The 576716-nt window shown below is 40.0% G+C and overlaps 6 protein-coding genes and 3 long non-coding RNA genes across 38 annotated transcripts; 3 read left to right on the top strand and 6 right to left on the bottom strand.

The window, feature by feature from the left end:
* Window positions 1–25957: 25957 nt before the first annotated feature.
* Window positions 25958–36495, bottom strand: LOC128144307 (uncharacterized). The gene is made up of 4 exons (XR_008236030.1): window positions 36394–36495; window positions 34152–34216; window positions 31028–31151; window positions 25958–26022 (listed from the first exon to the last, which is right to left on the bottom strand). It is a non-coding gene; the product is annotated as an uncharacterized LOC128144307 (long non-coding RNA).
* A 22003-nt stretch (window positions 36496–58498) lies between these two features.
* CDCA7 (cell division cycle associated 7) lies at window positions 58499–68496 on the bottom strand. 2 transcript variants are annotated; one of them, XM_052793344.1, is made up of 10 exons: window positions 68394–68496; window positions 66458–66583; window positions 65946–66056; window positions 64203–64454; window positions 63730–63807; window positions 62778–62966; window positions 62206–62346; window positions 61616–61765; window positions 61004–61140; window positions 58499–60684 (listed from the first exon to the last, which is right to left on the bottom strand). In XM_052793344.1, the coding sequence occupies exons 1-10, from the start codon at window positions 68412–68414 to the stop codon at window positions 60654–60656; spliced, it is 1236 nt and encodes a 411-aa protein (XP_052649304.1). In that variant the 5' UTR covers window positions 68415–68496; the 3' UTR covers window positions 58499–60653. The 2 variants fall into 2 exon arrangements, with proteins under 2 accessions (XP_052649304.1, XP_052649305.1); XM_052793345.1 differs by lacking the exon at window positions 68394–68496 and adding an exon at window positions 67095–67580.
* Window positions 68497–78990: 10494 nt separating this feature from the next.
* Window positions 78991–174550, bottom strand: MAP3K20 (mitogen-activated protein kinase kinase kinase 20). 3 transcript variants are annotated; one of them, XM_052791194.1, is made up of 20 exons: window positions 174356–174550; window positions 167574–167763; window positions 142026–142113; window positions 137646–137747; window positions 136822–136887; window positions 135808–135836; window positions 135559–135696; window positions 129392–129478; window positions 125696–125770; window positions 120070–120176; window positions 114174–114309; window positions 101755–101799; window positions 100781–100811; window positions 100524–100663; window positions 99272–99334; window positions 98172–98264; window positions 87065–87181; window positions 85456–85530; window positions 84247–84397; window positions 78991–79973 (listed from the first exon to the last, which is right to left on the bottom strand). In XM_052791194.1, exons 2-20 carry the CDS (start codon window positions 167730–167732, stop codon window positions 79294–79296), a joined length of 2382 nt encoding a protein of 793 aa, XP_052647154.1. In that variant the 5' UTR covers window positions 167733–167763; window positions 174356–174550; the 3' UTR covers window positions 78991–79293. The 3 variants fall into 3 exon arrangements, with proteins under 3 accessions (XP_052647154.1, XP_052647153.1, XP_052647152.1); XM_052791193.1 differs by lacking the exons at window positions 78991–79973; window positions 84247–84397; window positions 85456–85530; ... (4 more) ...; window positions 100781–100811; window positions 101755–101799 and adding an exon at window positions 104604–109686 and having other exon boundaries at window positions 174356–174530; XM_052791192.1 differs by lacking the exons at window positions 78991–79973; window positions 84247–84397; window positions 85456–85530; ... (5 more) ...; window positions 101755–101799; window positions 174356–174550 and adding exons at window positions 104604–109686; window positions 173314–173459.
* Window positions 174551–185260: 10710 nt separating this feature from the next.
* On the bottom strand, window positions 185261–346539 carry RAPGEF4 (Rap guanine nucleotide exchange factor 4). Of its 7 annotated transcripts, XM_052792496.1 has the most exons (31): window positions 346286–346536; window positions 333135–333277; window positions 331901–331989; window positions 322239–322385; window positions 266018–266090; window positions 264895–264959; window positions 241617–241670; window positions 241212–241318; window positions 239191–239312; window positions 237540–237723; window positions 230614–230698; window positions 227484–227544; window positions 226652–226728; window positions 225394–225540; window positions 223988–224103; window positions 220635–220723; window positions 218290–218368; window positions 213665–213815; window positions 212257–212345; window positions 211755–211785; window positions 211434–211512; window positions 209471–209617; window positions 208155–208252; window positions 205004–205129; window positions 204368–204546; window positions 199833–199923; window positions 197533–197583; window positions 196806–196893; window positions 196416–196480; window positions 188076–188130; window positions 185261–186520 (listed from the first exon to the last, which is right to left on the bottom strand). In XM_052792496.1, the coding sequence occupies exons 1-31, from the start codon at window positions 346348–346350 to the stop codon at window positions 186393–186395; spliced, it is 3081 nt and encodes a 1026-aa protein (XP_052648456.1). In that variant the 5' UTR covers window positions 346351–346536; the 3' UTR covers window positions 185261–186392. The 7 variants fall into 7 exon arrangements, with proteins under 7 accessions (XP_052648456.1, XP_052648457.1, XP_052648458.1 ...); XM_052792497.1 differs by lacking the exon at window positions 197533–197583 and having other exon boundaries at window positions 346286–346539; XM_052792498.1 differs by lacking the exon at window positions 241617–241670 and having other exon boundaries at window positions 346286–346534.
* Window positions 346540–431475: 84936 nt separating this feature from the next.
* LOC128143838 (neurabin-1-like) lies at window positions 431476–476286 on the top strand. Of its 6 annotated transcripts, none has more exons than XM_052791630.1 (19): window positions 431476–431594; window positions 432316–434184; window positions 446260–446392; window positions 446889–447009; window positions 447485–447589; window positions 447767–447887; window positions 448339–448482; window positions 450319–450372; window positions 452215–452444; window positions 454087–454183; window positions 454264–454447; window positions 455246–455397; window positions 456209–456542; window positions 459956–460043; window positions 461116–461187; window positions 461776–461971; window positions 468348–468464; window positions 473352–473540; window positions 474880–476286. In XM_052791630.1, exons 2-19 carry the CDS (start codon window positions 432571–432573, stop codon window positions 475045–475047), a joined length of 4119 nt encoding a protein of 1372 aa, XP_052647590.1. In that variant the 5' UTR covers window positions 431476–431594; window positions 432316–432570; the 3' UTR covers window positions 475048–476286. The 6 variants fall into 6 exon arrangements, with proteins under 6 accessions (XP_052647590.1, XP_052647589.1, XP_052647591.1 ...); XM_052791629.1 differs by lacking the exon at window positions 431476–431594 and adding an exon at window positions 431647–431761; XM_052791631.1 differs by lacking the exon at window positions 431476–431594 and adding an exon at window positions 431647–431761 and having other exon boundaries at window positions 459959–460043.
* A 707-nt stretch (window positions 476287–476993) lies between these two features.
* On the bottom strand, window positions 476994–492027 carry PDK1 (pyruvate dehydrogenase kinase 1). Of its 2 annotated transcripts, XM_052791645.1 has the most exons (12): window positions 491767–491873; window positions 489704–489812; window positions 488282–488423; window positions 486742–486813; window positions 485907–486091; window positions 485519–485608; window positions 485143–485220; window positions 483012–483088; window positions 482209–482307; window positions 481142–481252; window positions 479857–479970; window positions 476994–479732 (listed from the first exon to the last, which is right to left on the bottom strand). In XM_052791645.1, the coding sequence occupies exons 3-12, from the start codon at window positions 488389–488391 to the stop codon at window positions 479592–479594; spliced, it is 1077 nt and encodes a 358-aa protein (XP_052647605.1). In that variant the 5' UTR covers window positions 488392–488423; window positions 489704–489812; window positions 491767–491873; the 3' UTR covers window positions 476994–479591. The 2 variants fall into 2 exon arrangements, with proteins under 2 accessions (XP_052647605.1, XP_052647604.1); XM_052791644.1 differs by lacking the exon at window positions 489704–489812 and having other exon boundaries at window positions 491767–492027.
* A 5838-nt stretch (window positions 492028–497865) lies between these two features.
* On the top strand, window positions 497866–517678 carry LOC128143841 (uncharacterized). Of its 8 annotated transcripts, none has more exons than XR_008235901.1 (6): window positions 497866–498308; window positions 499823–500006; window positions 501105–501253; window positions 507590–510288; window positions 512655–512848; window positions 517452–517678. It is a non-coding gene; the product is annotated as an uncharacterized LOC128143841 (long non-coding RNA). The 8 variants fall into 8 exon arrangements; XR_008235900.1 differs by lacking the exon at window positions 497866–498308 and having other exon boundaries at window positions 499889–500006; window positions 507590–509519; window positions 510097–510288; XR_008235896.1 differs by lacking the exon at window positions 497866–498308 and having other exon boundaries at window positions 499889–500006; window positions 507590–507674; window positions 508926–510288.
* Window positions 499059–545913, bottom strand: ITGA6 (integrin subunit alpha 6). 8 transcript variants are annotated; one of them, XM_052791638.1, is made up of 26 exons: window positions 545657–545913; window positions 525086–525213; window positions 524595–524674; window positions 521883–522138; window positions 520209–520340; window positions 517623–517833; window positions 516971–517164; window positions 516744–516832; window positions 515864–515991; window positions 514038–514133; window positions 513461–513522; window positions 511951–512108; window positions 510907–511062; window positions 510057–510172; window positions 508924–509113; window positions 508756–508839; window positions 508476–508555; window positions 508249–508326; window positions 508041–508143; window positions 506747–506920; window positions 505607–505705; window positions 505113–505223; window positions 504931–505029; window positions 504453–504578; window positions 502861–502990; window positions 499059–501156 (listed from the first exon to the last, which is right to left on the bottom strand). In XM_052791638.1, the coding sequence occupies exons 1-25, from the start codon at window positions 545815–545817 to the stop codon at window positions 502883–502885; spliced, it is 3219 nt and encodes a 1072-aa protein (XP_052647598.1). In that variant the 5' UTR covers window positions 545818–545913; the 3' UTR covers window positions 499059–501156; window positions 502861–502882. The 8 variants fall into 8 exon arrangements, with proteins under 8 accessions (XP_052647598.1, XP_052647603.1, XP_052647597.1 ...); XM_052791643.1 differs by lacking the exon at window positions 502861–502990 and adding an exon at window positions 518840–518956; XM_052791637.1 differs by lacking the exon at window positions 502861–502990.
* Window positions 503608–504837, top strand: LOC128143842 (uncharacterized). Its single transcript, XR_008235902.1, has 2 exons — window positions 503608–503731; window positions 504408–504837. It is a non-coding gene; the product is annotated as an uncharacterized LOC128143842 (long non-coding RNA).
* Window positions 545914–576716: the final 30803 nt, after the last annotated feature.

Genomic DNA, 576716 nt, shown 5'->3' on the forward strand with positions numbered 1-576716 from the left:
TAGTTTACCCTGAGTTATTAATCATTAATAGTTTTGTAATCATTTCTATCCCAGGGATAATTCATGTCACTACTCGGAAGGCCCGGTTTGATCTATTGATCAATGAAGAAAATAAGACAAATCAAGTTGTTGCTTAAAATTAAGGTAATGGTTGACCCACTGGAGTTAATACCTCATTTAGATTAAAAATTTAAAAGTTACATTTCTGCAAAGTAATGAATCTAAAATATTTTGTTACTTTGGTTTCTTACTGCTGTATTTCAGAAAAACAACAGTCCCTGGTGAATAAAACAAATAAATTACTGCACATTTCAAGTGGAGTTTATGTTAGTAAATCAGTCATTAGTCCAATTAAATAATCTTTGTCTCCAGAGATTAATTGTTTCCCATATCCTGGAACAGCTAGAATATCCCCGGGATCACAGACATTTAAAACAGTGATTGCAAAACACATTATTGAGATATACAATATTTGCATAGTTTGCATGTAGAATGAAAGCTTTGTGTTATTTTTCTTTATGAGGCTGCTGTTAGCAAATTGCTAGATTACCCAGAAGACTTGTTGAGATCAGAGAACAAGCCTGCATAAAAAGGTCATGCCTAATACTAAAGATACTCAAAACTGTGGGCTTAGAAAAACACCATTATCCATTTGAAAATAGCAATAGGAGCCATGGGAAAATAGTATCCTGCAGTCAGTCTGAACATACTGACGTCAGTGGGAGTTGTTCATGCAAAGTAAAGGCCAGAACTGAGTGTTATACGCTATATATTGACAGTCTTACTGAGGTAAAACTGCAATATTCCCCCAAATTGTCCTTTAGAATTTGTAATTACTTTTTTCTTTTTAACAAACATAACAAAATAATGAAATTTGTGAACTATATTTTGCTTCCTATGTATGTGAGGTCACTTATGTAATTTTCTCTGTACTAATACATTTTTTAGGTTTCACTAGTTAAACCTCAGGATACTGTGCTTACATGAGGGAGATATGGAAAAAGAGTGGGAGACAATTTATTGGTAAAGACAGACTTGTATTTTCAGGTCACAATAAACTTCAGTACAGGGAAGCTTTGGAAAGAACAGATTTAGTGTCAGAAGAAATATCCAAACTAACATTCAAAATATATGTGAAAAGCAGATTTGAACCATTTTCCACCATTGCTGGTACTGACCCACAACTTATCAAGCTGATATTTTGATGGCACCTACTGAAACTTCCACAAGCTTCAGATTTTATTACCTGATTAGTAAATCTTGACACATCTTTTCCTTTTTTTTTTTCTTTAGGTAGATGGATTTCTGCAAAAGCATGTTAATTTTGATAAGGAATACATTTCTGCAGTTATTGTTAAAACTGTAAAAGAAGATTATCTCCATGACCCAGAGTTCAACTCAAAATTTGTGTAAGCAAAATTTCAGCTGCAGCTGCACACAGTGCTTCAGTTGTTAACATCATTAGAGTCCAGGAGGTAGGAGTTAAATGGGTGTAAACTTCTTCAGCTCGAAATTTTAAAATTTCGTTTCTTTCAGCTCTTCTTTTCTTAACACAAAGAACTCATTTCACGCCTGTAGCCATTAAAAGGTACTAGAGAAAAAATGTTTTGAATGTCATAACTTATTTTTATACTGTGAGAATGGGTTTTGTATCATGGCCATGCTTCATTTGGAGGGTTCTGACCTTCCAAAAATAGCTCAGCAGAATAGTCTCTGCATGGGGACCCAGAAGATCTGAATTTAATCCTGGTTCTCTCACTGATCTGCAGAGTGACCTTGGGCAATCTGTGTGCCATTTTCCTGCTTGCTAAAATGAAAATAATAATACTTATGGCCTTTGCAAAGCACTTTCAGAGCAGAGCATATGAATCAATAACATCTTCTCCTTAAGTATGTGAAATAGCAGAGGAAACTCTTCCCACTTGCATTAGTGCACTTTTAGCATTTAGAAATGTGAAATTATAAAGATTATTGCATGAGAGGCAGAAGCTCAGAAGTGTTCCTCTAATCAATAAGTGGTCAGCTGGAATGCAAAGGAAAACAGCACTAAGGTAATGTACCATTTAGTGTAATAAAGAAAGAATAAAACATATGTTTTCAATGTGAGTACGGCAGCTACCAGTACAGGCACACTGTATTATATTGCTGCCTTGCTTGTTTGTGTTCAGTAGAATAGTATAAAACATATAAACGGTTTGAAATCCCTACATTAGTTTTCAAGACTTTCAGTTTTCCTGGAGACTTCTGTCAGTTTAGAGAGAAGAGGAAAGCTAGACTGAAGTGCTTTGGCCATGTGTGCATGCCTTGTTCTGCATGTGGGGACTCCCTTCCCCCGGGATACTGCTGTCGCTTCCCCCAGCTGATAATCAGCGCAGGTTGTCTTGGCACAGTGCAGTTTACAAGAATGGCAGCAGGCACGATTTTTCATTTGTGTCCATAAGCCTGCTGACCTTCTGCAGAGCCTTTTTGTGGTCCGTGCAGATGGATGAATTGTACTTGAGTAGTGTACATTGCTTGTATACTGTCTCTTAGGATTTTATAACAGCATTTTATAACAGGCACTGCACAGGTCCAGTGTCATCTACTGTGCAGCCTAGGTGAGCCCTGGCAGTAATTAAAGTATTTTAAACCATCTGCTTAATTGCATTAAAAATCCGCTGATGAGCTTGCACTATTTGAATGATCTTCAGGAAGCTATTAGGCTAAAGCAATTCCCTCTTGGCAATGTTTAACTAATTCACAATGTTTGTTCTGTGAATTACAGCTGGTCTTTATACCGTTTGTTAGTCTTACCTGTAGCAGAGCCGTACTTGCTACTACTGAGCCCGCAGGTTCCTCCTGCTCTTCTTCTTCCCTTTGCTTTCTCATCGTTGCCTGCCAAGCTTTTCACTGAAGTGGAGACTTTGGGAATGGCGCATGAGAGAAGGAGTGGAGCACTGAAATGCAGCCCTCTTCCTTCCCAGCCGCGCTTGGAGCTTTGGCCCTGGGCAAGGAGGAAAGCTTGTGCCAGTTAGTGCCTGTGCGCTCTGGCTCCATGCCCAACATAAATCACTTGTCGGCCAAAGGACCAAAGTCTCTTCTACCAGGGGAGAACAGTGAGATGTTGTCCTGTGAATCTGGCTGGAGCAGCGTACGAATTTTCACTTCCAGCTGCCTCTAATAGCTCCTCAGCTGGGAGTATCTGCTCGTCCCTGGCTGAGACCCCATAACAAAGCACAAGCATTTCCATGTGCTTTCTCAGTGGTGGCATTAGGTAACGTAGCTGTGTTGCAAGGTGGCCCTTCCCAGATAAACAGAAGTAGTTTCCAGGCCCAGGTGCCTCAGGAGCCACGCAGAGGGCAATGGGTGAATGGGGACCAGTCCGGTGGGAGTGGTCTGACATGGCCGCCTGGGGGACCTTCCCCACAGGGCTCCCGTGGAGGCACAGGGCATGGCCTGGCAGCCGCCCATCCCAGCTCCTCCAAAACGGGGAGGCTGCAACTGCCTGCGGCTGTGCTCTGCAGGCACAGAAGGCAGCGTTGCCCATGCGCGCTGCATGCCCGGCTCAATCACCCCCGTGCCTCTCTGCCACGAAAAAGGCACTGGAAACGCAGGAAAGAAAGGCTACTAAAGATAGAGATAAGTATTGTAGACTAGTGGGCTTGCTTTGATTTCCATGAAGCATGAATTAAAGTCAATCCTTTAATAGGCATTGGAGTCAACCCATCATGAAGATTGCTTGAATAGTCCATCCCTGCCACATGGGCAAGAGTCAGTGGGTAGTCTGTACTGAGATCAAGCCCTACCCTTTCTATTCAGAAGTCCCCCTTACTGTTTAATTACACTGCTGAATATCTCCCAAAACCCACCATGTAAGTATCTAATAATCTGGATTACAAATATTGGGATAGTATGAGGTAATACTATTAGATTATCTCAGCATAAACTAAAATAAGATTGTAATGTTTATCCATTTCGCTTGATATATATGCAAAAAAGAAAATTTGCTGTTGGGTGTGGTACAATGTTTATGATTAAATGCTTTATTCATACTTGTATGTCAATCTATTAGTGTGCTGTTAATTCAAATGTTACTATGATGTATTTTATCACCATTAGCACATTCATCACAGGTAGATGTGAAACTTAGACAAAGGTGTACATTCTCATTAATGATGAGCAGCCTATTCATCTTACTAGAGTGTAATTAATGTTAGTTACAATACTTAATTTTTCACTGTTTGTCATGGTGCATATTTAGCATTTCTTCTGTCCTTTATCAATCTACTCTCCTATCATATGAGCACATCAAAAAGATATATGTAAGCATCTGACCTGTTTTGATGCCTAATTTTTATAGTTTTCCAAGAACTGGAGTATTTTTATTCTTATACAGTAGCCAGCACAGTTAGTCAAAAAACAGACTGTATAGTGTTGCCACTGCTTTGGGTTCTGGGTTAGCCTTTTTTGCATTAATAAGACAACAACCAGGTAATGAAGTAAAGCAGGGCACACAATGAAGACACTGGTGATCACTTGCTGTAGCATTGTGCTGTGCTCGTGCGAGGACTTAACGGTCCCAATTGTTCTCCTGGATCTTCAATTATATTTTTTTGTACTATTAAGAACGTTAGTGCTAATAAATACGTGTGAGTAATAGAGGTCCGAAAAAAACACAAGCATGGTGTATCTGAAAAGCATACGTTATGAGGTAAATATGTGTTATAACAGCTTATTTTTATACATTGCGGAGCATTGCTTTTTCAATAATGTTGTTAGCAGTCATAGAGCCAAACTACAGTCACTTGTTCAGTGGTGCAAGAGTGGAAGAAGTTATGGCTAATGTGTCACACAGCAGGTGGGAAACAAGCTGTGCAGAGGTGGGTAAAAGGGAGTGAGCACTGAACACATCCTCGGATTTTCTCCCCAGCATGCCAATAAATCCAGCTGAGCTGGAATCCTAGGATAAGTCCATACTTTTGTATTGGTCCCAGGAACAACATGATTGCCTTAGCTGAACCCTGGGCTTCAAAACAGTTTTATTTCTTGATCATCCAAAATTCCCATTAAGCTGGACTGAAAGAGAACTGGTCCTTTCATTAATACTTGGTAAATAAAATTCCTTGGGAAAAATATTTGAGCTGGGTCAACCAAATGTGTCAGGTCTAGGGCTCTGTGGACGCAGAATGGATTTGGGATGTATTTCCTCAAAATTTTAAGGAACTTGCTCTGAGAGAAAGCACACCAATTCCTATTCATTAGCTTCTTAATTGGTGGACTTTACATTTCTAAGGTATTTTGATAGTAATCAAGGTCAAAGGAATTAGCTGTTATTTTCTGTGGGATGATCTCTTTTGTAACCACTTGTGATGGGTTAACCCTGGCTGGACGCCAGGTGCCCACCAAAGCCGTTCTATCACTCCCCCTCCTCCTCAGTTGGACAGGGGAGAGAAAATATAACAAAGAGCTTGTGGGTTGAGATAAGGACAGGAGAGATCACTCACCAATTACTGTCACGGGCAAAACAGACTCAGCTTGGGGAAAATTAACTCAATTTATTACAAATCAACCAGAGTAGGGTAATGAGAAATAAAACCAAATCTCAGAACACCTTCCCTCCACCCCTCCCTTCTTCCCGGGCACAACTTCACTCCCGGATTCTCTACCAACCCCCCAGCGGCACAGGGGGACGGGCATGGGGTTTACAGTCAGTTCATCACACGTTATTTTTCTGCCGCTTCATCCTCCTCAGGGGGAGGACTCATCACACTCTTCCCCTGCTCCAGCGTGGGGTCCCACCCACGGGAGACAGTCCTCCACGAACTTCTCCAACATGGGTCCTTCCCACGGGCTGCAGTTCTTCACGAACTGCTCCAGCATGGGTCCTTTCCATGGTGTGCAGTCCTTCAGGCACAGACTGCTCCAGCGTGGGTGCCCCACGGGGTCACAAGTCCTGCCAGAAAACCTGCTCCAGCGTGGGCTCCTCTCTCCACAGATCCGCAGGTCCTGCCAGGAGCCTGCTCCAGCGTGGGGTTCCCACGGGGTCACAGCCTCCTTCGGGAACCCACCTGCTCCGGCGTGGGGTCCTCCACGAGCTGCAGGTGGATATCTGCTCCACCGTGGACCTCCATGGACTGCAGGGGGACAGCCTGCCTCACCATGGTCTTCACCACGGGCTGCAGGGGAATCTCTGCTCCGGCGCCTGCAGCACCTCCTCCCCCTCCTTCTTCACTGACCTTGATGTCCGCAGGGTTGTTTCTCTTACATGTTCTCACTCCTCTCTCCGGCTGCCATTTTCCGTCTGTCCCAACTTTTTTTCCTTCTTAAAAATGTTATCACAGAGGCGTTACCACTATCACTGATTGGCTTGGCCTTGGCCGGCGGCGGGTCTGTCTTAGAGCTGGCTGGTATGGGCTCTCTCTCGAACACAGGGGAAGCTTCCAGCAGCTTCTTACAGAAGCCACCCCTGTAACCCCTCCCCGCTACCAAAACCTTGCCACACAAAGCCAATACACCACTGTTTGAATTCTACGCCAGTCTACTCTTCATGCCAGACATGAAGCTGTTCACTTCACATCTCCAACATAATGAAGTGGGTCTTAAACTTTCATTAAAGCCAACAAGGGCTTGCCATTGCTGCAGAACAAACTGAAGCTATTAGAAAATCCTCAAAATAGTTTATTCGTATGCCTTGGATTAATCATAATTTCCTTTTGACCCATCACAATTGAAGTATAAGGCAACCAAACACAAGGATTTAACATATTTCAGTATGAAAATTCAAGGTGGACACAATTACAAGTAGATGTAATTGTAGATTAGTAGTAAACTAAGAATAAAAATACCAAGCTAGGTTTAGGCATTTTAAACAAAATGATAGTTTAAGGTGCTCCATAGGGATTGAAGTACAATAATAACCTGTAATGTGAACAGAATTGAGTAATTTTTTTCCCATGGTACCAAAGCAATGCTCCACAACGAGTTATATCTCTATGACTGCACTGAAATCTTTTTATTATAAAGAAACTCCTTCCTTTGAATTTTCTATGGCAAAAAGACCAACAAATTTTCCATAATATAGCAAAATTCCTGAAACAACAGACTCTGGTGTTCTCTTTCCCCCCACCCATCCCTCAGCCCTGAGTTATTTGAATAGAGGGAATTGCTAAAACCAAAATATTATAAAACAGTGACCTTGAGCTTATGTCTATTTTAACTGATAGAGAATAAATACAAAGAAACTACGAAGTTGCCTTTAACCTTTATGGCATTACAAAGCTAGTTATAACAATAAGCTGTAAAACACACCAAAAAGGTGAGCATTTCACTCCATTTTGATTTGACCGTTTTGCTTTCAAAAGGAATTTATAAAAACACCCAGGAACAATGAACATTTGAACTCAAAATGATCCAGGTTTATTTTTACTCCAAAAGAAGAAGTCTCAATAGAGATATTGATTTTCCAGCATTCATCCAATATTGCACAGAAATTGGACCTGACCTTGCAATCCCTAGCGGAGACAAGGAAGCAGTCATTACAGTCATGGGTTCCCATTGATTTTAGTGGGATTACTTGCATAAGTAAGGGTTTTCTGGGTATGACCCCGGTGTCCCATTAGCAGTAAGACCAAGCATACATGGATATTGGTTCCCCTTACTTCAGAAGGGTGTGGTTTACCTTCCTGTTATATAGTCATCATGTGGTTTTATTCCTGTGTATTTATTCTATATATTTTTCATTTTCTGGCCAACAGAGCCCCATTTTATGTGAAGAGTACCAGTCCTCCTTCCATCTTGAGTAGTTTTTTTACTGTTTATCTTCAAATGTCATTCTAAGCTTAGAGTTGATGCCTGCTCTTACAGCTCTTTCTTCCTTTGGTTCTGCTTTCTATGATGGAAAAAAATACTTTGGGCTAGGCACTATCTCTCACTGTATTTTTTCACTAATTAATACATTTTGGAAGAGTATAGGGCCAAACAAGAAGGAGACCTTACTGTACTTTGCAAAGTGAACACAGAGTAGTAGATAGAAAGCTAAAGCCTATAAGCTCTTTCCCAAACAGACTGAGTCTCTCCTTAACCCTTGGGAGGTTTCTTGTGCCCCATGGCTCCTATAGGAATGCTACTCCAGAACCTCAGTGTTCAGATGGATAGAAACCTCCTAACTGTCACTCTAAATATATTCACAGCCATTTTATACAGGTTTGTTTTTGTGACAGCATTGTCCTTTACCTCAAATAGTTCTTTTCCTTCTTCAGTATTTACTCACTGATGTCACATCTCCTCTCAGCCTTCAATTTGTTTTATTAAATGTGAGGAAGGTGGAGGAAAGGTGTGCAAGAAACAGGGTGACTGCATGTTTGTACAGTGCCTTGCACAGTTGCCCAGTCATGGTTCAGGGCTCCATAGGCTGACTTTGTTTCAGCAGTGAATAATAATGACCCTCCAGAGTATGTTGCCTGCTTTATTCTGGATGGACACCATTAATTCATTCAATTTTCATTGAGTTGCAAAGCTTTACTACAAGAATACTAGTAATTGATTATTTTTGTCAGTGGTATTTTCAAAGAAATGAAGAAAGGAAATGTACAGTATATTTCAGTTTGCAATGATCATTCTGATGTTCCATTTGCAATGGAAATGAGCATATAACATATTCATGTGTACAGATAAGGAAAATGACAAACATTAACAACCCTTGTTCTATTCATTTATAATATTCAGTAAAAAAAAAAATTCCTTCCATTCCATAGTTTTTAGATTTGTTTCAGTAGCACAATGCAAAACAAAAAAATATGAATTAATGGATAAAATACACTTAATTACTTTCTCAGTAAGTTTCCTGAAAATGACTATAATCTAAACCACAAGTTCTTTGTAAATCTATCTACTAAAAATATGTAATTCCATGCCAATTTTATTTTTTATATTGCTTTATATGTGTATCAAAGATAAAATTCCTTATGAAATCAAATAAACCAGGGAGTGTGTGTGTACACACTTATATTCTTGTGGCCAGGCAGTCTTTGATGTGCAACTCTCAGCCTGTTTAAGTGGACTGCAGTGTTTGCCTTATCAGTGTCAGTCAGTTTCTGCACAATTTAATCTGCCACTAAAAAGAAGTTTTTTGCTCTTACGGATGTAAAACAGTATGCCAAGGATAAATCAGAGCAGCTTGCCTTCCTTAAAATTTTAGACACAACCTGAAACTGCAGCTCTTTTCTTCTCTCATCTCAATGGGATGTTAACCTAATAATCACAATTTTAAGATGGGGAAATTGTTTTGAGCAGAAATAAATTGTCCTGCCAGTATTGTTTCACAGGGTAACATTAAGGCACATTGGGCCTGGGGTTCACAGCTTATGATATCTGGTTTTGGAGGACTGGAGTGAAAGTACAAACATGTAGAGAAAGAAGAATAGAAATTAAATATAAGTTCTAGATTGTCCAAGTGAGTTGAAGCGGTTCAGCAATAGACATCCCAGAAACCTGCAAAGAGGCTTATTCTCCAACTACCTTCCCCGGTGCGTCGCCGTCTCCTGCCAGAGCCCCCGAGGAATTATTCTCTGTGAGTGCGAGGATTCCCTTTTTTCCTCTTTTGTTGAGGTATCTAAAGATATTGGGCTTTAACTTACAGCTTATATTTGCTGAACAAAAAAGGAAAAAATATCTGTGTTTTTCTCCGCAGCTGCCAGGAAAGAGAAGTCCATTATTTGCAGCTGATAGGGGAGCAGGAGAGGATGGGTCTTTTGTCTGCTGCAGCTTCCCCAGGGCCTGGAGCAGAGCCCGCTGCCGGCTGGGAAGGGAAGGCTGGAGCACTCACCGCTGCTTACTGTGCCGTCATTTCCCAGGGAGGCTCACAGGCTTAGCCACAGTTGTGTGTGTGACACTCGTACCTTCGCACGCTGCGAAACAGATCTCTCAACTTTGGACACTCTGAAAGGTACACACAGTAAAGAGAAAAGGAGCTGCCCCTCAGAAACGTGCAGCTGAGGTTGACCTGCCCACAGCCCTCCTGCCCGTGCTGGCAGAGCACCAGGGGACCCGCTGGCACGTGCGGGATCTCTGCAAAGTGCGGCCGCTGTACGGCAATGCCACAGGTGTAAAATCCTTATGATGAGACACTCCCTGTTGTGACCCTGAACAAGTTAATCGCATCACCCATCTTGAAGGTTCACACGACCACGATATAATTTATGTGGGCCCTCAAAGATAGATGGAGACATTACATACTGGTCGCAAGGAATCGCTGCCAGTCAGTCTTTCTGTTAGTTTCCATCCTTGTGATGTGTTTGAAAAAATACTGTATGATTCAAAATTATACCTGTAAAACCTACAAGTAGAAAATTACTGTGTGCATTTATCTTTAATAACAACCTTGTGCATATTTATAGTACTAGTTTAGTAGAATGTGTTATACTAGTTTATTTCCCAGTCTGTTTTAAATGATATTATTCATTAGTAGTCGTGAAGTGGTATGACATATTTTTTATGTTGCTTGTTTGTAACAAAGGTTCTTAATACCTTTTCATAATGAAAGGGAATAAATGCTCACATGGAATATGTGAAATTGTGCTTGCAAGCGTACGGAGCGTTGTCTTAGGGTACTAAATTAGCATTTGGTACTGCTCTGCTTTGTATATATTTCTAGCAAACGATTCAGCTACAAATCACTATAATACACCTGTGTTCTGGTTCTTCAATTCATATAGCATTTAAATCCTGCCAATACTGTGTCTTATAAATATAAATATGCAATTTAATTTAATTCAAGCATGGAACACATAATTTTTCTTCTAATTAAAATATGATATTGCAATATGGTAGCTGCCTGGGGCAAACAGGACACATCACATTGCCAAACCAGAGGGAATACAGATACAGCTCTGAAGGCTGGCGGGAGGAAGGGGGCTGATGCTCTGAGCCCTCCGCGCAGGGCATCAGTGGTGCCCTGCCTGAAGGTGGTGGTGTCTCCGGTACCTCCAGGTCCAGCCTGGATTTGCTGGCCCCGCTGCTGAGGACAGTGGGGAGCAGGGGCCTGGCGGCTGCAGGCGCACACGCCCCGTGGTGGTACACTGCCCCGTTGCCCTTCCATTCCTGTGCGAGGAAGAAGCAGCAGCACAACCACGGTTAGTTTTGCTGCTGCCTTGTCGTGTGCTGAAGTTGGCTGATGTGCAGCAGAAGTCAAATAGTTCTGGGAAGGAGGAACTGCCTGACAGCAGCAACTCGAGGGATTCCTATCACGCTCTCTCAGAATCGAACAAAACAACACAAATAGACCTTCTGCATAATGCCTCAAAAAAACTGTTAATGACCATCTTTAGTAACATAGCAACAGCCAAACCCTTGAAAAGAGGAAGTTTTCATTGAGAAAGCATTTCATTTTAAACATTGAAATTTGGTATAATGTAGAGTATGAAATAAGTTTTGAAAGGAAGCTGATGATTAAGAAGAAATGCAGTGGGCATTTAATAAATGGAGGAACCGCAAGATAATTAACTGGCATGCATAAAGATTCATGCTTTATACCAAAATTTTAATTTTGCACATAAATGTGCCTGATGTAGGCAGCATTTAATCACCTAGCTGACAGGAGTAACTACTTTCATTTAACCTTGACTGAAGATCATGAATTCTAACAGGTTTAATTGGATACATCATTTAACAGAATGAACAGAGCAAATTTTTCTCAATTCATAGGTTCTGATTGACATGCACCAGCAATAAGGCGTTGCACAATTAAAGCTGATCTGTATTCCTGGCCTGGGCAGCAATTGCCATAGTGATGTGACACTGTTTGATCACTGTGGCACTGAAACTATACTGAATTTCCCCTTGTTTTGAAAAGGGCAATGCTTTAAAAAAAAGGGAGAGAGAGAAAGAGATTTTGGCACTTTAATTTTTTTTTTACATTAATCACATTTATATGCACAAACTGTAAGGGAAGGAACTTGTCTTGTTATCAGTAACTCAGGGGAAAGAAGGAAAAATGGTATCTTCTTTTATCCATTTAGCACATTATTTACAGAAAGTCAAAAATGTGGATAGTCAAATGGATTGTAACACATTAAGGGCCTGATTGTTCTGGGCTTCCATTTGAATAGGCAGTAGTGCTGTGTGGCTCCCTCTTCACCTGCAGTTTGGCGTCACTGTCCTTGCCCAAATCTGTTCCACATCCCAGATAACTTGCCAGCTGAGTAGGGGTACTGAGAAGGGGTGCTCATATTGTAAGTAAGTGAGGTAGAAAAAGATGAGGGAAGAAGTGGTACCCAATCATGAGCTATGTACCTTTCCTGGTGCGCAATGTTTCATATGATAAAACCTTGAAAAAACATTTGTGGAGGAGCTGGCAACTTCCAGTGCCCCGTGTGGCTCATGTCCATCCACACACCACCACTTTCACTGCCTCTGGAAGCTTTCACAAGTCCTGGGTTTGACCTGCACGAACTGGGATTTTTCTTCCATTGTTTAACCACACATATATATATATCTATATATCTATATCTTTTATGTCTCTGTTGTCTATTTACATTTTTCTTCAGGTACCTCCTTTTTATTTTATTATTTTACAAGAAGATTTGCTGAACATTGAATGGTCTGAGGGCAGGGTAGCGCACAATGTGTTTCAGCCTGGTTCAGTAGAGCCAAAACTGCAGTAAAAAATCATTCCTAGTTCCTGAACGACCTGCTAAAACCAGCTTCAAGCAAGTTCTGCTCCCTGCCATGAGAGCTGCAGCATCCATGCTCAGCACAGCAGGTAGCTTTTCCGCTTTCTTCTCTCTCCTCCCCCTTAGGTTCAGTGCCTAAGTGCTGGCCCTTGATCTCACTTGCAGACCTATTGCTACCCATTTGTCAGCTGTCATTTGTGTATAGGCAATGTATATACATATCAAGCAACAAGCTTTGTGGGAGTGCACTGCAGTGGGAGACAGAAAGCTCGGGGAAAGCTGGAATCCTGGTTGGCCCAACGACCGGAACTTTAAAGTCAGCACCACTAGATGTATTTTTAAAACTTTTTTTGGTCACTTCAGAGGCCTCTAATATTCAATTATTTATAATATCTTTTTCTGTCTGAGGTATTTCCAGCATGATTCATTGTATAGAGCAAAGGTATTTGCCAGTATGATTTATCACTCACTAACACCTTTAAGTTTCAGGTAAACAATTGGGCCATATCCCCAGCCTTTGCAGCCACATGACATGCCTTGGGACCACAGCAGATGCTTGTCTTCATGCATGGCGAGTTCCCAGTCAGTGCCTGGATCTTCCCTGTCCAGGAAGGAGAGCCAGGGAGCCAGGATTCGGTCGGTGTGCCTCACGCAGCCTTGCTGACAGCACACGTTTCTAACACAGGTGCTGCATGCTCTCACCCTGCACAGAGGCACACGAAGGCGGGAGGTAACGTGCCCACACTCCGCTCGCTTCTGAATCCCTGTCGGCTGGGTGGGTGCTGCAGAACTCCTACTGGGCCCTTCTTTAAAGGGTATCTTTGGGCCCCGTTTAGAAATGTTTGTTCTGTAATTTACTCTGTTTTCCCAAACCTTCCCAATGAAATATCTATCTGTCCCATCATCCAGTGCCTTTTTATGTCCTACAATGCACACAAGTACTGCCTCATGCTGTCCTCAGGGCAGGAAGCAAGAAGGGGCTTTGAGGCGCTCATTCAGCATTACTCTAGGGAGATTCCCAGTGACATCCCTTGGTCGTCCTCAATGTGCACAGAGCTTGGCAGCAGCACAGCTGGGATAAAACACAGCCCTCTCCCAGGAGCCATGCTCAGCTCTGACTTTCCCTGGGGAGTACCACTGAGTTCAGTCGAGCTGCATGGACACCTATTTGCCAAGTCGACTTTGCTGCTGGTGGGATCACGCCTCTTCCACGTGTGTTTTGCTGGCTGCCCGGACAGCCCCGGGCTCCAGCTGCTGACTCTATCCCACATGCACCCAACGACACCTCTTCTCGAGCTCCTCACCATGTTGGGATCTAATACAGCATCTTTCTGATCTTTCATTTACCAGCTCCCTGGCCAGTTCATCTTCTGTGCTCAGAGTCATTTGGGTGCTTTGCCTGCGACTCTCCTGAGTTGCATGCCGTTCTTGCCTTGTCCTCGTGCTCAGTCATCCATGCTGAATTATCTTCCACTCCTCCCTCTGGGAATAACTAAGGCTTTGACCCAGTGGGACTGTTTGTGTGCTTAAATGCTTTGATGGACCAGACACTGAGCTGCTTGCTCCCAAATCTAAGGTGGCTGGGGATGTCAGGCTGTATTTTCAGAAACAGTTTGTGCACTGGGAAGCATAGTCTAACTGAAAGTCAGCAAAGGACACTGACTTGTGCATTGTCAAATATTTTGTCTATCATCTTTAAATGTTTCTGTTCTCTTCAGTTTCCAAACAACCATCATTGCAATTTTTTGATCTCCTGTAGAGGATATACAGCTATAATAAGAAATATATTATATTTCACTTCATTTCAGAATCCTCTGGGAGAAGGTGACATTCCTTTTTTACTGATATAAGATCAAGTTTGTAATTTCATTTTGAAGGCTGTTATGAACAAGCGGGGGAAATCAGAAGACCAGCCACATTTTTCCCCAGGTTTTCCTGAATCCACCTTTGGAGCATGACCTAGACAAAATTCTGAGCATGGTTAATGTTTACACCTGTCTTGCACTGTGTAATTTAACTTTCTGAAATATAAAATGGGACAGCAGAAATATTTTTATGTGTTCTTACAATGTCCAAAGTTGTTTCTTACTGTTTTTATTTGAAGGAACTAGACACAATCCTGGCTGCCTTAACCACTGCCTTTGAGAGAGCTACAGCTGAGAAAATCCGCTGCCAGGAAGAAGTGAATAGAACTAACAAGGCTATTGAGCTGGCCAACAGATTAGTGAAAGGTCTGAGGTGAGGTCCTACAGGGCAGGCTAATGAAGCAGCCTACAGAAAGCACTTCTTTGTTATACACTACTGATCTGGCAATAACAGAGGCACTTAGCAAAGAACCTGATGAGCTGAAAAAATTATGTCATTATCATTCATTTTTTTCATAATAGAAACATGGTTTTGACCTTTGCATTTTCTTACATTTTGCCTCATTGTGGTATATATTAACTGTAAGATTACCTGGTAACTAACCTATCCACGAACATTAAGAGAAGAGAAATAGTCGATTGTAGATATTGACTATGAAGGCAACTTATTAAAATGCAATGACTATATTTGTAACAATTAAACAACGCTAATGATACTGCCCTGGGTTGGGATACACAGAATATAATACAATTTGCACTACTTAGTTAAGCAATATGATAATTCTCTAATTATCTCTCTGAGATTTGCAATGGGCATTTCAGGAGAGAATAAATAATGGCAAAGCTATGAATTATCAAAAAACCATATTGTCTGTTGATCCAGGCTGGCTCAAGGGAATCCATACTCACTGATGGATTTTTCATTTATCATTCATCTACTGATGAGGCTGCTTTTTATACACACACATGTGCACACACACACACATACACACACTTTTTACAGATACTTTATTTTATTGTAACATTCATTTAGGAAATCTCTTGTGGTCCCTCACTGCCATTATAGGTTTTGTGCTCTTCTAACCAGTACTTTCAAGTTGAGTTTGATAACCAAACATATAGTAACCAGCAAAAATAGAAGATCCATTTGTTATTAAGCAAAATTATATGGCTGAATGTGTCTAGTGGAACTTAAAATATAAAACAGGGCTTAGAGTTACTTCCTGAATCAATAGAAAGGATTTATTGACTAGAGGGGAGGGAGGGCAGTGCAGAAGGCCCATTGTTTCTGTTTAAAGAAGCAAGATGAATGCATTTAAAATGTTAACATCATGGCTGAAAGTGTAATATATTTTAGTGATTAATAATGCCTGTAAAATTAAATCATGTACCTAATACAGAATACTAAAATAAATAACATAGCAGACCTCTTTAAAGGGTGACAATAAGTGATTGTTCTAAGGTGACTGATAATAATATTTTCTTCCACCTAACATATTATATTGTTTGGTGCTACCATGTCCCTCCTGCTGGGCCTGACAAGTGCTGGAATAGCATACATACAGAGATGAAAGGCAAAGTGTGTGTATATTGGGGAGGGAGGCATAATGAAAAATAAGCTAAAGGAAGAAACAGAGATGAAAAGAAAGAAGGAAAGTTGAGCCATGCGCTAGATGAAGACAGTAAAATGAATTTTAACGGAAAGCCCTTCAACTGGTACCTCCCAAAGCACCAGCTCCATGAAGAAGGTGGCCAGCTTGACAGATTGGTGATGGGAAATTGAATTCATACCTGTCGTTAGCTGTACCACACTCGGTCAAAGGCAGTAATAACCATATGACAGCTATTTGGTGACTTATAGGGAAAAATCCATTTTAATCCAGTATGTGGTAAACAATAGGTCACTGTTTATTATTAGCAAACAATGTAATACTGACACTGTTGTACTGTCAGTCCTGGCTGTTTCTTTGCCTTATTTTTTGCTGAGAAGACACTCTCTTAATTCCCTAGTTGTATGGTTAAGTTATTGCTGTGAGGAGAATTGCTCAAGGAATAGGAAAATAAAATTGTTCACAACACTTCTTATAATAAGCAAAGACGTAAAAATTTCTTTCTTAACCATTCTTTATAAGTATATCTTTACCATGACAACAATAACAAATAACCAAACGTGTGTGTTTTCTTCTAATTCTTAGGGAAAGAGTTGACCAAACAGCAGGACAGCTGATAGCATCTAGCCAGGATCCCAGGGAAAAGCTTGCACCAAGTGTCATGTCAAATGTCTGACTGACTTTATGGCATAAAAGATCCTGCCCAAAAGTAGAAACTGTTTTTTCCTGCCTTCTTCTCTCAGCCCTGGCATGCAAGGACTATTTTGGGTGGTTGCATGAGTAGCTGTTACTCTGTACCAAGGAATTCTTTGCTTCTGACAGGTGCCAATTATGCTGTGGACATCTGCCCTGGAGGCATTGAATCAAGCTGACAACTCATTTGATATCAATCAAACAACAACCATTTTCAATAATTTCCCATCCAGCTGGGACTGAATTTGCACAAGTGATCTATGTATTAGGGACATTACTAATCCACAGAGACATTCAGAACCGTGATTATGTTCTGTTTTCCCACAGAAACTCTTGCATCTGCACAAGAAAGCAACAACTTTTTCCACTATGCAAGAGGATGCTGACAACTCAATTTTGGTTACTTACTGCCAAACTCAACTTGCAACAGTCAACTCATGTCAGACTAGAAAGGGATTTTTTTATGTCCAGGCTTGCCACATGTAAATCCTGTCTGTTGATCCTCTAATCAATGTGAATCCGCAGGGTAATACTGAAGTACTCACCACTGTTTAGACACAGTAGTGGGCAGTTTTTTGATAAACAGTTAGTAAATGGATGTTTCTTTAATCCTGTTTTCTAGGTAGGAAAGGAGAGCTGGACTTATCAACAGAGCCATATTAGGAACAAGAGAAAATGTGATGCAGAAATGTGTTCCAGATTGCAATCTTTCATTCTTGTGATAGTTCATTTTCAAAGTGGTACTGGCGTGAGCCAAAATCTCTGCCTGCGTTGCTTGAAAAGCAGTAAGGTAAGTGAGGTCTTGCATATACCTCCTTCACAGCTCTATATTTTTTAAAATACACGGTTAATCAGAAAAAAATCTAGCAGCTATTCCATCCCCTTTTTGACCTGTTAAACCACCATGTTGCTTATATGAACTTCCTTCAAATACTTTATTTAATAGAACAGTATATTTGGAGGCAATGAATTGGTAAAATGTTCTTCTGGAAAGGACCAAAATGTGCCCCTTGCTAGTGTTTGAAGTACATTTGCTAGCTGACTGGAGCTAGAGGTGACAACTAACCCACAGACCTTGGGAATATGGTTAGCAAGACAGAACAGTAGGCAGGCTCACCTTCTTCTTGTATTCTGTTGAGTGCTATGCCCTGCTGTTTGCATAAGGGGACCGGCTTTTATTATTCTATTCTCTCCCCACTACTGTGCACCAGGGCAGCACAAAGCAAGATTTAGTGCTTGGATATAGTATTTGCTTGCTCGCAATTGTTATAGTTAAGGCTGCACTGAGACTTCCGTCTTAACCTGCTGTTCTCCCATGCTCATAATATTCTTTTTAGAAAAAAATCCCTTTCATCTGAAATTTTTCATGCTTGTTATCAGCTGAAATATGATATTTTTTTTTTTTTTGGCAAGCCTGAATAAAATTCATTCATTCATATTTGAATTATGCAAGGAAGGGGGTGTGGGGAGAAAGGTCTCTTTTTTTGCACATTCATAATTCACAAAAAAAGCTGCATGTTACAAGCTGAAACTTTCCAGGTGGCTAGTTTTGACTGAAGGATAGTCTTCATGCTAATTACAAAGAGAGAATGACTGAAAGAAAAATGAAAGAGAAAAATTAAAAATGACACATATTGTGATTAACTCATTTGTTTTGTAGGTGTGTCATACAAAAGTTCCATTGTGAGCCACTTAGAGCAAGTTTAAAGTAACAATTTCATTGAAGTTACGATGAACTACTATAATTACATAATATCAGTGTTTTGTGCTGCAATTTCACTAAGAATCTCCCTACAGAAGCTGCATAAGCTTTTACTTATGCAAATGTGGAAGCTTGCAGTGAAATCAGTGCAGAATCTTATGAATCATTAACTTTGGCCAGAAAGCTAGTCTGGGGACAGGGAGGGGGGCGGGAAACGGTGTGTAGTGGCAGTTACTGTCTCTGTGTCCTGGGTCTCTCTGAATGCCGGGCTGCTACAGAAAATAACTCAGAGTTTTTGCAGTTTGTTCCAACTTACTACACTGACTGTCAGGGACACCAAACCACTAAAGCCTTGGTATTCTCTTTTCCTTGCTATATTCCCATATACTAGTGGACATAACAGGCTGCACATAATCTGGTCAGCACTGTGTGACTCTCCACAGTACCAAAGGATTGCTTCAGCAGAGGGTACATGGGCAGCAGAAGCTAGGAATGTTAGAACAGTCTCCCTTAACCCATGGAAAAAAGGTGCTGTGATGTAACCTTCTGTGTTCTCATAAAACACCTGGAAATAAAATACAAGCATGTAAATAAAGCAATATAACTGTAATTTTAAACATCTGAAAGCATAACTGGCAAAGGTTCCCATAGTAATTGCTGACCTGGCTCCGCATGGAGCAAAGATGAGTTCAGCAATTCCCCAGCACTAAGTTCCCAGTAACCTCTGGGGGCAGAATAAAGACTGTTGGATTTAGGGCAGGAATCCTCATCTGTTTCTTCCCTGACTTTTGAGTGAAGTGAGGAGAAATGATATGTTTTTCCCACTGATGCTGCTTATTCTTACAAAAAACAAGTGAGTGAATGCTGAGACATACCAGTTTCTGTAACTAGGAATTTAAAACTTAACCTTTATTATTCCAGGTCCCCATTCCAGGAACAAAAGGTCTTGATCCAGTCACTGTGTGGAGGTATGATACAACAATTGCTAAACAGAAAAGTGGCAGCAGTACCTAGCAATACCATGGCCACATAAAAAGCCCCTGGTCTTAAATATATATAGTCATCATTGTCATATACCGATCAACCCTCAGCACCAGGGATCAAATGGATAAAAGTTGAACCTGGTTCAGATTTAAAAGTTACCTATTTGAGTCAAAAAGAGAAAGAGCTAGTTGGCAACTACAAGTACTAGTGAGAGTAAAAACAGCTGCTGAGCTATGGAGGAAACATGGCAGCTATGTTTTTCTGAACTCCTGGTGTTGCACAAGGTGTTTTCTTAATGCCCCAGGAACCATAACAACTCTGCTAAAGCACTTTCCTACTTTAAGTTTATCAAGGTATAATGAATGGCATACAGTACACTGACATTACAGTACACTGACATTGTATCCCTTGTCTTTCACCAGGTCTATACTGGTATGATTTTTACAGGTGTGTGTTATACAGCAGGTATTTTTTGCAGGAGGCCCTATTTTGGTAGACAACTTGGAAGAAATGATCAATCTCATATTTGACCCAGTACTTGCAAGTTATTTATTTTTCAAAGTATTTTTTAATAGTCTGTTATTTTCTCCACCAGCTATCTCTCTGATTATGTTCTGCAAGTATTCAAAGCATCTTCCTCTGAAAGCCGTCTTCCTACATCTGTTTGATAGTTATCTTAACTCCCAAGGATTGCAGTGCCCCAGACACATTGACTCTAGCTGGATTTTTACTTGTCCATTTGACCCTTTCTTATCTTATTTACACCCTTGCATGCACTATAGTTCAATGATTGCAATTTGAACACTCCTTTCTTTCTAGCTGAATAGTCCTCCCCAACACACCACCATTCTGATGCGTAATCATGCAGGAGATGACATAATCATTCATTTAGAATAAAAATAATTCTCCTACCGTTTGCTCCTTGCCTCCATTCTGCCCTCTTTCTCTGATTTATTACACTGTATTCCTTATGGAAATATTTTGACATCCATCCCCTCTATTCAAGTCTTGTACCCACCCTTTGAGGGAATACTTTGAACAGAGGAAGGCCGGGGTGAGTGGGTATCTCATATACTCACTCACCCTTTTATTTCAGTGTCATTTCCCCCACCTCCTCATTATATTCCTGAGCCCTTCCCCTCCTTCTAGTTTAGCTGTACCTACTGCCCCTCCTACAGCTACCAGGAGTCCTCCCTTCCCTCCCCTGCCCCTCTAGTAAATGACAGAAAATATTTCCTCACAGCCTCTGCTACTCAGGATTGTGTCTGAGTATATAGGGATGCTGAACCCTCCCTTGCCTGAGCTCTCTAAATCACTTGACCTCAGGAAGGTTGCTACAGGACAGCACTTACTACAGCCCAGGCTGGAGAGAAAGTGCTGTTAATGCACTGAATTCCTCCGGCTCCAATCTTTGCTGCTTAGTTAGACTGCAAGAAAGTATGTAGTGAGCCAGAGCACTGAAATTATTACTCTTTAAGCTTAGTCAAAATTACTGTGAAATTCCTTAATTAAAAAGTTCAAGCTGAGAAGCAAAACGCTTTCAGATTCAGCCATCACAGTGCCCCACTCAGTACTGTACCTTCCACCTCTTCTTTATTGCTGCCTTCATTTTCTCCAGTTACCTTACATGTTGCCTGTTGGTTTTGCTTGTTAGGAGTGTCCCCCCGACTGCCTCCCCCATACTGCATTGATGAACAGAAAGCTCTTTATGCTGAGTATTGATCTAGTGGTATGTACCAGCCCAGGGTGGAAAAGCATCCTGAATTTCTTGCTCCCCCGGGAGCATTTGATTCAAGGAGGATTTTCATAGTGTGTCGAGACTCAGAAAGTGGCTGTTATTCAGTAAATGTTGGTTACAGTTCTGAGTCTGAATGCATGCTGAGGTTTCGCTCTTTCTGTGGCAATAAGCTGTGTCCTGGGACAATGAATTCTGCACGTTTTCCCCCAGTGTGCAGAAGAGCAGAAGCTGTGCTCACGCTGACTGCCAGGCTGCTGTTCTTGCACTTGGGTTAGTAGGTTTCACCAGGTTTTTCACTGATTCTCCACAGAAAGCTTCCACATCTGCTCTCTACAGGAGACTTTTAGACCTAAAGAACTTGAATCAGCTTCATTGTTACTCGGGATGCATGAGGTCAGTTTGGAACCATTTGGAAAGCCCAGACTGAGGACATTTCATGAGTGTTAGCGTTACTCTCACATCTGTCACAGGCCCCCGGAACAGCACTTGCACATGCTGGAGACCTCACAGCACAGCATCCCTTTTACTGGCCTCAGTAGGCTGAGCCTGATACACAAATGCACATACATGCTCCTCACTGTGCTCAGAGGAACACACAATCTAAACTCATTCCTGCTATTATAGATCTAGAAGAACTTTGCTACAACCCAAGAAATGGCTCTGGAGTCACAAACACAGCTAGGAACAGAATTATATCAATGTTCCCAGATACCATTCTTTAGCCTACAAGTAATGCTTGTATGCAAATCTGCTTTCCATTTTGAATCTATTAAATCTGCTTATGGACAGTAGATACACACAGTTGAACTGCAGACACAGAGACGTTAACATACCCATGACAGGCATCCAAGACTCGTGCAGAACAGTTTCAGGCTTCAGAGGACACCAGAACACCAGCTTGGATTCAGCTTTTGAATTCATAAATGACCTTCATCATTACAACTGATTTCAGCAAAACCCCATGCCTGAAACCATTGAATTCTAAGGTATTTGAAGCAATGCAAAATGAATTCTTTTCCTTGGCCCTAGGCCTCTTGCATCAAAGGTTCTGCAGGCGAGGCGAAGTGAAAGGCACCCAGTTCGCTGCCTGCAGGGCATTGCCTTCAGGGACGAGCTGCCTTGCACAGACACAGTGGCAGGCTGACAAGCTGCTGTGTGTAGTTAAACAAATCAAATGGCACAGTAAAGGTAGGTACCATTTCATGCTACCATTGACAAAAAAATCTTCCAGTGGAGCATAAGCATCCAGTAGAGCTTTCACTAAGGTTCAAGGCCCTACACGTACTTGTTACTTTTTGTTGGCTTTTTGGTGTCTTCAGGGACACACAGCTTCCCTGCCTGAATGCCAGAATATGAGCGTTAATAACCGTAAATCAAACAGCAACTTCATCAAAGCACAGTGAGGCTTTTAAAAACCTCCACATGCAGATGACACAACACGTCCGTGTTAACATGATGCTCTGCAGGTATGACCTGCATTTGGGAACGTTTTGATATATGATACTATGGGTGCCATCCTGGAATTTCTGCTCAACAGCTAGCTCCACCAACTGGGATTAGCATCCCAAAAGTTTTCTTCAGTGAAGGAGGCTGACATGGCTCCTCCCAGATGTAACTGTAGGAAACTGTCAGTCATAAATCTGGATGTTCACTGTGCATTTATTAGGGTTGAATAGTGAGCTAGCTCTTCTGTTTTAAACCTTCCTACAACATGCATAATACAGTTCACAAATTTCTTTCTCCTGTTTCTAGTAATTGAAGATTTAATTACTAAAATCTATGCTTACAATGAAGTTTTAGGAAAACAGAATATTTGAAAAAGACATATGTATTTCCTTTATTAATATGGTTTGATTTATGGATCTGCAAACTTACCACTTCAGCCCGAACTCATAAAGCAGAAATATTACTTTAAAATTAAGTTGACAGTGCTTTAGGATGAATTACGGATACTTTTTTTGGCTGCTGACAGTAATTTCCTTTGGGATATTCTTCTGGCTGAGAAGCTGTAAACAACAAGTCTCAGCAGCAGCAATAGAAATGAAGACAAAAAACTAAAAGAATTAGATCAGCTACAATAATAATCATTTTGATGCTGAATTTGGCTCCTTTGGGTCTAAAACAAATATGTTTAATTTTTAGGATTGTATTTATTTCATAATTTGTATTTTTCAAATCACTTATCCATGGTGAAGGTATCCATGTGTATGTGTCTACTCTCCAAGAATCCCTGTGTTTTCATCACGAGAAAAATAAAATAAAACTTTTAAAATCACCATAAAACTCGTTATTTAAAGTAAAAGCTGCAAGAGGGGAATTTTAGTGTTCCATTTTACATACCATATAAATGTCGTTTTCTCTGGTACATTTTTCCACAACTCCTTATAGTGCTAACATGTTAAAAATTGTATCACTGTTTATATTATTAACTGGAGCCCAGGACTACCTGAAGCTGTTTGCATCTGTTGGACCATTTACCCAAGAGACCAGCTAAAACACAAGCACCACCAATGGAAGGATTAGTGAGCTAGGATGCATCACTCGGACACTCAGTTCTAGCTTGGAGTGGCCACAGTTGACTGCTGTAACATCTGGCCACTGGATGTGCACTTCTCCATGCAGAAGTCAGGGATACTGAAAAGTTAATAAAAGCATTTTCCAGCTCCGTAACTGCTTTGCAGGGCATATGATATTCCTTTCTGCTATGGTGATGTACATGATTATGCATCTTGTGCAAGCAGTTACTGAACATGCAAACCAGGAAGTGGATGTTAAAAATCATTGTATTATTAAATGAGGAATCATATCTAATTGAGATAAATACACCCTTAATAGTAAGCAAATGTTGTCAAGTGATATCAGTTGTACTTGCATATCTTTTCCATCACCAGAGTGCTTTAAAAACCTTCTCATTTACACACAGTATGTCTCTGAAATAGGAAAAAAAGGCTTTGTTCAGATGGCGAATGAAGCAGAGTTCAAAGGACTTGACCAAAGAGTATCAGCAAGGCAGTAAACTCAAAATGTATACTATCAATAAAATCATTAAGGAAATTTTTCACAAGGGTTGTGTTTTTGCAGTTAGGTAAACTGTGGACAGTCACAAAATCCCAGGCAAGGAGATTGCCCTTACTTCAGACATCTATGCATTTTAGACACATTTTTCCATATCACTCTACTTTGTGCTGTCATTTACATGGGTGAAGTAAAGACTGGTAGCAATCCCACTGCTCACTTTGAACTGAAAAACTGCACAAGATACAGAGACACAGAAAATCACCCCCTGATTTCTGAAGAGTTAAACTGCATCTGCAAACTGTGTCAGGTTCCACATGGACTAAGCGCTGGTGTCTAGTGCAATTCTGTCGCTGGTTCTTTCTTAAAATTTCTGTTTCTTCAGGAAAGACATACTTGCATTCTAGCTGTTTATGAAAGAAGGGGACAACCCTGAAATGCTTTGTCACATTAATATTGTGATTTTTACTGATGCCATGAAGGAGTTACAGAATCTTTTAGTTAATTCAAAAGAGAAGGGGGAGAAGAAGGTGAAGAAAGATTATATAAAATGGATTTATATTGCTTTTACAACTGAATTGTTTTCAGTATAATGTCACGCTCTTCGTGGGGGGGGGTCCACATGTGTCATGATTCTACAGATGTTCTTGCACACTACATGTAGCTGCACTATTTGTCATAGGCAAATTTAATAGTAAGATGCTTGCTACGTGTTCCCTCTATTCTTAGTCCACAAAAACCACAGAGGGGAAAAAAAAACCCACTGCCTGATAGCTTGCTTGCTTCCCTTCTTTATACAACCTTCTAAACCACTTAAAAACAAATTTTGGAAACATCATCTTTTGTACTAAATTCTGTGCCACCTGCAATTAAGCTCCATTGCATTTGCTAGAATGATTTGTCAACTGTGTTCCTTCTAATGTTTATAATGCTAATTAAATAATTTTAAGTACCTGAAGAGGTCATATTCCTAACAGCAGGGAGGGGGTTCTTCAAGAGCTTGATCCTCCAAAAGGGAGAATACTTTCTGCTAAGTCCTAAATAATCCTGTTCTCATTGACTGCAGAGGAAACTCAGGACCACTCCATACCGGGATATGGCAGAGCCAAGTGCTGCCAGAAATTTTGCAGAGGCAAACTTGGAAGAACTCTGCTACTCTTCTGATATTCAAATCCCAGATCTTCTTTAGAAGTATTCTCCTTACTGAACTTTTTTGGTCCAAGGCCAGTGTGTTATTCAGCTCTTCAGAGGGGACCATACCTTTGGGTTCCAGCTTCTTGCAGATGTATCCAGGAAGCAGAACAAGATTTTGCAAAATTTAAAAAAAAAAAAAAAATCTAAATTTTTCTCTTTAAAAGCCTATAATGGGCTGTCTGGTTAGTGACAAGAGAGTAACTGTTGAACTGGCAATGAAAGGAGAAATTTGGACTTCAGAAGAGGGAAATTAAAAGTTGAAGTAGGAGCACATCCAACTAAACTGAACAGGATAAAACTCGAGAAGAGGCTACAGCTGTAGAGCAAGTTAAAAGTAAGTGCTACACTACCAGTAAGTACATGAACAAAAAATAGGTGTCATAAATGAAAAGTATGAATTTAATTACTGTATCTCCTACAGTACAAGAAAGACAGACTACTGGCGCTAATCCACTGGATGCTGGAGCAGGTAGCGTGCGAGGAAAGGCTGAGTGAGAGAGCTGCGATTCTTCAGCCTTGAAAAGGCCAAGAGGGGAAGTGGATTTATTGCTGTCTAAAAACACTTTATAGGAAGCTACAGAGAAGACAGAGCCAGGATTTTCTCAGAGGTGCACAAGGGCAGGAAAGAGGCAACCAGCAGAAGTCAGAGCATGGGAAATTCTCACCAGGGATTAGGAAAAAATTCTTTACAATGAGGTTAGTGAAATATTGGCAAAGGGGCCCTGGGAGGTTGTGGCAGTCTCAAGGTGAGGTTCCTCTGGATGAGGAGGAACATCCACTCATTGAGAGTGACCACACTTAGATCACCAAGATATAAATGTCTGTACTTGTAACATTAAAATATACATACGTTTGCAAGTATGGCTGAAACTTTGAGTGCTTATAAAACATAGAAGCAAAGATGAATCAACAAGGTGTAATTTTTTTTTTGCCATGGAAAATCATATTTTTAAAATAAATGCACCATTTGTGTACTATTGTATTGGAGGTATTTTAAAACATCTTGAATTTAGCACATGGTGGAAACACTGCATATATGTAAGATATGTAGTCATGTATCAAGTTGATGGAAAAGTTCTTTTTATTACCAAGAAGCTGATCAGATGATTTTGGAAATGTCTAACAAGTGTTTCTGGTATTAAAGATGTGCATCTGTGAACACAGACTGTCAAAGAAAACGGAATATTCCAGTGAGTCTTTTCAGAAGAATGCCAGCAAATAGCATTGAAATATGCAATAGATATAGGAAGATATTAGTTTCCAGTCTTCAGATGATTGCTTAGCTCAAAAGTTAACCAGATATGACTGACATTTCTCCTTCTGTTTCTAATCAATCTCTAATCATATATATGGGATCTAGTTGTGTTTGTGTACAGACCCAATTCCAGAAATTGTTGTGAATTACCTCTTGTAAAACCTGCCTGACTGTGTGTGTGTGTGTGTGTGTGTGATGTATCTTAGATTTGAGAATGTGATCTTAATTATCCTGTGCCCTTATAGGTTACACTATGGTGTCCTACAGCTACAGGAATTTTTAACTTAGCTCTACAACCTATAGCTCTCATTTTAATAACCACAGTGTTCCTGCTGATTGTGCAAGTTATATTGGTGATGAAAATCAAACACTTTTTCTTAGGTAGTCTCCTCATGGCAATGAAGAAATACAGGTCAATCAGACCTATATACATTATCCTGATTCAAAAGAAGATAGGAAAGTATGAATGCTTCCAAGATCTGCTGCTTAGTCACGAATTCCACAGTCATAGGAGGGCTTGCAGACTGTCCAAAGGGACTTTATAGCCCAGTAAATGTGATTTTGCCATTATTAGTAAAAAGCAACAAGGTTTGTATTGACATGACAGTGTAGGATCTCAGCAATTCCCTGCGTTTGTCTGGGCCTAAATAGATTTTAACTTGTTTTAGCTGTGATAGCGATTGTCCAGCTGTGAGGTACTCTTGACTAGATTTTAGTTTAGTTTATAGTAATAAAAAATGGTTATTCATTGTGGACTGAACTGGCTGTAGCTCTAGAATAAGTCGCGGGGAAGAGTGCAAACACAGATGACACAAATCAGTCATTTAATCACAGTAAACTGATAGTGTTAAGAAAACATATAAAACTAAATCCAAGCAGACACAAGACTGAGGAGAAAGACATCCCCCTCCCATGAATATCACTCTCCTCCTGGTGATGACTCATCACAATACTCCCCCATTCCTTTTGAGAAATACCAAAGTGTCAATCTTAAGACCCAAAGGAGCACTGGAGGAGTAAGCACAACACTAGAGAATAGGGAAATTTTTGTGTGGCAATTTTAACTCTATTTTTGATGAGGCCTTCCTGTATTCATTAATTTTGACTATTAGACTGTTTAAAACATTAATTGGACTAACAATAAATTCTTAGATCCATATATATTGTGCCTTTTGCCAATACCCTTTTGCCAATAAGAAGACTTTGAGTGTAATACTACATCTTAACATCGCCAATATCTTTAAGGACCTGGAAGCTGAAATAAACACCATAAAAATCACTGAAGCTCGCAAGCAATTTTGGCCAGTTGCAGTCAACGCTGCCGTGCTCTATTTTCTCATGGACAAGCTGAATAAAATCAATCCAGTGAATTAGCTCTCACTCAAGGTTACCACTCAGGAAGAGGTCAGTGTGTTTGCATGCTGCTGTTTTAATCTAGTGCTACCACCAGCTTACAACTTTCTTTCCCTCCTGTCACAGGCTTTTACTGCTGTACTTCACAGGGCAGTGCCATGAGCAAAACCCCCTGACAATGTGAGGCTGAGTGTAAAGAACCCAACCGCCTGCGTTACACCCTCAACTATTATTTACATTGGTCTGTTTGAAAGAGAAAAGCTTACTTTCACAGCCCAGTTAGCTCTCCTGATACAGCACAAACCCTGCACGAGCTCCCATTTATGACTCTGTGTGCAGATACCTGTACGTGTGGCCATGCAGCCCACAGAACAGTCCTTTGCCTAATGATTTTCAGGCCTCACTTGTGTGCCTTCCTGCTTCACCACAGTAGGAGGGAATACAGACAGGTTCATGTACTTCTGCTCAGGTCTCCTTGCTGTAGCTTGAACTGTTTGTGCTGCTAACTGGCTCTGCCGGGCCCCTGGAAACTTCCTCCTCAGGCAACGAATGTCAGTCTGAAATGCTTCCTACTAGAACTGAGTTTGCTCTCAGCCAGTCCAGGCTGCTTTCTCGTTAAGGACAGAAAAGCACGATTTCACAAACGTTGCTGTGGCTGGGGGTCACCTCTGCAGGGACAGCCGATTTTGCCAATTTTCTCACTCTCCACTATCCATCCTCATCTCAAACACTGGGAACTGGGTCTACTTTCAAAGTAGCTGTTCATGTCCTGAGTGCTGCTGCCGCATGTATATATTCCTCCTAGAACGAGCTGAATGGAAAGAGTATTGTATAATGATCTCTGATTTAGCTTAAAGTGCCATCTTTTCCTTCACTGCATTTTGTCTGTAAGAAGTATGCTGAGTCTTGTGCAGCTGTGTTCTTGCTCTTATTCGGCACAGATCTCTTCTAAGTTTTGCACCCATACCAAGAGTTTCCTTCTTTCCTTTGAAAAGAGCGATAAATGGGTACAGAGCAGAGGAGCCCAAAGCCTGCACAGATGTGAGTCAGGACTAGGATGAAAATACTAACCTAACAAAAGAGGCTTCTTTGGCTTCCAGTGCATGTGCTGTGAGCTGGAAAGTGAAATCCCAAATGGAGAAGGGAAACGGAGGACAAAGAAATTCAGATTCAGCTGCTGACCCTACTTGTTTTCAGAGCACAGAGTATCTACTGTACTGAACCATAAATCAGCCAACCAGTGAATTCCTGCCCAGTCTCCTTGGGGTCATCTGGAAGTCACCTACAAGCATCTCGCATGAGGACACGCACAACGGCTGACTCCAGCAAGGTGTTGAGCACCTTCCGCTCTGGTCGAGGTTGGGATGCTCAGAACGCTCACCACCACACATGGCTGGGCCCTGACTTTATTTCATACATCTCTGATTGAGCTGCGTAAACAAAATACAGCCCTGACTTGGAAAAAACACACTATATTTATTATCTAAAAATTAACTGGTGTTAAACCAATTGCCATTGTCAGGCATGCCAACCTTTAGAACAGATCTAGCATTAAATCATGGATGTCTATAGGGAGTTCCCTTGGATCATTTGATCGAATTATGCTCTTAAAAGTATGCTTCAAAAATGTCATCCTGGTGTAGGAGGAAAAGAAAGAAAATAAGGCAATGAAATTAATGGAAATTTGGAGAAATGAAATGTTGTCTCATGTATTTTGACAACGTAGACATCAGTAGGTTTGCCAGACAGATCAGCTTCAGATTTCAGCTAGAGCTTAAGCAATATTTGACTAGCGCAAAATAAGCTAGTCTAAAGCACAAGCTACTTGCTAGCCATTTTCTCAGCTTTGCCCTCTTGAACCATTTTACAGGTTTATTTACATTGTAATGGCTCTGGCCATGCGTCTCCCACGCTTGAGGTCCTCCTTCCCCAGTCCTTGGGAAGAAAGCTGGCATCTGACAACATGGTCAATTTCTGGCCATAGAAGTGCTTCAAGTAAGTGACAAGGTGGGCAGGCAGCAGCAGCAAAGGGGGAAAAGATGAGAAGATGAGGAAATGACAGACTGCTAAAATAATCAGGTATAGACAATGAGAGGAAAGAGCACTGAAATGCCTGAAGGGCTAGGACAGAGAAATCCCACTGCACCTATTGTTTAATTGTTACCTTGCTTTGCAAACAGCACGTTGTAGGCACCTTTCCTTCACTGACACCTGTGGCTGCACCCCACTACTTTCAACAATAAGGCATCAGGCATAACTAAGCGTAACTGGGGGATCCACAGGGTCTTCAGCAGCTGTAGCGAGTTAGGAAGAAAAGATGTTCTCACTGGTTTTTTGGATCTCAAACTGAGTTTGCTGGACTGGAAGGTGTTTGGTGGCTTTGGTGGTGTTGGGCTTTTTACTTGTAAATGTGACAAATTTGACTGTGAAGCTTAGGAAACATTTTTACAGATTCTTCTGAAACAGGCTCATACTTCAATACTGACTGTCTAGCCTCATACAACATGCTGTGACTTGATTTTGCATGATGATGATGTATTACAGCACCAAGTAATAGAGACTGGTGTACTGAATTCAGGTTGGAGAATCTAAACATCCGTCCTCTCGTTTGATTTTCCTAAATCTCTTTCTGACCCAAGCACCTAAATATCCTTAGTCTGGTCATGTTCTACACCTTGACCATATGGTCCTCTACCAGAGAACAGAATAATTCTAGGCAATTAAGGCACTTGCCCATATCCATTTCATCTGCAGGTCTTTGGAGGTGCAAACAAAACACTGGATGGGGAAGACTTGCTAATGCTGATAGTGCTTTAGATCACTTGATAATCTTTTTCCTGCGTTAGTTATTACTGAATGGAAATCAAATGCATGCATGTTAGGACTAGGAACAGATGGCACTTCTGTTCTGTGAGGAAGAAATAGGGGCAAAGGGGCAGCAAAGTTGAACCTCCCCCCTTCCCTGTCTTACCAGGATTCATTGTGTTGCCCTCCTGTTACAGTTGGCTGTGACTCTTTCTTGTTATAAAGAGATGTCAGAAGTTAGAGAGAGGCAGATGATAACCTTAAATCCTTTACTGCATTTTACTAGGATTCTGAAAAAAAAAAAAAAAAAAAAAGCTGAAGGGGTTGGAAAATGTCAGTGAGGCATTACACAAAGAACTTGATACATTTGTTGACCTTTCTTCTTCCTCCACCCTTCTCTAAAGACACGTTTAGTAGTAGTGGGTGCTTAGTACTATGAGTGCTTTCTTAAAAATAATTTAGATGCTATTGTCTGTCTGCCACTTGGAAAACATAGCTGTTTCAATGAGCCCCTGCTGAAACAGGAAAAATAGGGTTTATTGAAATGCCTCCAAAAATGCACCAAAATTTCATTCTTTTCCTTGTCAGCTGAAACCTGTCTTGTTCTTGCCTTTAAAGTCTTTTGTTTTATTTTTTTAATTGTACTATTGTTTTCAGGGTCTTTTCATTCTTATCCCCTATTTTACGAATGGCGTGTGTGGTATTAAGAGCTGAAGACAGAGATGAGAGAAGTGTTTTGAACTGACTAATTTGCAGGCAAGAAATAAAGCTCTTGTAAGGTGGTCCCAGGGGTATTTTTGCCATGAACACTATTTGAAATGACATGTAATCTGGTACATTTCAAAGGCAAAACATTTCCTATTCCCAAGTATCTTCGTGAGCCAGGGTTGGTTTACCTGTTTCCAGAGAATAATAAACTCCACCAGGGACAAGGAAACTCCTTCCCTCCCTTCTCAAAACTCCTGTTCTTTTTCAAAGGGGCAATTGCAGTCAACAGTTTATTTCTGTCCTATCTTTTGCTGCTCCGATGGCTTATAACTCAGTGCTTGCTACTAATACATAGCTGAATGCACTTCTGGATTAAATACCAAGTAACAGAACACAGCACATCCCTGTACAATGCGACAAATGGTGGGGAGCTCCCTTTTTGTTTTTTACAACAGTGAAAAATTTAGATCTAGTTCTTACAGACTTCTAAAATTTTAAGCATTTCATCATATATCTTTGATCTGGCAATTTCTTAATAGAAATTCTCTTCTAGAGAAAACTGAGTTCAACTGACCTTGGAATATGGTATTAATACTCTTTCTCAGCACAATTCAGTGTTTATAGCCTTGTTGACATACTAAAAGGCTTACACACAAAAGTCCACATTTAATTTGTGAAGGGATACATTTCAGAAAAGCCTTACATTTAATATTTTGTCCATATTTTGGTGAAGGCTTAGCTGGTCTTGCAAGCTGACACACTTAATCATCATCTGTGAATGGATTCATGTACTATGAGGAATGTTTCTGTATGTGTATGATTTAAGCTTACAATACCCACAGTCTGTCTTGCATGGTTTTAGAAGCTTAGAAATGTTTTAAATGGGGAATTTGGCCACAGATAAAATCCAAAGCTTTTGTGAAAATAAACACTGATGAATATTACAAATCTTTGCTATTAATTTCACAGCTGTTCTGTCCTAAAGCTTTTAGTTACAGAAAAAGAAACTGATGCTTTGTGAAGTCTCTGAATGTACATTGACCACTGTTTCAACGGTTACTTGATTTTCTCTCTAACTCTGCATGGAGAGAAATCAGGGTACAGTGTGTCTATAATAATGATCCTACACACTGGTTTTTAAAAATCAAAGGCTCCAGTTACATTGATTTTCAAAATCCATATGCTTGTGCTCAATTGTACTGGCTCTCCATAGTATTTTTTCAAGTGTGGACAACAATGAATAAATTTTGTTACCTGAACAGAGATACTGAAGGCTCCTGGAAAGGACAAGCAGAAGCGATGGAGTTGGAATGTCCAGAAAAGAGAAATTTCTAAAGGAATTAAAAGCAAAAAGTTCTCTTCTGAACCCAATAATTATGTGAGACAGCAGACCGGCCGGGATGACATGTGCTGTCAGTTTGCATTACTAGCCTCAGCCCTTTGAAGGACAGATTTTGCACTGTGAGTGACCCTAATGTGTGTTGTACTTGGATCTCTACCAAATAGAAGTCATGATAAAATATTATGCCCCACAGATGGGTCTTACACCTTAACTGTTGTTTTCCCCCGAGTCTCTGTCAACCATAATTCTTAATTTATGAGAACTTTGCCCGAATGTAACTTGGAACAAAATGTGTCCAGTGTTCGCAAAAACTTTCAAAGAAGGTAGTGCTGTTTCCCAGTAATGTTTATCTCCTGGACTGGTCCCCTTATCGATTCTGAACCATTAGATTAGTCTGGACTAGACCCTATTACTAACAAACATAAGAAAACACAGCATTTACCATGAAATAAAAGACATTTCTACCAAATTAGTTCGCAATACCACCAGTCTTAGATATTCTAACTACCACAACCAGAGAAATAAATGAGGCCTTTCCATTACTGCCGAGTGCTGTCACATGTTAATGCACAGACGGCATTACATCTGGAACACATACTATCTGATGAAAGTTACAGTGCTTGACTTAGACAGCTGCCTGGGTGAATGCTGGCTGCTTTCTAAAATAAGAGGTAGCTGTCTGTTCTTCTGCATTTTACTAGCGCAAGTCATCAACCTTGCAGAAGTATGCTTGAGCAACAGATTTGACTGCACTGCCTAGATATGCTGAAAACTTGCTAATCCTCCTCTGTCCAAACTACTTCGCCAGTGTTAAGGACTTCTGTTTAGCTCCTTGTATTGCCTGTGTGTAATGTTACCTTTACTGAGGCATTAATTTCATTTCTTATTTTTTCTTCAGATACACCTCTAACATATCCACTTCTGTGTCCATTGAAATATTTATATAGGCAATAGATAGGGAATCCATTAGCAGGAATCAATTGTTCCACTTATGGGTTGCTTTTCAGACACGGCAGTATTTTGCTAATATAGAATACCTAGCCAAAAAGCAATACAATATCCTAGCTCAGCTGATTTATTGAAACTATATTTTTGAGGACTGTTTTTTCACTTTGGTGACTCATGCGATATGGTGCCATTTAAACACTGTGTGTAGAACACATGCTTGTTTGAACACTTCATTATTTGGCTCGAAGTAGTACAGTATATTGTTCTGTTTAGGGAACAAGTTTGAATTTACCATTGACTCAGTAGAACTTCACAATGTATCGTTGGGTCAAGGACAGGAAGCTGTAGCAGAAATAGCTATGGAAAGAGCATCAAAAGAAGGCCACTGGGTTACACTTCAAGTAAGTCAAAGCTCTTCATTACATCAGTGCTGCACTGCAGTGTTAAAAACTGAAGCTTTTCAAAATAAGATGTGCCTAGATGAAAGAGTACTAAATAGTAATTTAAAACTTCCTTTGTCTTTGCCACAAGGGAAGCACATAACTTCATCTGTATATGCAAGTATCACTGAATATCACACAAAATATGAATTGCAACTATCTTGTGTGTGGGGAGTCAACTAACTTATTTTCCCAAGCACATGATATCTGATTTACTAATTTATTACCCATTAAAAAAAATCCTTTAGTAAATAAATGTGTAGCAAAAAGAATTGTTACGCTATATAATCAGATGAATAGATACAAACATGGAAGATTGCTGTCATTATGCAGTATATTGTGCTAAACAGATGCACACGAATTTTTTCAAATATTGTGCAATATCAAACTGCTTCCTTATGTCTGGGTTTTTCTTGTATCAATAAAATGTTTCATATTTCAAATCAATAGCTCACTGGGAGGTCTATTTTTTCTTCCCTTCTTCCCCCCTCCTTCCCCATCTCTGAATATTTATTTTGTAGCAAAGTGGCTTGACACATTAGAGAAATTACTGAGGAAACCCAGGGACGGAAGTCAGCAAGGCAATCACTTTTGAGTGTGGGGAACCTGCCCCTTCTCCTAAGGAACATCTCATTCCAGGGGGGGATTTGGGAAACCTCCTATTAAAATAACTGATAAGCCACAACCTGAAATGTTGCCTGATCACCATGCTGCACTGGATAAATTTGACCAGGCAAGTAAAACACCACAGAAATAAAACTTTAAAAATGTGACTATTAAACTTCTCATTTTAAAGCCACTTGAAATGGTGAAGTCACTAAAAGCCTTTACAGGATATGCAATAATAGAGCAGAATGCATTTCATTTCTTACGGATTTGTTCACATATCCTAGAGTGAAATAACCGCACATCTATCACCAAAAAAAAAATCAAAGAAGAAATTACTTCTTTTCGGTTTAAAGCATCACATACAGCTCTTGGTTAAAAACATGCCTGTGTGCACAGGAAACAAAGAATTTGCAGTCGCTACAGATAACTACTGTAGTACAGAGTAAGCATTTATTTTTGGTTTAGTCTAGCTTAGTCTGATTTTTCTTGAAATGTGAGACCATGCTTTTTTGTGCCTCTGGAATATCTGTTACATATTCTGAGTATGTCACGCACTGGAATTAGGTCTTCAGCTGAGGTAAATCAGTGAGGTTCACTGTGCCAATTTATATTGCTAACGATTTGGTCCAAAATGTTTGGATCGTACGTAAGAGAAAAGAGTGCTTTGGCTGCCAGGCTATCTTATTTTCCTCTGTCCTTTTTAATCTTTGTTTTGGAAGGCTTTTCATAAAAACAGGTTTTGTTACTGACTCTCAAAAGATACATACAAACATAGGTGCACATAGGTAGTAATTGCAAGCTATGATCAAAGACATGGTCAAAGAAATCGAGTATCTCTTTGGCATACATATTTGTACTAAAGAAAGAGCATCAACCTGAATGCTAAGAAACTCACCAATTACAAAAAAAAAAAAAGCAAAACCTGTTTTCCGACTGTCATTTAAACAGTATGTTCTCAAAAGACCTTTGTAAAAATTACAGAGGCTTTTCTTCTTTTCCTCTGGTTTAGAAAAATCTCCTCCGGCAACGAAAAGGGGAAAAAATGCCAGCCAACTGCACAGAGGAAGGCATGTCACCCCAAGTGCTGACAAACGCACAAAGAAAGCCGCCGGCTGCAGGCACGGCCAAAACACGTTTCTCACTAACTTCTGCCGGCGGCTCGCTCCGCCGGGCCCGCTCCCCCCGCGGGCCCCGCCGCCCGCCTCCTCCGCCGGCCCCAACGGCCCGGGGCCGGGGCCGGGGCCGGGCAGCCTCTCCGCCCCGCGGGGCGCCTGCGCTTCCCCGCGGCCGCCCGGCGCCACTGGCGGCAGGTGCGCTCGAGGGTGTCGCGGCCTGCCGGGCCGGGCCGGGCCGGGCCGGGCCGGGTGGCTGCGGGGCGGCGCCACGGGCCGGGCCCCTCAGGCTCGGCGGCCGGGCTCTGCCCTGGAGGTCGTAACCTCTTCGCTCCCCCGCGGCAGCCCGCGCTGCGGTGCGAACCCGCGGTACCTGCCGGGCGCCAGGGGCAGCCGCCCGTCCCCGTCCCCGTCCCCGTGAGGCGGCGGCAGCGGGCCGCGCCGTGACACGCCGCGCGCGGCAGGGGCGGGGGGGGGCGCGCGGGGAGCGGGACGCGGCCGGAGCAGCGGCGGCCCGGCGGCGCGTTCCCAGAGCCAGAGCGCCCCCTGCCGGCAGCTGCCCCCGCCGCCGCCCTGGCGGCGCCGCGGGCCGTGGCGGAGGCGCGGGCGGGCGCCGCCCGTTGCGGACGGCGAGGATTGGGGGGTGGCGGGGGGGAGCGGCCGGCCCGGCAGCCCGCCCCGCCGGGCCTGCGGCTGGAGGTGACTCGGCCGCCGCTGCCGGCGGAGTGCTCGGAGCCGCGGGGCTGCCCCGGGAGAGAGGGAGGGAGGCCGCGGGGGAGAGGCGCGTACCCTCCGGTTTTGACCCCGGCCAGGGCTGCCGGCCGATCTGTTGGGGAGGTTTTTCCTCTCGCACACGTTTGCGTTAACGCCGGAGACAGGGCGTCAGCCCCGGCCCCAGCCCCGCCACACACCCAGGTGCCCACGGGGAAACTTCCTCACCCGCCCCCCCATCCCAGAGCCTCCTGCTTGGGCTCTGATGTAAGCCCTGTTCCGACCAAGACACAGGCCATCAAGCGTTGTTGGAGCAATGTCGGCACAATCAAGGCACGTACTGCGCTTTCTTCCATAGCTCCCATTCGGAGGACGGGGGTATGACACGAGCAGAAACCAGTCCTGGAGAAGGGACGGACCCGCGGGGCTGGAGGCGACGGTGCGGCCGACCGCAACCACCTGCATCCGCCCACCGAGCTGGGGTCTTGTGCCTGGGGAAGGTAAATACAGGCATTAACTGGCACACTTTCTTACCCGTTTAAATGGCCGCAAGTACACTACCCCTTCTCGAGGAATTACATCTTAAGTAGATTTAGCTGTTCGATAAATCAGCCCCCGATCCCCTGCAGCAGTGACCTCTGATCCCTTATCAAAGCACAGACTCTTGTAACACTGTGCCAGCAAGGCTGCGGCCGAGCAGCGACGCTTACGAAGCGTCCGTGGGTGACGAAGCTATTTTGGTAAGAAGGAGGCAAAAGAGCCCTCTCCCTTCCGTCTCTGCGGGGCAGGTTGCGCCTGTCACTGCCTGCAGCAGTGGCCGTGCCTGGCGGCCAGAGGGACCCTCGCTGAACTCGGCGTTTGATCGGATGGAGATGGCAGGCAGGTAGCGGGCAGCACCTACGTCTCTGCTTCCCAGCCCACGCCGAGTGCGGCCGAAAGGGGTGGCTCACAGCCCCCATCCCCACCTGCGAGCACACCTGCCGTCTCTCCTCCTCCTTCCCCCCCCGGCCCCGAGCAAGTCAGGTGTAGAAAGCTCCAGCGCCACGCGCGGGGGCTTCGTACCCACCCCGTCCCTGGGAGAGGGGCACGTCGAGGAGGAGGACGGGGGTGAGGCAGGCCCTGTACGCACATGGCAGCGAGCCGCGGGCTCCCGCCTTCCTCCTCCTCGGGCGCTGGTGCCCCCAGCCCACAGCAGCTCACCTGCCGGCAGGCCCCCCGCCATCCCGCGGCCGTGGGTCTCCGTCCCCAGCTGCCAGCAGCCTCCCGCTGCGGGGAGGAAGGAGAAGCATCTGAGGAGGGAAGGGGAACAAAAGGACGAGATCAGGAAAAGGAATAAAAGAAGGAAATGTAGTCAACAGTAAAAACAAGAGGAGGAATTTTCCCGGGGTGGGGGGGGGGGGGGAGTGCCATTTATAAGAGCTTTTTTTCCCCTACAATTTCTGCAGAAATTCTGACAATGCACGTGCTCATTTTCCCTTTCCCATCCCACACAAACCTGTTGTTATTTTACTTTCCTTATTTTACTTTCTTGCACCAGAAATGCTGAATCATAAAACAGGGGTTAGTGAAAATGGTATTTATCTTACAGGAATGAGCCCCGCATTATTTTAAAGATCCCTGCACTACCGCTGTTGTTATTATTACCATCGTCATCATCACGCATCTTGGCAGGTTGAAAGGTATCTCAGAACAGTAAGAATTCAGCAGTAATTTAACATCCCACAGCAGCACTTTAAAAGCATCCAATAACATTTTGAATTTTAATTCAGCACAAGTGTAAATAAATGGATGTACTCCCACGTCTGTTGTTTTTAAACTTGGGATGATACTAAAATATTTGCCTAACAGCTTTGAGTTGCAACAGAATTTTAGCTCGTATACACACATGCATGTGATATTGAATTAAACCATTTGTCATTCTTTTCCATAAAAGACACAATTTGGCTCTCAGCAAACCATTTGAAATAGAAATTACGATGATATACCACAGCTTCATTTTGTTTTATGGTAGTGTATTGATCATCAAATAGACAATACATATATTTTGCTAATGGTCTAAAAGAAGATATTCTGCCTTTTTATTTTACAGTCCTTATGCTATTACTTGCTTTCATTTCAATAAAGGACGGCATTTTTCAGAGATGCTACCATAAATTGCTTCATTTAATAAGTTGCTACACGGAATAATAATGTTACACCAGAGAGCAGCACTTTGTAATTTGGAAGAAATAACGTTTTTCTCTTAAAATATTTCTGTCTCTTTATTTTTAAATTAAAATTATCTCTCTGCTGTTTTCTAGCTGAAGAATAATCTGATTATTAGAAAATTCATAATTTTTTTTCTTGTAAGCATCAGAACTTGGGTGTGACATAAAGAGGCTAATTAAAATGGGGAAAAAATTAGATTAATTTCCACAAATATAAAAGTGTTATAAAAGTCTTGTTCTCAACAATGACTCCATAACAGAACAATTTCATTTATGCCTAAGCAGGTTCCTTATTCTGTCTAGCAAGGATTGCCACCAGTGTCTTGGTGACAGGGTTTTTATTATTTCTTTGACAGTTTGATAGGAAGTCAGGGCTTGCTTCTGGGTTTGCAGTCTCTTCAAACCTGGATTATGAAGGTTACCAGAAAAATATGGATGAAATGCCACCTCCGCAAGGCCCCATCCGTTATGGCCCGCACCCCAATGTGGAGATTGCTTTTGTAATAATAACTGCAGACAACGCGCTCCATATGCTATTAGAGCTGCAATTCAAATGCTCAGTCACTGGGGAAGGAGTCTCCCAAGCTGTGGAAGACAAGGTCAGTCAAAACACAGAGCAGGCTGCAAATTTGTCACAAGATGGTGTGATGTCTCTGGGTTTATGGGTTTTTTTCTCCTGTGGCCACCAATTTCAACAGAACTAGATATTTTCATACCTGTTTTTTTACAGGGATTCAAACTGAAATTTGTAATGAGGGATCTCTAGTATACGTGAGACATAAACATACGCATTATTTTGCACCACACAGAAAAAAAGATCTTGCTGGAGTGTTTACAATATATTAATAGGGTTGGGACATTTAGGATCCTTTGTCAGGTTGCAAAATGCCATTATTTGCAAACTACAAGGCAGAATTTGCTTTTCTTCCTAACAGCATGAAATGTTGCTGCACAGGTCTTCCACTCCTTCTCCATTTCACAGGATAAATCCTCCATATCCTTCATACTATGACACGAAGGCAGTAGAACTGTTTTCATTGCATAAAGTTAAGATACACAAAGTTTACAATTTCCTTTACATTATCGCAGAAGTGGGTGCACAAGACACTTGCCTCATGACAACATGGTACCTCTTGAAGGTGAAGGCAGAGCTAGATGACATACAGAAAAAAAACTCTCAGAAGAAAGTAAGATCAGATATTTCATCCAAACACCAGCAGAATGCTCCTCACATAAACTGATTTGTTTTCCAGAATATGGGAGACTGGATCTGCTGATATATGAGGTAAGGCATTCTCTTCAAGAACTTAACTTAGGTCTGAAGATATGTGTGCTTTGCTTTACTAATCTCAGGGGATGCATGGGTTCAAACATAGCATCAGTGTAGATGCCAGTAACAGGCAGTTGTGAGTGATACTTGGGGACCTTTTTTCTGATGTCATTGATTAAAAAATTGTGCTTTCGTAAACTGCCTACTCCAAACATGTAACTTGTCTCCGTATATCAAATAATTTGTTTTAATTTGTGTGGAAAAAATGATCATGAAACTGCTCAGGAGATTGAAATTCTCTCTAGATACTAGGAAGCAAAACGCAAGGCCTCTGATTACGGTCTGTCTTCTGTTTCAGTGCAGACCTGGAGGTAAGATAGGGACATTCTTCTCTTCCACCATTGCAGAAATTCGGCTTCTCTGTTATAACTGCTAACAGATCTGGTTGCTAGTTATGGTGTGTATTCACATGTGTTTTACGCAATCCATAGGAGAGAAGGAAGGCAGCTGTTTGGTACCTCAGAGGCCCTCTGATGCCAAAAATGAACTCTACTTCATACAGATCCCCACTATTACATAAGGCACATGGTTCAGATCGTGTTAAATGATCAACATATTCAAAGACATCGGTATGTGGCATTTGACCATCATTAGGAGATGGCCATTAACTGTGAGTAAAGGAGCACTAACAGTAACACCCAAGTCCTGATCTCACTGCGCATCTAGTAAGTGCAGTGAAGCTAGGTAAAAAGGACACGAGTAACTCATCACGCATCTCTGGCATTTTTTTGTAATAATATGTCTCTCAATGCCAAGAAAGTGCTGAATAGCAACATATAATGTTCTTCACCATGCAAGGCCAAATTTTCATAATATCCGGCAATCTCAAACAGCGATGTACCTGCTGTACTAACATTTAATATATGTTCAAATCACGGAATTGGGCAACCAAGTAGCTTCTTAGACATCGCTAGCAATTTACACAGACAATCGTGGTATATGGAAGCACAGCTGTAGTTAATGCATACTACTCCAAGACTAGGTACTGAAAACCTAATTCATAGGGCTAGTTTTTTAAAGGGACTTCCTTTTTCGCCACCTAGAATTACCTTCCTTTCAATCTTTAATTCAGAGTAACAAAACATGGGCACTCAAATCGCCATTAGTGCAAGCAAGCCAGCAGAATGGTAGCTTGATTGCGTGTACAATTTTCTGTGGGATATCTGAAAGCGAGTTAGTAATTTGGCCCTTTACCATTTTCTCCCTGTACATATGCGTAGGTGGGTGCTTCTGTGCATATGTATATGAATTACTGTATCATATAATTACTTAATGCAATCAGAGTGAATTTAAGAAATACAGAAAACCCAGAACCTACAGTCTTGTTTTTCTGACCACTTCCCCTTTTTAAAAAATAAATGACTCATCCCAGTTGCAAGAGCCAAGATATTCTTTACACTTGATGATTTAGCTACCTTATGTGTTTTTACTGGGGAAAAAAAAGCCCTCTATCATTTATCATGTCATCTTATCACAGTCTCTTTGTGAGACGCAAATAGCACACTAATGTTTTCTTTTGTTAGGGTGAGTTGGCAATCTCCTCAGAGATGGAGCAACTACAGACAGCTCTTTTTTTTGATAATCTTCCTGACACTTGGATGAGACTGGCTTATCCATCAACATACAGTTGCTCAGTGGTAAGTCGCATGCCAACAGTCAATCAGTATGGATGGCGCTTCTCGCCCATCATAAAAAATAGAATAGAAACTAAAGAAATTTTTTGGCAAATATCTTACCTTCTTGTGTAACTCAGAATAGCTTTTTATCATAAACTGATATTACCAGTGTTATGAAAAGCAGAAAGAGCCTTGCATTTACCTTGCCAATTACTGCAGACTTTTGAAAGATTTCTCTAAAATTTGCATTCCTGCTTCTTCCTTGCTTGCTTGCTTTTTTTCTCCAGCTGTGTGTGCTGATCAAATAGGTTTGGCAAGTGCCGAAGCACATAGTATCTCCTACTCAGAAGACTAAGCTTGGTTTCTTGTGTCTTTTGGGATCAGAATTTGTAACAATAGAAGGGTACTGCTCTGAGCTCAAGGGTGAAATGGTCACCAGAAGGAGCAGCAATTAACAAAGCAGCTTGCATTATGAACTTAGAGAAAAGTTTCTGAGCAAGTAGTGGGGCCATCATGTTTCTGTTCATCTTAATTGAACTCATTTTAAGATGTGTCCATCTACCTACTCTCCATGGCTGTCTTGTAATACCAAAAGTGAAACTGAGAACAAAAAGTGAAAAGCCATCCAATGCTGGCAAATTATTTATTTGCTGACATACATTCAACTCTCCTTGGGAGCCTCCTGAGTAAGGCAAAGACCCACTGGCTGACAGACTGGAGAGCTGACCAAAGGACAGGAAAGCTCTGCCTAGCACAAAGACAGGTAGTGCTAGAAGGCAAAGCAAGCCCACACTTCTGAGATCAGTTCAGACTTCTGAGAGATCAAGAAAGGAAGAAGAAATCTTGTTCAGCAGAGGAGACATTGAGAGAAGCACCAGAAGTACATCGTGGTGAAGATCAGTCAGAGCTTTACGGAATTAAATGCTCTTTTAGCTTCCCTTGATGGAAAACTAAAGCACCATAGAGATACTGTGATATCTGTGATAAATATATGTCCTGAAGACAGAAAGCGTTGCCTAGGGGATATAATGCAGTAATGCTAAATTACTAGCTGTTTTCCTGAAGGACAACACAGCTGCTTTCTTCAAAAAAATGTATGGGGGAGTCAAGCTAGACCTTATATTCATGTTTGGAGAAAAGAGGGTAAATGTTCCCACTGATTATATATAAGCTGTCTTGCAGAACTAGTAGGACTTGAGGTGACAGATTATCTTTTGCCATCAGGTGCAAAATGCAGTGAGTCACTGGGGAGCAAAAACAACGCCAGGAGATGCTGTGTTATGCAGCTGGGCTCCAAGACAGCCTCCCTGCTGGAACAGAGCATGTATGGGTTGGAACTGGGGAGCAGGTGAAAGGGAGGTCCGTCATGAGCACCAGAGAGGTTACGCATGGACGTGACTAGTGGAGTGGCCAGTTCTGCTTGGCCATCAGTGCCTTGGGTCTGGGGAGACGAAAAAAAAAACAACAGAGACTGAAAACAAAACTTGAATCACTGTCACATCTAAAAAGCCCTTAGTAATTGGTGTCAGTAGCAGGAGCCGTGAGCTTCCTGCAGGGAAGGACGTCGTCTCTATACCACCCTGTTATGCACACTGCAAAGCACTAGAAGGCCTCAGTCATCCTGCTAGTTTTATCCTCCCTGTTTTTTAAATCCCTTTGTCTCTCATATACCTACCTGACATGCCACCATCTGAGACATCAGATAAAAACCTTTGATTTCTAAGCAGATGCCATTTCAAAGTACGGTGAGATGGGGTGAGGAGGTGAAGGGAAAAAATCTGAATACATGCACAGTTTAAGCATCGTGGACTCAGCAAATGTGTCAGAAACAGCAAATGCGAATGATTAAATGGAGATGATGTCAGATCACCTAATAATCTCAGCTCTTCAGTTTGTCTTCAGAATCCTTTTCTACATCTCTGAAATGAACATGAATTCTGTTAATGCTTCCCTTTATAAGCTGGCCTTATATGTTGCCTAGTGTTTCACATTTCTGTGTAGGAGTCGCCTCTTGCCCCTGAGCTAGCAGTCTCCTGTCTCTGGGTTAGAGACAGTCAACTATCCCCAGGGCAGAAGATGTGTCTAGCATTTCTTAATAGCAGCTTGTTAGGAAGCAAGAAGTAACACTGAATAGCGCCAAAAAAAGACGACCTCAGCTAGAAAGGTGGGGACGTGATGCCACTGATGTTAAATGGGGTAAAAGGAAAAAAACAAGCTGATGCTTTCTTTTTCAGACCACAGAAATTCAGAGAAAAGTCCAACAGATAGGGAAAAAGAGTGTGGATGGAAGAGAAAGATTGGAAGTTTGTGTCACAGGTCATCCAGCTTTCTGGAAATCTGCAAAAGACCAACAGTGGGACATCTTAACAGAGGCAAATATGTTTGGGTTCTGGGCTGTGACTGCATTGGCAGGCAATGGCTGGAGCAGGCTGAGGTGAGAGCAGCAGTGTGGAAGGATTTGAAAGGAGGCATAACATGCAGAGGGGATGAAGTGCAGGGGCTTGTAAGGAGCGGAGGGTAGCGGGGGAGGCAGGAAGTCACAAAACGTAGGAGCTGCCAGAAGAGAGGATGTTCGTTCCCTCTTTGGAAGATATTCATAATACGCAGATACAGGCTTAGAAACTGTTCCATGAAAGCTCAGGGTTATGGCACTGACTCCCTTGCAGGCTAGAAAAATACAGGCTTGAAAGCAAAAGGCCTTCAGGGTAGGAGGGTTTGTTATTTGGGGTTTTTAACTGACAGAATCCGCTGCTGACTTGTAAGGTGGGGAGGTATTAACTCGTGAGAAGGAGGAACAAAAGGCAGGGATTGCAATCCTGCCAGAAAAAGCAAGGAGCATCACAAGTAGAGGCGGGCTGGTCCAGAGAGGGGGGTAAGGATATTCATCGAGTGCTCTGAGATGAAACATGCTGTGTGTTTGCAAAGGTGCCTGTCAGTCAAGTGGGGGAGCAACATTATGACAACCTCTCTTCCAGGAGCAGCAAAGACCAAGATTTTTTTCCCTGCAAAGCCAGCCAAGAAATTACTGAAATGGTTGTTTTAACAATCAAAGCTAACTGAGAGAGAACAAAAGAACTCCAGATGCTTGTACACACACATCCATCCATCTGCCCATGGCCTCCTATGGCCTCCGATAAGCCAACTTCCACTTAAAGAAAGCCTCTTACATTGGTGAGAAAACAGGCAGCAAATTACTTTGCTGCTGTAAAACTTGAAATGATCTAGGTTTCAGGGAGGAGTGTGAAATGGGTGTAACTTGCATGAAAATTTCTGAGTACTGTTAAGTCTAATGCATGTGGAATAGCAGAAAAGAGGTTAGATTTCTTTTGAAGGAGCCACTCTCATTTCCTGAATACCGACTTACTGTCTAACTGGCTACCTCTCGAAGCGCGGCTGCTGCCGTGGCTCCTTGAGACAGATGGGCTCAGGTTCCAGAGGGGCTGTTCTGAAAGCCCACAAGCACACCATATTGCTGCACTTGCTGCTATTTGCTTGTCAGTACCTAATTAACAAATACAAACGCAGAGCTGTGCTGAAATCAAAAAAGATACTTTGGTATGGAAAAAAACTTAACATGAGGAAGTTGCTTGTTAAACAGAGAGGAATTTGTTGTTCAGCTGCACTCAAAACACAAGAAAAAGGAAAAAAACATTAATGTGCCAGGGCAAAAGTACCACTGTCTTGGCAAGAAAAAGAAACATTTGCAAGTTTCTGGGTTGGTATTCGAACAATGAGGAAGAAAATGAACTAGAAAAACTGCTTGATGGGCTGCTGAGAAGAATCCTCCTCCCCCCTACACACACTGATTTTTGTGTTTTCTTATACCCGGATAAGAAGGACTGATGGTACAACAAATAATATCTGACACACAAGCTATACAAAAAACATGGTATCAAGAACAGAATTCAAAATGGGCTGAACTCCTTGAATTCAAAGGCAATCAGATAAGTGGCAAAAATATAATCAACTACCACTATTCCTTTCTACCAGAAGATGTTAGATACTGAAAACTAAACTCTATAAGCTTTTTCACACAATCGCTATCTGAGTATAGGCTGATATAAAGTAAAAAACCAAAATAAAACACCAAAACCAAAACCAAATCAAGCCCTGAATCCCAGGTTGAAGATCAAGGTGAGAAGAAACCTTAAGTCTGGCTGTCACACATGTTAAGTAATAGGTTTTCCAGTGTTTGCTTTTATCATTTTCCCTGTGGCTGTGATCTTTAGCAAATTACCCCTAATCCTTCATCAGAAGTCTGCCCTTCTTCAGTTTTATCCCAAGTTCCTAGTCGGCAACTTCTCAAATCACCATTAACGTTTTGGAGCTTTCTTCACATGTTGCAGATGAGGGTCAGAATTCCCCATTGCTAAGCTATTAATTTGTATTTCCTTTTAATCCTTCTCCTACACAAAATGAATATCTAAAGATTGCCTGTGTCAAAGTAAATATTTTAAAACATATATACTTAACTTGGGGCTGGTGGGAGGGGTGGGCTGCAATTATTTGCAGTCCAGGAGCATCATATTACTGGATCCTTCCCAGTGTGGCAGGTGCCAGGTCCGAGTGTGTGTGCTCAAACACAGCATCCCAGGTACACAGTGCATCTAGGTCCTTCCCAGCGCCTGCGATTCCTGACCTTGTGCGATTCCTGACCTCCTACTCCTGGTTTGCTTCTAAACACTTTTAAAGCAAAAGCACCCTGTTCAAATCCTCAGTGTTTCAGCGTTTGCTAAGCAGTACATTCTATTAACGAACACTTTCACTGCAGGTTAAAATTCTCAGACGCAGATCATACAATGTGCTGAGAAGTATTGGCTGGGGGAAAAAAAGCCTGTCATACATAGCAGGACTACCGATAATGTGCAGTATATTACAGTCCAGCAAAAATGACTAATATCAAAGCTAAACAGGAATTATTTGTATGGTTGAGACAAGTAGAATAAAATATGTATTTTAACTAAATCAGTTTTTAGGAATACCAGGCACAGGTTAATCCTTTATAAATATGTTCACAGAGTACATTAGACACCAGCCCGCCTACACAAAATGAATGCAGCACACACTCTGATGTATTACAGAGGCAGGATAAATGAGGGAACTCTTCTGTGTTTGATCTGGTTCTGCTCTGTAATTCAGAGATACTGGAGATGGGTGGTGAGTTTCTCATTGATCCCAAAAGAACCAATACTGTTGAATCCTGTGAAATGTAAGCTTTGTAGAGGATTGGAGGCTGTGCATGAAGGACATTGTAGCTTTAGGGGCATATTCTCTTCTTGGGAATGTGTGTAACTGGCATTCACAAGAGTCATACACATCCTGGGGAAACTAGACCCTGTAGCTTAACAATAGTGAAAATGCATACCTAGCTCCACAGGCAATTATATCACTCTCATTGCTACATCTGCATCCAGTTATCAAAGGATAGACTTCCGGCAGATAATAAGTGAACCTGGAAATGAATGTCTTGAGAATTTTGAAACAATGCTAAATTTGACGCACACCAGCATTTAAAAATGCAGCAAAGTGCAGTCAGAGCATCAATCCAAGTCTAAGATGTTTTAGATAGAAAATACAGGGCTAGCCTATAGATGTGGGAATAATCAATTCCAGTCCTGCCCCACCCCCCCATTCTTTCCAGCTTTTTAAACCACTTACACCAACCAGTCCTTGCTTCTCTGAACTGTATTTTGCATATGGTGGAGGTGTTAATGCACAGTTACTGCACAACAGGATTGTGAATTTTAGTTAATGAAAGCTTTTAAAGGCACAATACAATCCTCAGATGAAAGGCAACAAAGAAGTGCAAAGTATTATTATAGCCTAGCCTAAGTTTTACTGAGAGCATTCCTATACACGATGGACACAGCATAAATATGTACTATGAATGATAACCTCCCTGTAAAGGCTAATTCCCACTCCTGAGGCTGCCAGAGGCAAGAGGTGGTGGTCTTATAAGACTTAATAAAGTCTCATAATGTTTTCATCCTATTCCTACCCCCAGGACCTAGAAGAGGGCCCCTGTATACATTCTGAATCCTTAATGAATAGCATGGCCGTCCCAGCATATTGCGTGCACAATTAGATCACAAGGACTGCAGACCAAGATGGTTCAGTGAACACTTCAAGGCAGAGGCAAATATAGAAAGTACAGCAAATGCTGTAGTTCCAGTCACAGCAGTGTGGCATACATTAAGTTTACAGTGTGTGTTTGTAAGTTTACAGTGTGTGTTTGTATGCTATCTGTGGAAGAGGTAAGCAAAGGGACAGAAATCTGTTTGTCATTTTGCTTGATAATTTTTGCTAAAATCCAAGTAACTGTTTGTGCATGATAACAAAAGGAACAATTAAGACAGTCTGTATTTTGCAAAGGTGAGAAAAGGGATAGCTCTCAAAGGATGTGGATGAAAGCTCCAGTAACCCATTTGGAAAAGATCTAGCACCAGAATAAATGTACAACAGCTTACCAGGCTGAGAGGACGGGATCTGCTGGTCTGAATGATGGTTTGATCTGTTACAATGGGAGTGAAGTCTTCAGTTTGAAAAATATTATTCTGCTTCCTGGGTCTGCAAGAGCTAACATTGCTCTAAAGGCTGCATCCCTCTGATCAGCTGCCCTGTTTCACTGATCATAGTCTAAGTGATCTGTAGGCTCCTTCTTTTTCTGCCTCTGTTCAGAGAAAAGATTGCAGCTTCATTTCAGTTGTTATTTCTATGTTTTTCTTAACAGTTTACTCTCAGCAGCTTCTGATTTAACCTTACACGTGGTTGAAGTTCAGGAAAATACTAAAAAAAGAATTTTTAGATAGGTACCTAATATTTTCAAAGTAATAGCAGGCACCTCACGCATACATCTCATGTTCCACTCTTGGTAAATGTATTCTAACACTCTTAACTTACCTGCTTTAAAAGGACTGGCATGTTGAACCAGCTGGCCTTTTTCCATTGCTATAGCTTTTCATGTTATATTCTGCTGCTCCAATTTCTGTATTTTCCCTGCATTTTGCAAGACAAAATGCAGAAGTTTAAAGGCTCATAATGTTTATGTGACAAAATCTTACTGCTAAGTACAGTATTACTGACGGATTAGTTTAATGCAATAGCATAATGTAATTTAATTATAGTAATAGTGCACAGCAACAATCTTACTACTTATGCCAGATTGTGAGATACTCTCTCCTAAAAGCTTCATCATTATTATTTAGTTTTTAGGTTTGGTTCCACAGTATCCCTCCTCCACACACATTAAATTAATTTCATAGGTGTAGAAGAAGAAACATTAGGTAAATTGCTTCTATTTTGCCACTGTAAGATTCCATAAGAATTCACAATACTAACTGAAAACCTATTTTGCATCATGAGACAATAGTCGGCCAGCCTGTGCTGAAAGCTCGTAGCCTTCTGGGCTTAAGTCCTCAGCCCTGCATGCTGCAGTTTGGAAAAAAAAAAAAAGCCCAAGCAAAAAAAAGATCATTCCACCAAGTCTACCTTTTGTATTTACCTGAGAGCTTTTAAGGTAGATTGATCCAAATCCCTGTGCCAGCCACAAACTACTGCTACATTCATGTAAACTATTGTAGTTCAGGGCTCCAGCTTTTTCAGCCCACAGCTTCCACTGATTTCAGCTGTGGCTGACAGCAGTTCTGAAAATCCAACCAACAATACTCCTATTTCTAAAGTGTTTTCTATCTGAAGACCACAGAATTTTCTACCAGTGTTAATTTAGCCTTACAACAGCTCCAGAAAGACAGAAAAATGCATCTTCAGCCAGCACAGCTGTATGCAAAGTGAACATCTGTCCATTGCCAAATTCAGTTTAGCTAATAATAAAAAAAACACACTTTATTTTCTCTTCCAGACAGGACCAGACGGCAAGGGAAAGCCTGGAGAGGATTTCCATGCTTTAAAAAGGGAAACAGGGAGAGACTGAATTTCCTAAGGTCACTGAGGAAACGTGTGGCAGCGCTAGGAAAAGAACTCAGCACTTGCAGCCGAGATACCATCTTCACAGCCAAAAACTGATGGCTTTTCTCTGCAGCGTGACTGCATTAGCTCTGTTGTGGTGACATAACAGCACAGACCGAGCAGGCTCTGTGGATTTTGTGGCAATGAAGTTAGATAAGGTTAATTTCTGGTTGGCAGAGAGATGTTGTCTTTTTGTAATTGCATCATGGCAAAAGCTCTTCTTGCTTTATTTCAATAACAAGAAGCTAATGTGAATTGGCTAAATCACTGCAAACCGCTGTTTTTTAGAGCGGGTAACAAAGGTGTACCCTTTTTCTTGAAACTATGGAAACTGCAAAATAGTCCTGCTGTATGCTGACCTGTTGCTGCTGTTCATTTACTAGCTCGCCCAAGGTTTTGCAAGACCCAATTGTATATATTTTTCAGTGTATACATTTATTTAGGCACGAGGCTAAAGCCACAAAGGGTCTTGGGCTCAGTACTGCAATGCTTGACTCTTAGGGGCTCTTTCAGCTTAAGAAACCCATAGCTCCACAAAAGCCAGCATCTCTGCACACCATGTCTGCACAGAAGTAGGTTGTGTGCAAGGGACCTACATTTCTGCTTCTTTCAAGGGGTTTGGAAGATGACTCAAGGGTGGATGGACACATTTCTCTCCCCTGTGACTTCACAACGTGTATGAGTGTGTGGAAGTATCCCTGCCCGGTGGTCCCTTTTAGTGCAACATACCAGCATAAGGAGAAGATAAATCGTGCTAGACTTCCCCACTCCTTTTCAAGCCTCAACAGTATATTTAAGAGAAGTTCTGTGTTGCAAGAGATTAAAATTCACACCCGTTTTCTATTTGATTTTGGGTAGATGTTTGAAGCTAGGATCAATCTTTTGCAGCAAATATTTGCTAAAAGCTAGCCTATTCACTGTTCCACAATACCAAAGGCCACCTGTCAAATCTATGGCACCTTTGCAAGCTACGGAAAGAAACATAATTATATGCCAATTCACTTGTGCATCAATTTTAGCATGCAGCTGAACCCCTTTCTCTAGCCAGCCTCTGCTACCGCAGCAACACTGTGTACTCAGCAGAAACCTGGACTTTTGACAGAAGTGGCACCATTTCTACACCTTTATGCCTTGGTATTATTCATACTGTGTACCATTTGCTACCAAAAGCCTCTACATTCCTTAAAGCTTTGTCTCAGAAGAAGAATTCCAGGTCAAACTCTCTGCATCAAAGCAAGCTGGTGGGGGATTTCAACATTCGTCTTAGCTCCACGTCTTAGGTGACTGTTCTGAAGATTTAAGGGCACTAAGAAAACATTGCTGTGCTTTGCATGCAACAACTAGAAAGCAAGAAGTTGTTCCTAGCCTAAGATCTACTACAGTAAATTAGGCCAACTCAGTTGCTTTTGTAGACAAGATGATGTATGTACGGCAAAGAAGTCTCTTCCTCCCATTGATAACATTGTTCCCTTGCCTATACTTGTTTGTTTGGAAACGAACCTAGAGTTACTGTCTATTTAAAGTGAAACTCCTGATTATGAGTCTCTGCTTTTTTTTTTTTTTTCTTTTTTACCATTCAGGTGCAGTGAACAACTTCCGCGCTGCTGTGAGCTTGACTCCTAGCCTCAAGATCTCACCCTCCCTAGTGTTGTCTGGATATCGGGTTTTTCAATCCCCAGTCCTTCCTCACAGGTAGGAAGCACATCACAACTCATTAGTAATTTACTGCTACAGTAATTTTTATAATTACTGCCAGGAGGCCTCATTAAATTTGATCTAATGAATAAATATTGTATTTTTCAACGTGATTACCAGAACAGCTTAAGCTGAGTGCCATAAACAATTATTTTCTTCAATACGCAGTATGTCAGTGAGTATTGATTTTTATTTTGTAAAGAATTTACTGTATATCTATCCATGGCTAGTAAGTAATAAATAGCCAGCCCTCTGAAGTGTCAATTGCCATGGAGCAGATGGCAACACAGAAATTGGGGTATCTGTTGCAAAAAGTAAAATAATGCACATTAGTAAAGATAAAGGGTTTGTCTGGAGGTCAAGGAGGAGTGCTCCGATGTGACTCTCTCTCCTAGCCCTCAAGAAAGAAGCCTGCTTTAGTCTGGTGTCTCTGATTTATAAGTCAGTGATACCAAAAAATTTAGGATGTATTAGCAGGATACAACAAAGCATTTTATCTCAGAGAACTAACACATGAACAAACAACAATGCCTTATGTTTCATTTGCTTTTAGGTCAATTGATCAGATGAAAAATTCTTCTAACAGGTTTAAGAAAAATACAGAAATATGTAATATGCTGAATGTGAACCTGTAGTTCAAACCAAGGCTGCAAATTATATTTACTTTCCAGCATCATTTACACCTTTTTCAGCAATTGCAGACTTCAGCATACAATCCCCTTTGAACTGTAACAAAAGGCATGCATTGGTAATGTCTTAGGATATACATCAGAGGAGCTCAGCATCAGGAGAAAACCCTTGAAATTTCTGTCATCTAAGAATGTTTCCTGCACCTCCAGCTATATAGTACCACATAGATCGATCCAATTCCATAGCTTGAGCCCTACTTAAATAATTTTTAAGTAAATTATCTACATCAACAAAGAGCACCGCTGGCCTGTGCCATCAGGTTTTTTTGCTTAAGCAAGTATTTCATTTAGGGCAAGAGAAAAAGGTGTGTGGGTAAACCCAGGGTCACTGAGGGCAATTCATATACCTGAAAGGATTTTTTCCTATTTAATGGACATTTTTGAATGAGCTGCATTTTCTCCCTTGATTGTTCAGTTTAAGGAAACCTGGGGAGTCTTGAGATTGTCAGCTCAGTATCTCCCACTCAGTCTCCTTGCTGTGGCCAAACTGTGATCTGGCCTCCACCAAACTTCACTGGAATGAGTACAGTGCAGTTACTGATTTGTAACTGTATGTCATCAGAACAGCCCCCTTTGACTTTCACCAACATGTGACTTTCTCCCCTTACACATTACCTCCAAGTAAACTGTAGGCAGTTAACTCCACATAGGACCTTACAACTACATCCAGTTGCTGCTTCACTCCACAGCGTCTGTATTTCATGACACTTAACATTTGCTCTCATAAAGTCCCTTTAGTACCGAGGTTTCTGTTGTGACAGATGTGGAGGAACTTCAGTCTCACCAACACTGGCTGATGAGTATCTGTGCTTCCAGATAGGCTGTCGAACCAACCTAACTCCCCTCATCTCACTAGTGGTAGGGCTTGGTGGCACTTGCCAAGTGATCCTTGCACAAAAAGCAACTACAAGACAGCTTCTCTTCCTCCTTTGTATTTCTCGTGCTCCATGTCCCAGAAACATGCCAACCACAGCACTGCAGAGCTCAGTACAACTACAGGTAAAAGTAATAGTAACAGTGCCCTGCGCTACTGTGGTCTGATGCCTCCAGTACCTCTCTTCTTCTCCGATTACTTTATTTTCTGAGGGATAAAGTCAACATGGTTTAGGTGCCAGGCAAACACCAGGAAAACATTGCTCAAGAGACTGAGGCAGAAAGAGGTGTAGGTGTTTTTAACTGTGGGAAGAAGTTGAGTGTTTTGTACAAACTAAGCCATTTATCATGGGGACTTCTGAGAACCCCTTTTACAAAAATCCATGTCTTCTTGCAGGAGGAGCAAGGGTGGTCCAGCAAAGCTGGCTGTTTCACTAGGTAGCAGGGAACCCTAAGATCTAGCAAGAATCACATCTCCTTGTGGATCCCAACATGTTAAAAGTATAATGTGGTATCTATACAGGGGAAAAACAGAAGCTAGATTTCAGCAGCCAGGCTTAATTAGCAAGTTAGCTAAGCCTGATACTAGCCAAACTGTTCATCTCATTCATAACTTTTCCCCAGAACTGAAAAAAAAATCAGATGCTAGACATGAGCTTTTGGAAACTGGAAAAACAGGTAGGAAGAAAGAAAATGGTACCTAATAGATTGCAATACGCTCAACTCCTTTGTTTCAGCTATAATGCATAATATACTTAATAGCGAGTATGTCTAAGAAATGGAATAACTCTGTTTGCAAGGAGAAAGGGTGTGTATCTCCAGTCTGTGCTTAGAAGGTACACAGAAAAAAAAAAAAAAAGCATTATTCCTTGCTGTGAGTAAGTCTGCACATCTTGATGAAAGTCGATTGTAATCATGTTAAGAACATTCAATTGTTAATTTTTTCTAAAGCAGGCTGCAGCTACGTGGGGATGAATGGGGTTTTGGTCTTACAGCTGCAGAAAAAGTGACTTGTTTAAGATCATACCAGGTGGCTTTCACAGAACACTCTATCTGTATGCTGTAATGGGCACACAGATAAAAATATACCAGTATATATGGTATTTACTGGAGGTACTCTTCAGAGCTTTGTAGTGCAGATGCTGTTTTCTAGCCACAGCAACCATTTAAAAACTAGAAGTTACTTCTCCCAGAGAAAACTGGGATTATATCAAAGCAGTTCAGTTCCTCGCAACAAAACTCTGTGCTTGGTTTCCAATACCAAAATTGTAACATTGCAACTTTTTCATAAGAATTAAATGGAAACAGAAATAAAGGGGGAAGAAAAAGCTTTTAGAGTGTTAACTCTCCACGGCAGGAGGAAGCCAGCATGGGCATTGAGCTCGGCACACTCATCCCCTTCTCCCTGCTGAAAGGGACACAAAAAGAACTCTGGCTAAGCATTTATTTTTCTGCTAATGTGAAAGTTTTCTTTTAAAGAGGAAGCAGATTGAACAGAGCACGAGAAAAGAATTTGACTCTGGCTTACTTCCAAAGGCTTTTTTTTTCCTGATGATTCACTGTTATCACTTGTATTCACATTACAACCAGCCTCAAAAATACCCAAAACCGAAACCAACTCCCCCCTACACCCAACAACAAAAAACCCATAGCACAAAAGCAGTACGAAATAGGATCTTTCCTACTGCTAAATTCTGCTAATAAGCTATATAAGAAGAGAATCACGCAAGATAAGAGTGCCTATGTTCATTCACATTTGAGTAGTAACATAGCTAAGCCTCTAGATCCAGAACTTTAGAGCACATCTAAAGATGGTGAATCTCCAAAGTATTAAACAAAATGGTAGACACTGATTGAACTTCTTGTTTTACTTCAGCTATATAGTAAAATAGAAAACATCTAAATATCTCTGAAGTCTAAAATGTTTAAATGTTCAGTATAGTCTTTCCAGGATTTTTATTTTCAAACAGGAGTTTGTTTGGATATTCAGGGAGGAGATACATAACTGCTAATTCTCTGAAAACATGAACAATAAAAATTTTTGTATTTGTGGGAGCCCTCTCACCCTCAGCCCTGGTGGTGGTCAATTGTGAATGCACAGTTTATGTAGCAATTCACAAACATACCACTTTTACATGGGCATTCAAGCTAAAAGGAGGTAAAGCAAGGCCAGAAGAAGGAGTGCTGGTAGGACTGCTTTGTTACTGTGTACATGATTAAAAGAAAATGAGGATGCTTGCCATAGGCTTCTGTTACTTACACCTCTTGACATAACCTAGCACACAATTTCATTCTTCCTGCCTGCAATGATATTAACAGACAGGTAAGGATATAAAGCTAACTTGAGCCCAAACACAAATCTATAATTTCAGTAACGTTTTGTTTCCATTTTCAGGACTAGATCTAAGTTTTACGTGCAGACATACTCCAGTGGAAAGATTGTATGAGTAGGGCTCAACGCAGCAGGATCTACAGTTCAGCTGATTTTTTTTCTAGTTCAAGTGATCAGCACAAATACTACTACAGTACTACTAATAAAGAGACAGATGCAATGCCTTTTTACATCATCCTGACCATACCATGACTTCTGGTTTATTTTTATCACATAACAGAACTGTCTGCCATCCTTGTGACCAGAGCCTGATCAATTCTAGCTGGAAGAAAGCCTGTACCAAGCAGCAGCAAGCAGATCTTGTTTAATATGACTGTATCTCTATGCTCTATACATGTTTTCATACAAATTGAATACCTGCAACTTCATGTAAGTATCAGTCACAATAGGATTCCCAATTACCCCCCCCCCACACCTCCTGGTTTCAGGACTCCTACCACTAGCACTGATCATTACATTTTTGGGTTCAAACATACAATTGCCCTCCCATTTGCCACTCCTACACCAAAGGGTTTGTGGGGTTTTTTGACACCTATCTAGGAGTGCCAGGCTTATTATTTGGAAGAAGGGCAAGACCCAAGCATAACAGTGTGATGCTGTCCTCTCTTAACATCTGGAGCCAATACACTCATGTGTATCTATGACACAGCACAGCATTACCTAGGTGCTGGCATTTAGGACCTCATAGGCTGGCCAGCCTGTACTTGACAGGGAAAGCTGCATCTTTTTACTCACTTTTAGTTGTGAGGCCAAGAACACGAAAGAACAGCAGGCGGTGTTTCCAAAATCTCCACGCTATCTTACACCATCAGCCGTGCAAGTGCTGCACTACCAAAAAGCTATGAGAAAACAAACTGGTTTATGCCAGCAGAGGTCAGTGGGTGACTCTTGCCAAATGTTTGAAATGCACACTGTGTATTACAAATAAGGTTTCAAAGTCAGCCATGTTCCCTCACCCTGGAATGCTGAAAGCCATTCTTTGACCAGATGCAACCATTTTGCCCTTATTGATCTTGTTAGCCCACCCAAGCAAATGATGATGATGCTTTGTTATGTTACCATCTCCTTGCTTTTCTCTTCAAAATATGTTTTTAGGTTTCTGGCAGACAAAATAAAGGTATATTAGCGCATAAGGCTAGGAAGGGAAAGGGGCTAGTTTCCAAAGCTAATGCCTATTTTTAAAATTTCCGTTGCAGCTCCCTACACTAATGTAACTGGTTAAGCAGCTGAGTGTGTTGCTCTGGAATGTACAGTGCATGCTGCTTCGCCACCCTGTGAAGCAACACTTCAATGCTATTTTTGTAACTTGCATATAATGAAAAAAAAGTTTGCTAAATAAGTAAGGAAGACAAAAAAAACCCTTCTCTCAAGATCTGAAGAGACCTAATGCTTCACCATTTGGGTTAATTAAAAAGCAACTGATACAGGGAAGAAGCAAGTAACATATATATTACTACATACTAGTCTAAGAGAATCTTCAGATAGTAAGGAAGTTTTGGCTAATTCTATCAGTAGATACTGTATCACTGTAATGAAAAGTTTACTCATAAGTAAGCTTGGGGGGTTTTTTACATATTTGACTTTAAAAAAAAAAAAAAAAAAAAAAAAAAAAAAAAAAGCTATCACTCACCCTTCCAGCATAGTCACTTCTCTCAGACTATCACATAGCCACAAATGCCCTGCCCATCCACCTCCCATACAGGGAACAAAGGTCCAAGGAATTTAAGAGTGTAATTTGCTTATTAAGTCTTTTCAGTATTGTATTACTAGCAGTTATAAGTAATTATACCAGTCAAAAAAACTCTAGAAGTTATATCAGACCTAGGCACAAGGTCACCTGGCCCTAAAGCTGAGAGTAGTGAGGGAGTATCAACTCATACAGCCTTTTTCAATAAATTAGCAGTCATTCTACCTCACACATGAGGTTCATTCTTCTGTTCTTCCTTTAACAGTGATACTCTATTTCCATCCATCTTTGTTTTTAAAGCTGACAGAGTTAGGATCTTTTCCTCATGAAGTTTCTTAAATTGCTGCCCATTTGCTACAGATATAAACCATGAGCTCTTTAACTATTTGTCAAGTTAATATCAACAGTACTTAAGCAGCTGTGGTACAGAGGCTTGGGGGAAAAGGTGTATTGAGACACCTCAAAACCATTGCATGAACTGTAAACTAACATACGACACAATCACATACAAATTTACTCTTGCATCACCAGCAGTGTGATGAAAGGTAACACATCTAAACCAAACTTTTAGGTGAGAGGAACAACATGAGGATTTTACCAGTAGAGTACCTGGGGACAGCTCAGTCACTCTGATCACTTCTTTCCTGTTTCCTCTCACTACAGGTCAGCTTCGTGCAATCTTCTGCCACAGTCTCATGTAACTCTTCTCTCTAGACCCAGCTACACTGATGCAAAAGCAAGCAGCACAACTATCAGAAACAGTCTTCAGCACTGTCAGCCTGCAATCAAGGCCTCCCAGGTAATACTCTGCTCCAGCACAGAGCTCCCGAGAGAAGTTACTTAAATTTGTTTGGCGGAGGGGGATAATAATAAAAAAAAATAGATTAGATATCTATATAGTGGCAGGCACCTGACTTCAACTTGTGTCCAAAATTATAATATCCTCCTCATCCTCCTGAGCTCAGTATGTAGGCATCCAGTTTAAAAAACAAAAACGTAGGGAAAAAGCGCAGAAGAGTAAGCATATAGCACTGTGCTTAAAGTCTATATCTCGCCTGAACTCAGCACCTATGTATTTCTACCACCACAAGCTAGTCATCAGGTACCAAACAATTCAACCCAAGCAGCATGAATATCAGAGCAAGCCTGGTTCAGGGACACAGGGCTGGGGAAAGAAAGATGTCCTAGTCCCACTGCTCCCGCAGGAACGATGGGAGCAACCAACTTCTTTACTTTGCAACAAAAGTTTACCTGAAAGGTGGTAAAGTCTAAGTACAGCTTTAACGGACTTTAAAACAGTTCAGAGGCAAAAATTCTAATGCAGAAATTTTTTATTTTCAAAATAAAAAACTTTGTACAGAACATTGTAGATCTTAAGAAATACAGCAGTCTCTGTGATATGACACAAGGGTTTGCTTTTAGCACAGTCCTTTCACACTCTAGCAATCAGAAGGCAATCCCAGCCATTAAGAGGGGGAAAAAAAAAAAAAAAAAAATCACTCATCTGTCAGAACATCTATTTCTAGAGTTTCTTCTTCATGAAATGTACCTAGAGGGTAGAGCACTCTCCACCTCAGATTGCACAGCTATTCACACTATAAAAACAGACAAAGAGAGGACAGGAGATTTTCAATAGGACAGATGATTTATGAAACAGAACTGCAACTCTGAGACATAAATAGCTTTTGTTTCTAAATTCCTCTCTCCTCCCCTCCCACACACACTGATGTAATTCCCAGAAAGGTACAAACTGCAGATCATTATGTATACACACAGTGCAAATACTGTGCAAGCAGAGAAGCCTAAACCCATGTTTTGTTCTAGTGCTCAATAAAAGCAAGTTGATTCTTCTACTATTCAACTGTACATTATTTATAACATTGCATTCTAAACGTTATACAAAGCTAATACAGTAGTTTCCATAACCAAACTAAGCGCATTTATACACTTTTGTGGTTCTCCAAATGCAATTTTCATGGCACCTTCTTTTCTAGAGCACTGAGTACACAAGACCCCATCCACACAGCACATTAGAATTCCTCACTTCCATTTTTGCTGTACTCATGGCTTCATTAACAACATCACGTAAAATATCCTCTATACTATAATCATGCAGAGCCAGATACAGAAATATGGCTGGACTGTTAAGAGAGACCACAGCACTAACCACATTTGTAAGTGCTCACAAACTGTATGCAACCCATTACATCTCCCCTTATTTATTTTTAAAAGCCTTTTTGATGAGGCAATCATTCTTCCTCATCTGTTACTACAATTAGGGTGTCTCCTGAGAACATTTATCTATTTAGGTCTATGCTGCTCCATGCAACTGGAAGAGTAACTTACTTTAAGCTGGACTGTAGCTTAGAAAGTCCTTGCTTTTTAATTTTTTTCAGAGGTAAAATAAATCAGGCTTCTGATTCCAGTCATTGTTTATCATTGGCCCTTTTCATGATAACCAAATTCAACAAATTACCATCTTTCATCCACTTGTAGTTGGCCAACAGCCACATGAACCACTACCCCTCTACTTAACCAAACCCTGGTGTGGAGGCATCCCTCTTCCCCAGGACCACTGCTGCTGATTCTGCAAAGATGCAGTTCTGCAGTTGCAGCAAGAGCAGGGAGAAGAGAACCCAGTAATTTAACGAAGGGTACATTTTGTTTTAGACAGAGCAGTCACTCCACAATGTATACCAGTACATTCACATCACTCAACAACAGGCAATAGTCTAGTGCTGTGGAAGTTTTCAGCAGCGGCCTCTCATCTGAGCAAAAATACAAAGTGCCACCCCCAACTGCTGCTGCTGCATTTTTTAAGTCACTTGGAGAATCTCCCTTAAAATGGCCAACGTGCACTTTGAGTACTCTATAAAACCAAATATTAGTGCTTGGAGACTGTTCACCTGCAACTTTTAGGGCTTCCTTTTTGAACTTAAGAATGCATTGTTGTTTTAGAGAATTCCTAGCTTCTGTTTGATCATTTATGTTCAGTAAGTCTGTATTGCAGCAGAAGTTGGCCTGGAGTTAAGCACATACCTTTCCCCACTTGATTCTGTGGGGAACAGGGCCCTGAATTTTCAGAACATCTGTATCTTTCTGTGATCAACTTAAAAGCATAAATTAACCTGCATCACAGATCACTGCATGAATAAAACCCTAATGGCTTAAAGCCCCATCTCCTTTCAGGAAAAAAAAAAAAGTTATTGGCATGAAAGCAAGGACTGATGCTATCCAATTTGCAAAGTTGTTTAAAAAGAAAACAATGGCCTGTGGGCAGAGACCTTCATTAAACAGTTTTCCCAAGTCTGATTTGCACTGAGATAAGTGAAAGTTCTTTAGCCTTTTTTACCCAAAAGGGGAGGGAAGGCAGGCACTGGCTTTGTAATCTCATTTGATTAAACAATTCACTGTAGGCAATAACATGACATTGGTGAAAAAGTACGTAATTTAAAGGCAGTCACAGCTTCAGTCTTCCATTCCAAGTTCTTGTTTCAGACTGAAAGACAAGTAGAAACATGAGTTAGCTCATAGCAAAACACTGTGTGGAAACTCTTTATAGACAAATTAATGGAAGCCCTGACAATAAACACAGCTGAAGCTGAGAGCCAAAAGACAGAGTGGATACACCACTTGTTTTGGGTAAGAACCAACATGTCAGAAAAATCATATGGCAAAATCTCAGATTCTAAAGGCAACATGGACTGATCTTGAGATCTACCTGACAAACTGGGATGTGGAGAGCTCTCCTCACCCAGTTTTGAGCTGCTTATCCCACTCAGAGCAGAGCCATGCCACTGACACAATGGCATACTTACCTTTTCAAGTAGGCATGGACATTGTCAAAGCCATGGTACTTGGCCAGATAGACCAGGACACCTGTAGCACATCGGCCATCTCGCTGTCTGCAGAAGCTACAGTTGCAGATTCCACGACATGGCGGGCACCTCCAGGTCTAGACAAGACAGACAACAAGCCTTTTTAAATGAACAGGAATGCCAGACACAATTCACACTCGCAACTTCAAAGAGGACCCTGCTCTGCACCAGGTTTGCAAGTGAACATCAGCGCTGCAGAAGTTGTCTAAAGCAGTGCAAGAGTACAAATTCTTCAGTCTAAGGGATCAAATTCTCCTTTGCCTGCCTTGCACATAACCACAGGAACACTATTCTGATGCTCAAACACAAGAATATTTTGGCAGCTGCTCTGCTCTCGTAGTTTACTCCTGCAAATAAAGCTACAGAAGTAGTAACTACAATGAGTTCTATACAACACAAGGTTCCGTGATTCAGTTTGAATCAAACCAGGACTGCATTATGTACTACAGCACTGTAAGCAGTTCCATTGCTGAAACTCTTTCACTATGAATAACCAATGCACCTCTCTGCTCAAGTTAAGCACAATAAAGCCAATATTCAAAACTGTCTTACCGGATCCAGCAATGCCATTCTGACATCTTCACCATACCTATTGCGGAGGCATGGCCCGCAGAATTGGCCCCGTACGCCTACGCAATCAGGGTTACGACAATTTGTCTTGGTGTCTATGGTTTTTTGGCGACACTGATGACAGGTGGATCCCTAGAACACAGGGAAATTAGTTCAGGAAACAAGACGTTAAAGACGGCTCTTTAGTTAGGAGAATAGAGCATTTAACAAGCAATCGCTTTGGCAGCTAGCAGTGCTTAACCTGAAACAGAAAGCCACCTTGCAAGTTTGAACCAAGATTGTTTTAACATTGCATCTTCAGTGTCTGTTAATCATTCTCCTCAGCTAGTACCACCTAGATACTACAGTTACAGGGTGAAAGCAAGCCAACTGTCTTGGCAAAGGCCATTCTATAAATTCAGGGAAAGGTACGAGATGATGTTTCAAGATCTCAGGCATACTTCTCCCAAAAAAATCACATCCCTCCTCTCAGTGAGAGGGAGTCTGCTCTATTTGATGCTAAACCACAAGCAGGGAATAACAAGAAAATGACTTCACAAAGTATGCATTTCATAAAGCTGGAATATACTTACCATGGCCCTGTTATATACTTTCTCTCTTGCAGAGCCACAAATATTATTTAGCTCTTCCTCTGTTATCTCTTCAACTGGGCGCACAATGTGTGGAAAAGCCATGGCACCACGGTGACCCCTCCTGGGAGTTCGGGCTTCATGCTGAATAGTGAAGACACAATACTTTTAGTATTAGTTTCAGCAAAAACTCTACAGAAACAAGGTGGGGATCTTCAAAGCAATGCCAAAGTCTCAAATACCCATCATATATTTAAAAAAGCAATAATAGATCTTTGCAAAGACATATGATACAGATGCGGCTTTAGCACCTTCACTTGATCTTTCACTTTCAGGGTGCAGAAATGCTATTGGATCTTGCTTAATTCCTGCTGGAGTGCAACAGGAAGTGATTTTTCAAGGACAAGGTGGAGGGAAATGGAGAACACATACAACATGCTATTTTCTGTACTTCTTCCCAGGCCATGGCATACTCATAATCTTGATCAACTCTGTATGAATTGCTATTTTCTTGAAGGGATACAAAACCACCTTCATGATCAACTTTCAACAGGAGAACTAGAACCTCAACATACCTCCAGGTCTTCATCAGACATTTTTCTTCTTCTCACCAAGATGTACCGGTCATCATCTTCCTCTTCTGGTAACGGAGTAGGAGGACCTTCAATCAGGGACCTGGATCTTGTGTGAGGTCGAGAACTTCGGTCTGGGTTCCTCCTCAAAGCACTTCTGGGCAATGAACGCCTTGGAAGTCGCTTTGGTCCCTGGAGAAATTTAAAAGCCCCTAATGGAACGGGTGAAAACCCAGACAGCTCCTGTCCCTACAATGAATTCCTCCCCCAAAAGACATGCCTTCCTTCTGTCTTTCCCATAGATGAAGTCTCCGCCCCGTCCCAAATCAGAAAACACAAGGTAAAAACATTCTTGGCAAATTCATCCTGGGCATTCTGCTAGCTGCAGAGAAATAGTCAAAAGCAAGTTCGTGTCCATGCGGGTATAAGATACAATAATTCCCCCACACAGCAGCAGAACCCGTGTCTACGAGGAGTTGTGAGCGTTGTTCCCACCTCCACACAGCTTACAGGTAAATTAGCAGTGAAATTTGTTACACTGCCGATTCACAACACAACCTTCTTTAAGGACCTAGTTAGGCCAAATGTCAGGTTTTCTTCAAGGCTCGGAACTCAGAGAATATTCATGCTTGAGCTTCAAAGTCTGAACTGCCCCCCTTATCTCCAGCCTTTGCATAAATACATATTTACACAGCACCTTCTCTAGTTTTATTGGCCTGTGGAGACACCTAACCTTTATGAATTTATCTGTTCTGCTTTATACAGTGGTAAATCAAAAGAGAATTGCACAATGAGGATGCCTGTTTTAGGAAGCAATAAAATTCTCAACTGAACTTAGATTTACATCATTTGTTAAGTTTTTTAATTGAGAGTCCTGTTTTGTAATGTCAGAATTTGACCCTCAGAAATCTGAAGGCTTACTTATAAACTACTTATAAACTAAATTTATACTTACATGACTGACAGTTGGCAATGATTTTCTCCCACCAAAGATACCAGAAACATTCTGCAACTCAGCCATTAGTTTTGCAAGCTAACAAGGGAAAGAAAAAGGAAGCAGAGCCTTAAAAGGGTGTTTATATGCTATTACAGACTATTAGATTAGGGCAATTGGCTAGAAGTACAATTACTTACAGAAAATGCAGTTACTCTTCAACTTTTTACTTTTATGTCTTATTTATGTTATAGTGACTGCAAGTAATTTGAAAAAGCTCAAACGTATTATGTTGATGCCCTGTTCTTTAGGCTTGCAGCCAGTAGATTTTTACTGAAGTACTTAGCCTATGGATTTTCACATGCCAGTGGACATAAACTATCAGATTTAAATACTAGGAATGTAAAGTCCTCTTAATGCATTCACATAATGAGCCAAAGGGGAGGAAAGGCAGGGGAGAAGGGGTGGTCCCCAGGGAGACATTGAATACTTGCCATTGCTTTGTTTTCCTTTATGTTTAAAGCTCTTCTTTCTAAAAACATGGCACCCTTTTCTTCAGAGTCAGAGTCTGAATCTGGAGCAGGCATCAGCTTTTCAGGAAGAAGTTCCATCGCACCCTTCCTCCTCTCCGATCTTCGAGGTGGAAACTTCATGGCTACTTTTAGAGGAATAGGGCATTTCTGCCTTCTCTGAGCTACTTCACTTTCAGCACTTGTATCATTCTCCTCTGAATCTGATTCCAATTTCTGTTAACAAACCAGAATGGAAGCATATAAAACCAAGTGAGTTGCTCTGCAATTAAATACAGTTCAACAATAGTTTGTTTGGGGGTGGTTAAAGTGGCTATCTGGCTGAAATCTAGATGTTTAAATCTCCAGTCCTATTGCTCTAGCATATTTTAAGGGGGAGGCAGGGAAGGGGGCAGGAGGAGAAGGGGACACAGGGATAAAAAATTCTCAGGGAGAACCACACTGTACACCGCAACACATCAGAAAAAGCTTGGTTTCAGTTACAGCAGTCTTAACTGTCACTTGCAGGTCTAACAGCAAAGATAGTTTGTGTGCAAGTGCGAGAAAGAGAATTGCCTTTAAAGGGCTCTATTTTGCAACATATTGTATTTGGCTGTAAAAAAAGCCACTACACAGTTCTCAGCACAGGGTCAAACCCAAGTTTGTAAGCTGTCAAGAATAGCCATCTCGCAGTATCAACGCTATCAAGTAAAAACTTACTTCTAGAGCCAGTCAATGAAATAATTATGAATAAAATCCCAGTATATTCTTATCTTTGAATTCTGATGCTTTGCTTAAAACTTTTGCAAGAACCAAGGGTTCAGCGAGGACAGAAATTAATTTCTTTAGTCAAAAGCCCATTTTCGCAATAGGCTTTGACTTTTACGTTTAGACTCAGTAAGACAGTCTTATTTTGGTTATAGGTAACAACAGGCTTCCTGCTTCATATGCATAGACCATCAGTCTCAAATGGCAATCCTTATTTGTACAGGGTTTTTATTAAACCAGGTATATGGTTCTGATTCCTTTTTCTTACATATCTATTCCAGCTTTGTCTCCTACTTATTCTCTTTACTGTTGTCTATTATTTAACTCAGACACGTCCTCTTCCAGTAAGACATTCTTTTCTAGTCATTCTTCAGCATGTTCTGAAGTTACGACAAACCTATTTTATGCCAAACATGGTACTACTACTGTCTTCACTACTAAACACCAACTATTGGTCTTTTTAAGCAATAAAACTGCTCTTGCACTGATGTCAAGGAAAAGCAGGAAGACAGATTTCACCACCTATCACTATTTCTCTACTGCTAAAGCAGCACAGCATTTCCTGTTACGCTGTCAGAGTGCAGGTCTGACTGCATGTCAATATACACAGAAATTTTTCTCAGGTTTGCCAGAATCCATGGGATAGCATAATATTTCATATTGAGGAAACCAGAAACGTTAAGAGTCTAAAAGAGTAACATCCAGCAAGGACAGTTTTAAGAGATATTATATTTCAAAATCCATATGGCAGATTTTATTCTGAACTTGCAAAGCTTGGGGGCTTTTTACTGATGCAAAAAGAAAATGAAACCATGACTACTTAGATCGTACATTAAATTAAATAAAATGATACTTCTTTCTGACAACATTCAACTATCAAGCTGAAGCTGTCATTATTTTTCAATTAAGAATGTGTAAGAATTTGAATTTAAAATTGCCACCTAAAATCAACTGTCTTACCAATGCATCTTGAATCTCGTTTTCTGAAAAACCAGGGAAGGATTCATCATCAGAGGCTTCATGAAAAATTTTTGCCAGTTCTTCTCTAATATCAGACCTAAACTTGCGTTTCTATGAAGAATAAAATATCCTTTAACTGAAGTTGTACAGAAAACGATTCACGTTTACAAGTGCACTATAAGCAAATATCTTTTTTAATAAAGAAAAAAAATAGTTAAGGCATTTAACAAAGGGTTTCAGAACCGCAGTTGCAAATTATCAGGCATGTTAGGTTAGGTGACATTTCAAAGGCTAGAATAAATAGCTAATTTGTTTCCAACAATTACCACCTAGAAGCACAAGTGAAGACTGAAATGAAATTACAGCATATAGCATAGATTTATAACTACTATACAAAAACATAAGCAGAACAAGTGGTTTTAATCCTGCACAAAACATTTACTAGCTTTACATTTTTGCAAGCTTTACTAGCACTGCACACTCAGTTTTATTTGTTCTTATACTGCACTTACCGTGTTTGCAAAATTATCAGAACCAAAACTGTCACAACTGTCATCGGAGGATGAGGATGTTTCCATGGGAATCAGTTTCGTATTTCGGAATACCATGAAGTTTTTCCTTCCTGAACAAGCTCGGCGCTGCAGAAGGACAATGTCAACACAATTAATAAAACAGACCTACTGTAGCACACTAGCTTTTAAGAACATCCTTAAATTGAAGTTTAGGAGGTCTGAACATTTTAGGATGTTTAACAGTCTTGTATTCAAGTCAGCAGAATTATCAGCAGCTTCAAAAGAATTGCCAAAGTTAGAAATGGGAATAGTTTCTGCTCTGATACATTTCTGATCATTGCTATAGAGGAGTTTTTTTCAGTATTTAGACATACTTCTTTTATGCAAACAGCCACGTGGAAATATACACAAAAATCATATTCTTCTGCACTCATTATAGACAATGCTGGAAAAAAATACAAGTACACAAATAGTACCTAGAAATCTCCTCTGATTTGTTAATTACTTTTAGTTTGAGGCACACACTAAATACACTGCAGCTGTTAAGAAAGGGACTAAGGATCATATCCACAGAAAAGGGGAGCATGGAAACAACTGTTCTAGACACAACAGCTTGATGTTTTGTTAATTTTATTACCAGGCTGAAACATCTTTTTTTGATGAGCCTCAGGTCTTCATTTCCCAGGGACTGTTTCTACTGGCAATGTCTCATTTTACCCCCCCAGGGTGGCAGCGACCCTAAGGCCAAGCCTGCTGCAACCACACTTAGACGCCACCCAAGTCCAAGCGCTTTAACAGATACCAGTTCACAGGCCCAACCGACCGGGCCAAATATTTTCTAAATACAGCTTAAACAGTAACTAGCCAGGGCAATTTAAACACCTCCGTCTTCTCCCCAGCACCGTTCAGCAGGCTGCTTTTCGCAGGACCCCGGAGGCTTGCCCACGCTTCACAGTTTTGCCGGTGCTGACGAGGAACAGAAAAGCCTCCCGGCCCGGCCTGGCACGGACGCGACCCCAGACACAAAAGGGGCCGTTTCTGGCGTCGCCTGCCGCGGCTAAGGGAGCGCCCAGCCGGAGAAACCCCGCCGCGGCAGGCCGGGCTGCACCGGCGGACCTCCAGCACGGGGCCGGCCAGCACTGCGAAGCCCAGGCCAGGAGACCCGGGACCGCCATCGGCACGCAAACACGCCTTCCCCCCTCGGGCGCGGCCCCTCACGCCGGCCAGGGCCGCTCTCCCCGCCTCCCGCTACGACGGGGCCGCCCCACATCGCGGGGCCGCCCGCCTCCGCGCCCCACAGCGACCCCCACCGCCCCGCTCCCCCGAGACCGCGGGCTCCACGCCCGCACAGCGGGGCCGCCCTCCCCCCTGCCGTGAGGTACCTTCCCCCACCCCCCCCCCCCCGCCCCACGGCAGCCCCCCGCGCGCCGCCGCCCAACGGCCGCCCTCGCGCCCCCCGTCGTAGCGGCGCCCGGGGCAGCCGCCAGGCGAGAGGGAGAAAGCGAGGGCGCTGGGGGGCTGGCGCCGGGCCGCCTGCCCCCCGCCGAGCGCGGCTCCGAAGCCGGGCCCCCCCCCACCCCGTCCCGTCCCGTCCTGGTCAGGCGGGCGAGGGCACCGCCGCGCGCGGGGCACGGGGAGTCCCAGCACCGCGGCGGGGCAGGAGACCCGGGACTGCCGGTCCGCGTGGCGGGGCTGCTCCCACGCCGCTCCGCCGGGATGCCCGGCGAGCCCCAGCCCAAACACTCGCCCCGCCCGACCCCACCAGCCTCCCCGCAGCCCGGCGCGCGCCGGCCGTGAGACGCCGCAGGGCCCCGCGAAAGCGCCACTGCCAACCGTCCCCCCCCCCCCGCCCGCCCGCCGCCAGCAGCAAGCAGCGGCGATCCGCAGCCGTGCCGCGAACCCGGCGGGCAGCCCCCCCGCCGCGAGCAGCGCTCACCTGGGGGCGCGACGGACCCATGCTGGCGGCGGCGGGGCGAGCACCGGGGAACTGAAGGTTCGCGCCAAAGCGGCTGGAACCGCGGGGGGCGGGGCCCGGCGGCGCCTTTCCCGCGTTGGCGCCCGCGTCCTGGCAGATGCAGCTGACACCCCCTGGGAATCGGGCACCCGGCGTGCTCGCCCCGCGCCCGCCCGCCCACCCCTGCTAAGGAGCTTGTATCCTCTCCCGGGCCGCCCACGGAGGGGTTAGTGCGGGGACCCCATTTTTTTTTCTCTTCGCGGTGCGGGGTTTGTGGAGCTGCAAGGGCCTGGCCCTGTGGCGCGAAAAGCTCCCGGTCGGAACGCTGCGGGACTCGCGTGCCAGAGGGGAGGGGCGCGCGCGGGGGCCAGGCCCGCCCCGCGCCGGGTCGCCCCGGCGGGATGAGAGGCCAGGGCCCCCCGGCCGGGGGAGCCCACGTAGTCTCTAACTCTCTCTCTCTCATTTTAAAAATGTTTAATTTTATGTGCCAAACCTGGATTTGCGCCTAGCGCTCTGAAATAGAACCCCCAAACCTGCCAGTTTTCAGGGGCAGAGGGGGTTTCTCCACGAAGTAAAGGCAGGGGCCGGTGTCCTGGCTGCCCCCAGGCCTGGGGCAGCCTCCGCGTACCCCCTGGGCACCCAGCACCCCTTGGGGCCCTGCAGAGCATGAGGCTGCAGTGGCCCTGCGTTCAGCAGTGCCTGCCAAGTGGGATAGTAAAAGTGCACTGTATTAAAAAAAACCCACCCAGCAACACGCATGGTTTCCTGCGTTGCCACAGTAAATGAAGTCTTATTTGCTGCTGCACCACGAGCACAGTTCAGCGTTAGGAGTGAGGTTGTGGGTGACGGCCGTTGCCTCTGCTCCCTCAGGACTACAGCCGTGCAGCAGGATTTTACGAAGAAGTTGGCCGCGTTGCTCTTTGCAAACAAGACATTACTTGAAGACAGGCCAGAAGAAAATAGATCATTGGTCATTGTAAACCATTTTATGTAACATTTGTAATATTGCATTAAATCAAATACAGCCGTTAAACACAGCAAATAACTGCCGCGCAACCAGTATTTGGCAGCAATAGTAACGGGAGAAGCCCTGAGGAAGCTGTATGGGATTTGTGACCCCAGTGTTTGCTATAATCCTCCGTTTATCCTGTGGTTTGAGCAGGGCTCAGTATCAGTGCAACTGTAGCTACTCAGCATTTCCAGGTGCCTTCCCAACAGCAGGCGAGTCCCCATTGCAATCGGTGCAAGGGAAGGAGGCCCCGTGCACGTGCAACCCACACGCAAACCTGCGCCTCTGTAAAGCAAACCACGAATCATCTCTAAGCCAAAGCCTGTAAATAGGCTACAGCACAATAGAGTACAAGAGCCCTCGCGGAGGTTTTCTATTTTCTGTCGGCATTATTCTTCCTGCGCACGCTGCAATCTGTTGTGTAAAAGAATCTCCATTTTAAATAAGCCCATAATTACATACTTACCTGCACCGCTGGCTTCTCAGTGCTCACACAAAAGCAGATGAACTAAACCTGGTTCTCTGGAGACCAGACCACACTCGATTCCTCTAAATCCACATTAGTGGAGGATTGCCACCCAGATGGTTTCCAACCAAGACAGCTCAGCTGGGAAGGGGGGATGTTTCTTGAACTTTGATGTAGTTAAGAGATCCAGTTTCTCAACAGTAACAGCCCTTAACATCTTGAATCATTATTATCAGGATTTTACTAGAAAAGTAGCCAACCTTCACAGCTTTTAAGAGCATCATATGAAATGTTATGGAGTACTGATGGGGCTAGCTGAATCCATACTTCCATTTAACACTTAATGGAAACATCGTTCTTCAAACAACACATGTAGTCAAATGGCTTTAAAATTAATAGGCCAGAGCAAGGACTTAATGGGGGAACCGGGCAGGACATTTTGTGAACTGTATTTTCAGCTTTTTTTTTGTTAACATGTGAAAAAGAATTAATTTATTGAAAATTGTGTATGTCAGCTCACATATTTTACAGAGGATTAGGTAGAAGGGGGCAGGAAAGGGAGAAGAAAAATGGGAAGTACGTGAAGGGCAGGGGATTCCCTTCCTACGGTACAGTGCAGGGTACCAGCAAATGAAGCTCTGTAACTCAGGAGACGGCTGTTGTGACCTGTGCCGCTGTCATTCCTCTGTTTTCATTTTCATGCCCTTCACACCCCTGTTCTACCCTGCAGGGCCCAGATGCCCTTGGTGGATGGGCAGAACAAACTGAACCAACTGGCTTTTACTGTAATGGCAGAAGTTTCTTAATGTTTGTTGAGACTTAGGCAGCACCACTGTCCTACATCCAGCTATTTACAATAGCTGAGGACATGCAAAGCTGAACCTGGGTTAACACTGCATTTTCAGCCACTCATATTAGGCTAATGTGAGTGGAAGAAAACATCCCTGCCCATTTGGTCCCCCCGTGCAGGTCCTGCATGGCCTGTCCAGGGCTACCAGCCCCTCTGTCTCCCCTGCTGCCCAGCTGTGGGGCAAGCTCACCCCTCAGGGCTCACGTCAGCAAAGATTATCTTGAGTATTTTATCAGGTGTTTCCAAGAAAATAGTATCTTAAATTCTCGTCTGTCCCTGAAATTAGTTGTCAGTACATAGTAGTGGCTTTTGGAAGACCTGCTAAGGGAATTGGCTGAAATTACAGAGGGACGTGCAGTAGATTGAGCGTGCAATGCTTTCTGCATCCATCTAGGGGAATGAAAGTTGTTTACTTGTTAGGAGCTTCAAGCAGTAGCAAGAACATGGACCTCCAACAACAATAGCTGCATTGTCAGAAACAGTAAATGTGACCTTTGCTCTGCTGGGACAAAGGATAAGCGCCGTCCTCCATGTCACCCCACAGATTTCGGCTGTTGGCATTGCACCACAGCTTTTCTTTCTGGAGGCAGGACCCCTGCTGCCCCATCCCTGGCTCTCCTATGCTCTTCCTATCTTAACTATGGAAAACACACTTTATGCTCTAGTTTCCCACCCCCCCTTTTTTTTTTTAAATTGGAGCAATACATTTCTGCCTGCCTAAAATAGCATGTGGATACATTAATTAGTGTTTGTGTGATGCTAGTAATTATTGTGATGGGACTTGCACAGTGACACAGATTTATAGATGCATGTATTTCAGAGGAAAGGGAGAGTTTGGATTCTCACGACTGCAGAGTACCTGTAGCACAATGCAATAACACGTATCTTAGCTCCATAGAAAAGAATAAGATTGCAGCCACTAATGACAGTAATTAAAAATTTCTGTAAGAGCTGTCCAATCACCTCTTCATCTGAGCAAATTATAGTGTGTTATTGAAACGGTTAGCGCAACAAAATGAAGCTAAAAACATTTTACAGTAAAATAATCAGACATTGATTTATGATGTAAATTGTAAATCGGTAACCTATAACACACACTAATTGTTTTTCTCTCTCTTGAAAGGTGTGTTTCTGTAAAAGATCTGATGCAAGCATATGTATTTGTTCACATGTCACCCTCCGGTGGCTAACACTACTCTACAAGACATAATAAGGTGTATAATCAGGTAACCTGCTATTGATTGCAACCCAGAAAGGACACTTGTTCTTATACAGAAGCAGGAGGATAGCCACTTTTGGAGGTTTAATTATAGTCAGACCTCTACATGTTTGCTGCACATGAATTTTTATGACGTACTTTTTAACGGTAAATACTTAGACATTGTGCTCTGATAGGTAGAACCAGAATTTGTAAAATAAATGTAAATTTAAATATTTAGCATGTATAATCAGTTTATAGCCAAGACCAACTGTACCAGCTCCACAAAATACCTCCACAATGCAATTAGTATCTTTTTCCTTTTTTCTCTCTCCAAGGAAAAACAGATTTTCTCCTTTTAATTTAACAGGTTTGTATCTCCTTGTGCTTTGCTGTAAGTTCCTTATTAGTAAAGGCTGGGTTGAGATGCATCCTGCATGTTGAATTGAAGGTGGTCATGTCTGATCCTATTCGATACAATGTTTCTTTGACACAAACTGTCGAGACCATAAAAATGGGAAGAATAAGAGAAGGAAAACCAAAGGCATAAATAGAGCCCAAGGAGAGAAAAAGTGCAGTTGATAAATGCCTCTAGGAACCTATATTCATCAGCGCACTAAAAGAATGGCTGACACGTGGTCAGTTTTGATAGAAATCTTAATGATTATTCCAAGTATACATCGTAGCAGATCATTCGGAGCCAGAGCATTGTGATGCACATTATGGGAGTGTAATTATAATGCTCATTTGAGTATCCTGTAGCCATTCCACAAAATGCATAGCAAAAAATGTTGATCAAAAGTAGCTGTTGTTGATATGCAGTAGCCACTTTTAAAAGCTCAAGATCCCAGCCCTTTCACTCTTGGGCTTTGATTTATATTTCCCTTTGAAAACACAAAATGGATTAAGTCACATGTCTCATAAAGAAATTGCTTACAAAATGTTCCGCAAATGCATAGCTGTGGGAAACAGGAGGCTATCAGAAAATAATAAAAAATGCTTACTGCAGTCTGGTTTTTTGCTCTTTTATATAAGCTGTGCCGCTGCCTCTTTGTGAATGTTGATTTGCATTGCCTCCACCAGCCTTCAGCGAGATGCAGTTGCTGGGCAAGGATGGGAGTGGAGGGACAGGCGGTGGCTTAACCCCAGGGACATCTCTCCTGGCAGCTCCCTCAGGAGGGAGGAAGGGGGGGGACACCAGGTAGAAAGCCTCCTTCAAGGCTCACTACTGCCTGCTGGGGGGTCCCCAGGGCACACCTCAAGGTTTCAGGGCCTTCTTGTGGTTTTTTCACAGCATGAGGGAAATGCCCTCTCTCTGCTGCAGGGAACCCTCACCTTTCTTGCTAAGGCAGGAAAATAAATGTGTATGTTGAGTCCCAGGTATATTAAGCCACTTCATTCTACATAGCACAGTGTTCGTGTCTGTAGTCCATCGCCACCTGCAAAACCGCCTCATGAAGTTTCTGGGAGGATGCACTGACCCTTGGGGCAGGTGGGCAGCTGGGGCATGAGCGGTGGGATGCGGCTGAGGGGAGCGTAGGTGGTGCTGCGGTGGGAGCTGCAGAGAGGGGCCGCACGTTTTACCCCCAGCTCTTGGCCACCCTGGGCTGCCGCTGCCTTCCAGCGCCATTCCTCTGTCCTCCGAGATGTTAATCTCAAATGCCCTGTATTTACATGTACTCAAACGTGATCTTGGCAGACCCTTATTAGTGTTATTGCCGTAATAGACTTCTCCTCCATAACCTCTAACTTTTTGCAACAAACTGGCTTGAACTGCTAAGCTTTGGCACTTCATTAGATAAGAAAATTATGTAAAACCCTTCTATGGTGGATGCATATACAGAAAATAATTCTGTCAGATGTAATTTTCAGAGGTAGCACAGCTATTTGGTTCCATTTTAGTGATGTGAGATGTCAGAAGGTCTTCGGTTTGGGGTTTTTCTACAATTACAAAAGCAACTGCCCGTCTTTCCCAGCCTAAAGTAATAATAATAATAATAATTAGGTCAAAGTGCATTCTCTAGCACAATCAAAAAAATCAAGTGCTTATTCGTTGATGCATGGTCCAGTATTCTTGGCAGTAGATTTATAGGAAGTCTTAAAATACTTGGATTTTGATCCTAAGCAGCATCAGCTGAGCTGGAGAGGAGGACAGTGGTAAGGGGTGCCCTGGCCAGGGGCTGTCACTCTGAGTGAGGAGGGAAAGGGGATGCAGAGGGTTTGGGCAACTTCTGCTCCTTAAATCAGCTCAGCAAGCTGCCAGATTGTGGTCAGCGTATGGGGTTTTGGTGTGTGCCCAGGGAGGGTGGCATTGCTGTCAGACATGGCCAATTGCGAGAAAATAATCAGTGGGAGCAGGTTAGAAAGAGCAAAACTGCAGTAGCAAGTATTTTCTTTAAAAAGTAAACAATGTCCAAAACCACCCATCCTTGTTTCACACTGATGCCAGCGAGAAAGCAGGTTCTCACGGGGTGTTAGTTGAGCTGTGGCAGCACTGCGGGGGGAGGCGCGAATGGGCGCTCTCTCCTCCCAGCTGAACAGGAACTGGGCTTGCTTTCTCTAGCATTTCACAGAAATAATCAACCAGCAGCAATGACATCCATGATCCCCAGCCCTGAAAACCACCGTTCCTGGGGGCATGGCAGTGTTTTGTCCGCTGGCATGGCATCATTGAGGTCCGAGTGTAGATGGGGAGACAGAGGGGCCACTGGCACCCCCCTGCTGCAGGCAGGTCTCAGCAGCATCAGTACAGGATGATCAGGTCCCATCCCACCCAGTCAGTATGACTAGATTCCCCACAGCACAGAAGTACAGCGCAGTGGCAGCAGTCGCACAGGCTGAAACCCTGACAGCCTCGTTCCCCAGCGAAAAGGGATCTGACAGCCACCCCATCTCCCCTCTCTGACCATTACTTCTTTTTATTTTCCTGATGAGCCCAGTGCAGGCATAACATTTCGGTACGTGCTTTGAAATCAATATGAGGCCAAAGCAACAACTAGAAATGCTGCAAGAGAGAGAGATTACAGCACTGTCCAAATCAAACACTGACCTGGGTGAAATTCCTGCCCGGGCCATAAAAAACAACCACTGCAACTCCGCTGCCCTGGGATGAATTGACGGTCTACTCATGTCACAAGGGGTTAGGGTGAGGAACAGCCTGGGGTTGTTTATGATTTCAGGGCCCCTTGGACTGTTCAGTGGGCTGTCACCTCTGCGACAATCATCCTTCTGTGAATTTGCAAAGGCTCTGCGGGAAAAGGCAAGGCTTGTGTGAGGGGTTGAGCTGGGAGACGGGTTACTCTGCTGTTTCATCCTTTCCCCACCCAGGCAGATGAGCAGCTACAAAAGCCCTCTGAGCAGCTCTCCCCCTTTCAGAAATGCCTTCAGCTCTGTCGAGCAAGTTGCATGTGGGCAGCCCCCTCAAGCCCTGGCTGCATGTGAACAAAAGCAGTCTGTGTTTGCAGGACTGGGCAATGTTTTTGCTCCAGGGAGTCTCACATTCACATGCTGCCTGCTATGCTTAGGAGCAGAGTTTCACAGGTGCTGGTACAGCCAGCTGGTTTGCAGCACAGCAGCATACGTGCCTCTGACCTGCAGGACACAAGGAACGTACCCCGAGAGTGCAGTCACTTGGCCCCTTCCCCATGCAGCACCACACCATGCTGCTGGGCTAGCTGTCGGTCCCTCTGCAGAGCGGGTCCCCAGGACACTCGCCTCTTACGAGCAGTCCTGCTGACAGTAGCTGCAGGTACCCAAGCACTGCTGGGGAAATCTGTGTACTGGGAAGCCAATATCCACCAGGGTCAGACCCAGTTCTGGGACACCTTGCCGAGCTAAAGAAGAATGATTGCTAACCTCAGTGTGAAGCGCCTGCTCTCCATCCTCCTGTTTTTCTTTTCTTTTTTTTTTCTTTTTTTTTTTAAAGACATCCTTAGGTATATGGGAAAGACAAAAAAAGAAGCTTAAAAAAATTGAACCACACATTTTGTTGGCAGAAAACCAAAAAAAGCCTCAGCGTCATTTTTGTTCATGCCATGAGGATATCAGCTGTGGGCCGAAAGCCTGTAAGGTTTCAGAAAACCAAGGGCCATAATGCTGAGGTTAACCTGCTCTTCCTGTCTGAGCTGAGCATCACTTCTTCCCTCCCAACCCACCGGCAGGGTTAAGAACTAATGGCTGGAGAGAGACACTGCTGTTCACCTTGAAACCTTTTTGCCGATATCTGGCATCCAGAGGGAGCAGCGCAACTCAAGATCCAGAATAAAATGTTGCTGTGTAAGCTCTGACAGTCACAGTCTCACACTTTAATTAAAAAAAAAAAAGAAAATCTGATTTTGTAAACGTTCTCCCCATTGGACGCAAATACCCACTCACTTTGGACGCCCAGTTCTGAATTTGCCTTCATGAGTTCTCCACTATTTTTCATCATCCATTCCAGCAGGCATCCCAGAGCTAGCTTCTTATAATTCAGAGCATTTTGAACTATGGAAAAGGAAAATGCAGGTACCTTTTGGGGATTAAGAAAACAGGAACATCAGCACATGGAGATACAAAGACCAAGAGAAAGGAGAGCCACGAAAATGACGGGCGGCTCTACAGCAGTGATATTTTGTGCCACTTGCAAAGTCAGACATGGGGGGAGGGTGTAGCACTGCCGAGGATATGTGTATGAATGGAGGGCAGTGTGTCCAGCTCCTAGTGTGCAAATCTAGACCTACTGGTACTTAAATATGATTGGCTTTAACAGACTTGTACAAAAACCCTAAGGTAACGCAGCATGGCTCCTTTCCAAAGAGCAGACATTTGCTGAAGTGTAGTTGCCCAAGACAGTCTGATTTTCCACATCGCTGTGCACGATCTTCTAGCTGCGTGTTGGTAAAACATGGAAATAAATTGCTTGGCTTCATAAAGTACTGGGGGGTGAAAATGTAAGCACATTTTGACTTATAATGAATTATTACCAAGATAGGGAGCAGCCACATTAAGAGTGATGAAAATGAGACGGAAAACTAGAACTTGCTGAGACTTTTGTTTTGGGTTTTTTTTTGACGAGTTCACTCACTGTTGCTTTAACCAGCAATGCTGTTGCAGCAAAAGGATTTCTAATCAGTCACTATTGCATGATTGTTTAATTTTAATAGGTGTGATCAATACCATCCGCTCCTTCTTTAAATGCTAATGAACGCTTTAATACAACAGATGTGGACACAGTGCATTGCAGATTAAAATTAGGCACAGCATTAAATTGCTTACAAACAGCAGAGGAATCCTGCTGGACATCTTGACAATCAACCACAGGCAGCTGATAAATCTTGAATTGCCACCACCAGCCCACAGTGTCTGCTGGGTAGGGCCTTGTTTTCAGACGTGTACAACTACACCACCATCTTCATCACCTTGGAAGAGAAATGTAACTTTCCAAACTCTTGCAGTTTCTTTCTAGGATTTGTGCAGGCCCAACCGTGAAACAAGATCTCACTTCCTGAGATTCATATCCAAATTTTAATAACACAAGCACATTTCCAGCAAGTGCTGTCAGGTGTGGTTACTATCAGCTGGTATGCTCCAGCCCATTTTGGTCATGGCAAGAAATGTTAGGGAAGGATCCCCAACCTAGACAAAATCCCAGTGTCCCGCTAAGTTGTGACAGAGAAACATCCAGTGGTGGATTGTCCGCATCCCCAAATTATTTGTCAGGTTCAGTAAACCAGGGCCAGAAGCTGGGTTACTACCTAGCTTTCAACCAGTTTGAAGCCACAAGAAAGCGGCAAGCTCTGTTATCACAGAGCATCATGTGCAGCCCCATTCACTTCCAGGTAAAGCTTCTTACTATTTTTTCTGATCTTAAGTGTTGTCAGAGGAAATGGTGCTTAAATGACAGAGATCCAATTCCCAACACTTGGTATCAGTTGTGTCCTGCTCCATTGGTTTTGGTGGACCCTGTCCTGAATTCATGAAATGTGTGTTCCAGTTCACTCTGGTAGGTATTGGGAAACCCACCATGGGGCTCAGCACTCATTGGGGCTGGTGGGAATCAGAGGGAGGAGAGCTGCGTGTACCCCCAGGAGTGGCCTTTGTGTGGAGCAGGAAATTTACATGTCCTTTTGAGCATCCAGTGACAGGACTATGGTGATGGGGGTCATCGAGGGGGTGACAAGCCAGCAGCTCCTCCACCATCGCTCACAACTGCGTGCCAGCAAGCACTGCTTGGCATGGATGGTATGTAGCACCTTGTTCAAAGGCATCTCTAATTTACAGTTTCTTGGCTTTCAGAGGGTATCATGCGTTGCTTTGGGTTCAGCTCCCTTTATCTGTTTCTTCTTTTTTTTTCCCCTCTTGCATCTTGGGAAACCCTAACTTTTTTTTTTTCCTTTTTAATTGTGTGAAATCAGCTTGGAGTGAAAAGGCCAAGAAGAAACTTTCTGACGACAAGCGAGTCTACAGCTATGTCTTTGTTCTCGGTGGAGCTAAAGACCACATTAATCAGAAACTTTGCTGACCTTGTCTTTACTACCTGAAGACTGAAAGACAAAAGCGACACAGTCTGGCCACATTTAAAAATTCAATTAAAAAATGCCTGCTGCCCAGGGAAAAACATTATCATAGACCTCAGTGGGGTTAGATGTAACTACGATAAAGGAAACGCCTTTTTCTCCCTCTATTTTTATTTTTTTCCCCAAAAGAATAAAGCTTATATTTTGTTTCTCCTTCTGATTACAACAACCGTGTATGTGACAGAGTGTGCTCAGTGCTGTCGGGTAGCTGGTGTTGGGGCTGTTAGTAAAGAGCGAGGTGAGAAATTCCTGAGAGGGGATGGCAAGCTGGAAGTGGAGAAGTGAAGCTACTGGAATGGACCTGAAGAAAAATCTCCCTGCATTCCTGTTTTTTCAGACTATGCTGGTTTGATAAAAATAGTACCTCTTTCCTATAGCCCTGGCAGAAGCAGATTGAACAGGGGGTGAGGAGACCCCCTCAGAGCCGGACTTGGCATCTGGAGACATAAGCGAGGCAAGATGTAGCAGCACAACTCCTTCCCTAAGGATGAAAAGGAGAGCCTTTCGTTATGGCACCCAGCTGTGCCTTACTGATTTTATTATTGAAATATTAAGCAAATCAGTGGCTATCCAGTCAGCTGAGAACACGAGCAGCCAAACGGAGGGGAGAAAATCAAATGAAATCCCTCGGCACTGACCATGACAGGAGGAGAGGTGGGCAGCTCTCCCCTTCCATGGGCAGGCCCGGGGCTGCGCAGGCCAGCGAGGGAGGTGGTGTCCCAGCTTCCGTGTGGTGAAGTAAATAGGAGCAGGCATATCTTCTCTAGGTTGAACCTTCAGTTAAATAAAGGGGCAAATTCCTCCCTCAGAACGTCCTCCGGCCCCGCCAGCTCCCCTTGGGCCTCTCCTTCCCCGGCTTGCTGGCGGTCTGCCTGTGGGGCTTCTTTGCATGCTGCACCTTTATCCACCCCCCCTCGCTGACTCTGCTCTCTCCTTCGCCCCTCCTGGGCTCGCTCTCACCCTGCGGGGGCATGCCCGGGATGGCCTTGAGCTGGGGGGGGCTGCGGGGGTACCTGCGGTGCTGGGAGGCCGGGGGGGCCACTGGTGAGGAAGTCCTGCAGGATCTTCCCGAGTGCCGGGGGGGCACTGGGGAGCTGGTCCCGCTGCACCGCCCATCCGAGGAGCTGCGGGAGTTCCCGCTGTGCGAGGCGTTTCTGCCTTTGCCGGCAGACCTGTCCCTCTCCGAAGGGGTGTCGGAGGCCGTGCTGGAGGTGCTGCTGCCTTTCGAGTTCAGGTGCAGATTTGAGAGGTTTCTCACCAAACTGTGCGAGAGGGGAGAGGAGTTTCTGGAGTGGCTGATGGACGTGAACTGGTAACTGACGGGGCCGCGTGTCCTCCTCACGGCAGCGGCGTAGGAGTCCTGGCTTCGAAGGTAGGGCAGGTAGTGGGTGACAGTGGTCGGGCTGTGGGGGTGGCCGTGCTGGAGAGAAATGGCTTTTGCTATTTGGTGCATCCGCAGCGTCTGCATCCACTGGCTGTCGATGCCTGGCAGGGAAATGGAAACAGAGTCAGCTTTCTGTGAATTGATGGAAAACCACCCTCTGGTTTACCGAAGTTGCGAGGTTAGGCACCAGGGTTTCTCTTGGAAGAATCTCAACATATCTCAAACCACCCTTTCCCTCCCAGCCTTGCAGCAAATAGCCCTAGGTTTGAGTATGTTCAACCTTATGGTTGAACATAATGTTGGACTTTTAAAATAGCAAGTGATGCAAATATTTCTGATGCCAGTGCAGATTATGGAGCTTAGACTAGAAGACACTTACTGAACCATCCATTTGGCTGTTCAGGTGGGTTCCCACTCCCAAGGGCCTCCCAGTGGTCTTAACCCAACCTGGTTTTAAACATTTCCTGTGATGCTCCTGGCAGCCTCGGCAGATTTCTCCACAGCTTTCATTGCAAAAGTGCCTGGAGACCTCCAGAGCAGGCATAGAGTGGGCACCCAAGGTGCTGGCACCGCTGCAGCATCACCCTCCACCTGCGTCTCTCCCAGCCGGCACTGTCACGCTGTTCGCAGACGAACACAGAGACAGAGGTGGTGCAGACACCAGTGCAAATCCCTACTGCGGCAGCCAGACTCACCTCCTCTCCCTCCATTTTCTCTTCAAACTGCTACACTCCACAACAACCAGGGCCACTTCAGTTGTTACTATTACTACAAATTCAGAAGTCAATCCATTTTGCATGCTCCAGATACTGAGTCTAAGCCCCAGCTACTCCGCTCTGTCTGGTTTCATGCAGAAAATCAATTCTGTATGTGGAAAAGCTGGTGAGGCAGAAGGCTTCAGCCAGGATAGCTCAGACAGTGCTTAACTGTGAGTGATTCGGGGTATTACAGTTCCCTCTCACCTACTGTCACAGCCCTGCGGTTGTAACAAAAGTTGTAGCTCCCAGAGATCAGACTGAAGCACTTTTGAAAGTCAGTCCTGTGGTTTGCACGAAAGCCTATAGCAAATACGATAGTTGTAAATTTTCCATTTGAACTGCGAGGGCTGCCTGGTTTGCTACTTTATGTGTAGAGCAGAGACCAGGAATTCTCCCCTTATCCAAGGCCACGGCTCTGGCCAAAAACCCATGGGGAGCAGCTTAAATAATTTTGCTCTAGAGAGATTTGAATGACTTGTCCTTAAAGATTGCTAGTATCATTCCAAGAGGAAAGCATAACCCTGCCAGCTTGAAGCAGCATAAATGCGACCAAAATGTTATTCTCTTCAGCAGAGGACCCCAGCTCCTCTCTTGCCTTTTGCTGGTTTTCCAGGGAAAGACTCCCTATGCTGTGGGCCCTCTGCCTCTTGCTGCAATGCTGCATTGGCTGTGGGGAGTTTTATGGGAGCTGGGTAGCAGCTCTGTCCTCGTTAGGATTGCTGCTGTTAAGACGTAATGGATGGTCTCTTCCATTCCTCCTTTCCCCAGACTTTGCTTGAATCCCAAGAGATTTAAATCATTTCAACTTAATGTCAAATATGTCAAAAGGAAACTGTCTTTCCTGTCAAAGTGCGAGCGTGACACCGCCACAGCAGATAGCTCTGGCTGCACTGAGAGATGAACCTCCTTTCACGGAAAGACAGATGGGAATTGCCTTCTCTGCTTCTTAATCTCCTTGAAAGTCACAGTTTCAAAAGAAACATGCATGCTGAAATGTACTTGCTAGACACCTCCTCCTCTGCCATTCCCTTGTGCCCTCCTACCAAGGCTGTGGATGTAAAACACAGACCTCGTAAACTTGGAAGCAGCAGGCTCAGGACTTAAGTTTGGGTCTTCATTTGTTATCAACTCTCAGGTGGCCACCACATGCCCTGTGGGACCAGTGCCGATGCTGTCCTGAATGAGGGGGTCCCTTCAGCAGCTTCAAGCTGTTCAGTCCCTGCTCCTTACAGCCAGCCACAGTCGCTAGCCCAGGGACCAGCTGCCCAGCAGGGACCTCCCAGTGTGTCCTGTGGGGCTGCCTCTCACCTCTCGTGGGCTGGGGGGCTTCTCCCTCATATGCTCTCTGAGCCACCAACTCTATTCACTGAATTAAATGCTCTATGTGGCAGCCCATAGAGGTAGTACCTTCACTGCTGGTTATTTTAGCCTCTTAGGCAGGTATTACCCTTACCTTTGTGCTTGGATTTGGTGGTGTTTTAAACCTGGGGTGGGTGGTCTGGTCAAGAAGACAGGCCAGAAAGTTTACTAGAACTGAGGGACAGCTTTCGTGCTGTCTGGTAACCCACCTCCTCTGAACTGTTCCTATTCACTTGGGTGCTGACAATACATCTGTGCCTTCATGTAACTCCTCCATGTGCCAAAGGGACAGACAAGCTCTCCCACCACTCACCGCAAAAAAATGAAAGCAGCTCGGTTTACTGTGGCAGAGCCAGCCTGTGAAGATACACCACTACACTCTGGTATGGCTGTATGGCTCATCACCCCGAAACCAGGGTAATCTCCATCAGCAGAGCTTATCTGCAGTAAAGATGTATCTTTTAGGACATGCTCTATGTCCCATCTGCATCACAAAACACAGTTGTGTTGCAAAAGGATCATAACTGCTTAGGAATAAGAGCACCCATTTTTGATGTGTCTGTAGTCTGAACCCAGCACCTCTCAATTCACGAGGCCATTCTACATTTGGCAGCAGTGTACAAAATCAGAGTTCACTCTCTGCTGACTGGTACCTTGTTCCAGCTCCTGTGCTGCTTCTCAGCTGTCCCAACCCAAACATTTCTGCAGCCCTACTGTGAAATCAATGAGAAAAACAGCTGTGGCTAACAAACACCTTTGCAAAAAGAACAGCAGATCTTAAAGGCAGAACTGTGCTAGAGTCAACTGAGTTGAGTTTGACTATGTTAGTGGCATACTTTAGTTAGGAAATGAAGACTGCAGTGTAGACCCCACTGTACTATAAATGTATCTCACTGAACAAGTCAAGCCCCAGAAGCCAGAACAAACACTATTCCAGAAGTCAGATAACGATGAGCCAGGGCTCGCTCAAATGGGCAGGCTGAGCTGTGGAAGAAGAGTGCAGTGGGAAGATTTCCACTCTTCCTCACAGCAGAGCAGGACATCAGGAGGACCTATGGGGTCTGCCAGGTTGGCAGCATGTACCTGTCAAAACAGTGCATTTCCCACAGGGGACTTTTTGCCACCCCACGTGCAGCTTCTGAGGCTACAGCCTTGGTATGTGTGCCTCCCCTGCAAGAGCACTGGCCAGAGCAAGAGCAATCTGCACCCACACATCTCTTCCAGGAGGTGCCCTGTATCCAAGCACAACATCTGTGCAAAGCTGTCTGTGTGCTGTGTGGCCAAGAGCAGGAGGGAAGAGCTGGCCGAAGCACTCCTGCTGAGTTTGGGTTGCAGGGAGAGAAAGCCAGGATAAAAGCTGCTAAAAGCACTGGCTCCCAAGATCCTCAAAACAGCTGTGGAAAACTCCATTATTGCCAACAGATAGAGGGTAGAGATCTGTGAGATTGTCTCCTTTCTAAGCAGATGCCTTGCTGACATCCTGGTTGAGAAACATATCTTCATCCCAGGCCCTGCACACTTTGTGTGGGTGCTATAATTCAGTCCAAATCCTCTTGCTATGCCAATACACTTGGCTCCACAAAGCTGAGCACTCTCTTGTCTTGGTGAAGAGGGGTGGATCTGGAGAAGGGCAGATTTGCCAGCTGATCCCCTGATCCAGCGTCCACAAGCAGACTTTGAAGAGCACACCTGCCACTGTGGAAAGGCTACTGTGGATGTGTACACATACGCCAACAGAGAGGGGAAGAAGCCTGGACCATAGGCGGAAACACCTCTCCCAATGACTTACACTGGAGAGGATCAAAAGGTTGACCCAAAGCTGACCCAAGGAAGGGGTGGAAAAAGTGTCAGGATTTAAGGCTGCTTAGTACTGGAAGATGTGAAGCATTTGGGGTTTTGGAGCAGATGGATCTGAGCTCTATGTCTGCTGTTGATGTGCAGCTGCAAGCGACCACAGTAGACGAAAGATTTGTAGCTAATCGCCATTGACTGCTTCCAGCATGCTTCCAATAGGAGCATACAGGTCATCCCCCTTAAACTACATCATGATATAGAACGTTACTACCCAAAGTTTAGCCTTTAAGCTGTCAGACATGCCAGGGTGCTCCTGCATGCATCTACGAAGACATCACAGGGACCACAATGCCAGCTGACGCTGCAAGGTGTGCTCTGTTGTTGGAACAGAATAATGGCATTGACTTTTTGCTGTTCTCCCCATATATACCTTGCCCATGTCAGCAATAAAGTACTGACTTACTTGAGTCAGATCTGCTCCGTGAATTCCCCTCCGAGTTGGGGAGCGAGGTCTGTATCATGAGCTGTACTGTCTCGACCTCGTCCTGTGCTTTCACCTTGCTCCAGCAGATAGCTTGGATGTGCCTGGTGCTTTTGGGAGCTCTAACGTCACTCTGCTCAGGAAGGACAAACCACGCATGAGGACGTAACGCATATGAGGACAAAACAACACACAACCCACTAAGCTCTCCTACGAGGGAACTTCCACTAGTGCCTGGGCGGCAGCAGCGTTTTCAATATAGAGTCTGTTTTGAAAAACCACTTAGCCAGTTCTCAAGTATTTTTAGACTCTAGATAATTTTGGCTGGTATTTTGTGATTATGCTAAAAATGTGGTAGTGAATAACTGTTTCAATTCATGTACCATGTGGAGGAAAGATCCAAAGGCCTTCCTCTACAACACAAAAATATATTTTACTAGTTCTATTAATGTGAGCATCAAATGGGCAGTGCTTTCTGCTAAAGGAGGTAGGACTAAGCAGGTATTTTTGCAGGGGGACCCTCCACAAAACTTTCCTGGAGTATCAAGCTCTTCAATTTGCTGTTAAGGGCCTATGACTCCTGTGAGAAACTTCATGCTGAAAGAAAACTACTGTTCTCCACTTCTGAGACAGGCAAGCAAGGTCCAGGATTTCCCTGTCTCTCCATCACTGCTTGAATCTTTGCTCAGGACAGTGCTGCAATCTCAATTATTAGCCTCCTTGTGACGCACAGCATTGGTCTTTATAAAAACACTTTTGTAAGTAACTGCAAACTCTTTTTACAAAGGCTAATTTCTATCACATTAAATTGTCTTCCAGGTTTTATTTTGTCTTATTTTACTCTTGACTTCTCATTTTATTTCTTCTCCTGTTGCTACTCTGCTCTCCTAATTAGCACTTCATTGAAAAGGAAACAGTCTCTTCAAGTAATGCAAACAACACTGACCATTACACTTCAAGCAAAAGGAGTTTTTGTCCTTGAGAAAAAGAGCCATCCCAGGCAGCAGTCTGAGGATATTGTCTCTGTAAACCTCATTCAGGTTTTGCTCTGAACTTTAGATTTTACAATTAATTACAGGCTGCTGAGACTTGATTATAGGATATAACAAAGCCAGAGGATGCTGCTTCCACACCTCCCATGTAGGTTTTATCTTGGATAAACAATTTTTTAATTTGTTTCTTAGAGCTTACCTCATACGTAACAACACATTCTACAGACTGGTGTTCTTCTATCCCCACAATCCATTTCTCCATTACAAATGGTGGCTGAAAAAAACATGGTGGGAGTTTTATAAGGTGCTCTTCATCTCCCGACTTGTTTCTGAAACACCCCAAAGATATTTTCAACATTTGCCTTTTTTCATCTGCTCCCATACTGTTAACATCAATACTTTTCTTAAACTCTTATGAGACAAAGCAATATATTTTGGAATTATTTACTTCCTTGTTTTCAAAAGGAAACTGAGAAGAGATTTCTATAAATAACAAAATAACAGACAGTAGGTAAGACAACATGGAATGTTTTCATGGGGGCATAAACCTTTTTCATTTTTGTGCATGTACAGTTTTTTTTTCTGCTAGACTTACAGAGGCCAGCAAGAAGAAATATCTAGAGAGTTTCGGAGATATTCCCTGACAGATATAAAAATGTTGAAGTATGTGAAAAGTTAATGTTATTGTATCTAGTTATTACTTTATTTAACTGTAAGCCTTTTTTTTTTTTAAGGAAAAAATTAAAATATCCAAGATGAAAATTAAATAGAAAACTATTTTGCAACAAAATAATAATAATAATAGTAATTTTAAAAAATCATAAGTGTTGTTCCAGAAATCACTAACTATAAAAACAGTATTAGCATGAATTAAATATGAGAATCCTTTTTGGCAATTAATCGTATTTTCACATTTTCCTTAAAATTCTGACTGTTGAGAATCTGATTTTCAGTTTTTCCTTTAGAAAAAATAACCAAAGGTTCCCCCAAAATTTTGCCCCAAAAATTCACAGTTAAAAGCATTCAGGAGTTTGGGAGGTTTTATCAGTGCACATTAGAGCAGCATTCTAATTGGTAATCAAGCCGTATATTTTTTCATTTAGGAATTTATTTTGTTAGCTATTATCAAGTGGAGCATATTAATAAAAACAAACAATTAAAATAACAGCAAACAGAATGCCCTCTGCATTAACAAAGCTTCTGTTTCTTACGGTAAAAGTAGTCTGAATGCTGGCTGGTAAATATTTACATGCAGGTTCTGAAATAAGGTGAAATGCCCAGTGACACTGAATTGCAGATGTTCAGTGCTGTACTGTCAGTTGATGGGTTTCAGTCTTTGCAACCCACCGTTGCATGAAACAGGGAGTTTTAGAATCATGTAAAAGTTCTAAAACCATGTCAAAAAAAAAAAAAAGAAAGAGAGAAAAAAAAAAAACCAACCCAGACAAATCACATGAAGTTTCAAACTGGAACATTTAAATCACTTTCTTCTCTTGAAAAGGAAAGTAATTTTTGAACATTCTTTTCTTTAAAAGCGGTAATAAATTCAGAGGATATAAGATGGAATTAAAACAAGAAAATATAAATTAGTTCCTTCTCTTATTTTTCTATTGTTAACATTATTGTCAGCTTAAAAGAGAACCAAAATACCTAACTCCTATTATGATACAAATCTGTTTAAAATGTGCATTTTATTTAAAAGCTGTCAAGAGATTGAGCTTCTGCAAGCACAAAAGTCGACTGCTGTGGTATTTTAACGTCTTTGTTTGAGATCTGTGAATTCGTGAAAGCTTTAAGGCTGTAAATACCTTTGTCATCTTTAAAATCTCTACATCAGGTAGGTTAGTGTTGAATGTCACATCTTTTATGTAGGTTATTGCAATTTCATCCCCGTCCATCTCCATGTACATTTTCCATTTACAATCCTATGAATAATAAAAAAAGAATACTGGATTGTTAGAATACAAATAAAAAAACCCAAAATGAAACAAAACTGAAAGCCAAAACAACCCAAAACCTAATCCTCAATATATGGGGAAAAAAATAACCCAACAAGAAAGGTAAGGAACATACATATATTTTAGGATATGCACATTTTCCAGTAAAAGTGTTGATAACAGAAAACCCTCGGGTTCTCTCATTCACTCTCCTCTTAGGTCACCCTGAGAGACAGTCACCATGCTGACAGGTGTAGATGCCTTCAGAGGTGTGGATCCCCACCTGGACGGACAGCCCGTTCGAGTGGGCAGTGCGGGAGCTCTGCACACCCGCATGGTGGTGGAGGCACAGGGCAGCAGTGGGAGCTGTCACTCGGGGTCACAGCCAGCCCCAAGGACATCTTCCCGGTGAACCCAGGAACAAATAACCAGAGGGTCTGTGAAACACCGTTAAGACAGTTGCTCAAATAATGGGCAAGAGGATGAGCTGGTTATTACAGCTCACATTTCAGATACTGAGTGCCCAGCGAGGCACTGAGCTCAGCTTAGAAATTAATCATAGTCAGTCTAATAAACCAAAGCAATGAAAGGTATCCTTAAATAATCCCATGAGCCGAACACGGGGCCAACATCCAACACTTTGCACAGGAGTGAGTCTGCAGAAGCTGACGGCTCTGGCAGCATCGTGCAGAACATCCCACGCAGGCTGAACGCTGGGACCGGGGTTTGTGCCTGTGGCCAGGGAGGCTCCCACTGGGGACCGGAGACTGCCTGTCCATGGTGCAAACCAGCCAACATCTGCTGGTGTGCCCAGTAGGTGCTTTGGGGATTAGGTACTATCCGGTGCACTGAGCTCCTCCAAGAATCAGTCCCCTGAGGGATAACAGGGCTGCAGTGAAGCAGAGTGTCTCCATCTCTGTGCAGGCAGGAGATCTGCCCTTCACAGAGACAGGAGCTCCTCCAGACATGCCCGTGGTTCAGGAGGGTCTGTGTCTGCCGCACGCCGCCAGCCGGGCAAGTGCGGTCTCAGTGTTTGCAGGAGGCAGTCTTCTCCTCAGTTCTGCTCAGAAAATGCAAAAACTTTCAATGGGGACACAGATGGCCGCTTAGGGCCAAGGGCTTGCGTAAGCAGTTATTTGCACACACAAACCTACAGCAGCCTAAAAAGTATCCGTTCGCACATGCGATTATCTGCTAGTGTTTGCACGTGCATCTCTCATAAATGTAACGTAGGAGCTCAGCCCTCAGAAGTCTCAAAGCTTTCAATCAGGCATTGAATTGGCAGTTCCAAGATAAAAGAAAACTGGAGTATAATAATTTCTGAACCGCAACAACAAATTATGCTTATGAAAGCATTTGGCCCTGTGTGTCCATCTGTCCCCATTGAAAGCTTCCGTGTTTTACAAGCAGAGTGGACGCGTGAGTTGGTTTTTGCATCAGCCCTGTGCAAGTTTGAGCGATGGGAACTGCGGTCCAGTGGTCAGAGCACCGGACTGAGACTCGGAGGTGCCAAGTGGTTTCCAGTTCTGCCATCGGCTTCCTGTGCAACCTGATAAGGCGCCAAAGTCGCCCTGTGCCTCTGTTTCCTGATCATGGACCGTATCTCTTCGCACGTCCTTTTTCTGTCCTGCTTTTTTGGGTTGTGAGCTAACTCAGGGTTACGCCTGTCACTTCCCACGTAGGTACAGCACGATGCCCTGGCCCTGACATCGGCTGAGGACTGTACGTGCTATGTAACTGAACAGCAACAGCGAAGCGAGTTGTCTCTGACTCCTCCTCACCTCTCAAACTGTGCTCCTCTCCCTGCCCACACTGTCCTTGTTGCCAGACTTTTTTGCAGGACTTCCTAAATTCATGCTACCTGGATTCCCTACTGCAGATTGAACCCAAGGTTAGAGACAAGATGCTTGATGACATTTACAAGTTTTACAAAAACACCTGAGCCAAGGAAAGAACAAAACATTGATGTAAAATACTATCCTCCAGTTATAATTCAGTGCCTCTCCTGCCGTGAGACCAGTGTCAAGCACCCGAGAGCCAGAGCCACACCTTGTGCCCAGGCTCCTGTGTCTTCACGACTCAGGATTTTGTGCTGTTCACTCACGTCTCCCTACAGACCAGATATGACAAACATGAGATCGTTTTAATAAACAGCATAAATCAAATGACCATCTCTAAAGAACAGGCTGACAAGCTGTGTAAATCCAGGGTCTGGCAGGCGGTGGGCACCTGCCAGTGCCCGGCCCCTCACCGGATCCACCGTGCACGCAGAAGCCCTCTCCGTGCGGTAACAAATCAGGCTGCCCCACGCAGCTGTGGATGCATGAGCCCTGCACAAACACCGCCTTCCCCGGCTCCGAACTGCAGCTTCAGAGAAAGAAAAACACTCTCCCGTCCTTCAAATCCAGCCCCCAAACCTTCGGTCCTCCTTGGACCTGGAGTCCTCTCCAGCCACACCGCGCAGACACCAAAAGGGCAAATTACCACACTAAGCATACCCTCTCTGGTCACTCAAAAATCCGCGTCTCGTTTTATTTGGAAAGGTTTTCATTGTAAAATCATCAGTGGAAAGGGGAGAGAGAGAAAGAGAGAGAGAGACAGGGGAATAAAGAGAGGAGAGAAAGGGAAAAAGAGGCTGGGAGAAAAAGAGAAAAGATAGAAAAGACAGAGAGAAGGAAGGAAGGAAAAGGAAGGAGAAAAGACAGCAGCTAGGTGACTTTTGAGTCAAGGCACTTGGGAAATATCTAAGATAAGTAGGTGGCTACTTGTCTTACAAACTTGGTAACCATTTTGTTCAACCACACAGTAAATAATGTGAGATTTGTGTGCTGCAGAAAGGGACATATTTCCCTGTTTTCCAATCAAGTTCTAGTTTCTTATTTAGTGATGAATAGGAGAGAGATGGTCAGCCCCTTAAGCAAAAATTTGGCTAGAATAATTAAGTATACGTATTTCAATTCTTTGATGAATTGGAGCCATAAGATTTCTTGGATCAAGACGACTTTTAGTGCCAGACGTATGTGGGAAAATAATTTGGAAATGGCTTGCTCAGAATGTCTGGTTGATAAATATACTTACACAAGTCCTTCAAAGAGATTTCCCTGGACATCTTGTAATTCAAGCATTAAAATACCTCCCAATATTTACCTGCTCGATTTTGATTTACATAAAGAATTTCAGCTTTTTGTTTTAAAAAAAACCCTAGTTTCAGAACTGGGAGGCACAACCAGCAAAACTTTGTGTGAAAAACATTTCCAAATAACACTTGGACAAAGCTAATAAATCAGCAGCCTCTGCAAATGATTGTAGAAAAGCAAAGCAAATCACGCATGTATTTTGAGCCACTTCTCCTCAGCTTCGAAATAGAAAATGAGAATACTTTAAAATTAAGTCTCCAGCTTACTGTGGTGACAACACTCCTTTAACCCCGTATGTGCTAACGTCTGCAACAAAAACCAAAAGGGAAATGAAAAAGATCAGGCACAGGCTTTAAACAACAAACACATCTCTTGCAACAACAGCTTAAAACTCTTGCTGGGGAGACACCTAATTTTTCAAGGAGGCCCAAATCCAGGATTCATTTTAAAATCAGTGGTTGCAATAAACTTTTTTTTTTTTAAGATTGAAGAAAAAATGGAAACAGCATTGTAGCAGGCAACTGGATATTAGAAGAAAAGTAAGATGTAACGCAAGATGAAACAAGTATGAAAAAAATGTTGGTCATGCTGGTACTAAAAGTAGTAGCATGTTGATGATTTAGGTCCCCAGAAGCTCCTTTACATTCTTAGCTATTATCTATCTCAGCTGCTGAAACCTGCTGTTTTAAAGGCATTAGAGTTGAACATCTAGTGACAGCACTTGGGTTATTTATCATTATGTATCACCCTGCTACACTATATTTTATTATTCCGGATTTAAAGGAAGATAACACAATTATGGTTAATTTGCTTCTCTTCTTTATATATATAGTGTCATGACCCACCACGGCTTTGTCCCATGAGATATTTTTAACCAAAAAGAAATCCACAAGAAACTCTCCCTAAAAATTCCATTAATAACCTCTTGTAGCGTGTATAGGTTGCAGGGTCTGGAACTAAGAATGTTTTAATCTCTTCAGCAAAACAATGTCTCATAATGATGTACAGGACTATTGCTGCACTGATGAAGAATCATACATAATTCAGCACCTTTCACTTGGCACCACTGTGATATCCTCATTAGCAGTGGCTCACAGTGGCTGTCAGATGGTGTCCATGCGAATGCAGGCATTATATTGTCTTTGAGATGTGCAGCTGCTTCCATGACACTGCCAGTATATAAAAACATGACGCCAGTTTGTTTTATTTAGTGCTAAACCTTCCAGTTTGTAAAAACAAGGCTGACACAGAGCCTGACATGAGGCAGTGAAAATAATTAGCTCTCATTTTCTCAGCCTCCTATTTCCTTCTCCCCGCTGTGTTCTCTTTCCACTAAACCACCACATGTCAGTCGAAATGGGAGGCAATTAGTGGGCTCATTTCAGTCCCCACAACTGTGCTGAAAAGAAAGTATTTATGATGGCACAATGAACAGCTGAAAGATTAAATAACATTTGCCTTTTGAAAAGAAAATGACTTCTAGCTAAATGGGCAATTTTTGATTATTCTCAAACAAGCTTAGAGTAGTTGGTTTTTAAAATACAAGAAAGGAAAATGAGTCATTTTTAGGTGAAAGAATCAAATAAAACTTGACACAGTAATGCAAATAACTGATGTTTTATTGCAAAATATGTAAATGTGTTATACCCTTAACAATGGCTGGTGTCTCAGGTCAGGGCAGGCTGTTGCCAGCCAGGCTCCAGCGAGAGAAGGTGGCTCCACCGCCGGTTTTGTTTCAGCTGTGCAGGCAGAAAAAAACAGGGGCGGAGGGGAGGCCTTCTGAGAGAGATGGTCTTAAAACGTACAGAAACAAAGCAAGAGAAAGAAATATTTATGTTATCAGTTGCCTGGGTGCCTCCTCTGAAAGCCAGAGCCCTTACTCCTCCGTGAGGCAACAGGCAGCGGCTGGCTGGAGCTTCGCCTGGAGAAGCACAAGGCCTTTTTAACACCTACGCAGACCACCCGGCGGTACCAAAAATATCTGTCCCCTGGCAGCGCCTTTCTTTAACATCCAGTGCTGTGAAGCTCTGTGCCGCCGCGGAGGGGAACAAAATGGTAAATACCGGGCACCACTATGTGCTGGGGGCCGGTGCCCCAAGAAGAGCAGGTTGCAGCAGCTGAGATGGAGAGCTCTGCGATAACAGCGGTCCCGAGCCTTGCCACAGCATTTACCCAAATCTGCCCTTGCCATGTGATCAGAAGCAAACAGGGATTGCTGTGGTTGCAGGCATCATCATCATCCACATGAGCAGCCTGCTTGCGACAGCGGGACTGTAAAGGTGGAAGCATGAAAAACAGGAGTCCCTTCCTTGAGGGCTGCGCAGGTGCCCTCCTGTGCTGCCTGAGCCAGCCCTGTCCTCCAGTGGCATTTCCTGCGTTCCTCGTGGGAACGAGGCGCTGGAGCCGTGCAGACACCATGTCCCCACTGACGGTGGGGCGGCGCAGGGAGACTACAGCTCGCACACGGGGAGCTTGCAGCCCTGCGGGACGTTGGCCGTGGGGACGAGGGTGCGCAGGAGCTCGGGAAAGGCACGGCGGGCCACTGGACATGTCCTGCGCATGTCGGGGACAGAGGCTCCTCTTCCAGGCTTTTGTCTGGAGAGGACGTGCCAAGCCTACAGACCGCTGGGAACCTGTCTGTGCTTCTGCAGATGTATCCGTGAGTGAGGCTGTACACATGAGAAACGACGTGTGGAAGGCAGCAAGTTAATTCAGAGTGGCCAAAGTATAAAAATGAAGCTTGAGATTAAAAAAGTCTAGAAAGTCCAGTGAGCAAATTACCTAGCTGAAAAGTCTATATGCCTCTTTGGGTTTATGGAATCATTTCTGATGGGAATCCCTGGCTCAGCACTGCCTACACAAGGATTTTAAAAGGTGTTGGCTTGAGTTTGACCTCAGTTACACTTGGACGCTACAGCTGGAACAATCCCAGTGGAGGTGATGGAGTTATACCAACTCCACCTCGTGTGAAAACAATATGTGGTCCAGAAAACCTTTTTGAAAGAAAATACAAGGAGCTCAGATCACCTGCACTAAACTTCTTAACACCCTACCACTGATCCACCTCTTTGGCAGACTGCATTAACCAGTTCTTAATCGTGCTGGTTATATTTAAATGTGGCTGTGGTTTTATTTTACAGCTTAGGTGATTTTTTGTTTTTCTTTCACAAAGTATTTACCTCTTTACTGACTACTTATTAGAATAGGAGCAAATCTATGAAAATGGCACACAAACACAGCTACTCTGATTCTTGCACTAACTATTAGCCCTTAGTAGTGAAAGCATTGTGCTTTGAGATGTAATTAAAGCGAGAGGCTTTAGAAGATGAGGTTTTGAGATAAGGTTAAATAACTCCACATTAGAAAGTCAAGGTACTTGAAAGTATCTTGCAAAGGAAGGATCAAATAAAGCCAATTCCTCTGCTGGCTTCACTTACCAAAGCGGGTTAAAATACCTACACAGTGTGGGGAATATGTGTGACTGAAAAACTACAAAACTGGAATTTTACATTTTAGACCTTGGCCCTTGCTTTTTTTTTCCCCACATTTGTATGTGAGGAGTACCTTATATGGCAAATTAAACTGGTGATGATATATGACGTCTGTCTGAACTAGAAATTATTTTTAAGAAAGTAAAGAAAGATTTTATGAGTGTTGATGTAGTGGGAGGGTGGAGAGGAAGAAGCAGCAGAAACAGTCTCAACCTCAACTGCATTCCAGTTACAACAACTATTTCAGTACTGTTTTGTCTGATACTGCCTGCATTTTGCCAGCCCGGGTTTCTCCACATGAAGAGTTGGTCACAATGTCTCTCTAAAGTAGCCTTAATATTATATTCACTTTTGCACTACACATTTAAATAGTAGCATTAAAATATATCCCAGTTTGGATATTCAAGGCTAGAAAATAGTTCACACAGTTAGCAGAAGGTTTTGAAGAGGCTCTGCTCCTTACCTTGTCAAATGGAGGGAGAGGTTAACTGGGGAAAAATAAGGCAAAATGGTGAGCCAACTTCAAGGCTTTGTGTTTGGATATAGGTCAGATTGTGCCAGACGGTAAAAAATGAAAACATTCAAAGGCATGGTGAAATCTGCCCTTTTGAGGACCAAAACTAAAGAATGCATCAACAGGAGACAAAAAGGCTGTGAACCATCCTTCTTAAGGGGTTAGGTGATTCATCAGTGCGGAGCCGACACAGCTTAGACACCTTTCCCTGATTGGGAAATTTTAATGAGCCACCTAGGATGAGAAAGCCATTGAAAATTCCCTCTGCAGTTCTGTGAATCAGCTCAAGCCACAATTGCCAGGGTTTGTTTTTTTACCCTCTTTGGTATCTTGGAGTTAATTGGCGTGTCCCCCCCCCTTTTTTTTAATTTGTGGAAAAAATTCATATAGAATGTCTAAATCTATCACCTTTCAGCTCAGTGGGAATTGTGTACAGAAAGGTCATTAAAAGGAAGTGAATGGAAGTAACCACATAACTCAAACTACAAGAGTTGGAAAAGAAACCTCTAAAAACCAGGTTAGCTTTGCAGCGCTCACTCCTGATGCATTCAGAGAGCACAAAGGTCAACTGAGCTTTCATCACCTCCAAAGATGCAGCTAAAAAGGGAAGGAAACTTTAATGAAATGACTGCATCTGTCAGCTGGTGGAAACCAACATAATCCCACTAGAAGATGCAGTTTAAATTAGATAACAAATCTGAGGCTGGTAAAGTTGCATACTGGGAAGTCAATGTTTCCTTCAGTGTACAGACAAGGCTGAACATTCGAATGCCATCCTGAAATATATTCATCAGGATCCTTGCTAAAAGGCACTGCCATTCCCAAGGCCCTTAAGTTTCTGCCTGCTTACGGAGAAGCTGCACTGGCTGTGCCAACGGGGCTCGGTGCAGTGCCAGGGAGAGGACACCTGTGCCCCGAGGAACCATCTTCACACCTGAGAGGGTGCTGTGCCCTGACCAGTCAAATGCATCTGAATAAACCTGCACCCCTCAAATGGTTTCTGGGTCCTGGACTAGCTCATCCAGCACTTTTACGCCCTGTGGCATTGCGGTATGTCACGCTGCACACTGAGGCTGTGCCCAGACCAGAGCTTTAGTTCGGATCAGGAGCGTGCTTTTGTCCCACGTGTCCGTCCTGTCCCACGCTTTGGCAGAGCCACCTCCAAGTGCATTGACTGGCTTGCTTCCACGTGCAACTACACCAGAAGATGCACTACAATAACTAATGGGAACTCCGCCCAGGAGACCAGCACTGAGCCAGCCTGGGTTAAAACCTCCCAGCATGACCTGTTCCCTTGTACAGAGCCCTTCCTGCTACGCTGCACCAGCTCCCAGCTGAGCCTAATAACCTCCCTTGATGTACACAGGTCTAGCAGTCTACCCATCACCCAGGGAACACACGTTCTCAACTCGTAACCCAGATTTGAGCTTATTGCCTCTTTCTCCTCATGGCTAAAACAGGAGAAATGCTCCTTAGCTAGGCAGCCGGTTATAGGGACTGATTAGGGTAAAGTTCCTTTGCAAAATTTATTTTTAAACTGATGTAGGCCAGCTTTTTAGCTATAAAGATGGTGGAAGGTACAATCCCAAGTGCTTCTGCTGACCCAGTTTTACAGGAACAGGCACCACTCTTTTACAAAAATGGGACAGTAAAAGAAGTTTAAACCCTTCAATCCTGGTTTGCCCAGTTATCTCCATTTTGGAACAATTCTGGATGGCAGCAGTAGTTGGCTTAAAGCAGCCTCTAGGGGAGCTAGAAGACTGTATCCAGGGTTTTTCAAAGCAGCAAGCTAGCCAAATTTTCTATATTGTATGTACCACACCAGTCTTTGTCAGTGTTATGTTTAATGCAAATTACCTTGCTCACATTGACCCTAGCATCCTGCCTGAAAGCTCGGTTGATCTACTCCTTCCAGTCCACTCTCTAAAACCGGCTTAGCTGCCACATCTTTAAAGGCAGGTATGAGTTAATAAGCAGATCTCGGACAGAAGTTTCCAGCCCAGAGAAACTCAGGTGACAAATTGCGCATTCCCCAGAATGTCATCAGGGACACGGGCGCTGTGGTGGGGCGGATGCCAGGGAAGGCATGCCCGGCATGCGCCCACGGCTGTAGAGGGAACGGCTTCCTTAGGAAGGGGCCCAACAGCACACAGAGCAGAGAGGACCAATTAGGAGGTCATGGGGAAGGCAGGACCAAAAAAAGGGTTCTCAGTTGGCACATCAGAAACCTGCAAAGGTTATGTTGGCACTACGCAGGCCCATTGAACTAGCCCTGTCCTCTTGTAACCATTCAGCTTCTGTCCCATAGACTTGGGCACACTGTCTCATTTGCAAATTTTGCCATCAAGGCTAAAATACCTACTTGTCCTCAAACTTAGTAGGCGTTACTGCAACCTGAATTTCTCTCCAGCACTCAGAGGTCTATTCACTCCTTCTCTTGCACTTTCCTGGGGGAGGTTGCCCACCTCCTTACACTACAGCTCACAACCCATATTGAAAATGGAAGGGAGATATGAGCTATTTCATGGACTTTCAGTTCCTTGTAAAGTTGCACATAGGAGAGAAAGATGCACACCTACAAAAAAAGCAGCTGTACAGCATCATAAGCTACACGCATTCAAGAACACTGAGACAGTCTAAGTAATTCACATAGTGATAAAGAAGATTTTCATAGAAAAAAAAAGTGCTTAGGATAAAAGAAACAAACAAAAAAAGGAAATCTCCAGACAAAAAGCAGAAAGCTTTTTCAAATTGATGAAATGATTTCAGTACGAGTCCAAGTTCCTACTAAGTACAAACCTAAATGCTTTCTCTGCAAGCACCACCAAGTACAGAAATCAAGAGACTTCTGCAAACAATATGCCGCGAAAGCAAAGCAGCCAGATAACACAAGATGAAAGTCAGCCACCCACAAGTTTAGGGTGGACACACAATGCAAATTTGTCAAATACAAAAGGAAACAAATCCTGCTGTCACAACCCCTGACTCCAACTCAGAAATGCTTTGCACACCATTTCCACATAGATGATTAATTCTAAAACCCTTGAACTCAGAGTCCATGTCAGGCTGGATAAAGAAAACAAAAAGCATGGGACAAACCTCACTCTCAAGAAAAGACAACATGGTGGAAATGCTTTGCTGGAACATCTGGAGTCATCAATGCTCCTGTTACACAGGGTGTAACGAGAGATCCTTGAACCAGCTCGGCTTGGAGCTGAGGTTTGATTAGGACGTGGCATGCTGGTAATTGCCTTTTACCAGCCGCTGCACAGTAGTTTTGCCATCTGCAACGTGCTGCACCTACCCCTCCCTCCTTCCCCGCTACCGTGAGTGAACATAGTCACCACCAGGGTCAGTCCTGTCCTCCTCAGCCAGCAGCCATGCATATCATGTATTTTCCAAACTCCTCTTGGTTGCATAGAAAGACACCAACTTTCTGCTGAGACAAAAGTAATAGCCTGTCCACTAACATCAGGAGTACGGCACTGCTCAACTGTGAGTGGTTTTTTTGCATAAATGGATTGTTATTTCACACCCATTGGGATGAAAGGAACAAAGCAAAAGCCCAAATTACAAAAATTATGGTTAAAAAATTGTTCATGAGGAAACAAAAGCTTTCAGTCAAAGCTTTCTGTGCCACTCTCTTCTTCCTCGCCTGCTCTGGGGTGCAGCTCCCCATCACCGATGCAGCCCCATTTGCCACCTTGACATTTGGTCAGCACTTTCCAAAACAATGAGGATTCTCACAGAAAATTATCTTTTTGTGTCCAGAAGATACTGGACCCTCTGGGTAGTGACTGTTAACCAAACCAACCGATCCAGCGCTCCCAGCTTACCTTTGGACCATTTCCCGGCTTCAAGTGATAACCAAAAACAAGTTCAAGATTCACTACTTTCTCTATGTTTTCCTCAGCTCCACCTGCAGAATCCTGCCAAAAAAAGGCAAGGCGAGAATTCACATCTACCACAACCCCCTGGGAGACAGGAGCAAGGCCTTTGGTGGCAGAAAGGATTTGCCTTTCAGATGCTACAAGTCTGGCAGGCAGCAGGAAGGAGCCACCACTCTGCCTCCATCACGCCACTCCAAGAGCGGCCAGGGCTTCTGCACGGGTTTTCGGCGTGCCACAGATGGCACCTGGGAGATGCTGCGCAATTTCTGCTCCTGGCCGAGCTGCTCTGGTGCGGCACAGTGCCGCTGCAAGCACCCTGGCAGCCACTGCTGTTGGAATTGCAGGTGGCACGGCAGCAAAGCCCCAACTTTCATTTTCGCCTTCGGGGAACAGGGTTTCGCTGTATGTAAATTCACTTCAAGTGGATTTCACTCTATAGCTGTGCAATAAATTATGACTAAAAAAGCTACTTCAGGCTTTGGAGTCTAGAACTGCTTGATTAGCTCACCGAATTAAATCAGGCAAATATCTGCTCTGGCAACCCCGAGGTTCCCAAACACTCTCTCCCTTTTACATGGCTCTTGTTAATGATATCAGAAAACCAACAGGTTAACACAAGGGTGACCAGACATTATAAATCATCCTTCTCTCCTGTAACATTAACGAGCTGAGGAATGATGGGCTCACTCTGGGCCAGGGCTCTGCTGTTCTTCGGTGGTGAGCAGTCGGTGGCACCAGTTGGGAGGAATGGCTCTTAAGAGTAATTTCTGATTAATGACAGCAAAGGAATTGAAACCAGTAGTCTTTTAATTTAATGCTACCGATTCCACGATAAAATCTTAGAGCCTCCTTGAAAACAACTTTTATTATCTTATTACTTCTTCTGATGTGACCCATTGCTGCTGTTGACCCTCTGCATTTGTCACAAGCCTCTGCAGGAACTGCTGCTTTGCCCTCCCACGAACAGTAGGGAAGTTGAGACGCGAGAACAGTAAAATATTCATACCAACATGAGAAGCTCTTCTTTTATAAACAATGAGACTTGCCTTAATTAACGGTGGAAAATGAAACAGATTTAGGTAGTCATGGGTTAACTTCTCAATAGCAGTCTAGAAAAAAAAAAATCAACAAAATCAGATGAGAGTTATTCAGTATTTCATACTGCAAATACCAGCATGAAAAACAGCGCAACTCTGTATGCACTGTGTTTTCCATTGTGGATACATTAGGGCATGTGAGAAGAGTTTAAAATACAGCCCTGTTGTGGAAACTGTCGAGGTAGATCGGCCCCATTTCGCATTCAGAATCAGATCTGCTTAATCAGAGAAAGAAATGTTTGGGGGGTTGTTTTGGTTGTTTTTATTTATGCTCAATCAACCCAAGAAGCTGAAATCTTTCATTTTGGGCATTATTGACTTTATTAAGTTTCAGTAATTTTCCCTGTAGGAAACGTAAATGAAATATATCAGTAATGGTGTGTGGCATGGAAAAAAATGGCTGATGAGCAAAAGGGGAATAAATCTGTGTGACTTATGAAGCTAAAGTTGCAGGACTAGCAATTAGGATACACGTAGCTCTTTACTAGTAGATTATGGTATAAAATCATTGAGACCTAACAGAATTATACATGCTGCTTTTAGAGAAATCCTTTTCCAAAACTGACTGCCAGGAAACTGAACTCTCTCCTGTGGCTACAATATTAATACTATTTACTGCTGTCATGGTCCAGACCATGATTTTCTTAACTTATTACAAACATTAGATATATAAAACACCATGAAACAAAGCTTTAAGGGCAAAGAAACCTGGCCATCAACCAGCCTTGAAGTTGTCTAATGGAGTTTTGTTAGTCAAAGTATGTTTTAAGCTATAGATGAGATGTGAAAGTTGAGAATTTTGGAGATTTCAGTTCAAATAACTGTTTTCATATCTGCTCCCTCCTCAGCTAAAAAGAAATCTTCAGGGAGAACTCTCTCTGAAGATACCTAAAGCTTTTGGCTGGGAGAATGGCCCTCCTAGGCGAATCTTTAGCAGTACTGACAGTCCAGCCTAAAAGAAAATGAAGAACTGCAGAGGAGTATAAAGACCACAGCACATTTTCATGCCTCATAAAATGCTCAGGTTGCTTTGGGTTCTAGATCCATATGAACTTGCAACTCTAGGGTTTTTTTATACCAAGTATGTTCTCTATTTAGCTTTATAACTTCTTTTGTTGGTAATACTACTGAAAACCCATAGACTCCTTCTTAATATTCACACTATAACCTATTGCAACATTCAACACGTGCTGTTAAATACCTTTAAATGGATGATGTGTCCTCTGGAAACAATTCCCATGTCCTTTAAATCCTCTTCTTCTAGAAGAAGCAATCGTTTCCCAGTGATATGATGGTCCTTAAACAAGCTAGCATATACACTCATTTCACCAGAAGCATCGCCTTAAGATAAAAGAGGTTATTCAGAAATCTATAGGGTGCTTTACTGGAGGGAGAAGATGAGCAAATGTATATATATTAATAAATGTGAATATGAAGGTACATATGAATAGCTTTTACCTTTTCTAGTAAGTTGTTGCATCCAGAAAAACTGCAAAAAAGAGGAATCAGTCTTGAAGTTCACATTATCAAAATTTTCTATTACAGTTATTTGGAGTTTGCAAGTAATCATTCCATTTTAAAACAAAATTTTAAAATATTTCTAACTTTGGATTAAAGGACTCAAGATTCACCAATAGTAAGTGATTACTTTTATTTAGCTTTTTAAAACTGCCTTCTATTTTGCAGCCACCTCCCTCAGTTTGTCATTATGAAGAACAACAGAAATGACTGAAGCAGAAGCTTAGCTACCTGTCACATGCTAAAAGGGCTGAAGTTAAGGAGCCAGGGCTATTATGGCTTTTGCACTCGCTTTCCAGACAGTCCTTCAGTAAACATTAGCTGAACAACCCCAGGATGGACAACACACAAGGAGGGTGCTAGATGGGACATTAAAATCACTATGATACATCACTATGCTAGAGATAAATCATTGATGTTTCCTGTTTAGCCTCTTAACTGAATAAAAAGGTAAAAAAGACTCAATGCCATTATTTTATATTGAAGAGAGATTCCACACCCCTTAAAAATCCCTTAACTTTCTTTCAGTTTATTGCCATCCTGGTGGCACACAGTGGGATAAAACCTTCAAACCCATTCTGTCCTGTCCAGGACAGGTCCTGCTCAGACAGGTCTTGGGGCACTTCCACATTCCTTAAATGATCACTCAGGAATGCCCTCCTGGCTGCTGGCAGCTCCCAGCACAAATTATTTTCTGGACATTGGAGAACACGGCTGTTTTATGAAGGTTGCTTGAGTCCTTAATTTACTTGTGGCCATTTTAAAGCCTTTCTGGGACACAAGTTTCACCAAACAAATAGCAGTAAAATTTCACCTAGATGTTCTGATCTGGCTCTCCCTCCTTCCGTACCCACTGTAATTTATTAGAGAGCTCCAGCAGTGCAACGCTGGCCACATTAACACAAAATACTCACCACATCTTCTTCGGTCCATGCACAAATATCAAAGGAGGGCAGCAACTGTGTGAGAGATACGAATTGAAAAGAAAACTGTCTGACCATTTTTCTCCCCTCCACCCAAATTTTAGTCTGGTGGCTGATTTTATTTGGTTCCTTTTCCCCTGCAAAGGGCAGGACTTTAGGCTGCAACTCTCACAGAATCATAGAATCACTTAGGTTGGAAAAGACCTTTAAGATCATCAAGTCCAACCATCAACCATGTCCACTAAACCATGTCCTGAAGTGCCTTGTCTACCCACTTTTTGAACACCTCCAGGGATGGTGACTCAACCACTTCCCTGGGCAGCCTGTTCCAGTACCTGACAACCCTTTCAGTAAAGAAATTTTTCCTAATATCCAGCCCAAACCTCCCCTGCTGCAACTTGAGGCCATTTCCTCTCGTCCTATCTCCAGCCACCTGACAGAAGAGACCAGCACCCACCTCACTACAACCCCCTTTCAGGTAGCTGCAGAGAGAGATAAGGTCTCCCCTCAGCCTCTTTTTCTCCAGGCTAAACAACCCCAGTTCCCTCAGCCGCTCCTCATAGGACTTGTGCTCAAGGCCCCTCACCAACTTGGTTGCCCTTCTCTGGACACACTCCAGCACCTCAATGTCTCTCCTGTAGCGAGGGGCCCAAAACTGAACACAGTACTCGAGGTGCGGCCTCACCAGTGCCGAGTACAGGGGAACAATCACTTCCCTGCTCCTGCTGGCCACACTATTTCTGATACAGGCCAGGATGCCGTTGGCCTTCTTGGCCACCTGGGCACACTGCTGGCTCATATTCAGCCGGCTGTCGACCAGCACCCCCAGGTCTTTCTCTGCCAGGCAGCTTTCCAGCCACTCTTCCCCAAGCCTGTAGCGCTGCATGGGGTTGCCGTGACCAAAGTGCAGGACCCGGCACTTGGCCTTGTTGAACCTCTCATACTGACATAACTAAACCCTTGGATTCACACTGACCACAAGCTGACTCCAACAGCATGGTGGCAGTGCTAAATCAATCCCATTGCTTTATGTAGATAAAATTATCAGCAGATCTCTGATAGAAACAATTTAGGAAGCAAAAGTAAACTGTCTGATGGTGAGGGACTCTCTAGCTGCCTCTCCTCTTGGCTCTAACACTATGGGAAGGCTTTTGCTTTTGCTATGACTGTGGCACCACCTCATTTCTACAATGAAAATAACGCTGTGATTACCACTCTCCTGAATGATGGGTACTTTCTGCAAAAGGAAGGAAAACTGTCACTAGACAGCAGTGAAAGCAGAATTTGGAGTTGGGTCACTGTGGCTAGTCTTCCTGTACAGACAAGTCTCTTTTGGTTTCTGCCAATGCTTCATAACTGCTCCCCTGAGGCTGAGGGAGTGCAGCACTTCCCAGCCTCCTCCAGTGCTGCAGCTCACATGGGGCACGCTTTGTTGTATGCAAGATGGTGTTAGCTCTTGAAGTACAAGGAAAACACAGAGGATGCCCAGGAGAATGGCTGCGTTAAGTGAAATTCTGGGATGATGTGAAAACTGAAACAGGAGATGTCACTGTAATACTGATTGTTGTTTTACTCATTCAAGTATATGGTATTCCAAGCTTCACCTTCTTGGCATTTTTACCCAGCTAAAGGGTTAACATTAATTGGTATGTATATATTTGGACTGTCAGTGGCTCCCAAAGGCTCAATACCATGATGTATTTGCAAACTTACTCGATGTACATAACATTGACTTATGAGACACTCAGCTCGGTCACCCGCCAGCCCCCAAGGCTTTGGTACCTCTTCCAGAGAGCCCTGCCACCCACAAGCTCTCCAGCCCCCACCCACAGGCCAAGCATGCCCCCCCCTGCAGGCACTCACCCCTGCCTGCCTCCAGCTGAACACTGAGCGCCAGGGCAGAGATGCCCACTAAGTGCTTCCCTGGCCCTCCATGCACAAGACCAGGGTCAAGTGTAATCCACCCAGGACTTTCAGCCATCGCTGCGAAACGCCCTTTGCAGCATCCACGTGAACCTCCCATTGAAGGACTTGTGACTGCCCAACACCCCTTGACTTCTGCCTCCATATATATGACTTTTTGCTGCCCACCCCACTCTGAGGACTCTTCAGATCCTCTTCCTCCTCCTCCACCAATACCTCAGTCAAGCCTTGCTGGGCACAAACCATCCACGAGACCAGCTGAAGCCACCTCTGTGAGGAGGACCTAGCAGACCCTCAAACTCATCCTTTTGCCCACTGCTTCCCCAAAGGGGACAGAACCAAAGGCATCAGGGTGAAGTGGCAGAAGGGAAGATGTGTCTGCCAGAGAAAGAGAGACCTTCCTGACTACTTCTCTCTACTACACCACACTTCCAGCCAATCTTCTTGACCTACCTGCTGTTAGTCAGGCATTCCCTATGCTAACAGCTACCCGCAGCCTGGGCAGGACACTGTGGGACAAAAGTAGTGCTGGGGGCAACACCTGAGCACAAGGGAGGGTAAGTGGCAATTGTAAACATCCTTAGGAAGGCAGTGGGTCCTGCCTTTTGTAGGTTCTTATAGTCAAACCAGCTGGTGCTGCGGGAGGAGCCTGGTACAATAATTTGTACAACTGAGTAATTTACTGCAGGAGTTCAGTATTGCATTTTTAGTTGCACAATGGATTTTTTCAGCTTTTTCCGTGTTTAAATATAACCAGTGGTAGAGTATGTTCTGTATTATTTCAAAATTTTTTTTAAAAAAGATGGGAGAATAAAGGAGAAATGTCACACAGTAATAAAAAAAGTGACTTAAACCAGCAGACAATATGGAACCTCTTGAAACACCAGCATTTTAGACAGGGACACGGATGCATAAAATTTACTGTCAAAATGTTTATTGCAAAATAGAAGTTTGGAACAAAGAGAAGCAAAGGAAAAAGTTCACATCAAAAGAAAGTTTGACACCAATCGAGGAAATTGCATACATTGCATGATTTCTTTTTGTTTGTTTGCTTTGGTTTTACACTGGAAAATCAAATCCACAGTGTGAATAAAACAAGACATCATATGTCAAGTGCAATAAAAAGAATAACTGATGCTGCAAGGTTTTACCACACAGAAGTGTAACATCGCATGTTCCACACAAATGATATATTCAGTTTACAGCACAAGAGTTTTGGCACAGGCGTTGTGCTCAACTTTGTTTTTTCAGAAGGGAAAATGAAATTTTCTAACACTGTGAAAATATTTTCTATTCAAATTTCATTGGTTCACACTTGAAGTGTAAGTAGCATTGACTCCTAGAGTATTCAGTAAAAAACTTCTTCAGTAGTGCAAAAGCAAGAAATGCAGTGGACTATATCTGACTTTAAAAGGCATATGAATATTTAGCACAATATAAAATGTTTAAAGAAGGTTGTTGGTTCTACAGTTTTAAAATTAAATCTTCGCACATCAGATATCTCTGTGCAGATTTTACAGTGTACACTGAGTTGAAGTCTGGGAGAAAAGGGAAAGGTCTCTCCTCCAGATTCCTACTAGTGCATTTTAAGGGCTGTGAAAATTACTAAATGAACTTATTTTTCTACCTGAACGTTCTACCTAGGACTGTAGTTAAAACCTCTGTCAAGTTAGAGGTCTTATTAAAAACCTGTAAAAGCTGCCTGATTACAGAAAAAGGAACTACAGTACTAAAGACACAGAGTAACGCTGCTAAATACTTAACAGCTATATGCACACTATGGATTTACTGCTACTGCTGATAGCAATATAAATCATAATCGCATCAAATATTTAACTCGGAACAACCACTTTAAAACCCAGAAGGAAAGGGAATCAACACCTAACAAAACTGCTGGAACGAAAAACAAACGTCAAGTCAAGAACATGACTGTGTGACAAGGAGCTGCGCCAGACCTCACCTCCTGGAAGCCCTTCCCATCTAGAGGGGACCATCTCCACGTCAGGCAGCACGCAGCCAGCTGGGGATGCAGCACACCTACACACCACACACCATACCTTAGGACACTTGCTACTCCAAGGAATTAGTGGTACTGTGATTGTCACAAAAATTACTAGATCAGAAGTTTTCCTCCATTAATTCCCCCTTCCATTTTTTCCCACTGCTGAAGGAAAAGAAAGGGAGTTGGACATCCTGTCTTGGTCCGAGCTCACCCTATACCTTTAAGCAAGCCCAAAGCCTGTCCTCACCGTTCTTCTCTCGGGCCATGTATACCCACCTAAGTCAATGCTGGCAATACAACAGCCTGGTAAAAACGACAAGTTCAGGCCTGGTTCTTACCTTTCCCCTCCATCAAATACAGCAATATTATTTTACTGCAGATACCTCCAGGGCTTTACGGAAGGTAGAGAAAACTGGGATCCCAAAAGGCTTGGTGGGGCCTAGTGAGCTGAGAGGTATACGAGGCACGGGAAGGCTTTTGGTGGCCTTGCTCACAGCCCAGAGCAGCCAGAGAAACACTTTCTGGGTTTGGTTAGTGCTTTCATAAGCTGACACACTATGTGGCCATGAGCTGTTGTGGAGATCTATGTATCCTGGTGATGACACAGGCAGAAGACAGGCTGGTTGGAACTGCAGAGCAAAACCAGGTGTGGAAGATGAAATACTCTGACCTCCTCCAACCAACATACCTGCCCACCAGAGCCACTTCCAAAACCTTTATTTAGTGAGAGGCATATCAGAGGCAGACACAACACAGCTCGATTCTCACATATGATTTTTGCCTTGTAAACTGGAGACATCTGGTATGAAAGTCATCACGGGAAAGTAAAAATGCAATCAGTACCATTATTTTTTTTTTTAATAAGCATAGCCAATATCCTAAGTATAAGACTATCTTAAGGGAAATGCATCAGAAGAGTTTGTCATATGTTATCACCTTCTCTACAATTCAGAGACCACCTTTGCTACTTCGAACACATGGGTAAGTTCTAAAAGAGTTTAAATTTTCCCTTAATATAGCTTAATTTGCTTTGACAAATAATGTATGGGGAAAGAAAGGGGAAAAAAAAAAATCCATGTTTGTTTTCATCAAAAAATACTGGAACTAAGTAGATAGTGGAAATTCCTATGAGCATGCTACCAAATTCTGATGATATTTTGCCAAAATAAGTTACACACTTGGGTAAGCAGAAAACCTTGAAGATGGATGTAAATCTTGTGATTTTGCAACTATGAAACCCTGTGTCATACTGCTTAAGGACTATTTTTACTTCTGTATAGATAAAGGAGTGGATTTACAAATTCAGTTAAAACCCATGCAAATATAAATGTGCATGAAGTGCCCTGAGATTGTCAGATGCTAAAAAAGTGCAAAACATCAACGCTAGGGACAGATTTTTTGTTTTGTTTTTCTGAATACTAAATGTACTGAACCAAATTTCATTTTCAGTTAAAGCTGTACAACCCTACATTGCTTATGTGGTACAGTAATTTATGCACAATGACACACATCTTAAGATCTAAAGTGCACAGATTAGATTACACAAATCCATCAAATTTTCCTGGGTGCAAAGTGGCAGTTACAAAAATAGTATCATTGCTGTGGGTGTTAGCAGAGATAGACTTACAAAAATAGTACAAATCTGCACTGGAAACAGCCTATTTGCTCTCATTTCCAGTTAATTATTTGCCCTTCAATGTCCCTTTTTCTCCCTAAAATCAGGTTGCTCCGATGGACCTAAGAAGCCGTCCCTACCTGTGCCAAAGGAGCAAGCTTCTCCTTGGGATACTCTGTAAGCTTATTACATCATTTAAATTACAATTCTGTCACGAGAAAAGCTTTCTGATACAAGAGGGTTAACTTTGAGCCAATAGATTTGCAACCGTTAGGAACAAGGTGGAATGTGGAATTACATCCTACAGAAATTAAGGGTCTAATCCTGTGCAAAATGAGTGGAGTAGGCTAGCTTGAAGCGCAGCACTCGCTGCCTTGCAGGTTACCAGACCAGTGCTATGCTTAAGGATAAAACAATTCTCTCTCACAACCCAAAGAGGTGCCCACTCGTCACTCCAGAAAAACTCCTTCAAAGAACTTTCTCTTTTGTTGAGTGAACATGTAATGATTTCAGGCCTGCTGTTATCTAATGTATCCATTTTTCTCTAAGCTATCTACAAAAACACTCACCATAATATGTAGGTTAGAGCTGTGTAACAGGCAAGCCTATAATTAAAGAAGCCACTCAAAAACAGAAGTTTTCATAAAAGAAACCCCTCCAGTAATTGAGAATGGAATTTTGATGGCTTATTCCCACTACAGCTGAACTAGACAGTAACATTTTTCTTTTGAAATGCTGCCCTTCTTCCTTGGGCAAATATTTTACAACATCTTTCTTTCTAACCTGCATTTGTGTTCGCACTGGTTTCCCTCCCTCCTTCTGCATCACCACTAAAGGGGTCATCAGGAGAAACGTACTCGCTGCTCTCAACATAAGTGCCTGGCAGGCAATTATTGCAGCAGATTGTTACACACTGAGTTTTATGGTACGTGGTAACAGCAGTGGCAATACTTTAAAGGTGATTTAGCTGCAAAAAACAGGTATGCAGAGACTAGTAAATATTCCTGTTACCACCATCACAGAGAATTTCACATAAGCCACAGCAGTAGGGCCCAAGCTGAAATGTCATTGTGGCTTCTCTTTGTCCTTTCATAAGGGTAGCACACAAGGCTTAGGAGATGCAACAGAATCAATTTACTAACACCAATTTTTACTCTCAGGTACAAGAGTAAGCCCATCAAAGTTAATGAGGCTTCCTGGATTTACATCAACATAACTGAAAATTAGCTTCTAGATCACAATATCTGATAATAGATGCAGAGGTCTGATTGCAGTTTGCTTTGCTAGAGTGAATTATATACACATGCGCACACATGTGAGGGGAAAAGAACATTTATACAAATCATCTACTAATAGGGATTACCTGGATTCTGCTGCTATTCAGTTTTTAAACTGTGTATTTAACTAACCCGTCTTCCCCTCAACCAAGCTTCTCTCTTCCTAGAAACGTATTTGTGACTTCCCACAATGCCACCTTGAAAAAGGCTTTAAATTTGAAACACAGCAAACCCCTTCACCGCAACAGTAACAAAGAATGGATTGTAGAGAATAGCAAATCTGGAAGTACAAGTATATTCATATGATTGACAATTAAAGGGGTAAGGGAAATGACAAAAAACACAAAAGAAAAATTTGAAGTACATTAATGGCATTAAAGGCATTGAAGTTTTCCCCCAATGTTTTCAGATCTTAAGTTTATCAAGCCATAGTTTCTGTAATCAGGCATCAAGAATTATAGATATAATCACGGTTCTTAAAATAATAATAATAATCTCAATTAGTTAGAAAAGTTTAGTTCCAAATTTCATCAAAGCAGAAATAAGTCAGCACAATCTAAACAAAAACATGTCTTTCTACACACAAACATGCTCAGCCTGAAAAATGTCTTGCTTTTTTTTTTTTTTTCTTTTACAGGATTTAAACAGACCAAACTGACAGGATTCTTGTTCTAAAACTTTATTGTTTTGCTTTGCTAAAACCAATTTCAGGGTTAATTCTATAACTGATTTCATTCGCTGCTATCGCTGCTATCATCAAAATAATCATCATCATCATCATCATCGTCATCTGACCAGTCGAATTCACTGAAACCCAAAGCCACGTTGATTTTCTTTCCTTTTCTCATAGAGGTGGTTTTAGAAGAATTCTTTTTGGCTTGCATGTTTATCTGCATTCCAGAATGCAGGACAGATCCTGCTTGGTTCAGAGAGAAGATATCCCCAAAGCCCGTCATCATCAAGGCCTTCAGACTTTGGTTCATGCCAGCTACCTCCCCGTTACTTGTTGCTGTGATCTGACATGACACCTCTGCACTGTTTGACTCCTCTGTTTTAGATTCAAAGTAAGACTCCTCAGACATTCTTCCAGCAAGAGGTAAGAAAAACTATTTAAAGGAGGAAAGGACAGAGCAAAAGTGAAAGTTAGAACCAATTTAAAAATCAAGGAAAAAGACACCACCAGATTAGTTGGCAATCAATAGAAAGCACAACGATTAGTGAATCTAAACACGGAGATCAAGTAAGAATTCATTAAACCAGACAGCTTCATTCTGCGGTCATTGTTCTTAAACAGAAGTGCAAAATCACTGAGTTGCATGGCAAGAACCACAGGTAGCAGAGCTTTCATGACAAAAGGTTCAAACTCTTCAATCCTTCATTTTGGACAGCATAAACCAGAACGTGACATTTCCCAGCCAGGGGACTGGCTCCCAAGGCAACACAGGTACAACAGAAGTCTGAGTGAGTTGCTTAATTGAACCTTTCAGGATTGAAGAATAAATCACGTTAAGATCAGAGAACCCAAACAAGCTCCCAAAGTTTGGTGCAGAAGTAGCGGCCCTCTAAATACCAGAAATAACAGCAGCAGTATTATTTGTGCAAAGACTGGTTTTGAGCGTATACTCAAAAGGAGAGGAAGGGGTCACCCTGCAACGGCCACAATCAGAAACAAGCCTCTCACCAATGCAAAGGACACGGGGATCGGCCTCCAGCCTGTACCAGCACCTTGCTTCTGGCAGCTGTCCCAGGGAGAGGCAGGCAGGGGAAGAGGGGCTGTTTGGTCAGCTGGTCAGCTTCTTCAGCTTGGCTGCCTTTTTTTTTTTTTTTTTTTTTTTAGTGATTATCAATAGATATCTGCCATTTGGTTGTACATCATATTAAATCTCCACTGATTTGATCTTCACCTACAAATAATGGCATCTTCCTGACCCAGTCTGTTTGTAATAACAAATGAAACGTGCCCTCTCAAGCTAAATAATGATTAATGCCTCTTCAGAGTGGCCGGACTAGGAACCTCTGTGACACGCTTGCCTGTTCTCCACAGGGAGTAAAAACTCAGGAGTTTCATATCAAATTAAACTACCTACTAAAGCAACAGCAAAGGAGCTGTGTGTGAACACCTGAACTGGCCTTTCTTTCCAAAGCTGTTTGCAAAACTACCTGCCCAAAATTCACAGTTTTCCACATCTTTTTTAACCTAATCAGCAAACTGACTGAAGAGTCAATGGCAGTTGGTCGCAACAGGTTACAGGGGTGATTATGGTGATGCCCTGGTCTGTAACACAGGAGGCTTCACGGCCAGGCTGCTCAAAGAGTGCCCACTTCTTGGCAAAACCATTTATATTGACAAGTTGTCTATCATTAAAAAGGACAATATCTGTCTTTTGTTCCTCTCGAGTTTTCCCTACTCACATACGCTTTCTATTTGTGTTGTGGTTAACAAAAGTTAGTGATCATGGCTTAAGAAATGAGAATAAAATTAAGAAGTTGGGAGATGGGGTGCCCTAAATACTCTTCATGCGTCTAATGGCTAAGTGACAAAAGAACCTGCAGCTAGGCTGTACAGGAAAAAACCAATTACACCATCAACAGAGCGCTACTTGATCAAGGACACCAAAAGCTCCTACTGATAAAGAGAAGGAATGTTTTAAAAACAACATCTAGCCACAGAAACGAGACACCCAGCACACATTATTCAGTGCCAGGTAGTTCTTCCATGAGCTATTGGAGTTTTAGTCACTTTAGATCCATGGAAAAGCATCCCCTGACATATGGGAAGAATTCCCTATAAAAATCAACAAAGCTGCAAAACAGCTTTCCTCTAAAACACGTTTCAGTGTTTGTGCAGTGCCTGGCAGTGGGTAAGCTGCGAATGGGCCATAACTGTGGCTCATTTTGCAAGTTATGATCACCTTATTTCCTCCATATTTTGCCATCTTGTTACCTGGGGAACTTAGGAGCTCTTTGCGACAGGCCCTGCCTTTGGTGTCGCACTGCATATGGTAACTATCATGAAGACACTTTTATAGATGGCTGGGATCCCCAGTCTCTGTACAAGCCACTGTTGTTCTTAAATGACCACCTGCAGGTGCACGGCACCACAGGTGAATATCTGGATTTCATGTCTTGCTCACTGTCTTCCTCTAAATATGAGCTTCAGCTTAGCTACATACACTCCCTTCTTAAAGTCAGGTCCTCTTTCAGAAGAAGTCTCCCATTTCACTACAGCTATGGATATATTTTACTCCTCCAAAAGGCTCCAGATTCCCTTGTGCAAGAGGCTCTGGGAGATCTGCACAATGGGAATTGGCAGAGATTACTCAAAGGTGTCTGTTGTATAAGACACAGCAGAAACAGGGTCAAAACAAGAGCAGGGAGAAACACTACTTTCGCAGAAGTGTTTTTAAAAGATTGGCCTCATCCTTCTCTCATAGAATCATTTATGTTGGAAAAGACCTTCAAGATCATCGAGTCCAACCATCATCCATGCCCACTAAACCACGTTCTGGAGTACCCCGTCTACTCGCTTTTTGAATACCTCCAGGGATGGTGACTCAACCACTTCCCTGGGCAGCCTGGGAATCACATGCTAATGTGTATAAAGCTATACTTTATTCTTTTGACTAGGAACAGCCTGCCACTCATAGCTACCTACCATGCAGGATGAAGTGTCTACCAACCCTAAAACACTGGAGAATCAACTGGCAGAGACAGCTTCCCTGTACTCCTCTCACTTGCTTTGAGTTTCTCCTCCTGCACACCACTTCAATAGTATGTGCTGGCCTCTGGTCTTTGCTGCAGAGCAAAACAAAGAAGTGACTGCAGAGCGTAAAGCAGGGATGACAGTACCAGCTAAGACACAACAAGGCCTAGTGTTGGTTAAGAACCAGGTATAAGCCTAGTGGGCACCCTAAGCTGTGTTATTAGCTCTGGTTGCTGTATCTTTACTATTGTTTTTACAGCCAAGGTAGCTTAAAATTGAGCAGTGCACCTCCTTGTTGCAATCCTCCAGGTTGATACTGCTGAGCAGACATACCCTGAACCAAGAGAGGGAGGGAGACACTTGGCTCCAAGGATTACAGCTTGCAAACAGAATGCCCAGGGATATTTTGCAAATTATTTACAGCTATGAATCTAAAATATAGCTGTATTTGTAACCAGTGCCTTGCAGAACTTCATTTGCTATGAAAAAACCAATCCTGCTTGAACAAGCCGATTTTTTCCAGTATGTCAATTTTTTTTTCCAACAAAAGGGCTTTTTTTAAAGCCATTCCATGTAACAGCTCACTAAAGATCTACAGAAAAAACAAACCTATATTTCTCTATTAGAAGAAATTGCATTTAAATGCAATAGGAGAGTTGGGTTAATGTTATGCAGAAAGATAGTTCATGCTTAGCACAATAGGCCTTAGCACAATGCTTTATTCTTTCAGCAATGCCAGCTCTAAGTGAAAGTAGAAGTCATAAGCAAGTACAGCATAAAAAACCCTAGGGCCTTGCTCGTGAAAAGATTTGCTCATTAAGGCTGTGTCTCATGCTGTGCTCAGGATAGATGATGGCCCACAGCTCAGTTACTGGAATTTTGCAAGCATTAAAGCAGGCATAGATATCTACTGAGAACATACAGTATCTGTACATAGGAAAACATTCATTCTTCATTATTTCATTACTGCATGTTCACAGCTGGAACATGAATGCAACTTCATTCAATCAACAGCAATAAGCTATGCCTTAAAAACAAGTTGTATATAAATGGGTCTGGCTGGAATCAAGGTTATAAGTAGGATAAAATTGTGCATAAGAAAAATCATATACTACTGCAATCTCAATTTGGTATTTGTTTTGGCTAGTGCTTTAAAAACAAGTAGGTAATGCAGTATTTTTCCTAACAACAATTCTGTTGTAGTATGTCTAGCCATGCACTAACCCTGTGGTCCTCCCTCTGCCAATCAGTAGTCAAGAGCATCATATTTCGTTAAGAAATTCAAGATAATCCAAGAAAGTTTTTTTGTTCAATTTATTAATAGAAATACGGCAGTCCTAACGGCTAATAACTGGCCAGTACAAGTATGTTAACTGTAATTATCAACAAAGCCCTAAATTAACCTTCAGATTTTGACTCCCTTTTTCACAGAATGGAAATTTGCTTCTTCTCAAAGAAAAACAACAGAATTAAAAAAAAAAAAAATCTACATAGGTTTCTCAAGACTTCTTCTGCAAGAAACACATGATTCTTACATAAAAGACCAAATCCTGCATCCATTAAAGTCAGTAACTTTCTAGTTGAAAAATGAATTTATTGAATGCAATCAACTTTTAAGGCTAAGAACTGTAATTAAATCAATGGGAAACTACTTAAGTGCCCATGGCACAATATGAACTATCAGCAATATCTAATATCTAATGTATTAGATGAAATTAAAAAAAAATAGTAGAGTTATTTGCAGTGATGTAATAAAATAGTTTTTAATTGGCCCAAAGGAACAACTAAAGAAAAAGCGCTCTATTTCCTTGGTGTGTCTTTAGATCTACATAGACAAAGATCCAAATACTTTCTGAAGTAAGATGAAAGGTTGAATTATTGTCTACTTACAGGAGTATTGGACTGTTCGGTTAACTTCTGCTCCCACATCCTCAAACGTCGCTCCCGTTCCTTTAGCTCCTGCTCTTTAAAGCTCAGATCACGCTCCAGTTTCTTTAGTCTCTCTAAGGTTGCCTCAATTTCACATCTGCACGGAGACAATTTGTTACGTCTTGTCTTTTCCTGACAGATATAAATTGTTCATAATTCCCACCTGAATGTTAATTAAATGTGAAAAGCTGAAAAGTACAATACTAACTCAAGCAGTTCATTTAATTACCAAATGCAAAGTCTTTCAGAGCTTTAAGAAAAACCAGCAATGTTTATACTTGAGAATAACCATACTACCTTCAGTTGAAGAAAAATAATATTTAGAAGGAGTAAAATGCCATATAATAACAACATTTTAAGAACTAAAATGCCTTCTTTTCCTTCAATATCATGAAGCATGATCTTATCCATAAAGAAACTGCATTAAGAACTGGTAACGGGACAATCATCAGCAACACAATATGGGCAGTTCAAGAAGCCCATTTGCGTGGGTTTATAGCTTGGCTACAAGTATTATTGGGACTTACACTCAAAATACACAGAAGGAGCACTGGGGTGTTTTTCCCACTTACCTTCCTGTTTCTCTAGGTGAAGATATAAGAGCACGAATATAAACCATGATACAACCCAGCCTCGCAAATGGTTACAAATACAAGCTTCTCAAGTTAGGAACAGCTAATAAAAGGATTTGGTTTACTTTTCTCTGCTTCTCTCCATACATGAAAAGGTGTGAACGGTAAGAAAGGCAGGAAGTGAAGGCAGTACTCTAAGAAGCTTCAGATACTGTCTTTATTGGGTTGCATTGCGTGTACCTCATCTCCTAACAAAGTGGTTTCCTTTGACATGCTTTCTGATGGACAGTATCTTTTAAACACATGAACTGAACTGCTCTTGGAAAAGAGTTTAACGAGTTTTGCGCTACAAATGCATGGGTGTATACTAGGAGGTACAGAAAAATAATTCTGTCACTAAATTCAGCCACATTTTTGGCTTCTGGAATAGCCAAAGAAAAACCTCCAATTTGTATGAGGTTGTATTTGCACTCAACAAACCGTTTCCATGACTGTTTGGGAGAACGTGCACTGCCTGCCACCTGTGTCCTGACTATTACTTTGACTGTTTCCTATTCATATTGTAGGAATAGTCAATCACAGTGTTTCATTTTCCTCCTAGAGAAAGCGAACTCCTAAGGAGACAGAAATCCTGAAGAGAGCTCTGAAGATAGCTACTGGGACTCTGCAATGCCAAATCTTCTGCTCAAACTTTCACAACATTTTTCCTTTGTAAACACACTGCAAACAAAATCTGCTCCTTCTGATGTTTTCAAAAAGAAAATAAAAGGACTAACAGAGTTAGTTGTCATTTCTATTGGGGGGGTTGGGGGAGAAAAAAAGAGAGTTATTTCTTCCCGTAAATCTCCTGTCCTAGCATGGAATGATTAAGCTCTTCTCCGGTATCAACCTAAAGGAGTTCAGGCTCTCATTGGGGGAAAATGCATACCCAAATAGCCTATTTAAGTAAATGAAATAATTTAAATATTCCAAATCTTATAGGTTTCTTATTTTAATAAGACATCTCTGTCAGAGAGTAATGCTAAAAAAGTACAGTGAAAGGATTCAGAGCTGGAATAACTAGCAAACTCTACTGCAAACTACCACCACGCTTAATTCTACTGCAAAAATCAGCCACCTGGGGCAAGGGCATTTATCACACTTAAATCCTGCTGAGTGAGCTGTTCCATGTGGTGGTCAGAACAAATGCCCCTCACAATTACTATGCTTCAGATTTCAAGCAAAATTCTCTCTCGTATTTAGGCATGCAAAGGTCAAGGCTGATCTCAGTGCTGGGTGGAAAGTGTCACACACCCTAATGAAGAGACAATAAAAGAACAAAACTAAAAAGCACTGGACAGAAGGTCAGAAAGCAACTCCTCTCCAAACATTCATTTCCCTATCATAAACCTTTTCTGTCAGATGCAACATATACTATGCAATCTACTGTGAGAACTACAGAGCAATTTGAGGATAGTTGCAAGCACCACTTTTCTTAGTTTGTCTCTCAACATCACTGCTACTTACATGCAACTCTATAATTTTTAAAATATGTAAATTAAGTTCTCTTTTAAATAACATTCTGCACTAGTAAAGTCCTGGTAACAATAGCTTTCTATATGTCAAAAGTCTATTTTGTGCTGTAATTACCTCTCTTCATTAGATAGAAACTTCTCTTATAATAAAAGGTCAGTCTGTGAAAACAGTTGCATTCTGAAAAATAATTCCACTGTATAATAAAACTGTGTAATTAAAGAGAAAGCTACCGTACATTGCCCACTTAATGAGTCTTACTTCATAAATGAAGCAGCTTGAAACATTATACATGGTAGGGCATGTGGATTTGTTTGCTTCTGTAGTTCTGCAGTCTGAGCTTACCGGCTTTTCTAGAATAATCTCACTCTGTGACATTGAAGAATGTATACTGTATTATTAGAAACTATAATGACAAACAGTCACAGATTAAAAACAATGACTGGCATTTGTTTATATGTCTTGAATTGCTACTGATACACTAATGTAAGTATCACTAATAGTCTATTTTAATCATTAGAACAGCCACTCATGGGGAGAGGATGGAAGGAGAAATGCAGTTAGTATATATGACTAAATGCAGACAAATGTGATCTCTCACTGAATTGGAACATCATTACTTCAATAGCAATTTTTTCCTACTGTAATAAAAGTGACTTGAGAAAGAGCTCTAAAAAGATCACACAATATAAACTTAGACATAAGGCAGACCTGTGCAACTTAGTCGTAATACAGTGCCCTTTTTCAATTAAGTAACAAAAATACAAAGGGTAGAACAGTTAGGAAATAAGATACTGAATTATTTTAAGGAAATGATAGAACAGGCAGATTAAAATGTATTATTAATATAAACATCAAGCCCAGTAAATGTTGCAAGTAAGACCACATTAAAGATAGGTCAAAGTGTCATTTATTTTATCACCTCTGTCAGTCATCTATAGACTCAGCCCACTCTCAGTTTTCACACCAGCCAGCCAGAGTTGTTGAAGACTCTGGTTACTCGCTGTTACGGATGCATTTTTTGCACACCCCTATACAGAAAGAACCTCACCTTGCCTTTTTTTAAGAGTGGGAAAAAATGTAATCCAGCTTGTCTGAGCTTTGATTTGTTTTGAAAAGTGCAGTACCCTTGTGAAAGTACAGTATCTGGATCACTAATTTGGAGGTTCCTCAAAGGAACAAGCGTAACCTTTGCTTTTCCCAAGCCCACTCTTCTCCAGGGCTCTGATAACCAGGCTTCATTAAAATTCCCTATTTCTTGGTAACACATCTCATTCTTTCCCTATTGCTGCTTCAACTATTTCTTTGCAAATCACTATGGTATAAAAAAAATAAAGCAATGAGTAAAAGCAAAGATTTTTCAATGCAGAAGTTAAAATACATTAAACTTCTGTGCAACTGTTCTCAGAAATGGTCTTAGTCTGTTTTAGTTTATCCCTTGGGATCATTTTATGCATACAAGTCTTTAATCTACTTTAACTTGCATATTTTTTGCATACTTTCTGTTAATTTGGCTTAACCTTCATGAGTGTCTCCATACAAACATGGCTTTCGCATCAGGGAAGGCAGCCGTTATCAGAATTCAGGCAAGAGAGTGCCCCTCTTACCCAGCTTCTGAGCAAGTCCCCACATGACTTGCGCTCTTTCTGCACTTTGTGTTTTCATTTTGGCTTAATTCAGAAATCATCTTTGCTTTCAGGCAAATCATGCCCCATCATGAATTTGTATTTTCTCTCTTGTATTTCCTTGTCTCCAAGTTATTTATTCTTAAAAAAAAAAAAAAAGCGCCAATTTTACCTTTAAAACAAGTCTCCATGGCAAGAAGTTTTTCCAAAAGAAAAAAAAAAAGGCGCCAAAGAACTTTTTGTTTCTCCATGGCCTTTCATTAACACCTTGTTAGCCACTCCTCATCTGAGCAATTTAGGTGCATCAGAATAAAATTTGCAAGAAATACTTGGGCTACCTGAGTCACACTCCAAGAAATGAATCAATTCAGTAAAAGAATAGACGTTTAATGTTACCAAATGTCAACTACCACAGCTTTTATTCTGCTGTATTAGCAAGTAGTAAGTAGTTGTTTTTCCTAAAGGAATTTAAGTACTCGCTTATCTTTTAAATAAATATTTTTCCTATATAGGGGCGTATATCCCCGGGGGCTATTTTTCTTCCAGCCCTCCTTGTATTCTGTCTGCTACCAAAACCACAGGATGATGTCCAGAGTCTGCATAAGTAATGGTGGCCAAGAAATACGTTTTTAAGTACCCGACATTTGTCCCGAGCCTTAGAATGTGGATCCGGGGGGCGAGAGGGCATACTGATCCATTGTAAAAGCAACGCCACGGGGACAAAATCGTTGACGAATGTATGAGAGCCGGGTGCTGGCGAGAGGGAACACCGAACCGAGCGTAGCGGGCCGCTCCCGGCGGGGAACCTCGCGGCGCCGTCCGCAGGGGAGCGAGGCGGCGGGGCGGAGCGCGGGCCGGCCGGTCCCCAGGCCCCCGCGGCCCCCGGCCCCCGCGGCCCCGGCCCGGCGGCGGGGAGGCGCAGGTCGTCGCTGTCGCCAGGAGATGGCGCGCCGCCGCCGCCGCCGCCGGTCGCCGAGGCCGCGGGGCTGCCGCCGGCCCGCTGCTGAGTCAGGGCAGGAGCGGTCCCGGCCCCGGAACAGGCTATTTATAGTCCCGCCGTGTGACCGGGGACGCGTCCCACCGCCGGCTCACTTTTTCCACTCGCCCGATTAAAACTGTACGTCGTGCTTTTCCTTGGAGGTCTGCGGAGGAAACTGGGATGCTGGTTTTGGTACAAGCCGCCTTTCCGTGTGCTCTTCCCCATCCTCCACGCACCCCTGCTCCAGGTTTCTTCGATTCCTGCGCTGACTGCAGGCAGGGAATCTTGCAGTATTTCTGCTCCCAGCTTACCTGGAGCAGGGCCAGCTCTTCTTAATATGGACTGAAGCACGATCATCTGGTAAGAATCTTCTGCCTATGCAGATCTGTTTTCAATTTTCTTTTCCAAACAGAAGGATGTACTGTGAAGCAGCAAGCTTTCCAACTGACAAATGAGCTTTGGGGACAGGTTTTTGAATTTTTGGCACGTATAGAAAATAGGCTGAAACTTTTACAGTAAAAAAACTGTGTCATGTAATAAAATTTTGTCAAATCTCATCTCCATTTATGATCACTTAGGAATAAAAATTACAATCAGCGATAGGTAAAATCATATGCTTAAGCAATGATGGTGCACTATGCCAAAACAGGGCTGGCCTAGGCGTAGGCTGAATGCATGGACACAAAGTCCGTACAAAGGAGAGAATGCACAAAAAATGGCAAAACACATACAAGTGAAGACAAATGGAGGCTTGATCTGAATATTTTTTATGCCCTTTATCTTTTTTAAAATATAAACATACACCTATACACTTTCTATGAAAATTGCATCAAACATACATATATCTGAGTTGTTTTGCCCTCACACTATTGACTGAAAACGCATAATTGGTTTTAAGAAATGAATCATGAAACCGTAAATATCAAGACACCTAAACCGGTGTAGTAATAAATATAGGGTACAGCTAAGTATAGTGGCTCCTAATACAAGTTTCACAACATTCTGGGCATTCCTGACAAACAAGGTAAGTTATGTTCTGAAAACACCTCAAGCATAGATATTTTCTACCAATACATCATCAAAGTCTGATGTCTTTCTGAAAAGAATATGGACTCACACCATTTCAAAGGAAAACCACATCAATTCATCTTGGGAGGAAGGAAACTTACCTCCACTCCGCCTTGTTATGCAGGAATGAGTTACACTGGTCTGGAAGGTTGCTGTCATTTGACATAGATTCCAAGATTGAAATGATCTGCTTGAAAGATGGCCTTTTCTGAAGACAAAAAAAAGCCCAAAACAAAACACAGCATTTACATTCATATACAACTACTACTGTGTAAAATTATTTGCAGGAATTTTTCAACTGAAAGACTGCAAGCAACAGAAATTGGGATGCTGCTTTCTGAACACAGCATCCTACAAGATGACTGTAAATTTGTAAATGGGGGTTTTTTTTGTTTGTCCCATTGAAGAAAAGGTCAGTTTCAAAAGAGTCACGTAAACTTGTAGGACTCAAGCCTTAGCTTAGTCTCCCCTATCTACCAGTAAAACCTTTTGGTACTCAAGAACAGCATTAAACAACACTAGTAGCATCAATAACCATCAAGATTCTTAATTCTAAAGAATAAAGTTTTCCTCAAGCTAAGAAGGAAAATACTGCCAAAAAGAGAAGGCTGGACCCATTACCAGCTGGTAATTAAGACAGATGGCTTTTCACAGGTAGGAACCCAAACTCTTTAATGTGTGAACAAGCTATTTAGCTGCCCATCAAAAAAGGGTTTCTGGCTGCAGTTTCCATCTTGCAGAGAAGGACAGACTTTCCAGAAAAACCTCTCACTTAGCTACCTCAGGAGCAGCTGGGGAAGAAGTGAAGATTGAGGCTAGATGAGGATGTCTCCCCTGGCAGCTGAGCTCATGTCAGCGGTGTCTGTGCTCTTCTGTCCTGGGCTCATTTACTGAACTTTCTGTTCCATGGCTCTCCATCCAGCACCCCCTGTGCTCACTAGTCACAGAGAGCAGTTAAAACTTCTCTGTATTTTCTACTTTCCCCTTCGCCCCAAAAGGAAGCTGTGAAGTAGGATAATAACCGAAAACTGAAAAAAGCCACAGTTAAATCTGTTTCTTGAAAGAGCGCTGACTCTGTTAGTCTGTTTGACAGACCCCAGACAAGGTTGAGACAAAAGGTTGAAACAAAATGTAGATACATAATAAGAGGATGATGCACATTCTCTCTCTATCACGCCTGTAATTATACCATTTCTGCTAAAATTACAGATGCCGCAATTAAAACGTGCATTTTAATTTGGGAGCACAAAAACAATTAGGAACAATGCTGAGGTGTCTCTCCCAGGAAGATCCAAGTGATTTCCACATTATAAAAGAAAGACAATTTCTTTATTTTAAATGTCAAACAGCATGAAAAAGTGTCAAATGCATAACAAAAAAAAAAAAAGACAAGCTCTCTTATACTGTAATGCTGCACTATTTGGCTGTAACTGGAGGCTTTGTCTATCATTTTTTGGTCCATCTCCATGATTTCAGGCAACAGGCAGTTGGATGAGCTATGCAGATTTTCTTTGCAACAGACAGCGCTTGCCCCAGCCACCATGTGCTTATGCGATTTGGCCCCCAGCCCAGCGTCCATGGAGCGACAACCTGGGCGCACCAAGCAGCGTGGCAGCAGGTCTATTCAGCAGCACATTGCTTGCACTTGTTGATCTAGTGACAGTGTGGAAACCAGCAGGGTCCCCCTGCATTTATGGGGGAGTTGGGGGAGGCAGCAGTCACCCCCCTACATGCATGGTGCTGCTGGACCTGCCATGGCTGAGCAGATCCTCTGAACACGGCCTGGAAGAGCACGAACCTCCCTGGTAAGGGAGTGTGCCGCACCGGGGGTACAGGGCACAAAATTCATCCCTGGCACCAACCAGGACAGACAACTCTGGTGCAGTTTTGGGGCAGGAGAACCTTCCAACAGCCCTCAGACCCTTCTTGTTGCTACAGCTGCATCTCTTGTAACCACTCCAGTGGGTGTGAACTGTTCAAGGGATTCAAGAGCCTCCCAAATGGTGAGGAAACTGCCAGACAGGAGATTGTGGGTCTCCACCAATACACCAGGGTGGTGGTGCTGCTACGTACTGTCCAAAGGACTGGCAGGTGCATAATGTGCCTTTACTAAACTAATTCTATTTTCAGGAAGAGACGAAGGGCAAACATCCCTATGCCGCATTAATTACAATATTTTATGGCTTATTTAGGATTCCTTTACAAAGCACTTCCGTGAGTTTCACTTGCTCCTTTCTTGGGGGTATACTGGGAAGTATAGGGCAGGGCTGACACTAAGTGAGCACAGTCAACCCTATAGTTGGGTCTGCCTGAAGTAACTGAAGTGCAGATAATGACAGAGAACAGGGCTTTTACAAAAGGTGGGTGAAAGCACCGACTGATTTGGGAGGAGCAGCAACACACACTCTTTGGGTCCTACACTACAGGCCAAGGAACTGTTGAGTTGCGCAACTAGACCTGGAATAAATGCACAGTCACACAGTACTGACAAAGCTTGTACATCTCTGGCTGTGCAATTTCTGTGAAAAGCCAGCAGCTACCCTGCCAGCTTTGTAGCTGCCAGATTTACAGGTACCAGCTTTTCCTGGAGGCGAAGCTGACAGGAAGACACAAGCCTACAACTGCCATGTGGGTTTTGTTGGTTTCTTTCCCCTAGGCAAGAATAATTTCATTTTTAATAAATGCACTCTAAGTGCAGGCTGATACCTTGGCTAAAACTGGCAAGAAGCGATTGTCAAAATTGGGAGCCCAAGCTGAGAAGCTTTTTTTAAAAAAAAGTCTTATTTTCAGTGGATGACTGATCAGCACTTTCTAGAAAATCAGGCATCTCAAGTCATGCCTTATAAGAGATTCTTAAAATATCAAGGCATGAGTCGCCTTTGCAAATTGTTTCCCTTTATATCTGTGATGTCTCACACAAAAATCTTTAAAATATATACCCCTCTAGAAATAATTCTGGCTAATGTTTTTACTGTTTCCTTCCACTCAGTATTTCTTACTAAATAGGTCTGCATAAAACCAGGATATTTAATCCACATGGCTTTCCTTTCTTGCTGCTTCTCCGTTCCCAGGTTTCTGATTTCCATTAAAATACTTAGTAATTTCTAAACACCTTTGATGTTAAAGTGGGGATAAACTGAAGGAACAGATGAAATGAGAAAGAACCACTCACCTGTGTTTCAAAAGCAAGTATCCCCAGTAAACAAAGGCACCAGTGATGAGCAACCTTGTTTGTACAATTATCTAGTACCCAAGCAAAAGCAGCTTGTTTGGTAGGGATTTTAACATGTGGAAGTAGTTATTTAAGATACTTAGTTACCACGGAGATTGTCCTTTAATAATTACTGACTTAAAATAATTAGTAATTAACATTTCAGTAAAATTCTTTGAACCCACTAGGGATTGTTTCAACTAGCACAGTTTAAACTTTATAAAGACTACCATTACAAATATCATGTGGAAGCAATGCACTACGAACATTTTTCTCCACATATGAAGAAATTCTTAAGATTTTAAAGCAAAGTTAATAACTCTGTCCATTCCCATAAGGAAGGTATGGTGTGAGCAGTGTTTGACACTCTGGCTGCTCTGCAGCAGCTCTTCAAGTGTATTCCTTAGCCTCCATGCCCTCTTTTCTCAGGGGTAAGCCACCTAAAGATACCTTGTGCTTTCTGCAGGCTAAAGTATACACGTTAGCAATTGCTTTTGAGCAGCTGACATCCTCAAGCTCACCCCCACTTGACCTTCAGTAACTTGTGCATGCATCGACTACCTGATTTTCTAAAGCTAATCCTGGGGAAAAGGGAATGTTACACAGAGCAGTATTTTAGAGGAGTGTGCTCCATCTTTTGGCTCATGCAGGCCACACAACCTTTTATCGAGGCATTTTGAGAGCTCTAAGTAGCCATCCTTTCCCAACACATGACTGAATAAGTCAGTCACATGCCCAAACTGTGACCAGAAATTACTCCATTTCAGTCATGTGAACAAAGCATTTATAACTGCTTAACAGAAGAGAAGCTGCATGAAAAAAGTAGCAGAGTGTCAGAAAAACTCATCTAACATGAGATTCACTCTTTTGCGCACTTCAGAGACACCTCTGGGAATAACGCTCCCAGGAACCAGCCCACACCCAGGTGAATTACTCGGGCACACAGAACTCAGCCTGATGGTTGGGCATCCTTCTTCTACAACATGCAGATCCCTCCCTCTCCTTGAAAAAAAGCAACAGCCTTCTGGACACATATATGTGGCTAAAGCAAGCCAGAGAGTGAGCTATCTAGTATGTCCTGCAATTACACAAAAGAAGCTCCAATAATTCTTCTTCTGTGGCATTTGGTAGCGATGCTGATGCTTGGGCATAGTTATTAAAGATATGTAGATACCACTGGAAAGTGCTCTTCAGTAACTACAGACCTAGAACTTAAACAGTCTACTTGTAGATTCAAAGACTCAAAGCATTTTTCTCCTGCCCCTTCTGTGGAGAGGATAAAGAGGGAGATATTAGGGGAATGGCATTTAAATGGTTGTTCATGTGGAAAACACACACTGATGATTGATCTCAGGCTTCCAGATCCATTCTGTAGGAAAGCAACTTCTTGTTTAAAAAAAAAAAGAAACCAAGAAGGGAAATCTTCTTTCTCATATTGCTCTTCTATGGCTACTCTCTGGTGATAACAAGTTCTAGCTTTAGAGCACCTAAGTGCTATAATTCACTTGGGATTAATCTTAGTATCTCTGAAGTATTAGCTAACTTTCTTCTGATTTTAAAGGAGCAAAGTTCTTGCTGGTGCCTTGACTTGAGAAAAAGAGCATAATTTCCTTTCCTTATCTGTCCTTCCCTCTCTCAAATACCTTCATAGACAAAGGAAATGGATGCTAATACTTGGTAATAAAGCTAGTATGTCCAAAGGCTCTTTCCAGCCAGTTTTACCTAGTATGTCCAAAGGCTCTTTCCAGCCAGTTTTATGTACAACAGGGTGGTAGCAGAGTCAATTTAAAGAAGGTAACTCCCATAACCTACAAAAGCTTTTGCTGAGTAAACACTCTCTTTAATTTCCCTTTTAGTTTATTCTCATAGGGGCAGATTAATAGTGACAATGGTTTGACTCTTTAACTTGTACTTTTACTCTGTTTTCATGGTTAAACAGTATATTACAGTACTTCTATTATTATATTATTACAGTATAATCATTATAAAGCTCATCATTCAAAGTCCTAAGGGGTAAGATTTGGAGAGGTTTAACATTAATTTAGAATGCTGCTGCTGTTCCTACCCACATTTTAGGGATTAACTTATTCTTTACATGTTTTCAACACAAGGAAGGCATCAAAGTTAGACCTTGAAATAGACATTTCATACGTGATGCTCACATATATCCAAGAAAAATTAACTATTAACTCCTGAAAGAAAATAGAAAAGAACAATTTTTCACTTGCTCAAAAATGGCTACATTTTTGCCATCTCACCCTATTTAGAGGCATTGTCTTGAGTAGTCAGGTAAGTTAGTAGCATAATAACCCTTGATTAAAAGGGAAAGACAGTCATTTAGATATAAATATGTAAACACATTTAAAAAGTCAGCCTCAGCTATCTTTGTGAAGAAACATGTCTACTAGCATGCAGCAATGGTGTTAGCTGGGACTTGTCCCCCAAAGAAACGCTAACACATTTAGCAAAACAAGGCAGGGAGTGGTGGTTTAGTAATCAAACACAAATTAAATTACCTTTGAATCAGCATCCCAACATTGGTGCATCAGTTCCGCAAAACTTCTGGGACAACTGCTTGGAATGGTTAATCTCTAAAGGAGAGAGAATGTACCAGTTATTGGAAGTGTTCCCCTTTAAGCTACTACTAATAGATTTCCTATAAAAGCAATGCAATTAAAAGTAGTAAAACACACTCTTCTTTTAACCGCAATATAAAAACTGAAGATTGACATATTAAAAAGAAAAATCAAAATTACTAACACTAGCAAGACGTACAAATTAATTAATAGGCCTATAAAGAAGGAATGGAACAAATGCACAAATGGAGTTGCTTAAGAAGGCTCAGAGACAAGGAAGTGAAAAGAAGGCAAATAACTTTTAATACCAAAATATAATAGTTTGTGGAGGTTACTGCATGGTATTCTAAGATGCTTGTAAAGATAGGTGTAACGAACGGCCTGCCTTAATTCCTTTCTCCCACACAGATGATCCAGCTGTACAATACTATAATCACTTTTGATATAACAAATGGCTGAAATATAGATTACATTAAGTGAGTTAAAAAGAGTTAAGTGAAGCTCTACATGACACGAGACACTTCATGAGCCTGTGGTCAGAAGGATTAATGAGGACATGCAGATCTCGGAGAGCACTCACAGGGCACAGTGAACTCATATAAATACTTCCTGATGACTGAAGACAAGGAGTTGCTGGTTATAGCCAGGACCACTGACTACAGAGAATTAGTTTGAAGCTTACTTCGTTTCCTTTGCTGAGAGTTTTAAACCATTAAAAGATTCCCTCAGTCAGTCTTACAGGTCTTTTAGTTTAAAGACTCTGCCTCCACAACGGAAAGCCTAAAAGCAAATCAATTCTCATATATACACATCCAGATATCGAAGCCTCTCCAGTTGAGATTAAATGTGCATTCCAACAACATTACACATATAAGAAGACCCCTCTGCTCTCGCTAAGGCTGTTTAACTGACTTCAGTTAACTGACTTCAGATGTTTCATACTAAATTAAAAAAATATGTAGATAAAAAATACCAGTTCCTCAGCTCACTGAGGAACTTGGTCCAAATATTAGAGGGGTCAAGCTGGAAAAGGGGTTCCCTGTCCTGTAACAGGTAAGAACCAGGTATTACAGTCCTGTTCAGACCAACCTGCCAGGAAGACCCTTTGATCTGTCCTACTCTTGTTCAGAAGCAAAGCAGAGCAAGTTGTGTCAAACCGTACCATTACATTACTGCAATGTGACCTGCACAGCCTTGCAAGTTGCAGCAGCCAAAGTAAGAGTTAACAAATTCTGCTGCACAAGCATTTGAACACCATGAAAACTGGAAACATGAGATACAGAGCCAGGGCACTGCAGGAGTATGATTAATAAATTAATGTAATAACTTAAGGTGCAAAGCTTTCTGTGCAATACAGAGAAATTTGTATAATGCATAAACAAATTGTACTGGTGCTCGATCTCTGGTTGAGTCATTAGCCTAAAAATACACTGGCTAGTCTTGCTACAGTATTTGTCTGTAACCCTCGCTGTTCCAGGAGGTGGAAACTTAGCTGCAATCACCATTTATATGTGTGTCGCTTGTGCAGAATGTTATCTGTCATGTATTACAGAGGTAGCAGGTTCCAAAAGTGTCGTTATTATAATAAAGATGACGTTTCTCTGTGGCAGTTTATTACAAGATCACACCTAGCATAATCTGAACTCTCATGTTTTTCTTTTCTGGATTAAAAAAAAAAATATATAATTATATAGAAACTCTACCAGAATAAAAATAACACTGTGAAATTATGCAGAGAGTCAAAGAAGACCCATACAGAATTATTAAAATCCACTTCATTTGTTGGGGTTAGGCTTTGCAAAGGGGGATTTTTCACCCTACGCAATTACACTTTGGCCTCAGTCCCACACTGATTTTAACAAGAGACTTGCAGTGCAAAAAATGAAGGACTGACTCAACAGTGATTCAGTTCTGTTGCGAACTGGAATCATGCAACCCCATTGATGTCAACAGATTGAACTGAGAGCAGAATCTGACCCTCGCACTTGCTTTGGGACACAGAAATTATGAAGAAAAGTTAGCACAGCTGACTTTTACAAGGTTTATGCTGGGCATGTTCCCTAAGTCATGGCCAGAAAAAATAAAAACTATGTAAGCAAGTGTTAATGCCCTCTAAGCTCCCTGGCACCCTTCCAAAGAAGACGGCAGCAACAAGCTAGTGGTACCTGGCAGACAAACAGCTGGCTCTGAAAATGTCACCCCTTAGGTTTCTTCAGCCATGAGTAAAATAGTCGTCATGCCCACATTTTGTTCATATTGTATTTTACACAGTTCTTTGCTCTGGAAAACTGTAGAGAAATGTGTGTTGTACCCTCTGACATCTTTCAGCACATGACTACATCTCTTTACAATCTTCCCAATGCCACTCTGCACCCTTACATAAAACCGCACATGGGAGGCATAGGAAAGAAATACTGTTGATGGAAGGCTTTATGGTTCCTCCTTCAAACTGATGTATTTGGCTTTTCCTAAAGCAGGAGAAAGAGTCTCATCGTGCCTCCTGCTCTGATAAACATTGTAGAAGACTACGGTCTTAATCTTCACACTGTTAGTGTAGCATTTCCAACTAATCAGTATATCACAGTATCACTCACTGGAATTAATCCAGTCCTCAAATGGAAAAAAGAGAGAGCAAAAAAAACACCAACAAAAAATATTAAACTAAGAGGAGGAAACCTAACTCCTCTGTTTAACTCTGAAGCATTTTGAGAAACAGTTTATGTAGAATAATAGGAATCCGTATTGTACAGCCACTGCCTTGCCATTGTAATGTTTCCCAAGCTTCCACTGTGTCTAGATAGAGGAGGTTTCATCTTTGTGGAGGATTTCCATGCTTGTCTGTGTGTGGTACAGTCACAACTTTAAATGTTTTTTAAATGTAGTTACTGTCTTTGATATCAAGGGACTATGTGTTCAGATATACGCTCACATGTCCAACTAACTGAAAGCCTCAATTTGTGAGAAGAAGAAAAGCGAGGCTGGGGACAACTGTACAAACGGTGTTTACACCACTGAAGTGCTTTTGAAATGGAAAGACTCTGCATGAGGAGGCTTACAGCTATGCCACAGCCTTGCCGATACCAGTGAGGAGCTCATCTTCAATGTAGTGTTGAACGTAGGTGGCAAAACTGTAATTTCTGTCTTTTTTTAAAACTATTTTTTCTTCTTTTATTTTTGAAATTTTCATCTAAGCGGCAGTTTCTTGTACTATAGTGACTCCTGCTGGGAGAGTTAAGTTGAAGTAGCTGAAGGTCTCTTACAGATATATCAACTCCCGGCCAGTAAAAAGATGTCCTAAACGCAGGAGATGGAGTTAAACTGTTCCCCTACCTTGGACGCAATGGCTTCTTTCATCACTAAGAACAAACCCCTAGGTTTTACAATTGAGACTGAGAAACTAGTACAGTACTTGTACAATTTTTGATCTACAGCATCACGACGTGAAGCTGCAACAATTAGATGTAAAGGGTCCATTCATGAGGAATAACATCACTTTGACCCTTTGTGTTAGCTCCTACTGCTAATCTTTCCATACGCGTGAACTTACTTTCAATTTGAAGAAGATGAAAAAGTCTTTTGCAAAACCCCAATACTGTTTTCTGATCTATGTACCTGAATGTAGAAACGTAGTCTTACCTCGTTTTTTTCCACTACAAGCCAAGCTACTTGTAATCCTTCCAAGCCTTTAAAGGGGACCTCCCTTGTTAGCATCTCCCAGAGAACCTGGAACAGAAAAAAAGAAAAGAATTTTTATTTCTGTACTTTGTATTTTAAATACATTATTAAACCTTGATACAGCACTATTCTGTATCCAATTATCAGGCAACCAGTTTCCATTTGCAGGAACTTGGACCAGTGTTTGTGTGCAAGATCCTCTCACTAAATTAATTTGAATGTTTCTGCTTTTTCCTCTACAGAAAAGCCCAGATGAAAAACTGGGTTGTGTGGGGTCTAATGCCTGCAATTTTGTGAGAGCAATGGAAAATGCTTTTTACTTTCTTCGACCACTATAAAGTTCACATTTGGCAGTTGAGACTTGGGAAGACAATGAACTCCTCTACTTCTCAGCCCCAACTAGACACATCTTTGCTTTGTAGTCATTTTGCATTTAAAAATATTTCTATATGATTGCAACTAGTGCTTCTCAGGAGTCAGAATACGATCCAAATGGTATTTTGCTCCAATGATATGCCTATGAAAATACTGAATATAATTTTGCAAGTAAAACTATAATTGTTTATCTCCAAGTATGTGACTATGTTAAACTAAACAATATATAGCATATAAAAAATTACTCTGTTCTCGTTGGTATCTTATAGATGCACTGTCCTTAAATATGGAAAGATCTCCTAATTTCACATGCTTTTAGCATTTTGGTAACACAGTACCTGAGAATCTATGCTACTCTGTAGAAAAGAGTTTGGCATCACCAAAAAGGCTTCAAGTCAGTGAATCCAACTTGCTTTTCTGCCATTGGAGTTTGACCAAATTAACAGGCACTTCGTACCTTCACTTGTATACGTCTCTTTTTTTTATTCCTTAAATGCAAACCTTCATATACATACCTTGTTACAAATATCTACATACAACCTTTTTCTTCTGCTCATGTAGCAAGCATACCAACAAAAAAAGACATCATTTATGTAGGATCTGACCAAATGCATTAAGATCCTTATGTGAGTCTCTGTGTCCTCACTATTTGGGTTAGTACCCAAGCTTATTCCAGCTACATCATTTTAAATGGATTCTGGCCAGCTATGAAGGTAATTAGAAGGAAAATGCAAGAATATTGGCAGATGCTGCTCAAGCAGAAAAAAATGCATTGAAGCAGAGTTGGGCCTTTAATCAAGCGAACAGGGTGCTCCATCAATAGACCTATTTGAATAATTCTGCTTGAGTCAGAAGACTGATCAGTAAAGGTAAGAGTATCTTGGAAAAATAAGTAAAAGGACAGCCTTCCTGAGAATAAGAAATATATGGGGAAAGCTATCACAGAGGTATTCAACTCTCCTGTTTGCCTCAATTCATTCCTTTTAGAAGAAAAAAAAAAAAGGCACCTCAATTTGTAATACCAATTACCACCTCTCTACTGGTAGAGAAGGAAATTTAACTGTGAGAGAAGGAAATAATTTAGCAGTCCTGTGTACTTCAGACAAAAAAGCCGTGTACAAAACAGCCAGTTTAAAACAAAAGCCCCTGGACCAAATCAAACATGCAGTTGAGCAGCCTTGCAGAACCACCTCATCTGTACGGCTGTACCATGAAACCGCAGAGAAGAAACTTGAGTTTGCACATCAGATAGAGCAGTATCTAAATACATCATCCAAGTAAAGAACATAATGAAACACATGTTAAATGTCTCCAAGAGCACTGAGCAGAAAAACTCTACTGCTCTGCTACCTTTCTTTCAGAAGACCATAAATTATTAGGGTTGTCTTGTTTCATTCATGCACTTAAGTTTGTGCAGAACATTTTGCACTGAATTCCTTTATCATGACACCTTTAGTGTTTATTTCCACTGCCTGTATGGATCACTGCCTTCCTAAACCAACAGTGCTAGCTTAAAACACTTCAAGACTGCACATAGGTCAAGAGAAGTACAGCAATCTGACACAACATGAAGATTTTTTTTTAATGTCTTATTTTTTACTAATAGTAGAAGAAAGTAAAAGATACAAGAGTGGGATGTCAGAAATCCTTGTATTTATTTACACAGGTTTAGAAAATGTTTTAACAACAATGCAAATTTCATGTTCAGGCCAATAGTGTAGATAAAGCCTTTCCTTCCAATGGTGACGTGTCTCCATCTGCAGTTTTATAGGAGCTTCAACCGCATCTCATGAATTAGCAGCCCTGAATCATCAGTTAAGGTGAATGATTGCATTATCAGTCTTTTAAAAAGCAGCAAATGGGTATCTTCTGCATTCCCATTTGTCTCTTCCTGTCCCCAGGGTCATTCAGCAGCAGAAAAAACACCTCAACCTGACTTACCCTGGCCTCTTTATTGCGAGATACACTCTGTTCATTTTCAGAACTGGCTCCCCAGCTCACCTCATATGGAAATTAATGTATCTTCCATTTCTGGTGTAATTTAATTGAGACTGGCATGGTTCACTTCCCCTCCCATCTCTGATGGTGAGGATCACCTGCTTTCCTGATCACAGCACATCTCTGTGATGACGGACAGTAGGTGCTTACAGAGAAACAGCCAAGCTAGACACAATGATGGAAAACAAAAGCAAGCTCATTTAATGTAGTGGTTTGTAAGCTGTGGCCTCTGAAGATATTGGGCTCTTCTTTGCATACAGAGAAACAGAAAGGAGAGACAAATTTATGACTGTTCATCCTATGCATGAAGCTGAGAATAAGAATTATATGGTCTTCAGTAAAAGCTCACACACTTACTTCTGTCAGCTCAGCTGTGCATTTCAATTCTTATCCTCTCAAATATGTGGCAACAACCAAAAGGAAAAAAACCAACAAACCCCTCACATCCCCACCACAGTGCAAAGCCAATAAAGATTCAAAATGCCATATAGGATAGGGAACATCCAAATGAGTAATTTGAGAAAAAGCAAACACTCTGAACATCTTCACTGAAAAAAATAAATGTTTTCTCTTGGTAGGAAAGTGTTCACCGTTGAGGGTCAGGAGCCACAATTAGCAGAAGGTACAGCATGAGCAGAAAGTGTACTCTTAGAGGTACTGCCCTTAGGCATGAAAATTAGGTCAGTCTTCTCTGCATTCATCCAAGTGGAAGTCAAAGATCTCAATTCTTTTCAAAAAGAGTAAGGGATAACCCCTGGAGCTGGCCAACATTCCCTCTATAAATAACCTATGTTCTCATAACTAAAGCAATCTATGAACTATTGCTAGGAGCGTAACAGCTGCTACATTTAATGGCAGTCTGTATGCTACCAATAGCCAATTAATGGTTTTACATTTTTGTTCTTTTAAGTGTTAAAATAATTCAGCTACATTGCATAAGCTTTCTATGATTAAACACATTTATACGGATACACAAACACACACTGCAGTGCACTACAAATAATTTTGCCAGGATAACATATTCTAAGCATATTTCTTCATGATTTCAAAACAGCTTTTAGAGTGAACATTGTCATTCCACATACACTTTCCTATCTGGAAGAGATGCAAGGAATCGTTTTTGAGCAACACACACAATGACATGCAGTCAATTTCTGCGTTGATCACTTTTAACACTTGGTATCTGTTGTTTAGAATATGGATTTGGAAATGGATTGGAAAAGAGAATCACAGCATGGCTGAAGGAAAGTGCAAGATCTGTCTTTGTGTTGTAATAAATCTCCTGGAACATTTAGCTTTAGCATTTCATGGCAGTATTATAAACTATTTACTATATATCTCAAAGAGAATATACGGAACTGTTTAACCATCCGTGAAGAGCAGGACAAACTAATCTGAACGTTAGCTATAAACATGTATGCAAGTGTTCACAAAGAGGAAAATTCACTTCAGCTGAGGAGCAACTCAGACCTATAAGGTTGCAGAAAGACTTTGACACTTCATGGAAAAAACTCTTGCACACCTTAAGCAGAATGTTTAAAATCACAGACTGGTTTGTGAAAAGAAAAACCAGTCAGGAAAAAAAATAGCAGAAAATAAATTAAAGAAAACCATGGGGAAGGCAACAAATATTGCAAACAGAATATCTATTCCTAGCATCTTACTAGTTTACATTTGAAAAGATTCTGTTCTTTGTTAACAGGACTTTAACTGAAGAAAAGCAGATTTGTCTCTCTAGCACAAAAACTGCTGGCAAGTGTTACACTTTGAAAAGGGATTCTTTACATTTTGTTTTTATAGGTTATAATAATTTGAAGAGACAAAAATGCCCTTTCTAAGATTTTTTTTGTTTTCAGTCTCCTTGCTAATTCTGTGATAGCCTAACACTTACTATAGGGAGATTCCAACTTTCGATGTTATATTCGGACAATTTCTTGCTAGTATAACCCCATTATGTCAGTAATTTCATCAACAGAGAACTTGGGCCACTGCCATTCTTAATTTCTATCCCTGTAACTCCTCTGAAAACGATGGTGTTCCAAGACTGGAGTTATAAAAAGACAAATTCATTCCTAAGTGCTTATGAATTTCATAAGCTTCTACCCACAGTAGACCCCATTAGCTCAAAAACAATATATTAAACAATGTGGGTCAAATATTAGTAGGCATACTAAAGTAGCACTATACACCCATAACCACATTAAAATACTCTAGTAACACTGAACTGTTTTCATACAGAGGGTAGTTGAGTTTCACCTCCAAGCACAGAACTGTCAAAGGAGCTTTACTTTTTGGACAAGGAAAAATAACCTATGTGCGACATACTGTTCCCAAGGCTCTGGTAATGCTGGACATGATAAGATGTTAAACAATTTCTTACCTTCTCCCACTTCTTGAATGTTACTTAAAGCCAATTCACACCAAGGTGACTATGTGAGCAGTTTGAGCTACAAGACCACGTTTGGAATTTCTCCTCTAACATTTTTGCTTTGTTTTGAAACTGGAATGCTTCCCTTCAATGGATAATTTGCGATTGCTTCCAGTAACAGTTTACATTAACATTTACATTTGTTAGCTTATGTTCTCTTACTGTTTGTGACCTAGTTCAATTAAGTAAGCAAGGATTTTGAATCTGCCAATATAGGCTTTTTCTCCCTCCTTGCAAACCTTCAACTTTTCATTTGTAAGCAACACCACATCATCTCTCACATATTTTTATCACTATGAACAACTGTTTGGCAAAAAGTTTAAGTCATCTTCCATCAGGACATCAGCTTAGCTATGTATAGCCACAGGTGCTAGCTTAAAACCATAGTGCCTCCCTCACATCTATCTCATCCCATCCTTCAAAGAGGAAGAGGCAATACTTGACAGATACTGAAAGAATTCCTCATTCTGCCACCCACTGTTGAATCCAAACTCAAAAATGGTTAATACAAAGATATGCATGGAAACTACAACCCCACTTCCTTTCCTTTTTCCCCCAAACTATTCATTATTGTTCTCTCTCAGGGAAAGGCTATAGGGCTAGGCACACAATTGGTCTGACTACTGGGGCTACTTCTAGCCTATTTTTGTATTGCAGAGCAAAATCAAATTAGAGTTTAACTGGGGACAGAATGAAATAATTCACATTACTGTTCCTGAAAACCTGACATTCTGATGAACTATAACTGATTGCTCCTCCTTCAGAAAAATGGCAAAGCAATGCTGGCCTTTTCTGTATTTTTCAGATGGGGCCTCTACCGCCCCAAGGGGTACAGTCTCTATTCTCACAGCTAATGATAGCAGGGTCTTTTAAACTATTAAGCATGGAGAAGTGGCTTGCTTTTTAATATAAAATTAGTGATACTCCATTTTATGAAACGTGGAATCCTAATCATTTCATCCTGTTATACCCCTATTGCAAGACAACCTTTTTTCTCTTCTGTTCCACTAAAAAACACAAGCAGAGAGTCATGATGCAGATTGTTCAGCGTCTCCTGCAAGCCTTCAGACATATGCTGAATACTTGTGGTTAAACATGCACTTCCCACACTGGCGTGCTGCTCATCTAATGAGATAAGGATCTTCTAAACATGCTAGACACCGTTCTTCCTATCATTTTCAAGCATGCAATTATAAATTATGGGTCAGTCTTGAAAGAAAGCGTGATATTTTTTGTTGTCCTTATTTAGAATTGTTGTGCTTGCATCACATGAATTTTGTCACACTAGTGATCTGCTACTACACATAAGGAAATGAGAGGCACTCACCACTCCGTACGAGTATGTGTCACATGTTTCAGACACCGGGAGACTCTGTATAACTTCTGGGGCCATCCATGGAAAAGTGCCCACTAATGACATGTGTGTTGTATGCGAGTGGAACCTTGAGGCACCAAAATCACAGATCTGGCAAAAATTAAAAATAAACAGATATTAGATTATCAATCTTATTCATTAGGCATCAAAACATCGAGTCAAGCAGTAGCATCTCTCTACAAGTAATTAAAGTGTTCATACCTTTAACACGCCATCAGCAGCTATAACAACTGAAAAATGAAAAAACAATGTTACAAGAATGCTATTAAAAATAAACACAATACATTTTCACAGCAAAAGACTTTGCTTTTTATCAAGAAAAATGATCCTACGGTGAGCCAGCACCTGAACAGGCACACATACACGATTGTCCTGGTTTCTTTGAGAAGCTTTAGAGAACATCTGCTGAATACCTGCAAGCCTCTGAACAAACACAAAACCTTTCAGGCCTTACTGAGTTCAAAGATAGCAATACAACTATAGCTAAAATACAGATAAACTCCATTCTCCCCAATGTAGTTAGGCTTAACAAGAAGCCCGCTGAAAGATTCATTAATAAAAGGAGAAAACTTACAACTGAGGTGAGATCTAAACTTTTCTTGACTATTATCTCCCTATGTGCATTATAAAAATCTGTGTCCCTCCTATCCCACTAGTAGTAGTGAAAGTTTCAGTTAAAAGCCAATGTTCAGCAAATTTCATAAATGGTTGTCAGCTGCCAAGTGCAGATTAACCAGTGCAGCTCCACACTGAGTGCATATTACTCAAAAGCATGAATATTTGTCAGACCTCAAAACTGGCCACAGTAAAGACAAGATTTTCAGAGAAGAAATATAAGAACAGACTTATCTAGTCTATTGTGTCTGGTGTCTGCCAGCCTTTCCTGGTACTCAGCCTTTGCAAATAGAAAAAGGAAGTGAGGAGTGTCCAGACAATGTCTGACAGCTGATAAGGTGGGTGCAATCATGGTCAGCAAGACACAACTTGAAAGAGCCCTCCACAATGCTCTAAATGATGCCAGGGACTGTAACAAAGGTCAGACAGGCGCTCAGGATGGGGAGGAGGAACAGACTCTTCTGTGCCTCAACAAGTGCAGCCTGATGACAGCCAAGGCATTAGTTAGTTCTGCTTGTTCGCAAAGCTCAGGTATAGATTTAAACGCTACATTAACAGGTAACAGTAAATGCAGAGCATTTCAGTGTTTTGATACTTTACCATTCCTGGACTTCAGATCCCTGTGGATTACTTTGACGGGAGCTTCCATGTGTAAATAGTGCATTCCTACACAAAACAAGGGAACAATCTAGTTAGGCAGGCTGAGCGTGGCCATCACCTATCAGCAGTCATGTTTTCTGGTTCCCATTAATTGTACTCATTACGAGTTGGCATACCAGTATGCCATATGCTGCAGGAGAAGCAAAGCTTCCCATAAGCTACTTTGAGTAAAAAACACTAAGCAAGGCTCATACATCTTTCAGAGCATCTATATGGGTATGTTAATGCTTTTTAACGTCACATTTAGTTATTTTCTCTAATGTGGTGCCTACACAGGGAAGCCAAGATATGAATTTATTGTTCGTTCATTAGTTTACAGTAATTCTTGGTCACAGAGAACACAAAGGATGAAACAGCTTGTTCTGCATTATTATATGAAGAATCTCAGTATGTTTGCTGAGAATAAGCCCTTAGCTTCCTTAAACGTCCCAATTCAAATCAAATGTAAGGATAATTATGCACTTTACCTCATAATTACTCCACATCAGCAAAATTATTCTCTTGGGACTCAGGGGCAAACCAGAAGTAAAACTGGCTCATAGAAGCCATTTTCACTCCAGAAATTATTTCGGATTCATAATAACCGAGGAACACATTAAAAAGCACAGTGAATGGGGTTTGCTTTTTTTATGTTTGTTTGGGTTTTTTTTTACAATTTGAATAGGGAAGTATAGGAAGGCATTCCTGACTTCATAAGGAAAGCATCTCCAGCTGTACACTTTGCTGGCTGTGTAGGATAGTAATGCACCACTCATTTTGCTTACCTTTAGCTATGTCAGTTGCCCAGGTCATGATATGATCCATATCCATCTCTTCACTTTTGTTACTATTAATGTAATCAAACAGTGAGCCAGCAGAAGCATACTCTGTTAACAAACAACAACAAACTCACTCACATGACTTTTTAAAACATTGCACCTAAACTGAAAGACCTAATGGAAACTGCCAGTTCCAGAAAACAGTCAACCTCTGGATTAATGACAAAGAATTTGAGTCCAGCAGCTAATATTGTTTGTAGTGTAGTAGAAGAGTGGTAGTTTGTTCTGATTGTCCCAACACAGACATAATCTACTGCTAGGGGGAAGAAAAAAAAAAAAAGTAAAATCATATATAACAACAGGCATTAAAATGAAAAGGCATTAGAAAGGTCTGGTGTCAAGAAAGCTAAGGCAAAGCAGTTCAAATTCCAGAGTAAAAGGTTCTGGATACTCCTTGTTCAGGATCAACAGACCTTTTTCTTAACTTCTCTCAGCTACACCTACAGGAACCCACAGCAGGATTATATAGGTACAAACAGGGGCTTTTTTGGCCCGTTGGTGTTTGCAAACATGGCAGATGGAATCCAATCCAACTGTCAGAGCTCGCGGGGCTGAGAGCTGGAGTAACAAGCTAGTTACACCTACACACATTTAGGTGTGAAACTGGAGACAATTGAAACCTCCATAGCGCCACTTTTATATAACTTCAAATTCTTACATATTTAAACAGTGCATTTGCTGCTCCTGATCAGAAAAGCAGTTAACGGATGAGTTATTGTTTCCAAAGACAGAGGATATTCCCCAGTGGTAAGCAGTACTGCGTACAAATGATGCCCCATAACAAAGGATTTTTTCTTATTTTTTTTTTTTTTAAAGTAAAAGCAGATGTTAAATATATAACATTCTGTTAGGAAGAAAGAGTTTGTTAGTAGAAAGGGAAATTAAAATTTTCTTTTCCTATTTCCCCATGGAGGAACAGAGTAGCAGATCAAATAATTTGTTCATGAAAAAAATGTAAGGATGAAACTGGTGGTCTAACCCTGAGGTAAGCAGGCCAGATTTCCACCTGCTGCAGGTCATGTTCAGCAGTCTAAAGGCTGTAGCTCCTCTGCTTAGTATTTATTAAGTAAGCTTTATGTTTATTTAGTATTCATTCATGTTTCAGTGAAAACACAACAGGACGTTTGTGAATTGAAGCAGCTAATATATTTTCTTCTATCTGGTTGCCAAGACAGAGTGGGCACATGCCACCCAGTGTAGCCCAAGTAACACAAAGACCAGGGGGATGCAAGAAGCAACTTCAAGCCTTTCGTCCCTCTCTCCCAAGGCTATTCAGTGTGCTTCTTGGGCAGAATTTAAAACCTACTTACACAACTCCCAAAATCTTCATACCTAAGGTGGCAAACCAGCTGGTATACAATTGAAATGCTTAATTTCAGCAATTTCAAAGCAGCCCCAAGATCATTCCCTCTAAGACTACATCAAATATATCTGAATTGTTGTTAATAATAATATTAATCAATGAATGATACATGATAGGCTAAATGCATAAAAAATAAACATTGCTCCTCATCAAGGAAATCAAAACCACTGGGAGACTGCTGCATGGGAAAGGAAACTCTGGGATGAGACTGAATCTGCGGCCTAGAACATGGTAGGCCATATGAGAAGATACCAGCATTAAATGAAAGAGGGAGAAAATAGGAAGTCCCTTGAAAGTAAACACTCAAGTGGCAAGTTAGTTTTGGGTCATTACTGCAGGACCTCCTGCTGAAAGGAGTCTCTGCAGGAGACACAAGTGTTGCTTCTGATGTCACCGAAAGAGGAGTAAGCTGCTGACCTGCACATTTCCTCAATTAAAACATAAGCTTTTTTTACCCATGATGTCATCATCTGTCTTATAAATGGATTCTTCAGGAATAGGCTGGCTGCATGCTTTGCATGCCTTTACAATGCATAATTTGATCCACCAGGGTCAGGGACAACTCAGCTCCCTGAGCCCTTTGCCACTCCATGTGAATGGAGGCACACAAGCTTCAATCAACAAAGCTCGATCCTTTAGTATTTCTTCTACATATTTATTGTGCCACAGGTTTTTACTAGAAGCTTATGGATTTGGAAATCATATCACGAGGATAATTTTCTGTCAATAATGGAAAAGAGGTATTTGCTTTAGAAAGAAAAGCTCTGAATGCCTGACTGGACCCAGTCTGTGATGGGCTGTGGGATACACCGTACGTTTCTGTGCGGATGGGGGGCACAAGCTCTGAGAACCTTTTGGGAGGAGGCATCTGTGGTCAAAAACCAGATCTGAAAGCTAGGCATTGAGACTGCTGTTGACAGAGACAGCCAGTGACATCTAGAATGATGTGATCCATGTTAGCAGCTCACCGGGTGGGATGATCGGTTATAACACTAACATACATCCCAGCAGGAAAACGTGTTTTGACTGCAGATGTAGCCTTTCTCAGAGAACTCTTTGACAATCCCACATAAGACGTTACGTGCAGCTAGTGCTTGGTACATGCCAATGCTTGGCTGAATGCCCTCATCTCCATCACTCTGAAGAAACATTAGCTTCTCAGGATTTATTCTTGTTTGGGATCTTCCCTTATAAGAAGTGGATCTGACTAAACACGGGATTAAGTCTGCAACACTGAAGGCCATCCAGAAGATCACGGAGTGAAAAGCCCTCTAAAAAATATTTCAAGCACAGTTAACATTTCTCAGTAGCCATTCTCTCATTTGAAAATGGTGTGGGGAAATGGAGCCTTGTTTCCCTTCCAACCCATGGGACTCCAGTCTCCCTGGAAGTTGCAGGGAGAACCAATGCAGTTTGTTAAAAAAAGCTTTTTTTCTTTAGCCAGGATGGAATCAGAGCTCCCTGAGTAACAAAGTGATTGGACTACATAGTGTAGTCTCTTTTTCAGAGATGGTTAGAGTCCCCATTCCCAATGACATAATGAACTACTTTAGCGGCTGTCTGTCCTGTGACTGGCAAGCAGGTCAAATGTCCTCCGAACACTGACCTTTTGTGAGATCAAACTGAGGACTTTCTGATCCAGACATCATCCTGAGTTGTTGATTACACATCTTTGTTACTCAGCTTGCTGATTTACACTTATTACTTATGTTATAAATTACAGTAAAATTACATTACTGGATTTATTAACTTGCTATTATTTTCATTGCTTCAAGAAGGTATTCAAGTTCCTGTCTATATGCTATCACCAGTGCATCCTCTGAGTGGCGTAGACTGGTCAACACCCATGCACCTCTGGAGTACTCACGGCAACACCATGACCTCCAGTAGGCAGATACTCCTGTAAGCAAAGCTCCCCTATCTCAGATGCACTCCCACCGGATTACACTGCCATCTACTGTGATAATCAGACGTCTAAGAGACAGGTAGAAATAACCTGAATTTTCACAGGTTCTGTCCACCATCTGAGAACCAATAAAAACCTGAAGGGCAGTGTTTCAAACTGCTATTAGACTGTGCCACCATGCAAAGACTACTCTTCACACCAAGCTCTTTGAAGTGTTACAGACATGCCAAAACATGCCTCCTAATCCACGCTTTCATGGTTTTTACCTCTCCAAACATTTGTTTCAGCAAAATGGAGATTTCTTTGCTTTGGGTTTATGTTCTACTACTATCTTACCTAGTTTCTCCCATACAGAAAAGGGAGAAATTACATTACCTGTAATGTAATTTTTTATCTTGACCAGCTCCCAAGATAAGGGAAGGAAGCTTAAAGTGGTGACAGGAAGAAAAAAAAACCAAAAAAACAACAAACCAACAAAATCACAAAACCCAACCTCCACATAATTCTAGGAGTGCCAGAATGAATGAAACCTAGGTTTCACACCTAGGTGAATAAACGGAGTTGTCTTATGGGGTCTAATAAACCCTTGACTCTATTTCAAATTCTTTCCATGGCTGGGAAGTTCCCAGTGCAGATTCTCCTGTTTTCAATACAGGCAGAATTCATGGTGCAGCTCTGCTCTGAGCACACCCTCAGCCTTCCCTTTTCACAGAACTTGCCAGAACTTTGTATCATGAAAACCTCTACTTCTGTCACACACCAGTTAAAATGGAAAAGCAATTCACAGAACAGAGTGAAAGTTTCTATTTAAAGGAGTGCTGAGTTTGTGCATTAAGAACGTCACAGGCTCCGACTGCCTCTGTGCTGCTACCAGCCATGCTCCCAGTGTAGTTCCTACCTCCAGCACTCCCATTTACATTGAGGCAGGTGGTGCTGAGCACTCTAACATTCAAAGAAAGCCAGAACAATTAGCAAAACACTGAAATTGGGTAAAGCTAATACCTTGTAACACTGGAGTTTTACAGAATCAAGACAAAGGTCAGACAAAAATCCTTACCTGTAACTATGCCATAATTTGGAGGTTCAATGACAGCTCCGTAGAACTGAATGATGTTTTTGTGACTGAGCACACTGAGTATTTCTGCCTGTTGAAAACAAGCAAACAAAACTGTTAGACAATTAGGAATGGGGCATTTGCTATAGTAGTTTATTTTATACCCAAGCAGGTATACACATATGTGTAACATACATAAATACACAGATATCTAGGAAAGACTGTCCACAAATGCCTGGCATTTGAAAACCTCATGAGGGCGTTTGGCAGGTGAATGCTTAGTATGTTTGGTGAAAAAAAAAAAAATTTTTTTTTTTCAGACTATTCTTTCATGGCCAAGGCACAGATGTAGAAGCTAAGTCTTTGGAAAAACTGAAGGCCTTGGAAAACTTTGTTCAAAGAAAGATCTGGGATTTTTGGCAGAGTTGCAGCAGTCCTATCCAGAATTTGTGTTTATGTACAAAGTACTATGGGTTCAGTGAGTCCAGCACTTTAGGCTGTTAGAGCATACCATGCACACACAGGTCCTTCCAATGTTTACTGGAAACGTGGAGTTTCCAGGCATGCGCTGTGGAGTCTGATTGAATACACAGAGCAAGTATGCTTGAGATTGCCAAATAGCCAGCAGTACAGTTGAAACTGCTCCTCAGAGCAGGCTGCAGATGTTTGGAAACTCTGGGTAAATATACAAAACCTTCAAATTCCACTTGAACAATGCTTCTAGGTTTGAAAGAGACTGAGGAAACGAGAACGTATCCACACAAATTAAGGCATACAGTCCCTATGATTTTTGCAAGAAAAGAAGGTCAGATGTCTCATTCAAGGTCTCTCAACAGTTTCGCCTCTGTAGTATATTAAAATAAATATTCAAGAGATTTTGTACATGTTTTTACAGAAATATATGTATTATGCAAATACAGAGATATGCTATGATATATTTTTCTCTACAGCAATGCATTACTTTAAGACTTTGAGATTATGTTAACTCTAAACCAGCCAACAGCATCTAGTAAGAACAAAAACACAATTAATTCCTCTGAACTTAACGAAAGTATCTGATCAGACAGATCCCTTCTTGGATCCCTTGACTAGCTGTAGGAGTGTTGCTGTTTACTTGCAGGTGAGTCTTCCCACAGTTGCTTAGATAGTTGCCACTTATATTATTTTGTAGCCTTGTAGATTCACCGAAAACAGGAATACTATAGCAGCTTTGATGCAGAAAACCATGGTACATCAGGTAGTGCTACTGTAATAAATGCAGACATAGCAAAACAGTCATTTTTTTGGCCTGTGTTTTATTGCTGGTACGATGATACACGTGTGTAACTGCATTATTACAAAGGTGTTGGCTCAATTTTTTGCTGCTGTTGTTTAAAGCCTTTTCTGAGTAACTTCAACACAGTTTTAAGACCTTTATCTTTAGCTAATGCACTGACATTTACACATATTCAATTAAATCTTTAACTATAGCTTTGAACTTAACTTGGGTTCCACTAGTTCTTCGTGCTGCTTAGCCTGCTCAGCAAGGGAAACAGTGTTACCGTGAAGTTAGTCATCTTTTTTCACAATACAGAAAAGTAATTTTTTAAATGTATGCCGTTTTCAGCAAATCATACTGCAGACTGACTCACCTACAAGTCCACAAAATAATTTAATTGGCAGCTATCTAAGCAAATGTTGGAAGACTCACCTGCAGCAGCACTCCTACAGCCAGTCAAGGGATCTGAGAAGGAATCCATAGAGCAACAAGGGATCTGTTGGCAGAAGGAGCTCTGCCCTCCAGCTGCAGCCCCACCAGCCTCCCAAGGCAGGGGACTCCAGCAGCAGCAGCAGCACTGCCCGTTTCATGAGCTGTACCTCCTACCTCCTTCAGTAGCCTGGAGGATGCAGATGACAGCCTAGTCATTCAAAACTCCACCTCCACGGCCTAGCAAATGCAAGACCCCTACACTTCAAAAACTTCTGTATTATATCTTCTTTAGGAAATATTAAATTGAGGAATGTCCTCTAATTCCTACCAGCATTACTACCGGATAACCAGGAGACCTAATACTCCTTGACTGCCTACCTGAATATTGTTAGAAATGAGACAGGAATACCAGGCCACAAACAACATTAGACAATACTATCTAGACCATCTTTTCTTGAACACCTTGGTCAAGAGGAGTGGAATAAAACTATCTTCTGGTACAGTACTTAAAAATCCATGTCTTCAAAGCACTGTGCACACCACCTGCTGATGTTTACAATACATGTACCTCAACAGGCCATTAGAATTAAATTGACTGGTCTCACATATAACTTTCCCATGGCATAATGCATTTAGACCCTGGCTACAGAAGTAGTACTAGATGAATCTTTTTAAAGAATGATTAAAAAAAATGCCACATGATGAACATATCCAAGTGCCATAGCTCCCAATTCCACTGCAGCAATGTGCAGAACCCAGTGACTGTCCTCCATCTCACACAAGATGTTGCTGGATCCCGTAAAAGCCCACCAGAGTCACCGGACAACAGGAAGGTGGCTGCAGCCACCAGCAAAACCCAGGCCTACCAATCACCCAGTGCTACCGTGAAATGGACAAGGAGCAAGATAGGAGCACCGGGCCAAGAAGACGAGTCCTTCGCTGCCGCGGGTATACAGACACACAGTGCTTTTATTATTTGGAGATTCAAAAATAATTATTTTCTAAGATTATCTTATTTACAGTATATTACACACCAAGATCGCATTCCAGGAGTATGAAGAAATGCTGTGTCAACCATGGCTAATACCCTCATCTTCACATTGATGTTCATACTCTTAACTGGGATTTAACAAACACGAAAGCAAGCTTCCATCTAAGAATAAGGAAAGGCATCTACTAATTGCCCACAGATATCCCATATTAAGAACCTGGGGGCGGGGGGAGGGATTGCCAACTTTTTCTAAGGACCATTAGTTCTGAAAAAAAATCCTTTCTAAACACTTTTAATCACTCTGCTGTTGTTAGCACTAGCGATTCTAGACTATTCCTTTCATGTTTTGCTCTTTTCAGCTGCTATAGATCAGCTGTGAACTCTATTAGCCAATTTAGAGACACTTATTCCTTACAGTGAGAACCAGATACAAGTCAATCCACATCTTTGAAGCTTTTGTACTTTTTTTTTTTACAAGAAGGTGCCATATTTCAATGAAAGACTGACTTTCAGACAGGAAATTACAAAGTGGTGGTTAAAGACTGGTATTTCAAAGGTCTCTTAGGCACTTACAAGAATATTTAGAATCACCTTTAAGCATCAAACTCATACTTAAATCCAAAATGCCTAAAAGCTTGGAAGAAAATCCTGCCATGCATCTGTCTGCCTAAAGGCCACTGAAGAAGCCAGCCCTCACTGGCTTGGGCATGACACACTCACTTCCGTCGGTAAAGTTGCTATCTATCTTACGCAACCTAAATGAGCATCAATTTCCTTCCTAAAGCCACGGTGATGACAAGTAACAAGTCTTCAGTTATTTCATTATATTACTGTTTTGTGTGAAAGACAGATTTTTTTAATTTTTTTTTAAATGTTGGATCAAAGCAGAACTAGAAGGAGCTCAGCTGAAGGAAAGGCACAACCCAAACATAAATACAAACTCCTTGGACATAACATAGAGACACAATCAGACACACAAGGTGACTGCAGTGGAGTTGAGCATTACATTTAGTCCCATGATAAGCTTAGTCACAGCCTGGTACTGATCATCAAACCATGCTAAAAACCATTCACCCCATACTTACACCACAGGTACAGGTAAAATTATGTCCCTCTCTCGAGTCCTGCTGAAAGGAATTACAGACTAGATGCCATTTCTTGAAGGCAAAGGGATTCAGAAGTCTAAACAAACCTAATCCACTGTTTACATAATTCAACCACTGTCATGAAATCCAAGGTCAGAGCAAATTACACTAAAAACATTTTAATTTAATTCTCATTTACTGGCTCCTGTGGCGTTACTGTAAATCAAACCCAATTCATAAGACAACTACAGTGTAAGACTTACGAACTCAGGTAATCCCTCAGTGTACAAACTAATTGCGTCCTATCAACCATGGTCTACATCACAGTGCTTAACGGCTAATTTATTTTTATGCCTGTTTAATCTCTAGTTATTGACAAATGTGAAAATGTCAATTACATCATCTATGACTGACATCACCCTACAGCTGCCTCTAGACCTGCTAGTACTGCTCTTAACCTTCTAGTACAAACAACTATGCATGAATACTCATATCCCCAGTATTTTCAGCAGGTAAAACCAGGGTCCTCCTCTACGCCTTGTCTGTTCAGCAATTGCTGAACAGAAACCACCGACATAGATTTTGAGCGTGGCCAGCAGCAGACGAGGGGACGAAGCAAGCTACCTGGACAGCGTGGTCTCGTTACGAGCAGCACAAGCCTCAGCTCACTGGGATGACACAAGTCTTACCTCGCTTTTGCTCTGTCTACTGCCAATGCAAAAAGAGCAGCAAACGCAGCGTAGCCCTGACGAGATCTTCAAGGTCAGCGCTGACTGCAGATGTAGGCAACGGCCACCTGATGCTGAGCTGGCATTACTCAGGAACGCAGACAGGCCCTACCATCAGATCTTTAATTGTAGCTGCAACAGCAGTAAGGATGTAGACGGAGGCACTTTGCATACAGCTGTGTTGTTGCCTGCCAGCTACTCATACCAGCCGCAGCTGCTCTTGTTAGAGCTCGCTATCCCAAGGCAGCTAAAGTTAGCAAAGACCAAACAACTCAGCATATTTTAGTTACTCTGGTCCTCCCTGGAAATACGTTAGAAAGTTGTTACGCTCACACTTGTAGTCAAGAGAAGTGATCAAGGGTTTGGGCTAGCAGCCTATTCCAGCAACACAGCTGGATCTGCAAAAGAACATCTGTCCACAGAGTTTTTTCAGTATCAAAAGACTTTTTTGCTTGGGTCTGGGCAAACTAGGCCCACAGCAACTTAATCACCGTTTCTTCCAGGTCCCTTTGGAGCCACTGGACGGAGAGGACAAAGTACAGCCGGCCATCCTTCCACCCTGGTCTGAGCACGCTGGTTTAGGATTAACACAGGAAATAGCTGCAGCCCCTTGTGAGACCATCGGGTCAGCCAGCAGCCAAGCGACTCTCCTGTTAATAAACCAGTTAATTGCACAGCAAGAGGCACCTTCTCTCCATGCAAAATTACAGGGTTAGACATGGTTAGCTACTTAAGGAATTTGATTAATACAACTTCCTTAACTGCCTTCTAATATTTATTATTACATTATGCAACAGTTTGATTATTTACTTTTCCAAAGAAATGCTTGCCATGTTTATTAGGGAGATATTTAGACACACTTAAGGCAGCTTTGAAAAGATATTTTTTCCTAAGTCTCATAGCATTTGAAAGGCTTTGACCTTTGTCATGTTCTTGGGAGAGTTGCAACTTCGCTACTCTCAGGGGGTTTTATAGTCTAATAAAAGGGCAGCTGGAAGAGGCCAGCTGATGTTTTATTAAAATCGTTCTATTTACTGACAACCACATACAAAAAAGATAATAGAATGCTAACACAAATCAACCCCAAACCTTTATTTCCAGATTCCTGCTCAAAAATACATTCAGTCTGTGTCCATTTCCATGTCTCAGGAATGATCTCCTGTGAATTCACTGATGTCTAATAAAGGATGATGTCTCTAATACATTAGTTTCTCTAGGTAAATGAGCCCAAATCATTTTACAGATGCAATACTAAGACAATGAGCATCTAAAGCTACAGTTCCGCTACAAAACACTAGTAAAATATGCATCTTAAAATCCTACAGGCTTATGGTTTTTTTAATGTAATGCTGACAAATCATTAAGCCAAAAAAATTGCATATTTTTCACAAGATATTTTTGTTTTACATGCTTGAACATAAATATTATACAGCCTCATGATGATTCTTTTTAAAGCACATTAAGGTTTTGATAGAAGCCAGAAATTACCCACAGCAGATAATTTTTACTACTTCATTGTTTCTGTCTTTTCAAAAGTTAAAACTGAATACAATTCTTAATAAGCAGGATATAGAAACAGTTCATGTAATTTAGCTCTTTCTGGATTATTATCATGCCATAATCTTAGACACCTAATGTTCTATCATTGCTAATAAATGTTCCTCTCAATATGCAACAAATAAAGGGATATGAAAAGAATTTTAGAAATATAAAACTACTAAGAATTTTACAGCAGGGATGTTATGCAATTATTACAGTTTTTAACATTAGAAAGAAAAATCAAGCAGATACAAAATAAAAATTTAGGACTCTGCCTACTGTTTTGTCTGTTCTCATAAATTTTTGTAAGGAAAAAAAAAAGAAGGTTTTGTGCTTTGTGGTCCCCAAGAAGAAAGCTATTAATAAGCAAAGCACAGTGATTATCCACTGACAATGTTTGTTAAACCAATTAAACTGTCTTTGATATTAACAAAGCAAGAGGAAAACCACACGAACATGGCAAAGTCAAAGAATCCTCAGTGAGATTTTCTAACTGCAAGTAAGCAGAGTTACCACATGCTTTGATGAGTGCTGTGGACACCCTCCCAGCACAAATGTGTTACCATCCCTTTCAAAAGGCAGTCATAGTTTTTAAGACTATGGCTGCGTATCACTAAAGCTGTGTGAGTTTGGGGTTCTTTTTCAGTACTCATTTAGAGGATCACTTTCTATAGCCCATTAACAAGCTAAAACTCTGTCAGCATTTGTTATGTCTTAGAACACAGCCATATATTCAGTGTTTCAGGGATACTATTTCACAAACCACACAGAGAAGAAGGGTTAAAATTACATTCTCAGATTGATGCCACCAGCACTTCTGCAAACAACAGAATTAAATTCTCATAAGTACATCTACAATGACATACAAAACACGTATTTAAAAGCATTTTGATTGAGCAAATGTTTCAAAGCATCAAATTTGCATCCAAAATTATGTCCTACACTGTTACAAATCCCAGCGATTAAAAGTGGAAATATAAAGGAAACTAATAAATTCCCATTGCTATATAATCATCTTATCATTATTTTAAACCCATTGTTTTGTATCACCACACAATTCTCATTTTTTGAAATCCTGTGGGAGAAACACACTTTAGATACCTTGTATTGAGTTTTAGGTTTAAATCTTGAAGGAAAAAAAAAAGCGCACATTACCAAGATACTGCAACTGTCACAACGTACCGCGCTGAAGGAACACGGACATAAATTTATTATGTGCTGTTACAGGTTCACCCCATCTTATGTAATTTACTTTAAAATACTTCATTTGTACCATGCAATAGCAAATGTGTATGGGCATTTTTGGAGGTAAGGAACACCAGAGGACATGTTAGTAGTAAAATATATTGGGTATTGGCCCTTTTAAAAGAAAACTGAGTTTTACAATCTCCTATAACCTTTTATAGCAACCTTTGCAGGTAACTTGGCAGTTTTAAGGATAATGTGAAGGCTATGGGATTAGGAGCACTATCTAGTGAATTCAGAACATCCCTGTCAAAACACTGCAAAGGCTTGCTGAGCTCATGGAAAGCAGGTTGGTCTCTCCAAAAATCACAGGGAGATCTGTCCTTGTGATGTGGCAGCACACCTCCTGCCTTATGCAGAAAGAGGCAGTTAGATCAAGCTACCTGGCTTGATCCTGCCACTGACGTACATCAGGCCAGTACAATAACCACATGGAGCCCACCCAGCAGTAACCAAGCAATTGCAGGATCATGGTGTTGGTGTTCCTCATGATGGGAGTTAAAAACTTGCTATCAATGACAGAAGAGGCTGTTAACAGAAGCTGCAGCATTTAGGATAAAACTAAGCAAGGGCACTTTCTGCAGAAAATCCTTACAGAAGGTTTAATAAGCTTGAAAGTGACATTTTGAGTTACAACCACACTGCCAGTTACTTAAAAAAACCCAAACCAAAACAAAACAAAAAAACCCAAACCACAAACCACAAAGATCATGGACAAATAACTCATTTTCATGCAGATTTCAACTAGAAATCCACAACGTCCAAACATATCTCACAGGAGTGTTACATTTTGCAGCATACAGCTTGAGATTGTATCAGCATTTAATATTAAGGTACCTGATAAAGGGAGATCTGCCAAGAACAACAGTAGTAGTTTGGATTTCACTGGTGTTATTCGCAGTTAGTAAACCCCTTCAAAACGTGCATAAACTATGTATTTGTAACGGTGTAAGAGTGTAGAAATGAGCAATGTCTTGCAATATTATAAATACTTCGTTCAGGCAGATTTAGAGTAAGAAACTGCCTCCAGCTGCAAAGCAATACCAGCAACAGAATAGAAACAATAGATGAGTGGACTAAAGAGCAGGTTTGAAATACCTGAGCTCCCAGAGAGCAGTTTATTTTCAGCAATCATCATTTCTCTTCTCAATATTGGGAAATTTTCCCATTTACTCGCAATCATTTCGAACGCAAATCTGCTTTGACTATAGAGTACACCAACAAAACCCACAACATCTCTAAAATGCAAGGGAATAACAAAATGTGAAACTTTCTGACTCCCTGCTCACTCCACAGGTGAGCAGGTATCATGGCTAATATGCAACACCTGAATCTTCCCAGACCCAACAAATGGAAAAATATCCAAGGAGATTACTTCTGAGATCGAAGTCACTGTAAGTCTCGTGAGCGCCTTGTTGGAAGGACATTTGGTACCACAGTGATGGGCAAAACCAATCCCCTCTCAAGGAGTCTCTTGCAGTACTTACGAGCAACAGAAGAGAAAATGATATCAAAGAAATGGCATCTGGAGAAAGGCCATGTTCACACATATCCAGCTAGAGCAGTGATTTTTCTGAGGTCTGCAGAGTATTAGTAAGGAATCTGGATAAGATAACTTAGAAGAGTAAGTCTAATCATAGTGGTTTTTACTGAACAATTAGCACAGACTCCAGAGACAGCAGCAGCTATACTCATGGATCCTGATCTACTCATCTAAAGCAGCTATGATCTTTCCACTAAAGTATTTTCTCGAACTTGATAATGAAAACTGCGATTTAACCAAGGAAAAAAAATCATCATGTTCTTGATGAGCACTCACTTTAAGCCTGTCTTAGAGTAGATAAACCCAACCTACTGTAGCTAATGATAGGAACAGCACTTGATGGGGATCCCTCTTAGGAATCCCAGTGATTGTTATAATTCCAGAAAATGTTCCTCAACCAGACAGGCTGAGCCCACCCTCATGAAAACAGCACATCACAAAATGTGTTACCTCCCTGTTATACATTAACAGCAACTGCTGGGGAACCATGTGGGGTTTTGCTTTCCGCACGGGCTGTCAGAGATCTGTCGAAGGCTCTCCCCAGTTATCAGTCAAAAATTACCTGCCCCTGCAGAAAAACAAAGAATCACTCCCTACCCAGAGACCACCCACTTTAAAAAGACAAAAAACTTTCAGCACAGAAATTCTGTCTGTGACCATCTGGCATAAAAGAAAGGAAAGAAAGTAGTTGCCAACTACAGACCACCTTCTGCTGAAGTGTCTGAGAGTCCTCCTCGGATCAGAAGCATTTTTCATGCCACATTTACCTATGCCATAGCACAAGCTCACAAAATCTGGTGTGTTCAAGAAAATGAGCTGTCACTATAATCTGAATCTCTGACTGCTGTGCATTATCCGAATGACACACATCATGGTTTTATGTGCAACTGTCCAAATCCGCTTGCAGTTTTGGTTTTACCATGTATTAGTGATGTATCATCTTCTTTCCTGAATCCAGAGCAGCAAGCTGTCTCTGTGATTTACCACGTCGTCTTTCTCTTTACCATGACTTAAACAGTAAGCATCCTTTCTCTGGTTACAGCCAGACCTTCCTTTCACCTTGCTGAGGTTGGCAAGAACATAAGCAAGAGCACAGGACTCCACCAAAATCTGACTTGTACCTTCTCCAACTAAGTATGACTGCCCTTCAGCCAGGACCATGCCATCAAACAATAGCCAGAACAACAGACTTCACAGCAGCTCACTGGCTATGTCCACACTACCACCTAGACCACTACAGACCAGAGTCCCCACTCCCAACAAAACCAAAGTTTCAGGACATAAATTCCTTACCCACTTTTCAGAAAAGTTACTCTTCTTTATCTAAGATTGAAAATTGTATTTTAGTTAGAAACTTGGCTCAAATGCTACGCCTACTGGGTAGCAATGGTCAAAAAATGAAACTAGACAAAACTTCTGAAATTTCAAGTTTTTACCTTTATGCAAAGTAGATCCACTGTTTATTATTTCTTGGGATTCTTCAAGCTACCTTCATGGTAGCTCAATCTTTTTCCATTAAGACTACAAAAATTCAAAAAAACCCCCAATGTCCAAGGCAAAAAATTTAGAGGAAAAGTAGCAATATTTTAAAATTGGTTTTAGTGTCATAAAAACCACATTTATTAGTATTACTGTACTGTGTAATTCTGACATGTAACTTCAGCTTTTCCCCTACTTCTCTTTGATTAATTTCTTGTACACAGAACTCCTTATCTTACCTAGACTTCTTTATAGCTATCTGCTTACATAGATATGTCAATAACAACTATTTCATTTCTAATCTTTGTTATAAAAAAACCTTATTTTCAGAAAACTTTTTTAAAATTATGTTGACATCATATCTATTAAGAATACAAGCTGTCAGCCTCAAAATAAATTGTTTAAAAAGGCAGTAACTTGAATACCAGTATCTCTGAACTCTGTAGAAAGTGGAAATCTAGAAGAACCTATCTAGAAGAGTGATAGAGACTAATTACAGAGTGACCTGGTATCCTGTGAAGGCAGTGGCTTTGAGTTTCACGAACAGCAGACTTAAAAGGAGCAGGAACTAGCAGTTTTTGTACCACCACAGGATACCAAATTAAGCCAAAAGTCTTTCTCATTGCTCTTTTCCAACCAAACAGCAATATCCGGAGCCAGTTCTTTCCCCAAAATTACAACAGAATGACCAGAGGTGCTGTAACCTCTACCCATGTCTGTGCCGCAACCTTGGCTCTGGAGTTCAAACCCATCAGAAAGAGTAAAACTGAATAATGAGCCAAACTGAGAACACAAAGCCTGAGACCCGCTCTAACTCCTTCACGATGGTTTGGTAGAACAGAGCACGTGCAAGCCAGGAGCATTTCCTCTAAGGAGAGCTGGAAATGTGAAAAAAATCACAGCATCACGCATGCCATTAATTCTCATCCTCCAACACGTACAAAATGTTTCTGAGAACTGCTCTAACTCACACACATAAATAGACCAAAATTTCTAAAAGAATGCAGATGTAGGAAAAAGTGGTAAATAGAAGACAGTTGAATGCGAAAAATAACAGTACTGCAGTAATACTCCACAATGTAACCACAGTACATTTTAGGGTAAACACGTAAAGGGAAAGAACATCTTGCAACCACATTCAGCTTTAGCATTTCCCCATTTGTGAATTTCTACTTCCACACCAGTAATCTGCACCTTCAGACTTCATTTGAATCTTCCCTTTCATCATTTTATTAGAAAACTTCCAGACACATCAGAAATAAATGAGGAATACCACACACATACCCCAGTGGGAGATTAAGAACATTTAAAAGGCCAGTTAGAAAATAGAGATGATCTATTTTGTGATTACAAAACAATTGACTTGCACTACTTCCTCCATCGCCCTGCATTGTGCTTCCCAAGGACCTGCAATAAATGAAACAGCACAGAGGAAGCAGGAACGCTGCATTACATGAGCCCACAGGAACTTCAGGACTGGGGTCACATCATGCAGTGTACCAATGAAACCTCTTTCCTACAGGCTGTACCTGAAGAGCCGAAGAGGAGACAACATGCTGCAGCAAATGACAATTCCAGTCTGAATCCGAGCGCAGCAAAAAGACTTGTCATTTCTCTTCCTATTCTAGCAACGCCTGAGTCCTTGCACAATTACTGATTTATGCTCTGAGTATGACAAGGACTACATTGGCAAAGTTCACGACAATGAACTGAGCTCACAAGCTGGATCCAGGGCCCAGGAGCTCCGTGCTGTTTCGGTGGCACAGAGCACATTCAAACCTGCAACATCTCCTTTGGTGTGGAAGAATAACAGCTTCATGTATACCACAGCTTCCCATTTTCCAATGCTAGAGGTATGCAAAAACTCGTCTGAGGACTATTCTAATTTACATATAGGGAGAAATCAACTCCCATCAAGGATCAGACATGAGCAAATGTAATTTTTTATGTGACCTTCAAGTCAGGCAAGGTTGGGATGACTTTAAGCATTCTCCTTCATCCAAGCAAAATCATCCTCTAGCAATACTGATCCCAAATCTTTGCTGCCTGAGATACATCTCTCCAGAGGGCACATCCAGAACTCTTTTCCACCCTGTCAGAGTGCTGTATGGCTACATGACATTTCCTCTCCCTTTCCATGTGTGCCGCTATTGTGCTGTGCATTTTACTTGCAACACCACTGGCCTGCTGAGGGTGTTCACTTCTAGGAGACAATTCCCTGATTCCAGGGAAAGTCCTTCCTTCTGCCTGGCAAAAAAGAGAAGAAATGGAGCTTAGGAAGGCTAACTTACAGGAAAGATGCAGTATTGGCAGGAAAAAAGCACCCAGAGAAACATTTCTTCTTCTCTTTAAGTAGAGTTAGTGATACCTTATTATTAGTATACAGTGTTACCCTAAAGAGGGTTTGGCTGATCCAGTGTATCTGGAAGGCAGTCATAACCCTTCCACCTTTTTCCCTTTTTGAGTTTGAATTGTTGCCGTTTGGAGGGCTTTTGAGATTTCTCCTCAAGGGCAATTTTATCAATTATCTCTGTCTTTATAAAATCTGGATATAAGTACTATAGTTGGCTCTGAGTGGAGAATATAAGACCATTTGGAGATTACTGTTGTGTAGAGCAAGTGTGATGGTCTTGCACATTACTGCAAACCTTGCAAATATTAATAAACATTTCAACCATTAATTATTCCATATTGTATTCTCAGGGATGGCACCTTGTTGTTAGTTTCAGAGATGGTTTGGAAAGGAAGAATCATTTTTAGTTTTAGCTGGGTAAAGATTAGATACCCATCTTCACCACTTTCAGGACACACAATTTTGTGATGAATGCTCATAACTCTTGCTAAAAATCTAACTACATTTTTAGCTAGTAAACTGTTTGAGAAATAAAGACATTTCCTACAGAGCATTTCAATTGGGTCAATGATGCATCTAACTTTAGGTGCCTGCATTCAAAAATTATTTTGATACTGCTTCAAGGTCTCCATTGCTTGCTCCCATTACTCCCAAACCACCAAAAAAGCAAAACTCTTTTTTTGAAAAGGAAATCTTGAGGAACAGAGATCTTAAGCCTTTAGAAGTGTCCTGCATCTTTTCATACATACTCACTGTTTAATTTAGACTAGCATACCTTTATTATTGTGTGTGAACAAAAAGAAAGCACAAGGTGTAATAGCCTTCTGAAAATATTGCTTTTTTGTTAAAAGTCTCAGCTGAATTCAGAATTTTGATGGGTTGAAGTAAACAGTGGTGCTAGAATACTACTGAAGTTGTAGAAGTCAGATCCCAATTCTTCCAAATAGATATTTTAAGATATACAGCTTCTTTAAAATGAGAGGAAGTAAAACTCCTCATTCTTTTAAAAGCTGTGTACAGGGATGGATTTTCACAATGATGAACAGCCTAATCGGGGTGAAGAATCCTCAACTGAAAGCTCACAAAGGGACCCCTCTATCCCTTCTCCATTTTTTCATTTCCACTTTTCTCTTGAAAGGAGTGTCTCACCAGAGAACCGGAAGAGTGAAAGATTTTAAAGTATAGGACTGAAATCCATCAAACCCAGGATTGCGGTCCAAACCCAACCAGCTGTCAAACCCAGAGATACGAATGTATGCTCACTTCTGCCTAATAAAATTTGAATCAAACACTTTGCATCTGATTCTCCATGTGAGCTTTTATGCAAACTTCTAAAGTGCAAGGAATCCTGGGGTGGAAGAGCTATTCTGAGAGCTTTCACATAGTTCATGTAATTAGGGAAACCACTTCCTTTGATTGTAAGTGTTCAAAACAGCTGAATTTCTTCTTTCAAAGGAACTCTGTGATTTGGGTCATCTCTTTTACTTGCTCTTTCATGTTTCTCAAGATGAGAGGTGAGACTGTAGAGCACATTATTTAGAAAAAAAAAAGATTCCACTTTTTGTTTTAGGGATTGAACTTGGACTATTCAAAAGGTTGTCATTTGGAAATCTATCTTTCTTTCCCTCCCTCTGTTTCCTTCCTTTTCTGATAAGCTCTTCAGTGGCTCCAGTGAACATAGTCCAAAATGCCAATTTAAACCTAAGGGAAAACTGAAATACAGTACATGAAGGAAAAGCGACTCTCATGTTCCTTTGTACGGTTGTGGCTGAATATGTAATTATAAAGGAGCTCTAGCTGCAGGATTTCAGTCCCCATGTCACGTTTACTTTTTTAATGGTTCTAAACACTGACCAAGCAAACAGGCAGAAATAGAGATTTTAAAAGACAAACAAAGCAGCTGCCCTGGTCTTTGAAATGGGTCTGCGGGTTGGTTTTGTTTTGCTTTGGTTTTTTTTCCCAAAAAGGGAACACAGGTCACAGTTTCAAGGCAACGACCATGTCACTAGAGCTAACAGTCGATGCCAGTGTCATTACAGACTCAAGTGTCACTTGCCCTGAATTTCTTGAGCCAGGCACCCCCTTATTGCTGTTACTCCACCTTTGTCTCCGTAACAGCTGTAACAGGGAGGGAATCTCTCCCTTCTCACAGTATAGCACAGAAACACAGTAATGAAAAGGTAGGAGGTTTCATACTGCAGATTTCAAATTTATTAACAACAGTATGCTTGTTTACCCCAGGAGGACCAAACTTTATTCCCAGTCAGTGAAAAGTCCCAGGACTCCTTCCAGAATTGTAGTGTTAACAGGGAAGCAGTTTGCAATGGGAACAGAGTAAACCACTTGGGACACAGCGCCAGAAACCACATTACTGCCAACTTCTGCACAGGACAGATGGGACACTGGCTTGGAAAGATGACTTTACAATAAAGACTTTGGTACAAATACATGAACAACCAAAAAAGAAAAATTTAAGAGCAGAACTCCAAAATGTGTGGTCCTAACAAGTGGGGTTCTGGATCTTGTATTTGCCTTTAGGGCCCTCGCAAACTCTTAGAGGGGGTACTACCAAGGCGACATCCAAAAGGAAGAGCAATTCAATGGCTCCAAATTTTATCCATCTGTTGCTACCTGCTCACATCACACGCAGCACCTCAGCATACACAGACACGTCGCAAAGAGGTCAAAGGAAAAAGCCTTTTCCTGGGTTTAGGAGATTAAAAGTACAGAGTTCACCAAAAAGGAAAACCACCAATCACTACTTATAAGCCATCATCTTTGAAAGGATTGCCTCAAATGCAGATGACATTACAAAAATTAAGGTTATTATATGACTAGACAAAAAGTGATTTCTGTGCTTTTCCCCCTCTAACTGCACACAGGCATTCACTACATCTCCTCTGCTCTGCGATTCTTCCAAGGAAGAGGAAAAGATATCTTCCTGGAAAATGTCACTCGCTCACTCAAGGGTGCAGCAACTAGATTATTTTAACAAGTTTCCAGAACAACCACCTATTCACCCCTCCTATTCTGCCTCTGCCAGATAAAAATTTGCAGAGATCCTCAGCTTTCACTGAAAAGCTGACATCCCCCCAGCCTGCATGCTTGCCTTTTGGTTTTTCCACCTTTCAAAGATGAACTCTGTACAAAGCAACTGCATGTTGTCTTCCTGTGTCTACCAGTAGCTTCCTCGCTTCTCCTACAGCAGCTCAGGGGTTTTACAAACCGTGCTTATTTTTGATGCAGCTGCTGGAAACTCATGTGCCTGATACACAAAACCCACAGCTATTTGGTCAGGTGTGTATCGTGTATCATGTACCATGACATGATTTTTTCTCTCCCCTGCTTAGAACATTAAGCCATAAGGAACCTCAATTTAGAAGTTTTGGAGTAAAATAAATGAGCAACCAGAGACAGAAGAAGAGAAGTGGAAGACATGTGGCAGAGTCCCCTTTCAGTGATGTCCACGGGCCAGGCACTACTTCACCGAGGAGGTGCAGCCGTATGGGGGCCCCTCCTGTGTGCAGGAGGCTGCCCCACTCTCCAGGCATCAGGCAGCTGAGCTGCAGAGGGGACCAAGGAGGCATAGAAATGCTCACTGTTACTTGAGTCACCCAGTTTCCCAGTGGAGCTGGCTTTCTTAAATAGAAATTATGCATAATGTAGATTCACAAAACATTAATCTAATAAATGAACATGTATTTGCAAATACGATTCTTCCCCAGTAGCTGAACTGTAACAGATGAAATACATTTAAAAAGACAAACAGGGCAGTTTGGAGGCAGCTGGATCAGAAGAGCAGCTCTGTATTTGCCCTTATTGGCCTCATCTCCCCAGTGTGTTAGTGCAAGTAATTGAGTATGAGAGAAAGAGTTAAGGCTGAAGCTGTTCTCTGGGCTCCTCTGCAGCCTCTAGCTAACATAAACAGGTCTGAATGCTTCCTTGTGACTGTTTATATTGTCCTCTTAAAAAGGAAACTTTCTCTAGCAGCACCTTAATAAGTGGCAATAGGTAAATGTGAAATAACTTTTATAATCTGAGTTGCATTACAATTAAAAAGATTTATTTTGATACTTCCCTTAAAGTTAGGATATATATTTATGTATATTTTTTCTTCAACTTTGTTTTCAATGAAATCTAGTGCCCCAGACCCTTATACAACTCACACACAGCCAGTCAAAAATTAAGGACAAAAAAAAAAAAAAACCCCAAAAAACAAAAAACCAAGGCAAGTAAAGGAGAGCATGTCTAGTCCTACTGAGTGTTTTACTGCCCTCTTAAGACAACAAAACATGTTGTTCAAAATTCCACTGCTACCATGTGCATGGTGGGTAGTTCTAGGTCCCCAACCAAAGATTGTGGCCCCTGCACTCAGCTTTGAATACACCTGTGAAAAAACAGCCTCCAGGAGACCAATGGTCCCAGACTCCAATCACATCAACTCCAGCACAGATCCCTGACTTCATTTGAACCATCACACGGGCATGCAACGAGCCAGAAACTGCATTAGATTCAAACAATACTTCCACACACCTCAACAGCAACTTTGGTATCACCAGAAACAATAATTTGTCATTCTGTATGCTGCAGTGAGTGTAAATTATTTAATTAAAGTCCCCAGGGACTGCAACACCAATGGATTTCAATGCAGGTCACAGAGCTTTAAATAGTCAGCTGTCCCTCAAAGCACTCGAGACTCAAACATGCAATCACTTACCATACTCTAAAGTTACTGCTACATCTCACCTGCCATGCAATTTTGTACTGTAACCTTGTTTTAAGAAAACTATGTAGTTAGATAAAAGAAGAGATAAGACTAACTTGAACCAACCCTCAATTGCTTGAGCCTGCAACAGCCTAGCACACCACCTTGAGAGAAAAGGATCTCTTCCGCATCCATGAGATTTCTACAGCAAAGCTTCAGGACAGCTTAAACATCCAAAAATACCATTTTGCAGTTGATCACTTCAACAGAAGCTCAGGGTCAGAGAATGTCGTGGGAGGGGAAACAAAAGAGCTGCCATTGGATGTCAAGGGTTGCTTGCATGGAGAAATAAGCAAAACCACCTCTCCTCCAAATTATAAATAATAACTGAGCCCATACAAAAAGAAAACAGAAAAGGGATAAACATGTCTAGAGGAAAAAAAAAAACCAAAACCAAAAAGCTAGGAAAAACAGCCTTAATTGCAGCTAAGTATCTACTGGCAATTTGAGCAACCCCCTGTCAAACAAAAATTTGCAGCAGGTTGACAGAATAATTTTTAAGACAATATAGGATAGAATTAAACTAATTATGAAACTAAAGAATATTTAATAATATCCTAACAGGCTGCATATCATGGATAGCAAAAAGGATAACAAAGAGTGCATTCTAAATAATCAGACAGATTTTCTCCCTATTCTAAACAACGTTCATTCATAATTTGTAGGAAACTGGCATAAAAACTTGTTCACCTGCAGATGTTGCACCTTCTGAAAAAACAAAATTAAAGATAATTGAGGTAAAAGGGTCCAAACCTCACAGAGATATTCCTAACCCAGGGATCAGGCGCACAGTAAGTTCCTGTGTCTCAATCAAGCTACGGCAACTGCACACATATTCTTGACCAGCAGCACATGCAAGGTAATTTTGCTTCACACTGACAAAGTTTAGGGCGATTCAAAAGTCAAGTGAAAGGAAGCATCAGTCAAATCTGGTGCATCTTAGCTTATTAATTTACCCGTTTATCAAGTTTGCTTATGTAGTAACTGTTCAAAGCTGCCCACCAGTCAACAGAAGGACACGTGTACTTAACCCTTTACAATTTCAGTACAAAATCTGGTGGTTTAGCTGATTAAAAAAAAGGATAGGTTAACTTCTTAAATACAGCTACAGCAAGATTCCCAGCACTGTGAAATTGCTTTTCATTTATTGCAAGCTAAGATGACAACACTGACAGTCACTATGTCTCAATTGACCCAAAATAACTTTTGAAGCCACAGATTGCCAGTCTGGGCCCTGACATGCCAGTTCCACTGAAGCTGATGTCTAAATCAAATTAAGCCAAAATTGGCTTGATTTAAAAGAACATGTATACACAAGCCTGTGTAAGTAAGAATCTCAAATTAAGCTGGTCAAAAAACCTCAGTAAGCCACACAACTCATACTACAAATACTCATTATTTACATGAAGCAACTCTGAAAGACATTACTCATCTAATGGAAAACTTGGTATAAAAATGTTTAAATACATAAGTAAAAAAATCCATTACAATAAAATGTAGCAAAATACAGACAGATACATTTCTGTGCCTGGACTGCTACATTTCTGAGATTGTTTTGGGGAGCAGAGTCACAGGGTAATGAAGTTTCTTCTTAAAACAGACAAAATTAAACTAAAGCCTACTCTTCCCAAGAATTATTGTATTCTGTAATGCTACATCATCTTTCATTATACAGCTATCTCCCAAATACCAGTGGGGTTTTGATGTCATTTTCGTTGCAACACATATGCCACTCGACACTCACGATACAGTCTTATCCAAAGCACCCACTAAGAAAATCTAACGCGGTGAGACCATAACACCTGAAAACGTGGCATTCATTTACAAAATAAAGTCCTCCAGAAAATAGCCCTTGAATGAAAGCCAAGAGTAAGGCAAACTCAAAAGCAGAGATTTATTGCAGAAGTCTGTCCTATCCAAAATTATTTATTCTGTAAGATACAGAATATGCAACAGCTGGGGCATCTGAACCCATTTTGACAACTTCCACCATCTAGAAAGGGTACCGAGTATCCTCTTGATAACTTTTGGGAATACCCTAGTCAGCACCAAGAGGAGTGCTCTAAGCCATTTCCTGTACCAGAACGTAAAAAACAAAATAGAAAACCCTGCAAAATAACCACTCTGTAAAAAGAAACAAAGACATTTTAAGACACCCCTCTGGTATAATAAATACAGTTTTATTTCCTTTTAGCTGTTAACAAGTGTCATGGTTTAACCCCAGCCAGCAACTAAGCACCACGCAGCTGCTCACTCACTCCCCCCCCACCCAGTGGGATGGGGGAGAAAATCAGGAAAAGAAGTAAAACTCATGGGTTGAGATAAGAACGGTTTAATAGAACAGAAAAGAAGAAACTAATAATGATAATGATAACACTAATAAAATGACAACAGCAATAATAAAAGGATTGGAATGTACAAATGATGCGCAGTGCAATTGCTCACCACCCGCCGATGGACACCCAGTTAGTCCCTGAGCAGCCATCCCCCGCCCCCACTCTCCCCAGTTCCTATACTAGATGTGACGTCCCATGGTATGGAATACCCTGTTGGCCAGTTTGGCTCAGCTGCCCTGGCTGTGTCCCCTCCCAACTTCTTGTGCCCCTCCAGCCTTCTTGCTGGCTGGGCATGAGAAGCTGAAAAATCCTTGACTTAGTATAAACACTACTTAGCAACAACTGAAAACATCAGTGTGTTATCAACATTCTTCTCATACTAAATCCAAAACACAACACTATGCCAGCTCCTAGGAAGAAAATTAACTCTATCCCAGCTGAAACCAGGACAAGATACAGCAGTATTTCTTTAAATGAATATGGGGGTGGAAGGGTTCCCATGAGATCACTTACTCTAGGGATATACAACCTTTTTTTTTTGTGAACTCTGTAATTTTCCAATATAGGTGCAGATGTCTCTGGAAAGTTCATTTATTTGACTCCTACACCTTACGTACCTTTATATAGCACAGACTCTAAGCCCTCTCTCACCGTTCATTAGCAACAGCACCTGCACCAAAGGACCATGGGTTGGAAACACCGGGTTTGTCATCCCCCCGCTCTGAGTTGGAACCAGGTAAATCCAGACATATCTTGGCAGATGTTACCTTGAATCACTCTCAATACTTGCTGACTCAGACATGAGAGGGGTAAGGGAGTAGGAACTCCTAGAAAGAGCTAATAAAATAATAAAAAAGCATCAAAATTGCCCTTCATTACAGCCAGGTCCCAGTGTGGAGGGTCATTCAAGGCTGGCACCCAAGCACCTATACCAGCTGTAAACTGCAAGCAACAAGAACACCTACTATTTTTAGTCCTGTGAGGGCTAAGTATCAATTTCAGTTTGGTTTATTTTGCTCTGTTTTACTCTGTTGTTTTTCTCTTGTTGCTCTTGAAAAGTAATTCCCAGTCCTTACTCTCATGACCCACTTTAAAATTACCACATGCTCTCTTTTAGGACTACAAACATGAGTGAGGTTAAGTCCAGTGACATGCATGTGGTTATACTTAACTCATCCCCTTCAGAAGGTACAGGCCCAATCCATGTTTTCTGGACAGTGCCTTCCAGAAGTGGATCATAAAATCAAAAAAGTGAGCAAACTGCATGATACTCCATATGAAAAGTTTTACGGAGCACTAAAAGATCTCCTAAAGCTTATTGCACATGTATTACATACAAGAAAATCTGCCAATATAAAATTAATTTCCACAGTAGTCAGAATTCCAGCAATACAGCATCAAAACTAGTAAAAACATGTTTTTATTTTCAAGTCTTATAAAATCCAAATGCACTGCATAGACATGACTGAACAAAACATGCACAGTTAATCCTACTCAATTTCACATCTTTTATCCACAAGTTAGTTCTGTCAGTTCACCAGAAGTTTTTCCCAGTAACATTACAGTTACTTTTTACTGGGTTTTATTTCACCACTCTCCTGCAGTTTTCACAGACCACTGCCAGCATTTTGAAGGAATCCAGGAACAGCTGTACTGCATGAAAGCAAACGATCTTGTACCTAAGTAGTGTGGTTGTAACAGCTGAAGCAAGCAAATCAGATGCAACACTGCTGTCCATCAATAGCACAGAGACAGTTCATGGATCATGGAGTACTTCCAAAGAGCAGTGACATTAAAATTAAATTCAGATTTCAGGTAAAATTCCAGTAGTAATAAATCTCCCAGTGAAGAACCACACTCCAGATCAGATGCCAGCTGCCAAAAAACAGCCACCAAAAGCACAGCCTTCAAAACCAGTGACTAATAACAGATGAACTTCAGAGACGTACAGACAATCGGAGGCAAGTGCTATTCAGTGAAAAGCTAAGGTGGCAAGGCATAAAACAACATTTGTAACATTTCACTCCAGCAGTTATCTGCTCAAGATAATGGAGTCAAAAGAACTGCTAGCAATTTGCAGAATAAGGCCTTTGGGCCCAATGTCTCCCATCCATTTCAGTGGGAGCCAAATTATGGGCTTATCCAATAATCCATATAAATCGTTCACAAAAATATCAAATAACTTCCCGAGTAGTAGGTGTGCGATTTTCTTCAATGAGTGCACATAATTACCACTTAGGGCAAAAGGAACAAGTGCACATCCTACTACAGAAGGCATTTCTACTCCCCCCACATGCATCATAAACATCACACCGATAGTTTGATTTTCCGTAAAACAATACACAAGGAACTCCTGTTTCTTGCTTAAAAGCCAAAACTGCTAAAGTGCTTGGACTAGATAGTATAAAAGGCAATTTAATTTTGGTTTTGATGTTATTTAATCGCTCAAGACACACTCCTATGGTTTACTTAATCAGCAGAAGTCTTGTCCAGAGTTTCAGATCTGGTACTCTAATCAAGGCCTTGCAGCATATTTATTTATTTTTCTCAGCATACCTATTTAGCTGTATTTTATTCACAAAAACACATGTCTTCCTGTACAGTCACATTTTACTGCCTGTCTATAAAAAGTTAATGCCTTGCGGAGGTCTTCCCATTTCTCAAATTTTAAAGTTTTGAAGAAATCTGTCTGAACAACACCCTTCCAAGTATTTGTAAGTTTTTCTGAACACATACTTTAGTATGATATGCTGCTATATACTGGAACAAAAATTGCTTTGTTTCACATGTTATAACTTGTTAGCCACTTAGCTAATATAAAGCCTTCAAGATCTTTGCTGGTTTTGATTGGCTTGTTTAATAAAATGAAACAGATATAACATATTTGCAGAATGATACCACAGCTCTGTTGACTTGGCTTGTGCTAGCACAAAATTCCTCTGAACAAGCTTTTCCCAAATCTTCTCTGTTTTCCCTTTAATCAGTTGTTATGGATTATTGGCAGCAGTTAACAGAAATACAAGACAATCAGTCATGGAGTTAAAAGGACACTTCCTTTAAAATAAACCAGAAAGAGTAATAATTAGTTTTCTGGACTAAATGCAAAGCACCCAAATATCTACTAAATGCAGATAGTTATGGTAAGTTTTTCTATTGCTATCAGAAAAGCCATTGACTCACCATGACTTTCAGCACAGTTCAGTCACAGGCATTCATTATTGTCATCACTACAGATAAACATACTACATATGTAAACAGACTGACAGCCACTAGGGTAAGAAGAGACCTTTAGGCCACCAAGGTTGGTCTCCGGTACATCACAGGCCACTATACTGCTCTTGTCTTAAGCTCAACAACTCGACAAAAACAACTGTCCAAAAAGACATCTCAGTATGAAAACATGAGGAGATGGAAAGGATTCTCCATCTTTGCTCCTTCCGTTTGTAGTCTGCTCCAAGTGTTACTCATCCTCACTCCTTATAATTTGTGCTTTATTTCCCATTCTAATTTGTCTGGCTTCAGATCCCAACCATTAGTTCTTGTAATAACTTTCTGCACTAGATTAAACGAGCCCAGCATTTTCTCCACATGAAAATGCAATTTTCGTAAACAAGCTCTTATTTTTTAATTCTCTAAGGTTTTTGACAGACAAGTTATGGCAAAACTTGCTAGACTTATTTAAGGCATCACCACTTGCCTCTCTGCTGCCTCCCGGGAAAACTTTCAAGAGAAGGTGCCCACACCAAGCTGCTCCCCAACTATAACACATCATGTTAGTTTAAGCTGCAAATGATGACCAGTCTGAAGGAAAATAAACAATTTTGTGCTGGAAGGCACTCACTCCCCTTCTGTCAACTCATCCTGATGGATGATGTCCATCACCCCCTTCTGACACATACACCCCCACAGCCTCCCTACTTTCTACTATTTGAGTGCGTTTTGCAGTGCCCCTTGCGCTGCCTCTCCAGTTTGCCTACATTCTTTTAAACACAACAGAACCAGGTCTGCACCTACCGCCTAACACCCATTTCCCCCGTACCACATACCAAGATAAAGCACCCCTGGTTCTTACAAATTACTTGATCCTCATTTGGATATGCAAGGGCATTAACCTAATTTGCCTAACAGCACCATGATATGAGCTCTTAATGAGTTGCAGGTCTTCATTAATCCCTAAATAAACCCTTAAATTATACTAAATTCTTTCCAGCATGCGGTTTCCTTTTCCTACCGTACACACTGTGTTCCTTGTTACTATAAGCTGAACATTGTATTTGGCCGTTTTAAAAAAAATATTTTTGTTGCATGGTCCATCTGTGTCAAGCAATCCATACGATTGTCCTACTTTCTCTATCATTTCCCATTCCACTAAGGTTTATGCCATCACAAGATATAGTAACATTGTTTTTAAATTTCCTTTCAAAAATGCGTGAAGTACCTAGCAATAGGTCTAGCACAGGCTCCTGTGTAATCCCACCAGAAACCCACCTATTCAATAAAGATACTTCACTGACCACTACTGAGATCTGCCAGCCAGTTGATTTTTAAGGAGCGCATTACTGATACTGCATAGCACCAATTTCACTTGTCTTTGTATATCTTTTGATATTAACAAATAGTAGAAATAAAGAGAACAGTACAAACTGACATTCGACAGAAGGTGTACATCTCCCACCATCCTGGAAAAGTCATGAGATCGTTCCACGTTATTTTAGACAGCAAATTGCTTAATCATCATCAAACATGCTTATCACATCACTAAGCATGACTTAATCACACTAACTCGGTTGCTGTAGCAGTGGATGAACTTTGGTGTACTAAGCGTATTATCCCTAGTGCTGCTCTGCTGTTCTCCAGCTTATGTCTTCCTAAAATACTTTGAGGATATTGTATACCAGTTAGATGTAGTCATGCTGGAACAGCGGTCCAGTAACTGTACTGTCCATCACACTGGTGTGTCCTCACTGCTGCATCAGTGGTGGTGACCAGCAGGCAGACTGGAGTGCTGTGACAACCACAGACACTGTGTCTCTGCTGGGACTGTACAAAGCTGAGGGTCAAGAGGATTTTTAGGTAAACCTAAAAATCTTTTTTAAAAAAAATCTCAAACCAACCTTAAATGGTAAAGGTGCAGTTAATTCTGCCTTTTCCCACAGGATTGGCAAGGACCTGTCTGCCATTCCAGGTGTGCAGGACGTAGCAAGGGAAGGTGACTGGTAGAATGGTTAGGCTTAAACCTTGCTGCAAGATGAGTCATAGCCACATTTCAGCTTGGTCTAACTCAGAGCTAGTGGAGCCCCACATCAAAACCTGCAGCAGGCAGGGAAGAGACAATGCCGAGCAACACACGCTAAGCCTATAGCAAACATATAGACATGAACCACAGCACTTAAGAGACCAGATGTAGAGGAGAAAACAGAAGCAGACAAAGACAGTGAACACTACCTCTTCCTATCTAGCAACATGCCCAGCGGTATCAAAGGGAAATTACTAGGTCCACAGATGCATCTAGCTCTCCTCCTCGTCAGGGCCAGGACAGAGAGGAGCTGCTAAACAAGAAAAGTCGGGGAGGACAGTAAACAGTAAAACAATAATGCTTTAAATCAGAGACACCCTTGGCTGGGGCCCCCTCGGTATGTCTTTATTATAGCATCATCTAGTTACAGGGTTTTGTAATTAAACCAACAAAAAGCCCAAGGTAGTTTGCTTCAATTAGCTAGAGGATGGAAGACACTAGAGAAGAGTTTCTGTCCTTGTTTCCACAGCAGACAGAAGTGAATGAAAAGTAAACTCTTACCTCTTTTTCTATTTTGAGCAGCTTCTTTACAGCCACCTCCTTGTCCTGAGAAATCCATCGGGCTCGGTAGACACTCCCGAAACTCCCTCCACCGCAGTTCTCAAAAAACTGCAAGTCATCAAATCTAATTTGCACAAATGAAGCACGGGTAGACGACATCTCATAATGACAAAATATACCACAGCAAAACCTGTGAAGAGAAAAGCTTTCATTAACACATATGCTCTGCAGATTTATGGACTTTCTTACCCTTGCTCAGACACTCCAAAACCAGAACCGGTTGCCATAAACACGCTACAGTAAAATCCGTGGGGCACAGGAGGAAAAGAGCCTGGGAACTGACACTCCAACAGGCTGTGCAAATGTCTGCATAATTTGCACGAGCTATTATGAGCAGCTGGGAGACAGAAATGACTAAAAACGTTCCTCAGAGCGATACTGACGTTTCCCAAACACCATGGAAGTGGCTCTGTGAAAGGCAGGCATGTCGCTGTCTACCCCAATGCAACCGAAGCGTGCCAACGGACGGGAAGCGCGCTCTCCGCTCCGAGCTTGCCTAGGAGCTCAGGCATGCCAGGCACGCCGGCTCTCCCGCCGCGACGGCCGCGCACGAGGCACGCGCCACCCCAGCTGGGCCGGCAGCCTTCCGGCAGGCAGGGCAGGCAGCGGCACCTTGGCACGCACCACGCGCGCTGCTGGCACTCGGGGCAAGGTAGGGGTGCTTTGCGCAAGGATGTGGAAAAACCTGGCCACGGTAAACGACTCTTCCCAAGTGACTCAGTTCTGTTCGCGTGTTATAACAAAGCGCAAGTACGCGGTAATTCATCTGGGTTACAATATGTGAAATTCTGCAGCCTGTGCCAAGACCGGTGTCGGCAGTTTCATGAGATGATCCCATGTCTGCTGCCAGAGGAACAGAATGTCCTTCTCGGAGATTTCACAGCGATAAAGCTTATGCCCATAGCGAATTTCAAGAAATGTTATCACCTAAATGACTGAACAATGACCAATTTTAGGTTTCTTTTTTTAATGGTGTAAGATCAGGAAGTCTCAGGTCCTTAGTGGGACTGCAGGACACGGCATCCTCCAGGACCATGTGCAAGCCTGCTGCAGGATCATTTCAGATGCACCAGTTTAGACAAAGTAGTTTTAATTACCACCAAAAGTTACTATACTTCCAATTAATGAAAGTAAAGTTATCAGCATAAAATGAAAGAGATGGGTTTGAATAAAACAAGCCAAAAAAAGACACAGAGACCTTGGATTGCGGGTGAAAATTACACCTCCAATTATACTAGTCTAACTATAGTACCAAAACATACTGTATCTTCTGGGAGCCTGCAATCCATAGGGCTTTTCGAGATGGAATCCACGCATTATGTGTTGTCCAGTGCTGGGAAATGCACCTGTAACACACCTAGCACTGCCAACTGCCAAAACCTCTTCATCCCAGTCCCTTCCATAACAAACACAAAGACAGAATTTCCACCCCCCCCCGGCTCTCCTGATTGTGCAGCTAAACTGATTAAAATTTTGAGATATCATTTGACCAGAAATTTCTGGCACTATTTGGTTGCAGCTGTTCTGCAAATGAGAGATGAAGACACCAACGCTTTTCTACATACTGCATAAGATAACATAGACCCTTTTCTGAAACTGCCTGCTTTGTTTTACGTCTCTTCACCACCCATAAGGGTAAAGGCAAGCGCTGACCAGACCATGACAACTTTACTATGTTTACAGAAGGATCGTGTTTAGGAGGGAGCAGGCTTCAAGCACACCTTTCGCTGACAGCCAACCTGCAAAGCTCTCGGTGAGGAACACGAATGCTCTCTCCCCAGAGTCAGAGCAGGGGTTACCCATGGGACGTGAAATAAAGTCCATTCTTCCATTACCCTGCCAGCTCCTTCCCCGATACAAGTGCCTGAACTCTTCTGCTGACCTTTTGTTCTTGTTTTATACTTGTTGCTGTTGTCGTTAGATTTCCTGTCATCCCAGAGTCATCTTTTGCACCACCCTTCACACATGTTTTTTACAGAAAGCTCAAGGGAAAGGAAATTGGTCACTCCTGCAAATCAGGAAGGTAGCAAAGCCAGTTTTAACTTTATGCTCTCTGCCAGCGCTGCTTAATTAGCAGGTCTTCAGAAACAAAAGCTCATTTGCCTCGTTTACTCCAGCAGTTGCTCCAAGTTAACGCTGTGTACACGGTGTCTCAAGCATATGTGACACTTTATAGACAAATAAAACAGGTCGGCTTCCCAACCCAGAGACCTCACAATTTAAGGCCACAGTCCTGCACACGTTTATGCACGTGGATAATTATGCTCCAGTGAATAATCTCCTTACTGACAACAGAATTATTCAGAAGAGTAATGTTACTCATAGGCAAAAGCATATGCACCGACTGGACCATAAATTTAACAGGAAAGTGTAAACAGCTGATAACAGATGGTTGCGTTTGGGATGGCAGAAGGAATAGAAAACCAAGCAAAAAGCAAAATACATCACAGGAAACAAATATTTCTGGCCTCCACTATCTGAATTCGATAGTTCTGAAGAGCTGTCAAATTATTTGAAATTATTGTTCACCCAGAAGAACCAAATCATCCGTATAAACAAGTAAACGATTTGACTTCTGAAAGTTACTCTAACATAGAACAAGATCTTGTTCCAAGATCTCACAGAAAACAGACCTCAGGATGGTACAACATGCACACCAGATGCTTGATAAATACAAGTGCTTACTTTTCTGATGAGTTCTCCTTGCTGCTTAAAAGTTTACCTAAACATTTATGCAATCGCAACGCAGTGCCCTGCACACAAGCATTTGCAGAAGCTACCATTCATTCTTTCAACACCTTCCCAATTTCAGATTTATCTACAGCAGTCAATCAGCTGCAGACACTATAGGTACCAGCATACAATAAAGTAATACAATTTAAAGAATGATTCATTGGTTTGTATCAGGTTCTTCTGGATGCTTTTTTCCAGAGAAAGTAGACGAGATTTACATGGGACGCTCTTTATTTAGAGATCTGTAATTAATGACATCCTAAGTTAGGTATACAGTTTTCTCCTTCTAGATGAAAGAACAGACCTGTTTAAATATTACTGCATGTTTTCGGATGCATGGTAGTTAATACTCAATTAAACAGATCAATCTCTTTGTTATGTTTGAGAAAACAACTGTTTAGAGTAACTGCATGTGACAAATCCACACACAGTTATTAACTTGTCATCCTGTTTTAAAAGATACTTAACAATCTCAGTTTATACCACTGGTTAAGGAAAAAAAAAAAAAAAAAATCAGGTATTTCATTCCACTCCATAGTCTTACACTTGCATCTGACACGAGTGCATCATTCCAACAACGGCGCTTCCTCACACCTTACACTTCCGCAGTCAGGAGAGCAGTCCTCTGCAACAGGGTCTCCAGGCTTGGGGCCGGTGGCATTACAGCCATTCCCCTGCATGCCTGCACACAGCATAACTAAGGTTTAGCATCAGCACCACCCTTCCCCACTAACCCACTTTCAAGCGTTTAACCACTACTGTTGTGTAGCAGTGGGGAACACTACGTCGCCTCACTTTGTTGCTTGCTGTTGATGGAATGAAAACATGACAGTTCAGAAACAGCGAATGACAGGTATTTCAAGAAGTAATTCAATTGCTGGTTATTTCAATTATTCCTATGGGATCTTTTGGGGGGAAAAAAGAACTTTCTCATTTTTCTGTTTTATTTATAATGGTTAACATGAGCTTGTAATCTTGCAACATCATCTCTATCTTCTGTGTCCTATTTTTCCTCATTGTAACTTATTCGAGCGTGCTGTTAGAAGCCGTTCATTTCACACCAAAAAGAAACAGATCTGAGCTGCGTTTGGCAGTATTTAACATGTCAGTATTTAACATGTCAGGACTCCATTACACAGAGTCACTTTACAGCAAGCTATTAAGCCACAACAAGCTCAGTTTGGTACAGTAGTAAGTGCAAGGTGTAGGAAACCATCTGCTATCACTGGCTTGTTGCAATTACAGCACTTTAGGGGAGTAACCTGTGTGGGGGTCCCTTCCCAGGACCCCACTGGGGTCCCACACTTGCTGCTCCCCCCAGACCCCCCCCGCCAAGGTGAGGGAACCCCCACGCACCCAGGCAGACGGGTTGCAAACCAACCCCGCTGCAGGCTGCCCTGCCCTGCGTCCTAGCACAGCAACACTGGAAGAACCCGACACATCCACTTTTACCTCCCAGCTTCCCAAAACCGGCCTGTGCCATAGGGGAAGTGCTGCCATGCCCAACTCTCTGCTTTATTCCATGTACAAGCCAGAAGACCCTACTATTTGTCATTCAGCTACTGCTCCCGGAGTATAGAGAGCTTCCACTGAGGGACTTAGAACTCTGAGACAGGAGGCAGGAAAGAATTTAGCACAAATTGCACAGGAACTGCAACTCATATTTTGCTTAGTGCGTGCCTGCAGAACTGAAAATTGCATCCCACATCTTGCACGTGCACCTGACGCTGCTTAAATATTCAATTACTCCAGGAAAACACTTTGTAATTTATTAAAGGGAACAACCACACAACTCGCTGCCCTCACTTCACTGTGTGGTTCCACGAAGCAGGATTCAGTGCTTCTTTCAGGAAGGCATGCTGCCAACATATTGCCAATAAAGTAGTAGCACACTACACTTGTGCTATCTTAAAATACACAGCAGAATGTGCCAAGTTTCCTTATTTGGCAAAACAGCCCATTTGCTTTCAGGATCTTTGACCATCCATTTTTAGACCCAAATCATCCTTTGTATCTAACATGGCCTACAGTCCCTGAGCATATCAACCTGGGGTTTTGCAGCAGAATATTTATTTAGCCTAAAAAAAAAAAAAAAAAAGCCCAACAAAAAAAAACCTCAAACACCAAAACATGGTTAACCACTGCCTTGTCTAAACAGAAAAGGAATTACAGTGGTATCGAGCTACAAGAGATACAGCAGAAAGAAGTTTTTATAAATAAAAGATCCTTTAATCGTATCATGAACTTCTGATGGATAAGATGCAAACAAACTCCAAGCACAACTCCAAATTAAATATATCCTAATCTTCTAATCTCCCAATAAGTTAAAATAAAGTCAACAACCCCTACCAATTCCTAAACTTTCTTAATCAGACTGAGCAGCAGCCCTGCAGACGGTGAGACTTGAGGCATGGCTCTGCCTACCTTAGTTACTGAAGCAACAACATTCGAGCCTGTTCTTTGTCAGAACCCAAGAATTCTGCATAACTTCCATTAATAACATTTCTAATTTTATTTGAATTTATACAACCATCAGTGCTACGGCAAAAGAGCTCAACTCAGCCTAATTTGAGTACTTCAGGAAAAGAACTATTTTCCACCCAAGCTGTGTCAATGGCAGAGACTGACAGGTTTAAAGCCTTCACTTTAAATAGAAAACATTTTATCTCGGAGAAACCCTAAACTGCTCACTTCGCTTACATTATACCTTGTCAGTGATGTCTGCCAGGACTACACAAGCAACAACACACAAGAACGACAAGGCAGCTAAACCTGCACCCTGGCCCAGAGAGTCACTCGGTCCTTGCACAGGCACTACTGCAGGATCCGGGCCGTGGTTTTGTCAGGGTTTCTGCCTTCTCCTCAGGGTTACCATTATTCACACAATGCCACCGGTATGCAAAGCACATTATTGATAGAGAAAACAAGCAGGCTTCTGAGGACTTACAATTTCAGGGCAAAGTCCTGAAAACATCTAACTGCGTGCCTCCAGCAGAAAGCTATGATGTTTTCAGGCAGTGACCCAGTTAATGCATTGCTTTCAAATTACTTCTGCTTCTGGAGTTTAGAAAAAGCAATGATCCATGGCTTTCCCGATGGCTCTGTCGCTAAAACTCACAGCAAAGCACGCAGGATAGAGGGGTAATGGATGGCTCACACACACACGTGCTAAAAAAAAAAAAAAAAAAAAAAAAAGGCATACCGGTAGAAAGGAACTAACTTCAGCAAACATAGGGAAAAAAAAAAAAAAAAAAAAAGAATGCCAGTTTACTTTAAAAATGAGGCGGGGAAAAGAAAAAGACACAGGGGAGGAAAGTCACACCTCAAAGCCCAACCTGAGGGATTTTATGCCCAAAACAAGAGAAAAACGCAGCAGGTGCACGCAAAGTGAACATGTTCGAAACACCCTCTGAGGAGCGCAGCGGTGGGCGAGGGTAGCAGCCCCCAGCCAGGCGCCGGCTGTCCACGTCCCGCGGCCAACCCCCCCACGAAGACAACAGCTAGCAGCCCCCTTCCCGCGTGGGCCCACCCCGCGCGGCCGCCGCCCCCCACCCCCCCGGGTGCCCCTCGGCGGACACCACCGTGCCCTGCCCGGCGAGGCACGGCCCCTCTCCCGGCCCCCAGCGGCCTCCGCGGGACCCCCCCGCCCCACGCCGCGGCCGCGCGTGGGCGCCGCTGCCTCCCGGGGAAGTTGGCCGGCGCCGCGGGACCGGCCGGCGGCTGCTGCCCCGGGGCGACGCAAGGTCAGGCCGTGCGCCGGGAGGGCCCGGCGCCTCCCCCCCGAGGACTTTCAAAGTTCCTTCAGCGGGTGGGAAACGTCAAAGCCGGCGGGGACACCCGCGGCCCGGCCCGGCCCCGCCGGCCGCCCGCCCTCCGCCCAGCGAAACACGCGCCGACCGCTCCGCTGACCCCAGCGCTGCACACACACCGCCGCCCCCCCCCCCCCGCCGCGCGCCCGGCCGTGGCGGGGGGCGCCTCGCCCTCCTCACCTTCCCCGAGGGACTCCGGGCTGGCGGGACCCGAGCGGCGCCGATCCCCGGAACCGCCGAGGGAGGCTGGAACCAGCGCAACCGCGTCTCCCACTCCGTCCCCCGCGCTTCCGGTTGGTGCCGGGGAGCCGGAGCCGCCGCCGCCGCCCCCGCGCCGCCTCGCAGCGGCGCCACCCCGCGCTCTGCGCCGAGCCCGCCGGGGGAGGCGAGGCCGCAGCCGCCGCCGCCGCCTCAGGGGAGCGGGCAGCGCGGCCGCCCCGCCTATAGGGGGCGCGGTGACCGGGGCCGGGCGGGCGGCGCGTGGGGCGGCGAGGCGCCGGGTCTGCCGGGCGCCGGGTCTGCCGGGCGCCGGTACCGGCGCGGCTGCAGCCCCACGGCAGCGCCTCCGGCCCGGCCGAGGGTGCGTGGGGCGGCGGGCGAGGAAGGCCGCGTGCCCACAGGCCTCGTCTCCGACGCCCTGATGGGTAACGGGGCGCCCGGCCCCTCACCGCCTGCGCACCCCTCGGCCCCAGCGTCGGCCGGCACGGTGGGGCTGGTGTGAGGCGAGCTGGATGGAGCGTTGGCTCCGTGGGCGGCTTGGGCTGACAGGAGAGGATGGCCTTCGACGGAGGCAGGGCGGCTGCTTGTCGGTTAGCCACGCCACATCTAGGAAGAGCCTTCTGGACCGAGCGGGGCCTGTCAGCCCAGGTGTTTTCGGTTCACAAGCGCGGCCCTGCGGTTGCAGGTGGAGGGAGTCCTGGCACCGGGCTGCGCTGCCATGGCCACAGCTTTGGAAGCACGAGTTCCTTCCTTCCAGGGTTGCTGCTTCAGTGACAGGCAATATAGCTAAATTTATCTAAAATTATTACCAAAGTGACCAGGTGACCGTAATTTTTGAAAACTGCTTCGTCGTTCTTGTGCCACCAGAGCTGGGATGGTGTTACCACAAGCAGCAGCATCTTTTGAGTGCTGGGTATTGCCTGGGGTTGCCAAGCTGCTGTGGCTGTGGGTTGGTGAGAGGGTCTGGAGGTCCCTAGGAGCAGGAAGGGCACAGGTTGCGCTGCTATAGCCAGTCCTCCTTTTAGGAACATGGAAGAAGAGGAGCACTTGACTGGCAAGTGCAGCCCCCTCATCCCCTGTCAGTATACTCCGGCTGCCCTCAGGATGGTCACCCCAGGCCAGGAAGAAAAGGGAGAGACAACCCAACTCCACCCTCTGAAGCCACACGGACCCTTTCTTATCCAAACGTTTTAATGGTGTTGAGGTACTCTGCTGTTGCAGAATACTTTCTGCAAATTGAAAATAAGCTGTCATGCTTAAAGGAAGTGACTCAGAAGACTGGAGGGCAAACAATTTTTCTACTGAGGCAAACACATCGCATGGCTGCTGTGACAGTGCATTTTTTGTATCAGTATTGTGGAAGATTGAATGCCCATCACCACTTTACACCATGCTCCCCAGGTCATCTACCAGTGTCTGTATGCTGGGGTTTTGCATTCACTGGAGAATCTCGACTCCTCGTTATCTCTCGTATTTGGCTATTGTATGTATGTGTACGTCTGCCATATAAAAATCAGCTGTGTAGCACAATGAATCACAAAGAGGTGTGCAGCATCACACTGAATCATATACATTAATAGTACATCACAAAGATGTATGGTATCAAGGTGAATCATGGAAGAACACATTACTGATGAATCAGATACAATCGTTTCACAAACAACAGAGGCTTTTCCACAAGGTGTGTTATTTTGGCCCAAGGTAGAGTAAAAACCAGTTAAAATGGCGGAGCACAAGTACAGATTTCTGGGCATAAAATAAAACATACTAGTTTGCTGAGCCATAATAACTAACCAGAGTAAAGTTCAGCAAGATCTTAAGCACTCAGTGCAATAAGTACATGAAGATGCTAAGAAAGTTGAAAAGCAGGCGCTGCTGACCCCTTTCTGCCCACCTGGCAGGTTCAACATTACCCAGACAAGCAGTGAAGGAGGTCGGCGTGCTCTGGCTTCCCCTGGATGCAGCACTTTCTGTCTGATCTGAGAGTGTGCTTTGTTATGAACTGGTCTGCTGGTGAGCCTGGAGAAGTCTCCAGACAAAGTCAATCAAAGGTGATACATTTTAAAGGAAAGCACAAATATCAAATGCAAATCACATGAAACTCATGCTCTGGAGGAGGAGAGGTGCCACATACTTAGTCTCTTAAATGCTGTGACTAACAGTGTTTATCCTTCCTGTCTGAGGCAATTGCCAATTAGTCAAATGATTTAAAAATCTATTTAAATGTTAAATCACTTGATTCATAGGCATTTGCTTCAGAGAGCAGAACACTTGCATTCAGAGGTCTCTTGCCTAGGGCCCTTTGTCCAGGCATTTTGTCCATGGCTGTGTATCTGCAGAGCTGGGATTTACCATGTCTGACTTTAGGCCCTGGTTGCAGAAAGAAATGAACTATTCCAGCAGCGCATGAGAAATGAGGGGGTGGTTCATATTTCCTACTCCAAGAGTAGGAGTGCAGAGTCTACATCAGGCACTGTGTTAACATGCCACTGTTTAAAACACGTAATTGCACTTGCCGTATTAGAGGACAAGAGAGTGAAAGCGAAGGAGCTTGCGTGAGGACTGTCCGACCCCAGTGGTACACTATCATGAAGCCAGAATTATTACAACAAGGTTTTAAATGTGCGTTTTGGGGCTTGTATTCTTTCTGCCCTCTGGCTAGTGAGTCTTTGGATCTTTTCAAGTTTTTTTTCCATTATCATGAAAACTAAAAAATTAGCTAGAAAAGACCAGAAACCGGAGTAGTCGGAGTTTCTTGGGTGGTCATAATACCACATAAAACAATGAGCCAACACATAGCAGTATGGTTTCCCCCTCTTTTTTGAGGCAGCAAATTCAAACTGAGAAACTCTGAGTTAACTTTGGAGAACTCAATCCTCAACTCAGGCTTCTTCAATTTCTGTGGAACAGGCAGAAAAAGAAAGTATTTAAAAGCTAACAAAAGTTACTGTAAAGCCACAACAATTGGCAAGGGATAAAGGCAGCTCTAGCAACTTTTAACTCAATTTTAGAGTTGAAAGGATTCATATGAATTGTCTCTTTACATCTCATTGCCACGCTGGGTGTGCAATGACGTCTCACCGCCTTTCAACATGGAAAATATAGTTTCATGCATACGTCCAGGCAGTTTAAATCATCCTGCCTGCCAAAAGCAGCAGTCACACCCCTCCCCTGCCTGGCGAGCCCCATTCCTGCTGCTGCACTGCCCACCTTGCTTTCTGCCAGCACCATTCTTGCACAGCTGCACGGTGAACTGAGCTGTGGAGGCGAAGCTACTGCAGGGAAAAGCAATCAGCTTTCACCCAGATCTGAATGCAGGTCATCGGGCAATTGCACAAAGACTTGTGCCAGTGCAACGGCAGGAGAGGAGCAAGGGCTGATACAGGCAGCTGAGAGGTGAGGGAGCCTGGAGGTGCTTTTTTAGCAGTAGTGATGGTTTATGCCAGCTTAAACTGTACATGAAACTCTAGACACAGATAATTTGGAGGTGGACACCTGCTCCATATTTTAAAATTCTTCTTCAAGGCTGGCTCAGAGTTCAGCTCAGGCTTAGTACTGAGGTTTCTCTGAAGCACTTCAGCTTCTCTGGCTGCTATGGCTTGCCTCTGTTTCTAACTTAAAAAATTGGTCAGAATCCATGCCTGGGATACACTAGGACAGAAGCTTATACACACATTGCCATAGAAGATGTAGCACTAGCGTACACTAGTGTTAATCTAGCTCGTTTGAGCAATACTAGCAGTAACAATATGGTAGCATTAATTTTATACCATTTGTACCATCAGGTTTGTGACCTGGAAGAGGTGCATGAGTGGCTCGCCTGAAAACCCTCTCTGCATCATTATTTTTGCTTGCGCTGTCCAGAGTGAAATTCATGCAGGTATGTCCAGAGGTGCTGCAATCACACACCTCTGCGGTTACACCCCAAAACATAACTAGCAGGGTTGGTTTCATGTCTAAAAGAGAACTTGTGTGGTACTGCTAGCCAAAATAAGCTGCATTTAGTCTTTACGAGAGATGGCAAGTGGAAAATTTTCTTTGGATTTGGCTCAGAGACAATCCTGCCTTTCCTGCTGTAAACCACCTAGTGAGTGTGCACCCACAAACACCGACCTGATGCTACATGCAGCCCCCACGCCCACACAGCTGGGGCTGTGATTTCTGCTTGCTTCAGCAGCCCCGCCTTTGGTGTGCTGTGGTTAACGGCTAATTCTCAACTTTCCTGGGGAATGAAGAAAGATGGAGCCTGTACTAACCATGGTCCATCTCTTAGACCCACACAACTGGTCTTTTTTTCTGCTGTTGTTTTCTCATCTGTTTTTTGTATTGGAGAGAAAAATAAGGAATTTGTCAAAGTGCCTATATTGTATATCTAACATAAAACTATACATATATATTATAAAATATTAATTATTAATCAATCATAAAATTATTAAGCACAGAATTATTAAATACAGACTAAAATGATGAAATACAGGCATTTGTGCGGCAGAGAAGGCTTGTGTGCAGTGGGTGTATCACATGTGGATCAAATACCTGCTTTGTGCATAATGGTTTTCAGAACTGGCAGGCTACAGCTTGTATACTATTTGTCTTTTGATCAGGCATGTGTGCAGTATAAAAGCACATATAACAAATTCTACAAAAATATCAATATAATTTAACAATGAGATAGCAATGAAATGGCAAAATATTAACAAGAAATACATTTCTTGATTGTTTTACAAGAATGGTTTTCTTATCTTCTACTGGCACCACAATTTTTAGCTGATCATTATACTCAGCTGTAATCCACTCGCTAGTACTCTGCTCAGTTACCATTTCATTACATAGTTTTAATTATATATATATATAGCTCATACTCCATCTTATATTAAATTTTGTGGTCCAATAGACTTAATTTGTTGTTCTAATTTTGGCACATTTTTTCTCTAAGATGTAATATGGCTTAACACTGTTTTCTTTGTTTTAAAGCTGTACTGAATTTATTGTTGCTGTGCCTGTTTGTGTTTTCTAATACGCCCTACTGTGAGCTCCACTGAAGCAACAGTCCTTTCATTTCCCTTGTAATTTTTTTCCAATAGGTTGCTTGGTCATGGGGAGTCTGGGGAGGGGCAGGCACAATTCCACCTCTGAGGACCATCAAGGGAAGATGACAACACAGAACATTCAGCGGCTGGTTTAAAGCATCATATGTGATTTTTCTTTATTAAAACTAATTAGTAGCTAACTATTTAGTACATTTACCTGCTTGGAAAGTAAAGGCAGCCACTGGAATCATGAAAACTTTGGCCACCGTTGACAGGGAGTCGGTTTGAACTAAAAAGGAAATATTAGCTCCTTTTAATGATGTACTGTAGTATTAGTAGCTTACATTTTTTGCTACTTGTTTAATTCAGAGTACATTAATTAGAAACAAATCTGTCTATTGAAGATCACATCTTTTTCTCTTTGGATTTAGACATGAAATAAGACTAGAAAATGTCCATGATACTAGACTGCCTCAGAAAAGCCCTTATTCTAGATAAATCTGTTTAGCTATATCATCTCAGTCCCTTTGCCTGTGTTTCCAAAAAAAAGGTGATCAACCCCCCCCCAAACACTAGCACACTATTAACAATGGCTAGTTGTGACAGGAAGGAAAAAAAAAAATCTGTGCAAACCTCTAACTAGTTTCTGGCAACAGTGCTGACTGATCAGGAGCATCACAAAGGAGTTACATGCCAGACAACTGGAACAGGAGAAACATTAGGGCAGGAATTACAAATGGAAGGAAATGTTAGATTTCAAACAGACACTAGGCAGCAACCTGCCAGTACTGCAGCCCTCAAGGGTCAGTCCTACAGAGAATGAGGACATCTAAAGAAAACCCAAGGCAACACTGGCTCTCTGTTATCTGAGAACACCACAATGCTGCCGACAGTACTCCTGTGCAGAAATAATGTACACCTGTGAAAAACCACAAAGAGTCGGCAAATACAGCTAGCGGATTCACTTGCTGGCTCGGACAGCATCTGAAGAAAGAACTATTTAAAAACACGAGAGGTGGTGTTATAATGAGGAAACCATGGAGAGCAGAAAGCTTATGATTATTGACAGAAGTTGATTAAGAAATGGATTATTGTCTGTAAGGATGTTGGAGTATCTACCATCACCTCTATCCTATATATCTTTATGTAAATTCCCTTTAATTGAGGTATTCATTTACAATCATTATTTTCATTGGTAATGTGCTTTATTTGCATTTGAAAGCAAAAAGAGGAAAAAAATCAAACACGACTGGCTGACCCCTGCCATCTGACAAAGGCTTTGCTTTTTGTCACTCTGACCCAAATGGATTAGGGCCAGGAAATAAAGGTCAGTCTCTTACCAGGACCCCTGTGTGTCACATTTTTATTACATGGATTTTCCAAGAAAAATATTCCAATCTGCGTCAGTAATTATGCATTCTTTCTGCATTTTCATGTAGTTTTCTGAGTTTATTTTGAATTCAGAAATTACCTTTGAGTGCCAAACCTATTAAAAACGAACTCTTTCTGAAATATCCTTCAGCAGTTAGATGTAAATGGTAGATTTTGTAGCTGTACATGCTCTTTTTGCCCTTCTAATTATAAGAATCTTCCTTTTTACAGTAGTCCCCCATCACTTGAGTCATAAACCGCCAAGACTGTGCTTGGATTGCTTTCTTTTGTGAATTTACAAGTTACTTCCTTAGTCAGGTACTGTATGACAGCTGTATTTTATTGCTAAAGCAGTGTACGGGGCAGTTGAAGTAAGAGCCAGTCTTACATGTTATTGGATGGCGTGCAGGTAAATGCATGGACGTACGCCGGGTGCTCCTGTAGCACACTGACCCCAGCCTTCCACCACGGTGAGAAGCTGGAGGTCAGGTTTTAGCCACCAGCTGTGTCGGGGAGCTCCCTGTCCTGCAGGAGTTGGTTTGCGGCAGCAGTGCCCCTTGCCGAGGGAGGCGGAGGTGTGAGGGTCCCCTCCGGCCACTGAGGCCGGCAGTGCCATCACCCTGGCCAAGGACCAGCCAGCCCCACGGTACTGCCATGGGGAGATGTCCGAGGGTGGCGGGGTTTCCCTGGGTACAGCTACGGCCCTGGAGGCAAGGCTCCGAAGATAGGCTGCTGCAGAAGTTTCTGGTTTAGTAATTTTAATGATAACTTTTTAATCTGGTCATTATTTTCTTTGATTGCTAATACCTTGACCTCTAGTGACAGCTGCTGCTTGTGCCTGCCAAACTTTAATGCAGGCTACAGTAAAGAACATTATGATTATTTGAAAAGGCAGGGTGTAATGCATTTCAGATTAACAGTGAAAGAAAAGCTATTCAAGTTAAAGGTTCACTTTGCCATATCACTCTCTATGCTGCTTTCCTTATTATCAGTACAAAAAATGAAATGAGAATAGCACATCTTTTAATTTTCTTCCACTATTACCTCTTGATTTGCATTCAGAGCTCCCAGAAGAAATACCGCTGAATTCAGAAGTAGTCTATTTAAGCTGCGTGGTGTTTAAAAATTGCTGGAAGAGGTTAAGGTACTGTATATTATGCAGTTGACCTTACTAAGAAGCTATGTTAACAATTTAGACTTATAATTTTCTGCCGTTACATTTTGTTAAAATATTTCTTTTTTTTCTTTTTTTTTTTTAAAGCAAAATTCATTATCTCTTTCGGTACCCCTGCAGGTTAAACCTTTCGATTTCTCTCTAACTTGTTTTGTAAGATTTCTAAATTGTATTTAAACTTCTTGTACTTAAAAGGTTGTTTTGCCAGTGTCTCTTTGAAAAGAGGGATTTTTTTGTCTCTGTCTCTCTCTTTGTACCTGGCCTGCAGAGGCTGTGTGCCTTCACAGCATTTTCCTTAGGATGAAAAAGACCCAAACCCTCCATCTGCAGAGTTGTGCAAATACGTTTTGAACTCTTATCTGACACTATCATGTCTTTGTGGCTGATCAGGTTTGAACAAGATGTCCGGGGAAAATATTTTGGATCCTGCCTTTACCAAACAGTAGTAGCCTCCTGGTATGTTGGATTCAGCCTCCCGGGATTTAACCTTTGTTCACTGGCTCTGTCTAGCGATGGCCAGCACCGGCCTGGTCATTGAGAAAAACAGCAAATCTTAACAAAGCAACAACAGCGAAATGTGCCAGGGGAGTGGGGGAGCTGTACCCTCTGACTCTTCAGACTCTGAAGCCCTAAATAGAGGTGTTTGTGCTCTGTACTGCTGCTTTAGCAAAAAGCTATGTCCATAGTGGAACACTGTAATGCAGAACTTTTTCCAAAATGCCCGAGGTGTCACCATCCCGGCTCCGTGGGGTCTGCAGTCTCACCGGTCCCTGGCAGCAGATGTTTGTCATGGACGCTGCCTCCCTGGCACCTCGCATCTAAAAACTACAGCTATGACTCTGCCAGTAAGTAAAACAGGGTCAGGGGCTCTGGGGCCTGAGGCCAAGTAGCATGGACCAGCCATATTGGCATTGTACGACCTGTGACCCTCGGGCACAATCATTATTTTAAACAGGTTTATATTTTTTCAGTCTGCAGTGTTGAAATAAGGAGGGGACTGTGCTGCAGCATTTACGCTATTCATGCAAGCGGGTGTGATGGAGGTGTGAAGTCTCCTGGGACCCACTGGAGGACTGCGGGGAGGGGACAGAGGCAGGCCGGACAGGCTTGTCTGTATTTCCCACTGGCAATGGTCCCTGGTGCATGCTCTCCCACAAGTAATGGCTGGACACTCTCATGTGGTGCTAGCTGGTATGGGCCAAAATTAGGCCAAGCAGCGTGCTACAACTAAAGCAGTACGGACCATCAGTGGTGCAGCTCTGGGGATTGCCCAACCGTCTTTAGCTTGGCTGCGTTGGCACAGCACCTGAGCCAGCCCAGGCTTACAGGCCAGCCCCGAGAGCCAGCAGGTAAGGGGCGTCTCTCCACTGAAGCAGGATCAGGTTGTGACTCGCAGCTGCAAGCACAGGGTGAAGACAGTATGGGTGTTTTGACATTTCAGCATTTCCTGAGTGCCTATTCATTCTTCACACTATTGCAACAGTCGCTTAGACTTCATACAGCAAGAGCAATACATCGACAGCTGCCTTCCTGTTGTAAAGTCAACACAGGGAGTGAGAGAAGCCCAGTATGGATCCCAGAGCCAGAAGGTAGTTTTATTCATTTAATCTCTAGGTATGTAGACTGTGATCAGCACCATAGCAACTATCTGAGCCACTTGAATGAGTTAGATACAGAGATAGCAACACTCATTATTTATACAGCACCCTTTATTGAAAAATTAAAAAATGCCAGATACCAGTTTCATTGAGTAGGTAAACTGCATTCATTTGTTGATACGGAGGTGCCATAAAAACCTCTATTTGTATCACTGGGATATAGCTACATGATAGAGACTGTTTGGCAACAAATAAGTAAAACAGTTAGAGGTTCTAAGGAATAAAAGGGGATAAAAGCATACTAAATGGATGAAGAATCGGTCTATGTGCAGAGCCAAGCTGAAACTTGGCAGCTTTATAAACCAGTTAACACAGAAATAAAGGAAAGTCCAAACAATAGGAACAAATCTGGAACAAATAAAATCATGAACTCACAAATGTTGTAAGTTGATTGTAAAGATAAAAACGTCTTTTGAATCAATCGTGTCCCTGTAGTTTATTCTACTGCATACTTTGCTTCTGGGAAGATTCTGTATCTGAAAAAGCCATATGAAGTATATTCATAGAGCAGTACAAATGGAAATATTTCTCACTTGAATAATAAGACACAACTTTGTCTCTATGTTATTAGCTGGTTTTCCTCTGAATCATCTTGAACTTCTAGTCAGACAGCAAAGTAAAATAAATTATTTCATCATGCTGCAAAATATTTCTTAACTGTGTCATTCTTTCCTTTCAGAATGCAGGTACTGAGCAGATAGTGGTTCTATGTGTCAGCATTTCCCTGGTGCAGAATTTATGTTTTGACTAAAAGGGTGTAATTATTTTTATAGATTAAAAAAAAAAAATTTTATGTTTATAATGACTCCACACAGTCCTGGTCTGAGGTGAAGCATAGACTGTATCAGTGAGGTCATCTCTGAAGCTTAATTATGAGATAATAGTTGCAACTTCTAATTTCAGGCTTAATCAGTTTTATGACATCCAGCTTCACAGAGCAGAGCTGGTGTGAATGCAATAGGAAAGATTTTTGCCATGTGAACATCATCATTCCCTTGGCACATGCTTGGCCACCATCAGTGCTTGCCCCGCAGTAGCACAGCCATCCCATGGAGTATTCAGGCAAGCACAAATGATCTTGGAGGGGAAAGGGTACATGGCAGATCACCCCTCCCCTCATGGCTGCTGGACCTGATAGACCTCCCTGAGGAGATGGAAGCCAGAGGCCTCTCAAGTGCCGCATTAGTCAAGGTCTCAACTTGAGTTAGCCCACCTGAGGTAAAATCCTATCCAAGATAAGGTAAGTTGTAGTGCTCACATTAGTGACCGAGCAGGACAAGCTAGTCAGATAGCTAAAATTAAGAATACGTCCCTTCTTCATTTAAACCTTTCCAATTTAAATGTTTCCTGTCTTTACATGGGAGGGTAGGGAGCCTCCTTAGAAACTCTAAACAAACCAGCTAATAAAACCATAGTGTTACATCACTGCAAGGCTGTCATCCCCTGTGGCAGGGATGGATCTGACTGGCTTTAAATTGGTTATCCATATCACAATGGATGTAGGCTAACTGCAGTTTCGAGGCCCAGCAAACGATGAGTGAATTTTACTATATCAGCCAATTAATAGCATCAGTAGCATCGGTATTTATGCAGAAATGAAGCTGAAAGTGCAAATAAGGCCAGCGACTAAACCTTTCCGGCAATTACATTTAATAAGGTACTGCATGTTATTTACAGAAAACATACATCACACAATTCCTACACATAAAATGCACATAAAGACAAAAGCTGCACTCCCATAACATGCTAAACAAAATAAATAGAACTGAATTATTTTGGCACAATAGCTATTACATAAATAAATATCCTAGAACACAATGAATTAACATTTATTTACAGTCTATTGAAAGTGCAAAACAATTGGCTGAAAATTAAGATATTTGTAAATGCTTAAGACCAGAAAATATGTGTTAACCAGCCACAATTAATTATAGCTGAAGTTTAAGGTTTTAATGTCAGGAAATTATTCTCTTGAAATCCATTTGTGCATATTGTGCTCTTTTTGATCCAGTCCTTTGCTACCTTTATGCTATTGATGTCAACAATGTTACTATCATAATGGTATTTTGTAAAAACCTGATTGGTAGTTTAAAAAAAGAAGTAAAATGTAAACACAGATTAATCTATTTATCATTCAAAATATTTTCAGTTCTGTCAGTTTTCTGAAATGGCCACACTGCTTGCAGTAGTAGACAGTACGATTAAGCTTAGAAATTTTTCTTAGTATCTGTTGTATTTCACATGGAAATATTTGTAAGTCTTCTCTGAATAGAACTATACCTTGGACCTCTCTTGAACCTACATTCTTTCATCAGATGCTCACATACATCTTCTACTGAGGTCAACAGTAGCTGGGCAAGCTAAACTGATGATCAGTTTTGGTCCTGATCTGAATAAATCATAAAATACAGATTTTTAATTAGGGAGAAAAACACTGCCTCCCTTAGAATTGTTAGAAGCTTTTTGTGTATTTTTCACTAACTATTCTATTTTATCTTTTGCTTTTTTTATCCATATGAGAAATCATTTACTACACTTTAAGATGAATTAACAGTTCACCACATGGCCACCCGTACAACTACAGTGCATAAATTCTTCCTCAGCCAAAGTTCTCTGACAGGCTGGTATACATTGTGCGCTGCCTAAGACCTTAGAATATGTTTTTGCTTATTTTTGTAGTGGCAGTGCGGTAGCAGAGAAAGTGAAGTTCTTAACAAGTGACCTTGACAGGATAAAAGATCATTTCTCATCATTGCTTCAAATGTTTATGCTCGACGCGGTTCTAGTCGGTGAGACATCTGTGATAAAGTTCTCTGGTTGTCAATCACATTTAATTGCCGCACATAGCTCCGAACATCCTGATGGTTCTTATTAGTTAGGGCTGCGTCAGGATCTGGTGAAAGAGAAATGATGTAGGATTGATACACTTAAATGAACAAATGCCTGAACAGAATGCATAAGTCTTTACAAGCTGTCACAGGAAACACCAGATCCTGGTGAGTTAAAAAGAAAATATTTAGAAATCGCTCTCTTTGAAACCTTTCCTCCGTATCTGAGAGTCTTTCTGGTTACTACCCTCACAAATTAACTTTTTCTCTCAGATATCCTTGGCTACATTTGCTCAAATTGATGGCCCTTGGTTACAGTTTTATACATCACCTTACCAGTCAATAGCTATAAATTATATAAATTATATAGCTAACTAGTATGAATTAAAGCTGCCCATCTGCTTTTGAACTAGCAGCTTTCACACAGATTCAAAACTATATAATTATTTTAAGCCTCCTTTCATGAAATATTCCCATTTCTAGCTCAGTATTAAATATTTGTAACACCGTAGTGCTCAGTGGCTGCCCTATTCAAGCCTCAAAATTTACTACCTGTTTACATTACTTAACATAACCACATTGTACCTCCTCCAACAACAATTATGAAGTACCACTGAGTTAAAATCTGAGTATCTTCAGCCTCACAGTGAACAGCTTGCATTTTAATGAATTATGTGTTAGGTGACTTAAACTTCTCTAAAAGAAAGATACTGAAGCATCTACTATATATAAATACACATACACATACAGAAAAAGCATGGGACTTAGATATGGTACATCTATATACCGGCATTTTGTTATATCAAGCATAGTGAAAATCCACTTCCATTTCTAAATATGTGGAGGTCTCACTAGTGCTTATTAGATTAAAATTAAAAGATCATAGCCAGAAAAACCTTGATGGTGGGAGAAAAAAAAAAAAGCTCCCTTAACCTTTATCTTCTAGAGTTAAGCTTTGACCCAGATGGAAAGAAACTATTTTTATAAAAATATATTGTTTTATATTATTTATTCTGTTCTTTGAGAAAGAGGAAGGCTGCTGTGAGGCAAAATGAATGAAGTACTGAGGAAATGCCACTATGACTAGGACTGACAGTGCACCCAGATGGGATAAGACCCACAGAGCAAGCCTGCTTGATCATACAGCTCTGTCATCTTACATGGCCTCAGGTGAATTCTGGTAATTATACTGACAAACAGGTTTTAAGTTCATCACCTTATGCAGTTATGTCATTTATAAATGTCATGTTTCCGGCCTGGTTTCCTATAAAAACAGGGTTTATCCAAGCAAGTATCTTGCATTTATCTGTGTGCTGCTGTCTGCTAGCCTTATTTCAACCACTTCTGAACCCAGTGGCTAATTTCAACCAATTCTAATTTGACAGATGTGTAGAGACCTCACAGATATTTAGCTCCTTCACATGCTTGGAAAAGAAATGGAGGAGAAGGGGCTTCTAAGAGCTTCCTGAAGGATATTTCACCCTGTGAAACATCAGAGGATCCAAACATGGAAGAATCACTGGAAACCAGGCTTTTGAATTCTGGTACACGCAGAATTAATTGTAATTACTGTAGCTACTGATGGTAATGCTGACTGTGCAGATGTTGCAATACACTTACTGAAAGATTGGCTTCGGCAGAATTTCACCGTCCTGACAGTGTTGGCAATCATGCGCTGGAAAGAAGAGATGGGATGCAATCAGAGAACAAGCACTGTATTTCATCATCATTTAAACGAAGCACCTAACTGTGCCTGAATGTGAAGACATATGCCAATAAAAGCAGTCATATGAATGAAAATATAATTTTAATGCTGATATCCTCATATGCAGAGTGTGATTTGCATTTACACAGGCTTTAAATGAGCATGAGTGTAATTTACATGTGCTCAGAGAACCCCTTCCCTTGCTTGGATGCTGTAAAAGGCCTTAACTAAGAACAAAAATCAGCCCCTTCAATGTGCATTTCTTTGATACCACCTTGGCACATTAAAAAGTAAAAGGAATATCATGTAGAACACCTTGGAGTATGTATACATTAATTTTAAGGCCATCAGTTGCTAACAGCAAGGCCATTTCTAGAACATACTCAGCAATTAAAGAGGTTTCAGCTTTTGTTTGAGTTTGAGTTTAAAATGCAGCCCTCCTGGAAAATGACAGTGTAAAATGAGCATGTGACAGTGTATGTTCACTGATGCCCTCTGGAAGTATGCTCAATTCACAGGTGAGAAGGCCACAGTTAGAACTGTGGCCCTGCAGGCAAGTTTCATCAAACAGACCTGTTAGACTGTGTTAGCTTGCACAAGTGTATCTAACTCAACCTGAAAAGTGGATTCACTTTTGGTGGACACTTCTACTGGCAATTCACAAAAAAAGCAGAAGTCACTTCAGTCCTTCTGGCTGTGCTTGCTCTTCAGTAAATAAGCCATCATTTCACTCACTTAGATAAGAAAATACTAATCAATACATTTTGCTCTGATAAATCAGATGCTATTTTACAATAGTTTTTAAGAACAGAAATGAAGGTAAGTCATAAAGCAAAACATTCCAGATCTAGTTCTGGACTGCAAAATTTTACCTGGCTTGTGTCACCACATAGGTAATACACCCACCAGCGTGGGGGCAAAATGAGTTACTCTGCATAATGTCAAATAAACTGAAAATTCAGCAGTAAAACTGAATTCCTTAGCTAGATAGTTTGATTCAATCACTGTTACAAGGACATTTGTTCCAGTTTCTTTTGCTTAGATTAAGAAAAAGCAGAGGAGGGAAATGCTATTCCTAATCAGAGTCTAACATTTGTTCCAACACTTTAACATCCAACAATTACAACACTGCACACTCTCACAAGGCTGCTTCATACCTTCTTGAAATTTTGTGTGAGATTAACAAGCTAGTCATAAGCCCTCACACAATGGAATCATACATTTCTTACTAGTAAACAGTAAAACTTAGGGCATACACTCCTCAAAATTAATACACAACTTTAATCTTACATGAAAATGATGTTATAAATAAAATACCTTTGTGAAATCTGTCATTCTAGAAGTGGGAAGCACCAATGTAAAACATTCCTTACACACATACTGAATTATCTTAGACATTTTAATGCACTGTCACACATACAAAAATGGGTATGGCTGGTGGTCAGCATTAGAAACACTACTGATATATCATGTACTACATTTTTGTGGATTACACGTTGTATAATCAAATGAAATGTAGCTATTCTGAAACTGATCTAAAATATTTTAATTCTAAAACACAAGTTCCCAAAAGATGTAGGGAATTTGGATATGGGTCTGTTTATATTGTTCCTAAAGTCATATGTATTTACAAGTGGAAAATAAGTAGATTTCAAGTAATAATAATTTTTATCCTATGTTAATTTTCATACATCTTCAAGCCATCACTACTAGGCAGATTTTCTAAGGCACTTACCTTACAAACATTCTCATATGTGCTTAGCATTAAGCATGTGAATAAGCCCCATTGACTTCAATGGAACCTCTTAAATACTCAAAGATAAGCACTCATTATAATACTGGATTGAGACAGAACACACTGTGTATTACAGTGTTGGTTCTTCAAATCTAACCCAATCAAATGAAAATCAAAACAACATGAACATGTAAACATGAATGTTTCATAACTCTATGGATTCATATTTGGCTCTGTTATGTGATGCTGTTTGCTTTGATTTATACAATTTCAAAAAGTACTCCCCTAAAATAACTATTTCAAGGAGAGACCATAAAGTTGAACTGGACCAGCCAACCTGATGAAGTTTCAAGAGCATCTAACTTCAAGGGAAGCTTTGCTAAGGACACTTCATTTTTATGAAGATGGCCAGCGTTGCTTGATGTGCTTTCTAGACGGATTATTAATACACACCCTAATTTTTCATACCTGTAAATGTTTAGGTTTTGAAGCCTCATTTCATAATGATCTTTGGAGCTAGACCAAAGGCTTAGTGTTTGATTAGTTTGATTATTAAGCTTCTTAGGTGAAAACTTAGATTTATCAAAAAAAGTGTGCTCTGTGAAATCATTTTACTCTTTTTTTTTCTTTATGTGGGAAATTTGTTCTGAAAAAAAGCATAGCATTCAGAATAAGTACTGTAATGCTGTATTGTACTGAAAGAAACAAATTATGTGTGTGGCGAAGGTTTTTAAAAAGTTTTCACTATTTCCAAATTTCTCATTATATGGGCTATTCCAGGCAAGGAAAACCGAAGTGGCAATGAACTTGTCTGACTTCTGGTTAAAGGCTGAACTGCCTGGCTTCCTTCAGTTGGCTGAAAGGCTTCATTTTAAGGAGTTACTTTGCCTATTTGTGAGGATAATCTCATTCAATCTGTGCATTCAGAAGTATCCTGGCAATGATGAAACACAAATGAATGAGGAAGTGGGTGTTAAGGGAGAATAAATGGAGAAACTGTGGCCAGAAGACAGCATTGCAACCCAATGGGGAGATTCTGGAGCATTATGTATCCTTGAAGAGGTCCTGTGTAATATAAACTCAAAAGAGCTCTTCTCTGGAAGGTGCAAATTGAACAGAAAAACAGCATATGAAGTGAAAGTGAATTTCCCTTCCTGAATCTTGTAGATAAGTTGGATTGTCATCTTTTGATTCAAGAAAACTAGAAACATGTACAGAGAAAATGTTCAGATGGAAGTTTAATTGCCAGCTCCTTACAGTTTTTCTTCAAATAGAGGATTACCTCTAGTTAATGCCTGCAAAAATTAACCTCTGTTTACTCACTGGGCTAAGAAAGACCATTACTGAAAAGCCATACAAACCTAAATTTGGATCTTTCTGAAACAGAACCAACTGCATAATATAACAAGCAACTGCTACTACCAGCATGCTATATATACACAACAATACCCTTTCAAGTTTTACACAGTCTGGAATAGTGGCAGCAGGCCAGCACATTATCTTCTAATCCATTCCAAACCCAGGTTTCTGAATGTTATAAATATTCATATATGCCATAGAAAACTACTAAGGGCTTTAGTCACACACTTTTTGCATAATCTTATGTTCCAAAAATGAAAGAACGTTTGCCCTTTTTTTGCATAAGGATCAGAGTGTGAATTCCCTTTTGTTCATCTCCACAAAACCTGAAAACCAATATGCGCAGATTCTCTAATCCTCATTTCACACCTGAAGGGTGAAGAGGCTTGACAAAAAGAAGCCTCAGCGGCCAGCATCATGGCACTGTCTTGTGCTGCCATGGCAGGTCAGCACTTTCAGAGCTCTCTTTGTGACTTCTGCTCCATCCACAGGTGTCATTTCTGAGACATGCTGGGTAGTGCGACATGGAGATGGTGCCATGGAAAGTGATCTTTGTTCAGGCTGTCTGATGATTTGAGAAATGGCACTGATAAGGTTCCTGAATAATTGCATCTTCCCTCTCTCTATGAATACAAAATTCTGTACTGGCAGTCAGAGTGCAGGATTATGCAGCTGAGGTTTGAAAAAAGTGCGAATCAGTAAGTGGTCAAGAGTATGAAATATTGCCTGTCCTTAAGGAGAGTCATGCTCAGTACTTTCCTCACTTTCCTCTCTCTTCTTTCCCTGGCAAGATATAATTCTAGGAAAGGGCTTTTAATTTTTTTCTAAATATATAGCTATAAAAGCAGTGTTACTCAATGTTATGACTGCGCTGCAGGTTGTAGGTTGTCCTGTATCTGCTAAATCATAAAGAGTTTATAGGAACTAATAATACTGACAGCTTTGGGGGCTCTTCTTCACCTGAAAAGAGGGTCATTAAAGGGCCTAAAAGACAAGTGTGTATTCTAGATCACAAACTAATTGTGTTTGCTGTCTACTGCCATCTTCAGTTTTTACATAGATGGGTCTTCTAAAGCAACACTTACAACTAACATCTACTGTCAACTCACCAGTAGAGAAAAGATGCAGGTCATGGAATATATGCCAAACTAGAAGGTACATCTGAGCAACACTGTGGTGGAAACAGCTTGTACCTTGTCTCCATCAGCTTCTTACAATGAGATAAGTAAAACACCTTCAGTACTTCTCTAAAACCATGTCTTGTTTGGTATTGAAGACAAAGCCTTTTACTAAAGGCTTATACTACTAATACCAGTAATTTAGTTATTCTGCCTACTTACTGACAAAAGTAGAAATAACATGTTCCTCCACCCCGTGCCTTGCTTCATGCAATAAATGGCATAGGAAAGAGCGTAAGTGCAAATACAAAGACTATACCTATTTCTGACACATTCAATATTGTTTGCCCACACCTTGTACAAACCAAATGGGTCCGCTTACAAACTTCCCTCTTTACAAATAGCTGTGGCTCTACCACACACGGTATTCTCTTCCCTGGCTAGCTGTCCCTGCCCTCCCACTCCTCATAGCTTCTTCCAAATAAGAGGCATCCATGGGGATCAGGAGATGGGGAAGGGGAAGAAGGAGCAGGCAGTTACAAAGGCAGCAGCAGGTAAAGCTCAGCAATGCTCTGCAGAGTGATGTCCCCCCACTACTGCCAATACCACAGTTCTGCCACTACACCTCTGAAAAGATCAATTTATAGAAAAGTGTAGCAGGAAAAAATTGACTCAGTCCCTTTCCTTTTTAGCTTGACTTGCTAAAAAAACCTAGGCTAATGTGGTTTAACACCATCTGTCTGTTTTTCCCTTCTTCTCTAGATAATTTTGTCAAATTTGAAAAAAGAACCCAGAGTTTTCAAACATAAGAAAGCTCCTACCAATTTTCTGTGAAATAGATGGCTGTGGACAAGAGAAAGATCATGTAAGTGCCCTCTTTGCCTGTCTCCTTCAGGGAAAAGGCTGTAGTGCAAGTTCCTATGTTATGACAAAAGCCTGTTCACACAGAATTCCCCAGCCATGAAGAAATCACACATGCCCCAGCCACGTGGAAAGCTCTGAGCAGAGCTCAGGCAGCCATGAAACACAAACATTTAGGAAATAAGGCCTCGCTGTTTCTGGCACTCGGGGAACTCCTGGCTCAGACACTGTCTGACAGGTCCTGCGTGTTTTAAGATGCATCGTTTAATATAAATAATAACAGAAACATCAGAAAACATAAAATATATAAAGGAAGCTGTTTCAGCTGAAGAGATGCCACCAGATCAAACTTCTACTTTTGGCTGCCAGTTACAGGAATAAAGTTGTCAGCAGCACATCAGCTGTCGGGATCAGAGCTCAGTGGTGAGAATGCAGACACGATGCCAGAGGCTGTCTCAGTTTCATCACTGTGCTTACATGAGAGATGGAGGGACCCACCTCCTCCAGTGGTAAATGGCACCACCAGTGGCAACTACCTAGATATTTTTATTCATAAACTTCAGCAAGCATCAAAGTTAGGATGGATCAAGGGAAATACTTTTCCAAAGAATGAAGATGTTTTAGACAGATCAGTAATAGAGTGGCTCCCTGCAGGTATTCAGAGGTATCTCCATCTGCTTGTGACAGAACATCATGCAGCAGAACAAACAGGCAGAAACAACAAATGGCAGGACAGGATTCCTGTGAGGAAATCTGGTTTCTGCTTTTCTCCTGAAAATGGCAGAATAACATCACAGATTTACCTGGAGTTTACACTTAATGTAAAAGAGAGCTGAATTTATCTATGCGTTATCTGGCTGAGTGGTCTTGTCTTCACTAGCTAATATCTGGCAATTATGTGTGGATGTGACAGTTGTAAGCTTAACGCAAGTAGGCGGTAGCATCTGAGGTTTAACAGTAGGCTTTTCTTCTCTGCTTGACCCGATGACACATGCAAAAAGCTAAAACCTGCCAGGTCCACGTTAGGATTTGAATGAATTATGTGGGTGGAATCTGAATATCTTGCTTTGAAGAGCTACGGGTTGAGAGAAGCAGTAAAAACACCATAGAAGCATGCAGAATAGCCAGTGAAGAACATTAAAAACACGAAAGATACACTTGTAGTAAGGCCTGGAGAAAAAGCAGACTGAGCTTTTAAGTAGAGCACTAACTGAGGAAAGGTTTAGAATACTGAGATGGGAGAACGTTTCACTTTCTGTTGTGTGGAGGAACATGAGACATTATACTGATTCTTTGAAAAATATATAGCATCAAAAATACATTAATTGATCTTCACTTTCCCTTCCTAAAGGAAATGCTCAAAGCTCAGATTACTAATCAAAATGGGTGATACTACATTCATGCAGTACAAAATTTTATTTAAAATCTTTAGGTGCTACTAGAAAATCCATGCTCTGGATATAACATACTTCTGAAAGTAAGGCAATATGCAGACTAGGGTGAAAAGGGCAGACCTGCAGCAGCCTATATATAGATCAGTTTAAGCTGCTATAAAATTCACTCTTGGCCTTGGGAGTGCCAAACTGTGGTATAGAGTGGTGCAAAACCATTTCTAAATGACAAGCCTAGGATGAACTTCTGTCTATGGGCAAGTGCTCACAGGAGAGCTCCTGCCTCCTGTCATGGCTTTTACACAGTCAGACATAAAGAAGAGCCTGAGGCATATAGCTCTGAGGCCTGCGGATGTACTGGCTCTTCTGGCTCAGGAGGTGTAAGTAGGCCAAGTGAGGTGGAGAACATGGAGCCAGCCACATAGCCATGGCTATAGCAATGCAGCTGCCATCCCTCCTGGTTTGGAGGTGCTCCAGCCAAGTCTGAGATCCCTTTGTGTTCCCCCAAATATTCACTATCTACACTAAAATATATATATTTATCTATCTAATTAGAACAAGCAGTCCAGGAAAAAGTCCTTTTCTGCAGGTAGAAGGCTCAAGGCCTTTGGAAGGAGATGGCAACACAGTCTGCATATGCAATTACAGAATGTCATTATTGCGAAGTGAGGTCAGGCCCTTACTCAGGCATTAGCACTACCATTTGCTCACAAAAAAGCCTCAGCTTAGTGGAGGGGTATTTTCACCCTAGGACAGAGGCTGTCTGGAAGCTACAGACTAAAATCTAAGGAAGAATTCACTTAGAATGGTGATGACTTTTCTGTGAAGTTTTCTAAGGAGCTGAAAGTCCTCCTCTCTTCCCTTCTGCGGTATCAGTGCTCAGCAGGTAAGACAAGCTCCTCTGTAGTGCAGTGGAAATGACCATGGAGTGGTTCTGGTTACTGTAGTACTAAGAACAAGCACATATAGGTGCCAGAGTAGATACACTCTAGCGTGGCTGCTGAATGGAGCTTTACTGCAGAAACAGTAAGTCAGGTTTGGTCTTGTAGTGCAGCTGCTCATAGCTGGGCTTGGCTAACCCTGGTTCTCAGATGTAGGTGTCATCAACCACGTCAATTAAGAACACAGCCTTAGCAACCAAGAAAACTGCTTTTCACTGCTGAGAAACTTAAGTTTCATTTGAGATTTCTGCCACAGGAAGTTGCCTGCCTGCAGTTTTTGACAACGGTGTTTGAAATAAGAGCTTAGGTGCAGGATTTAAAATAAATAAAATCTGAGCATAATCTAACCTTTTATCATTGATCGCCCTTTCTAATATGAAAGCAATCAAGTCATAGAAGTCTCCTTTCACTTGTTAAAGGAAAGAAGAAAATAAGATGTTGTGCACTTTCTGTATTAAAGCTCCTTTCATTCTCTGAGGAGCAATGCAGAACTATCCCAGCCTGAGGCAGTTCAGTCCTGTTTGAAGGAACAGCAGTTAAAATCACAGCTTGGTCCCAAACTGGCTGTTAAATATTGTCTCTAACAGCTCTGCTTCCTGTCACTGCTGCTGTCTCTCCTAGGAAACATTTTGGCTGTGCACGGCTCAGTGGGCAATTGCTTCTCCACCTCTGTGAGGTTTTCCAGAAACCCAGAGGTCCCAGGCGCTGTGCACAATGAAGACTATTTTTGCTAGCTCTTGGTCCTGCCTTCACTTTCTCTAGCCCTCGAAGTCATTGTTGAGAAGTTTACTCTTGAAGAGATGAATAGGGAGGTCTTTTTAAATTTTCATTTCAAATATGTCATACATACCATTTTTTCGAAGTTTACTAGATTGTCAGTGAATGTCTTGTTTCCCTCATGAGTAAACGTCATGTCTGTATAGAAATAAAAGCCACATACTGAATCATGGCCATACAAAACAGCAGAACATTTTATCTATCCCTTACAAAAATCAAAGCAGCTATAAAAGTAAAACATTTAGTTTTTAATTTGCAGCATTTCTGAGACTAGAAAAATTGAGGTATGATATTCAGATGTACCAAAGCAGTTTTTCTTGTCTCTGTGTCATGCTTTTCACAATGGAAAAAGATCACACCTCACACCGAGACTGATTTTTGCTTTTTCTTGCTGCTATTCTTATTCTTCAAATATTTGACAAATAGCTTTCAAGTTAAGAATTCTGGTAACATCCAAGCTTACCTTTTATAAGTAGTGGCATGAAAGGAATTATTGGAGGGTCCAATTTAGCTACAGTTAGTCTATAGGCCCTATGGTTTCTTGATGGATCCTTACGAAAAAAAAGAGAAATCAAATAATTACTAACATGTATTATTATATATATTGACACACTGTATGCATTCATTTAGATGCCATGGCATTTATTAAAATAATTATTTTCTCCTGTGGCTTTAAAAGTGCATCTGCAAACTAAGACACCTTTTATCATTCTCCCATACAGCTTACATGACGAGAATGCAGCTGCTAAACACAAACATTTTTCATGCCAAATAGCAAGGTAAGATATGATTACAAAAAAATTGTACATAAAAGGAACCACACATTTTTCCTCCCTCCTTGCAGCTGCAGATCCAGTTTTGCATATGTTGTAATACTAAAATGTATTGCCTGGAAAGATCCAGGCTGGAAAATACAATTTCCCATATGTACTATCGGAAAACATGTGATAAAGCTTTTCTGAGTTCCCAGATTAATTTTGAGTGGTACATAAGTTCTCTCAGAGTAGGTTCCTAAGAGTATAATTTATTAGTCATACATACTTGTTTTAGCAGCTCTAAAATGGGATCATAAACTTCTTAAAGTCAAACAAGGACATATAAAATGTTCTGAATCAAGGAATTCAAATCAGTTACTCAGAAACTGAATTAGCTCAGATTGTGCATAGAATAAGGGATCTATTGCTATTCACCATTAAGCTTTCAAACTCTGCATAGATCTTCTTGAACTTGCTTGGAAGTTTCTGTTAATAAAAACAAAAATAGCAAATCTTAATTAAATCCAATTTGTGTGGTAATTTTACTGTAAATGCTAGTTCCTTCTACAACGCCCTAAGTCAGGAAAGTGTTATTTTTTGCCAGATATGTCTAACAATGTGCTAATCTAAAATACAACATGTCTCCTAGCAACCAGATTATAAATAGAGACGGGACCAGCCATGAAACCTGGAATCTGATTTAAACCCCAACTTGAATTTACTCCTTTCGGATGTTGAGATGCAGGTTTTTGTTTGGCTCACATCGCAATCACTGAATTCAGAATGTAAGTGAAAGTTCAAGTCAATGGTTTCAGGACATTTCTGATTACAGTCTATCTGAAAATATAATTTACACACAGCTTGCATAGGGGTAGCTCAGCTTAATTATTCATACCTATGATGAACTGCCCTTGCAACATTCAAATCCATGCCTGGGCATTTCCAGGAGTTTTTTTTGTTCATGCTGATGAATCACCAACTATTGCTCAAATTCTTGATGTGCCCAGCAGCCAAGGGCCTCTACTGCTTTCTGGGGTATAAATTAATAAATAGTTTTTCACAATACGTACACAAATAAATCATGGTCAGTTGATCATGCAGTGATTGGGATGAGATGGGCTTTACTAAATATTTTCTTCCCCCCTTATGTTATGTTATACATATTAAATAATTTTACTATAAAAACTATAAGATATGTTATAAATTAATTTCAGAGATCACAGTAATGTTTTATGCACACTCAGAATATGTCAGCTTTCTAGTTTTAATATGAAATTTCTCTATATTTGCTGATTAAATCAGACTACTACTGGCAGTGGGTAACATTAAAAATTAATAGAGACTTTACAGTGCACAAATGATTTTTTGCAATACTTTCTCCATTTGGAGTGTGTACCCTAGCAAGATATTTACCCTGTGCCACAGCAAGGGCCTAATTTTTAATGATGTGTGTGAACAACTGTGTGCCTAGTTTGCATATGCATGCAGATTAGGTATTTGTGAAATAAGTGGTATAATTGGACATTTGCACCTGCAAATATCTAATTTGTGCATGCAACTAATGTAAATGCATGACAATATAGCAAAAATCAGGTCTTGACTTTTTTTTTAAATATATTCTGTATATATATCTGGCTAAAAATTAAGCTGCAGAGATTCTCTTTATAAACCAACTGCCCTACAGAACCAGACTGTCATAACATTTCCCTGAACTCAAGTTCATACCCCACACGTACAAATGATCTGTGCCTCTCCAGCTCAGACCCTGTGCCCATTTCAGATTGCTGTATGTAGTATATACATTCAATTCCCTCTTCTCTCTTCATACTACTCCTGTACTGTCTCAGCTCTCCCAACTATTCCTCTCAGTAGTCACAAATGAAGGGTCATTATTTTGAGAAACTGATCTGCAAATCTTTGCCTTTAGCACCAATTGTATATACCACTTGCAACATGTACTTTTGAAAATCGGACTGGTGTCTTCTCAGATGTGTTAGTCTGATCTCATATTTCAGAGCACTTTTTAAAAGGGGTTCAAATTTTGGTCTCAGTTGCATCAATGACCTTAGTCATGCTATTTCGAATTTCTAATGAACAAAATACATGCACATTCAAATCTGCACTGCTTTTGACAACCAGTATGTTCTTAGTGGTTACATGTGCTTACCACCTCACCCTGCTGGACATTGCAGCCTTTTCATATACTCACATACAAAAGAGCAAAGCCACAGAAAACGGTGGAAGCTCTGAGAATGAAGACCAGACTGATAGTAAGCAGGGGAATGCATGTCAGAGAGAAAACCAGAACTAGTTAGGACAAACCCACATTTTAATAGGGCAACAGAGTCCATATGGAGATCAGAAAATAATATGTATAAACAGAGGATGGATTTTAGAGAAGTGTCTATACAGTAATCTCACTAAATGATCAGTAAAGTCAAACAGAGGATGGGCTGATGTAAGAGGTTAACTGGCTAACTCATTCTGTTGGGCAGTTTAGCTCATCAACAGAAGCTGCTGTTGTTACTTTCATTAACTGCTTATGAGTATTCAACACATCTATGGGTACACTGCCTTACTAATAAAAATTGTCAGCCTTAGCTAAAGGCTTCTGCTCAGGAGCTGAATCAGTAGATCTAATGTTATCAATAATAAAGGCCCAAGTCATGTTTTTGCTAACTAAAAGCACAAATCCCAGTCAAACTTCTTGGAATTGGATTTTAGCTAAGACTTACCTCCCATGTTAACGAGAGACGGCTCACAGCAACATTACTCAGTCCCATAATAATAGCGAAAAAGGAATTCAGATTTTTGTATTCTTTACAGCTGAAACACAAAGGGCCAGGTTTTAATTTTTATGTATCAGGGCAGAAGTACACACGACATCCTGAAGAGACCCGAACCTAGGCATCTAGCATAGATGTGACTGAATTTGGGCAGCCCTGGCCAGCATGCCTGTGGCACACCACTTCACCAATGTGTGAGTAATTCACCACACTCTGGAGGCTCCTTTCCCCTCCCTCCTAAAATGACCTCCTACTTCCACTTCACTGCATGCCAGCTTCTGCAAGGACATTAAAGGAGTCTTTGAAGTTCCTCCCCACCCAGAAACACAGTCCTGAAGCTGGGCTCAATTTAGTCCCAGAGAATACCAGAAACAGTGGAAGCAACTGGTTTACAACCTCATTTGCTGCAGAACTTGCTGACAGCTTCTGAACAGCTACTGAATGCTGGAAGCTGTCCTTAGACAATCTTCATCGCAGTTTACAGGGGCACTGAGTCTTTTTAAAGGGAGAAGACCAGCTGACTAGACGTGCCTGTGTGCCAGTGACGTCTCTTGCTGTATATGATTTCTAACCAGTACTTGTAGATTCTGAAATTCTTTAAGATGTTTCAAGCAAAGAATTGCCATTTGTTACGAGCATCATTAAAGAGGTCCTGGGCACTAGGAGCTCTAGGTCACACTAAAACCCTAATGCAAAGGAGAACTTTTGTTATCAGTCAGGGAAAAACTGGAACATGTAACTGAGTATTATGGAAGATCCAATGCAGGAGTAAACATAATCTGACAGGAACAGCCCACACAGCTGCTCAGCTAGGACTGCATCAGGTGGCTCATTGCCTCAATGGGAAGGGAAGAGAGAGAAAAAAGCCTGTATCTCGTAAATCTGTGTCTCACTAGGTTCTTGCAAATAATTTGCTATTTTTCACAACTGATTTGCCAAAATCTGATTTCAGCACCTCAGTATCTGCCTCTTTTGCTGCTTACCAAGAAAACTTTCACAAGATTCAAGCTATGATTCTCAGATAGGTTTTTTTATTCACCGCTGAAGCTCTTAGCTCCTCCAAGGTATCCTCAGTTCCAGAAGAAATTAGTGCAATCATCACATCCTACTGTCCAACTCCATAACTGCCACATCACCCTATTGTTATTCTGTTCTTTCTGTCCCTCCATTTCACCAGACTCGAGGTACTGAGTGGGTGAGTCCTTTAGATCTGGGCCTCACTTGTGTCTTCACTGTGTGAATGCATGAAAAAACAATCTCTCCCATCTGATGGTCTGTCTGTTGGAGACTGCTGCCCCCTCAGATCTTCTGGCAGAGCTGCTTATACAAATTCTCCCACATCAGATTAAGGATAGTGAGCAAGGTTAGCAAAGATAAGCTGAAATGCTAAAGCCACCCCAACTTACTCTGACTACAGCAGGTCAGGGAGTGCCTTGCTAGTGGATCTGAGGGGAGATAAGCATGAAAAGCAGCCAGGATAGGCTGTCAGTGATAACCTCTTCCCCAGGCACAACTAAATCCAGAAAGGGGCATCTGTCCACAGCCTGTGACATTGAGAATAAATTGTGGCATGGTAAAAATAATTAGTACCACACAGCAGTAGTGCTCAAACATAGTAGGCAGCTGCAAATGTACCCGCAATATGCAATCTGAATCTATCTTTCATCTAAAAAGGAAAAGTTTTGCCAAATACCCTGTTAAGTAATGTAATTTGACAAATTCCCTGTTAAAATCCATCTAGATGTATGACATTTTACACCAAATATTCTGTAAATTCTACAGGCTCTAGACTAAATAGCTCAGTTCCAGATAGAGGACCACCGTAAGGCAGTAGAAATAGTGCTGCATGGCCCCACTGCATATATGCTGCATGTAAAAAGTCAGAAAGTGGGTCCTCCAAAGCACCAGTGTGCTCAGAGCAGAGGGCCCTCTGCCTCCCAGAATGGACAGTATTGGAAAAATCTTCCTGTTAGTATGAGTTGTGAACACACACATAGGCACACACTCTTGTCTCTAACATATATACAAACTGGGTTTGTGGATATCCATAAGAGTATGTGCAAGTACACCCTAGAAGGCCTTTCTAATACAATTAGTAAGGGAATTACTCACTGTAGGAAATACAGTTTGCTTCTCCCCTTTGTTTGAAAGTTTAATCCTACAATGGCTGGAGAAAAGAGATGAACCTGGTAACCTCTACATCCTTTCCCAGCAGATGCAGAGGCAACAACGGCTCCTGAAACTGAAAGCACATGTGCACAGCACTTGGAGCCAGCACTTGGCCTTGCGCTTGGCTGCACAGACAGGCAACACACATCACAGGGTGCGTGGGGTGGCAGACGCAAAATGATGTGCCTTCTGCAATGGTGTCTGAGCCCCCGGTTGCAGAATTGAAACAGGGTTCTCAGTTATCTTTGAAAATTGGTATGTGCAAGGCATCTCGTTACCACCAGTCATGCCTAAGATTAATAGCGCAGCACTGAGCTGTTCTCCCCGAACACTTTTCTAATGAGTCTAGCACTTCTAGGTAGGGTAAAGTTCTCATTAGGTCTCAAGGATCTTCACAAGGAAAACTTCCTCAAAGGTAGTGCTTCAAGGCCTGGGCCCACATCTTTTGATCCAATTCCTTGGCTTTTTCTCCCCTCTAACTTCGGTGCACTTTGTGTTTGTTTTACCGCATGCTGTAGCACCTGTTACCATGGCAGCACTGCACAGAGGGCAGCAGCCTGACAAAACTTCCCAGTGCCTTTCCAGCGGCTGCAATTAAACCTGCCCGCTTAGTTTGTACGGAGGAAAATCTTGTGTTTTGGATTTCTCTGCTTTTAGGAGACAAAGAGGACTCAGCAGAGCAGACTGCTTTTAGCTATTTATTTTTAGCATTGTAGTGATACCAGAAACATGGAAGTAAACAGGAGGTTGTCAAGCTGTTGTAAATAGCATAGGATTAAACCCATGACACTGAGGAACCCACAGGCTAGAGCGGTTTATTAAGGAGATATTTAACTGTAATTTTTAGGATACTTGATTTCAAGTGTTTATGGAAATTACTATTGTATCTTAATTTACCACATTGCAACATTTTCCCATTTCATGCCTCTGAGTTTAGAAAAGACCCCGACGTGTCTGTGTGTGGATGCCACTGCCCTCTCCTGGACACAGCCCGCCAGACCAGCAGCTTGCTTCCCAGTTTTGCTCTGCAGAATGAGATAATGGAATATGCGGTATATATATTTTTAGAAACTACAGAGGTAAATTCTGTCCTCTGTTCTGAATATAAACCTCATCCTGCACGCCCACCACTAGATTTTGAAAATCTTCGGCTTCGACCAACCGTAATCTGGCTGGAGGGCCCAAAGCAGTTCCCAGAAGGAAGTCGGTACTTTGCAGAATGGAGCCCTTCCCCGAGGAGGGAGGCATGCTGATGCAGTTTCGATGTGAACACTGATTTCAGCTATGTGGCATTATTAATTGGAAGGAGGGTGGCATCACAGCTGTAATAGTAACCTCTTCCTTCACACAACTACATTTAACAATGCAAAAAAGTTAAAACTCATGGTTTAACTGCAAGTGATAACTTCTTTTTTTGGTAAGACTGCCTAAAGGCCTCTAGTCACAATGCCCAAAGTCATAGACAAACACTTGAACAGACAGTTTCTCACTGCACACCTCAGCAAAATGTTCAGACGGCAATGAATGTGATAAATACACCACGAACTGGAAAGGAAGAGGGTAACAGTGATAAAAAACTGTAGCTATGCAGGCCAGGGGCATGCCCCTGCTCCCTGTGAAGTCAGCCTCAACCTTGCCCTTGAGTTCAGTGATAAGGAGTCAAGGCTGACATCTTTGGCATGAAGGCTCCAAAGAGTTTAAGTTTTAATATGAATAAAAGAAGACAGCAAGAATTGCCTGCTATTAAACATCAGACCCAGAAGTTAGTAACAAAAAAGGACATTCATATTGTTGCATTTTTAAACAAAAGTATTAGAAAAATATACCAAACAGACTGAAGGTAACATAAGCCTCATCATCTCCATACTACTTCTCTTTGCTCTCCCCTCCTGGTTTTCCCACCCGGGGCAATTTTGAGAACGGTTTTCCTGAACAGCACCAGAAATACTTCTGTTCTCAGGAAAATTAAGGCTCAGTTTTGTTAATATTTGCTGATTTGCATATTAATATTTGCTAATGCATGTAAGAGTAAATGAAGGATTCTCCTAATGAACGGAAATATATTTACTCACAAATTTTATGTGAAAACTTGGCCCTAAGAGATTGCAGATCAAGGAGCAATGGAGAGTAAGACAGGAAAGAAGAATACATATTAACAAGGTTCTATACAGTCCTATAAGGAAATGGAATGAATTACCAAATATAGAACATTTTAACCTCTACTGTGTGTGGCTGTCTGAAAATAAAAAAGAAAAATAACAACAAATTGACTATACTGAACCTCATTTCCAGCTCACACATGATTGCATACTTACTGGGCTGCTATCTTAATATACTTCTTTAACAGCTGAACACGCTTGCTGAGTTGAGAACAAAGACAAATCTCAGTGACCACCCAGAACTGAATTTCATTAAATCTTCTTAAAAACAAGTCCAGATTTGCTGTGGTCTTTTTAAAATTGTGCCTTCCAAAAGTGTGATAGATCAATTCCAGCTAGGAAAAAGAAAACAGTTTGGGATTTTTTTTTAGAAATCTCATGTTTTGGACAGAGGAAAGAGGCTAAGAATGACCAAGTATCTAGCCTGAAACCTGCTCTGCACTTTATGTTTATTGCTGTTCAGATCACAAAGATTCAGGTTGCAAATCCAGTAGACAATACCTGAGGCATACTAAAAGCGTAACCACAGACTATGTATAAATAGCTTAATACCTTAAAACATACAAAAGTAATTCAATACTTCAAGCACATGTTCAGAAGTTTAACTTTATTTTTGCATTTTGCCTATAAAATTAAGAATGCCTTATATTTTCAAAACTTGTAGGTGGCTTTATTGTAGTATTTTTGAAAATGAAGCTTAGAGAAAGTTTTGCAAATAATGCACAAACCTAAAATGTACAGCTAAACATTTTCTAACGGATTCTAATCTGCTGAATAGATAGATCCTCATACCTCATGCACACAGTTGAAGAGCTCCCAGTCATAAATTGTCATCTGATGTGCTAAGTCTTTGGAGCTCATCAGTTCGAATGTTCCCACTGTACCAGTAGATGGTCCTTCTTGTTCTGGTAATGGTGCCTACAAATGGAAAAATGGTAGAAAAATATTTTAGAAATACTAAATTGCACAATTGGTGCTTTTCTTCCATAATGTTTCTGATTATGTTTTTCAGTGTGACCACTTCCCTAAGCATGTTTCTAACAGTAAAACTGAAATTTGCTTTTAACCACAGGCTGGCATTAGGAAATGAGAAGCCCTGTGCAAAATCAGTAACCACTATGCACAGGATATTCAGGAAAATTCTGAAAGCTCTTCAGAGGCACTGTAAAGAAATAAAACAGACTGTTCTCAGTGTGTTATTTTTAGCATTGTTCTAAAATTTGAAGCCAGAAATAAATACTTCAATACATGTTGTGCTAACTAAAGCATGTCTGTTTGTTTAGGAGTGCAGGTCTTTCCGCAAAGCTTTTGTTATCAGTTTCCTTTTTCACATACACATATAACTAGGCCACAAAGCACAAGCCAAATACTTTTGCAAATTACTGATTCTAATGATGAGAATTATTACATCTGCCATACTTCAGAAATCTGCAGTGATTGCAAGATCTTCTGATCATTTATAAAATAAGCCTCATACTTTTGTCTTTGACAGTACAGGGATGCACTATTTGTGATTGCAAAACTCCTGGCTATGCTAATTAAAATTATATGCACACATTCTTATGAGAAAGAATCCTTTAAATCATTCAAGTAGAAAATATTTTTGAAAGACACTTCCACACCACCATATAAATGAAATGTGATCTACAGTTATAAATCTTATATTAAAGAGAGATTTAAACATGGTTTGAGATCAAGTCAGATTTGAAGTAGTCTGTTGTATATATTAGGGTCAAAGTGTTTGAACCAGCGCTGCTAAAATACTAACGAACAACTCTTGCAAATTCAAATGTGTTACATCAGTAAAGCTTCCTGTGAACCCACGTTTTAATTGCATTGTTTCCAGGAGAGGGCAGTAGAGTTCACTTACAAATTTCTTTCTCAATTTCTCATAGAGTCTTTGTTAGATAATTACAGAGCAGGGAGTTGTCAACAGGCTCCTTTCTGAGTACAAACTCAACAGAGTCGGCAAGATTAACAGACCATATTTACATACTGCAATATCGAAAATGAGCTTACTAAATGAATCCCCTTTTATATAAGGATATTGTATTACAAATAGAAAAAGGACTGACTGGATTAATACATCAAATCACTTTTTCAATAACACACTGTAGTAGGAGCTTTACTTCTGTATGAGTTCTTGCTTTGTACTCTAGGGAAAACTTGTCTTTCAAATATCACCATAATACAAACTAATTAAAAATTATTAAACTAAACCACAGGCATTATTACCTTAAAAGCTCCACCTAAAATTTTAAAAAAATAGCGTATATAAGCACAGTATTATCTGAAAAAAATCAGGACAGCCATCAATCTTACAACAGCCTGCAGATTCCTCTGAATTGGAATTTGCACAAACACAAAATTGCTTTAGTTTAAGACAGAGTATGAATTAAAACTACAGCAGTTTTGTGTAGAAAATCCTAATTTGTGGAAATCTGTGGAAAGAGAATTGCCCATCGACTGAAAGAGGGCTTTCTTCCCCTATTTGGAGACAAACACAACATAGCCGTTACCATAACAAACACATATTTTCCAAGGCTAGGAAAGAAGCACTTAGATGTAAACTCATTGCATATTTGAAAATTCATCTAACCCAGAACAATTTTCACATGGGAATTGCCAAGTGTACTGTGAATAAACGTACATGCACAGGCAGCAGCCAGAAACGGGAATGTGAAAGGAGTAAACTGCGAGGGAGGTAAGGTTGTAACATTATTCCATTTGTTTATACCTCCTTGAAAAAATGCAGCTGATAAGGGGATGTATTGTGTTACGCATGCTGAGAACCTTTTTAAAGGTGCTGAGTGTTCCTCCCTAATTCCTACTGAAGTCAGTCTAGTTGATGAAAACTAGCACATTGCAGCCCTGTATCTTAGAGCTCCCTGTAGCATTTCGAGTACTTGATCCATGGTAAATAGCACAGGGGAAAAGGCACAGAAGTCATGACAATTTGCTGCCAAAGGTATGTCTACACAGACAATGCAGAGCCATATAAAAGTACCCAGCATAGTTGTACTGACACAACACCCCTGCTTTAGAGTAGCATGCTCCATGAGGGTATCTACTTGGCAGGATTAATTAACCTTAGGGGAACACCAGAATTTAATAAACTGAACAAGAGGTATCTCTGCATGGAACTACAGTATGCTGGATGTGCATTCCCTGGTTACTAAATTGAAAGCAGCAGCAAAGCATAGATTTTACCATATCTATAAAAGAAATCAGGCATACATACTAAGTGGCTTGTTAAAAGCATATAGGAGGCTGAAGCAAGGCTAGGAGTAATAGAGTTCATGCTGCCATGACTTCGCAATGACATTTGTTTTTAATGAAATAAAAGGAACAAAAAGTACAGTCAAATCAAATTCTATAAAAGCAGACCCCATGGAGATTGTTAGAATTACTGCATGAACTCTAAGTACTTACGAACAATTCTACTTAAGAAAAAACAGACTTTCTACTAGGAATATTTTCTGTGATTCTACTTAGAATCATCTGAGATTTTGACAAAGTATTTTGTGGGCCTGAGAAATAAAAGATTTTAAGGAGTTTACTGTTGGAATCAAGTCTCCAGAATGCTTTAATTTCTAACATCTATCTTCAAGAATATATCCCTGTGGCCTTGAGGAGATAATTCTGTAATCAGGAGTTACTGCATGTCTTAGTGACAATATTCAGCTCTTCCTACATGCTCAGTGTGACACAGACAATACTGGGATCAAGTGCTGTCATGTGGATCAGATGGATTTCTGCTCTAGTTTAGGAAATTATAACATTACCTCTTTTTAATTTCAGGGCTCATCCCATAGCACTATGACAAGCCCTTTGTTGTGAATGTTTCCACTAGTTTTTACCTAAAGCACTGATAATGCAAAAAGGGCCAAACGTTCAAATAAACTGAAGAACTGAACTTTGTGAGAACTGCATACATACATACCAATGAATCGAACTGATCACGTGGGCAAGCAAACAGCCGTCCATTAACACTGAGAGTTGTAAACACTGAAACATCATGAGGTTTGAGCACAACCTTTTCTGTAAACATGAAACAAAAGATTGTTTATTATTATATATATGTAGAATTTACAGCAGGACTGATCCAACAGCTGCACAGATCACCCTTCTGGGAACAAATTTTGCACAGTAAACCAATGTCCAGGATACAAAATAGATGACAACAAGGTCGTCTTTATTGACAAAATGTGACAACAAGCTAGCCCAAACCAGTCTCCTACAGAACTGGCATACAGGACTAGAATCCCAGCCCCAAACTGTACAGACAGGTCAAGAACCTGTGCTGCCATCTCTAGAAACTACCTGCAAAAATTCAGCAATAATTAGGGACTCCATTCTTCTCCGAGCTGTAAGCATTTGGAGAGCTGTTCTTAATAGAAATTGCCTTGGAAGACAGTAACTGCATAAGGAGGTGATGAAATGCAACTGTATTCAAATCTCATTACAGCAGTTCAAAAAGACCATCACATCACAGGTAAAGAAAAGATAATGAAGTAACTTACAAAACAGTCTCTTCCAGCATGCGCTGTCTGTCAGCAAATATGACAATAAAAAATTGCTGCAACTGCAAAAAGCAGAGCCGCCTGGTGTCAATTCTCAGGAAGTGAGCTGGTTTTGGCAGGCATCACTGTTTGCAGAAATGCCTTCCAGCACAGCTCTCATTAGCTCTGTGTGTGTCCACACAGACTCTACCAGTGCACTTCAGCAACGCCAGTTCTCCAGCAGAATTCACCTTGCAGTTACTCTCCCATTTCCACAGCCTATAGTGGGGGGCTGACTCCTGACCCTTTGTGAACACTAGGTCAGTGGGCTTGGCACAAAGTTGCTCAGTAGTGGTTTGCATGGACAGAGTGGCCAGAATGGTAGTGACCACTACTGGAATGTTTGCACTGCAGTTGTTTTCTTCTATTGCTGATTCATATGTCTAGCCTGACATTATCCATGCTTACCTCCTATTTCTGTTGTTAAAAAACTCTTACAAGTCTTACAGTGAAGGAAACTTGGGGTAGCTCTGCTCTGTAACATGCAGATACACAAGCTTCTCTATTTCTCCTGTCTCCCATGTGAGCTCCAGTCTGCGCCTGCAGTAGGAAAAGGACTTTCCTCTAAGACAGAACCTGTGTACCAGCCGAACATGCACATGGATATAAAAGCCTTGACTGAATTAGTCTTTCAATCCCTCCCAACATTCTGCTTCACTGTAAGTGAGAAGCGTTTAAGATGATGCAAATACAGTACCTCCTCCTGAGCTCATCTTTACTATGATGAGGCCTTCTCCAGAACCCAGCTTATCTGCTACTGCACTGATCACTTCCTTCACAGAGGAAGACACCGGCACCCGGATAGTGGTATAGGTTTGGTCTATGCAGTACACCTTAAACAGAACTAAAGAAAAAAAGATTGTGCTGTGTATGCCACATGTAACAACCACAGAGACTTTACTGTACAAATTACTTTCACTTCAGTAACCACTCCTCACAAATGAAACAAATAAAGCAACAATAAATCACTACAGTTTTGATAGCCTCCCATTCTTCAGATGTTCTACAATTCCTAGTACAGAAATCTCTGATTTCCCAGAGCTTTTAGTAAACCACAAAGTACTAGTGTTTCAGTATTGCTACATTATTTATGGATGCCAATTTAATCTGGCACCTTGTTATGTTCCAGACATAATATTTTAAATCAACACTTCTTTTCAAGAGTCAGGAAAACTGGCCGCAAACTCTCTTAATTACAGGAAAATAATTTTCATATTTACAAAATAGATTTGAAAATAGTTTTGGTTACAATCAGAACTTAAATCAAACTGTACTGCAACCTGTTTTTTACAAGCGAGTATATAATTGCTGAATCAAGAATATTGTAGATGATGAAGAAAAATACCCTAATAATATGAATACACTTGAGTGTACAGTACAAATTGGCTCACAGAGTAATACATGAATCCAGGCCTCTGGCTGCCTAGAAATCAATATGATAGTATATTAGCCTGCAAAAAGCAAGGCAGCCCAAAGTGACATGAATTTAAGACAGAAGGAGTTAGCAAAACACTCCTTCGGCTCAGCTGTCAAGCCAAGCCAAGCAGCCCCTGGGGTTATAGCTGTCCATGGATTTTCCATGTTCAGTGTGCTGCCTGCCCTATGAATAAGAAAGGTGCAGCCATATGAAGGGGGCAGTTACTGCCTATCCACACAGACACAAGAAGTAGTACTTCCTTGACAGCAGCAACTGTTTTGCTCTTTATTGACCTAGAAGAAACACTGATACGGACAACAGAAGCTGCATGCCTGGCAGGAAGTCTGCTGTTCATATGCAGTTACTTCCAGCTTTTGAAATGGCTCTTCTGTTGGTTTGATTTATGCCACCAGCTTTCTCAGTTATATGACCTTGCGTTTTGTTCCCTTATTTTTACTGTTGTTCACTAGCAAGGGCTATCCTTTAATATCAAACACCTTCAAGCAGAAGCTATTTTCTGTGATGAAGATGCACCAAAACAACCATTGAGAGACTGGCCCTAGCAGCTGCAATGAAATCCTCAGGTTTATGAGCTTTAAGGGGCATGTATCTTTGTTTACAATGAACAGATCTCATCAGCAGAGCTCAGGATTTTTAACCTGCCTGAAGTAAAGGACAATATGAAAAGCCAGTACAACTGAAAATGATATTCTGATACACTGCTGTAAATTTTACCTTAATCTCTTCAGAGAATCAAACAATAGCAATACGGCAAACCAGCAGATTTTGTTTTCTAGGCTGTGTGCCACAGGGCAGAGATCCACGGCATGATTATCTGCTCCACTCCTATCTTGCAAAGGAACAGCTATACATGTTAGCTCAAACTATGTAGGGGAGACAGAGGCTCAAACATGACCTTCAGCACCCACTATTTATTGCACTGTCATTACCTGCATGGACACTGTCTGTACTGGTTCTTACCTGTTTTGTTCATTCCCTATTTTAAAGGTTTTTACATCTTCCTCTGAGGAAGCACAGTGTTTGATAACACAAGTAACTAAGGGAAAAGACCAGAAGCACTTCAAATCAATGATGGAGAATGTTGGGCTAGCAAAAGCAGTTTGCTTCAGGCCAGCTTCAAAACTGTAGGTACTTTTGTTTATTTTTAGACCATTTTTTTGAAAGAGACAAATTTACGGCAAATCTCAGTGGCTCAAGAAAACTTTGCAAAGAAGGAACTCACTTTCGTCGCTGCCCCTGATAGGCTGGCGTTTCTGTGTTCTGTCATCACTTGTGTTGAACAGCTGCAGGAGAACTTTGTGCTGAAAACGAATCATCAGGATTCATATTAATGCAAAAAGAAACATTATGGGGTAGACATGAACTACAATAGATCTCTTATCAATGGCACGAAAAAGAGTAGCAATGCAAAATTTGACATATTGTTAAAAGCTATTTCTCAATGTGTTGTTTTGGTATACCCGTGATTACTAAAGAGAAGATGCTTATGGATTTGTTGTGCTAAAGCTTTTACTTTAGAAGATGGACAAAAAAATTATCTTACCTTCTTTTGTGGTGCTTTAGGTTCTTCAGAACTATAAAAAGGTAAAGCATAGAATATATAATTAAATATTACCTGGAAGATTTTGTGTACAAAATCACATACAGTACATGGACCACCTGTCAAACTACAATATCAACATATTCATGTTTGCATATACAAAAAGACTAGATGATACCACAGTTAATCTATGACCAAGGCAGGGAAAATACTATACAAAGTCCATGTAAGCATGAAATAAGCATCCAGTTTAGTTTCAATGGTGTGTACATAATTTCTTATTCCTTCTGTCAACCTTTTAATGAGAGTTTGGTGTTTGCAAGAATGATGTGGAAAGAGAGGGCCATAGAAATTAATCCAAACAAGTTTGCATGGAAACATTCCATCTTGTATGACTGAGTGCCATTCACAGAATGGATTTTTAATAGATATAAGCAATAAATTTTCTTCATCTATTTACTGAGAAACAGGGAGGGGGGAAGAAAGAAGCAAAAACTGTGCTTACACTTGCTTTACAATTTTCTCTAGCTCTGGAAGTTGCTCCTTTAGTGCTGCAATCATTCTAGTATCATCTGATACAGATACATAAAATTCCTGTAAATGATACAGAATAGTCTTTAAATAACTATAGAGGTGAATGAGCAGTACTCCGGATAGAGGATTATGAGATGACATCTGATAGCTTAATGATTACAAAGAATGATAATCTGCATAGAGGAACACATGCTGGGCCCAACCCTCTATTACTTCTACTTGTTTATATCCAGCTGATTTAAAGCAAGAGTTACACATGCAGAAGGGAAGCCTGATGAGGCTCAATGTGTAACCACTGACTGCTTGTGCAAAAACTGCATTTTCAGATTATCAAGGATAAAGACTATAAAATTCACAAATAATCTGGCATGATAGTTCTTTTACCCACTGCTGTTGTAGTCCTTAGAGGTTCATTTGCTACTGAGTTGTTGACTCTCAGCTACTCCAGTCCTCTACAATATTACCCTCTTTTAAACCCTACTCAAACCTCTTCTTGCCGCACCTACATAAAACTGACCCAAAGAAGGATCTATGTGCTTGCAACTAGTTCTTTAACTTCTGGACTAATGAAAGACGTTATGTCTGTCTCCAAAGTTTGTCTATTATTAAAAGCTTTCCCATGCGGGCTTGCTACATGTCTGTTGTACTTAAGGCCCCTCTCTAATCCCCTCTGCTCTTATCTTAGATTCAGTTTTAAGCTCTTTGGGGCAAGAACTTCCATTCAGCCAGTAATATATGGGATTGTGTTCCATAAACACAATATATAATAATAATAATGGCAATCACAATGATTTAACATGACATTGGCAGTGCATCTTATCTTAGAAATACAAGGATATGGCACCTACCACAAAGACCTTACAACCAATGTCTGAGGTATTAAATGATTTTAAGGGATCAGAAGAGTTCTGAAGACAAAGATCTAAGGTCCAATAGCTGCAGTACAGCTTTAATTCAAATGGAAAGGATTTTTGGTTTTGTAGAGTGAGAACCCTCCAGCTCGTTCCTGGCACACCTCAGGCAGGCATAAACAGCCCCCCAGGTCAACCTGTAGAGCCTCTGAACTATTCACAAGAAAATATTTAAAAAAGCGAATTCATATATTGCTATAAAGCAATCTACCCATGCAGTGCTTTGAAAAGGGTCTGCAACTCCAGCAGATATTTTCAGAGGTCCAGAGGTTGACAATGGTTCAAGCACTGTTGTAGTGCCTATACTGTCTGCAGATAAAACCGAGAAAACAGAGTTATGAGTTTGCACTTTGAAATGACCTACTTCTCCTTAGTTCATAACAGAATTCTACAGACTGGGAACAGGCTTTCAGCTTATGTTGCTTGGTAGGTACTTTTCAGTACAATGATACAACGATTCTTTTATACCTCCAAAAAGGCCATTGCTGCTTCATCTTCTTGTAGAAAATCTCCATATAAAGCAGCCCACTGCAGAACCAGACGAATGACTCGCCTTTTATTGTTGAGGGCGTAATCCATTTTCTCCTGCTCTGTACCCTGGGAAGGCTGGGCATGATAGGTGCCACAGTGTCAAGGAAAACACTCAGTGATTGAAAATATCAAAACCAGTATGAATTCACAAACAACTGACTTCCAACAAACCATTTTCAGGGTATTCAAACATAACTTCCCAATGTATACTTTTGATTTCTGACTGCCGCTAGCATAAAGACTTGTGAACCTCTCACATTCATACTAAAAAGTAAGAAGACAGTGAATTCTCTAAAGAGCACAGGAATGATCACAATCCCACCACAGAGACGGTTGCTGTAGGGGAGCAGAACAGAAATGACACTTGGAACAATAGAGAAGAGCATTAACTGTAGAGACTGAAGAAGGATATTTCTCCTTGTTCTTCTTTGGTGACAGTTGAAAAAAAAGAAAAATGTCACTTTGTGTTTATTAAATTCCAGTCTTCCGTTTGTGAGGAAGGCTTACCAGAATGAACCACCAGTGGTATTCATTTTATTTTTAGAAGTTACTGTAACCCAAGGTGAACCTCAGTACCATTAGGGTAGGGGGACCTGGAAGTTTACAGCCTAGGCTGACTATAGAAACATGGGGTAAAATAATAAATTCTGTAGTAGCCTCATTTTACATTATGAGGGAATCAGAATTTTCCACTCTATCAAATAATGTGTATTTGGGACACAATACTTTATGATAGTTATTTTGTGATAAACAATAAGAAAAAATGGGAAACATTTTTCATTATGAAGTGTCAACATTACAAAAATATGCAAATAGCAAAAAGGCCAAAAGTAACATTTATTGAAAGGAAGAAACCAAGAAAAAAGTAAAGGCACAATGGGCAATAAACTGAGATAATTTCAGCCTTTAACCTATGTGAAAATGAAGAATAATCCCCAGCAGAAACAGGATATGACAATTCGTGTGCGTGCTTCTCACTGATCAGAGGTTAACAATATATATTTAAACTGTTTCCCAATATACTGATGGCTGAATGTGAAGTAAACACAGAATGAGTACAGTTACATCTTCAACTTTTCTTCCCGGATACCAAAATTCTGATTCTGGATTGTCATGAATAATACTATTCCCAATTATATAGCAACTTTTAATATTAAAATACTGGCATTCTTTCACTCACAGCAAAGTCCAGCACCCTTTCAAGGTGCACTTTCAGTTGCTCTAACAAGAGATTTTAAAATATTAATTAGAAAATTAAAATATTAATTAGAAATCAAAATTATCTAAATATTTATTTTAAGCTTCGTATTTAGAAGCATTTCTCTAATAAATACTAATAAAACATAATGGGAAAAAGTATCTATTAACTCACACTTTCTAAATGATCCTCCTGCCCAAAACCCCTGCAGAGATTTGACATGCTACCAGGGTTACCGGGGTGCTCATTTGACTGACAAACTTTTAGAAATCTGCATTTTAATTTCATTCAGAAAGGTTTAAAATTATTAGAGAACTAAACAGGTCAGTATATTTATGGGAGTAAATAAGTGAAAGGGTCATAAGAAGTAAATAATATATTGTAGGCTATGTGCTCTAATGTCTCGGGGAGCAAGTTTAATATTCTACTGAGTCATTTTTCTCATCCCATTTTTACCTTTCAAACACTGTAATTATTTCATGTATTTTTACTTTCTTATTAACTGACCACAGGCACTGGTAATTTTTCTGTATTTTTACTGCTCATTTATATTAATTGCTCTTTTATTAACATTATCACAGGGAAAGTCAATGAAGGGTTCTCCCATTTTTACGGGACCTACAGGATGCAGTTTCACTGCAGACTGCAATCAGAAGTAAAATATCATGTATACTTGCAACAAGTGTCAGATAATTGTAAAATATTTATCAACACCAGCATGGTTAGAGTTCAATATATATATTTCTAATTATGTCTAGCATATGCTAGGAAATGGAAGCAATTCTGAAGTCTGTTCTTCCCTGTGTGGGAACACTTAACCAAATCAGGAGCTGTGCAAAATCAGCACCCATTACTACAGTAGAATGCAAACTATTTTGCTGGCTTGATGGTAAAGGAGGTTCACAAAACATTCATATGGAAACATGCTAAAGGACTATCATCTACAGAGAGCAGAAGAGGAGTTTATACTTCATAAGTATTTAGACAGTAGTCCTTCAAAGATGCATACCTGCACACATGCTCACACACTTGCACTATCCCAAGTGCACTTTTGGAGGTGCTACTCTATTTCAAGTTTTCTTCTGGGCTTTGTCCTGTCTCCCTCTGACAAGCTGTAGCTCTGAGAATTTGTCCATTTCCATCTCTGTGAAGAAGAGAGGGAAACAGGGGCCTTGGTCCAACACACAGGACTGATGTCCTGATCCAGGACAGGGAAGCATGCCCTCTGCTTCTCTATAAAAAAGAAGTATGTGATTTTTTTTAATATTGCAGGATCCATATACTTTAATGACTAAAAAAGAGTGGTGTGCCAAGGGACAGCATAGTATAAGCACTGAATCTGCAGCAAGCAATAATGTTACTTAGCCAAAATGGTGCACCCATCCATTCCTTTCAGGATTAAAGAACTTACAGACGACAAAACGCTGCTGCAAAAGAAGTGAAAACCCAAATAATTTATACCCTGTACTATGCTTGAAAGCACTACAGTGGTCTAGCTCTACTCATATTTACATGCTGCCAGCTAAAATACTATCCTAAGTGGGTGTAGGAAAATAGACTTGTATTGATTCAAAATTGGGAGCTGGAGCAAAAACAGTGTCTGTGACTGAATCACCTTTCTTCTTTTTCTTTTTCTGTTTTAATTTCCTCACTTAGCATAACTAATTTCTCCTTAGTCTCACAGCACCGGCAAACATTTTTGTAGAGTGATTTTGCTCAAAAAAGATGAGCTTTGTTAGCAACCTTTCAACTCTAACAATAAATCTCAGTGGTACAATCAACAGAGCACAGTTTGATTTTCCATATTTAGAATGGACCAAATAAACAATAATTCAGCTCTAGGAAAGGCTGACACTAAAGCAGTGGGATACCAGTTACTTCCAGCCTTCCTCCTCCTCTCTGAAAAGAATTACCATGATGCCTGCCATGACCCATTTAAGACCATGGTCTTAGCCTCCTCTCCAGAAGAGATTTCATCACAAGTATGTATATGTAAGTGACACTATCACTTTGATCTTCAGAAAAGCTTTTCCCCTATAAACAATGAAGTACATTTTGCTCATGCATCTGATTTTCCCAGTTATTGGATATCAGAGGTATACTATCATAACTGAGGTTAGACAAGCCAGAGTCCCAAACGGACTGATTGAATAATATGAGCTACATAAATCAGAAAAAAAACCCCAACCATAAAAAGTTCTGCCTTTTTCTTCCTCTCCTCAAAGCTGTCAGCAACAGCATTTCGTAATACTTTTGATATTCAAAACTATGTGGTTTTGGAAAATGTGTGTTTCAGGTGTACGAACAATTTTCTGCAGACCAGTTTTATGGGTCCAAAGGTTTCCAGAACAATTACTGTCCTTGCTAGGAGTAACACAAATGGATTCTCAAGCTTGCCAGACAAGGACACGATGCTCTATTTTGTGGTTTCAGGGTGTTAGCTTTCCCAGATGTCACTCGCCCTGCTGAGCTTCAAGGAAAGCACACTTTCACACCAATCTGATTCTAAAAAAAATAAATAGGGAATTGAAGTTATTATACCCCTGTCAGAATTCTATAAACCAGAAAACATTATATGTTTATTTAATGCTCCCAGTCACTTGATAGTTTCAAGTCACTGTGCACAAGGAAAACACTCAGTGCCCAACAGCTCCCCAAACTAAATGACCTGCCAGTAACTGACTGATGGACATTTCACAGACTCCTTCTGTAAAACATGCAGACAGTACAAGAATCACCTCCAGCTCTAGATGTTATCCACTGTAAGCTTTCATCTCCTAGGTATTTGCATGCAATTGAAGTTTCTTGCAGTTTGTTAACATTTGCTATAGACTATTATTATAGATTATTATTATTTTTATTCATAACAATTGTGACAGCACCTAGGAACTACTTACACATTATTCTACTAGTTTAGGCACCCTTTTGCTTGAGGCAGTTTGCAGCTTGTAATCTATAAAGTGGACCACTGAAATCACCAAAACATAATGATCTTAGTTAAAATCTAGATGCTGCAGTTCAGCAAAACCTAAGACAGACAGAAAGGATACAGGAAGGGTAATCCAAACTTTTATGTAATTTCACTTATCTGGTGGAGGGACAATACATTCCTTTCCCTTGGAATAGTAATCAGCACAGGAAAGAGACAGTTTTCATGCTCCAGGACTGTTTCTCATCATGAGTATACACTATCCATTTCAGAGTTGTTGAGCTATGGACAGCTGTTAGTTAGACACTGAGAACCTACCCACAAGGCACAGTCTCCATGAAACATTATGTACTTCTTGAGAGAGAGAAGCTTCAGTCTCATCACTGATAGGGACAGCTGTTATAGGGATGTAACTTTTCCCTTACAAAAGGATATTGTGCCATCAAGGCTGGGCAGAGCTGACTATTTGGCATAAAAACACAGTGCATCATAATAAAATCATTTAATACAGAATCTGTGAAAAGAGAAGAAAGAAAACAGTCACTTAAGCCCCTGCAAACAGCCTGAGGATCACAAGGATGAGCTTTCTTTCAGCTAAAATATTTTATTAGCCCTCTGCATATAATAAAGGGGTCTTTTTGCACTTTGTTTGTAGGCATTAAGTATGAAAATGGGGAACAAACAAATATGAGCTGAAATATTAAGCTTTTATTCTTGTCTGCATGAATTTTATTGCACTTACGTTAGCAGGCATTTGCCTGTGTCAAAGAGAAATTTGGCAGAGCAAAAAAACCCAAACTATCTGTGCTAAAGTGAAATATTTGGATATACTTCTCTACAAGTGTAGAGATCTTAGCATAAGAAGAATAAGGCCTGCCACACTTGGGTACCTAACAAGTGCTGCTGCATTTGGCTTTAGGGAACTACAATACCAGACAGCACATTTAGTATACACTACAAAGGAGAAGGCAAATTATTTAATTCTTTTCTGTTTTCCTAGCAATGAGCAGAAGGCCTAAAAGAGGTAAATGGACAGTCAAATTTCTGGGTTTATTTTGATTCAAAAGTATCACAGCTGCTACGTTTACATTAAAACGTATATGAACAATATGATTGACATTTTCTCTGGCAAAAAATAGCAGGCTATTTTTTCTGTTAAAATGATCTGTGGTAGTGCTGCTGTAAATCCCAGTTTGCCTTACCTTTGTATTTGTGACAAAAAGAAGGATTTATAAAGCCTGGCTGCAGAGGCCAGAATAAGTTTGGCAGTGAGAATAAATTTTATTTTACTTTTAAACCATGCAAGTCTTATATGGAATCACTGAGAAACAATAAACACAATACCCTCTGGTATCAAAAGTGCAACTTTTGAGATAAGAGAAACATTTAAAAACCCTGTAAGTAAGGGATATCAGAAAAAATATGGTGAGGTAACTGTGTAATATAACATTACATCATTGCTTCCACTGTAATTCATATATGAAAATATCTCTCAGTTGACAAAACGCACCTCTGGAAGGGTGGGACTTTTTCCTTCCATAATATACAGAGCAAAGTGGATTTTAACTGTTCTTAAATTAAAGGAATGCATAAACTAAAAATTTGATTTTCTAGCACTCTGAGCTTTGATATCCTAAAAATAGCTTTGTTTGTGAATTGTGACATTTTGTATCACATTAGGATATAGGTATAATCTTGTCATTGGATGGTTTTGGGAAAAGATTTAAAAAATAATTTGTTTTAGAAAAATGTATAATACATGCATACTATGAATAGTAAACTTGTGATTATATCCTTGCAAGCTTAAAGAACAACATTCTGCTTGTAATCCTAATAAACAGGTATCTATGAAAAGGATAATTTTTATTCTTAAAAGTGGTTAAAACACACACTATAAAAGGATTTCTGTAATCTGGCAGTTCTTCCACCATTTATGGACATCTATACAGGTTTCTCCAATACTATGAGGTCAGTAACAGATTAGCTGGATTTAAGAACACCTTTGAATATATACTTCTTAGACATCTGCAATATAAAAAGAACTTGCTAAAGCGGTATTATGCAGCTTAATATAAAAGTCTCTGCATTACTTTATCATAATTAGGAGGAATTTCTTGTGTCTAACTCTACTAATAGTAAGTCAGCAAATATCTACATCCCTAGATGTAAATTCTCTGTTCTCTTTACATTAATGAAAAGCAGGCTATTAAGTGCAGCTGCAGCAACCTGCATTCTTGGGACCTGGCCCATGGTGTGCTGAGTTCTCTTTTGAGTAACAGTTCTTCTTCCCCCGTACATGGAAAAGTATCTCAAACAAGTAATTTCAATTGTGATACTTTAAATGTGATATGGATATGAAAATTTGGGAATACTTATACTAGTGCAATGCAACGGCTGGAGGTATCAATCTAGTTCACAGTATTAAGTGACATCCAGAACAAGAAGTATGAGTACATTATCATCAGGTGGTAATGCATGCTCTGTCCTGGCCTTATAGTTGTGCCTAATTAAAGTTGTGACTAGTGGTCTGGCACCTTTTAGGATTTTGCTGTTCTACTCTGAACTGAAAGTACAAATACAATAGAGCAGGCCAGGGCGAGTGGATTGTTATCTTTAATTCTGGATTTCCTAGGTTTTCTCGGGGTTGTTTCAGAGCAGTGGATAGTTCTTATTGTGGTAAGAACTACCACTAGCTGCTTTTCAAAGCATCACATTGCGGTGTTCCCCCAGCAAGACCATCTTATGCAGTAATAATAACACAGCCTTTGTCATGTCGATACCTGTTGCTTCATTTAAAGTTGCTTCAAGGCGCATAGTTTCTAGGAAGTGCTCTAAAATTTTCTCTGGGGTTCCTGACATCACAATATACCTGAGGGAGGGAAAGGAGCAGTTAGTGTCTCACAGGCAAAACAGCTAATCAAGAAACAGTTGTGTACCAGTGAGAAGACCAGGACTGACGAGTGCCAGAGTACAAACACCTGCTCTGACCAGAATCTCTGTGTGGGTTAGGACAAAACCACTCACAATCTTTGTTGGCTTCGCCCCTGTAAAATGGGAGCAATAACACTCTCCACCCTACCCAGGGAGCGTGAGATGACAGATGGCCCCCTCCCTGCACAAGTACTCCAGTATAACACCACCACAGTTACACTGCATTCAGCAGAGCTGCACTGGTGCAAACCTGGGGAAGTGCAATCAAAAATGCTTCTCCACTGAGAATAAATATCTCAGTAATGATAGCAATTCACAGTCATTAGAGGGTCTTAACAGACTTACTATGAGCATGAAATGAAAACTGGTATATATCTGTGTCAGAGCAAGGAAACAATTTCCTTCAGCATCACTGACAGGTTGGTCTGAGAAGATGGGGACAGATAATGAAATAGCACACTGTATCTTCAAATTTGTGCAATGCCTTAGATAGCTGAAGTAAGTAAGTTTTTGAAGTGGTTAAACTTAGGATTGTACCATTTCTTGGAGTAAATTTAGGGAGGTGAGAGAACTAGTGCAAAAGTCAGGTTTTTCTGCTTCATGCAAAAACAGTGGTAGGATTTTAAGTACCAGCAGAATATCATAGGATATTGCTAAACTTGTCCTGTCGTCTTTTTTTTCTTTCCTTGCAGATTGGATTTTTTTATCTTTCCCTCCATTCTTTCAATCTTTGCATCTTTTTTTTCTTTTTTTTTTTGGAATCCAACTGATAAAGTATGAAACTTAAAAAAAAAAAAAAAAAGAAAGGAAAAACCCCGAGAAGTGAAGATACTCTGCTCCTGCTGAGAAATAAGTGGTGGAGCTGAGCTCCTGGGAGCTCCTCCTCACTTTGAGCGCTGACCGTCACAGTTCTTTTACCTGTCAACCCCTTTGGAAGAACTGTATTGATGTCCCAAGAACACAAACACTTGTTAAGCCAGTGCACATTCTCACAGAGATACTAACCAAGTATCTAAGTGAGTGAAGCAGAGAAATCACAGGTGGCTGTACTCTGAATATGAAAGTGAAAATGAACAGTGAAGTGACTTGCAGGTCTGCTGAATTCATCCTGTGTGAGTGTGATCACCCATAAAGAGTTAGATCTTGGGAGTGAGAACTTCAGAGCTAGTCCTTCGAAGCAAAACTGTCACTGTTTGAAAGCATGGCTCGAGGAGCTATGTAGAAGCTATGTCTCCTCAGTAGAGGAGGCAGTAGTATCCAAACTGCAACTGAGAAGATCTGCTCCCAAAACAAAGTTTTCCCCAAGACTAAGATGAAGAAAATTAGTTTCTTGGTTGACCGGGTATCTAAAGGAACAACTTTGGGATGCAGAACATTTCTTTAGTGCAAATGCTACGTACCTGCTTAGGAAGCAAAGCCCAAAGGGCAGCTCATTTGAAGAGATATCACAGACGCAAGCTACTCAATTAAGGGCAAAGCAGCAAGCCTTTAAGAAGAGGTCCCTGTTAAGCTTCTCTTTTGGGCACAGTGATTTTCAAAATTACTGAACACTCAGCTAACACATTCCAGTAACACATTCTGGAAATCAGAATATATCAGTAACTTTGATTTGGACTCTCAAGCATAAATGTAGCCACTTACTCTATTTACTAACAAAAGAAACAAAAGAAATATCATCTTCAAAGCCAGTGAACTCGCTTCGAAAGACTTTAAACAAAAAGACACTGCCAACACACTATGAACAAAGGAATCTGCTGAAAAGCAGACAGTGAACTTTCAAGGTAGCTTCCTCTTTTGTGTAGCTTATGTCTATTTGTCATTGTTATCAGCAAAAGCTCCCTTGCTGGCACATTGACAGTATCCAAAGCTGACCAAATGCATAAAATATTTACAGAAATGAAATTTTGAGCTTTACCTGAAAATATTCCTGGAATGTAAGCTCTAACATACAGCCTAACTTAACTAGGCACCATAAACGTCTCTAGCTATTTTTATTCAATTCTGAAGAAGAAAATGTGAGACAATGCAAGTAATACTGGTGCAGAGTTTGCAAGGAAGGTGGTGTTTGAAATATGTTTAAATGAAACTTTCACTTTTGAAAGCATGAAAAATATATCAGACCCAAGAAAATGTATTTAAATCTATGGCGAAGCTGCTGTGTATTGCAGCTGCTGATGCAAATCCACTGGCTGCAGTCAAGTTCCCTTCATTTAGACAAAGAAAAATTTGTTGTAAGAGTACATGTTTTCCTGGTAGCATAGTTTGTTTTTCTAACAGATCAAGTGAAAGATGAAATGGCAGTTTCTGAAATACGTGAAATGTGTATATAAAATACAAGGAATGGTTTAATCAACCCGTCACAGATCTTTACAGATCTTTATATTCAGTTATGCAGATAAAATAGGTATATGAAATCCCAGATCATATAAAAACTGTGCCCAAAATATCTCACAGTAAATTAGCTCTTTCTTTGAGAAAAAGTAAGGTCCAGGGTAAAGGATTTGAAACTTCTTGGTGCTTATTTTGTTGGAGTTGTTTGAGCGTTTCTGAAGAAAATTGTGCATCCATTTGCAAATAACACATTTACAAAGCCTTTAGGCGTTTTACCAACATTTGGAATGATAATAGCCTCACTCTACTCTTATCACAGTAGTATCCAAACAGAATTGTACTTTTTCCCTTTCAGTAAGAAACTAAAGAAAATACAATGAATATTGTTATTACAGTGCAAACCTATTCTGTAAGATAAGCTGTGCGACTTTCATTGCATGAGATCTTTGTTTTGTATATAAATTGTACCTAGCAAACTCTTATTAGAATCCAGAGCTCAAAATCCAAAATGAAAATATCTGCACTTAACAATAAAATAATGTATTTTCCTCACGTCTTTTACACAGTAGCTCAGCTTAATAGGGTTTCAGCATTCTCCATGTGCAGTCTATTTAGAAGCTATTACACGAGATAAGTATTTACAGAGAGATCTTTAGAGAATTATTGTGTAAAGACATAGAACTGGTGTGCTGCTGGAAATGGATATATTATCCAGTATGGGGCATGTGATCAGCGGATGATTAAAAAAAAGAAAACTTTATATGCACGGCATTCTTCCACAGAAAGAGGGAATATGCTATTGTTCAGATAATAATACCATGTGAAAAGGTTAATCATTGTCTGACATTTGCACTATTGAATGAAAACATACTTGTGCTGAGGCTGTGAATTTCCTTGATTAGAAACTCTGTTTCCTGCTGGGATCTTCTCCAACACCAAGACATCTTGGTCATGTTCTTTGAGTCTTACTGTATTTGCTTCCACATCCTGCAAGACAAGTTACTTTTAATAAAGTAATTACACCCGATTTGGCTGATTAGTTACTCCAAAAAAGTGCATGACTTTCAACACAAAAGACTCTGGGGTTGGTTCTTTTCCCCTGTATTTATCTATCTTTATTCTGCTTTTCACTCAGGCAGAATCAAGAGGGAAGCACTGGCGCTGAGGGAAGAGGCAGAGAATTGTGGGAGGGACTAGAGCAAGAACCATGTGAAAAATCTCTGGCTATGGCAAAGGAAAAAAAATTTGCCAAAAAGCAGAGTGTCCCCCTAAAACTTTCCGTATGTAATGTAATCTCTATCCCCTCTTATATATGACCATTATTATCTATAATCTGACTCTTCTCCTTAAAAAAAAGAAAGAAAATGGCACTTAAAAATAGTGAGTCTTAGCTCAGTAAACTGTCAGTAAACTTTTCATTTTCTACTACCAGATCATAGTAGAAAAAGAAAAAAAGAAGAATTAAATATAATGTGCATTCAAATAACACAAATGAAAATCAGTAAGACTACGGACTTTGATCTTCTTTGAAGTATTGACCAAAGCTAAATCATTTGGGACTCTCCAACCACCCTTATTGCCAATGGGATCCTCATTCCCTTTTGTACAGTAAACACAATCTTATGTCATTTTTCTAGCACAGAACTCTGTACTGGTTTTATTGCTGCAATACTGGGCATGTACACATTCAAATACAGGATGATATTGGTCTTGACTTCCTATGCTATGAATGATCACAAAACAGCCTGTATTTACAGAATTACAGCTGGACTTTGGAACACATTTGCCCTAACGTGAGTAACTGTAAAATTAGCCTGGGAATATCTTCCTAGAGCTCTCTGATAAAGACATCTGTGTGTTCACCTGTAGCTTATTTAATTTGCCACTTGAGTCTGCCTTGAATCTATTGAGTTTAAGTTGCATATCTGGAAGAATGGGTGATCTTGTTTCATTCACTATTTGGATGGAAGATCATCCATAAATCCTGGACAGCATACAGAAAAACTGAGCATTTGGCAAATTATAGACTACAGAAATGTGAGAGACAAAAGATTCCATTTGGTCCCATCTTCATGACTGAGCTAGGAACAGAAAAAGAGGAAAGATGATTAATATATTCTTGACTTGATCTTCTAGACTGTCACATCTCTGTTCTGCAATAAGGGGCACTTCAAACAAGGTTATCAATATCAACGTATCCATAGAAATAAGAAAAACTCTAGAAAAAATTTGCAAGTTCTGATATCATGCTGTCAGGGTGGCCCTTCCCACTCTTACCCTAAGGATCCTGTTGAAGTCCTCCTTGTCTACTCTCAAAAAGTGGCAGTTGTCTTCACGCAGAACAATGGATGCTGCTCTGGGAGCATCATTCACAAGTGCTAACTTGCCAAAATCATCTCCTTCGTGTAGAGTACATACCACACCCTGCACAGAGCAAAACATTTACATGCAGGAACCCATCATTACTCTGGATTCTATTGAAACTCCTTGTACAAACACTGGACTTCACAATCAAATACCAAAACAAATCTACTTGGCAGGAAATCAACAGCCAAAATAATGACTACAAAACAATACTTGATAGCTGGTTATTACTATTACTGAAGAAAGGCAAGAATAGAAAAGAATTGGCTTGTTCTCTGAAATTACATTCAGCTTGAAGGACTCTTCTAGCCCTGCTGAAGACAGAAAGTTGTTGTTTGTTTTTTATTTATAGAGGCCCTAAAAAATAAGATCAAGTTTGCAGAAATAACATATAACACCGCATCCTCAGCTGGTGTATATCAGCAGTGCTCCATTTACTCCAATTTACAGTTTATAGTAACTGGGATCTGGCCCACCCAGTGATGTAAAAAATGTAGCTAAATATGGGTTACTTAGGAACAGACTTAGCACCAGGGCCCCTATGCTAGATTTTGGTGAAATGCTTGGTGTTCAGAATGGAGGATTGTCAGTCACTGAATGAGAAATCAATAGGGAAGCAGGAATTTTTAAAGACTCAACGGATTGCTGTGTACCAAAGTCCTATTTTTTGCCTTGAAAAATCTCCCTCATAAACAGGAAATTTAATAGGGATGCTTTTCAGTCTATAGCTTAACTAAAATGAAGAGCTAATGTAAATTTGGGAGGGGTTCATCCAACCTGAGAACCACTAGTCACAAAGCAGTACTTCTGTCAGACATGCGTGAGAAAAGTTAGTCATACAAATGCAAGCAAATATGGTGGTAAAGGGACAAAACACCCATGAGACAGAAGTCTGGCAATTCACCAAATTCCAGCAAATGACTTTGTCCTAAAGGTACTGATTTAACTCTGCTGAATTATATTCAGAAAGTGTGTAATATATCCCGAAATTATACAGCAATCAACTGGAAGTATAATCAGTGAAACCACTGGATCATTTCTTAATAAAATTACGTTCAATTTGTTTCCTCAGACAAAGCAATTCTGCTCTAAATTAAACTGTATTCCTTCAAAGTTTACTCTTACAATTTCAATAGTAAGAATCATATAAAAAGGCTTCTGAAAAAAATACCTTGCCGTAAATGACTACGTTTACTGATCCCTTTAGGATAATGTACCAAGAAGTACCTTCTTCTCCCTGATTAAATACTACAAGAGAGAGAAAAGATTTTATAGTGAGAATATAGCTATTCAAAATATAAATGGGACAGATTCTGCACTCAATAAAATTCAAGGTAATTCTACTGCAGTCATATTAATAATGCCTACCTTGAAAAAGTGCATACTATGATTTTAAAAGCAATTGCCTTCAGATTTCAGAAAAAAACGCCCACACCCAGATAGCAGTTATTTATTACACTGATGTGAAAGTTGCTTTTATTTTCCATGACGGTTGCAACAACTACTTTACCGATACATGTCAGGTTATCAGTTACTAATCACCACACAGATTTGGATCCCATCAGTAGCACCATGTTCTAACCCAATTCTCTAGTGGCTGTGAATTTGACATTCATTTGCTAAAACTTCTCAGTATAAACAGATCTGAGTAATCTTAACATTTTAAATCCTTTATTTTGTGCAGCAGGAATTTTTTATTAATACAAGAATAATATTAGAATACATTTTAAATAGAGATTGGTCCAACCCAAGATTCTGGATCAAAACACACCTAAATTGTAGGTGATATATACATCCAACCAAGGATATAGAATTAATTTTGGTACTGTCCCTGCAATCGGCAACAGACTAAGCCAACACCTATTACCCCAGGTTTTAAACAATGAGCGTCAGTCAAGTTTGAAGACTGCATCCAAGTTTTGCTCTTGTCTTTTAAACATTAAGAATTCAAATGTTCATGCCACAGATGAGAAAGAAGATCTGACAGGACTCCATTTACTTACAGACTGTTCCTGCTTTGGGATGTGACTCAAAAATGAGGACACCTGCTAATTCTCGCTTTACCTTAAAATAAAAAGAGAGAAATTATAGTTTTTATATGTATCTTATTCTTCCTGGTGAGAAGAAGTCACATAATATACCCCAGTCACTGCTTTCCTTCCCTCTGCATCATTCAGCACTCATTCAGAGTCACACAGCCAGACAATGGTCTGCTTCACTTGATGTCCTATTTCCTACTGATTGGCTTTACAGAATATGAGCCCCTCAGAATATGAGTTTCCTGGCTCCAAAAGGTCAGACAAGGGCATCTTTAAGATACAGGTCTCCATCTTTCTTCATACACACACATGTGAAACCATCACTAACAATTAACATTAATGTGATGGAAAATTTCAGATGGTAATAGCTAATCTATTACAGAAGATAGCTAGCAATTGTCAATTACTCCATGGGGTTCTGCAGTACTCCAGCTCTTCCCTGAGAAATCAGTACCCTTCTCCTTACTGACGTAAGTCTGGCCACTTCTGCTGTGTCGACCTGAAAGACACAGCCATCTGGACCTGCTGAGGCCCCTCTCCGCCTGACAGCTTCCCAGGCGAAACGTCCAGCTCACTACCTCTTCCAGGAACTGAAGAACGTGACAGTGCCTTTGGTGTCAGCCTGCTCCTCACTGGGTTTGTATTACTCTGGTGTGACTAGCTCTTACGACTGACTGGGCAGTTGCCTCTAGTGAGACACTGTTTACAACCATTTTTTCTCACTGTAAACACTGTTAGTGTTACTTTCACAACATAGTAGCAGCAGTGGGAACCTCACATTATCTTGAGTTTTCCTGTGTGCTTTATGTCTCTCTTTGCACAACCACAAGTCTCCAAGGTCTTGGAGGCCAATTTCCAAGCAGTGGGATTCTTGTTTTCAGAGGTTGTCAGCTGATGACAATCCATGTTTCAGAGGTACTACCGTGTAACTTAACTGTGCCAAATAGAGATCAAAAGCTGGCTCCAACATATATTTAGTAGTAGCATTTTCACACCATTCTCCCAACTGTTTAAATTGAAAAAATTTTTAGGCCATGAAGAAAAACTTGGGGAGGAGCTCTCAAATTCTGGACACAATCCAGATGAGAGTCTGGTGGCAGCATTTCCTAAGATGGGTGGACAAATTCAGGCTCTGATGCCCTAAAAGCACCCACCAAACCTTTGCTCAGGCACCAAGCATAAACATACCACACCAGTCACCTCCCCCAGAACTTTTTCCTGACAGCCAGTGCAAAGCACTTCCTATCTGCAGTCTGGAGAAGAAGAGGGATAAATAGAGGTGTTTGGACAAGTTTTTTTAGTACACTGACGTGAACACACCCACAGGCTTGTGATTTCTGTAACAATTAGCTCACCAGACTCTATTATAACCTCTGCCTAAAGGCAATGACGCTTTCATGAGGACAGGAAATACAACCCCATTAGCACTGTTCTGCACATTGTAGAGAGCGTTCCTATCCATGTACATCCTCAGATGTCTTCTCAGTTGGTTCAGTCATTTGCCTCTGTAGTGAATGAATCCTCTTGATGAAGCCAAGAATTTGAGTTGTTTTTAACACTGTATTATATAATTGTTTTTCATTCATACATTAACTTCACAGGCTTCTCTAGCAGGGATTAGTTCACCACCATGCGACTTGAGTTTTATCCATTTTACTTCCTGCTGCTTGTGGCATATCGAGAAAACATATTACTTTGGGAATTATGCCTTTCTTAAAATGAATAAACATTCCATTTGCTTTCAAGTCAATTGACCGTTAATCTTCTGGTTCATAGGAGCAATGCTGTCTGTTGCTCCTCTGAAGATTTCCTCTAAGCTAGCCATGGTTTCTGTCCTCTGCTTTAGTTCATGTTGCACATAATAGGCTGGAATTTCCAAATTCTTACTAAAAACATGGAATCAACTGCAATTCTTCAAAATGCCAAGTATTTCTTGCAGTTTGTATCATTTACCAGTTTGTATCATTTGCCATACTTGTTCTATATGCTACTTGCTGTGGATTCTGACCTCAAGTCTGAATTTCTTCCAAGCTGGAAATATTTTGTGTTTTGGATTTTTTTGTTCTGGGTTATGTCTGTAGTATCAAGAGTGTTCTCCACTCCCTTTCAGTATCTGTCTATCTTGGGTAGTTTCTTTTGTTTGATTTGAAAAGGGTCATTTCTGGATCTTACAGAAGTCTTTCTTTAAATACTTTTTTACCTACATCCCAGAGATGCTTAAGGATTTTGGCTGGCTGTTCCCTCTTAGTTCAGTTAGCAACTCTGGATGCATATTCTTTTTAAAAACATTGCTCAGGTGTTATATGTTTGCACAGAGTACTTTCTTTCTGTAATGCAGCTTCATAACTAGCTGCATCTGTCCAAGTTAGCTGAGAATTATTGAAAATATCAAGGGTTCCAGAGAAGCTATTGTCAAACATAAATCTACTTTCTGACTGGCTTTCTTTTTCTGAAAGCACCCACATCTTGCTGCTACCAAGTAAAGTGCTATTTAGCTTGTTTCAGTTGCCTACACAGTGTGTCAACAACGTGAGACTTTAAACAGTTGTGTTCTCTCCTCCAGGCATTTTCTCCATTTCATGTATTCTTGGTTCTCTGCACTGTTCTTGCCAACTCAGAGAGAAGGTGCGTGATGAGGTTTCCTTCACTCAGTGACCAAACTCCAACCAGCCAGCACTGCACAGTACACCTTTCTGCACTGTGTAATTCCTCCTCCTAACTGGTTCAAGCCGAGACTTCTTACAGTTCAGAAATCAAACATCTATTCTGCAAAATTTAGAAATGCCACAGTCCCAGGTGTCAGGTCAGACTGCATGCCTCTTAATTTAAACTCTGATATGGACCCAGATGGAGATACCTGTGCCAAGTGAGTGAGGTAGGGGCTGTGGAGGAACACATGAAAAGAATTATATCTGATAACCAAAAGACAACCTACATCTGCATAGTGCTTGGGTGGTCCTCACAGGTGGGAATAACTTCTTTGCATGGGAAGTATAAATGGAAATGGTTATAGGCGCTCCAATTCTAATAAAGCACCAGAAGTCAAAATTCAGCCTCCTTTTTGGTGATGAGTTGTATTTTTAAAAATACTTACTGTGGTAGAAAGATGAGATAAGGCCTTAATGTGAAGAAGTTCTTCATATATAAATTCTAAGTCATCTACAGTTCTCTGGCCAGGCCTATAGAAAGAAGACAAAAAGGACAGCGAAATGCAATAAATGCCCAAAATAAATGCTTCAGAGAAGTACAAAACAACATAAAATGCTGTTGTACTGTCTACTGAAAGGTACATCCTCACTAAACAGGGACTGAACGATGGTTCTGGCTGGAGGACTAGAAACACACAGAGGATGGAAGTGCTATGAAAGCACCTGATTGAGCAGCAGCCATAGCAACCACCTTAGAGAGATCCTGATTAGGCAGCTTTCGTGATGAAATCAAGTGTTCTGTATGTAAAATGGTCAGATAAATCAGAAATGGTACATAAAGATCTGTTCCTTTCAAAACGACTCCCAAGTGTGAGATCTGCACTATTTTTCACATGTGGCACTATTTAGTTGTAGCAAACAGACAGTAGTAGTGGTTTGTAAAGGAGTGCATGAATTTCTGCCAAAAAAATTGGAAGAGGCAGCAGTGCATCCTGGAGGACAGTAAATGACTGCTATAGACTTAATGCTGAGTGCTGCTGTTTAGCCACAAAGGTAAATAAGAACCACCCGGTAGTTTCAACTTCTCTCACTGAAAAATACAAGAAGCTGCCATTGATAAAAAGCATGCATTGATGAAGCAGTAATCCTCCTATAGCACAACGAGGAATAAGGCTGCCACTGTGACTGAAATAATTACATTTCTGTAGTCTACACACTAGAAGATTTTCTGATTGCTAAAAAGGGACACAAATACTCTGAGAACTGCAGTGTGTCAAGAGATGCTTTGGAGGATCTAATAAACAGTACCCATGAGAAGGAGTTGTAGGAGCTTGTGAGTAACTCCAAAACTTTTTCCCACTCACAAGATTCTCTTCAGTTTAAGTAAGTGTCTAATACAGCTTTATTTTCTCAAAGGACAAATTCTCCTGTGATATAATTTCAGACAGCACATTGGAGTTACATACACACACACAGAAAAAATCCTTTAAAGCATTACCCCAAGTTACTTTCATAAGACTAAGTTCTTTCAAACAATATGTTTTAGATTTGTGAAAAGCAGAATATAAGTAATTAAATCAATGGGCCAAGAACAGAAGAAAAGAGCAACCTAGTCATAAGAAAGGAGAGAGGATAAATTTAAGATGTGAGGAAATGGAATACAGGAAGTCCAGTCCAGGGGCAGGAGTTTCAAAGGAGAAGGTTTACATGCTTGCATTAAGAACAGGCTAGTGTGCAGTTCCAAACCCCACTGTCTGCAATGTTGTCGTGGTTTAACCCCAGCCAGCAACTAGGCACCACGCGGTGGCTCACTCACTCCTCCCACCCCGCCCGGTGGGATGGGGAGGAGAATCAAAAACAAGTAAAACTCGTGGGTTGAGATAAGAACAGTTTAATAATTTAAATAAAAAAGAAAATAATAATAATAACATAATAATAATAATAATTATGATGATGATGAAAATGAAGATAACAAAAAGAGAGTGAAATATAACCCAAGAAAGACAAGTGATGCACAATGCAATTGCTCACCACCTGCTGACCGATGCCCAGTCAGTTCCCGAGCAGCGATCTGCCCCTCCCAGCCAACTGCCCCCAGTTTATATACTGGGCATGATGTCCCATGGTATGGAATATCCCTTTGGCCAGTTTGGGTCAGCTGTCCTGGCTGTGTCCCCTCCCAACTGGCTGGGCATGAGAAACTGAAAAATCCTTGACTTAGTATAAACACTACTTAGCAACAACTGAAAACATCAGTGTGTTATCAACATTCTTCTCATACTAAATCCAAAACACAACACTATACCAGCTCCTAGGAAGAAAATTAACTCTATCCCAGCTGAAACCAGGACAAATGTGTGGTATCAAAAGAATTAACAGCACAGTTGAATCTTTGGACAGCCCTAAAAGAAATGTCACAATGAACCTTTCTGATATAAGTTTTCTTCCTAAAATGTCAATATTACAGGAGATTCTAGCATCTAGAGGATCAGGAAGGTCATATAAAGAAATATAGTGCTCTACAGGTTTTCTGCCTAATCACCTCTTGGTTCAACAGTCTGTCTAAATAATGTGTGAGGTAGAGGGAGCACCCAGCAATAGTGTCACTCTGGAATTATGTTGTATCTTTTTGCAAAAGAAGTTTGATGGGAGATTTCTTTTGGATGAACAAAGTACTGAAGAAGTCATAGAAAACATAAGGACAACTGACATCTTCTCTGCTAAGCAAGCTGTATTTTTCATCTGTTCTTCACTTACCAATGACATGCATTTATGATTACCCAGATTAAAGATAAATTTCGACAAAAAACGTTTTGGATTAATTTTTTTTTTTTCTCATACAGAATCGAATAAACTGTTAAGGGAGAAACAGAAACTGGTTTGGTACTGCTATGCCCTCTAGTGACTCAAAATACTCTTTACTATTTCTAAATCTGGCTTGAAATTATAAGGCTGCCACTCTTAGTGATTTATGTGGGGCAGTATCAGCTTACTTAAGTACAGAATAAAGCCAAGCCAGTACTTGCTACCTTTCACTGGAGATTTAAGAAACACAAGGTAAGGATTTTAACAAATAATACTTCCCATAGGAAGTAACAACTTTAATTTTATTACATGCTTGCAAAACCAGTGTGTCTTGGAAAATGGAAAACAGTGTAACAAATTAACAAATTTCTACATGAAATTAAGATATAAAAGGATGATGTCTTACTACATCAGATCTCTATCAAGACAAAAGGGTACACTCTTCTTTCAGGATGTCCATTTGCCTCCTGTGTTAGCACCTTGGGAGGACTGACAATCCATAGTGGATGTACCCAGGCTTTACTTCTGCTCCTGCAGATGTCACGTGGAGAGATATTAGGCATCACTGCTTCTGTAAAACCTGTGTGGTGACCCACTGATGTTGATTTGTAGGATCCTGCTGTGTAAAGACCTAGTTTCTGCAGGGGACACATTCTAACAGCAATAGCTGGTTATAGACAGGATAATAAATGGAATAGGTAGAGAACGAGGGTACACATTAACGGACAGGAGAACTCAGGCGATATTAAGTGATCAATAAAAACTGTTCAGTGTTTGGAGAATTTATCAAGGTCAGAGACATTGAGCTTCTCTGTGACTAGGATGTTGGCAATATAATAGTACTTTGCCATTGATAAACCATGTATGTACAAGCAATATCATTGATTATTTTTATTACACAGCTAACCAGAAAATTCTCAGATAAGAACAAGGGAAAAGATCAGAGACCCCATAACACTGTGATTATACGTCAAATAAGCATATATTTCCAGAGTACTAATTTTGTCTTCAAGTACCATAAAAAATATATAGAAGACACGAATAATTTTACCCACTACCTGTGTATGAGTGTGAAAGTAAATGCATGCTCACTTACTCTAGCGCCGAAGCTAATTATGTAACCTTTGTAGTTGAATCAGTGCTTGTTGATTAACTCCATAAATGCCATTTACCGCATATAATACCCATAAACGTCAGTGAACTGATATGTGGAAGGATAATCCATATTTCTTGTCTGTCCCAGGAATAACACTTGGTTTATTAAATGTCATTGGCAGGGAACTCCACCAAGGACTATGGAACTTAATACAGTCTTTATGGAGAAATCCAGTATGGTTCTTACTACTAATAGCTGGGTGGAATAGCTAAATAAAAATTTTAAGAACAAAAGAACAAATATATCTTGCTTAATTTTTACAAGACCTTCAAGAAACTATAGATTCTTAGCAATAACTAGTTATTTTATTTTACATATATTATTATAGATATTTTTTGTGCTGTTTATCATGTTTAGATTTGTTTTTACTTCCTCTCCCTAGCATCCTGTCAAGCTTACTTTTACAAGTGGCACTAAAATTTGATTACTGATCACATGTGGAATCAAACACTCTTTGTACTGAGAAAAAAAATTGCTGAGTGAAGTCACCAAGAATATATAACACAGATTTATTGTTTCAGTCATACTGTTAACTTAATGTAGCCTAGCATATTAAAAAAGAATATAATCCATAACATCATCTGAGTTAAAACACTGTTGTGTGATGAATATCATTCACCCTTTAAAGACTCCTGTTATTATTGTGTTTAGCTTTGTATTATAGCATCCTATTTAATTAGAGTTTACCATCAAGTTAGCTATATCTGAACACCATTAAAATGAAATAAAAATAACTAGAAAAATGTTTTCAGGATGTATTTTCATACTGAAGGATTGAAATGCTTGTAAGGAAGAGCTGTGTTAATTCCACAATATTTTTTCCAGGGATTTGCTCAAGGTCTGCACCTGTGCTCCAGGCATTATAAGGAGCAGAGCACTGTGTTTGCTACTTCACAAAAAGCTATTTTCACATTCAGTGTATGTGTTTCCAAAGAAAAAAAAACCCACCCAATACCAACAAGAGCCTGCCAAAAATTTCCCTGAGCTCTATTCTGTTTTTTAAACTATAGAACATTCTTTCACAGTTTGACAGCTAAAATGCTGCAGTTAATGTAATAAACAGAGAAGTTTTTAAGTCAGCTGTCAAAACAAGTGACACTTTTTGCTAGAGATTTTCAGATTTTGAACAATAGAAAGTACCTTTCAAAGCAACGGCTTCATTATACAATCAAATTCTCAAAGTAATCTTCTCATCAAAGAATATTGTCTTATTTCTTTCAGGGTAATTATCTGAGTTCTGCAACCTCTCCGGAAATGGCGACTATTATAAAATGCAGCTGTATTGGTTTGAAAATTGTGGGTCCTGCTCAGGTCAGTTAGAGCCAGTGTCTCTGAAGCCCTGACAATTCCTTGAACTTTTGGCAGCTGTAACTGTCTAGTCAAAACTAGCAGGACTCTGAGGATTCATGGAGATTTTAACAGCTTTGATACAGCTCAGCCCAGGGTGGATTTTCAACTAACAAAATCATAACGTATGTAAACTGAATACTAGAACAGTAGTTAATATGGTGCCTGGCAGTACAAGCTTGCTTCCATGAGCAAAGGGCAGCAAAAATAAGCACTTTCAGGGACAGGGTTAGGGAAAGATGTCAGATGGCTGTCAGTCTTGAGAAAACCTCTTTCCCCTCACTATATTGCATGAAAAATCTCATATGAATATTCTTTCAGATGATGCTGTGCAACTGACGACACAGAGGGGAGAGCAGTACTTTCCACAGCATCGTTCTAGCCTGTCAGCTCTCTGCAAGGACTGTGGACGATAATCAACATTGATCCTGCCAGGGTAAACTTACACTGGCTGTTCTGAAAGTCATGATGGAAAGCAAATGTAGTAGGCAGCCAAAAACCATGATAACCTAAGGGGGCAATTCTCCAAGAGCCAACCTGCTCAGTCAGCCTGAGACAAAGGAGATGATAGTGCAGAGTCACAGCACACATAGCACTGCTCACGGTCTCCTAATGACTGACGTCTGCTCATGAGTGCAAGAAGCCCTTTTTTGCTCCTCAGTGGAGAATGCACAGGACATCTCTGTGAGGAGAAAACGCCTCACTTCCCTGACACCATAAGGGTTTATGGAAGCACCATGCTCCCAGTCTGGTTTCTCTATGTATTTTGTGTGACAGGGAGTGAGTGCTCCTTTGGTTGTGTTTGACTAGACCTCTAATAAACAGAAGAAAGAGAACTTATACTTGTAAAACTATTGCTGCATGGCAGTGTTACCTATTTTTATAAGCACAAGTATCTGATGGCACTGTTTGAAATTCAATGCACAGACAACACAGGGATAAAAATGGAGCCGGAAAAGGATACAGGTGGAAACAGAACAGGAGCAAGCACTTGTGTTAAGTGGGTTCAAAACATTTTTAGTATAAAAAATGTTTTCACACTGTAGGCAGGGCCCAATCCTATCCCATAGCAAAGACAAACTTTGCCAATGGCCTCAAAGGAGCAGGATCCAGCTTTGTGTACATATCTTTCTTGAACTGACCCTTACAAGTAAATTTGCAGTGAGGATGACCTTAAGTAATTCATTATTCTCAGTGCTCTTAATTAGCAGTAAAATATGTCTTCCGTGGCCCCTAAACACTACCTGCATAATGAAGAGGTTACCTTCAATGGAGGGTCAAACAGAGTTTATACTGGTTGCTTTGAAGTCACTATAAAGCTGCCTGTATAAAAGGCCTTTAGCACAGTTTTCAGTATGGCCAGAATGTATTGCTGAAAGGATGGTTAGCCAACCAATGAGTGAGAGGACATGATTTGATAGCTATGAAAAGGTTAGGCAGACATCCTCTGTGGCCTAGGCACAGAAAGCATTTTTTAAAAAAATATATTGATTTTATAACAATAAGGATGGATAAATAAACCCACAGAGCCACATTTCACACCTTGCTAGCAAACTACAACAGGCAAAGTCCAGCCTATCTTAATTCAATAAAGTTCTACCAAGGATGAATCTAATTAATGGCTGCCACTGACAACTGTAATTGAATACCTGCTGTGCTGCCGTCCTACCACTCTACTCACTCACAACAACTGAAAGCAGCACGGCTAATTGAATGGCATGTCTATACAGAAAGTGTTAACAGAGCAGGACTCTTCTATTACCTGCAATTTACTTTTGGGGAGACTCAGCAATGAAACAAAAACTCATAATGCAGCATTTTCCTTAAGGTGAGTATGATAGCATTCGTGGCCTTTGATGGCTATTCTCAACACACAGTTTAACCTACAAGCATTAATAAGGACTGGAAATGACTTAATATGGACTTAAGAACTTCAGAGGTTGAACAAACTGCCACTGAAGTGAAATAACTGGCCAAAGGATGCCTGATAATAAATGTAGATTTCTCTTGTTTCAATGTCACAGGGAAGACCCATGTATAATATTAACTCATTAATTTGCTTACGGTTTTCTGAGAATCATCCTCATATGAGCATCTGGCCCAATCTGAGACAGAAGAAGCATAGTGTCCTGTAGCTCCTCATCACACTCCTTTTTCTCTTCCTCGGTTGGTAAAGGGGCATCTTCACACTCATCGTCCAAAAATCGATAAAACAAGTATTTGTCTTGAAAGTGGTGTTCCTGATCCACTGAAAACAACATATCAAAAACTAAGCTCTCCTCATGAAAGTTAACCTTGTAGAATCTGTGTAGCATCATATATGTCACAGATATATTAGTTAAGAAGGGAGAGAAAGCTACAGAGAAACTGCAAGAGTATGAAACATTTATTTCTCACATATGTCCAAATTATGTAGCTTGAAGGGTACACTTTCAAATTTTTACTACAAATACTTTCTAAAAGGCTTCTATATATGTGTGTTGTGGGTGTATGTATACATACATGCGTGTGTATGCACGTGTGTGGTTTTTTTCTTATTAGATCTGGTTTTGTTCTTACTGTTTCAAACCATTTCATTTAAGCAAACAATTCACACTGGGGAAACAGTTACATCATGAATTTCTAAGAGGTGTTCTCTAGCATGAACACCTTGCCCTACATGTTTCAGACGGGGCTAAAAGGTAACAAAAGCATCTAAACTCTTTCTGATGTACCAGAAATGTACATCATCAACATACAATCCCAGGGGCAAGTTCATTGACCTGTGTCCTTGTGGAAGAACTTAATGTAAAGACTACAAAGAGAAGACTTCTGAAGAGAAGCTATGATATGGCAAAGGACAAACCCTTGGTCTTCCAAGCAAGTCAGAGTGATGTGTTGAGTTGGATATTGTGATGCAGCTTGCAACAGCTTGCCTCTGGGAGTTCAAGGGAATATTGGGCAGGAATTAAAGCTAGAACCCTCAGGGTAAGGAAGCGGTGGAAACAATCGGTCTTCTCAATGTGGAAATTTCTCCCTTGGATATGGGAAGCACAACAGAGGATAAATGGAAGTGTACTGTAATAGAGCTGCTCTTCTGAATTTAATAAAACTGTACATGCAAAGCTTCAAATACGAATATTGCTTTAGAAAGCTACCCTTTTGAGGACTGTAATATCCTGTTACCAAGTAAATCCTGCCAAATGGAAACTGAAAGTCAATGTAGGATACAGTCAGAAAACTAACATAAAATCCCAGATCTCTGCACTGGAATATTTGGAGTGCTGAATTTGGGAACCATTCCAAAACCACTGAAAATCATTCCAAAATGATGGATCTGAGCAAACACAAATGCTCGCATTCACTTCCAAATGCTGCAAATCTTTGATGAAGATCAGTTTCGTGTATGGTAATACATCTCTTGGTTTTGGCCTGAGTGCTATCCAGCTCTTGCAATATAAGCACAAGCCAGTATAATTATATATTATAATTAGAGTTATCATTATAAACTGTTCATTTACTTTTCAATATTCTCATAAGTTTAAAAGGTATATTGGTAGCAAGATTCATGTAATACTGCCTGTGTGTTGTGCTTGCACTTATGAATGAATAGGCTGCTCTGCAGCACTTCTTTTGGGCTCATGATCCCTTTATTTTTCATTAAAGAGGTCTATAGAGGCACTGATGTCACACATCACCCATGTTTTAGTCAAGATGCTGATTTTCTTTATCTTACCATGGTTAAGAACACCTTCTTCCAGCAATACTTGCCACATGCCAACAGCCTGGGTTCGTGAATGGACACAAGGACTTTGCTGCATCATCCAGTCAACTAGTTCTGTCCCCACACAGCATTGCCTGAAGGACAAATAAATAGAAGTGAAAAGGGAGCTAGCCGAGAGAGAGATCACACACAGTGTCTGCCAAGAACAGTGGTATCTTAAACTCTGTATAATCTTAGCCAAATCTCCCTACAGAAAACACAATGTCACGATCTACACATATATGCTTAAAATATCAGTGAAGGTGTTCAGTTTTGAGAGGATCACCTCAGCAGAACAAGTGTTTTGGGAAATGCAAAGTTCAGAGGATCAGAGTGAGCCTGTGCCACCTGGTACAAAACCTGTTGCATCAGTGCAACAACCTCCAACCCAGATTTCAAAGGAAACCTTCTCTGTATGTGGGATAGCAAAAGCCTCATGCTTTTCAGAATCCTGCATGAAAACAATCATCTAACACTGTAAAAGCTTTGCCAGTGAGAACAGCCTCCACAGGAAGAGTGTTATGAGAGTGTTCTTCCATTTGTAACCAAACTCCAGCCACACTGTATTTGGGGACATTGGTTTGTAGGTCTACAGAGTTTCTGAGGTTTTCTCATGCGAGGTGGTGGTCACCTTGCAGCTCCTGACTGACCCAGAGGCAGACAACAGCAAGCCTCAAGTTCTGGACAACGCCCAAAGAGGGGGAAAAAAGCCAAAAAGCCACATGGTCACTAAGTAAAATTCTTTGTCATAACACCCCCTAGCTCAGCAGAACAGAAGCAATTAAGCAATGAGATCAAAAACTTACAAATCTATAACTGATCACACACAGAACAGAGAGGAAGTTGGCTAGTCCTTCTAGACAGGCTCTTGTGGCTCCACACTTCATGCATCGCTTTCAGAGACCAAGGAAATAGATAATACCGAAATTGCTGAAATTTAGCTTAAATAATGCTCTTCCAATTAAAATCCAATTTTGATGACAAAACTTTCCCTCACCTGGATCCAATCTAAAATCTGGCATTCTATATTTAAAAAACCCAAAGACAGAACAGTAAGAGTTTTTCCCAGTTATGTATAAGATAAAACGGTGCAGTTGCTAGGACCAGCAGTGGTCTTCATTTATCATAGATGCTCTTTTGTTCTTCTAGAACAATAAGCAATGTCATATTGTGATATATTCTCAGATCAACTCACAAGCTCCAAATACCTTGCATTATTAAATACATTTTGAACTGAAATACGGAAAATCAATGCACTTATCTCAAAAGTGGATCAGCAACATATTGATTTGCTATTTAGAAAAAGTCATACTCAGAGATTTTAAACCAATTTTTATTTAAATATACTCTGGATAATGCATTAGGTATTTGATTTAAACATTGGACACTAAAAAAAATTGATTGTTTCTCAAGGCAACAGTAGATAGATCCTGACGCCTTGAAGTCAGATTCCTATTCTACAAGTGCCATTGTTATCCCACTTCAGCAAGACAGTGCTGCCACCAGCAGGAAGATAAGAAAGCCTGGCAATACACTGAAAAAAAAAAAATTAAATAGAGCAGAAAATCTACATAAGGAATGTTTCTCACCAGGTGAATTTTCGAAACTCCACACTGAGCAACACTGCTGTAGCAATCAGTACAGTAACATAACATATTAATGAACTTTCCTGTTATCTCTTACTGATATATGAAGAGAACAGAATCTACATTTTAACTTGATATTGCACAGAATATTCCAGCTAACTATGCTATTAACTTTGGAAGAGTTTTTGTATGTGAATGCTCTGTCCACAGTCATGGACTCAATTTCCAGTCAAATTACTTCAGACAAGATTTACCAGGCCCACTAAAGACTGCATAACACCCAGACTCAAACAGCATCACAGAATAATTTCAGACCTTTTGAGGCCTGCAACTATGGTAAGGCATAAATCACAAATCAGAGGATGGCAGGCATAAAAATTCAGACCTCTATACAATCAGCTCACACACCTGTAAGTCTTCAGATGGTATTTACGATCTCTTATCATGTGAGGGGCTCGGGACAGAATTGTATTCCGCAAAATCTTTCCAGCTCTGAGGATCTTTTCTGAAGGAACCTTGGTGATCATGGAGAAAAAAAAGGGACCAAGACACACAGATTTTAAACTTTCTGCAATCTCTGTACTGCCTTCTACAAAACAAAACACAAGTTTTCTTTTCCCTAAATTAAAAGTCCTTGCACAGATGCTTACTTTTGGAAAGCAACGTAGTATATTTTCAGGATTTTAAGTCTCACATACTTATCACATCTAACAGAAAGCATCACTTCAGCTGATACGCATCACACTGTTGGAAATAGGAGTTATTTCCATTTGTCTAGTGGCCTGGCTCTACAGCACACCTATGTCCTATTACCTGTGTAATGGTTTTAGTAGGACGATGTGGGATGTGAGGTTCGATAAGAGGTGTCTGAAAAATAAAATGAAATTAAATACATTTTTAAAGGTTAAGCAGTAAAATAAAATAAAGGCTAAAATAAAAAACTGAACAAAGAAGCTGTAAAAACAAAGAATGATGTGTAAGTCCAACCTCTGCCCAGGGGATGTGAGTAGAAAAAGCTCTCTGAAGACATCCTAAAGACAAACTTGGCTTTTAATGCTCAGCAAATTAAAACAGTGACATGACACATGAAGATGAATAACAAATGCATGTTATACTTTCTAAAGTACTAATGAAGTGTGCAATGGCCAAACATCACACCAGATGAGGCTACATGGGCATAGCTAGCTCTTCCGCTTGCTGCTCTCGACCTGCAGTGGGCACAACAGCATTCTTCTGCACACGGCTGCCTCCACCATTCAGTCCCCCACCACGGAAACTCTCTCGTCCTTCAGCACCTTTTTCTATTCAGCTCTCTTCTCCCTTACGGCATAGCACAAGAAACAGGAATGAAGAAAAAACTCTGCTCCCACTATCTGTCTTTTCTGAACTATCATTGGGCTTAGCTGGCAACCCTTTTATAGCCACTCTCTGAAATGCAAAAGCATGCAGGCCACTTGCAGAGACCTGGGTAAGGACTTTCACAAAGGTGCTGGTGAAGGAAAAAGAAAAGAGTAAAAGCAGGTGACTTGGTTCTGCAAAGGGAAGGGTGAAAGGGAAGACTATCAGGGCTCTACAAGAAAGAAGCAGAGAAGGAGATGAGAGAAATAGCAAAACAGGCATGTAACAAACACATGAAGGGAGAGGGGAGACAGGAAACACATGGCACAACACAGAGGAAAAAGGAAAGCAGAGGGTTAAAGGACAGTAGAAATGGAGACAAAGGAGAACAAAACCGAACTTCAGCAGCCACCTCAGAATGATGGGAAGGCATTTTGCTTCTTTGGGACTGGTAGTTAACAGCATGGACCAAATTTACTTCTAGTGTGAAACGTCAGGAGACACGACATGAGGGCTGAATTTGGCTGGCATTCTGGGCTTGCCGACAGGGCAGATCATAGCAAACACAGAGGTCTCCCACAAGGGCAAGACCTTGCACCTCGGCACATGGCAGTCACGGCTCCCTTACACCCATGCACCAAAGGCAGGACAGCCAGGTCAGAAGTACAGTGAAACACATGCCATGTACTGCTGGGTTGCTGGGTATTCGTTTTCTCAAACTGGGCATTTGTTCATTAGCTCCCACAGGATTTTAATGATGTGACAAAGTCCTTGTAGTAATCAAATCGTGCTAGGAGCTATGAATGCACGAGGAGACTATAGGTCAGCCAGGAAGGGGAAAATGAGGGAAGCACATGACAGAAATCAATAAAGATAAGATAATATTAATGGAGAGGCCTGTATATGGAAAACAATGCAAATGGGTTTTCATTTCTACTCATACCTTACAAGAAGTCTCTGAAAAGGCAAATCAATACAATTAAATTGGGATTCCTGATTTTTCTCATTAATAAGTCAACAATTTTTCAAAGACTCATTTAAGTTATAAACATTTCTGTCCCACCAGAAGGGCGGTAGAACATCCCTCAGTATTTCTTGGTTTCTGGCACTGTGTGGAGCATGCTTTAGACAGTCTACATTTGCAGTTAAAGCATGCTAAGAATAGCAAGAATCTTTTGAAAGATGCCTCTAATGCAAACAAAACCATTGAATAACAGTTTCAAACAGGTATATAAATAAACAATGAAGTCAGAGATATCACTCTGAGTATTAATAATTTTTGCTTCCATTTTCTTTTAAAAGGATTTCAAGTCCTCATCAAGTTCAATAAGACTGAAGGTAAATATATACTTAAATGGTTGGCTAAATAGGCACTGAAGTCATTATGAAAATTATTTTCAAATTCTACACTCTTAAAAGGTTATTTTTTTTAAATCAATAGAGCACAATATACTCACTCTAGCTTTCAGATTTTAATTCTAGTTAGGAATATACTTCAAAGGAGAGATAAAATGTGTAAGTCAAAAAATGTAAGAGACTTTTACAGCAATAGACTAGTGAAAATGAATGCACATTTTTGTTCTTTAGTGTTTCCATTAAGTTCCAACAAAAATGCATAAAACTAACAGGTGAAAAGGTTTAATATGGATGAAGATTTGTCAATAAATCTCCCATCCTAATCAAAACAGAATAAAAGAGACCATTTAGAAGAAATCTGATTCAACCCAAAAGTACAGAAAAAAACCAAGGTGAAAGCTAAGGCACAGCACAAGAATCTGCAGAACGCAGCAGGAAGGCTTATTCACCTACATTTGATCCTGACCAATACAGAAGGATCAGCTGTGATGACAGAAGGTAACTTGAGTGACGGTGATCATGAAATGATCCAGTGTCAGAACTTTACAGAAGGAAGTAAGAACATCAAAGTAGAAACAATGGACTAGGAAGAAAAATTTCCATAAAAACAGAATACTGATAGCTAAATTCATGAAGCAGGTCATGGCGGAGCAAGTGTAAGGTAAAAGGAGTTAAAGAGAGCTGGTAGTTACTTAAAGAAACAATACTAACCACACATACAATATATACTAGCACAGAGCTAGAAGATGTAGTAAAGACTCAACTTAGCTAAAGAAAGAGCTATTCCATGACATACAAGAAGGAAATGCACAGAAAGGAGAAAGTAGGGGGTTTACAAAAGGCAAGTATAAAAAATATACTGAATAGCAAAGGACAGAATTAGAAAAGCAAAGGTATAAAATGAGACAGATTCTACCAAGAAAAGTCAAGAAGTACAAAAAACATTCCACAAGTACATTAGTAATAAAACAAATAAAATAAAAAGTGTTGATCTACTGTTCAACAGAGGGAAATCTATTGACAGGTAATTCAAGAAGGCCAGAAGCAGATGATTTATTTTTTGTATCAGTGTTCATTAGAAAGATCAGTGGCAGAGAGATGGCTAATATTCTAAGTAGTAGAGTGACAGAAGTAAAATCTCAGCCTGAAAAAAACAAAAGAATGGATGAGAAAATATTACATAAATTAGCTATTTTCAGATTGGCTGGGTTTGTAGAATTTCATGGAGCAAACTTGGAAGAGCTTGAAGAAACTTAAAGAGGGCTGCAGCCATCTTGGAACCATTAACTGCCACCTCTGCATCATCAGCAGCCATCTCTGACAACTCTTGGGGACTAAGGAAGGCAGCAGAAGACAGAAATATGGGAAAAGGAGGAGCTGAAAAATTATAGACATGTCAGTTTAACTTGTCTTCCTAGAAAAAGTCCATTTGTAAGCACCTGGAAAAGAACAAGAAGATGAGTCACATGTGACATATTAATCAAGAACAAATCATGCCACACTGATCTAATTTGTTTCCATGACCAGGTAGTGACACTGATAGATTGGGGAAGAAACAGTAGATTTTCAAACCTTTACTTTCGTAAGACTTTGGCACTGTCTCATAAGATATTCTCTTCTGCAAAGGGCAGATTAAATTCTTACAAAATAGGTGCAAAGCCAGTTGGAAAAGTATATTTTGAAAGCAATTACCAGTGAAGGAAAGTTAAACTGGCAGTCATACCAGAGGTCAGTTCTGAGCAGCGTTCTCAAGAATATGTCACATCTGATAATATTAAATATGAACATGGGATGAAGTAGAATGTACACTGATTCTGCAGGAGACTTCAGGATGGGAGGGACTGCACACACATTGGAGAATAAGTTTACAATTTGATATAGTTTTGACATTGGTCTGAAAAATATATGATGCTGTTATGCAACACAGATAGTGCTGACTACTTTTCTGAAGCAGGCAGAGTCAGCTATATAAACACAGAGTAGGGAACAAGTGTCTTACTGCAGTTCCACAGAAAAAGAAATAAGGTTTATAATAGATATTAAACAGAACTGAGTAAGCAATGTCATACTTGTGTGAAAGCAACAAATGCTGTACTGGGATATAGTAACAGATTAGATACATAATGCAGTTCTGCTTTAGTCAGCCTAGGTAAGACCTAAGCTAAAGCACTGTGTCTCATTTGCTCACTTTACTTCAAAAGCATCTAAACCATCTGGACAGAATTTAAAGGAGAGCAACAAGAATAATCAGAAAGCACAACATAAATAATCAAAGTTGTTCAGCTAAGGAAAAGGCAAGTCTTAGCAGAAGTGTGATAAAAAAGTCTTCAGATTTAAAAGGCCTTTGAAAAGAAGAAAGAAGTGACCTAGTCCATCATGCAGAGATCAGGAAATAAAGAGTTTAAATTGCTGTAAGATTCAGGTTAGGCATCGGTGAAGCTTTTCTAACAGTGTGGACAGTGAATACTGGCACAGCTTGCCAGGGAGGTGTGGTTCCTCCACCTTCAGAGGCTTGCGAGGATACATAAGGTATCTTTCAGGAGTGACACAGCTGTAGTGAATTGTGCATGTGGCTCAGGGATGGACTAGATGCTTTCCTGAAGTACCTTTCAGTCTCACTATGTGGCACTGTGCAGTTTTCGAGGACACCCTTACATGTCTAAAATTGGTTCAACCACAAGGTGGTGCTTAAAGACATGATCAGTAATACAACGCCCAGAGCAGCAAGCCCGGACTCAGGAAAGCAAGGCAGTCACTCCTACCGAGGAACGACGTCATTGCCACCCAAAAGACATGCCCATCAAAGAGTCCCCTCAAAGTTACAGCCTTTCAAAGCTACTGCAGTGAACTCTGGCTGCACTAGTGATGAGCTGAAATGCAACAAATGGAACCACAGGGCTTGGACTGAGTTTGCTATAGAAAGGCAAGTCATGTTTCAAAGGCAGCAAAATTTAACATCAATTAGCTAATAGGAGATACAGTGTTCCAGCAACAACTTCCTGTCAGAAAAAAACTGTATTCTGTAAGGGATCATATCTTAGGATAATAGTCACAACTTGGCTGAAATCCAAGAAATGTTTTGTAAGTCTTTACAATCTTGGATCTCCCATTAAGGGATGCTTAGAAAGCACTTAGAAAAAAAGAAGTACCTCTCTATAAAACAGCAGAGAGTGAGCTGAGTGTTTAATTACCTCTTAACACATTCTGATCTCTTTGAAGAATTAATGTGACTAAAGTACATCCATGTTGCACGGAGCTGTATGACTGCAGCTACTTGATGATCACATTTTTCAGGACTTCTGAATAAGGGAAAAGTTATCATGCGAAGAGCTCAAATATGCAAGCCAATTAGAATAGTTTACAAATTATTACCCATCTCCTGGCCACAGGAGTGACAAGTGTACCTGCTTTTAGCTTTCCTTCAGCATAAGATAGAGCAACACAGCAGTACCATCTTGAGCTTTAGCTACTTCATGCCCTTTTCCAACTAGTGCACACAGTTTACTATGATCTGCTGATCCCCCCTGTAGGGGAGAAGGTGCATATGGTGTTGGAAAAAGAAAGCTACAGGTGTTGGAAAGGGGAAGCAGAAAATGGTCATGAGAACTGTGATAAAATGGCTTGCAGTGTTAACATTGACAAACTCCATATCTGTACATTTATGGATTCACATTTGCACTGTTCAAACAAAGCCCTCATAAAGCCAATCACAAAACTCCTTATTTAAACTGGGGTGCAGCATGGAAAGTAACAATTTTAGCCTCCATTCCTTTGAAGATTCAAATATTCATGCATGAGAGGAATACCACAGATTTAAATAGGACTATTCATGTGTATAATTTTATGCACACATTTAATCTTTGCAGAAATAGGCCTTAGATTTCAAACTATAGGGCAAGGTCTGCCTTTATTTCTGTGCTTCTTACATCACTGAGCAAGCCATATGCAAACAAATAAATAATATAATGAACAACAATAATAGAGACCTAACATGAGGCCTATATTTGTCAAGTTATTTGAATCTGCTAAATAAAATCCAAGAACATTTCTTATAAAAATACATTTTTCTGTTCCCCTTGTTAAATAGCTGTAAAGGGATGTTTCTTCTGAGGCTTTGCATATGAATGAATGCTTTAGATCTACAGCAGTTTGGATCTATAGAATCAAATGATGGAGCGGACCTAACTTAGTACTCTCAAAAGTTAATGAAGGAAATGTGTATTGCAAAGAACTAAGATGAAACAAAACAAAAGCCAATGAATCTTGTTTTTCCCATGACCTCAGTGTAGCTCATCTCTGAACAGACAACAAGTTTTGGTATTTATTGGAGTTAAGCATGGCATGTGAGGTTACCAGGGTGATTGATCAGATAAACCTATGCACTACTGTTGATCCCTTTATTTCCAACTGGGGCACTGAAAAGAATTGCAAGTGACGTCTGTTTTCCCACTGGCTGGCAGGGGATCCAGAAGAAACAAAGGACAAAAGTCACACAAGTCAAAAGGTGGCAGCAGCAACAGCCACATCACTAAGAGGTCTGTTTGGTTTACATCCTCAGTATTTACTGCTATTGGTGATTTAGGGCCTAATCCAAATCCCACTGAAATCACTGGGAAGTCCCTAATTGACTCAATGGGTTTTGAATCAAGCCCATAGCATTTGATTCTCCTAAGTATATTTCAGGAAGCAGAGCATCTTTAGCTCTTATGGGTTCTGGATGACTTCTGATGACTGCCATGTATGACTGACATGCTTGAATATCCTTGTATACATCTCTTGAAAGGCTATCAGTGCCCTACCTGGTTCACATGGGAGGAAATAAAACATACAAAAAAACCATTCCCACAAAATTGGTGCAAGTATAGCCAGTCAGTAAGATACAGCTGACAATTAGCAAAAGTCCCCACAGCCCTCCCACATAACACATCCTCCTTCTGTTCTTATCATTCTTTCTCAAATCTATATATCCTTTTCCAAAAAGCTGCCTTTTTTTTGTAATATGTCATCTGTCTGAGCTACTTCAGACCAAAGGCATAGATAAGAATTCCAAAGAATTCCAAAGATGAGGAGCCTTTGTAGAGATGACTCTTTTTCCAATACAAACCAGTATTTCCAGTGCTACAGAATAACTATATAGCAGGGATAAAGCTAAGCATACAGTATCAGAGCTGTGGGAGTGCACTTCCAGGTGGAAAGCAGTCTTGGACAGAGTATCCTAAAGTCACTCCATTGGTCCTATTTCCATCTGCAGAGAAAGAGTGTGTCTATGCAGACTGTACCAACCTCTGCTAGGATGCTGCAGGTAAAACAATACACTTAGTGAATGCAGCTTGCTGAAAAACATCAGAGAAGCAGCTGGCCAAAGATCCTGTCATAAAAAGGTCCTTTGAAAAGCATTTTTGTCAAAATTTGAAGGAAAATGTTACCAATATTGTAGGAATTTCTGTGTTCTGTTAGCCTATGCTGGATTTCTGGAATAGCCCTATATAGAACATGCTGATACACTGACCAACTCTTGTCATCAGACCTATGTCATGACATCTAACCAACACCCCCATGGTGCACAATCTGTAAGAAACCTTGGCACACACTCCCTGCCACAGGGACTTCTGATGGTTAGGACACGTTACCAGGACTGAGCTCTGTCCAACCCAGACCACAGTCATATCTGCAAGGAGACCTCACCACGCTCCTCCAGAAGACAAAAGAAGTGGAAATAGAAATGCAGTCATCACTACCATGCTGGAAACATTTCAGTCACCTCTTCACTATCTCCCCTTAAATGTATGTAGCAGCTGAGAGAACCAACCTGTGCTCCCTAGCACTCTCCAGAAGACAGTACTGGCAGCCAAAGAGCAAAGTGCCTGCTCATATCTCCTAACCTGAAAAGTGCAAAACTGACAATGACTGACCTCATGCCAGGTCTATAGGTGACTTAGCAACACTTCGCAATTAACAAAGAAGAAATTACCCAGAAAGAGCACTTGTTTCTGCTTTTCATCTATGTTTGCCAAACAATGCATGTATTAAAAGGACCTGTAGCCAGTCTAGATAGCCTAAAATTGTATTACCAAAGCATCTTCAAACCACCCATGCTCACAGAAGACAACCATATAGTTTCTTAAGAAATAGCCATAGACAGCAAAAGTGGGAAGCAGGGCAAGGTATGAACAGAAGAACACACAGTCATAAAGATGTTTGCAAAATTAGGGAATTTCCACAGAAACAGGAATTAATCACATTTTGAAAATCTTGAGTTTCATAACACTACAGCATAAATACTCATATATTTAACTAACTACAAACTAACTAAACCAAGCAAAATAGACCAGTAGAAATTGTCAGGACCAGGGGTTAAGACAGTTCAGTTTTATTCTTCTTTTCTGACTGCATGACCTGGCGCAAATCATGTAATCACACTGTGTTTCATTGTCCCCTTTTTGGAGAGAGAAATACTAATTTCTACCTTTGAAAATGCTTTGAATACTGTCAGCAAATGGGCTACTATCAAAATATTCAGAGTAATGATGACTGTTTAAAAATCTATATTCTTTAAATGTAATACAATGTGAAGACTAAGCTGTATTTTAAAATACATTCTAAAATTGCTTTTCTTTAGTAATCTACATGTATTAATAACATAAATAGGAAAATGTGTCCCTTTAAATTGTCAAATACAATCAGTGTGGCAAATTTATTTTAGAAAGTTAAATTGAAATTGCATTATTAACACTTTTACAATGTTTTTTTGACAAACCGTAAATGTCCATCTTTTTAACACAAAATGATTCAGCCATTACCAAAAATGATACTTCACTGTGAATGTCAAAGGGAAAAAGAATATTGAAACAGACTATGACCAGTGCACAAAAACCCCCAGAACATGGCTAATGATGTCTTATTTTCCTGTCATTTTTCTAATTCCCTGCTACAATGAAACAGCCGCTATAACTACACTGCATGCATTGAATAAAATGTCAGAAAATGCTAACTCTGCTGTGAGCATTCCCAATATTCTGATAGAGGTGTGACTACAGTTGTCACAAGGAATCTCAAGCCAGCGTTGTCATGGGTTCCTCTGCTGCTGCATTTTTTTAACCTACAGAAGAATAAAGCATTTTTTCATTGTCTCTCATGAGAATTACTGGTTTCTTAGTATCCATGGCTTTAATAGTATGTTTACCTGAAATTATTTACTTCTTGAGAAACAAACTATAACAATGAAGATGAAAAAGTACGACAAATATTAGGCAGCAAGGTTACTGTTTTTTAAGACCTGGCTTTCACCCATGCTATAGGTACACAGCACCTATTCAAAAGGCAAACTGAAGGGAAGTTAAAGATTAATGAGCTTCCAGAGGATTTATTTCACTTGTTTCCAGGTATCTTTATAACTTCTGCACACACCTCCCACCTTCAAGTCTCCCAGGAGGCATGCCTCTAGACAAACAGCACTGGATGGGCTCTCCTATGCTTCAGTTACACCCAGATGCCAGAGCTGCCCTCTGAGGACTAGGTGGTCATTTTAGATGAAGTGGTTTCATGCAAAAAATAAGGGTGCCAAAAACTGGATGGAGTGTGAATTAGGGGGTGAAATTGTGAACCTATTAAAATCAGTGGTAAAACTCTTGACTTTAGTGTAGTCAAAATGCTACCCAAGTGAGGCAAGAGCACCACTGTCTCCTGGGTGATAGTGGTTCATGTATTGTGTGACCCCAGCTAGTCATTCCACCTCTGAGTGTTTCAACTTCTCCACCTGTAAAATGGGGACAACAGAATCTACTCACATCTCTGACAAGTGACGAGAATGAGCAACTGAAAACACTGCTGAATGCTGCAGCTGAAATCCTGGAAGTCTAGTGTCTACAAATTCATTCTGAGCATTTTATAACGATTTTTAACACAGAAAGGAAAAGTCATCAAAGTGAGACAGGGCTAGAGGGCATTGAAGGTTACCTCCCGAATTCCCTGGGGAGGTCAGCAAGAAGGTAAACCTTCTGGCAAGCGGGGAAGAGAAGTTAATTTAAACCCATTTTGTGTCTCTTCTGGTGATGCCACGTTCCTTCTCCAAGTTCAGGACAGTGCATTGTGTGAATGTACATGAAATGAAGAAACACTGAAGGAGTGCAGCACATCTGCCTCAGATTCCAGCTGCCCTATGTGATCCTTCATTCTTCTTTCTGTCATCCTTTTCAGAAATAAATTTTTGCTAAAAATGAAACTGAGAAGGAATAATCTAACAATAACCAGTGCAACACCTTCTGTTATCCTACTTCACAGAAGATTTTTAATGATCTATGTCGATGTTTTCCATCTACATAGAATATATTTCCTAAAGAAGGTAAATGGTTCTTTCTGTAGTATATGAAAGTAAACAGAGGAAAGAAATCCCACACTGACGACTAGACCAGAACACATTTTTAAAAAAGCACAAACATTCTTCTTTCAGCCAAGTATTTCTTTACTTCAACAGCTTTAAGTCTTCTGTCATAAATATAAAAACCATTCAAGCACTTCTGTTTAATTTACATATTTGTGCGTCAGTGGAAAAGACAAGCATTCTGCTCTTGGAAAATATCCACAAAACAACCTTCTTATCTTCCTTAAAACTTCTATTTCCCATGATGTCTACAAAAAGCTTGTCAAAGTGGAGTGTGCTGACGTGCTGAACTTGCTACCTATCCTGTCTCACCCAGGTCTCTCAAGCTGTGCAGTTTATCTGCTGGGTAGTTTTCAAAATTGGATTGTAGCCATATTAGGGTAGCGCCCTTCTTCCTAATGCTTCTGATGCAAGATACAGCTCCTGTCCCTGACTGGGACGCGTTAGCACTGCCACAGCTCTGCTAACCACAACAAACTTTCATGACCAGACAGATCTAACCAAAACAGAAGGGACCTGGTCACAAGGGACAACATGCATCTTCTGAGGACAATCCATTAACATCATTACCTCCCCCTGCTATGAGGGCACATCATCATCTGATTCAGTAATGGGCAAAGTCCAACAGCATAAATTCAGGGGGGAAATACTGGCTATAAAGGGTAAGGGCTTTTCTTTTTTCCTTTACAGTAAAATCCAATTGTGGTCTCACACATTTAACTAGCATGAAATGAAACTCGTAACTGCTGTATTAGTTAATCAGTTAATTCAGTGTTCTTCATATACTTTAGTGGCAGTAATTGTATTGATTAAAAACATACAAAGGCATTTGGAATCAAATTATTAGATCTGAACAACATGGATTAATATGCCCCATTTTTCACATTAATTCCATAATGCAATGGGAATAATCAGTAAATGAAATACAAACATTGAGTTAATGTGCATCTGTATGACCAGTAGGTATTCCCCAAGAAAACAGTAAAAGAATAATGCTATTAATTCCTGCCAATCTGAACAAAATATAGTTAGCATTGGAAAGTAGTAAATATTTCATATTTGTAAATTTGCTCCTCCCTCCTCCTAACTTCCTACAGAGCTTGCAGCTGCCTAACTTGCTACTATTTAAACTAGGCCTGTTCACATTTGTTCTTATTGTTTTGAATTTCAGCTCATCTTGCCTGACAACTAGTGTGGGACAGACATTTCTAAACATACTCTGAGCTGCTTCTGTTGCTAAATGAATCTTTATTGCAACTTGAGAAAAAATTGGCTCCACAAATGCACACAGAAAACTGCAATAATTAACCCAAGACTGATACAGAGAGGTGAAATTACTCTACCTGACATTTTCCCTAGCTAACCACATCTCTTTACATCCCAATTCACCATAGTATGTTTCTGAAAGAGATGACCTCTTTTTACCTCTCTCAGTATGTAGCCCAAGCTGTGTAAATTCTGTGATGTCTGGCTTTTAGGGATATCACAGAACCAGCCCTGCCCTTGTGAAATGGAGAGGGACCTATTGTATGTATTTTGTAATTTATCCCCCTTCTCCTATTTCTCTTTAATGTTGGCATTAATTTTCACATCATTGCTAAAAATATTGCTTCGTCCAGCTGATATTCTGTCCCTGCCATCTGTCAACCACTCACCTCCTTTTTAAACATAATCTCAAAATCTCCTTTGGCTTAACTGACTCTTCAGTGACTCTTTGTGGGCTGTATAAAGGATAAGGACTGTTGCACTATGTTAAGCAAATCACAGTGTGAAAATGTTTGCTGTTCCAGAGAAGTTTAATTACTGTAATCCAAACCACCTTGCCTGGAAATACTGAATGTACATAGAGTATTCCCAGCTAACTTGTGTTTTAAAAAAATAATTTCTGCAATAATGTAAGAATCTTCAGCTTCTCCATGACAGTTGGTCTAGGAGACTGTCTTGGGAAAAGGAAGACGCATCCTCCCCAGAGGAATTTCTGGTACAGTGAAGTCCAATATTATTGCAGATTGTCCTGTGTCTGTACTGCCACAAGGTCACACAGCACATTCCAGGCAGCAATCCAGGTTCTATACCCCAAACTTCATAGCAGAAAAGCCAGACAAAACACAAAAGACAGCATTTCAAGAACACTGAGTGTAACACTGAAGAAACCAAACAGACCAAGTAGCATTCAGGAGCTCTAGCAAAGCAACTTCCTGGTTTTCTTCTCCCTCCTCCTTCCCCAGTTTGGACCAGTATACCAGGAAGACAAGAGAGCCATTCTATTACACAGGCCCAGGACTGCTGTAGAGCAGTGGCTATACATTTACAGTATAAGGAATGCCAGAAACCTTACTGTTACAGTTTTGGTGACACAGGTTTTTCCAACATTGCCCTGGAATCTGCAGCAGCTAACACTGACACTCAGCAGTGTGTGAACTGAATTGGGGGAAACAAAAGAGGAGGGGGGGTTAGGCTCCATTATCCTGTGGACCCCTATAGTTTTGCCAGTCAAGAGGAGGAACCTTGTGCAGCTAATGACAACAGGCTTTTCTTAGGTTTGTTTCACAGACTCATTTGGAATAGCTGCCAGAACCCAGCAGCCTGCAGACCACAAGCTGAAAATCCCTAATCTAGACTGGCTCTGAGCACAATTAAGACAACTCAAGAGGAGGGAGAGAGAGGGGAACAAATATTTGCCTGAATCTGTATGTGTATTACAGCAATAACAGGAATACATTATACAAATCTGTATTTAAACACAGGAGACTGAAATCACACAGATGCATTTGAGATTTAGCAATGAATTGCAATAGAGCTGCAAGCTGACCTGACAAAATGATCCCCTGCCAGTTGTCCCTCTGCTTCCCCTGAAGCTGACATGGGCTGGCAGAAATGCCACGTTTGGGGCAGGAGAGAGTCTCAGTCTGGTTGTGCAGAGGCTAGACATTCAAGGCTGAAGACAGTTCACAGCAGCCTCAAACAGGACCACTGTGGTCCATCCCCTCCTTGAACCCCACACCCAGGCTCTGCCCTGTTGCTTGTGCTGGCCCTGGCCAGGAAGCTAATTTTCATCCAAAACATCAGAAAATTAAGCTCAGATGAAAGGTTTATGTGTTTCTGACAGTTCTGCTCCCTTACCACCAGGCAAGCAGGACTGCCAGTGTGATGCAGGAGAGGGCACATGTAGCTGGATGTAGGGAGAAGGAATGTCAGGGGGGGGACACAGGGGAGGACAGGTGCCCTACAGTCCCAGTGAAGGTCACTGGAAGCTGCTGTGAAGGGCAGCCACAGCCCTGCAGTTCTCCCTGGGGCCAAATGTGCTCTGCTCTGGGAGCTGATGCTCCCACCATCTTCCTGTTGCACAGCCACCCTCTCCTGCCTCTGCTTCTGCTGTCACTGCTGGCCCTCATGTGGCTTTAAGGTGTGCTGGGACAGAAAATGGGTTTGGGTGAAAAGTAACCATCTGAGCCATTGTGCAAAAGGCTACAAGGAAAGAGTGGCATGAAAGAAGATGTTTCTTTAGCTTCCTCAGATTCATGCATTTAAAGTCAGTGACTTTAAAGAGTGAGGATGGACAAAGCAACACTGGGAGATTTACAAAGACTTAATCATAATTCTCCCTTGTTAAGCTACTGGCTCTTTCTCCATCCAGTTCATAGTTAAGGTTATTATACACATGGTTTATATAATTTAATTTCCTAAGATGAAAACAAGTGTGGCTGAGTAATCCTGATTAGAAGCAGTGTAATAACTGATATTGGAAGTAAGCTTGGGTTTTTTTTCTTTTTCATTTTTATTTTGGAACCTAAACTATGTATTCTTTTCATTTCTCTACTAGTCAACTCAGCTATGTGTATTTGTATTTCCTCACTAACTGCCATCTTTAATTTTAAGACAGCTGCATCACTGATTATAAAGCACACAAAGATCAAACAGGTTCACAATCTTGTGCCAATCTTTCTTCCAGAAGCAAATTTACAAAAAGAATAAATAATGAAAAGTCATAAATCATAAATCTTTAAATACCTGAACAGCACTTGCTCCTTAACCATCACTGGAGATAATAGTCCTAATTACATTTTCGGCTCTGTCACAGATAGCTGACATTTTTACCTCAGCAATTCTAACTCGAAAAGGCTCTAAATGAGCACCACAAACCGAACACTTGTTTTAGTGGTGGTGCTCTTTGCATGGAGCCAGCACAACAGGCTCCTGGTTCTTGACTAGGTAACACAAAAAGAACAACAAAATCACTGGACAGCTTTTCCCCACTATTTATTAACCTCTCAAATTTTTGTCATCTGCACATAGACAAAAAAAGATGCTGCTAAATGATCAGATAGGACACACTGATTACTTCTTACTGACTCAGAACTATAAATGACTTTGTGGAATACCAATTTCCAGCATGCATTGTAGGACAGACAGTCAAAATGTTCTGCGAGAGATGACATGAATGACTAGAAGGAATCTGATTTTAAGATCCCTGAATCAATTTTTCTGCCAAACTTGAGAAAATAATTACAAGATTCAAAAAAATTCATTCTGCTGTTTCAAATATAAGTGCCAAATGTGTTACTTGTATACGCTTGACTTGTCTGAAGACAAGAACCTTGAAAAGGACTATCTTTTTTTCTCAGTATAATTACCCCTCTTTCTGCCTTTCAACTGCAAGAGATAAATGGAGCATATGTGCATGTTTTTTATGGGTTGGGACAGAATCACACAGAAGACACAGCCAAGGAGCAAGAGTCATCAAATGTGACTCCACAGTATATATTATCAGACTACCCTTGCCAGCACTGGTATGTAAGGCAATATGCTGTTTCCCCAGACAACTGGAACTGAGAGTGATGGTCCTATTGAAAGAAGGTCCCACACCTACTTCACAATATTAAGTATTTTACAAATTCTAGCGTTTTCTAGGAATTTCTATTATCTTTCCATTATCTATTTTATTTATCTAAATTATGATAGCAACACTCATTCAGCTAGGCAAGTGGAGTCAGAACGGGAAAACGTCTCTTCAGCAAAATTGCCTTTCCCGTGCTACTCCAAGCACCTCCATAACCCTTTTGTGGGAAGAAGGTTAGTCAGGGAAGAGGTGAGTACTTGCTTACTCTGCTACTCTGAAGAAGGTCAACAGTGTGAGTTAGATCCCCTCCAAATTACAAGATTAACAAAGAAATATATATCACTTAGTTTTTCATTTGTCTATTGATTTCTGAACTTCTTCCTCCCACTCCCAGTGTCTCTTAGGATTATCACACCAAAGACTGATCACAATAAGCTCCTGTAACAAAACTCATTTGAAATGTATGAACACGTATGAATCCCATGCCTTACAAAGTTCTGAGTAAACAAACATCTTTCTGTCTGACAGTCACTCCATCTTTTCCGTGACTCCAAGCTCTTTGTAGCAGAGGCCTCATCCCTCCTTTGCATCACAGCACCCAGCACAAACAAGAATTACAAGGTTTTGGGATACACATAAATTGCAATAAAGGCTGACATAAAAATTAAAACAAAGCAAGAGAAGTGGAGAGCACCAAAATAACAACAACAACAACTGCTTGAGGGGACTCTTCATTTAGACAAATACTGTGGAGATCACACATATTAATACTCAGATGTAAAAGTCATGGAACTAAAAACTCATATAGTTTAGCTCTAACATTCACTTGAGTATATGGATTGTTCTGCTGGTAACAAAGGAGGTCTCTCTCTCTCCCCTGTACCTCTCATTCTTCGTCTTTCCACTTGTCCCTCATGATAAAACCCACACTACCTTGATTTGGATCTTGCAGGTAGTTTCACAATGACTCAGAAATTCATTGCAGCACTTAAAGAATGGTACAGATGCAGACACATTTTTCCAAGCTCGGTTTTCCATTCCTGAGCAAAGGGCAGTGGTTGCTTCTGGAACATTTTGCAGTTGTGACAGGAATGGGAGGCTCTGTCTTCAGATGCTGACAATTCAACCGTGCTGTGCTATTGGACACTATTCACTATTTTTCCCATTATTCATCTTCTCCCAAGATAAATGTGGGAATTTGTTTATATTTTAAAACTGAAATACACCTACATATATTTAATCCTCTGTTGTTATTGCTCTTAGAAAATGTAGGTTGCAAAATTCTGCCCTTTTCTGCAAAAAGCTTAATTCATCTACCAAGAGAAGTCTTGCCTTGATCTCTTACCAATCTCACTATCATTGTAGACAGCTCTATTTATCCTTAGAGCTGTCCTTAAGAATCACCACAATGAAAACTCCTCATTGTAGAAAGAAGGGACCATATTTTTTCTTCCAAATTCATGGAAGGGCTTCAAGGACCAGGGATCCTTGAACTCGATCAAGTACACACTGAAGAGAAATTAAGTTAATTTGACATGTACACTGGTAAATACACAGCAACCCGGACCAAGGATTCTGTTCTTTTTCTCCACAATGCTGCTCATTCCTGTATAGCAATAGATCAAATGAGAATCACTAATCACATCTGCAGGTTTCATATTGGGGCTACTCTGGCTAGTTCTGTATTGGTCAGATTGGAGCTCAATTATATGATTAGATATGGCAGAAGAAACTGTTTCCAGTAGAAACTGCCATTAGGGTCTCCAGAATTCAGGATACACAATGAAATCATGGGTCACAGATATTTCATAGATTATCAGATAGCTGAATTGGGTAACAGAAGATGGGGTGGTGCAAGCTTTTCTTTGAGGCATCACTATTCACACTGGCATTTGGAAGGAAAGCCTACAGCTGTGTATCATCTCTATATGGCTGGAACTGGAGACAGTGATGTACCAAAACCTTCCCTGACAGTTCTGCAACAATTTAGTTTATGCAAAGCCTACTCATGTAAGCCAGCAGACCTACTAACAATTTTGTTTACATTAAAGAGCTCTGATGACATAGAAAGACCTTCACATTTTTCATTATGAAGTTCATTACTAACGTATGAAAAATGTATTTTTCACAGACTCCTACTCATCTCATGCTCCTGTCTTTGTTATCTCTCCTGCCATATGCTATCACCATGTGACTCATTGCCAGGGACTATATGCACAGCCTCTGCACTCGCCAAACTGTTACAGGCTGTGATAATGATTGAACCCTGAGCACTTCCACTTAGAGCAAAATGAAGAACTTGAACAGACCTCTAAGCAAATTACTTTCATATATGTGAAATTGGTGCCAAAATATCAGAGCAGCCCCTAAAAGTAATTGGTACGGTTAGGACTGCATGAAGACATTATTTAGAAATATTTGCACATAGTGCTTTTATACAACCACTTTAAAAACAGAAAATTAAAGGCAATTATTTTTTTAACCCTATGCTAACATTGTATAGGAGAGCTGACTCTGACACACAGCCCAAGAGAGGATAGGAATTAATGCACACATATCACTAGACAGTTGTATAAACCATCCACATAGAAAATCAGTTCTGTTATAACACGTTGGAGAGGTTACCACTTCCAGACAAACACCTTGTCGTTGTACCTTGCTAGAACACTGCCTGCTTTCCTGTTCTCTCTCTCTCTTTATTCTTTCTTGTAGGCTCACAATTTCATGAGTATGTGAAACATTTCCCTTACCATTCTGCTAATGCTCTATCAAATTCCACATTTCACAATCTACTGAATACGTTAAAAGATAAGCTTTCTTCTTAGTCATCTGGGAAAAGTAAATTGAAATATAGGGAAATCAGAAGTCAAATTATTGTGTTTATTGCTAGAGTAGGTAATATGGTGAATGAACATGATTATTACTTGTGTGGGCTTTTCAAGGCTGGTTCTAGTGAATTGTAATGTCATCTTTACAAACAGTATACTTTCAAATGCCCAGAGCTATACTTAAGTGCTTGAAAATTGAAATAAGTGAATATTCATTTGCCTGGCAATGTTGAAAATTGCAATACTTTGTGGATTAACACTTAGATTATGTCCTTCTCTGTCAACTGAAAGATCTTTTCAATATAATTTTATTAAATGCATTTAGAGTTGATAAAATAGCAAATCATGTTTTCACAATCATTCCGACTATTTAAATGCATAAAAATCAGCATGGCACCTAAGCCTTATTGAAAATTCAGTAAAGAAAAGGAATCTACATTTTATCGCATGAAGAAGACGGATGAAAGGAGATTTTCAGAGGAGTATTTCAGCACATCCTATAGGAGCTTTGCTATAAAAAATACCTTCAAATAAATCACTTCCAATAAACTTCCAGTCTAGAGGATGTGGAGTCATTACATGAAAAACATAAAGGGGATGTCTCAGCCTGTAAGCTTCACAAACTTTATCGGTGTGTTTTTCAAATATTACTTCATGCACTAGGGGGAGCTCCTGCAACTCTTTATCACAATAGAAACCTGAAGTCAATATGGGGAACGTAATGGAAATAAAGCATGAGAGAGGTTTCAGAAAAAAAACATATTCTTCACCCAATAGCAAGAATGACTGTATGAAGTTGGACAACTTAATCTGCTTATATCTTCTGTGTTCAGTATGGTTTCCTCAGTATAAAGGACATGAAGCAGCACTTTCCCCCCTTCAGGATGCATGCTTTCAATGAAGGTGGCACAAATTTATGTAGGTTTCAAACAGTTATAGAGATTAAGTTATACAAAAAGAAAGCTAGCATGGCTTTTGAGGTGAGAAGTTGTTTTAATTGAGTGTGTCACAGGAAAAATATATGTGAGCAGGTAATCAAAGTCTGTACCATAATAAACATGAAGAATTGAAGTCCGTACCATAACAAACATGGATAAGAGGACTTCATTAACACTGCTCAGTCAGCCTCCATTCTTGAAATTCTCTGCTTCTGAGCACTTAGTTTTTCAGCCTTCCTTTCAAGCATAATTTTTTTTGTGTGGTTTCTTCAGGATGTGGAGGTTCTTTTAGCAAACTGCAATACGGAGATTCCATTATGGAAAACAATGTAAAACTTCAGCTTGGATCATTAGCAGGGTTATGACTTTTTGACTATCAACTAATGGAATAAATACAATTTTATGCATTACAACTAATGGAATAAATAAATACAATCTGTTATTAATCACAGATTTCTATTCTTTCTGTGGATCACTCCTATGCTCTTTTAGGCATAGCATCCACAGTTTGCAAAGGAGTTTAAGACGTTTACTGGTAGCAGAAAAAAGCATTCAGCACCACACTCCATAGGAGAGTGGAGATTCATGCTCTCGATGGGTCTGTCCTCTGTTCTTACCCACATTCATTCTTGTGTCTCTACAACCCATTTCTGCAATGCCCTCTTCTTTAAAACTATCATGTATCTCATGTCTCCAGAGAAGAATGGGCTATTTCTTTACTCATTTCCTACTTGGGCAGCAATAGAGGGTGTAAAAGCACAGGGGAGACAACTGTGGTTTTCAATTAGTGTCTGGCTTTATAATAATCAAAATGTTGCTCTAGCAACTAGAATGAGTGATTGTGAGAAAATCCACACCGTTAAGCATCGACATAGGAATGCCCAAGCAGCCCAGGACCAAAGACGAATAGTGTGGGAATTCTGCACATGCAACATGCACAGCCTATGTGCACAGGCTTGCAGTTACACTGTAATGAGCCTCTAGTGAGCCAGTTTCAACAGAGATTTTTCAAGGCATAACAATACGGTTTATTTTGTAGGGGGTTGCAAATGACACTTCTTACTGCCAGAACAAGCCCCAAATGTCGAGGTCCTAGTCCAAAGGACAAGATTGCTAGTGTATCCCTGAGAAGAACTATTTAATACGTGCTATGTATTTTCCCCCAACCTCAATGCCAGAGGTTTGATCCATTTCAATTTAAAAATCAGCCAGAAGCATACTCTCAGCATGGCAAATTCAGTGTAAACAGTGAAAAAGTGGCCAAATTGTAAGAACAGATCTTGTAGTGGGAACCACCATGCAACCCTGCTGCCAGCCCTGCTGGTAATATATGGAAACAGAACCACTACATATTCTGTCCGCATGCTGGAACACGACCTCCCCTCCATTCTAAGTACTATTCTGTATCTTTTCCAAAAATGTATTTGAAATTATTATTGATTTTGTCATTTTGGCTTTAGGGTTATTCATCTCACAGATCCAGGTATATCCAACTCTACCCCATGAGAATTTTCAGAAACTAGAGCTAGAGAGACCAGTGTACAGATATTAGACTGTCTAGTTAAAAAGACTGAAGCTGTGTTATCTTCCCTTACGTAAGACAGCTTTAAATTGACTTTGTTTCCATTTCCCAAAATATAACTGGGGACAATAGCATACTCTGTCTCAGTATTTTATGCTCAATTTAACTGCTACATTGCATTAAATGATGTGCAATAATGTAACCCTAAATGCAAATGAATTTGTGTTTGGTAAAAAAAAAAAAAATCACTTTGCTGCCTTCCCCAAATAGAATTTTTTTATAGATTTTAATGAACAAGGAAAACCAAACATCCCCATATGGTGAGAATATTTCAAGGCATATATTAAAAGAAAAATCTTATGTTACTCATCTAATAGATGTGACAGGAGAAAAAAATTAGGCTATGAAGATGAAACTCAAATAATTAGCAAATATGGAAAATCATGTATTACAGTGCTTGTAAAAGATTCAGCACAGGCTAAAAGAGAAAAACATGCATTTCATATTTGAAGAGTGGAATATGTTAAATTACATTTGAAGCAAATTATTTTTAGTTATAAACTTCCCTGTAAAATTAAAAAAACAACCCCCTCCCAAAAGAAATGCATCATTATGATCAGAACTACTGAAGACATTATGTTATCTCCTTCTGTCTAAGAGTGTAATGTTTTCTTACCATATGAAAGATTTTGAGGAACTTTCTCTGAATCTCAGAAAGTTCCTCACTTACTCTTTTTCTGGACATTACAGAGTAGCCTGCGGGCCTCTCTGAGCTGTATTTGCTGCCAGTCCCACAGGCATCATTCTGGCAATCTAAAGATATAAAGTAGTGTAAAGATGTCCTGCAAACACCTCCCTTTCCCTGGATGAATGCCCTTCCCTGATGCAGTAGCCATTTTGACAGTCATATATCACCCTAAAATAAACAAAATATATAAAATCTACAAACACAAGGCTGTTTTCTGGTACCCTGTTATTTCGTATTTCGAATAGCTGGCAACAATTCTGGGAATTTGGCCCTGCAATCCCAGTACCCCCCTGATCACTCAAAAGTGACTGCAGGGCATGAAGATTGACATGTTGTATAAGCACTGTTAACAGTTGTACAGTTTAAAACTGCAGGAGTGAATCTTGCATGCAGTAAACAAAGTTCTTGGGTATTTATTTCTGCTGCATTTACCTTTCACTTAATGTAACTAAAGAGAACCATGGCCACATGGTAAAAAAACAGAACTAGGATTCATGAACTATTTCTGTGCTGTGTAGGTTCTTCTGCCACATTTGTCATGGGACTGTCTGAGCTCCTCCAGGATTAAACAAAGTGACAAGTATCTGTCGCATATTTACTCTCTCAGCTTCTCTCCACAGAAATGTGTACAGTGTGGGAGGGAGAAGGATGGCTGCTTTATACATGTGTCTTGAAAAGTAAGTTAATATGGTCTGCAAAGGACCTTATTCCTGTAAAAGTCATTGAACGGTTTGAGCTTGCCCCAGCCAAGTTCTGTCTCCTACCCAGCTGAACATTACTTGGTGCGGGAAGAGTCCTGTTGGGCTAGAAAAGCCCAGCTATTGGCAGCAGTATCAATCACCAAATTTTGCTCAGTTTCTAAAATACTTTGTACCTGAAAGTGTCTACTTCCCTTAGCTGAGTATCATTACCCATTACTGGGGGGATATCACCTTATAGGAAAGACGGATATTTTTACCTTGTAACCTCTATCTGCTTCAGAAAATAAAACATCTTTTAGTTTGGATTCTATGCCTGGTGCTTTCATTGAGAGGTCAGGCAAGACTCCTGATCTGGCTTAACTCCAAGTGTAGCATTGAAACGCCAACATCTTAGAGAAGCACTGCGACTTAACTCATAACTGTTTGTAAAATACTTACAGAATGAAAGGTGCTATCTAAGTATCTAAGAATTATTACTCAGTGCATGGAAAAATGTTTATTTTCCTACAGGATAAGGCTGTGTCAGGAAGTGGTATAGCCTTAGTGAATAAGACTCTAGAAAAAGGAACTGCATACTGTTACATTTATACATTTAATAAAGGCTGAATGTGACAATTAAGAAAGGTCAGTACCCTTGAGGAAGCAGGACAGACAGACAGGGAGAGGTGGAAGTAGTTATTTTCGCATTAAGGAAACACACTAAAATATTCATTGTCTTTATCTGCTGTCAAGAGATGTTTTTTGGGTAACAAAAATACCTTTAACCTTTTAAAGACACCACACGAATGCATCCAATTAAACTCCTATGTCCAGAAACAAGGCATCCAAGCATCTGTTTATTACTGTAACTTTTCTACTCCTGCCATAAAAAATTCTAAAAGTTATTAATCTTTACAGCAATGCTTGATACTATTTCTTCCCACTATTACAATCACTTTAAACCCAGCATAGAAATATTCATGAGTTCTTTCATGTGGGCCCTCATCTGGTGAGACTGAAGGCACAGAACTATTTTACAAAAAGGGGACCTGGGACGTAAAGCTGCTCTCTGAACACAGGAGAAAATTCACCCTGAATTTAGGATTTAATTATAAATTTTATGATCCATTGGCTTGCACTGGTCTTGTCACAGTGCTGCTTTTCTTCTTTACCCTCAGCACCTTTCCAACAAAGACAGGACAACCAGATTGTAACACAAATTCTGGCAGCAGTACACTTTCCACTAATGCTGATCCTGAACCAGTTGCTTTCTCCAGTTATATGACACAATGTCTAAAGCATCCTTATAATTTGTATACTGTATTCACATGCATCAACCACATGCTTTGCATTTGCACCTGATTCTTTTCAATTTAATGCTGTACTTTTGCATTTTTCATTACCAAATTCCTCCCCGCCTCCCCCATCAAAAAAACAAAGGCAAAACTAGGTGTGATTTACCTTATTACAATTTTTAGAAACTTGGCAAAGAGCACTGCTTGACATACTGTCCTTATCTGGCATCCCTAAAAAAAGAACACAGAAAATAAATATACTGTACATTCTTTAAGTAACAATGGAGATATTTATCAATAGAATGGGGAATTGGAGGGTTCAATACTTTGGTAACATACAGATTAATCTATGACTTTTTTAAGAGCAAAACAGATTTATTCAGACAAAAATTTTCTCTCGTGAACACAAAGACAAAAAGCTAACTTGTGTAAATACTATAAACAGCTTGCTAAACATAGTACTTTCTCACAACTTGATATTTGAAGTATGTATACAGGAATTATTTATATTTTTTTATTTAACGTTATTTGTGGTTTAGTACCTGGAAGTCAAATGGGACACTGAGTTTGCACTAACTAGCATTGCTATGCTATGCTACGCTACACTATGCTACTGTTTCACAAATAGAACACATTGAACACGTAACATATGGGACAAAATTTGCAGATGCAGTTGCTAGCCATCGGATATTGTCCTGGTTGGCATCTAAATAATCGTCTGGCAACTAAATAAAAGTCCCTTGATTTACAGAAGTGAGTTCCAAAGCCTGCCCTTGGATTCATGTCTACAGCACTATCCCACAGTCAGACAGGTTCTCATGAGGCAGACATACCCAAACATAGCTATGTAACTAAGGTCAGACAGCAGCATGTTTACTGCAGGCTGTCTGCCCAAGCACTAACCTAGGTTCCCAAGCAAGTTGTGTAGCCCACCCTAACTAAAAAAATAAGCCAGTTTGTTATATTTATTCTAATAGCAGGACTCATGGCAACGTTTCATGGAATTCATGTAACACCTATAACCAGTTAAATGTTACGTGACATCATACAGTATGCTTTAGTCACCAGGCCTGGCTCGTGGTGCAAATCTGTGTACAGCTCCGTGTACACTTGTATACAGTTAGGCAAGTTCCAAAGTATTTCTTACTATATGCAGTATTAATACAGTCATAATATTGAATTGAATTTAACATTTTAATTCCAGCATCCCAAACCAGAGGACTTTCATCTTCCCCTTTCTTCTCTTTTCTCTTTTTTCTAACATCTGATGTCTATTTTCTCATACTTACTGTCATTGTTGGAGCCAGTTTCCATAACACCATAAGGAGGAGTGAGAAGTCCAGACATATACTGTCGATATTTCTGAAAGACAGTGATGGCACATTCAGTCAGGTATAGATGTATAAAGCCATTCAATGGATGATGTGATATTTACATTTGTGTGTCTGCTGCCTTGTGCTTCACATGCACAAAAGCAATCTGAGGCAGTCAGACGTGTTTACTCTTAATGCTACAAGGCCTGTTTTCTTGACTGGAGCACACTGCCTTTATTTTATCAGAAGTTGTGCTAAAACATTTCCCTCTCTCATCTTCCCTAAAGCATGACTTTGAGGGTTCTAATAAATCTATATTGTACTTATTTGTGTGATTTCCCATAAAGGCTGTTTTAAAGCTTGTTTGAAATTACACTACTAAGCTGAACTCAAGCTAGAAAGCTACTTTATTGTAGGGATGGAGGCAAGACTGTTAACTAAGGATTCATGAGAATCACATACCACTACAATTTTGGTGTCAGATTTTAAATATACAGGATTTAGTGCAAAAACTCTAAACATTTAATTCCAATACACTAAGTTTGGTTTTCAGAAACTACAAGGTTATGAAACACACAAACCCAGCACCTCATGTTATGTACACACATGCACAAAAACTGTAATATCAGATGAAACTTTGTAACTGTAAAAATAATGTCCCTTGTACCACTGTAAACTACATAATTGTAACTGATGTCAGTAACTGGTATTTTTCTTCAGTGAAGGCTGGTGACATGATCAATAAGGTTCAAAGCTCTGTCTAGGGCTTAAGAAATTCACAGAAGCTAAAAAATAACACCAAAGGAAAAAAATGTCCTTTTATCAAATACAAATCATTCAATAAATAAGCGACACATTTTTCTTTTCAATCATACTATATTACTGTCATGCTTAAGGCTAAACAACTATAATTCCCTTTTGGAACTGTCAGAAAACAAGCTTGTGCAACAGGGATGCTGATGATCAGTGTAAATAAAATGTTTCATGCAGTCCTTAGGATGTGCAGTGAGCTGAATGTGAACAACCAACCAGCTGAAATTCATGTAGGTTTCAACTAAGCACACATCATAACTGAGACAGAAAATTTCCCTCATAGTACAATTTTAATTTAAAAGTTTTATCCTTTGTTCTATGGAGCTGTTTGGATGTAGTGACTTTTAAAATATTGTCTGCTGGATTTGAACAGATGCTTGAATTATCCTTTTAACATTTCTTTTTCTTGGAAATGGATATGAAAATATCATCAGTTCTAGCACTAAAGACTGAATGTCTTGCATTCTAAATAATAACAAAAGCTACAAAGATTACATTAATCTTAATAATCCAATCCTATTTTTAGACAAGCTATTACATCCTAAAGCTTAGTAGCATATTATTTAAATCTCACCCATAATCCAGCTGAAAACTCATAGGAGCAAAACTATGTTATATCCCTGGTCAGTCACACAAAATAAATGCTGCTTCATTTGAGGATAAAACTCTCCTGTTTTCTTTCCCAACCATTCACTTTCCCATACTCTGCATCCGGTCCTATGCCTGGAACTCAGTGAAAGGAAGAATGTGAGAAATAATTGTTTTCTCAGTTCAGCTAGTAAATCACACATCACACAAGGGAAAAACTCATTTTGGTTGGCCAAATAAAAAAAAGGAAAGCATGTCACAAGGGGTTGAAATAATACTTTATTCAAAGAGTAGATAAACGTTTTGTTCTACCTTCTACTGAATTTGGACTTGAAAGTGATTTAGAAATGGAAAATTGAAATGTTTCATTTGGGATATGATAAAATCAAATTTTATAGGGTTTTTTTCTTTTGTTCTTCCTCACCATTCAGATGATATTCGTTTCTTTGTTCTGTTTTTCCCAAAATAGCATTTTCCCATAAATAATACATTATTAGTCCACATTTAATCCACCTTGATAAGGAACTTGAATTGTAGGAAGACAGTAATTTTCTCTTTTATTTCCTATACCACGTCCACAGTCACCATACACTGCATGGCAGTTTCCCTTCTGGTTAGTTCTCTAATATTCTTCCTGATTATTCTTTTCATGAAACGAAACACAGAACACACCGTATAATTTCCAAAAGATTCGGAGGCCTAGCTTAACAAAAATACCTACACATAGACTAAGCCAGAGTTGCACATAACACTTCAAAGGAGGCACGTAAGCCCATTCAGCCCCACCTCACACTCAGGATGACAAAGTCCCCCAGGAACAAAAGCACAGACTGCCAAGGACTTCAACTGTCATCTTCCACATGAAGGTCCCACCCTGTCATGGGATGACTCTACTTATGAGTCTGATACAGCAAGCCCAGTGAGCAGTGTTACCTGTGAAGGAGTTCAGGCAGCATTACCAGAAGAGGCACATGCCCTCAGAAAGCTCAGTTGTTCAGACTCCTCCAGAGGACCTCTGCATAAATGAAACTACCTTCTGTATCTGGGTATCTGTAGGGAAGGCTGATACGACTGCCTACACATAGTCTCCCATGAAGATACCTCGGTGGGGTGCGGGCTGACATAGGAGGTATAATTTACACCTAAAATTGTATCACCTCATCAGCTAAATTAAATGTCAAGGAACACTTAGTTGTCAAGAAGTCAGGGAAACACTGTTTACTGGGAAACCTAAGTATGCAAAGAAAGTCGTAAGTAACTGCATCAAGATTCCAGGCATGAGATCTCTGAAAGCTGAGATAATGAGGAAAACACAATACTGACTGTGAGACCTATCTTGTTATCATAATGTCTATAAATGAAAAGAAAATGCAGTAAGATAAATTGTACTGGGAGGTGGCATTTAAAATCATCCTGAAGATTAACAGACTAAATATTTACAAAAGGTTTTTGAAAATGTATTCCACTGGTGGTATGAACTCTGGAAAGACTTTCCTTATGAAAGGCAGCAACAGTTATCAAATCATTATAAGCTTGTTTATTACCAGAAGTCTTCAAGTTCTGTAAATCCAACATGACAGCAGGTTTTAAAACTACACTTAGTGACCTATTCACTCTGTTTTCAGATTTCTACCAATTTATAAACTCTATCATGCAACAGCTTAAAGATCAGACACTTCCTGCATCTAATCCGACAGCACGAGTAATAAAGACAGTATTTTTTCTTCCAGTTGCTGACCACCTCATATCCATGCAGTGGTGAAAATTAACATGACCTTTTCAGCCACTGCTATAACCTAAAGCACAGAAGAGTACTGACAAGGAACAGCTTGGGATGGGAGAAAAGGAGGAAAGAGAATCACACACTTGCCTTACTGGGGAGGTGCTGTGGGTGAATTTTCATACCAACGGTTTTTAAGGCCACTCATTCAGCACTGGTGAGGCCACACCTTGAGTACTGTGTTCAGTTTTGGGCCCCTCACTACAGGGAAGACATTGAGGTGTTGGAGCGTGTCCAGAGAAGGGCAACCAGGTTGGTGAGGGGCCTGGAGCACAAGTCTTATGAGGAGCGGTTGAGGGAACTGGGGTTGTTTAGCCTGGAGAAAGGGAGGCGGAGGGGAGACCTTATCGCTCTCTACTACTACCTGAAAGGAGGTTGTAGTGAGGTGGGTGCTGGTCTCTTCTGTCAGGTGGCTGGAGATAGGATGAGAGGAAATGGCCTCAAGTTGCAGCAGGGGAGGTTTAGGCTGGATATTACGAAAAACTTCTTTACAGAAAGTGTTGTCAGGTATTGGAACAGGCTGCCCAGGGAAGTGGTTGAGTCACCATCCCTGGAGGTGTTCAAAAAGCGCGTAGACAAGACACTTCAGGACATGGTTTAGTGGGCATGGTTGATGGTTGGACTCGATGATCTTGAAGGTCTTTTCCAACCTAAATGATTCTATGATTCTATGACTGTCAGGCTTTTCAGTGTGTTCCTTCGCATGCTCTTATTTAGACTTTATTTGCAGTCAGCTGCAGTTAGTCTCAGAGGTTTTCATGACTACAATAGATTTTCTTCTACTCTGTGAACTTAATTTGGTATATTTTTATATGCTAATGTTTAGAAAGGCAATTACTATAATTCTGATGCAAGCTATCTCTGAATTTCTTACGGATATTTCTAGCATACATAAGGGATATAAAATATGTCTTTCTAGTTAGTCCCTTCTCTTCTCCTCCAAGTACTGAAGATCTAATACCTGTTTAAAGGGAAAGAAGGAGCAAAAAAGAGATCTATACAATATAAACACTCCAAAACAAGCCAGGTAGATGTGAAGAAAATAGATGAGCCTTTGTGGTCCATGTGCATTGCACAGCAAAACCCCAGCACTCTAATGGGAAAGACTCAGGACTGATGAAGGGAAGACCTCCTGGGTATAAAGATTTGAACACAGGTTCCACACCAGATACTCCCCCAAGTGCAGCAGAGTGGGCTGTGTAGTAAGGACCCAGGTAGTGATGGTTTGTACCACTAAGGAGTCAAGTCAGGCTTCTGATACTTCCCCATGCCAAGGTGAACCTACATGTGGCCAGATACTAGGAAGTGACTGTCTTGTAACATTGGAGAAGGTTTTGTAGACCACAACAGGTGCTTGGCTGAATACATGGTCTCTCTCTTTCTCTTTCTCTTTCTCCCCCACTCACAATCTCAATCCACAGTGTCACTTTTGACCAGATGCACTTCTGCTACCTCCTGTTCTGCCTACCACTGGCAGCAGAGATGGTGACAAGGCAGAGCCTGCATTACTTGCAAACTTGGGAGTAACACAACATAATTAATTTCAGTTGTAGAAATCCTAGGGCAAACACCAAGGTGCCCTTTCCACACACATTTTTCAAAACCGTGTGTAACTTTTATTAGATGCTGTTATTTTGACTATTACCTGATTTCTGCAATCCTCCTGTAATATCTATCCACACTCCTGCAATGGTTTCTCTTGGGGAATATATGCTGTAGCTTGACAATGTGGGCCAGCTTCTCTATTTTCTTTTGAAAATAAATAATTGATCACTGATGCTCTCAGTACAACTCTGTTCTTCCTCTAAGTTGGCTGTACCAGTCATAACATTTTGGCAATGAACCACCTCCCCTGTGAGCATTACTCACAAGGGTGCGTCACTCCCATGGTGCATTGTTACTTCTTTTTTATCCAGATCAATAAGGAAAGATGTGAAAGAGTCCCTGAAGATCTCTGGACCCCCTTTTCACGCCCCAAACCAAGCAGAGATTGCTCTCTCGAAGTCCAGATCTTTGCCTTTAGATCTGATGCTCTAAAGATTGCTCTTCACTGAACTAACTGACAGGTAAAATCTGAGGTCATCTGCCTGCTATCCCTTAGTGTTTTCCAATAAAATGTGCCTAATGTTCTTACAGAATTTCACAACCCCCCCCCATATTCATAGTTGTTTTTTACCCAAATCTTGTTACAAAGGGGAAACGAAACAACACACTTGCCTGACAATATGTGCTGAGACCCACAGAAGACTCTGGCATAATTTTGATTTCAGGTACTGCCTTCTCAGTACATTTACAAATTAGTAAGCATATTTCTTCTAAGCAAGCTCAATCAGAAAATTTCCATACATTTCAGGTCAATGGCACTTAACTGGATATCACAAAAAGGACCTGACCCATGGCTGTTTAACATTGGGTAGTAAATCATTGCTTGAAGCTGGTGCTTCACTCTAGAACACCAAGTATCCTGCGTATTACTAAATACTTGCCTTAGTCATTCACAGAATATATATATATTCACTGTCACTCACAGTATAGGTAAGAGAACAGAATTGATTTATTTCCAAAGGAAAGGATAAAGACAAATTAGGAAAAAATAATGCTACAATAGCAAAACCATATCTTTACGTATTCTCGAAAAATAGAAAAGAAACCATGTGAAGATCTTAACACGACTTTCTGAACAGAGACTGTTTTGTATACGCCAGTCTATCAAGTTATCAGAATGAGGTAGACAAGGCCTGAAATAGCAGAAGTGAAGTACCATTCAGTCATATTTAGATAAAATAAATACAGGAAATGCCTGTACTGAAATTGCTGAATCCTGATCCCAGAATTAGTACGGTTTATGTAATAGCTGATGAATCTGCATCTTTTCCATTTATTTACCTATTTACCATCTTCTGAATGTTTCTGCACGGCTCTAATCAACTATGCTTTAGATTTTATTTGATCTCTTTGTTTTGGAGGCATATATTTTTCTGTCACATTCCCACTTAAATCAATTTATCATGCTTGAAAAGCTCTGTATGCAGAATTTGCTTGATCACAGAATCCCCTTGAGTTTTAGTCAAAAAGAAAAATGCACCCAGCTCCCTGAAATCACGCCAAATAGCAGACTTGGCTACCAGATAGAAACCCGAAGATAAGAGTGCACTGCAAAAAATCAAATCCAAGGAAATTAGAGCATGAGCAGTGATTAAACAAATTACACAGCCTATTCTGCTCCATCTAATTTAAATATAGAAATGACATCATGCAGTCCTCCGATTCTGTCTCCTAGAGGAATCCACTCAGGAAATACAGTTGGGTGGAGACAGGACTTTGTTGGGAGGGATCAGAAAGATTGCATATACTTAGAAGAGGACAAAGAAAATATATGAAGAAGAACAAACAGTCCATTTGATTTATGTGTTTTCTTTTACTACACTTGTGTAACCATAGAATAGACAATGTATTTATAGAAAAAAGAAAACCCAACAATTTAACTGCCTTTAGCTGAAGTTCAAGTTTTCAACAGTGGCTGAAAAAGAGCATTATACAATTCCATATTTACTTTTTCACAGTGATATGTGTGTTGAATTTGTTCACTTTAAAATCAGATGATGATGACTGGCAGCAGCAGTGCTTCAAGCTCAACACAAGATCAGAAAATAAAGTTGTGCTCTCCTTTCCTCCCCTTTCATTATCACTTGTAGGAGAAAGGCAGCAAATCACACCTTCACTGGAATTTTCTGAATTATGCAAGTGGCAGAACAGAACCTCACTCCTCTTCAAACTGTTCTGCGACGCTAACAATTGTAAACCTGCATCTTTATTAGCAAAGCCAGCAGATACGTCTTGAAAAGAAAGAGCAGAATTACTAAGAAAAAGGTACCTTTTAAACATAATTTTTCTTACCACTACAGCCAACCTTTAAACATACACTTAGATCAAGCTAAGTCTGGCATCATCTCATGGGTCATGCACAAGGGAAACCTGTTCCAAGAACAATTTCCTAAAGTTCTGGGCATAAAATACTTCCTTTTACCCTCAGGCAATCACAGCTCCTATTTTCAGATACACTATTTTAATGAGGGGAGAAGCAAAGATGCGCCTTTTCAGGTGAGGTCAGTCTGGGTGTGCTATGCAAGAAGACTGTACAAAGAAGATCAGAGGCAGGTAATACGAGACTCGCAAATACAGGATGAGGCTGACTTTGGTCAGCTCCTTGACTGGGCAGCTATGGGCTGCCTCCTACACTACTTCTTCCATATGGTGTGCCTCCCTGAACTGATCTTTAGCATTTTTCCGGAGCACAGCTTCAGCTGAGACAAAAGGTCACACCAGGAAGACATTTATATTTGTAAAGTGCTTTGACAGAATGGTAAATTCTGTAATTGCCGTAACATACGTGTCTTGTTCTTGATCACGTATCTTAGCCTGCAGAGCAAGCAAAAAGCAAGGATTGTGTGTACTAGAGAAGTCAGAAGTCAGCAAGAGCCTTTAAACCAAGTTGTTGTTCCACCCTGAGATTGCCACCTTGCAAATACAGAAGGCCTGAAACACATGACCAACACATCTTTGCATGAATGTTATGAAAAAGGCTTCATATGAAGAAATGTATGTGGAACTAGATATGTACCACTGAGATAGAGAAAAGCTGCAAACTACCCAGTGCAGGCTGTGCTCTGACAGTGGGTTGAAGTCATGCTCCTCTGTAGTGAAATTCTGTAAGGTCACCACAAATTCTGTGCAGTACTTAAATCCTAAAAATAGGTTTTAAGTGCAACTTAAATGACACATTGGCCTTATGTTGACACTGTGTGCAGCAGTGGCTTTATCCATTGTTTATAAACAACTTTTCTTCCCTCCCCTTACATTTTTTTACAAGGAGATCTGAAACAAATAAAGAAAAAGCAAAATGGTGACCTGATCTGCAACTCTGCTTTTCATATTTACAACCTCTAAGCACAGAATTATGTTGATCTAGAAACTTGTTTTCATCTGGAAACTCCGGGTTAAATATTAATTCCTCTACAATTGATATAAACCTCTTAATAAGTTCAGTGGGGTCAGTCTAATGCCATGCTTTTGCTTCCCACAGAAGCAAGCACATATCAACTTCCAATACTCTTCTAATATTAAAGGCTTCCTTTTCATGGATGATTCCTCAAAGTGATTGTTTCTACTCAATTGTGCCTAACAATAATGAGGATATTTCATAAGTGTAACTCTGTAACACTGCTGTGAAATCAAAAAACCAAGTACAATACAAAATAAGAGGGGAAAACCTAAAGACAAACTAAATAATTGTAAGTCAGGAAGTATGACAGTCTACGCCTTCTAGTGCATGGAAAAGAGTGTATTCCAACACAGAAAATCACTCAAAATCAGATTGATATCACTTAACAGGACCCCAAAATACCTGGGCCTCAAACTCAGCCAGCAGTCAGTACAATGGCACCACTGGAATTACCTTGCCAGCATAAATCTCTCATGGGTCCAGCTGCTCAAAGTCAGAGTCCTTTTCATACACAGTGTAGTGTAATAAATGCTGCTTGTGGTACTTCCCCACTGGAGAATTACCCACAGTAATATTTCAGCTATTTCGTAACGCAGTGTTTAGTTATACTGCCTTACATCCACATGCACAGTCCAACATCTCATGGCCCTCATGTTTGAAGCTCCCTATAAAGGCCTGTGAAACACAGTCTCTTCTGATGGACTTGTACAACAGCACCTTATCTGAAGGTACCAAAACGTATTGGATGGAGTGACTGACTTTTATCAAACTGGAATGCAAGCAACATTAATAATGGTGATTCAGCTGTGCCATCACATAGGGATTAGGTGAACTGCATTAACAATCTGCAATGCAACCTTACTTGGTTGGGGCAGTTTTAAAGGTTATTTTCTTCTAACTAGAGTCAGTGCAAGTGACTTCCTCAAACCAAAGACATTTTATTTAGCTGCCAGTCCCTCACCAAGACTAAAAAAGCCCACATACCAAATGCTGTTCTGTGATTCTAACCCAGAGTCTTGCTGTGGCTATTTCTCACATGATCCTTTCTTCAGGCAAAAAGTAAAGTAACATTATTCATTTCACCTCAGCCCTAAAAACATTTTCAAACCTCATCATGAAAGGGGAGAGCGAGGAATGGAGGCACACAGTGATGGGAAAGAAGGAAGAAAGTCCCACTGGAAATTAAATGTTAGAAAAGAAAGAAACGTTAACAAGAAATAAAAAGGAAGGAAGTGAAAATGTTTTAGGGAGCAATGGGTGAAGGGTAGGAGGGGAGTGCAATACATAGCCTAAACAGACTCCTTCAGTCTACTGAACAGATGAGATACCACAAGGAGTGGACAGACTTCAGGGAAGAGGGCACACTATAAGAAAAAAAGAAAAAAAAAGAGACAATGTGAACTCGCTGACAGATATGCCTAATGAATGAACCTTCTCTCTCTTGCTGCCACCAAAGAAGCAGTTCTACCTGTTGATGTCTTAGAAACAGATAAGCAGTTTCACAACAGGCAGAAGCTAGGCTCCTTAAATCTGGCTGTTGTTGAGACAGTTTAGGCTTAAAGATTCCGCAGATCGGGATGAATAGCACATAATACAACATCAAGCCTCGGCCAATTTTCCAATCACAAGCTTAATCTCTATTTTCCATAGTGAAGCATTGTCTACATTTGTTATTTTTTATCTTGTGGCATCAGGATGTCAATTATAAGCAAAATTAGAAGAAAATAGGATAGAAAATGTGAGTTTTAAAGGATTAAAATAGTATAAGCCAAGCAGAACCCAAACTACCTGAAAAATCAAAAGTCTTCTGAGATTTGAGGAGTGACTTGTTTAAATAAACTACAGAACATTCTCTGAGATTAATTCAGCTGGGTAAAAATAATCCTTTTGGTTACCATTTAAAAATTAGTCAAATTGCGTTTTTTTCCAATTGAGCTGAACATCAAGTATGTACCTAGTTTGACTAGGCTGACACTTCAGTGTGGGCAGGAATTTTGTATTAAAAAGCCCTGCTTTTCTATTTATTTCATTTTTTGAATGAGAGTTTCTTTCACAGTTCAATATATAATCACAAAAAAATGGTCACCCTGATTTTCATTCCTCATTATCAGCCTTCATTCTCACTATGATCTGTCATGTTATCTATCATCGAGATTAAAACAGCATTTGAGATCTACAGCTGGGCACAGTAATGAAGATGCACTGTAGATTTTCTTAAGTGGAAAAAATAGTAAAGAGATGTTAAGGCTGAACCTACACATGACCAAAAGCGAAAAATGAAACAAGAGGAATATGAAAAAAATGGAGACAACTCACATGATAATGAAGGGTAAAGTACTGAACTAAACTGAATAATAATCTTTACAGAAAAAGAAAGAAGGGTGGAAGGAGAAGAGTATAACATTGTATCAGTCTCCTTCTCTCTCCAACAGAGCCCTGAAATCAGCTTGACTGGGGTCCAGCTTTGCTAAGTTCTACACACAGAATGAAAGGTCAGATCCTGCCTCTCCCTCCTCCCATCCAGAAGGGTCCACAGTGCACTTAAGAGGCAGGGTGCAAACAGGGAAGTGACACAGCACGAAAGGTGCAAAAGGGCACAAATTAACTAAATACAAGAAGTGGATGTTCCACCAGGGATTTTTGTTCAAATAAAGCAAGATTATATTGGAGCAAGATGTAACTGAGAACAAGCATTTCACAGCTTTGGCCTCCATCGTAGGACAGACCTCCAAAGGCTGAAACGAGAATGCCTTAGGAAACCCTCTCTCCTCTGAAAGAACAATGTTGGTTACATTCTTGTGCTAAAACTATACCACCAAAAATGAATGCACCTACCTAATAAAGAAACTGAGCCAACACTGTCTCAAACTGAGTTTTAACTAGACATAACCAGATTTAAAGGGACATAGCTATTACTATTAAGTTTACATGGAAGGACTACACAAATGATGATGATGGAAGGCTGTGAACGACCAACTGTAAGAGAAAGAGAAAGGGGTTTGCTGAAGACTCACTAACAGACCATTAAACTTGGCCATATACTACATATGTAACAACACAGCAGTCCTGTGAGGCAATTTGGCAAGGAAATTCTGTATCTGAGAGGCAATGAGAAAAGCTGATTCCTGCACTAAGAATCCTCCAGAAACAATTTGCCAAGCCCAAGCATCCAAAATCTGTCAGCACAAATGCCCAAGTGCTGGGCTCTCAGGGGAGAGACAACTTCTGTCAAACTGGCTAAAATATGCTCTCAGTGAAATATTCGTGGCACTTAGTTTGCCACTCTGAAAGACCTGGCTTTTAAAAGTATATTCTAAAACTTATACTTGGTTTTAAAAGTTATCTATTTGACAGCAAGCTCACTAGGAACTGAATCAATTTTCTGAACTTTTATGTTTCCATTCCACCTGGGTGTATTGGTTTTGTGTGGCAAGGTTTTGGTAGCGGGTGGGGTTACAGGGGTGGCTTCTGTAAGAAGCTGCTGGAAGCTTCCCCTGTGTTCGACAGAGCCCATACCAGCCGGCTCTAAGACAGACCCGCCGCCGGCCAAGGCCAAGCCAATCAGCGATAGTGGTAACGCCTCTGTGATAACATTTTTAAGAAGGAAAAAAAAGTTGGGACGGGGGTATTCGGCAGCCGGAGAGAGGAGTGAGAACATGTAAGAGAAACAACCCTGCGGACACCAAGGTCAGTGAAGAAGGAGGGGGAGGAGATGCTCCAGGCGCCGGAGCAGAGATTCCCCTGCAGCCCGTGGTGAAGACCATGGTGAGGCAGGCTGTCCCCCTGCAGTCCATGGAGGTCCACAGTGGAGCAGATATCCACCTGCAGCCCGTGGAGGACCCCACGCCGGAGCAGGTGGGTTCCCGAAGGAGGCTGTGACCCCGTGGGAACCCCGCGCTGGAGCAGGCTCCTGGCAGGACCTGCGGATCTGTGGAGAGAGGAGCCCACAGAGCAGGTTTTCTGGCAGGACTTGTGACCCCGTGGGGGGCTCACGCTGGAGCAGTCTGTGCCTGAAGGACTGCACACTGTGGAAAGGACCCATGCTGGAGCAGTTCGTGAAGAACTGCAGCCCGTGGGAAGGACCCACGTTGGAGAAGTTCGTGGAGGACTGTCTCCCGTGGGTGGGACCCCACGCTGGAGCAGGGGAAGAGTGTGATGAGTCCTCCCCCTGAGGAGGATGAAGCGGCAGAAAATAACGTGTGATGAACTGACCGTAAACCCCATCCCCGTCCCCCTGTGCCGCTGGGGGGGGGGTGGTAGAGAATCTGGGAGTGAAGTTGTGCCCGGGAAGAAGGGAGGGGTGGAGGGAAGGTGTTCTGAGATTTGGTTTTATTTCTCATTACCCTACTCCGGTTGATTTGTAATAAATCAAGTTAATTTTTCCCCAAACTGAGTCTGTTTTGCCCGTGACGGTAATTGGTGAGTGATCTCTCCTATCCTTATCTCGACCCACAAGCTCTTTGTTATATTTTCTCTCCCCTGTCCAGTTGAGAAGGAGGGGGAGTGATAGAACAGCTCTGGTGGGCACCTGGCATCCAGCCAGGGTTAACCCATCACAGTCTTTTTGGTGGAGAATGCGGGCAAAACATGGACTGAACGCAGCTAGAGAGTTAAGAGCTGCATGACGAGCGGGGAATTTTTATTGTTGTAATTGTGGTGAAGGGACGAGGGGTGGATTGTGTGTAAATTGTCCACTTTTTGTCGGTTTTGTGATGATATTATTTTGATTTTGGTGTGGGGAATTCTTTTTTGTTGATGTGAGTGAAGATTTTGTGTGATAAATGTAGATTTTAATGATAGTTCTTAAAAATGTGATGCACAGAGGCGAGGGGTGGAATGTATTGGTTTTGTGTGGCAAGGTTTTGGTAGCGGGTGGGGTTACAGGGGTGGCTTCTGTAAGAAGCTGCTGGAAGCTTCCCCTGTGTTCGACAGAGCCCATACCAGCCGGCTCTAAGACAGACCCGCCGCCGGCCAAGGCCAAGCCAATCAGCGATAGTGGTAACGCCTCTGTGATAACATTTTTAAGAAGGAAAAAAAAGTTGGGACGGGGGTATTCGGCAGCCGGAGAGAGGAGTGAGAACATGTAAGAGAAACAACCCTGCGGACACCAAGGTCAGTGAAGAAGGAGGGGGAGGAGATGCTCCAGGCGCCGGAGCAGAGATTCCCCTGCAGCCCGTGGTGAAGACCATGGTGAGGCAGGCTGTCCCCCTGCAGTCCATGGAGGTCCACAGTGGAGCAGATATCCACCTGCAGCCCGTGGAGGACCCCACGCCGGAGCAGGTGGGTTCCCGAAGGAGGCTGTGACCCCGTGGGAACCCCGCGCTGGAGCAGGCTCCTGGCAGGACCTGCGGATCTGTGGAGAGAGGAGCCCACAGAGCAGGTTTTCTGGCAGGACTTGTGACCCCGTGGGGGGCTCACGCTGGAGCAGTCTGTGCCTGAAGGACTGCACACTGTGGAAAGGACCCATGCTGGAGCAGTTCGTGAAGAACTGCAGCCCGTGGGAAGGACCCACGTTGGAGAAGTTCGTGGAGGACTGTCTCCCGTGGGTGGGACCCCACGCTGGAGCAGGGGAAGAGTGTGATGAGTCCTCCCCCTGAGGAGGATGAAGCGGCAGAAAATAACGTGTGATGAACTGACCGTAAACCCCATCCCCGTCCCCCTGTGCCGCTGGGGGGGGGGTGGTAGAGAATCCGGGAGTGAAGTTGTGCCCGGGAAGAAGGGAGGGGTGGAGGGAAGGTGTTCTGAGATTTGGTTTTATTTCTCATTACCCTACTCCGGTTGATTTGTAATAAATCAAGTTAATTTTTCCCCAAACTGAGTCTGTTTTGCCCGTGACGGTAATTGGTGAGTGATCTCTCCTATCCTTATCTCGACCCACAAGCTCTTTGTTATATTTTCTCTCCCCTGTCCAGTTGAGAAGGAGGGGGAGTGATAGAACAGCTCTGGTGGGCACCTGGCATCCAGCCAGGGTTAACCCATCACACTGGGCAAACAGCCATTTCTTCTGGGTACCCCCTCGCACATGGCTAAAAATAATTTCATTAGCATATTGAAATCTCAACCTACCATACTAGATGGATAGGTTTAATACAGCCAGAACTTACAGTAGATCATTAATTTTGAAAGTAAAACATCTTTCTAGTCCGTTGCTTTCAATTGTTCACTTCTTAGATAACTTTGTATTTCCTGCTCCTTCTTTACGGAACCATGTTTTATTTGTTTGTTTAAAGGATGACAAAACTGTATTAAAATAAATACATCAGGCTCTGCTGGGGATGCCCCACAACCTGCTTCTCATGAACCTTGGCTGTTCTTGTTCCAAACCCATTGAAAACAATGTATTAGAGGGGATAATATTTACACAAAGCAAACAGCAGTACTAGATAAACACGCTGTTTTTACATGGAGAGCAAACTAAATTGGTTTTCAGTACAGGAGGAAAAATAACTGCACAATATTACTGCACTATGATTTTAAATCATTTCTGTAGATTATCAAATGAAGATGAATGGATTGCTTAAGACTTATATTACACAAGTACATTTTGAAAATTCAAAGAGACTCAACAGGGATGTTACAAAATTCTTTTTAAAAGGCCTTGCTAGGAGGACACAGTAAATAAATCTGGCTCTGGCTGTGCAGTGGCAGCTGAGAGGAGAGAGCATCTTGTTGACTCATCTTTCTGTCCATTTCTCTTACACTGAACAGTCCCTGATAATTTTCCCAACCTTCTCATTAAAAGCATACCCAAACAAACTTTAATTGTTGTTTTTGTTATAATTGTGGCCACAATGTGCCAGATCTCCTGTACTCAACTGTGGGTACAAAGACTGTTCTTCTTGTCTGCTTTCCTAATGAAATGTAACCACTTTGCCTGGCAGGAAATTCCGCCCTTTTCTCCCTTCTTCCCAGTAACTTTCTGATTCCAGTGGAACAATTTTAACCAAATTTGAGATAGGGCTCAAATAAGGTCCTAGAAGCTAAATAAAAATTAGTGATAGGAGACGGGTCCCAAATATAGTGTCACTACTAAGGGAAAAGAGGGCAGTACTCTCTGTCACCCACTTCACTGGGTAGCAACCAGCTAACCAGTCTGTACACACACACTGGCTGGCTAATCCTTCCAGATATAACTCCAAACGTCACATACATTGTCTACCATCAAGTAGATACATCATGGAAGTTATGGTAAGTACTGGTGGCAGGAAAGAGCAAAAATGGAAAGGAAATAGAAATAGGCTTTCTCGGTCCTTCCACTCACAGAAAAACTTTTCAATCATTTTCATTGGCTGTGATTATATTTATATCCCAAACTTATTTTGCAACTTCAATTCTTATTATTAGCAATTCTTCCAAGTGTTTTCATTATGACCACGCACCGATGTCCTAAAGTTGCAATTTTTCAGGTTTTTGTGGACAGCAGTATTGAAGGTGCTAAGCATCCGAAACAGGCAGCTCTGGCTTGGAATGCACTGCTATCGCCTGCTGTTGCAGTGGTGAAAAATATACGTGGGTATTCTTATGCACTTCTGACAGAAGACAGGTGGGTTTTATTGAGGAGTAATCTGCTATACTTCACCCTTTTTCTGACAGCAAGAAGAATGATTAATTCTTGAAGCAAGTCTATTGCTATACTGGGACAAGACTTTCAGTCTCTCTAGAAGACAAGACGAGGTCACTGGTAATACTAGAGTTAGAACACTTCTTAACTGAAGGGCTACCTAATTTGCTACGACCTACACTTCAGTCTATTTTTTTGTAGGGCTCTTTCTCTGTCATGAAGCAAGACAGACAAAGCTTGTTATTGTCACTTTGATACTGTGTATCCACTCACCGTTCAAAGAAAGTCTTTATATAGAATATGCAGTGAAATAAGCTACAGCATGAGTCACACTGCAAGAGTCCATGCTTCTTGAGTGTTATGAGGCACCAGAGGAATCAAATGACTTGGATATGAGAACAAGGCATTATCCACCAAGCCACAAGTGTAATTATAGAACAGCCTTTAAGAGAGGTTTCATTAACAGAGAGAAAAAGCTGCCTTCACATCTAAATCCTCTTCACATAATTTTTCTGTTAACTTATAACTCTAAACCCATATTAGAGACAAGTTTTGCAAACCATATTGTAATAAAAATCAAACACATTGGAAATAAGGCAAAAATATGTTTTGCATATAATTTTTTTTTTTTCACATGGTAACTGCTGTTTATCTGATCTGTCTTCCTTTGATAGTACTGAGGGGAATTCAGTGTTATAGAATAAGGAAGCTGTACACATATGCCTAACATATTTAACTGGCTAGTTTTCAATTTACAAGTATTCTCCTACATACTGCTAGCTGCTTGTTTAAGGAGCATCATAGAACAAAATTTTAGCATTATACTGTCTCTTCAGTTTTATAAACTTCAGATTTCTGTGAAAATCTTGATGTCTTTTAGATAAGATAGCCACTTAAGATTATTATTTGCATAACTCCTATGGAATTAACGTCCATTATATACACCTGTGTTGGAATGGATCCTCAGCTGACATAAATTAACAGTTTCACTGGCTTCAGCAAAACTGATCTGTATACACTGATCTGTTCCAATAGCACTAATGATCATCCGTCTTCCAATAGGAAGGCATATTGTCCACTAACTAGTACTGAAGACTAGATCTCAGGAGATCTCTGCCATATTCCCACAGATGCCACTCACTCACTATAACTGATACTTGAACAAAACCTGTTCAAACTGGGAAATGTGAAGTCTGACTACCCTGTAGCATTCAAATTTCCTGTCCATTTCTGCAGTGGGAAATTTCATCCTTGAGAAGGGCCACATGCAGACAGCCTACATTCCAGCTGTGTCCTGGCCCTCTTCTATTCCCAGGCTCTGTTGCATTGCCTTACCAATAGGGAAGACGGATGAGCATCAGACTTAACAGGCCTCCACCACAGCCTTCATGCTACAGAAGAATCATGTAACAATTTCAGAAATTGCTTTCACCTCCAAACTTTAGGAAATCACAGTAGGTTCCAAAAGCAGTAAACAAAAGCTCTGTGATATAGGTATGACATACTCTTGTCACTGTCTTGAAAAACACCTGGTGATGTTTTCTTATGGCAAAATCACGAAGTTTTCACATCACCAGTATCACCTAAGTTTAGCAAACTTGACAGGTATTACAAATCCGACATGGTTAGAAAGACCAGTGTAAACAGGCCTGCAGACCTACTGAATGACTGCACTGCCCAGCAAGTGTCAGTAGTGCTAGCTTCAGCTAGAGCTAATCCTTCCTGCAAACAGAAACAAGTGGGAAAATCCAAACAAGAGAAAAAAGTGCTAGTGCCCGAGTACTTAATAGGGAATAATTTGTCAACAATAGCATGGATCAAATCTGGCCCCTTAAAAAGGAAAATTGCTACAAGTGTCCAAAGGTGTCATTTTAATAAAGAAGTGAGCAGAAAAGAGCAGATGTAAAATTAAGTAAGATGCCAAGCGAGACCAACACTGCCAGCACAGGCCTGCTGATTTGCTCTGCCTCAAGACAGAAACTAAGGGTCTGATACACCAACGTGTTACTTTGAATTCAGGCCAGTGTGACTTTTTTCCAACAGACATAAAACTCAAATAATGCTTATCTATCAGATTAATTAGAGCAACAGAGATGTAATTCATGAGAGGTTTCCAGAGTGTATACTAGTAGTAGCAGGACATGACAGTGGCCAGAAAAGCTGTTTCAAGCTACCAGAAGATGAAAGGTAAAAGTGACAAGACTCTGGACTCAACTGACACTTTCTTTGTTGGAGCAGCAGTCCCAGTAGAGAACTTGATTGCCTTCTCTCTGATTGCACAGAGCTACATTTTATCTGGATCTCTCACCATCACCCTAAACAGTACAAAGAACAGTAACACACGTGCATATAAACAACTCCTAAAGTGGCTCTGTCTAGTAGAAAATGCTACAAAGAGCCTGACCCAAATCATCTCTGAATTTATCAGTATGTTTTAGAAGTTTCTGAAAGATAAAAGATGTATCCTCTTAGAACTATAATTCTCAGTGTCACATGTTAGGCATTGCTTACTAATGAGAATTAATACTGTGTTTGATGTGTTCCTTTATGGTTCTCATGCCTTGCAGCAGAATGGTCAAACCTCTGCAGCTACAGCATCCAGAGGCCAGTTTTGTGGTGGTGTGGTGGCCCCTTGTCACGCAGCCCAGGCCATAATCTCTTCCTGTGCAGACAGGTGGCCGAGTTCAGTTTGCAGACACTGAAACAGCCTGATGGGCAGCAGGAGGCACTGGGCTGTTAGGCCCAAAGAGCTGCTCCCTGGTACCTGACAGGAAAAAGCCGTAGGCCAAATAGAAAGAACCTGCAGGCAAGGCGTGACCAGTTGGGCACCAGGGTTATTCGTGAGGGACTCTTTAACTTGAACTCTATAATCAGTGCATCACCATCCATGTGAACGCAGCCCAGTGGAATGCTACTGAATTAAGTGCTTAATATTTGTAAAACACTTCAAGATATGTAGATTAAGCATCCCACAGAATTGCTAACCAAAATAATATTATTCTGACATTGCATTCCTTCAGGAATAGACAGACAAACACTACAGTACATAAATGGGCTGATATCTCTTTCAATATAGATCATTAGAGCTCTCCTGAGATTCCCATCAGTGTCAGTAAATGTTATGTACAAAGAACTACTCATTTGATTATCTTACAATACAAAACCCCATGCATATATCCACACTGATTATATATTCAGTACATTCCCTTTAATGTCAGTACATCAACTGTGTTTCAGTTGAGATTTAACATTCATCGCCACATTCAGGCAAGTTTTGTCTTGCCTTCTCATCTCCCATACTTGATCTGTCTCTTTAAACTTGGCATTTCTAGCAACCTCTCCCAGCTAGGTTTTAAAAGTAGATTCTTCTCTCTGCTCAATAAGCAAGAAAACAGTATATAATTTCCTGTTTTATGTACAACATCTGGCACTGTAGGAAGAACCATTGCAAATCTTACCAAGGCAGCAGAAAAAAAATAGCTGAAAATCCTCCTGTATGGAAAATGGCTCTGCAGGACTGGCTATAAAACCTATTACATATTATATGAAAGGTTAGCAGATTTCCTGGCAGACTATAGTACAGTATGTGGGATTTGATTACTGTATAGAAACAGAGCACTGAGAGAGAGAGGGCCTTCCATGAAACACTAAATGACGAACCTCAATCTGCTTTTCTCTTCACTAAATAAAAAATGTCAAGAGAAATCTGGCAGGAGTCTACACTTCCTAACGTTAATATTGTGAGTGATAGCCTACACAAAGCATCTGCAACAAAATAACCTTCATTATTTGATTGGCAAACAAGCTGAGGGTACAAAATTTCCCAAAGCACCAGAATGACTTAAGCATCCACACTCCATTTATAGCAATGACTTAGGCATTTCAGAAACTACGCAGCACTGATATTCAGTGACCCCAGGGACAGAATTTAAAGTTATTTAAGCATTCAGAGACACAGTTACCTAGGCACTGGCCCTCTTAACAATCCCACAAGAAGCATATGACAACTTGGGGCTTCCATGTGAGGTTATGAACTCTTAATCTTTATCAAGCCTCCAACTCCAATAAGAGGGTTATTAAATGAAGATGAACTTCTATTCAAACACAATCTTAAAAAGGGGAACCATGATGGAAAAGTTCACCTTTGCAATGAAAGCACATGACAAGGGCATGTAACTGCCGGTTGGGACTGAACCAAGAGGGATCTTACAGTAGCAGTAGAAGCTTCATTCAGTTGTCCAAGCAGAAAGCAGACTGCCTGAATTGGGGGCCCAGTGAGGCAAGAAAGAACTTGTTTCCCTGGTTGCACACCGGTAGACATCACTTCCTTGTGGACTCTGGAGAGCACAAGTAGGATGAGAGGGCATTTGTCTCCCAGTGACTTTTAATTGCTTGAACTTTCCCTGTTAATAAAGCAATGTTGCTTTCCAAACCTTTCCATAAAATTCTAGTTCTTCAGTTGTCTGTCAACACTCAACTGTCACGTGCTCCTTGAAGAAGCAAACTTTTCAGGAGAAGTCTGAGAAGGAAGTACCTGAGATACTGTAAGTGTCTGAAGCCAGAACTAGTCCACGGAGCCTAGATAATTGTCAGGTTGTTTTACAGCCCCTGTCTGCAAAAGCACTGCCTAACTAGGAATCAAATACCTACAAAAACCTGTCCTACGCATTTGTGGAAATAACAGACAAAATTAACTTGGAACATTGCCATGCACTTATGTAAGGTCATGACATGATGTGGTTACTTGTTGGTACTGATATTTATTGAAGTGGAATAAAGTGCTATTCATGAGCTAAAAGCCAACCCAATGTTTTATTCAGAGTTAAAATGCTTTTTCCAAAGAGGATGGCTTTTCCAAAGTGGTAAGCACTGGGCCAGTTCTGTTTCCTTTAATGTCATAGGCAGCTTCTGAAAACAGCAGCCCTAATTTGAACCATTATGCTGGCTGTTCAGGACAACTCCAGTCTGGCAAGCCAGCACTGTCTCCCCGGGAAATGAATATGGCTAAGGGTAAGCAAGTAAGCTGGCACAAAATCAGAAGCTTGGGCACAAGGGTAACTAGGGATTGACAAGGCTCTCCTTGCTATCTGGAAAACTGTTTCCCATTGTGAGTAAGCTGGGGGAAAGCTGGAGAAACTCTGCTATGATAAACTACATTTCAGAAGTGTTCTGCACAGACGATGGCCAGGACCATCAGTGAAAGACCAATAGGAATTTTAATTACAATTCCATTATGACTAAAAAAATTTCTTGTCCAGCAGCATTACAGGGACTATATATTCCTCCCAGGCCTCCATTTTGTCCAAATTCAACACAACATACCTGGAGTCTAAACATTTTGGTTAGGCCAATAATTTAATCTACCATGTGCATTTTTTTCTAAATACATTTTCACTGAGCTATTGCTGTTGTTGCACACCATTACAATTTAAATTACAAGGGTATATGACACATATAGCTGATATTGAGTCCAAATTGCTAAAGTTAAAGAGAATGAGATACTATTGCATATGTCTCATTACCAGGCCACATGACCAACCCTAGAAATTTCCAGGAAGAACAGCCCTACAAAGATGATGACAGCCAGTCCATTGTGTTTGGGACATTGCTACCCAACAGTATGGTCAGCCCAGATACAAAACATTTCTGTGATGTTTCAAAACATAACTTGCAGATCGCTGGAAAACCCATTCCTGGCTCTTCAGTGTCCTCTTAAGAGGTGACAGAAATCACCAATATTAGTAAAACCAAAGCTACTAGTTAAATCAGGGAGTTCTAAGAGAGGAATGTACCTAGAATGAACCCACCGAGACTTTTATGTTATCTACAGAAGTCATCGCAGTTGCACCTTTTTTTAACCTTGAAACTACAAATAAAAGTTGTAACAAAACATTTTTGGAAATGTTCTTTCTCCTGTAACATAGTAAGGCCTACTTCAACAAAAATCTCAAATGCTAAGCTTTCATTTAGGTACAACTCTATCAAATGTAATCTTCAAGGAGTTCCAAGTCAGTAATGAATGTAGCTATCCAATACCATTCTCTTGCAACCCTCTTATACCCTCCTCCCTCTCTCCTTCAGTCTATTCTTCATCAGCATCTAATTACCTGTATTCCCAGCTTTAAAACTTCGTGGCAGACACTGATGATACTGAGTGGCAACATATGATGTTACTCTGTCTATAAATCTCTTCTCTTGGAATTCCCTTTCTGAGGAAGCAGTGCAAATCCAGATTATATCCAACCACTTCACATGTTCCCATGCAACCCATGGCTGTTGGCTGTGGTTCCAAAATACAAAGCATTCAGCGCTACAATGGTCTATGCCCTGCCAGCCGTTGGCTCCTACTCCTGTGCCCAACATCTCATCTTCTTGGCCAGGTCTGCAAAGACTGGGGAGGGCGCCCTACTGTGAACAGGGATCAGTGAACAGATTTGGGTCTTTAAGAAATTGCTGCAGAGCCAAGAAAGAATAGCCAGAGAGGGGCAAGGCAAATCTTGAGACAATATTTGCCTCTTTGTAACATGAGAAAATAGCCACATTTTTCTGCACAAGACCAGTTGGACATTTACAGAAGTAACCAAAGCACACTATAAAACTCTAAAAAAGCAACAGAGCACTTGGTTTTGCTTTCCAATATTACAATAAGTTGTTTTTACACCTTATATGTAACATTTTAGCAGTCTTTCAATCGAAATGAAGAAGACGCACACATATATACATACTGCATATACTCCACTCCATACTGCATTTCAGAGTATCTCACTGAAGCAATTTAATTAACATCAGCCAGAAAAGAAAAATGTAGTATAAAGGTGATTCAAGATCTACTTGTATAATCTTTCTTCTCATTAAAAATAATGGCCCCTTTTCCACTGAAAGAAAAGCTAAAACAACAGTTGACTCCCGTTCACCCTGAATTTGCATGCAATGTCTCATTGTCTCCAACTGTACAAAGATGAATACCCAGATTAATCAACCGTTCCCAACTGTCTGTCTTCCAGATCATGGAGCATGTAAAAAAAGATCTCTGACTCCAGCTGGCACCACTACTCCTTGGCTTGTTCACAGGGCAGGGAGAATCTAGGTACTAAAGGTTGCCCATATATCTCACTTCTACCAAGCTTTCAGGTTTGAAAGAGAGTACTTTGGAAATAACAGTAGCCCTTCAGGCTTTGTTCTTTCATTTTAAAATACTTTCTGCTGTTCTGTTTCTACTAAGAAGTCAGCAGCCAACTATCAAGAAAAGAAAATTAGTCAAAGACCTTTGCAGGAGCCCCACACTGACCCAGCAAGAGACATACTCAGACAGACTGTTTCTGGAGCCCTTTGTGTCTTATCCTAGTTCTCATGAGCTGTTACATTGGATTACATGACTTACAGAAGCAAAGATAGCAACGTCAAACTCATACACATCAAAAGAGACAGTCTCTTCTCTTTACAAAGTGCTATCAAGACTTTCAAACTCAAAATTCAAATTAAACAGATTCAAGCTATGCTTCTTTCCTTGTCCTGATACCCCATTCCATGGTATTTTCGAGTAGACTGATACAGTGTTAAGAGTTCCACTAGTGTATTTAGGTAACTGTACAGGAAGTCTACCCATTATTTTCCCTCTCTGTACTAGAGTCTTCTGTAGAGCATATAATCATGTGTGAAGACGTGGCTGTCCTTCTGATCCATCACAGTATAAAAAGGGACAGGCATTTGGTCTCCAAGCCCTTTTGAGAGCAGATTTTATCAGCAGCCATTCACTGGAGTTCATAAAGAAAGCAGCAGGCAAACAGAAACAGACAAAAACAATGGTGCAGCAGCTGCACGGGTCATATGTACAGCTGCTGCTAAGATGACCATAAACGTAACCTCCTGGTTTTGATGTGGGGCTGCCCAAGTTAGGACCCAGTGGTTTATCCCATGTTATAGAGCATGTCCTCTTCCTCATTTCCAGAGAGGAAATTCAAACTGAATCTGTGGATGCATCCAGGGATTTAGTCATCTTCAGACTATCTCTAGGAATAAAAATAGTAATGAATTTATCTAAAAATCAACTAACTCCTCACCCTCCCCTGCAATTCCCCCTGAACCATTCACTGAATAATTTGCCAATTAAGAACTAGACAGTCCACAAGTTTGCTAGTCATTCATTTACAAAAAGACACAGGGCACCCATTTTAATGCTGCAGTCACATTTTAATCAAATATTAATCCTTAGAGGTCTTTGAAAGGAGGAGATACGCTCTCTTTGACAAGCCCATTCTTAAAATAACTTTTTTGCTTTAACAGTTAACAGTTCAAATGAGAATGCAGCAGGCAAGTCATGGATTAAATAGTACCTTCAACAAATAGGACTCAGCGACATCAAGCAAGAGTCAGAAAGCACAAGCTGAGGGGGATGGGACAGTAATCAGGACATGCATTAACTTTTAAAGTTTGCCATTGTCCAATTGTTTTTGGATAGCGTGTATGACAGCGCAGGTCATCCACTGGAGCAGGCACCTTCAGACTAGGGGCTGCAAAAGCTCAATGCCTCCTTGCAGCAGTAGTTCCATGAGGAAATGTGACTTGATCTAATTTTGGAATCTGGAAAAAAGACAAACATCAGGAAGGAAGTTTAAAAATATTTGGAAAACAGTCCTTTCAAAGAAAAAGGAAACTCAAACCAGATAAATTCAAACAGCAATAAGTCAGCATCAAACTGCTGTGACATGTCTTTTTGGAAATAGCACATAAGGATTGCTTGCCCCTCTCATTTAAGACAGGGAGCAGGAAGTCACTACTACCTTTGGATGGGTTTAGCCTAGTGGTTTCCAGTTGCCTCTGTATGTACGGGTACTGCAGACCTCTGTGTCCAACACACATTAAACTCTGCTGAGTTAGGTCTGCACAGAGCTCCATACACCCTTCAATTTCAGACACTACTATCTATAGAAACACCGTTGGCACAGAAGTCTGGAACCAGACCCCACAGATGATCAAAGCTAACAGGAGATCTGCTAAGAAAAAGAATCATAACAAAGGAAACTACTTTCAGGTTTCTGGTATAAAGACACAAACCCTAATTCCACATGAATTTTCAGTACCGTGCATACACTGCCAGCTAGCACAATCCCCTGTAGGTTTCTTCAGGACTACGCATGCCAATAGGGAGTACTTGATAAGGCCTCAACTGTACCTTCGTGGAAGATCAGGATCACGTCAGTCAGCTCCCCTGACTCACCTGGTAAATACAGTCTCTAAGGGACTAGTTTGCTGAGTCAATTCATCATTTAACTTTATTTTTAAAAAATTCTTCGGTCACAGAGAGATGAAATTAAGACTTTATTAGCTAACTTCCAGTTGTAGGAGAGTAAATCCTCATTATGCACTAAAATGGTCTAATTTACATTACAGTGATTCTCAGATGGGTGAATGGATGCATGTTTACCGCACAGTGACCCCAGAGGGCACAGGTTTCCTCCCATTCTCACTTTGTTCTCCTCTCCTCTTCCTCCCTCCCCACCCCTCTTTTTCTCTGACATCTTTGTAAACAGTACAGAATTTATTTTGAGCCAGTGGAAAGGGGGAGAATGGGCAGTAAGCAGAGCAAAGAGGGTTACCACCTCCTCCTTTCCTCATCTCCTCCCCCTGCACAGCAGCAAGCCAAACTACAACAGTAAAGTCAGAGGAAGGAAAAGGAACAACATAAAGCATTTGAAAAACACCCATTCTGAAAATCCTGGTTTTCAAGGAAAGGTGCTGAAATGTTAGAATTAGCAAACATAACTGAACAGAGAAGAGTTCCAACTAGTCTTTCTAAAATGAAAGAACATTGGCTCTATGTTCCTTTCCCTCTATGTGTGTGACATATGGGCACAAGGGTCAAAGAGATTTCACATATAAGGAAGGGGAACAAAATCCATACACCAACCTTCTTCCATACTGCTGTTGCTAAACTTTAAGTACAACTTCTCCTATGAATAATTCTATAAATTGCAGACATTTTTAGTTTACCAAAAGACAGTCTATCCTAAGCCTCCTCTTTTGCTCTAACATGCTCCAACACTCTGCTGTGATCAATTTTCATTTCATAAACTAAACAAGGCCCAGCTGGATAAATAATGAGCATCGACAGCACTGTAGGAAGTGGTTATTTATCCTAAATCAACCCTCAAACAACCTCATACCCTCTTTCTTGGAATCAGTGTAGTGCTAGAATTTCACATTTCAGCAATACAATCTATGTCTTCACCACAAGTGCTAATTATAGAGCTCAGCTGCTGCTTCTTCTCTTTTTAAAGCAATTTACCATTGTTCTCATACAGTCTAGCGTTAACTCACCTATATTTTCAGCTGAGTAATGTATCCCACACTTCCTGACCAGAGCTGCTACACGGTATTGCTGTATGGTCTTTCAGGGAATGTAGTAGTGAAGCCCATCTGTAGTCATATTTCTGCATTGCCAAAGTTCTGTGCAATCATGGTGCAGTCAGTCTGTTAATTTTCCCTCTGACATGTGCATGTCAGTACTAAATCTCTGCATCTGTAAAACCCTTTGGGATCCCTGACAAAGAAGGACTCTATGTAAAGGTCAGATTAATAACTTTCTTCTTGAGCAAAAACATTTTAGGAGAATTTAAAGAGACATGCAAGTCTAGCATTCTGGAAATTCTCACAGCTGCTGTTTGCTACCAAAACGCTGTGCTGCTTAGAGTCATGTGTGTTCACATGATCTGCTAAGCTGGGAGCTGAGGGCTGTCTCTTGCTCTTGAACTTTTCCCTCCTGCACTTTAAGATCTGCCCAGCAATGCTTTTATTGTATACTGCTGAGTACATGAGCACGCATGTAAAGGGCATGTGATGGCTGTCACTTCTAAATGGTTTATAACTAGTCTGTCCTTTATTACCATTTCTTTGGGTATTGAAATAAATTCATTAAAAGTTCAGGACTTCTTTTTTAAAAACAATCAAACCAAAAACTAAAATGCAACTTAGACCACACTTTGCCTTACATGGCAACCACAGACAGAGTAAAGGAACCACATGTTCAATTTTCATTTTTTCTAGATATGAAAATATGTATGCTAATTATCTTTAGAGAGTATTTATATCAATTTTGCTTTTCCAGGACTCAATACATGGAACATACCTCATACAGGCTATAATGTTTTCAAGATTTATTTAAAGGCTAGGACAGAATGGAATACTAATAATATTGTTGCAGGCTTCCTGTGAGTAACAAACAAAGCATTAACTCCTTAGAAATACATGAAGCTTACAAACTGAAACTCTGTCCAACCCTATAGTGATGAGCATTTAGAAATAAAAGCAATCATTATAAGAATAACATAACCCATCCAAGTCCACAGGTCAGTCAGCTTTCTTTTCTGTGTTTTAACAGGAACTGTGGCATCAGCATAGGGCATTACAGGGGGATTAATGACTAGCTGGAATTAATGGCCCTGGGGCTATGCCTGAGGCGATCAACTCCTCCCACCTACTCACTAATCCCAGGAGATACTGTAGTCTCCGTTGGAGCATTAACATCCAACTTTTTTATAAAATCCTTTCTGCACAGAATTTTTGTGCTTAGATTATTTGGAGGACTTTATATATACATGTGAGCAAAAATACAGTGAATTAGGGAGAGCATATTGAGGTGAAAAGCAGTATCAGTGCCTTCAAGAGTATGTTTAATGGGAACAAATGTTCTCAGATAACAAAGAATGCAAGTGGGCTTGTATTTTTGATCACATGCTCTCTGTATATTTGAGGTGAGAGCTATATTGCATTAACAGCTTTCTGTTAGTCTTCCAGTGCTCCGGCTCCTTCAGAAAGTCTGTGCTTCACCCCTGCTCAACTTCCTTATTTTGCAACACCCCACACCACTACCACTACTATCACCACTGTTGTATAAATGCAACAGAATCTTTTGGATAGGTGCTAGGCACTTTCAAAATTGGCCATAATGCATGTACAACAAAGATAACAACCATTTTAGTCATCATTGCCATGAAGTTATTAGCACACTACAGATCTTAATTTGAAAAAAAAAAAAAAAAAAGGTGATAAATCATATGTTACTTTAATTCCTGGCACAGTCCTCAGTTACATTTTTTTATTCCTCACCCAAAAAACTCCATTTGCAAGCATTCACTGCCTGCCTCTTGGCATAGACAGCAAATACATTACAGACTTTCAGCAGTTACACTTGCATGAAGTACTGACTGTTCTTCTCAGGTGAGTTCACCAAAACTGCAAAAGCCCCTTCAAATCTGGACCCTGGATATTCTCTTCCCCAGAAAAGCATTGCTCTGAAGAATAATCCATTTGACTGAGATGCAATCTGGAATGTTGCCATTCACCACAGCAGTAATTCTTGACATGACTAGCAACAAATGAAATTGAGAGAGGTCTCTCTGACTGCTGAGCACTACATACTAACTCTCAGCAACCTGAGCTCCACACTTACATTCAAATACTCTCTACTAACATACAGCCTACCTATAGAGTAAAGAACTCAGCAACCAGAAACAGTGTTATCACATGGTAAAAAAATAGGCTGTCTCATGTGTTTAAGCTTCCAGCTTGCTTGCACGGTTATCAACCACTCTTGGTCAAATTCTCCACCAAATGCACGCAAGGGCTTTCCCACTGAAGCCTATGTGGTCTGTGCATACTTATCTAGATTATAGAGGACAAAGTTTTGATTCTTGTAGCCAAATGTTGAAAATTTTCATGATTACATTTAATTTTTTTAAGCTCCTGAAAAATCTAATCTGTGCTTGTGTGTTCAGACACAGATCCTGTACCAGAACATGATACTGGCTATAACAGTTAATTGTGTATGTAGCAATACAGCAAAAGTAGTAACAGACATGAACCAACCATATTTGCCACCCTGTTGTTTCAGAATTGTCCACAGATTACTTTAATATTAAAGGCATAGATCTGTACTGAAGTATCTCCCCACTGTGAAATGGAGCTGGCAATTTCATCACTGCTTATCGTGGCCTGGGGAAATTGTGCATTTGTGTGGAATTATCAGTTTTCCATAGCCTTTCACTGTCTGCAGATTTTTCGTTGCAGTGATGGAGATGTTACTGGGATGGTTAACTTCCTTCCCCTCAGAAAGAGATAAAAGCTGAAATGACAGAGTTTCTGGCAAGAGAATTTCTGGCAAAGGAAGCAAAGTAGGAAATGCAGCTCCTGATATAATACAGCCCACTCTGTCTCGTCTAAGAGGCTTGCTGCCTGGGTATTTCTCAAATCTCTTTGCTGGATGAAAAATTGCCAGGGTTTAAAACATCTGAAGCTTTCCTGTTATGAGAATTACGTGCTTTACAGATCATGATAAATCCTGACTAAAATATGAAAGTGTCAGTGTTTCAAACAGTTCCTTCCCTTCAGTGAGGTTACATTTACAGTGCAATGAGTAGACTTGAATTACAGGGTCCTTTTTCTCTCGAACAGTCTGAAAATATATGTATATATTGTATAAATACATATTTGTTCAAGCACCAAACAAAAATGATGAGAGACACCTCCCTGAAGGAATTACTCAGTCCCTCAAGAATTTTCCTTGCATTATTCCTCACACCTTTCTTTCTGTCTCCTTCCATCCTCCCACCACTCATCATCTGTCCAGGGAAAATAGTGCCAGGTTATTTAATGGCCTTGTTATCACAAGAAGTTGTTATGGTAAGTTGGTAAGTTGAGAAATGGGGTTTGTATGGACTTGTGGTGAAAAGTGCAACCAGAGACTCCACCCCTTCTGCTCCTAAATTCAGCTGGAGTCACTGAGGAAATACAAAACAGAGGCAGGAACACGGAGTTTTAAAAAGGGCATTGGCAGCATAGTACTATGACTAGAAATAAGGAACAACCACCCATACTGCTCTGCCAGCTCAAACTGGAAAGCTAATTGGGACATGGCCCAAATGTAGTACCAGAAGTCACACTATACTTCTCCCACGGCCTTGATCTCTGTCACCGATGCTAAAGGTGAATTCTACATTTTATTGCTCACTCTTCCTTTCAGTGATTGCTCCCTCCATCTTTTAGTTATCTGTTTAGTTTTTCAGCACAAAAAAATCCTGGCATTGCCATTATGGGCTCTGAGCCATCTGAGCAATCTTCTTAAAATACACTAACACATCATCCATATGGTTATCCAATATGTAACTATTTACTTTCCAGGATAATAACAGAGAGGTAACAAAAACTGTTAAAAGCTTCACAAAACTTCACGAGACATTATCGCCCTAATTAGGAGTCTATGACTTTCACTGAATAGCAGAGTTATAGACATCAGTCTGCATGATCCCTTTTTTGAACATATTTTCATTATAAGTCTCCCTTAAACAAGACTGAAAGATCAGACGAGTGGTTGTCCTTAGGAGCTACCCGTTTGAGATCATTGTTATGTGTGTCCCAGCAGAGTTTGATGCCATGCACTTCACTATATTCTGGAAGAAATCCACTTCAAACAGCATTTAGCAAGGCTGGGAAGACTATCTGAAAGCTAGAAGAAGAGATACCAAGGAAATTCCTTTCCAGGTATGGTCTTCTTCCATAATAGCTTGTAACTGTTAAATGGTTTTCAACACAGGTTCCAAGATTTGGTTAGAGGACCCAATCAAGCTATAAAATAGTTATACTTGTAAGCTGTAATTGGTACTATTTCTTTTATAGTCAACTTACATGTAAAATCCTCTTGCCCCCTCCAGAGATTCATTGTTTCCCTAGAAGAAAATGATACTTGGATGAGAGTTCACTTTGTCGAGACAGTTACCACATATATTCTCTTCACAGCATGTGCAACACTGTCCAAGGGCAAAGTTGTTTATCACAACTTTCTAAGTGTACTTCAGGTGGTAACTGATGCTGTGAAAGCACCGGAGTTGACCTGTGACTACTTTATACACTGTAGCTTGTGAGTTAAGGTTTTATGCCGGAAGTTGGTTGTGCTACAGAGTATTCCAGATGCAACTCAGTGGATGGATTAGTGATTATTGAACTTGTGGAAAAAATCAATGAGCTCTTAGGCCTGCATGTATAAAGCAAGTTGGGAGCTTTTCTTGCATACTTCAAAGATCTACAGTTCTTTGGTCTCTCTGGATAGTTGTGAAATGGTATCTCCTTTTATCAGTAGTGACTAGAGCCCAGAAAGGAGGAACAGGAAGAAGGAAAGCTATGTCACTCCTTGTCCTGGCCAGCAGAACTGGTAAGCTTCAGTATGGGAACACAACATATTCATTGCAGCAACACAGCAGTACACTCTCTCCTTTGGTATCACAGAACTTGAAGGGCCTCAGTTTTCTTTTGCAACCAAGACAGAGATAGTAGAGGCCAGACTTTCAACTTTGAGTGTAAGTTGTACTGCTTTGTAGACAGAAAACTAGAAGAAATGCTATTTAATCAAAACAGTTTGAACCCCTATGATTATATTCAGGCATTTTTCTCAGGACAGCCTTTTGTTTGTGTGAGATACCACCACAGGGCTCATGCTGGTTTAAGGTTTCAGGCCCTGCCTTGGTAACATTGGTTAATAGGAGCTTTTCCATTAAACTCAATGGGAGCAAGAATATTTTGTATGATGTTTGCCTGAATATCGTAGGTATAAGCAAATTCAATACACTGAAATTGGCATCAGGGAGCCCCCTGCAGCTCTGAAAGTGCAGGGCTTAGGGTCCATTAGCACACTTTTCTCTAAAGTACAAGAAACTATAATTAGCATAAATTTATTGACTAAAACTGAAGGTGGAAATGAAGACCAGGCTGGAATCTAGTGAAAGAGCTTACAGGTAGCAGTGAAACTCTCAGCATAATAAACAGATAAACTCAGAATTTCACTCTAGATGAAGAGGATGTGCCTTGTTTTGACTAATGGAAACTGCATCCAAGACCAAGTTCAGGCTACAAAAGGCACTCAATAGACTTTTGTCTCTTCAACTAAAAAGGAAACTTAAAAGAAGCAGTAACCTAAATCCAGTTTTGTCATATGCAATACAATTCACTTAGCATCTAATTTAAGTGTGACTGTATTATGAAACTTCACAGAAACACACAGAAGCAAATGTTTGTTTTAAGATCACAATATGAACACAACAGTAGACTATCTTAGCAGACATAGCACTTCTAACTGTTCAAAACAACTTTGGTAGGAATCTTTACAAATTATGTCCAGTTACAAGAAAATGAAAACTACTTACTTGTTTCATTATCTTTGTAAACAAGAATAATCTCCTGCTGCTCCAATGAACATAGATCACAGTAAAAAAGTATGCCTCTATTTTACCAACAGAAGCCCAACTCCGTTAAGAGGAGCCAGATTGATTATATTATTGTGTCACATGTGAAAGAAGAATACTTCACAGAACAAAAATATAGGAATCTTTGCCATGGTGCTTACAACTTAATACCACATTGGATACACTAGAACAGAAGTAACAAGGTCAAAGAAATCACCAATCCTCTTTGCTTCCTGTTGCTGTACAGCTTTCCTCTCTTTTCGTATTTGTTATTTTGTAAGTCAGACTGTTAAAGCTATGGGTTCCCAATGGGACCTCAGCTTCAGGGGCTGAGTACAACTGAGAGCCTGTGTGATCATGCATATGCATATTTTGTACAAAAATAAACTCTCTACTTGGTCCATGTTTCATCTGCCAGTTGGCCGGGCTGGTTATTTATTCTGTTGGGAAGAATGAGCATCCTTTTTGCCATAAAGCCTTACCTTCCCCTTTCTCCATTCCCATCTATCATTCTTGTAGTGAAGTTGCAACTGTTAATACATAAACCTTAACTTTTGTTTTGGCTAAGACCTACACAAAATATCTGTGTCTCAAGACCTGAAACTGGCCCACATTCTGAGTATTTTAGTTCTGTGAAGGGGACAATAGCCATACAACTATCCCTACATTTTTCAATTGCCACAAAAATAAACCATTTATAGACTAAACACATGCAGGCTACTTCTGTTTCAAAGGCTCCTGTTATTATATTTGGCCATACATACACTATAAAATAAATGGATGTTACTCTGTATCTTTACACTTACTTTACCAAGTTCCTAACACTGAAGCATCCTTCACTCCTCCTTTCTCATATTTCATAAATTTGTTTGCTTGAAGCCCCTATCTTTTCCTAAAAATAACTAACTAAATAAAGCATTATTGGGGTTTTTTTAGAAGTGCTTCCAAATTTCCCTCACTTTCAGACTGCACAGCAAGACCTGTCTTGGATTTCCCTGCCTCTTTCCCTAAAGCCATGAGAGCGAGCCTGAGATTCCACATCAATAGCTTTTACTATATATTTTTTCACTTTGAACAAAGCATCACCTTAACATCTGAACAGTAAAATTCCACCTTTCTTTTTCATTTTTCCATGCATTATTTAAACATGCTGCTCTGAATTCTACAGTTAGGGTATTCCTGGGTAACTACAATCAACATCTTTATTGTCTGATACAGCAGGAAATGTGGGCTATCCAGGATAGTTTCAGATATTTGTTTGCTGTATAGTAGCCTCAATTTAAATATGATAATCTAATTTAGTAAAAAATGAACTGAAATCAGATTTACTGAAAAAACTTTTAAATTTTAATTTTCAGACTAGCAATCAATGCTTATTCAGTTTCCATCTTATCCCTGCCTTCCCTTTTTGCAGATGCTTAAGTGACATTAAATTAAACAATTGCACAAATTTTTAAAAATGTAGGAAAATTACCAACTGCATTTAATTCAGGAATAAAAAGGTCTAGAGAAACTACTCTTTATGAGCATTTTTCTTAACAGAAAGAATAAAAAAATGCAAAATTTCTCATGGCAGAAGTAATATATATCTATTTGTGGCATTCTGTCTTTCAAATCATTTTGAAACGTAAGATGACAGAAATGAAGAAGGGAGATCTCACTATCATCTCACACAAAACCTTACTCAATTTCTGAGATATGACTGTTAGGATTAAATATTAAAACATCTTCAAAGAACGAACTATGTTGAGACACAGTAATAAAGCCCATTATTATTCACAGACATAAACAGTATCAAACTATTATCTGCTTAGTATTATACTTAGCTCCATTATATTTCCCCTAAATCTATGCAAAATAAAAATATAATCGTGTAAACAACAATAATTACAACAGAAGGAAACAAAAAATAAAGAAATCTTAAACTTACATTGATGTGTTATTATAGGTCCTGCACAGCAAGTAGCCCTAAGGGTACATTTTAGGTTTTTTATCCATGCTCCGTTCTTGTTGATGTGACCACTTAGGCACATGGTCAAGTTGCAATCAGCTTCTCTCTTAGTGATGTATGAGAGCTGTGCTGATTTATCTAGTCCTTCTGCAGCAGATTAGCACTAATGTTTCTGCTTCTGCATCCTACCTTTCTTTAGCGGTAGACTCTGCATTATCATTGGCGATCTGAATTAAAGAGCCAGTGGATGTAGCACAATTTTTTGTCTTTCTGAAACCATTGCAAAGCAGGTAGTCTCACACAAATACCATGTTTTTATCCACTGAGCCTCTTTTTTAGTATCTTTGGTGAGAACAGTAGTCAGAGATACAGAAGAATGGTTCCAATAAGTCTGCTACAGTCTTTTTGTGATTTATTCTGTTAAAGGAATATTCTCCTATGCAGATGGCCCCAGGCAAGAGATGACTGTAATACACCAACATTTCAGCCAAAAACATGGAATTTTCACTTTGTAACACAAAGGTATTATATGCAGGCAGTGAAATTCTAGTTTATCCCAAAGAAGTGAGCAATTTGAAATTAATTAATGCAAAAAGGCTTATGAAAAAAAGCAAGTTAAATACCTTGTATGTTAAAGGTACTTAACATATAAACTCATTTGGTTAAAAATTATTTCAGTGCCTTACAGTGTATGAGTTCATCATGAATTCTCTTTTCTCTTTAGGATTGACATATTTTACACTATGGGATTGTCAAGTTCAGCTATTAAAAGTATTACAAAGAACCTGACTGAACCTTGTTGTTACTATTTTGACTTTCCAGTAAACAAGTAGTATTTTAGCAGTAAAGTGCAATTGTTAATTCATGATCTTTTAAATTCAAGACACCATGAGACACAGCTGTTTAAATTTTCATTAGGACTTTGAAAAATATTTAGGAAAAAATGAATGTCTTAGACCATCTAGTCTTAAAAATGTGAACATTCTGACAAGTTTGCTTACTGTCAAAATCACTCACATCACTGCTGTTCCTAGCTGTTATTCTTTCTGATCACAGAAGATAAGCATTCCTCTCTGGTTTTAAGAAACAAATGCCATACCTGAATATTAAACAAGAAATATGTGCCACTTAAACATTAGTAATATTTGAATAGCAGAAAAATTTCAGCTACTCATAAAGACCTATTCTCTTTCTATTATCAGCATTCATTTTAGAAAAACATTACATGGAGCATCTTACCCTAAACAGGAAACCAGGAAAGAAAGAAAGTAGGAAATAGAATTAACTCATTACTTTATAATAAACCCTAAAATAAAGAGGGGCTATTTTTGCTCGAATATGAAAGTCTGTTGTGGCAAAATGTGGCAACATCCATTGCAAAGTTCTTTCTGGATTACACCTGCCACAGGAGCACAGCAACCTTGGGGACAGAATGTAACAAAGACCTAAGCATGCTCACTAGAACAGGATTGTTACAAAGGCAGTTTTAGATCTAGGTGCGGGACTGTACATACTTCTTCAGGCTTCCCCAGCTTTCCTCCTCTTTTTGTGTGTTGTTGATAAGGAATGAAACAGGTGACTGCAGAAGGGCATGCAGAAGCCAGAGTGAGACTCTCCTGAGGAAAGGTACCTGAAAAAAGAGTTTTAAAGCATCCCCAATGCTAAGCTGCCAGCAGCTGGCTAAATGGAAACACTGAGGACCTGATGTACCTTCAACCTCATGCCCTCCCAGCCTTCAGGCAGCTCCTTGCAAATGCTGAGTTAGCATCTTATGATTTTGAATTTGATAAGTCTCTCTGGATGATAGGTGCCTACCACCACACATTCAAAGAACTGAAGGTCTCTATTTCAAGAAAGATAGAGGCAGGGTGCTGCACTTCCATCTGGCTTTGAATCGTCCTCAGGACTGGACTCATCCAAAGAGCAGTAATTCTACTTTCAGTTGCTTTCTCTGGGGAATGAGATTCAAATTCCCAACTCTCGTGCCTCAGGACAGTGTCCTAAAGAAATAGCTCTACTCCACTAGCAGTGCTCCAGCTAGGAGTGCTCATCCCCTTCTGTGGTGAAACGTGCTACAATACCAAAAAAGAATTCAAGATTCACTACATCAGAGACGGGACAGAACAATGCTGCCCTTCCCAACAGGCTTCCACCAACAAAAAGGAGCATGACGTGGATGTGCCAAAGAAAAGTGAAAAGTGCTGTCAATTCTAAAAGCAGTATCAGTTGTAAGGACACTTTCTCGCTAAGAACTGAGACAAAATTTGGACCCCATGGTTTCATGTAGGTCTTTGTTGTACTAGGAAAAAAGGTATTTAGCCAAAACACTGAAATCTGGTGTAGAAACAGCGTTGGAGCTGCTATTACAGGTACGCACAGAAAATTACTCTAAAAAAAGAATTCAACTCCATTTTAAACATATCAATTTTTTTGCCCCCAGACTGCCATTAGAAGTTTGTTCTGGAACCTCATTGCTCTGATGGTTAGATAGAAACTTCTAATGTACACTCCAGCTGCATTAGTACCCATCTGCTCCTGAGCAGCACTGTCCTTTAACAGTTTATTTCCCCTGAATGGTGGTCTTATGTATTTATAGACAGCAATCGTATTCCCTATCAGCTTTCACATCAACAGACTAACCAAGACATGCCCTTTTAGTCTTATCATATAAAACAGACACTCCATCTCACCATGGTAATCCTTCTCTGCACCTATCTCAGTTTGAGTTCATCTCTTCTAAACGTGGGTAAGCAGAACCATATATACTATGTTCCACTCAAGGACTTACCACAGAATTTATTTTAGTAGACCAAACAAACTGTGGTTTTAATACATGGTTGCAACAAAATTTAAACCTCCTACCATGTCATCGCCAGCAGCTAAAAACTACAACAGCTTTATCTGTGATGGAATTCTGACATATACCAACTGGGATGTGTTAATATGTATTTTCTCTGCTACACTACACGAGGCCGTGAAGTAAGAATCAACATCAATCTGCATTGACTTATGTCAAGCAAAAATATGAATATAACATTACTGCTGGCCCACTTGCTTAACTCCCAATTATTTACTGAAACAAAATGTTGGTTTAATAACATAACTTCCAGTTCTCTCAACAAATTGGTTCCATGTCTACTCAGCAGGGAGAAGAAAGAATAGCCATCGTACCACTGTTTGCCACTAAAAAGCATCATCTGTCCTTCCTAAGCCCCAGTGGTTTGCTTAAGTGTTACACACAAGCTATGCAAATGACACACTAATACTTCAAACATGCAAATGGATTATATGTATTTCTACAGGAAATTACTCAAGGCAATTGAGAGTGTAAAGTCAAACAAATTATCATCTATAATTGAAAACATGCGGGTAACTTTTAACTAAACATGACTTCTCTACTGAAAAAAACCCACATTACAACCTCACTAAAAGGGACAACAGCTAATTGGGGAAAAAAAGGAATGAACAAAACAATGTTTTGTAAAGAGGGTGTTGCTCAGGAAAAAAAATTATTTAAAAAGCAGACTTGTAAATGTATTTCTAATTTATTCTTGATTCCAAGCCCACTTCAATTTCAAGCAAATAAATACATGCAGGTAAAAAAATATGCAGGTTCTCAAAACCACAGATAAGATATCAGAGTGCTTGTTTATGCAAGTAACTGATTTGTTTAAAATGTCAAATATTAGATTGAGACAGGCAGGAAGTATTCTGGAGGTTAAATGATCAGTAAGATTATTCTCTGGGAGACATCTAAAACCTAGCAAAAACTACACAAAAAGCCCCGCCACAGAATGTTTAAGCCACAGTCTGAGTACCATCACAGAAAGGGCACCTAGCTGCTTGTGCTGAGGCCCCAAGAAAGCATAGTAAAGGGCAATCTCTTCAGTTGAGAGTCTGTGTGTTCAAGGAAGTGTTGCATATGATACACCTGGATGTTTATATCTTGTTCAACCATTCAACAATCACCAAAAAGCTTTCAGGAAACAAAAATATACTATCTATCTTCTCACTTTGCATATGGAGAAAGCAAGAGGGTAAAATTAAATGCCTTGATCAAAACTGGAAAGACTTACAATTTCATGAGACGGGTTTCTATGACCTGTCTTTCCGCACCTAGAAATCACAATAGCTGCATAGCAGAGCTGGCACATCTTAGGCTTTCCAAGGGGAAGAACACAGGAACTTACTGGTAGTCTGTCTAACCAGTGACAGCCCATTCCTCCCATGGAGCACGGCCATGATACGGAAAAATTAAGGGAATATACTACAAGTTTCAAACGCCCAACTCGGAGTTTGCCCTACATTTTAACCTCAGTCAGCAAATTATCCTAGGGATAATACAATTTATGCCAGCAAAAGCTCTTTTGCAACTATTCCTTATACCAGTCCTCCATTAAGCTAACTATACCACACAAAACCCGTTCTCCCAACCTAATGCTACGACATTTTCCCCACAACCCTGCCAGCAAAATTTTAGTATAGACCTGGCTTTAGTGAATAGAAGACCAAATAATCAATAATGTTTAGGGAAAATGAATCAGTAGGAACACTTTAACCCCAGGTATCCAATTTACATTTCAAGGCACTCTGCAAGAAAAACAGCAGGGAAAACCAAGAAAAACTCTCTGCAAGAAAAACAGGGACCTTTCTTTCAAAATAAAAGTTGAAATGGGATTTGAAATACAGAGATCCCTAAAAATCAGGGGAGTCTACTACCTGCAAACTGCACAGGTCACAACGTGGGCTATGTAAGCAGCAAGGATCAACTAAGAACAAAACAGAAGAGATTATATGCTGTCCCATGGGCTACAGAACCCACTTGCCAAACAACACTGCACTGAGAATCACTGGAAAAAGCTGAATAGATAGAAAGCACAAGCCTATATCTTATTCTCCTAAATAGCTAACAATCAGCCTCATGTTTTTCCTTAGAACAACAGCATTACAACGAGATTGAATTTCTCACTTTTCTCAAAATGGCCCTATATGTCTGCTTGCATTTTAGTGTCAGTGTTGTGAAATGTCTTTTTCCACTTCCCACATCAGATCAGACTACAGGTTGAAGACAAAATAAAGGATGACAGTTATAAACTGTCTTACTGCATGGCAACATAACATTGTAAGTGTTTTATTCCTTGCTTTCCCTTAAAGAATCTTTGGCATGCTGAATCTATCATTAAATGTATATTTAATAACCAAGAGAGATAAACTTAGCTTTAAAGCCTTCAAACACAGCCAGATGAAATAGCTTCCTCAATTGAGAATGGTACATCTGGCCACTGGACAGATAACAGCCTCACAAAAAGATGTTCAGCTTCAGAAAGCCCATGTGTAAAGGCCATTGTAAGACACATTTTAGACCACACTTAGAAAAAACATAAGAGAAGGTCAAAACCCAACTTGGGTGAAGAGAACAGGGAAAAATTGTTTTGGCAAATGTAGACAGCTACCCTAGGTATAGAGGTAACATTACATACAGTGAATGTGGGACAGGTTTCTTACCCAGAGATTAATGCCATGAGTTGTTCATTAGGTATTATAACTCTCTCCACCTGCAACTAAGTTTGGAATAAGTAAATCTAGACATACTAAGTACACTGTTTCTTTTCAGTGGGGGATTCTTTTAACATTTTATTTTGTTTTTAACAAGCCTGGATCTGATTATGAGAACTCGTGATACTTAGTGCATTTTTTTCACTTTTCTGTGCAGAAAAGCTTTTATAAGTTTCTGGTTCCTAGCATCATCCTTTAATCTCAATCAGTAAGACTTGTATAAGGCAGTTTTCTCAAAGAAGTGTGCTGCAAAAGGTAAAGGCAATCATGCACTAGTAAAAAGCCAAGAGTCCAAAGAGGAGATGGACGTGCTACTAAAACATTATTGAAAAATGAGATATGGTTGTTTAACATTACTGCATTTTGGAAATCAAAGACACTGTGAGAACATAAATGAGTAATCATCAGGAGGCCAACGAGCATCAGGTTTGTTGAGCGGGCACAGAAACAAGAGCTACTTGTTTCAGCCATGTCAGAGGGATGAGCACAACATTAATAATCAAACTTCTGATGAGCAATTTCATTCTGAAAACAGAATAAAGTTGCTTAGTATACTTTCACTTGAATATTTACAGAAATCCTGCATAGAAAGAGATTAGAAATAATTTCTACTAGTCATTGAAATCAACCGTGCATATTTTGAATACTGCAGCTTCTTCAAAATATAGTGTATAATTGTTATATTTCTGCTTTATCTTCCTGACCTTGATTAGCTGCTACTAAGCAGTTAGCCAGTCAATTGTTGACTGGAGAACAAAATGTGACATGAAGCAAAAAGGTGAAGCTGGAGCTGAGTTTGGGGTCACTCCTTCCTCCTCATGCTTTCTTGCAACATGGGCACAAAGGGATGCTCCACAAACTCCATAACACATCTGCAATATGTGGAAATAAATACTTTATCATATTCCAGAGTAATCAACAGTATTCACTGAGACAATAGATTATTCAGAATTTATGTTTTTTATTTATTTAATGATGTACATATTGAGAGAGGGGCAAATGTAGCAGAATAATAATCATGGTAAGAGGTCATTGTGCCAATAAAAACCTTAATTTGCTTTAATTTAAATGTTAGCAGATGTGCCAAAGAATAACGGAATGCAGGTTGCACCATTTTATGCTGTGGTGAATTTTGCCCCGGGGCAGCTAGGAATAACCCAGGAGAGGAATGAAAACAGGTGAGTAAGAGAGAAAAAGAATGGGAATTATATATGCTTGTCAATACCTTATATTCTAATACATTTTTCTTTCTTTCATTTGAGAGTGAATTTTCACAATTGATTCTGTAAACCTTTTCAATACCAGAACTGCAGTAATTTTCCCCTATTTTCCATCCAATGCACATGGATGGCATAATTTATACCACCACTAAACACTTTAATTCAGAGCAGGCTGTATCTAGGACCATGTACTAAGGTACCTTTCAATTAACATAAAACTAAAAATACTTGGAAATGACTTTTCAAGAGTGAAGCAGTAAATATCACTACAGTTAGATCAGAAAGCCCTCACTCATAGTTAACAGAAACAAATCTGTAAAGCAGCAAAACTGATTTAACTGAAGTTGGAGGCTTTACATGTGGGTTGCTGTTGGTTTTTTCTTTTAATCACTAAAGTAGTGGAAGAAAGGGATGCAGTAGCTGTCACGTATTTGGATATCAGTAAAATATTTAATAGTCATAGCTCATCTTAAAAAACCTGAAAATGCCTTGGGTAGAAGCACTGTCATGCAAATTAACAATTGGCTAAATGACTGCAAACAAAAGATAATGGAACATGGCAACACATAAAAAGGAGGTGTCTAAAGAAGTACTAAAGGGCTGGGTTCTGATTTTTTTTTTATTCATAATCTCAAAGGGATAATAAACAACTTGATAACATATTATGAAAACACTAGAGAAGGAGACAATAAAAATACTGGACAAAAAAAATATGTAATACATATATCTCTAGGGAATTAGCAATGCTGATTCTGATTTCCATTCAGAAAAATTCAATGGAGACATCGTTTATGTAGAGCTAGTGAGTGAGCAAAGTCTAGAAAGCAATAATCCTGAACATATTGGAGTATACAGCACACCTCCCACTGCCATAATTTCTTAGCTCTGCATAGTTATTTATGTAAGTTTAACTACAGTGACAGTCTTTCTTAATACAATAGCAAAATGCTGTTATCTCAACAATTATCAAATTCTGACATGTAAAACTGATAGTAAACATCAGATTAAGTATCTTCCAGATATACATGAAAGACAGGGTCATAGAAATTTGTGAGAGCTCATACAAAGAAGCATGAAGGCATTTCAGGAAAATTAAGAACAGTTACGTGATTATTTTTTTTTTTAAGTTATGATAAAACATAGACATGACCACAGTGTGCAAGTAGTGAAGGACATAAATACTGAGAACAAGGAGAAATCATCTCTGGGGCATGAAAGCAGTACACACAAGAACCAAAGAATGAACTCTGAAAACAAATTTCGGAGGGGTGTCCTGGTTTCAGCTGGGATAGAGTTAACTGTCTTCCTAGTAGCTGGTACAGTGCTATGTTTTGAGTTCAGTATGCAAAGAATGTTGATAACACTGATGTTTTCAGTTGTTGCTCAGTAGTGTTAGTCTAAAGTCAAGGATTTTTCAGCTTCTCATGCCCAGCCAGCGAGAAAGCTGGAGGGGCACAAGAAGTTGGCACAGGACACAGCCAGGGCACCTGACCCAAACTCGCCAACAGGGTATTCCATACCATGTGATACCACATCTAGTATATAAACTGGGGGGGTGGGGGCGGGGGATCGCTGCGCGGGGACTAGCTGGGTGTCGATCGGCGGGCGGTGAGCAATTGCACTGTGCATCATTTGTACATTCCAATCCTTTTATTATTGCTGTTGTCATTTTATTAGTATTATCATTATCATTATTAGTTTCTTCTTTTCCATTCTATTAAACTGTTCTTATCTCAACCACGAGTTTTACTTCTTTTCCCGATTTTCTCCCCTATCCCACTGGGTGGGGGGTGGTGAGTGAGCGGCTGCGTGGTGGTTAGTTGCTGGCTGGGGTTAAACCACGACAAGGGGAAATAGGAATAAATTTTTAGTAGCATGTGATGCACTTGGCTGTGGAATGTTTCTCCAAAAGCAGCACCCATTCACAAGCCATTTGGCATGGAGACCTAAAATGTGCAAAGACAAAACTTTAGAGAGCATAAAATACAGACCAATAGCTCTCCAGAAGGGAGATGGAGACTATGAATGGAATGAAAGAAATGGAAATAAAGATCTCATTAAATAAAGACATCATTTTATTTCCAAAAGAAGGGACAGAAGCAGTCCTGCTCTTGAAGACCAATGAGGAGGAAGCATGACAGTATGCTATGCTGTTACACTCCATTTTTACAACACATAAACAGTTCATCAAGGGCTCTTCAACAAGCTTCTCTGAAATAGCAGCTATTGGTCACAGCAAGAGAGAGAAGACATAGTATGTGGAGCCTTTTGCCACAGGCACAGCCAATTCTACTGTCCATTACTGCAATGAAATTAGTGTAGTTGCACAGGTTTGGCTTACTAACAAGAGTAAACACAACTTAAAGAAACTTCACCATCTTGTTTTAAGATTCCAAATAGTTAATCCATGCTGCTGCTCTCTCACCATGCAGAGTATCTAACAAAACAAGATCTTCCCCCCACTTCTCTTATGCAGCAGTTTGTGATTAATGGCTAGTGTAAATAGATGAGCACTGCTGTGGGAGTAAAAATGCCAAGATAAAGGTCCCACTACAGAAGGCAGCACATTCATGACCAGTAATGCTGCACATGCCCTGTTTACAGTTTGAAAATTAAACTAGCAACATTAGGAGATTTTCTTTTCTATAGTATTAAAACTTCAATACATGTTTCTATTTATTTTCATATTGCTGAGCAATCTCATTTTGGGGACAGTCACATGGGCATCTCTTACAGCAAATTCTACTCACACAAAGCAAGCCATTCAAAAATGTTCATGTAAAAAGAACACATCTAATATAAAGATAGCATTCATTATTACTTTAACAGCTTTAAAAGTAAGAGTTGCTTTTTCCTTCTGTATAAAGCTCTTTAGCATATTAAATTAACAATTTTCATTTGTACGTGTAGCAACAGCATTATCAGATAATGAAGATATGCATATGTAGACTGAAATAAAGAAGAGAAAGTTTTAGCAGTAAAGGTATACTTAAAAGGAAAAATCAACAGAAATGTTAATTGGCAAGGACAGAAGAAAAATGCTAAAGCTTTGCATTGGCTGGGCACAAGGAAGAATAGTCAATCACCGTCAAAAGCTACTTGCAACAGAACAGCATCACAAGGGTTGGTTTTTGTGGGTCTACTGTTTTCTCACACATTAAAAAGCATAAAATTCATACTAGCAGTGTGAATTTTTTTGTTAAATAAGGAGGAAAAACATAACTCATGGTCTGCTTCTGGATATCACAACCATTAATTACATTTTATTCAACACAGATTAACTCAGTTCTTATCCAAAGACATTGTCCAGTTAATGGATACCAGGAAAGGTAATTCATTCTGTAATGATACTTGGATTAACAGTATGGATGCCCATGTAAAATCAATCCCTTAGAGAATTCTTATGGTAGTAAAATCTGTATTCCTACCATTGCTAGGGCTCAAAGCATTTCCAGGATTTCCTGTGCCTCACACCTTTACATAATTTTAGAGTACAAAGGTGACAATAATTTATCCAAGTATCAATGCTTGCGGGCTGACTGGTAGCATGCATCATTTTCTGAAGTCGTATCAAGTAATTGTTCGGAAAGGTTAAAAGGCAGAAAAATCCACATTCTGTTGTTAAAACAGGAAAAGTCTGTCTCTTAGAATAAAATGACACAAAGTACATTTTGTATATGAGATCAGATGGAATTAACACCCTCTATAAGGCAACTCCATATGGCAGATGTATGTAAATACATCGGACAGAAACAACCTGCAAAGATGAGAGTTTGATGTGAACTTCTGTTGTAATCTCAAAGCATATAATCTTTCTACCATACCACAGCAACAGCATAGGTAAATGCCCCAGCTATTACATGCTCAGATTGAAATGTAGCTCTTCTTTGATAAAGCATTATGTGAAATAGGTACCTCCTCAGTAATCAAATCTGCTACTCCATCAGTGTATTCAGACAGATCTGCTTAACTGTCCACACTTTTACTACATTTCACTCCTTTAGCTCTGCAGAGAAAATGTACTAAGAAATACTAAGTGATGGCATAATTCTCACCAACTTCAACAGTGCAAGAATTATTTCCTAACTGATTGGTGATCCCTGGTTATCTAATAGGATCTAAATGTCACAGATAAACCTAAGGACAAATACCCAATGAACTTTTAACCAGAGATCAACAAAACCAGCATTAAATGCTAGCAGGAACAAAAGTGACAAATGCTAGAAAGAGAAACCATATTCATAAATGTGTGGAAGAGACACATACCAGAAAATTGCCTGAGAAATGATGGCAGAAAGAAAAAAGGCCTTTGAAAAATGTTTCATGCTTCTAGAGAGGATACAGGCTCGAAGGGTATTGGCAGAAAGAAAGACAGAAAATAAGCCTGTACTGAGCTTTTAATCTTTCCTTAATTGTACTGAGAGTTGCCAGCATTATCCCCAGAGAGAATTAAGCATAAAAGCCTAAGTAACTCAAACAAGTTCCCTTACAACTCAGTCCTTTCAGAACAGCATGATTTCTTTGAAGGACTCAGTTTCTCCAAGACCAGGTCATACAAAAATCATATTGTAATGCATATTTTTATTATGCTAAAACAAAACGATGATATTGTACCTGTTTCCACTAACCTGTACTCAGGAATGTCTGGATAGGGTTTTGTGGAAATTAACAGAATAAAGTTTGTTTATTTTGGAAAATGAAGTGGTTAATACTCCAAGAAAATGGTTTGCATTGGTAGTCAGAAAAGGTATTTTCAAAGGTCAAGAGAGAGGTGGAATGCAAAATTAAATAGAAATTACTCAGGAAACCGTCAGAGGTTAAAATGTAAATAAACTGAATTATATCAATAAGTACTAAATGCACGATGGCAAGGTTTAATTTTAAATGCTGATTATTTATCACCCTCAAACAAATGGTATACAAGCCTGGCTTTGAGCTAAGTGCAGCATCTAGAAGAACAAAAGTATTTTATCCATGTAATTTAAAATGAACAGAAGTAAAGTTCAGTCAGAAGATATTTAGTGTGTAAATTTTTATTTGTGAGTTTCAGTTTTCTTTTAATGTCTTCATTTGAGATTTAACTGAGAAACTATTTTAAGCAGAGCTCAGAGGAAATACAAACTAATGGTCTTATCTAATCAGCCTTGAGATGGAGGATAAAGAAATTGAGCCTTAAGCATCACATCAGACTGATGGTATGAATCCACAAATTCTGACAAACCACTGATTTCAACAGCCTGTAACAGAAATATTAGATGAAAACACGAATTCTGTGAACATTCACTTCATTACAGAGTACAAAAATACAGGGAGCACATGCCTTAGAAGGCCACCAAGCCTTATTATGTGCTGTTCTTGAATATTTGTGGCATAAATAAGCATTCCCCAAAAGAAAAAAAAATTAGCTATGAACAGGTTGTTCCATAAATCCCCTTAAGATTTAAACATTTCAGAGGGCCTGCAGGTCCCCTCAGGGCATGTTTCAGGCCTGATATTTTCACATTGCTAGTAAACAGCTTTCTAGGAATTTTGTAGCTTACTGAACTAAGGGAATTGCAGCAATACCCACTAACACTGAGAACTGTTAGGTGTTGGAGTACCACTGCTCAGATTGAAGCAAGGATTGATTCAAGAGTAAGCACATGGATTATCTGGGTTTTTTTAGATCTCTTTCTCTGCTTGATATCTGGGACTGGCCATAACCAGCGCAGATGACAGGCTGGGCCCTGTAATTCTTATTCTCTGCCACAGGAGAGAGATTCCATATTCAGTTCTTAGTCTTTTATATCTTCATTTTTAAGCATACCTCTGGGATCCCTAGAGTTTGTAAGGCTTTGATACAATTTACCTCAGTACAAGTATTGGGTTGACCATTTTGTTAAGAACTCCTGAACTACTAAGCCACAAAATCATTTGAGTGATTCCAGCCTCATGCTCTCACATAGCATCAACTATGTCAGTGGGTAGAAACTGATACAGAAAGGAAGAGAGTAAAGAGGATTTAAACCTACCGCTAACAGCCTGTGCTGCATATTATACAAGAAGGAAGCAATTAGTAATTACCTGGGTTGAAATCCCACAATGCTCATTGACTTCAATAAGGTAGGGTTTCACCATGGATGAAAAGAGGGGAGGAACCAGTCTAAGGGAAAGGGCAGACATTGAACCTTACAGCTCTGATTATGACCAGGAAAAGACATCTATCAGAACTGCACTATCTAAGGCAAGCAATGGGCACTCTCTTTTTGAGCCCATTTATTAATCCATATACCTAATAAATTGGTAATGTCTGGGGTTTGGCTTGTTTTGAGTTTTAGGTTGTTGAATGCTCATTCAAGGGAGTGCTTCCTTAAGGAAGGAGGAATTTACTTTCTGCTAAATAGGACTTACAGGTTTCATTTTCCTTGCTACATGAAAATGAACACTTTTACAGTATTTTTACAAAATATTTTACAAAGTAAAGACTGTCAGAATAAAAAATAATAATATATAATGTAATACAATAGCCTTGCTTTGGGTTTGTGTTAATCTGCATATGATCTTCCACTGCCACAGATCTTATTGTCAAAGATCTCTAATTTTTTTTAATGCCAGCAGGTTTAAGCTAATGGATTTTTAAAATGTCAATATTAAAACAGATCCATTGATCTAATAAATGGTATCACATTATTTGCCTGACCCATTATATAGTATAAGCAGAAAGCACCCATTCAAATGCAGCATGCAAGCATGCATTCTATAGGAATGCCTTGGAGGAACACACAACCATATCCCTTGCTGTAAAGCAACAAAAACTCATTGCAAAAAGGAAGCTTCTAAGGGCTTACTATTTTTCTCAAGAACCTGGAGGAACCAGTAATAATAGATTAACCTTTTCTGTAAGGAAGAAAAAGCACGACTCGTCTGAAAAGGAACCAAGGATTTAGATGAGAACACTGACCAGAAGGTCAGAAAGGGTCAATATCCAAAATAACCTCATCCACATACCACCCCACAGTTGAGTTAAGGAACAGACGGTCTGTGTCAAATCCAAAAGTTTAGAAGCGTAAGCAAAGCCTTACGCAGTTGATCACTTTGGTATCCATTCTAAGGCAGGAAAGGACACTGCCAACCACAAATGCAGTTAGAACCAAAGGTCCAGGCAATCTGACACAGAAGTTTGACATGGCAAATATGAATTTAATGTAGTAATATATACACACAATACATATTAGATAGATAGCAGATTATGTACACGCACATATGTACAAAGACATAATTCTGTGTTATGCATTTTTTCTCTCTGTGACAGATGAGAATGAAACACATATTTGATAGTTAAAATTATGTTGGGGAAAAAAGCCAGAAACTATTTTATAAGCTTCAAATCTTATGATTCTTTTGAAAGACATTTTTACTTAATAAAAATGAACTAATGAAAGACCAGAAGTTTGCTCCCTGAAATAAGATTCGTAGGCTCCAAGTTGTGTTTTGCAATACATGTTTTTGCCAGTTAGCACATCATGCTTAGAGATACCACATTTAATAATACAATCTGCTGAGGATGAAAAGCACTTTCTTTGCTAATAAAAAAGCTGGTTATAGAAAGTGCAAGTTTGGCAGTAAAGCTTCAAAGAAAAATAGCAGCCTCAAAAACATCTGCAGACTTTAAGTGTATACATTTCAGTTTGTCAGATGTTCTTCTGTAATTTAAATATTTTAGGAATTAATCAAAATAATTTCTTTTCTTGAAAATCAGATGAATTCATATTTTTCAACTTCACCTCTAACCATGATAAAATATGAGAAAACCAATAAAGGCATTACTTAACAGGGAGGCTGACATGCTTGCTGGATGTTTCTATCTCTTTTTATCCAAGAAGGAACCTCAAATAAGTCAAGCTTTCTGCAATATAATTTAAGACTCTCTGAAGTGCTAATAAACATATAAACATTTACAAGGGCTGTAAATAGGAATGACAATATATTTTTGCACAGTGCCTGGTACACTAGTATTCAACAGGGCCTTCAAGCTGATAGGCGTTACTACAGTGATACAGAATTCCACCTAAGAGAAATGACGTGCTAGTATGGTTTGAGAGAAATCAGATCTACAAAGCCTTATTCCACCTCTGCATGGTCATCAGTGACACAGTCACAAAATGTTGCTATTGAAATAGATTCAGAATAAACTGGGAGACTGAAGTGGAAACTGATTGTAGGCATGACATACAAGAACATGCCCCAGGAAAGGTTGTTGCAGAGAGACATGAAGAAGGATCAGACCTTTCCAATCAGCTTGTTATTTTTCAATCTTTTTCAGTCACTTAAGGGGTGTTTAAAGTGCCTGCATCTGTAACCTTAAACCAAGGATAACAACAGCGAAAGGGAAACTCACAGAGTTAAAACTAACTGGATCCCTTGATCTTCTGCAGAAATTGTGCCTCATTGACAATATCGAATATCATACATAATGGCACAGCAAATTATCTGAAACGGTGCAGATAATTATTGATTATGAACTTTTCAGTCATAATGCCGTTATTTAGAAAAGAACATGTCATAGCAAGACTCGATCAAAAGACTTGTACACTTCCATCAGTATATATCACGCCAAGAGAAAAGCTGCGTTACTGAAGTGAAAAATCTCATTCCTAGATATTTTTCTCCCCTGCCAATGGCCAGGAAGGTTACCTTAGGAGATACACTGTCATAAACAGTGTTCACAAAATCTGCATCCATTTTTTAAATGGTGATCAATACACCTGAATGAAAGCAGCAGTCACTGTGTTGCTATGCTGACAAACATGGCTTGTTCTGATGTAAGTCTACTGAGGATAGAATGCTGTTCCATACTCGTTTAAATCTGCTCTACTAGACAGAGCATTGCTCATTAAAATTAGAAATGTTTGACAAAGCAAAACAAGAGAAAAAAACCTAAAAGCATATTACAAGGATGGTCAAAACCAATATAACAGCAGCACTAAAGGCCAGACTCTGCTCCCATTTAGCTCCATGCGTATCAAAGCAATTGTACTGTATTCACTTGAATTATGCTCAGTTCACACCAGCAAAACTGGGAGTGCAATCTGGCACTTCTTCTTGGTATAATAACAATTTTGGAATCTTTCCCTGCTACTCACTTGCATGCTTTATCAGTATGAACACAGAAGGTATGAAGGTGGGATGTTAGTTATTTTCAAAGCTTTGCTCGCATCTTGCCAATGCTGTGTTTACTGTCATATTCTAAAGCTGGGGAGGGGAGGAGTACTTTCTATATTCCTCTTCCTTCCATGTGTTACTCTAGGAAAAAAAATCTCCTGCTTGCCTACCATCACTTCATTTTTCAATGTCTCTCACACTAGCTCTGTTTCTTTGCATACAAATTTGAATTGGTCATCAGATGAAGGTTTGCAGACACCATAAGGCAACAGATTCCACACACTTGGGTCCTTTCACGTCTTCCTTCTGTGTTGTATTCTGTATCTGATACCATGGAATCATTCTTCATTATTCCAACAAGAAGGCTATTTGAGAGGTTGGTGAACACAGTATTCCAGCTACATTGCAAATGCAGACTACTACAAATTGATCACTTTTACATTTCTCAAATAAAACCCCATTAGAAAGACAAATCATCAAGGCAGAGTTTGAGCAGTCAATGGAGAGTGTGACATGAAGTGGGTCAAGACAGCTGAGTGTTCCATGACCACCTTTTTATACTTTTGTGGGTCTCCAAGCACTTCACTATTTTAAATCACATGATCACCCATCCTGCAAAGCTAAATATTCTGTATTTTATTAACTATAGTTTTGTATCCCTACTATGTTTGCCTATGGGAAATCAATAAATCAGAGCAAAGACTTCTGCAATTGATTACTGTGCAATAAACTGGGAGAGTAGTATACCATAAATCAAGGTAATAGTTTAGGGGCTGGATATAAATTTGATTTTTTTTTTTTATTCCCCCCTCCCAATATTTCATTTCTCAGATCAAATTTAATTTCTCACTTAAATGAACTGGAAAAAATTTCTGGTATAGAATGCTCATTGGAGAGAAGGCACATTAGAAAGTACTGACATTTACATGAGATTCCTAATACTCCTTAAACATGTTTAAGTATTCAGGAGTCTACCAGAGAAAGAAGCAAGAGTATTCTCAAGTAACAATGTAACATATATTTTCCAGTAGCCTAAGGCAAGGAAAGGGCGGCCTCTCTGAAACGCTACCTACTGCATTACACTACAAAACACCTACATGAGATTCAGTAACATACTTTGATAAATAATGTACTTACAGCATGGCCAAACAGATAAAACAAATGAAAATCCTTACATGTTCACTTCCATTAATGTATTTTTACAGTGCCTTCAAAATTCCTACTGCTATAATCCTGACACATAAAATGAGGCATAAGATTATATTACACCTTGGTATAAGGGATATGACTAGATAGACCTTAAAAAGACAAACTGGTATTACATGCAAATGTACTGAGAGCTGTGGTCTCAATTCTGATGAACTTAAGCCTTATTCAGAAACCTCATAGAACAGTGCTGCGACTTTTAAGTCAGCATGCTATTTCATACATGCATTTCCTACACAGCATTCCACTGAAACGGTATGTAAAATTTCTTCTGTTCTGACAGAGGATCTGTTTTTAAACTAGCTCACTAAAAACTAACATTCATAGTGTTCAGAAAACAAAGATGGTAAGAAAGCTGCTTCTCCCAAAGCTGTAATTTCAGAGCAGTGAAGTCTGCTGAGGGCTACTGAATTGTCATCAGATGGGCAAAAGCAGGAAGCAAGTTACGCTACTGTTTATCAGACTAGATGATGTGTAAGTGCTGCTGAACATGAATAAAAAAGAATTAAAATATTCATTCTGACCTTATAGGGGCCAAGACTCCCTCTCTCCAAAGTCACTGCATACCGAAGTAATAGCTGTTCTTCATTTACTCAAGATCAAATGTTTCTCAAGGCATGTTCAGTAACTTCTAACATAATCTTATTCCACACAAAAGGAAATTGGTTATTTGTATGTTATCCAAGAAAGGCTGAGTAATTCACTGTGGTAGGAAAGACCTCTAAAAATAAGTCACCTCTCAGCAGATTCACTCCCTTCCTGTCTGGGTTTGAATCAGTTTGCAATTGCATGAAAGAACAAAGCTTGAGGATGAACTACAGAGAACTTCTGTAATGATAACACTGCTCAAATACATACATTTCACTCCTACTCCGTTTAAAAGAATCCAACTATTAGAGGTGGAGCAAGCCAGTGACCCAACAGGATGTGCATGACCAGATCTCCTCGTGTGTAGCCTTCTGCTTTCATGTTTATTTTTGGATGTCTTTTGCTCTGTGCTTTGAAACAGGTTTTTTGGGCACGGTAGCTAGCACCACACTTACTTATTGATGCTAAAGAGGGAAAGCAAGTTCTTATCAACACAAAGACTACCTCTTCCTACAGATTCATAGAGCACCTTGGAAGTCTACAGTGTTGTGATAGTAATGAATAACTTTTTTCATGTTTGTTAGTGCTCCTCAGAGATGAAGGCTGGGGACAATCGGTGCACAAAGGCACATCACCAGTGATTCCCATAACCTCCTAGAGCTTCTTCATCAGGAAACAGTGTTCAGCTGTGTGAGAACCTAACCAGGGATTTCATCATCTCCAATCTGCTATAGCAGCCATTGATAGAAAACAAGACTCCAAGGATGAGTAAAGCTTAGAAGTTCAACAGATGTTCCCAAACAGGATGGCATTTCAACAGATACAGTCATTAGAGAAAAGACTAGGCCATTTTAACTGGTAATTTTTGTTATCAGGAGGATACCATTCCTTTTGATTAGCATTCCCTGACTGTTAAAAGTGGAGGTCATAGAAAATCTTTCTGTGTTTAAAGAGTTGATTGAATATGTGGTTCTGTATATTACAGAAGGCATCTTATTATATTTTTGATAAAGAATATCCTATCTTTTCCTCAAAGTGTATTTAAATTTATAAAACTGAGAGAAGAACAGTGATAAAAAAGAAAAAAGTTTGTTCAGAAGTAGCAATCTCTTTCTTTCAGGTATAGACCCAATTGTAATTGTACTCAAAGAATTAATACATTTTGCTGTATATTGTGCATTAAATATGTTAATGAGCCACATCTGGTCTGTGAAACATTCTATCAATGCAATTGGTTCTTAGAGCAATACACCTAATACAGGAAAAGTCACTTTTCAATTTAAACGATACTCAGAAAAATCTGTAAATTCATAATATGAAGTTACAGAGATTCTGAAAATTCTTTCTAAACTTAGAAATAACTAAAATAGATAGGTATTACATCTTTCTCTTAAAATCTAGTTTCAGGATTTATACTAAAAGTTTCATAAGCAGTATAAATGGATATTCATTTGTCTTTCAAAGAACTGCATAGCTTTGTGGTAGAAAAACATTTGTTGCAAACATGAACTTCATCTGTGGGTTTCGGTGTTGATGAATTTTTACTATAAAGGAAGATAGTTCATAGCTCTTAGTCCTATCATTTCAGATTAGTTGCACAATAAATTAAAGTTCACACTGAATCAATTTAAACTGGTTTATTTTCCAAGATCATATTCACAACCTAAAAATCAAAAAGAATATTAAAAATTGCAGTCTTAGAATTTCCATGCTCTGTATGCCAAAAAATCTTTAATCAGCTAACAGAGAGTTTTCATTTGTTCTTTCTCTCAAAAGAAGGAAAAAAGTAAAATTCCCCAAAAGTAAATTGGGGGGGGAGGAGGGGGGGGGGTATGGAACCAAACAAAAAATTTAATCATATGTAAAATGTATTCTTTGCACTTCTATTATTAATCATAAAAATCCTACATTCATAAAAGCAGCAACTATTTTAAGAATTCCAACCCTACAGTTTATTTAGGTTGTTCTTAAACTACAGTATTGTATTATTTTGGAATTATTCAACAATTTTTTTATGGAGAAACTACTTCTATCTGGAATTAAATTCTTATTATCTGCAGAGTTGAAATTTGTATGCACTAGATTTTAGTTTTTACCGTATCTGGATTGTAATGACACTGACATGGTTGCCTACTCTCATTTTTCCCGTGGTATCCCTGATAATAAATATCTGTGATCCATTCTGACTTTCCGTGGGTTTTCATTAAAAACAAATTAAAAAATTATCTGAATGGCACATCACTGTATCAATAACCATTTCCCCACATGGGCTTTGTCACAGCAAAGATATATGAATCTTAGGATAAGGTAGACAGAACAACACAGCATCCATAACATAACAAAAAGTTTCCTTGAAGAAAAGTATTTACTTTTCTTCAAATAACAAGAAGAAGAAGAAGAACAACAACAACAACAATAATAATACTGCTGCTATTGCTAGTATATTTGGGGGGAATTTTTAAAAATAATTTTATGTCTGTTTTGAACATTCTCTGTTTATCATACCTTAGCTGCAGTTTATGTAGGCTTTGGGATTAGTAGATTGCAAGGAAACAAATACCGCCTTGAAAAAAATGAACAACTTAATTCTACCTCAGACTAACCAGCAAAGCTATATTTTGTGGCATAATTTTCCACTCACTAAGAGCACACGGATAGCCTCCTTGAAAGAAAGCACACCAAAATACATTAAAAGTTCACTGTAAAACTGCACAAAAGGCAAAGAAGCACCACAAAGCTAAACTGTGGTCTGTGACTGACACCTGCAGCATCTGTGACATGCTCTACTGCACAATTTCATAAAATCTGCAACATACAAGATGTGTGCTAAGGCTCCCTATGACAGCTCCAATACTTTCAACACACGTGACCTTTTCCAAAAGCATTTATCATCAAAAAACTCATCAAAATTAGCAAAATTGTTAGAAACAACATTATTAGTGATTAAAGAGCAAATGACATCAGCATTTTTGTTTTAAAACAACTTTAAACATGTTTTAAGGTTCAAGATTTTTAAGAAAGGAACTTAACATCCATTCTCCCAATATTTCTGATAGGAAACCAGCAATCTCTGAATGCTTAGCAAGAAAGTCATATACACAGCAGAAATTACTCTGCCTATACTAATTAAAAGTGAATTAAAAAAGAATGTTACTTGAGAAACCTACAATTGGATTTATTCTCCTCCATCATGAGCTTGTAAAGCACTATCTACATTAAAAATTTCTGACAACTGGCAAGTGTAGCATATGTTAAAACAGATGACATCACTGGCATATTCAATCTTTTAATGCCAGGGTCTAAAACTATAAGGAAGATCCTGTAGAGAAAAAAGCATGAACTGCAGAAAACTATTGCATTGTGAATTTCTTCAAATTTTCTATGAGACTTTACAAGCATTTCATTTCAGCTGTAGACATTGCAAAAAAACCAGTACAAATTACGGCTATGCAATTCAAAGAATGAAATCTGATATTGTCAGAGCATTCAATGGCAAGCACGTTTCATTCACACATTAGTCTTTCATGCCTTGGTCATGCTGCACCATTAACTATGCTCAAAGCAACGTATTTGCAGACAGGTGGCATTAGTGCTGTTTCCTCAGTCAGTGTAGCTAGTTGTGGATTTGATTTTCTTACTGATAACCTTACTTTAGTACTGCTTTAGGACAATTATTTGGAGTACAATACTGCTCTTTCTCAGGAAAAGAGAAAGCCAAAAAAACCCCATCTTTCTGCACTTAGGAGAGAAGCTGAACTAAAATGCTACAACCAGCATCCATTTCTTAAATATAGTTATGTGGCCCTACATCTGCAACTTTAGGACACTGTCACAGCATCTGACAGCTCTACACAACACCTAAATTTGTACTGTCACCATTTAAAACAAGCTGGCAGTACAAACTGAAAATAGTGTAGGCCAGGCCAACAGGATGCCTTCCAATTCCCAGAACACTTTTCAAATCAAGCGTAATGCTTACCAAAATGCAAAATGATTGAAGTTCAGCAACTTCGCAAAGTAACATGTTAATGAAGTCTTCTCAGCATGGATACCAAAGTACACAGAGATTATAGAACCTCAGCAGTACGTTCTCCACAAAGGAAAGTTTTAAGGGAATTCACGTGTAATCAGTAACTTAATTTTTAAGTGATCTTGATCCATCTGCAAATTCTAAACCCCTTACAGCTGGTGATGAGACAGGAGTAAAGGAGAATAATTTAAAATATCAGAGTATATTAAGGATAGACTCTCCTCATAAATGCTGGCTATAAAAGCAAGTTTAAGGGTAAGAAAGCAACACCTGCAGTATACAAGTAAATTCCACCAGAAATTTCACCTAAGTTATTTCATTAGAAGAAGCCCACAAGACAGAAATACAGGAGTATGTAATCATACAGAATATGAGGCACTAAAAAGAAATAAAAAGACTTCTCTTTTTGTTCAAACTAATTTAAAAGAATTATTACTTTGCTTACAGTATAAATGTGCTTATATTTGATTACAAACACTTAAAAGGTTAAATCACTTTTTTCTGCATAAACTGCATATAAATCTGAATTTACCTCCCAAAGTGCTTTAAAGTCCTTCTGCTCAATTCGAAGGAGCTCGCTATATTCTCTGGTAACGATGGTTGCATGGCGAGGAGTGTTATCCAGAATGGACTCTCCAAAAGCAGTTCCTATTCCCAGAGTGCATATTGTCACAGCATCCTTTGAATTAAAAATAAAAGGACACATATTAAATATTCCAGGATGTTTTAAGAGTCTTTATGTCACATTTGCTAATAGCACTGCCTTAAGATTCTTCAGCAATTTGCTCTAAATTAATTAAAAGTGCAAACAAAAAAATCAATACGCTGATTAACAAACGGGAAGCTTCAATGTGGAAGCAAGTAGGACTTCTGTTTTCTATGACCATCAGTTGAATTATACATTTCTGCCTGCAAAGCAGAGAACAGAAGAGTTACCTTCACCTTTGGAAGAAAGTTATGACCTCTGTTCATCTACCTGTAAAGACTTTTGTGATGATGAGATCCTTTAGAAATGTCAGAGGTGATTAGAAGATAACTAGCATCAGAAATGCAACCTAGGAATATAAATTTCTGCCTTATATAGGCTCATCAGAAAGAAAATTTGACTGTTATGTTTTCTCAGTAAACATAACTTTCAATTATAATATCCTCTTGCATTTGTAATGCATTTCTCTATTGTACAAGGTCTGTGCACAATGCAGTTGTACAGTTTAATCAGCTCTTGGCCTTTCTGTTGAAAATGCCAGTAAATCTCTCAATTGCTCATGGATGCCTGCCAATTACGTATCAGACTAAAAAAAAAATTATTTTCACATAAGTCAGGGATTTCAAGAAAACTATTAAAAAGTCCAAAACCACCTGGAATACAGTATTCGGGACGGTCCCAAACATGCAGTAAAGTCCACTTCAAAAGAGTTTATGTGAGTGTATGCCATTCATATGATGGGAAGATGCCTAAATCAATCCCCTTTGGCCAGGAACTCCTCTGCAATAGTTCCAATATAAATTCTGAGCTACTGCAGACAAAAAAATAGAATACTTGAAATTAAATAACTTGCTGAATCAAGATCTTTAGATACATGTTCTAGTCTAGGCTTACAAGTTGCTATGTTCCTGAGCACAGGCTTGAAGCTGAACACTTACATGTGTCTCTTTCCAAGTTGGGCCTTAATTGACTGTCTTTCGAGTAATTAAAAAAAAATAGCAACAGCATTAAAAATTTAAACTGATACAAACTGTACTTCACTAAGGAAATCATACATGCACACAGACAAATACACATAAACATATAAAAACACACGCTAATTTTACTCGATACAACATTAGAAATACAGTTTAATTCTAAAATGTGGGATTCATGAAATGTCTACAAAAATAAAAGCAGACAATTTTGTCATCCCATCCACTACATCCTTGCGGCTGATAATCCAGGAGAGATGCATGAGCATATTTCAGCATCATTTTCTGTGTTTAAAATTGCATTGTCTTCCTTTCATGCATCTAATAAGTGCTAATAGGCAAATGTTATTAAGATCAAGTTAGTAGCTTTATAATTGCATTACAAAGACAAATGCCCATAATAGTCCAGTTCCCTGAACCATAGCAAATTGCTTTTGCACAGATATTACCATCTAAAATTATGTGTTCAGGAAAACAAAATCAATTATGTCTTAGAAAAGATCTAGGAAGAATTTACCAACTGTCAGAAATAAATTTTCAAGTAAGGCAAACATGAACAGGCACTGTTTAAAAGAAAGAATATTTGGGAATGAGCACCTAGGCACCTAAATAGAAGTCTCTACAAACAGCCTATAATACAGGCTATACACTAAAGATCTGCCTTAACACGCTTACCTTTCAGAGCTGAAACACTATAAGCATGCTACCATACTCACAATTGCACTCAAAGGAGCTACAAAGAAAACATGCCTACTGCTCACACAAATCTCCAGGTCTCCAATACATTATTCTCAACTTTATTTAGAAAGTTCAGATAAAAGATCTCTGTTTAGGGCAGAATAACCAAATAGCCTGGCAGAAACTTTTCCATTAGGTGGGTCATAAGCAATATTTACATCTTCCAACGTCTTTCTCACTACCTTCTCTCCCTCCAAAAAAATAAATACCTTTGAAACGCTTCACCTTTTTTGATTCTTTACAACCCTAAAGAATATATCTTTAAAGACAGAATACAGAAGAAGAGAAAATGAAAGGTGTTGGTTAAGGAACCACTTTCTAAGATAACTTCTGATGAGGCAGCTGTTCAACTTCAGAAATAAATTAACATTGTAGGGTGTTAAGTCAAGAAGCTGGAATGGTCCTATATACGGTCATTAAAGTCCAGGCTTTTATCAAGTGAAAGTTCTTTCAGTTTTTTTCCCCAGCCATCATTGCTCTCCATAGAGAGGCAGTTTCACAGCCAGCTAGGGAGCAAGCCCATCTGTCGTCTTCAAGACTTCAGACCCCCATTTTCTCTCTGCCCCTTGTTTATACCTCTCCAGCCTCCTGGGGAATCAGGTGTGCATTTCCTATTACGCCTGTTAACCTTACACTCAAGAATCTCCTGCTGTTCAGTGTAGACTTCAGGAGGATTGCTGGCAGCTCAAAACTCAGTTTGCTGTTCCCCTCTGCAATCCCAGAAGCAGCAGGGGGTTCTAGCTGCTGGTAACCAGCTAAAATTCACACATCTATTTAAAAGGCAGTACTAAAGACTTAAAAAGATGAGATTGTTTCCATTGCTGTCTGTCCTCTGAACACACTATAAAATGGTAGCTTTCAAATCAGAGGCTGTTTGTGTATTCAGTTTCACTGACTCTCACTGGCAGGTGAGACACATGCAGTGAAAGAGTTGTTACCCCCCCAATCTAAAACATTATTGAGTTTGTAAGACCATTCTATGGAATGGATGAGAATCAGAAACAAGACTCTGCCTTATTCCCTCCCCCACCATCACAAGGCACATCCCTGCATGCTCCTCCCTGACTTGTGCCACTTTCTATTTTCCAACCTGGTGTCGTGGTTTAACCCCAGCCAGCAACTAAACACCACGCAGCCGCTCACTCACGCCCCCCCACCCAGTGGGATGGGGGAGAAAATCAGGAAAAGAAGCAAAACCCGTGGGTTGAGATAAGAACGGTTTAATAGAACAGAAAAGAAGAAACTAATAATGATAATGATAACACTAATAAAATGACAACAGCAATAATGAAAGGATTGGAATGTACAAATGATGCACAGTGCAATTGCTCACCACCCGCCGACCGACACCCAGCCAGTCCCCGAGCGGCAAATCCCTGCCCCCCACTTCCCCGTTCCTATACTGGATGGGACGTCACATGGTATGGAATACACCGTTGGCCACTTTGGGTCAGCTGCCCTGGCTGTGTCCTGTGCCAACTTCTTGTGCCCCTCCAGCTTTCTCACTGGCTGGGCATGAGAAGCTGAAAAATCCTTGACATTAGTCTAAACACTACTGAGCAACAACTGAAAACATCAGTGTTATCAACATTCTTCGCTCTGAACTCAAAACATAGCACTGTACCAGCTACTAGGAAGACAGTTAACTCTATCCCAGCTGAAACCAGGACACCTGGCAAACAGAATTTTTGTACTGTGTGTAAACAAAATCATGGTGTCTGAGAGAGAAATGAAGAAAATAGGAAAAAAAATTACAAGTCCTAGGTTGAAAGGGATTGGGGACTTTTCTCTGAAATTTTAGTTTATTCAATACTTTGAGTTTATAAAGGAGTTGATGTAGCTAGTTTGTTTTTAATTTCATCATTTTTCCCACACCTTGTACCTTTAACTCACCTCTGCACCTGTGTCCCTCCAGGACTCCATACCATCTCCACGTTTAATTGGAGATCTGCAAAAGCTGGCATTTTGAAAAGTTTTCTTATTATTACTTTGACACAGTTCAGTTTGTCCTCAGCAAAAATTTCCTTTGATAACAGAGAAACCAAAGGATACACATGAAAGTAAACTATCTGTTCTATGAAGTGATTTTCCTGTTCCATTACCTCCACTGGAGTATGTTTCAGCCATTCAGATAGGAAATCTTTATCAAACTACTTTTAAAGATAACATAGAAAGATCTTCCCACACTAGAATTACGGTTTGCAACATAAGTTAGGCGATCCTCTTTACACAAAACAAGGTGATTTGCTCAAAGGAGGCATTATGCATCTAGAAAGACTGTGACCAACTTCTCTTCTAGTTCCTAATTAAAATATTTACAGATCAGATTAATTGTACTGTCATAATATATTCATTATTTCCATACCTTTCTACCTGATCCTCTAAAAGCTACGTGCAATGTCTTGGAATTTTTGCTAGGTTACCTTGCAGACAGAAGTGAAATGATTTTTCCACATTAACTTTCAGTAAGTCAAGTTCAAAACCAAAATTAGTACAGCCATGACATTGCGGAACTCAGCATGGACCAACACACCCTGCTTCTCAGCTGAGTACTTTAGTCCAGCCAATCTCTGTGTTACAATGGCTATACCAGTTCTCATGCTCAAACTAAGTAATTTAGAGCTAGCTTGGGCATATTTACACTACACTACAGACTACAGTACGAACCTATGTCACAAGTTCACATAGGTTATCTCCAAAATACATTATGGCTATTTACATGCACACAAAACGGCATTTACAGGCAAAAAGCAGTATTACAAGGACTGTCCTGTTTAAATCCCTTTCCTTGTTTCCACTTCATCTTATCACATACCTTCTTTGCCTTCAGTTTCAAACAGCCAGGAAATTCTTCCCTTTCTTACGTGGACATCTGAAACTCTTTCTTCATAGTTATTCTTCTCAGCAACACCACTAACTTATTTGGCTTTTGATCCCCAGCCCTTTGCATCTTCCTACAACTGACACTGCTGTACCACCCAAGCACCCACAGCTCCTCCTTTAAAGCTTTTCTCTAAAAAAGGCTAATTGTTTGTAAAGTCAATGCCCTGTGTTGAGTTTGGTCTGTTTTTAAAATCTGATCAGTTTAAAAAAAATCCACCAAAACACAGACAAGATAAACTAGCAATAGCCCCTAGTGCACACTGTAATTCAGCTGGCAGACTACAGCAAAACTGCAGATCAAATTGCTATTTGGTCTTTGTCTTTCTTCTCTTCATTCCTTCCCTTCATTCCTTCCTGTTTTATCAGATAGGAATATAAATCTTAATCATTTGTGGTAAAAGCCTCTGAATCTAATTCAGTAAAACACAATGCTGCAGAATGTCAAAGATGCAAAGATGTCACACTGATGCTTTGGTCATAATGCATTTATTCCCAGCTTTATTCTGAGACATTATCAACATCCTTCAGAATGTGTCCATTTTCAAAATAGAGTTCAAAATTAAACATACACAAGGCAGTCAGCAGTATTTTTAAGACAACACCAAATTAGGAATATCTCTAAGAGGGACTTTTATTACTGTATACCTCGGTTGTAACATTGGGTAGGTAACAGTGCCAAATAAAAGTTAAATTCAGAATCTGTTCATAACTGAGGGTAAAGACCTCTTTCTGATAGATTCTAAACAGGCTGCATTTTCTGTTTATTTTGAAGGGGACTTACTAACTCTTTGTGTGACTTTTAAGCACAATATTTATCAGGGTATTTGTTACAAACAAGTTGAGGCAAGACCAAAACAGTTCATTACACTTACCTCTGCAAATCATAGTGTGATATTTTTACCTTAAAAAAGTCCTCTTCAGTCTCTTCTTGACTGTCGAATAGCCAGAAAATTCATAAATAATGTGTATAGAAAGCAGACCAGCCACCACTCAGGATGTACTAGATGGGTAATCCTGCAGATCTCTGTACTGTAAATTGTATTGTCCCATTCAACGGCAAATGAAATTACCATCACGATCAGCAGCAGCTACCATATTTTACCACCTCAGTGGAACAGAACTAACAGCAACAAAGAAATCTTCTCTGGTCAAACTCTTTAAAATAGGTATGTTGTAAATAGTTGAATATGGTTTTCAAACTAGCCATTTTAGTATTTAATAGTGCCTGTACTCAGTTTATTATATATTCTAACACTGCCCTCTTGTGACATAATACAGTTTTGCAAGCAGTCAGAAAATTTTCCAAAGCAAGGCTTTACCTATGAGATCCTAAATATGTGTGTTTGTCTTTATTAAAACATTTAAATCAGTACATGGAATGCTTCCTCTTATCATAATAGGGAATAATAGGTAATGTTAATATTTCTGTTTATATGAATTCTCAACTTGGTCTTGATCACTATTACTAACATTTTCTGTGAGAAATCATGGGCGTCTGCATGAGTAAGCTGATGCACAGCAAAGATGTGTACAAATTAATGCCTCACTAGCTACACTGAAGTCTTGATCCATTAGTGCATTTAGATATAAATTCTAGTGCAAGACATGTAACTACACGCCTTTGTAGGAGCAAAGGCCATTAAGACATTCTTAGCACACACCAAGTGCAAAATAACTGTCCTGGTTTTAGCTGGGATAGAGTTAACTGTCTTCCTAGTAGCTGGTACAGTGCTATGTTTTGGTTCAGTATGCAAAGAATGTTGATAACACTGATGTTTTCAGTTGTTGCTAAGTAGTGTTTAGACTAAAGTCAAGGATTTTTCAGCTTCTCATGCCTAGCCAGCGAGAAAGCTGAAGGGGCACAAGAAGCTGGCACAGGATACAGCCAGGGCAGCTGACCCAAAGTGGCCAACGGGGTATTCCATACCATGGGACATCACGTCTAGTTTAGGAACTGGGGAGTGGGGGCGGGGAATTGCTGCTCAGGGACTAGCTGCGTGTCAATCGGCGGGCGGTGAGCAATTGCACTGTGCATCATTTGTACATTCCAATCCTTTCATTATTGCTGTTGTCATTTTATTAGTGTTATCATTATCATTATTAGTTTCTTCTTTTCTGTTCTATTAAACCGTTCTTATCTCAACCCATGAGTTTTACTTCTTTTCCCGATTTTCTCCCCCAACCCACTGGGGGGGGGGGGGAGTGAGTGAGTGGCTGCGTGGTGCTTGGTTGCTGGCTGGGGTTAAACCACAACAATAACTTACTGACCTTTTAATGGGAGAAAGCTACAAAACACCAAAGGTGACTGCATAAAGAATTAGCACATGCTAGCTGCTACACAACACATTTATTCCCAGGCTTGCTGAAATTTAAGTTCCCCAGGTAGACATACAAACACCTAATAAAAGTGGGACTAATATTTTTAATCAAGAGAATTGATTTTCCGTATTTACATTAACACTGTAGGCATCATCATATAATTATAGGAAAATTCAAGCTCCAGGAAAACTCAGGAGGTCGTCTAGTACATCCTGCTCATCTTAACTATTAAAAGATTATTAGTCATGTCTAAAGACTTTTTAACCAATAGGAACCTAAATACAAAGTTAGCTTCTGTCTTCCTAGAAAAGATGGCATAGTCCTTCTGTATTTTTACATGAGAAAACAAACTTTTAAACTTGTAAACTCAGATAAATTTCTGTATCTCTTCTGCTCTGCTGGAAGTTTCTCATTAGCATTAGTGCCATTTATGGTAACATATGGTACCAGCAGAGCAATTGACCATGACTATGACTTTGCAAAGGAAGCTTTAGCTCCTGGGTGCTGTTACTGGAAAATGTGCTCCAGGGTAGGTTACATGCATTCCTACATCTTAAGCACTGGTCATCCATTCCTGGCTGGGAGCACAATGCTGGCAACTGAGTCTGTCAGGGCTGCCCACCTATGGAGCTACACTGTATGTCCTCCATCACCTGTGTTTGTAGTGAGCACAGTAGGCATGGAGTGCTAGCAAGTACTTCAAGCTCAAGGATGACCAGCACCATGCCAACAGCAAAGTACAGGCAAGACTGGAACAGGGTACCCAGGAGCTAAAGGCAGGAGACCAAGGATGGACGAGGTGGGGACACGGTATATACACCAAGCTGGAGCAAAACCAGAGGAAATATTGGACTTAAATACTATTTAGGAGTCCCTAATCACCAAAGTTATCCAGCACTAGAATGGTAAATGCATGAGCTGCTGTCCTTTTGGCAGTGAGGCTGTATCCTATAGCAACTAGGCAGTGGTAGGAATTCAGTTCATTGCTCCTGAGAGAAGGAAATAAGAAATTAATGCAGAATATAATTTCTAGAACTAGAACTATGCGAATTGTAGTCCCGTAGTTTCCTATTGGCAGGAAAATGCAGTGAATCTGAACAAGCAGAAAAAAATATTCATATTAGATTTCTTAAAAGGCTGAAGTGTTCCATTCTCCATGTAATGGAACAAATCAACACTCCAAACAGATTCTTAATTTAACTTCCACATCCAGAACATTTTTGTGGATATATTTCTTTCTGATTCAGTAAAGAGCATTGGACCTTAACAACAGTGTAGTGCCATCTTTTGGCAAACACCGGAAAATACTCTTGATTGCTTTAGACCCACACAGGAAAGGGTCTTGTAAGACTCCAGTCCTGTTCCAAATCGTGACAATACCAATGACAGCCAGGCCGTGCTGAGAATTGCTCAAATTGGGCTAATTACACTCTCAATCAGTCTCTACTTAGTACAGTGAAGAGGTTGCTAAAAATAATGATGTGAAATAAGTTCCTTTTCTATCTATCATCTTACGGTGAGTAGAAAGACCCAGTGCTCACACACTGCCCAGACTTGCATCCTGACCCAGTTTCACTGGTGATGCAGTGCTTAACAAAGTGAAAAATCCAATTTCTGCCAATCTGCTATGAGCAAGAAGCCTTCCTCAATCAGCCAAACTTTGGGCAAAGAATATACCACCAACAACCCCCATGTATGCTATATTCAGTCAAGATGGGAAAAAGGGGTAGTGTTACACTTCAGGTCCTGGGTAGTTGTACCACTCATGTGAAGGCACAATGAGTCACATGTCAGAGGTACAAACCCATGCTGACCTACATGATGGGACAATCCCAGATCTCAAACATGGGAGCAGGGAATGGGACATGATGCCTTCCCAGAAGACTCAACTCGCAGGAGAAAGTGCATGACTTGTCAGCATGATGTTAGACGACATGGGTGGGAGACTTTCCAGGAAGAATATCCCATCTTTTTACTTATTTATTTACTCTAAATTCCCCGATTTTGTAAATCCCGGAGTGCCAAGATACTGAGAAATCGCTTGCAATTTGGGGGGAATTTTACTTGTTCTTGTATTTGTTAACACTTGAAGAGGTATTACCTCCAGGCTTCTAGTCTAACATGGCAGCAGTTCCAATACTCTACTATTACTATACTACTTTCCCATTCTTGCAGTGGAGACTGCAGTATGCTGTTATGCAACTGCAAAGTTGGTGGGTTTGGTTTGAACTTTCTGAACAAGGACTGAATTAAAATATTTCCAGGGAATGAATTAATAACTCTTAGATCTTTAGCTTAACTTCATATGGCACTATTAGAAAAGACAGAGGAGTCGTGTTTCATATTAAAATGTAGACCCCTTTTCAGAGCATTACATTTCAGTTTTCTTGAAATCAATGGCATGATTTACCTCCATAGAGAAAGGACAACTGAGACTAAAGCAGACTCAGAGAAACATGCTTGTGATAGGACAAAATATCTATATGATATATGTTATTGTTATCTACCTCAGCATAAGTCATACCCTTTCTTTGTACTACTGACTGGATGGTTTAAACGAAAAATCTATTTTACCTGGTGGTTGCTTGTATCAGAAACCTTCACATCCAATGATCCTGTCAGAACAGCATACCAGTTTGTCCCAATATCACCCTGACGGAATACTGGAAAGATGAAATCTTGTAAATAAAAGCTATCTCTTTAAGTTTAGCAACATTAACAAACATTTTCTCTCATATTACTGTACTACTATAGTCACTGCTGGCACTATAGAATTTGTCATATCAGCCTACTTACTTACTATTACAATAATGTTTCCAATGACACTGGAAAGCACATATATTAGTAAACTGGTCAATAACACTACAGAAACAATGAAAGCACATAGAATGGCTTCACTCTTCTCCCCAGTTTGCTTTGCTTTTACTGCTGTCTTAATAAACAAAACAAACAAACAAAATAAAAAACAACAACAACAACAACAAAAAAGACTTTCTGAACAATGTCCCTTTTAAATTCAGAATCTTCCAAAGCAGACACAGCTCCCACTGACTTCAGTAAGAGTTCTGGCTGAGAAGCAACTGCAGGACTTTGGTGTTCATGCATTCCAACTGTGTGATTACAGAGTATTAGAATTCCTATTACTCTAAGTAAACCCCAGTGTTGTGTGCCTAAAGCATGCCAGATTTACCTGAGGGGTACCCGGGACTCTACTAAATACCACAGGTCTCCATTAGCTATTCCCCTGGTACAGCTCTGGGAACTCACACATTCCCATCATAGGACTACCACTTAATTTGATCTCAGCTTCATAGACCAAGCACACCTATCCACCTTCATCTGGCACATGGGCTGCCAGAGAAGGCACAGAGCTGTTGCACCCCACAGCAGTATGCAGCTCTGCAAATCTGTCTTGTGTTACTCAGTGACTGCAAACCACATGCTATTAGTGATATGCCTAGGTGATACGCTTTTGCCCCTGACATCACAAAGCACCTACAAAAGAGATCAATAATACATTTACAGGGGAAGAATGAGACTTAAGTGTAATGACTTGCTTCTAATCTTTCAACAAAACAGTGGCAGAGTCCTAAATCCAATAATGCGTGCATTGTTACCACAGATGCACTACACACTGCATTTGTAGAGCAAGCAGCACTTTAGTCCTGCCTTCCCCCATGACTATGACTGTAAACATTTTTATGGCCATTCCACTGACTGTGCTCTCTCATCAATCTCCTAGAGACAATCCCAGCCTAACCCCTAATTTTATCTACATAAAATAGACTATCATATGAAGCTCTCTTACATGTGATTCCTTTTTCCAGATTTTCATAATATCCACAGAGACATATCTGCTGGAGAAGGTTTGGATGAAATTTCTCAAAAGCTTTCACTTCTTTCAGTCGTGTGAATATTATATCTACATCTTCACTGGAACGTTCCAAAGGTCTGCAAGAAAACAAAGGACAAAATTCTCAAGGGCTTTATCAAAGAAACTTCCCTACCTATATGCACCAAACTTACAAATGTTTGCATTAAACATCATACTATAATATAAACCAATTACACACAGGTACGTAATGAAACCCTTTCAAAACATCCTAACAACTGTCCATTATCAACTTGAGCATGACTATTATCATTTCAGCAGTGTCCAGAAGCCCCATTTAGCACCAAAGTCCTGCTGTAGCAATTACTGTAAAAGCGTATATGATGATACAGTCCTTATCCTACAGAGCTTATAATGATATATCGTTTTAAGTTTGTAAGGGAACACGAATAAAGAAATGTCCAAACATACAAGAGCTCTGTGGAATTGGTGCCCAAAATGGAAGTTCTCTATCTGGCTAAAAGAAAAGCTTTCAATATCAGCAGTAACTCCAATATCCACGTCTCTTCTGCATTTTACCAGGTGCAAACTAACTTGAGTGTTCTGTTTTCTCACTTTCAAGCAAGAAAGACAACTTTATTAAAGTACATTCTCTTTCATGCAGTTCCTGTCTCTTAATGTTGGACAAATTAAATATGCAAGCAAGAATCTTAACTCTTCATTGGCAAGGGTAAAGAGTTTTAATCCAAATATTTAAAATCTATGACAGTAACACCTTTAAAACAACAAGATTTCAAGAAAAATAAGATCATAGAACTTCCTCCAACAAAGTAGCATGTGGACCAGCAGTACAGCACATTCGGAAAACTACTACGTATTTATGAAACTAAAGTGAATTAGCTCCATAACATGTATTTTAAATGTGATTATCAAACATTATGAATCAGCAGGTAAGCCAACCACTAGCCGAAGCATTAGAAAGAATCTTTCATAACAGACTAAATGCCTACCACTACGTACAGAAAGAAACATAGAATGTTCCTAGGAGATCATGCTGGATCAGATGCAGAAATCATTTATATACAAAGGGGTACCAGAAAGATAGACGACTGTCAGTAATCATCAGACCTATCACTCATTGAAATGCTGCTAGTTAATTTTACTGACAAAAATGTTCTTTTAGCCAGTGGATGAGCTTCTAAATGAACAGAAGTCAGGTAACTTACAATGAACAAAGACTAAGTTCACAAATACATATCTCTATAATCTTTTTGTTACACCCACAGTGTAAGCACTCCTTCCAACAGGATTTTTTTAAAGATTCCTCTTTGGAACCAAAGACTTAAGGGATCCAAAACTTTGTCTCAGGGAAGAAGCCCAAATCCTACTCACACTGAATCTCTGTCTCATCTTTCTTATTAAATTAAGTCTAGGAGGGATTAAATATCTATCCTCGTTTATACTCCAACTTACCCTTATTAACTACAGATGACAATAATAACTCTCTGGTGTATACAGTTGCTTCTACATCACAGTGACATCCTCTCACCACTTCAAACCACAACCAACTACAGCAGCTCCCTTTTGAAGTATTTCAAGTAAGATTTTCACCCATTCCTTTTTTTTGACTGTGCACTAGCTGACAGGTACTAATAAGCATTAACTCTCTTGACAAAACCCTTTTAAGAAGATTAAGAGGTGCAGCTTGCAGACAGATTTAAAATCCATTTATACAAGATCCCTCCCCAAGCTACACTAGCACATGGGACACTAACTCCCTTAATGTATGGACTCTCAAAATTAACCGCAAAACCTGACATGGAAAAAAAGGGACATCATTCTCAGAATATCCCCATTTCCTAGAAAAACTGTGTCTGAGACTGTTTCATTCATACAACTGCTCATAGCTGACTCCATTCAAGTCCATCAGTTCATTTGCATAGAATTGACTGTAGGATCTCAGTGTTTGGTGGTTCTAATTGTTTGATAAAGTCAGACAGGGAAAAAGCAAACAGAGTTAGCAAACAACATGCATCAGGTTGTATAAACTTAATCAACACTGTTCTCTCAGTGCTCTTTTCTGAAATGTGAGTGCAGAAATCTCTTCCACTTCTGGTCCTGTCAAAAGGACAAGATTTGGGGGGATTTAATTCATAGACTGTGTAGCTTTTTCTCCTGAGAGCTGCTGAAGGCTCAAGAGACGGGGCTTCAGAAGTTCAGAAGGTGAGAGCAGGGCTCACTTCCATTGATGTGGCAAGGAGTGTCATGTCAGGCAGATGAACTGCAGGAAAAGCTCTTTCTTCTGACAAAACTGCTTCATGACCCCAGTTAAGTGAGTCATCATGGAAGGACAAGCATTCTCACAGGCAGCTGAGCCACACTTTTCAGAGTTTTAAACATCAGCACAGCAGTGAGAAACCAAACTCCATATTTATTGGGAAAGACAAATCAAAGTTGTGTGTTCCTAGTGGCTTACTTTAGCAAAGCAGCTGAGCACTTTGTATTAGCAGCCGTTACTTCCACTTGGAGTACATGAAGTGGGCATTTGAAGGGGACACACAGCCATGCTCTAAACAAAAAGAGGAATCCAAACTTCTAAGTAACATGCATAGTAGTAATGTGAAAATTGTTACATTCCTTACAATGTTTCTTAATAATTCATTACTGCAAGCCATTTGTTTCCATAGCTTTTCTTCAAAATACACTGGGTTTAATACTACTGTGTACCACGAAATTTCCACAAATATTTTTACCGGGAGGGCACACATTTTGATCCAGCACATTTGGAAACGAAGCTAGAATCTGGGAGGGGCTTTCAGTGAATGATTTAATCATTAATCTATCTTAGAAAATATACCTTTTCCTCTACCTATGTTTTAAAAAAAAACCAAAAACCAGTAGCCAGCACAGAAACATGCAAAGAATCTTAACTGTACCCCAGAATAACAACTTACTAATGTCTCTCAAACAAGACACACAGACAAACACCTAGTATAAGAATTAGCTGTTTGGTTAAGATGGTGAATAAACATAAAAATGAACTAGGATCTAAGTTGTTTGACAACAAAGTGCCTTTGGATTTGATCAGAGCTCCTGGGAAATGTCCTCAATGTTTAGGAGTAGGCAATTAACTAACACCAGGTGACCCAAGCTGAGGTGGCCCTTAGTCCTTACTAGGACATGGAATTTTGCCTGTGTACAATCTCCAGATTGCAGTGTAACAGTAATAGTAGTAGCACTCAAACTCATTTCTATTAAGTGCTTATAAGGTATAACAATGAGACTGGTTTCAAAAGGATACTTAGTGAGACAGCATAATGAGAATAATAAAACACCATGGCATCAATTAACTGCTTTTCCACACTCAGGCAAAGTTTGACCACTTTCTACAAACTATCTTTTAATAAAATTATCATCATTGTAACTGTTGTCATCATCATTAAATTAACATTAATGAATATATTTATGATGCCAAATTTTGTTTTCTATTTCCTAAGTACAAGCTGCCTAGCATGGAACAACACCAGTACAGGACAACATAAATTTACTTCCTCATTGCAGCTATCTTACTAAATTGCTGCAAACTTGGCTCTTTTAAAGCATAGTTTGGAATAATATTTAATAAGCTAATATTATAATATATTCCTCAAAACATCAATGATTAAACCTATTAATTAGAAAAGTACTACTGATGGCAGATGGAGAATTATTCAAGCTTTAATGTCACTGTAGTCACACTGACAGGAGGCAGTGGTATTAATCTAGAAAGGAACCATTACCCAAACCAAGGACAAGGAGGTGAATCTCCCTACACCCCCTACATGGCTCCAAAAGCCTTTGGAAAGGCTTTTCCAGAGACCATATCAGAGCATCTGAAGTCACTCCTCTGGGATCACCACTGCTGTTCACTAGGGAGCAATCTCACTGAGTTCAGCCCCCCCCTGCTAAACTAGTGCTGGTGAGGATGTCCTTCTGTTCTGTTCTTTGACACTGATGCTGGTATGCTACTGAAGTGTCCCCTCACTGCTGATGCTGCAGAGTTATAACTTGATATCCGTGAGCATAAGAAGTTAAAAAAATGCATTTCAGTGAGACTTCAACTACCACTGGATTTTCTGCTAAAGCTTCTGTCCTTTCCTAAGTGTACTCCTGTTTCTGAAAGCTCTAGCCCAATGTATGGAATAGGACCATAGATGAATCTAAAAGTGTGGACAACCCTCCTAAATCAATTAAAATTCTTCAGCTCTCAACAGTTTGGTAGAGGTATGAGCTAGAGCAGAAGCATTTTAAGGCAAGGCCATCCTTCTTGTAGAAAACCTATGACCCTATCCAGTGAAGCACCCACTCCCTAGGCTGCCTCACCCAATTTAAAATAAATTTTAATTAAAACAAACTGTGGAAGTGTTACATTTGTCTTCACCTTTTTTGCTTAAAAAATACCAGCTTCTTACTCCTTTTTCCCAACTTTTCAGCATCGTTGTGGGACAGGTGCTGCTATATCTCCACTTCCCTTAAATCTGCAGGGTACAAGCCCAGAAAGAGCTTTAGCAGCTGCTGTAGTAACCACACTTCACTAACTGGCCTGGCAGCCATAACTGAGTAGGTATCATGACATGACCATAGCAAATGCCAGGACAGAACCATGCAGGAGGAATGACTGATTTGGAAATGAAAACTTCACACTCTTACCATGAAGGATAATGCATGGGTGACATTCCTACACTCCCCCCTCTAATCTTCAATTTGAAATGATTGTCCCCAAATTTGTATCTCAACAGGGTACTGTGCTGACATCCCATTTCACTGTGGCCAAAGTGAGGTGGGCATTTCCAGTGCTGCAAAGCAGGGCTACAAAATTATTAGGAAATTACAAAAAGCAAGAGTATTTAATTTATTTTCACTATCCTACAAGCCTTTCTGTTTTGTTTGACCACTGAACGCTTTATCCAGTTCCTTATTTATATTGCTAATTTGCCTCTTGAGAGCATAGTAAGTCTTATCTGGCAGTAATGTTTTCACACAAGATGTCATCTATGTTCTCCTTCTGCTTCTTCAATACAACATCAAAGCATACATATACAAGTAACAGCATCAATGCTAGTTATACATCTCTATTCAATTATGTCAATAAGGCTTCTTTAAAGGATATTTTACCCCTGATTTATTTGGTTATGAAGATTTCAGGCATATATTTTATAGAGATAAAACAATTTTCTTGACAATGTCTACCTGACTATCTGTAAAAGGAAATTATAAAAAAACTGCCAGAAGAGTATCTTCAAAAGGCTATTTCATATTTTTAAGTGCAAAGTATTCAAGCTCAAAGTTCAAATACAGACAGAGGATAATTGCTACAATTCTTCACATACATAATTTGGGCAAGTATTCCTGTTCATGTGCAGCATATATAGCTTTATAAAAGAAACTATTTTGATGGTGTTAAGATTAAATATTTGAATGTTTATGTATGCTGTGAAAGACTTGTTAACCTAGAAGAAAGGAACAAGCTGAAGTTTTTTGTTTTGTTTTTATCAAGTTTATCTAGCTATAACCTATTACTTTCTCTTCTACCATATATGTCCTTTTTAGGTTCTTCCTCGTAATTGGTTTGACACTTGAAAAAGAAAAAACAGAAGATAGGCAGTTTCACCTTCTTTGCCAAGATGCCTCTAGAATTTTAAAATGTTTATTTCTATAACATCTGTTCAAAGATCTGAACCCTGCTCTAACTGAATGAAAACACTGAAGTCTATTTCCTTCCCTTGCTCTTTTTTAACTCTTTAAAAGGGCAAAATACTGCACTTCAGACAGCAATGAACAGCCCATGAAGGATGAGCAGATATGATGTATTTCTTCCACTGGCAAGGCTGTCTGTAGAAAACAGACTATCACACTACATAATAGACAAATAAAACTAGTTCATCTCCGGGTTAAAACTGAAGCATCTCTTCAAAGGTGCAAAGGCAAACTCTATGAGCTGGAAAGTACCAGTAATCACTACCATGGACCATTTTGTGAATTTTAATAATATTTTAAAGTATATTCTGCTTTGAAACATGAGCACGGAGAAAACAGCAAGGAATACCATTGAAACCAGCTCATTCCTCTGTGATACCTGTACTTTCTCCTACCCTTTCCTGACATGCAGGAAAGCAAAGCAGTAGGATGCAGAATACTAGTACCAAGATACCATTTTCCCATAGTGAGAGCAGGACAACACTGAGGCACCTCTGTCCTCCAAGCAATGCTGTAAGGCTCTTTGACATTTAATTTCTCTTTGAGAAAGGAAAGTTTAAGAGAGGGATACCAGTTACTTATCAAAGCATTTCAGACCTGTGGAAAGAGACTTAAATCCTAGATATAAATGAAGTTACTTTTAATCTGAAGTAATGTCCAGATAAGGGTTTACTTCCATGGGGACAAAAGGCAATCAACTCTCCCTCCCCAAGAGGCACTTTGCACTTGTTACAGTAGTATTACCAAATCCACGTTTTCAACATTCACATTTCAGCTCCTCTTTCCCTTGTCATGGGAAAAGCCTCATCATGAGGTTTTCAAATAATAATCAAATTACAATTCTTTTCTTTTGATTTCCATTTTATGAGACTTTGGGATTCCAGTTTTCACATTTCCTCTGACACACAGGAAGTAAAATTTTATTTAAACCCTGTTGCCTAGGATTCTTATACATACAAATCATTCCAGAGTTAAAAAAAAAAAAAGGTGCAACACAAGTAAAACTGCCGATGCTTAGTTTCCAACAAATTACTACTGTCACCTATACTCAGAACCCCTGTGATAATCTCTCATGTCCTGCTATACAAGGCACAAGAAATGCTGTAGATAATCCTGATCTACGCAGGTACTGGTTGACCAGCCAGTTAAATGCAGACTGACCAGCTGTCAGCTGCAGTCAGACAGAATTTGTAATAATTGAGTTCTGTCTTCCTCAGCGAGGGCCAAAGAATGCAAATATGGGGGACTCTCCTTTACATACACACTCATCTCATTATTATATTTGTGCCTTCAACTCAGTTTGGCCAATGCACTGAAAAATTATTGGAGGGTTAGACAGAGCAATCAATTGTGCTTTGTTTCTTTACATACCCTGCTCTACAAATTATGCATCCTTCCAACAGGTCAATTTTTAGACCTGTATAAACAGTGGAATGCCAAAAGATGTATCTATTATGTAATGATATTTAGAAAGATTTATCTCAAGTTAAAAATACACTACCTGAACAATACAGCTATAACAAGAAACAAAACATAAAAGAATTTTTTTCACTTTCATATGCTTTTTAAAAAGACAAAATACTTCAAGAGAAAAAATAAAATTACAAGGAAATTTTCTCCTTTTCATTTATGAAAATTTTTATGTATGGTGCATGCTTTGCAATCAAGGTGTGACTAAACCTTATTGAATAAACCTTCCAACTTTCATAAATGTGAAGTGGAGCTCAGGACAGTTAAAATTCCATTTGACAGAAGTAGATCTGGATGAAATTAAATTAACCAGCACTTCAGCTTCATAATAGGCATCAAAAGCATTTTAATATGATGACAGACTCTGAGATACATTGCAAATGAAATTTATAATTGAACAATATGCACAAGTGATGATATCCTTTGATTCAAACTCTGGCCACTGCCATCCCATACACTACGCAAAATGCACTTTTACCCATTTAGGATCTGCATTGTTACAGCTAATGAAAATTTAAAACTTACAACAACTATGACATAACTTCTACAGATTTACATTGACATACATTTTGACAACTGCTGAATTCAAAGATGAAGTGGAAAGTCAGTTCACAAAACATTCATTGAGGATGCTGATAAAGCAGCATGAGTAGTAAGTGATCATGCCAGATACAGCACAAAAAAATACTAAAGAACAAAGGAAGTATCGTAAGAATGATAGGCTTGTTAAATGCAGCAAATTTTAAGATGCACACAAAAACAGATGTCACACTGGATACAAAAAATACTTGTATTTGAAAAATATCTGGTGGCTTTAAGGGCATGATTTCAACTAGCTGGTTTGTTGAGTTTTTATTCCTTTGCTAGAATATGAGTTTTTGTTACAAAAGAAATTTAATCTGCTCAGAATACAGGATTTTAGAGATCAAATCCTAACAACATGCCAGAAATAACTCAGGCAATGACAGTTTAGACATGTTTCCAGTATCACCTGGTAAAAGAGAAAACCTACAGTTGCACAAGTACCACACCAGTCATGCAGCCACTCCACAAGACTACCAACTAAATTTGAATATATCATGTCCTAATAGGCATGTGCATGTACTAGTTTGTTCTGGTGGGCCATAACAATGTTTATACACATGAATGCTAGGGCAACCACTTTTTCTTCCTCTTAATACCTGTCCATAGAACAAGTGTGTAACTTACTACAACCACATGTAACAAATAGAAGCTGATACTAGAAATGCCTAAGCCCGTGAGCAGAGAATAAAACAGCTTGAATTTGTTTAAAATACAACTCCTGCTCTCTACGAGTTATTATGAATTCATATATTCAATAAAATGCACAGATCTGCAAGCTTATGGCAAGCTATATTAACAATTACTTTGGTCTCTCTGAGAAGATACGGAAAGAAAAAGGGCTTTTTTATTATTCATCAAAGACCGCACCTTTGCACTGGACTAGAAAATGAGTTGTATGATGCGGAAAGATAAATTTGTTATTATTCATCATTCTCAGAAGAGTGCACCTTTGCACAAGTGCTAGAAAGCATTTGGGCTATGTCTATACTGCTCTGTCTCCGAGTTTCCACATCCACCGTGGTGCCTGCTGCCGATACATCCCCACACAGACTTGATCCAAGTATACGCCAGCTTAGCCACGTATGACATACAGATAGAAAATGCCAAGCACGCAGGCCAAAAGAAGCTGCAGTGTATGTCAATGATTTTGTTCAGATCCAAACTATGTGAAAAATGGTGGTGTTATTTCTATGGATTTGTTACAAATAAAAAGCAAGGGTAGAAGTCAGTGTATGTTTTACCAATCGCATAAAAATACATTTTAAAAGTAAATAAAATAGCATTGTAAAGCAATTCTAAAATATTCACAATATTGCCTGATTATAAATCTATATCCCATTATCTTTAACATAATTATAGGTTATAGAAGATGACAAGCATTTTCCATATTTCTTTTACGACAATTCTTTCAGAATATCAGTTCTCCATTTTAGCCTATCTCTATACTCACAAGAGACCTGTTGACTACTAAGCATATACAGATACCTTACATCTCAAATATATGTTACAATGAACTAAAAAATAAATCCCGATTCCAATATGTTGCCATTACGTAGCTTCAGTCCGAATTTACACTCAAATCTATGCAAGCTTGGCTTAAGGTACAGATCTGAGATATTATCCTGTATGTGTTATTTTGGTTTTGTTAGATGTAAATGATGCAAGTGGAAAGTCTAACAAGGATATAAAGGCTCGGTATGTACAATATGTCCTCCAAATGCCCATTCATATTTAAATAATTTAGAAATAGCTGAGCAAAGATGATAACATTCTTAGCACAATAGGCTAGCAAAGTTACATGCTTTGCTCTGTGATCTACTCCTCCAGTCTGCTAAGGACTGAAGGTTATATTTAATACAGAGAAAAACACAAGATGCCATAGACAGTTATGAAATCCTGGGATCTCTGACTGTTGTGAATGCTGTACATCATTAAAAAGTTTGTATTTGAATCCAATTAAAACACCTGAATTCATAACTGTGATCAGGTTTAGAGAAATAATAATTACGTAAAAAATACATTGTCTACCATTCAGTAAAGATATGTCAACATGGAAATTTCCTGGTTAGATAGTCTTTGTTGTGAAAGAAACCATGACAGTAGAGAAGACATTGTTTCTAAGCTAATTATACACACTTGGATAAATCAGCAACCTTATTTTAATTATGTGCAGATTGGACATACAGAAAAATGCTAAGATGGTAGGCATGCTTCTGCTCCGTAGGAAATCAGTGGTAAGGCAACTATTTACTTCAAAGATAAAAGGACTGGCTTCCTTAACAGAAAAATTATTTACATCTCCAGGTACAACCAGGATGTACAGTTGCTCACCACTGATGATCTTTCTCTCCTGCAAAAATAAAATATTCCTGATAGAGCACAGTGTTCTGAACTTTTCTGTTGCTGCTTTTCCTTACCTTTGCACTTGTGACTTTATATATAAATAGTGTCCTGTGTATTTGATTTTAAAGTGCTGATCTTTGGCTTTTGTGGTTAGTAACCACACACAGAAGCTGCATGGTCAAAGCACTGGTGGTGCTAGCCCACAGTACTCTGCACAGTAATAACATTTCTCCTGAAACATTTTGGTCGTTCTTCATTTTTATATGTGCTCTTGTTTTAGATGTTAGTAGTTCTAGTTTGATATGTGACTTGGAGAAAAACATGAAGAACATTTACAAAACACATCATTTCTGTACATTATGTGTTTTGTTATTTCTATTTAGAGTTTAGTTCTCCCTTTTTTAAAAGAATGAATTTGGATAATCCATATTACATGCCATTTTAATTGTCTTTGCTGAGGCTCACCTAAAATTCTAAAGCATACCAGTTTTAGAACTGCCTTCCTCCTGAAAATATATTCATTAACTAAAACATATTAAAACTATATTTATTTTTTAATAAAAACACACGGTATCCTACAGAGAATTGTCTCATTAAATTATCCTATATTCACAGAATCCACACCTAGGTTAGAAAATGCTATAAGATTTTTTTAAAAGCTTAAAATACATAGAAATTACATAATAATTCAAATGAGTACACTGATAGATCATCTATAGAAAAGAAATACACTCTAGAAATACAAGTGTGTAAATTAATTAAAAATGCTATACCTAATAGTACTTAGATTTCTATAGCACTTTCCCAACACAGCTTTAACTGTATTTTTTAAACGGAAAACCAGAACAAAACATCTAAGTGTACTTCCTATGATCACAAAGCAAAGCATGACAGAGACCAGGAAAAAACCTACAATCTCTCATGTCCTGGGTTTGTCCTACATCCAGATTGCCTTCCGGAAAAGAAGGATAGCAATACATAAACCTTCAGGGCACCTGGAACTGATTCTTTCCACTCAACAAATTGGTGCCATTAGCTTACTCCAAGTAACAAAAAGAGAAGAAAAAGTTTCATCTTAAGAGCTCTAATGAAATTCCCATTATAAAAATGGTCAGCATATTAATTTGCATATAAATATAGTAGCAGAGAGATTTCTAAACAAAATGCCTCACGTGTTTCCTAAAAACATTGTTCACTCTGCAAGGCTATGCACCCCATTAAGCACAAACCCCTGAATTTTAGTTTACAATTCAGATCTCACAATATATTGCATTTAAGAAACCTGAGAACTGACAGGATTACCTATCTAAAAGTACTGGGGCTCATATTCTGCTTCTTCACATCTGCACAATGTCAGTTTACAGAGCAGACAATCAGGCCCTCTGCTTCACTTTGTTTTTTATATGGCTAGGTTACCATCACCAGTTCTGTTTGTATTTACATTTAGAGTACTTTCAACGTTTATAGACATTATTCAACCTCTAAGCGGTTAGTCTTCTTTTAAGTCATGTGTTACAGAGGGGTATCAGTATATGTGCTAGGTGTCTAGACTGAAAGCTTCATTAAGTTCTTACAGTTCGCTGCCTGGACTGTTAAGGAAAACCTAATCAGAGATGCAGTCCTACAACACTAGGAGGTTACCTGGTAATGGTAGAAACTATGAGAAAAGGAAGGTTCCTTCTGTGTGCACAAAGGCTTCTCTCCACAGCACAGCCCCAAATGGCATCAACTGCGAAAAGCTGGCTAATGATGCTCAGTAAACTGCTATATGCCATGTAAGTGAATTCTCTTCAATAGCTTTATTTGAACCATATAGCATATTTATGGTGTAAATTTTTGTTAACTATTTTCCTAGACTACAGGAGACACTGTGAGCGTTCAGAAATCAAATTACTTCACTTATGAACTAATCCAGTAACTGTTGAAGGTAGAAATACAGCAAAGGACGTTCAAACTACCCACCATGCAACTCAACACCATGAGACTCGCTGCTGCAACACCCGGGGAAAGCAGTCCAAAGAATTTATTTAAAAAAAAAAAAAAAATTGCCTGTATTTTTAGAAGTGAGCACACCACCTCTGAGCACACGTTAGCCAGCCATAACTCCCACCTACGCAGTGCTGGCCGCCCACCTGTACCTGACCCGCAGCAAACGCTGCCGCCAGCCTGGTGGACAACCGCAGGCCCCCAGGACGCCCCTGCGGGGAGAAGAGACTGCCGCCGCTGACGGGAGCCTCCGGCGGCCTTTTTCGGGGCGGACATTTTTATTTTTCCCACCCTCCGGCCAACAGTCCTGCACCGGCTTGCGCCACGGAGTGCTCTGAGGCGAGGGTCCGTGCTTTCCCGCCCGACCTGTCAGGTGGCTGGGTCGGGGGCTGTGAAGTGGGGGGGGAAGGGAGGGGTGCGGTGTGCCGAGGTGAGGCGAGGCGGGCGGCAGTGTGCTGAGGCGAGGCAGGGGGCGGTGTGCTGAGGTGAGGCGCGGGGCTGTGAGGCGAGGCGAGGCGGAGGACGGCGTGCTGAGGTGAGGTGAGGTGAGGCGAGGCGAGGCGGAGGGCGGACTGGGGCGCGATCGCCGCAGGCAGCGGGTCTGCCACGGCTGGCACGGCGGGTCCCCGGCCGGCAGCCCCAGGCCGCCGGGCCGCGGCGCCCTCTCCCCGCCCTGGAGCTCCCCCTCCTCCACCACGTGCAGCATTTTCCGGGCAGCAGAGGCCGGCGGAGAGCAGCTATCCCAGTGGGAACTAGCCGTCCCCTCCGCTGCCAGAGCATTTCGAGCCCTCATCCTGCCTGCCCGTCCGCCCCGACTCGGCTTCCTCCGGGCATTTTGCTTCCCACCTGCACGCTCCTTATGTAAGGCAGGATCTGATGGGGAGCGGGGAGGGGGTGTCCGCACACAAACACACACATATACATGCATCCATGCACGCACGCATGCGGGGGGCAGGTTACACGCACACAGCATCCCTCCGCAGCCGCTCCTGTGAAGATGCCGATACCTTTTATCGAGGCAAGCGATCCACTCGCCGGAGGATGAGGAATGGGAGGCGTGAGCGGCGACCATGTTGGACAGGGATCAGGTCGCCGCGCACCCGGTTGGCGGCGGCTCCCCCCGCCCGCCCGCCGGTCGGTCGGTCCGTCCTCCCTCGCTCCCTCCCTCCGCGCACGGCGCGATGGGCTCGCCCAGGCCCCCGCGGCAGCCCGCCCTGCCCGCTGCAGGCAGCGGTGCGCGTGGGTGCGGGTCCGCCCGCCTCGGCCCGCGGCTGGGCGGTGACCTGGCGCCGCCTCGGCCGCCCGGGGCACCTGTCGGCCCGGCCGGGAGGAGCGCCCGGCCCTGCCGCCCCGCAGCCGGCGGGTAGCGGCCCGGGGAGGGGGCGGAAAGGAGCTGCCCCCCTCCTGGAAGGTGGTGTCGTCCTCCTCCGGTTTTCGTGAGCTCCTCAGTACGCACACTTGAGCCTGGCTTACTGGTGCCTGCCCTTGCTTCACCAGAGATGTCCGTGGCTGGGTTGGGGGGGGTGGGGAATACAAGCTTTTTAATTATAATAAGCAGCTCGGGAGTATTTTAGCAGCTCTCCAGAGCCCTGTGTGTCTGTCCTCCCGGTAGAAAACCCACAGTAGCTGAGCAGAAGGTGCAGTCCACATTTCAGGAATTTTTCTGAAGCCTTCAGCCAGCCTGCTGTCCATCCTGTCATCGCCTGTGAAACTCTGTCCTAAAGGCTCTGGTTTATTGTAGGTGAAAAATGAGCTGGGCAGTACAGCCTGTGAATAGGATTTAACAATTGGAAGGAACCCAGCACACAGCATGAGAAACGTGAGTCTACTATACAATGAAAACCATATACGCCCTTCCGTTGTGACAGCATGGCCTGCAAGATGCAGGTTTTTTAGGGATGCTAATGCAGACATGATTTTCAAAAGTGATGAGCAGAGGAAGGAATGCAGAGCAGCAGGTCTGCCTGTTTTGCAAAGTTCTATGTGAAATACTTTCTACAAAATATTTCAGGTTCTAGATTATATTTTCCCAAGTAATCTGTGTATAACCGTAAGCTTCAGCTTACAGTCAGCACAACCTGCCTTGAGTAGTGTGGGAGAAGGGTAGGAAGCTACACAAATCTCAGCAGGATGTTTGGGGTTACATGTAGATGATAGCAAAGTAAAACTCAAACTGTGCCTGCCTTCGGGGTTATAACTCCTCTCTGCTTTACAGTGTGGACACAAATGATTAATTCAGATGCTGATAATCTGCCAGTGCCTTTTACAGTTCTCCATGGGCTATCTTCTCTGCCCTCTGTCCTAATCTCTTTCACTGTACCAAGTGTAATTTTCTTACATTCATGCGCTACTTCACATTTCACATCTACCTTTTAACAGCCTCATTGCTGCCACAGCTTCTTCAGCACTTTAACAGGAATAAATGTTAACATCAGGATACTGAACAGTATGATGAAAAATCTAAGGAAATATATCTAAAAATCCCTTTTGCTAAAAGAATACAGCTAAGAATTGGCATAGCAGAGGAGAATGCCACAAAAGCCAATTCTTTCATTTTGCCTTAAAAAAATTAAAGTGCATGCCAGAGGAGTAGAAGAGGCTGCCAGTTAGTGAGAACAAAGCTGCAGCTCTTCCTTTGCTATAGTCCATGGGGAAAAAAATAAGAAATTCTTGCATCTAAGCAATCAATCTACTTGAGGAAAATCAATGCTGTTCATTCCTCAATATGTGAGTGTTTGGGAACCAACAGAACAAGAGCTTCAAGTGTAAGAAATTCTAAATTCTCGAATTAATGATTTATAACATAGTACGTACATTACAGATGAATCAATAAAGCTCACTAATTTTGTCTTTCTGTTATAAAACATTCATCACATTTTTCCACATAATTACAGGTTTCCTTCCAGAGCAATCACACAAGGCAGCCCTTTCTGCCCTTTTTCCCCTCAACCCAGTTTAAACTACAGTATATGCTCCTTTCTCTTAACTGGTATCAGGCCTGAGAAGGAACCCAGAAATGACTCCTAGCTGAAGGCGTTTATCTTTTCTCACAGGCTGTTTTACTGACACAAACAGCATTACACAAACCGGTACCAGCAGTTTTGTACATAGCAACAGCATAGCTCAGTCAGCAAAACCACGGTGCCACCACCACTGTTTAGCGTTCACTCAAGCCACCTCTGTCAAGTCCTCTCCCATCCATATGATGTTTAATGACCCAACCGCTAGAGGACAGGCTAGGCCTCCATAAAAGGTAGGCAGTAGGGATACTTCCTTGGTAAGCAGATGGCTAGGAAAAAATAGGCTGTGTTTGAAAAGACAAGACCTTTGGAATGCTCTCCTGGGATGCAACTTGTGAAAACCTTTGTTGGTGCTCATGAACATACCCTTGACCAAGCAACCTACCTTCCCTGGGACAGCCCTCTGCAGTTACCCATGCTTTTGATTCCAAGGAATGCAGTGCCTGTAGGCGTGAAGGGGATATTGCTCAAGTGCCTGGCTGTGGGCAGACACCACTCAGAGATGCACCTTTTTGTGGAGTAACCATTAAGGAGAGTTTAACTCTTTGTGGATTGTGCAAGCTAGACAGGCCCAGAGTGGGCTAGGAACCCTGGATATATCCATACTTCATTCAGAAGTGTCTCAGTTAGAGAGCAAGTAGAGCAAGACAGCCAAAATATACCTCTGGCAGTTGGATTATGAGTAATCATGTAGCTTTCTGATAAGACATGAGTGAAACTTCTCAGAGAAATTTAGGCAGCAGGGAATAAATATTTGATTGGTTCAGATATCAGCCTGTGTCAACCAAAGGGTCCTCAAAATGCACAGAAATGTCAGGAGCTCCTGACTACTGAAATCAGAAATCCTGGACCCCAGGTCAGTGCGTGTTCTCCTGAGATAAAAGGTACCAAATAAGCAGTATATATGTCACATGACAAGTCAAATAGAATGTAGATTATCCTGTGACTCTTAAGAATTCAGACCATAACAAGCCTAGGAAACATATCATTTGAGAGTACTGGCCTTATGTTAATGGGGTCAAGTGCCCATTCACCTGTGAGTAAGAGCATATGCTAGAAGGAAAATGCTGAAGCACACTTCATTAGTATAAGGACCATATCTCCTTGTGGTGCCTCATAGTGCCCATTCTTCATTACTTTTCTAAGCTACACACTTGTATGAAAAAGAGATGACCCAAAAGAGATGTGAGACCCAGGACCGTTAATGGCCAAAAATGCACTTATGCTCAGTCTCACCTGTATCTATACACCTTTTGTGAAGTTTCACCTGAGAAAACATAAAGGATTATGCATCATTAAAATGACTGGTGGTGCGAAAATATCTTTCTCAGAAACAGATCATTCTTTTTCAGCATTTGTGGAACTCCACAATAAAGTTTCAGATTTAATTTCTCCCTGTTGAATAGAAGGCTAATGGGACTTTTTGGAATCTGACTTGTGAGACTTGATTATGCAGCCAAAAATTTGGAATGGCAGCTGCTTTCAAAGGAGATGGCTGCTGGGAAATGGAGGTTTGCCAGCTGAGTTATGTGAAGATCAACTGGCCTTTTAACTTTACACAGTTTACAAAGGAATGACAGGGCCATGCAGAAGCCCTTAAGCCACAGAAAACCAGAAATCAGCCAGCCTTCAAGTTATCTTGTGCCTATAAGACTTAAGAGTCAGAAAATGTAGGGTCCAAACTGTTGTTTGCATTATGGGATATAAGGCAGATCATGTTGAATTTCATACCTGGACTATTTCTTTGCTTTTTCTTGCCAATACAAATACTCGTTCCTTCACTTTTTTACTCAAATATGGCCAAAGAGGTCTTGCCAAGATCTTCCAGAAAAAAATAAATTCCCCTCAAACAGGAACCTGCTATGAAAAACTTGAACCAAAAGACTAAATGATAGTTGTTAGAGCCTGAAAAAAAGTACTAAGTATATTTATTAAGATGTGCATTACACAGTAATAGGGTACAAAAGAGGGCTACTGTGGAAACCTCTTTATACCACTAATTATATCAAGAACTTTTAAGAAGTTTCAAGCAACTGCAACAAAGTTAAAACAAAGAACAGCAGGGGTTGCCCTATTTTCTACAGCAGTTTTGGATGCTATGTATAATACTTCATACTAATGAAATTACAGTTATGATATAGTGAGGAATTAGTGGGCACAGAATCTATAACCTGCCCATTGGCATCATAAAGCACTTTTTTAAATTTCAGTGCAAACACACAAATCCCCAGAAGCTCAGTCCTCAGTTATGGCCATCTGTGTTCAAGATAGTACCTAGGGGAAACAGCTGGCTTCCAGCCACCAATGTATTCCCAATTCCTCTGTCTGTTGAAGTATTGCTGAGCCTCAGGACTCTTCTAATTCAGACTGACTGTACTGAATCTAACTGATAGCACAAGGCATTGACTACAATCCTTTGTCCCTAAAATACAACTGGGAGACAAGGTAAGATGAGGCCAGCTCCAGCAGCTTTAAAACATTTAAGATTTCCTTTCCCTAGAGGAATCTCAAGTTTGTCACTTAAGCTGATTTTAAGCATGTTTTGTGTTGCTATATGGAAGCCAAATTAATTAGCATAAGTCCAGAATGAGCACATAAATTCTACCTTGAGCAATGGTTTAACATATCGCTCGGAAGTCCTGGAAGTAAAATCAAGACTGACAGAACTATGATGCATGTTTAGAATCCAGCAGTGCTACATTCAGTGTGGTTAGGGTTGTAGGAACCAAAATGTATTATCATTTGTACATACACAACACCTACTGACTTCAAAGGAGTAATCAGGATATAGTGGAATAAAGACAGAGAAACCCGCATATGAGTTCTTTGGGGATTTGTATGCTGTGAGGGCTGCAAAAATATGATGATGTACAAACTTAAAACAAATGCATATACCAATAAAACTGCCCTGTAAAGCCTACAAGCAACACATTGATTCTCCTCTCCAATGCTAATCCTTAAACCCAGCATATAATGACATAGAAAAGGCTTTTTCAGAACAAGTAAGGACTTCCTTCCCAAATTAACTTCCTGCATCATTCCCTGTTCTAGCTCTTTCTTGCTCCTGTCCTACTTACTGATTCAGGACAACTCCCCAGTTGCTCTCAAAGCACCTTTTTCAGAAATTCCACAGCACCACAAGCCTTTCACCCCATCATTCATGAAATCCTTCCACCACGCTCCTCATGATAGCTCTACTGTGATATTCTGGAAAAGGTCTCAGTGTTGCCAGCAAAACAGATACAAGTGAGATACAGATAGACACCTAAGAAAACATACAGTGGCCTATATAGAAGGCGTAACATGAGCACAGGTGCAAGGTGGAGAAAACACAGCTGAGCTGATGTTTATGTGAATCAGTAAAGTTCAGATTCTGCGCTCTCTAAAATCAGTTGGCAGTTTGCTGTTGTGTTCAGCAGGACCAGAACTGTTTCCTGAATTCCTGAAAGCAAAAGAGGTAACTGGAATTACAGCATATGTCCAATTTTATATATGCCTTACTAGTTATGCAGACTTTCTGAACAGTAAAGGACTGCTTATTCACTATATAAAGTGCTGTATTCTGCTTCATTTTACCCATCCTTATTTGACATTGTCCTTCCTAATGAATGTAAAATAAAAGCATTGTCCACACCATAGTAAGGGCCAACACAAGGAGGATTGTATTAGATTATACTAATAAAATACTCTTGAAATAAAATACTCTTAAGTTATAGCATGAATTACAATGAGTCTGTGATACCATTTCTCGTTAAGAAAACACGATGCAGCAATCACCTTTTGTATTATTACTTGGCACAGGTTTAGCAGCGAGTTGCACAGAAGTGCTATAAACATTTTTCTGTTTGATGACCAATATCAAAGCCTTTCTGTGGAGTTGCATTTTGAACAGATGGTCATTTGATTTGCACACCTGAAATCTGAGCCCATACGCTGAGATTAATTCCAAAAAGACTTAGAGAAACCACACAGTAAGAAACATGCTTCAAATTATTAAAGTTGACAACATTATGGCTATGCATAGGTTTCATATTTTTACTTTAACTACTTTCTTTTGAGTAGGGGTTTTCTCCACAGGATTTTTGTCAAATTCTTTCACTCTTACAAAACTAGATGAGCAGGGGAAGGTATGAATGGGCCTATTCTGTTTAATCCACTTCCTCAGTTATGTCAAGACCTAGATAGCTGGGTTGGGAACAGAAGGCAGAATCTGAGAATCTTATTTCACAGGAAAAAGAAAGTCTATTGAAATAAATAAATAACAAGTTCTAACTTAGTCACAAGAGTATTGTAAAGATAATTAGCTGATGAAGTATAGTTCTTTGAAGATGCAATACTTTATGTAAATTTTTTTTTAGTTTATTAGTGTTTAGATGTACAGGCATGTCAACATACTGGGTTTAAACAGAACTTTGTATGCGCAAGTCAGGACAACATAAGGAATTTCAGATGATAAATATCGAGAAAATACTTTGCAGTTGCCAAAGATACAAGGCAGGCTGGGACTCAGACTGTGCTATGTCCATTTTCAGTACAACTTTCAGGAGGCAGTAGAACTTAGTGCCACGCTAGACCCACACAGCCTGCCATCATGCTCCTTACTCTGTGAGTACAGGGCAGACACATCAGTGCTTCTTAATGGACCTGAATCAAACTGATCAGCTGGGGCTGAATCACAGATGTGGTCAAGAGGGTCTGGCTTTATGCCCAGTCATAGGAATAGGGTTCATGGAGTGCTAGGCTGGCTCTCCACATACCCACAAGGGCCTGACAAGTACGTTATTTCAGCTCCCCACTGTCTGAAAGGAGCTGTGCTGCCTCTGGGCCTGACCTGACCCTACAAGTGTTCATTTATAACACAACAGCATGCACTTAGAAATTCCACTGTACCTTATCCGCACTGCACTGTCAGCTCAAATGTCTCAGTTTCTCTGGAACATACTTAACTTACCATGGCTAATGGAATTAATCATTGGATTGTAATTATTCAGTCATTCTTTCACCCAAGGTACAAAAGCAAATTAAGTTCTTATTGTCTATATGTATAATTCCTTATTCCTTTATCCTTCCTTGCCAGCTTTGCTGTATTTCAACAATCATAAATTTTCGTCAAAGGCTGAAAGAAAAGGTGGTTTTGCTTGGCTGCAGAGCCAGAGGAACACATTTTTAACTGTTCAGGCCGAGTTTTATCTTAACAACTTAGTGTCAGCTCTCTCTGCTAGGTACAGATGGATATACTTCTGGGCAGGAAGAGCAATAGTTCATGGCTTGTCCCTAAATTTGCTACAGCTGCTATTGAAGCCATTAGGCTATCATAATTCGTTATTATGAAATAACTAGATTTCATCATTTTATTGGGTGGAGTCTGAGGGAAAGCCTGGGAGTTCCTAGGAGCAAGGTACCCCATTAAACATCCTTGTGGTTGCTATGTCCTCATAGATGATAGCTCAGCAAGAAAATTTGTAATGGGTAAAAGGTGATCCTCCTTAGGTCCCTTATTTTCATAATTGATCTTTCCATGCTAATTTCAAATAGATTTCATTTCCAACCTTACTTGATCACTGTAGGAAATCTATTTTTCCTAAAGTCTGTTCCCCATTTCTCCTAGCAGTCACTTCCAGATATCATATATATGTATTTATAAATCTTTTCACAACTGTGTTTTTGTTTGATGCATAAGTACTTAAAAAACAAAGCTCTGATGCAATGTTGAGATTCTTCTATTTATCTGTATTTTTGTATTATTCACGAGATGTGTGGCATAAAATCAGTTGACTGCAGTCCCCCTGAGCTCCTTCATGATAATTCATGAAACAACCTCTCAGTAGTAGAGACTTTTATTTATGTGAGCACCACATCTCTCCTTAGAATTAATAGGTTTTCAAGGGAAAAAGGGACATGGTACTTAGAATCCTGGCAAATAAAATTCCTGTCCTGTAGTTCACAGGTGATTTCAATAGCCTTCCCTCTCTACCTCCCAGTGCCTTTGTTTTGAAATAGAAGCGAGCAACCTTAGCTGTCCCACTGATTCCTTGTTTGTAAAATTGAGATCTGCAAAATATTATCCATATCATAAAATAAACACTTCTAAGAACCTTTGTCAATGAGTCCTATATAACTGGGACATGTAATTTAATTAGACCTTACATGAAATAACGACGTGTGATCTGCAGTGAATAAAGAAACAAGTATTTTATTTTCTTCAAATTCTAGTTTTCTGCAAATTCTTTCAGTCAGGCAGATAGACAGCTATGAGTCCAATTGTGTAAAGTAAACTCAGATAAAACCTGCAAATTATTTCAGTGCAAGCAATAATTTCATAAATACATTCAATGAAAGTCAAGGACATTCAGTAAGTCTGAGACTGTCCTGTTTACATGGTTGTTCTTCACTACTCTAAGGACAGGATTGTAATTAGCATCATAGGAGTACTCTAATGAAAGTATTCAGAGCTTTATTTTTACTTGTACAGTGCAGTATGGTCTGTTATAGGTAAAGATCATACATGACACATTTGCACATGACAACACATTTATATAGTAATCCATTTTGCAGCTCCATACACATTCAATGCAGCTATTCTATTCATCACAATACAGTAAACAAGTTCATTCTTTCTGCAAGGTTTGGATCACAGGATTACAGATCAAATTTTTTCTGAGCGCCTGCTGGGGGCACTAACATACACCCATAAAAAACAAATAATGAAATTAGGCAAATGAAACAAGAAAAACAAATTCAATCATTTATTTACACAGTAAAAATGACACAGTTCACCTCAGATAATATATAATGTTTATAGTCTTCTTTTCACAGCTTTGAAAATACACCTTACAATAAATTTGCTTGCAGGCTTATACATGCACATAATTCAGACTAAATGGGTAAAGAGTGAGCTGAATACAGCATAGGCAGCCCTAACAATGTATTATGGCTGAGAAAAAAAGGTGAACCAATTGGTAAGTGGGGAAAGAAACTGCCATGGACTCCATCCTGGCTGGTAAAGACAGGTGGTATTTGTTGGTTAAAAAACAGACTGTTGAGTTGTGTAACAGGAAACCCAGCTATAGCAGCCCTGTACTCAAGTAGCAATCATGAGGTGCTACCTTGTGTGTAAAAACAACAGGAGGAGACCTGGATGGATTAAAAATATGTTAATGACACAACAGTAGCATAAAAACAATAAATACCTAGTTTGAAGCATAGGTGTTTTCACATATAAGTCGTATTGGTTCTAGAGAAAAGTTATACAAATCTGAAAGCTTTAAGTGGAGACTGTACAACGTACAGCAAATCTTTACAGAGATGGTCTGTTGTCTTCAGTGTTCTCTGATTTTCCTGATGGAAGAAAGACTCCACATTTCAGATTCTCCCTTGTCCCCTGAAATTAGCAACGTTCATGCCTGACAGCAGCTTTTAAATTATCTTAAAGTGCCCATTTTCCTAATGCTTCTTTCATAGTGGAAAGATGGGAAGGGTAGATAAACAAAAGCTAGGAAAAAAAGGAAATGAGAGGTCGGCAGAGAAAGAGGGTAAGAGGTGAGCATCTGACTGGAAAGAAAAGAGATTGCTGGGTCAGAAGTTCTTTACTCCAAATTTGTACAGGATCTGAATTTCTCAAGGACCATGGAGAAGAATCTCATATAGAAAATTCCATGCAGATAAAGAAAAAATGAAGTTATCACTGGGGAAGTTAACAGGAGACAAAGACCTCTTAGACACTGGGCTTCCAGAAGCAGTCAAGTAATGCAGTGAGGAAGCACATCCTCATTGATCTAATGGCTCATCAGCTATCTGGTATTTGGAAGCATTCCTGAAAAGGGAAAGAGAAGTGACAAAATATTGCACAATTGCTGGCAGCTTGTATTATCCTCCCATAGCCACAACTTGCTCCTGACAAGGCAGGGATTCATTCCATATTAACATTTTTTGACATTTTCATTTTTATTTTCTTGTTCTATTCAATCTAACCTGTTCCATTACTCAATTGCTCTTACAGTAATTAGGGTTTTTTTAACATTCAAGTGAAGTTTTCTACACTTCAATTTGTGCCTGTTGTCTCTTGTTCTGTCTCTGGGCAGCTCTGAGAGGAGTCCGGCTTCATCTTCCTTATTCCACCTCCCATCAAGTATTTATAAATATTGATAACATGCCCCATGAGTCTTCTCTTCCCCGGGCTAACCACTCCCAGCTCTCTCAGACTCTCCCCATATGTAAGATGTGCTAGTCACTTAATCATCTTCATTGCCCTTTCCTGGGCTGTCCCCTGTAAGTCCATGTTTTGTACTGGGGAGCCCAGAACCGGACACAGCACTCCAGATGCGGCCTCATCGGTGCTGGGTAGAGGAGAATAATCATGGCTCTCGACATGCTGGCCATACTCTCGCTCATGCAGCCCAGGATGCTGTTAGCTTTCTGTGCTACAAGGGCGCTTTGCTGGCTCATGTTCAAATAAAATGAGATAAAACAGATATGGGAAATAGATCTTTCATTATTCCAAGCCTGGATCTTGAAATGCATTGTAGTTCACAAGTCAAGGCCTGCACAGTCAGCTCCCTGTGGAAAGGCAAAATTCCCTGAGTTTATTTTAGATGACTGTTCCTGGAAAGCTTAAACTTCATTGTATGATTGTTAGAGTATTCCAGTCACAGGAGGTGGAAAAGGAAGTGGGACTTAAGGGCACATTCCGGGACCTCACCTACTAGACTTCCCGTGGCCAGTACTGCCAGAGCTACCTTCGGTCATACTGGTGACAAAATTAAGGTTGCTTTACATGTCTCACACTTGGACCCTATTTTCAGACATTTATGAGTTTGTCAAATTTTAAGATCTTAAACTGAATTTTTCCATATTTGGGGTCTATCGTCTGTCAGAAAGCCTCAGCCGATGCCATTCAGTCACCCAAATGGCTTAGGACATATACATTGTTCTGCTGTTGTGAACATTCTAGTGACCTTTTCTTTTAAGCCTTTATTGTGTACATGGTCTCAAACAGGGACTTGAGATCTGAAAGAATGTCCTTTCTGAAAATCTACCCAGTTTTTTGTTTTTTCCAGTAGAGTACACACATGCAGGATGTCTCTCTCAGAGGCTGGAGCTCAAGTCTCTGAGTCCACCCTACTGAGCCATCTGAAAAGAGGGAATAACAGTGATACCTCTGTATTTCCCAGCACTGTTGTGAAAGTTAATAATATTTGAAAAGCACCTTTATTCTACAGTGATGAGCACAGGGAAAAGCTCATAAAGATATCATTTTCCTTGTGGTCACAATAAGTCTGCTACTGGATTACATTAAACACAAGACGAGCAACACAGAGAAAACAGTTCATTGGGGAAGCATAATCCATTTGTTCACTGCATTGGAGAAGCATCCTCATGAAAAAAAAAGGGGAATCTGATCACAAATAACTTCAGTAAACATATACAAGTTGGCCATGGGTGATTTTAATCCAGTCATTTCCTAGATTTTTGAGTGTCTGACTTTGCAATTTTAATATTGTTCGGATACACATCATTTGTGACCACCAATAGTGGCCAGCTTTCCTTACTGCATGTGAATATTTCCTCCAGTTAAGAGCTATAAAAATGAACCTGCTCGGTACCTCAGAGGGCTAGGATGGAAGAGGATCTCTGGGGACAGTTCACTCCAGGATTCTCTGTGATCCTTTTACTTCACAGCAGGATGGGTGTGGGCTGGATCTCAGTACAGCCCAGCAATGTTCCCCTCAGACGACCTTCTTGGCATGCTTCCAGCCCTCACTGGATATTGAGAATATCCAACAGCCCTCATGTTGTCATCATCCCCAGGGATGGTTAACGTGGCACAGCCCCAGCACGAGGGCTAAAATTGGTCAATTTATGAGCCATGTGCTGATCAAAAAATTGTCACCCCAAGACATTTTTAGAAGTACATGGTGCCCATCCTTTTCCTTTACCTCCTTAGCAGAGCTCTCAAAAGAGAAGTTCATAGAAGTACCTATGCTTGCTATCCTTAGTAATTTAGGCCCTCAAAATAGCAGTAGTTTGTTAGCCTACCTTTGCCAAAACAGTTTCTAAACAATGTAATTAAAAGGTTTGGGGAGTTTTGTTATGTTTATGCCTTTTACACAACCTAATACATTTTCTAGGGTGAAATCAGTGTGTGTTAGTGATACAGATACTACACATTTGTCTCTGTTGTAGCATGATCCCAGGAAAACTTAAAAAAGCGAAGTGCTGATTCACTACTATTGTTGATATTTTTCAGGCTTGCTTACACAGATTTTAGGTTTTCAGCTAAGGTTTTTGAGTTTTGAGGGATGTACACTGTATAAGCACACATTGCCTCTGACTAACCCACCTCATTTCACTTTGGCAGTGAAATTTTTTTTATTACACAAATCCACCAAAAATGCTTCAGTTAATATTTGCTAGCAGACAAACCAGGGAAATATGCAAATCATAGAACTTTCATTTTTTTAAGGCATTTTTGGTTTTGCCCTCAATAAATCAAGAAATATTGTGTCATCTTATTATAATCTTGTAAAACATTTAAATATTTGAAACTAATGTAGGGCTTCTTTCCCTCTGGGAAAGAAGACCATGAGGATAACATGCCACTGTCCAATTACAGCAGTATATGTATTGAAGTAAAAATATTTAAACAGATGTTATAAAAGACTTCATTTCCATTGTACAGCAGAAGCACATCTGCTGTGCTTCAAATACTTCTTATCCATGTCAAAGGAATACTATGAAGAGAAAATGCATTTTTATGTGCTTTTCCTTTGAGTTTACCCTATGTGAATATGGAAAGTCTTTTCAGTAGGAAAAAAGGCACTGATTGTGATCACTTGACGTTTTGTGTTTGCCCTACAGCTGCCATTTGTGAGTAGTATGGAAATCAAGTTCTGGCTCTTGATTTCTGGCCTGATCTTTTAAAAACCTTGACTGTTGCTAAAATAGTATTGAGCAGGAAGGAAAGGAGGGACAACATGGTGCGAGATCAAACTAATATAAAACTGCTGCAGTGCTACACTCACTTCCTACCAAAACATTTTCAGGCATTAGCTTATTGGTATTGTTCTTTACAAAGAAAGTATTTGATATCACAGTATTATCATCAGTGATGAAGTGCACCTACACGGATGTTATGATACAGCCTTGTTTTGGGGACATGCTTGGGTTTTAGTATTAATGCTTCAAGCACATACGAGTTCCAGACTTAGGCAGCAGTGGAGTGGTGGCTTTAGAGTAATAACCTTAATTACTTATAAGGTAAGGCTCTTATGTTTGCTCACTGGTGAGTCTAGAAGACTTAATACAGTTATATTTAGTGGAGATACTTAGTGAGAAGCATCCACCTCTATTGACTATGTACTTTATTAGTGCAATAGCTTCAGTATTAAAAAGCACTCCAGCAGGCAGTCAGCCTTCCTTCCCAGAGCTACTTATGTTCACAAACCTGTTATACGTTCCTAGCTGACACAGGTACACAATCTCTTATTTTGACCATATAAGTTTATCCATAAGATATTATTTAAAGCTAACAGCTGGATGGGGTACAGGAATAAGAAAACCCTGAAAGCTTTTGTTTCATACAGATTCTTCTGGGAAGCAAGTGTGCAGCAGCAGTCTGATGGGATCCACGCCAAGCTAGCGGCACTGCTTCCATATGGTGACAAAAGCCCAAGAAAAAGCTCTCAGGGACATGAATTTTTGCCATTAACCCAAGTGAGGTTGGAGTAGGAGTGGAATATAAAAGTTACCCAGATGGAAGTGATGCAGAAGTGGCCCTGTAGATCCTGTAAACCCTGAACATAGGACACAGAGACAACATTGCTTATCGTTGTCTTGCATAGGGTTTTGGAGAAAGCGGAGTGGGATCTGTAATCCATCACCCTAAGGCTGCTGGGTACAAGAAATACAAACACATTCACTTTGTAGGTACAAAAATTGCCAGCATTTTGGTACTATTAACAAGCACTCTGAGAGGATTAATGTGCTTGATATAAATCATACTGTTGTGCTTGCAACTGCTACAACATGAAATCAGATTAACTAATATTATGGTCTAATGTACTTTACATTTTCAATTATTTCAAAAGTACAGTTTATGAAAATGATGCTCATTTTCTGGCAGAAGAATATTTTATGCCATAGCAGACACCTCAATTATAAGACACTACACAAGAGGGATTTGAAAGTAATGTTTTTGTGCTTCACTTGTCTTCATCTGTAGTGCAAGAAGCTTATGAGATTTGTATCTCTTCTGATAATACTTTCCTTCTGCTTTCTTTACATTTTTACTGTGCCTTGGTTTAGAAATTTCAACTATTGCCTTTTGGTTTTGGCATTTTTATTTTTCTAAGTTTAGTTTTAACCGAAACCACTTATCTCCTCATGGTGCACAAAGTAGGATTTGTATGCAATCTTAACAACAGCTTTTTAGATTTCTCATAAATTAAATAAAAAAGGAATGGAATGTGAATTAGTTTGGAAGTGTAGCCAAGTGGCCTTATCAGCCAAGTGACCCTAGTGGTGCTTTGTAGAAACATCATTATTATTATTCTCAATATTTTTGCTGTTTAATATTCCACTGCAAGAAACAGAACTGTTCTCCCTGTTCCTAACTCTGCGAAGTGAATACCTGCTACCTTCTCCAACATTACCATAAAAACAATTTGCAAACTGAATTGCATTCACCAGTGTGCATGGTCCATGCTTTTATTCTTCACTCTATGAATATAATTAAATTTAGCTTTCCAGACAGTAGACAGAGGAATAAATACTTTTAAGTGAACTGCGCAGCTATGTATCAAGCCAGAAATGAAAAGACCATCTGACTGAGAAATGTGTTGAAAAGCTTACGTTAAGAATTCCAGAAACGCTCTTCAAAACAAAGTATCTGAAAATTACTTTCTTCATTTATGAAACTGGGCTTGTTCAATTTCTGATAAAAATAGCAACTCTTCTTAGACTGGAGAAGTTAGATAAAACTAAATCAGACTTTGTTTGAGGACAGATACAACTATCAGCTCACAAGCCACTGGACAATAGCTTGCTGGAGGTAAGGGAGGCTTTGGCTGTCACCAGATATGTTCTGACTTCATAATCATCAGAAAAAAAGCTAACCTTCTCTCCTGCCTGCAAAATCAAGATTAGAAAGCCTTTCAGTACGAGACTACACTTTCACAAATAACACGGAAACAAGGAAAAAGAATCTGGAAAAATACAGATCTAGGAAATAATTGTCTGGTTTAAATATATGGGACAATAGAGGTATATTCCTAGATTATTCTAAGCCAAACACTGTTACATTACTTATCATTCTAGCTGTTGTCAAAAAGGATCTACAAATCATTGTAAAAATTATTTAAAAAGCAGGCAGGAGCTAATTAATATTTTACATTCATTTCTGAAAATTTTTACACATTTGTAGCATTTGAGCATTTGAGAATTCCCTGGTCCCTCAATGGGAGAGTCTGGTTTGCATATGCTGAAGTCTTTATGTGATCAGGGATGTTATTCCTATTCTTTTTGTAATTTCTTTTCAAGTTTTTATTGTTGTATCACTATAAAGGTGATGGTTTAAAAAGTAACAAGAAGTCTCTGACACTATTGTCCACTTCATTAGGGCCAAACCTGAAAGGTACTACAGACAGTAAACCTACTTTTTGTCAGTGATTGTAAGCATTGTAGAAATTGAGGTTATTTATTTTAATAAATAAATCATTTCTCACCGAAAAAACAGTGATCTCTAACAACAACCAGAAGCACCCATCCTGTAAAGATGGTACGCAATGATTAGGGTTTCCCTAGTTGGTAGTTTCAAAGAAGCCAACAAGATGTACAAAATTGACAACTATAAGATTAAGAAATAACAAAACAATTGAATTGAACTTAAACTGCACAATCATAGTGAGTTGTTACTAGTATTTCCTATACAGCATACTGATCCTTTAGTATTTTTTGTTTTTAAAATTCCCTAAGTATTCAGGATACTGAAAGAAGCATTATATGGATATTTCAGGGAAAAAATATCAGATTTCAGGCATCTTCTAGTGTGGGTATAAACACATGGCTTCAGGAGTGCTGACACTGACTTGGGATGACTCAGTTTGTGTAAGGAGGAATCAGTGGTATTTTTCATTGATGTTTTTAATATATCCATTATAATGATTCCCCACACCAAATACCAGCTGAAGGATCATACCAGATTTTGCCGTGACTCTATCAGCCACTCATTAATATGCTGTAATCTATAGTACCTGTTCACTTTTCTTCTCTAGTTTTATGAGATTCTGTAGTTGCTGTTTCTGAGCTTTCCCTGCTGGATAAAGTCATGTGTTAAAAAAAAAAAAAAAGGAAAAATACTGAATTTATCATGACTTATCACAATTTTACCATGTAAAACTGTGTGTGAAAGATGATTCATGCTCCAGGAAAGTTAGAGAATATTGTTATAATTGTCCAGCCAGAAGTTCACCAACTGTATATATTTAAGTAGTTCTCACTGTTTATGTTTGCAGATAAAAATGTGATCATATGATCCTTTCAAGATAAGCTACCACTAATTTTAAACACTATGATTAGTCCCTCTTTATTTTTCAAAATAGGATCTCACAGAATTTCACTGTGTTGAATGCAACTCCTTGAGCTGTGAAATGCTGCCCAAGAACTTTTAAAATTCCAAAGATATTTTAGTCCTGACAGCATGTATGCGTGGTATGTCATTCAACTCCTCATGATAATAAAACATTTTTGCCTGTATGTTGTAAATGGACCATTTGCTCCATTTAAATTTTGTGTTCCTGCAGCTATCTGAACTCTGAAGTTACTTCACCTGACAATACAACCAAGTCTTTTGTCTACTGGTTACTTTAAGACTCCTAACTGCATTTAAATCCAACACATCACTTAAGCTTCAAATCTGAGGGTTGTCTTGATCTCTTAATTCTTCCCAGAAAAGTTAAGAATAGATATTTTTTCTATTATTTTCATGAATATTTTGCAGCTTAAAATGAACAAGACTGAAACCATCACCATTCTGTACTCTACTTCCAAACATGTCCACAGTAAGAAACAGAGGCGTTCTTGCCATTTGAAGCTCCAGAGCAGATGGAGTTTGGCTATTCTGAGTCAGGGTCACAAGGTTTCATATTTCCCTCTGTTCAAGCCTTGTAACACTTGGTAAGCATTAGTCATATACCAGGCTTCTGCATGTTGCCCTTATCAGTGTGGCTGGAAAGAAAAGTAGCTTTTTTGGTAAACTGGGGAGGCTGAGCAGAGATTTGAAATTGGCATAAAGTCAGCATCAGTCTCCTGAGACCATTAGTACGGCCTAGCTTCTGTCAAACAGACTAGCAAATTTTTCATGTTTGCTTTTGAACTTTGTTCTGCATATGGCAGGGCAGGCTATTAACGGCTAACAGAATGGACCAACCAGTGAAAACTTTTTGTAATTGGCTGAGTATGACTGTGCTGTTCAGTGTTGACTCTGCAACTTGGCAATGCTATCCATTGCTCACATTTGAGAAGGTATATTAGGCGTGCATTTAACAGTATTTGAGTTTATAAGATTACATGTGAACGCACGTTTGTAGCTGTCAGGAGCAGAAGCTAAAATATTTTCAGTGAACTCCATTGCCAACTAAACAGAAACTGTAACTAAGCAACACAGAAACACCACTCCAGTTATTCATGACCTGGAAACACGATTTACCCAATGTCTGCCTCCCCCTTGCCCCCCAGCTAAAATGTCTAGATTTACTTGGCTGTTTTATTTCACTAATCTGCAACATGTTATATATCAAAATTTAAAAAGCCAATATGAAACTGAATCATCCTCACCACAAAAATTAGTAGAAAGTTTGATAATGCTGAGTCCAGGAACAACATTTTCACATGATTATATAGAGAACAAGATAAGGAATAAATTAAAAAAATGCTTTTCAATTACATTTTTTCTTTATAATAGTGAAAGTGGCTTTTTACTTAGAGATTTAGAAGGACACCTTCACAGGCAATGGCAGTGCTAGTATCCCAGTAATACACACTTACATCTGTGCCTAACAAACACAGTAACCCATCACTTGAACCAGGTCAAAAGGACTTCTTCCCAATAATATAGAAGCACTGGCAATGTGGACATCTATTGTGACTTTAAGGCAGTATGTTATGCAAATGTTTGTCCTGCTGTTTCTCCATCCCTATTAATCTTGTTCCCTCTCCCCTTTCTCTGGGTCTCAGTGGATGAAGGAAGGTAGTGGAGCTACTGTACAACTCAGTCCTGAGCTAGGAATTCTTACAGAGCATTTAGCGTTATACAGGAAGCAACTTTTCTCAAAGGCAGGATGGTATATGTACTGGTTTATACAACTGATATGTGTAGGCATTTATTGAAAAACCAAAATTTTTCTACACCTCTTAAGTATAAAGAGATCTAGACAGTCAATAGTACACGTTCCAGGAGAATGCCGTGCTAATTATCCCATGAGTCATTCCACATGAAATTATACATTTCTACAATCTGCATCAGTATTTCAGCTTCTGTCTCTAGACAAGCAAGCAGTGTACAGTGAAACATACTTTTCAAGCTACTAGTCACCAGTGGGTTTATAAGGAGTATCATAAGTTCACAACTCCACCAGAAAATATGGGGGCTGCACCTGAAATTTACTTCTGAGCCCAGAATTTTAAGCAGAAATGAAGTTACCAACTTTGTGAGTTGCTGCCTTGGAAGATGTGCGAAGTTCAAGTTAGAAAACTTCATAAAACCAATATTATGGGAATTCTGCAGGGTTGTACCTGTTAGGTGTTTTCTGTAATAGCACCTTAAATCTAAAAAGAGCAAAAGGTCATTAAACCCACAAAAGTTTGTTTCACTTTTCACTGGTGTCACATCAATTTAGCTCTAGTGTGGAAAAATACATATATTCACATATGAAAATTTGCAATATACAGCTACTGTTTAATTGTTGAGGGGCTCTGGTAGACATTTTTCATCTTTTTCAAATGGAAACATGTAAGATTTTCAACTGAAAAAGAAATATGCCTGCACATATGACTATATTTCACCATCTTATTAAAATAGGCTGAGCACTTTGAAAGCAAAGACAATGTCTCTGCCTTCATCACTTTAATATGTGTGAAGAGTACTGTATCTCTTTTCCCAAATTGTCAAGGTACAGAATGAGCATTCAAAAAATGTTCAAGTAAATCCTTCATTTGCTGTTATAATTACTTCTTGGGCAAGTTATTTTTATCACAGTTTCAGATTTCAAAAAATAACTAAATTTTTAAAACATAAATTTAATGTATCTCTTTTGGCCATCTAAAGAACGTGGTTTACATTTTCATATTTTGACACAGACGTTAAAAAGGTACCATTCTGGGATTCACTGAAAAGGAATACATTTTTTATTAAAAAAAAAAAAAATCCCTTTTTAACCAATGGTAGTAACTATTTTAAATAGTTATTTAAGAGACTGGACAACAGAATGAGACACCTGAGCTATCGTGAGTCCTGGGAGCAATCTCACAACATTAGTGCTGACCTACCTGTATTTTGATTAGCTCACTGAAAGCCCCAGTGGTATCCAGCTATTCTGTTCTGTTTTGGATAATGCATGTTCCTCAGGCATAGTAATTAACCTTACACAGGCCCTTCCCTTGTTATGTATTAATCACATTTGTATGGGCTACACACATCATATCACTATAAGATTTCCCAGTTACAGCGTTTTTTTATATTTGGGAGAGGACAACTCCTTTCTATGCTCTTCTTATCCTTGTCATTGTACCTCTGTAAGAGAGATACTTAACATGATGGTTTCTAAAGAGGTCAGATCTACCTTTACGAGCCAATATCCCCCTAAATGTTATTATAGGGAAAAAGGGCTTCAACAAAAGCAAACTAAATAGGCTGCTTCTTAGCTGAGCTCAGAAAGAGACCTGCCAACAAGACAAGGAGCTTTCAGAATTGTAAACCGTGCAAATGAGAAATAAAAGAATTATAAGCCTAGTGTTGTCCTCAGGCTGTTGTCCTCCTCCTTGGTTGCAGTCCAGCATCTTTTCAGAGACTTGTTTTCAGGCCAATAAAAGCTCTCTTCCTCCTACCTCAACCAAGAGCTACATTTAGGTTACAAATAATCCCATCAGCCAGAATGTTCTTTGTGTCCCTGCAAACCTGTACCTGTGTCATTCAACAGACTTGAGAAAAGTAGGTATCACTCCTAGTAGGCTTGAAAGCAGAAGAAACATGTGAGATCTGGCAGATTTCCTGATACAGCCCAGAACCTGGATACTTGATATCCTGAGCCCTTTTTGAAAGAGAGCAAGGGAGATGCAGCAAAACATTTTTCAGCTTTTCTTATCTATCAGACCAATCAATAAAGAGTTTCAGAAGTTCCTACTTCTTTTCAAAATCTAACTTTTAAAGCCAAATGTATTCTAGGTGTTCAGACCTGAACAGATTTTTTTTTTTTTTCATTCTGGAGCTCTTACCATGTGGGATCTGAAAACACATTTACAGCTTGTACATACCTGGCAGGTATAGACAGCAACATTTCACATGATCTGGGTCCCCATCATCTGCATTTGAGACATGTTTGGACCACTTAATGCTACTTTTTGGTCCACATGCTAAGGGTTTTCTGTTCATGAAAGTTAGAGCTCTGGGGAGAAACATTGCTCAGGTCTCACCCCCGAGATGAATGAGGATGCAGTTACAATGCACACCTTGAGATCACATCCAGTACCCCAGTAATGACAGCTGTTTATTACCATACAAATCTGAATGGACAAAAGCAGCTTTTCATAGGACTTACGCTATGTTCTTGAAGGATCTTTTAAAATAAACAGCAAATAAAGTATGATTTTATTCTCAGAGGAAATGACAAAATAAAAATGCCTTAATATGCATATTTAAACACATTTATACTTTCTTGCAAGTATGATAGATGGGAGTCCTCCCTGAGTTACAGCACCAGAACAAAGCCCATTACATTTATAACAGCCCCCCAAAAGCTGTAAAGAACTCTCTTGATCCCAGTCTAACCATAAAGAATAAATGTGTCATGAGTTTCCTTCATTCAGAGTATTTCCCATGCCCCTGGCTCCATAGCCTGATCCCTTATTATCCTGTATTTCAAATACTTTTGTTGCAGACTTCCAGTTTGAAACTGTCATTTTGCCCATTTTCTCTTTTCAGGCTGTTGTACCACCTATGTTCCTGTGAGCACGGATGAACGGATGAACCGTTACATCTTCCAGGACTTTGTGACCTTGCAACAGTGGGTAAGTGTCCTGAAACTGCCTCTGCCCATCCATTTATCTTCCAGAGCAACCTTAAAATCCTGTGCATTAGAATGTTTTGCTTATCAGAACAATATTCAGCCCTGAGTGCACTTATAGTTGATCATGTGAAAGATGCTGTTAAACAGTTTTAGGGATTTTCTCATACATTACTCTTCTTTGAAATACCCTCAGAGAAGGAGGATAGTGGTTGTGTGTGTCATGAGGCTTCGGAAACCTTTTGTTTTTCACTTCAGTCCACTGACCGAAGAGAGATGAGTCACTTTATTATAAGTATCCTGTCTCCCATTGCTTTGTTTAGGTTTGCACCTACCTCTTCCTCAACATAAGAAAAGATTAATCACACAAACATGCTGATACACAGATGATACAATTTTATACAATCAAATACAAAATTAGAACTGCAACAGGGCATCTTCATTTCTTTTGGGCAGGGCATAAGATGAAAAGCAAAAGGTTCCAGGAGCTTAGTGGCAACACCATGCTTTTGTAAGAATAAATCAACATTATGACAGGTACTCTGTAATAAGCACCTTTTCATGCTTACATACATTAAATAGATATATGAACCAGACTGTTGAGAAAAGGCAATCTTTGATGCACAGTTGATCATTGCTGTTAGTAGCATAGTGCATGATGGAATTCAATTGATTTGGGGTTTGAAATTAACCTGAAAAATTAAAATGTGCATCCTTTTTTTATTCTATTACTCTGATTAACAGAACAGTGAAGCAGTTAGAAGGCTGTGGTCAGCAGAATGACAGTCAGAAACTCTTATTATGTAGATGGTTGTTTTGTGTATAAAATTGCTACTTCTTGTACCACTTTTAAAATCTATGGTGAAGCTTTTAATCAATGCCATTCAGGTTCTGAAGCAGCACCATTCTCTCCTACACTCTCTCAGGATTGCCTTGCCCCTACTGTCTTAAAAGTGCTCTCCTCCTACAGAGGATCTGGTCAGCAATAGCAGCAGCTGCAGGAACAGTGTGTCCAGCATGCCAGACTGAAATTCATGTTTCAGGAATGTCTCCTAGGGGGGTTGAGCAATTCAGTCAGATTCGTAGTTAAAAGCCTTTCACTGTAACACAATTACCCTGCACTAGAGAAGAGGAATGGTTGGCATTTGTTTGCTACAAATGTGCCTTGCAAAAACCACTATTACGAAATCCTTCCTCAGGTGAAAATTCCACTGACAGCGGGATTTACCTCTGCTAGAAATACAGGCTGCCAGATTGGGAATGTAAAATAAAAAACAGAGTGATCAACAACATTTTATATGGGTTTCAACATCCATTTACTAAAAAACAGTAGTTTTTTTCTGTCTGAAAAGTAGTAAGTAAGACTGTCCAGCACGACCCCAATAGTGCCAGGAATTTGTGGTTTAGGGACTGTTTAGAAAAGCATATATTTTATTTTTTTCTGATTCTGGCTGATTCTCATTATCATACAAAACAGAGAAGGTCCTTGCAAAGAATGTATCATCTGCCTTAGGCAGGTGGGGCACTCTCACTGACCAAGTTACAGATTTAACTGGCATGTAGCCATACAGTTTGCAATTTCCATCACACATTCTGCAATTCTGGCTTAGTCTGAGTCATGGCCTGAAATGAGAGGAAACTGCCACTGTCTGGCCAAACTGTCTCATCTTGCAATATGAGTACTGTGTACTCTTCTGCCTCATGATTCCCACAATCAGGTCCTAGCCTTCCAGCCCACCAGGGAATAAAAGCAAGGGTATCCAAACTTGGCCCTCTTTAGACCACCTTTCTGCCTCCTGGTAAGTGAAATGAGGGCTCACACACAATGAGTGGGGCAGAGGATTGAAGCACGTATATGCTAGTGAGACTTATGTGATACAGGGTAAGAAGAAAAGAGCGAGGGATGACTTGGATGCTTTACAGATTATTTATGATAGAGCCAAAGATTGTGACAGTAATTAAAGCTTAGAGACTTGGGGAGGAGATAGGGCCAGACCACAGACAGAGTTAGTTAAGGCAATTGTTTACCCATTAGCTGGGATCTAAGCAGGGGGAAGAGAGTAGAAAAAGGAAAAGAGAAGAGGTGAGTGGTGGTGCAAGTAAAAAAATGGAGGGAGGAAACTGTGAGAGGTAGTACAGGGAGGGAATGGGGGAAGGCCGGAGATTGGCTCTCAAGACTTCCAGGTGTTCACTCAAAAGGCCCAGGGTACAGAAGGTGGTTTCTTATCTCAGGATACCACACAAAACTAGCATTTTAACACTTTGTACATGTACTCATCAGCCAGCAGTATGACTGTGAAACACCTAGGCTTATGCACAGGTCACCTGGTTGATTCTGCCAGAACAGACATAAAGAAGAGAGCTTGGCTAGTCAGATATGCACAACTTCTTTGGTTTTGCAGGGATTCATTTCTAATTTTTGGCCTGACATGAACTCCCCCATCATGTAATTTGAGCAGTGTGAAACACAGAGAACTATAACTCAGTTGAAGCATTGTATACTCCATATTGTCTGAAGAAGCAGTCTCATGGCAGCATAATTTTCCTCCTTTCCGCACTTACGTTCTTTTGGAGTCCAGAACTGATATGCTTTCCAAAGTACATTTTGTAAGGGATTATACAGACAAAGTGGTCAGTGCACAGAAAAGAGGCAATTCATAGACTTGTCAGACAAATCCGTAACCTGGACATAGGACAAAAAGAACCTGATATGATAGCAAGGTTGCTGGTCTGGACAGAGCGAGAAGGCAGAACATCTGAAATAGAAGAAAAAGAGACTGAATTTTCATAATGTTAAATCTGAGCTGGTGGTCCAGGTGATATTCACAGGCACCATGCTCTTTTCTTCCAAGCTGCTACAGAATAACAATTGCATGGGTTAAGTTCAATTAGGCTATTGAAACAAATGGCTTGTAGATAAATTAAACAAGAGAGGCTTCAAGTCACAGTGCAAGCATGTATAATCACTCCAGAGGTACACGTGAGACTGCAGTGAATTGAAATGTACTGGGAAGAGGCTATTTGGGGAAATATCTATCTAACCTTTATATAAGGAAGAAACAAGAGAAACACAAGAAGTAGGAAAAAAAGAGTAAGAAAACATGAAATATAGCCTGAAATAGCTCTAGGAGAATGGTTGCTAGAAAAACTTCCATGCATTTTATGCTGAAACCTGGTGATACTACAAGCAAAAGAATTTGCTTCTTGTTGTTCAGATCCTCCTATAAGCACAAAATCAGATCTTCATACATTCTTCAATACAGCTCTGTACAGAGATCCCCTGCTCTTAACATGAGCTTCTTTTCCAACAGAAACAGTTTGTAGGATCTCAAACTGGATAACCGCTTAGGCCAAGAAGTGATAACAATAATAGATACCTTTTGTATCCTTCAAAATGAGTCATGTTGTTCAAAAGGTAAGAGGGATTTACTCATAATGGACAGGCAGTGATGATTCAGCAATTACATTTTCAACAGACTGTCAAACAAACTTCACTGAACTATAAGAATGCATCTGTACTGATCTCATGGAAATATACAAAGGGAGTTGTTTTTACATGACTAGAATCGAACACATTACTCAGAACCAGCAGTATAAAAGAGAGACTGATGAGCAGCCAAGTCTCCCAGCAGACAAGCCGAATAGATTTCTAAGCCTTCTTGCAGTTGTCTTTGCATTCCTTCCTGGAAGAACGTTTTCATAAGCAGTTACCCAGATTTCTTTTAAAGTAATCCACTCCCATCCTATAGCTCCAGGTTACTACTACTAAATGCCAAAAACACACTGATACTCCATTTTGTGCTTCCAGAAATACTTGAAAATGCATCAAATGTTAAAAATGTTTGACATTGCAAAGTACTACATGATTAGTTCATCACAAGTGAGTTCTGGTCCATCAGAAAGTTTGCATATAAAGATTTTTAGGAAATCCTTGAATAGAAATAACATCTACCTTTGTAGCACCTAGTGAAGGGTAGCTTTTATATATATATATATATATATATATATATAATATAGGTAAATCCCTGCTACACCAATGTATTCCAAAAAAGTATGGTCTCTCTTTCTGGAGTTCAGTTGATTTCAAAAGTCCCACATAGAGATTGATATCTACGTATGTATGACAGAAATTTAGAAGTCTCTGTGTGGATACAGAGAACTTTGTCCATCAACTTTAGGAACAGCTGGGTAGGACTCAACTGCCTGTGATGCAGTTTTCTTTGAGACTGAACCAACCTTTGAGCCACCTCCACCCACTTTGCATTCAGATGAAAATGATACACTTAAATCTATTGACAATGCTTACAGAACGAAACAATTCTGTATAACAACCACTTTATAACTTGAAAATCAGTAACAGTTTATGATATTTTTTAAACAAAGAAATACTTTTTCTTCTGAGACATGGGTCAAGAAAACTTGAAAGCGAATATGATGTAAAAACATTCTAAAAAACAGTTCCAGTGTGGATAGAGCCATATACAAACGGCACTCAGTCAAGAATTTCTTAGAACCATCCAACTGAGGGGTTAGACTTCAAAGACTTTAAAATTCAGATTTATTTCTGGCTGAACTAAATATGTAGTGTTGACTTCCTGCTGCTTAAAGTAAAAGGCATTGAGCAGAATCCACCAAAACAAATGGAAAATGGAGCCTAAGCAGAGTACCATAAGACGGACCAGCCAAGCTCCAGCACCTTTGCACTTCCTCTGCTTTTCTTATCCCATAGGATGTAATACAACAAAATATCTTTGTGTGTGTGTGTGTACCCATGCAGAAGCCTATGTGCAAGTATATATAAATACATATGCCCACACACAGTTATTCTTTACAATAAATAAATATAATACACTTTGTTCTACACATTAGCATTCAGGGTCTGGCTGCCAGATCAGAACATTTTGTGTGTTTGCATTGCTTGGAAAATGGCAAAAAAAGGCAGCTGGAATCTTTGGCAAGTCATGTAGTGCTGCTCACAATCAGCATGTAGAAGGTTAAAATTAGAGTCAGAATTTGTTTTTGACATATTTTAAAAATAACTGACATTTGTCCTGGGAACATACATCATCTAGCATGCATTAGGAAAAAAATCTTTCTACATCTGAGCACACTGTAGCAAAACAAAAAAGGAAAGCTTTCAACAAGCAAAAAAAAGCAAAACAGCAACATGATCTTGAGATGCATAAACAGGAGAATAACCTGCAGGGCACAAGAAATAATCCCTCTGCTCTGCTCTGCATTGCTTAGGCCACAGCTAAAGCACCATGTCTGATTTTGGGCACTGTATTTTAGAAAGGTTTCAGTGTGAGAGGACTAGAGGCAACATGGTAGCAATCTTCCAGTATATAAAAGGCCATTGTAAAGAGGAGAGTAATATTAAGTCTTTTCCTTGTCTACTTTGCACAGGTCAAGAAGTAATAAACTGGAACAAAGTTTAAAATTAGACATTGGAGGCAGGGGAGGGAATCTAACAGTGCATGTACTGAAAGACTGGAATAGATTGCCTGGAGAGATTGCAGGTTGTCTGTTATCAAAGTTTTTTAGCAAGAAATAAGGTAAAAGTCTATCAGGAATGTTAGAACTATAACTGATCCCATTACAGGGCAGGAGGATGGGCTAGGTGACTTCTGGAGGTTTCTACCAGATCTACGAGTCCATAATTCGTTGAGAAGAGCGATAGCATGCTAAGATGTGAACCTCCCTCACAAGTTGTGAAATTTCCTGATGGTACAGTGTCTGAATGGACAGATTCTGGTTCTGTTCACATTCAGTTTGTATTGGTTTCCTTTCAGCACAAGGTTTTACACAGTTTAGGCATCAATCTCTGATAATCCCTTTTTGTTTAATCACTCAAATACAAGGTTTTCAAATGGATCTTTTGGATTTGCCTTGGAGAGGCAATAGGTCACACTACTGAAATTTGCATCTCTCAGGTTATATTTATATGATGTAGTTATATATATTATAACAAGCAAGTAAAAACTATTTTGTTATGAAATAAATAACAGTGCTTGAAAATTGGATCAGCTATTGTGTTTATGGTTTAATGTCTTAATTACCGTTGCCTTATATGGATTTCTTCGTACTGATTGTGCTACTACTTCACTTATTTACAGTATGTATCCAAATTGAGGGCCACTAGGAGTTTCATGCTATCAGCATAGCCCATAGTTATTTCCCTTTTCTTTCCCTATTCTATTTTTTTAATCCGTTCATTAGGCTATTCCCTCACCTCCAATAACCTTGATCGATAAAGTGAACAACAATTAAAAAAATTCAAGAACAGTACTTCCCCTCTGCAAAAATACAGTTTTAAAGCAAATGATGATAATATAGAACTGTTGGAACCAGAACATAACAACACTAAAACTGACTTTTTCTTGACCTCAGATTTGCTTTTAAAGTTATGGAATATTTCCAGTTGTGTGGGTGTATAAAAGAAAGCAGGAACTCTAAATACTAACTACACCAGCTTTAACTTCTCTTCCCACTCACAAAACACCACTAACATACAAGGTGATGGGGTATCAAAATACTAATACTGTTCATTACACATGTTCATTACACGTGTACTAATGCTGAGGCTGAGAAAATTACTAACAAAAGATGTGCTTAAAATGCTTTATAAGTTCAATTCCAAAGCATGAAGTGTTTTTCTGTACACATAATATTATCATGAATGGCTCTTCTGATGATCAGTGATCTCTAAAGACAGCAGGAAGAGCCCTTTTCTAAATACACCATAAGAAATGGCTACCTTTGACATGTTCTTTTATTATATTCATGCTAAACAAGGCTATTTTTCCAAAGGAAAGGCAATTTCTACGATTTCTAATCACATTTTAAAGCGTGTTACATATTTTTGGTAATTCAACTCAGATGACACATACAAGCTACAGGAAAGAGGAAAAGAAAGAAGGTGAGACAATTCCTGTCTGAGCATGACAGCAATACCGTACCCCATACAAGTAACACACTGAACTGTTTTGAAAGCCAGGAGTTTTCTGTTGTTCTTTACAAGAAGCAGCAGTAAAAAAAATATTTCTATTCTTAACACAAACTGTTTCCCTATTTCCTCATTAAAACCAGAAACTCACATTGAGAGTCAGCATACCAGTAAATAAAAACAGTACTACTACCTGCCAGTTATATTCATATCTGTTTTGGTTTACTTATGTCATGCAGTACATTTAGCTCAATCATCAGCAATGAGAACAGGTTTTCTGGTCCTCCGGAATTCTGGGGATCTGAAACCTCAAGCTGAGCATACACACTCACATTAATTTTTAGTCCAACAATTAGAATGGGAAAGAATACTGCACAGGCATCATGGCTAAAAAAAAAAAAGGACAAAGTGCCATTATATGTATAACGTAGTACCATCTGCAGTAGACTTCAAATTAAAAAAGCAATAAATATAGTGCATTAATCCAGGCTTTGCAATTACCCTATATGGACTAGAATAACTTAACTCCTCAAATAAGGGTTAAAAAAGGGAAGAATAATAACAGATCATATTCATTTTTTTCCTGTTTTTTTAATTTCTTGCCGTTGTTCAACATTACACAAAGTTTGTACAGATTGTCCATAAAAATAAGCCAGTGGTTCATTTATTGTGTGTAAGCAAGTAGCTATAAATTAATTTATTACAAGTGTCTGAGGGAATCTTTGTGAAATATATATGTTCATAAAATAGTATTACATTCAGCTAAAAATGAAAATCCAAATTAGTTGCAAAATCCTATCATTACAGTGATTAAATCCATGGCTTACCTAAGCCTATATTTCAAATGAAATATTTCTGAATTTATTTAAAAGGCTGTGACCAGACTACTTAACGAGAGCAAGCAAGAGCTTAGCACAAAAAAATGCTGCTACAGCAGCCTGCCACTCTTCAGCCAGCAGCTTTCTCTTTCAGTAAATTCTAAAATGCTTTTTTTCCTTCACTATAGATGTACAGTTGTAGCAGCATATTTCACAGCGACACTGCAGCTGCACTTTAAAGCATAAATTCAAAGTCAAATTTTCAGAAGCTGAGCCAAATTTAACCTTATTTCCATATTTGGATACTTACCACTGTAACTGAGATAAAGAAAATGAAACAAGTCACTATCAGAAAAGTCTTGCTGTTTTTCTCAACCACAAAAAGCCATGAGGTACTATGCATGAATTTGGCAGTTCAACTATCTGCCATTTAGTCCGATTCATCTCTTCCTCCTCTCATGCCTTCCACGTGGATTGAACCGCCCCTCCAGAACAGGCCGTGTTCCTTGGGAATTACTAGAAGGGCATGTCATGTACCAGTGTCTCATGAGGCCAACACTAGTCTGGGTAGTAACCATTTTCATCTGTAGTCTATGAGATGACCCATGTGTGGCCAAAGAGAAATACACAGTCAATGCATTTCCTTCTAAGTTCTTGAATGCTAAACCATAAGTAAACAGAAATTTGCCAGAAGGAATAACTTTTGTCAATAGTCTCAGAGGAAAATGCAAAAATAGCATGCAGGAATTAGCCTGTTTAGTGATTCTTCTGGAACAGAAACGTTACATTTGTCACTCTTCATCGAATCATTGCTTTGTCCAGCCCATCATTCAGCCTCTGACAGCAGCAAGTACTAGGTATTTCAGAGGAAATGGAAGGAAACCCTACAGAGGACAATAACAAAAAGTACCTTATTCTAGATAGTTTCTCTTTCTGGCCCAATCAGTTAATATTTACATTGCCATTTATTTATATTGTCCAAAATAATTGTGGCTGTTCTTGTTATACTTTAAAAATTAATTATTCTATTGTTCAGTCCCGCTAATCTATTGGCTTTGCAGATATCTTGTACTAGTGAATGATTCAATTTATTTATACATTGCATCTAAAATATATTTCATAATCTTTAAAGTTAGGTTTTAAGTATGTGGTGCTTCTCTGTTTCACCTCTGCTCTGACCTTGGATTGGGAGAAGTAGTAATTGAAAGTAGCAAATGTATCTTCCTATTTTTTATATCTCTCATTACCTGTTTGCCCATCTTCATAAAGCTACTCAGTCCCAGATTTTCAGCCCCTCTCATCTGGAAATCTACACATTTTCCTTTGTGTTTGATCCCTTTTCTTATTTTACCCAGCTTTTTGATAACAGATGTTCAAAACTTAAATGTACTGTTTCAGAGGGGAGTAAAATTTGAGGTCTTTGCACGCACACGTGCAGCTTAGCGGAACAGATGTGCTGTGCAAGCCCAACCAGCTGCACAGCATACAAGCAGCACTTGGGGTACGTTCACCACCAATGAGAACATACTGTCAGAAGGCCCCTTTCACCTCTTGGTCCAGAATCTGAGCACTGGGAACTGACGCCTTCAGACAGCACTGATGTGGTGCTGAAGGTTGAGTCATACTTGTTTGGAGGGTGGTGAATTATCTGCGTAGGTAAAGCACAATGTATTGCTGAACCCTCACTGGGTCTGTTTAGCCAAAATCGAAACTGCTGTTCCTGTAAAGTTCCTGGACCCAGTTCCTGGGCCAGTTGCTGTACTCTCACGATCTTTTAGGCTAGCCAGAAAGGAGCAGTGTGGTCAGTTGTAGGCAAGAACTAGCAACCATTTAAACTAAGAACTGACTACTGCACTCAGCCATGTCCTAGTGCTTCAACCTAACCTGATGCTTTTATTGCATTAAAGACACAGGAGAGATTTATGTTTTATTATCTATACAAGTTAAAAGACAGAAAGTCTGCACACACTGTGTTTCATTAGGGAGATGGGTTTTCCTCTAGTAAGTAACTGGATGTGCATGAGATTGCAACAACAGACACTACAGAAATACTATGATGGCTAAAGTAATTTTGTAAAAGATCATATCCTATTTTATCTCTACTGCTGCTAGAAGGGGGATCACTGTGTTACAGTGGGTGTGGCTAGGCTCAACATTTTGTAGTGTGTTATGTGCATATTCCCAGAAGCACAGACATTTCTCTAAGAAACGAAACGTGCCCATGCACTTTCTTTTCAGGCAGCTTACCTTCTGAATATTCAATATAGCCGCCATCAGTCTTGTTTAGACTAGTACAAAGTATGTGGGGACTTTCGTATTGTGTCATCAATGCTTACTATAAGGAGCAAAAGGCAGATGGACCTGAAGCTGGCTGCATGCTGCAGAAACCAATAGACCTTAACCGTAATTGTCCTAATGGGCTACCTAGACCTGAACAGCTCTTATTGAAGTTCATTTGAACTGACAGAGTTAATGCTTTTAAATGTACGTGAATAGATCTAAGACACATTGTATTTGCTTGTATTGCAAGTTGAGATAGTATAGGTGCAATTCACCAGACCAACAGACTAAAACAAGGCTGTTTTCATATACTTCACGGTATACCAATATTCTGATGGTTGCAACACTTCTTGCTCAACTCCAAGTTTCAAATTCATTTCTGTACAAAGGAATTCATACCAGTTGACCTAGAAGATGTGTAATAAATACAGTAAGGCTGAGAAATTTTTCATATAATTGACCCCTTAGAAAAGATGCTACAGCACTTGGAGAGATGATGCAAATTGTCTTTATGCCTTTCTCCTACCAAATGAAATATTAACAAAAAGATTGATACCTCCTTGGCATGGGCTACAGCCAGTGAATGAAAACCCTTTGAGGACAACAGGGATTCTGTGCAGAGCATTTAAAAGATTTTGCTTTACCTTCCAGACAACTCTTCATCAACACACCTGCATCTCAATGAGAGATTAATAATCTGAAACTTGGAAAAAAACTCCATCTAAATGTATATATTCCTTTTTAAATGACATGAAAATTATCGTATCAGTATAATAAAATGGTCTGAAGAGTTTTCACAGTCACCTGAAAAGCCTTATACCAGGCAAGTACTTGCAAAAAGTTAATCCCTTCTACACAGTAATATACTTATTATGCTTAAGAAAGAAGAATAGAGTGGCAACTGGCAGCCAAGGAAAGATGATTTTATACATCTTGTAAGCAGTTCAAAATAAACCACATCAGGACTTGTTACACTATTGTGAGCATATATGCTAGTTGTGCACAAGTTACATCTTGTTTCTCAACCATCATTAGGTATGGAACAGTTTTACATCTCTGACCTATATATAGCTGAAGACACCAAAGGAAACAGAAAGTACCTCTAGATATGTATCCTGAATTCAAATGTCAAAAAAAAATCAACACTTGCCTAGAAATTCAACACTTGGTATATTTCCATGAAAAATTAGTTTCCAATAAAAAAAAAATTCAAATTTCCTGGAAAAATGCTATTTTAACTACACATAGTGCTTATATCTAAAGATAATTTTAAACAATGAAGATCACCTAAACAATTCATAAGGCTTGGCAAAAAATGTCTGCTTTATAATTAATTAATTTCTTTTGGAAAAATATTTTTCATCCTGAAAACAAATCCATGTTACAAAAAGCAAATTATAGTAACCATTCTGGGTTAAAACTAAAAACAAAACTAAAGTTGTTTTAATTGTCTTTCTTTTATCTAATTTAATCCACTGCTAGCCAATTAATTTAATTAACAACAACCAGCTCTTAAATAATCTTCTGACGAAAAGCTAAAAACAGACTTATTGCCAGTGATGACAGGAGATTTCCATACACATATAAAGAAATTCTTAAATATCTGTGTAAATCACTTTGTATTGGTTGATTTCATAAGCGTGCAATTAATGTCAATTTTGGGGGTATAATTCCCTGGGACGTTAATGCTATTGCTGAAATATATACATACACACACACTCTTAAGTTGTTTGTTCTGGGTAAATTCCTGTAAATGGCCAAATATAAAGACGACATGACCATTGATTTAGTTTATATGCAGAACAAAATTATGGTTCACAGAGTCACAGAATCATTGGGGTTGGAAGGACCTCTGGAGATCTAGTCCAACTTCTTTCTCAAAGCACGTTCTAGATGACTCATATCAAAATACCCCTTATTGATTCACACTTCTATGAATTCTCCCTTTTTTTCACCTGTTACAACAGAGGCCTTAAATCACCTTTTCATGCTATTTCTATACAGTGAGGATAGGTGCCTTGGAAATCTTTTACAAAGTAGGTAGCTGGTTTCTTTGGAATACATCATCTATTGAACCAAACTAATCATATTCATTATTCTGAGATGCTTATGACATAAGATCTCAGATCAGTTGATCAGAATCAACTTTGCTATGACGTTATTTGCATCCTTCAGCCTCTTAAGTCTACACAATTCATCATTTCTTATTTATTCTTTAATTTTGCTCTGTATTCTTTGTATAAAAGCCATATTCTTTCAAGACCAAGATTTATTAATAGCTTAGTGCACTGAAGGTGTACACATGCTAAATAGCAACACTCCTGAACCGAATATTCCACTCTGAGCAATGCAACAATAGTGGTCCTTAACAGAGGACTGTAATATAATTACACACACCATATATCTGTGATATTCTTTATAATATTGTAATAAGCAAATACCAGTCAACAAACTAAGGTTACAGTTTTCCAGCCTCAGATAATAAATAATGTTTCCTGTTTCTTCGTTGTTATTTTTGAGGTCCCTTCCTCAGAGCTCAAGACAGTGATGATGGAATACATCCCCCACACCAGAACAGCAGTATGGAAGGTAGTTTTCATTTGTTCTACCGCCCGGACTGAAGTTTTTTGCAATCACATGGCCATTTCCTTTCATTGTAGTGGAATTCCTTAACCGAGCAAGATTAAAAGTGAACTGTCTATATAACAAAGAATACTGAAGCAGAAGGAGTGGGAGGAACACCAGAAAAATAGGGAGCATGGAGGAGGAGCAGAGAAATATCAAAAAGGGTTGTAGAGCACATTGTAGAAGAGGGCGAGAGATCATCAAATAGTCCTCTACAAATCTACTATATTAACCAATTTCTAGGGCAGAGGGTTAAGTGGTATTTCTAGTCCTATTTTGTTACTCAAAGAAACTTCCTATGTCATTAGCCTCCTTTAACTCAGTATAAAAACATCATAGCAAGGGGTTTGTTGTGTTTGTTCTTAGAGAAATTAAAGAATGACTGTGAGATATACACGTGACTAGTTCCTAAGCAATGCAAACAGCAACACATCTCTAAATATATGAAAAACTCTTACGGAAGTATCTAAACTACTAGACTTTGTATCTAGCCTTCTTTGGAAAGAAGGATGAACTGGCTTGGCTTTGCCAGTCTGTTACACATATTTAAAAGAAAGTCAAGAAAAGGAAAGAGTCCGAATAGACGTCATGAAAACTAAGAAGATAAGAAAAGTTGAAGTTCTGAAAAGAACCCTTTCACCAAGCCTCCTAATAAAGACGGTCCATCTCTTCATTACCATGCTACTCATCCACCTCTGTTACACTGCACAAAAGGGAAAAAAGCGGTCTTTATAGTTGTACATGATTATATTTTCCTTTTGTATTGAGTTCAAAGTCTTTTCTAAAAAAGCAAGAGTAGATTGCTCACAATGTAATGGGCCATTCCCAGGAAACGAAAAAATGGCCTTAACGTTTTATATTAATACAATAGGTTATGTATAAAACAGGTTTTAAAAAGTTAATGCATATTAGCTTAGAACAGCCATATTTTAACACTGTGCGACTGAAAGTTCCAGTAGAGCAGATGAATGGAACTACAGAAGAAAAAAACCCGCTATGACAAAAGGATAAAGGTTTAACTAAAAGGACTCAAATCTATATTTCAGGTGCCTCTTTACCTTCCATCAGGAAACGAGTTATTAGGAGTAATGAAATCAGAGATAGAAAATACAAAAACTTTTTAGATCCTTCTGTGCAAGGCGGCGACACTGGCCTTTACTTCTTCACTTTATAATGATTCCTTTGAGTTGTGGTTCTGAAAAAGCTGTGAAACATCTTCCTGTTACTTCTTTTTCATCTTTCCAAACACTGGCCAGGAATAACCCCATCCTATTCTTTTCTTGGGTTTTTGAAACACATATTGACTGTAATGACTATAAATTATCTGGTTAATGTGCCAGATTTGTAAAAGTGTTAGAGCTCCTCTACGCTGCTACCAGGTGCTTCTGAGAAGGTGCAAGGCACAAGACAGAATCTTACTTTTTTTGTGCCTGCTTTTTCTTTAGACCACTGCAAATATTTAACTTTCAAAAATTTTGTAAGTTAACTGGATTTTAGGACAGTCTCACCACATCACTCGCCACCTGATGGGCTGTTAGCTCTTTCTTCACCAGAAGTAGCAGTAGATTGCTAGCCAACATCACCTCTCCCAATTGCCTCCCTACAGTCACCAACTTGACGGTCTGCTTCTGGGTGATAATCTTCCTTAATAAGGCCTTTTACATTTCAGATACAGACTTTTACTGAAATCCATTAAATCCGCATATGTAAAGAAGCAACTGTAACATAGCTATGGTCACTTACTGTACTGTACTGATTACTCTAAAACAAAACCACCACAAGTACGGAACCAGTAGAAGTTTTCAGGATGCATTATTACACACAGGCACACTGCAAAATACAGGAAGCCAATTAATAAACCTTGCAGTGTCTGCATCTTCAGCACTTGTCTTTGGCTGCTGACCTAGGAATATAGTTGAATGCCTTAAGTGCTGTATGACAGAAATAAACTGGTACTACAGAATTATATATCCTCTCCATAACCTATTCAGTCTCCCAAACCAACACTGGAACAAAATCAAGGTCTTGGGATGAAATGTCTTAAGAAACACCAAAACCACCTCTTCTTACCTCAAAATCTTTTTCAGATCATTTTGATCTGAGCAGAGCCATAACAATCAGAATCCAAAAGGAAGTATTTCAGTGTCCAGAGTGGAGCTTCTGCAGTGGAAGATTCCGGGCTCTGGGATTTCTCATGAAAAAGATTAGCAGCAGTCATATTAGAGTTTTTTTGAAGACTTTTTTTGGACAGCTCAACATCTGCTACACAGAGGAAACTTCCAAAATTTAAACAAGTGCTCTCTTCCAACAGTTCTTCCCATCCCACCTAAAATCCAATTTAAAAAGTACAAACCATCTTAAAGAGAGTTGCCAGTAGTCTGTTACCAAGCACTGGCTGACCTCATTTTTTACGATGCCCATTTCTTTGCTGATGGCACCACTCAAATTATTTAGATACATACTACTATTTGGGTTTCCTGCCACGCTTTGCATTTGACTAGTAATTCCTGATAGAAAAGTGACCTGTATGCAGAACTGTGAGTCAGGTAAGGAAGCAGAACAACATATGCTAGTGATGATCTCGAGCAAAAGATATTACAAAACCACAGCCTTAAGTACAAATTTATCTACCATAGTTCTAAAAAATACATATTTCCTGGTAGAAGGCGTTCAGAGTTTCTGCTCTATATCAACCGTTCTCAGGAGAAATTGTATTTGACGGTCTTCATATCTATAATTATAGCTTCATTTATGCTATGGTACTTCCCATGGTCCCAGTTTGGATTGAGACTACTTTAGACCTACACCATCTGGCAGTATGCACACCATGGAAGGACAACCCCTACCTTGTGCAGTAAAAAGTTTAAAAATCAACAGTACTTGAGGATAGAATTTTGGTTATCTTTTCAAAGGTATATTATCAGATTGTGGATGTACTACCAAAGTGAAAATGGCAGGAGACCTGACCTCTCCCTGACTTTTCTGAGTAGTTTCATGAAGCCACTTTTTGTTTGCACAAATGGTGCACATGGAGAGAATCCTTTTATTCCTATGAATGAAAGTATTTGTGTGCAAATGAGCACATTCACATGCAAATGTATGTATTTGTACAAGAAGCACTTGCCCACCTGCCACACAAACCTTGGCTTTTCGACTTTCAGCGTCTGGGTGCTCAGAAGCAGAGAGTGAATAGGGGAATAAGAATGCCAGCAATATTTCAAAAGTTGAATGGTCAGTCGCTATGAACAGCGAGCAGGAAGAGTAACAGAAAACAAAGGGGAAAAAAATGAAGAAGAATGGAAATGTACAGAGAAGATTCTTACAACCATGCAGATAAGGCAAGAAGAAAGACCACCACTACCCAGAGCTGAAGCAATGGCAAACTGGAAGCAAGGAAAGAAGAGGAAGTACTATAAATGAAATCAAGGCTTTTGACAAATTTCTTTGTTTGCCTTCTTATTTAGCAGCTAAATAAATTGCATGCAAGGATAAAATCTTCTCTGAAATAATGGAGTCTTACTACACTGAGATCCTGTAGAGGAGAGCTGGAGAGACTCTTAAAATACAGGAAAATTAGGTTTTTGCATTCACATATTTCCATTCCTTTTCCTTATACAGATAATCAGCTCATAAGAAATAAAAGTGCTGTTGCTTTCTAGACTTCCCTGTGCTGCTCAGGATCACTGCTACTTTGACACCATAGGGCACTAATCTGTTTCACGAGGCCAATTTGGCCTTCTAGTAACAAAAGTTTAACAGTCAGTATTGAAAAAAGATCTGGGAGTAGCAATTCATGCAGTTGAGGACCTGTATCCTTAAGGCCCATATTATCAGAAGCAGCAAGACTATCCAGCTCATTTCTTATCTGTTTTTCATTACACCTTGTATGCAGTCAAGAAATTGCAGCATATATCCCAAAAGTCTGTCCCAAAGACAAAAAAAACAACACCAAAACCCTATTGCACCTGCAATGGCTCTTCAGGAGCTGGCTGCTGACATACGCATGCAGCAGGTGGACATTCAGTGAAGCATATAAATCCCTTACAGAAGACCAAGTGAGTAGGCTTTCTGGATACAGAGCAGCCTGCCAAAGTATGGCTGCTAGGTGGCTGATGCATTGTATCTCACAGGAGCCTTCCTGCACCTAGCAGAAGATTTTGGGGCTATGCAGCCCCCAGAGATTATTTTTTTCTTTTTAATTTAAAATGTGTGATTACCCCTTACTTTCTGCCACCTGTTCTGCTTATAAACTTCTGCAGGGCCCCTTTCTCTGCTCTAATTTCCAGCAAGCTGTCATGTTACCCTAGCCCATGGAGCTACCTCCTCCCCTAGGCATTGAGATGACTCATGTGCATTCATGTATGCAGAGTGGCAGCTGGCCCTAAGGCCAACCAGGGATGTGACCCATATATCAGTTGCTTAATTTTCTTGAAACTCTGCACCCTGCTAAAATAGACAACTCATGTGGAGCTTCACTTCTAGCAGCATTTCTGTCATTTCCATGCCTCTTATAATGGTTTCTGGAAAGCTACGGTTCACAAAAAATGTATGGAAAAACTTGGAACTCCACTAAAATTTTCAGCATTTTGGACTCAAGATGTCCTTATTTCTACAGGAACCCCAGGTGCCAATTCAGGGAGCCCCCTCAGACAAAATTAGATGTATTCTCTCTGAAATCACAGTCAGCTTGCTACTACAGAGTAGCCATCCTTACCCACACACTCCTGGTCCTCTTCACTTTCCACCAGCTCACCAAACAAAGCCTGTATGATCTATATCACTTAATTTTGTGTTACCAAACCCTCACCAACATAATTTCAGCTAGTACAAAGCATAGTCTCTGTAAACATTGCTTCAGGGTGTTTGTGCGAATCATTGCAAAACTCCACAAGGTGCTGTTGTCCACTAATGCTGCAAAAAAGGAAAAAATATGAAAGCATTTTAAATAAAAAGCAGGTTTTGATGCCAAAACAACATTATAACATGAATCTTCTTCAAACAGAAGTTGCCAGTGCATCTTAGCATGGAGTTTAAATGTGAGATTGAAACTGTAAGAACAAAGAACACCCCAGAAAACAGATGTGATCATCACTTTGTAAGGTTTCCTGAATGCCCCTGGATGAGCTCAGTGAAGGAAGATGTCCTGATGTCTGTAAAAAATTTGAATCTTTCTGCTATTTGAAGAATGGGATGTAAAATTAGATTAAGAAATACAGAAGTCTCAGCCTTTGATCTCTAACTGTTTGCAGATCCAAACTTAAAAGCCAGCCAGAACAAGAAATGCTAATTTGTTGCTGGATAAGCTTATTTCATTTCTTCATGGTATTTCTGGCTATCCATGTGTGTACATCCCAACATGAAGCACAAGAAAGATTCAGCAGCTGAGACTGTGGTCCCAGTTGTGTGACACTGAAAATACATAGAGATATCTGGACACCTGGTTGTTGGCTGAATGAAAAACAAATATTGAACCACACGACATTTCCCTGTCATTAAGGTTTCAAAAAAATAATTAAGGGAATTGAAAATCTATACCTTAAAGATATATTCATATCATTATATAGATATGAATTTCAAAACTATAATAAAATGAAAGGTTACCCGTACTGTGAATGACCAGAAAATCCACATCAGCCACATGCATTCGCTAAGCTCCTTTGCAGTACAAATTTAAACAATTCTTAAATATTAGGTAACAGGATAGACGAATTCAATGTAAAGCATGTTTTGTAACAGGGATTCATCTGTTTTTTCTCTAAAAAATTCTCAGTGTATGATCTTTGTAGTCACTTTATGTGTCCACTGCAGGGGTCAGCAACAGCTGTGCTACCAACTGTAGATGTAGGCAGAGAGGCTGAACTACCCCAAAAGATGTAAGGAGTTGAGCCAGATGCTAAAAAGTTGTAATTGAAATAGTCCCTTCACTGCAAGTTTGATCACTGGCCCAGAATAGGTTTTTCTAATAATTTCACTAAAGAAACCATACATGGTTATACTCATATACAGACAACAGCAATTTTAATGTAAATACCAGTAAGGCATGATTACAGTAACCTAAGCAATGGAAGCCAGGGCAGGAAAAAAATAGACCATTCACATTGTGGAAGGACTGCACACACCAAAAAAAAAAAAAAAGAGAGACTATGCACATGAAAAATGAACCAAAATGAACAGGATTACATGGGGTTATTGATTATACATTAATGTTCTTGATACTTATAGGAGAGTCACAGAAAACAACCTGCACCATCACTGTCCCAGATCATCTCTAAAAATAAGATGCAGTAGTACAGAAGTAACCAGAAAGGGGTTACTTAATGAATACTATTAAAAAACCCCCAACTTCTAGTGTCTTGTATTCTAATAATGGTTATTTTCTAGCCATTCTTTAAACGTGTGTTGTTACGTAGAATTACTAAAGAGGGAGGGTGATCAAAGGGTACAAGAACGCTCCATCTTTCTGTCACTTGTTGAAATTCAGCCCAAGAGAGCAGCAGCCAGTAGATATCCAGATGAAATTCTTATGGAGGCCTATATACAGACAATTACTTCAGTCCTTTTTCTATATTTTCCTCAGAAAGAACCAATTCCTAATGGTTTAATTATAGTATACAACCAAGTCTTTCAGGGTGGCATGGAAGGGACGTTTGCTGGTGTGACTCTGAATCTCAGTAGTTTGTTTTTAATAATAAACATACACTAAAACTTGAGAGGGATATGTTTGCAGGACACTATCAGCTTCCTGTTATAGCCACAAGACATTTCCAACATTTAAGAAGAAACATTTCCAAGCAACATTTGGAATGATTCAGGGGCATTTGGTCACGGGGCAACTTTTGGTACGTTCTTGGATTTTAGCACATTATCTTAAAAATGTTCCAGTTTGACCCCATGAGTAGGGACTGTCTGAGTAACTGAGTCAAAATGAGAAGCAGGCTGCAATGCAGGAAGGGGGTTCAGGCAATGAAAGCAGTCCTGTTGCATTGTATGAACACATTTCTCCCTGAAGACGTCACAGTTTGGATGTTTTCTTTGTGACTGAAACAAATAGAAGCTTTTGGGGCTTTCTGAGTGCTTATACACCACAACATGAGCAACAGGGGGAAACCACATGAGATACCTTTCTCTCTTCCATTTCTAGCTCTGAACAGGAAATGAAGGGCAAGAAACCTTGGAAGATTTACTGGATGCTTTAGGGTTTCTCTTCCCCTGAAGTGATCATTGCAGGAATTCACTTGCTGCCTCTAGAAGTATTTTCAAACAGGTTTTCCTCCTTCACACACATTGTGAATTTCAACAATGCCTTAATTAAGCATCTCATTTCTCTTCCCCCCTCCCAGGAACTGAAATAGATCTCAGTGTCTACACAAAGTGCCTCACTACTATATGCAGTGCAGCCTGTAAATAAACCCACAAGACTATACCATGTCAACTTTTATAAAAACCTGGTTTTAAACATCTCCAAGTTTTAAAACCGCAGCAGCTGTAAGAAGCGTTGCCTGTTCGCTGGCCTGTTGCCTTCTGGTCTAAGCAGTGCCGAGAGCTGCACGTCCCGTTGTCATGGCCAATGCTTATGCTGGCATGCTCTGAACAGCTCTTACTCAAATCCCAGCTATGACATTTTATTAAACCATGCAGTTATCACCATAATCCCACATTAGGGCCTGAGGAACCTAGCTCTGATACTAGCATGTATTTTCAGTTCAAAGTCTGCAGCCAGGAGATTATTAAATCCCCCAGCTGTGAGAAAATTTTCCCATCCCAGAGTCAAACCAGTGAGAAAGCACACCGCTCCCCCAGTTCCCTCTTTAGGCCGGAGTCAAGTAATTTACTCCACATTTTCAGACTGGTAAAATTAATTCCCTTCAAACCCCTGAACCCACCACCATGAGGTTTTGCATCTTCCTCAACTGCTGGATAAAAAATACATTACTTGGGCTTTTTACACTTTGTAGGCACTAGCAGATGACCACAGAAAAGAAAAAACCAAGGCTTTTCACCCCATTTCAGAGTACCCAAATTTCTTATGCCTACCTGTCCACCCAGCTAATAATGCTTTGCCTAGACAGGGCATTACACAGCACTTCTCACCAGAATTTGTCACCCTCTATGAAGCATTAATTCATACACAAATTACGCTTAGACATACAAGACACTTAAAGGAGCATTCCCACAGACAATTGATGATGTTCTTGCACAGAAACAGCACCAAATACTACAACCCCATGATAATAATGAACAAGGTTGCCCATCTCACCCTACCAAAAAATGAGAGTGCGCATTTGCACATATCAACAGGCTTGCACAAAATGGGAACTGAAGTCATCATGAGTGCATCTCCAAAAATACAGGCTTTGAGAGAAGAGGTAAACAGCAGCATCATGACAGGGAACTAGATACACTTCCGGAGGTCCAGTATCTCTTATCCCATATACCACTATGGCACATCCTAAGTTAAGGTCTGGGAGAAAATGTCGATTCTCTCTGCATGGGAATAAAGCCTGTATCTGCAGCACATAAAAAATAAAATTCCAAGACTGTTGAGAATCGAGAGTAACAAAGCAACGCCTCTCTTATTTCTAATTCCACAAGGCAATGATGTTAATATTAATGAGCCAAGAAAACCCTTGCCACTCATTTTCAAATGTTCATTCGTGTTCTGCACTCTGCACCAGACCCTTCAGTGACTTGCAGGTTCAAAGACTGCAAGGGAGACAGGGTTACTCAGGGCTACAAGCAAAGAAATAATGTAGTGCTTTAATCCAGACCATCCCTAAGTGGAAACCATAAATTAAGGATCTATACCTATATTACAGCCTTTCTTAAGAAATGTTACGTATTTTACAGAACAATAATTTCAGTTCTAAGTAGACTTTATCAATGTCTACAGGTGTTCTAATCGTCTATTGGTATATACTTACTGGTAGTCTGATGGAGCATGTTCTACACTAACAAAAAATATTGATCTATAGCTTTAAAGTACCTTAGCACTGAGTCATAAGTCCCATTTCAGTATGACTTATTAATGTGATTTTTTTTCTTTTTGTGATTTAATGCACTATGGCTATTTTATGCTAAATTTATCTTTCCCACATGAGGCTCATAAACCAGTGAGCAGACAAAGAATTATGATAAACCATGCCATCACAGATAAATGTAAAAGAATATAAATTAGACACACATCTCTGTCAAAGATTTAGATGCTCCTGTTGGAGATCCTTGACCATAGCAATAACTGTTCTCCAAAATCCCCTCATTATCTCCCTCCCTTCATTTGTTGATCCACCTTAAGGACCTTACACTTAGTTTCAGCTTGGCTTCCAAATATTCACATACACAAAACATTGTGATGGACATAGTGCCTGACGTTTGTGAAATTCATGAAATATTTTCAAATTTTGACACCTAATTTTTTTAGAAGTGGTTTCTGAATGCTTCAAGTGACAGATTCAGGGTGAGATGCAGCAGCAGTGTGGAGGAAGCAAATGAAGCAAACTGCTTTTCCATCCCATGAACTGGCAACTCTGTCATACAGCATGATGGAGAGACAGGCACCACAGTCCTTTGGGACTCCCACTAATCCTGTGCCAAAAATTTGCTGTCAAATCATTTTTAAGATTCTAATAAGGCTGATTCACTGCATGTATTTTTTTATATTATGAAACTTCGCGTCTTCCAGAAATGTCACTGATTTTCAGGCTATTTTACAAGGTAGGTGTGAAACAAATTAGGCATTATGCTTTGCCAAACTAAAAATCCGAGAAATACTAGACTAGAACATCATGCAGATGAAATTTGATAAAAATCTGCAGTAACTATGTAGCTGACAAAAATCAAGGTGTAGTTTCTGATGACGAACCCCATGAGTTTGGTTTTATTGTTACGTTATGTCACTGACCAAGGTCCTTTCAGCTGTGTTTGGCCTGTACCAGAGAGTCCCATTACTTCACTTTTATGATGTTAGTAACAACAGCAATAATTTTTAAAAGGCAAATATCACCTAACACAGAGCCATCTTGAGTTTGTTTTGTGGCTGTGCATCTTGAAATATTTGCTACAATTACTCACATAGCTGGGGCAGCGGTATGCATCATATTTTGCTGGTTTGGGAATTGTGTGCTCTTTTGGACAAGCCAGACAGGCCTTTTGAATAAGTGGCTTTAGTGTCTTTCTTGGTAGATGGCAATAGTGGCTAAATGATTAAATGCAAGAGGTGGCATAAATAACAAGTCAGTGCTAATTATCAAATGTTTAGGGTGTCATACAATAATGATGGCACACAGCTTTTGCAAAAGGAAATTATCCAGCTTTGCTAGTCAATTCAGATGCCAAGCTCCAAATTTGCTTGTTTGATTGGGCTGGTGTTCTTTCCGCAGAGACTAGAAAAAGGTCCCATAAGCTTTCATTGGCCTAAGTCAGAAACATCTGTTAAATGTATGAATCACTCATTGGTGGAGATCAACAGTTAGAAATCTGCACAAGGGCAGATTTTTTCCCCTCAGATAGGTGACAAGTCAATCATCTGCCATCATTACTCTGTATGTCAACCTACGCATATATTTCATTGAATTGCTAACTCAGCCCAAGCCTGCATCTTTCTTTTAGCTCTCTTAGTGGTATTCTAAAATTAAAATTAAACATCCTACACATTTCTGTCTTCTTTCAAACCGGTACTTTGTTACTCTTCACAACAGCATACAAATGCATCAGAAGTTCCAGAAATCTAAGGAAAAAAAAAAATCTTACAATCCTTCAAAGTAGCTGAAACACAGTGGAAACATAAACTTAAACATTAGTTTATTTTCCATCTCATGCTATTCTGTTTTAGATATGGAGATTTGATTTTGAGCATTCCATGAAACCACTTCTAGTTGATGCACGCTAAAGACTTACCAGGATCCATATCATTGCTGGTTTTGAGGAAAAAAACAAGGCCCCACCTACAGGTATCAGCTATACCCCACTGTAAATAAGCACAAATATAGAGAAGTATTCAGCATGTAACTGTGAAGTGTCCGTGTTAGGGTATGTTTGGCCAGCTGTGCTAATTGCATCCAAACCCCCACACCCACGCTCCTGCTGGCACTGCTCCATCTCCCCATTTACTATAGCTCTGCCTCTTTCCCTCTAACAGATTCTGGCATATTCTCCAATCCCACTATTTCTAATCCTGACATCCCTCTGCCAAATTGTGGAGGCAGCTTGGGGAAAAGGAAAAACAAAACAAAGCAACCATCATCTTCAGCTGAAACTCACCCGCCTGGATGGCTGCCTTCCAACATGTCTGCCAATGCCTGGTTGCTCCAGCAGCTACTGCAGGAGCTGGAAACTTGAGGGGAAGGAGAAAAAATACACAACAGGCACAGAAATGAATGTTAGTGGCTTCAAAAGGAACAGCCATCTGTTTTCCTTACTCCCTGGCAGCGGCAGGAGCTCCCTGCAGTGAGGATGGAGATTTGGCAGGTTTCCGTAACCCTGTTGAGCTTTTACTATCCCTACCAGCATCCCCTGCTGCTTCTCTCCACACCCTCAGACCAATTATACTTTGACTTTTTCCTGCAGCAGCAGTGCCTACACAACCTTATACTCATGGGCACTTTAATCACCAACACCTAGTCAAAACCAGCAAAGTTCAACTACCTCTTAAGCATGGCATTCCTAAATTTGGAATTATATAATTTTGCAGCCATGCTGCATCCAAATCATAGGAAAACTGGTTTTAAAATGTAGCTGAGGCAGACTTTACACCTGAGAAAAAGAACTTGCCTTAGTTCTGTGATAGCGTGGTCTGACCTATATCACCCAAGATGTCAAGGAAAATCGTGTTATATTTTCCCATTGTGGCTGCCATTTGAATTTTTATTTGCATAATGTTGCTTTCCCATGCAGAAGGTTGCCAAGAAAACAGAGCATGAAACCTGTCACAGAAATGCAACAGAGAGGATTCAGGGGCTTTATTTTCAAGTAGATTTGAACTGATTTCAGTGTATTTCATTGCCATAAAAATCAAAATAGAAATTTGCTCAGTCTTTAAGTCTATTATTAATATTTCTCATCATGGTGTGCTATAGATCAAATTTTAAGGAAAGCAGCAAGTACTAGAAAAAATGTAGCAGGTAAAAGACTGTAAGAACATACATTAGGCACAGTAAAAAAACCAGCTACCCACAACCACAATCTTCCCTTGGAATAGCAGCTTTTTAGTACAGTTCTTCAAGGCTGTTTCTGTTCTCAGTTATCACAGTTTTCATATAACTTACAATCACTTCCTAGAGACTTAGTTATCTGGATTTTACAAAGCATTATCTGCTTTAGGGAAAACCAGAGTGCTGCATACAGTAATCTGTTGTGCAAGAGTGAGAGCAGCTGGTGTAGCTTACATGAAGTGGCAAATAGCCCAATGCAATAAAATGTAAGCATGTTCATAGCAAGAGCAACTATTGGCATAGAAAAGATGCCAGAATGTGTTTCTATTTGAATCACAAATAAAATAATCTGTTTATCATCTATCATAATGAAGACAAAACAAGAAGATGCCATTTCCATAAATTTCGGGGTGACAGATTCTCTTTGAAATTTAGATTCTCTTATTTTTATTTTACTTATATTTAGTGCTCCCAATTACAAGGTCTGGGTTATCACATAGATCTAAGCAAGCTGAAATCCAATTAGTTAATTTGTCTATCACCTTATCACCTTAATTTTGGTGTTTGGGGGTTTTTGTTTGTTTTGGGGTGGGTTTTTTATTTAGTTTTGGGTTTTTTTACATAAAAGCAGAACTAGCTAAATAGAACATGGAATAAGGCAGTATTTATATATATTTTTTTTTTAAAGGAAGGAGATTGTCCATTCCAACACATAGTCCCTGCCTCAGACAGTTAATTGTTTTCTTAGTAGTTGTGCTGCAATAACTTTAACCATCAGGTGTACTTGGATCACAGATTACTAAATGCTCTGCTCTTGTATTACCAGAAGCACATTGGAAGAAGGCTTGAACTAGGCTGCATCCCAGCTGCCATATGCATTGTACAAACATGCAATAGTTGACAGTACACCAAAGATTCCTGGGATAAGGATGAGGGGAAAGATGTGACCTGCTTAAGACTTCTGAAGCTATTGAAATATAGACTAAAAATAGTAGCAGTGATCTCCATCACATCAAGATCCATTCTGTCCATGGACTTAGTGGCAATTTTATCACTGACTGCAGAGGATGCAGTTTCAGACCTTATATTTTCCACATACCTCCAAAAGAAAGATGATCTTCCAAAAACTCTACATACTGTTGGAAGAGTTCAGTAGTCCCTCCTGTTGGGAAGCCATTTACAAATGCCATTTGAGTCTGCATTTTCTCTCTTTTTTTCCTTTTTTAAAGGAACATTCACTCAGTTTCGTTCTGCAAGATGATCAGGTCCCCATTTTCTACTCAAAGGGCCTTGCCCAAAGGGCTTAGTGTTTCAAACAATTAGTCCCTTAGAAGTCTTTGTTTCCTTATCATTGAAAGCAACACAAACTATGGGCCCACAAATATACGTAGCCAGAGTTTTCAACGAACTGTGCCTATAAGCCACTGACCAAGTTATTTGCTGAGGATTGAAATCCCTCCATGGGGCAATGTTAACAGGTATGAGATAAAAGGAGGAGGTAGGGAAAGCAAAATGGCTGCTTGGATTAATTTTCTCCATCTTTTATGGGCAAAATTGTAATGATACTAAAACTTAACATCTTGCCTTTTGCACAGTGGTAATAGCAGAAGCATGGCTTAACTGTATGTGACAGCCACAGTGACTCTTTATGCAATACATTTAATGATCTGTGTTTAATGAGAGCTGAGACACTTCCGGGACACTGTCCATATCAGTCCTTCTCTGAGGCTATAGTCACACATTTAATGCGAGAAGAAACTCTAGAGGAAATATGTTCTTACTCTTTCTGCTATGACTGCAAAGTCATCCAAAGTGAAATGAATGTTGGAATGACCCTGTGAAAAATAGAAAATAAAAGCTCAGCAGAGGGAGGTGCCCCACTCAGTGGATTAACCCAGCTTCCTAGCGATGATACTTTTAACATTGCTGTTAATAAGCCTTTCATTTTTCTTTTAACGTCATATACTTTCCATGAGTAAATTCCCATTTCAGTGTCACAAGTGGGTAGGATTTGGGATGTAATGCTTACCTCCTCCCATATCCCTCCCCATAACTTCCCAGTCAAGAAGCTGCTAGTCTTAAGAAATCTACAAGAACCTATGAGTAGATTGAAACCCACCACAAAAAACAGCAAACCAGTCCTACTGTTAGTATCTCCAGAGTGCCACCAAGCCACTGGGAAGTGAAGGGTACTTAGAGGAAGAAACCCACTCTGCAGAGAAACAAAGATATTTTCTTTTATAATTCCACAGTTGTGAGTTCCAGCACATTTGGGCCTCCCCCAGCTGTACACAGAAACACCTGCAAAGCACATCAGAGTCCACAGACAGAAGGTTATATTTTGCACATGAATCTCTGCGAACAAAAAAAAATGAGGGAAACACCCAGTTTAGCATGAACATTATGGTCTGTGTTGTGCTTTAGAGGCTTAGCCCTTTCTCAGTTGGCAGGAGGAATGAGGAGTTGTTCTGCTGGTATTTTGGCATATTAGTGCAAATACCTCTGGGGGCCTAAAAAGCATTTCCTGGGGCAGCAACTACCCGTGGGTTCAATGTGTGCAACTTGGACTTTGCTCTCACTAGCAGATCTAGCATACCATGCTGCAAAGGCTTGGGACCTTACACCTATCACCTTCAGCAGGCTCAGAGCTTTTCATATGGCATTTTTCATACCTCTTATGTTGTGGATCCACTGTAAAATTGACCCTGCTTGGGAAGATCATCACTCCCAGCAGAGAATCTGCTCCCCAGGAGAAAAGAAACTGAAGGAAATATTCCTTGAGCTCTCTCTACCCTGAAACATTAGGATTACTAATAGACCTCCCAGCTGCTATGATAGTTTGCATAATGCAAACACCTGCCTGCTGCAATGACACAACCAACGTAATAGACGTTTGGCCACTACACAGCTAGAAATTACTTTTCAGCACTACAGAACCAGGCCAGTTACAAACAGGTAAGCTATAGCTAAAAGATAGGATAATCCTGTTCTGGTCTGACAGCCATCCAATCCTCTGGATGCATATATGTTTTTTAAATGGTCACTTTAGCTCTGCATTAAAGGTTTGTTTGAAGCCAAGAGCTCATTGCCCTAAGAGAACTGCATTCCTTTGGGTTAATATTTCACTTGACAGGAATCCTTTCTGGCCGGAGATCGACTATGCAAACAGGTTTGTATCTCATTGTTTCCAGGAGCAAGCGTTTTTCAAACCCTTCTCAAACACAGCTGAATCAAAATATCCCCAATTCTCTTCCTTCTATTTAAATCTGTAACTCCAGGTGTACTCTTTTCTCTAAGAATAGCATGTTTCTTTACATTAGTTACATTTTATTTAAGTGCAGTACATTTATACTAATAACAAATTGGATACCATAAAAGTATATGGTTTCAGAGCTCACACATAAAAAGCCATTAGAATTATTTAGTCTCAAGGGGACATTCAGGACAACAAATCCCTTTCTTTTTCATTTGGGACTATCCGGCCTCACTAGGTCTAATCTCATCTCAGGAAATGTGTCTTCCTGCTATGCCTATTATTATTATCTCCTCTGAGTAACATGCAAGACAAACATAATGCACAACAAAAATATCACATACCACTACATTACCTAATCTTCTATTCCTGTCCTACAACACAGTGGTCACTGACAAAGAGCTCTACCTTTCTTCTAAAAGCTTTTATATCAGTAGCCACTGCTTATGTCTTACCTTACATACAGTGAGCAGCGGAACAGTTTGGATGTTGTGCCCCTACTTCCATGTTTTACTTTTGTCTCCCTGGAGCCTACTACAAGGAAGTGCACCAGAAATTTGGGAATTAAGCTGGAAACAGGAAGACTGGGGAAAAAAAAACATTGAGTCAGAAAAGCTAGTAAGTGATTCAAGCGAGTAAGATGAATAAGGACAATAAATCGGAAGGAAATTATAAACTGGATATTGACAATAGAGGTTGCTTTTAATAATTTTGTAAAATGCTTACTTCTTTTTGAGTGCTTTGAGTCTCCCAACAGCAAATCTTTACTGAAAAAGTAAAGTGGTGGCGAAGATAAAGAAGAGTGCTTCAATGTCTTTCTGGGCCAAGTATACTTCACCTACAAAATCTCGGTCCAACTTTTTATGCAGGATAGAGGTACTATTGCTCTTTGGCTTCCAAAAAGTGCATCAGCCATTACCCAGCAGCAACTTTTCTAAAAAGCTAGAACAGAGTATCTATCATTCTATATCACTTACACACTGATCATAAATACTTCTGATACACGATAATATATCAGAAAAGTTTTCAGATATTAACTATTCATAGGACTAACCTCAGATTGCCCCTTCAAAGCACATCTAGTTACCTCTCTTCTGCAATCAAACAGCAATGGAATTAAGAAGGAAGTCCTGAATCCTTACCCTCATAAATACAGGCAGGAGTTCCCAGTCCACACACTACCAGTGAAATCAATGCATCTTGCACCTTGTGCCCTTCTTGGCCTTCTCAAAGACAAGCAGGTGACAACTCAAAGCATATTGCTTATATCCTCCTCTACCCCAGTTTCCTGAGGAAGCCACAGCCCTCCATAGTACGATATGCATCAGTCACATGATTAAAACTGGTCCCTCAGCCCAGTAACAAGGGCATGTCTGTTACGTTAGGGGAATTTGTAAGCACTCTGGGTCACTCAGCAAGACTGCTTGCATGTCCTGTTCTGTTACGGGCTTGTACCCACCACACATAAGAGAATGTATGAATTTTCATCAAATTGCAGATATGTCTTATCCCATGGTGAGAAGCCATGGTCCCACGATCCTCAAATGCCTCTGTTGAAAGCTCTGTGGCTTCTTCTACCTGAAATGTTGGGCATCATTAAGGCTATAGGGGCAAATGTACTCATCTAGTCTCAATGTCAGTAAACAGAAGACTACAATGGTTTAATTCCTGCTTCAGTTTCAATAGCTGTCCTTGCATCAGAGTTGACCTTTCGTAAAATATCCATTCTTGATTCAATAATTTCTAGTAATGGAGCATCACTGGAACCACTGGTAGCCACAGCCTTTGGTTACCAGTTCATTAATCACTGCAGCCATTGAAAATGTGTCTTCCATTTCTGGTCTAGCTACAATTTCCTATTTTATATTTGAGCAGTAGGCTGAAGATCCTTATTCTAAAACTTCTGTACCTTCCATAATTTTTTTAATAGATTGTCATCAAGCACCTCATCTTTTAAGAGCTAAATAGAGTCAACTTCATTAAAGTTTCTGTTGCTATTTTTCAGCCCTTAAATTACTCTTTTACTTTTTGTCTGTACCAGTTCCAGTATAGCAGTTCTCTAGGTCTTTTGATTCCCCTACTGCAAAGTGAATGGAGGCAGGGCATTTGAAATGTCCTGAGCATTTGCAACAGCCTGATATGACCAAGAGCAGGCATATTGCTGCTGCCAGTGCTCAGAGCAGGAGGGAGGAGAGGTAAGAGGGAAAGCCTTACTACCCCTTAATCTTCCTTCCCCTTCCAGTACCTCTACATGCTGCTCACAATGACATGTTAAAAATTATCACTGGGACAGTTGTAGTCCATTTGATGTTTGCCTTTATGGCTTTTGTTTTGTTATTCTATTTTATTAATCAAGATGCCACAAGTCAAAAAGTCTCATAAAAATCTTTGCTTATTATATTGATATTATGACAGAAGTTTGTAGCCTTATCCAAAAACATTAAGGTAATTTGATAAAAACTGATGGGAGAAGGGTTGGTTGGTTGGTTGTTTTTAAATAGATATCTGTTTTCTGTAATGAAGCTCACATTGATTGGCTCTGTTAACAGCCTTTCTTTGCCCAGGTGTCTCTTCACACCCAGACTGTTCTACCTTTCCATTTGAATTCACTAATATAAAGAGTATGCATGGGTGTAAATAAGGTGGCAATGTTATCAATCATTATTCTGCAATTCCAGGTCTCCATTTATGAGCTTAGGTGTTAAAAGTTGTTATTTACCCCATCACAAGATTCTTGCAGGTGACAGTAATTCTTACTATTACTTGCTTTTTCTGTCAATAAACATTGGCTCAACAGTATATTTAGCAGCTTAGAACATCAAAAAAAGGAAAAAAATTGTCCAAAGCCTGACAAATATTCTGTAGTTGGGAGTTTGCACGTTATAACACAGGACCACAGAATAAAGAAGCTGAGAGGAAACTCTAGATCGACACCTGCACTGTTCCAGCCAAGCCCTCTAGATTAAGGTCTTCTCTTACTGGAGATGGAGCAATCCCAGCTGAGTGTTTCTATGGATAGCAGAGCTTCAGAGTGAAGGAAACGCACTTGCCAAACTGAAGGTACTTTTGTATTTGTGTGGCCTTTCTGTAATATCAGGTGTTAACATTTGAATTAGACAGAAACATTATGATAGTATTTCTTTTTCACTCTGAAGATATATATTAGCTAGAACTGGAATGTTCTGTTAATTTTGAGAAACTCTACTTAAGGAACTCTGTTTAACATAACATACACAAAAACATATTTTCATTTTATCACCTAGACCTGTATAACATACACAGAAACAACAACAACTGGTTAAAGATTTCAGATGAAACAAACAAGCAAAAGCAGAATACTTCAGCCACACAGATTTTATATATAAAATTTATATATATAAACCACTGAAATTGGAAACTGCATTGACTGCAGTTCCTATAGTATGCAGCCTCCAGGATAATGGGCTGAACATTTTCCTCCCTTGTTTATTTAATGAGAATACTTCTCTTCCCCCCCCCCCCCCCCGCCCCGAGTGACGCAGGTGTTGGGTTAATCTTTCAACTCCTGCAGAGGATGCAAGAGTAGAACACTAATGGAATTATAGTGAGGTGGCTGGGCATTATTCACCCATAACTGTATCTCACCTTCAATTATTGCAATGCAGTGATAGTTAGAGATATAGTTGCAGACAAAGGTCAAAGGGAGATAGTTTACAATCCAGCACTTTATTTGTTCCTTCTAGTATGAGGGAAAAAAATCCTCATGGTTATCCTACTTTCTTCAGTAAAAACCACACAATGACATGGAACAATACCAAGAGACCTCAGCATATATGGGGAACTTATGGGTATCTCATTCTCTAAGTCCTATCAGACCTCTGTGTGTGTGTGTAAATTAAAGCTTTGTGACTTGATCCAAAGCCACCTGAAACTACTTATTCCCATTGATTTCAATGAGTTTGGAATCAAGACTTGCCTCAAAATAATTCTAAATCATTAGAATAACATTGGCTACTAACTCTTTATTCTGTTGTGAGAAGTGCTCAGTGTCTTTTAAAAAATGAGATCATATGTATTTAAAACAAGGCTAAATGAGGGTTAGGCCTTGTACTGAAGAGGAAAGCCTAGGGAAAGATGCATCTTCTGTTCTGTATAAAATATATTCAAGTGGCAATTAGAGCCCAAAGTGAGTGTAGCCTTAACAATATTTAAGATAAAAGTCCATCAAGACAGAAAATATAAATGGACAATGACCAGACTGAATAATTTTGGTTATATAAAGCATGCTATACAAGTGCATAAGCTAGAACACATACATTTTACAATTTACTTTTAACCCCATCATCATCATCTTTAAATATACACACACAAATACAAACCACTCCAGGGTAGGGCTATACTGATGCATGCTCAAGGGCACTCTCCCGAGCAAGCCGCAATGACCCCTTCAAGTGGCAGCTGGAGTGCATAAACAGGCTTCGCTCAGCACAGAATGGATTGAAGACCTGCCGTTCCACCTCAGGACCACGTCTTAAGTTCTTGCATTTGGTTTCTTTCGGAGTGGGGCAAACTCAAAACCTTTCACACATTCTCATTATAGGCAATCATTTCCACACACTTGTTCAAACCAAAGCCAGAGGTTTATGATTCAGAAAAGGGCAGAGGGAGTGGAGGAATGATTCTGTAATTCTGTAACTATTTTAACATTTTACTAGTCTTTGAACTTCTGCAAATAAATTGGGCTACAGGAATAATTCTAGGAAACAGCAATGCATTATATGCTAAATACTTTCTCAGGTGTTTGTATATAGAGAGGGTATTTGAATAACACTGTTTAGGTTTTATTAACTCTAGTGTTTTCAGCCACGTCTGCACAGGGTGATCTAGTTGAAAACAAATGCAAATAAGCGGAGTTAAAGCATGTCTAATGTGAGCAATGGGGTGTTTATGCTATCCTCACACATACCAAACAAGCAAGTCTACCCACTTTTTTATTTGCTGTTTACCCATATGCAGCATGTGCTCTACAACTGTCTTAACATGTATTGGCATGTCTGACCCCTATGTGAAAGATCAAGAGGATTCTTTGCTTCACTCCGTGTGTACCAAGCATTAGACCCATGCAAAGCAAAGCAATAAATTACTCTTCTGATTTGGTTACGCTACCCCCCGACTTGATAGTGCTTCTCTGCTCCTTTTCTACTTGTTTTACAAAGGAAAAAAAATAACCAGAGAAAGTAACAATGAACAAGAATCTGTATGTACATAACTTTCCAGTTTTGTTTAGCTTGAAACAAAAGCAATTTTTTTTAATCTTTAAGAATTAAGGTATGAAGTACAGAGCAAAGGACTACACAAATAAGGTGGGAAGAACAGTACCCAGTTTTCACCTGGCCTGACTTTCCAGAGCTGACAGTACCTTTCTTTTGCAAATTCCTGGTAATGTTGAAATGGAAATTTTAGTTACAGTTATTTTGTTTCATAGTGGCCAATCTGAAACATCTGCCACCCAGTTGACAGAAACATTCACAACTGGAATGAAATTAAATTTGTTCAAGGAGATACCACAGAATCATAGAATGGTTTGGGTTGGAAGGGACCTTAAAGACCATCTGCCATGGACAGGGACATCTTCCACTAGACCAGGTTGCTCAAAGCCCCATCCAACCTGGCCTTGAACACTGCCAGGGATGGGGCATCCACAACCTCTCTGGGCAACCTGTTCCAGTGCCTCACCACCCTCACAGTGAAGAGCTTCTTCCTTGCATCTAATCTAAATCTACCCTGTTTCAGTTTAAAGCCATTACCCCTTGTCCTATCAAACCAGCAATTACAAGAACTCAGGCATTACTGAAAGGAGGTGAAAACAGAGGTGGAGCTGAAACAAGTTTTTTAAAAATTGTTTAAGTGGATGAAAGGGCAAACATTAAAAAAGCAAGATTTTGTAGATTTTCAGTGTGGAGAAAGCCACATGAAAGGGTTAAAAACCAAAATTGTAGTAACTTAATTTTACAAACAAAAGTTATTAACCTGATTAAGTTGCAAAGGAGCTAGTTTTAAATAAGTAAAGGGTACCTATATATGTAAAAAAGGTAAGTGGAAAATATTTACTGTTTGAGTCAGTCAAATTTTGCTATTGGACAGAGAGAGGTATGAACTCATATTAACTTCATAAAAGATGCTGTTCATTTATGAAACAAATTTCATTAGTTGTTCATTTACTAAAGATTTTATACAAACAAATACAAATAAACTGTCCTGGATTACTAATATAATTTGGAGAACTAGGTAAACCTTTTAATGAAAGTTTTAAAATGCTGAAAAGGCAAAACAAAGCTTTAAATATAAATTAACTCAGGTTAGAGGGAGATGATGTTTCAACACCAGGAATTCAGCATGAGAAAGAAAAATATTTTTCATACAGTACTGAAAGAGAATTCTAGCTGCAGAAATGGTGCTGTTTATTTCCTTTTCTGAAAAGGAGATAGAAACCTCCTGAGGAGCAAAAAAACCCGAAACCATAGTTTGTATTGTATACAGTTTCAAAACAGCCAGGACAGCTCACCACAGCTGGGATGGGCAGTGTTCAGCACCACTGCCACGGTCACAGACGGTCTGTGTGGAAAAGTCAGTGCAGACTGACCCGTTTTGTGCAGCTTCTGCTCCAGGCTGGTGAGGTGCAAATCACCTGCTCTTCAGCAGCATGCACCAGTGCTCTGCCTTAGCTATTATGCACTAACTAGAATATTAGGGGGGTTAACTGTTTTCATGCAAGCGTTGTATTAACCATGGAAGTGGTGCCAACTCACCAAACCTCCATCATTCAAAGAGGTTCCTATTTTGGGGGGGGTATGGCAGGATCCAGCTTTGTCCAAGAAGAGGCCTCTCCACAGCCACACTACTCTTCCTTCGTTGCAGGAGCAGTGCTGATGGCCTACAGCCATCTTAGTCTCCCAATAAAGGCACCTGTAATCCAAGTGCATTTCTGGTGAAAGCCATATTAATTTAAAAAATTACCTTTCTGCCACCCCCTTTGGTGGCAGAGAGGACTAAGAGACAGTGGTACAGTCAAATCACTCGGCAGGACTGTGTGGGCAATGAGAATAGTCAAGCGCTGGTATTGGAGATATAGGAGACAGTACTGGGACAGAAGAGTACTACTTCTGTTACAAAATTTAAATTGAACGAAGATTAGATCATACTACTGGTATCTGGAAAGGATTACCTGTTACAGTAATATTAGAAAGTAGAAGGAATGAAACAAGAACTTTAAAAACAAGATCTTTCACATTAGCAAGAGACACTTTTTCAGCCCTAACAAATCCCCATGAATGGCATAGCAAGAGGTTTGACTGGTAGTTCCTCATCCCAGAGTAACTTGTCATAATAAGAAATTTTGTATGTATCTAAGAGTAGATTCTGACCATTAAGGAAAGAGGCAGTGTCACCCTAAACTAAATTCATAATGTTAGAAGTTATTATGTCTAATCCAGGCTCTTTTTGCACAGCTTATTCGTGAACATATATGGTTGATGATGGTGTTCACAATCTTTTTTCATGCCTTGATCCATCCTAAGTAAATTAAATCAAGGGGAAAATATATGATCCTGCAATTATAAATTAAAAATTAGAAGCAGTCAGAATTAGAGTGGTCTATGCAGCATTAATGTGTTCTATTTTAATATTACCTTGATCATAATTTAAGTGCTTGACTTTGCAATCAATTTTATTTAACTTTAACATGCACATGAAGTATAGCATTTACATGAAACTTCCTGCATTTACAAAAAGAAAATCTGCTGGATAAAAATAGATTTTAACCATATGGAAGTATGGTTATGGTTTACATGCTTGCAAGGGGTCATCAGCAATACCAGACCTTTAGATCTACTTTCTTAAGCCTTTGCTAGTTGAGTTCAAAGAGCAACAGAAAGCTAGAGAAGGCTATTTTTTCCAGCTTAGACCACCTACTTTGCAAGTGGGCTTCACAGCTGTTTGCAGAGTATCTGTAAACCCCAGCACTCATCTGCTGGGTCCTACAGTGCAATCTGGGGAGTGAGGCTTCTTTAATGGCTACATTCTGCTGCTGGTTCCTGCAGTATTATTCCTATGTTCCTGTCCTGTAAGATGACCCTGCCTACAGCCTGTCCCATCAAGCCCTTCCCACTCCCTCTGCTGCTGGCTCTGCTCTGTTTCTCATTCCTCTGTGGTCAGGTCAGGTTGCCTTCCACTTCTCATTTACGCTGCATGGGCATCGCGAGTTGGAAGACAAAGTGCAGCCTCTGGCCCAGCACCGTAAGGGCCTTGGCTCCTTGCTCAGAGCTGGGGAATCTTCAGACAGCTTCACTGCCAACCTCCAGCTGAGCACCTGCAAACAGGCAGATCTATACAAGAATAGCAATAGTTATTTCACTGAGTCTGCGATGACAGAGCTCCTTACCCTCTTCACTGAACCTTGCTTCAAAATATGGAAGGCAGCACTTCAACATGACTGTAAGAATTTAGTGAGGACAAGATGAAATGTTTTCCCCTAACTGGATCTTGGAAATAACTTACGTCTTATTAAGCATCTCTTCTCTCTAGGACTTTCATGTCTACTGTGTGCAGAAGGAACTCTTTTGGGAAAGGTATTTTCTTTTGTCATGGAGGTGGATCAATAAGCTAGAGCCTGTTGCATGTGATGTTTTTCATGACCCCACAGCACGTTCTGCATCTGTCACCAGAAAGTTCCCTTCAAGAGAATGGAGGTCCACTCTGGGTTTGTTCAATTGTTTTTCCTCCTATTACAGGAAAGGTTGTAAAAAATGTGTATGACAAACTGCCTTGGTATGATCTTCTACCTTAGAGACAGACAACTTTTTTCTTTTGGGAAGTTTTATTTCCCACTTGCTATGAAGTCAGCCTTTTGGCTTTTCTTTACTTACTTCACCTAAAGTTAAGTCAGAGATAATTTCCTTTGCTCACAGAGCTTGTCAAATTTTGCCATTAAGTTTTTTGCCTTTCATCCCACAAAATTCCCAAGCAGGTGATACTAATAAAGCTTTGTGAAGTAAATTTGACTATTTTATTCAATGTTATGTACAAATCATTTCATTTAATCTCATAGAGCCCATATCAATTATTTGCCAATGGTATGGTCCCTTCCATTAACTCCTCATAATCGACTCTGAAATGGTGGGCTTGAAATCAAAGTGCAAGGATGGGCCACTTGGGAATTGTCAGAACATACTAAATCATGGTCACCCTGCAGTGACAATACATTGATTCCCAATGTATTATTAATGTACAGCTACTCACATATGTAAGCTGCACTCCACTGATACAAGGTGTTCTTTTCGGTCTAATTTAAATAGTGTTGTATTAGCTTTGGGCCAAGAACAATTAGGAACTTCATAAAGTTTCATTGGTTCCTTTGTGTTCTTTTTGCTGCATTACTGGAAATTTTACTCTTGAAAGGATAGTTGATATGGCAGCGTATATGTCCTGCAAGAATGGGACAGCTTTTACAGAATATATTTAACATTTCTAACTGGTTATATACATGGCTAATTCCCACTCATTAGTTTTGAGGAGGAGGTCCATTCAACAGAGCCTTAGCCTAGCCAGAAATGTTACCCACATGAAGTTTGTGTATATCTATGAGCTCTTCATAGATATGGTGTCTTTGCTTCCTTTTTTACCTTCTATCTAAAATCCTTTTCACAAGTTCTTTTGGTATTGGACTGATTTGTGTTTCTTTCTGAAGTATCTTGGATTTTACTTCCAAAGTCAGGAGTTGCGTTTGAGTTGCATTTATTTCAGACTCCCCTTCATGAGTCTTTTGTTTCTTTCAGTTTAACATTAAAGTTCTTTTTCATCTCTCCAGAAGCCATATTAGTTCAGATCAACAGTTTGTGTTAGCCTATTATCCCGTCACTAGCAGCAAATGCCTGGGGAAGAATAAAACAGGGCAAGATCTTAGTGATGCTTTCCCAGACTACTCTCTCATCAATAAAGAATATTTTGGACATTAAATAATTTCCAATTCACCTACAATTTACTTGTTTATTTGGATACATGCAACTGGAAATATATGTTCTATTAAAATAATTATAGGAGCAAAATTTAATTTAGTTCTCTTTCTTCTATTTTAGATGTCCTATTTGCGTGAGGAAGGTGCCATAAAGAGACATAGTCACCATTAAATTCAAACCAAGATAGCATAAGGGTAAGAGATGAGTGTTTAAGAACTAATGCTTTTATCTTGTCAAACTGTGCCCTAGGATTAATCTTTAACATCTTATAATTCTATGACACATGTTGGATTATGACTCAATAATGACATTTGAACTATCCATAGAGTGCAAGCTTTAAGTCCACTGTAAAAAAGAAGTTAAATACAATGAAAATAGAAACAAACAAACAAAAAATTACAGTGTCTAAGAGGTTCCCTTTTCATGTTGTAATGTGTAGTAATGACTCAACAAAACTAATTCAGAGAATGATGCGGCAAGAAGACCAGTGGGTATTTTGGTTAGTTCCTGGTACAACTAAGGAAACCACAAAACCACATCAATCCCTAGTCTGCTCAACCAGTTACAACAGAAAACATTTCTGGTTTTGTTTCTAGAACTGCAAACCGCAAGAATAAAGAAGGTTTAGCTTATTCTCAGGAATTAACCTAGATTGCTTTCAGAACCTTATTGACATTTAAAACTAGGGTCTCAGTGCAGTGCTTAGGTGTGACATGAAGCAAGCCATACAAGCACTGGTACCACGTATGCCTTATGAACTGTAAAAACTTAATTCTGACTATTTTCTACTTCTTCCAGATGGAATAAAATTACTTCTGATTCCTGCAAGAATCAACACATCTTCTAGCCATATTTTATGTCATGCTACAAAGGGAAAAGACGTTTAGCAGTGTATTTAAATAATCAAGTTTTATTTTCATGTTTCAACTGCTTCACAAAATAAACAATGAGTAATACAAGTTGGGGAAAATGATTGTTCTCTGTTCTTGGCAGTTCTTAAGTGATTCTGTATAGTAGGACTGATGACTACTGATCTAGAGATGATGTTGTTTTCTTTGCTTAAAAGATATACCATGACCTTATGCCTATGCTTCTTACCCAGCAGTATCTGTATGCAGCAGATACAACCAAGCATGCATCTGTCCCACTGGTTTGAAATGCTGCTGAGATCAGTAGCCAGTATTTCAGTCAAGCATGTAAGGGATCTTAAATTTGGTGGTTATGTACAGCCATGCTCCTGAACGACAGTGCTGACCCAGAGGGGTCCTGAGAGCTTTCTTAGCAGTGTCCAGAAAGCCTTCTCAAAGCAGCTATGCAAGATGTTACAGGATCCTTTAGTATCCTTAGGGAAGGATGGATATGCTCCATATCTCAGAATCATTGGGGGACTATGGAGTAAAAGCAAGGCTGACCCGTTTAGAAAGTTAGCCCTACACCAGTATTGATGACGCAGACAATCCCTCCACATTCAGCTATATTGGCTTCTGCGTATGCAACAGCAGAGCTATGTAAACAGATGCAGCACAGCCAGGAATCCAGGAACATAGCTGGGAATGTCTTCTGCTTCTAAAAAAGTCTGAACCTTGCAAGTATAATTAAATCTTTCTGTAAATGGAAAGCTAAATAATGGCATTTTTCTTTGACACAGATCCTAGTCAAACAGCTCCTAGTTGTTAAGTATAGCAGTACTTTAAATCAATCACTGCAGTCTTTAAGCTGGAAATAACCTAGAAGCACCTCTGTGTTTGACATCTGTAACAAATGAATGCCTGGTCAGCATTCTTCCTAGCACAAATCCCATTGGTTCTTCTTTTTCCATCTACCTACAAAAGTAAAGGTTACCTAGAAATTAGCTCATAGGTTATTGTATACAAACAGTAATCTGTTGATCAAATACCTGTCAGGAACAGGGATTTTTTTCTCCATTTATGAATCTTTTAATAACATAATAAGCAGAGCAAATATATATTGATGTTCCAGGTAACTGTATGTGACGACCAATATTTTCTCATGTATTCATGATTCAGTAAAGAGAGACATGAGGAAAACTAACATTATTGAGGATAGCCAAATCCAGAAAGACACCAAAGAATATCAGAAAGATTTAACAGTGGTAGGTGACTAATACTGAAATATCTAGGTCCTTTAACTTCAACTAAGGATCAATAAGCATACGATACAGCACAATAATTCAGTTCTGAGATTTGTTTGTTTATTTAGCAAGGGATTGTCTGAAATGGTGGCAATCTGCAGAACGTCTATGACTGCTTTAAAAATGTACTCAAAACTAGTCCTCCATTTGGGTGTGATTCCTAGGGAAACAGGTAGACCTCATATGGCAGTTCAGCTACCCTATCACACTCGCCTCTTAAACTGTTTCCTCTTGATGACTGTTTGGTGAGAAATATTTTTGAAGTCTTCTGTTAATCATCACTAGAGTAGATAATATCTTAATATATTCAAGAAAGAAAACATTTAAATCATTGTATCAGAGCTTTGCAGGGTACAAACGATCAAAATGTGTTAATCCTTCTTCTCATTCCTTACAGAAACATTCAAATAGTCTTCTGACAAAACAACATCTTCCAAAGAACAAAGACAATTTTGGAAGACTAAAGAATAGCTTTCCTAGTCTAAGTGTCTAACTGTAAATTATAATGGAGTACTATATGATAAGTTAAAACGGAAAAGAAATCACTCTTCTATTTTCTGAGCAAATTTCTGGGCAATATTTAATAAAGAAAGAGCTCCTAGGGAGCTCTCTTTATAGGATGTTCTAACTGAGTATTAAAATCTACGATATAGATCATAATCTGTGGAATTGTTTTGGCTAAGTACTCTTACACTACTAACATTAATGGTTAAGTCCTTAACCATTAAACTTTTAATATTGCTGTCAGTATGTTATTTAAAATTAAATCTAAAAATCACCAGGGAAAAACATTAATACTATTAAATGCCCCAAACGTACTCAAAAACATACTTCCTGAAATATTGACCTTCACAAAACTGAAATTAGGCTTACTTCCAAGGACTTAATTTTTGAATTTTGAAGTGCTTATGCAGTATTTTTATGAACTAAAAATAAACCCATCTGATGTTATGAATATAGTTTTTTGAGGGTTTTTTGGTTTGCCTTTTTTTTTTTTAATCAAGCAGAATTGATGATTTAGTAAGCATATGAGCCTATTTCTGACCTTCCTTGTTAGAAACAGTTCTGGAAGTCTGTGACGAGGGATGCTATTCAAGAAACATGTGATAGGCATTTAGCTTTCTAAAATGTGCAGCATGTGAGATGAACCAAGGCGCAGTAATTGCAATGCTTCCCAGGCCTTTTCATTTGAAGATTTCCAATGCCTGTTGTGGCAAATCTCAGCTTGGCAGTTTTCCACATCTACTGGAATAACTGCCTCATCTCTCTTCCTTGGACATGCTTCCTTCCCTTTATTTCTACTTTAAGGCTGGCCCTGAAGCTCTCTAGATTTACTTTCTTTACCCTGTTGCTTATGCTATTTATATAGGTCCATGCTATTTACATTCATAGGTCTCTGCTGTATATTTCTTAAAGGAAAAAAAAAATACACCTTTGCAAACAGAGACTTTTACTTTAGCATGTCTTTGCTTTAGACTGCATGATGCTAGACTTCTAGATGGCCTTTCTATGATGGGAAGGCACTCAACTGCAAATTTACTAGTGCTTCTGTCCCCCGTCATGGTGAAGCACCCTGGGCTGTTGCACCTGGCTCTTGGCATGGCAGACCAATGTGTGCTCCCCTTGGTCTCAGAGGGCTCTAGTGTCTTGTCGTGCTTCCCGCAGCAGTATCTGCTTCTTCTTTGTAGAAAGGGAACCGCAGAGGGTAGCTGACCCACAGCCACAGAAGGTACACGCTCGCTCTTCCTCAGAATATCAGCAAGCATAGATTTTCCAGATCTCTGTCTCTTTACAGGGTCTTCTGTCAGTTTCCCTCCTCAGGGACATGACAGCAGCAAAATCTGTGCAGATGCCAGCAAATTTAGCTGGTGCAGCAAGTCTGCAGACCTCAGTGAAATAACTGAAAGTGGCATTTGGTTTTCACTCTTGAGCATTTTTTTTAGCTTGAGTTCCCCCTTCCTGCATGTGCCTTTTTCTCCTAATTAGGGTCTTTTTTGACATCTACAATTATTGCTGTTCTTCTGTGTCGTGGTTTAACCCCAGCCAGCAACTAAGCACCACGCAGCCACTCACTCACTCCCCCCCCCACCCAGTGGGATGGGGGAGAAAATCAGGAAAAGAAGTAAAACTCATGGGTTGAGATAAGAACGGTTTAATAGAACAGAAAAGAAGAAACTAATAATGATAACGATAACACTAATAAAATGACAACAGCAATAATTAAAGGATTGGAATGTACAAATGATGCGCAGTGCAATTGCTCACCACCCGCCGATCGACACCCAGTTAGTCCCTGAGCAGCCATCCCCCGCCCCCACTCCCCCCAGTTTATATACTAGATGTGGTATCACATGGTATGGAATACCCCGTTGGCCACTTTGGGTCAGCTGCCCTGGCTGTGTGCCATCCCAGCTTCTTGTGCCCCTTCAGCCTTCTCGCTGGCTGGGCATGAGAAGTTGAAAACTCCTTGATTTAGTCTAAACATTACTTAGCAACAACTGAAAACATGAGTGTTATCAACAATCTTCTCATACTGAACTCAAAACATAGCACTGTACCAGCTACTAGGAAGACAATTAACTCTATCCCAGCTGAAACCAGGACATTCTGTCTCATATAAATCACTGATGCCCCACCATTTACCTAAACTGGTGGGTGATACTTCCTTCCATAATCTCTACCTGTTTTTGAAAGCTGACTCTCATCATCTTCATCAGGTGATCCTTTGTCTTTTTAGTCCACTGGGTAGAATCAGTTTCCCTGGCACAGCCATTTACTTAGCATATCCATTTTAGTGCTCAGATAAATCTATTTACATGTTAATAAGCCTCACTCCTCTTACCACCCAACTCGGACACGCACAGTGTATTTTTCAGTGCCAATGGGTGTCTCAAAAGAAATTAAGATAATACAAAATTAAATTACTAACTTGGTTACTCTTCACATTCCATAAAAAGAATGCAGAAATCTTTCTTTCATGCTCAGTGTCCTTGCATCCTATCAGCGTTATTCAGCATTCCGGAGCTGTTTGGAAAAGAGATTGTGCCTGTTGCCTCCTACTCAGATGTAAAGATATTTAATTGAATTCAATCTCCCTCATCAAATATCAGCTGTACTAAAGATTTTTATATGGCTGTGCATTGCATAATGCTTAGCAAGCTTCCTGCACAGCTCAACAGAGTTATCGCATGGCCATCATGGAATGAGTTTGAATTATATTTCTTGTCTCCTGGGCCAATTTATTGCACTACGTGGGAGCATTTCTAATCTCAGTTATACTAAAATCAATTATAACACTCTGGATATTTGCCAGCACAAGATCAGATTCTGACTCATTCTTTTGTGTTTTGCGCTTTTTTCCTCCTAATTTCCTTTTCATTATGAAACTTTGTGACATAGTCAGAAATTGGTTATAAAATTATATATTTTTGCTAATGTGTTTTATATTTGGAAACTTGTATTCAAAGCAAAGTTAGTTCTTATATAATTGGGCATGCATACTTTTGTTCTATGTGCTTTCAATATGACATTGTTAGCCACAAAAGCCTGGCTAAAGCTATGTTAAATTTTAGACATCTTAAATTCCTTTTAATTATTGACACAAATAATTGATTCTAAAATCCACTGCACCATAAGCAGCATGCTATAACAAGTTGCTTTGGTTTGCAGTGTGTGGATTTTACCCCCCTTACCCTATATTATGCATGACTTACCAGTGAAAAAAAGAACCACAAATGATTGCTTTTCCAACAAGTGCTAGAAAACATTTTTTTTATATAAGCACATCTATCGTGCAATTTATTGCTTGTTTAGTAACATAAATTCTACTTTCTCCCAAAAAGTGGGGTAACGACTCAAGTCACTAAGGGGGTGTAAGTCACTGTGAGAAACATTTTCAACATTTTGTTCAACAAATCCAGCTTCCAGGCATTCTGATGCTCTTGAAAACCTTTCCTTCTCAAGGCATTCACTAGGCCTTCCCATCAATTAAGTCCACGCACCTCTTACTTTGAAAACTTGTTTGTCATTTAATAAGTGAATAGACTTTTACATAAGATTTCTGAACAGGATTAATTTTCCCTTGTCTGTTAGCAGCAAAAGTAGAATTAGAATGGATTTAGCTCAGTTGTAAGATTTTCACCTTGTTCTTTAACCTAGCCTTTTCACAGAGGAAGCTATTAATGACAATCTAATTAATGGAATACATGGAATACTTCCCCTCCACCCCGCCAGTTTCCAAGAATTGTTCAGGTTTTGTTTTCCAAAATAAAAAGTAGCTGCAGCAGTTCACACTCTTGTTCATTTCCACACATAGAGAAGCCTGAAAACAAGCTAAACCCAACCTTCCCAAATTGGACCAAATATTACTTTCATTTACACCCTAAAAATCAATATGAATGAAGCAGGAAGCAGAAAGTAAGTTGCCAACTGTAATCATTCTAAGTGACTAATCTGTTTGCTTTGGTCTACTATATCCACCCATTTTCCTTATTTTCCATTTGCTTCCACTTCATATCCAATTTATGACATGAGCACATACAAGTCTACCTACTACATCCAGGCTTCACAGCATTGGCTAATCTTCCTGGTATTTTTCATGCAAAACAGCACGAAACAGCTAGAACAGACTGTTACATTGTGGCCTGCAATTCACTTTGAACCCATGATATGTCTGGCTAAGGCAGTGAGTGGTTGTAAAATTATATTTTTCCATAGGAGGGGCTACTTTGCAAAGATAGCAGGGGAGAGAGATGAGTGGTATTCTTCAAGAGATAAACATAGGTCTCCCAAACCTTTAAAGAATGATGTTATCCTAGATTAAATAATTTTACAGTGCTCTATTTAGCAAAATATCTCTTTCAGGAGTCTCTTGTAGAACATATTATTTTACAGCTACAATACTTAGGTTAGGGAGCAAAATCACAATTCTTCTTTCTCAGAAATGAAAAACTAAGTAGCAGCCATTTCAATGAAAAGCTACTCAGAGAGCCCCAGGGGCTCGGCTCCTTGGGGAGTGTACAGCCGGGCTCCCAGGCACAAGTGGGCACCTGTGATTCTTGTCTATGCCAGTGGGCAAAGTGGAAAGAAGTAGCAATATGTGTTTGTCGTGGTTTAACCCCAGCCAGCAACTAAACACCACGCAGCCGCTCACTCACTCCCCCCCACTCAGTGGGATGGGGGAGAAGATCGGGAAAAGAAGCAAAACCCGTGGGTTGAGATAAGAACGGTTTAATAGAACAGAAAAGAAGGAAGACAGTTAACTCTATCCCAGCTGAAACCAGGACAGTGTTGAAAATAGAAATAGTTTCCCTTGAAAAGCAGGGTCTTTGTTAAGGATGGTCAAATATTTGCTATCAAAGCTGTTCTTCAGTGGCAGGCTACCCTCATAAGTATTTTTTTTTTTCTAAAATGTATCTTTTACCTTCAGAAAACTGAGTTTTCATTATTTTAAAAAAAAAAAAATCTTTTACAGACATAGAAGGTTCCAAGTAAAAACTGAAAACAGTCCAAAATTTTCTCTGTGAAAATAAAGGCCTTTTTTGTTCATGTCTAGTCCTTGCCTCTACCACTCCACAGCCAGTCTTAGAGTTATTAACAAATAAAAATCTTTGTTAGAAATTAGTTCTGGTTGAAAATATGTCACAAGAACCTGCCTACAGGCAGAGACTATCTAATAAATATTTTCCTTCTTGTTTTTTATTATTTTACTCTTTTATCAATTTGCAGTGAAATTCTCATTTATTGAGCAAATAGTTGAAACATTGAGCAAATATCAAATAAACAGTTTTTATTACTTGAAAACAGATCATGAGCTTTACACCTTTATCCACGTGAACATCAGTTCCCCATGAAAAAATAAAAATAAATCATGCATTAGCTTCTATTATCATTCCACTGGTTTTATTTATTGTATGTTCTGTTATAGCACCTCAAAGCCCCAGCGTGACAAGTAAACAAAGAATAAAGAGATAATCCCTGCCTCGGGGTTTGTGATCTTCACAGGACTTTGCAGGCTGAAGCAAACAAGCTCCTCCACACTCCACACCTTTGAGATCCAAGCCAACTCCAAGCTGGAAGGGAGCAGCATCGTTAACACAAGTCAGTAGATCCTGCTGAAAGGCAGCATATGCTCCTGCAGCAACAACCCTGACTTAGTACATCTACCTGTAGCCTTCTCACTACACCTTTCAGGTGGGTTCATAGCTCTCCATGAGAGACATAGACATACCCTGGGTATAAAATACCAGCCACTAGACAAATATAAAGGCAGTTAATAAACAAGGAAAGAAGGGAAAATAAGTCAGCCTTGACAGCCGAGCTACTATCCGGTTTCTGTAAGCACTGCAGTTACAGGTAAGTGCAAAGAAGCCATTTCAGAAAACAAGATGATTTTTTTGTGGATGCCTACAGGAAGGTCTCACACAGTGTGTGGAGAAGCGTAAGAGTGATAAATGTGCTTTCTTGAAAATTAATCAATTATGTGATGGAGACCAGAATCCAGTCAATTGCAGTCTTCAGTGAAAGACTATAATTTTAGGGGAGTCTAGGACCCTCAGCATGAGAACAGATAGCATATGTCTGAAATCATGGAGAATCAGTGGGAGGGCCATGGTCAAAGCAACAGGCTGGGAGAATGACGCTTGCAGCAGCTTTCTGTATGTACAGAGCGGGGAAAACTGCATTTGTTGAAGCTGGGGAAAAGGATTTGGCAGTGATTGGAAAATGAGACAATCAAACTTGATCAGTGAGTTTTTGGAATGAGTTTAGAGTATCTTAGACTTGTTTGCAAAAAAAGAGTGTACTGCAGCAGGAGCACTGGCTTTGGCTCACCTGCCTGGTTAAATCAGACATATGAATGTTTTGCATGACAGGAATGCTACAAAACAGCCAAAGCAGACCTTCTGTTTTTCTGCAATACATTTCAGCTTGGTTGTATATATTACAGAAAGGAAATATTATTCAACATTTGAGAAAAGAACAGAGCAGGACTTTGAAGAGAGATGAAGTACCTAGTTGTGGGGGGAGGTTGCATGTTTGGGTTGTTCCAGTATCATACAAATCAAAAATCTAAAGAGGTTGTTTTGGGGGTTTTTGTTGTTGTTTTTTTTTCCCAGGCAAATCTCCTATGGATGTCGGTGAGACTTTTGGGTAAAAAGATTTCAAGATTTAGCCCATGTTACATTGTAAAAATTATGCAAATGATTCTGTCATGCTATCCATAGCAATCAAGTATGTTTCAAGTAGCATAATTTGGGAAGGAAGGAATGCAAAAGAGTTATCTATACTTATTTGTAAATATAAAGCAAAGTAATTTTGTACAAAAATATTTATCATATGTATTTCATTGATAGAAAACAAGGGAATTTCTAGATACTGCATCTATGGGAATGTTTTCAAAGTTTGATTTAAGAAAAAAATGCTCCAATAGCTGCTGCCCTTAATAAACCTGCATTTAATGCTTTTAAATATTGCCACTGATACAGTTAACTTAAAATGAAAGATGTGTTTGCGTACAGGTATGCATATATGTAATATATAAATTAGTTTTGAAACATTTATTTCAAGGCTTAAAGTAAAATATTTTAAGGCACTACTGTACGAATTAGGACTTATTTTTAGATGTAGAAGTTTCAATGCAATGTCATTAAACCAACCCCCATCTCAGTCTCCCCATCTCCTCAGTCCCCTCCAATTATGAAGTCACAACAGAAACTTCCAAACCTAGTTTTTAGTTTTCCTAACTTCTCTGGCTGCAATTGGTGAAGAAGTGAAACACAGAACCTGATCTGCAATGTGCTATGGGCCATATCATTTGAATCTTTCATGACACCAGCACCAATAAAAGGACTGGGAACTGATACCGCTGTCTTATTACTACTAAGCCTTTTGGACAAGGGATCAGAAGATTTCAAGACAGAAGCAAGATTTTCTTTGCTACTCTAAAAAACTAGATGTCTACACTTTTGTCATTCTTTAGTGAAGAAAACGGGGCCAAGACATGGGAGGCGGCTAATGGCACAGAAACAAAGCAGAGAAAAAGACTTGCTCTGCAGATAGCACCTAGCAATTTTGGTATAGCGTACGTTTAGAATGGTTGTACTACTACAATGTCAATCTAATGCCCATTACTACTTGTAATGTAGCTGCAACTGTACGCCAAGTTTACAGTCAACTGTTTACAATATGAATTTAGTGGGAAACTATTGGGGCTACTCAAAGGGTTCATAGAAATTAAGAATGGAGAGACCCAGAGAAGTCACTTATTACATTGCTTGTCCCAAACAGGATCAGTTCTGCCTAAAACACTCTTAAGAAAGGCCTGTATTACAAGTTCTTAAAAAAACTTCCAACAGTAAGGATGCCACAATCTCCCTAGACATTCTATTCTGTGCTCTGCAATCTGTATCTGTTGGAAAGCTTTCCATAGCATGTAATCTAAGTCTCCCTTGCTGTTTTAAGCACATCACCATATCCATGAAGAAAAGGGCAACAAATAAAGAGTGTATTGCTTTCCTCAAACTAGCAAACTATTGTATACTTGAAAATAGTTCTTGTCTCCCTTCAGTGTATCCTCACCAGACTTAACAACCCATTTCAGTCTGCTTTTTTAACTCATGTTCTGTGAAAAAAAAAAAGTTTTTCTCTTCCTAGCAATCATTATACACTTTTAATGTGAGCTATCAAACTGTATTCTATCTTGGAAAACATTGATAGAGTAAGGAATATGATCAGCGAGAAAAAAAATATCAGACTAAAATATAGTAGTAAAAAAAATCTGTACTGTGTATGAAATAAGGAGCTATGCTAATGCCTACTAGCATAAAATGAGTTTGGTCAAGCCTTCCTTTAAGCAGTTTGAAAATACTTATCACTATATGGAAATACATGTAATTTCCATATGCAAATTCTTTTATTAGAAAGCCTCAATTCTCCATTCTGTAATTGGCTTTGCCTGCCAAGCAATATGCTAACAATGAATTTCATCTCCTTTTACAGCACATCTGCTAGTAGCGAATGACAGTCAATTGGCAGAAATGATATACCAAGCACTGGCACAAAATCAACTTTTTTTTCCCATTGATCTCATTCATTTCCTGCCAGTTGAAAATCACAGCCTCCCAAAAAATGGTATCACTTCATACTGGCCCTCAGAACAGAGTGACATTTACTGTAGTTTAAGAAGATGAAGGTATTTTGAAATGAACTAATAGGATTTGTTAGAAAAGGAATGGACAGATTACTTAGTACAATCTGGGAATTTTCTGCTCTTTAAGTAAGGATATATCTGCTGAGGTACAACTCTCTAGAAAATTCAAATGAAAATTTGCATAAAGAAAAAAATGTTTCAGGGACAGGGTGGAGAGGTCAGTGTATATTCCCACCCTCAAGAAACAGGTGAAAATAATCTGGTCCTGCAACATTCTGGCTGAAATGGCAACTTTCTCTTTACACCAGCTGTTCTAAAAGGCGTAGAAATCTTTTGTAAGTTGTATAAGACAGAGGGCAGGGAAAATAACAAAGATGTTGAGCTGACCAAATAATATGCCTGCTTATACCCTCATGGAGAAAGTTCAGCACTGAGCAAGATGGCTTTTCTTACTAAGGAGACCCAATGCAGCAAAGACATCCCCATTCCCTTACAACTCCCAGCACTGTTATTCTCCATTCCCTGGGGCACTGAAGCAAACTATTTTTGTGCTGACATTTCAGACAGACACAGACAACATGCCAAGTTGCCTGTACTGGTACTAGCACTTCATCCCTGCCAAGACAAGGAATTCCCAGGTATCTCCATTATCATTAAAGGCCCAGTCGCTGTGGTCATTCTTATCTCCCTCTCCAACTCCTAAGTGGAGTACCCTGTTTTGCAACAAGTGTGAAATGGTTGCTTAATTGAGCTTGTCCTCTAAAAAGCTAGATGTGAATTGTGCTAAGTACATTTGCAACTATTTGAGAATACTTTCTTCTTTAACAGAAGTTGCCTAACAAGACAGAGTTCCACAACTGTCAACAAAGTTATAATATCTAAGAAAATACAGATTAAAAAAACCCTGAGGACCTAACTTGTATCTGTGCAAACATCTAGCAATATTTCCGTTTTCTGCATTTTCCTTTCTGCAGATAAACTTGGAGGCTGCTTGTTCAACATTCAGGTAAAAACTTACATATGTTTTTCTTTTTTTCTTTTTTTTTATTTATGAGAATATGGTTTATAGGAGGGATGTCAAACTACACACAGTTGTATAATAAAAATATGGAAGTAAATAAAGCCTAGGTTTTCTTGGGAAAAAGCAGATCATACAGCTAGCAGCAATGATTGCAAAATGTTCACTTCAAAAAATTTAACTTCATAAGAAATTCAACACATACTGTATCTAGTGCTACTCATTATTTCTCCATGTAGTATTTATAAAAAAATATAATTTTAAAAAACATGTAATACAATGAACAATGTAAAAAAAAAAAAAAGCTACTGCTCTTTTTGGTTTAAAAATTGTCCAGTGTTTCCTTACTGGTGTTCTTTCAGTGAGAGTAGTATTCACAGATATCACTCTGTTGTTCTTGAATTAGAGTATTCTACATTGACAGAACGGTTTAGAAATAATGTTTTACTTCAAATGTTGTTTTATTTCTCTGTAGAATAAGGTGTTAATCACCTTGTTGGACTCCGAGGTGTGATAAAGAAGCCTTCACTCGCTCTATTTCTTCACCTTCTGCAACACATGTATGTAAACAATTGTTACTGGCATGGCAATGCAGTTCATTGGAAGGTAAGTCAAAATAGAAGTCGTATATCAATATTCGTTTTGCTTCTGTTAACGTCAAACTAAACATCTTTGCAAGTTTTGTCTTTGATGAATCTGTATGCCCTGAAACACGGGAGCCACAGATGGAGGGGCCACACTGGTATCTTTACAACACACACTAAGTGGTGCCTTCCCTTCCCCATCATCTGACTGAGATCATGGGCTGGTATATGCAAGGTCTTACTCAATGTCAATCAGACTATCAAAATCTAGCTTTTTCTTCTGACGTCTGTCCTTAGATTACAGGCATTTTTTCCACATCTGTACCAGTACTATAAATTAAATAATTCCATGCAACTCAAATATGCTAATTTTTATGTGAATTCAGATATTCAGATGAAAATATTTCAAGATTAGCTTGAAATGGCTTCTAAATACTTCTATAATAAACCTATGACAAAATACTACCTATATTATCTGTAATAGTAGATCTATTACCTGTAGTATGCTTGGGAAGTATGACTTGGCCTGTCTTACCTTCATTTTTAAGGATGTTCTAATAACATTTGAGCTGAACTGAGTTGCAGACAGACTAACCCAAACAAGTTTAACAGCTGGTATGACGATGACCTCACATTGTGGTCTAGACAGGCTAACAGAATGACTACATAACAGAAAGAAGCCTCCAGAATAGGATAAAATACAGATTTTGATGAAGATAAACAATGAAGCTATGGGGTATATAATAATAAATTTACACAATAAATTTAAGTAAGTTCCGTAGAATGATAGCTTTCATTGAGATGTGATGAGGCCACTTTGATGGCTGCACCTGCTGGATAAAACAGAGGGTTGAACAGGTTTTCAGACTTACTATCGACACAAACCATGAATCTGCTCCATAGTCCATAAATCCAGCAAAGACAAGCCAAATATACGTATTGAGTTTAAATCTAGTCTGCGTCTAAGTGCTTTCCTTTGCAAAGATATTTTCCAAAACTCTTTTTCCCCTAAGTAGCAAAATCATGGATAGAAATAACTGCCATGGGAAGATGGTAATATTTTTCTTTTGATGATTAAAGTTTTACTTAACAGTTAATCATCAAAAAAATCAGCTTATTCTGAATTGAAAGTTTCCTATTTTGTGTCTCTAGTTCAATTAATTTTGAAGTAAAAAGAAAAATGTTTTCTGATTGTTTTTGTCCTGGTGCCTAGCTCAGGGCTTGAAGCATGAGAAGCAACCCACAGAAAGGTGAGGTTAGGGGCTCATTACAAGGTTCAGAAAATGTAGCAAGGGCCATGGTTGTGATTAATTACAGTTTTTTCCACATGAACATCATAATGACAAATGGGTGACTAAGTATTTTTGCACTGATTTGAAGGAGCTTTGAGTCACAGTATCTTATTTTAAAGAGGAGATGACTCAAAGACTTCCTCTTTTTTTGATATAGGCAGGCACGTAAGTCTGCATTAAAGTACAAAAGAAACTTTGTGATGCAGTACAATACCAACTTTTTATGACTATAAGCTTTTATTACCTAGGAATAAGCTAAGGAGAACAATGAACAAGCTATGTAGCTCTCACTAAGTGACATCTAATAAAGGCTTTATATCTCACTATGACAGCAATCAAACAGTATGAGAGAATACTTTACTCTTGCACTCCCATCTGTACTTTTTCTAAACTTCCCTATACCACAGAAAGGAAGGGTCAAATGTCTCCCTAATGTCTATGAGTGTGGTTCCAGTGTCGGCAGAGCCATGCTTGTTCCTATCACCTGAGATGGGTGTGAAGGAAACAATCTACACCAAGCATAACCAGTACAATACTTCTGCCTCAGTTTGTGGAATGTGAACTAAGACTTTGTGGCGCATAGAGGAGCACTACTACATGGTGAGGCCAAATCTGCAGTCTAATTCTAGTAGAGTTAACTTGCTCATATTTTGAACATCTGTAAAGTCTAATGTGAACTGAATGTTAAGTAAATCAACTGAGTTTATTAGTAGAGCATGGCATATTGCCATTTATTTCAATTCAACTTCTTTCCCACATCACATGCCTTTTGTGTATTTCATACATGCTTGAAAGATACTATTTTTGGAATAGTTTTCAAGGGGTTTGCTATGTTTATGGAACTGATTCTTGTATTTTTCCTGAAAATATGAGTAGTTAGACCCTTGTCTGCAAAGCTCTCACAGCAGAGAAAAAAGATCAAATCAATGAGAGTAAAACAACCCAGAAATTACCCTGCATAAGTTTTATTCATTTGAAATTCTAACTTTAGGCTATGCTGCAGAGCCTTCTGAGTCAGAAAATAAATGCTGAAAAATAACGGTAAGACAAAACTCCTATTTCTCAAACAATTAAAGCACAAGTAGACGAATTACTGAGCTTTTATTACTGCAGAGCTGAATGTTGCCTAGTCTGCATCTTGAAAGTAATTTTGGGAAGAAACTTAGGAGCTAGGGAGCAAGAAATATTTTCTGACTATTACTGATATTAAGAAATGGGCAGCTGCTTAAAAATGCTCAGTGGTTTGGAATGTCAGCCCAAACACTGGGGAATGACTTGGTGGAAAGGTTCACAGCCAAAATCATCCAGTGCACATTCATGCTTCCAAATCAAGCCTTCCAAAGGCACACCAGGTTGTTGTGTGACCTGGAAATGGGACACATTAGCAGCATACAAGGACTTGCTTTATGATGGCAGGTTTAAGTGTGTAGACAGACACTTCCAAAGTCTCATTAGGATACCTGTCTTTGGAAAGATGTGATTACAAACACAACATAATTTACTTTGCTGGCACGCTTTACCACAAGGCTATGACCTCCAGCTCTCTGGCATTTGGTATGTGAATATAAACCTAGAGCTATAGGTACAATAAATACATCAGAGCTAGACTGTGACTCAAGGCAAATCCTCTGTTGATTCTACTGTCATTCCTGTTACGTCTTGTGACGTTTTGCCATACTCATCTACTGACCCCATAAGACATTCATGTGAGCAGCTCTGTGGTTTTATTTTCATGTTTAAACCAAGTTGCTGTAATCAGCTTTTCTGTAACCTAAGCTGCAGTTGTTAGGACCATATTAAAGTACAACTTTTCAGGCTCAGCCTGTAAATCTGCTATTAGAGGTTTAAACCTCAGTGTGGAGAAAGTCTATAATGAAAGTGAAGCTCTCTTTCATTTCCTATGACTCAGCGTAGCTGTACTTGAGAATCACCCGGTTTTGCTTCCCGTGCTGTGACATTTGAGACCTGCCCTCCGAGTGCCAGTGGAAGGCTGCAGACTCGCCAGCTCGGCATTATAGATGATATTGCAGTGATGGTAAACCACCACCTCAGTGCTGGCTTGGAGGCAAAGATACACCGAGTGAGTATGTGGGGTGGTTGTTAAGGACGCTACTCATGAACCTCATCAAAAGCACATTAATTTCAGAGGGAAGGTGGTTTTTCAGTTATTTCAGTGTACTTTAGATTAATCCCCAAGATATTGTTCTTGTTTAAAGTGTTAATGAAAATATTAAGGATCGTGGTGTAAGGAGGTACTAAATGCAGGAACAGAATCTTTTGAAGGCAGTAACTTGCTTTACGGCCAGTAGTAGTACTACATCACTACTTAAATAAAGAAACAGGAACAAATGTTGTGTCCCTTACATGGGTACATCCCCCTTGACTTTTGCTGTAAGAATAACACTAGGAGTGATCTTTTTAACAGTTTGTTTCTAAAGCACGTTTAGTTGAGGATCCCTCAGTTTAGTAGTTACCTCTCAATGGTATTTCCTACATTAAAAAGTCACTGCGAATAGCCTCTCATCCTTCTGTTCCAAAAATAAGAACTGCAAAACAAGCTGGTAGCTTTGCAGTCAGAAAACCTACAAACCCAATTCTGAAACAGCTCCAGCTGTGACACCTAGGAAATCAGCCAGTCTGGTTTCAACTCCTGTGAAATTAGAAACTTCAGCCTACCAATAAAAGGCACAGACACTTTGTTTATATTCCCAGAGAGTACTGATACGCATCTTAAATATGCCTAATTGAATCAATATACTGTAAAAGTGAATCCCTTTAGTAGTAGTCACTGAAACAGTGACAATCCACCAGTTGCTAATGATGTTCTTAAAGCTATTCTAAAAGTGACACTTGAAGGCAAAGGTCTGATAGCAATTTTTAAATTAGATCAGATTTTTCAACAGGTGGTTGGCAGGTCTTTCTCCAATGCAGATGGAGTTAATGCCTTGTATTCACCAGGCACTATATTTTTAATCGTCTTAAGAGTAGCACGAAACTTGGTGGTTGTTTCTGATACATCGCTTGTTTACCTGGGTTTGGGGAATTCAGATTTCTTTTTTCCACTTGCTTTAGGGTTTACGGTAGGAAAGACTTCAGTCATAAGCTTGCTATTTCTTGGTACACCTGGGCAATATATTGGATTCAAAAGCTAAATTAAAAATGAAGGAAAAAAAGGTTCAGTTCGAGTGAAATGCATTTTTTCTATTTTTCTAAAAAAAATAAAATCAGTTTCTCTTTATGCAAAATATCTTCTTTAGCCTAAATGTTTCACTTTTTATAGTTATTTTGTCCTCTACAATATTTTTAAATGATAAATTTATTTTCAAAAAAACCTGAATGTTTTGATTTGAAAATGTCAAATGAGCTCTAAATCTGACTTATTTTTACCCTTAAAAGCTCTAAATCTGACTTATTCTTACCCTTAAAGCTATTTTACAGATTCACAGATTTGGAAAATAATTATTACATCTCTGAAAATGTTGATGTGAATTTAGTATTTGCATAAAATGCCTTTTTAATGCCTTTCCCTCACATTTCCAACATAACTGCAGATACATCTAGAAGTGGGGGACTGATTCTTATTTTCTGTCTACGTAAGGCTTGCAAAATGCACATCTCCTAATACGTTGCAAGGAACCATCATAGAAATTGTCCTGATAGGTATCAGATTAAAATTATTTTCTCTTTGTTATGTAAGTTATACCATATACCTGAATTCTATGTCCTGTTTTATTTTGACACAATTATCATTCAGACTTACCTATTTAAAAAATAACTGAATTTTTGAAGCTCAGCTTGTTTCATGTTTTTCTTCTGGTTTTGTAACATTATTTTTTTTAATATATATATTCTAAACCTAGATGATGTCAAGCAATACTTGGACTGACAGAATTTCAAATACTGCCTTATTTATTTGAAATTATTGATAATTGAAGGAAACAGCTCACTTATGATCATGCTTCTCCTTTTTGCTTTTCCTAACATAACTACTACTTCAATATAAAAGATATGCAGTTAGAATGCTTCTGGTTTGCTTTTTAACTGCATTGGTTTAGCTTTATATTGTAATCTAAATTCTAGTCTCTGTACACTTGTCACTTTGCTTATATATAGCCATAGTTTTTTAAAAAGACTAGGGAACCTGAATATTAAAATTAAGATACCTTATAAGGACTTAATTTCAAAGGATTTAAGGTTATCTCATAACTCAAAAATACATTCATAAGTGTGTTATGTATACATAAATAGGTATAACTGTAATGTAGATATTTTAACAGAGGGTGTTTAAAATATTGCTATGAAATAACACAGTATAATGCTATTTAATTTTTTTTAAAAGTGATCATAGTTGTGTGTGGACAGGATTTATTTCACATGATTTTCATAGCATTCCTGATTATAATTCAGATCAAGGATTGCACTTTTATTGTGTAGAAAGACTTGGGTTTTGGATAAAACTGCGTGGTTGAACAGAAACTAGCATATCAGAGTAAGAAATTGTGCTGTGAACTCCAGAATTAAAGCAGCCAGTTACCCTCCCAATGTGTGTCTCTTTGTTGACTGACTTTGGCTTTAAAAAAGATGCAACTTCAAAATAAGGCTTTTCTTGTGACTAATACATTCACCAGGTTTCAGTCTTGTGTGGCTTATATGGGATTCTCTAGTGGCTTATAAGGGATGATGTCTTGCTGTCACCTTTCCCTTGATTGATCTTGCAAGGTCTTTCTTTCTTCTCTCTCTCTCTCTGGCTGCCTATTTTTACAAACTGGTAGGAACATAATTATTGTTGAAAACTCTCAGCCTGTGTCAAATCTGGTCGAACCAGTTGGCCAGTTTTCAAAAGTCCTTGCAGAGTAGGAGACACTAAGAGGCACACAGAGACAGTACAACAGCATAAGCTTTCTTGCATTGGAAATCAGTAAAATCAACAATAGCCACAAACTTTATTTCCTAAAATCCTGTAAATTCTATAAAGCTGTGTCAACAGTATTCCAGTTATCAGGCTGAAATATGCAGTGATGGACTTCTCTGTTCCAACAGCTATCGGTGTGAATGGTCTTATTAAGACCCCCGCCTCCTTGTCACGCCAACATCTGCTTACTGTGCTTGAGAAACTCGGCATGGTCTTGAACTACCTTTTGACACAATTGCACGATGTGGTCATTTCTTTCCTCCCCTGTTCTTTTTCTTTCATGAATTTGCCAATGTGGCAAGTGGCTTTGATGGTTTGGACACTTCAGGAATGGGGCTTGTAAGGTGAGGAAAGTCTCAAGTGTCTTCTGTTCAGCCTTCCTGGCAATAACGACTTCTTTGTTTGAATGCAACTTTGAAATTCAACTGCCAATATTTTACCTTGAGGCTTAGGAGATTCTGGAGACTCAAGACTTAAGAGATTCTTCTAATTTTATCTCCAACGTGTCTTGGAGCTGTAATGTAAGGAACCCTCCTTAGTTTGCAAAGACCTAGGAACGCATGCTGGCAGGCCAGCTGTGCTCAATGCAAGTTTCAGTGATGTTCCACCAACCTTCATTTAACATTTGTGGTTCTGTGGCCAGAATACGTGGTCAGGGTATTAATTCACAGCATTTCTGCGGAACAGCATCCTGGGTGGGCTGTAGAAGGAAGTAATGGAACTGGTCATTGATCAAATTCACCCTTCTGCAGACAGCCCTATTCTTGAAGGACCTATATCTTAGTGAACAAGCAGCAAAGAAAATACTGATTTATGAAAGTTAATCCAGCAAGTTAGACACTGAGGTGTTACTCACCAGAATGGCCCCTGCCTGGAACCCTGCATGACAGACATGTTTGGGAATGAGAAAGGGCAGCCCTCCTTTGCTGGAACTGCTTCTGTTTCTGAAATTCTGCTTCATATCCCATGTTTAAGGTTTGCTGTGGCATAAATATTACTGCAGTGAGAGAGAACCAGGCAAGCTGAGGACTTGAGCCTTGACTATTGGTGCCTTATTAATAGCACCGCTCAATATGGTAGTTTTCTAACTAAAGTTTGCTTGCAGCAGTATAAATCTTGTTAAGGTTTGTACTAATAGTAATTTTTTTTTTCTTGATCAAAATGCTAGTTATAGGATATGTATTTCATATTAGACCTATAAAATACATCATCCTCCAGTAAGCACAGCTCTATTCAAAGGGCTTTTTCTTTATAACTTGACTCAGCTGACCATGGAATGGGAGAATAGGGGAGGTTCAGAGGTGGCAATCGCAGGAGAAACCAAAAATAAAGCTGCAGAATTACGGCATTGCTGTTAGCCATTTCAACTTGTACTACTGTATTTTTACCAACTGCTTCTTGAACATGTTGGGGAGCAGTTTGAGGAAAGAGAAACAAAACCTGGAGCAGGCACTAACTTACCCAAAACACTGTGGCTCCAACTTTAGAAATGAAAATAAATGTTGAACATATATATCATCATATGCAATGGCAAAGACAGACACAGTGATGTCTCAGGCTTTCTCTGTGGTGCTGCTGGCATGCAGTAGAGTAATTGCCACATTATCCAGCACAATTTGAATGGAACTGAGTCAAATTTAATTAGCTCCTGTCTTTAGAGCATTTCTTCACCCACAGCACTTGTAGTCTCTAGGGTCCTGCTGAGCAACTGTAATGTTCTACACAAAATGCAAGCAGTTAGGGGAATCCCATTCTGAAATCTGCCCTAGTTTACCATTACTTACTGTAACTCCTGCACTAGTGGTGGTCTGGTTTTTGTTTGTCACTTTCTTCTAGGATATCTTTACATCCTTATTTCACATGGTACTGTATGGCAGCCTGGCTGGTCCAGCCCTTAAGCCTTGGAAATGTCCTTCATGCATTTGACCATATTTAGACCCTGAGCTTTTATCTTGCAGATTTTTGTTCCATATCTGTCCACAGCCATTGCTGCACTGCCTTTACCAAATGACTTGTCTCCTCATCTACTCTGAAACTTTTTGCTTCTCCTTCATTGATCAAATGCTATTGACCATTAAATACCATTTTGGATGTTAGTTCTGTTTTATTTTTGTGAAGAAGTGCTACAAAGTAATAAGTTTAAAATGCTACTTTATTATTTTAGATTTGTATTTAACGTAAGTACAGTCTTCTAAAATTACAGATTGCTTTCTTAATTCTAATGATAGACATCACAAAATTGCCCACCAAACTTACAGAAGGTGCCCTATTTCAAATTCAAAATTGCTGTTTGAATTATACTGAGTATGACTGAAATACTTCCAGAACATTTTAATTACTCCTAAATGATAGAAAAATATTTTCTTAAAATACAACTTTAAAAATCTACAGAAATAGTTGTGGAACTCTGAATGCTTAATTATTCCTTCTGTTCCTGGCTTTTTGCAAAAATATAAAAAAACCTCACTGATTTGTTCTACTTAAAACTGCTGATGTAACTCACATTAAACTGATTAAATACAAATATGGTGAGGCTGCATTTCAAATCACATGATAAAACTAAAATGTGGATAAAGCAGATAACTTTTTAAAAGTTCAGAGTATTAAGTTTTGCAATGAATGCTGGAGACATGGTTTTGTCTCACGCAGGCTTCTTCAGCTCAGCTGATCACCAGCTTTAACAATGTTGAACTGCTAACACCAGCTGTTGCGCTCTCCTTGCCCTGGGAAGCACTTACTCCTACTTGGCTGTGCCCTGCCCAGACAGCTGTAGGGATCAGTAAAGCAGCAATGGAGAGAGAGGGAGCTTTACCATCCAGCCCCCAGCCAAGGCATTTGCTTGCTCAAGTGTTTTAACTTCTAAAAGGACTTAAGACCAAAATTTTCGTGAGTTGATTAAAGTATGTTAATGGAGTGATGATACCAGTTTCAAACTTGTTTGGTGTAGAACATGCACTTAATGGTTTCTCATGCTCATCTTGAACAAACAGCAGCAACTGAATCCACCAGCATCAACAAATATTAACCCAGACCACTAAATACCTGCCCCATTTTAGCTACATTAATCATTCAAGTGAAGTCTAAAAGGATGGCTGTCCTTACAAGCTGAAAGTATACAAACCATTTAAGGAATGACAGTTTATCTAAGCTCATCTATTTATATATTTATTGGTTCTTTCTTATGGGATAATTTCACACCAATAACAGAATATCACTCTCATCCAGACCTCCTGAGAGTCTTTTTCCTTGCTCAGTTCTGTTTTAGACACTATTTTGATGTACTCATAGGGAATGCCTGTTGTTCCACTGTTAACATTGCCCCAAACCATACGCACAGGCATGTGTGTGCAATAGGGGAGGGATTTTGAAACAGTTAAGCCAAGACAAGAGTAGTCACAGGGATATTGTTCCATTCAGAAGATGCTTAATCACAGTCTGATGACCACTGAAATGGATTCCTTTTGCACATACATGCCTCTCTAATCAGAGTGAATACTGAAATAAACACTGTACCTCAGTGGCAGTTTAAATAACTGGGTTTGTAGAAGTGCCCTCAATTTTATTTTTTTCTTGGAAACACTTTCCTCTTTGTCTGTCTTTATTAGATTTGTGAGTTCATATACTGCAACACTGATTCTCTTTTTCCCCAAGAAGATTTTGAGCTGCCAAGGTCCCCCTTGAAACTCCTTTTTTTTTGATAAGCTTAGATTACAAAATGTAGATGCTTCTTGCTCAGTGCAAACCATTTGCTTACTCACCGTTGTTTCACCATCTTTCAAGGAAACGACCACACACTGAATGTGTAAGATACTCTTCCCAGGTTTTATTGCAGTTATTTGCTATGATGAAATCATAAACCACGTCACCTTTCTAGACTTCTTGCTCCAATTCTAGAGGTCTTTATCTTGAATTCTTCTGATCTTTTTAATCATTGTTTCCGTAAACAATTCTATTATTTCTTTCACATCAGTTCACCTAGAATGCAATTCAGAGTCTTTCCTCACTAGAAATCAGTCGACCCTGATAAATGTTGTCCTTCCTAAGCAGCACGGCTAGCTAAAATAACCTGTATGTTTTCCCAGTTAGGATAGGAAATTGTAAGGAAATAAGGGTCCTTTGATGCAACTAAATCTGTTTTCAGGATCTGTAATTACAATTCCTGCTTTCTCAGGCATGGGAGAATTCAAAACACAAGAGTATCTTCCTGTTCCGGCCTTTTAGCCAGCACCCAGTACAAAGGCCTCTGACTTCCCCGGGCACGCTTTAGAGCTGCTTTGGGCTTTATTATGTTGTTCCTGAGCTCTACCTTTGTTTTCTTTCAACAGTCTCCTATGTACTGCCAGGCTCGCCGAGCAGCATGCAGAATGTTCTCTGTCCACAGTGTTCAAACTGCTGAGCAACCTTCTATTTACCTTTGGTTTGTGAAAGAGACATTTGCTTAGTATTCTCTTGCAGTCCATGTTATTGAAAGATGGTGGTTAAGTCCTGCAATTTCAACCCAACCTACAAACATGATACGAAGGACAATGTCGGGAGCATGTGGCAGAAAGATCACCGCTACTCGTTCTAGATAAGACCTACGTATTCTCAAAATAAGAAACATTCGTTGCACTTACAGTGAAACTATCTGTATTAAAATTTTATTCAAAATGGTGTTTCCAAGTGTACCTAAGACTGCTAGTGGCAGGTCTTGGTGAAACGCCATTGTTCCTGTGATGTTCGAAAACACAGAAAAAAGTGTCAACAATTCTGTCCCTGCTTTGTATTGGAAAAACAAAGCGTTAGAAAAATTTATCAATAATAAGATTTTCTTTTTATTGCAAAATCACGATTGTAGTGGGTTGACCCTGGCTGGATGCCAGGTACCCACTAAAGCCGCTCTATCACTCCCCCTTCTCAGCTGGACAGGGGGGAGAAAATATAACAAAAGGCTCATGGGTCAAGATAAGGACAGTTTAATAAACTGAAAGCCAAGGTCACGTGGGAAAGCAAAGAAAAACAAATGATATTATTCTCTACTTCCCATCAGCAGGTGATGTCTAGCCACTTCCTGGGAAGCAGGGCTTCAGTAGGCGTAGTGGTTGCTCCGGAAGACAAAAATGCCCCCCTTCCTTCTCCCTTTACTTAGCTTTTATATCTGAGCTGACGTCATATGGTATGGAATATCTGTTTGGTTAGTTTAGGTCAGCTGTCCTGGTTATGTCCCCTCCCGAGATCTCACCCTGCCCCAGCCTGCCGCTGAGGGGGGGGCAAAAATGTTGGAGAGACAGCCTTGATGCTGTGCCAGCACTGCTCAGCAGTAGCCAAAACACTGGTGTGTTATCAACACCTTTCTAGCTACTGATGCAGAGCACAGTGCTATGAGGGCTGCTATGGGGAGTATTAACTCCATCTCAGCCAGACCCAATACAACGATTAAGGCTAATTTGAAACTGTATCATAGATTTTGAATCAAGCTGTGAAATATTCCGGGCATTGTGATTCCCAGATAAGCCAGAGTCAATTGGGATGTCTGGGAGAACGTATAAATGTCACCATTGATTTGAGTAATAAACTAGTGAAACAATTCTTTTCAAAGAGTCTAAATAATTGCTACACAATTTGGTAACAACAGTTGCCAAATAATTGGTAACCACCAGTGCTTTTTAGTGCTCGCCTAGTTATTTTGTGTGATTTTTATATGTGCTCCGTGGAAGTGGCTACACTAGAAGCCAGTCAGTCATCCAAATTCTGTCTTTAACTGACAAACAGGTTGAAGCCAGTGCTTTTATTCGGACTAACAAACGAGAGAACTGGATATACGCAATACTCCCTGCAAAACCGCAGCTATTGCTGCCTACGGCTGCCGATGACGGGCATCATTTCCTCCGTCTCGGGGAGCTGCAGCGACTTCCAGCCCGGGGGGCGTGCGTGGGAACGCGGCACGCTCGTCCGATCGATCGTCCTGCGCGGACATGTCAAAGTATCCACGAACATTGCCCACAGAGCGCAGGAAACCGCGCTGCGCGTCTCCCACGCTGAGGGAACGGGCAGCAGGTGGGCGCGGGCAGCCCCGGGCAGCCCCAGACCCTTCCGGGCAGCCCCGGACCCGCGGGGAGGCCGCGAGCTGCCCCGGCTATGTACCTTTGCTTGGGTTCGATACTTACCTGTCCGGGAGGAGTTAAAAACAGCATGATTTTTAAAAGGGGGGGTGGGGAGGAACGTTTGGCACTGTTGGTACTTCCGGCTGTCAGAGCCTCGGTCGTGGCAGCTGCCGCGACTTTCCCTCCACCCGGGAACTGCGCTGCCCCGCGGTGAAGCCGGGGCTACCGCTACCCCCGCCGCGGTGGCCGCCCGGGCTTTGAAAATAGCGCGCAGCTCCCCATCGCCAGCAGCCCGGCGCCCACGTTTCTTCAGGGACGCGTGGCCCGCCCTCCCTCCCTCCGCGCCCGCCGCCGCCCCTCGCCCCGGCGTCCCCAGTCGCAGCCGTTCCCCCGGCGGCGGGGCCGGCGAGCGACCCGCACCCACCGGCGCTGCGCCGCGCCGCCACGCCCTCACGGCCGCCGGGGCGGGCGGCCCCGTGCCCGCTCGCCTCCCCGACATGGTATCACCCGAAACCCGTATCCCGCTATGGCGTGGTATATCCCGGCGCGGGAGGCGCGTCCCTCGAGCCAGGCGCGGCCGCCGGCCGCTCTCCTCCCTCACGCGGAGAGGAACAAGGGCGCGCCCGCCGCTCCCTCTCTTTGTGTGCGAGCGAGGCAGCGCGCGCGGGCGGGCGGGCCCGAGACACTGCGCGGAGGAGGGCGCCGAGCGGCGTGAGAGCTCAGCGAGCGGGGCGGGCGGCGGTTTGGAGCGCCGCCGCAGGGGCGGGAGGAAGGTGGAGTGAGGAGCGCGGGGCGGCGGCGGCGGCGGCGGGGGGGTGAGAGGGAGGGAGGGAGGGCGGGCAGGCGGCTGGCGGCAGCGGATAATGATGGCGTGGTGTGCGCGGCCGCTGGGCGGCCGGGAGCGCTGAGGGGAAGGAGCCGGCGGGACCCCAGCCCCCAGGTAGGCTGCCTCGGAAAGTTTGGGGCGAGGTGCCGGGGCGGCTCCGCGGCGCGCCCCGCAGGCCCCGCGGCGCAGAGGCGCCGCCACCGGGAAGCCCCAACTTGGGGCCGAAACTTGCGGCTGCCCGCCCCGCTCCGGGCAGCGCGAGGGCGCCCGGGCCCCTCCGGCCCGCCGAGCCGCGGTGCGTGCGGCGGGGTCCGGCCCGGGCCCAGCCTCCCCCGGGCGGCAGGAAGGGCTGGGCGCTGCCCCCTCCCCCGCCGCCCGGCTCGGTCCGGCCCGGGACGGCCGTTGGCGGGAGGGGCGGGCAGCCGGGAGCGGCGCGGGGGGGGCGGGGGCCGCCTGCCGCCGCCGCCGCATCCCCCGCCGGAGCCGCCGGGTCGGTGCCCGGGCGGGCGGGCGGCTGGGAGCAGCTGGGTCCGCGCGTCCCGGCGGACACAATGGGCTTTATCCCGCGGGGAGGTCTCGGGCGGCGCTTCCCACCCCGAGTTTCGGATTCGTGTCACACGCCGGCAAGGGAGGCCCTGAGTTAATGAAAACTCTCTGTCTCTCCGCAGATGGCTTTCCGGATACCGCGATCCGCACTGGGGATAATACCCAATGTGGCCATTTACGCGCTGTGATTTCTTTCTCTCTACGTCTGCTCCCCTGCGCTCCATTTCAATGCGAGCAGGGAGGCTGGCCAAGTGAAAAGCTGCTTTTCGGATCTTCTGTGGGATCTGTTCTGCCTGGTGTTGGAGGGTGGAAGCTTTGTGCCTGGGAGTTGTCCTTCCCATTCTTCTTCAGGAGTCGAAGGAGCTTTCTCTCTGACAATGATGAAAACCGAAGGCAAAGGGGAAAGGACTTTGAGAAGTGCTTCTCCACACCGAAATGCCTATAAATCCGATTTCCATGCTATCAAATGTTCTTTTGATGGCGTAAACAATCCTGAAAACGCTTCTAACAAAACAGGCTTGCATCAGAAGCTGAGCACCTCTTCCAATGGAGGCGGAAATGACCCACACAGTCGAGGCAGAGCTGCCACTTACGGCAATAGAGTACACAAGATCAAAAATATGTTTCTGCAAATGGGAGGCTCTTCTTCCACACCCTCTTGTGAAAGCAGTCCACCTGCTGAGACCAAATTAATCAGCCGGGCTATGGCAGCAGACTACGGACCTTCTCCAGGTAGCCCATCTTTCCTCATTGTCCAAAAAAATAATCATCTTAATACAAGTACCAGCCCGTCCGGCAGTCCTGTGGATTCATTGTCTGTGCCTTCTGCTGCCGACAAGGTCATCCGTAGCAACGATGAGGCGGACTTGGACAAAGTTGCCCTGGCAGAAAAATTTTCAGAGACCAGGAAGCTATTTGAGAGAAATATAAAACAGCGGAGCTCAGTGGACAGATACTCCCCCAGCAAATGTGAAAGAAGTGAGGATAAGAGGAGACGCAGTTCAGCTTCTGATTGCAGCAATGTGGTGGACCACTTCAGTTTTAATACAGAAATGAGTCTTCCAGTTGCCCCGGAGAAATCTGAAAATCAAGGTAATGAGGAGTTGAAACAGCAATATCCCAACAGTGGTTCCAAATCCTCCTTCCTGAATGCAGGGCCCATTTCTAGGAGGCTGGAAAGCTTTCTGGGTGACAGTGATACTGAAGAATCCAAAGAAATTTCCAAAAATGATAGTCCTCCAAATCGGGACCCTTTGAGAGGCCACCGCAGTTTGGATTCATCTATTGTTGCTGAAGGATGTCCCGAGAAGGCTGCGTCCACCAAAGTGCCTGTGATCCTCAGAGATGAGATGAGCGAGGCGCTTCAAAAAGGCAAAAGAGAGCAACTGGTACTTGAGAGAAGCCTGTGGGATATGAGCAGTACGCCTGGTCAGGAGGCTCAGCAGAGATCAGATAGTGTTCTGTCCCGGGTTTTCCGCACGGAGGGGACTTGCGCAGAGCTGGTTGCACCAGGTGAAACCTCAGGGCATGAAAAAGAAGGTTTGGAGAAAGATCACATTATTCAAGAGGATCAGCTGCTCAGATGTCACGTACAGGAAGGGAAGAGGAGTGACTACTCCTTGGAAGTGGTAGAAGAGTTTACAGAAGGCAGCAAGACCAATGGGGAAGAAGAAAGAGATGGAGTGTCTGTGAGAGATGGTCCAGTTACACGAGTCCAGGATGTTCTAGAGCAGGACAGGGATACTGAAGAAGAGGAGCAAGTGGTGGAAAAGCAGAGTGAGAACTTCAGTGCTTTTGGAATAGAGAATGCAGCTTTTGATGATGACAGGGATACAGAGCCAGAAAACCAAGGGCCTGAAGGCAAAGAAATTTTCGAGGGAGAGGAGGAGGAGTATATGTATGACAGTGAATACGAGGAGTTTCCTGGACTTTCTGAAGAGGAAGATCCTGAGCCAGACCGAAAAGTCAAGTTCTCAACAGCTCCTATCAAGGTAAGTACATTTGAATTTTCTTTTTTTTTTTTTTAATTGTTCTATAGTCAAAAATACCCAAGTAATACATTTTTCAAAGCTTTAAAAAGTGTAAGTTTATGGCTTTTATTCAAAACTGAATAAGAGAGAAGTTACAACTTCTGTCTTGTTCAGAAAATTTATGAATTAGTCACAAGTGATTTCTGAATCACAGCAGCTTCATAAGATAGCATAGTGAAACATGAGATTTTACATACTGGGCATTTTCAGGAGCACTAAACTTTTAGCAATAGTTACAAACATGTGACCTGTAATACTTGCCTTCATTTGTTTAAAATTGAGGTGTTGCATTAGGAAGGATTTTTTCACTTTTACTTTTTGTACAAAAGTTCAAAAAAAAAAACCAAACCAAACAACAAAAACCCCCATAGCAAACCTTCAGATTCAACTTCCGACTTGTTTTCAGAATTAACTGTGACAAAATATCAAATGACTGGTTCCCATTATTTAAGAATTTAGAATTCTCTCTAATAATAACCATATATATGTTGTTTGGGGGTTTTTTATACTGGCTTGGTGAACAAGCTGTAGGAGCGTTAACATGAGTATTTTTGAGTTACGAACTTGCAGAAGTAGAAGTTATAGGGCAGACTGGATAATGAGTAGTGTAAGTTAAAACACTAACAAATTAAAAAGATTTAGGTGTCTGATCTTCCCTCACCAAAAACACCCCCAAAATAAGTCATTCCACAACTCAGACAGTGGTTACCCATAGTCTTGTTGCAGACTTCAGTTATTCTAGTCCTCTTAAAGTTTGGGAGGAGAATTGGGAGGTGCGGACCAGGATGGAATGAGAAACTGTTCAGGCTTTCTCAAGCATACTTCTCTTCTTCTAGAATTTTTACACTTCGTTAGCACAGAGTCAGGACTCACTTTTACTGATCAGAGGGATGTAAAAAATCTGTTGACTCCTGTACTTCCTACAGCGGAGAGCTGTAATTTCCCAGTTTGCTGAACACACGCCAGTGCTGTACCCCAAAAAATGTTTTGGGTGTGGCAAAAAACAAGTTTTGTTGCATATGGGGGTTTTTTTATAGTCTCTCCATAGACAGGCTGACTTTATATGGCTTTCTTGTAGTTGATGCTGCTTTAGTGGTGACCTGGAGCACTGAAGGGGAGAGTGCCACTATTGGAAACTGCATAACGAGTCTGGTGAGGGCTGTGAGAGAGCCGGAGGGGCATCAGTCCATTTCCCCTCACATTTGTGCACTATCTGAGGAAAGTGCTATGTAGAGTCTACTGTAAATGTGTGTTCGTTGAGTGACTGCTGGTATCCTGCTGTAGGCAGGGTTTTACTGATCATTGCCGAAACTACTGAGGCATGGAGTGAAGGCTTTTCCTGCCTTCTCTGTTATGTCTGTGCCAGACTTAGTTGAAAGCGTTAGTAGAAATCTCTGTGCCAGCTGCGATGGAAGCTCTCGTGTAGGCAAAACTCAGTTTTTGGTAAATAGCACTGTTCAATTACAGCTGCTTCTCTGAAAGCCAGAGGAACCAACCTGTACCAGATTATCAATTACGCAACCAAGGAATGAATGATTAGTAGCAACTGTTAGCAGTTTGCTGTCGTGGTTTAACCCCAGCCAGCAACTAAACACCACGCAGCCGCTCACTCATTCCCCCCCCACCCAGTGGGATGGGGGAGAAAATCGGGAAAAGAAGCAAAACCCGTGGGTTGAGATAAGAACGGTTTAATAGAACAGAAAAGAAGAAACTAATAATGATAATGATAACACTAATAAAATGACAACAGCAATAATGAAAGGATTGGAATGTACAAATGATGCGCAGTGCAATTGCTCACCACCCACCGACCGACACCCAGCCAGTCCCTGAGCGGTGAATCCCTGCCCCCCACTTCCCCGTTCCTATACTGGATGGGATGTCACATGGTATGGAATACACCGTTGGCCAGTTTGGGTCAGGTGCCCTGGCTGTGTCCTGTGCCAACTTCTTGTGCCCCTCCAGCTTTCTCACTGGCTGGGCATGAGAAGCTGAAAAATCCTTGACATTAGTCTAAACACTACTGAGCAACAACTGAAAACATCAGTGTTATCAACATTCTTCGCTCTGAACTCAAAACATAGCACTGTACCAGCTACTAGGAAGACAGTTAACTCTATCCCAGCTGAAACCAGGACATTTGCCATTAAAAATAATGTAGGGAATGAGTCCTGGTGTATGGTTTTCAGCTTTTGTACTCTATAAAATAAAGAATTCCAGCTTTTTTTGCACTTCCTCAAAATCTTTTTTAGTAATGTACCTTTAATATCTCAGTAACTTTTTAGAAAAATCCCACTTCTACCTCACAGAAGGAAATCTCTCTTGTTTGACTTTATGCATAGATTTTTAGTGCATCTTAAATTGGAAGAGGGAAAAAAAAAATCCTGAGTGGTAACAGAAGATTATTCCTGGTCCCCACCACAGCTTAGAGTAGTGCCACAGTGAGAAATGTATCCTAGTAGCTTCTTTTTTTGGCTTTATTTAGATGAGTAAGTTTGACCAAAATGTGACTGCCATTCCAGACATCCATAGCCACTAGAGGAGAAGGCCTGCGTTTCTCCTCCTCTTAGATGCTCCTGAGAAAGGCCAGGCTGGCCTTGGCGTTCTTGCTGTTTTCCTTCTGCACCCATCTAGTGATTATGAAGAAACCGTCTCTGTCTTTTGCAGTTGCTGTTTAGCAGGTGTCTGATAGAGTTGGAGAATTCAAAACATTCAGAAGGTGTTTGGACAAGAAAACGCACGTTCTCAGGTCGTCAAGGTTCTGCAGTGATGGAGCTCTGACCATTGTACTTGATATACCCAAAAGGGAAGTTGGATACGTGTGTAGGTAATGGATATAACTTACACACAGGCACCCTAAAACCAGTATTTATGCTGCAGCAGCAAAGAGAACTTGATTAATATCTCTGTTTCGAAGTTTCTAGTCAGTTGCAAAATTGGCAAGGCTTTTGAGTAAAAGAAGGAGACTGTGGAGCTCCCAGGGGATGTATAAGGTAGCTAATACTGTTAGCACTGCAACTGACCCATGCCAGAGATCCATAATTGATGACATCCTGTAGCAGGGCTTAAGAACATAAGTCAATCTGATAATTTCAGGAAAGATGGAACATAATTATGCAAATACTCTGTTATTTTGTGTTGCCCTGTGCCTGTGAAAATAAGCATAGATGAGACATTTTAAAGTAAGTGTTCCGATTCCGTAGAAGCTGGTTGTAAATGACGTGTGGGAAGATTTCTTGCTTGCCATGGGTGACCTGACTCTTTAAGTCCTGCTGCTGTTTGATGTCTGCAGACGTTAAGGAACATTATGTCTCAATTGCTTTTCCCTCCTACAGTAGTGAAGAGAGTGATACTGTACAGTTATTAGCAGAACTTCACAGTCTGGGTTTGTGTTACGGTACATGAGCTATTTTTAGTCTCATGCCACATATAAAGCCAGTAAGGAATGTAAAGCACACTCAGCTGTCCAAGGTATTTGCAAGGGAACTGAATTTGTCTTTGTCTTGAAGCTTTCTGAATAAACTGTGTAAACAATCAGCATTACAGACAGTGCAAATAATGTCAGGTAACTGTGCTGTCATCCCTTTATATTTCACTTTGCTTTTGTAATGTAGAGCTTAAACTCGCTTTCAAACATGTGATTACCGTGAGAGGCTTTAATTAACTTAAATGTAAAGACTGAGTGCTGTTTGACATTTGTAATTTTGAAACTTTCCGTTGGGAAAACAAATGCGTGTTTCCAAATTGACTTCTTGAGATGTTTTTACCTCTGACTCTGTCAAACTTTGTTGTCGAAACCTTTAATAGCACTATGACTAACTTGTGCAATGATTTATGATCCTTAGAAATTCTGTAGCTCAGGTAAACTGAAAAGATAGTACAGCTGCTGTTTGCTTCCATAAGTCTGTTTAATTAGCAGCGTTATCCAGTTTATGTTGCATGGGAGTGTCTGTTCCCAGCTTTTTGTGAATAATACTTTCATTTAAAATCAGTTAAAAAAAAAAAAAAGAGAGAAACAAAACCCAAAACTTCACAAAGGCTTTACTTTTATATTTGTCACAGCTGAGCAGAAGTTTAAACTTGTTTCTTTAAAAAGGAAACTGAAAGCAGTTCCATAGCTTGTGTCTTGGTCCTAACCAGCTGAGTATCAGCTGCTCCTGAGAGAATCTGGAAGTCCTTCATAATATTGCCATTTGTCTTGCATATCAGAATAGAGCTGTTTTATGTATAGCTGGGACACAGACAGTAATCTTGTTCAGGCTGGCATACTCTTCCATCTTTTTAGTACAGAACTGCTTACTGTGGGAAGTTAATGAAGCAGTAAATGAAGATACACTTGAATTAGATTGCCTGTATAACAGCATATCTGTAAATGCTTACCACGTCTAGGAGATGCACCGTTTTTCTAGGTCAACATGTATTCTTCTGAACACTTCTAACAAAATCTTGCAGAGTAGTGCTTCAGCTTCATACATCCTCTGATTTTTGAACTGTAACTTCTATACCTACGATGTCATACACAGAAAGGGATACAAAATACACTAACTGGTGGAAGATACCCAGACCCTGGAGTTTCTTCAGTAATTAGAGAATTGATGACTGCATAAATGGTCAATTGTTTGTCAGCCACTGGTCAAGCGCTTCAGTAGAACACTTCTGTGGCATTAAGAAACAAGTATGTGACATGGATGTAGGTTGATCTAGGAAAATAGAGATTTAATTTGACAGTAGATTTAAACAGAATGGGCTTGTATAGGGGAAGTCATCTGCTTTTTTTCTTGACACAAATAATGTAAGTGTATTTCCATCATGCTTTGTTTGGGATCTCTTGCAATGACAGTTTTGTTTGTTGTAACTCACAGATTTTAATTGTTTTGAAGCTCTGTTTATCACTTGCATCAACATTACAACGTTTGTAACTTAACATCATAACAACTCTTCTTCATATTTTTATCTCAAACTTAAACTTTCCATGGTAGTTTTCAGTGACTTTTCACAAGAAGTAACCCTGTTGTGTTCTGCCTGCATGTGAGAGTGCAGCATTTCCAGCTGGTTAACTTAACAGTATGAGATATTAAAAACAGGGATACTAACTGGAGGAAGAGGGTACATATTTTCACACACGTGAAAATTTTGTTATTTGGGGGTTTGGGGGGTTTTTTTTGAGGAAAGATAATCTTTAAAATCTTACTGAATTTGAAAATTCAATTTTCATAAAAGTTAAACATTTATTAAGCCTAAATGCATTTAATTGTGTGTATAGATTTGCCTGGGTTTAGAAAGTTCCATATCCAGTATTTCTGATGCCTTTCTGGTCCTTGCTACGTTTTGATTCCATGACCTTTGTTCAGCTCTCCAGAAAGAAGCACTTTCAACTCAAGCTTTCTTTGTCTTTTGTTTTTTTAATCGCACGTCTTCTGTTTTGATTTTTAGGAAATATTTGATATGTAAGTTTTACAATGGTAGATGGATTTGGCATTTCAAGAGCCTTTGGATGAGAGTCCAGTGGGAGGGTTTGGGGCTGTAGAGCAGCAATCTAAACCAGAACAGAAAAAGAAAAGAATTTCTTTTTATATCCTGGATTACTGCTGCAGCAGCTTGACTCTTTACATTAATATCTCAATGTATTTCTAACTGCATTATTCCCTGTATGCAGTTATATGACATACTAGCTGCCCTGTTTCATGTACTTGATGATGCTATAAAACTACAGACAAGTAAGAGAACGCTCAGGTTATGGATGTCAGGTGAGGTGACAGTGAGGATGACGGGTTATGACCTGTCTGTCCTCACTCCTTTTTCAGTCCCTCCAACTTCTAACTTCCTAGCAGTTTCACCTGGATTTGACAGGGAAGAGAGAGAGATTTTTAAAGGTATTTTTAAAATACTGCTTGGTTTGGGGAAAATTAGCACGTCTGTCAGAGTTGCAGATTCATGCCCTCACTGATGGCAGGGCTACAGCTTTAGTTTTAGTTGTTCTTTTTTGACTTAATGTTAGCTGATCACTATGCATGTCCAGCCTGTGCTGTTTTGCTCTGAGAATAGCTGTGGGGAACAGGAGGGAGGAAAGGAAGCGAATAGGAGGCTCGTGAGGGTTTCATGGGAGATGTAGTCAGAAGAAACACTGAGCAAAGACAAGCAAATTTATAGGAGGCAAGTTCAAGTGTGCCTCTATTATCTGAGTACATATTTTGTAATCTTGAGATCATGAAGGTGCAGTGTAGCAGAGGGTTTTTTTCAGGGTTCTTATATTTTTATTGCGTAGTAAAGTATTATTCCAAAAGGTAACATGCAAACTCTTTAGATTTATTTCTCAATCATTTTCCTCCATCGCCCTCTGATGTGTCTCGGTATAGTGAGATGATCCTCCTTTTCAGACCTGGGGTATTCATCATTGCTAGTGACAGTATTACTGCAGATTAGGTAATTAAGTTGATCTGGTATGGCAGGGTTACTTTGTTGTTGTTTCTTCTTATGGCCTTTAGAAAACAGCCGGGTCGACCATTTTTGTGTTCATTGTTTTTCTTTTTAAGTTCCTCTTAACAATTTGCTTGCTATTTAGATTTGGTCAGGTCAAGATTTTTGTTTTGGTGAATACTAAATGAAAACACACATCTAATTCTTCTGGATTGCCAGGCTTAAATTGGTGGTACCAAGGCACCTGTGAAGCTTGTGGATGTTGATAATTTAATCACTTTCTTTATATAAAGTATTTCAGGAGCTAAGATTTTTGGGGGGTGCCCCCCCCCCCCTTTATGTGGTATTGTGAGTAGTTTTTGCCTCTTCTGATCATATGCTATTTATTTGGAGTCTTTCAGTCTCTCTGTCAGTCAGAGAGCAATGCCATCTCAACTGAGATGGTGGTGGAGTACAACCAGGTCACAGTGGAGCTCCACTTCCACAGAGGGAGGACATGGATTGTCTCTCAACTTCTCTGAATGTTTGAACTGAAGTAGAATCGGTGCACCGAATGTGAATGGATGCTTTTCTCTGTCTTCCAATGTTTTTTTCACTGGGATTTAAAAATGAAATACCTGAAAGTGAAGGAGTGTTTCTCCTTCTGGAGTAGGTAGCATGACCTGACTGAAACAGATACCATGTTGTCTTTCTTGCTTTCTAGCTAGCTCCAGTGCCTTTGCCACTGCAGTATAATACAGAACTAGAGAATAAATTTTACTGGTTTTATTGATAATTAAGTAGAGAATAGTGAGACTGGTAAAAAACTGATTTATTTATGATGAAATTATCTATATGAAATTGTCTGTACTGTAGATCTGAAGCAAGGTTGCACCTATGCCTTTATGTAAACCGACTTGTTTGGGGTTTTTGATTAAGTCATGCAGAGCTACAGGATTGAGTGCAGAAGTGTGCACAGCCTGCCTGTCCAGCTGTTTGGTAACAGAAAATGCTACATTGAGTGTAATCGCTTGTAGTATTAACCTGTTTAACAGTTACCAACCATTCTGAATACTTTTTGGAGAAGAGTGAAAGTGTGTTTAAAAAAAAAAAAAGGTAAGCAAGGTATTTCTGTTTGCTGATTAAAGGATTTGATAGCATGAATTGACTTAAATCAGGTATAGTCACTTATTCACTTAAAATATAACACGTAGTGGTAATAAAATACTAACTGTGTAGCTTTCGGAAACAGAGGGAAGAGTGGGTCGCCATAATGAGATGTCTACTTTAATCGAAGAGATTTTAAGAGTAAACTGTGAAGCGTATGTTATACTTCAGCCCTACTTCAGTGCTACTGAATAATCAAATGATTATTCACGTTTGCCTGGGCACTTCACATTTTGCCAGGCATTGCAAAGGCAATCAATTTGAAAAGCTGAAACTGTTCACTACTAGACAATTTTCCCTGAGCTGTAACTTGTGTTTTGAATGTTTGGCTTTATTAGGTGTCAGTAAACTTGCACGTTCAAAGTAAGAATTGTGTTTCAGAGGTGTGGTGTCCAGGCAGTGGTGTCAGTAACACTTCAGTGCCTCTCTCAGCTGTTAAGTGTTCCTTTAATTGCCTGTGCAGGTGTTGTGAGGCTTTCCAGCAAATACTATGGTATTTTAAATTTTAAAATGATGTTGATAGTGCTTCTGTTCCAATTAGTTGGGAGCCCTTCTGGGCAGTTACTGATTTCTTAATCTTAGTTTAATTACTTTTGTAATGTTCTGGTTTTGATCAGGCACAAACTACCTACTAGAAATGAATATATATGAGTGAAGGTCTTTCGACTGTGTTCTATGACTCCATAGCAGTTTCATGCAAACACGTGGTAAATTAGTGTTTACCCTCTAACAAAATGAATGTTCTGCTAAAACTAACATACTTCTTAAGTAGAGCTTTTTATGTGCTGCTAAGATTTTGAATTAAGCAAGGTTGTTGTTTTTCTGTGATAATGCTGTTTTCTGTGGTAGTACTAAAATGATAAAATGGAGATTATTAGTTCCATATGGTAGCAGGAACTGAACAGTAAGATCTTTTAGGCAGTAGGCTGCATTGGTTGTTTTTGAGTGCTGATCTTGATGCTGTTGATATTAGCATGTTCATAGGAGGAGGCAAACTGAGTTTTGCATTCAAAAAGTGACTCATTTTCCTGGTGTGAAGAATGCAGTTTGTTCTGTCTCCAAATAAATATATTTGCTGTCCAAGGACTAAGTATAAAAGACTAAGTTGAAAATTTCCAGTTATGTATATTAATAACTTAATTAAAATAATCCTTAAAAATTCAGCAGTCTGTCAGAACTTTTTTAGATTCAAATTATTTTTATGCATTCTGAAGAAAAGAAGTCTTGAGTGTAAAAATAAATTCTTTTTTCAGATAGCAGGGTTCTTCATCATTTATTAGCTTGACAGGATCCAGAAGTTATTAATGGTAGGTTAACCTTCTGGATATGTAACAAGCTATGCTAAAAGGCTTGTAAAGTTCACATGGTTTCCACAGTAAAAGTCATCTGGTTTCTCCTATGTTGAGACAATAACTTGTGTTTGCTAAAGCATATCTTTAAAAAATATCACTTGCACACTACACTTTTACAATCTCTGGCTAGCAGTGGCTTTTAAATAGTAAGATCAGAATTTCTTTTGTCCTTAACGCGTTTGATTCAGTGACTAAACCCCGCCAGACACGGGGCAGGGATGAACTGTGTTTAGCATTCTCATCAATCTTCTAAACTTTGTAACTTATTATTTATTATCCACATTTTAACTGTGTTTAATGTTACTTTTGCTGCTTGGCAAGAACAACTTGCTGAGCAGTTCTGTGTTTTCTATATTAGTATCAACAATTTTACTGTTTCCATCTCACAAAAGATGAATACTGTGTTATGATTCCACATGTACACAACAAAAATTTCTGTCTTTTGCCCTTGACTCTTTGGCCATAGTTTTCTTAGTGTGCTCTTGCTTTTCTTTTTGTTATTGCAGTGTTTTGTTTCTGGTTATATATCAGTTTTGCTTTTCCTCTATTCTTTGTAAATTCATGTTTTTCCTCAAAATTATTTTTCTGAAGTCGGGGGGGGAGGAATTCTTACCATTTTGAAATAGGTCTATCTTGTCTTAATTGTGAAGTTATGTTTTTTAGAATATTACCTAAACATTCTCACACATTTGCTATCTGTCATTTAAGAGCAAAGTGTGAATTCTTTCTCTCAGTTGATTTCAGATAGGTTTTTCTTAAAAAGCTAGTGTGCATAAATATTAGTAGTCTTCATCTGCATAGATATATTTGTGCTATTATTTTATGAGTAACAATTATAAATATCACTGGAATCTAAGCTACCACTAATTTTAAATTCTATGATCCACTCCCGGCAGATGATCAATTCCTATGATCAATTTTGTGTCAAAATAGGCCAATTCCATGAGACTCTCAAGTACAATGGTGTTACTTTCAAACTGGAAAAATATTTAATAATTTTTAGAAATTCCAGAGATATTTTAGTGCTAGCAGCATAAGATTTGCAGCATATGTAATGCTGTTATGATGGTCCAACTTTGCTTACCCCACATTTCCAGCACTTTATAAATGGTTGTGTAAGAAACTGGTCATCCCTTTGCTAATGTAATTCTTCAATAGATAGTGAGTACTTGCATCATCTTCCTCTTTGTGAGTTAGACCACTGAATTATAAAGAATCAAGAAAATACAGTTGTCAGTGTCTCCAAAATGAACTACTACCATTATCCACCTTTTGCTCATTCAGCCATTTGGTAGTGATCTCTAACATTTTACTCATATTATTAATACTAGAACATATGTACACTTAAAAATAAGCATACTTGATTTTTTTCATGCCCCAGTATTTGATTTGTTCTCAAGAATTCACATATTCTCATTAACAAGTTACCATTTGTCCACTCATAACTTCCTTTTTATAATTATTTTGTAATTCATCTTCTTATAACTTGATTATATTTTTAGAGAGATTGTTTTTTCTATTGGGATGGAAAGGAACCAAACTAGACGGGTCTTGTTCCAAAGGGAGAATAGTGCTTCATGAAATGCTTCTGCTTCATATCCTATTTACTGATTTGAGGGGGTGGGGAGGGACATTAAATTAAAGAACTTGGCCACCTTTTTTCTTATAGTGATAGAGTAAGAATACTTGAGACCATTTGGATGGTTTTCTTTGTCTATTTTGCAGATTTTTCTGTAAAATTTATGGAAGACAGATACTGTAATTGCAGCCCTTGTTTCAGTGTCCAGTTGTTGCCCACTGGTGTCTGTATGGTAGTCCAAAGGAGTTTATTAGTTTGTTTACCTTTATGCAAGACTTGGGAAGAACAACTTTTCAGGAAGGTTCTTTTATTGGGGGAAACATAAGACTTCCGGGAGTGGGTTTCTTCCTTCCCTTTCAGCCAAGTGCATCTAATCTTGCTTACTTACTGGACTGGTATATGGCCATGCCATGTTTCTGGAGTAACTGTTCTGCAGGATTTGGCAAAGAGTTTGAGAAACTGTCCTCCAGCTGTAATCTGGAGGTGAAGCAGTAAGCTCCCCATGGGAAATACTGAGTTACATTAGTTGCTTTTTGGTAATCTGTTTCAATAACCATCTTCCTGTGTCTGAGGCTACTGCCATGCAGAGCTAACACCATATACTAGTGGATGTAAATTCACTGGGAAAATGTTAATTACAGCTAATTACAGTTAATTCTGTCTTATTTACATGATTGCAGTTACCTGTCTAGGTAGTCTTAGTGGGAAAATGCAAAAGTTGCAAAAACTTAGTAGGCTCGTGTAAATTAACTGTGTGTCAGCACTGCATGTTCTTGATTAGGGAGATGGCTGCTGCAGCTGCAATCCATAACTTTTTTCTTACAGTGACCTTGAGTAAAACACTCAGTGCCTGCAAAAACTTAAGCAGATAAACCTTGTTTTTCAGATAAAGGGGTGGTGGTGTATTATTTTTTTTTTTTTTCTAACTTATGAATTTAAATACAATCAATGAACATGCTGATAAGTAAAATTAACCCTGTTACGTGTAGCTCATTATTCTAGATTTCTGTCTTAATTCATGTTGTTTGTTTATCTTTTATTTTTAACAATTCAGAAATTCAGCTGGAGTGATTACCAAAAATAGTAATGTATGTAACAAGGCATTTCCTTTTCCTGGGAAGCTGTGTGATTCCCTTGCAAAATCAGAAAACTACATCTGTTTGAAGCACTGCAATTGGCAGATGGTGTGGGGGGAGGGAAGAAGAGAGGAAGAAGGATTTGGGGAAATGTAGTCCTAAAAAAAAAAAAAAGTCATATTATATCAAAGAGGAGATGACTGATTGCTTGACTGATTTCTTTTAACTGTTTGGTGTATTTACTACACAAAAAGTGTTTAAGGAATTGTTTGAAACGTCTAAAATGTTACTTCTCTGCAAGTTAGAAACTGTCTTGCAGCAGCAGTATTTATTAAATTGATGGTTGTTTAGAAAATGGGATCTCTAAAAATACCACTTTAATTTCCTTACTGATTTTCTTTCAATTATGTCATGTTTGAAAGGGGGTGGGAAAGCACTAAAAAAAGTTTTCTGTTACCTTTCTTAGGTTTTCAGTACTTACTCAAATGAAGACTATGATAGACGTAATGAAGAAGTTGACCCTGTGGCAGCCTCAGCTGAGTATGAACTTGAGAAAAGGGTGGAAAAAATGGAAGTGTTTCCTGTGGAAATTGAAAAAGGTGCAATCAAACCTTGAACATTTGCAAGAGATACTATGCGCACAAAAGATAAAACAACTGTAAACTCTATTTTCCCTGAATTTAGGTCTTGAATTTTTGAATGTGTGTTCAGGCTTACATTTATGGCTAGTTCTATTGAATTTAGTGAATGTTAACTGGACAGACCTCTACTAAGTGCAAGTTGTCATACTTAATTGAAGTTAGGAAGGCTATATTACTGAGTGACAGATCTGCACCAAAATATATACGATTCATAAACATTGCTATCTCTTCCAGATACCATGAAGCTTTGAATCTAACAGGCAGTCATAACTACAGAACAGAAAGGCTTTAAGTAGTATCTAGATAGAAAAATATGTTGTCTTTTTTTTTTTTTTTTAAGTGAATTTTCATATCTTTTGCGTGGAAGGACTTGGAGTGCTTTGAAACAGCTCACTACTGCTAAGTGTTACATCTTGTGTTATGCGGCTAACGTTAGATTTTTTTAATCCCTTAGGTGACAGTGGTCTGGGCATCAGTATTATTGGAATGGGAGTTGGTGCTGATCAGGGACTGGAAAAACTAGGTATTTTTGTAAAAACAATAACAGATGGTGGAGCTGCTCAGAGAGATGGACGGTGAGTTTTTCATTGAATTGATTATGCTTTTTACAAATTTCTAACTGAGCCCAATTGTTTTCATTGGATATGCTAAATACTGTGAATAAAAGTACAAAAGCTGAATGTGGCTGAATAAATATTACATTCCTGCATTATGTTAATTTTTTTAAAAAACAATTTTTATTTAATATAGGACATTTTTGCAAAATAAGTGTAGATCTGCTTACAGCATATATGAGAAAAGCTTAGGATGTGCCCAAGTGTAAAAGTGCCACAAAATCATGTTGATACCCCAGGACAGCAATCACTGTGTAAACAGTATAAAAAATATCAAGGCAAATACCATGTAAATTTTAATCGGTGATCTGCATAGTAACTGAGAAATTCTTATTATAAATATTAGTGACTTTTAAGTGATACTTGTCATGTCAAAAATCTGTCAAGCCAAAATACTTTTGTTGAAGTGTTAGCTAAGCATTTATTTATTTTGCAGAATTCAAGTAAATGATCAGATTGTTGAGGTTGATGGCATAAGTCTGGTCGGAGTTACTCAGTTCTTTGCAGCCACTGTATTAAAAAACACCAAAGGCACAGTGAGGTATGTATGTTTTCTATGAAATACTACTTTCTTTTTTTCATTCTTCATTAATGGAGAATACAAAACCATAATCTGAAAGTTTTACAAAGACATTGCTGAAGGCAGCAGTATGGCAAACTAATTTCTTAAGCATATCTTAAACTTTTTGCTTCAAGGTAATTTGTTTCTCTTCTGTAGTTTTCTCATTGGGAGAGAGAAGCCAGGGACTCAGAGTGAAGTAGCCCGCCTCATTAGTGAGACCTTAGAGCAAGAGAGATGTCTGTATGAGCAGCACTATGTTCATGATGATACAGAGCAGGTAAAACATCATACATACTTAAATATTTTTAAAAGTACATGATTACTGCTACATGCAATAATTTCTGCAAGTGGAATAAATGTTTTTTGAATCAAATTGAAGTAAAAAAAGGGTAAACAGAAAGTACAAACTTCATACATTACTATTATCGAGGCACATGATTAGCATTACTTGCTATACTTCCAGTTTATCAGTAATCCAAAAGGTATCAGCTGTGTGTGATTGTTTTGTGCATGGCTGGCTTAGCTCTCTCTTGTGGAACTTTTGATGAAGGTGTTTGCAAGTCATCTTTAAAACTTATCATAGGTATAAGAAACTAAAATGGCCTAGTAACTAGTTGAGAAAAGTTTTGCAACTGTTTGGATTCCTTGATTGTATGCTTTTGTTGTTGCTGCTACTATAATGCAAAGTGTGTGTGTTAGAGAATGTCATGATCTTCCCATTTTGTCAGGATGATGACTATGATGATGATGATGATACATATGAGTCACATTTACATGGAAAATCTGTAGAAGTTTTTGATCTTCCTGAAAATGAAGATATTGGTTTACCACTGGATATGGATTCAGCACAGTCTCTTCTTAAATTTAAAGAGGTGTGGTAGCAGTTTCTTAAATATTCTTTGTGATGCACTGGGGGAGCACCTGAACCTTGTAAGATTTGGATATAATCTCCTTCATGTCCCCCTCCGTGTGGTTTGGGGTTTGTTTCAACATCGCAAATAATCTGTCTGGTAAATGTCCCTTGAAATGTAGGTCTTCTGTAATTTTCTGATCCCATCTTCCCTATACCTATTTATATTAAATGGTCCTTTCATTTAAACTAAATTAAAAAAAGCCCTTGGAAACAGGTGTTAGAACCCAACATCACCTCCCTCCTTGTTGTGATGTCTGAACATTGCATTAAATAGATATGACGCTTCTCTTGGTTCTTCTGTGGCCCATTGGACTTTGCTTTTATTTGCTGCATAGTAGAATGGCTGTAGCTGTGGGGGGAGCATGGAGGGACAAGTATGCCCATTCTGAATGGTCTTGAATGTTGTGGTTAGATATTCTTCAGGAAGACAAGAAATACACATCTAATCTCTTGCTCTAGTCCCTGAGGTTTTCTGGGTAATATCTGCATACATAAAAGCACTTGATTCTGTAGATAGGCATGTTTTTGGCTTGGAGGGTTTTTTCAGGTAATCCCTTCTGGGTTTTTTTTTTTATGGTGTATTTTTTTGAAGTAATGAATTTGTAAAGTCAATAGGGCATTCCAGACTGTGAATCCCAACTTAACATAATTGGAAAATTCAGTTCCCTTTTCCCAGGGTTTTTATAAAGGAGCATATTTGCTTTATTCAGGTCTGTGGAATTTAGTTGGGGATTTAAGTGGTGTGGTCTTTGGCATTTAGGGGTCTGGGCTTCTTTGGTCAATTTAAGTCCCTGTCATTTTCACTCTGGAGGAGGAAAATATACTGCAAAGAAACTGTTTTGTCAGGTGCCATTTGTACATGCACCAGCTTATTTTTGTAAAGAATCAGTATTTTGCAGATCTCCTTAAGTTTGCTCTCTTGATGATATTGATGATGTTGTTGGGGAAGTTGAAATTTCAGGCTATTGATCACTAGAGAACATTTACAGTTTTTCTAGGTTAGGAAGCGTAGCAGCAGGCTACAGCATCTTTTCGTAAGCGCTATATTTACTTGGGATACAATTAAATTCTCAGCTGGAATCATTACTATGCTGTTATTAACATAATCTAAACAAAGGATAGTCATGGATTCATTTGTTTTAATGTGTGTTTGGTGCATTATGCCTTGCCAAAAAAAAAAAAAATCCCCCGAGGGTTACAGATGGAAAGAGATATAAGAAATAACTAACAGTTGTCAAAAAAATGTGCTTTTGCACTCATATATGTGCTGTTTCCTTAAGACACGTAAACAATAATCTTTACATTTGGCTTAGGTGTAGCCTTTATCCATTTCTAATAATCCTGTGCAGATTTGTGGTGTAAAGTACAAGGCTTAATTTTAAAACAAAGCCAGCATGTTTATTTGTAAGTGCTGATAAGTAAAAATATTTAGTACTGTTAAATTTTTACTAGATTCTGTGTACCAGTTGTCATCATAAGTGCATGCTGCCTTTTCATTCTTTTGGCACATTGAAACATTATTTTAACCTCCTCACTTAATGTATAGAAAATGATCACCTATAATTAAAAATCCCACATCACATATTGATTTTTGTAGCAAGTGGCATACTGTGGAACTTTTTTGGTTTTAATTTGAGTTCAACTTTCTTTTAATAAAAGCTCATGATCACTTCTCCTGTAATTGACAAATAATTAAGTTGACTTCATGCTACTATAAAAATGGTTTGAGGAAGAAGGGAATCATGGACAAATGCATTTTTTGTATGCTCATACAATTGTTTGTTTGTTGTTTCAGCTACAATTAAAACATGCAGTAACAATAGCTGAAGTGAATCAACTGAAGGAGAAAGTAAGTTTTCAAAGAATCTTATTTGGTGGTGGGTTTTTTTGTGTGTGGTGTGTTTTTTTGGTTTGTGGTTTTTTTTTTTATTTCTATCTACAAATTTTACCAAGAGCAGGCTGAATGCAAAAGGCAGCAATCTGTTTTAGGTCTCAGGCTCAATATATTCTGTGTTATGCTAGACAGACATTTCTAAGCTGAAGACCTGTGCTCAAATTAAAAAAACAAAACCAAAACAAACCCACCCACCCACCCGCAACCCCACAAAACAAACAAACAAACAACCCCCCAATCCCAAAATCCCCCCTGTGCCATTATAAAATGAACGCTTCAGTATTACTGCTTAGAGCAGAACTGAATATAGTAGAGTACTGTATGAAACAAGCTCCCAGACAAGTATTAGAACATTTTCAGCAGATAGAACTTGTCTTATCTGAGTATAGATTTGGCACTTAGAGACAATGGTTTGCGACTGACTTTCTGTTACCAGAAAGTTATTTCTGTTACCTTGTTTCCCGTCTTTCCCTCCTCAAATTTCTGACCTGCTGTGGGGAGGGAATTTTTTCCCAGCTTTTTTTTTTTTTTTTTTTTGGTGAGAATTGGTTCAACACTTCTGCTTTCTCTGAGAAAGGGTTTCTTGTTCTTTTTGCTGCTTTTTCCACTGATGGAGATCTGTGCATGGCTTTTTTCTGGAAATATTTGTTGTAGGTGAGCAGCTTCTTTTATTCCATTGCCCTTCTGTGTTGCCTTGCTGAGAAATGTGTACCCTAGGACAAGTTGCAGCACATTGCTGGGGGCGCGTAGCAAGTACAGAGGGGATAGTGCTTCAGACTGCAATAATTTTGAATAACAGTATCTATTGGGGGTTTTCTTGCACTCTGCAAATGTTCAAAGCTCCAAGCGTAGAGAGGCAAGGCAGCCAAAACCTCTTTGTGTTCTTATGATAGTTCTGATTTTGATTTCTGACAGTGCTCCTCCTCCTTGCAGTATTCTTGAATTTTGGCCCAACTGGATTGCTAAAAAAGCTGTTAAAAATGTTGGCATTAGTACAACTTACTGCCCCATTTTAAATTCAAGAAATTCTTGGTCCTTACAACATCTCTATTCCATCAGCAGGTGATCTTAACTAGCTTCAAAAGCAGTGATTTCCTCAGTATAAATGGTGTCCCCAAAGAAGGAGGCATGGACAAATTAAGTGGTATCCTGCCTGCTCATTCCTCCAAGGCCTGGAGAACTTCACATGTTAACATTCCCTTTTATAATGTGGCTGCTGTCAAGCTGAAGGGGCCCCATCCCTCTCCTTTGTTGAGGGAATGTTTGGTGTTTTTATAAATTAGCCCCAGGAAAGCAAACCATGAGTATATCATAATTTATTAGGAAGACCAATGTTGTATAAAGTACCAAGGAAGATCAACCGGTCTCATTAGCTTTATTCAAAAAGCTGTTGGTAACAAAGTAGTAGGACAGGGAGCTTGTCTTATACAGGTTAAGATTCTGTATCTCCAGTTGCCTTTGAAGGTAATCAAAATAGGCCCCTCCAGAGGTATTAAGAAATGGTGAGATCTTGAACAAGTCAACATAAGCTAATAATAAAGGTCTTACTCATTTTATCTCTTTAAAAAGAAGCAATACTAATGAGGAAGTAGTAAAAGACTCTTGGGTTTGAGTTCTGAACTTACTTGTGTTAGCAAGGGTTAGAAGAGTTGATACCTTTTCTTTAAAAGTTCAGTGTCTTTAATATTAATGGTAAGTATTTGTTATTAGCTATTCTCTACTTACATATGTATAAACAACTGGTTTTTTATTTCATCTTTTAGTTTATATTAATTCCTTAAGTATTAATCTTTTCAGTTAAAAATTGTTGAAGCAGAAAAAAATGAATGGAAACTGAGTCGAGCCCAACTTCAGCAAAACTTAGATGAAAGCAAAGAGAAAATTAAAAAGTTAGAGACCTACTGGTTAGAGGCACAGAGTTTATGCAAAACAGTAAATGAGCATCTTAAAGAAACTCAAGAACAATGTGATGCCCTTGAAAAGAAATACAAGGCAGCCAAGAAATTGCTTAAAGATTACCAACAAAAGTAAGTACCCCAAAATACCACGTCTCCCTTTCGTGCTGGTATATTTTGTACATTATGGGGAAAACTGACAATGATATGTAGGATTAGGATTTGCTTAACACATTTTCTTTTCATTTGTCAGAGTTCAGGGAAGCAGTGGGCTATACATGCTGAATTCTTCCATACCTTAAGTCACCAGCTTCTGGAAAGGTTCTCCAAAAACTTTGCTGCTACTTTTGATTCTAAGCTTAGGAAAAATTATTGAAATATTTCAATAACAAATTTTTAAAACAACTTAGTTGAGAAACTGTAATGCATCTATACTTTTGGAAGGACTACTTGAAATTTGGCATGAGGTATTTGGCAATACCTTTTGCTGTTCATGAAAAACCCTCTAGCTTTGACCAACCTGAATGTTCCAGATAGGGTAGGCATCAAAGGATATAAAAGCCAGATATGTGTGATTCAGCCTGACTTAGGAATTATATCTTGTAGGGGGAATAAAAGCAATTCTGAGAAAAATTAAGAGGTTGGCATATGTATCTAGCCTATCAAAATGGCAGCATGAAAACATCATCTTCAATCTGTTAACAGGTTTGGTTTTTTTAGTAGAGGTAATATTGCTTATTAGATACATCTGTGTAAGACTTGTACATTATTGTCATGCAGTTGTGTCTATTTGTTCTGCCTTCTTTCCTCTCAGCTAAACAAGAGCTAATTGCAAAATACTTGTAGAACTGTCTCGATAATACAGAACACAACTGTTGCTTTTGGTAGTTACTGTAAGCATATAATTCTCTTGTCCCCAATTTCTCCACTTGTTACTTATTTTTAAAGGCAGTTTGCATGCTCTTTTGCTCTGTAGTCCACATGCAGAAATGTTACTTTTCATAGTGCATTTTTGTGCTGTTTGGTGAGCTTTTTAAAGGTCTCCTTTCCCCTCTCCTCCCAAGCTTATATGCAAGGAAGTTCAAAAGTATGTTAAGATGACTGCTAACACGCTAGTTTCCGTTTCCGCGCTGTTTAGCAAATTCCCATTACTCTTCTGACTGTCCCTGAAGCTTTTGCATTTTGTGTAGATGTTCTACACTAATTTTCTATTTTTGTGTGTTATTCCATCTGACTTGCAGGAAAAAGCAGCTTTTATTTTTGTTTCCTTCTTGAAATCATTGTTTCTTTTTTGTAAAACCCAGGCATTGCAATTTCTGTAGGATGAACCAAGTAGAAACTTGAAATGCAATTTATTTTCCTACAAAGAATTTTACCATAGCTTTTGGAAGGAAAATACCATGTGTGCATGTATCTTTGTGGAAGAGAGTGAGCCGTAATGGTTAGAGTCGCTTTAAATGTATATGCAACTTGCCAGTTTTAAAGGTAGAGAAGTGGTTGTAACTTTTAGAAGAAGTGTTGCAAAGCATCCTTTTTCAGCCCAGAGTAAATTATAGTGTCATATGTACTTACTTTTGAAGACAGTAGAAACATAGGTCATTTTGTGATGTTACAAGATTAATGAATCAGTTATACCTTACAGACTGATTTTTTTTCAATGTTTACTAACAGAATGCTTTTTAGTAAATGCAACTGTGCGTATTTCTATTTTATGTATTTTGCTACATTTCTATGTATTACTGTTTCATATATATGTATATATTTCTTTCACCAGAGAAATAGAATTTATGAAAAAAGAAGACGACCATTCAAGGCTACTTGAAGAGAGAGACCAGAAATATGCAGAACAGCTGAAAATATATCAGGAAAAAGTAAAGCAGTATTATATTTTGAAATAAACTTCTGCATTCTTGGAGAGTTGTATCTCACTCCTGAATTTTAATTCTTGCAGATTTCAGAGCTTGAAAGTAAATTGAAAGTATATCAGAGAATGCCATATATGTTTGGAGGTGGTAGTTTATTGGCAGATGGCTGTCAAAGTCCAGGCCAATATAATGAGCAGTCAAGAGAAGAAAATGAAAAAGAAACAGAATCAATAGAAGAAAGACTAAATTCTTCAGAAATGTTAATTTCTGGTAAGTAGGTTGTAGGATCTTTGATTTGCATTTAACAAAAATCAGGAGTTATATGTGTACTGGTTTTTGTTGTTAAAAAGTTAAGTGTTTGCTGTTTCCTACTGACTGGGTAAATGTTTGACCTGAGCCAGTGTGGATATTTTTGTTTAGGTCCCCCGACATTTTCAGTATTGTAGTAATGTATTTCTTAAATGCCGTGGGAAAGAGGAGATAGATGGAGAGAGATCTGTCTTCACTGTTCCTCAGATTCTCTATTAGTGAAACCAATAACGTTAGTGGGACTAAAACACTGAGATATGTCAGTTAAAATCCCATTGATTTTAAGCTATGATTTACACCAAAACTTGCTATGATTTTTTTAATTTGTCTTGTAATTTTATGCCTAGAATGTTATAAAATATCAGATGGTGGTTCACATGAGAAGCATATTTTAAAAAGATTTGGTAGATGCTTATGTACTTTGTAAAGAGTTTCTGTCTTAAAGAACAAGCATAGGAAAGTACATTTTGGGCACAAATTCTCATCTATTTGAGAATAAAATTCAGAAATTATATCCTGATTGATTTTATTTTTTTTTAATTGAAGAAATTGTGTAGAAATATATTTCAAATTAATTAGAAATTGCTATCACAACATGTTAAAATATTGTAGTATTATATAAAACAGTATTTCCAGATAGTAATCATTACCAGGTAGAATAATTCTGATTTAACTTCTGAATATTTTTCTGGATAGTGGGTTGGAGAACTTGCCTACCAGTTTGTTTTGTTTTTTAAAAGAACTACATATTTGTTGCAGATTTTGATGCTTTTGTTGGGGATACTCCCAGATTAGATACCAGTGCCCACAAAGCAAAAGCTCAGCTTGCTTTGAAAGTCAAACGCCAGCCACCTTCTCGATCAAAGCTGAAAGAATCTCTTGGGGCTGGACAACAGACTGCAAATCTACAGGTACCGATATTGGTAGATAATTATGCATTCAGGAGCCTGAATGTGTGTTCAGTTTTATCTGCATTTGCAATTTTAAGTGTTCTCTGTGCTTCATTCACACTGTGCCGAAGCATCATATTTTTATGCTGTATCAAGTGAAAAACCCTCTTTGGGTTCATACCACATATGTGATCTCCAACATGTTCTTTGTGGCACAGTTAATTTGAAGTTAGCAAAGAAGTATGCAGGCTTGTTGTGTTCTACTTCCTGAAATATTTTGATACAGTGACAGTGGTATGTTGTGAAATATGCTTATCTATCTTATAATTCCTTCGTCTGAAACAAGTTAGTTACCAAATTTCTTCAAAAACTGAACACTTCTGAAATGCTTCATTATTCCATAAATAATCATTTAAGGCCAGAAAAAATATACCAATAAAATGTTCTTGCACGTTTCTGGAAAACAGTTGAAATACTGAGGTGTATATAGTTGGTATGAGAGAGAGCCTGTCATAGATGGAGAAGATTGAACTACTTCAGTTAGACTGAAAAGTGGTTGCATTGAATTGGAATGGCCAAGATATACCAGAACATTTCTGACTTGGCTAGAGAAAGAGGATTTGGGATGTGCACAAGATCTGTATAGGGGTAGATAAAGAAAAGTCTCTAAAATCAGCTTCATGTGATTCAGATGGTATCTGCAAGTGATTAAGTTAAAATTTTCTGAACTGGGAAGTTTGTCTGTAGCATAGCATATCCTTATATCCTGGTAAAAGATCAGATAGTGAAGGATTATGTCATGCTCATAAAATAACTTTTGAATTTGTTGAAGGATGAGGATTCAGAAGATACTGTTCTCAACAGAGAACTCTCCACTGTGTACCTAACCAAGACCTTAGAAACAAGTGAAAAATTAACTCTCCCGTGCCTGGATGACATAGATCAAAAGAGTGAAAAGCCTGAACAAACAGAAAGCACAGAAAGTCCTCTAGAGTCAACTCCTTCTGCTTCCACACACTCTTCTCCAGTACACAAACCAAACAACGAAAACAGCACAACTACCACTCGTTCACCTCCCCCTGAAGAGATGGCTCCCAATTCTCCTCAAGGGTATCCCAAGAATGTTAAGCAAAGAGAAGCAAAAGGGAAAGGGAAAGAGGCCAAGGGTAAGACTTAAGGGTTTATTATTATTTTAATCCTTCAGGGTTAAAGTATTACAGATTTTAGATATAAATGAATATTGAACAATAAACTACTTTGAGGGAAAATGAACTGACTACAAAACTAATTACCTATTCTAAAACCACTTGTTAACTCTTCAGGAAAACTTTGAAGTTAGCAAAAAAGTATGCAAGTTCATTGTATTCTATTTTTACTTACTGAAAGATTTTGATAAAACAGTAGTATGTTCTGAAATATGCTTATCTATCTTTTAATTTCTTCATCTGCAACAAATTAGTTACCAGATTTCTGCAAAACCTCAACATTTCCAAAATAATTTATAGTGCCAAGAATCTAAAAGGTGCCTGCAGAATAAATGTTGTTTCAGTTAAACAGTTACAGAAAGGAATATGTCTAAGTCAGTTTGGTAAAAGCTCAAACCTCTAAATCTAGAGGGTCTAAATGGTTGCCTTGACATAAGCCTAGAGGGGAGCTAAGTAACTGACTGTGGATAATCAGTAAAGTTCATAACACATTTCTGCAAAACACTAGCCTCATAAGTGGCAATGTATTGGAGAGCAAGTTTGACTGATTTCCCAATTCCCAGAAAAATTCAGTGTTGACTTCGTGTTTCCCAACATTATCCAGGTGTTTAAACAAGATACGTATTCTGAACGTTACGGGAATTACTGCATTATTCATCTTGCCCTCTCAGGATATTTCTCAGTAGGAAAAGGTTAAAGGTATTATAATCAGCCTAGTCACTACTAATCATTATTTGATAGAAATATTTGGCTTTTTTTCTTGTGAATAATTGAAAAAGGGATCAGATAGAATATTTTAAATGCTTGATATTTCCTTTAGTCAGCTAGCAGAATATATAAAGGCAGATTATATTTGCTGTCTTTTCTATACAGCTCAGACAAAACCTTTCTTTGAGTATTCTGAAAACAGGATTTGTTTTATACTCTGCTCATACTATGTGTTTCTAGAAAGTCTTAAACAAAAACTGTCTCTACCCCAGCTTCTGTTTGTTTTGTTTGTTTTTTAAAAAAATTGTATGAAAACAAGTACCTAATGTATAAGTGATTTTGCTTTCTTTTCTACAACTTTTTTGTGATGGCTGAAGCATTGCAAATGTTTTCTTAAAATTGGCAGACATCAAAGATGAGGATTAGTATTGAAAGCTAGCTCTTTGCAGGCACAATGACACTAAATGCTACTTTCTGTTAGATTGTTGCTTTCTAACTATTTAAATATCTACCTATTATTTCATTGAAATAATCCTTTCAATTACCTTCCCATCCATTCATGTATCAGTCTGTTTTTTAACCTATTGTAATGTGGTTTAGAAATTAACCTCTTTTCTTAAAATATTACCTCTGGAGAGAGAGCTGGTGTCGTGGTTTAACCCCAGCCAGTGACTAAGCACCACGCAGCTGCTCACTCACTCCCCCCTATCCAGTGGGATGGGGGAGAAAATCGGGAAAAGAAGTAAAACCTCTGGGTTGAGATAAAAACAGTTTAATAGAATGGAAAAGAAGAAACTAATAATGATAATGATAACACTAATAAAATGACAACAGCAATAATTAAAGGATTGGAATGTACAAATGATGCGCAGTGCAATTGCTCACCACCCGCCGATCGACACCCAGCTAGTCCCTGAGCAGCCATCCCCCGCCCCCACTCCCCCCAGTTTATATACTAGATGTGGTATCACATGGTATGGAATACCCCGTTGGCCACTTTGGGTCAGCTGCCCTGGCTGTGTGCCATCCCAGCTTCTTGTGCCCCTTCAGCCTTCTTGCTGGCTGGGCATGAGAAGTTGAAAACTCGATTTAGTCTAAACATTACTTAGCAACAACTGAAAACATGAGTGTTATCAACAATCTTCTCATACTGAACTCAAAACATAGCACTGTACCAGCAACTAGGAAGACAATTAACTCTATCCCAGCTGAAACCAGGACAGCTGGAAACACATGTCAATATTAAAATTAATTCTTCTGGTTTTGTATTTAAGTTGACAGAAAAAATAACCAGTTTAAGTGGTAGTTACAATTTATTGGATGTTACATGTTTAGGAAGAGTGGTTAACTAATTAGATAAAGTTCTGATGTTGATCAGAAACTACTGATCAGATAGGAAAAAAACAAAACAAAACCACAAAAACCCTGACTATCCTGACTATTCAGCATGTAAACTTTGAGATAACCATTGTATGTTTCAGGAAGGATTATTAGCTGATGGGGTGGTGGGGAGTTGTCCTCAGTTTTGTGTAGTAAACATGATTTTTTGTTTTTTATGATCCCTGAAGGCATCTGTGTACATTACTTCATGTCAGGAGTTGTCTTAAAGGCGGAGCTTAAAACCTACTTTGTCTCATAAAAAGCAGGGTGCATGTCTTTCATAGGCAGCTTAGTTATGAAACACCTGATTTGCAATATGAAACATATTTCAATTATTTAAAAAAATAATAATCTAGTAGCCTGAGAATTTAAAAGGAAGTATGGTCAGGATTTGCAGTAATGTGTCACATTGGGATGAGGTAGTGTGATGCTTAAATTTGTCACTTAATTTCACTTGATAATTGAGCAGTTGGAATTGAACATGCTCCCTCTGGTGAAAAATTAGATCCTAGCAGGTTGTATTCCAGTTTTGAAAATACCACAGTCTTGGAGGAGCTTCAAAGTCCCAATTATTTCTTTAGAATAGTTATAGTTTGTATACTGTTTCCAAGAAACTCAGCTTTTTGGGATCTGTCTGCTCTCCAGGTACTGGCTATCATGTTGGTTAGGCACTCATTCTGGAGCTAGCAGCTTGCATATGTAGCCCATGTTCCAAGTAGCTAGCCTGGACTAGCTCCTGAACCAGAAAAAATGCAGAAGGAACATCTTTTAATACTCCAGGTGTAATAAAGGATGATTAAATGCTGTACTTGCTCAACTGTTGCTTTAAAACTGAGTTTCTTTCATGTATTTATACTGGTTATCTAGTTGTTGTATTTTCAAGTTGATATTTTGCGGAAGAAAGAGGTACTTTCTTCTAAACCTATCTTAAACTATCTTTGTTTGTAATTCATTGAATCAAAATACTGTAGTAAGTTTTATCTTTCTGTAGACAGTATAGAATTACTGTTTATCAAAAGCGATATTTTTGATCAGTCATAAGCAACTGTTGTGTTGCCATTTTTCAATGGTACGGCACAGCCAGAATGGTGGGAAGATGCCATAGAGAATAACTTACGTTGATATGGCTGTAGTATTTTCAGCTAGTATCTGTATGTGCAAATGAGAATTTTAACACTGTTACTTAGGTTTTAGTTTCTTCTTTACTTACAAGCATCATTGTAAGTACTTGAAACTTGCAAGTATTTTTAGAATAATGTTTTTATTTTTCATCCCTCTATGAAAAGCAGAAGAAAAGAAAAATGAAGACAGGACAATAGAAACAAATGAAGGAACATCATCAGGGAGGTCCAAAAGGAGATTTCCAGATTTTGGGTAAGATTTTACTTGTGTTCATTTGGAAATAAATGGTTTTCAGTGTTATTTTTGGAGAATATCATGTTCTCTAAATAAAAAAAATATTCAGGAAATCTAGTAATGCTACTTCATAGCAACACCACTGGACAGAGTCTTTTTCATCTAGAATTTGTAACGTTGCATTCATGTTTCTACCACATTTTGATTTTATTTATCTGTACTTTTTTCCCTCAAAGAATTTCTTCGGGTTCTTCAGTTTTTATCTGAATACACAACTTCTTGATGAATTAAATTGGAAATCCATGCATAGCTTTATGCCAAAAATACTGTTGGAGCTTAGACTCTAATGTTATGTCATGCTGGCATTACAGTCTAAAATAGATACCTGTCTTGCCTTAATTCCTTCTACAGTAGAGGTGTCATTGCACACGGTTTGGCTATAGTAGCTGCTTACTGAACTGTTCCCTGGAGGCAGGCAGCAGTGATGAGTGGATTTCTGAATTCCTTTAGAAGATGAGAATGCGAACAGGGGTAACACAAAAGAGCAAGCTGCATATTATCTGGAAATGCAGTGTGGTAACTGAACTCTGGGGATTTGAGAGTTGCTACGTTTTGCAATAAGCCTTGCTCCTGTGGAGCCAGGTATAAAGCTTGTTGAAGCCAGCTAACATCGAAGACTCAGACTCATACTGCAACAAATATAACAAATAACATAAAAATGATAACTTACTTCACACAAAGAGGTTCAACTCACTCTGCATTGCATATGAACATTTATATAGCAGTAAAACTGTGTTCTTTCTCTTGGTTGTATCTACTATATGCTAAGTTTCTTTGGTCATTTCCTGTGTTTATTTTGATTATATGTGGTCTTTGAAAGGTACTTTCATAATTCTGCCATGGTTCTTAAATAAAATATAACAGTACTTTTTTAATTGCATGCATAATCTGCAAAATCGTGCTCTGTGTAACAACATAGGTGTGGCTTTTTCTAACTGTTGAAATCGATGTAAAAACTACCTTGCTGATAAAAAAATGTTGTACCGTGTAAATGTAAATGCTTTATGAAAATTGTGGTTTTTCACTTCAGTGGATTACGGAAATCTGGGGGCAAGGGCAAGAAACAAGAAAAAGAAAATCTAAGAGGTTCTCTGGAAAGCAGGTAGTTGTTTTGTTTTGTTTAATACATACATGCTGCATTCCTAAAATTTTTAACCTAAGAATTTCTTTAAAACTATCATGACTGTTTGACCTTAAAGTACATTCAAGTATAACAGTGGCAAAATTCTGTGAAGATTAATACAATGATGTGAAGATGAGCTTCTAATCTCTTGAAATAAGAAAAATACATAGAATAGTACAGAGGAAACAGTAAAGCAGAGTTACATTTTTAAAGTGGCTTATAAGATTAACATGTTATACCCTATCTTAAATATAAAACCTGTATTTTGCTTAGGAAGATGAATGTTGAGTAAATTAAAGTTGCAAATTATTTGACATTGTTAAATTGTTGTGTGAAATACTGCAAAAGCTCTTAAATTTGTGTTGTTCAATAACTCAAATTATTTTGCATGTATATTTAAAGGCAAGTATTAGTTTTCATTTTAAATATCAATTGTGCTGTGAAACAGGTAAAAATTAGTGGTGTGTGTTTTGAGTTTGTTGCTTTGGGGGTGGGGGTTGTGTGTTTGGTGGGAAGGGGGGGGGGTTGCTGCTGTTGTTTAAACACAATTTAATCTACTTATTTCAGGGGTTCCCGAGAACTGCTGGATGACTCTGGCAACAATCTATCTGCATCAGATTCAGATTCCCCTGTCCCTACTTGCATGCCTTTCTCTTGGTTTGGAGACAGCCACAAAGAGCCTCACATTTCTAGTAGCAGCCTGCATGTTACTCAGAGCTGGCAGGACAGTTGTGAACATGGTCAAGAGAAGAACAGGAGCAAGGTAAAGATGACTAATTTGTGCTTTGAATATTTAAGTGTTGCATCTTGATAAAGTAAAAACATCAGTGCTTAGTATGTGGAAGCTTGATGACTTAGTCCTTGACCACACCACCTCTTACAAACATTGCTGCAGAAGTTTTGAGACTTTACAGCCCTCACAAGCAGAAATGGTGTGTTCCCATTCCCTCCTGTTCAGTTGAAGCATCAGTGGAGGCTATTCAGGCTGAAATAGCATCCAAGGAACAATCACAGGGTATGGTTTTTTCACTGGTTTATAATGCTAAAAGTAACACTAGCTGTAGGACAGTATAGTTTTAAAAGCCAAATCTGTTTCCCTGTTGTTGTGGTTTAAGCCCAGCCAGCAACTAAGTACCACGCAGACGCTTACTCACTCCCAGTGGGATGGGAAGGAGAATCGGAAAAAAAAGTAAAACTTGTGGGTTGAGATAAGAACAGTTTAATAACTAAAAGAAAATATAATAATAACAATAATAATTAAAAATAATTGTAATGAAAAGTAATATAACAAAGAGAGAGAAATAAAAGCTAAGAAAAAACAAGTGATGCACAATACAGTTGCTCACCACCTGCTGACCAATGCCCAAGCAGTGATTCATGCCTCCTGGCCAACTCCCCCCAGTTTATATACTGAGCATGATGTTCTATGGTGTGGAATGTCCCTTTGGCTAGTTTGGGTCAGCTGTCCTGGCCATGCTCCCTCCCAGCTTCTTGTACACCTGCTTGCTGGCAGAGCATGGGAAACTGAAGAATCTTGAATTAAACATAAGTGCTGCTTAGCAACAACTAAAACATCAATGTGTTATCAACATTATTCACACACTAAATCCAAAACACAGCACTGTACCATTGTACCAGAAAATTAACTCTATCCCAGCTGAAACCAGGATGCCTGTCTAATACAGTCTTATACTTGGAGGAAGTATACCTAGAGGTCAGGCTCCCAGGCAGCTGGCCAACCAGTTGTTACCATACTGGTGTGTAGGGGTGGATTACCAGACAGGTGGATGAAGATAGCATCCTGGTTTTCATTAATGAATTTAGTATTGAAAGCTAAGAGACACTTCTAGGAAACTGCTTCTGAGTAACTGATAATGTTCTAATACTTTAAAGCCTTTTAACCAGATCTTAAGAGTGAGGCTACACAGTTCAGTCTATAACCATAAAGTTACCATCTTTACAGTTTAAAGTATTTGTAAGAAATGGCTCTTAAAAGTAAGAAGTTTAATGTGTGCGCTGTCTAAATATTTTGTTAAAACCTATTGCAATGTAAGACTATTACTAACAATCTCATTAACTTACCTTCATTCTTGTTTCCTTTGGATTTTGTCAGATTCAAAGTTGTAGCTATTTGAGTAACCTCATAAGCTAGGTTTATTCTTGAGTTTCACACTTTTTCTTCACTTTGGTTGTCTAAAATACCCTTTCACTTTTTCCTTTTCCTCTGTGTTATTAGAGAGAAATGAGTTACAAATCTAGAAAAGAAACTTGCCCGGTTGTAGTCCATGAAGTCACTGATATTTTGCATAGATGGCAGATAGCAACAAGTTGGCTTTCCATCTTTCCAGATGCTGATTGCACTAAAATGCTCTTATAATACATTTTTTTAAATTACCTTGTTTTCTTAGTGTGAATTTACAGTCCCTGTGACAGAAGCAAGCTGTCTGCATACATAGTTTGTAAAAAAAGACAGAAAGTGGTTTTAGAACCATACCTTACTGTAACACAGGAACTTAAGAAGAGTAGGAAATTTTTAATTTCTGAAGTAGAACGACACTTTACAGAATACTGCCAGTGTGTGTCAGTCTTGTGTATTTACACCTCCTGCATTGTTTGCTTCTGTTGAAGCATGCAGTGGCCAAAAGATGTTTCTATAAATAACCTGAGGATCTTGGGACTGCAAGATGCATACACTTTGGTACAATTTTTTATTAAATAGGAGTGCATGGTTGATCTCTTAATAGGCTGTAGCAAAACTATCAAGAGATGTTTTCTGTATAGAGAAACATACAGTGGTTTAGCTTTCAAAGTCATTGGTTCAGAATAACCCATTCATGCCCTCTTCATTCCTCCTTTCTGTCCAATTCAAATAATTGTTTTGAGCACAGTAAAAGTCCCACTGCTGCATTTCTACTATAAGCACCCATAATGTGCTTAAGCACCAGACACTTTTTTTTTGGCAATCAGAAAGGTATAGATCGTACAGATTGGGTGCTCTCTTCCTTTTCACATTGCCCTGAAATAATAGCGTTTTCTTCTCATCGTTGTATCCTTTATCCGAGTTGATTATCACTTCAACCTTCCGCCTGGTTTCTTGCCTACTGTTTTATGTTTCCTTCTCATGCTCCAGTATGTAATTGCTGCTTGCTGCTCTTTTCCTTAGTGCCAGTTGCAAACCAGCAGCTGGAAGAATATACAAGTTTTCAGCTGTATTCCTGCTTTGTAAAACAGTAGAAAGCTGACCCTATTAAAGAACAGATTCTCATACATAAATTCATCCTAAAATCATACTCAGCCTCTCCAAAGTCAGGCTGCTTGTTTTAACTTTGCAAAATTTGGGCTCTTTTATGAAGATGGTAATGTGACAGCAGCTACTGCTTGGAATGACTGATCTTTGTAGATCTTAACCTGCAGCTGACAACTACGTTTGTACTACAATAACAAGGCTTTGGCTGGTAAACATCACTATGAAAAGACATTAAAACTGAGAAAGAAATGTGCTTGACCACTCAGCAGTGAGTCTTGCTACTAAACCAAAATAACAGCAGGGACAAAATCATCTTCCCAGAATTTAACAAAAGAATACTCCTTTTTCTTGATGTTAACTCCATAATATTTATTGCTTTTATGTCTGTAGTATCGCATATGATCAGGTGAAAGCATTTATTAAAGAGCAGGTAAAAGTTGAAACCCTAAAATAAGAACTTTGTCATGTAAAAATCTCTAACTGTTGTATTGAGTCTTTTGCATTATGTATAATTTCTGTAGATGTGTTTTAATATTGATGGTGAAAGCAATGTAACTATATTTTAACTGTTTTCTGTTTCTGCAAAATTTGCCTCCTAAAAATTACAGCACCTAGAAGGATTTTGTTTTCTTAAAATTATACTGAAGTTAATCTTAAAATTATAATTGAGCAAAGTAATGAATCACCTTCTTGTTGCTTGTGAAAACTAGAAACACAAGAACTAAAATCCTGGGATCTGAGTGTTTGCAGACTGTTTAGACTTAGGAGATTCCTGAATTACACAGTTCTTAAATTAGTCCCTTTACATAATCTGCCCCTTGATGTAGTCCCATTCTCTGATACAATACAAACAAATACATACTGTTCGTATTAATTATTTTTCTAGAGCATTATTTAGCTTCTGTAAGCTTGTATGCAGTGTTTCGTTTTCATTGTGAGGAAGAACAATGTGGTGTAAACTATTTACATCCTAGTACCTTAAATCTTAGGAAGCATACCTATAAAACCTTTTCTATCCAAATTCTGTGCCCTTCAAGAATCAAAAATCTTTGCAACTGGCTCTAAATCCTTAAAAGGAAATTACTACTTTAAACCAAATAGGAGCAGGGGGAGGAGAAAACATTACAACTGGTGATGAGATGCTTTACTTCTGGCTATGTTTTCTTCATGTTTTTTCTAAGGTCTCATTAAATATTTTGCTCAAATATCATCCTGTCTTTTTTTTGTGTGTGTGTGTACAGTTTTGTTTCTGAATTATTCTCAATTGCTCTGCAAAGGTAGAAGGAGTGAGCTAAGGGTGGCCAAAGAAAAGCTCCTAAGTAGATTTTCAGTTTGGGTTGAAATTAATTTGAGAATAGTTTGGTAGACAAAGTAATTCTGTTGTTTCTAGTAATGCTTTTTACATCTAAAAGACTGAAGAAGTCCCTAAAATATAATGTAATTAATAAAATTATCTACATGATAAATAGAACACCATTTTTCAGTCATGTACAGTAAGTATCACACTCCATGAAAAGGTAGCAGGAAAACTCAAGTTGTGGTTTGGGTTTTTTGGTTGTGGTGGTGGTGGTTTTTTCTTGGTTTTTTTGGTTTTCTTTACTTTCTCTCTCTCTCTCTCTCTCTCTCTCTCTCTCTTTTTTTTTTTTTTTTTTTTTTTAAGACTGGAAATGCATATCAGTAACTTAGGGTAAAAGGGAGTGTGAAGATCAAGTATCCACCCCCAAAACAAAAATAGAATAATCTAGAAAATTTAGAGTTCAAGTTAAGCTGAAATCAGAACACAAATACAGAAGAGGTCAACAAAGACAACTGCAAAAACATGCTCTTATAGGAGCATAAGTTACTGAAGAAAAATGTCTTTACATTCAGCTTAATTAGGATCTCAGATTATTTATGCATATAGGGATATGGTATGGCATCCTTACAAAGTATAGTTAGTTGATTAGAGACTTAGAGAAAATTAGAGAACATAATGATAAATAATTGCTTACTGTTTGAAGGACACAGAGTAGTGCTGAGAAGTAAATTCTAGAAAGGCAAAAGTAGGAGGCATGCTTTTGGCAGAATTATTTTTCACTTACTAAAGAAAAATGATGTAGAGGTCAGGATCTGAGTTGGAATGGAGGTAATCAAATCAGAAAATATTCTGGGGAACACATACATGAGTAGTCTTTAGAAGGATTTTCTTACCAAACCTGCTGTGAAGTTTTAAATATTCTGGGGAACACATACATGAGTAGTGTTTGGAAGGATTTTCTTACCAAACCTGCTGTGAAGTTTTCAGGTGTAGCATCTGGTTTTCTCATAGTCTTCAGCTTGAGTCACAGGCTGCTCAGGTAACCTGCCTGAGGTTGTATGAGTACTGGCTGCTGGATGAGTTTGAACCTAGATCCTGCTGCTTTTAGATGCGAAGGCAGGCATACAGATCCAAAAACTTCCTTTAAACACAGACTAAGTGTAAAACTGAATGTAAACAGTAAATGCTATGAAGATTTTAGTCTTTCAATATGATAGTTCTTACATTAGTCATATTTTTAACCTGAATTTTACTTTGTTACATTAAAAAAAAAAAGTATTTTATTGATTTATTAAAAGAATAAATCTGTCAAAATCTTTTATTTCAGAAGACTTTTCTATTTTGCAAATAATTTATTCAGGCTGTCAAACTGCATAATTACTGTATTTTAAGAGTGTTAAACCATTTTTTGTAAAGACATCTGAGTAATGGTTTAACTTCTTAAATGTTTGGCTTTGTTAGGTTATAGGTTTTTTACACTATTTGGTGCTTTAACTATAAAGACAACTTTACATAGCTTGATATGGTCCATTTATTATAAAAATTCTTCTAAAGATATTTTACATCTATGTGGTATTTTTCATATCAAGGTAATTTTCAGATGATGTGATTCTGTGCCTCGAATGCAGCCACCTCAAAACTGAATCATAGAATCATAGAGTAATTTGGGTTGGAAGGGAGCTTTAAAGGTCATCTCGTCCAATCCCCTCATCTTCAACTTGATCGCATTGCTCAGAGCCCTATCCGACTTGACCTTGAATGTTTCCAGGGATGTGGCATCTACCACCTCTCTGGGCAACCTGTTCCAGTGTTCAACCACCCTCATTGAAGCTGTTCAAATGAACAGCAATACAATACAGTATCTTAAATCAGAATTTAAAGTTTTGGGAAAGGTTGTCCTTAGGCAAGCTCCGTATTATCTATTAATGAACTAATTTAAACCCTGATCTGCAAGCTGCCAAAAGGTCCTTGCTCTTCCAAGTCTTAATGTATGTCAGGCAAAGACAGCCTATTTGCTTCACTGTTAACTACAGTGGTTCAATAGCAGGTAACTATGAAGTCTAAACTTCATAGCTCTTGTTTTCAGAAACTTTGTAAGTTATGGGGGCACTTCTGTGCCATAAGAATCTTAATGACCATAAACAATTAGGACTGATTTTTATCTCACCAACAGAACAGCACCTTCTGAAACACATTCATAGTGCTTGTGTAGATTTCAGTTGAATACAAAGTTGGCATGAATAATTCCACCAAACGAATCTTAAATTGCTTCTCCCTGAGTGTGGTATGCCTGCTGAAAAAGTAACCATGTGTGTTTCCTTGTGTACTTTAACACCATTTCAGTTTATCACCGATTCTCCACACAAGGTGCTTTTATTGGGGATATTGCTTTAAATTATTGCATTTTTGAATTCAGAAGTTTAACAAAAACAAGTCAGATGCTTGATGTAGTGAGTGCATTTCATATGTGATCTAAAGATAACTGAGTCAAAGTATTTTTTTTTTTTACCAAAAATCAAAATTACTAGGATGTCACCTTATGACCTGCTTTTCCAAGGAGTGAGTTAATAAAACGTTATTTCCACTTGTTTGCAGAGTAGAATTGTCATAGATGATACATACCATAGCAAGCCAAGTTGTGAACTTTCAGGGTTAGTGACAGAACCAAATCTGTCAGGTCGTTCACACACTTTAACCTTCTCTTCAAATGAGGTGAGTTTCAAAGTGTGTATATGTGTCTTGTTGATGTTGTTGTTCACACTATAGCATGTTTAATAGAAACAGATTTGTGTAATATGAAACTAGATGGCTGTTTCCATATTTGAATGTTGAAGAGCACGGTAAAGAATTGTTAAGGTGTTACTGAACTAAGGACACAGACTAGTAGATGCCATAACAGCCTTTGTGTTCTGATCCTAGCTATATCATAAAAATTGGAACAAATGAACTGTGATCAAATTGCAGTTTTTAATTTTAAATGTAACACCTTTCTGTTCCACTAATTTAAAGCAACTTCCTGGGTGAATGAAAACTGCAGCGTTTTTGACCTTGCCTTCACATCCGTGCAGGTTTGTTTTACCATAAAATTTCATCTATATAAAAACAAACAGAAGAAAAAAGAACAAAAAAAAAAAAGGCAGAACATAGTGGTTCTGATATATAGGTAGAAACTAGATGCCTGAAAGTCAGTGTTCATTCCACTGGAAAACTAACTCCTTTGGCTACAGCTGAAACCTGAAGTCTATGTTTTGGTAACATTCTGAGATATTGTCTCATTCGATGTTTGATGATGGGCATCTTTATAAATTAAATCCTTTATAGACTAGGAGGAGTCATTAAAAGCTGAACACAGTCATCTTCCAGAAATGAGTTAGAGGGCTTGCCAAACTGGTAGTGATAATGTTTGAAGAAAAAAATTAAATGGTGGTTCATGAATGTGCGGGTTTGTTATTAGCTATCTTAAACCAGGCTTTGGTGAAAATCTTAAAATAGTCCAGTAATATGTAGAAAGCCAGAACAGTCTTACAAACAATGTTATAAATATGAAATCACTAACATAAAAATCTGGGGTGTCAAAAATCATATAACTAGTTTACAGGTTTCAGTAGTGGATTCATTTCTTGCAGATTTTTATCAGAGATAACAGTCATAGATCTAACGAAAACCAGAGGAACTCCAGCTAATACCTGTCATTGCAAGTGCTCTGTGCAGACTTTTGAATGGAATTGTTCATGAATAGAATATGTGTTTTTAAAACTTTCAAGCAGTATAAATCATAAGTTTTAAACAAAGCTAAATATCTTCTTGAATATTGTTCTTTGATCAGTGTTACAACTTTCAGTAAACTTCTGGTCCTAAAACTCAAATGAAAGTTGTCCGTTACTAATTCTGCATGTGTAAAGTGATTTTTTTTTTTGTTATAGATGAGTCTGATTCTAGTGTTCTGTCTAGTTTATATGTTGCTTAAGTGTATGACCAATGAAAGTCGTTTGTACCTTTTCAGTAATTACATTGGTTATCAGGGTCTGTTCTGAGGATAATGATAAATGAACACTGAGCTGGTTTCTCTTTTGGAAAGCCGTATGTGTAAAGAAAAATAGGTAGTTCTGTTCTTGGGGTTTTTTAATTAGTAGTACAATACATTGAGGTCTAGGAAAAAATAATAAACCAATCTTATATAGCAATTTTAGATATGTCAAATCCTTAACTTAAGCCCTTCACAAGTAGAATTTCTACCTGGTGCTTGTTGTTTGGATGGGTTCACAAATATCCAGCAGGGATCATGCTAGCCAGCGTAACAACCCCTGCTTTCAGAGGAATGGGCTACTGCATGCTGCCCAGAAATCCTGGAACTGTTAGTAGACAGGAGATGGGAACACCTCTTGGAAATCTAGATGGGAGCAGCACTGAAGAGTCTGCTTCTGCTGGGCAGGTACTCACGAGCAGTTTGGGGAAGTGACTGCATGGTGAGAGTTAGGTTGTTAGCAGCCAGCTGGTTACAGCAAAGGCACCTCCACTCACAGTTGGTTAGCAAGCTAGCTGGTAATCCCTCCTACCTTTCTAAAGCTTTTTATCTGTTAAATGGTGTGGCGGCATTGGTGTTTTCTTGGGTTTTGTATATTTTATCGTTAGAGCCTTCAGTATTTCTGTACTTGCTTTCTGCATCACCTGCATTTTTATGCAGGAGCACATGATTTTCTCATGTTTCCATACCTTATAAGTAGTTTTAGTTCTGCTTTCTGAATTTGCAGCTGATCTTTTGTGTGTGTGTGTGGTGGCTGTTTTGGGGACTGTAACTCTGATGTACAAACAGCTTGGGACAGTCCTTCTGCCTCTGGAAGGACAGTAAACAATTAGGAAAAAAATGATGTAGAGGTGTTATTTAATGACCAATAAGCATTACTCAAAAATCAGTGTTCTTCATCTTATTCTTCTACACTTTTATTAACAAAATAGTTACAGATATGCTTTTCCTTTGTGCAGTAGTGAAAAATTCAAATTATACGGCATTAAATATCTTTCTGTTCACCTTCACTTCTGTGAGGAGAGGATGTCTAAGTGTTTTAACACAGATTCAGTTTTTGGTACAACTACTTCTGGTTTTAGAGTTGTGTCTTTACCAATAAGAAGTAGGAGGACTTCATTAGCAACTGATGATGCTGAAAGCCTAGGCTGGAATTAGTAGCTCAGTCTAGAGGAGTCCTCCATGATACAGTCTGTTAGCTGCTCTAATCCGTGCTGCTTGGAGGAACTGGTGCAGAGTGCCCCTGAGATTCTGTCGAGGGACTGCATTCCCCTGGCAAAATGAATTAATCTGGGCCTCTTTGTTTGACAGGAGTACACCTTCTTCAAGTACTTACAGTTTGAAATTACAGAAGTGAAGTTGTTGCATGGCTAGCACAGATTAAATAAAACCAGTGAGTTCCAACTGGAATAAAACATTTTACACATTTCTCAGTGTAAAAGAGATAGATAGATAGATAGATGCGCACGCACACACACAAAGGATAAAAGTAGTTAGAGAGAGAGATATATATATTATATATATATGTGGCAATATATATTTTAGTATTTTTTTGCTGCTGATAGACCACACACAACTCTAAGATGCAGGATGCAGGTCAAACTTGAAATGTAAAGAGTTTCCCCTTTTTTGTGTATTATTCATGAACACTTGCTAGTATGAGACAAAATAAAGTTACCAATATATATTTTGTATTACAATATCAGGTTGAGGAGTACTGTTACCTAAAATGATTTAAAATAAACAGGCATTTTTAAATTCCTTTAGTAATTTATACAATGAATCTTCTTTCTCTGTACGAAGCATCTCAAGCTTGATAGCTTGGATAAAAAACTCACTGTGCCCCTGTTGTCTTGATAACAGATGCTGTATAGAGCACTTCAAGCAAAACCTCTTCTAGAGCCCTCTGCTGTTATTTTATGAAAATTGCTATTCTTGTTTTGCACATCAGGAAGGCGGATATGTTCACACTTGTTATATCTACATAAGCATTTTAATTAGGATTAGGGATTCATTTTTGAAGTAAATCTCCTGATTGTCCCCACTTGCCTTACTTTGATTTATCTTGGAAATCAAATCAGATGTGCTCCAACAGTGTTCTTGGTGCTTTCCAGCTGCTAGTGGCCATTGAGTCTGTGTGACCAGACTAGAGCTATTCCGAAGTGAAAATCTTTTGAAATGCTTGTAGTATGGATTTAGGACCTCAGCACAAACTGTTCTGCTCTGCAAACTTGTTCCTATTTATCTGCGCTACCTCCTAATGTAACCACTGTCCTTTGTTTCACAGACCAGGGAAAGCAAAATCGTTTCTAATTAGCTGTAGTCCTCTGATGCATCGGAAATTTAAAATTGTGTTTGTTTTACCTCAGATGTGCATTCCATGTTGCACTCTCAGATCCAGTTTACTGTATGATTGGATTGTGTGACAGGCCTATGTCTCAGTATTTTTCACTTGCAATTGCCAGAATTATTTTGTTACATTCAATCAACTCTCCCAAATTTTCTATCAAGGGAGTTGGATTTTGTGAGATCCCTCTGGTTGGGAGTTGTAGTTGTTCACCTGAAACTTACAGGCTCGCATTTCAAATCCATCACTAGAAAGATGCTTACTTCCATGTTTTCTGTTTACAGATGACAGGTGTAAGGCTTGCTGGAAAAAGTAGGCATACTTTCTGCTGGTTTGCAAATATCTTTGATAAGTGGTGAAAGCTGCCTAGTGGAGCAGTCTGCAAACCTAATGCAGCTTGTACTCAATCATGAGCTAGTGAGAGATCATTTTGGATAGTTAATAAAACTTCAGGTAACTCTGATGTTACTGATTCAAGTATTGCACTAGAATTTCTTCTGTACAGACATTGAGCTCCGTTTTATGTAGCTTTTCTTTTGTGATGGAGTGCTTCAGGATGAACAGCAGTACCTTTTTCCCCTCAGAAGCCAACTGAAATTGAAGCAGAGAGCTTCAAAAGCTCTGTGAGCTGGCAAAGTGTATTTTCAGTGGAAGGCTACAAGCTCTTACATTTCTGAAATGGTCTTCTAGGCAGACCCTTTAAAATGTTGACAGGATGTTTAGCCCTTTTTAGAAATGCCCCAAATTTAGTAAAACTGTACCTGAAACAGTCAGTAGATTTACTGACTACTAGAATTGCTTTTATTGGGGATTTCCTTCACTTAACAATAATCAGTAATATAGTTGAAGTGCTAATTGATTCTTCTTGATGCTGTCTGTGTAAGGCAATATCTAACATTAGGATTGAGCTACCTTAACTGACTAACTGAGGAAGCTTGTTCATTGTTAGGATACATCAAATTTAAATTAATGCTTTGCTATATAATTTCTTAGAGAAAACCATTTATGTTCTCTATTTCTGACTTAGTTTGTGTTGAATGTTGTAGTGTCTTTTTGTTTATAGCAAACTCCTAGGCAAACTGACTATAAACTGTGATCTCAAGAACTTAAGTCCTTGAGCTAGAGTATGTTTAAAAATGCATTTTGTTCATCAAACTCAATTGGCAACTGGAATTCAACGTATAGTCAAGTAAAACATTGCTTACGGTGACTTTTCTCAATTGGTTAGGCATTAGATGATGAATTTACAACAACAGGAAAGCAAAATCAATGGCACAATAGACCTATTTCTGAATGGACCACCCAGCAAGTATGCCACTGGTTAATGGGAATGAACATGGAGCAGTATATTACGGAGTTCACAGCTATGAACATAGATGGACAGCAGTTAATGCAGCTCGACAGTGAGAAGTTAAAGGTATGTGAATATCCCAGGATAGATTTGGAATGGTATAAATTTCACTGCTTATTCAGACATATTTTTAACCTACAAAGTATGTTTTCCTGTTTTCATGGCTTTTTAAGGGATAGAGTTTTGCTTTTGAAATACTTGGAGATTATACAGTTAGATGAGAATTAGTAATTGTACAATTAAAGACAAACTGGTTTTAATCAGAAAAATACCAAGTATTTCTCCCTTGTTTGCATCTTGAGGAAATCAAAGTAAGCATAATTCCCCAAAGGGGCTTGATATATCTATCAATCTCAGCACAAGGTCATATCAAAACAAGATCCAACCAATTCAAATGCATAGAATTGCAGGATCCAGTTTTAGAAATCTGGGTTTTTCACATCTCCTCTTCAAATGGGAAGGCTAAAATCCTATTTGGTGACCTTTTAAATGTTTTTGGTTTTTATTCCTGCTGAAAAAATCTATTCTAAATCAATCTTTTGAGCTTTTTCTTGCCACTTCACCTCTGGAAGCTGCATGGTATGTATCCCTTATAGTGCTAGTAAACTCTTTCAGTTTTTCTTTCTCATTAGATTATCAGACTGCATTTTGGACAGGCAAGATGTGTGACTAAAATGAGGTTCATTTGTCTGTTCTGGCATAAGGCAAATTATTGTTAATGATCAATAGTAGGACTTGAGTGTTTTAGGGAGGGAAAAAAAAAGTGTCTAACTTCAGCCTCCAAAATACACCTGCATTTTAGAACAGACGTGCAACATTAAATGTCCTGTATTTTTGTTAAATAAGTATTTCCTTGGACACAGAGGAAATACCTGTTACTCGTCTGTCAAATGACTGTCTCTATTTGGGGAACTTTGGATGTTGATGCTTAAAGCTTAATTTACACCTAATGCCATTCTCATAGAGTGTGAGCGAGTGCTGTCTGTAACTTGGAATCGGGTACTGCCACCTGCTGATTAAAAATCAAAGCATACTATGTACTTACTGAATACACTTTTTAATAATACACTTTAAAATCCTTAATATTAAAAATTAAATATTAGTTATTGAATATAAATTCCTCTTGTATAAAAAGAGCTAGAAAAATATTTTGAGAATACTACTTAGTTTGCTATTTGCTGGAAATTCTAGAGGTGTCTACCTGTTTGTAAAATGCAATGAGAAGCTGTTATTTCACAACCGAACAACCGAACAAGAGTAGGCCCTTGTTTCCTTACTTACCTTGTTAACCAGCAAAGTGAATAACACTTTCTTAAACTGTTCATGCATGAGCACTGTTGACAGTGCTGTTGGAAAAATTAATGATGAGGTATTTCTCTTCCCCCCCCCCCCCCCCCCCCCAAAGGCTTTGGGAGTTTCCAGTCAAAATGACCGATCAACAATAAAGAAAAAAATTAAGGATATTAGAAAAACACAAGAAAAACTGGAAAAGCAGAAGGAAAAGGTTCAAAAGAAGGAGAGAGAAGTTCGCAAGACTGGCAGAGTGGTAGCCACTCTTGAATCAAGCTGCTAAAATGACCCTGTTTTATTTTAGCACAGACTTGCTTCATCTTGAGGAAGTTCAGCAAATTTGTATATAGTTGTACAATTGAGGGAGGAGGGAAAGTGCAACAGTTTAACATGGTAGGTGGTTTTTTACTTTTTAATTATGGTCCCTCCCCATTACAACCCAGTAAAATGAGATAATGTTTTCAGTATTTTATTCCTAGTTGACTCTGCCTGTACTAATAGACAATAATTTAACTTTCTGCCTTAAGTAATATTTGTGCTTCTAAGACCTCATATGCCCTTTTCATTGAAATTGATGTTTGTGAAAAGTAGAATACTGTATTAAAAATCATTCCAACATTAGTCAACTAGCATTTGATAGAGTTGAATCTGATAGAGGGACAATAGAAAAATCCTGCCAACAAATTCAGTCTGTGACAGTCTGTTTATCTGTTGCCACTAAAGATGTATAGTAAAAATTAAGTTTAAGAAAACAGTAATGTCAAATTAATTTAAAAAGAAAGCATGTATTTCAAATTTATGGATTATTTTGTTTAAATTCTTGTATTTCTGGGATTTTCTTTCAAAGTTCACTGTAGTAGCACATTGTTTTTGAGTTCTATGTGTTGCAACTTACTGAGAAAATAACAAGAAGTATTAAGTAGTTTTCACAAACTACATATACTAAGCATAATACTAAGTTTTCTGTACACTACCCGTATGGTGTTGGGACAAGGTTTAAACCTATAAATAAGATCTTTTTTAACCTATTTTTCCTAAATAATACATAGTTTTATAGATTTATGCTATGAATAAGATCAATTTGCAATACATGTATTTCTCTTTTCTACCTGCTACAAGATTTTTGCGGACCAAATTTATATATTTGCTAATTTTAAACTATACTGTTTTTCAAACTTAAAATACTGAGGGAAGAATTGTAGGAAAAATTATCACTGAAGCACTGGGTTTCTGCATTGTATTTAAATGTTCAATTGTAGACTACAGATTATTTCTCTTTAAAGGAGGATTTGATTCTCAGAATAGTTTAGAACATGGATTGGTGTTTTGTATGTTTACATACTATTTTCTAGAGATACTACAACAGCACTTCCTTTGATTATTCCAGAAACATAGACTAGTCTAAATATCAATTCCACCATAGAATGGACTAGAACAAAACTTACATAATTTGTTTATGTGGACCAAGTTCTCCTTTAAATCTATGGACTATCTTTCATTTTAATTAAATGAATGAACTTCACTGTTGGTGTTTCACAGTTGTTATTTTTTTGTGTAAATGTCTTATGAATTTCAACAAAAGGACTGTGTGGAAATGCTTCTGCACACTATGCATTTCCAAAGTAAAATTTGAAAATCTTGGTAATGATTACTTTTAAAAATAAGTTCAGTTTTCAGGTTTGTGCATTAAGAAACAATTCTTTGGTCAAGATTTAACTTATTTACTTTGTTTCCAGTAGCTTCCAGTTCGTACTCCAAACTTAAGAGACCTTAAGCCAGAGAGGAATGCTGCCCTACTGATAAAAGAGAAGGGATTTAGAAGTACGGAATGATCAAATGCTTAGGATCACACACATAAAACCACCCTTTGATTAATTCAGTCAAGGAAGTTTTTTTCTCTGTTGTGCTTTCAGCTAGAACAGAGAATATTGATACAAACATGTATTACCTTTTTCCTTTAAGCCTACTGAACTGAATGTTGCACCCTGTGAAGAGTTTGTTTCTCAGGAAGGAGACTAGTGGAAATAATGATTTCAAAGGTTTGCCTGTGCGCAGAGCTGTTGTAGTTAAACAGAGGCCCCAGCAGGGATGATAAACTCACTTGGCACCTGAGCATAACAACATTGATTATCACAGACCACAGCATTTAACATCTGTCAGATGCTAAACAAGAAGGCTGGCTCCATGGAACTAGCTTAGTACCAAGCCACAAAATCACCCAACTGAAAGTTTGATTTTTAAAATAGTTTTAATGAAGAAATGTAGTGATTCTTTCAAAAAAATCAAGTTAACACAAACCAAGTTTAATTTTACAGTGCAAGACTGAGCTCATTTGCATACAAAACTATTAATCTCAGCATTTTGATAGCTAAGATAGTATACTAATTTTTTACAGTGATTCACTTCAACTTAACCAGTGTGCTAGCAATGACTTCAGTACAGTAATGAAAATATTAAACACAAAAATTATCTTCTGAACTTCTATTTAAATCAAAAGTAAGATTAAACTTGGAAGCATGGTTAAACATTGTAAACCAAAATACTACTACATTTGTGTTTTCACCACAATCATTCAGGGTGGCAGGTGAGGAGATGGATACAAATATAATTACACAGCAAGTTGTTCTAATAATCAGAATTCAATTGGTAGCTAGCTGAGAGCATGAAAGAGGTTTTATTTCAGTAATACCATATGAAATACTATAATAGACTGTAGAAAAACTGTGTTAGCTTTTCTTGTAGTCCTCAGATATTACTAAAATCAGTTCAATTAAGTTAGTTAAAAGAAGATTTAAAACTCAGCATAAAAGCTACAATGTTCAGCTTCAGAGATGAGTTTTTAAAATCCCTTGCTGTAACTTTCCGCTTTAGTTTAGCAAAAGCAATAGCTGCAAGCATTCCCTCTAACTTTTGTACAGGCCTCATTTCACAATATGTGGAATTTCTCACATACATCCTCTTGCAGGGCTGAAGAAGAGAACAGCTATAGATTCTCCTCACTTGTAGCCATGCAGATTGAAGGGTATGCCAGTCACCACCTCACATCCTTGTAAAGAAGACAAATAGGGACCTCTCAAAGTGCTCACAAGCTTGAGTGGAGCAGGTAACTGTACTGTTCTGGTGGCAATTAAGGTAGAATAATCCTCCCTCAGAGCGTCAGTTTAACTGCATATATAGCCCATTCTGTAAATCACTCCTGTTAAAGTGACCTATGTTAGCTTGACCAGGGTATAAAACCATTTTATTGTTTTGCACAACTAGGCTAGGGAGGTAGCAGGTGATAATCTTTAATCTGGCTCAGCTACAACTAGAATAGCATGACTTCAATTTCTAACATACCAGCTATTCCCTTCATTTGTGGTATCTCACCTTCTGCTCTATGCAGAGCTAGTAAACTAGCAAAATTTAGGCTTATTCTTTCTGAGAGGGATTATGCATGTCTGCTGCAGAACAAAAATCACAGAATTACATGCAATGAATTAACTGAGAAAAGGATTAGTTCTCAGTGTCTTTAACTGCATCACTCCTAAAATGTTCAGGAATGACAGGGATCGAGGTGCAACATAGATGTGTATGATTTGAACAAAGCTGGCATAATAGGCATTAAAAGAAGTTGAATCTTTTATTAAAAGAAGGACTTTGTACCTGAAATGTAATACTCATTCCCCTCTCTTATCTTCCCCAGTATGTTTTGACAGTTTGCCTTTGACTGATAAACACATTCTGCTTACCTCATTTATGTTATAGTGTGACTTCCAGTTACTACATAAACAATGCCAGAAGCACATCACAAATACAAAGGTATTTTCAAAAACTGTTAATTCCACTTTTTCTTAAATACTCCTGAGAAGGTAGTTTCTATTGTCAAAGTAATAGAGATGCCCTATTAAAGGCAAATTTTAAAAAATCTGTTTATTAAAATAGTTTCCATTTATAGCTGTAACCTGACACACCTGAATCTGAGATCTTACTAGGGCTAGAACATTGATACTGCGTTTTGGTATTACCTACAGAAATATAAGCAAATGCAAGACAGCATTTTCTTTACTGTACACAGGCCAACACTATTTGCTAAGTCACAATGATCACGGCAAGAGAAGTTTTTCACATGTATTAAATATTCACATTACAACCAAAGAAATATGACTGATACCACGTACCTGAGATACATTATACCAGTGGTAGCAGCTAGAACTGATTTTTTTTTTATTATTTTTTTCATCCCTACAGACCTAAGTGTGATTTCTACAGCTGCAAAGAACCTTGTTGTAGGCAAGGTGTGTAGGCAACATATCTAATTTTGCAAAATTAAGTTTCAGCATGCTTAAGACAAAAGAATAGAAAGTGCCATACAGGTGCAAAGGTATAGCAGTGACCTCCTCAGTATTTCTTACATGAGTTTTCCATTAATCTGTAATATTGTATAATGGAAAATGCTCTGGTGAGCTTTTTCAACAGTTCTTCTAGTAAAATAATTTTGTAATTATATGAATTAATACATTTCTCACCAGATATGATATAGATTGCATTGGTCCCTGTAAAACCTGAAATTACTGCTCCTTTGACTTAGCTACTGAAAGTAGTCATAAATAGAAAGTGGAACAAATTAATTGTGACCTCCTCACTTCAAATTCAGATGGGGTTTGGGGGTTTTCTTGGTTGTTTTTTTTTTTTAATTCCAGAAAAGAGTAATTACATTAAACCTGCTGTTACTCCACTTAAAATTACTTTCACATACCAAATGTAGCTCAGCATCTTGGTGTAAATCAGGTCTTTTAAATTCCCTTTACAGACATACCTACTTCATATGAACTGTTGAGGAAAAAGCTATATACTGCGAAAAGTGGTCATGTCCTTTGGCTCACTGCTTGGCACGCACCAATCATCTGCTTCATGGTTTGCTTTGTAATGTTTCCAGGCTGCTTTGTTGTATACAGGGAGTCTTTCAATTGAATCTGTTGATAAGGCCTGTAAGTAGAGAAGACTGTAGCTGACGATTCTTTTTAATCGAAGTTATAGTAACAGAACAAGGAGTTCCATTAGCAGTTAGGGTTGCTGACAAATTTAAAATGGTAAAGTGTTAACATCATACCTTTATGTAAATAACTGCATCTGTACCATAGCCTTCTAAGGAATACAGTTTCAGGTCTCCTTGGAAGTACTGTGCATACAGACGTGATATGGGTAAGCCATAACCAAATCCAGCCTGATCCAGGAGAAAAAGTGTATTTTCATTAATTGTATCAACCAGTGGTGTTTTCTGTTTTAACTTAATAAGTAAATAGATGAACTAAGCATGATGTTTGACAGTAAGGGAAAGAGTTCAAATGTTAGCTATTATGCCCCCCAGAACTATTATACACCCCAGACACAGAAGAATGCATGGATGATTGTGGTTATGAGAAAACTGTTTTATTCCTTTCTTTGTCAGACAGGGCTGCTAGATGACACTCCTTGTATTATGGTAGCTTTTTGAAGAAGACATGACACCATTAGAGAAAACTGTACTGAGTCTGTCCTATGACTCATGGAGCTGCTAATCTTAAGAACGCTGAGTACTTAAGTCAGATACATTTCATCATCAGTACATATAAAAAAGGTCCAAGAAACAATGTCTATGAATTTGTAGCTTATACTAAAATTCTATCAAGCCCTGTCTGTAGTAGCAGGACATAGCCCTGAAGTGTTGGTTTTTTTATGTGCTAAATTTTAGAGGTGATCTCTCAATGAATATACACAACACTTCTCTGTAAAGATCTAGTGTTTAATGAGTTGCAGAGTCATCTAGATGCAGAACACTATATACATTTAAAAAACACATTTTGAATGATCCAATGTGAGAGAATAAATTCAGGAAAGCTGTTCAGAGCTGCTTACTGAAAGCTAAGGCTTTATTTCTTGTGCATCTATTAAGTTCACACGAGACCAAAGTAGATTCTTCATATGCCTTGTCGCATCTGCATACCTTCATCCTTCCTGGGGGATGGTACAACTGACTACACAGTACAAATGAAACTATGGGCTTGATCCAAAATCATTGCTGTAATTGTTTTTCCTTTCATTCAGTGGCCACAACAAGAATTCAGAGTCTTGTCCTTACTACAGTACATGCAGCATAGCTAAGTGTTCTGCTTGAGATAGCCAATCTTTATATTTGGTAGAGAAAAAGAGAATCTTGAACAAGTTTAAGTAATTTTTATTTTAGGGTTTTATGCAATTTTCCAGTTACTTTCAGAAAAATACTTGAATTAAGCTGTAACATTCAAACAGTGATACTCATTGATCTATAAAATCAGTACTTCATAGCTTTGGCTAAATGGTTTCTTTTGTGACAATTAAATGCATCCAAGATGACAACATATAAAAGATTTGCATACCAAAGGTGTAGCTTGTGATGTCTCAACACGTGGACGTGGTGCTGTTGAATACATGTAGTTGAATAGTCTGTCAATTTTCCTCATAGGAACACCTCCACCACGATCACTCATCTGGAACAAGAAGGAACATGTAGCATTATGTCCCTGAATACATTTTTATAAAAGACAGTTTCTCTCAAACAATGATCCAGAGAAAGTTCAGGTAAAACATAATATAAAGTTGTCCCTATTAAATTATGGGGTTTCTTAAATTCTCATCTCTCAGCTACAACAATGACCAGAGAGAGATGAATCCTTCCCTTTCATCCCTTATCCAAACCATTTAAATAAAATACTACCATAAGAAGCATTCATAATCCCTTGGAAGCAAGAGAATTCTACTTAAATTATGCATTGCTTTTATCTTGTTCATAACTCAATTTTGTCTGAAGTCAGTACTTAGACCTTTTAGCAAATACCAGGTTCTGTGTATTTTTATCTTTATTCCTCAGGAATACTGCCAGTTAAATACAATCTATTAAAACGTCTTGCTGAAGGAGTAAGTCAGAAGAGTTGTTTTACTACAGTTTAGTTAGATCTATGAAAAAGACAACGCTTGCAGTTGGTCTTTGAAATCCAACATGGATGTTGTACAGAAAAAGAAGAAATTACTCTGCAAACTGTACTTCAGAGAGGTTTGATTTGCATTGAATATACAATGTTTATTTCCCTTTTTTCAGTTGTTTCACACCTGTATAGCTCTGTCATTGTCACATATAAAATGTGAGTGACTGATACTACAATTGTATAAAGATGCTACGTCATTTTTAGTCATGGTTGCTTATAAGCTAGGCAAGACATGAGCGTGACAAAAGCAAGTAATTCTACTGCAGAGCCTTCAGTGTGACTGTGCAACCTCTTCATGAATTTCCTACAGATGCAGTATGTGAAATTCCATAATGGTCTTGTTACTTACTTACAACATCACATACAATCTATTGTTAAAACCAGATCACCAGCTAAAGTTAGTAATATGCTGCCTGTGATGGGGAAAAAAAACTTATCAAAATAACCAAAAAAGTGGGTACCTTCACAGTTAAATCCTCATTTCCCAATGTGATGTGTATATGAATTGGAGGATAAATGCATCGATCAGCATTATGTTCCATGGTGGCTCTCATTGCATTCTGCAATTTTCAAGTACAACTTAAATCCTGTTCTTACCACTTTGTATGTTATCTTAAAACATCAATTTAGGAAAGTTATTTTTATCATATATTTCAGAATCAAGACAAATGTATACGGTTTTAGAGTAGGGTTTTTTTAGTATTTCTCGTTTATTCAGTATCAGTATTTATATAGTTTATTAGAATACACAGACTTCAAATATTTAATTTTTTTAGAACAAACATCTTAATGTTTTAATGTACAGTTTTATTTGTAGAATTCTTTAGAATGCATAGTACATGCAATATGACACAAAGATCCAGAAAAGTCCAGGATTGAACTGCTTGAGAAAAGCCCTATAGGACCTGCTACACATTATACCAGATTTGAAGATGTCCCAAAAATTTTCTCTCTTACTCTCACTTGTTTTATTAATTAATGTCTGTATACATTTTAAGGTTTTTTGACAAAGCTGTCTACTCAGAAGGTGTCAGATGTATTCAGTGGCTAGGCAAAGGAGATACATCTTCCAAAGCCGTTAATTTTCTGTGCGGTTACTGTTTGTCTAAGTAGTACAATTTAGGTATCTTCCTGCAGTCAAACAGCAAGAGGTTTGCACTTGCAAAAACACTGCTATCTAGAATTAAGTTCAAAAAGTCAAACAAATAAAATCTCACTAAACAAAGAGGTATAAAAAAATTGTGTAATGGTTAAGTGCACAGACCTTGAAAAGTTCAAAAACCATGTGATAGAGATGTGATGGCACATACACCACTTGCATGGGCTGTCCTGGTGATTTAGCTGGAGAAAAGAGAGTCTAAATAATTAAATAGCAAACTAAGTATCTTTTATTCATTCCCGCAGTAATTCAAAATGTGTATTTGTATTGTTGAGAGAATTTACAAGAGAAGGAAAATTTGAACAGAAATCTTACAAAAAGTTGCATGTTAATCAAAAGTCATACTCAAGATTTTCAACTGTACCTGCTGCTTTAGAATTTAATCTTAAAACCCACTGTGGCATCACTGATTAGGGCATATAATAATTGCTTTCTAGTACCTATGAGGAAGTTATGAATATAGAGCCAGGCTCTTCAGGTGGTGGGAGAACAAGAAACAGTGAGTGTAAGATGAAATAACAGAGCTTCAGGCTGCATATAGAGCAAAACTTTTTCACCATGACAGTTAAGGATTGAAACAGGTTGCCCAGAGATGTTACATAGTCATCATCCATGGAGGATATGTGAGACCAAACTGAATAAAGCCCTGAGCAACCTGGTCTGACCTTGTAGCTGTCCCTGCAGGTCAGGCTAGAAACCTCCTGAGGTCCCTCCCAACCTGAATTATCTTATGATCCTATAACGCACCAAATAGTAACTACAGCACAGCCTATTCTTGGATTCATTTAGATATTAGCTGATTTCTAGTAACAAACTGTAACAAAAATTATACAGACAATTCTGTCTATAAAACTGGTATCACTTTCAAAGTTTTTTTAAAGAATGAATTCTAGAAAATATATCATGGCAACATGCTCGTTATATGAAAGATTAAGGAAAGGTTGCTCAGAAAATTCTGCTGGCTCTTAATGTTCTTTCAGTTCAACAAATTAATAATTTCTCACCAGACTGTGTTAGTGAGCAGTGCTTTATGAACATAAATGTTGAAGACTAGTGATGTCAAAAGATCTAGAGCAAATTATGTACGCAGCAAAAAAATAAAAGGGGGGGGGAGGAATCACTCTTTGAAATATGTTAGGTTGCTATCCTCAAGGTAACTGCTTCCCTCCATGCCTCCACCCCCAGATCCCATGCCTAAGGTTTAAATAATGGTCTCCACTCTCAGCTGTGGGCAAGGAATGTGCATTTGCCCTGGATCGGGTTTAACTCACCTTCACAATTCATTGAGCAAAAGGTCACTCCTTTTATAAAAACAACTATTTGTTCTGGCTTCTGGAGCACGTACACCATTAAATGACCCCTCAGTACAGAGAATTAGCTAGTGTGACTGATGATAGTTTCCTACAAGTGTTTTTAGTATCATGCTCCAATGAGAGGTAAACTCTTTAGCCTCGATACAGAATGACGGGTTTTGTACAGTAGGAAGAAAAGATCTAGAATGTGTAGTCAAGGCCACACTTTCTTTGCCTTTAGCTTCATAGGCCAAGTTACTGTGGTTGCACTTTGGCTTTCACAATTACTTGTAGAAGCAATGTTGATTGCTTGTTTTTGTAAGTCTGTCTGAACTTGGCATTTAGTATCTTGTACAGTACTCTAGTGAGTAGTGTCAGAAAGGCTCTTTAGCATTCAGCAGGACTACGAGGGCAATAGCTAACCTCTGAGTTCACAGCAACACAGCTGTGACTTGAAAAAACAGTTTACAGCCAATGGGTTCAAATAATTTTTACCACGACTTGAGTGTACTATATCTAATTACAACTACAAGAACATGACAGCTGAATAAGCAAGAGAAATTAGAATGGAATGTTTAGTATAAATCTTACGTGTCACAAGAAATGCAGAGAGCAAGATGCAATAGACAGTGCAGGGTGAAGACATGCAAGAAAACTTAGGGAGGGAAGGAGGCTGCTAAAATCATTTATATCAACAGCTGTAGTGTCAAGAACTTTTCTACAGATTTCAGTTTTCTAATTAAAGGGAGGAAGAGGGAAAGCCTTCTGCCAGATTTAACAAAAACAAAAGAAAAAACACAAAAAAAGCCCCAAACTGTTATGACAGTATAGAAGAGAGAACGCATTAACTATATGAAAAGTGGAAGGAGAACATTTCACCACCAGCTACTTTAGAAGAAGCCGTCACTATGTTCAAGAGGGTGCCTTGTCCCATATTCACTTACCATTCAACTCTTCAAGGATGAGTTCTGGAGAGCTCATGTAATATAAATCACAAAGTCTCTTGGCACTTTCATAGCCATCTATAATAAAAACACGGGAAGTTACATTTCCCCCTCCATTTTTTTCTTTTCCTCCTTTACAGTTTACCAAAAAGAAAAACTAAAATTGAAAACACTGTACTGTCAAGGAGATTTTGTATTTTCTCACACAAACTGGGTTTACAGGGAAAAGTGACAAAACTGTATTACACTTTAAATGAAACTTCTCCTCCACGTAGGAAAGAACTAAACAGTATATGAATATCAAGATGTGTATTGGCTCTCAGTGTAGACATTCATGTAAGTTTTCAGGATTCTTGTTCTTATCTGCTGAATTTACCTCTAATAACTTCAACAACATTGCAGCTAGGATCAATGCTTCCAATGTGTTTTGGATGAGCTGGATTAATTTTCCCACCGAACAGTAAAGCTGCCAAAAAAGAAAATACTATTTTATTCCCAATATAATTTTATAATTTTAGTTTGTGTCTTCAGTTTTGCTAAACAGAAATTTATAGGCAATCTATAACTCCAATCTTCACCATACTTGAAAGCCTACTATTAATAAATATTTTAAGAAGTGTATTAAGAATGAGTTTATAAATAGCAAGGCAAATAGTGTACTCCTAAGAAGCATTTAAGTACATATTAAGCACTTAAAAATGAGAAGAAAATATGCTGACGATAGTACAGGTATCATTTCCCCTTCTTTCAACAATAGCACTTACAGTGTTGATTAAGGAGCATTCTAATTGAAATGCGACTCATGTAGAAACGGTCTAAAAAATACTGCACATTCTGTGAGGTCACTGGATCAATGCCAAAGCTTTCCTTGTACTCTATTACTCCTTGAGCCATCGTAGGAATTACATCATTGTGTCGATTCCGGATTTTTATCACAGTATCTGTAAAACTAAAATAAATACATTGTTAGTATTTCACTTTCAAGTGAATTTAACATTCTGGCAAACACAGTATCCGCCTATAAAAATGAAGACCATTATGTACAGAAATATCACAGGTCTGCCTACGACAATAAGAAGACAGGTCAGTCTTTACAGCATATTTCAAGCGACTAGCATTGAAACAATCATTACTCAACCTTTATAGATTATTTATGAAATTATTAGTTATTATCTTGATTACTGCCAAGAAAAAGAGAAAATTCTGCCAACCATTTTCACGCAGATCATCCCATGCCTGTCAAATGGCAGTTATGGTCAGCCAATGATGACCAAACCTACTCTACAGGTGAAAAGTTCCACACATCGGTTCCAAAATTACAAGTAAGGAACTGGTAAACATTTGGTCAAGTTTAATGTATTCATAGCTTCTTCAGTGTAACAAAAAAGTCCTGACCAGAATGATATGGCATAAAAGTGCTTTTTTTCATGTTTTAATGTACCCTCCTTTTAGGGACAGGGGGTGACGTTAGTACAATTCTTATGTAAAGATTGGAGATAGTTGAAATTCTTCCTAAGCTATCATTTTCTTGCCAGTCCTTCTACATAATATTAACATAATATTAACATAATATTAACATATGTGACAGCAAATCCTTACCTATGAATAGCCCCTGAATCTTCTGAGCTTTTGTCCTTAAAGTCAAGGATCTCCTGAAGACTTTGGACATACCTTTAAAGGAAAGAAAAATGACAAAGACCAATTCTAATATGCCTCCCCAGATCCCTTTGGTTAGCAATTTATGGTCTTCCAAGGTTGCTTGTTTCCAAATCATTGTATTTGATACATCCCATTGACCTATCCCCTGTGAATTTTGTTAGATACTTTTGAATCTATTCATGATGTTTTCTTCCAAAATTTCCAGAGCAATGAATTCCACAATTTAATCAGAATGCATAAAAGATCTTCCTTGTGTTTTAAACCCAGTAGGTGATCACTTATTTGCAGCCCCAGTGAGTTCTGTTATTAGAAAATCTTCCCGGCTTGTTCATGATTTAAGTATTTCTGCCATCTCCTTCCTTAAATGTGTATTTTCCAAGCTGAAGAATTCTATTTGGTTTCTCCTCACGTAGAAGTTGTTCCAACCCTCTGATTATCCCTCTTGGTCTTTTCTGTTCAGGATGGAGTGACTGAAACTGCATGCAATTCAGAGGAATAATGGGCTAACACAGTGGTACAATTATATTCCTCCCCATTTGTTACTTAGTTCCTAACACTATTTGCCTTCTTGCCCATCAACTGACATATTCAGAAAAATATCCCCAGTAGCATCAAAATTTCTTTTTCCATTGTAAGCAAGCAAGCATACAGGGAGAAGAGGTTCCTCTCTGTGCTCTGCTTTGCATTTGTCCAAGTCAGATTCATTTCCCATCTGATCAATGTCATTTAGTATAATGAGAATTTAAATATTCATGTTTCATTGATAGCTCTTTTTATATCCAGTCATCTAATCAATCCCATTATTCACTGGCAGATCTTCTGTTCTCTTAATTTAAAAGCCTTTCCAGATACCCATGTGCCTTTAGCAGTTGCCAAGCAATCTCCTTGTTTTGCTCTCATCTTACAAAAGCTTATGTTTATGTGTAAGTTCCTTACTTGAAAACAAATTTTACTTTTCAAATGATGTCTTTTTTATTTTAATAGCCTCATATTCTTTCTGTTGTTTTACATATTTTGGCTTTGGGAGCTTCCTATTGCTCTTCCTTTGTATTTTCTACACCTTCCTTTACTCTCAATCTGCAATAACCTGTCTTTTAAATGGTTTCTACTAGCTTTTGCAAGCATTTTGTGCATTAGCCTGCTTCTGTTGGTTTCTTTAACCAGATTCCTCATTTTAGGTAAGTAAGTCCCCTATTAAACATTGTTCTGGTGGATTTTTGGTTTTACTGAGTTCTCATACATGACTATCTGCAATACTTAAAGATTTTTAATTCCCTGTGGGTTCTCTGATTGGTCCTAAAGGGTTTTTTCCAAGTTTGTAAATTTAGTTTCTGATTTATGTTACATTGGGATATTTAGTCTAAATAAGCGATGTTCATGTAACGAGCACATGAAATGTTCTTTCTATAGAAGAGAATTCCTCCAACTTGTATATATGCAGAAAGTCATCTTTAAAGGTATGAAATGATGCTGTTCTTACCAGCTCTGCACCAGCTGAACTGAAGGTGTTCTTAGGAGGTTGTCTGGAAGCAGGCTTATTTCCTTCATTATGTTTGCCAATCTCACAGGCAACTCTTGTCGCAGAAACATAAATGAAGTCTTTTCACAAGCATTTTCAGATCCTAAGACCAAAATAAATGTATGACAGCTTCAGAATAAAGTCAGTACTTACAGTAGAGAACTACACAAACTCTAACTTTCTTGCATAAGAGGTCTGTGGTTTGGTTTTAAAGTTGACAGGCCAGTCTGGTAAGCCAATGTTTCTTTCATGGCAGCGGCCCATTTATATTTCAAAATGTAAACTCAAATTGAAACCTACCAGCCCTGTTGCAGTAACAAGAATCTTCAATATATAAAGTGTAACTCTTGCCTAGTTGCAGACCCATACTATTCAACTTTAAATATCGCTTCTATCCATGTAAATTTTTCATTTTATTTGCAGCAAACATTGACTGTAACTAGCACTGATCAAACAGTATGTCATTCTGAGCATGTAAGAGAGGCAAATGAAACCAGCACAGGAAATGATTTATGGGAATGATTCTTGAGAAAGTATCATAGTCCCATACACCCTGCTTGATCACTGATCTTACTGAATTACCATAACTCATACTGGAACACTTTCAGTAAAAAAATGCTGTAATATTTATCTCATTTTCAGCTAGATCTGTTGTAATTTAAATTCACTGTCTTACAGGAACAGAAGACAGATGAATGAATTCACGTGAATACTGAGAGAGAAATTAAAGTAGGACAGCTATGGTGCTTAGTCATGAGAATAGTAGTTCTCCCATATATTTACTTTTTAAATTTTTTACATTTTTAAAAGCTAGAAGCTAAATTACTGCACCTGTTGATAACTGACCTGTCCTTTTATAAGGACAGGTGTCATCTGTGTGGGTGGCAATTAAATGTGGTTATTAAGATCAAGACCTAAATTTACTCCCACAATGCTTGTTTTACTATGTGAGAAAGGAGGGTGTGGAGTGGGGAAGAGGCTAAGAAATGCTGTACTTTATTCTCAGCCACACTTCTTTCTAGATTTCAAGAGTGTCATCTAAACAGCATCTGGACTTACTAACCAGTTCATCTGCTGCAGTGAAGTACGTACCTCAGGCTTGGTGTTTCACAACAGGTAACTCCTACAAATTAACTCTCGTGCTTCTGCTCAGTTCATTCCTTCCATTTGGCAAGGGAGAGTTGGGGAAGAAGATTAAAGGAAGGGACATGGAAAAAGAGGGAGCTGGAGTGTCTTAAACAGGAAAAATCTTCACCAAATTGAAATGGAGTAGTTTAATGCATCCAGACTCAGATACATCATAAACTACACTGATGAGAGCATGTCAGTTAACTTAATAAAAAATTAATACCTTACAAGGAATTCCTCCCCAGTGACACTTACCAGTGTTATGCGTTGTCTACATATGACCTCTGCCCAGAAACCTTTCATTCTTCTCCCTAGTCAGATTGCACTTCAGGCATGACTGTTACTGGCCTTTCGCTTTTCTCAGCTAAAATTCCATGAACAAGTCAGACTGAAGTATTAGAATGTAAAGATAATCTTCAAATACCTCATATAGTCAGCAAATGACATTCCACAAATTACTTTTTTATCTGGAGGCCGTATCTTTGCAATCCTGGGTCAAATATGGGAGACAGCTTAGGGTAAACAAGACTTCAGTGAATGGGCAAATGACTTTGTTTCCCTGTGCAGCTATGGTCTATCTAGGCAAAGAATGGGCAAGACTCCTACAGAAAATACTGTGTGCTTATAACCCAAGATATGACAGATGTATATGACCCAGACCTAAATTTGCGTATGGAATATTTAATTTGCTAGATTGAAACCTGGGGCAACTAGAAGCAGACGTTTTCTTTTTTAAAGTTAACATTACCAGATTTTATGATTTCCTCTTTGACTGCTCTCACTTTAGCGAAAGGACCTGAAAAAATCCTGAATGAAAACACCATCAGATTATAATGGCTTACAGAATGTCTTACAGACAAATACTTGGTATTGCACTCTACTCTTTTTTTGCTTTTGTTATTAGTTTTTACTATCTTTACTATTAAATCCTTAAGTAAAAGAGAGAGAGAAAAAAATAATAAAAAGTTTTCAAGCTTATCTTCACCTTCCTTATGTTCAGGTACTAACAGCAAAAAAAGTAGCCTAACTTTTGACATGAGGAAATACTACTCCTTGAAAATAAACACTGATTTTAAGATAAGCATTATTTTATCAGTATTTTCGTGGTAAAATAACACAGGTCAAAGCAAACTCTGAATTGCGAGATTCTCTGCTTAGAAGTATGGTAGCAACAGAATACATGCTGGGGTTCCTGTACAAATCTGGAGTTTTAAATATTGGATACCTTTTATTGCAACGTATGAAATGCTGAATTCATGGATGAAGTGACAGTGGATAGTTAAGAGAAACTTTTCTTTGTAAGTCTTCCTACTTATACAGAGTATAGCGTTCTAGGATTAGTTCTCAGTTATGTTTTACTTACGAAAATGTAAAAAGCAATGTAACTATTATCTAGTTAAATGTTTATATACAACATTTATGTAAACATTTATGCACATGAGAGCGCCCTGGGTACACTAACAGAATTTATTATAGTATGGCTCCATCCCCGGGCTTTGGAAAGGTTTCTCGTGTGACTTACAAGACCTTTCCCTGCATAGTCTTTGCTTTGAAGCAGAACAGAACAATTCCTGTGATCCCTTTTGTTTCCAAGCGGTCAGTCAAACCTGGGAGCATTACGAGTGGTTTTAGCGCAGAGTGTAAGACTGAGGATCCTGTTACCAATGTACTCATTTTCAAGGCTAGATTCCCAGTCCTCCAGAATGGCTCTTCGTGTTTGCGTCCTGCTCCTTCTCTCACACCTCTTCTAAAACAACATCATTTGGGTAAGGTGTTTTTGTAGGGTACACACATGTGACTGAGAAGTGACATGATTTCAGCTGCTCGGCGCCAACTGAGGTTAAACCTTTCTTGTGTTTGGTGGACTTTAAAAGATGGCATGCTGCTAGCTTGCAAAAGGCTTGACAAATCTCACTTGGTTCTGAGTCACTGCTCTAACAGTACCAATTGTCATAACTGCCCCCACCCTCTACCCAACCTTGCAGGTTTTGCAGAAAAAACCAAACTACTTCTGCGATGCCAAAAACTGGACTGTTCAGCTGAATTTCAACCTTGCCACAGTTCCAGTCTCCGGGGAAGGAGCCCACTGGGCTCTCTTCTTCCGGAAGGAAGCAGAGCCTTTTTCTGCCAAAAAGGACAGTACTAAGAAGTGATAAGCAACAGCTGGGCAACACGGCAGCGCTAACACGGCGGCGGGGGGGAGCTCGTGGCCGCGCCGGAGCCGCCTCTCCTGCCTCCCCCCTCGCCCCCGCCTCACAGGCACCTGCGGGCAGCGCGGCGGGGAAGCGGAGGCGGCGGGCAGCCCGGCGGGGACTCACCGAAGTCCAGGAACTGCTTCATGGAGAGCGGCGAGGGGGAGAAGCGCGAGTAGAAGTCCACCTGCTGCGGGATGCTGCCCGGGGAAGCGCTGCGCAGCAGGGCGCGCAGCAGCCTCATGGCGCGGCTCTCGTCCCCCCTCAGCTCGGCCCGGCCGCCATTTCCCGCCACGCCACCTCCCCCGGCCCCTGCCCAGGCCGCGGCCTCCTCCGCCGCGCGGCCGGGAGGAGGTGCCCGAAGGGGCGGGTGTCTCCTCCCGGCCCAGCCCCACGCAGCGGCGACGGGGCGGAGGAGAGGGCGGCACCGAGGGAGCGGGGCGTGGGGGGAGCGCCCGCAGCAGCTCGGCCCCCGGCGGCACGGTTGCAGCCGCTGAGGCGGCCGTTCAGGCGCCCCCGTGCCTCGGCCGTCCGCCGGGAGAAGGCGGCGTTCGCTTTCCGGAGCAGCCCAGCCTCGGACAGGTACGGCGGTGTTACTCACGGGGGCGGGTGCCGCCGCCTTCCCGGCGAAAGGCTGCGGGGCGCTCACCAGCCCCCGGGGCGGGAAGCCGTGAGGGGGCCGGAGGCAGCGGCCCCCCGGCGGAGGGGCGGTGGGTGTGAGGGGGCGGGCGGCGGTGGCCGGGACCGCGGGGGCCCTGCGGCGGGTGCGCTCCCGTAGCGAGGCCGAAAGGTGCCCACGCATCAGTGTCTGGGCATTCTGCCGTGGAAGGGTTACCCGAGAGGTTGGCCCGTTGGGTAAACGGCGCGCTGGGGGAGGTGGGGAGGGCGGGCGGCGCCGCCGCGGCGGTCAGCCCTGCTGCCGCTTCCCCTCGCCGCGGTCTGGGTCTGGGTCTGGGTCTGGGCCGTGGCGGCGGGGATTCGGCTGCCGGCCTCGGTTACCCGCGGGGCTGGAACGGGAGGTAGCAGAAACCCACAAAAGCGCCGACTTTATTCATACCGCTGCCGGCCGGCGTGAGGGCAGAGCCTGACCTGAGGGTTTTAACCCGTGACTTTAAAGCCGTGTGTCTTCCTACTAGTGCACCTTGTGTCCGCTTAGCTACGTGATGGTATGGGAAGGGGCACTAGGGCCTCTTCCAGCCCTTCGCGCCTTGCACTGTGTTACAGCATGCCAATGAGAAAAATGAGAGGAGGGATAACTTTGGTTTCAGCTATCAGGAAAAAGAGAAACAAAAAAATACAGGGGAAGAGTAGGGCTTCTGTCTTTACAGATACACTCCCTATCGGTCAACAATGAACACGGTACATGTCTTCATTGGTTGAAAAGTATTTGGACTGTACGTCACGCTCAATCACTTTACCGTCTGTTAGGCTACTAATGCAACATGTGAGGTACCAAACAGTGGTATTTAATAGTTTTTTGTCCTGCTCGGGTAGAAATATCCAGAACATTAACAAAAAAGGCAGTTAAGAGTGATTATAAGCATTTCTGATAAATTTACTGCAGTGTTGATATTGAATCCTGTAATTAAAAATCATATACAATACAGTCCAATAGTGGATCTGGCCCTATATCACTTGCTTCTTTTATTGTGGATACTTGTATTTGCCCCAGAAATTCATCTTATGAAATCAACTCTTAAATATTGCTTGATTTCCTTTAAACATGCCTTGTACCTGTGACTTGTCCATGACCTGATAGCAGGGATGGATATCCAATGGCCTCCGCTAGAGCAGGAATCGTTTTGCTATTTCTGTCACATTTATCTGTTCAGTGCTTTGTTGGATTGCTTGGAGCCTCCCATTAGAGAGATGAAGATACCATAATGAATTAAGGGCTTGGGTTGGTTTTTTTTTTTTTGATGTTGCATTGAAATACAGAAAACATTGATTCAATCTGCCTCCAGAGGCAATTTTCTGAGCAGTAACTGCACCAATAGTACGTAAGAATGAATTGGTAATTCAGCATTAGACTGCTTCACCTGGTTTGTAATCAGACTGTACCTCCATCTTGTGCCAAAAAATGAATGGCTTGTTCTGTTCTGGCCAGGGAGTGGTGGCTAATGGGGCGAACTAACAGCTTGTCTATCTCTGCAAGTCTTCTACAAATACAGGTTACTGACAGTTTTTGCATTATTGCTGCTTGTAGGCCACCCCCAGAAGCACCAAATAGCAGCTCATGCTACTCAAGTTTGTAATAGTTTGGGACTCCTACTTACAAATTGCTGTGCTTAAAACCATTTTATAATGGCCTCTCAGTTGTGAGCTAGCACTAGTTTAAAGCAGTGCCTACAAGCAGTAAATTGGGTATTCCTAAGTTGTTGCAATCTTATGATGACTTTTGATTGGCTTCATCCTTTATGCATGTATGTTACTGTCTTGAGGCCTGATGTTTCAACTTACAGGCATGCTTTAAAACTGGCCTACTGCCTAAAGTTGTCTTTGGACAGCAGTCCCCAGCCAGAAGTTGTGGCAGAGGCTGTCAGAGGCTGAATAAATCATTGTACTTTGTAAGCTAGAGCCCATTCTCAATAATATAAACAGTGAGCACTTTTCTCAGGGAAAATCATGCAGGATGAGCAGTCACAGAAGTAACTGTGGATAAAGAATTGTGGATAATTCTTTAAGTGCTGTGTTTGGAGCAGGACAAACACTCTCTGTTTACCTAAAGGCATTTTCTTGGTCTTGTTTAAACTACTGATCAGATACTGCTCCATGTAAACGTGTTCTGTTAAAATATTGGAGAATATTTTGAATTCTCTTTCTCTCTTCTCCCAGCCCCATCCCTTCTGAAAACCCGTTTCCTCTCATTGATTATCTTCTGGGGACTTACTCTGATCTCATCCAGTGTGACAGTAGCTGGAGTTCTGATGGGCCAATTTCTGCAAATTCTTATGCAAACCAAAAAGAAGTGTATTATTTTTTTCATTTGGCATTTTTCTACTCATATTCCTGCTTACTGGTGTTCCTGAAATTATAATACATCTGGATCCATAATTTAAATGGGACAGAACAAATCAGACTTCAAGATAATTGAAAAAAAATAGCATTTAGTTTTAGCCTAAGCAATTACATTTTAATTTTTTTTTCCAATTTAAGGTTTAATAAGGTAATTGGAAGCGTAGGTTTCTTGCAGGGTGTTCCACAGAAAGAATTCTTGGTTTGTTAAGGTGATACTATAAATAACTCCTTACTGGAAGTCACCATTCTTGATTGCTGCATGTACTGGTGCTTTTTTTCTTTTCCTCCCTTTCCTCCAGAATAGGTGCATCATAGATTAAGAAAAAAACTTAAGTTGCCAGGTACATATATCCATAGAATATCTCTTTCTCTTCTTTCAATGGTTTATTATGCTTTGCTATGATGCCTGCACAGTCAACTAGTTCATCTATCCATGTCTCTTTTCAGCTTGTGTACTTACTCTGCACAAAGGCTTGTTGTTGTTCTTAGGTTTTTGTCAGTAAGTTCAGCTGCTTTTGCTACGCTAGAAAATTTGTAGGGTTAGATTGGTTCGATGTGGCTTTGGTCTCTTTTTTGCGGGAGTAGAAATAAAAAGAAAAATGGTGATGAAGTTGGTCAAAAGTATGGAGTGGCTTCTGTATGAGTTATCAAATTGTATGAGTTATGAAATTGTAGTAGATTCAAGAACAGCATACAGATGGGTTTATTTATTTTTATCCAGTGTATAATTAAACTTTGGGTTTTGTGAATTTTTGCTGCGTACAACTTTGTGACTCAAGATCAGAAGGCAGTTGGAGAAGTTTTATGATTATCATGGATGGCTTTTTCTTTCATGGGAAAAATATGCTGCATAGCTACTGAAGTTGACACTAACTTTTTGTGGGAACAGGAACAACAAAGTATCACCGTCATGCGGCTTAATTGTCATTGCCATTGTCAGAGGTGGGATGCTGATTCAGGTGGATCTGTGGTCTAGTCCAGGATAGCTATTTTTATGTTCCTCCTTGCTAAGCTGGAATCAATCACAGGCTGTCTGGTAAGCTGGCTGGCAATGATATGCTTCTCAGCTCTGTAGCGTTAACTGTTGGTCCCCTCCACTTCAAGAAACCAAGCAATATACCACAAACTTTCTTTTAATCAACTTAGCAGTTGCATTATTTCATACATTCCTGGCAATAGTATTTGACTTTTCTGTCCCTTCCTCCCCTATCTCCTGAAGACACCGAGATTGATAGAGAAGAGGAGCTAAATAGTTAGCACTGTATATCAATGGTGAGGGGGTCTATGTTGTTCTGTGATAGCTAGGTAAGCAGCAGCAAGGACACCTGCTTGTTAAAAACTCAGTTCTCTGCCTCTGTCTTCTAGGATCTTGGAGGCAGGTACGGCCCTGAAGAGGTGCTGCTTGCAAACAACTGTTTTGCAGAGCTAGAAAATGAAGGAGGAAAGGGGGTCTGTCTTCAAGTTTGGAAAATGCAAACTGCAGGTCTGCCACCCCTGTACAGTGACAGTATCACACCCTGGCTGCAGATTAAGGCTGGTTTCTGCAGCAGTCTTTCAGGGTGAGGAGTTGCAGTGTTTTCCTCATGAGGATCCATGGTTAGGACTCCAGCAGGGCTTATGAGGTTATAAAAGGTGTATAGTATTAATTATGAATCCACAGCCTGGGAAGACAAATGGACATTAAAGACGTCTGAGGACTGGGATAAAAACTGAAGCAACTGCTTAAAGAGCCACTATAGGGGAATACACTGCTCGTATTCTTGTTGTCACACAGGGGTGTGTTGTCTGGCAAGCCGCCTGAAGCATGCCTGTGCGCTGCCTCTGGCTCAGAGCACTGGCTGCAGTTGCCTGTTCCATCACAGTTTGTTGTCCTGGGTTTTGCAAACTGACTGCTGACACTCTCACCTACTCTGTGCTGGGAGAAGTTATTATTTCAGTTGTTTGCACATAAGCAGCTTTCTGGTTCTGTTTATTTTAGTCAAGACATGCTGCTGCAGTGATGGTTAGCATTGTAACAACATAGGTGCTCCAAATAGGGATTGGAGTTTCAATGCTGCTTTCAAGTTTCCCTTCACCTTATGTGCCAATTCCAGACATTTGCATCCGAGCACCCTGTTCCATCTCTTCTTCCACGTACAACTTCTGCCCAGGTACTTATTGAAACTCTGCTGTGATAGTCCCTTGTATTGAAAGCTTCTGTCATAAGAGATGTCTCCTGTGCTGTGACAGTTAAACATATGTGAAGGTATTGCTGTTTACTAGCATTCTATTTATGTACCTTAGGCCATAGTATGTGTGTATATTATATATACATACTACACACAAACACTATATATATATATACACACACAGCAAATATAGTACATTAGGTTTTATATATGCATCTATATACATATATACTATACACATACACTTATGTATAGTACTGTACTACTGTGTATATAGTATGTACTACATCTAGTACTACATGTGTGTATAGTATATATGAGCATATATAAAACCTAATATACTATATTTTTACTGTCTTTCCTATGATCAGCTACTTAACTGTTCTCCCAGTCCATATTTTGTCTTGTGGACAATGTTTGTGGTGTAGTTATGTAAATGAGAATAATTGTTTAATAAAAGCAGGTTGAGTCTACATGCTCTGAAAGATCTAGCAGCAGCATCTGGTTCTAGTCCTAGAAGTTTCTTGGCTGTAACAACACTGGTCTACCATGTATCCAGCTAACCCTTATCTTCAGGCTTTGTTTTAACAAAAGGTCTTTCCTTTCAGCAAAGGTGAGCAAGGGTTAACATCCTAAAAATGGACATAGATAAACAACAGGTTTCCTCTGGTGGGTTAGGTTTTTTCCCTGCATCGTTTTGGCTTTTCTGGGGTTTTTTGTGGAGTTGAAACTGTACCCTGCAACCATGTAACTGACTGTCAGTATCAAACTTCCACTGCTAAACACAGATAGGCGTGTGAAGTCCTTGACTAATTTTGGGGGATGCATCCATCTCCCCTATTTACAGAAACACCTGTCTGGCAGGGGAACTTTTAGAAGACTGCTTGGATTGAAGGTACCCCTGGGCAGCATGAGTGAAGTGTGGAGGGAAAGGGTAGCTCTGCCCCATGGGAGCTCACACTTGGTGCTTTGCCAGGTTTTGTGCCTGACTCAGCAATGGTGGAAATGGCAGCAAGCAGCAGAGAGCCTGTGTGCCTTATCTGCCTGTACTGGGTTTGTGTGGCAAGATTTTGGGGGGGGGGGGTTACAGGGGTGTCTTCTCTGAGAAGCTGCTGGAAGCTTCCCCTATGTCCAACAGAGCCAACACCAGCCGGCTCTAAGACGGACCTGCTGCCGGCCAAGGCCAAGCCAATCAGTGATAGTGGTAGTGCCTCTGGGATAACATATTTAAGAAGGAAAAAAGTTGCAGGGCACACAGAAATGGCAGCTGGAAAGAGGAGTGAGAACATGTAAGAGAAACAATCCTGCAGACACCCAGGTCAGTGAAGGAGGGGAAGAGATGCTCCAGGTGCCAGAGCAGAGATTCCCCTGCAGCCTGTGGTGAAGACCATGGTGAGGCAGGCTGTCCCCCTGCAGCCCACAGAGGCCCACAGTGGAGCAGATATCCACCTGCAGCCTGGGGAGGACCCCATGCCAGAGCAGGTGGGTTCCTGAAGGAGGCTGTGACCCTGTGGGAACCTCGCACTGGAGCAGGCTCCTGGCAGGACCTGTGGAGAGAGGAGCCCACGGAGCAGGTTTTCTGGCAGGACTTGTGACCCCGTGGGGGACCCATGCTGGAGCGGTGTGCTCCTGAAGGACTGTCTCCCATGGGAGGGACCCCACACTGGAGCAGGGGAAGAGTGTGATGAGTCCTGCCCCTGAAGAGGATGAAGCAGCAGAGACAACATGTGATGAACTGACCATAAACCCTGTTCCCTGTCCCCCTGTGCTGCTGGGGGGGTAGGTAGAGAATCCAGGAGTGAGGCTGTGCCCAGGAAGAAGGGAGGGGTGGAGGGAAGGTGTTTTGAGATTTGGTTTTATTTCTCATTACCCTACTCTGGTTGATTGGTAATAAATTGAGTTAATTTTCCCCAAGCTGAGTCTGTTTTGCCCATGATGGTAATTGGCAAGTGATCTCTCCTGTCCTTATCTTGACCCATGAACCCTTTGTTGTATTTTCTCTCCCCTGTCCAGCTGGGGGGGGGGGATGGACAGAATGGCTTTGGTGGGCACCTGGTGTCCAGCCATGGTCAACCCACCACACTGCCCCTTTGCAGGAGGGAGGGCAGTGAGAGTTATGGCAATATTGAGAATGAGACAATTTGTTAAAGTAGCAAGCTTTAAGCTTCTAGTGAACTTAGCCAAGTTCAACTCCATTAATTATGATAAGAAATCACTATTAACAAAACAATGTTTAATTAAAAAAAATTTATTTCACACTTCTATACAAATATCCACAGGTAATTCTAATCATGGAATGATGTAGCATTGCTATCTGGTATAAAAAAAGTTTTGAGATAGAAGTATACCAGTGACATGACTTACTTTTCAAGAACTTTCAGTTTAACACTGCTAAGACATTCATGTTCTTAGGTGTGGGCCACAATCTGCTTTTAAATTCAAGGCTATTTGTCAAGCTTCTTAGCCCCTGATTAGCCTGGCTTCTGATGCTGCTGAGCCTTTCAGCAAATAAGCTAGAATTTAAAGCTCAAAAACTGGGTAACAGCTAAATACATGTGTAAGTGTTCATAAAATCAGAGTCACAGCATACTGAGATTATTTAGTGGGAGAAAGAAGAGTCTATTAAATCAATGCACTTCCTATAATGATGACTTTTTACGTGACCGCACCTTCCAAGAAGGCACGTTCAAAGTTAGTAATAAAAATAAGACACTTGACAACTGCCCTCCTAGCAGGTTTTTACCCTATGAGGGGAAAAAGTACCAAGAGGTTTTTGCATAGTTCAAATTACTAGCAATTAATGTGCATACTTTTTGAGCAGAATTTTGTTTCACATGGAATAAACAATTGTGAACTAAATCTTTGTTCTTAAATAGTACCAAAGCTTTAGAACATGGGTAAAAAAGTAAACTCTTTAAATAGTTATATCAGTTATGTTACAATAACTAGATTACTGATAAACATGACATTGTGGTTCTACTTTTATCAACATTCAGGTATTCAAGACGATTCAGTAGTCTCAACATGGATCAGCTCAGATCCCCATACTTAAGGTAAGTTAGGCATTTATAGCCTCCTTCAAGTGCTATGTAACAGTTGCAGTAGTCAATGCCTTTTGCCGAACAGGAAGTCCTTATGAAGCTGGAAAGCTGTTTCCAGAGAACCTCTCACTTTCTTGCAGTAAGTATAAAACTGTATCTAAAAACCCTATTTCTGCTTGGTGTCCAAATCATTAAATAGTCTGAAGTAATATACAAATCATGTTACAAGACCTGATAATTCCTATTACATAAAGTTACAAGTATCAGGAAAAAAAAGCCCCCATACACATCACTGGAATAAATATTTACATTTTTAGAAAGCATTGGCACCTTCAGTGACTTATTAAAATGCAGTGAAAGCCTCAAGTCTCATAATTTGAAGTTCAAAAACACAGTGGATTTGAAAGTTCAGTTAAGTCTTTGGCCCAACAGTTAGTCAAAGACAATGATTTCTAACAAAAATAAATACAAAAATGACTAAAATATATATATATACAAAAAGTACATCTACTATTCAAGCCTCTCTTTTAAAAAAACCTGTGTATATTTGTTGTGAACAAGAATCACACAATCTGATCTTAAAAAAAAAAACAAGCAACATGACCTATTGCACATGTAATTTAAGATGATGCTTTTTGTTAAGCCCTAACTACTGCAGCAGGCAAAGTTTATGTCTAAAGTAGATTTGCAGGTCTTCAGATTATACTTGAACAAAGTGTGTTAAGGCCACTGTGTGTTTATAATGGACTATGCATTGAGGGAAGGATGGAGAACCTGTCTTGACCTTAACCATGCATTCCTTGCATACCTCAGAATAAGGTTAGGATCACAGGAGAAGGTCTGCTGGTAGTGGTTTTGCATATTTTGCAGAAAAGACCCTAAATCAACAGAGCATCGTCTAAAGTGTGAGTTGGATCTGAAGGGGGGAAGAGGCAGTCTGGAAATTAAATAATGCAAATAAAGTCTGTTGAAGCAATTTTAACTGTGCAAACAAAAGCCTCAATAATAAGTAGTAATATCTACAATCAAATGGTGAATGTCCATAGTGTTCATAGGTCTAATTCCGTCAGTATTCAATTAATGAAAACCTTAACTTCTATCTGAACTTTGTGGATGAAAAGAATCTTTCCCTAAGAGTAACTTTCATTTTCATTCCATTTTGTGAACCACTGTTTTGTCTCAAGGTCTTTACATTTCCCATCCTTGATCTGTCGCTCTTCTTTTCGAATTCTTACAGCATGATATCGGGGGACACTGTCTTCGTACCTGGAACGCTGGAAGAACCCGCACTGGGGCAGAGAAGAAAAAGAACAGTTTAGGTTTGAATTGCTACCAAAGCACTACAATTATAGAGGCAGTAAATTCTTCCTTTGCACAGATAGACAGGTAAGAAAATTGAAAACAAACATATGTAGGCCAAAAATGTAGTGTATGTAGCTGTAAAAATGTGAGCCAGCAGGTCTGCATTAGTTGTTCCAGCACCAGTTGAAGACAAATGGCACAGTCTGACAATCTGGTGGTAATCTAATACCTTAAAAATATTCCCTCCCTCCACTAACTTTCTAAATTTGTTTTACAATTCTTAAGTCGTCTTATAAAGCTATTCATTCATATAATGAGAGAATTTAATGCTACACAAAGAAGTAGATAGAGTTCAGGAAAGCTTGCTTCTGTATCAAAGGTAGGTATATACTTCAGTATCTTTCTGTATGGTGATATGATTTACCTTTAAAAACCTACAGAAAGATTTCCAGGACCTTCAAGAAAAGTTACAGTAGGGCCTTGTTTTCCCAAGCACCATATCTCAACTGTAGTCATCTGAACTAACACACACATATGCAGCATTAGAACATGAGACTTGCTTAGTTTGCCATGGGATAAAAAAACAGACATTAACTTGCAAGTTTTGTAATGTGCCACGGCAAGTCTCCCTAGATGAAACCTAGTACAGCTTATTTGTGCCCTGCAATTTTTTATTCACAGCCACTGTAAAAACAGATTTTAAATAATGAAAATTAATTTCAGTCCATTCCTCAAAACAAAATGTAGTTATGGCCACAGCATTACAACAATGATGACTGGTAGACCCTCAACTTTACATGCTTATGGGTCACTGATGTCAACATTAATGTTAAGAGACATTGTGCCATCCAGCTCTCATTAGATACTGCTAGAAAAAAAAAAGAGATTAAAGGGGCAAGATTTTGTTCATAGTATTTGGGGTGGTGAGTTTTTTGTTGTTGGTTGGTTGGTTGTTTTTTAAATAATAAAACTTACATGGAACTCAATTTTTAAAAAATTGCATTGAGGCATAGACCAAATCTTTAGCCATCTCTTACTTTTTCATTAAGCACTGTTCTGATGTATTTTAGTTAAGAATTCCTCCCCATCCCCTCGTCCCAAGCATCACTTATTAATATAACGTACATGCATGTAATATCTTAAGTTGAGTAAAGGTTGCTAGAAGCATCGTGCATCTAGTAGCTTCAGCAGAGGAAAGTGCATTCCTAGAAAAGTATACCTTAGAATTGAAGGAAAACAGATGTTTCCACAGCAATTAAATTCTCATTATGAAAACCCCTTTCATTATAAACAACATGTACCTTTTAGCATGCACGGAAGGTTAGTAAAGCAAGTTTATCTATTGTCCACACAGTCTTAGCTTTAAATCTTAACTCTGCAGTGTTGGATTACCATCTCTCAAGCTTAAAAACTTACTTGTACTGTTAAAACATAAATTAAAAAAAAAAAGACTAAAAACCATTGCCATGGATCAACGTTTTCTAAAGAAATACACAAGCTTTTTAGACCAAGATAAACACTTGTTTGTTCACGTGCACCAAAAGCTGAAAATCTATTGACAGAATGAGCAAGCAAGTACGATAGTTTGAAATCCAAAAGTTAATAGAACATATGCAGTAAAAGCTTCATAGTTAGCCAACCGCAACCATAGCATGTGCCACAGCTAAAAATTAAAAAATATCATCAATTACCAATTACAGAAGTAGATCAATACTATGCATCAGAAGTAAGCCTTTCTTTATCAGATGGCTGAGCATGGATCTCAGCCTTGTGATATGTGGCATCATAATGATCTTTCTTATTTCTCTTGAAGAAACCACACTACAAGGAAGCAAGGTATTTAGTCAATTTTTGTGGACTGGAAGAAGTCAAACCTATTAAAACTGACTTAAATTAACTCTGTGAACTATCTTCCTATTATCCCTTCACAGGCAGAAAAAAAAATGTAACAAGAACTTAGCTGTTTCTAGATCTGAGAACTTGGACTAACTCGATCTGTAAAATAATAGAATAACCTGAAGTATTTTAGAATATTATTTTAGAGGCATTTTGTTATATTTGTAGTGCATCTGGTTGGTTTTTTTTAAGAAAAGCTACTATAAAATATGTCCATAGCAACTAAAGCCGGCTGTGAAGAGCCAAAACAAATCTATACAGAAACCTGTTTGTGAACTACTGCACAGGAGACACAAAAACAGAGGGTAGAACAAAGATGAGTACTGCTTTGACCTGTACAACACAAGCATTTGTCTTAAACCAATCACATAACTGTCTTTGAAGTACCATATTTGTCCTTCATAAGTTGGCACAGTGTTTGTCATCAAAAGAAGCACTGTACACTGTGGGTGTGCCTGTGAAAAATGTATGTGTTTTCATGTGCAGTAAACCACTAGTAGTTATAACCTAACAGCCCACCCAAAGTATTAATTCATCAGGAAGATTTGCAGCAGGAGCTGGGCATTTATTAGAAAATAAGGAAGTCAGAACTATCCTGTGAGAAGTAACCTGCAGCAAGTAGTAGGTCCTCAGCAAAGCTAACTGGTGCAGTTTCTCCAGAAGAAAGTGAGTGACAGGATATTCTTCCCCTCTTTCTTAATGACCTTTGGCTATCCCATAACAGCAAATACTAACTGCCTATGCCTGTAAAAACTAGGAGTAAAAAACCTGCCGTGTTATACTTGGAACCATAGTTAGTTGTGAAAATGCCAAAGGTAGTTAGAAAAATAGGTACTTTATTTTTTCTTTTGCAAATTGTTAACCTTTTGTTATGCACACTCATTTCCTCCTTCAGGGTTTCTAAGATAAAAGGCCAGTACTACAGACGTTCACCAGCACACTTGGCTTTGTATTATTTCTGTACCTTTTGGTTATTTTCATCTACCATCAGTTGAACGGTATTGCTAATGTTATGATAACAAAGCCCTGCTAAAACATTTGTACATGGTTCACATGAAGTTTTACACCTAACTGCAGAAGCCCCAATTAGCTGTATCCATCCATATCAAAGTAACTGTGGTCTCTAAACATTTGTCTCAAGTTTTGCCCAGACCTCAAAATACTCCCTTTTGAGGACGTGCAAACAGAAAAATTTCAGAACAAGTCTTCCCATGTAACCATTTTCATTCCGAATGTTGCAAAACTGAAAAACTGATAAAGGTAATCTATGGTTTGGGCAGTTTTGCTCTGTTTTGAGTCCCAAATACAAACCAAAATACTTAATCATTTGCTGTCTCATCAGTTGTAGACCAGGAAATATAAAATAACCAGATGAATAAAACCTCACCTTCCATAGTAAGAATACCAACAGTGCAAGCATCAGTATTCCAGCAAAAATGGCCACAGAGATGATCCACCAAGGTACTCCTGTATAAAGTGCTACTGGTTTTGCAGGAAAGACAGTAACACGCACCTAAAGGAGAGAAAATATGTAAAGATGGAAAGAGCATTTGAGAAGCATCCACGTTTAATATAAAGCTGCAATTTATACAGTCTTAGCTTTTCTGTAACAAGATGTCTTCTCTCTCTCATCTACAAAATGTTTTTGAAGAAAAAGTTCCTACTGGTATCATTTCAATATGCTAGTGAATTTTTCCAACCTGATTAAAAGGTTAAAATGATAAATAATTCAAAATTAAGTTAAAGAGCTAAACTTTTAGCTACCTTTTTTTTTTTTAAATGGTTTGGGTTTTTTCCCCAGTCTTTGAGATAAGCTGGAAACATCGCAACCGTAACACATGGTTAGCATTAAATGTTGAACCTACCTGAGCAACTTCATTTGTGAGTTTAACATTCTTAGCTGCAGCAGGAACACTAATCGAAGCCCTAACAAGAATGTCCAGGTAGTTCATTTTGGAGTATTCCTGTTCCAAAATAAAATACGAACATTAGACACAGAACAGGAAAGAACTCTGACCTTCCAAAAATGGCAGGTAAGAGGACTTACTTCTAAGAAAGTACTGTTCCACAATCTGGAACGCAGCACAATAGATGCCTTGCTGTCTAAACCCTTCAGGGGACATTTTATGTCCACACAGCGTGCATTCACATTGCAGTCCTACAATTAAAAATTTCTACGTGTAAATAAAAACACATCCTCACAAATTGTTTAATACACACCCCCCGATTAAAAATTGGATTATATTAATATATTATTTATGTGCAAGAACCAAAATCTGTACTGACAGCAATAGGAAAATACAATGAAGATGCTATTACCTGTTTATTTTAATGTAGATAACTATGCAGAAATTCTTTCCTATTTCTCTCTCATCAGTAGGATAATCTAAATGGTCAAATTTTCAAAGCATCGATACTTGGATTTAAGATAAAAAAAAAGCAAAGAGATAACCTTCTTTTACCCTGCAAAACTCAGAAAAGCCCTCTTATGAGTGCAGGGGGAGGTATCTGACAAGAGTATAGCTGGTGCAAAATGCTTACCAAGGTCTTGTATTTTCTTTCTGAGAAAAAAGAAAATGCTTTGCTGTCTGTAATCTGCTTCTCTGCAACCTCACGTTTCCTTCTTGAGTTATGGGATTCCTAAGAGAAAGGAGGAAAAAAAAAAAAGATAGGAGTTTTAGTAGTTTATCATAACTATATCTTAATTCTCTTAATTCTGACCCCATACAAGCAAAGAAACAAGTTCAGCGTTTTCTTATTTCAAGATCAGCACATGAGTGACATCATTATACATCCCTACTTACCTATATGTATTGCTAATAGTAGAGTCAGGACAATTACTAGAATTTGAGATTACCTAAAGAAATGTCAGCTGACTACTTTAATAGGTCAAGGGAGTTTTAGATTTATAAAGCTTTCAATGCTATTTCCATTTTTGTTCTATATAAAGGCTATCAATGTTACTATGCTAAAAGAGTAAGATTGTGCTAAGGTCAGTAGATGCATTTTTTTTTAACTGTATACTAATTACCCTCACTGAAAGTTTTACTAACTAATGTCGTCATCTGACAAGAATGGGTTTACGTGCATGCACTTTTAATAGTGAAAATTAAAACTCCCAAATGATCTTAAGATATAAAAAAATATAATGAAAATGAAGGCTCAGGGTTTAGGAAAAAATCTTGCTAGATAGGCACAACGAAGGGCTGTGAAACTTGCTTGAGAAATTCTTTTTATCATATTTGTTGTAAATAAGTAAATTTAAGTGCAAGCCCTGTCTCTTTAAGAAAGTACATGGAATTCCCCCAGGATGGGGAGATGTTTCCTGTTGCTTATCGTTTTCTGTGTAAGAACTTGACCAGATTTCAAGAATGCTGATGAAATTCGTTAAAGCAATCAGTAATTTCACCCTATAAGAGCATATGACAGCAGTCCCCATTGCAAAAACAGTCACCATGACATAGCATCTATCCTTCAGCATATTATCCTCATTAGTTGTTATGAAGTCTCCTAATAAGCCTAACCGCCTAACCCTTGATACACTGTTCATGTATTGTGCTTGTGAGCTGCTTAAGACAAAACAAAAAAGTCCTTTTGAAGGCAAGCTCTTATGCCCTACTATCACATGCCGTGGTGCTTTCATGTTGTACTAATTCATTAACAGAAGGCAGGATAACATACCGCAACATGCAAACTATTGATTTCATTCTCAGGTTGACAGGAGACTTTTTCCAAGCCTTTGGAATCTATTTTCATCAAATAAAGCAGCCACTTGCCATTACTAATTTCTTTCGGCCATTGGATGTCCAGGGAAGCAGTACCAAATGTTTTCAGTGGTCTGCCCAAGTTAGTTACCTGTTAAAACAAATATTCTTTAAACTGTGAAATACTTTTGAAAGGGATTTTCTTCTCTATCGAAAGTGTTATTGACTTGGGCAAGTTTTAAGCATGCAGCTAACAGGAAATTTAAAGGGAGATGGAAGACAGTCAAAACAGAGTATAAAAACAGAGCATACACTAAAACTAGCACACTTGGTTAGCAAGTAAATACAGAGTTTAAACATATAAGGATTAAAATTCCCTAACATGAACTTTAAGCTGTTGATTTTTAGAAATCTATCTTCATGTGAAACAACAACTCCAATTTAGAGTTAACAAATCATTCAGTTATTTAACTGAGGCAAATTGCAAGTTTGAGGAACTCTGACACAGAAAGATAACCAGCTCTTGCTCTCCCAAGTCTGAAAGTTGTTTCCCAACCTATTTTTTGCTTTCTTCATGTTACTGTTCATGATAGCAAGTTCTAAAACAGATATTCTAACTGCTTCTACTTTAATATATGCATGCAAGGTACAGAAGAAAGTAAAGGATTGACAGATGGACTTTAATCCTGACAAACTACTATGTACAAAGACAGCGGGGCTTGCATTAATGATGTAGAAAAAGCAACTCTCTTGCTGATGAACAGAATTTTTACGGAACCAAAATTGCCTCTCTCAGCCTTCTCCTTGATTTATTAATTAGGCAGAAGACCAAAAGAGTGAAATAGACCCACACATTCAAAGTGGGTCCCACAGTGTCTTCTTGTGCCTGCTCAATCCTGCATGCAGTAAGTACACATACTCGCTGTCTGTGTGCACCAGCTAACACCTGGGCATGCCACAGTTAGGGGTCTGGGTTTAAGTTTTCTTCCCTACCTGCATGGGTTTTTATGCTGTACAACTGAACGTGCATGAACTGCTCCGAAAAAAAAAAAAGTGTACAGCCAGCCTCAGGTCACTTTGTCAAAATATCATCATAAAACATAGAAGCTCTAGTCTGCAGCCAGACTGCATGTTCTGAACTGGAAGTCAGGATTTTGGGACAAGAAAAGCCAGTTTTAAATCTAGCAACTTTTCCAAGTATTCATATGCATAAAGAGAGAAGCTGTTCGTTTGATTAAAAGCAGCTGTTGGCAGTAATCTAAATTACTCACTCTGAATTCATACTCTATGAGGTTTCCAATATTATCTTCAGATTTCATAGCACTCTCACCAATGATGTTACCTCCAAAATATACCTGAGAAGGCTTAGCAACTCTGTTCAGGTGGGGGTGGGGAAGGAGAATAATCAGATTTTAATGAAGTCTGCAGCAAAAGTGTCATCCCCAGCCCCTCCCCATTTGTTATGCTATCAACACTTACCCAGTGAGTGATAAAAGCAATTCAAGAACCACTTTAGCACTAGCTGTAATTGGAGTCGAATTAACTTGAGTACTTGTTCTACAATGAAAAGGAAAGAATGCCGTTTATTTTACAAATTTCAGTTTTCATTTTACTATTAAATTGCTTTTGTGAATCGAACAAATTAATTCAAAACATTTACAACTGTATATAAAAACATAGCGAGCACACACACAAAGAAAACTTACGTTTCCAACTTCAGATTAATGTCCAAGTCTGTTGTATCAACATTAACTTTAGTGGTACTTAAGATCAGATAAAAGGTTACCTAGACAAGAAAGAACATCCATGAAATATATAAACATTTTATAAAATATATTAATGTATGCAGTATTATAGAAATACACCATCAAATTCTAGAGTTAAAAAAACAGATCCAAATCAAATTTCCAGTTATGACACAGAAACTTTGGACAACTGCAATCAGGAATCAGATTTTATAACTTGAGTAAAATGGGTGCAACTTACATTAGAATTTCTTTTGAAAGGATTTCCAAGTTCGCACTCTGCTTGAGAACCATTTTGGTTAGCACCACATGTTAGCTGTTTTTCCTGATTAAACAGAATACATTTAAAAATAAATATATGCTGAAAATATTTTAAAATTGAGTATCTTTTCTCTGAAAAAATACTTACAGGATAACCCCTCATCTCCCTGAATGCAGAATACGTCAGACTGTCTGGAAAAGTTGCTATTAGTTTGGCTTCATATGCATCTTCACCATCTTTTTGGGGATTTTTTGCATCAGATGGATTGTTTGTCACCGTTATCTCCAGGGCAATATCTTTCTGATCTTTCAGAACAAGCACTGGCATGCCATTTTCACTACAGAAACAGAGTATACAGCATTGGGTACATTAGGAAAACAAACATATATGAAAGTTTGCTTTTTACTGTGGCTTACCCAAATATAACTCCCTCTATTAGGGAAGAATTACTGTAAGACCATAAACACATGAATCATCATCATAGTTTTTTTTTTTTCCCCAGACCAGTATTTAGTCTCTCGAAGTGGGCAGCAGTTAACAGGATAGAACAGACTGATATACCCCTCAAGTAATCATGAGCTTACAGTATTTCTGAACCAGCACTTGCATCTGGCTCATGTTTAATAGTGATGAATTTTCTCTGAATAAATCTACTGACCTACTTTTTTCTTGTAAAGTATACGTGGTTTTGTCATCCAAGTCAGGTTGTGGCACTCACTGCTAAAGGAGACGAACTGTTGACAGTAAGTAAACATACTTCCTTTTGTTTGTTTCACACCTCTTTTCTAATTTCACTGGCCCTCCAGGGAGGAGAGGTGCAGCGGGGTGTTAGCTGTGTGTTACAGTGAAGTGATTTCTCTGTTCATTTCTTTGTAACTGCTTCTCTTAGGCTACTAGACTATAGTATATCATGTTATCATACTCGCAATCAAACCTCATCTCAATAATAGTTAACAGTACCACACACAGTAAGCTACTGCAAGGCTGGTTTACAATCTCCTTTCTCCAGGGTTAGAAACTTTTTTTTCCTAACCTTTAGCCCACACCTGCATGTTTGTGGCCACCTTGTATCCATTTGTCTCCCTACCCCTACTCTTCTTCTGAAGTTCATCTCCACTCCCCCACCTTCCCCACCCTGACAGATCAGTACACCCAGACAGATCTGGCGTTTGCCAGACTAACAGAATAAAGCTGCTCTATCTCCCAAAACCCTCTCCCAAAAGTTCTTTGAAGCACTTGTTAATAATTTGAATTTTAGCAATGCATTAATCAAGGCTTACATTGGTAAATAAGTAAACCTGTCTTCATTTCCTTCTCTAGTGCAAAACCGGTACTGAAGTTTCAGATTGCTGTGACATTTATTGTCTTCTCCACATCCTTCTTTTAAGAACTCCACCTAAATAAAACCAAAGCACTTTTACTGCATGCCACATGATACTAGCTTAAAACAAGATTCTGACATGCGCTGCATAAAGCACCTACAGGGAACTCAGAGACATTTTCCTGGATAGAGTAAGATTTTTAACCTGACTCTTCTCGCCCGTCAAGACAGTTTTTCTTTGTGAGACATAGCCCTTGATGCTGATAATTTAGAACTTTAAATGTGACTAAAAGGCAGAGTTAGATAATTCTAAGTGAGAGGTACACTTCTAATAAGGAAAACCATCTGTAAGTCTGATTCTTGAGTGAGCACTGAGGAAATGAGCTCTTTTACCCGAGATACTCCCTCTCTTTTACGTCACTGCTGCAGAGCTCTAATGCTGCTGCAGCATCCTTATCATGGAAGAATTAGGCTGTACATTATTTTGTGATGTGGGACAAGTGTTCACAGCGGGAGATGATGGATTTCCATTTTTAATCAAAAGTACATTTCCTGCTAAAATTGTTGGGGACAGAAAAAAAAACCTAGCAGCTATACTATCTTCCCTTTTGTTGCAAAAGAAACACAGGATCTAGTTCATAACGTTTTGTAACAAGTTCATAACAATATACAAAACAAAAGCCAGTAGTTACAAGTCCAGTGCCACCCCAGTTATTTCCTTTGGTTGTAATTTAGCTTTCTACAGCCTTTAAAATTCAGTGATTTATCAAAGTGCAGATTTACGGGAAAATGTGGTATCAAAGGCTTACTTTTGTGGTCTTTGTTTCAGATTCATTTGAATTTAGAATTGGTATAAGATCCGGAAGTGCTCTCTCTTTTCTTGTAGACGGTGAACTAGACTCCAGGCCCGCAATTTTAACACTGACTGATATTGGAATGGGGCGTAGCTTATCTTTAATTTTTTCCTGTTAAAATATTTTAAATGGCATAATTAATGCAGAGAAGAAAAAACAACACAATGACTAGCTTTTGATATACATTTTATAACAAGCAGTGAAGCAAACTCTTCTGCTACATTTTGCCCTATTAAAACTATTCACTATATAGAAAACCAGCATTTTCTAAAAATGGGCAAGAACACGAGGAACCTAGCCCTACTGTCTTTTTTTCTTTTTTTTTTGGCTTCCCAATCTGATGATTTCTCTCACTGTTAAGAATTCCTAGGAACAACAGATGGTAACTCAGGCAAGTGGAATTCACACTACAACAGGAAAATAACACACTTTCTCCCTATTGCGTAAGTTCAAGCTCTTTAATTTGCTGTGGTCAAAAGCAGCCTCGGAGGCTGGCTCATTACTGCTGAGCCACACATACAGAATTTGTTGAGCTCCTGGAGCAGTGCCACCTTTAAGGGCCAGTGTAGCAGCCAAGTCAGAGAGCACATACCAAACTTTCTTGTCCTGCCCATTCATACCCTCCAAAACCTAGGGGTTAAAATTCTTTTCCTAGCCAGTCACACCATTAAATTCTGTAACAAGTACTTCTGTTGGAAACAGCTCTCCATTTTTGGCATTTATTCCCTCTCTTATTCTAAATTAGTTCAGCTCTATTGACCTCCAGAGCATTCTGCAGTGGCTACAACTTTTATTCATACTTTGTAAGAAAGGCAACAGGAGGAAGCAGCATGTGTGCAGGGAATAGTAAGGTAGTACTTCACTATGGTTGTTTTCTAGTTTTGAAGCTTTATATTGCATGTGCCTTTTAAATTCTACACAAAGGTACCATGAGGCTGAAAAAAAAGAGCACACTTTTGTTTTAAATGGATCTAAATGAAATAAAATACTCTGCCTTACCTGCAGTACAAGCTTGGTTGTCACACACTCTTTTGAGTTCTGCCCCCTTAGGGTTGTACTTGCAGTAAACTGATCAGACAGGTGGTCCTTAAACCGTACCCTAGATGGCAGGCCTAGCTGCCTCCTCTCATTTTCTGCTTCAAATGTATAGTTGATCTCTATATGAAGAAATAAAGTAGGTCACTATAAAAAAGAACCCTTGCCTTATTAAAAAAAACTTTTAATTTCTCCAGGTACGATCGTACAACATGATTCTAGAAGACTGTTTCAGTCAGTGCTGGGCTTCACAAACTGTTTTCAGTTATTTACAAAACTTTCTCCATCTGTCAGTTTTGTCCCTCTCCAATTGAGGGCTGGGTACCCTGTGCGTTTATCTGAAGGAACCTTCTAAACCAAATCCTTTTATTCCAAAAGTACCCCATTACTTCACCATCATGCAGAGCTAGCTGGAGATGTAATTGCTGCTGTTGAGCCAGCAGAGGGCTGAGATACAAAAACTTCGTAAATACTCTTGACTTGCTGTCCTTGATTTCTGTTTTGTCCCAAATAGCACCTAAGCATCCAGCAGAGTTTTGAGGTCAAGGTACACTGTTGATTTTAACACTGAGGGCAAAAGTGTGACTAGAGCTTTCTAGTTGTATGCTGAGGCATGTTTTGATAAGAGCTGAACTCAGTGCATCTTCTAATCATCTCTGTATTCACAGAGCTAATCCAGTGTTGCAACGATGGGAACAGCACTGAGCGTGCCAGGCCTCGGGAGCATGCAGATGGGCACACATGAGCTGCCTCCGAGAGCTGGAAGCACTTGACCTGTTGAAGGACCAGGACCTTATTCAGGCACATCCTACAACTTTTACTAGGTACTGAGAAACTCAAGACAACCCAGGAGGAGAAGGAGGTTTGGGCTTAAAATTCTTCTCATTTCCTCTCAAAATCCTACAGCTTTCTGAGGTGTAGTAACAGCAGCATTGTAATGAGAGAAAACAGGAGACATGAGAAACTAATGCTTTACATTTTTAACTGTATTTATGGCACAGTCTTCTAGGTTCCTGTTAATATGACGATTTTTTATTTCAGTTACCTATTTCCACAAAACCATTTTCATGAAAGCAGAACACTGTTTTATACAGTAAGTCTCCAATAAGAAATGATGCTTACTAGTGATATATGAAATGGGCTTTGAAAACTATTTTCTAAAGCAGCAGTAATCTAGAGAGGCAAAATGTTTTTGGTCTGTATGGCAGCCATTTCGCCCAGAAAGCTTCAGTTCAGTCTGTCATCCACAAAACTTCCTAACACACCAGCATGACTCTAAATACATGTTACTCTACATACAGATAGTGTGATAGCTGATTGACCTTAGTATTCAGTCACGTTTTAAATTTGATGATCAGTCTGAGATGAGTCACTATAATTTGCATACTATTCTTCCATGATACACTCTAAAGAAAAAAAAAAAACACCAAACCATGTAACAAACAGATAAAAAATACTTCTCTTCAAAACTTACTTATTCTTGGATTTAAATCACTGGGGTTTGCAGTATATTGAAAACATGCTTTCACATCCATCCTGTAAAAAGTGGCAAGAAATTAATATTAACTTCAGTAAGGCATGGTCCAACAGACTGAAAAGTTTTAATAGTCCGTTGACTAATATTATCAGTCCTATGACTGTGTTATTCATGCTAGAACAGTAATTTGCTGCTTACTAAACTGAATTACAAAGCAAGAAAAAATGGTTAATAAGCAATTAGAAAAAATATTTTCTGGCATTTGCTCTTACATCTCTACTCAGGAGAAAGCTGTACAAGTTAAGATACTTACAAGTGTTAAAAGTCTTAAGTGGCAAAGTGACATTCATTTTCAAAAATGGACATTATGAACAGAACATATGCCACACCTTTAGTACAGTAGGCATAGCAAATTCAGGAAGTCAAAATGATCACATATAGATACATTTGCTTAACCTGCGTGACTGTCATATCCCTTCACTTTAACATCATCACTGACTGAATGAATTCTGACAACAGAAAACTTAATACACCAAGGCTTCTGATAGAGTAATTTTTTTTTTTTTTTAATTACCATATTTCACTACGGTCCTCAGGGTTCTTTTTCTTTAGATCAATTCTGTCAGGCTGTACTGTAATGCTTCTTCTAATGCTTATCACAGGCCGAGATCTTCATTTGGGGGGAAAACGGGGAGTAAAAAGAAGGAAAAGTTTCTGTTAAGATTAATGAAATAATTCATGTGAATCCCAGGTGTCCTCCATGCCTGCACTGATTTGCAGCAAAGACACCCCAGGAAACACAGAGTTTGGCTTTGATAATGGTTAGAAACAAAAGAAGACTACTTAAAGCTAAGCAAAGCAAGTCACAAAAACCAACTGTATTAAATGCCTGACAGGGAAGCAGGGTACATTAACATGATGTTGTGGTTGTCATTTTATACACATAAAAACCAGAAAATTCAAAGGGATGTTTCCCACCCCAATGGCAATTCAGCCCCTGTGAACAACTGTAGGTACTGAAGTTCATTCAGGTTGACGTCCGCAACAGCTTTAATGTGGAGCCTGGGTGGCTGGGGGAAATGATGTTTTCATTTCTTGACTCCTCTGCATGTAGGCTGTAACCATAATTCAGCCTGACAACTTTTCCTTTCTCCTCCTTTTTGGAAGGGACAAGAAAGAAAAGACAGTTCACGTGAACAAATGAATGAACTCATACTGCTCTCATCAAAGCATCTAAGGGTTGTTTAAAATGGCCAGTAAGCCACCTCCTCCTTTTCTAGCAAATTTCTTTTAACTGGGCCACCCATTGCACTCTTCATCACCATAAAGGTTTTCATTCTCACCTTTGTACAAGTTTTTGTACTGCCCATATCAGCAAATGATTAAAGCTCCTTTTGAGTAAGCAGAACACTTAATAATCTAACCGACTTCCCTTCCACTTACTCTATTCTCTTCCACAAGCAATATGAGTTGCTTTTGCCGAGTGCTGTTTCAGTGTATTTAAGAACATTGAATTATGTACACCAATCCTATACACCTTAGAGAAGTGATCGTCAAAAAATTGTAGGAAAGATCGTTCTGCCTGAAAGGTAGAGTTGCCTTCATCCCCAAAATTGACACAACCAGTTTTAGAATTTCTGCTCCTCCTCCTTTGGGACCTGACAGCAACCACCAAAGACCTGAACCTGATGCAGCCTTCACAGCTCTGATGAGGAGACAGTCCTCTTCCTGCTCATTACTAGTGATTCAACTTAACAGTACATTAAACTGGAAAAAAAGCAGAGGTCTGCAAAAGACCATGACCTCATCCCTAATTAAGGCATGTGCTACAGAAATCCAAAAGGATCCTATCTGCAGGGCTTCCTCACAGCTGTTTCATGGACCCCACTGCAACCTCAGCAAGGCTGTATGCCTCACTGCTTTTGGATCCTCAGCTCCAAAAGAAGGGTTTGGTTTGGTTTGGGTCTTTCTTCAATAAAGCAGGATTAGATTTATGTAACAGCAGCAAACAAAAGCTCTAGCAAATGTATCAGTTAACTTCTCTTTTCTTAAGGCAAAAGAATTACTTGTCACCCTTAATTCCATCGAAGGACACGGGCATCCAACTTAGTTACCACAGGGCAAAGCCAGGGTAGTTACAGACACACTACACACATCAGCACTCCACAATAACTGTCCACATTCACCCTCTTACCCTGTATTGATTGTAAGGCAGCTTCTCGGTCAGAAGAGGGGCATAAAGTAACAAACCAATTTATGGATTTTTTTTTCCCCCAGAATTTCCAACTTCTAGAAGGAAAAATACACTCCAGGCCAAACAGCTTTTTGTTACTTCTAAGCAGTTTGTTTTTAAAAAACTAAAACCAAAACCTTGGTGTAATGCAGTTCTGTATATAATACCTGAAGACAGATACAGAATCCGAAAGGGAACCAACAGCAACATCAGGGTAGGCATTTTTATCCAGGTCCATGTTTCCAGCAATAGAGTAACCAAAGAAACTGGTGCCTGTTTTTTCACCATCAAGAATCTAAAGAGCAAACAGATTGAGGAAATTCAGACATTTAAAAGCTATAAAAGTGAAGTAAGTAACAAGTGAACATCATTGTCTTACAGCCAGGAGGTTAAAAAAAAAAGACACACAAGGAAATAGGACCTCTGTGTTCAGGTAAATGACACTGCAGTGCCAAGATGATTTGCTTTTCTTCCAAGAAGCTACTTTGCAACAGCAGCGAGTACCAGAAATGATGGCTGTTTTGCATAGGAATGTTGCCTAGCTTGTGTGTCTTTATAGTATTTATGCAGTGTAGGCACTTGAAACTGAAAAAGTATTCTAGAAAGTATTCTAGCAGTATTCTAGGAAGTGCCATCAAGTTCCCTTCTCACCTTGCTAACTGAACACAGTGGTCCTCACAAAAAAAAGGCATAAACATTTTTTATTAAAAAAGGAAGTGAAGTAGTAGTGGTGAAAGAGAAAACGAAGAAACCAATTATTTTCAAATCCCCAATTTCTTTCAAAAAAACAAAACTTACACATCTACATGCCTTCTTCTTTCTCTACATATTACTGGTGCTAAAGGACTGCCCCAGAAAGAAAAATGTGTATTAAAATCAAGAATTCCTAATCTTTCTGGTCAGCAGTGCCATCTTTGAAGGGTCCTGTGACATTTCTGCATGCCCACCACCCCATTAATAGTAATAGAAAGGGAGAAGATGGATAGCCCCGTTGTTCCTTTCATTTTGTGCAAGACTAATTATATATAGTAAAGGTTATTTCATTACCTGTGCTGGTTTTGTATTTATTCCATTCTTGGATCCATGATAAATGTATACTTTGCCAAACCCATCATACGGAGCCCCTACTGCAATATCTGTTGAAAATAAGTTGCAACATCTAAAATCATTCTTACTCTTTCTGGAGCTTGCAATCACGATAAGGGTAAGATGTTCCAAGTCTGGCATCAGCAAAAAAGTCACATACATTTTTATTGTAATTGTTTGTCACTCACCAGGATATCCATCCTGATTAATGTCCCCAACATTTTCAACTGCCAGGCCAAACATGGAGTCAGTGGTTCCATTTAAGCGAATAGGTTTTACTCCTTCCCATTTGCCTTGCTGGTTAATGTAGATGTATACAGCACCACCAATATCTCCACTTCTGTCAAAATACTGTGGGGCTCCAACAACAATGTCTTGCCATCTTAGAATTAAAGAAAAAAAAAAAGCAGTGTTTTTACAGAAGAACTGTGAAAAATAACTGATCTGACTGTGGTCTCAAGGTCAGCTAGCCAAAGAGCTCTGAACAAAGACTAAAAAGTACATTAAACTGGTTGAGCAACAACAGCTCCGCTGATACTACAAACTGATTATATTCCCTTTGTGACATACAAGGATCTTCTAGGGCCTTCTCTGGGTATGAGATTTGTTTCTTCTTTTTTTGTTTACACCAATTGTTTAAATTGAAATAAAACTCTTTTCTATAATTAGAAATGTCGACTGTGACCTGACTGTTCCCTGAGATGCTCGCCATTTCCTCCAGCAAAATACGGAAGATGGGATTTGGCATTCCTTGTATTTCTCATGTGAAAAACCAAAGCAGAGATAAACCAGATTGCCATCCTTCATTACACAGGCAGCAGGAGTTAACCAAGGCCGTACCCGTCATTGTTGAGATCCACAACAGCAACATCATAGCCAAAAGAAGAGGCCAGCCCTTCTCCTTCAAACATGTGCTCAAGTGAAAGTGCTCTCTGATTTTTCTCTTTCTTCAGTAAAACAACTGCTCCGCTGTGGTTGGCTCTTGGGGCACCGGACACAAAAGTCATCTCATCTTGGGAGACAATTCCTTTACCAGAGTCCAAAGAGAAACCTTTGACAGAGAAGGAAAGAAAATATAAACAAATAAACACACAGCTTGTATTGTTAATCAGAAAAATAAATTCCCCTACTATATTAAAGTGGTATATTGAATAGAAGTTTTGCCTAAGACAGAGTATGATATACTGGGAATTCCCCATTTCTATTTGGACTGGTAGATACATCTTTACAAGTCTACACTCCTCCATACCTTACATTTAAGTATTTCCCCCACAAAACGTATTATTTCGTTGCTCACTCAGATCTACTTTTCACGAACACCACATACAAGATCATTTTTAAACACACCAGCTTAGAAACTATGAAACCTTACCACTTGAATATAGCTCCAGTATTTCTCCTCTGGCAAAACTATTTATAAAACTTCCCAAGTACAAGTCAGTTTCACTCTACTGCAAACATGCAAAATGTACCGCACAAGCACAGTATTTACGCGAATGATGTATACAGTATTTGAGAATCGCATTACACAGTAATGGTGAAATCGGCAATTTCGATTTAATGCAGCCCTGAAGGACATGTTCAAATGAATTTAGTCTTATGTATTCCTTATAAAAGCCAATATGTTTTAAAATATATGAAAAACTGAGTTAAAAGAATATACTGCATATACCAACATATCCAATGGAGGCCAAAGTAGAAAATTACACACATGGCAAGGAAGAAAGATACTAGCCAGCAGACAGCTATCTCCCTTCTCAAACACTTCACCACTACTATGAAAATTCTCAGTTACAGCAATTCACAATGAGACAGTTCCAGAAAAATTTGGGGAGTCCCATCGGGGGGAGGGCTGAGAGGGTTTGGAGAAATGCATGACAAATCAGTGTTTCTCTGAAGCCATGTTATTTTGCAAGCTCCTCTTCATCTGAATCCCTGTTTTTACATGCTTTTACTTGCAATGTATTTGAGATGAGGGCGTATGGAGGGGAGAGGACCATGTCAAAGGTCTGGAGATTATGTCTGACCAGATGCTGCCACCTCAAGTGGTCACAAACCTAAGTAGCTATTCATCATTACATCCACCGATTTGTCCACCTGTATGCCGGGAGGCAATGTTTTGTACACAAACTGATCTGGATGAGTATCAGATACAGCTGTCAAAAACAGAAGACCTGTAAACACGAGTGAAAGATTGAAGAGAAGAAAACAGTAGTTAAGCAAAGCAGCTATAACCATGTTTGTTTACTGTCTAAACAGAGGGAACACAGCAATGTCAGTGAACAGCAGGCTTGCCTGGAAGTGGTTTTGATCGTGACAAATCAAAGGCAGCACTTACATTTAGGAGATAAATGCATTTGTTACAAAACTGCAAAAAGTCAGTATTACTCTGTTCACAGCAAAAGACATGTCCACAGCACTCGTCACCTTGCCAATTCTTATTTCACCAGAAGAGGTTATCAGCTTGTCTTTCTAACGTAAGCTCTTATGATTTTTTTTTTTTAACACCCAGTTATTATTGCTGATATTTAACAGAAGTTTATGTTCTATTTCTTCTAACAGATATGTACCTCCAAGCTGGCTCTTTTTTTGACTTGCTTTTACTTTTTGTATTAGCATTGCCCTTCCCATCTGTTCAGCTTTCCACCACTCACACAGAAATGCCAGTCTCAAGTTACCAAAATTGTATTTGTTGCCTCTGCCAAAAGCAGTGGATCAATACACGACAGAAATCTGCACTAGAACAGAAAGGTTCTTTACACTTTACACGAGGCCTTTCCAAAAATGCAGCGTAGCCTTTTCTCTGCACCAACATACCTCACCGGTGTACAGTAACATCCAGTGGCCTAAGGACGTATTTCTGCTTTCACGCATGCACAAAGTGCAAGAGACTCACCTCCTGCAACACGCACGCACACAGACACACACTTAAAATGCAATCACTACTCATATTCCAGTATTTTAAAGGCCTGCAAAAAGGCCACTGGAGTTTTAAAAACTTGAAGAATAAAAAAAATTGCATTCACCTACCAGGAGAGAGAGAAACGGTTACACCCGGAAACTCAAATTTTGATAAACCTTCTGATACCACAGGGCAGAGAGCTTGTGACTAAGGACTACAGATCCATACACTGTACTTAACCGTTAGAGCGATTATAATCACTCCCCGAGAATCTGTAGGTCCTCATCACAGCTCTTAAATCTCTCATTACATCAGCAGCTCTTCTAGGTACCTCCACAGAGTATCATCTCACACTTAAAACTGGCGCACAGACATGGAGGGAGATGTGAATTACCCATAACGGTTAACATATTACAGGGTCCACAAATGAAGGATTTTCTGCTCCCATTTTGTATCATTGCACCAGGCTGGGATCACAAATGTTTAAGAAGCCTAAAGAGATTTACCATAATGCTTACTCCTACCTAAGTAACTGTTAGCTGGAACGGGAACTAGATTCTTATCTTGGCGGCTCTCATCACCAACTTCGTAAGGCCCATCATCAAAGATACCCAGATCATAAAATGTCTGATTCTTTTGCTCTGCACGAACCACCCCTGAAGAAATGAAATGATAAAATAAAAGCAAATGAATGGTAAGGGAGAAAAATAACATAAATGGTTCTCAACTAACATTAATTACAAAAAATGAGATAGTGACTGCTGTTTAAATGGGACAAACACAGAACAGTACACTGGGTGAAAGTGTTTTCAAAAGGCAATGAATTTCTAAGTTCTATCCACGTGCCAGAATCTCACACTGCTCTACAGAGAGGCCATGCAATGATCTGGAAAACATGGGATACTAAAAAAATTCTCAACAAAAACATGGGACCAACTTGGTCAGGAACTGCCCTCATCCCACTGTTTTTAACCTCATAAAGCCCCTCTTAAAAGGGAGGTAAGTACACAGGAATACAAAAAAAAATTTACTGTTCAGCTATGACAAACACCGGTGATATATTTAGAAAACATTATTTAAGGGGAAAAGACCTATTGTTTGATAAAATGTGTGCTTCCCTTTTATCAAGGGGCATATTTAACATTTTGGCAAGCACAAACATGTTTTTCCATGATACAAGAGAGTACTCTTATGACCAATACACTGTCATAGCACTTCTCTGCAATTAAAGTAAAACAGTGTCTGAACTAAATATGCTGTTTCAGCTTGGTCAGATTTTGTTGACAGATACGTGGAAGATTAAGTTTTCACTAAAGTACACCTTGTGCCAGAGCTTAACTCAAAAGATTTTGCATGGTTCATATAGCAGGCACAGGTGTACGAGGGGAAAAATGTAATGGTTGAGGGATCAGATGTTCTAAAGAGGGAAGTATTTACAGCTGTTGGTGTAATGAAGTGTGATGGGAAAAATCACTTTAAGGAAAAAAATAAAAAAAAAAAAAAGAGACAGAGCTGGCCACTTAGATACTTCTCAGTTTAAACTAACAGAGAAAATCTATGGGTTTTTTCCCTTAAGTTTTGGAATATCTCCTAGATGATACAGAGTACTTGGCTCTTAGACAGATTATCCATGGAATTTTACATGGGTATCCATGGATTTAGATATGAATACATCTAGTATCAGTCTGTTCAGTTATCTTCCTGCAATGCTCCAGTATTTAATTTGGGAAGTACCACCTTCCACAGATTTCACAAAGTGGAGAATACTGCAGGATAAACAGATCTCAGTGCAGCTATCTAACAGTTGCTCAAATCCAGGAGAAAAGGTTTGTCAAATAACTTTAAAATGATTTAGTAATTTGTTCCAGTATGGAAGTCTCAAAGCAAGCACTCAATCCCACCATAACATTAAGACTAATAAGGGAAAAATTTGCTGTACATATACGCAAAGTTCCATTATCCATTCATAAGTATTCCCTCAAAGATATTTAAAGGAGCTTCAGTAAATATTTTTGATACAGGAGCATAACATCTTGTGAAAACAGGGTAAAATCGTTAGATCCCTATTCCCCCCCCCCCAAAAAACCCAAAACACGAACAAAAAAAAAAAAAAACAAAAATTAAAACTTAGGATGCAACCCCTGTGAGCAATCTCAGAGGAAATGGGAAGGGTGGGTAGGAAGGAAGCCAGGTCGTACCTTTCCAATTGTAAGTGCCTGGGGCACCAAACACAATATAGTGATAGTCTCTAGTAAAAGTAGCAGCAACACCTTGCTGACAGGAACCAAACTTCTCATGGCCTCTTAAACGACCATCACAGAAACTCCATACTCCATTATCCATGTCATCCTTAATAGTGAGATCCTGGCTCAGCACGTAGCACCTTCCAATGATATCCCGGGTTTCCTGCACTGTGTTTACATACTGCCTTTTCTCATAGCGATGTGCGCATGTCTGCAAGATAGAAGAGATAATGAGTGATGCTTTCTGTATGTTTGTTTGCAAGTGACCAAAGGAGGCTGGTCTCCTTTAGCAATACTTCATGCTAGCAATGCTGTAAGTCAGTCACGTTGTAGACACATCCGTGCTGCAATGCAGAGAGAGAGTCCACTGTTCCCTACAGGTAATATATGGGAAAAGTTGGGCATCTATGGATACAAGTCGAACAACTAGCTTCATGGTCAAGGAAGGTCACATGGTTAAATCCCTCTTCACTGTGGGATTTAGAGTTGTCCTGGTTTCAGCTGGGATAGAGTTAACTGTCTTCCTAGTAGCTGGTACAGTGCTATGTTTTGAGTTCAGAGCGAAGAATGTTGATAACACTGATGTTTTCAGTTGTTGCTCAGTAGTGTTTAGACTAATGTCAAGGATTTTTCAGCTTCTCATGCCCAGCCAGTGAGAAAGCTGGAGGGGCACAAGAAGTTGGCACAGGACACAGCCAGGGCACCTGACCCAAACTGGCCAACGGTGTATTCCATACCATGTGACATCCCATCCAGTATAGGAACGGGGAAGTGGGGGGGCAGGGATTCGCCGCTCAGGGACTGGCTGGGTGTCAGTCGGCGGGTGGTGAGCAATTGCACTGCGCATCATTTGTACATTCCAATCCTTTCATTATTGCTGTTGTCATTTTGTTGGTGTTATCATTATCATTATTAGTTTCTTCTTTTCTGTTCTATTAAACCGTTCTTATCTCAACCCACGGGTTTTGCTTCTTTTCCCGATTTTCTCCCCCATCCCACTGGGTGAGGGGGAGTGAGTGAGCGGCTGCGTGGTGTTTAGTTGCTGGCTGGGGTTAAACCACGACAAGAGTTTTCAGCCCTAAAGCCTTCCCTGATACCTAATCCCTCTCTTCCAAGAAGTGAGGAGAGAACCACCCTCTCTCTCATAAAGAAAGAAGTGGCTGTGTTTCCCCACAGCTGTCAGAATTAAATGACTTACACGCTTGTGCAGGACATGAGAAGCTGGTTCAATTACCATCTACCTGAGACTACTCAGAACTCATCCCTTCCAGAAAAGTGCCACAAAGCAGAGGCTGAAAGCTTTTCCAGTGAAGGGGAGGGGAGGGAAGTTCTTCCTACTTCCTATGTTGGATGTTCCACTTACAGGGTAACTGTCACTGGGACAGAGCAGCAGCATTGAGCACAACCTGTTCCTTAACCTTTTAGACCGTTCACCTGGGAATAGAATTCTGATCAAATATTTAACACAAAGGATAAACAGCCACTGGGTTAAGTGGTGTAACCACCAAACCATTGTAAAAAGAGGTGGAACAATCAAACCCCTTCGCCAGCAGTGTTTTATGCAGAACCAGATGTAGTAGGTGTGTGAAGAGCACAAGCAAGCCAGGTTTCTCAGCTGACATACCTTTTCTATGCTTCCTATCAAGGCTTAAATATTAAGCAAACACCCAGCTGCTCCACACTTAAGAGCACTGCAGTACTGCCCTGCTGCACAGCAACCTTCAGGCTGCCCACACCTCGTCTAATAAGTGCACTTCCCACTTATCACTTACAAAGAAAAGTTCCTTCTCAGAGAAGATGAGACAGCACTAGTTGATGATTAATTATTCAATGAGCAGGACTCTTTCCGTCTGCTCTTCCCCCTTTGGGTTCTGAGGCAGACTGAAGGAAGTTATTACTGCCTCTATATCCATCAATAACTCCAGATTCACACCCTGAAGTCACCTGCCTCCAGTTTTGGAAGCAGTGGCACTAACCTGCAAGAGTATAATTAGATGGGGAAGCTTCACTGCACACCCATTTTATAATGTAGCTGGTATCCTGCAGCACCACGAGAGGTTTACTTAACTGAGAAAGAGCTAAAGAAGTAACATTCTCTGGTAACTCCTGAAAGCTTTTTCTCTCTGTATTGTATAAAGAATATCTCTGTATTGTATAAAATTAAGAATAACTCTATATTGATAAAATAAAGGATAGCTAGTAGTCTTACTGCAGTGCAATGGCCACATTAATTCATAGGAGCAACTCAGCCAAAGTCCCAGATAAAAGTTAAAGCGAGGCTGATCATCTTGGAAAACAGGCTGATGATAGGCTGCTGCTTTTACAACCTTATCACACTATTTTTCCCTATGTCTGTAGCCAATGGTATCTAAAAGAAACAATGTGTATATAAAAAAAAAAAGTGGACGCCCTGAAAGTGAACCGTTCATCCTAGATTGTTACAAAGGTTATAAAGAAAGGCTAACTCACAGCTAGAAAAATAATTCAAAGCTTTTACAATCTCAAGCGTCTTACTTTGCTAGGAAGACATTTAAGTCCATCCTTACAAGAAATCACAGGAGTAAACATAGGAAAGTTACCTTTCAGAAAGCTGCACAGAAACGCAGACAATTCAGAATATTTACCATAGACCCAAGATGTTTTTGTAAGTTAGTCCTTTAGACTTACCACCACGTTTCCTCCTGGCCCCTGACTTTGGACAGTTACACCCATCCATTGGTCTTCTTTACTCTCCATCTTCGGGTCCGCTGCAGAGTATCATAATACAGCTTCAAATATTAACAGTTAACTACTTTTCTTTTTTTTTTTTTTTTTTTTTAAAGTCCCTGCCAGGGCAGTCACTCCATACAGTACATGAGACAGTCTGCAGGTGGCAGTGTCTGTACATTTTATCACTGACAACATCCATTTTATTAAACACTTCCAGCATATTACTTCAAGTCACATCAATTTACGAAAAAATAAGAATATCCGGATCTACCAAGATTTAAGCATCTTATGCTATCTTTGCAATTAAGCTACAACTTATTCTGATGCAAAATAAGTTACATATAAATCCATAGGAGCAACTGTCTGATACACTGCCTGTGGAAGGGACCACATCAAATAAGAAATCAGACAACTGTTTCAATCCAAAATAAAACCGCTGAAGAACTTACTCTCCTCATCAAATACAACACGTGTGCAGCGTGTATTTGGAGATGCGATGTCACAGCTGTACAATCCTCCTGTTCTGTTGGCTTGTTGGGATGGAAAGGCCTTTTCCCGAGGAGCTCCAACCAGCAATCTGCAGGTAAAGAGAAATAATTTCAAGGGATGTGTAGAGGGAATATTAGAAAAGAGGAAGGCAACTGAATCAGGAAGTGTTTTCACCATACTGCTAGAGGTTTGACATGCAAACATTTGACGATGGATGAAAAGCTACATCACAGCACTGTTCCTTAAAAAAAAAAAGGAGGCGTGGGGGTGGTGCGCTGTAAAGCAGTAATAGTCCTGCAATTATTGGACCTGCAAACCAGTAAGCTTATTGTTATTACTGCTATTATTGTTGCAAATTTCACTGAGAGTGGTTGATAAAAATAAAAAAAAAGTAGGCATCTAGCAGTTCTGCAAAAACCACCCTTCTATCAGGGAGTCAAGTGGGGCATTTTTTGCCTTCTTTTTGTTGGCAATTTTTTAATTGTTGGTAAGGGTGGGTAAAGTATTGTTACTAAAATGACCACAAATCCCCAAAACAGTGAATAAAAGTGCTTTCAGGCTGTCTTGTAGTTTTACTCTAGTCCTGCACCACTGTTCAGCTGAATTTACGGGCACCTTAGTATCTCTGACCCACGAAGCAAAGCAAGATCCCTCCTGGCCCAAGCAAGTGTTCACCGAATTATTCCAGGCTCTGTGCAATGCACTCCTCTCCACTCCTTTGGCCCAATACTCCATTTTGAAGCTGAAAATGTTCCTCTCCAACGAATCTCTCATCAAGACCAGGCCATTGCCACAAAGGACTTATTTCTCCTATAAAAAGGCCACTCTAACGAGCCCTCCTTAGACACTGTTCTGGTAACCAAATGTGAAGGTTCTTATTTTAAAAACTGAATAAAGTAATTTTTTTTCCTGTATCAACTGTCCCCCATGAGTATTATCACAAAATCACCAGTAGACATATTTACTTGCAAAATAAGGGGTTTCAGCCAAAAAAAATTCTTACACTGTCTATGTTTCTTTGAAGTGTCGCGCACACACACACAAAGCACAGCTGCCTGTTAAGCAGCTAACTGAAACTAGGACAACCAGTATGCAATATTTGTGGAAGAAACAAGAAACGTCAAGCTCAGCTGAAAAAATGAGGACGAGAGAACAGCATGTGGATAGGGGCAACACAGCAGGTACAATGGATGGATGGATGCTGAACCAGACTCCATGTGTTTCCTGACCCTGGTACAACACATCTGAGAGAAGAGATCCCTGACATCACAGTGTCAAGGAGGGCAAAACTGGACTACTGTTGGATCCACAAGTCTCAAAGAGGAACTCAGACCCTCGTTAAGGCTTCAGCTATAGAGTTTTGCTTGAGAGAAAAGCTTTTCTGCATGCTTTATAGCCGCAGTGGGACAAAGCACACTGCTGTCCCTCAGAATGCTTTTCTTACTAAAAACAAGACTCATTTTTATTCATATCAAACAGTTAAGACTGGATCAGTTAAGGTCAATACATAATTTTTGTTACTAAGAAAACATTTATTCAGTGTCACTAAAGTAATGAGACACAAAATGAAATTGATGTATTATGAGAAAACACACTTTTTTAAACCAGAAAATTACATCTGTGAAACAGCCATGTTTTCACCACTTTTCCAGAAATAAATTCTCCCACGACCCATAATTTGCCCTCATGAAGGTAACCCCCTGAATGGTGAAACCTTCAGGTAGAATATTTGCTTTTGACTGATACGCATATAAAATCAGGACACACAGTGTGGGTGGGTTTTGGTTTAAAGTGTTTCCTTCTTTTCCCCCTACACGTGTGGCATCTTTTTCAAAGACTTCTTCAGAAACGTAGCAGTCATTACAAGAGTTTGTAATCTAAACAACCACGCTTTTAGAAAGGCCATTAATAACTTCGTTTTCTAATTTTGGCAACAGTGCATTTAACTGCAATCTCTTAAGAGTAGTTCTTTTGCAAAACATCTGTTTCTGAGCTATTCCTAAGGTGGGAGTAGATACATTTTCTCCTCAGTTCTGTTATTCCCCAGGGAAAGACAGACGAGACTTTCTTTTTTTAACATTAACAACCATAAATATAGGAAAGTAGAGGTGCTGATTTCCTAACTTACAGAAATTTTTATTATTTCTACATTTCAGTCAAAGCTTGGGGGGTAAAAATGATGAATTTCACTTACAGAAATTTGATCAGAAACCTTTTGTTTCAACATTGTGAACACAACTAAGAGTTTCTGGAATTGAAATACTTAATTTGGTTTAATTCACCCACCTGCATATTACTGACAGCAGTGGTGCTAGATCAAGAAAATTACAACCCTGTTCTTTTCTATGGGATAGCTACACTATATCCTCTCCCTAGCTAAATGATACCTTTTACAACATACCATGACGACCATGATCTTGATGACAATTCAGCCAGAGAGAAGGCTTACTGAGGCATCAGGGAATAACCCGTATAGCCAACAGAAGACAAAGTGGAAAGATGTGCCACCTGTCATAAGATGCCCCAAACATTCAATGGCATCTCAAACAAACACCTGTTGAGATCAACAGATGAAAAATGCAATTGTTCAGCCTTCTTAAAAAAAAAAAAAAAGTGTCAATCCAACATGATCTCAAAGGAAACAGGCAACCTTCGATTCTTCTCAGCACCCATACCCCCGTCCAACTCTTGCATAAGTTATTTTCCCCTAATTTTGCATAAATTATTTTCCACTGTAAACAAAGTATTCCAAACCAGACTTATTTAAAACCCTCCAGACTTCAAAGAACTTTTGTCAGGAATCCTGTCACTAGTCTTCAAGGCTCATCAAACACAAAAATCTTGAATCCTGTTTGGTAGATCACTGCAAGTCCTTATTCACACACAGTTCAAAAGTAGCACAGACTATGAGCAGGCACTTGCAAAGGATTAGATCAGTTCAGGTAGATACTGTAGTAAATCCTGAAATGTATTTTCAAGTAGCAGCTAAAGACCTATTAAAAAGTGGCATAACTCCTTTGTACTTCTTCACTACTTATCTACCCCAAAGACCACAACAGAGAAGACTAAACCTACACTTCCAAGTTCTGCAAGACAGGTTACTAAAGATGATGAGGATTATAAACATTATGAGGATTATCAACATTATTAGGAACATTAAGTGAGAAAGTCGTGTGCATCTAACCTTTGGCTGCATAAATCAAGCAAAACATAAAAATCCCTTGTCAAGCACATTGTGACTTGTGATTGACAGAGCTGCTGTTCACCCTGCCTACTGTTCAAGAGGTGTGTTTGAAAAATCAGTATTCTATCACAGAAGCCAAATTACTTCATTTAAAAATAAAAGTGTGAATGAAACTAAGGAAGCATGACATGGACCATGCACCAGTGTGAATTTCAGCATGACTGCAGCAGTCCAAATGAATCAGCTTGTACTGAGCTGTGCTACGTGCTCAACAGAGTCCTTCCAGACTGAGGAACACATTCCAGTCATTACTGTATGGCTACTTACTCAGCTGTGTTTTAATAGAAGAATTTTCATCAAGTTTGAACTCATTATGCCAAAAATGGGTTAGGTTTTTCTGCAGCTATGCATGTTCCATTTTAGCTTTCTCAGTGGCCAGCAAAATCCCTTTCTGCAAAAGGAAAGAGGTAAGGAGGGGTGAGGAGGTGCTCTCCTAGCTACCACTATAGCCTTACACTGGCAGATGAAACGCTGAGATTAAAACCAAAAGAACTTCCTCTGCAAACAAAGACTGACAAAAGTTCTTCATTTCTCTCCACCCATGATCACAGTATGATTCATTTTATTCATTGGGACTTCTCCCTGAAGGTGTACAAGGGCATCAGTCCCTACTTTTAATTCAGGTCTGAAGGCCCAACGTCAGGCTCCAGAATCCATATTTAGACACCAAAATAATACCCCATTGTGAAGACGGCATAGTCAGAGATGAAAACCCCAGAGACTCCAACATGCGGACATTTTACTGATTTTCTATCCCATGGCAGGTTTGCCTTATTACTATGCAGAGAACAGAAGCTCAGCCATACAGTATCCTGAACATGAGCATATATGAACATCAGTTCCTGTTGGATCCTTAGCTTTTTATGATGACTTAGTATCTCATGTTTACCATATGAGCTAAAAGTCTGACAAAAAAACCCCACTACTATTCCTCATGTAAATTACAGAATCAGATGCTTTGTACTACTTGAATCCTGACTTTCCCCATTCATCTTGCTTAAGTATATACTATAAACTGATTAGGTTTTCCCTGAGCCAATCAGACCACACAGGTGTTAAATTAACTTCTCTTCATAATTCATTATGTTACATTTCTATAGATTAAAAGAAGTGCCTATCAAGTGACAATGTTGGAAAAAAATCAGAATTCTCTCATACCCTGGCACGAAACGACAATGCTCTTTAGCTCCAGTTATACCCTGTAATTAAAACATGTGCTTTCCAATTTCAAACTAAAATTCTAATTTCAAACCAAATATATCAGTCCTGTTGTTCTATTGGTTAGAATTAGACTAATTATTGCTTTCTCTTAATTACTTCGTGGCACACGTGATAATGACTAAAGTCCCACTGGCAATTATGAGCATCTGCTGGCTACCAGGGACAGATTTACTCCCTTGCAACCCTGGATTCAACGCCAAACTTGAGGTAATCCTATAGGATTAGAGCTCTGGGATTGGCACGTAATGCCAGTTTAACTAATTGACCTCACTGAGGTGCAATCTTGGCTCAGGAGGATGGTGCCTGCATTCCACAGACACCAGTGCCCCCAGCTGTACCTGCACGTGCGAGGTGCAGCCACAACATGCAACAGGGACAGGCAGGACCCCCCCCCTCAAGAGAGGGACCAGCGCAGCACCACATCCCTCCGCATAACCCTAGGGCACAGCTACACCCACCCTACCTCGCTGCAATATTACACTACACCTGCACCAAACAGCTGAGGCAAGAAAAACTCCATTTCATCAGTTATACTGAGCACTACTCAAGCCTCAGAAAAGGCATCAAGACATCTTACTGACTTGATCTAGATTTGGACCAGACCTCTGGATAATTGTATGTAGAAAACATGCTTTATAAATGCACACATTTCCAAGAAGCCAAAGGAGGTGGGAACTCACTGCCCACAGTCAGGCAGGCACCAGGCCTCAGTCTGTCGACTGCTGCTGACCAGTGCTCAGCAAGAACAGATGAACATTAAGAAGAAAGGCTGTAACTTAATTTAATCAAAAGTAGCCCAAAAGAGTTATTAAAATCGAAAGCAAAATACACCAGAAAGAGCTTTCCATTTTAACAGATATTACAGAATATTAAGCAGTAGAGTGCAGATTTTAAAACCCTCCCTGCTTTTGTCCATAATTCTTGAAAAGTTTAGTAGGTGGCTGTGGCTCCTTCTCGGCTAATGAAAACAACAGTGAGAACTGGGAGTAGTTTCTGCTCACAGCTATCTGAACTCCCTCCAATACTGCTCATGAAACTACCCTGGTCGCTTTCAAAATGAAAGCTGCAGTTAAGATGAGAAAACCATATCAAAAGAAATCCAGAAAACCTCCAAGCTCCTGCAAGTATTCCCTCGCTCTGCAGTGAAATTCTTTTCCTCACTTATAGCCTGGAACTGTCTAAGGACAGCATAAGATTTTCACAACATACTTCAGAGAAGAAAAATTATCGGCAATTCATTAGAGTTCTGCTTTGGAATAAACACTAACTCAAAAGAAATCAAGTCAAAAGAGGGAGAGCATCTTCAACATTTTTTGAAAGCAAATCCTGTTCATCAAAGTAAGAGACTTCCATTGAGTAGATTACACTTTGATTTAAACAGCTCAGATACTCTGCTATCTCCCAAAGCTTTCTTCATTCCTTAAATTCTTTCCTTTTCCATGGTACTTTCTACCCCAAACAACAGACCATGTCTTTGCCATCCTTTCTTTAAAAGTAACAGCAACACATCAATAGCGCCAGCTCCGAGCTTTAACAGACTGGAGTAGAAATCATTGAAAGTGTTTCCTGGGTAACAAACCATTAGCCATTTTCACATATAGGCGGAATAAAATAGTCAGTGGTGTAAGTAATTTCCAATTTTGCAACCTTCATTGAGCACAAATGTCCAATTTGAGGTTGCTGTTCTCAGATAACAATGCTGCCACTGCAGACTTTGCACTTCATTGTGTTTTCAGAAAGACTCCAAACACACAAGTGGGGCAAATTTGGAAAGTGATGAAGCTAAACACTATGAAATTTCTTCCATCCCGGACTAAACAGATAAGACTCCTGCATCCTTTTCCTCTCACGCTCCCAGGACTTGCTTGCAGAGTTTCACTGGATTGAACAAAATTAAAAAGTTAACTATCACTAACTCATATTTAGATTAAATTTTACTACCAAATCACCACTCACAGTCCCTAGTTGTCTATCAAATGTTTAAAACCTGCAGGCAGAGACCCCTGATCTCAATGTGGACATCTAGAGCTCTCCATTGGAGCTGTATTTTCCATCTCCTGCACTGGTTTGGTCTCAACAGTTTTTAAACTTGAGGAAGGGGAGGACGGGAACATCTTAACCCCCACAATATTTCAACATAACTAAAGTTGGTCAATGGGACAGAGGCTGTGTTTGAATACTGGTGGTACCACCTCTGCCTTGTGCCTGGATTTGGCTTCTCACAACAGAAACAAGTCACAGGACTGGAGCATCATGGACTAATTAGCAATACACTCAGGCTGCTAACGGGAAGTGGAGCTGAACCACAGGTCTGGGCTTCTCCAAAAAAACCCCTCTCCCGGCAAAATACAGCCAGTAACTATATCAGCAGTGAACTTGCTTGTGATGCTGTTTACAGAGATACCCATCATTGCCAGCCTGTTATTAACAGCTATTTTAAGTGACTGGTGATTCTCCTCATCTGCTACTCCACAGTTACATTTTCCAACTACCAGTGCAAAGCCATGGCCAAGTACACCATTAATCTCTGTTGCCTGGAGGCTTGGCACTTGAAGGATTGCAATTTTCATTTTATTCGTTCAGCCTTTTTTAGGAAACGGATTATGACAGAGGCTGGGAAAAGAAGCCAAAAGCAGCAAAAGGACTAGGGCAAGCTACTACAAAGCAAAACTGGAACTACAAAGATACCTGTTGTTCTGGAAAGGCCACTTATTATTGACTTTCTGAAAGTCACATGGAAAAATAAACCCTTTCCCCTCACAGTCCACAGCCCAGCCTGTATGGATTTGAAATACGTTTTGCAGGTCTTATTTTCATTGGTAGAAAGCATTTTTCTTACAAGAAATTGTACAGTCTGCTCCAAAGTCATGTTTCAAAATACAGTTTTCCATTTCAGACACCACTCTCTGGCTTTAACCAAGAGATACCTCACATTTTTCTTATTGTCAAATAGCAAGTGAAACCTGTCTAATACTTACAGTTTTCATTTCTCCCTTACAGGCTATACATTCCTTCAGATTTAAAAGAAAGAACAACACCCGTGCCAGGAACAGACCTGACCACGAAGCAATACTGTAAAACATGTATTAGACAGTTTTATAATTAATCTATGATAACCTTATGGAAGAAATAAGGTTAAAGGGATTTTCACTCAGATTTTCTAACACAGCAGTGCCTGCTACTGCATGAAATCCTCTTATAATAACATGGGGTTTAACTCAAGAAGTGACAAGTGCGCCATTTCAAGAAACAAACTTGTGAGCCGAGGCCCTAGCACTTCCAGCCCAGCCCCTGCCCACAGCCACCTTGCCTGCATTAGGCTCACTGAAACCACACGAGTCTCACCACAGTCAGCTGGGCACAACCCAGCGACTCTCCAATGCAGGCAGCGACAGTGCGCTAAGGCACAGGTCCTGACAGCAGCCGGACAACAAGCGAGCAAGGGCAGCTGCAATAAAGCAGAGGTGACCCAGCAGACCCCAGCTACCTGCAAGCACAGCAAGAGTGAATTGTCCGTCCCTGCCGCCCCCACACCGCAGTCCCACTCCCACACCAGCAGCCCACACACACCAGGGCCCTGGCCCACCGCCTCGCCCAGCGCTGCCCCAGTTCCTGTGGCAGAACAGGCTGTAAAGAAGCAGCTGCATCAGTGTTTTGTGGACATCTACAGGCTCAAGTAAGCAAGTGCATGACAGAAATCAGGAATTACTGTCTCCTGCACCTGGGCCGTTGGCCATGCATGCCGTAGAAAACCTCTGAATTCAAATTTAAACTTCTGCACATTTGCAGGGCTTGTCTTTGTATCCCCCCGCTACACATGCCATCTCCATTTGAAGTTCATGAAAAATGAAAGGAGTGTCACATCATCTACTAGGTACATGTTTTAGAAACAAACGTGGAAGTAATCAAAATATGGAAACAGCTGCTTAGGCTCCCCCCCCAAAAAAAGCAATCTGAAAGCGAAGTGCTCCCAGTTAGTATTTGAAGGCACAGCTTGTTAGAGAGGTTACAACTGTAACAGGCATATATTGTTCATCAACATGCCAAAAGCCATTTTAAAAAAAACTGCAGGAGTTTTAATACAGTGCAAAATAAATATTTGGGTTGAAACGTCATTCCTCTACTTCCTTCACTGAATGAAGTACATTAGTTTCATTTATGACCATAATTAAACCATTAAAAGGCATAAAAGAAGTACAGTAAGAGGGCTAGACATTTCACAGTAGAATCAATGGGCAATATAACATGCTACAGCAACTAATTCCAAAGCCCTGCAGTACTTGAAGAGCGACTGCTCCCCAGCTAACCCAAGCCATTGTTCCTCTACCCATACATCCAATTTATGAGACGACTCCTGCTCCTTCTTTTCCAGACTTACCACCTTCTCCCTCTGAATTGTAGGGGGGAAAACGAGACAGGTAGAAACCTCCTGTACTAGATACACATCCACAGAAATGGTAATATGCAACTTTGGCAGATTCATTTCTGAACGAAGGAATTTCATTGCATTCGGCCATAACGTACCAACCAGCGCCCCAGTGGGAAGCTCACCCACACCAGACCAACCCTGGCACTCTGAGCTAAGCTGTGCCCTCCCAGCTGCCAATAAAAGCCCATGGCACCACAGAGAGGTCAGAGGGGTACCCTGCAGAAGCAGGCTGAAGAACTCAGCATGTGTAGAAAAGGCATGTACCTTCCTGATACATAATCCCCGATAAATGTTTCGGAGAACAAGTACACAGCCACACAGCAAACACACACTTCGATGGCCAAAAAGTCACTTGCACGCTGAGGCACAGTTCAAATTATTCTTCCAGTCTTAAAACCATCATAGGTCTGGGTTAAACGCCCATAACAGGATCCACAGTTTGAGTAAGGCTTTTCTTCAAGCCATGAACTTAATCACAAAAGCAGATGTGTCACTGGGTACGTGTACTGACACATAGTCCCCCCACTCCTTCAAATTAACTGAAAACACAGGCATTCAAATTACTTGGAAGAACATCACTCCAATGAAGTACTTCCACAGGAGAACCAAGTCATACAAATGCCCATGCAGTTGGGACAGTTAAGGAGCCTTTTTTTATGTTCCATGCAGATACTGAAACACTGATCAAGTGGATCAACAGAAATAAATCTTATATTCACAAGAAACTTCTCCATATACGCCTTTCTGGAAGAAGAAGCAATTATATTTTACTGTGAGTACAAATGTACAAACTCTTAGAATTTCAACCAGCTTGCAAAACCTAAGAACAAGATTTTTTTGTTTGCAAAAATAACTTGTATTTGAGACTATGCCAAGAAACCCACTGCATTCTCTTCCGCTATATACTGCTCCCCCTCCACATGCATACATGCTTAATTTTTACATGCCTCCCCCTCACACATACTTTTTTTCCATCTTTTGCCACTCCCCACGTTCTCACTTGAGCGGAAGCTGAAATTACTTATTTGTTTTCAAGTATTTTTAACACCCTATGTTCCTTTAGGCTGAAAGTTGTGCAAACAGTATTGCAGCTATTACCAGGACTGGATCTAATAACAACAAAAGTATTCTTCCACTATATGCAGTAATATAGTTTGGCTGGGAAGAGAGAAGAAACCTACCTCTTCAGCAATATTCTGGGGCCACAATACATAATTATCAAACATTTCTCTAGCAGAAAAATAAGTTGAGTGGATGAAAAGTTTACAGGGACTTGCATAATTACACCGTATTTGTAGTAGCAGCTACAGGAGTTGGCTATATAAGAAAAAAAAATACCAAATTTATTTTAGCATCGTCGGCCAAGGAAATAATGTGATTTTCACTTAAGGTTTGTTTCACACTAAACAAACATGGATAATTAAAGATGAACTGTGATCTCTTTTCACACACACTCCTAGACATCGCTAAGGTCTCAGAGCCAGCAGATTTAACCACTATGCAGCTTCAGTAGCACCAATGACAAAGTGCAAGGCTAACCAATCTTTATAATGCCCTTACAAGAGTAATGTGAAAAGAGCTATGAGAAAAGAAGGACGCAGAAAATTCAACTACACACGACGATAATGTGCTTGCTATCAAGCAACAGCTGGTTGCCACTTTTGAGCACTTCCAGGATAAACATGAATTTCCCTCAGACCTTTGACCCACACATGTGCTGCTGAGCAACCAACCTCGGGTATTACAGGGGTGAGACATTCCCAACATATTTGCAATCTTGTTTTGCTTTGTTCTTAAAAGATGTATTTTATAGACCTGCTTTTGAGGAGGGTAACAATGCCAGCTGAAAAAGGCAGAAGCTAAGCACGTTTAGCTCCATTTGAAAAACTGTCTTCCATCTTCACTAAAAAGGAAACAACACACAGCCTCTGTAAGAAAGTCTGCCATTCCTATGGACACTATCTATCAGCAAACTCAACAACAATGCTGATCATGCCTATTTGCTGTTCCTGGTTTCTTAAAAGATCTCCAAACTCCTTGAAAGTAGAAAACAAATGCAAAGAATACAGCTGAAAAGTAACCTAGAAGCTCACTAGCTGACAGCGAAATCCAGTGCAGGATCCATACGTGTTACCTTGGAGGGACTCAGGTACATTTTTATGCTGCAGGTGGCATCTAGACAGGGAGCATCCCACGAACCCCCTTGCTTTTGTTCTTTATCCTGCAGACCGTCTCCCTTCCAAACACAGTCAAAACATCCTTACACACATTAGTACAACTGCTTAAAGGAAATCAATATTAGGAAATGACATATTTTTAGATGCAATTCTGTAAGAGGAAACAAGAAAAACAGCCAACACTCCAACAGAGCCAAAAACAGTCAGTCCATACTAGCAAATGCTCTGAAAATCACAATGCAAGAACCAGTACTTTTTGCTTTCTGCTATCATTTTGATACAAAAATCTAATCTCAGGCACTCCACAGCAGAATACATCTGGCCTGCTCTTGAACCTAAACCAACATAACTTTCTCTTTTCCAAAGCAACAGTTATGGAATTCTCAAAATAGTCTTAGAAAATGTGATAGTTGTGATACCTTAAACCCAAGGGAAGTGCTTTTTACCAAGAATACAATACACTTTATGCTAAAGTTGCAAAAGGAGCTTTATTAATGTATGGTCGGGTTAATTTATTTTTAATATACTGAATAATCCCCTTAAAAAGCGAAGTGAGACTTTTTTCCATATTCACATTCGCTTTTCTAGGCTATATTCTTCTGCCATTACTTACAAAGCAGCAACGTGCTTATATATATCTCAATCAACAATATCCAATGCTAATAAATTAATTATCCAATGTTTTCCAGACCATTGTGTATACTTCTTTCTTCAAATATTTCTGTGCCTCTTACTGTACTTACCCTTGCCAAATACCACTATGAGGTGTTAATTTTCCAGCTAATGTTTCACAGTACAGACCATCATCTGCTCATTCAATAATATGGATTTTTGCTTACTTGTTTTTAAACAGCCATTTGCCCGATAACCTAATCTCAGTCTTGTCCTTTCTACAGAATATTCCCCAAAATGTCGCATTTCTACAGTTATGGCTAGAATGACTCATCCAGCCCCAAGCTGGTTCTGAAACATTTAAACAACAGCTTATTTTAAACAGCAGTTCTGAAATTAATGAGGGATCTCCTATGAAAACTTACCAGGTTGCATTCCTTACAAAACTGACAGTTATCCTGGCACACACGGAAAGAGTTTTCGGTAGAGTTTAACAGAGGCCCATACTGACTGGTGAACAATTTACTGCTGCAACTTGCCAGGCAACCCAATATACTAATTTGGGAAATGTTCTGGTTTATTTTGTGGAGAATCCAGACAGCAACAAATTAGATCAGTAAACCATTCTTCTCTGCTTGTTATCCTTTAAGAAAAAACACTTATGAGAAGCCAACCTACCTGTCCTGCTTTCTTCATTATTTACAAATTAACATAAGCAGCATTAGTAACATATAATACACAGAAAATTGCGCTCATCTTAGCAAGCACCGTAACAGTGATTTTGTGCTCCTCTTCATTCCTATTTTACAGTTAAAGAAATAATATGACTATAAATTGAGATTTTTGGATGAAAGAGCCTACAAAACTGCAGAATATTTATTAAAAGGCAGTTCACAGAAACTTAAATAAAAATTGTTTAAATAAAAACACTTAATTTGACAGTTATACTACAAAGATCTACATTTGTGTTGTACCGTTACAGATTGGATCTGTCAAATAGTCCCGGTGCAGACTGATGGGGTTAGCCAGTACTTCTGAAGAAGATACAACACAGACTATTTATTATTTCCTGCCACAGTACAAGACATTTTTCTACTAGATCATAACAAAATAAGGCATTAATTAGGACTCTCTACACAGGTGAATGGTATTTTTAACAGTAGAAAACGCAGTACACAAAACTCCACATCTGGATGAAGACAGATCCATACCTGATGGTAGGGCTGCCTGATGGTTTATTCTTTAAGTATATGCCAGCCATTCTTTAAGTATATTTCACCATCAGGGTAGCCAGCACAAGAGCGAAATTGATACAGAAATTGTAGTGTATCTTCTGATAATAATTCTGACACAGCTGCACCTCTATACCCAATACTACCAGTACATCTCATCTCTCTGCACACATCTGTTTGAAAGCTCTTTGCTGCTCTCAAGACCTCAGAGAATTTGGAAAATGAAAACAGAAACCAAAGGAAAACTATGTCCTCAAATACAAATGCTAAATTTTAAGATTCCAGCTCATAGATAATGTGATGATCCGGTGCTCCCTTTAATGTCCCTGTTGCAGAAGAACTCCTGGCACATCTGTTCCAAATCCTGCTGCTTTCGAACAGAGCAACACACAGAAAGCAGGCCTTGTGTTGTGCATGCCACGTACTTCAGATACTTGAATGGTTCACCCTACGCCCCAGCAACTTGGTAAATATTCTCTCTGTCTCCCTCGCTTTCCACCCTTCTGTAGCTGATGGGGTCACATTTTAAGTCTAAACAGCACCATAAGTTTTCTTGTGCCAGTCAGTCTGTAATGAAGCAAGGAGCTTCAAGTAGCTGTCTGCCAGCTGAAGCTTTCAGGATGCCAGCACCACAGCAAGCCTTGATTCTTTGCTCAGCTCCAGCCTGCAGAGCACGCACACAGCACGCACACCCCAGTCAGCACCCCAGCAACCCACCTCTCATTGCATGAAGGGAACTGCAGAAAAAAATGCTCCTCCAGCTCACTCCCACCTCAGGTTTTAGATGGTAAGTGTTTATGCTGTTCAAACACATTTTAGCTCACCCAACTTAAAACTACATTTCTCAAACTGAACTATACATCAGACTAAGAGGGTATAGGATGACTTTTTCCCCCCCTAATATTTAGAGCAAACACTGTTAAGGACTACAGCTCCTTTTCACAACAGAATACTTCATGGACAGTTTCATTGAAGGCTTTATGTCAGACATGCACACAGACATGTCTATTTGCCCATCTGCGTGTGTCTACATCAGCTTAGTTTGAAAAGCAAGAGAGTAATTGCTGGTCTTTCCAACTGTGAGCCCTCCCCCCAACACTTTTCTGCCCAGCCTTCGGGCATCATTAAGCAGAGTTGTCAGGACCCACAGCCCCTGCTCAAGAACACAACAACTTGTCAAGGAGAATACTTTTCCTTTGTCCTTAACTCATATTTTGTGCAGTTCATTAGTTTTCATTCACTTCAGTAAAGAGAAAAGCCTTTTCCTCCTTCCTGAGATCAAGGTCTGTCCTTGCCTGCATTGTGTGTTATTTTGTTCCAGTTACACTATTTTAACCTTGCTAGTTTTAGAGGACGCAAGATTAAGTTTTTGATCTGTTTCTGAGACGTGTCTAATACTTTGGCCGCAACAGAGCTCGCTGGGCTAGCATATGCTGTGTTCATCAAGGTTGATTTATATCCTAATACTATTTAATAAGAACTACCTGGTATAAATTCCATCCTTCTAGAAAGGGATGAGTACAACAGACTTGGACCAGAGGAACTCAAAGCAATTTTGGTTAATTGAGCCATCACTTCTCTTTTAATGCTCTTGGAACAGCTTGGCAGGTCTGTGTTTTACGCACAGCAACAGCTTTCAGAACACCCTTCTCTTTCCAAACACATAGCCTGAAGAGAGAGGAATTTGTGCCACCACAAATTTCCATTCACATCTATTGAGACGTTTAAAAATAAGAAAGCATAAGCCAAAATGCTTCTAAACCTGTCATCACCCCTACCCTGTAAACATTATGGTCTAGCAACCCCACCAAAGATATGGTACCTCTCACATTAGAAACTGACTCATCGATCAGGCTCAGCATAGGTTAAAAACAAAAAAAAGCTACAAAACCAAGGAGCTGTATCAGGTACAAGCATCTTCCAGTAAGAGCATAACAATTTTATGAGCTGTAATTGAAGCTGATAGCCTAGGCTGTTTCTCAAAGCTGGAGTCTGCACATAAGGCCATTTGTCAGCACTGCTGACAAAAGGCATATGCTACAGTCCTTACTCACAGAAGGCTCCCACTAGCACAGCAATGAATTTTGTTAATTCTTAACACCACCAGTATAAGAAAAATAACACATCTACCGCAGGGTTACTTAAGATTCTTACGCACTTACAGGTGACCACAGGAAAAAAACACTATCTGAAAAGTATCTGACCTCTTGAAAAGCAAGTTTCTCAAGGGGATGGAGGACTGGGATAAGAGGTTCGTCACTTACCATGTGGGAAGGCTAGCTTTACACTATGAACATCTGTCACACCAGTTAACACTGCAGTGAAGTTGAACCTGTGAACTCACACTGCTAACGGCAAAGGACTGTACCGCAGCACATCTTTCCTGACACAGCCTTTTTAGAGCCACCTGGACTAAACTGTCCTAGTAGAAGCACATTTTTGCTGTATGACCTGTGACTTCACCAGTGCCTTGCAAGGACTGCTCTTTTTCTACACTGATGGATGTGGTTACACTATTGCAACTTTCTAGTGTGTATCAGTTCAATGCTCCCTTGCATCCTTCCAGCCTTAGTAGAGTTCTGCAGGATTAAGAGCACAATTCTTTCCTGTTCCTTTGAGGAACACAACAACAAAAAAAAAACCCAAAAATAAAGATGTTAACCTCTTCTTTTCTACCTGCAAGAATGGGAGTCAGATAGTTACAATTATATGATAGTTTCCAAACTTTTGTACACCTGACCTGTAAACATGTCAGCTGTGTCTCTGCCACAGATAACCCACAGCACAACTCAAACTTGGCACCAGGAAAAAGCTTGCCTTCTGCAGTTTGACTCCACCTACTCCACCTATAGCAATTCCACATTCTTCCCCCTTATGCAATGTAAATTTATTTTCTCACTTCTTTCACCCATGATATTAGTATGATGGATCTGCTTTTTAAAAATCTTTCCCCTACCGCTACAGGGAAACTCTTAAACTACTCCTCCCTCCTCCTTACCAATTTCATTTGATCCTGACCTTTGCCACAGGACACCTATCTCAAACATAGACAAACTCCTCTACTATCACAAATTAAGGAAGTAATCAAGCATGCTAAGCAGGTTATCCAAGAATAGCTTGCATAGACAAAACCAGAGAGACACTTAAGAGAAAAAAAATACTAAATGCAATGAGACAGTAAGGACACAGTCATCTTTTTTTAAAAAAAAGGAAAATTAATAATAAATCTTTTTTTTTAATTGACAGAAGCACTGAAGAACGGCACTATTAAAGCATTTAAATCCTGAAGATGTAAATATGCACTGTTATTAATTCAGTCCACCTGAAGGTTGAATTACACACCACCACCTCTGAAAGCAGAAATTGTCATTTTCCACTGCAGACTGGCATAATCCAGCTCTTTTGTTGCTGGAGCAAAGTGTCTATGAGCACAAGCCCTCAATCAACACAGAAGTACTGGCTAAATGCCACTGAGGATGCACTGCAGCAGTACAGCAATGTCAGCAGCCCTGCTGATCTAAGGCAACTTTGTTATGTATCGATATAACAGCTCACAGTAGAGATATGCAGTATCAGCAAAACCTGTCACAAGTAAAAATTCCAGTAAGATACTGCAATTTTTAGGACTTTATGGCTGCTAATGGTCAGTGCAGCCTTGACACAAAGTGCCTATCCGCAGCTTTCAACCACACAGCTTTTCAGCTGATGAGATCACCTCTAATGTTGATTACTACAATCTCATCCTTTTTTGCCTTAAACAGTAAGAAGCCTACATGAATTCAGCTCCACACTTCTACTGAAAAGAATATCAGAATTACTTTCAAGTAAAGTTATACACAAATTTAGATATTCTTGGGGCTTGTGTTCTTATTCAAGATATTTGCTTAAATCATTGTGAATTACAAATAAAAAGGACTGGAAAGACCTGCTGGACATCTTACGTGGAGTATATACACACACATACCATTTATATATATATATTCTATATATATAAAACTACACATACTATATATATAGTGAGTGTGATCATGTAACTAGTAATAATATATTTATTATAATAGTAACTATTTATAATATATAGTAGCTAATATATATACATAGCGAGTGTAGTCCCCGTTTATAGATGCTAGATACACTCGCATTCTCCATCGCAGGACTACTTAAACTTTAACCACGTTACTCCTATAGCTTCACTGTCCCTGAGTCTCAGGCCCCTCCAAGTTACAAACCTTCTTCCAGTTTGCAGACGAAACGCACTGCTGTTGTGCCACCACCCCCTCACAGAACTAGAACTCCCTCATTTTCATCATATTGACAGATTAAAAACAGAACAATCTTATATGGGGCAACAAGCTCAGCTCTCTTTGGAGCTCCATTAGCCTTTTCTGCTACCTGATTCACTGTGCTTGACAGTGAACCAGAACTGTACACAGAAATCCAGGCACGCTGCCCTTGGTACCTCCAACGTTAACGCTCCCCTGATGCACATTAAGATTGCATTCGGCTGTCTTTCACACCCACATGCCATTAGCAGTCCACTTTCAGTCACTGTGAATTAATAAAGTTTTTCTTCTCTCCAACTGACAAACTTTCCACCTTTTCTCACCTGAAAATATTCACAAAGAAAAACGAAATCCTGTTACTAGTCCATAGCTTTATACTCGGTTAGAGTCAAAGCAGTTGAACAGTCATTTACCCATACTGTTGGGAGTTAAGTAATTCCTCATTGGCAAACATGGCATTAGTAGCTAACACTAATAAATTAAAAGATTGCACTTCAAAGCTTATATGCAATCCACAGTATCCTGTGACCAAGAAAAAAGGTGATCAAAAAGCAAGTACCATTTTTAATCAAAGGCTATTTCAGCTGTACTTGTATTTGTCACGCTTCCTAGACATTCTCCACCCTCATCTTTATAGAGGATTCTCGTAATGCTTAATACTGAATTATCCGGTGTGAGGAAGAGGGAACCATTTCACTTAAGGACCACTTAAGTGAGGCAAGAGAAAAATTACACACCGTTTAGTCTGTTTTACCAAGCCTTGCTCCAAGCCACAGCCTAAACCAGTCCTTGAATAGAATTCATGTATTTCACCTTCTCTCATTTGCTTGTTTTTCCAAGGATTGACTGACTGATCTTGCACACGTCTGTTACAACCGGTTTCTAATTTTGTAAAATTGGAGGGGCAGGGTGTGCTCGGGTTGGCAATTTTTTTGGAATGGAAGTCCCTGCCAGATGAGAACCCAAGCGTCACTTTCAATTAAGTTTCAAAGATGAAATGGGGTTTGTGTATTTTTGGCAACTGCTTAACAGTGTTCACACTCAAACTGTAACTGAGCTTTGAAGTTAGCATCCATTCAAGAAGAAGGGGTAAAATAAATACCTCTACCTGACTAAGAAATAGCTGCACATAAAACCACTTTTGCAGTAGAGGCAAGACACAGGCCAAAATGCAGTTGGGAATGCAGAGGTATTGCACTCCTGAGAACAAGCTACTAAAATTCCTGCTGTTACAGATAATGGGCAGCATACAAGCATTAGACATAGTCGTTTCTCAGTAGGAGACCTCAGTATGACCTCCATTCCCATAACTTTCCACCATCACCCAGTATCTGGACAGCAGACACTGTTTGCTCCACCTGTAAAGAGTCAAGCTATTTAGAAACTGCACATGGTTTCCATGGAACAGGCCACACAAATCATTCGGTATTAGTTCAAAGTTGCTCATTTTTACCTGTTATAAATATGCACCCCAACATAAAACGCTTCACTTCAAGTTTCCCCACCAAAACTCCCACCTATTTCATGAGACAGAACTTACACAAAGCAAGCTAAACACACCTCTGTCCCTATGAAAGACAGCTACAGTTCAGCATGTTTAATGTCTTATTCTTACAGCCACACATTACTACTCCTACAGATGGAAAAACGATGCTCAAAGTGACCGTAACACGCCTGTATGATGTAAAAGGTTTCATTCCAAGAGTACTACCCAGCAGCTACCCAGGGTAGCACTCAAATTCTTTATGCTAGAACTATGAATAGATTTTAAAAATGGCCAAGACATCTCATACTCAGAAGTGCACGTCACCATAAAACACAGTTTCTCTAGTCTGTTTTTTTCTCTATTAGAGACCCTTGATCCTCATGAAAGCCTGGATTCAGAAAACCATGTCAAGGCAGATAGCATCTGGCTCAGCTCTGTCCCCAGATTCGGACTGCCTGAGGAAGCACTGACTATACATACAATACAGAACTTTCATGCTAGTAATCTCTGAAGCATTTCAGCCAAATACTACAGACTAGCTCGAATACTGTGACCGCTCTGTGTTTCTACTGACTTCTCAGTAATTGGCTTTCTATCTCTGCATATTCTGACACACTCATTCTACCAGTACTGACAACAGAATGGGAAACTAACAAGCTTCAGGCACTGCTTTCTTAGTAGAACTGAGACCAACGCAAGAGTAATCCTGTCAAGAATTAAGATAAAGGCCTCTGAAAAGGCACGCAAAGATTTGTATTTCATTCTTCAGAATACCATAGCTCATTTTGTCTACTAGATGGAAGATGGAAAGTGGGTATTTGTGATTTATACTCCTTTACACATTATAAGTTTTATGAAATCATAGAGAATACAAGCGTGAGAAAAACAGGCCCACGGGACTTTTAAGATTACCAGCTAATTTTACAAAGGATATGATTTCTTTCCAGCTTTCTTATCCCATTAACTCTATATGGATTATGGGCTTGTCTTCCCTTGAATTAAAACTAAATATTTAGGAAAGGAACATTTATTTAATAACAATACCTTATACAAGACACACTCCATCCAGTACTGCTGGATAGGGTGTGGTCAGGCACTGCTCAGATATGGTCACGAAGAGGCAAGGATCCTGAAGACGTGTGGAGGAGCCTTACTTGGCTTTCTGAATTTCCCAAAAGTTCCTAGCTTTCACCCATATGCCGCCAACATGGATTTATTTTTCCCGACCTCCTTGTACCACCTCCCACCTGCACTCCCGGGCAGGTTCCGCCTTGAACAGCAGCCCGTGCATTACCCGAGGCCGGGTACGCACAGGGAGAACAAACCCGGGAGCCCGCCGCGGGCTCCAGCCTCCCGGCGCCCCGCTCCGCCCGGGCCCCGCGGGCACAGCCGCCGCCGCGGGACACCGCCGGCCGGGCCCGCGCAGGAGACCGCTGTCGCGGCTGAGGCGGGAAGGTTTCCCAGCGGGGGCTGTTGCTCGCTTCCCCCTTTCTCGCCCCGGCTCCCCGCAGGCCACCGGCGAGGGCGGGGCGGCACCTCGCTCCCCGGCACGTCCCCGCCGCTCCGCCCGGGCGCACGCCGCCTCCGGGCGGCCTGCAGCGCCGCAGCACCCCACGGGCCGCGGCAGGTGCCGTCCCGTCCCTCCGGACCCCCCTCCCTCCCCCGGCTCCCTCTCCGTGGGGCGCCCCGCCGCCCGGCCCCGCTCCCCGCCGCCAGCGGGCGGCCGGCCACCAGGTGGGGGCTGGCGGCCCCGGCCCGGCGCCAGGGGAAGTTTCCCGGCAGTGGAAGGGAGGAGGGTCCCCGCGGGCGGCCCGGGACGGGGCCAGGCGGAGCGCGGGAACACTTACAGCCGTTTCTCCTGCGGCTGCAGCTGCCGGTGCATGGCGAGGGAGAAGCCGAAGAGGCTGCCCGGCTCCCCGCGCCGGCTGATCACGTCGTCCGTGTCCAGGTTGAAGGCGCCGGCCAGCCCCGGCAGGAAGGGCAGGTAGAAGAGGAGCGCGGCCGCCATCTGCTCTCGCCGGCCACGGGAACCTGCTGCCCAGCGCCGCCGCCGCCGCTCCCCGCGCTGAGGGCGCCCGTTGTGCCCCGCCGGCTCCGCGCGCCGCGACGGAGCCCGCCCCGCCCCGCCCTCCCCGCCCTCCGCCGCCGCGGGCTGCCCGGCCCCCGAGCGGCGGCTCCCCGCCGAGGAGCCCCGCGCCCCCGCCACCGGGGCGGCGGGTACAGCTCGGCACAAAATGTCCCCGGGGCCGGGCACCCGAGGGGGCCGCCCCGCCCGCGGGTGCCCGGCAGCCTCCCGAGGCCCGCGGGGACACACCGCCTCCCGCGCCCCCAACCGCACGAGTCTCTGCTCTTCACAACGGAAAATAAAGCCGTGCCGGGGAGCGCGGTAAGAGCCGACGGGTCTGGGTGATGCTCAGCGGCACGTCAGAGTACTGAACACGTGCGTAACACCTTGCTGAAATGCTGTAAGGTCGGTACAGAGCTAAGGACAGCGTGACCCCAGTATATAGGTGCTTCTTGTATTCAGTCTTCACTCCCCAAACAACACACCCATGGGGGGGGGGGGGGCGGGAAATATCAGTGCATATGTGTATCTGTTTTCCAGACTTCAGACAGCACACGAGGAGAGAGACTCAAGACTACATAAGCCTCCTCCAGCATCTCCTATCTCTGAATAGATCTGAGAATTTCTTACCCCTACCTTTTAATTGTTTGAAAACAATACGTGGTTTTGGATCCCAGATCATTTTATCTCATGCTTTCACCTGTAACTCCGGAAGGGTACTTGCAAGCATGCCTTCATGCACTTCATCCACCTGAGAGAGAGAGAGAGAGGTTTGGGTCTAACAGAGTCTTTGTTTAGTGCTCTGGTTTAGGGAAGCGGATGCAAGGTTTTAAAACCTCAGGAGTGCCAAGCAGCGTGACAATACTCTGTTCTTTTCTACCGATATCCAGGATATGAAGAGAGAAGCTTCTCTTCTCACACAAGAGATTCCAGAGAAAGTGAGAAAAGAGCAATCAAGACAGAGCACTCAAATATGTCAATACTCCAAATAACTCCTCCTGGAACAATACTCTGCTCCCATGGAGTTAATCCAGGCTACTTTTTCCAGAGTAATTATTCTAGGATAACTCCATGTACAGACAAGTCTTTGGTGCAAGTCCAAAACACCCTTGATCAAAAGAGAGGAGAAAACGCACCAGAAATGTGCATCTAATGTGGAAACAAAACATTTTGTTAAATTAGGCTCCCAGATATTTATTGCTAATAGATTTCCCTGCTTGCTCTTCATGCCCAACTCATTCAAAGTCTTAATCCAGTGTTCAATCACTTCACAGTCACTGCCACAGCAGAAAACTGTACTGGCATAAACACCGCCCTATGGTTTCACTAAAGGACCCATAAGGGGAAAGGGTCTCAGACTAATTACAAGTAGGCGTACTACAACCCACGTATTTCACAGTAATTAGTAAAGATTTGAAAACAAGTCTTTTAAAATAGCGTTGAGGTCTGTACCAAAGTCTTAGCAGTTTTCCCTTCTGGACCATTTCAACTTGCATGCTTACAATACTCTTATAGTAACTATAGTTACTTTTTAAGTAATGTTTGTACTCTACTTGTGTAAGGAGTCACAGAAATACTTTCATCCCAAGCCATCTGAATGATGCTGACACATTAGGTTCATCTGACTTCTCCCTCTCCCTCCCTCCCGCCCTCTAACCAGTGTTGCCTGGGCATGTTGTACCTGTTTGTTGTTATCCACAGAGGCTGCTGAGGGGAGACAGAGTTTTCTCATCTCCAGATGCAGTAACGAGCATTCCAAGACATAGTTCTATTAAAACCTGTCTCGAGTGACCACAGTAGGAACAACAAAAATAGACCCTATACAGGGTGGAGCAGAACTGCACACAAACAGCTTAAGGTTACCTTGGATGGTGTCTCATAATTTTGTACTATTTTCATTTGCTCTAGATGAGGAGAGGCAAAAAAAAGTTTTTTAAAAAAATGTCAGTTTCCTTCCTTTGCTCTTCCTCCAAAACAAACATGCTGTGGGTTATAGATAACTAACACGTACTTCAGGAATTCCTCTTTTGTACCATCCCTGTATAAAGGGGGACCAAGATTAGGTATGATGACCAATTAAACGTGAGCACTCTGCTACACATAATACTGGAGTGATTCTAAGAAAAGCAATGGCCAGATCAAAGGTGTCTCTCTTTTTTGTAACAAATGCTCTGCTATTGCCAAATTTTCAAGCTGTCTGCTTACTAACGGTGTGTTGATACTCGGCCAAAGGGCTACAAGGTGTTTGCCTGCTGTGTCTACATATTGAGCAAGCCTTACTGCCAGCAATACTTTCCTCCTCCATACAACTGTGTAGTTAATTACAAAGGAAAAAAATAATTTCTGGAAAATAGAAGAGGTGGGATGGAAAAGCTAGAGCTTGGCAAGACATTTTAGGCTTTCACTAGAAGGAAGGCAAGACACAATGCTTTACATTTCTGAACTTTTACATGAACAAAACATACTACGCAAAGAAATACACAACTTGTGGATACTCAGCTGTGCAGCTTTAATGCAGCACATCAAATGGTCCTGAAAAGCCAAAATACGTAAACATCCCCTTCCCGTTTCATTAAAAAAAAAAAAAAAAAAAAGGGCTTGATTTTATAATTGATGTAATTCCAGATGAAAAAAGATACAAGCCAAAAAGGTTTGTTCACTGTGCAAGGTCTAAAGCTACGAGTTTTTTCAGCTCAGAAACATAACCTAGTTTTAAGTGTTAGTAGCCTGGATCAACCTTCTGGATGGTTTCTCCTAAACGCAATACACATATAATTTTTAGAACCGCATGTTCTCTAAGTTGTTTACATTTATTGAACAGATGCATCTCAACAGCTACAATGAACAGTTGAATTCTTATGCAGCCAGGCTATCAGACTATTTTTGCCAGCATATCCTCTACGGCTGTTCTTGGTTCTCAGTTAACAATGACATTAGGACTAGCAAACAGCAGCACAGGGGATAAAGGTGCTTACTGTGGTAAGGGAGACAAACTGCTCAACACCATGTAAGCAAAATGTTTTGCTCTGAGCAGTCTAGAAACCAGAGCATTAAAATAGATATATTTACACACTTGGTATTCTGACTTATGCAGAACTGACACTCATCGTATTTATATCATTTATAACAATGAAGAATATCTCAATCTCTCTTTCTTTAATATCTTTTCAGAAAGATTCCCAAGATGCAGCTTTTTACTTGTTGCTATATTTAAATCAGATTAACTACAGTGCCAGATGAAGATGTCACTATGTTCTTATAACTTTTCTTTTTCTCTTTGATGTCTAAAACAACTATAGACATCATTCTGCCATTCTTTACTGGCTTGCAAAGTAAAAATATTTTACCTCTGTAGACAAATTGTTTAGAATTTGACATATTCCATGTTTAAAGTCTTTAAGTCTGAGTTTGTAACATTTAGTGTCAGGGCTTTAACTTAATGTTTCTATATAATATACAAAGTATTACACAAATAAAAATAAGAGTTGAAAGAAATATTTCAGTCCAGACTCAGAATTTTGGCAAACACTGTGACCAGTGTTATATAGCAGTTCTTTAAGTCTTTTACATAGAGAGAATATTTTTCCACCCAAGCTGTCAGGTACATTCCTTAAGTAGTTTCAGAATGACCAGCCTGAACTGTTTGGAGAGTAAACATCTTTGTAAACATACTTGGAGGTACTTTATGAGTGTAGCTAGGCAGAGATCAGAGAAATGCTGGTGACAAATGGGAACTAAACACCATGGTTTGGATTGCTGTGGAAGGAATTAAGGATGTTCCTGCAAAATTACTGATAACTAAGGCATAAAACTGCGGCCATTTTGAACGTATGCCTGTATTCTAATTCACTAGTTACATACACCACTATATAAGATTTCCCCCCCAGTAAGGGCAGCCTAAGCTTAAACATCATTATACACATCATAGGCCCCTTTGCAGACCCATTTTGTGGTGCTCTCAGCCAGACATATATATCCCCAAATCTCTTGCATCACCACAGGTGAAACTTGTAGTACTGACTGCATCCCAGACTCATCTATACCACGCATGCTCCTTGATCTACAACACTATCCTGCATGTAAAACCTTGCTTGTCTTATACCATTGTTCACCAGGGCAGAGAGACATAACCTGATACCAGATGCAAACTTTTGGGCAATTCTAGCCAACTCTCCCTCAATGTCTGTCTATATGTGCATCTTCCAGTCAATTTGGGCCAAAACAGCCAACCATTGCTCATAGGCTAGCAGAGGACATTAAAAAAGTAAGCAAGGTATTTCTTGAGTAGGTGCTGGCAGAGAGCCAGGGAGGAAAAGAGAAGGCTTACAAGCAAGATATTCACAGGATCTCCCTGGAGATTCTCCCGAGGAACTCAGGAAGCAAGATGAACCTTCATGGGACATACTTTAACTCTATCAAGAGCCAAAAATAATCATTGTTTAGGACAAAACACTTTTGTTCTCCTAGCTCACACAGACTCTGACTAAAGAATCTTTGGCCATCACCCAAAGCACAATTCCACACAACCTTGATAGCACTTACCTCCAAGAGCTGCAGTGGGTGCTGGACACACAGGACCTGGCCCTGGGACAGAGTCTGAAAAGCACAAGACCAGGAATTAGTCACTTGAAGAATCTGGTCTCTAGGTCACTACCTAGCTTACTGTAACAGTACAGCATAGCTGAGACCCCCAGCTCCCCTTGCACTGAACTAGTGGAAGCAGCTGCTTGGTCATTACTACACTTGTTACACCTGCTCCCCCCATCATGTCCTGGATCAGACCCAGCTGTGAGGGCAGCCAGCTGGCTGTCTGGCTTCCATGGAGGAGGTAAAGCCCACTCAGTTTGCACAGAGGTTTCCAGTGATTGACAAGAATGATGCAAAGAAATCTGACCTTTTTTTTTAAAAAACAGATTTAAGTTTTTTGATAGTCACTATCTATAACAATTTTACGACTTTGGTACTACAGCCACCTCATTCACGCGTGCCAACCAAACCATGTCTGCCACTAATTCAACAGGACCTGTGTTCAAGACATGTTTAAACACAGCTTTCAGACCACTGCCAACAAAGCCAGCAGAGGCTGCTTCTCTGGTTAAGGCCTAAAGCCAGTAGCCTCAGAAAGATGCTTCCTCTACTTTCTTTACCTTTTCTTTGCTAATAGAGGTTTTTTCTCTTTTCTTTTTTAAATAAAAATAAATCTAACAAATGCATTCACTTTTCTCTTTAGATTAACGTCCTGATTTCTGAAGTACAAATTGGACAAGGTAGAACTGAGCACCACAGTCATCTTTTTTACTTCATTTGGATCACCATTTAAAAATATTTCTTCTCTGGACAATCTATAGTTTTAATTAATCTTAGTCCTTTAAATCAATCCGTAAGGAACAAATCCAATCTTTTGTTAAATTAAGTCTCACTTGCTAATGTGCTCACTAACAATGATGAAAGTGTTAATTATGCAAAGGCTGTAAAAAAAAGGTAAATAAAGTCTGTAAAGGCCCAGTCCACTCAGGATTTGAGTTACTGTCTGAATGAAAATCAGGTTGTTCTCTCCCTGCTTTGCCTGGATGCAAAGAGCAGTTATGTGGACACTGAGGACACTCTGTAGCTCTTGTAAGCTCCCTACTGAGCAATGCAACCTTTAGTTTCTAGAGCCTCATGAGTTACTATACAGAAACAAAAGATTCTTCTACCTTCGTGCCTATCTACCTGTACTGTTATTTTACATGCAAAAACTATCAGATACTTTCACTTTCTCATTTAGTCCAACAAATTAAGAAATTAAGAAAGTCTGTTATCCAAGGAAGAATTTTTAAAAATACCACTTCTTTATCCAACCACTAACCATTTGCATCCACCAAAGGAAGACGACTGAGGATTGTCTACATATGCAGTATTTTCCAATTAACTGCTTCTGTTTAATTATTAAACAACTACATTAAGCTTAACAGGAAGAAGATTTTTTTTTTTCTCCAGAATAAGGCTGCTCACACATGAGTTAATCAGGAACAATTTCATGTTTAAACAAGCACTACAGAAGTATTCATACCAAAAAAAAAAATTAGTTTCTCTGAAATTCCAGTTTTATTCAATGAAAAGATTCATTGCATGATGCTGCCATGACCAGGCAGGCTTAGTGAGTGAATTGCAAATCTAATCAGTTTGGCAAAGGGTTTTATGGAAGCTGTTGTGTTGGCTTCGCTGACTTCAAGTGATTTGTTCTTTTGTTCATTTGTTGCAAACAACTAAAATCTGGGGCAAGGAAGGAAAGGTCATTCATTAATTATGAAAGTGCAAATTTTTATATTGTATTGGAAAGGTTTCAAATGCAGTTTTTAATTTTATATTCATTGTGTATTCCATTTTCTTACTATTTTTTCCCCATCTTTCTATATACCTAAATTTCAAGTGCCCTTCCTAGGAAAAGGCAAAATGACTTGTAGGCAATCAAGATTTAAGGCATCGAGTTTTAAATAATTATTCCAATAACATCATAAATTGGTAAAGGATTTATGGCACACATTTCCGCATTTCTATACACTGTAACTACTCTAATGTTTATTTTCAGACCACGACCTGCTTGGTCATACTCTCCAGATCAATTCTGTCAGGAGAAATTTTCTTTCTGAGTTCTAAAAATCAGGTTTTGAACTTTTGTATAGTATTAACATTTAAATAAGCCCAGTCTTATTTTATGTGATGAGGAACTATTCTAAAATACACATTATAACAACTATGTATATTTTCTTCAACTGCAATTAACAGTCCTTGTGTGGGTGTGCTGGGAGTTCTCTGCCTTGTTTATTTACTTGTCTCTCACTCCAGCAGTCTCAAAGAGAACACCCCAAACCTATCCAAGCTCATTCCATACATCTGGGAATATGAACAACTGAGGAAGGTAAGATTATACAGTCAGGGAGAGGTGTTCTCAGTTTTCACTAGTGCTGTACCTTTCCTATCATTTCTTGCATGGCACACATATATTGCTTTCTTTACTTGTGGGTGTGTGTTTTTAGTACATACCAGAAAAATAGTATGTTTACCAGCATACAAGCAAGTAAACTTCTGTGAATTTCTGACCACATTGAGTGAAATGCATGCATCAGTTCCTATTACTCAACTTTTTCTAAAGTCAATCAGCATCTCCAAGGATCAAGGTCCACTTTTAAGCAATTCAGCAACCTAACTGGCAGTTAGATCAAGGCATGATTATTTGCTTCTTGAGCACAAATAAAGGTACACTGACCCATTTTACTGTCGATCTGTTCTTAACGTTAATCAAATAAAATGCAGTTATTCTACAGTAATGATGTATTTTCCATTCAGAACATAAAGGACTATCTCAAAGCATTTTCATTCTTCCCTTGTGAGGTACAGCAGTATTATAATCTCCATTTCCAAGTGGAAAAGATTCATGGTCTACTTAAGGGCAAGAGAGTGCTCCAGTATCACAGAGGAAAGCTGCAGCAGAACCCACAGTCAGATCTGTTTTCCAGATTCTCGTTCCTCCTTGGCCTTGTTATAAAAGCCCCATCTAAATCTGAAAATTCATAAGTTCACTTCTGCCCAGCTATCAGCTGCTGCGCTGGGATACCAGAACAAATGTACATTTGGCTGACAGTCCCAATCCTTTGAGTAACACACTGTGTTAGTAAAAAGCATTCATTGTAGGTAAGCACTAGTGTCCCTCGTGACACTTTCTGACTCTCTGTCTCTGGGAATTTTTTCAGTACAGTGTGGGTTGCAGCTGTACTTACCAGGGAGTAAGTGTTCAGTGTCAAAAAATTCCTTCTGTTCCACTTCATTTTCACGTAATATTTAAAGACTCCAGAAGTTCTCTCTGTTCCACTCCAAGTTTCAACATGCCAGTTTTCAAGCCCTTTACTGTCACCCCTGGAGCCGACTGACCATTGCTGGGAGAAGGAACTGATTTGTCTGTATTTGTGGAAATACACCTACCAGATCTGCCAGGTGTGCAGCAGCTAGAAAAGAAATCTGAGCAGATGAGTGTTCTGCAGACAATAAACAATCAACAGATGTTACAAGCACTTGGTGACCAACTGCACATGGCAGGGCAATCACCGTGCAGTGGGATCAGGTCATGGTACAAGCCTGTGCCTCTCAGCAGTGACTGGAAGCCCTTCGGATCCTGTGTTCCTGAGGCTGCACACCAAGTTTATTTCAGCCTTAGGATCCCAAAACAACAGCTGCTTTGAGAGAGAAGAATCAGGGTATCAGTCTTATGGGGAAAGTTTGCATGACTCAACAATCTGTTTGGTGTCAGAAAAAGAAGCTATTACAGGAGCTAGTCAATTTGCAGATATGTGTAATCATTAACCATAGCCTGCATGTGGAAGCACTAGTATGGATAAAGCACAGGAATTAATATTTAAGTCAATTAAGAAGGCTTCCCTAGATGTCTAGGTAACAGACTGGCCCTATCTAGAAGCCAAAACATTGTGGTGAAGTAGGAACATAAAAATACTCTATTGTAGATAATAAAATTTGAAGTACATTTGAAATAATAGTCCTATAGCATTATGTAGTCTTAGTATCAAATTGCCATAGTGCTTAGCAGCAGTTCTACTTCTTGTCGATAAATTTCTTGTACGTGCTTAGTATTGCTGGGTGCATACCCTTATTCCAATTCTGTTTTCATTGTAATAAAAGACATGGTTTTTATTTACTTCAATTTGAACAGCACCTTTTTGCTAAAGTTTATGATAGGGAATGCTGCATAGTTTCAATCTATTCATTCTGTTATTTTGTAATTCTTGTTGCATGTACATAATCACCAAGTGATCTGCTACCTTCAGCTAGGGTGTCTTGCTCCCTATCTACATGTAGTCTGTTGCTGTTTGAGGTGCAAAGGAGAAAAGAAAGCTGCATGCCACAGTCCACTGGGAGAGTTATTTTAACACACTCTTGATTTGTAAAGTACCTGAGATCTTTCATCTTTTGTGAATAACATCACACAATGTATTGAAATAACTTGGGTACCTAAAAAAACAGTCTGACCACGACAATATATATCTATCTTTACAGATGCCACTGTGAGCCTGCATTCCAGTACTTCAAGCTAGGTCATGAAGGTATGTTAAGTATCTCCACCCTACCACAGACCTGCCCTCTGTGAATCCCTCAGAAGCTTTTCCTTGCTCTGCTGTCCAAAGGTGCATTTTCCTAAGGGGCATGGGAACACAGTCAGCTGCAGGTTGCTGGTGTGCCCCAGACAGTATGGGACTGCGCTCTGCAGAGAAATAGCAGCTCTGACAAGGCTGCCACAGCTCTTGCCGCATTTCCTGACATTTTTTCTTTATCTAACACTTCCTCATCCTTTCGGGACCATCTGAATAATCTTTATTCCTGCACAATGCGTATGCCTTGGCCTTGCATAGACCCACACTAATGCTCACAATACATCTGTAAATTTTTACTTTAAAGGCACCCTGAGTCAGGGAAAGAATAAAAATAAAAAAATCTAAGTATCAAGCTTCTTTATTATTCTGGCATCACAGAAGACAAGACTTTCTGTTCATAGTACAAGGAATGTTTTACTCTGGTTAGCATGAGGTTAATACCTAGCCAGATCTTTCTTTCTTTTTTCATTATTATTAGTAAGTCAACAGCAGCTTTTAGTATCTTGCAAGACAAGGTTCAGCAAAGCTGCAGTATGATTTTTTCTGTGATTAGTAAATCAAGACTAGAACATATGCCCACACACATCCTCCACGATCAATTCACAAGAGAGGGAAGATGTTAGCAATCTCTGTTGCACCATTCTTTATTTTTATCCCAAAGATCAAGATCCATTGAGAAAGAGAGGGCATGGCCTGTGAAGAAACTAAAAGAAGGTTTCTTGATTAACCCCAAAAAGAGAGAGATTGCATTACCTTTACCACAAATCAGCCTCTGCAGGGATTTTCCCAGCATGGAGGTGTTCAAGAGGTAGCCACAGCTGGGAAGGTTTCATTAACAGCAACATAGCTTCAGTGGCAACACAGCTCCAGAGGTGAAATGGCAGGAGGCACTGCGATGTTTTAGGAACTCACAGGTGGTCTCTTGGCCTTCTCCAAATCTTGCAATCTGTGAATTTCAAAGTTAGAGCCGTGATTTATTGGAGGGACAGGGCAAATACTCACTTTTAATAGACCAATACTGAGGAAAAGTCTCAATAGGACCCTGGCAGAGTTTCACCCACTGCAACTCCTCTCCTTTCCCAACAATTATAACATTATCATTTTAATTTTATGAAATTACAGACATACTGACTCAGAAAAAAAGTTCAGCAGCCCAATATCCTGCGTAACAGTTGTCAGTAGTAGTCACCTGAAAGAGTGTATGAGAGTGCTCCTCCTCTTACACTTTCCTGCTGGTACCCTGCAGATTATGGACTTAGTTTGTCCATGGGTTCATTCAGACCACTGTGTTTATTGACAGTTTCTAATGTATATAATCTAATTTATATTTATAATTATGTTATTGGCCTCTACAGCAGATGTGGAAACAAGAATTGCAATTAAATTGTGCACTGTGTGAAAATGGACTTTCTGCTTCAAACTCCCTTGCACAGTAACTTCACTGTGTGCCCACTGTATTATATGATCATAAGTGAATGAACATTCCTTAGTCATCTTATTCATGATTTTATAAACTTCTGTCATACCCCACTTCAATCATCTGTTTTCACACAGAAGACTCCTTGTCCAGTTCATATCTCAAATAGAAATCATTATACATTTCTAAACACTTCAGGCATTCTTTGTACTTTTATCATTTCACTATATGCCTTTTGAGACAGAATTGTCAGAACACCACACAACATTCAAGATGCAGCAAAGACATGGACTTAACAGCAGTAGCATCATTATACACTCTGTTTCATATGGTATCCCATTTGTAATTCCTAATTTTCTAATTCCCTTTTTGACTGCTGCTAAACACTGAGATGACAGCAAACTTACCACAGGAAGACCAAGATCCTGAATGCAACAAATTAATTCAGAATCCATTTTTTAGTTCAAGCATATTGATTTGTACAGTACAGACCTTAATCTTGCTATTTTATTTCTCAGACATTTATATAGCAAAACTTTTATTTAGAGGCAGCTTTAGTTTTGATGAAAAAATAATTTTATAGAGTCAGCAAACACTATCTCCCTAATACTCACATCTCTTCTTAGGTTTTTAACCATACGTCCCTCTAGGATCTCGCTCTGTGAAAAATACATGTTCCTCCCATTTTCTTCCTTTCCTTCAGCCAGCTCTTAATCTACAAAAGGATCTTCTCTTTATTGCATACCAGTTTAAGTTCTCAAGGGCTCAAAGCAACTTGAAAATCCAAGGAGGCTGAGACAACTGACTTATCTTTTTATCTACAGGCTCGTTGCCTGCTTGAAAGAATTCCAAGAGGTGTGATGTCCCTTTGCAAACTCCGTATTTTCCATGTATCCGCTAATAGTGTTCTCATTACAATTCCTGTCATGTTCCTGGCTTAGAAGTCAGCTTAGTTTCTGTAATTCTCCCAAGCACCCTATTTCAAACTGTTCTCAAACGTGCTCCCCTTTACTCCTCTGGTACCATGATGATAAATGACAGTTAAAACTCCACTTTGGGGGAGTTCAGCAATTTCATACATGCACTCCTTCAAATCTCAAGAACAGTAAATCCATATAAAACTCACAATTAAGAAAATACTGAATCAACTGATGATGCACTAAGCAAACAGGATGAACACACACACACACACACAGAATCTTTACTTCCATGCTCATAATTACACACTTATGTGCTGTTTCAACAAGTGCAATTGCCAAATTGGAGCGTAAGAATGGCAGGCTGCTATCTGTTCCTTATCCCCAGCCTTATCAAGTTGTGACTTCAGGAAATGAAGGAGCATTATGAACCCAGAGGTCATGTCTGCCCTTCAGAAGGTTACAAATATCTCCTCCTCCCCTCACCCTCCAAATTAGCAGCCAGGCTGTAGTCTCCCTAGTATAAATAATGCCAAATGCACCTACTCTTTTCAAGCAGGCTGCTGGTAGCAACTGCCTCGTTGCAATTCAACTGGCAGCCTCAAAATCCTCTTAGAAAGCAGGAATCCATGAAAATCCCTTTAATTTCCTTGGGCCCCTGCTCATCTTCCAGCAATGACATCAGTAAAAAGGAGTCATTTGTCAAGCAGCACCAATTTTCTAAATTCTCCATAGTTTTTCATAGCTCAGTGCTACTGTCTTCTCATCTCCTATTTCATGATGAGAACATGGGCTACCCCTGTGTACTTGTTATTCACATAGCATCTCAGAAGAAAAGCACTTCTAAAATATTTTATGAAAAGACATGAGGCTCTTTCGTGTTAAAGAAGCTGCGTGACTACAATAAGCCAACACCTAAATATTTGTGTGCCTTGTCTCCGCATGCCTTCATTAGAGAGATATATCCTCAGGCGTAATTTATATGAATGCACATTCATAGCTGTAAAATTCTTGGCAGTTCCATATTATCATACTTACAAACTGTGTAGTTGACTGCAGACTCTTGGCTGAGCAATAACCTTCCAATGGATCAACCTCTGTCACCACAATAGAAGGGGGTTCTAAGAACAGATTGTTAATCTCTGCATAAAACAGGTAGCGCTCTATGCTTTTTCTGAGACTCAGCAGGTATTTCCCTTGCACCAAAAAGGATGGCACTTAACCGTTGAAGTTGCACTGTGTTGTTATCTAGCCAACATAAATCTCACTCTAATACATAATATCCAACACAGCATTTCATCATTATCCGTAACATTCAGAAACTGCATCCAACAGAATGAATCTTCACTTTAAGCAGCACATTTCCACTTACTTGCAACTTACTGCTTTTCCACACACTGCATATTTGACCCTTTTAAACTTTATAGCCTCAAAAATACATTATGCAGAATGGAAGTTCATTGTTTAAAGGTATAAAAAAACCCTTTATTTTAAAACCTGTAGCTCAGAAATGTAGTTTTTAACTGTAGAAAAACTGAAGATTTTTCCACAAACTACTAGTGGAAATAAAAGCAGAACAGTTTTTCAGATCTAAACAAAGAGGATGCTTATATGTTTCTAAGGAATAACAAGAAAGATGAGCTAGGACAGAGGCAACAGAAAGTACTTTAAAAATCATTTTTTTGCACTAGTTGCTGCAAATGGTTTATTTTCCTGAAAACTGCAGTTCTAGAACTTCTAAAAAAATAAGATCTGTTTTCTTTAAGGGGAAAATACATCCACCGTGTTCTTCTAAAACCTGTTTCAAGATCTGCATTTGTCAAAATCAGAAAAGGCACATTTGGAAAGACTGAGACACTGGCAGTGACAGCACTATGGTGGTAGGTTTTTGGATCAGCAGCTAAGTTTCCCTCCTCCTCTTCCTCCCCTCCCCGCCCCCCTTCCTCTTCCTCCTTTCTATAAAGCAGTAACTGGTGCGATTCTTGTTATAAAGCTTCATTTCTTGACTACTTTAGTTTTTTCTACTCATTCATGTTATTTAGCTTGAATAATGAGGGAACAGTTGGGAAGAGAAATGAACACTTTAGTGATATTTAAGCCCTACTCCTGAAGATGTACATATGCTAACTTTATTACATGAGTACTTCCAATAATTGTAGAGGAAGTAATCATTGGAGTATAATTAGGCATATGAATAAATACATGGAAAAAGGAGGGCCTAGTCAGCTGCTAAATATAGGATTTTACTCACTTTCTTATTTAAAACAAACATGTTCAAAATGAGATCTGCAGAGCTCTCAAACAAGGCCTGTGGATGCCTGACAACTGACTTCTGGACAACATAATCCAAAACACCCTTTTTGGAGAAATAGTTTCACGTGCTGAATGATGTGGACACAATCTCAACTCCTGCCCAGCATCCATCATATCTTTTGAGTGGTATGCACGTTAACACAGAAAACATACAGCTGCATCTCCCTTCCCACTCCCTGCTCTTTCCCAAAACACAACCATCTGGTGCAAAACCATGCAAAGGGGGTGCTTGGTGTCACCACATATGGACACCCCAGCCACCACAACACTGCCACTCTGTTGTCACCTTTTGTGGTTCTTGTTGTGTAACTGCCACCCTGCAACTGTGGGATGCAGCCTGTGGCCAGGGCGATGAGCAGGAAACCAGAAATTAGGGCTTTAAAGCCTTTTCCGTTGGGACTTCGGTTTATGCCACTTTTGCCCACCCACATATGTATATTTATTTATCTTTATCTTTATTTTCCATCATTTATCTTTATTATTTTCCATCATTTGCCTTTATGATTTTCCATCATTTGCCTTTATTTTCCATCATTATTCTTTAGACACAAGCGAGGCTCAGAATGACCCCCTCTGAACAGAACAGAGCATTGGCCCTTTGATATTTGAACTATGCAGGCTCCTTTTCAGAACAGAATTGTGCAGGAACCATGTATGCTTATCACCCAAGGATGAAAGAGGCCCTGGTTCTCCATTGCCCAGTTGCACCTGCAGATACTTATGCCTCTGAAAATGTAGTGTAAAATTATATCATAATGACCGTCATTCCAAACAGGCATTACAATGAAACCCCCTCAAATGTTAACCTGTTAGTGATGGCACATTATTTTAGGATTAAAACAGCTGCCTATACTTATCCACTATGGAACAAATCCTTGATAAGAACCCAATTCGTCCTTCTGCCTCTCTAATTTGACCCTACTGACTTCTGTTGTCTGACTGATTTTGGATTTATAGGAGTACATTTTTGCATTTTTGTCAACTGAACTCTCTAGAATAGTGTCTGAATGATTGTCTGTTGGTTTCCACAACTTCATTTGAAAGTCACATTAATGCATTTGAAGAGCTTTTAAAAGTATCTATCTAGCACTTGGAAGGCAAAGCTAGGAAGTAATACATTATACAAAAAAATTTCTACTGTGAAAAGTAAGTGATCTTGGTTTGTTGTTTCCTTACTTTTCTATCCTGAACATGCAGAAATATGGTGAACACCCCAAATGCCACTGTGAACCTTTTCAGAAATTACATCTCATCCTTGCTCTTAGTCTAAGGGCCATTATTTCACTTGCAGCTAGAACAAGAGCTATCACAAATAAAACCTTTTTATAATTCTGCAAGGCAGAAATTTGAACAAAGTTTTCAAGTGTCATAAAAGTGAATTGCAAAGTATAAAGTGGCACACTATTTTGACTGCTGTGAATTAGGGCTAAATATGATTTCCGCTTTTATATAAGCAACAGAAATAAGAAATTAAGTCCTTTGTTTCAACTTGAGAAGCATTCAGTTGTAGTGAATTATTCCTTTGAGGTGATTTTTGAAGCAATACATTGTCTTCTTCTAACATGCCCGAAAGCCTTATCTTGAAAGCCATTGCCTGGGATCAGCCTGCACATGAGCAACTCCTGCACATGAGCAACTCCTGCAATTTCTTAAGTTTGCGTTCATTTCTATTTTTGCCTTTTAGGCTATAATTGTCCAAATGCAAGTCTCCCAGGAGTATTTTACAAGTTATTTCTGAAACAAAATGTTTAAAATCATATGAAGTTTTCCCTCACAGGTTAGGAAGTCCAAAACTGAGCCTTAGTCTGAAGCTTTCCAATGAAGGCATGATTTTTCCCCTGGAATCCATTCTCAAATGCATCATGAAAGATCAACCTGTCACACCATTGCTTAACAAACCCTAACAACTTCTTAAAAATACAAGTGTTCTGAAATAATCAAAATGTTAATTCAAAATTGTTTTAGCCTGTAGGGCTCAGATCTGTGTATGACCATCATTATTTAGCAACAATAAGAAAAAAAATAGTCTAGTATTAAGTTATGATAAAATTTTAGTCATACCAGATAAATTTCAGTCTGATACTCGCATATTTCAATGTCAAACCATGGCAGACATTTACCTGCACAAATACGTCTTTCCTGCCCACTGCAGGGTTGTGCTGGGATATCTAGGTTAGATCAAGAGCAATGAATCTGTCCATGCAGCACTCTCACTAGCCCAAATACTGTATAATAACCTGCCCCTCAGCAGGGCTGATAAGACAGAGACTAGAAGGGAACTAAAAACCCTGGGACATTTCAACTAGGAGATACAGCAGGTAGAAGCTTCTGGGTCACCTGCTTGGTGATGCTGGTGGCACCGTAGAAGCCACCCCCTTGCTCCAGCCTTCCTCCATCAAAAGAGACTGCAACGTGCCGAGAAAGATTTTTTCCTCCCCCAAATAACATGCCCTATCATGAACCACAGAAACACAACTTACTCAAAAGAGGAACAAACCCCACTTTGTTTTCTAGCAAGCAGCAGTATTCTTTCTATTGTATTTGACATACCAGGGCTTTGCTTATGGCCATATTAAAATGCATAGACAGTTTTGCACCCACAGTCCTGCTCTTTCTGGGATGATATGTTTTCTTTTGTATCTTGTCCTCCTTTCCTCCTCACTATTCTGATAAATCAGCTTTTTAGGTGGTAGTTGCAGGTACTTGGCAAATTTTACCATCTTTACATATAGCCTAATATTGCTTTCATCTTCTATTTAACCTTGGACAAGTCTACACAAAAGAATGAAACCAAAGAACCAATTTCAGGGTGATACACATAGCTCTAGTTCTACAATATTTCTACCCTGTGAGGTTAGCTTTTAGGCAATTTTATATATTTCATATGCAGAGCAGAAAAATGAACTGTCATGATGCATCTCATTTCTAAGGCACATCATATAATCCATGAGAAGAATTAATAGAAAGAAAGACTTGTTTCAGTATTATTATGAGCTCACCCCCATCTGTTTTATAGAAATAGCAGCAGGTTTTGAATGAAAATGTGTGAAGAATGCGCAGTACTCTTGTGGTAGATACGGTATTTCAGTGATCTAATTTAAAAAGAAACTAAGTAAATGAAATGTAGCGAAGAGCAAACCTGAAGGAAACTTCACCAAAGCACAATTTGAAGAGGAGAGCTCTACGATTTACTTTGAAAAGAAATCCATATGGTACAATTTTCAAGCCACTTTCTCTATAATTTTCAGTTTGAACAAGAAGTTGCTATGCTACAGTATTGTTTGAGAACATACGATTCTGTGCTAGTAAAGTAAGGAAAAGTAAACTGAAATTATTTATTGGAGTTTGTCACAGCCCTCAGATCTCAGCAATACATATCAGGAGATACCCATGATCCCAGACCCAAAACCCTTTTCATGGTTTTCAACAGAACATTTCAGATTTTTTTTTTTTTTTTTCCTTTCATGACTTATTTCATGAAGTTCCTGAGGTTGAATGGGATGATTTCTTATCTGGCCTGCACAATGGTATGGAGCACACAAAAAATTTGGCTGGAAGCATCTGACAAAGATCATCTCTGGCAAAGAAGTGGGACTATGCCATTCCTAAGACAGTACACAGGGACTTTGTTACTGAATGGCTCAAGCAGCAGCATGAAAAGGCTTTTAAAAATTGTCCTTAGGACATATGGGGAAAGTCTGGAATATTTATTTTAATTTTACTCTGTATTTTAATCTCAGAAATACCAGTGGCAGGCCCAGATTCCCTGGTCACAGCACAGCAATTTCTCAAGAAGTTTTAGGTATTTTCTGAGTCAAAATTTTGTTTAAATTATACATCTTTTTTCCCCTCCAGAAGCTAATTTTAATGCATTGGAGCTAATTTCCATTCTGTTTATTCTTAGACTCTTAATATTTAAAACACTGAAAATCACAAATATAAGTTAAACAAAACATGCCAACAGCCCACCAGTCCATGAACATGCATAGACCACCTCAGACCTTCTCTGCATAAGTATACTTGAAAAAGGAACACTCTCCAGGCTTGGCTAAGACAACCCGTGAAACACATTAAGCAGGATGGGTGAAAAACAAAGTTATGACACCCATTAGCACTCAGCGGAGAAGGGAGATAACATGCAGCTGCTCCTCCTCTCCATGCTTCTTAGACAGCATCCATTTACAGCCATCACCCCTTAATCGCAGGCAGTAGGAGGTTCCCACACTGTCCTTTTCTCATAGCAAACTGAGACGACAACAAGGTTTTCAGGTGTTTCCACCCCTCCTATTTACAGCCTCGACCAATCCATGCCCTGTCGCACATGAGAAACCTCTTCCCCACAGCTGCTCTGCATCCTCCCACACAAACACCCCTTCCTAAAGGAGACCCCCAGCTCTTGCTTTTCCCCTCTCACTTTTGTAATTACTAGTTTTTCACTTCTTTCGCTTGTGTAATTGAAAGTTTCCGCCTTATCTGTGCATCTCCGGGGTGGCAGACAGGCTGGGGATCCTCCTGCAGCTGCTCAACACCTCTTGCCCCCAAGTGCACTGGATCCAGGAGAGCAGGGACCAGCTCTGCATTGCTGCAGGTACAAAAGCCCCCTAGATAACTGTACTCCTCAGGCAGCACCAAATTTCTCTCAGCGCTCACCCCAGCACCATCAGCACATACCCACCAGCAGCATATTGCTGGCCTTCCCAACCCTGTGCCTTTGGGTCAGGGTGCCCAGTGCATACCTCTCCTCCCAAATGAGAGCAATGCATGTGAAAAACGAAACACCTGGTGCTCTGCTCTAGTCCTAGCACAAGACATGAGGGAGGCACCTCAGGGGCTGTCAGCACCATGCTGTTTGCTATGTACCCCTGAGTACTGGGAGGCAGGAGGATGGCAGTGGGACAGGAACCAGTTCAAAGGTCGACTTCACGGTCTGCAAAGTTGGGGCGGGGAGCAGGGCATAAGGGAAAAGGAGAGCAGTGCAGACAAGACTGAGCAGCCTTGCTGTCTGAAAAATCAAAGCCAATTAAGAGCTGCTATCTCTCAATTCCCCCTTCCCACTGCTGGGAGCCCTGCTTGTGGCTAAAAAGTGACAGCAGTCTCTTCTAAACAGAGGAACTGCTCCTCTCTGACCCCCCTAGCTATGCCAGCTGGGGAGGCAGAACCCATAGGAATTGGGCGCTCTAGCTGGGATCCCACAGCTGCTGCACTGACAGATGGGAAAGGCACGCAGGCAATCCCTGCCTGCCCTGGGATGCACTGGCAAACTGCGGTGCACACCACCAGCCAGCTATTAATAAATACAGGAGTGAAACCAAATGCCTCTGCTCGACTTCTTTAAAAGCCCAAACTGCCTCTGAATGGGTGTATTTCTGGCTGTCCATCCAACCCCCGATTCCAGTGCTGGAGCTCCCCCATCCAGGCATACAACTCCTGCTGATTTAGCAAGCTCAGTGTTACGGCCACAGCAAGACGTGGGATTAGGCAGTCTGAGGATTTAACAAAGTGACTTTTGTTGCTGTTCAAACCATCCTGTAACACATGGAGGGAATTGCAGTTCTGCAGCAGTACCTTACCCGCTAACACACCCCTTAGGTTTTTGCATCTGTCTGTCCTCCAGTCCTACTCAATAAACACAACTTCATATCTGATACTTGCTGACCCCGCTTTCTGCATTACAGAAGTCCCTGACCTGTTGACTTACAAAGCACAAGACAACAGACCTCCTCCCAGAGTTTGCACAGACCACCTCTGAGGTAAGGAAGGGTTTGCATGGACATAGCGGTCTGGCTGCAAGAACATGCACATAACCATATTAAATATGCACTAAACATGCAGCTAAGGCACAGGTCCTTATAAGCCAACAGACAAATAACCAAACCCCTCAACGTAATAAAGATTTAGGGGAAAAGGCTCTATTGTTTGTAAAACAGAAAAAACAACATTCTGAAAACTGATGACATTTCCCCATTTTCTGCAGCATAAGCAGAGTTTCAGGTCTCCTCATGAAACTCTGCAATAAATATTCTTTATTATTTTGCCACCTTATTAGATATTTGGGGGACTGAATTACATGTAATATTCCACATATAATGTCTTGTTAGCAGATAAGAATTTTATAAAATTCCAGTGCAGTCCACTGCCACATGGAGGTACACTCTTGCAAACCAAACACAACGGTACTACTGGGATGTAGAAGAATCATCATTCTGATACAAGAGAAACTCTTAAAAAGCTTTACAGGGAGAATAATCAGTCTTTGTAATTGTTTCACTCTTTAGAGGTTTGGAGTTGCCTTGTTTCCTTTCAAGTGCCCAAAAACTCTAGAAGGGAAGCAGTTGTTTCCTGCATACCAAAATGCTTTGTCATTTACACAGAAAAACTGCCCAAAATAGTTGCTAACATTTGTTTTCCCCTCCTCTCCAAATAAACATGTAAAGATGTAAAAAAAGTTGGTCTGTCTTCTCCATCCTCTTATTCACCTTTGATGCTGACCAATCCACTTTCAGCAGCCAGCACTCTACTGGGCAGCAGAAGGAGACATGTCTTGAATTTCCAAATCACATTCCAACTGTGAAGTCACTCCCTCCTCCCCCCACTGCACTTAGTGTATGTTTACAGGTCCTTCCAGGAGAGCTGAATAGGCTGTTTAAGAAGTGGCTTGGGCCACAAGGACACAATGCCACTGGCAGGAAACTTGTGATGCAGGAACCATGTTGTGGGATCTCCAACATGGTATCAAGGGGTGATGCAACAGGGACATTTGAGAAACTGCTCAGAGAAGCAGGTCAGTTGATCTCTCCTCAGAAATTACTGATCTCCCAGAGTGGTGCATTAGCAGATATGACTGGGTTTTGTAGAGATCAAGAACATGATGGAAAACATCAGTAAAAGTTTTTCTTAACTCCCAAGGGCACCTTCTGCACAACCTATCCTCACAGAGGTGGGAGAGGCTGCCTCTCCCCATGGCAACTCTACACGTTACCACATCCTTATTTTGTCCTCACTACTGGTTTTCACTGTTGATACTAGGTGTGCTCACCCATTTACACACCTTTGCTAGTACCATGTGGCAAAGCAGATATATAGCCCTCAGAGCTTCAGGGAAAACCCTGAAGAAAATGCAGCAGAAATGGAATAACCAGGTACCTATTGATGTCGATACACCATGAAGCCCCCAGGCACCACCTTTCCATGCACCTGAGATCTCACCTGAAGTATTCTGCTTTTTATTCCTCTGTTCTTTCTCTATAGTCTCACTGTATGCAATGCTTATCCAGCTGCACCCATCCCTCATACTAAAATAAAATAAAATAGAGCCACAGCATCTGACCAGCAGGCAGCCACCTGGCCATACAAGCATGCAAATTTCTTGGTAGAGCTTGGATTCTAGCATGTAGCTTTACTTAGCACAGAAAGGAATTGTAATAATTCTATAAATTGAGATTTTCCAACAGTTACCAGGAATTGCTGGCTGGCATCTTGGGACAAGGACAAAGACAGCAGCACTTCTTGCGGTGGCCACATACAGCACCATTACAGAGACTCGGGTGACTTCAGCAGGCTAATGCTGATAATGAGCTTGTGGCAGCACAGACGATCGCACATGGATGAGCATTCAATTACTCACCCCGTGGTTAACACACAGTGAAACCAAAGACTATAACCATGCAGGCCTCTGCAACTTTCATTTCATAATGTGCCATTAAATCTCGATCAAATAATGACAGCTTTGTCCCAAGGGCTGGGGCTGAGCAGGGGGTGGCCCATCTCATTGCAATTTGCAGAGCCCATGGAAACCCAGCTCAGGCCCTTGCCCACTGATATGGGGGCACCACTGGTTGCCCCAGGCAGGACCTAAAGATGTGCCTTCAAGATGAAAATATTCCTACTCCATTTCCTGCCTCCAATATCCTCCCAGCCTTACAGACCAGGTGCAGTTACTGTAGCTCAGCAGCCTCAGAAATAAAGAAATCCTCCTTGAAGTCCTGAAAGATAGATTTTTGATTTTTTTTTTAAGACCTAGTTTGAGAGATTGGCATTTTTGTCACATGAAACATGAAGTATAGTTTGTATGGGAACTTTTTCTAATGGAACAAAACTATTTCTAGTACTCTTGCCACAACCTGTGATGCTACATTTAAAAATCAGTTCAAGGAGACACATGGGTAAACATACCATCAGCAACAGCTCCACTTCCTTGTGAAGATGAGTCCTTAGAAAAAAATGGTATTTTCAAGGATCCTTCTGTGTCTAAATAGGCAGATGCATTCTCTGAAGATTTTCTTTGGGACTGAAACAGGGAAAGAGCTTAATTACCACTGAAAACAAGCTAAACTTAAAATCAAAGTTAGATGCCCAAACACTCAGGCACTTTGTAAAACGTACTTTGTATCTGTCTGCATATTTAAGCACCTGTATATATTGAAGATATACCATCTCTACAGTGTTATTATACTATACCTGTGGACGGTATTCTTAAATAAATAAATTCTTACTGTAGCAAAATCACGAATCTGAAGAATGTCCCCTCACCAAAATGAAGATTAATACTAGAAGTTCAAATACTACTAACTAATAAATCAGATTATTTTAAAAAACAGCACTGAAAAGAATCTTTTCACAGCTTGAAGAGTAGGTTCTTTAATTTACTAGGACGTGGTTTTCTAAAAGCAAAATCATTAAAAAAACCACAACAAAACAATCAATCCACAGATATTTTTCCTAGGTCAATTCCTTTAGAGTTGGTGGAAGCCATCCTTGAAAATTCTCTAAGCTTTGCCATAAAAAGTATTTGGGGAGCAAGCAGAAGTGTGACACTCCCAATTCACTTAACTTCTGCGCATAAGTCCTGCTCCTAAACTGTGCACTAAATACAGAGTGGAAACAGTTTCCATTTGGTACCTGTAGGTAGACTGCCCTTGCCCTGCTGTAGAAATGAACCCAGGCACAACCCTGAACTGTGATATTTGGAACCAAATTCAGTCTTTCAGGGCTGTTGCTATATTCTGTGACCCCAAAAAATGCAGGTGCTTACACCAACCCCTGTGTAACTATTTCAGCATAGTATTTGAAAGGTGCAAAGTGGTAGACAACAAAACAAAATTAGAGTTTTCCAGCTCCTTGTCTCAGTCACTTCTGCAACCAAACCAATTTAAGATGAAAGCTTTCAAGGTATCAAGTTTTTCATAAAGAGTTTACCACCAGCCCTGCCCAGCTCAGTCCTGGGAGCTATGGGGGCAAGGGGGGGAGTGTGGATGGAGACTTATTTACACTTCGACTCATTAGAGCATCCTCTATATGGGAAAAGATTTTCTAGTGATACACACACAATACAGTGACACAAAAAACTACTTTATTTTCCTTCCACTTAAACCCCTTCCCAGGTGACATAAGCTGAATTGTTGCCAGGGGCAACCACGGGAGATTTGAACGCGGCGTAACGGTCAGCAGCGTTCAGTCAGCAGCGAGGCCAGCAGAGGCGACGGTAAGTCGGCGGCTAAGCGCTAGATTGAGGCGGACAGGGAGGTTCCCGAGGCCCGGGAGCGCCGGGGAGGGGCAGCGGGACCCGGCCGGAGCCGGCGGCTCTCGCGGGAGAGGCTGACGCGGCGTGGGCGTTGCCAGGGGCAACCGCGGGAGATTGGAACGGCCCTGAGGAGCGCGGCGAACAGGGCGTGGCGCGGCAGTTTGCGCAGGCAGGGCACAGCCCCCCCCTCTTCCCAGCTCGAGAAGGCTGCTCAAGTGGTGGTTGTCGGCCCAGAGGGAGACCCAGGTATGGTTGCCACTCGGGGGAAAGCCATTGTTAGGAAAAATATGGCAACGCAGACAGAGGTCCCACGTAAACATGCAGCTGTCCAGGTCTCTGGCTGCAGGGAGTGCCTGAGTCTATCAGAAATGATGGAGGTCAGCGGGGACACCTTTTGTGTGAGGTGTGACCAGGTGAGTGATTTGCTCAGCCTGGTGGTAGAGCTGAAGGAGGAAGTGGAAAGGTTGAGGAGTATCAGGGAGCGTGAGAGGGAGATAGATTGGTGGGCCCACACCCTACCATCCTTGAGGCAGGGGCAGCAGATGGAGGCTCCGCAAGAAGTGGAGGTTCCCCTGCCCTCCTGCCACCAGGCAGGAGGGGACCTAAGAGATGGAGGGGAATGGATACAGGTCCCTGCTCGGGGAGGCAGGCGAATCCGCTCCCGGTCTCCCTCACCTTCCCAGTTGCCCCTACTCAACAGGTATGGGGCTCTGGAACTTGAGGACCAGGCCAGTGAAGATCAGGGTGAAGATAAAGCCCTATCTAGGGAGGTGCCTAAGCCCAGTCGGGCATCACCACGCATTCTCACATCCTCAGAAAAAAGAAAAAGGAGGGTAATTGTTGTAGGCGACTCCCTCTTAAGGGGGACAGAGGGCCCGATATGCAGACCTGACCCATCCCACCGGGAAGTCTGCTGCCTCCCTGGGGCCCGGGTAAAAGACATTACCAGGAAACTCCCTGGTCTGGTTTGGACCTCTGATTATTACCCATTGCTAGTTGTGCAGGTTGGCAGTGATGAGATTGCAGAGAGGAATCCAAAGGCAATCAAAAGGGATTTCAGGGCACTGGGACGATTAGTAGAAAGATCGGGAGCACAGGTAGTGTCTTCCTCAATCCCTTCAGTGGCAGGGAAATACACTGAAAGGAACAGGAAAACACACCTGGTCAATACGTGGCTCAGAGGCTGGTGCCATAGGTGGAATTTTGGGTTTTTTGATCATGGGGAGACTTACGCAGCACCGGGCTTGCTAGCGACAGATGGTGTCCAGCTGTCTCAAAGGGGTAAGAGAATCCTTGCTCATGAGATGGCAGGGCTCACAGAAAGGGCTTTAAACTAGGTTCGAAGGGGGCAAGGGATAAAACTAGGTGCACCAGAGATGAGCCTGGGGGCAGCATGCCGATGTTAGGGGTGGATTCGATGACCCAGCTCAAATGCATCTATGCCAACGCACGCAGCATGGGCAATAAACAGGAGGAGCTGGAAGCCATTGTGCAGCAGGATAGATATGACTTAGTCGCCATCACGGAAACATGGTGGGATGACTCCCATGACTGGAGTGCTGCAATGGATGGCTACAAGCTCTTCAGAAGGGACAGGCAAGGTAGAAGAGGTGGTGGGGTGGCTCTTTATGTTAGGGAATGTTTTGACTGTTCAGAGCTACACGATTCTGATGACAAGGTGGAGTGCTTATGGGTGAGGGTGAGAGGGAAAGCCAACAAGACAGATATTGTGCTGGGAGTCTGTTATAGACCACCTGACCAGGTTGAAGAGACGGATGAATCGTTCGACAAGCGGCTGGCAGTAGTCTCAGAATTGTGTGCCCTTGTCCTTGTGGGGGACTTTAACTTTCCAGACATCTGCTGGAAATACAACACAGCAGTGAGTAAACAATCTAGGAGGTTCCTGGAGTGTGTGGAAGATAACTTCTTGACACAGCTGGTGGGTGAGCCAACCAGGGGAGGAGCCTTGCTAGACCTGTTGTTTATGAACAGGGAAGGACTGGTGGGAGGTGTGATGGTTGGAGGCCGTCTTGGGCTTAGTGACCATGAAATGGTAGAATTTTCAATTCTTGGTGAGGCAAAGAAGGTGGTCAGCAAAACCACCACTGTGGACTTCCGGAGGGCTAACTTAGGCCTCTTCAAGACACTGGTTGAGAGAGTCCCTTGGGAGACGGTCCTGAAGGGCAAAGGGGTCCAGGAGGGATGGACATTCTTTAAAAAGGAAATCTTAATGGCTCAGGACCAGGCTATTCCCATGTGCCGCAAGTCAAACCGCCGAGGAAAACGACCGGCCTGGCTGAATGGGGAGCTTTCGCTAGGACTTAAGAAAAAAAAGAGAGTTTATAATCTCTGGAGGAAAGGGTGGGCAACTTGGGAGGAGTACAGGGATCTTGTTAGATCATACAGAGAGAAAATTAGAAAGGCAAAAGCTCAGCTAGAACTAAATCTGGCCACTATCGTAAGGGACAACAAAAAATGTTTTTACAAATATGTTAACAGTAAAAAGAATCCCAAGGAGAATATCTATCCTTTAATGGATACAGAAGGGAACGTAGCAACCAGTGATGAGGAAAAGGCCGAGGTACTTAATGCCTTCTTTGCCTCAGTCTTTAATAGTGAGTCCAATCATCCTCAGGGTACTCCACCTCATGAGCTGGAAGGTAAGGATGAAGAGCATAACATACCCCCCTTAATCCAGGAGGAATTAGTTAGGGACCTGTTACGCCATCTGGACACTCACAAATCTATGGGACCTGATGGGATCCATCCAAGAGTACTGAGGGAACTGGCAGAGGTCCTTGCCAAGCCACTCTCTATCATCTATCAGCGTTCCTGGTCAACAGGGGAGGTCCCAGAGGACTGGAGGCTTGCCAATGTGACTCCCATTTATAAGAAGGGTCGGAGGGAGGATCCAGGGAACTACAGGCCTGTCAGCCTGACCTCGGTACCGGGAAAGATTATGGAACGGTTTGTCTTGAGAGCACTCACACAGCAGCTCCAGGATAAGAGGGGGATCAGGCCCAGTCAGCATGGGTTTACGAAAGGCAGGTCCTGCTTGACCAACCTGATCTCCTTCTATGACCAGGTGACCCGCCTAGTGGATGAGGGAAAGGCTGTCGATGTTATTTTCCTAGACTTCAGCAAGGCCTTTGACACTGTCTCTCATGGCATACTCCTTGAGAAGCTGGCGTCTTGTGGCCTGGATAAGTGCACTATTCACTGGGTGAAAAACTGGCTGGATGGCCGAGCCCAGAGGGTAGTGGTGAATGGGGTGAAATCCAGTTGGCGGCGGGTCACGAGTGGTGTTCCCCAGGGCTCGGTGTTGGGCCCTGTTCTGTTTAATATCTTTATTGCTGATTTGGATGAGGGGATTGAGTGCACCCTCAGCAAGTTTGCAGATGACACCAAGTTGGGAGGCAGGGTCGATCTGCTTGAGGGTAGGGAGGCTCTACAAAGAGATCTGGACAGGCTGGATCGATGGGCTGAGGCCAATTGTATGAAGTCTAACATGGCTAAGTGCCGGGTCCTGCACTTCGGTCACGGCAACCCCATGCAGCGCTACAGGCTTGGGGAAGAGTGGCTGGAAAGCTGTCCAGCAGAGAAAGACCTGGGGGTGCTGGTTGACAGCCGGCTGAATATGAACCAGCAGTGTGCCCAGGTGGCCAAGAAGGCCAATCGCATCCTGGCCTGTATCAGGAACAGTGTGGCCAGCAGGAACAGGGAGGTGGTTGTTCCCCTGTACTCGGCACTGGTGAGGCTGCACCTCGAGTACTGTGTTCAGTTTTGGGCCCCTCACTACAGGAAAGACACTGAGCTGCTTGAGCGTGTCCAGAGAAGGGCAACCAAGTTGGTGAGGGGCCTGGAGCACAAGTCTTATGAGGAGCGGCTGAGGGATCTGGGGTTGTTCAGTCTAGAAAAGAGGAGGCTGAGGGGAGACCTTATCGCTCTCTACAACTACCTGAAAGGGGGTTGTAGTGAGGTGGGTGTTGGTCTCTTCTGTCAGGTGGCTGGAGATAGGACAAGAGGAAATGGCCTCAAGTTGCAGCAAGGGAGATTTAGGTTAGATATTAGGAAAAATTTCTTTACTGAAAGGGTTGTCAAACATTGGAATGGGCTGCCCAGGGAAGTGGTTGAGTCACCATCCCTGGAGGTATTCAAAAAGCGAGTGGACAGGGTACTCCAGGGCATGGTTTAGGGGGCATGGTTAATGGTTGGACTTGGTGATCTTGAAGGTCTTTTCCAACCGAAATGATTCTATGATTCTACATGATTCTATGAATTGATCCTTCTGAAGCTGAGATTTAAGTGCTCACATGCAAGCTCATGTTATGACAAGAGCAAAGCCTGGACTATGTTGAAGAAAGGATGCGGACTGGCTGACCTGGGCACTACCATGCAGAACCTGTCCATGAGTTTCTAAATTTTTAAACTTTAAAATAAAGAGAAAAATGAGCACTGCAACATCAGTTACCATTGGAGAGTAATATGCCCAGTTTTAGAAATGAGTAGTGTAGACCACAAACACAGAACACAGCAACATTTCTAGAGAGCAACTATATTGAACTCCATTTCTCTAACTGAACCTGGTACCCTTTTTGAAGACAGAAAGGTGCTTGTCCCCCAGCTTGAAGTAGGATCTCAGTTTTCTTAGCAATGGAGACAGCATTGTGGCTACTACCATTACTTAAAAAAAAAAAAAAGAAGAAGAAGAAAAAAAATCTTCAGCTATGCAGTTAAAATTTGAGCTTCTCAAGTTTTGCTGGGCTTCTGATTGGGCCCATCCCCACATATGCAGTGTCCATATGGAAAAACAAGAACAAATATAAAAGGGACACAGGAGTCACATGCATGACAATCCAAACTAGAATCAGCAGCTTCCCCCCCCCCCCCCGCCCAAGTCTCAGCATGAAAAAGAAAAAAAGAATTAGATGTTTCCATGAATACATTTTGTATTTGCTGATGAATCTTTCACAGCTTTGCAGATAACTTTTAAGTAATAATATTGTCACAATGGTTGTAGAACAAATTTGCGACTAAACAGATAAAAAAACCCTACATGCCTGCGAAGGACCCAGCAGCAACCATTTAGGGAATGGACTCCTTGGAACTGAACATTCATAATCCAGTGCCTACTGTGCATTCACTCCCTTCAATAGCTATGGTAATTAGGTTGTCTCATGTTATTGTGACCTACAATCTATCTATGGGGACACTCCAGGGGAGCTCTGGGTCCTAAATCTACTAATTTCACATTTAGAAAGACCGAGGCATAACAACAATGCTGAATTGATATGCAGAACATTCAGATAATTTTAAACACTTGAATCATTGTCCTCAGATGTAAAAAGATCAGGGCTTCCCTCAAGCACACATTGTGCAAATTCACTGGGTGTGTCACGTTACACTGAAGGGATGTTTGCTGAAATGCAACTGGGCCATGGAAGTGGTAGTTGATTAAGTGGAAAATAAGGAGCCTTGGGCACAATGACCTTTATAAACCATGCACAAAATTGAAGCTGAGATTTACAGCAAACTCTTCTGGCCAGTTTTTTCTATGCTGATAGAAAATAAGGTAATAAACCAGAGTATACAATTAGTTTCTTGCATTAGTTACAACCTTCCTATGAAATTTTTCTCAATCAAGCTTCTGGCTTTAGCAATATATAGTATCACTTGATCCAGCCCTAATAAACAGTCCAGACAAAGCTACAGTCTAGTAATACCATCATATTCAGTAGTTCCTCAGTGCCTTAGTATTTGCAGTCCTGGATGACTTATTTGCATGGTCTCACTCTACTCATACATTATAGCTGAATGGGTAATCATATGGAAACTTTGCAAACAAGTTTCCAGTTTAGGGCAGAGCATCAACCCAGATCAGACAAATAACCTACAGTCTAATTCTGTATGAGAGATTTGGGGGATCATCTTACCATCTCCTTTACTCAAATCTAACCAAAGTGCATTTCTTAGAGACAGGTCATTACAAGCAAATATTCCCTATGAGTTTCTGGACATCGACAGATGAGCTCTTGAGGGCCTTGCAGCAGCTGCACTTTAGGACATCGCTAATCCTACCTTCCCAGCCCTTCACGGGCAGTTTAAGGAAGTGCAGCAGCCTGGGGACCGGAGAAGGGAGACATAAGTACACATTTCCCTTCTGCCCTGCCAGAGAGTGGAAAGAAAGAGGAGGGCAGACACCTAGAAAGAGAAATGTCAAACTGCCTCAGCAAGACTCGCCAGGTCTTCCAGAGCCCTTATTAATGCAATAAATTCATTTTTGGGAGGGTTAAAAAGAATTCAAATCACTGCCACAGTGAATGCTTAAAAGTACATCCTATGAGTTAGATTGAATACGAAGCATGTACAGGTTCTCCACTGAGAAAACGGAATGTATTTATCTTTTTAATTGAATCTAGCCATATAAAATGATCCTGTTAAGTAGATTAGAAATCTTATGTACTGGGCCCCCATGTGGTTTGCCTTTAATATTTGTGCATTCAATTACTGTTTTTGAAAAGCAGGAATTACTCATTGCAACCTTAATGCTGTATTTATTTGGGATTTAGGCCTATTTTAAGATTAGACCTGACTTAATTGTACCAAACTATCAGCAATGTTGGAGTCAGACTACGGAAACTCATTATCATATATCTGCCTGATACCTGCATTCTGCAAATCTGTGAAGAAAAAGAGAATACTTCCTCTTGCTGCTACTGGAATAAAATTAGAGGATGTCTGGGGAGTCTGAAAAGCAGTTTTATCCAGATGCTCCAAGTAAAGTATTTATTTTTTTATGGAAAAAGTTAAAACATAGAAAACTGTTCTAATAAAAAAAGATGTATGACAGCGGGAAAAAACTCAGTTACATCTCCCTACATAATTCACAAGGAAAAATTAACTGTAATAGCAAGAAGGCATTGCAAGAGTCCATGTTATGGGCTAGAAGCTCACATCAGTTGCTGCACACAATATGCGTTAAGAAGAGGTGAACAGTCAGTCACTCCTATCTTTTCCTTGCAAAAGATTCACCGACATCTCGACTAGATCTGCAGAAGGAAGGGCTGCACTTCTAGTGCTTAAGGCAGCTCTGCGGAGATCAACCAGACGCTGCCCACACCGAGGGTAGAGAACAGCCCTCTCACCATGCAATGCCTTCCTTCAGCTTCAGCAGCAGTTCCTTCACAACAGCAGTGCTCCTCTCAGCTTTTGTAAGACAAGGAGGCAACTTTAAAAGACTAAAGGAAACATGGTCAAAGGACCTTCAGATTTCTATTACACTGTCACTATTTCTGCATTTATGCCTTAAATGTCAACAGCAAATTACATCTGTATGCTTTCTTTCCAAATCACTCATCAATTTTCTTTGTTTAACCATTAGCTAAGTAAGCGTGTGTATATATGTATAGACACCTACTTATATTATTTCCAGCCTGCCTCTTCCTCACTCACATTGCAATTCCTAGGGAGATTCCCATCACAGTTTTTGGAAAAGCCTTCTTAAGCATCACGTTAAACTCTTGCAGAAATCC

The sequence above is a fragment of the Harpia harpyja genome, chromosome 7 (genome assembly GCF_026419915.1).
Source record: "Harpia harpyja isolate bHarHar1 chromosome 7, bHarHar1 primary haplotype, whole genome shotgun sequence".
Taxonomy (NCBI): Eukaryota; Metazoa; Chordata; class Aves; order Accipitriformes; family Accipitridae; genus Harpia; species Harpia harpyja.

Excerpts from the sequence above, each read along its gene's own strand:
- CDCA7 (XM_052793344.1), bottom strand. The coding sequence starts at position 68,414 with ATGGGTCCGTCGCGCCCCCAG. Across the intron at positions 66,584-68,393 it reads TGGGTCCGTCGCGCCCCCAG|CGCCGAGCTTGTTCAGGAAG; the intron begins GTGAGCGCTGCT and ends GTCCTTCTGCAG. Across the intron at positions 62,967-63,729 it reads CATTGCCAACTGTCAGTCAT|GGACCAAAGCGACTTCCAAG; the intron begins GTAAGTATAAAT and ends AAATTTCTCCAG.
- MAP3K20 (XM_052791194.1), bottom strand. The coding sequence starts at position 167,732 with ATGTCGTCTACCCGTGCTTCATTTGTGCAAATTAGATTTGATGACTTG. Across the intron at positions 142,114-167,573 it reads TGCTCAAAATAGAAAAAGAG|GCAGAAATACTCAGTGTGCT; the intron begins GTAAGAGTTTAC and ends TGTTTTCAACAG. Across the intron at positions 87,182-98,171 it reads AGCCGGGAAATGGTCCAAAG|GATTGTAAATGGAAAATGTA; the intron begins GTAAGCTGGGAG and ends TATTATTCATAG.
- RAPGEF4 (XM_052792496.1), bottom strand. The coding sequence starts at position 346,350 with ATGGTCGCCGCTCACGCCTCCCATTCCTCATCCTCCGGCGAGTGGATC. Across the intron at positions 331,990-333,134 it reads TCTGGAAAAAGGAATCACAT|TATTCCGTCAGGGTGATATT; the intron begins GTAAGAGAGCTT and ends TCATCTTTCCAG. Across the intron at positions 209,618-211,433 it reads TATCAGGGGCAGCGACGAAA|TTCTGTTTAAGGTGTACTGC; the intron begins GTGAGTTCCTTC and ends TTTTTTCTTTAG.
- LOC128143838 (XM_052791630.1), top strand. The coding sequence starts at position 432,571 with ATGATGAAAACCGAAGGCAAAGGGGAAAGGACTTTGAGAAGTGCTTCT. Across the intron at positions 452,445-454,086 it reads CTTAAAGATTACCAACAAAA|AGAAATAGAATTTATGAAAA; the intron begins GTAAGTACCCCA and ends TTCTTTCACCAG. Across the intron at positions 460,044-461,115 it reads AGGAGATTTCCAGATTTTGG|TGGATTACGGAAATCTGGGG; the intron begins GTAAGATTTTAC and ends TTTTCACTTCAG.
- PDK1 (XM_052791644.1), bottom strand. The coding sequence starts at position 491,884 with ATGAGGCTGCTGCGCGCCCTGCTGCGCAGCGCTTCCCCGGGCAGCATC. Across the intron at positions 482,308-483,011 it reads TGGTTTTTGAACTTTTCAAG|AATGCAATGAGAGCCACCAT; the intron begins GTCTGTGCACTT and ends TGAAAATTGCAG. Across the intron at positions 481,253-482,208 it reads ATGAGGATTTAACTGTGAAG|ATGAGTGATCGTGGTGGAGG; the intron begins GTACCCACTTTT and ends TTCTTGTTCCAG.
- ITGA6 (XM_052791643.1), bottom strand. The coding sequence starts at position 545,817 with ATGGCGGCCGCGCTCCTCTTCTACCTGCCCTTCCTGCCGGGGCTGGCC. Across the intron at positions 518,957-520,208 it reads TCCAGCTAACAGTTACTTAG|GTCTTCTGTTTTTGACAGCT; the intron begins GTAGGAGTAAGC and ends TCGTGTTTACAG. Across the intron at positions 516,833-516,970 it reads TAATCAGGATGGATATCCTG|ATATTGCAGTAGGGGCTCCG; the intron begins GTGAGTGACAAA and ends TATTTTCAACAG.